The sequence below is a fragment of the Anolis carolinensis genome, chromosome 2, assembly GCF_035594765.1.
Source record: "Anolis carolinensis isolate JA03-04 chromosome 2, rAnoCar3.1.pri, whole genome shotgun sequence".
Classification (NCBI taxonomy): domain Eukaryota; kingdom Metazoa; phylum Chordata; class Lepidosauria; order Squamata; family Dactyloidae; genus Anolis; species Anolis carolinensis.
In genome coordinates, this window is record NC_085842.1 from 275938417 (window position 1) to 276475716 (window position 537300).

General features: G+C 39.8%; 7 protein-coding genes across 17 annotated transcripts; 3 read left to right on the top strand and 4 right to left on the bottom strand.

The window, feature by feature from the left end:
- Window positions 1-63297: 63297 nt before the first annotated feature.
- LOC103277627 (uncharacterized) lies at window positions 63298-144922 on the bottom strand. Of its 2 annotated transcripts, XM_062972236.1 has the most exons (13): window positions 144802-144922; window positions 144542-144697; window positions 119598-119735; window positions 118557-118606; window positions 117655-117754; window positions 116425-116513; window positions 114238-114352; window positions 108020-108139; window positions 93320-93550; window positions 74765-74923; window positions 69191-69338; window positions 68852-68995; window positions 63298-65189 (listed from the first exon to the last, which is right to left on the bottom strand). In XM_062972236.1, the coding sequence occupies exons 1-13, from the start codon at window positions 144916-144918 to the stop codon at window positions 64726-64728; spliced, it is 2031 nt and encodes a 676-aa protein (XP_062828306.1). In that variant the 5' UTR covers window positions 144919-144922; the 3' UTR covers window positions 63298-64725. The 2 variants fall into 2 exon arrangements, with proteins under 2 accessions (XP_062828306.1, XP_062828307.1); XM_062972237.1 differs by lacking the exon at window positions 68852-68995.
- riok2 (RIO kinase 2) lies at window positions 144887-161845 on the top strand. The gene is made up of 10 exons (XM_003216376.4): window positions 144887-145056; window positions 146043-146181; window positions 147367-147483; window positions 147948-148123; window positions 149675-149763; window positions 153184-153375; window positions 154051-154143; window positions 155190-155696; window positions 157162-157258; window positions 161548-161845. Exons 1-10 carry the CDS (start codon window positions 144991-144993, stop codon window positions 161707-161709), a joined length of 1638 nt encoding a protein of 545 aa, XP_003216424.1. The 5' UTR covers window positions 144887-144990; the 3' UTR covers window positions 161710-161845.
- Window positions 161846-167017: 5172 nt separating this feature from the next.
- Window positions 167018-214564, top strand: lix1 (limb and CNS expressed 1). The gene is made up of 6 exons (XM_003216375.4): window positions 167018-167309; window positions 188950-189113; window positions 206660-206800; window positions 210782-210877; window positions 213086-213163; window positions 213946-214564. Exons 1-6 carry the CDS (start codon window positions 167201-167203, stop codon window positions 214228-214230), a joined length of 873 nt encoding a protein of 290 aa, XP_003216423.2. The 5' UTR covers window positions 167018-167200; the 3' UTR covers window positions 214231-214564.
- LOC107982366 (2'-5'-oligoadenylate synthase 1) lies at window positions 213975-232745 on the bottom strand. 2 transcript variants are annotated; one of them, XM_062972238.1, is made up of 10 exons: window positions 232639-232745; window positions 231217-231433; window positions 230504-230669; window positions 229176-229362; window positions 221878-222068; window positions 220297-220457; window positions 219035-219159; window positions 218637-218826; window positions 214825-214987; window positions 213975-214115 (listed from the first exon to the last, which is right to left on the bottom strand). In XM_062972238.1, the coding sequence occupies exons 3-9, from the start codon at window positions 230666-230668 to the stop codon at window positions 214831-214833; spliced, it is 1176 nt and encodes a 391-aa protein (XP_062828308.1). In that variant the 5' UTR covers window position 230669; window positions 231217-231433; window positions 232639-232745; the 3' UTR covers window positions 213975-214115; window positions 214825-214830. The 2 variants fall into 2 exon arrangements, with proteins under 2 accessions (XP_062828308.1, XP_062828309.1); XM_062972239.1 differs by having other exon boundaries at window positions 232635-232715.
- A 9691-nt stretch (window positions 232746-242436) lies between these two features.
- On the bottom strand, window positions 242437-317154 carry LOC100565555 (leucyl and cystinyl aminopeptidase). 3 transcript variants are annotated; one of them, XM_008103070.3, is made up of 18 exons: window positions 317049-317154; window positions 288250-289090; window positions 285348-285486; window positions 281954-282085; window positions 280794-280914; window positions 277738-277892; window positions 276971-277084; window positions 274203-274334; window positions 271384-271515; window positions 269913-270067; window positions 268060-268148; window positions 260169-260352; window positions 259890-260046; window positions 257667-257851; window positions 251952-252113; window positions 251131-251271; window positions 250217-250298; window positions 242437-249175 (listed from the first exon to the last, which is right to left on the bottom strand). In XM_008103070.3, exons 2-18 carry the CDS (start codon window positions 289065-289067, stop codon window positions 249044-249046), a joined length of 3030 nt encoding a protein of 1009 aa, XP_008101277.2. In that variant the 5' UTR covers window positions 289068-289090; window positions 317049-317154; the 3' UTR covers window positions 242437-249043. The 3 variants fall into 3 exon arrangements, with proteins under 3 accessions (XP_008101277.2, XP_003216435.2, XP_008101278.2); XM_003216387.4 differs by lacking the exon at window positions 317049-317154 and adding an exon at window positions 310557-310922; XM_008103071.3 differs by lacking the exons at window positions 242437-249175; window positions 250217-250298; window positions 251131-251271; window positions 251952-252113; window positions 317049-317154 and adding exons at window positions 252441-252613; window positions 310557-310937.
- Window positions 317155-341898: 24744 nt separating this feature from the next.
- Window positions 341899-379556, top strand: erap1 (endoplasmic reticulum aminopeptidase 1). Of its 2 annotated transcripts, none has more exons than XM_062972240.1 (20): window positions 341899-342080; window positions 344096-344646; window positions 345879-346017; window positions 346468-346602; window positions 347784-347904; window positions 348717-348871; window positions 352451-352564; window positions 354210-354341; window positions 355795-355926; window positions 356076-356141; window positions 356763-356920; window positions 357574-357653; window positions 358139-358322; window positions 359494-359650; window positions 369951-370135; window positions 370441-370602; window positions 371017-371157; window positions 371256-371337; window positions 372186-372369; window positions 377088-379556. In XM_062972240.1, the coding sequence occupies exons 2-19, from the start codon at window positions 344162-344164 to the stop codon at window positions 372345-372347; spliced, it is 2790 nt and encodes a 929-aa protein (XP_062828310.1). In that variant the 5' UTR covers window positions 341899-342080; window positions 344096-344161; the 3' UTR covers window positions 372348-372369; window positions 377088-379556. The 2 variants fall into 2 exon arrangements, with proteins under 2 accessions (XP_062828310.1, XP_008101275.2); XM_008103068.3 differs by lacking the exon at window positions 341899-342080 and adding an exon at window positions 342147-342300.
- On the bottom strand, window positions 374824-464292 carry cast (calpastatin). Of its 6 annotated transcripts, none has more exons than XM_062972241.1 (33): window positions 463972-464288; window positions 448665-448724; window positions 439666-439725; window positions 420180-420239; window positions 415394-415459; window positions 413594-413644; window positions 410731-410787; window positions 410539-410652; window positions 407297-407392; window positions 407154-407216; window positions 405986-406084; window positions 403792-403875; window positions 403655-403708; window positions 402149-402247; window positions 401943-402041; window positions 400135-400233; window positions 399231-399314; window positions 396232-396279; window positions 395524-395634; window positions 394277-394378; window positions 393799-393900; window positions 392617-392718; window positions 391569-391652; window positions 389658-389705; window positions 386700-386795; window positions 385886-385993; window positions 384657-384758; window positions 383287-383379; window positions 382487-382540; window positions 381574-381666; window positions 379558-379632; window positions 377061-377115; window positions 374824-376188 (listed from the first exon to the last, which is right to left on the bottom strand). In XM_062972241.1, exons 1-32 carry the CDS (start codon window positions 464020-464022, stop codon window positions 377065-377067), a joined length of 2565 nt encoding a protein of 854 aa, XP_062828311.1. In that variant the 5' UTR covers window positions 464023-464288; the 3' UTR covers window positions 374824-376188; window positions 377061-377064. The 6 variants fall into 6 exon arrangements, with proteins under 6 accessions (XP_062828311.1, XP_062828312.1, XP_062828314.1 ...); XM_062972242.1 differs by lacking the exon at window positions 463972-464288 and adding an exon at window positions 458781-458901; XM_062972244.1 differs by lacking the exon at window positions 401943-402041 and having other exon boundaries at window positions 463972-464292.
- Between the last annotated feature and the right edge of the window lie 73008 nt (window positions 464293-537300).

Sequence of the window (537300 nt, forward strand, 5' to 3'; positions counted from 1 at the left end):
CCACTGTACTTAAATAGCTAAATGGGGTTCCATGGTTTTTATGCGCATTGGACCCTATAGCCAAAACACATTTTCATAGCTCACCTAGTGAATCTTAGCTATGGAGCTTATCATTTAACAAATTCCTTCAGAGAGTAGTTATTTGTCAAGGGCCCACTTTATGTGTGGAGACTTCAATCCACTGGAGCCTTCTCTCTGCAAGTCCTTTTGACACAAATAAAAGTAAGAGGCACATTCTGCTCTACAGCACTATGCTCTTGCACCTTTTCTGTTGATCGTAAAGAATCTCACATATCCTGTTGGATTATGCCCAAAGACAGTACTGCCATAAAAAGAGTATATGTGCTACTTGTAAAAGGAAAAAGAAAAGCCCATACACTTTCTCACCACAGTAGCCTTTTGTGTTCACCATGAGGCCCTTTCACCAGTTGCTTCATTAGATATCAAATTGGTGACCTTTGGGGCACATGGCATGTTAGTTTTGAATGGGTGAAGTATGTTGATCTTGGACCAACAAGCCTTAAGGTGCTGAGTGTTAACTGTGGCAGACATGCAAAAACGACATACAGCATGTTGAAAACCCTTTCAGTAAAGACAGCTGGCTCGAGAGAATTTCCCCTCTGTTTTTGCTTTTTTTGAAAAGAACTCTTACATCCCCTCATTTCACAGATTTTTTGGACCTAGAAAATCTTTGCTGTAGAGACTAAAATAAAAAGGAAACAAAATTATGAAAGAGAGAAAGTACTAGATTAACAGAACACTTGCATTCAACTTCTTAGATTCATATTACTATATATGCTCATTATACTCATAAACAGGTCTAGACATTTTAGTTAAAAAATCAACCCCCAAATTGTGGGTCGACTTATCCATGGGTCAGTGTAAATACTGTTCCTTAATTCTGATCAAAAAAAGGAGCCATCCCCTCTTCTGTGTAGAGTAGTGAAAGATGAGAGCTTAGTCCATTCTGGGAGAACCTAAAAGAAACACTGGTCCCTTCTAATCTCTCTGCAAGCAATTTAGCCTTTTTGAATGCCTAGGAGGGAAAATAGCAGCTGCCAGGGGTGACTGGCCCCCTCAAGTGGCACTACTGTTTTCCCCTCTCCGCAGAATGATGCTTGACCTATCTGTGGATCATATCAAAATCCATAATTTTGGTTCCATAACCTGCCCTTGACCTATGTGTGTGATTGATTTATAAATACATATAAATAGTATATATTTATTATAAACAAGTGCTAAAAGGGGTAGTGTGGGATAGCAAAGTGTTTTAGTTATAAACCCATAACAAGATCAGTTTTAAAAAGTGATATACTTAGAAATACAAGAAGACAATGTATCTTCTGGTCCAAAACATTGTCCTATGAGGTCACTGGGCACCTCCAGCATTCCATGAGTTGTCTCAGATTAGATGTTTCCTTCATCAGTAATTGCCACAAATACTGCTTTACAGGATTAAATAAGTGTTCACAGTATATGATGATCCTCTTATGATCTGTCCCAAGGCTCAGTTCTAAAGGCATTGTAGCCTTGAGTGATCAAAGACCTCTGCAGTGGAATCACTATTTTTATATGGATGCTAGAAGGAGCACGTTTATATCATCAGGGAGCTTTCACTTCATCTTTTCATGGGCTGCACACTGCCTTTGAGGTTTTAGCTATTGCTACTGATGCTGCTGAAATTTTGCAGCAAAGATGGCAGCTCTCTGGTGAGAAAATATGCTAAAGTATCCTCCCTAACAATAGAGCCCTGCAAGACCATAAGGCAGAATGTAAGCTGATGGCTAGAGCACAAGAGGAAGACGTTTCCCCTCATGCTCACTTTGCTGGCTGCAACAGTCAAATGCAAGGTCCCTCTCACAAGTCATTGTTGCAACTTTGCTGGTTGGAGGAAGGCTGAAAAAAGGAGGGTGAAAAAGTCATGTTTCTTGCCCCACAATAATCTCTTGAACAGACTACCTTCATTTGATCCATTGGTGAAGTAGGTTGGAGGAGTCAGGCCAGGAGATGCTACTTAGTTACATATACACAACTAAGTAGACAATGTAGGATTCTGGTTGGGTATAGCCAATGATTAGGTAGTACAGAGCGCCTGCTTCACACAACAGATTTGACATGCCATGTATACTACAGTTTAAGCATTCTTAATTATATAATTTTTATTTTACAGTCAGGAATGATAATCAGTGTTGTGTAGTGTTTTGGGCATAAGACTATAAGTCTGGAGACCAAGGTACAATTCCCCACTCAGCGACTTTGGGCAAGTCACACAATGTCAGCCCCAGAAAGTCCCTTGACAGGTTCAACTTAGGCTTGCTAGCTATCAGACAGAAACAACCTGAAGGCACACAGCAACAACAATGGGAGGAAATGTTTGTGGGTTGTTCTGCCTCATCTTGCCTCAAGTGAGTACTCTTTGCTGATCTAGATCAGGCAGCAATTTGTCTTGAGCAGACTTGACCTCCTCCCCCCAACTATCTGTGTCATTTCCCCACTGTGTTGTTTCCCTCTTACCACGTTTTGTGTGATATAAATTCCATTGAATTTATGGACAAAGATCCCAAATGATGAATAAAAATTCAGATCACGTAGAAACCATGGCTGTATCTGAGAGTAATCAGAACTAGATATTCCAGGAATGATTACAAACCACACAGGCACTGATAACAGTATTCCCACTTTAATTGATCTTTTTCATCTCTTAGCACGAACCCACTGATATAGCCTTGCTTGAAAGCAGCAACTATTATTCCAATGATCCGTGAATTTCTCATGTACAAGCTCCTATTCTTATCACTTGAGAACAAAAATTGTTCTTGGGATATACAATTTTAATATAAATAATATTTATTTATGATACGTTTCCAATTCCTTGATAAAATTTAGCAATTGAAAATTGAATGCCCATGTCCTGTGATTCTTGAATTGATATGGGATACTGGTAGCATATTTATGATTCTTGTAGCAGAAACTGCATTAACATCCCAAGTAGTGTTGGATACTGGCATTAAAACACCCCATTTGTTCCCATAAGTTTTAAAATAATGAAAAGCATCTGTTTTAGCATCTCTAATGCTTAATCTATACCCAATTGATGTCTTTGAAAAGAGTGTATTTACAATGATCCACTAAAATACAGATAACTCATGGACCCATAAAGCAAGACCAACAAATTAACCTTTAAAAAGAACACATTTAATTCTACGTAATTAATTTACTTACTTGTTAAAAGCATTTCGGATAGAGTTGAGAAATACACAAATCCATTCACAATATTTATATTCTTATCATTATCGTGATACTTGTCTTCTAAAAATTATTTTAAATTAAGAGGTGTAATTGTTTAAATGTTTTTTAGTGTTCTGCTACCTATTGACTTAATTATTTTTCAAAAATAGTTTCCAAAATGGTGAAAAAAAGGGCTATGTACAGCATCTGAATCTCCAGTCCCTTCCCTGGTGCAAATTTGTCCTGGCCAGGACAAATATGTGTGTTATAATGGCAGATGGGCCAAGGAGAGAGACAGAGGGTCAGACCTCCAATTGCAATGAAGATTGCAGGTTGCCAATTGCTTGCTCTATTACACTTCCATATATATATTCCAGCTGATTAATCAAAATGTATTGCCTTTCACTTCACTTTGTTTTGGCCCAACAATCTTTCTGTATTTGTCAGATAGACACTTTGTCCCTAAAGTAGCAATTTTCTTTGTTCCTTAATTAGGAACCACTTTTTGGAATACTTCTGCAAACTTTTGTTCTGTCAGGACAGGCATGTAGCCGAGGGAGGGGGGCTTGAGGGGCTTCACCCCCCCCCCCGAAATTCTCAGGGTGAAGGGTCCGTGAGAAGGCCTTACATTTATTATTTAAACTGTTGTGTTTATTCATATCATGATCTGATCACCATGCTCAATATATTCCATTTGCATGGGGGTACTGGGATAACGATACCCCCCCTCCCCTGAAGCAAAATCCCAGCCCCTCCTGAATCAAAATCCTGGCTATGGGCCTGTGTCAGGACCATGAGGCAAGATGGGGACGAGGGGAAGGAGGATTTCTTCCCAGCAGCATGAGCAGCTGGACACTGTAGGGACCCAGTGCTGAGAAGGAGTCAGACCCTTCAGAAATCGAGACAGGTGAGACTCTTCAAAAGGAAGAGCAGGACTTAATGCACCCCGCCTGGTTGCAGCTTAGGGTGGATGCTATTCAGTTGTGCAGGTCCAATTGGTTGGTCCAAAGGAAGAGTTTCCAGCTGTAAGGGCTTTGCAGGAGCAGCAAAAAGGCTGGCGTTTGCAACAGATTTTTACTGGAAGCAATTGCTGTGTGTGGAATGATTCAGCTGGTAATCTTGGCCCTTGTATTTTGAACTTCATGTGTGCTACATGTTTTAAATATTTGGTGAGCCTTGTTATTGATCTTTGGAGGGGACATTTGGATACACTTTGCATTTTAGACTCTGTTTGGACTGATTCTGTTGTGACCTTGGACTACTCTTGCAAGGAATGGCTGCAGCTTCTTGACATGTTCTCAGGCTATGTGGATCCCAATTTTTTTCACCCCATAGGCATTCAGTGCTGGAAGCAAAAGCACCCCCAAGTTACCAATCTATATGGCTCCAATACTTTTCTCAACTCTCAGGACTTTATTACATGAGGGTGACAACCCAGCATTGAAGCATGATCATCAGCTTTGGTGATGCTCTCTATTACACAATGCCATACACATCCCACTGCCTGTAATTAAACTGTATCACACTATTGAAAGTAAAAAAAAACAAACACTGACAGCAGTCAGTGCAATGCGGGCTGTGCAATGGGGCTGTTCCGCTTCTGTGCTGGCACAGAAATACAAGAGAAACTCTTTTTACGTAGACGATTCCTAGTCAATGAGCTATTTACTGTTGGCTTTAATTTGTTTTTTTCAATGCCATTGTGTTATGTATACAACAGATCCAACACTTCCTGATAAGCTTGTGTGATATCCTCTGTTTCGTATATCTCTGGCCTTCAGCATGAATCCATCTGGCTCAGTCTTGGACCTTCTTCGGGACTGTTTGCCTTGTTTGACTTAGGTCCTTCTGGATTATGCTTCTACTTTTATTGATCTTTTGGAACCGGCCTGGTTTTTTCCTGGTCATTCCCTACAGACTGGAGGTGTACATTCCTGGATGTCTTTCTGCTTTAAAACAGTATATTCCTTCTATTTGCTGCTATGGTGGGGTTAGGAGGAGACAACTGGCAGCAAGGACATACTCCTCCAGTTTAATAAACAGATGTTTTTATCCTCTTGTCTTGCAAACTGCCAAGAGAGGAGCCTCACTCTTCCTCCATGCCAGTTTCATAGCCAACCAATGGCCACATTAAACTTGCTGGATTTCTCAGGCAATACGTGAATGACGAGGTAGCAACAGCTGCCAATGCCCAGGAAAATGCAAGGACCTCCAATGCATGTGCTCTCACTTCTTTAGATCAACCCAAAAGAGTCCTATAATGTCCCCACATAAACTGTCATAGACAGAACGCCAGCAAGTAAAACAAAACTCAGTTTATTGAGGTTACAGAACTAAAAACACCCGTAAGGAACAAAGAACAGGGCAAACACTTGACTTCAGTGTGCTAAATAACCAAAAAGCAGCTCAGTTTGAGCTTAAACAGTTCAAAGGGAAAAACCGGGTTAAACAGGAGTATAATCCGGATTAAATCAAAGAGCTTACTTCAGCTTGGCAAACAATGCAAACAAAAGAGAATCAACAGGAGTTGGAATGTAAACAAAAGACTGGCGGCAGATTCCTCTCTGCTACTCAGGAACAGCAGGGGAGTAAACCAGGCTTGTTTACTCCTTCCTGCAGCGAACGAGAGCGTGGTTGTAGTCAAGATTCAGGTTTAGGGTAACGGCAGTCAGCAGGGTCCCAATCCGGTCCAGAAGATCAAAAGCCAAGCGTAGTCGTCAAGGAATCCAAAGGTCACACCGATAGCCAGCAGAAGGGTTAATCCGGAATCGTAGTCAGTCAGTCCAGCGTCAATCCAGTGAAAGTAGATATTGCCCGTCAAAAAGACGACGGAGGTCCAAGGTATCCAGTAATGAAACACACCCGTCTTCAGGAAATTCCCCAGCAACAGCCCAAGCGTCCGTCCAGATTACCTTGCCCAACGCAATTAGACATTGGTCCCAAACCCCATTTTATCACAGTTCAAGCTCATCATCGCTGTCAGCTGCCATCCCAATTCCAGACGCCCCAACATCATCATCCTCATCAGAGCTTAAGCACCTTCGACAACGCCCCACAGCATCCCCAGCTGTGGATCCCGCTCCATCCCTCCAACCAGTCCATGGGTCTGATCCTGCAACCCGCCAATCACCTCCCATGCTTTCATTGCCTGTTTCCCCAACACCCAAATCCTCCCTCACACGAGTCCATTCCATATCATCCTCCTCCGAGCTGGCCATCTCTTCCTCCAAACCCTGAGAAAAACCCTCAAATGAGTCCTCATCTGTCGGCTCTGCAAACAAATCCCGGAGCCGTTTCCTTTCACGCTCCTCGAGAGTGTCTGACTCTCGAGGAGTCTTACGACCCCTTCTTTCATTACCGGAGCCCGAAGGCTCAACCATAACATAAACACAATCTTCACATCTCAAGAATCTGTCAAAGCTTAGAAAGTGTCCTCTCTTTTTAAGATACAACTCTCAGAATTTCTAGCCAGCACAGCTGAGCATATGGATCTCTGGGCATAGAGAATATCTGTATGATGCTGCCCAGGAGAGATAAGCGGTTTTATTTAGTACTGATTGAGCTGTGTGTGTATTAAAGCTATATTAGGCAGTGCTGGCCTTTACAATATCAGATATGACATAGTTTAAACCTTTAGGGAGCCTGTCTTTAAAAGATGAAATGGATCTGTTTGCTTTTCCCATCAACACAATGCTATCACTATTGCACAAGTGTAGTTGATGTGCCCTATGTCAGTGCTTGAGAAAGCTACTATTTTGGGTTAGAGCTCTTAGAATCACCTAGCCAGGCTGGTCAAAGTGAGCACACCTGCTGGGAGTCTGAATTTTTGTTTTTATTTTCATAGTTTTCTGTGTATCATTCCTTTTGGCAATGTCCTTGTGGAATAAATTACCAAAGTACCCCTGACCCTTTATTGTATGTTGCCCATCACTTGTCAGTGTTGTTCTTTAGATGTGGGGTGTACTTTTTAATGCCATTTTCTAATGTTAAACTATACTGGATTACACATGGCTTTTCTTGCATCTCTTTTGAACTTGGGTTTATGAGGAGGATTCATCATGGCATTCTCATTACTGAAAGCACATTTACACCCCATGCCAAAAAGCCAATTAAAAAGCTCAGGCCCTCAAGGTTTCCAGACTTCTGTGGATATGCAGAGTTCTAAAATGACACGTTAACTGCACCATTTTTATATGGTCTTGGCTATCTGGTTTAGACAACTAGCAAGATATGTGTTGGGAGAGGATGAATCCTGCCTAATCGCACCACATAAGCAAAAATAGAAGAGTAATAGTCAGACATGACTGGACTTAATGTCAGGGGAAATCTTTACCTTTTTAATAGTCATTCTAATTCAGATCTCAAAGCCTGTTGACATCTTGGGCTCTATAAAATTAAAAGCAGGGTGGAATCAATTCCAAAAGATAAATATCATGTATGGGGAAACTTTTGACCTCCAGATGTTTTGGTCTACAACTTCCACAATTCCTTATCATTGGCTGTGCTGAGGCAACTTTTCAAAGGCATAGGCCAAAACATCATTGATTGTCATTATGTCAGCTTTGGCTTATGATGATGAAATCTACCTTGAGCTCAGGGTTGTACTTTCCATGAATGAATCAATTTACCTCTACTGTGATGTTCTCCCTTTCCTACTACTTGACCCTTTACCAGGCATTATCATCTTGGCTTCTGTTGAATATTCAGGCCTGATATGCCATAGGATCTTTTCGTTCACCTATTTGTGAGTTCATGGTATGTCTACTATGGCACCACCTTTCAAATGAGTTGATTTTCTTTTTGGCACCTTTGAGCACAGTCTGGCTTTCACTGAAATCAGAAATACTATGGCATAGATTGTGCTGATTTCAGTATTTAATGATATGCCTTTACCCTTGAAGATTTGATCTAGTTCTTTTGCTTTTGTAAGACATAGGGCACATCTACACTGACCACCTAGGTCAGTTCAGAATTAATGTGGAAGAAGCTGGTTTTGCTATGTGCATGATTAGATTGACATTTCTGGGATGGATTCAAGGCCAGAAACTTGGCCTCATAGAGGTTCCAGAATCCACAGTATCTGCAGTGTGATAGCTGCCAGAGAATTAGAGGTTTTTCCCCGTTTAACAGTGAGATGTGCAGCAGCACTCTGGGGGCATATAAGGAGGAAAATGAGAGATAGCATTAGAGGTAACCAATTGCCCATCCCAGGGGGTAAATTGGTTGCCTGTTACTCAGCTATGCCCTTGGGACATCTTTTGGCACACACTCCCCCCATACTTCCATGTTCTGAATTTTACAGAGTGGATGCCTACAATGCACATCGCATTTTGTGAAGCCAATTTTGCCATGCAATGTGGTTTACATTTGGGGCTCACTGATGCGTATTTAGGGGCTTATCTCAGATTTTTGTCCAACTTCGCTTGATGTGCTTTAAGCTCCTTAACCCATACTGTAATGTCTTTTGGCAGCATGTGTTATCTAACTACTGCTGTTTGAAGCTAGCTTCAAACTGCATCATATGAACTGTGTAGATGAGTCCTTAACTTTCATATGTAGGGATAAAACTTCCCCACCTCAATGTATGTGGGAAAACATACTGCCAGGTTTGTTGCTGACATCTACTAGGCCAGTGGGTCTCAATATTTGGCCTCTAGATGTTTTGCCCACAGAAGCACTATTCAGGATGGCCATTGGTCAGAGGCTTTGATAGCTGAAGTCCAATTTGTTGTTGTTGCTTCCTTTCAAACTTATGGCAACCCTAGTATGCGTTTTTCAGCTGCTGATATTGTGTGAATCATTCAGTGAGTTTTCATGGCCAAGTGGAGAATCAAACCCTGGTTTCCAGAGTCATACCTCAATGCTGGCTTTCTGAGAACCATGGTATTGTGCCAAACATGGTTGATTTAGCACACCAGAAAACAGCCTTTCTAGTCATAGCTATTTCTTTTCAAGGGATCATCTCACGAGCTAAGCACAAACAAATAAAACAGATATTGGATGGAAACAAGACTATTTCACATAGAGTAAGCCAAACATAATTGTAGTCCATATTATTTACATGGAAACACCAATCAGGATTTTAATCACATCACAGTTTTAGGACCAAAAGGTTATTTGAAAAATGAATTGAATTATACATGTCATAGATGCCTTTGGATGACAACTTGTGTAGCAGTTTTTGTAATATATTTTCTACTAAAGAAAATATGTTTGCCTGATCACATTTTGTATGGTAGTCAAGCCAGACATTTTCAAAATTTGGTTCATTTTGTGCCAGCACTTCTTCTTCCACAAATATGTAAAGCATCTGATTAACTCTCTCAGGTACACCAAGTGATGACAATGCCAGACACATCACCTTCATCCAAAATGCAAAGAATACTAACAATTCAGAAGCTTCTCATTTCCCCAACACCTCCACCACCTCCAAAATATTTTTGAATAATTATCATATTTATATGCAGGCAGTTTCAAGCCCTGTGTAATTAGGGAAGGAAGGCATCCAACATTATGTGTGCATACTTTTTGAGTTAAGCGCATTAGGGCATTCATGTAATTTATATAAAATGAATAATGCATTTCAGAATAGTTAATTACTAAGAGGGAAGCTGTAATTTCATTATTTTATTCTGCAAGAGCCCTCTGAGAGAAAAAGCAATTTGCCAGGCCCCAGAGTTTTAGACTTTGAAATAAAGAATGGGAGCAAGCCTAAAAATTGACCTTAGTTGATATGGAAGCAGAACCAAGGGGGTGTCTTTTGGTCCACAGAGTCTAATCTTGTGTTGAAGCTATTACCTTTCACCTGCATTTTGACACTTTATTTAATGTCACTAAAATTGGGAACATTTTTTGAGAGTCATTCAATAGACTATAGTACAGCTGAAGTTCCAGGCTGAAAGTACGGGATACTTGGACATATAGTAATACAATAGTAACATTTTAAGTATTGTGTTGATGAAGGCTTTCATGACCAGAACCACTGGGTTGCTGTGAGTTTTCCAGGCTGTATGGCCATGTTCCAGAAGCATTCGTTCTGCCCACATCTATGGCAGGCATCCTGAGAGGTTGTAAGGTGTGTTGGAAACTAGGCAATTGGGAATGTCCGGGGTGGGAGAAAAGAACTCTTGTCTGTTTGAAGCAAGTGTGAATGTTGCAAACTGGCCACCTTGATTAGCATTGAATGGCCTTGCAGCTTCAAAAGTAAGCCCCCACATAGCCCTCCTTTTGCAGGGATTTGAAAACCTGGATGTTTCAGCAAGCATTTGAGAAAGGCTAGTCCCTAGTTCACCAGATAGTACTCTGTTCTCTGTACTTCATCCAACTCCCTGGCCCTATGGTACTTTGCTTTGCACTATCCCATGCCCAGCCCCTTTTTATAGCCTGTTTACGTCCATTTTAGTATTTTGGTTTTTTTTTGTTTTTTGTTGAGCATTGTTTTGATAAAGTTTTAATGCTGCTGTTTTATATTCTTATGCTTTATTTAATTGTGTTTTTATCTGGATTATTATATTTTACTAGGTTTTATATTAATTGTGTTTTTGTTGTAATTGATAGTTTTGCTTTTATGTCTTGTGGACATTCTGTCCCATATTGTAAGCCCTTTAGGGAAATGGTGGCGATAAAAACAAAGTTGTTATTATTATTATTATTATTATTATTATTATTATTATTATTATTATTATTATTATTATTTAGAGCCTGGCTACTTCCTGCCTGGGGGAATCTTTGTTGGGAGGTGTTAGCTGGCCCTGTTTGTTTCCTATCTGGAATCCCCCCCCCCTTTTTTTTTTTAGTGTTGCACAGCTGTTTTTTAAGTACTGCTGCTCATCATCACATAGCTCTAATCCCTGAAGATTCTAGAAATGTGGACTTTATGTCAAAAATGTAATTCTAGCCATTTAAAAAATATTTCCAATAAAAGTCGGTCTTTAGTCTATCTGATAAGTCTTAATTATTATTCACAAACAAAATACTTCAAATCATAACAGGAATAGCGTTCCAAACTAGATTGATGCTGGAAAAACTTGTTCTTACTCACTTGCATATGTACACATATATTCTAAACAGCTATTGTGATGACAGAAAATGAGGAGAGGGAGGTAGAGGGGAGGAAGGGAGGATGGAAGGATGAAAGAGAGGGAGGGACATTCTTGCAAGCAAACAATCCCAGATTCAATTCCTAGTACCTCCAGGAAGGGCGGGGAAAGCCTCATATCTAAAAGTATGCTGCAAAGATTCAGCTGTCAGAATAAGGCAGCTTCAATTGTTCCTAGCATGCCTCTCTAGGCTCTTTCAGACAGGCCTTATATCCCAGGATCTGATCCCAGGTTTTCTGTTTATCCCAGATTATCTGGCAGTGCGAAGTCATATAACCCAGTTTAAAGCAGAAAACCTGGGATCAGATCCTGGGATATAGGGCCTGTCTGGAAGGGCCCTCTGTTGCAACTGAACACAACATTAATAGCTGTAACTGTATATTGAGGTGGAGGGCAATTAATATATTTGTGGAATGGCATCCTCACAAAGCACACTGTTTTTCAATGGAGAAGCTCTCAAACTATGTTATAAAAGGAGGGAACCTGCTGATCAAATAGCTGTACTAGCCTTTTAAAGTTTCGAGCCCTTGCTCATATATGTATTCCTATTAATTTTTGAAGACTGGGGACTGTCACTTTAAAAAAGAGTTTAAAAATAATCCTGATTCTTAGGTTTGCAACATGAGCTCATCGCCATATATAATACGCTCCCAACCCTGCTTCTCCCTGTTACTAAGCTTTGACTCAAGGTTAGAGCAACAGCTCTGGTTGTCAAGAGCTGTTTGTATGCTGAACCTTTCACATCACAAAAGAATCACATTTATTATACTCTAATTGTCAGCCTCGGCCCCCAGAGAGGCTGAGCTAGCATGGAGACTTAATAGCCTATCATTATACACACCACTAACACAAGAATCTTGGCTGCTCCTCTTCAATAAAAAGCACCATGTGGTTTCTCTGTATGCTTTTCAAGATTCATTAATTCCTTTTCCTTCTCTCTGTGTAAATGACTCCCCATCTCTATTTCAGACTGGCAGGTTATCACTTGGGTGATGAGGGGCACCCACGATTCTTAGAGAGGCACCTGTGCTTGGTTTTTTCTTTTTCTTTCTTAACATCCTCAATACATGCAGCACAGAACTATAAGGAAAACAAAGGATATTTTGTGGGGAATGGCAGAATAATAAGAATTCAGAGAAGAAAAATTCTTGGGAGGAGTGAAAAGAAAGAGCAGAAACCCCTTTGCTGAAACGATAATGAATGCTATATGGGCTGCTTAATGGAACCTTTTGGATTTTTCTCTCCCCATCCCCTTTTGCAAATGGCATTTTAGTAAAGCAAGAAATGAGGTGCCACGTTTGGAAAAGAAGACAGCTGAGATTTGTCACCCACTGAGCTGCCATTCATTGCAGTGGAAGGCTGTCTGACAAAATGTCAGGGAGGGTGTCCTCACAATTGCAAAGAATGAAAATGCTTGAAAACGGGGCACCTCCACAGCCAGTTATTTCTTATTCCTTTTTGTTGAGGCATTTGGAGCAATTTATTCCATTTACTCTCCTCTATCATTTCTGCCAGCACAAAGAATATTATGGGAGTAACACTTCCTCCTTGACTGCCTCCCTTCTCCCTCTCCTCAAACCATGTTCAGGTTCTGGTCATCTCTCACCTAGACTGCTGTATTCCTCCTCCTTAGATCTAATCCCTGTTACCATATCATTTTCCCTTTTGCGGGTCATTAAAAAGAAGCTGACTTATCTGTCTTTCTCTCACAAACTCATGATAACCTGCTCAAGACATCCTCTTTGTATGGTACAGAAGAAGCCTGCTGGAGCAGATCATAGACACAATAATTAAGTTTTTACATTGGCCAGTAAGATGCCTTTGGAAATCCTACAAGCTAAATAAAAGAGTAAGAGCACCCTTACACACATGTTCTTGGGCAACTGGTATTGAGAAACATACTATTTCTGACACTGCAGGTCATAACTTGCACCAACTGAAAGCCTTATCGTCTATCCTCCCTTAAAGTGATTCAGGTTGGCAACCACCTGGATCATGCATAAATAAATTCCATTATTTAAAACTATTTGTTTCTTCTAAGTGTCTTTACTAGATAGCCCCTGGTTCTAATATTGTGATGGAGAGATAAGTAATTATCTTCTTGCCACCTCCCCAACTGATACACGATCTAAAATTTTGGAAGTTATCCCTGGATACGAAGGAAGCTGTCACCAGAGTTTGTATCATTTCTGTTTTATTGAAAATTGTTTAGTTTATGCATTTCACCTCCACTTCCTTCGCATCATTTTTTCTGAAAGCCCGTCACTCAGTCAGCGGCAGGAACTAATTTCACCCATCCTTAATTATTCATGGCTATTTACAATAAGACATTCCAAAGTGTAGGAAATATACCTTCTAAGGAATTATGCCTTCCTTCCACTTATGGCTTTTTCCATAAAACAAAGACCTTCATAAAACAAGAACAAAATTACTTGGCTCATAAAAAATATCTCTGGACATCTTGATAAATGAGAAAACATCTGAACATTAGGAAGAACTTCCTGACTGTTATTGCTGTTCAGCAGTGGAACTCTCTGCCTCAGAATGTGGTGGAAGCTCCTCCTTTGAAGGTGTTTAAATTGAGGCTGGATGGAAATCTGTCAGAGGTACATTGATTGTGTTTTTCCTGCATGAGAAGGGGTTGGACTAGATGGCCCATGTGGTCTCTTCCAACTCTATTATTCTATGATTCTATAATGTAGAAGGAAAACATATGTTTACAGTATGATTACTATTGTGCCCTAGAAAGGCTTTGATCTCCACGGGGTGATTTGCCAGCTTCCATGGCAAATTGGCGGGGCACTGGAGCAATCCCCATGCCTCGCTGAGCCCGTAGCAATGCTTCTCCGTCACAAATGGGGAAGCACTGCTGCTCATCTTACCCCCCCCCCCCCCCCCACGCTGACCCCATTGTTTTAAATGTAACATGGGAAATCTCCTGTGTTCTGGGCTCAGCGTCATAGGACGCTTGCGCCCCAGTTGAGCTGGAAATAAGCCTGCATTGTCTGATGGACAGCGTGGGTTCAGTGCCTCAACTGGGGCGAAAGTGTCCTACAATGCTGGCGAAGACTTGTCTGATAAGTTGCATGTAACTTATAAATACCTGGGGGAAAATCACTTAAAGAAACTACATTGATTTTTTTCACTTCCAATTTTGCCCAAGAAACCCAATTTTGCTTTAAAGGCCATAAAGAACTTTACATTTTTACACAAAAGGTCACTGCTCAGTAGTCACCAAAAATATAAACTAAAACTGCTAATCAAATTCAGTGGGAGAAGCCATAAAAACAGTATGTGCTTACACCCATGAATAAATGTGTGGACAGGGACACACATGTACATACACATATTTTTGTATACACTTTCTTTCTCTTTAGTTAGAGATATGCAGGTATAAATCCAACATATGCCTGCATGTCTTATTTTTGGTTATTGTGAAGGCTAGTATACTCTTCCTCTGTCTACAACACTCAAAGCATCCTCAGGACTCATGTGCACACATCCATTTAGTGGCTGGTGGAGAGCAGTGGGGGACCAGAGAAGCATCTGGCTATCTATTGCATCATCTGCCAAAATCTTTTTTAAACCCTAGCAGACCAGAGGAAATCATCAGTCTGGATCTGGCTACAGGGAACTCAGCCAAATGCTTCTCTGAGCCCATCTCCTGCCCCAGACACAGAATGGCCAGGAGGTTGCAACAGCTAAACCAAGAGCTCTAGAGAGCTGAGAGGACAGGTGTGATGTAGTCATCAGCACAACTTTTATGCTCTCCGGATTCTTGACTTTACTGTGAAACCGTTGGTTACTGGGAGCAAAAGAGCTCTCCCACTGAAAGATAGAAGAGAAATTTTCTCAATTTTCCTGCTTTCATCTTATAACTCCCTAAAAATCTGTTCTCTGGTGTTGCGAAATATTCCCAGGCAGCTTGAAAGGGGACTACAACAAGTAGAAAGCGCCATGATCTCTTTTATAAAAGTCAAAGGTATTTTCCAGTCATTTCAAACTGTGTTTTATACAACAAATATCTGTAATAATTTCAAATGGTTCCTTACATTTCCTCAGTTTTCTCTTTTTTGTGCCAATACATCTGTACACCAGTGGCAAAGCTGTGCCTATCATTACTGAAAAAATGTTTGTTTACAAATGAAGTACTTAATGAGTTGACCTGCTGCTGAGACACATTACAGTGCAGTCGCTTTTCCAGATCTAGACAAAGAATGACCTTGCAACGGCTGTCAGAGATGCATAATTTCCAATCAGAAACCACATGAAAGTGAAGTTGTTTTTTGCCTGAATCATGTACAAAGCACACAGCAGCACAAAATGTGTCACTGCTTGAACCAGGAAGGCAAGTGACACCACACACACCCTTGTCAGAAAAGAGCACAACAGTTGGGTTCTCTGAAGCACCCATCATAGTGTTTCACTGAAAGCTGATTCTTCATGGGAACAACGCCTAAATCTTGCTTCCAATGTTTTGACAAATTCTACCAGGCATATCTATTTAAACATATCTGTATTCCCTCAACACAACATTTACACCAGTCATTAAGGGTAACATGAGTAAGTTCTACTGTTTGCAATAAACATTTTACTGTGTGCCTCGAAACAGCTCCAAAGGACACATTTACAACAGATGCTCTGAATATATATTAAGAATGATATGCAAACCCTACAGGCTTTAACAAGATAACCCATAAGAGACTTTAAGGACACATTACAGTCTATTGCATCAGGAGCTCTGCAATAAAAAAAAAACCTCCTCCTTGGCTTGTATCTGCAAAGACAGATCTCAGCAGTTTAATGCTTGGAACATTTTACATTGCTCAGAGTTGGCAAATAATGCAAATCAATACTGCTTTTTGAAAAGAACTAAAAACTTTATCAAATGAATCCAAGACATTCTACTGAACAGACAATTTTCTGTATGTTTAATTGCTATTTAGTATGCTTTATGGACAAAGAATTCCTAAAATCCACAAATATGTCAATGTAACATGTATCTTCAGTTAAAAACAACATATAGTTGCACTCTGGTGGCGAAGTGCGTTAAAGCACTGAACTGGAGACTGAAAGGTCCCAGGTTCAAATGCCGGGAGCAGCGTGAGCGGCCGCTGTTAGCTCCAGCTCCTGCCAACCTAGCAGTTCGAAAACATGCCAATGTGAGTAGATCAATAGGTACCGCTCCAGCGGGAAGGTAACGGCGCTCCATGCAGTTTGTTAGGCAGAAAGGGGTGGGACCACCCATTTCTTGATAACCACTCAGACTGAATTGTGTCAATGTTGAAGTAGCAGTTCCCCAAGAGCTCAGAACTACCTGGATCATGGGAAGAGACAAAAATGTAGCTATTTGGCATTACTATAGCAGTTTTATAACATTGGACTAGGACTCCTAGAGACCAAGATTTAAATTCCAGCTCCACTGCGAAAACCCACCGGGTTACCTTGAGAGAAATTACATTCTCCCAATCTAAGAGGCAGGGAATGACCAAGTAGGAGGCAAATGGGTTGGGATTCCTGAAACAACTGCAGGTAAGCCAGAGGCAGTATATCAACAAGAACTTGTCTGTAAGAATCTGTTTGTACAAGCATGATTCTGAAATAAAGCAGAGAACATCATTTGGTCCAAGGAGTCAAGAATCAGCCATTGTCATCAGTGAGAAGCCCAAGAATCATATGAGTCATATACTAGTCAGAAAGTAGACAATTGTTTCCAGCATCTAACAAAGCCAAGGTGGGCTCTTAAATGACTGCAACCAGAAGCCCATAACTAATGACACTCCTCCAGCCTTTTAGCAAGGAACCTTGTTGACTCTGTTCTAATCTCTTACAGATTCATTGAGCCTATGGACTTGGAAGATGTGTTGCTTTCCCAAATGATTCCTCTGATAGATCAGCTACTGATGAGTCCTGGCTTTGTGTCTCCTAAGGCTGGGCTTTCCAGCTTCAGTTTCCAAATCTGAGTCCTGATCTAGTCTTGCCAAGACTTTATCTGCTAAGTGGCTTGCAATTTTTTACAGTGGGCTGCTCATTGATCAAGTATTTTTCCTTAAGGACCACTAGGTAATAGTCTTCTGACCACTCAAAACAGCTCAGCTGGATGATTTCTCTGCTGCCTCCATTGCTGCAAAATAGGTTTTCAAGTACACTCTAGCCTGTGCTTGGTCAGATTCACTCTAGTCTCCATCTCACTTGCTTCATCGCTGCCAACTCCTTGGAAAACCAAGGGGCTGGTTTGGCTCTGCTCTGTGAGAGGGGACTTCAGGAGTGATTGTGTCCACTGCCCTGTCCATTTCCCCATTCCAGAAATCAGCCAGAGCTTCAACAGAATTGCCTGCCAAGGTGACAGGAAAATCCCCAAGAGCCGTCAGGAATCCACCCAGATCCATAAGCTTTTTGGGGTGGACCATCTTACTCAGTCCCCCACCCTTGCAGAGGTTGCAGAGTCGCAGCGACACACCTGACCAAGTAGTGATCAATCCATGACAATGGAACTGTGACAAGTTCCTCCACACCACAGTCAACATCATCCCATCCTGCACAGAATACAAGGTCCAAAGTGTGTCCAGCAGCATGAATAGGACCAGAAGCCACTTGGTACAGACCCATGGTCGTCATGGAGGCCATGAATTCCTGAAGGTGGTCTCAGCACTATTAGATGCTGAGATTCCAACGCCAACCCCGAAACCACCCCGGCTAGCTCAAAAAGTGAGACTGCTGAGCAGCGGAGTGGGTGGTACAGCAACAAAATCCCTATTGTTACCCACCTTTAGGTAAATACACTCGAACACTTTTGACTGTGGGATGGGGAACCTGGTCAGGGAGGTGGAATGATAAAAGACCACTGCAACTTTACCCCCCCCCCCCCCAGGCCTCACTTGCTGATACACAAAGAATCCTGGTGGACAGAAATGAGAGAGATTACCTCCACCTATCTGGGCCTATTAGCCCTATTAGCCACATAAACTAACTCACATGTTATTTTTGTGTTTAGCAAAATAATGAAAAATGAGTCATATTAGTTTTCATGAAGGCTGGCCACTGCTAGAGAAGTCAGCACCATCTACACTGACCGTATAATGCATTCTGAAACTGCATTATATGGCAGTGTAAATGGGATCATAGTTAGACTGGAAATGTCTTTGATAATCCAGCTAAGATGTACCTTTGGCTCCTACTTTTTTAGATTTCACCAGTAAAGATTGGAAGTGAAATAAATTCTGAGATTAGTTGTATTTGAGTGAGACCAACTCGGCAAACTATTATCTATAAATTCATAGCCCTACGCAACATAAATATATCACAGGGTTGTTGTATGTCTTTCGGGCTGTGTGGCCATGTTCCAGAAGTATTCTCTCCTGACGTTTCGCCCACATCTATGGCAGGCATCCTCAGAGGTGTGAGGTATGGAGGTAAATATATCACATTAAGGTTGGGATGCTGTAAGGCAGCACTAGCAAAGTGAGACCAAAAAGAAGTTCAGCTTTATTTGCTCAACATGTGATCTAAAATTTCTGAGCTGAAGTTGGATCCAAAGGGTCTTGAGAATGTTAAATCCAAACTTGCACCTGGTAAAAGGTTAAGTGGTGAAGAAGTTACTAAATATGTGAAGCAATGATACAACATATTGGAATTTCCTTTCTTCCTGAAATAGAGAATGCTATTTTACTCATCTTGTGGCTGAAATCTGACTGAATGCAGACAGTTACTTTTGAGTGCTCTAATGCCTATTATTTTAACCCATCCTCTCAACTTTCACTGGCTTTAGAATTACTATGTAAGAGCAATTCTAATGATCTATATAGAATTACTGTATAAATGCCATTCTAATTGTAGATGCAGACAAAATATGTTTGGGAAATAGCCACAAAATGTGGTGTGCTTGCAGAAAGAGCAAACAGATCCATTTCTCTTTTAAAGACAAACTCCCTAAAGATTTAAGCTCTGTCCTATCTGATATTGCAAATGTCAGCACTGCCTAATATAATCTTAATACAAAACACAGTTCAATTTACAATAAATAAAAGCTGCTTATCTCTCATGAGCAGCATTATAAGGATGTCATATATGCCCAAAGATAAACATTGCATGCATCAATATGACTCAGACATTTAATTCACTTCTGTGATGCAATGCACCTTGTGAAATCTTAATGAGTTTTAAATATATTCTAATCACCCCTGAACTAAAGTCCCACTCTCAGCTCTTCTGATGTCTTAATAAAAGATCCATTCATTATTTCAAAGTTGTCTTTTTAACATCACAAAAGGGAGTCGGAAGGTCCTCGGTATTAATTTTGGTCCCAGTATTATGCATTTCAATGGAGATATGCCACTCAGATTTCTTGAGGTACACTTCTAAAGACAATAGGCAACGTGCTTAGAAATACAGTACTTGGCCAGACCACTAAAGCTCTATATACTATAGAATTAATGCAGTTTGACACCACTTTAACTGCCATGGCTCAATGTTATGGAGGGATAGGAGTTGTAATTCGATGAGGCACCAGCACTCTTTGGCAGATAATGCTAAAGGTCTTGTAAAACTACATCTCCAATGATTCCATAGCATTGGACCATTGGGTTTAAGTGGTGCCAACCTGTATTAATTCTACACTACAGATTCACCCAAAGGTCCTTTGCACAAGTAGAACACAATGCCATGAATTTACACTTACATTTGTAAATGTGGGATTTACATTTTAGGGAGAGATATTTAAAATTCTCTGCCAGAAAGCGCTAATGCAGACTTGTCCAACCAGAGGTCCACAGGCAGCATGCAGCCCAGGACACCTTTGAATGCAGCCCAACACAAAACATTATTACTTAAAATAATGTACTTTTATTTATTTACTTTTCAAGTTTGATCCAGATCTATTGCTGGTGGGGTTCACAGTGTTCTTTGCATATGGGTGAACTATAACTCCCATCATGGTGGGCCAACCCCCCCCCCATCACCACCACCACCACTCCAGTATAATCTGTTAGTTATGGTGGGTCTATGCACCACCATGTGTTGTTGGCAGAAGTCACAGTGCTCTCTACTAGTCTCTAGATGTGGTCGCCATCTTGAAAAATACATACAAACAGAGAAAGATCTATACAAACATAGATGCAAACATATTTTCACTTTTATTCTATATAGACATATTTAAATATATATTTATTTTGTAACTTGATTGCATGGTTCTCGAGCCCAACCTTGTAAACAATAATGGAATGGAATAATCAAGACATGTCACATCTTCAAATACTGGAGTATTATCCATAATTCACATGATAATTACAAACAGTTCAGCCAGAAGACTTGCTTGACAATTTTAAAAAATCCTCCGAAAGGGGTAACACATAATTTGGATTATTATGTAAAGATTTTACATCCCACCTTTGCTTATCTATGGTGGCTGAAATCACAAAAATTCTTCCCAGTTTTTTTTACTCATCAATTATTGTTAGTATATTTTCTGTGTGGCCAAAACAATTCTTTTCTTTTCTTTTCTTTTTTGGAGGGGGGGGGACAGTTTATTAAAGTTATGGTACAGAACAGAACAGCAAATTATAGCAGATATAGTCAGATAACAAATGTTAGTCAATCAACTGGTTAATTTTAACATTGGGTACATATCATTATCAGTAACTTAAAACATATAGACTTGCTGTTTCTACATGTTATTAACTATTTTCAGTCTAGGCTTTCTACACATTTTTTAAATTAAATATAAGAGTTCACCCTAACATTTAAACAACATACAATGTATTACACACGACAGACCATACACGCCAAAACAATTCTTCTTCCAATGTGGCTCATGAAAGACAAAAGGTTGGACACTCCTGCTCTAATGTTTCACCAAATTACAAAGCCCATAAGATGCAGTAATGGCAGTTAAAGTGGAATCCTAATATTGTAATTCTGTAGTATGAAAGGACCCTATGAAAAAATAGTTTTATTAACACAGCTAGTAGTTATTATTAGCAAGGAGCTGTGGTCTAACAACCTTTTCACCTGGACGTCGCTGAATTTTTTCACCATTCTTTATAGTACACAGCTTTCAATAGTTTGGGTTGTATATGACCTACCATTGTTAACTAATTTCAACTTTTTAAAAATGACCTATGATTTTGAAATAAGGAATGAATGAATAAATAAATGCTGTACTGAATCGTTTTATTCTGAAACCATAATATAGAAGTAGAAGCAGCAGCAACAGTGAGTCTGAATGGGTTAGAGACAAGAACAGATTCAATTATGAACCAAATGGACTGTAGACAGAACCCAACATACCATTTTTGGATGGATGGTAAATACCCCTAGAATACTAAGAGAGAGGGAGAGAGAACCCTGGCTCTGAATATTAAATAAATATTTCTTAACTGCTTAGATAAATGCCTGTTATAATAGATGACAGATATTTCAATGGATTGCAATGCTTATTGAAAAATACTTTTTCCTCAGGGATACTTGTGTGCTTTATATACAGAAGACATATAATGATTCAATTCCTCACAAGTGTTAAGTATATATCTCTGCCTCTTAGTTATTTTTGCTAAAATAAATATAGCATAATATGTTTGATATCTTAGATAAAATTTAATGTTAATTAAAAGTTATCTCTGGAAAATGAGAAATTTGTTTTCTACCATAAGATAAATTGTATGTGTGAGTGTTCATATTTATTACATTGGCCACTTTTATAAACTATCCTAAAGAACATTAAGCTTTCTGCATTCTGTTGTTGTCGTGTGCTCTTCAGTTGGTTTCTGACCTATGGTGATCCTAAAACAATCCTAGCCCATTTTTTCTTGGCAAGATTTGTTCAGAGGGAATTTACCTTTACCTTCCTCTCATGCTGAGAGAGAGTGACTTGCTAAAAGTCACCCAGTGAGTTTCATGGCTGAACAAAGATCAGGACACTGTTCTTCAGAACCATAGTCCAATACTCAAACCACTACACCATGCTGTCTCTGTGTTCTTCCCATGTTAAATGACCTAAAAGTCCAATAGTTAAGATTGCTTAAGTCAAGTGTTGATGCTAACTCTAAATATGTTCTGTATGTGCCGTCTGTGAGGACGTTGCCCAGGGGACGCCCGGATGTTTTGATGTTTTTACCATCCTAGTGGGAGGCTTCTCTCATGTCCCCGCATGGAGCTGGAGCTGATAGAGGGAGCTCATCTGCGCTCTCCCCGGGTGGGATTCGAACCTGGCAGCCTTCAGGTCAGCAGCCCAACCTTCAAGTTACAAGGCTTTAATCCACTACGCCACCGGAGGCTCCATATAGGACAGTCAGATCATTAAAGGCAAATTCTCATTAAATAGACACAACTATGACTTCAGAAACAGCAGAAGACCAGAGGGGAAATGCTTCCCTCTCTTTAGGACACCATGACCCCAAGATGACAGTTTCAAAGACAGATTTCAGTGGTAAACAAATGAACAAGAGCTCCACAAGATATTGTACTCTATCCCCTTCATATGAAACAGTTTATCAATGCAGAGAGGTCTTTATTACCACCTAGCTACTGTTTGGCATAATGAAGAAAACAGAAGAAGACTAAGACTTGGAAGGAAAGTTATGAAGCATTAGCTAAGATCTTTTAGTCTAAAGATATATTATTAGATACTGAAGTCAGACCAATTCATGTCATACTATTTCTGAAATCTACAGATGGGTGTGAAGAAAGCTAACAGGAAGAAAATCAACTTTTTTGAATTGTGGTGCCAGAGAAGAGTTTTACTGCTACAGAGATGAAGGAATAGATCCTGAAGCAAATCAGGTCTGAATTCTCAGGAGACGACAAGATGACTGAAATGAGACTATCATACTTTGGACATATCATGAAACAAAGTGATTTACTGAAAAAGACAACAATGCTCAGCGAAGTGGAAGGCAGAGAAAGGCTGCACTACAACTGGGTAGACTCAGTTGATGACAAGGGTTTAAGGTCTCTGATTTATACTGTTGCCATAAGGCAAAGACAACATGATGGGAAATAACTGCTTGACAATGACCACTATTTAGATAATGCTATTTTATTAGCCATTCTGTTCTCTCAGAGTGTCTTGAAGATCTCTTAGTCAGAGGAGCACCATACGTTAAAAGCAGCTCGGTTGCAATTAGCAGCAACAATCTACATATTAAAAATTTCTCATAAAACTACATGCTGTGTCTGCTTGTCTTTAATTGTTCATTATTTCTGTTCAAAATATCCTTTCTAGCAATATTGCAGCATCAAGTGCTAGCAACAGATGTGCCTTTATGCTATTTCAGAATTTAAACAGAGTGATATTTTGAGCAGCTTGATCATTTTCTTTTATCTATGTATGCTGTTGATGGTGCAGAATTTGCAACAGAATTGGCCATGGTAGAACAACTGTAGTTTTGGACAGAAACAGAGAATGTTATTACAAGCAGTCTCCAAGTTATTAACAGGATAGGTTCTGTAGGTTTGTTCTTGAGTTGAATTTGTATGTAAATCGGAACAGGAACGTTTTTAAATGTAACTCCTGATATGCCTTGGATAGCATAGGAAAGGGTTAAGACCACTGTGGCATTTGTTTTGCTGTCTGTGCCACTGTTCAGATTTCACCAAACTTACTGTCCCTGTGTTAATTGGATTTTGAAAAATTTGGCTTGTTTTGGAAACAAGGATTGATGATAAAGCTTCAGTGGAGACACTTTTTTCCCATGACAACTCATTCAGCAATGAATTTCCCTTCCGAGGAGTAGATTTCTCTCACTTCCTGTTGTCTCACCCCTGTCTGTAACTATGAGTTGTTTGTAAGTGGGATGTTTGTAGCTTGGGGTCTGCCTGCATAAATTATGAGCTTCCTTGACCCTCCCTTTTCTCCTTCCTTCCTTCCTTCCTTCCTTCCTTCCTTCCTTCCTTCCTTCCTTCCTTCCTTCCTTCCTTCCTTCCTTCCTTCCCTCCTTCCTTCTTTCCTCCAACACTCCTTCATCTTTCTCTGTGGCATGTGTGGGCCTTGGTTTGCTGACCCTTGCTTTAGATACTTCCCCCCAACACAGTCATTTCCATATCATCAGAGAAGCATTGGAGAGAGAGATCCACCTATTTTCTTGTAGCTAGATATATTGCAACACGCATCCACAGAGACCTCTAAGAATCTTTGCAAGACTGTAGATAATGTTATTACAGGCATGCCTAGCTATAGGAATCTCTGCTGATTCTCCTGCTCTCCTGCAACATGGAAATAAAAGGTCATGTTGAGGAAGAATGGAACTGTATCAATTAAAACAGGCATGGCCAAACGTTGGCCCTCCAGCTGTTTTGGACTTCAACTCCCACAATTCCTAACAGCTGGTGAGATGGCTGGGATTTCTGGGAGTTGGAAGTCCAAAACACCTAGAGGGTTGACATTTGCCTATGCTCAACTTAAATGTGTGCTAGGGCAATTTGGGTCACTGCACAAACCACAAACAAAAAAATCTATTCAAATAGCCACTATCATAACTCACTATCAAGATGTAAGCCAACTTTGATGTTAGTATATTATGATATTATTATTGACACAACAACATTGTATGACACAGCAAACAAGTTAGATATGCTGGATTTCGTATCACACAATCACAAGTCGAACACTTCCCAAGCGTCTAAGACTGTGATGTACTTTCGGATTATGCGTACAGATCCCAGTAGGGTGGCCTTTTGCAGTTGGCAGATCGTAATTTTGTCAATGTCTGTTGTTTTCAAATGCCAGCTGAGATCTTTTGGCACGGCACCTAATGTGCCGATCACCACCGGGACCACCTGCACTGGTTTCTGTCAGAGTCTTTGAAGTTCAATCTTGAGGTCCTGATAGCGGTTGAGTTTTTCCTGTTGTTTTTCGTCAATGCGACTGTCACCTAGGATGGCAACATCAATGATCCAAACCTTTTTCTTTTCCACAGCTGTGATGTCTGGGGTGTTGTGTTCCAGAACTTTGTCAGTCTGGATTCGGAAGTCCCACAATATCTTTGCATGTTCATTTTCCACAACCTTTGCAGGTTTGTAATCCCACCAGTTCTTTACTGCTGGCAGGTGGTACTTGAGGCATAAGTTCTAATGAATCATTTGGGCCACATAGTTGTGCTCTGTTTGTAGTCAGTCTGTGCGATTTTCTTACAGCAGCTGAGGATATGATCAATGGTTTCATTGGTTTCCTTGCACAGTCTGCATTATTATTATTATTATTGACACAACGACGTTGTATGACACAGCAAACAAGATAGTTATGCTGGATTTTGTTTCACAAAATCACAAGTCGAACACTTCCCAAGTGTCTAGGACTGTGTGATGTATTTTCGATGATACGTGCAGATCCCAGTAGGGTGGCCTTTTGCAGTTGGTAGATCGTAATTTTGTCAATGTCTATTGTTTCCAAATGCCGGCTGAGATCTTTTGGCACGGCACCCAATGTGCCCATCACCACTGGGACCACCTGCACTGGTTTCTGCCAGAGTCTTTGAAGTTCAATCTTGAGGTCCTGGTAGCGGCTGAGTTTTTCCTGTTGTTTTACATCAATGCGACTGTCACCTGGGATGGCGACATCAATGATCCAAATCTTGTTCTTTTCCACAACTGTGATGTCTGGTGTGTTGTGTTCCAGAACTTTGTCAGTCTGGATTCGGAAGTCCCACAGTATCTTTGCATGTTCATTTTCCATGACCTTTGCAGGTTTGTGATCCCACCAGTTCTTTGCTGCTGGGAGGTGGTACTTGAGGCATAAGTTCCAATGAATCATTTGGGCCACATAGTTGTGCCTCTGTTTGTAGTCTGTCTGTGCAATTTTCTTACAGCAGCTGAGGATATGATCAATGGTTTTGTCGGTTTCCTATTATTATTATTATTATTATTATTATTATTATTATTATTATTATTTTAAATATCTTCTTCCAGGTGCTGAGGTGCAAGAAAAGTTCAAAATATCATAGGTGGAAAAACCATGAGTATTATTCACTCTCAGTTTGAATAATGAAGGAATGAATTAGAGATTAAAAACATGTCTTTGATTGAGGTGCACCCGGTGGCACAGCGGATTAAACCACTGAGCTGCTGAACTTGCTAACCAAAAGGTCAGCAGTTCGAATCTGGGGAGCGGGGTGAGCTTCTGCTGTTAGCCCCAGCTTCTGCTTACCTAGCAGTTCAAAAACATGCAACTGTGAATAGATCAATAGGTACCACTTTGGCGAAAAGGTAACGGCGCTCCATACAGTGATGCTGGCCACATGACCTTGGAGGTGTCTACGGACAACACCGGCTTTTTGGCTTAGAAGTGGAGATGAGCACCAACCCTCAGAGTCGGATACAACTAGACTTAATGTCAGGGGGAAACCTTTACCTTTACCTTTATTTTTTGGCTGTGGAGAAAATCAGTTATGAAAGGAAATTACTCTCACTACCAACAAGCACAGCTAACTCTGCATCCAGTCTGGAGCAATATTTGAAGGTGAAATTTGTTCAGTGTTTGGCTTCTAGGTTGCTCTTTTGCATATAACAAAGCATAAATGTAAATGTGAGGAGCTTTTCATTGCAATTTTGTTTTATTATTATTTTTTCCTTTCAGAAAGCATATTATTAAAAAAAAATGAAATGAATCATGGATGTCACTGAAGAAAGAAGGGGAAGGCAACGAAAAGCTCAATAATAATAATAATAATAACTTTATTTTTATACCCCGCCTCTATCTCCCCAAGGGGACTCAGGGCGGCTTACATGGGGCCAAGCCCGAATAAAAACAGTAGCAGTATAAAACACAGCAATAGACAACAACTTGCACAATAAAAAAATAAAAAAATAAAATAAAACATTAGCCAATAAAAAACAAGAACTAATAAAAACATGGATTAAAACTGAGAGATTGTAAAAGTAGACTGGGTAAGGTGCACCATATAAATATTGTAGACACGAGGTGACTGATAAAGTGCTGCAAATTCTGGAAGTGCAAATTGGGATGGGAATAGACCCTGTGTCTATATCGAGTTGACAAAGGTAAAAGGTGCAAACCGGTACAAGAATGGTCACAGATACAGGTTGCTTCTGTGAGCAATCTTTATCTAAAGGCTTGAGTAAAGAGCCAGGTTTTCAAGCTCTTTCTGAATGCTACCAGGGTGGGGGCTTGCCTGATTTCCCTGGGGAGCGAGTTCCAGAGCCGGGGGGCCACCACGGAGAAGGCCCTCTCTCTCGTCCCCACCAACCGTGCTTGTGACGGAGGTGGGAGCGAGAGGAGGGCCTCCCCCGACGAACGAAGAGATCGTGCAGGTTCGTAGGGCGAGAGGCGATCACTAAGGTAGGAGGGTCCCAAACCGTTCAGGGCTTTGTAGGTGATCACGTGCACCTTGAATTGGGTCCGGAAGGTGAACGGCAGCCAGTGGAGCTCCTTAAGCAGGAGGGTTGACCGCTCCCTATAATTTGCTCCAGTTAGAAGCAAGGCTGCCGAACGTTGAACTAGTTGGAGTTTCCGGGCCGTCTTCAAGGGCAGCCCCACGTAGAGTGCATTGCAATAGTCCAGTCTAGAGGTAACTAAGGCATGGACCACCGTGGCCAGATCAGACTTCACGAGGTAAGGTCGCAGTTGGCGCACAAGTTTCAATTGTGCAAAGGCCCTCCCGGCCACGGCCGACACCTGAGCATCAAGCGTCAGTGCTGAGTCCAGGAGGACCCCCAAACTGCGGACCTGCGCCTTCAGGGGGAGTGCGACCCCGTCAAGCACAGGTAGCCACCCAATACCCCGATCGGACATACGACTGACCTGGAGGACCTCTGTCTTGTCGGGATTAAGCTTCAGCTTATTCGCCCTCATCCAGCCCATCACAGCTGCCAAGCACTGGTTCAGTATCTGGGGGGCTTCCTTGGAGTTCGGTGGAAAGGAGTAGTAGAGTTGAGTGTCATCTGCGTAGAGATGGCACCGAACTCCAAAACTCCGGATGACCTCTCCCAGCGGTTTCATGTAGATGTTAAAAAGCATGGGGGACAGAATGGAACCTTGCGGGACCCCACAGGTCAAAGGCCAGGGGTCTGAGCAGGTGTCCCCCAGCTTCACCAACTGGGAACGGCCCTCCAGGAAGGACTGAAGCCACGACAGAGCCATGCCCCCAAGGCCCATCCCGGAGAGCCGTCCCAGAAGGATACCATGGTCGATGGTATCGAAAGCCGCTGAGATGTCCAAGAGAACCAGCAGGGTCACACTCCCCCTGTCCAGCTCCCTGCGGAGGTCATCCACCAAGGCGACCAAAGCCGTCTCAGTACTGTGCCCAGGTCTAAAGCCAGACTGCGATGGGTCCAGAAAATCGGTGTCATCCAGGAAACCCTGGAGCTGCGAGGCAACCACCCGCTCCAGGACCTTGCCCAAGAAAGGGAGGTTCGAGATTGGTCTGTAGTTGTTTAGAATGGCCGAATCAAGGGAGGCCTTCTTCAATATAGGCCTCACTATGGCCTGTTTGAGGACAGATGGAAATTTGCCTTGATCCAAAGAGGCATTAATTATCATCACAAACCACTCTACCAACCCTCCTCTGGCCGATTTAATTAGCCACGAGGGGCAAGGGTCTGCAGAGCAAGTGGTCGCTCTCACCGCCCCAAGGATCCTGTCCACGTCATCCGGGCGAACAAGCTGAAACGAATCCCACAAGTTCGAACAGACAGGTGCCTCAGTTACCTCCTTTGGCATTGCAACAAAACTAGCATCCAAGTCGAAGCGAGTCTGAGCGACTTTGTCTGCAAAGTGGTGCGCGAACTCGCTGCACCGAGTTGCCGAGTCTTCGGGTGCCCCTCCCCCCTCAGGAGGGTGAAGGAGCTCCCTGACGACCCGAAACAACTCCGATGGTCTGTTAGTTGCAGACGCTATGCGGGCAGTCGTGAAGGTCTTCCTGGCTGCCCGCAAAGCCGCGGAGTAGGCCCTAATAGCGGCTCTAGCCCGTGCTCGGTCAGAAACGCTACGAGTTTTCCGCCAGTGGCACTCTAGTCCCCTCCTCGAGCGCTTCATCACTGCCAGCTCCTCCGTGAACCAGGGAGCCGAAGTGACTCTTCGCAATGAGAGGGGACGTTCGGGGGCGATCATGTCAATTGCCCTGGACATCTCGCTATTGTAGCGATCTACCAAGGCATCGACAGGATCGTCAGCCTCCATGACAGGAAGATCCCCAAGAGACCTCAAGAATCCATCTGGATCCATCAGTCTCCTGGGGCGGACCATCTTAATGGGTCCACCACCCCTGCGGAGGTTTGAGGTCACAGTGAGTCTTAAACTGATCAGGTGGTGATCGGACCATGACAACGGAAGAATATTTTGCTCTTCCGCTCCGACCTCACCATCTGCCGCAACAAAAACCAGGTCAAGTGTGTGTCCAGCTTGATGAGTGGGACCAGATATCACTTGGGACAGTCCCATGGTCGTCATGGCGGCCATGAAGTCTTCAGCTGCACCAGTTAATGTGGCCTCGGCATGAATGTTAAAGTCCCCCAGCACTACCAGCCGCTGAGAGACCAACGCCGCACCAGAGATCACCTCTGCCAGCTTGGGCAGGGAGACTGCCGTGTCGCGGGGTGGACGGTACACCAGCAGAATCCCCAAACTGTCCCGGGTACCCACCTTAAGATGGACACACTCAAAACCTGCAGATTGCGGGATGGCGCACCTGACCAGGGAGATTGTCTGCCGAAAGACCACCGCAACCCCACCTCCCCGCCCCCCGGCTCTGGCCTGCTGTTGCACCCCGAAACCTGGAGGACACAGCTGGGCGAGATTTACCCCGCCGGGCTCATCCAACCAGGTCTCGGTGATGCAAGCCAGATCCGCCGCTTCATCCAGGATCAAATCCTGGATGATAGCTGATTTACCATTGACGGATCTGGCATTAAATAGCAGGACCTTCAAACGGAGGGGACTGTCATGGAGGCTACCACTCCTATCCTTCTCCAGGGTCGCAAGAACTCTGTTGCGCTTATCCCTGGGATAAAGGTGACCACTCCTCCTCCTCCCCCACACGACCTCAATGGTCTCCCCCAGGCTCCGGTCCACTCCCCCCAGGGCGACAGGCAGGATAGAGCTCTCATTGCGATGCCCTAGTCAGCTGTCCATAAATGGGGAGCGACTCAGGATTCTATCCTGCTTAGAGTCTGAGAATGAATCCTGTAATGATGAGATGATGGAGCAGTCAGGGGAACTAGATTGACTAAACAAGATCAATGTCTCTGGGCGGGAATCGAGAATAGATTGGGAAGGGTCTAGAGTTGAAATGGGGGACACTACACAAGATTCTAAGAGTGGAGGGGACCTAGATAAAGAGTCGTGGGCACTAACCATTCTGGAACTAATGGTACCTTGAAAATGCAGTTCCGAACCTGCCATCAAGGGGCGGATTGTGGGGTCCAGAAATACCTTCCTAATATTAATACCCCATGAATTCAACAGGGGTTTACGCGCCCAAAGTGCTTCAATTAAAGTGCTATCATCAAAGGTGATAACAAGACGTATGGAGCGGTCCTGAGCTTGAAAGTCCCTACGTAGCCATGAAATGAACTTAATTTTGACTACACTTGGGCTCACAGATAGTATTTGACCGAGGGACTCCTGTACCGCTCTCCTTGAGGTCCATCTGCCCCTATTCAACCATGAGTCTGTTATTTCAAACGCCAATTTTTCTAATTGAGGTAAATATTTTTGGTGGCGCATTGGGTCAAGTGTGCACAGGCCAGACTCGGATATTCCATGTGCAATTGTCCTTTTTAAACCCTGATCCGTAACCTTATGACCAGCCCTCCCTTCTCCCCTGTAGTCATGAGGAAGCTGTCTCTCATTCTCAATGTCCCCATCTTCCTTCAAAAATTCCTCCTTATGTTCTGATTGCCATTCCCCACCCTCCCCATCAGAAGACAAAGACCACTTATACTCGTTTGAAGTGGCAGTCGCGATGTCCTCTTCCTTCCCGATGTAACACTGACCAGGATTGCTTACCAAGAGGGAGATCCCTTTGAAGAGGTAGTCTATCTTCTCATTTAATGTAGCAAGTTGTGAGAAGACGAGGTCAAGCGACTTCCCCATAAGTTCACACAGGTGAGAAAGTTCAGTATTCTCATGAGTTCCCAACTGATTCATTTTCCTGTACAACTTTCACCAAAAGCCTTCCAACAGTACCACTCAAAAACCTTCAAAGGTATTCCACCCTTTCTCACTGATCTTTCTCAAACGTTCTAGAACCTACTCTCCTGAGAGAACTAAATACACTTACCAATACATACTCGGACCCTCAATCACTTTCCAAAGTCCAACAGAACCAAAACCCAAACCAATAACTCATGAGAAATCTTAGGAAATATCTCTTTACCCACCCAAAAGCCCTCAGCACTACAGTCTAACCTTCCTCACTGCACTAAACAAACAGAACAAAAGCCCAGTCATAGTACACATCACTATTAAAAATAATTACAAGAAACAAATAAAATGACCAATAGATAAACAACCACAAAAGAATCAGGCAAGATGGCGAGCCCGAACAGTAGTGTCCCAAGGTCAGCATAGATTACAGAGAGTTATTCGCTTCCTTCTCCAGAGGACTAGTGCTGGTAGAGTCCTACGCTGTAACTTCACCCTTCAGTCTCCCAAGGGGACCGGAGCAGGTGTAGAAATAGTTCCCGGTTCAGCCACTAGTTGACGAGTGGGTTCGATGGAAGACAGGCCGCTGGACGGGCGCAACACAAGTTGTAGCCCCTCTGGCCAAGGCTGGAGGCTTGCTGCCCTCTGGTCCAGCAGGGCAGCGGCAGATGGCAGAAGAAGGGCAGAAGTAATGCAGCGCCTCTGGCCCAGATGACCACCGGAACCTCTGGCAAATTTCTAAGGGAGCGGGTTCCCGATGGAAGACAGTTTACTGAGAGTGCAGCTCCTCTGGCCCAGGCTACAGGCTCGCTGCCCTCCGGTCCGGCAGGGCAGCGGCAGATGGCAAATAAAGAGGTAGCGGTAATGCTGCTCCAACTGGCCCAGGCTGAGGGCTCACTGCCCTTCGGTCCGACAGAGCAATGGCAAATAGTAGATGGCTGCGACAACCTCAGGCAAGTTCGAACAAGTTCTGTCAAGTTCTGAGGGAGCTATTTCCTCGCCACCAGTCGGATGGTGATGGTGGCGATACTCAACCTTCTCCCCTCTGAGCAGTCTCTTTGGGGCTCTCCTCGCTTCCCTAGTGGGGGCGCACCGGAGCCCAGTCAAGCGGAGCAGAGGTGGGAATAGGATGGAAATAAGGAAGGAGGGAGAAAAGGCCACTAGGGTGGAGAATGGTGGCCACACAGCTCCCTTCAGATCTTCCTCTTCTCCCCTCTTGCTTTGCCACTCTCTTGCGCCACTCTCTTTCACTCCCAACCCCCAGATTGAAAGGGCGAGATTTGGGGTTTAGGTGGAAGAGGCCAGTAGCCAGTAATTGGGGAGAGAAGCGTTTACCAAGTGGCTGAAAGCAGGCAACTCCTTGCAATAGTAACTGACAGCACAACAGCAGCAGTGGCCTTGAAGACGCCCAGGGCTTGCCAATGGAGCCGCTCGTCCCTCTCTCTCCTCCTTTGAAGTAGAGGTTGGGGAATCGGGCAAATGGCAAATCTTTTAAAGTCTTTTAAGTTGTTAATTACCTCAGCAGCCAGGTCGTTGACAGGATAAGGAACTGATAGAGCAGCCTTGCTGTAAATCACGCTGATGGCAACAGCAGCAGAGTAACATCCCATTCCCCAAGGAAAAAGCAGAAATTCAACAATACAGTTGTGGGACTGACTCAAACATTTCTGAGACAAACTGAGTTGCTCTGAATTGTTGGGCAGCTGGAAATGTATTTCTTTAAAATAATCAATATATAATTTGTTCAGCTTTTGCTGTGCATTATTGTAATGGTGGGATATGGCTTACAGTTTAATTACAGACAGAAGCTATTGTTTCTTGTGTCATTCCAGCACATGCTCATTCATTTCAGGAGATGGATTAGCAAGAAATATTTTTAAAATATTCATACAACATGAAACATGGACAAGGGGATGGAAGAAATACCCTTTTGTGTGGGACTTTTCACCTTCATTCTGGTAAGGGTTTCTTTTGCCGTTTTTGTTTTTGTTTGTTTTCACACAATTATATAATTTAATTAAAGCATCAACTTAGCATTAGGTAACGGTAAAGGTTTTCCTCTGACATTAAGTCCAGTCGTGTCTGACTCTGGGGGTTGGTGCTTATCTCCATTTCAAAGCCGAAGAGCTGGTGTTGTCCGTAGACGCCTCCAAGGTTATATGGTCGGCATGACTGCATGGAGCACCGTTATCTTCCCGCTGGAGCAGTACCTATTGATCCACTCACATTTGCATGTTTTTGACCTGCTACATTGGCAGAAGCTGGGGCTAACAGCAGGAGCTCACCCTGCTCCTCAGATTCGAACCACCAACCTTTTGGTCAGCAAGTTCAGCAGCTCATAGCTTATATATAATAAATATTCACTTCCAAACAGGAAATGCAATTAAACTAAGTTCTTAAAAGCACTTTCCCACTATTACTGACCTCAAAATAATGTTTTTGTCCATTTTCCATGGTGGAAACATGATTGCCATATCTTCAAATAGATGCTTGTTTTTATTGTTGGCTGCCTACTACCATTTGTACAGCATACAGAAAAATTGAATGTTAGTAACCAAATGATCCAACTACATTTATCCTTATCTTTGAACGATGCCTTTGATAGTCACTCAGAGTGAGTTTTAAGGGGCAAAAATGGAATATAATTGGCTCTAAAGGATTTTTTTCCTTAAGCCGCTTGCTGAATTTCTAATGGACCTCTCTGCACTTTCAAGTTGGCTGAAGGTGATTTTGCACTACAAAACCTGCACATGTCAAGTCATTTTAAGTAGCGCAGAAGGCCGAAACCCTCATCTTTCAGATTCGTTTTTAAAGTTAGAACTGATGACATGCTTTAACTTAAAAGGAGCTCTTCCTTGGCATGCCGGACCCCTCCCCTGATGCCAGGAGCAGCTTCTTTTCTTTCCAGCATATATTACCAGGAGAATAGTCTGAAAGGGAGTGGGGGGAGAACCTCTCTGACAAAGCTTTTGACATCTCCGAATCCTTGGGGCTTCTTGGCTCTTTGAGTTTTGTTCTGTAACATTGCCAAACTGGGCATGTGCGCCCCCCCTGCTGAGTTGTTAGAGCAGTAAATAAAATCATGGATGACAAAATAAGCCCAAGAAGTGAATGGAGAGTCAACACAAAAGCAACTTTGACAAAGACTGTGAGGCATGTAGGACACAAGACTATGAAACCAGCTGTCTTTTCCTCCATATTAAAATAACCATCTATGTTCAAGAGGAGATATTTTTGAAGCTGCAGAACTAAGCAATATTTGGTTACAAGGAATTATTTCCCATTCAATTCAGTATGACTTATTTCTGAGTAACTCGAGGCTATCGTGAATGGAAATGACAGCCTTTGTTCCATGTGCACATTTGCTGTTGGGTTCATTTTAAATTATTTTTGATCCTAACATCAGAATAAAAGATGTTGATTAAAAAGCAATATCTGTTCACATTGTCTATTTATTTTGACTAATATTGCTTGGGTTATTTTCATAAGCCGTTACCCATCCAAATCTTGAGTCACAGTGGCTTTTGATTTATGCTGACAAGAAGATCAATAGACAGACCTTTAGAAAAGGATTGATATGCTGGGAACTAAAACCAAAATAGCAATGAAGCAGATTTTATATAACAAAATAAAAACCTCAGATAAATTTTGAAATGAGACTCTAAGTTATTTTCTAGTTGGTTGTATCACTATTATCTCTATTCCAGTTCATATGCTGAGGTAGAGAAAGGGATATTCGGGAACTGTAAATGTTAGCTGAGTCACCAGTTTATCTAAATTCTAAATCTAAACAGACAATCTTCTCCAGTAAATTGAATGTTGTGAAATGTGAATCTAAATTATTTGTTGAAGATTAAGAGTTTCACATGCATATTATCTCTATGGATTTTTAATACAAAGGAGATATAGATATGTATGTGTGTGTGTGTGTGTGTGTGTGTGTGTGTGTAAGTGTGTTGAGACTGTAACTCCTAGTACTCTGAGCCTACACAGCCTCTAACCATGCTGGTCAGGTGATACTGGTACTTGTAGTCCAAAAAGAGAGAAGCAAACAATTGTATTAAAAGCATAAATGTATGTTTTTTTTGTGGAGCAGAACAAAAAATTCTGCATCTATATGTTTGCACTCATACACAGAGGAAGAACTGTTTAAAGCTACAGACAATGCAGTCGCTGTTGCCCGTTTTTGGTCTAAAATTATTTAGCTGCTTGTGCTCCCTTTATAGAACAGTTTTTATACTTGTTTATTTATTCAATGCTTTTGACACAAAATAAATTAATGGTCGGAATCACTGGGTTGCTGTGAGTTTTTCAGGCTGCATGGCCATGTTTCAGTAGCATTTTCTCTTGATGTTTCACCCGCATCTGTAGCTGGCGTCTTCACAGGTCCTGAAAAGCTCACAGCAATCTACAAATGTAAACAGTCTAAAATATTATAATACTGTTCATGTTGTCTTTTAACATGTTCCCCATCTTGATCCATGGGCAAAGGCAGGTAAGAAATTATTACATCATCATCATCATCATCATCATCATCATTATTATTGGATAATTCCCATCATCCCTCACCATTGACCATTGGCTAGAGCTGATAGAAATGTTATGGCATTCACAATTGCCCACCTCTGGAGTATAGGTGCCTCCAAAATACAACATTCTATAGAAGTTCCGGAACTGTAAATTAAACCCTACCTAGCAAATTCTGCAAGATCAGTGATAGTCACTAATATTGTGGACATAAATATCTAGTTTCAGAATTCTTCGCATAGCATCTCATAGAGAAAATTTTGTCTTATTACAAAGCAATACATTTAAAGTCTCACAATTCTCATATACACACAAGGAACAAAGACATAAAAGAAGATGACACAGCTACACTCAAACAAATTCTGATTTCACAACAGTTTTATACTGATCTTCTGCTCACACATATTGAAGAAAAGTCAGGATTTTGGCAAGCACTAATTAAAATTTCTTCCTGACTTCTAGGCAAAGTAAGAATAGCAAATTATTCACAGATAATTAGAACATAATTTTTGTATCAGGCTTTAAGACTCTTGGCTTCTTTGACATGCTACTATAAAAATAAAAATGCAAATTGCTGCATGATGTGCCATTTCAAATGGTGTGCATAGGCCTAACCATCTGCAAGGATATTGTACGTAGGAATGGATTCCAGAGTAAGCACAAACAGATGTCATCTTTTTTCAGCTGTCATCTAAGCACCAATTTGTGAACATGAAATTTCAGTAATTGTCACTGACTTTTTGCTCAATTATTCCTTTGATACAAGGAATCTGGCTTTATATGTCAGATACACTGAGAGACCATAGAACAATATCGGATGAGACTCTCAGGGGATGCATTTAACAGAATTAATGTGCACAGCACAAAGTAAGGGACCTCTCGATACCTAATTCTCCAATATCTTTTGGTGGAGTGAGAGTTTAGAGGCAATTCAGAAAAAGAAGATACAACCAATGAGGTCTCATAGGGTGCAAAAAATGAGGGAATGCTCCCAAATTAAAGGCAGTATTCTCTTCATGCCACTCAGATGTATGCCTCTTCCTGTGAAATGCTTATCTCCTCCTCCTCCTCCTCCTCCTCCACCTTCCTCCTAGAAGTAAGAACAAGGAAGAAGAACAAACCTACCCAAGGTTTGACAGCTATAATGTGTGAGGTGGGGCAATGGAATAGTTCCTTGCACCCTGTCCAAAAAAAGATAGATGTATGTATGAGTCATGAAAACAATTTGACCTTTTGACATTTCCAGTTTTAGAGCTGATGAAAAATTAGCAGTGGATGCATTGCCAAAGGGGCAGGGCAGATACAATACCAAGAGTGAATCCAACACTCCTCTGGAATCATGTCCACTGGGCACATTGACAGCCTTATTTATTCCACATTTTCAGGAATTAGGGGCACATGAGCTCCACAAAAGTGGGAAAACCATAAATATAGACCCACTATTTTTTTTAATCTGAGAGAACACTTTTCTAGGCAATTGTAGGTCTTATAGCATGATTTTATAGAATCTGAGAGAACATGCTTTTTCAGCTGAGATAGTGACAAATACAGCAATCCATAAGTAATCAAATTTGTGAATGTTTAGGACATGCAAACGTGGAGGATAGGATAAGGCATGGTGATACTCTTCTGCCAGAAGAAATACCCTTCTGCTACCAGGAATGGTTTTCTATCTTTAGAACATTCTTGTGCTGACTGATCTCAGAGATCTGCCAACAGAGCAATCTCCCACCAGAACTACTCTACTGGTTAAAACTGCTCCCCAAAGAGTCTTAAAATAGGGCAGAGAATTATTCAAGGAACAAATCCACACCTCCTATCCAGTGATACAACCACATTGTTGGCACATTTAGAGCACGGTGGAAATAGTCCAAAGTAATTTGGCTTGAAAGAGGTTTGGATTCAGCACAGCCTCAGATGGCATAGTATCTTCACAGTTGGCATTTGGCCATCTTTACCAGCTAGGATTGCACTCATTTCATTTCCTACATTGTTCTGAAATGTTCCCTAACCCTCTGAAGCAGAGCTAGAAGATTAGCGAAAGTTGTCCTCTTTGATTCATGGGGGCTTTGAATAGACTTAAGAATCAAATTACTTGTCTGGAGACAGCCAAGGATATAATAATAATAATAATAATAATAATAATAATAATAATAATAATAATAATATATTTGTAGCCCACCCTCTCTCCTCAAGGGGACTCAGGGCGGCTTCCAATGTAATAAAGGCAAACATTCAATGCCTGTATAAAACAGAGACAAAAACATAAACAACAGGCAATAAAATACAATTATAACAAATTAAAGCAAGTAATTTAAATAATTAACAATTAAATAATCAACATTTAAACTTAAAAGCCAGCTAAGATTGCATATCATTGGACAGAGGATCTGTCTATCATATATGTCCTTAATCTGTAAACACAAACAGGCACACATGCATAATAAAGGTAAAGGCTTTCCCCTGACATTAAGTCTAGTCGTGTCCAACTCTGGGGGTTGGTCCTCTTCTCCATTTCTAAGCTGAAAAGCCAGCGTTGTCCGTAGACACCTCCAAGGTCATGTGGCTGGCATGACTGCATAGAATACACATGCACACTTAAATATAAATCAATGTTAAATTCAATTTGGGGACATTTTCACTAAAAATATAATTTCCTACGGACTTTGGAAATATGTTGAAAGCAACAGTAATGCTTTGGCGGGCATCACACCCTCCAACGTTTTACAGATGAAAATCAGGATTTGTGTGGCTAGGCAACATGTGACTGCAGTTCAGAGAGCAAAGGTTATTGCTATGCTAATGAGAAAGTCCACACCACCAAAAACAATTCACACAAGTTTGCTTTGGCCTGAGTCTTCTTCCAGCTTTCTTTTCTCTTCTGCCTACAGAAAATGGAGGGAGGAGGAGAGATAAATAGGGACATTTTTTAAAAAGTTGAAAAAGTGGGGCAGCAGAGGAGTAATTGGGACTGTCCCAACCAAATTGGAGCAGTTAGGGAGTATCCAGGGCCGGCCCCACCATGGAGGCCACGTGAGGCCGCCGCCTCGGGCGCAGGTCCCGGGGGGGGGGCACCGTCATGCTGGGCGGGAGGCGGGGCACTGCCCTGACGGTGCCCCACCTCCCGCCCAGTGCGCCCTGGCCTGGCTGGACTTGCCCAGCCAGCTGCCGGCTGGGCAAGGCCAGCCAGGCCACAAGGCCAGGGCGCACTGGCGCGAGGCAGGGCACCGTCAGGGCAGTGCCCCGCCTCCCGCCCAGCGTGCCCTGGCCCCGCCTCCTACGCTGCGTGGGAGGCGGGGTCAGGGCACACTGGGCGGGAGGTGGGGCCAGAGTTGGCCCCGCCTCCTGCGCTACTCACCCTTGCCCGTCTGGCCTTTTCCAGCTGGCCAGACTGCAGCGGAGGTCCCTCCAGGCCGCGATCGCCTCCTGCGCTATTCACCCTGACCCCGCCTCCCACGCAGCGTAGGAGGCGGGGCCAGGGCACGCTGGGCGGGAGGCGGGGCCAGGGCGCGGGAGGCGGCGCCGGCGGGGGGGGCGCTTTTCAGCACCCCCGCTTAACATTTCAATTTATCTCCAGCCGGCCCTGGGAGTATCCCTTTAAAATGGCAAAAATGTTGCTTTTTTAGTATAATGAATAATATACAGTAGAGTCTTCACTTATCCAACATTCTGGATTATCCAGCACAATCTGCCTCTTAGTAGTCAATGTTTTTGTAGTTAATGTTTTCAAACATTGTGATGTTTGGTGCTAAATTCGTAAATACAGTAATTACTACATAACGTTACTGTGTATTGAACTGCCTTTTCTGTCGATTTGTTGTAAAACATGATGTTTTGGTGCTTAATTTGTAAAATCATAACGTAATTTTATGTTTAATAGGTTTTTCCTTAATCCCTCCTTATTATCCCACATTTTCGCTTATCCAACATTCTGCTGGCCCGTTTATGTTGGATAAGTGAGACTCTACTGTACTTACAGATAGCTGTCTTTGCTGAGCAATTTAAATGAAAGTTTCTGGTTATGGGCTTAGGTCTGAGATCTCCTGTAAAGCTTGTATAACTGGTGGCTACAACTTCTCAAAGTGGACACATTAGTAGTCCTGTGTGGATTATGCAGAAATGGTTAAATCTTCTGTATCAGAATAACAAAGAATCAATATGCCAGGAGATTATACCTTGGAAGATTGAATTGTTTTATATCTGTATTGATTGTTATACTATAATGCAAAATATTGTTGGTTTAAATAGATCAATGGTTCTTTTTTACAAACAGAAAGAAAGACCAAAGAGGGAGGAGAAGAACCGTGATTTGAATCAAATAAGAGTAGCTGAAAGGATTCATATTGGAAAAATATATAAAACCTTTTAGCTTTAGGTTACTGATTCAATATTAGGTTGTCATTAAAAGACATTGCAATCATAATGTGTACAGACTGCCTGCATGCCCCCTGTTGTTAGAGTGAACCATCAACCTTTGTTTATGCTAGCAATGAAAGATCAAATATCTCTGGAGCACATGAATTTGAATTAGATTTCATGTTTTTGCAGGGATTCAGAAGCTTAAATGATTCTCGCCTCCCTAATGCCCACTGAAAATAGGTCACAATATCGGCTACACTTCTGACGCTTTCGATGGAACGCAGATCATCACTGTAGCATTTAAAATGTGTTGTAGCCTCTGGTCTTTTACCACAGCAATTCAGCTTGCTAACCAGTGACCAAAACCAAGGTGATTTTTAACAATGAAATAGTTTGAATATTGAATGGAAATTCTGGGGGCGGTTCCAGACAGCACTTTAATGTGAGTGCAATTGCATTTTAAAAATGCGATTGGTCTCGCATTGAAGTTTGCACACTCCTCAGAAAGTGCTAGCTTTTCTGTGACGGGTGTCCAGATGCCCTGCTGGACTTTTCGGTAGGGCACCGGGAAACAAAACAAAAAAACCCCAGAAAAACCTTAAAAAGGAAAATTACTTACCCAGCCGCCATTCCCCTTTCTCTGATGCTCTCATGGCAAGTAGAAATGACGTGTCAGGAGAAAGGTGGGGGCATGAGTGATTTTCCTCCTCCCCCCTCTCCTGGCACACCATTTCTACATGCCAGGAGAGGGCGGGAGAAGGGGGAATGGAGGCTGGGTAAGTTATTTTCCTTTTTTAGGCTTTTCTAGGGGATTTTGGGGAGGGTGTTGGAGCCCTCTCGGATATTCCGGGCTCACACGGACAGGCCCCTCAGAAGTCCCAGGACTTCTGTGGGGGCAGTCCAGACTCCGCCCACATCTGGAAAGTTCTGGGTCTTTAAAGAAGACCCGGGTTTTTCCAGCTGACAAATTACCTTGAAACAAAGTGGCGTTTTCCTACTTTGTCCTGAAAGCATTTGTTTGTACATGAGACATCATTTGGACACCCCATGTGATAATGCGGGAGGATGTGCATTTTGGGTGCTGTCTGCACCCTGGGAGACCTAGGTCTAAATCTCTGCTTATCCATAGAAGCCCTTGGGCAAGTCACACTCTCTTAGTCTAACTGAGTAGCAATGGTAAACCCCATTTAAATAAATATTGCGATGATCACCCTATGAGAGCACTTATCATAGGTTGGAGTCAGTTTGAAACAGGAATTACAACAATTAACGATCATTCCTATTTTGTGGAAAGTATACTGGAGCAGAGAATAGAATAGACAGAAACTCATTATTCATTTGAACTTGAGTATTACTTCTAGCATCTTTTAAGAAGTGCTTTTAATATTGCCTGCCATCAGAGCTTGAGAACATTACTTTAGAAGAATATCACTAGGGGATTATGGGAATCATACCTAAAATAATCATAATCATAATTTATTTCTTATCCACCTCTCTTCACAGCTCTAAGTGGGACACAACATAGTTTCTACACTTCATCTTGAAAGCGTTCAGTAAAATACATTATTTATTTACTGCATTTCTACCCTTCTCTATCTCACCCTGAAGAATATGCATATTCTATAAAATAGGCATATTAAAATGCACAGAATAAAGATTAAAATATAGTAGACACAGGACGTGACTTGGAACTTTTCAAGCTATTATGAGAAGTAGCTAACTGTTATTAGAAGTGAATTTGAATGGAAATGGCCTTGGAAATATTTGAAGAAAGAACTAGTTGATGTGAGTGGCATTAAGCAAACATACACACACAACAGTCTGCTGATCTAGTGATGTCTGATGGATTCTATGTCAGTGGACCAACTAAATTATTCTGGGTTTTAATCAAATATTTTAGTGACAATCTGCAGAACCACATTCTCAAAACTGGTTCAGTGAGATGCCATCATTAAAATTCAGACTAAATCCTAGCTCAGATTCAGTATTTTACTGGTTTGGGAATTATCATCCATTGTTGATTCTGCCATTTTTTATTGTTCCCTCCTCCTTCTTGCAATATTCATTATTTTCTTTGCAAATGTGTGTTTAAGGTCACAGATATATGATTCTTGTTTATAGAGCATTACCTACATTAGGAAAATTTAGACCTGCAAAAAGCAAATGTGAGAAATGCATAAAATGTTTGCATTACCTTGCTTTCCATTTTCTATACTTTAAAAAGGAAAGTCATCATATAGAAAATAGAATGACAAGCATATAAATATCTGATTCATATAAGATGATTCTATCCTTCTTGTATTAAGCAAATTACTGATCTGAGCTTTTAGGTTGTTGATTGAGCAAGCACCATATATCTTTCTAGCAAAAAGTAACAGGCTTATTTTTGTGGACAAAAGGGAAGATAAAATTCAGCCTTTTGTACTGCTTAATCATGCATAAAGAATATGGAATGATTTTTAGGAAACCAAGGTTATGGTTCTTAGTACACCTACAACTGTACCCTTTCCAAAGCCATGCAATTATTTCTTTGTGTTAAATATACTGGTAAAATATTCAAGATGTCAGAACAATCCAGTTATCCGAAAGACATCAAGATTAGTTCCACTATTCATTTCCAGAAATGAGGCGATACAAAATAACTCCAGCTATGTGGAAATTAAGATACCCAAACAGACACCCTATGGAGAATGGCAGAATGAAAAGATGTGTGAAATGGCGTATGAATAATGAATTCCTTTTACATCTATACGTATATCTCTGTTATCTCAATTTCAGTAAGGCTTTGAAAAGGTCACCCATGATATTTTCACAAAGAAATGAGTGAAATGTGGCCTAGACAATGTACCATAAGGTAAATTTATGATTGGTTGACCAATTGAACCCAAGGGTGCTACCAATGGTTCCTCTTCATCCTGGAGGGATGTGACCAGTGGGTGCCACAGGGGTTAGTCCACCACTCTCCAAGGCAAAGAGCTCCACTACTGAACAGCTCTTGCAGTCAGGAAGTTCTTCCTAATGTTCAGGTGGAATCTCCTTTCCTGTAATTTGAATCTATTGCTCTGAGTCCTAATTTCAAGGGCAGCAGAAAACAAACCTGCTCCCTCTTCCTTATGACACTCTTTCACATATTTATACATGGCTATCATGTCTCCTCTCAACCTTCTCTTCTGCAGGCTAAACATTCCCAGATCTTTAGATGCTCCTCATAGGACATGGTCTCCAGACCTTTAATCGTTTTAGTAACCCTCCTCTAGATACCTTCCAGCTTGTCAATATTTCTTTTAAACTGTGGTGCCCAGAATTGGACACAGTATTCCAAGTGAGGTCTAACCAAAGCAAAATACAGAGGCACTATGATTTCCCTTGATTGAGAGACTATGCTCCTTTTGATGCAGCCTAAAACCTTATTGGTTTTTTTAGCTGCCACATTACACTGTTGGTTCATGTTCAACTTGTTGTTCACGAAGACTCCAAGATTATTCTCACATGAATTGTTGTTGAGCCAGGCATTGCCAGTTTTGCATCTTTGCATTTCATTTTTTCTGCCTAAGTGCAGTATCTTACATTTGTTCTTGCTGAAATTCATTTTGTTAGTTTTGGCCCAGCTCTCTAATCTGTTAAGGTCATTTTGAATTCTGATCCTGTCCTCTGAAGTATTAGCTATCCATCCTAATTTGATATCATCTGCAAACTTGATAAGCATGCCCTCTAAATCTTCATCCAAGTCATTAATAAAGATGTTGAACAGTACTGGGCACAGGACTGAACCCTGTGGCACTACACTAGTCACTTCGTTCCAGGTTGAAGAGGTGAGCACGCTTTGGGTTCAGTCACTTAACCAATTACAGATCTACTTAATAGTAGTATTGCCTAACCCACATTTGACTAGTTTGCTTGCAATAAGGTCATGGGGGTCTTTGTTGAAGGCCTTATTGAAATCAAGATGTGCTACATCCTCAGCATTCCCTGCATCTACCAAGCTTGTAACTCTATTGAAAAAAGAGAACTTTTGCATCAATGACTTGGATGATGGAATAGAAAGTATGTTTATCAAATTTACAGATGACACCAAATTGGGAAGGATAACTAACACCCAGGGGATAGGATCATAATCCAAAATTACCTTAACAGATTTCATGTGGTACATGAAAGAAGATTTTTTTATACATTGAACTGTTAGAAAGCAAGGGATTCACTCTCAGACATCCATGTAAACAATTTTGGAATATTTTGGATTTCAGAATGACAGGTAAGTGATACACATCCTCTATTTGGGTTTTTGAATCAAGTGGGAAGTAAGTCAAGAAAATAACCAAACAAGGTAATTTTTGTAAGAGAAAACGTAACTCATTCCTTCTAACAAGGAAATCCTAAATACGATACATTGTGATGCAATGAGTTCAGTTCACATAGCGGCAGCATAAGTGCAGTTCTTCTTGGTTGATTCCCATATTAGTCTAACAACATTTTCCAAAAGAAGACAGTAGATTGAAGCTGACAATGTGACTTTTTCCAATTCAATTGCCATCTGGTCATATTAGTGTTGACCATTCCAATGCCATCCTTTATTAACCCGGTGGCGCAGCTGGTTAAACCACTGATCTGATGAACTTGCTGGCCAAAAGTTCAGCAGCTTGAATCCAGGGAGCGGAGTGAGCTCCCACTATTAGCCCCAATTTCTGCCAACCTTGCAGTTTGAAAACATACAAATGTGAGTAGATCAATAGGTACTGCTCCTATGGGAAGGTAACGGCGTTCCATGCAGTCATGCCAGCCAAATGATCTTGGAAGTGTCTATGGATAATGCCATCTCTTTGGCTTAGAAATGGAGATGAGTACCAACCCCCATAGTCAGATATGACTAGACTTAATGTCAGGGGAAAACCTTTACCTTTTACTCTGTGTTGAAAGTATACAAATGGAATTACACAGTTATAGCATTATTGTTCCACTTTAACTTCCATAGCAACATCTTATGGGATTTTCAGTTTATGAAGAAGCATTTTAAATTCTCAGCCAGAGAGCTCTTGGGCATCATTCAGAATTAAACAGTATGTTGCCACGGCAATTAAAGTGAGACCATGATACTACTATAGTGTGACAAAGCCAACAGATAAGCTGTTCTACAACACTGTTGGTAAGTGTGAATAGGACTACAAATGTATTCATCATCCTTCTCTGGTCAGAAGTTCACCACGTGTCTGTAGAAAAATTCCTTGTATTCTTACCTCTTGCTGGTACTGACTGGGTCTAATGGGATTTCATGCCCAAAATACCTAGAGGGCATCAGGCTGTGGAAGACTGATAAATAATTGAGAACAAGTTCTGTTGATCTCAATGGGACTTACTTCTAGGGAGATATGTACAGGATTGCACAATAATCTTATATTCTATCGGCTCTGACATCAGAAGTTGTTGTTCCTCCTTGAACCTCACAAGCATGCATTTGGGGAGATGTGCCGCAACTATGCTGAAACTTATCAAAAGTGAGACCAATCTTTATGGTCTTTTCATAGCTCTGGCATTAAGTAATTTCAGTTCAGGTAATATGAAACTTCAGTGTTGTTCTAACAGCCAAGTATGCATACAAGGGCCTCTAGTACATCTGCCCACCAAAGCAAACCAATTTCATGAGAAATAAACACAAGATCTTCAATGTGGAATTTCTGTCATGCCAGTAGCTCTGCAATGCAATAATTACCAGGCTTTGGGCTAAGGATCCAGTGCATTTATCAGGAGATTTCAATATACAGTAGGGTCTCAATTATCCAACACTCACTTATACAACGTTCTGGATTATCCAACGCATTTTTGTAGTCAATGTTTTCAATACATCATGATATTTTAGTGCTAAATTCGTAAATACAGTAATTATTTCATAGAATTACTGTGTATTGAACTACTTTTCTGTCAAATTTTCTTGTATAACATGATGTTTTGGTGCTTAATTTGTAAAATCATAACCTAATTTGATGTTTAACAGGCTTTTCCTTAATCTCTCCTTATTATCCAACATATTCGCTTATCCAACGTTCTGCCGGCCCATTTACATTAGATCAGCGAGACTCTACTGTATAGGTTTAGATTATAAGAGATTATATTGGTTGTAAATTTTATTGCAATAGTATTTTCCCTTTGCTGTTCAAAAATCCATTGCCATACAGCTGAAAGACGGAACTTTCAGTGAAATACCAAAAAAAAAAAAAACACCCTAAACCCAAATTCATAGTATTTCAGTTTAGAAGATATGAGACTAGAAGTTTTTTAAAGTTGGAGTTAGCGTTACCAGATACAAAATCCATAAATCGAAAAATCCTCAGTCAGACCTCAAAATCAAATTACCTGCGTAATTCAAGCACAAGAAAGAACACACACAAATAAACCCTTGATCAATACCATTCCATAGTAACAAAGGAATTAGAAAAGTCATCACAGATTAGAATTTACAGAACACTGCAGAAGTGATTAACGGAGGTGTTAACATAAGGGATTTCTTACCAGACTGTGACTGTGGGAAATGTTTGAAAAATGGAAAACCAACCTCAGAATTATAAATAAAACAGAATAGATGGGGGTAATCTTTTAGCAAGTACATGCATATAAAACTTTTACAGTTTTTAACAAGAAACTTTTTTAAAAAATAATCCTTGAAAAGGAGTATTGTGGGTAGATTTCTTGAGTACTACTGTTTTATACAACTAATCTTTGTGTAACTTTTCAAATTTGCAAAGCACTTTGCAATCTTTCTTTCACCAGCTTGCCCTTACAAAGCATTCCTTTGGCATGCCTTATTTATAATTTGGGAAGGGAACAAAACGAATGTGTCATACCAGGGCAAACTCTCCAATATTTCACACACTGGATACATAGGACCAAACAATGTCAGAGTGTAGTCAAGACTGAGAAAGTTAGAAAGGAGGAAGAACAAACCATCAAAGAAAGGTTGTAGCAGTTTGATGGAGTCTACCAGGAAGGCAACATTTTGTGCTCTCCTGCCCTCTCTTCCCACTAAGTTAATGGAGTGCAAGCTATTTTTACACTCTGAATAGAGTTTGCACCAATAAAAGTAAGCTGAAGACAAAAGGAAAAAGACTGATAAATGGGATCATTTTAAAAGCATTATACAATGACTGGGGAAAGTTAGAGGATGGATTAATTGGGACTATCTCTACCAAATTAGGACATTTGAAGGACATACAAAAGTCCTCCCAGTAAGTTTAGAACTGATATTGTACCCAGATCTTCCAAATCCAAACTCATTCACTTTACATTACACAAAAGTTTGGATAACATTTTAACTCTCAGAATTCCCTGCTAGCATAGGCAAGCTTAGTTGACTTCGGCTTGAAATTTCCCCTTTTGTAATGGTCAATTGGTTTTAATTGTTTTAATTTGATTTGGATACCAGCTTTCATGTGTGTTTTATGTTTGGTTTTTCTACATGTTGTGTTATATGTGGCATTCTGCCATTATGTAAGACCGCTCTGAGTCCCCCTGGGGGAGAAGAGCAGTATATAAATTAAATAAATAAATAGTATTTCAAAAAGTAATTTATGCAAGTTCCTACAATGAGCCATTTTTAGTGAGTTGTCTTTCCAACATTCAATAGCATGATTTTAGTCAACTTCTGCTGATCATAGAATCACTCCGGAGGATCCAGAAATTCCTACAGAAGTAATACTACAGAAGTATTCACATTTATGACTAGCCCATTCCCTTGAATATATGACCTACTGACAGACCCCACATGAACATGGAAAGCGCCTTAAATGTATATTTAAATGTATAATTATGTATATTTTAATGGCTATTCTTAATTTTATTGTAATTTTTAATCTTGATGGATTTTTAAATTTGATGAAAACTGTTTTTAATGTGTATGGTTATACTGTAAGCCGCCCTGAGTCCCCTGATGGGTGAGAAGGGCGGGGTAGAAGTGATGTAATAAATAAATAAATAAATAATAAACCAAGGCACCAGAGCTCTCCAACATAGAAGTCTAAGTACCTCATAAAAATCCTAGACTTCATAGGTATTCAGGACTTTAAGGCACAGTATTATCTCAGTGATATTAACAGAATTTAGCTCTTGTCCAGGATACTTGGTTTATGCTGGCTTTTACATACTATGAACTGTGGCCTAAAGAATCCAACTAATTAATTTGTGCAAAATTGGGTAATTCATTGCTTTGACTCATTGCTTTTCTTTTCCCCAAAAAGGCTCATTGCTCTTTCTTTTAGAAATGTTCTAACCTATTTGCAAAAGCAGACACTGCTGGAAGATTTCCAGAATGGCTAATAATGGTGGGATCAGCCCCTAACAATTGGCTTCCAAAGGAAATGATTCATTTATTAAAGCTGTAATTATAGGCAATGAAACAGCTGCCTTTGGGTTCTTTAGCCAGATCTTAACTCCTTCCCAACATCTGTTCTTTGGAGAAGAGCAGGACATTGACTCAGAAGATGGAAAACTACTTTCTCTATATAGAACACCATGATGAAGAGCTGAAAGGAAGGTTAATTTTTTAATGGCCTGTTAAAAGGAAGGAAAAGCCTATTCAAAATATTCACACGTTGAACTGTTCCATTAGTGTACTTACTGAGCACTGTTGGCTGAATATTACAATTCATATACTTTGTGTCTCTGTATGTATTCATCTTACAATCAGGCCTCCATATTCACTGGGGTTATAAGCACAGAAAGTAAACTTTCTAGGTTTTCCATTATAACTCTATAGTCAACTTTTGCTAGAAGACCATAGAGCCACATTGGAGGACCTAGAAACTCCTATAAAGATGTTTCCTTTAGAAATCTCCAGGTTCTCCACCATGGCTGGAAGAAGTTGAAAAACCTAGAGATTCCTAGGGACAACATTTTAAATCAAATCCACGAATAATAATGTCCACAAAAGTCAAAACAGGACAGCAGGGAAGGAGCCATCCTGGCTTCCCTGGGAAGGGAGTTCCAGAGTTGTGGGGCCCACTCTCTTGTTCCCACCAGCCAAGCTTGAGATGGAGATGGGGCCGAGAGAAGGACCTCTCCTGAAGATCCCAGGGTTCAAACAAGGGCAGGTTCAACCAAGGGGATACAGTCAACCAAATAGCCTAGACATGAGCCATCTAGGGCAGAAGTTCCCAAACATTTTCAGTTGTGGAGCCCTTTGTGAAGCAAGTTTCTCATGGAGCCCCAAGAATTGTATGTGTGTGTGTGTGTGTGTGTGTGTGTGTGTGTGTGTGTGTGTGTGTATAAAGTTTTTATATCAGTAATAGGAGCAGCCCCAGGGCCACCCAGTCCAATCCCCTTCTGTAATGTAGGAAAAGCACAATCAAAGCACCTCCTGAGTGGTGGGAGGAAAATAGGGATTTAGAAGTGAGGAAGGCGAGGGGGAAAGGATCTGGGCTGTGAGGAAGGTCAGGAAAAAAGACTTTTGGCAGCAAGGAAGGCAGGGGAAGGGAAGGAGCAGGAAAGAGGTGGGAAAGCTTGGTGAGAGAGAAGTCGGAGGGGGAGAAAATCCTGGAGCCCCTCAGTATGCTTCGTGGAGCCCCAAGGGCTCCACAGAGCAAACTTTGAGAACCACTGGTCTAGGGGACTGATTTCAGGCCAAGAAGAGGACGTTTGTTTCTAAAACAAGAAATGAACAGGAAGACTTTAAAATTACCAATGGAACAAAACATGGTGGAAATGCCCTCACACTCAATAGAAAGCACTTGGGGCATTTGAGTAAGCTTTTTGCCGTGGGGTTCAGTGGAAGAAGTGGAAGAAGCACTCTTTATCTGACAGGAGATATCAGGCCACATTCTTCCAACTCTGATCTAGATAATATTGAATTAGATCTAGTAGTGTGTATCTTTAGAAAGGAATGAAATTTGATCATCATATCCCTGTTCTAAAGAAGGGCATGTATATCTAACACATTTTTTTAAAAAACGGGAAGGGGCTGAATAACTACTAGCATCAAAATGCTATTTGCTTTAAAACACAGATAAGGGTGTAGTGAATTCTTTTAGAGCAAATAATCAGCTATTTTTTTCAAACCAAAGGAAAGAGATAATTCCTTCTCACACTTTCAAAGTAGTTTTGAGAATAAGGAGGGCAGTAGGAAGACATTTTGATGCATGGTTCAAAGATGACACATTCAGTCCCCCCATCCCTAACCCTCGCTGCAAAGTTACTACCTGTTTAATAACACCAATTCTTGGAGAATTGTCAGTGCAAGAAGCACAGTTCTCATCTGAAAGCTACCCTGAATAACAATCTGCCCTCTAATTGTCCCCTGTGGAAGACACCGTAAGCCGGTTAAAGCCTTCCCCAATATTCATTCCCACAGCAGAGATTGAGCCAGACTGCAGGAGACTTATGCTAGTTTATTTTTATTTAGTCAATTTACATCCACATTTATCCCTGCCGTGCAGATGCCATAAAATTTGCCTAAATAATAAAGCAATGAGGGCAACCCTTTCATCATGAATACAGAGCTGCAAGGACACAAGCAGAGGAGGGGGTTGTTTAATATAAGTGCAGAAGTCATGTAGCCTTCTAGATAGCGTTGGTTTGTAACTCCCAGAAGCAAGGAATGCTAAGATTTGAACAACAGCTGGAGGGAGCAGGATTCCCATCCCTGGTTTATTATCTCTATATATGGCTAGAATTATCTACCACAGAGAAGAATGTGTCATATTGAAACAAACAGGTGGAAAATAAACTCATCCAAAGAAGGCAGAACCAAGGAACAAAGGATACACTGATTGTAAAGAATAAAAATTACACAAATGAAGATCCATGTTTATGATTTAGCCTATGTACTTCAAGAAAATAGTTACTATCGCAGATATTTTTAAGCATAAATATTCATTGCTTGATAAAACAAATCTCTAATTCTATTTTCTGAAGATAAATGAGAATCCGCATTGCTCCATTTATGGTATTGTTGCTCCATATTGTGCCCTACAATTAGCCAATATACCCTGAAAACTTTTATGAAAACATTACAAGTCTAACTTTCCCATGGCAGAGGGGGGAAATCTCTGGAATTAAGTAATAGGTTTAACAGGAAATAATACATTAACGATCACAACATTCTTAGTAGTAATTTAATTATTTTTGTTGTTTTGTGCCTTCAAGTCATTTTCAACCTACGGCGACTCCAAGTCAGAGGGTTTTCTTGGCGAGATTTGTTCAGAAGGGATTCACCAATGCTTTCTTCAGAGTCTGAGAGAGTGTGATTTGCCTAAGGTCACTCAGAGGGTTGAAGTGGCCAAGCAGGGACTCAAACCCTGGTCTCCAGAGTTATTATCTAATATTCAAGCCACTACATAATGCTGGCTCTCATCTATACACATAATAAAAGTGAAAATGTTTATGTGTGTATGTGGCAGGAGTGTCCATTTACACAGACAGCCTCCAGCTTCCACAAAAAAGATTAACCCAGAGTGCTGGAGAGCCATCAAAACACTCCCTCCAAGGACATTTCAGATTACAGCGAGCACAACCAGTGTTCCTTTCTCTCTCACTATTTGTATGACCCCACCTACTGCCTCTCCCTTCACCCTTTCCTATTCTTTTCTATCGCACACATCAACTGAACATACTAGAGGGAGAGGTTTGGGGAGAATTCACTGTGATTTATAGGAGTTTTAGGGACTGGGATGTGTAGTTCAACTGCAATCTAAGAGCACTCTGAACCCCACCAGCAATGGTCCTGGAACTAACTTGGCACACAGACCCAACATGGCCAACTGTGCGTACTGGCAGGGTGTGGGGGTGATTGCCCTGGGAATCTGGGAATTGTAGTCCACCCTTATCCAGAGAACACTGAACCCAGCCAACAAAGTATCCGGACCAAACTTGGCACACAGACCCAACATGGCCAACTGTGCATACTGGCAGGGTTTGGAAGTGATTGTCCTTGATATTTGGGAGTTGTAATTTATCTGCATCCAGAGAGCACTGAACCCAGCCGATACTGCATCTGGACCAAACTTAGCACACAGACCCAACATGGCCAACTGTGCATACTGGCAGGGTTTGGGGTGATTGATATTGGCATCAAGGAGCTATAGTTCACCTGTATTCTGAGAACACTGAACCCAGCAGATGACGGATCTGGACCAAACTTGGCACACAACACAACATCCCAACACGGCCAACTGGGAATACTGGTGGAGTTTGGGGAGGGTTGACCCAAGATTTTTGGAAATTGTAGTTCACCCATATGCATTTTCTAATGGGAGCATTCATACAAAACAACAGGAAAGACTGAGTTGTTTTTTTCTAAGACATATCATAACATATGACCAAACCGATATTACCTGACATCCAAAAACAAACAAGGTCCTTTTCAAATTGCCGGGTACCTAAGCTAGTACATTTATAAAAAATAAAGAAAACTGAAAAGACAAAATTGGAAGTGTGGCACTTCATGAGCATTGTTCTTTGGAATTTCAATGTTTTACCTCTGTAAAACAGGGTTTTTCTCCTGGCAGATTGAAAGTAGCAACACTCAGAAATAGTTTTAGTCTTATTCAGTCTCTCATATGAAGAAAGTAGCAGGATCATGGAACAGTGTCTCTTCCAGATATGTGGGCTCTGAATCCGTTATTTCAACTGACCTCAAATCATCACACTCCATATTATTAAATGCTTAAGCATGCACATCCATGTCACTGCTATTAAATATTATTGAGCTTGGGCAGCCAAGCTTTCATGTGGGGTCCCAGAGCCAAACTCTTGCAGAACGGTGGTCCCACTGTATAGACAAAAGTAGAAGACTGGAAGGATCCAGAATGAAAGCTGCATGCTGTTAAGAATGGGTATGTGATCACAAATATAAAGCAAACTGAAGTCATTGAGGTAAATAGCAAACACTCACTGACAAAACCAGTTCAAGACATATGACACCAAGACTCTCTAGCAGCGCAATGCTATAGGGCAACAATCAGGAGCATATGTCCCTCCAGTAGCTGGACAGCAATTCCCATCAATGGTCACCATTTGCTATGTTGGCGAGGCCTGATGGGATTTGCAGTCACACAGTGTCTCAAAAGGAATATGTTTTGCTCATAGCAAAACAGATGTTTCTTTAAGGATTTAAATAAAAGTGACCTTTTCTAGGAGAACGGAAACTGATTTTCACTAACAAGGTGCTGCCTATCACAAGTGTCAAAAGTGTATGAATTTTAAAATGTAATAGGTTTTAAAAGATGTCATGCACCCAAATAGTAATGCTGAATATTTCAGTTTATTATCTGACTTACTTGTCATTGAATTATTACTTTAATTTAAAAAAACAGAATGTTTCAATAACAATAGTTAAATTTTAAATTAATTATATCAGAAGAAATAAATCCTTCTGTCATTGAAAAGCCCATCAGAAACAGAAGGCCTGGATATTCAAATACTATGATGTCTGCATATTTATCTAAATCTTGTAACAAAAGCAAATGACTCCAATTGTATTATATAAAAGAAGCATGAAATCAAAAGATGCCCTTCTATTATTTGTGTGCCTTGAATCAGAATTTTTAAGTAATGCAATGCTCCACTTAAGAGTGAGAATAGATTTGAATATTTTCATATTTTTCATAACCAACCATTCAAATTTGTAATATTTTTTTTAAAAAAATCCAGAGCCCTGTGTGTTTGGCCATGACTGCAAATTGCCTAGATAAAAGAAAACTGTCAATGTGAGACACATCAGCAATTACTGCTTCTTGTTTTCCATCTGTCAGAAAAAAAGGTTGCATTGCTTTCAGTTCTCACTCCCTTTCCCTTGTTTCAGCTGCCCAAAGTGTCTCATTTCATAACATCCATGTAAGTCAGGGAATCCCTTATGGGCTGACAGTGTAAAATGCTCATCTTTAATATGGAAGCTATAAAGGGAGATTGCTGGGCTATATGTACCAGGAATACATTTAAAACAAATCCCCTATAAATGTACCAGCTAACATTTTAGAACTCCAAAGAAGAGGTTATTGGACTCTAATTTTCATCAGCTTCTACCAGTTTGATCAAAGGAGGGTCGTGGGACTTGCAATCCATTCATATCTGGGGGAGCTAAAGGTTCCTCAGCCTTATCCAAAGACCCAGCCATAAATACCCTAGTGAATCCTTGCTTACTTAACCACTTGCACAGAAATTCCAGATCCTTCTAACAGTCCTAAAAGTCCTAAACTATAATTTATATAAACACTAAATATGTGGATAAAGGTTTAAATAATCCAATTATACTCCCAATCTTTACCTCATATATCTTAGCCAAATCATGCCCTATCACATATTTTACTAAAAAAATAACAGCTAATGCAATGGCCAGAAGCAGCCTGTCTGTCCTGTCATTTGACTACTGACAAACCACGAATATCTCACTATTGATAGTCATACTTGAATGCCACGTGACTTTCATTTATTTTCCCCTTAAATTTAGAATAAGATTGCTGTTGGCAAAGGAGATATCATTTCTTCTTTCTGGTCATTTCAGTGTCCACATTTCCCTCAAGGGTTTGCTGGAATCTTATTTATTTGTGAGATACATAACAGGTTCCATCAAAATTCTGGTATTTTTTCTATCCTGAAAATTTTTTAACACACATACAGTGTTATCAGTATGTCCATGTGACTAGTACTCATGGTTTCATCTACTTGCATCTGACAACATATGTCATCTCCAGGAATTTTCTATGCCATCCAAAAAGACTCTATAGTAACTTCTGGCAGACGCCTTTCCAATGCAATAGTTCATTAATTATCCCATTTTTATTTCCACAGTAAGTTCAATATCACCCACATATATAGTGTCATACTTTATAGAACTGTTGAGAGAGATCATTCAGGGTCTCTTGTTAGTTCCTTCTGACTCTTATGGAGTTTAACCGAAAAAAATTCAGGACGTCTTTGTTTTTCTGTAGGAGAGCATAATCCTATCTGATGTGTTTGTTGTTGTGTGCCTTTCAGTTGTTTCTAACTTATGGTAAAATATGGCCAACATTCACTTAACTTGAATATTTCAAAGTGGGACTCAGTAAGGAGAAGAACTGAGTAGCAGCTGATAAATATCCTCTGCTACTCTGACGTACTTCCTGACAACACTAGGGACTTCCTGACAACACTAGGGACTTCTCTAAATGGACTAAAAAATGTACTCACTTTGTAGCTGCTACGATCCAGACACATGGCATTCTTGAAATTGAAGGGTACGAGGTGGAGTGGCTCTCCAAAGTTTCTTAGATGAGTTGATGTGACTCATATAGGCTCCTACAGTTGCCTCCCCACACCAATGTAAAGGCTTCTGGAGAGCAGCTCCCAGAAATGAGATGGTTTTTACAGCCATACTCTACAAATGTAACCTTTCCAAGCTTTGGCTCTACCTCTTCTCCCTGTCAGGCTGGTAAATGTCTATGTTTGATTTATTGTCAGTGTTGTTATTTATGAATGTCATACCTCGTGATAATATCTGCTTTGCAGGCACCTTGACATGCTTTGTCTCTCTCAATTGGATTTTTTAATTTAATCTGCCAAGAGCAGATAGGTAGGAAAACTTTGACTTGGGACAAGAGCCTAGGTTCAATAACACTTTGGGCCCTTGAGCCTTGTAGCTCTGATCTAATAGACATCACATATCATTCTGACACATTCATGACTTTACTAGTTTGCTGTGTGGCTGTCAGTACCTTTGTTTTTAATAGGGACACAAAACTGAGAAAAATAATTTTGATGTGAAACTTGAGATCTTAAGCAAGAAGTAATCTTTTTTTTACAAGCTGATAGCAGCTGTTTTCTTTTGTTATCTTTATCCAGACCATCAAATTCTGGTATCAATTTATTGAACTTGCAGTTACTGAGTTGCAAGGTCACCCTTAAATCATTGTTATGTGGGGATGTTCATAGGGACCTTTGTGCTGAAATGTACCTGGGAGAAAAGATGTCCCACTTAAGTTTGGAGAGAATGGGGCAGTCACTAGTGCTGAAAGTAAATCTCTTTTCTGGAAAGGCTGTAATGTTTGGGACTCTTTGGCTTAAGAAAGAGGGCAAGTAGAGTAAGACTTGTCAGAGTTATATAACATTATTCATGGTGTTGAGAAATATGAAAGTATTCTCTTTCATACGATTTTAGAACCTGGAATAATTTACTGATGTTGAGTGAGGAAGATTCAGGGCAGGTGAAAAAAAATACTTCTTCACTAAAGACATAGTGAAACTATGAAATTTGCTACCAGAAGGTGTACTTGTGGCCACCAATTTTGATAGCTTTGAAAGGTCCTACAGAAATTCATGGGGGATAACGGTGTTTATAAATATTTGGCTATTGCCTGCAGTATTTCCTGTAACAGCTTCTGGGAACAGGTGGGAACATGCCATTTATATTCTTGTCCTTCAGAACTTCCTCTGGAAATCTGGTTGGTCATAAGGAAACAGAATGTTGGAATAAAGACTCTTGGTCTGTTACCGCATGGCTCCTTATATCGTTAATTTCAACACAATATAAGGAGCCATTTTTGATATTTTGTATGTTGCTTCTACTCCAAATCAACTTCATGTGTAACTGATTCAATGTCATGTTGATTCTCTAGGAACCTGATAACTACTTGTCAATATGGTCGTTCAGAAATTAGATGTATAATATAACTTTCCTACATAAAGATTCCTACATGAAGATGAAGGACCATCTGTCTCCACAAGAGGTAGTGACATGTGGTATGAATTTATTGCACAGCAGAAGATAAAACAAAATATGAGGAAAAGAGGTGGTATAGTGCAACAGCTGACATGGATACTGGAAAGTTTCCAGCTACAATGTTTAAAATATATTAAGTATGTGAGAAAGTGGGCAGTGGGGGGAGAAATATTAATTAAAAGACAGGGGAGGAACTATTAGTCCTATTTTTGTCCTTTGATTATTACTGAGATACTGTGACTGAAATGATGAGGGAAGAGTAGGATAACTGGAATTGATTAGTAGTAAGCAAGTAATGCAGATCATAAACTTATCCACGACAGGGAAAAATGTCTTCCAATGGAAAGGTCTGACAAATGTGAAATGTTCTATATGAAATTCAAATTCTTTTAAAGATAGATAAATAATGTTGACACTTCATATCAAGCATTAGAGGGGGTTTTTTTTTCAGAATGTCATCCAGGCATGTTCTTCAGTAGCACATGCAGCTTTGCTTTGAATGTGAACTATGTAGAGTCATAATTAACCTTGACTTAGATACAACAATGGAAAAGAAGGACAATTCCAATGCCATGCTATTATGGCCCATTTTATTTCACGGAATGGAGTTCTAACCTTTTCTGTATGCATTCTGCTCTTGCATTTTATCAAATTTGATTTCTCTAAAATCAACCTATTTATATAATGATGAAAATAAAGATTAGCCTTCCTCATCAATGAATTGAAGGTTTAAGTCAGAACTTCAAGGAACCATTTCCAAAATTGGTTTAGCACCTTGGATAGCTTCTTTAAATTGAAAGCTGAGTTGCCTAGTGCCTCCTAGAGCTGTTGGCTAATAATGATGCAAGCTGGAAGCAGACAAAAATTGTAGCCCAACACACCTTGGAAGGTGCCAAGCTGTAAATAGTATCAAGAACTGATTCCAGTTATCTGCTTCCAGAAGATTTTCTCCTAAGAAACACCAGAATATGTCACAGCAAAGAAAATGTACTATTTTAAAACTCAGCACTTGAACACTCAATACTGGGAAAGTGAGTAGTAAATAGCTGTCACTAATATAGGACAGCACAAAGGATTTTAGACAAATTCAGGCAAGGGGGAGTGGCAAATGATGTTTGTATCATAAATACCTCCCAATACATGCCACTAATGCATGGCATGTAACAATGAAAATATTGACAATGCTGCTAGCTTCACGAATGGAAAACTATGTATACCCAATCTGTTATGTCTCCCTATAGATAGTGAGTGGAGAATCTGCAAAAACAATAAGCCCAATGATGTGGCTTGCGAATACAACTCCTATTCCCTAGGAAAACATATTTTTATCAAAAGGAATGGTCCTTCATGCAGCAGTAGTTTGGGTAGCATAGCAAGGTGGTCATTAGTATGTAACTAATTGCATTGAATTTTATAAGCCTTGTATCAGAGAATTAACACAAATGAGGGTGGAATACCATTTTTCTGGCCTAGCTTCAAAGGAAATGTGCAATTCAAAAGCAAAGCATGGTTTGTTTTAATATTAAAAAATGGATGCTGGAGACTATTCTCAAACAAAGCAGTGCAGATGCTTTGGAAATTAATTATGTTAAGGTTATTATAAGCTAAGTGTTGGTGTCCAAACACATGTTTCTAATATACAGATTAATTAAATCCCAATGATTTGTAATCTTACATAACATTACTCTAGTGATCAGGGAACTAAATAATTTTTTGCCTGATTAAATTGCCTAATAAAATTACAACAGCTATGGTTTTAATCAAGAGTAGTTAAAACCAATCATTTTCATATAAATATATATCACAGGGTAGTTTAAAAATCAGAGAAAAACACATAATCTAATTAAAATACAATAGAGAGGAAACAGTGGGTGGATGGCTATTTACATCTGAGAATGCAGAACAAATTAGCCTCATAAATTATTTACAGAAAACCAGCAGAATGTAAGGATTTTAAAAGAAAAATGGAACTAGTCTTGTTGGCTATGGAACTCCATCCCTCTCCCTACCAACCAATAGGACAATCCCATCAGATGACGTAGTGGACTAAGTGACTTGAAGGTTGGGTTGCTGACCTGAAAGCTGCCAGGTTCGAATCCCACCTGGGGAGAGTGTGGATGAGCTCCCTTTATCATCTCCAGCTCCATGCGGGGACATGAGAGAAGCCTCCCACAAGGATGGTAAAAAAACATCAAAAAAAAAAAACACACATCCGGGCATCCCCTGGGCAACGTCCTTGCAGACGGCCAATTCTCTCACTCCAGAAGCAACTCCGGTTGCTCCTGACATGAAAAAAAAAATCCTAATCAATTAAAGTCCTACGAGGTGTGAGCAAGGCAAGGGATATTCTTTAAAGGAGCATATGGCCTACCAAGATATCATTTGTGCCACTGGTTGTCATTCTTTTACTGTCTTTAGACTGGGGGGGGGGGGGGGGTAATATGGCCCTCCCCCAGATCTTGTTGGACTGCAACTCCAAGCATCCTTAACCATTAGCTACCTTGACTAAGGTTGCTACATTTCTATTAACACAGCACAAGATTAAACTAGCTCTCTGGTTCATATTCAGTTTAAGACCATCTCCACATCTTTGCTGTCATCTCATCTTGGGTTCCAGCCTGTCTAGATCTTTCCAAATCTTGATGCTGGTTTCTAGGGTATTTGCTGTTCCTTCCACCTATGTAAAACAGATAATTCTGAAAGTAAAAACCTCAGCAAGCTCACTTACTAAAATGTTGAACAGAGTAAGACTTAGGATATAGTCTTTTGGCACTGCACTTGAGACTGCCTTATAGGATGCACTCATTCAGTGGGGGTGCTGAACCCACTTTGGATTCACCTAATTTCAGTATCACCCTATCCACATTTTACCAATGTTTCAACAAAGATATTGTGAGAAATCCTTTCAAAATACTTTGCTAAAAATGAATTATATGTCAGAAGTCAGCATCTATGGCTCTCTAGATGATGTGGAACTGCAACTCCCATAAACAGTAGCCGAAATAGACATGGTCATAGATACTGGAAGTGGCAATTTAACATCTGGAAGGCCACAGTTGCCGTCTTCTGTATTGTTCCACACCATTTCTGCGATCCAATTAATTAGTAACTGTATTGAAAAAAAAATAAAGTTGGTCCAACCTGGCTTATTTCTAACAAGCCCATATTCAGTTACTTATAAAAAAAAAACATTATCGAAATGATCGCACACAAAATAAGGGGAAGGGAAGAGGGAGGAAAGGTATAACAATTATAACGATAATAATAATAATAAATAAAACATGTATAAGTAGATAAAAAGGTATAGTAGAGAGATATGTAGTAAAGTTGTAATGGAAAAGTCTAAAACTGATAAGAAATATGCATAAAGATGTTTTGATTCTGATTTTTCTTTATTGTTGGATTGCATACAATGTGATATGTCTGGGATACTGTAAAATGAGGAAAGAATGTATACTTATACATTTTGAATTATAAATTAATAATAATAATATTGAAAATAAAGCATGTATAGGTAGATGAAGGGTGTGTAGTGGAGAGATGTATAGTGAAGTTGTAATGGAAAAGTTAAGACTGATGGGAAATATGCTTGGGGATGTTCTTGATTTTTGTTGTTGTTGTGGTGGTGGTTGGATTGTATGCAACGTGATGTGTTTGAGATATTGTAGAATGTGAGCTTGTACATTTGGATTGATAAATTAATAAAAAATATATATTTTAAAAAACCGAAATGATCGCACACCAGCCATTTAATTTTTTTTCTAGGATTTCCCCCCTCCCTAATATTGATGTCTGTTTGACTGAGCTGTAGTTTTCAAATTTTCAAAATCCATATTTTCCAATCTCATTTTCTGCCATCTCATCTCTCTCAAGGAATTTGAAAAAATTACAGAAAGCACCTCTGAAAAAGAAATACCTACAAGCTTTTTCAGAACTGAGAAAAATAATTTATCTGGCTTCTGAGATGTCTTTCAACTAAAGAGCCTTGAAGGACCTTTAAGCATAAATCCTTTGGGATTAAGCAGATATTCCTCACCAGCTTTTTGAAAAAGCCACCTAAATATGAATAGAACCAATCCATTGCCTTCTACGTGATTTAAACACTCTATCCAATATAATACAATGATTGGCAGTATCAAGGGCAAGGTTTAAGATAATCAAAAGGGTTGTGCTTCATCACCCCAGCCCACAATCCCGCACAATCAGGGTGATCAAGGCAGTTTCATTAGCAATACCAGGTCTAAAGCCCAATTGAAATTGATCTGGAAATTCAATTTCACCCAACAGTATCTAGATTGGATTGGTCATCACCTGACTGATCATCAGTCAAACCAACTTCACATTGACTGTCTTTAAGTGGGTTCTTTAACAAGAAATCTGCAAAGCTTAAAATGAGGCAGAAAGTTGGCAAGGATGCATTTTCATACAACTCATTTTCATATATCACTGATTTCACTGGGGCATAAGTAGGCATGATTTTGGACTCTTTGGGAGTGCGCTTTTGATGTAACTATCAGGTGGTAGAGTCATCAACAAGCGATCTTTGAAATTAGACTAGGTATAAGGTCAGTGAGACAGTTTGTGTTAACATGCTTGGCTGCTAACATCACATTCTCAGCATAGTATACTCCAGGTGTGGACAACAGGGTAGTAGATGTGTTGTCCTGTTTCTGCCAGCACCCTGGCAGATCAATGGATTCTGGGAGAAGAGCTGCTTGATGAGGACTCACTCAGACAACCATGAGGGCATATCGGTTAGCCATTACCAGATTACCAAATTCAGGCCAGAGGCAGCTTAAGACAGCAACTGGCTGTCAACACAAGATGAGGTTTTGCATTTCCAGGTACACCAAAGGTGGTTCAACATATCCATCATGCGATGAGGCCCTGCCTGGCAGGGATTTCATCTTCATCCAGGCTGCTGGTTTGGAGGACTCATCCAGGCTTTCTGTATGAAGAAACTATTGAAGGGTTGGAGCAAGCAGTTGCCAAAGCAACGAGATGAGTGGCGGCCCCTCCCATACTCTATGCTCTGGTGGCTAATCTCAAGGTTCAAGAGATTTTGTACATCTCACTAGGAGGCTAAGTGGTTCTCTGTGACATTCACTCCAGTCTTTTTTGGGACACTCCAGCTAGGGAAGGGGGTAGCTGATTCCAAGACAGTTCAGGGAGGGCCTTGCAAATAAGGAGTGTAGTGCTGTGGCTTAACAGTCTCTATTTTCAGAAATCCAATAGATCAGGCCAGAAAGGGGACCTACACTTACCATTCATGGGCCGCAAGAGGGGCAACTCCATCAGGTCCGGGCTAGCTTCTTCCGTGTGTGAGACCCTGCCCTGCCCTGTCTTTTGTTCACTAGTATGGGAGCCCCCCTCCATCCAGATATCAGTGCATGACCATCTACCGGCAGTCCCTTATGGAGGTTGTCCTGCTAGATGTGGATTTAGATAGTTACTCATTTAGGATTGGGGCAACAACCACTGCTGCCTAGGGAAGCTTCCCGGTGAATATAAAGCAGATGGGGCAGTGGTAATCCTCTGCATACACCTCATACGTTCAGCAAAGGCTCTTGCTACAAGAATTGGAAACTTCCGGGTATTTTCTTTATTTATCTTCACAGGGGTAGTATGCATGGGGGATGGGAAGCTATTTGTCTCTGCAGAGAAAGACCTGAGATACCAGTCTGGGAGTGAACCACAAAGTATCTGTGCAGGGGAGAACAAGTCAGGCACAGTGGACTGGACACCTAGTCTACTCAGCGGCAAGGTATAAACAGCAGGGCGGCTGACTACTTGCAATTGGGCTGCTTTCTCAAATCAGTTCCTGAACAGTGAAGTTCCTGTTCCATTTTTCTCCATTGGGATTTACTGGGCTACATCTGTCAGAGTTGGTGGCGGGAGGGTCCCCCCTCCTTTGTGGCATTTGGCATGGGTGCTGGATCCAGTTTGGGTACCTCCCCCCCCTTATTGGAAGGGGGGAACATCTGGCTGGCTTATTAGGGGTGAGGCAATACCAGTGTCCTGGGATGGAACTGCTTGGAAAACTGCTTGCAACCCCTACCGTTTGGTTGAATCAGTCAGCAGCGGGCTGTCCAATTCTTGACCCAGAACCTATACATGGCTGCCAACCCTGTTTGTAGAGTAACCACTAAACAAGTTGTGACCTTTGGTTATCCCAACACCACATGTTTATCTATTTGTGCAGGGAGACTGGGTGGAGGGTGATTGCCCATGCCCACACAAACACTCTTCAAAAAAAGGGGGGGAAGCATAAATCCTTCTATTGCAGAAGTGAATGGAAAATTAAACAACAAAACATGCACTCTCTTGCAATCATTTATTAATAAGCAAATATATATATGAATATGATACATAAGAATACAGAACATCCTCCAAATTTATCATATTCACTTGTAAAAAAAATGAAAAAAGATACCCATATTTAAAAGATGGGCAAATGGTAAACTTTTTGATATTGCTTTTGATCCTGAGCCTATCATACTGGACAACTTTATTAAACACATACAAATTAAAGCCCAAAGTATTGCTTTCAGAAGGGTTAGGAAGCCAAAGGGAACAATCATATTTCTTGGGTAGCTAAGACCATTTAAGAAGAACTATAGCTGGTTTGGGAAATACTATGAATAAAACGCCTGATACAGGAATGGTTTCCAAGCAACCGGATGTGTCTAGGAAAGGAACACCATTTCTGTAAAACAATAATGAAACAAGTTCAAAGTCTGTTCCATTACCTGCACAGTCTTTTTTCTTTCTTTTCCATACACCCACATATCTATATGGCATTTTTCTGTGTTTTCAGTCAGCACTAAAAGACAAGATCTGAAGTAGTTGTTAAGTGTATCTTTGCCCAGATATTTGTGTGTATAGTTGGAAACAAAGTAGCTTGATAATGCAGTCCATGAAAATCCTACAATGTATCATTTTTTCACATTTGAAGTCTTCCTTAATTTGCACCCTCCACAAGATGTGCCAGATTATAAATCTCATCATTCCAGCCAACTAGGGATGACAGTAGTTTTCTAGCACATCTGGAGTGTCAGACTGAGGAAAGGTAGTGTGTTTGTGTATGAGTGTGAAAGCAATATGCAATGAAGCTTGTATATGTTTTGGCCATGAGAAGAAGGAAGGAAGGAAGGAAGGAAGGAAGGAAGGAAGGAAGGAAGGAAGGAAGGAAGGAAGGAAGGAAGGAAGGAAGGAAGGAAGACGAGGGTCATGCTGATGTGCATTCAATTCTCTTTCAAGCCAGTATAGCAATACCTTGTAAGAAACATGCAAATCTATTATCTGACAATGATCAATACAGACTACTGTACTCTAGCGGATGCTACTGTATCTTAAAAGGCACAAATGCATGTTCTTGAAGAACACACAGTATTGTAATAGAACCAGAATGTGACCTTGGGTATGACTATTAGATACCTGGGCATCTTTCTCTGAAACAAATACTAGAGTGTTCACATTATACACCTGTGTTTCATCAGAGATATACAATGTTCAGGAATGCTCCTGCGTGTTTTTATATTAATGTAAGAGTATCTTTGACATATCAAATGCATGTTCACTCCACAGAAGCAGTTCTATGGAGTGAAATTTGGCATATTTTAAAGAGGCCCAGAAAAGCTGCTTCTTCATTAAACATGCAGCTTTGGTAGCCAAAAGGAAGTCTCTTATCTCTCACTGTCAACAGCAGTCAGTAAGACTGTACCTTGTCAAACACTAGAGAGCAATTTCTAATCTTGCCAGGGCAGCCTTTCAGTGGCCTTCATACTCTTGCTCCGATGAAGGTGTTTCCCTTTCTGTTGAATATTTCCACCCTCAGAACTTTCTAGTTTTTGTCTGGATGATGGATTTACAGATTCTACAACAGAAGCTTGTTTTTGCAAGAGGCTACATCTATTTGGAACATACTTAGATGTTGAATTCACTTCAGGTATTGTTCTGGAAAGTACATTCAGGCCAATCGCTTCTGTTCCTTCCATCTTACCCTCTTCATGTCTTGAAAAATGCTGACTGGCTCCTGCTTTCTTTACCTTTTGTTCCTTTAAATTCTGAAGAGTTTCTAAGGCCTGGTCCAGTTCTGTCTGTAGGATTTCCATTTCACTGGCTGCTTTATCCCGTTGCTCCCCACAGACTTTGAGTGAACGTTCCAAGGACAGGAAGAACTCTTTTCCAAACTTTGACAAAGCCTCGTCACCTTAAGAATAAATTAAAAGAAAGCAAGGGGCTCAGCTGCGGCCACTCATGACATAAATCAACATGCTCTTGGGATAGAAGAAATAAATCGTTAGTGCTTTAAAGAAGTGCTAAGGATCATCTACCTCTTTCCTGTTTTTTTATTAACCTAGAAAATGTGAAATTGATATCACAGTGCTGAAAAACTCTGTTTTCAGTTTTTGAGTGCAACAATGTTACTTTCAAATAAACCCAGAAATGCATCCTACAACTGGTCAAAGAAATGTATCAGGATTTCTAAAAAGTGTTTGCAGCACATGTAAAATTTTCATCTGAAACTAGCCTGTCACTGGATAACCATTGCAATTGCAACCATTACAACCTTTGGCATGCAGTGTCTTTGGATCTAGCAATTAGGCTTAATCCTCTACCCCACTGATAAATCCACCCTATTTGCAAAAGGGAACTTCCTTTCCTAAGACTAGTTGCCAAGCCAAAGGGGGTGGATAGGTAGAAAACAGCTACATTTTCCATTGCACCACTACTTTCCATTATTCTCTGTGTATAGAAATTTGCATTGTGGAGGAATTCCCATTTGTGTGATTGGAACTTTTTTCTTCTAAGTTGTTTTTTTTTGGGGGGGGGGGGTGTAAATTTTTACAAGGGAGAGAGAGAAAGTAGGAAGAAATAAGCAAAAAATGTGGGAAGGACACGAAGTCAATGAGCGACTTACTGCCATTCTTGGTCCAAGTCACCTTAGTTTCAGCTTAGTTTCATCAACAGTAAAACTTCCTTGTTGGAAAAAACCTCCCTTGTTTGGCTTCTGGATCCTATCATGTATTAGCTACCTAAATGAAGTGATACATTTAATACACTGTGCACTGCAACACAGCTCTTTTGTTGTCTTCCCACTGCCTGGTTTCTTGATTCCCAGCAATCTTTCCCCATCTGATTGATTTCATCATTTGAAGCAGGTGGGTCATACAACTATTAGGAAAGAGCAGCTCCTTCTCTAGACCAGGATTTCTTATTCCACTCCCAACCCCAAGAATATGGATATATAAAACAGGTATAAAATAAAACATTTAGGAATAATCAATCAGCATTTGCAAGGATTGCCAAACAGGCTGATTTCCTATTTTTTAAAGTTCAGACTAAGTATTTTCTGAAGTAAACACTGTATGCTGTTGCTAAACGTCTAAGTGGCATTCAAAAATCTTTACTGTTACCAATTTTTTGTGACCACAACATTGGGCTAAGAGGACCCTAATTAGGGTCGGGACCCATAGTTTTAAGAAGCAATTTTCCAAATTGTGTGTTGTGACACATTATTGTGTCGACTGCAGTGTATTGTGTAAACATAATGAGATGCTTCGGAGCAATACATCATATTTTTAAAAATATAAATGAGAGGGGTCCATGAAATATGTTGAAATAAAGCAAAGTGAAGAACCTGCTTTGATTGAAGTCAAAAATCAGAAACTCCTCAAAGCACAGCAGAGAAAAAACCAGTACAAGAAAACTGCACTACAAACTAGAGCTGACAGTTGGCACAACAAAACACTGCATGGAAAGTTCCTTGACAAAATTGAAGGAAAAGCTGACAAGGAGAAGACCTGGCTCTGGTTCACGAATGGAACCCTGAAGAAGGAGACAGAAGGCCTGATCCTTGCAGCCCAGGAGCAAGCCATCAGAACAAATGCAATTAAGGCCAAGATCGAAAAATCAGCTGATGACCCAAAATGCAGACTGTGCAAGGAAGCTGACGAAACCATTGATCATATCCTCAGCTGCTGTAAGAAAATTGCACAGACAGACTACAAACAGAGGCACAACTGTGTGGCCCAAATGATTCATTGGAACTTATGCCTCAAGTACCACCTCCCAGCAGCAAAGAACTGGTGGGATCACAAACCAGCAAAGGTTGTGGAAAATGAGCACGCAAAGATACTGTGGGACTTCCGAATCCAGACTGACAAAGTTCTGGAACACAACACACCAGACATCACAGTTGTGGAAAAGAAAAAGGTTTGGATCATTGATGTCACCATCCCAGGTGACAGTCGCATTGACGAAAAACAAGAGGAAAAACTCAGCCGCTATCAGGACCTCAAGATTGAACTTCAAAGACTCCGGCAGAAACCAGTGCAGGTGGTCCCGGTGGTGATGGGCACACTGGGTGCCGTGCCAAAAGATCTCAGCCGGCATTTGGAAACAATAGACATTGACAAAATTACGATCTGCCAACTGCAAAAGGCCACCCTGCTGGGATCTGCACGCATCATCCGAAAATACATCACACAGTCCTAGACACTTGGGAAGTGTTCAACTTGTGGTTTTGTGAAACGAAATCCAGCATATCTATCTTGTTTGCTGTGTCATACAACGTCGTTGTGTCAATAATAATAATAATAATAATAATAATAATAATAATAATAATAAACATATCCATTTTAGAAAAGTAAATAAGAGATCAGGATAGAAGATCAGAATTGGCCAGCTTTGGCTAGGGAGATCTGGGTTCAAATCCCAATGTTCACTGAGAAATCCTGTGCAGCTGAAACCTAACCTACCTCACAAAATTATTGGATAATATGCGAATAGAAAAACAGACCACATACAGTATTTGGGAACATCAAAACATAATACACTGCTAGAGGTTTCCCTTATTGATGGTTCTGTATGCCTGCTGGCAATGAAAAGCAGTTAACTGATCTGAATACATTCTGGAGCTCTTAGTCAACTCAGTAAAAACAACAAGAAATCAACAAATGTTGAATCAATTGCAATGGCTGAATAGTGTAGTCATTCTACATTTATTCAGCAGTGAGTACGTTCAAAGTGAATACAATTTGCCTTGAAAAATTTTGAATAGTTTAAACGACATGATTAACACCATTTCCATATGGTAACTACACAGTATGGGCAAATACGCAAGCAGAGAATATCAGTCTCAATCTCATGCTTTACAGATGCAATCCCATGTATCTGATGAACAAGACCTCTGCCAGACACTCTGGAGAGCTGATGCTAGTTGGCATAAACAATACCAGGGTGGATTAACAAATATTATGTCAGCTTCCTATGTAAACAGATTTTTAGGCAGGGCCATGGTACAGCATATGTTTTGAATGAAACTGATCCCATGTCCAGCATCTACAGAGAGATCTGTGGAAGGGTGGGGGAAGCCTGCTGTCTGAAATAATGAAGCAAATTCTAGCCCTTGTAGAACATGGATGAGCAATTGTGGTGGGCCCAGAGTCTGATTCCCTGCCCCAGGACTTTCCAATTCCCCTCCACTAACCCCAAACCAAAGCCAGAACTCCACACTCAATTTCAAACAATGGATATTTTTATTTTAATCCATAGGGAGGACCCCTATTGCTTATTTTTAAAGGGGAACTTGTTGCCCTGGAAGATTCCAGTAGAGGCAATTCATTCCCCCTCTCCCACCCACCCCCCTCAGAAAAGGTTGGTTCAGGGAGCTTGGAGAAGCAAAAAGCTACAAAAATAGACTTGGAAGCCCACCTAGATGATTGATACAAAAGGCCTCTGCTGCTTTTAGCCTCTGACAGTCCTGTACAAGCTGATCACTGGAGCTTGCACTGCATAGTCGCCTCTGCTGCTTTGTCTCCTTCTGTCCCTTGGGTTCCCATTACTGCCTGGAATGCGACACATCCTTACCTTCACGATGCTGGTTTCCTGGAGGTGTTAAAGTTTCAACTGCATATTTGATCTGCTCAGCATTGTTTCTAAAAACAGTGAGAAATTCTCTCAAAGCAGTCTCTGAAGCTTCCATTTTTAATTTTGTGTAGGAAGAAAGGGCGTCTTTAAGAAGAAATGAAGAATGATAAATTATTGCCTGGTGACTTGTATCAAAAAGTAGATATCAGCAAGACAGGAAATATTCCATAATTGGAATTGTTTTCAGGTATTTAATACAGTAATTTGTATTTACAACTATCTACAGTATATGTAGAGGCTGGATTTTTTTAATACTGCTATGTCCAGACACATACTTACCTTGTAGTGGTGAACAGAGAACCATGGCAACATTATCTTGAAACGTGTGGTATGCTTGCTTTATCCCATCAAAGAGAGCTTCACTGTACTTAACTTGAAGTTTATATACATTTCTGTAGAAATTCAGTTCACCTTGTAAAGCAAGAATCTGGAGGTGGGGGAAAAGCAGATCAATACAATAATCATTACCATCAGCAGTAGGCAGCTATACATACCTACTTAGTTCAAATGGCACGCTAAATTTTGGGTTGTAATCTTGTTCTTTCTTAAGCAGCAAACTACAAATGGAAACCATTTTCTGAAGTTGGTTTTCAAACTAGAATTTGCACCAACTGTGGCTGACTTGACATCCAAAACAATAAACCATGCCATCAGCCATTGTACTGCTTTCTGAGTCAGGTCTGCTATAAAAATTAGAGCCCTATCAGAAAATAACAGTCAAACACTTCTCAAGCTGATTTCAGCTACACACCTGCAGAGAGTAGTCAAAGTTTAGGAACAGTACAGTTTGAACAGGAAATCACTCTTGAGCCTGAAGGTTTTGGCAAGTTAATAATTTGCTCAGAATACAGCAATTATGTCTCCCCCAGTGAATATGACAGTTGCAAATCTCCTTCAGAAGTATGTAAATCATTGGGGAAAATTTGGGATTTTACAGAAAACAGATGCAAAGTGAAGAAGGTTATATGGAAGTTGTTGAAAGATCTTTGGATATGTCATAGGAAACCCTTAGCTACTGGTCTATATTACCAGTTTCTTAACAAGAGGGCAAGCTATAAATTGTTTCTTTCCCAGTGGTGTTGCCAACACAGCAGTGACTGATATCTCCTGGTAAAGAAATATTCCACAATAAGCCATGGACAGTGATTGCTGAAATAGCAAATGGTAAGAGGGTGTGTGTCTGTGTACAGATGATACCCCATATTGATATAATAGGCTCTAACCTTCTGTTCCATTTCATATATATATACACACCATATTTGATCTACCAGAGAGGTGTAGAAGAGGATGCAATAGAAAAAAGAATGATAAGGTGGTATGATCTGACATAATTGTATATGCTAGAATGCAGTGGCAGGGGTATAAATGGAAATAATGCAGAAAATGTCAGGTTATTCCAATATGTACATGATGATGAACACAGCCAATAGCAGATGAAAGGTTTCCAAACAAGAAAGGTTTTGGACCCCCTGAGTAAAAGTACAGCATACGTGATATAGGTTGAGCATCCCTTATCCAGAATTTGAAAATTCAAAACACTCTAATGATCTAAAATATCATACAAAATTACTTCCAGTAAATGTGTATAAGATGTACTTGAGGAATCAAAAGATAGCACAAGACCACATGCTAGATTTTAAGAAAGAGGTTAATGAGGAATTAGTAAGTGTCATGTTTAGACTTGTGTCACATCTCCAAGATACAGTGGACCCTTGGTATCCAATGGCGTTTGGTTCCAAGACACCCGCCCTACACCCCCCCCCCGATACCAAAAGCTGTGAATACTCAATTGCCATTATATACAATGCTATAGTAAAATTGTGCCTCTTGTGTAAAAAGCCAAAGAAGTTTTGCTCTTGAGATTTTAAAAAATATTTTCAATCTGTGGATGCAGAATCCATGGATATAGAGGGCAAAATGAATCTCATTATGTTTCTAATGTAAATATAATGTAAATATAGGTATTCCAGAAACCAAATAAATCCAAACTCAGAATACTTGTAGGATATTTAAGCTGTATTGTTTTCCCAAGTAGGAGGGGAAGTCAGAGTGGCTCATGACAGCATCTCTGTACTCACAGAATAAACATGTAAGAAAGAAGGTTTGATTTCTAAATTAGGATTAGAACAAATCACAATTTTGCTTATGTTTTTAATCATTTATTCTATTTTTAATTCCAATAATAAATCATTTCAAAGAGGCATAAATGAATTAGATAATACTATCAAATTAATAACAGTCAATCTGTTCAGATAGTATTTTTTAAAAAAACAAAAACAAAAAAAAACAGAGCTAATACCCAGGTTCCATGGAACCAATTTTTTCATTCTAAAAATGACAGCGAATTGGTAGAAAAGCATATAAGTTTTGTATGCTCAATTTAGAGCAATAAAAAATCAGCATGTTAGAATTTGAAAATCCAGTTTTACTGTCTCTGCTGTCAGTAGATAAGAAATATGGTTTTAAATTAATGTATTAGTGCATGATTTTAAGATGATCCCATTCCTAAAAAATACTGCTAAAAAGAATATATTGTTGTAATACATTTTCTATAGCAAATAATTTCCTCACATGAAAGAATTAAATTTATTCTCCTAGCCAAAGGAAAAAGACAAATTCTCAAAATGCAGTCAGAACAGATCCAGGTAATTTCATTTTCCTTCTCGAGAATGACCACTGCTGCCCCACTTCCAGTCTTCCAGGCCAATGCCCACGACTCCTCCCAAAATACTGAAGACTGGAAATAGCTACAGTCCACCTTCTCTCAACTACAAAATGAAAGGATCTTCGATGGGGAAAGAAATAATGCAAAGAGCTATGAAAAGTTAAGTTTTGGGCCACATCTCCCAGAAGCCCCTGGTCAGAATGGTCAATATACTACAACAAATATATATTTTCCATGCCCTGTTCATAAACTAGCAGAGCCTACCACTAAACACTACCACAAAGAGATAGCAGATAAGTCGTCTCATTATGCAAAACTTTCTGTAAACAAAGTCAAGAAAACCTCCAGAAACTTAAATTTAGAAGGGTCTGTGAATAATTGTGTAGTCACTGCACAGCATTAAACACATTTCAGTGAGGTTTTTTAAATGGCAACCTTTACAGATTGTTTCACACGTTTATAAAAGAGGCTTATGTGTCAAAAAGAATTTCTTTTCTAAGAAATAATCTTTGCAAAAGTTCCCGTTCCAGGCTCCAGTTTGCACAGCTGAACGAAAAGAGAGCCAAGAGCTACAACAAAAATAAATTTACACATTTAAAAATACAACTTATTGCCTAACATTTTTTGTACATTAATCTTCAGTCATACTTGTTTGTATAATGGCCTTCATGCTGCACCCAACAGCTAGATTAACGAAGTCCATGATACTGGGTTAAAAGCAAGCAGAACTCAATATTAATGTACTAAGGAAATATTAATGCTTTAATTTTGCTACCTATACAATCTTGCAATGACTTCAAATAGCAGCAGATAAATGAAGAAAAATGAAGGCACATTCTTTGCAGAAACTCATTAAATGTTCACTTCCTTGCCCCCTGAGGGAATCCAATAGCCCACGGAAAAAACAAATATTATGAAACAGGCCTTAGACAATTTTGACTTCAAGACATTTGACCATCTGTAGCACACAGTATTGAATGAGCTGCCAGATTATTTTAGTGACCTAATGTACTTTCCCAAGCACAAGATCAAATTGTTCCAAGATGAGCCAATTGAAAATGAACAATATGCAGCAGATTGGTTGTTCTACTAGAAACCCCAAAAGAATTGGTTAAATCCAAAAAATACCGTCCCACAAGAAATTGTCTGCTTGAAAGTCTGCTCTCCACTCAGCAAAGACTTAAAGCCAATATGTTTGTAACCCAGGCGACCCATTTTGGAAGAAGGAGAGCTGCTAGAGAAGAAATGTTGGAATTGTGCTAGTGTGAGCCATGTATGTAATGATCTCAGTAAAGGATTAGGATGTAGCAGCAGCAAGAGAAGGGTGTCAGTTCTGTGCTACCTGGCTACTGGGAGGGGATCCTCAGCCCAAAGGCACTTTGGAAGGATTGATTCAAATGGCACAGTCCTCCAATTATTGTTGAACTACAGTTCCTAGCATTCCTCCTCACTGGCCAAGCTGGCTTAAGACTCTGGCATGCCAATAGTATTTTGAAAGATGTTTGAGCCCCATAGTCATCTGTGGCATAGGATAGATAACTGCCTAAGTCATACCCTTCAGAGTATCTTGGCTGTGGGGACGACTCACCACACATGAAAGCCAGGGATTTGGAATATAGACTGTAAGGGCTGGAAGCTTTCTGCTACTGCCACCTTTGTCACATTTTTACTGCTGCTGATGTACCTGCAGCTTTTTCATTCTGGTTGCCAGTGTGCCTTCAGTTGTCTGAGCTGCTGCTGGCACTATTGAGAAAGCTACATAATTCAAAGGTGCTACTGTATTTTTAAAAGTATTTTCATGCTAAATCAGACTAACATGGCTATTTTGTAAATATCTGTTCAGGGTGTTTGGCAATTTAACCTGATTTTCCTTGTATGTTCCAGATTCAATGTGTGTAGCCACCTAGCCGGTCTCAGGACTGCTTCCAATGGATGCAACCATAAGGGGATTTTTGGCTCTATCCCCTTCTTATACCTTTTCCATGTTGCTAAAAGGTTGGCTCTTATTATACGTGCATTAAATCCTTTATTCACCCTGTCCTTTTCATTCCAGATAGGCATGCCATCTATATCTTAAATTATGACCCTCTAGCTTAAGTATCTCCTTATTATCCAGTTTAATCCAATCCTTTAGCCAGCTAAAATCTGCAGCTTCATAATAGTATGTGAGATCTGGCAACACCAGGCCTCCCTCTGTCTTTCACATCAATAAGGTTCCGGTAGGCCAGTGATGGGCAACCTTTTGAGCTTGGTGTGTCAAAATTCGCCAAAAAACCAAGCATAACTTGTGTGGTGTGTCACTTTTAGAAAAACCCCATAATTTTGCGATATTTATAGCTTGAATAACAAAAATGTATAATTGTAACAATATTTAATACAGTGTTCCCTCACTTATGGTGGGGGTTACGTTCCACGCCCACTTTGGAGGCCGGTGGCGGCTCTCACTCCCTTTCCTCAGCTCCTCTTCCCTTCCCTCGCTATGCCTGGATGACGCTCCCCCTCCTTTTCCGCTCCCTCATCCGGGGCTTTGGCCACTCCCCCCGAACTGAGGCAGTGGCCTGGCCTGGTGGAGCCACTTTTGCCGCACTAGCGGTGACCGCCACATTACAACAAATGTTTCATCCTCGGCTACTGCAGCTGGCCATGCAGGAGCCAAGGATGAAACATCCTTCTTGGCACACAGCCGTGTGTCAGCAAAAATGGCTAGGCATGTCAGTGCTGACACGCGTGTCATAGGTTCGTCATCACTGCTGTAGGCGATTCTGGCTTTTTTTGCCTTTCCAAATGTATTGGACCAGATTTTTCTTCCATTTTTCAAAAACCTTTACCCTCTTGGTAATCTGTAAATTTTGAAACAGAAACAACATTTTGGGTAGAACCATCATTTATATCACTGCTACCCTTCCAAACGAGATAAATTGAAGTCTTTGCCAATTGTTTTATATTCTTGTGTTTTATTGAAATTATGTTTGTTATTTTTGTTATTTTCAACTATGTTTTATTTTAACCTGTGTTTTTGCTTTGATTGATTGTTCGTATTTGTGTTTATGAGAATTTTGTCCCACATGTAAGCCGCCTGAGTCCCATTTGGGAAATGATGGCAGGGTATAAGAATAAAGTTATTATAAAGTTATTAACTTTCAAGATCTCCTTTGATCTCCTACCATATTTTATCATAATTGTCTCACCTGTTGCATTGCCATATGCCGAGAATAATTCTGAGCCTTTACCAGGGCTTCGGCTGCCCTTTTAGCACGTTGCTGGGGGGCACCCTTAGGAAAGCCTGGAAGGATAGCAAGCACGTTTTCAACAGTGAACTCTTGGGTCAAGGAACTCTTCAGGACTTCCTGAAAAACATTGGGGAAAAGCTCACTTTACAAAACAATATTTTTTAAAAGATATACATCTCTTCCCATGGCCAAAAATAGAAATAGACAACTCTCCTAGATAAAGTTAAATTCTAGGCAGTGTTAACATATCTGTATAACATGAAATCAGACTTGGATAGACAAATTACATGGGAGGACATTTCTTTTTCTCAATCATTCCCAAAAATAGAAACAGATAACCCTCCTAGATAAAGTTAAATTCTAGGCAGTTTTACATATCTGTATAACATGCTGTGCTTATACATACTGTGGAACCCAATAAACTTTTATACACATTCCCATGGTACACACTGTTATTTCAGAGTTCATATGGTTTGAGGATCCCTTATCTGAAATGTGTGGGACCAGAAGTGTTTTGAAATTATTATTTTTTTAATTTTGGAAAAAACTGTATTTGCATATATGTGCATAATGACATCTCTTAGAAATGGGATTTAAATGTAAACACAAAGCTCATTTATGTTCCATATATATCTTATAAACATAGCTTGAGGATAATTTTATACACAATCTTTTAAAAGTCTGTGTAATCTGAACTATCAGAAAGCAAAGGTATCACTATCTCAGCCACCAATTTTGGATTTTGGAGTACAGTTGGCCTGCAATATCTACAGATTCTGTACCCATGAATTCCATCAACCACAGCTTGAAAATATACTGGCCCCCTCCAAAAAAATCCAAAAGCAAATGTTGTTTTTGCCATTTTATATAAGGGACACTATTTTACTATGTTATTGTATATAATGGGACTTAAACATCCATGGATTTTGGCATTCACGGGGATATTGGAACTATACCCCAGCAGATACCGGAGACCCACAGTATTTTGGATTTCCAGATAACAAATGGTCAGTCTGTAACTAGTTGTAATCCCATGTTCCCGTATAACCACATAACTAGTACATTAAGAGTAGTATAAAAGTAAATGACTCAAACTAAAGCCACTGCTACAAGGAATCTGAATAATCACTCATCAGTTTCAACAAAGGCTAGTTATTGTTTAGAGAGCAATATAGAAAGATGATATATTTGATTTCTACAAGATGTATTTTGAAATGTTATCAACCATTAGAAACATTTCCTATAGCCCTATAAAGAAGGAATCACAGAATGATGTGCCATTAAATAGTAATTATATTCAGAAGTGGTTTTTTTGTACTATTATCACATCACACTTTTTTGTAATATATATTTTCTCCATGGAAACTATATAAGCAAGGTTGAAATATGCTAAAAAGACCTAAGCACCTCTTGGGTTTCTCATGACAGAATGGTTTCTCTGCTTCATTTGAAATTTATGATGAAACTAAATTCTACAAATACCTTATGAAAATGTAAAATTAATAACAGATGCCCTACAGCAATCTCTGGAGAAAATATTTTCAGCAAAAGACTGGGAGGAATTAATCAGAAGTTAAAACTCAGAGGTCAATTTAATATAAATCATAGCAAATTATTTTTATCAATCGTAATATAAACTTAAATGCTTTTGATGTGAGATAAAAATAGAAAGACCTAATTCTAGACTCTCATGAAAAAAGGTCCATCCAATCCAATCACATTTACTGGAAAAACTGGCTGTTTTCCCTTCAGGATTCTAGCAGCGTTTTTTCACGGATAACTCACCAGCTTGATTGTAATAATTACTATGCTAAAAGTCAATCTAGTTAGAAATGTAATAACTGATACAGTTTCACCTTGCTTTTTCTCTCATCTCCTAATTTTCTGTGTAATTCATGTTGGAATTTCAATGTGCTGCAATACAGTTTGAGCATGAGAGCAATGATACCGTAACATGAACAGTTATGGGAGAGTTGAAGAGCCTGCATCAGTACTGAAAGTTCAAATTAGTAAAATGAGTAAGAGCACAAATAGAAAAATGAGCAAAACCAACTATACACTAGTGATGCATCCCTCCTTCACTCATAAGTTAAAAATTGAAAGGAAAGACAATCAACACTTCTACTAAAACAGAATAGTAGGAAAGCAAAGGGGGATTTTAAAATGAACAGCAGGCAATCTCACAGGTTTGCCTCTCAGTCTATATTCTCTTTGTCTGATGCTACCTTGTGGGAAAAGAATGGTTTCTCAAAAAACTGATTTCATGTCTACTTTCATAATCATGTTTCTAGTTGGCAGAGTGTGGCTACCTAAAGGTGTGATTTTAACGTTACAACTTGAAGTGTAATATAACTAAGCACCAAAGAACAATAGTGGAACTCTGGGTATGATAAGAATAACTATTTCAATTCTGCAACACTATAGAAAAGAATGAGCAGGTTCTGATATAGTAGAAATATAAAATGTAGCCAACTGTTTAGGAATTCAGATTTGTTATATATTTTAAAAAGTGGTGATGTGTGGGACTCGGTGTACTAGTGATCGACTGTCGCCCATTAAAAATAGTTCAAGGTTCTTTTAAATATTTATTTTATAGTACCCCTGTGAAAATTATCCAGTATTACTGTTCTTTTAAAAGATAAGGCCTTGAGGCTGATGCCTCAGAGACTGTAATTTCCTAGCAGTTAGGTCTACAACTGGCTACAAATCTGAATGCAAACTTTCCATGTCAAGTCCAACATTGTGCTTTTTGATTTACATTGAGTCATACATAATATGTCCCTGAAAGTTGGATTTCATTTGTATGCCTCATCAAAAACATGAATGTCACAAGTTAAAAATGAAAGGGTCTATAAGCTATTACAGTGGCAAGTTACTGCCATCTACAGACTAAAATAGATATCTCCCTTTGTAGAAGATAACCACATTTGCTGTTAAAGTCTTAAAAGGCAGAAACCTGCATGTCCTCTTACACTCACTGACTCACCCCATCATATTTTGTGCTTTATGTTACTAATATTTAACTTCCATAATTTATCTCGACTTCCTTGTCAGTGCTACAATATTACACAAGCTAAGCATGGGACCATATGACTGGGCAGTGACTATTATATTTTAATAAAGCAGGAGTAATGGGACCTGTTTTCCAGACTGAATTTTTAATCTAACAGACTCATATATTGTTGCTGTCTTATGAAAGAGCTTACTGCCTTACTGGTTTTCCTTCTCTTTAGCAACAGTTAAGTGTTTGCTGCATTTAGACTGTGTATCCCTTTTCACAGAAAATAATATTTATAAATAACTGTTTTAATTGAAGTTTATATATGAATAACCAAACTCTTCCATCAAATATAAATAACATAAACATGTTCATTTTGAAGTAAATAAATAAATTTTATATCTGGAGCTGTTCACTCTATAGTTTCTCGATGAAATATTCACATCTAAGGAAACCTTAACTTTAAACATTCAGTATTCTAGAAGCCAGATGCTTGTTTTCAGTAGATTATGTTGTTTATACTTTAAAAAAAAAAAAAAAAACCTTATTTAGATTTTAGTAATTTAGAGAACATTTGTGTTTGTTGAGAATAAAACCAACAATTTCTTCCTGTAGGGTCAGTAAAAAGGATAGAAGCACGTGGCCATCGTAAGCACAGTAATAACTTCCAGAAGCGAGAGAGAGGATGATAAAACATTTTGCAGAACAGTTATTATGACAACCTGCACATGCTGATTTTGATAGTTACACATGATACATTACTTTCCTGAACGTGAAAACACAATTCCTTCATGCATTATCTAAGACAAAATTGCCCCAGGTGGTAGTATCTCTAGGGGTACTTGACTACCGAATGAATTTATATTTGTTATATTGAGGCTGTGCTGCCTGAGAAAACATTAACAGAAGAATTGTTAAAATCAATGGCTGGGCTGGCTCATGTAACATCACAGTGTCATTGGTTTTTGTTGTTGCTGCTTCTGCTGTTTTTGCCACTCGCAAAGACTATACTGGAAGCCAACAATTACTGAATCTCAGAGTGTCTTGCTCCACAGGCTCAAACCTCCTTGCAGACTCCATTTCATTTATTCCCAAATGTCAGCTGCAAGGAGTAAAGCTGAAATATGGATGTTGAAAGGGAGATAGAAGGAAACTCAGCCCTAAATAAAGCAGACTGGACATTTAGTCACCTATTTAGGTGACTAAATGAGATTAATTTTATTATTTTCTTAAAGAACTAGCACAAATTTAGGCCTATACAATAGGCATATAATGACACTATAAACCAGCATCATCCTATAAGGCAAAGCTTTCCAAACATTTCATGTTTGTGACATGCTTTTTAGACATGCATCATTTTGCAACACAGCAATTCAGCTTTACTAGCAAACCAAAGGTTAAACCACCCCCTTATAAGAGATATAGGCACATATATAAATTGTAATAACAAAATGGATGGGGGCATAACATATCCCATGAAAACCTTTCATTTATATTTTTTAAAATATATGATTTATAAGATAATAATATACTATACATTTCCAAGATTTTCCAGGGGGAATATGCGAGGACATCATACTAATTGGCATCTTTGCAACATCAAATTGCAAGCAAGTTGGTATTTTTTTATTTCACATAGACTCAGAGGTTTCCTGTTACATTCGCACAACACACTTACACACGGCAGCTGACACATTAATGTATTGTGACATACAGTTTGGAAAGCTCTGTTATAAACTGAGCTTCAGACACCCTCCATGTACCGGTGAGATGTGTGTTTTACAAACAAAAAATAGCTGGGATAGGAATAGTCCCAACCAATACACCTCATTTGTACTAGTTACATGTTTCTGGAAAAAGGAAGCTGACAGCTCTTCAAAAGAAATGTTGCACCTCATGCAAACATGCGTTTCAGATACAGAGTGACTAGAGATTGTATAACACCTTCCGTTATGCATCCACTGCAGGACATAAGCATTTCTATAGCCGCAAATTTTTTAGAATTCTCTCTGGAGCCACAAAAAATCCCTCAGATTAAGATGATAACAGATTTTTTCCTGTTTAGATGAAGGTTAACCATAATTGCAGGTTCACTCATGGTCAAACAAGGGCTACAACTGCAGAGAACTGACCAGTGGCCAGGCTTTTGTACTCGATCCTATCTGAAAAATAGTTAATTTGATAATAGATAAAATGTTTCTAATTCACAGTTGATTGATTACTATCTCCTGTCCCTAACAGTTCTCAAAAATGAAGTTCAAAAGTGAAATTTGAAAAAAAAATTCAAGTCTCAATTTAGAATAATTCCAGTGCTTGGGCTGCTCATTCCTTGTGAGTTGTAGTTCAGAAATTCCATTCCCAAATGGACTAGAAATTGTCTGCATCTCCTCACCAAACTGCATGTGTTGATTGTAACCTTGTATATGTTGCAAATGACTGCTCAACACAGCATAGCTTTCCAATATCTTTGTGTTCGATATACATTTGACCTTTAAGATTCCCAAATCAGTAATAAGACTTGTTCTGTCACGCGCTGGGCCTGTGACTGACTGTCTGTTATGTAGGACATATGCTTTACGCCCAGCGGGAAGCCAGGGGCCTAAAAGAAGGGTCGTTGAGGAGTTTTCCTGAAAAGATGGCCTTGAAGTCTTTAAAGAAATAACAAAGTCTTTATTGACGAACAAATAATAAATCTTCAAGGAGTCTTGTCCCACAGGACAGGCGATAGGCTTTGAATAACTGTGAAAACCCTCTTATAACCCCTCCCAGGCTATCTGTTATCTGGGCCTAGCTAGTCTGGGACCCACTGCCAACTCCAAGTGCGTCTGGTTGTTGAGTGGACCTACCAGCCAATGGCTTGCAGATGTTTCTGTGCTGTTGTCGTATCCCTGGACAGTCAATATCCCTGGGGTTCTTTAACCTTGGTGCTCTTTATCCCCGGTGGTCTTTAACCCCGGTGGTCTTTATCCCTGGAGGTCTTTAACCCTGGAGGTCTTTATCCCTGGTATTCTTGAAATAGGAAGCCTTTTACGGGACGAGTTGGTTTATGTCCTACAGCTGAGCTTCCTAAGAGAGACTAACTTAAAAATGGCTCCTTCCCTCCCAGAGCCCTGAACAGGGGGCAGAACCAAACTTAATGGTGACAGACAGGTGGCCTGTCCTATGGCTGCAAACATTTGCAGCAAGAAAGTAAAATAGAAGGTTCTGGTACAGCTGTACCAGCACACTCCTGGCCTAGATTTCTTAATGATGAGAAATCTACACTAAAACATTAACAAACAAATTTGGCAATGAACTGATTATACGTTCAACAACAACACAATATCACAAATTGGTCTGTGTAAAACAGAAACATTGCCATTTTGGCACACTCTTAGTTTTACCTTCCTTACCAATCCGTCCGGACTTGGCAAGGTCTCTACAACTCTGGCCAAAGGCCACTTGAAACGAGGTAAGGATTTGTCTTTGAGAAGTACAATGTCTCCAACTTGGATGTTGGGTTTAGAGTCTTTCCATTTCCTGCGACTCTGAAGTTGAGCCAGATACTCTGCCTTCCAGCGTCTCCAGAACTGATTGGCAAGAGTTTGAGTTTGTTTCCAGAGTGCTTTGTGAGATCCTTCGGGGACAGGATACATTATCTCCTGCCATTCAGATGTCTTTTGAGTTAAAATGGATGCAGGAGTGAGAAGCTGTGGGTTGTCCGAATCTGTGGTGATGGGCACCAATGGACGGCTATTTACAATGGCTGTCACTTCTGCCATCAAGGTGACCAAAACATCATGGGTCAAATTTTTACACTTTAAAAACATAGCATTTAAAATTTTTCTACATACACCAATCATACGTTCCCACACCCCCCCCCCCCCATGTGAGACGCATGCGGTACATTAAACAGCCATGTAACCTTTTCTGAACTCAAATAACGGTTGACACTGTGGTCCTTGGCAAACTTAAAAACACAGTCTAACTCTTTGGTAGCCCCAACAAAATTTGTGCTGCAATTGGACCTGATTGTAATACCAATATGGGTAAAAGGAGGGTCAATCTGGGTTCTATCTGGGGGTAACTCTGACATGAGTTGGCTTTGGCAACTGGCTCTTAGCCTCTTGCATGTAACACATTTGTAAATAACACTACTGACCAGCCTTCTAGCATTGACTAGCCAGAAACCTTGATTTCTCAGTGCCCCTTCTGTAAGGGCCCTGCCCTGATGCTGCACCTTGCTGTGAGCATAACGAACCAGCAAAGTGGCTAAATGGCCTTTAGGGATGATGATGGGGTTTTTGATGTAGTCCGAAAGCTTAGATCTATTTAATCTCCCACCCACTCTAAGGACTCCCTGAGAGTCTAGAAAGGGGTTCAACAACTTAATACAGCTGTCTTCAGGGAGACTGGCTCCCCTTTGAAGGCAGTCGACCTCTTTTTTAAATGTGTCCCTCTGTACAGACCTTAAAATCAAATTTTCAGCCTTTAAAAGGTCTAAGCCTTGGGGATTGCCTCCCTTCTTGTGCACAGCTAAATGGAAGAGTCTGGCCACCATGCCCTTCAGTGTGGGCCAGCTTGAAAAGCGTTCAAAAATTGATGGATTCAAAGTTCCAAACAGCTTGCTGGGCTCTAGAGATGTGGCTTTGCAGGACTGAACCTCAGGAAGATCCGGCTCCTCCGTAAATGAAAAAACCTTTGGAAAGTCGGGATTGGCTAGACACTCTGGTCCTGTCAGCCAGGTGGAACTTAAAGTCTTGTGTGCAGTAGCATCACGAATAGTGATATTTTCAGGGTTGTCATCGGTAGTTAACTCAGATGAAACTCCTTGGCAGCATACAGAGATGTGGCTGAGGCAACTCTGCATGAGGGTGACTCTGCCACAGCTGAGAATGTTTGGCTGATCTGGACACAAAGAAGATGGAGGATGCATTCTGTTGACACATACAGGTCCCTGTATGGTCCATCCTAAAGGAGTCTTCTGTGCCAAGGGTGCACCAGGAGGACCTCTCTTTTCAGCCCGGATGCTCATCAGGCTTGGGCAGTTGGATCCAATGAGCAGGACGATGTCGATGCCCGGCTCAAAGGGAGGAATGAGGTCCTGTAGTCCTTTCAGGTGAGGATGCGCTTGCACCACTTCTCTGGTAGCAATCTGGTCCTTGTTTCGTGGGATGGACGCACACTCAATAAGGTCAGGTAACTCAAAACGAATGTCTTTGCCACATGGCGAAATGATAAATCCAGATGCAACACGGCCCTGTCTTCTTTGTTTGCCCATACAAGTAGAAATACAATAGTCAATAGTCTTTGCCTGCCCTTTGAAGAAGCTGAAGAAGTCAGGGGTGGCCAGTGAACTGTCACTTTGGTTGTCAAGGGCCACGTACATTCTCTTCTTCATCCATGGCTTGCTGGCGGGATAGACATCTGCCAAACAGATGGGGTGGCAAATCCTAGTTTTCTTTGGGCTGCCGCACAGCTGGGTGCAAGCCACAGGGGGTGCCTCAGTGCCCAATGAAGGTCCAGCCGAATCTTCTGGATGCACTTCTGGGGTGCGTTGACTGGTTGCTCCGCTCTTGGCCTTGAGGGGCACAAAATCCTTATCATGCATCGCTGAGCAATGTCTGACGGATTGACATACCTCGCATTTTACCTCTTCTTTGCATGACTTTGATTGGTGAGGGGTAGCACCACAGCACCTGAAGCAGATCCTGGATTTCTTGAGGATCTCAACTTTGTCTGGGTGAGGCTTTTTGGCAAACTCTCTGCAGCCGGCCAAACTGTGGGGCTTTGCGTGCAGTGGGCACAAAACTTCTTTTGGTGTCATCTTGGCATCAGGTAGAGATGGGATGGTCTCCGTAGTCTTGACGGCGATGTTTCTTTTGGTGTTACTGTCTTTAGCAGGTTTCTTGGTTTCTTTGATGGGCCTATCCGTCCTTGGAGCCCCATAAAGAGTTGGAAATCCTGTCTGTGGGTCATTAAGTTGCATGGCAGCATTTGTAACAAAATCCACAAGATGGGTGAATGGTGGGTAGACCTGATGATTGGCCTGCTTGTATCTGAAGACTTCCCTGCCCCATTCTTCCTGCAAGAAAAAGGGCAGTCTTTGAGTGATGGCAGTTTGGGACAAGTGCTGGTCCAGGCAGGCAAACCCTGGAAGCTGTGGGTTTCCCTTAGCCGACTGGAGCTCAACCAATAAGTCTGATAGGTCCCAAAGCTGTTCAAAGTCCTTAGGTTTGAGCACCGGGAACTTATGAAGTCTGTCCATCAGCGAGGCTTCAATTTGGGTGCTGGACCCATAACGCTGGTTAAGCCTCGTCCATGCAGTGTCCAGTGCTCTTTCTGGTTGGTCGATGAGGGCTGAGAAGATTCTTCTCACCTGGTGGGCTGATGTTGGACCAAGCCAGGCAACCATAAGAGTTAGTTCCTCCTCAGAGGTGAGTCTTAAATTCTGTATGGCACGCTGAAAGGTCTTCTTCCAAAGTAGGAAATCTTCTGGCCTGTCAGAGAATTTCTCCACACCTTTGTCCCTCAAATCCTTCTTCGGGTTTCTAAACAGAGACTCAAGCTGTGACTGAGGAGTCTGAAGAAACGGAAGGGGTTTTTGGTCAGGGGTAAAGGTGAAGTTCTTCTCAAAACTAGAAGGTCCCTTCAGAGGAACATCTGTGATCTCAGGTATGGGCGAAACCCTGGTTTCTATTGGCCTCGCAACCTGAGTTGGTGGCTCTGGGCTCCTGGCCCTGGATTCTTCGACCTGCCTGCGTGGCACGATGACGCTGTCCACCTGCACCAGCTTGTTGTCTTGGAAGCCATCGTGGGCTGGCAGAAGAGGTGTGCTTGGTGGTGTCGGTAGGCGGTTGACGTTTTCCTGAGACAGCTCTCCTTGCAGCGCCTTCGCCAGGATGTTGGCACGAACCCTCTTCTGAGCTGCATCTTGTTGGACACGTGTGAGCTTTAACTTTGCTTCTAATTCAGTTTGAGCCTGCTCGAAGTTCAGGCTTAGCTCTGCTGCTGCTGCCTCAGCTTCCGCCTCGAGGATCTTCTCCTGTAGCTCCATGCGCTTGGCTTCCTTGTTGTAGAAGGCCGCCATCGATGAGGAGCTGCTCCTTGAAACAGAAGATCCTGGCGTGGAGTCATGTCTGCTGTTTGACTTCCTGCTGAGGTAGCTGTGCTTGCTATGGGCAGAAGCACTTCCCTGACCGCTCTTAGCACTCAAGGCCTTCAGGGAATGCCTAAGGAGCTCAGAACTCACACTATGAGTGGGAGAAGCTTGATCATCCCTTTCCCTTCTGGGGGAGGGGCTAAAGTCAGCTACATGAAACAGGTGTGCATAACTTAGCTCCCTATGTTTAACACTATTTAGAAACTGTAGAGCTCTAAGATCTGCTTCCTGGTTGTTTATTTTGCTAAGCACCTGTGTGATGCCATCCACTAGGGCTCTCCATTTGTTAATCAGAACCTTGAGATTAGCCCTGATACATTGAGACTCCCTACTGTCTTTAGAACCTTCTAGTTGACCATCAAGGTTAACAATAGAAAGCCAGACGCTTTCAGCCTTATTTGTCAGCTGAGCCTCTTCTAGCAAAAGCAGGTCTAAAGCCTTTTGGGTAGGATGAATTGAACCCTGAGATCTCAAACTATAAGCTTTTCCCTCTGATTTTGCAGAGCCTAGAGTATGAGCCATAATCACAAATTAAGCAAACAAAATGGCAATGCAGTTACAAAAGCACACTCAAAACTTATTACTTTAAAGCAAGAAATAAGAACACAGCAATAAATCAGTTGCAAACAAACTCCTGCAAGCACCAAGGAGTTTGCAAAACCCCTTTTGCAGGCACCTGGTAGATGAAGTAGCAAGCACTGTGCAGACTTAGTCCTGATGCTACTGGAACAAAATGTTGCAATTTGCTGTGGAAAGCTTGCTTCTGCAGAGCGAATGTAGCAAATGCTGTGCAGGACTTGCTTCAAAAAGGGCGGGAAAGGCTTGCTTCTGTTGCTGGATCAAAATGTTGCAAACTGTTGTGGAAGGCTTGCTTTTGCAGAGGCTGCTGCAAATGTAGCAAACTTGGAAGAAAGGAGGAATGCACCGGCCCCTCCCTTCTGGTCACATGGGCTGTCTTCCAAGATGGCCGAAAATGCAGGAACACATTCACATGGATAGCAGGTAATGGAGGCTTGGAATGGTCCTGAACTGGCTCCCTTATGCACTGTCTTTTAGCTTTTTCAAGTCCTTTACTTTACTCCCGGGTGGCAGAAGCCACCAGCTCCCTATTTCAATGTTCTGTCACGTGCTGGGCCTGTGACTGACTGTCTGTTATGTAGGACATATGCTTTACGCCCAGCGGGAAGCCAGGGGCCTAAAAGAAGGGTCGTTGAGGAGTTTTCCTGAAAAGATGGCCTTGAAGTCTTTAAAGAAATAACAAAGTCTTTATTGACGAACAAATAATAAATCTTCAAGGAGTCTTGTCCCACAGGACAGGCGATAGGCTTTGAATAACTGTGAAAACCCTCTTATAACCCCTCCCAGGCTATCTGTTATCTGGGCCTAGCTAGTCTGGGACCCACTGCCAACTCCAAGTGCGTCTGGTTGTTGAGTGGACCTACCAGCCAATGGCTTGCAGATGTTTCTGTGCTGTGGTCGTATCCCTGGACAGTCAATATCCCTGGGGTTCTTTAACCTTGGTGCTCTTTATCCCCGGTGGTCTTTAACCCTGGTGGTCTTTATCCCTGGAGGTCTTTAACCCTGGAGGTCTTTATCCCTGGTATTCTTGAAATAGGAAGCCTTTTACGGGACGAGTTGGTTTATGTCCTACAGCTGAGCTTCCTAAGAGAGACTAACTTAAAAATGGCTCCTTCCCTCCCAGAGCCCTGAACAGGGGGCAGAACCAAACTTAATGGTGACAGACAGGTGGCCTGTCCTATGGCTGCAAACATTTGCAGCAAGAAAGTAAAATAGAAGGTTCTGGTACAGCTGTACCAGCACAAGACTCAACATCTAATGCAAGACACATGAAGCAATGCAACTGCTCCCAGAAATTCCAGCACTAAAAAGGAAAAGATCAAGTTCTCTAATAAATGTATGAACCCTGTCTGATTTTATATAGAAGTCATACAATATAAAAATATTATAGCACAATTTCACCACTTGATAAATTTATTGGAAAATCCATTAGCACTAAAAAAAATCTTGCTACATCACTACATCAAACTAGTGGCAGAAAGCATCAGCTGCAGTTATTAATTTCTCTTTATTTGGTTCTTACATTGCAAAAGTATAGGCTTATTCATGAGACTTCAGAGAAAAAAACATTCTTCTATCCGTTCATGGAAAAAAACAAAGGGACTACTAAATAATTCATCACAGCCACCCACTTACCAGGATCTCTCTAACCTAAGGCACTAAATGCCCTTGCTTACTAACACCATAAATAACTGTTCACAACCCTCTAGAGAAGGTTAGGTGCATGTGTTCTCATATAGGGTGGGTATTACATTAAAAAAAACCAAATTACAGATAATTAGGCCTCCATATATGTTAATTATTCATTAATACCTTTTTTGCTAGATCAGTTGATTCAGGCGAGCATCTTTTAAAAAAAAACATGCTCAGTCACAGTTCATACCAGCAACCTAATATGCACATATATGAATATAATAGACTATATATTGTAGTAGATGAGATTTATATACTGTACAACGAATATTCTACTATAGGTTTTTGAAACAGTAATAAGAAATTGATGCTCCTTTTCAAAACCAATTTAAGATCACTTAACAAAACAAAAACAAAAAAAACAAGCCAGCTTCTATATTTTAAACATGAGTATACAAGATTTCTGAAAGCCACAATGCTTCCTGTAGGATAAGAGGGAGTACTTGCCTTCCTCTGGGTAAAGGTAAGTTTGATATGCCAGCAGTGCCCATGCTCAAATATTACTATGGGCATTCTGTGCTTTGTAATTCCATTTGCTTGCTTTTCAGGTACTCGAGCTGGCTGCATGAATACTTCTCATGCTAGACAGAGGACTGGAATAATTATTTTTGACACTGCTAATCACTTACATGGAACATGAAGAGGGTTGGAGCAGACAAAATCAACCTTCACCTTCCAAAAATAGGCAAGTTCTCCCATTTAGATCCAGTTGACCTTACAAGTCCCTACAAAACCACCAAAGTGGGGGACTAACATCTGTTCTTTGCAACTCATTCCCACAAATATGGTGAGATATATTACAATAAAAGTAACTCTTTTTCATCCACTATAGAAATAATCTTGCATTCCACATTTATAAGACAGACATAGGTGGCAGGCCACAGTCCATCCTAACATGGGAGGAAACAGTCTCCTTTTCATAATCATGCAGTCATCAGTTACAAGTTTCCTCTAAATTTAAAAGGGTGAGGTAAGCTTTTGTGTACTTTAGCTTCATTTGTAAGATAATCTTCATTGGCTGAAAGCCAAAACCTTGCCTCAACTTTACTATTTAAGAAGCTTCTTTATTGTTTCCAACAATATTACAGAAGCTTGTTTCTGGAGCTAACCACAAAACATGTTAATTTCTGAAAGTATATTCATTGTTCAGTCTCCATGGCATCAACAAAAACATCTTCAAGTAGTTGCTCATTAGTGATGCTCAGCACAATAATTCATAAGAACAAATATTTGTATGCAGTTTAGATAAATCATTTTGTCTATTCAATTAAATGTCAGAAATTACCAATCTGTGTATTAATCTTTTCATTTCTAGAGTCATCTAAATTGTTCACAGCTCAGCGCACTGACATCACTCCCAGGACTGACAATGCTACTGACTTTTAAGTCAAGATATGTAGTATTTGACCTCAACTTCTAAAAACTGGAGCCTCGGGGTAAACTAATACCAGCACACCTGGGTTTTTTTCTGATCAAAGAAGCCTGGGGAAGAAATAGTTTTGAATAGAGAAATTGTGCAGGAGAATATATTTAACCCTTTTTCCCATGGTCAATTTTTGGTTCTAGACAGAACTGGCTGTTGTACATCGAGAGGTTTCCCCAAGATGTTTTGACCACATTTCCTCTAGTTTGAAGCCATCAAATGTGAGAGAAAATACGGGGGTAGTTTTCTAGGCTGTATTACAAAGCAGTGTTTCTTTAAAAGGCATTGTTAGGTCTAAATTATACACACTTGTATGTTACATATAATTTATTTCTCAGGTTTGGTTTATATATGGAAAGATCTGATGCATCTCTCAGAAATGTAGTTTGCTCCTCACACAGTTTATATACTGAAAGAGTGGATGTATCTCTATGGAAAAATATTTGCTCATCTCTAGAGACTACCTAGGATCTACATGAACACAATTGTTCAAATGGTTTTAATTCACTAGTTGTCAACAGAAGAATATCCAGATGTGCAGTGGTTTTTTTTTTCATAGTGAAAGGTTCTCTTCAGGGCTGGATTATCACTTCTACTATTGAAGTAAATGTGTCAGGGCTCTCAGTGACAATGCCACCCATCCTGCTGCTGGCACTACGCACATGCATATACAAGCTGTACAGAAATGTTCCTAGGAATAGAGAAGTAGGAGTATAGGCATCTCTTCCAACCCTTCCCAAAGAGTCCCCACCCTGGACGCATTTTCCATCTGCAGAGTAAATAAAGAGTGTGTTGGGGTCACTTCCTTGGCCATTCTGCCCTCCTCTTAACCTGGCAGCAATACCAACATGCCACAACATGAAGCTGCCACACCAACAGCAGAATTTGAGCATTAGTCCAAAGGGGGTTCTAGCTTAGAAAGTGATCCAGGACCCGAACCACCTCAGTCTAGCCCCTTTTCACTTAATAAGAATTCTAGACAGGATTTTCCCTATTTAACAAGCAGAGTGCTGTTTTAATTCCAATATTCTAAGAATTATTTCTGCAACTGCAGTTAGGTATAATGTTGCTTGATAACACAAACCTATCTACCCCTTCGAAAATGAGTCTGACAATTATAAACTATATAAAGGAAGATCTAGCAAGGGGATGCTATGGTTTTTAACTTTGAATGTGTTTTAATGGATTTTAACTGAATTTTTAGTGCTATTTGTGTTTAATTCTGTTTTAATATTTGTATATTTTAAATTAGATACCAATGCTTTTATGTCAAGCTGCTTTGAGACCCCTTTGGGAGATAAAGCAGGGTATAAATAAATATAACAACAACAACAACAACAACAACGGTCCAGGATATAAAGAAAGATCTCTGTTCTGATCCTCCGGGTATCTAGAGAGATGAGCTGTACATAGAAGAATAATGCACAGGATGTGAGCAGTCCAGCTATAACTGACCATGATATATATTTTTAAACTTTTATTCTATCTTTATGGGAACCACGGCAGCATGTTCAATCAACTCTGTTGTTTTGACAACCATAGTTATATGGTGATTCCATTCATATTTACACACTGTATTCAGAAAACAGAACTGCAGAAATATTGATTCTTCAGTCTATGGTATCTGAGGTATTGCGCATGACATTGTTTCATATCTTGATCTCCATGCCTTAAAATCTATATGAAGCCATTAAAGGAGATCATCTGGGAATAAGAAGTTAGTTGTCATCAGTATGTTAGTGAAGTCCAGCTTTATTTCCCCTTTGTCATCAGATTCAGCTGAGGTTGTGGAAGGGTTGATCTGCTACCTGGACTCATTGTAGGTCACTTGGGACTAGAAATGCTTTGTACCTCAGATTTTTTTTTTTGGGGGGGGGGGGGGGGTAGAGATTTTGAAATATTTGCATATAGTGTACTATAATGGCATCCAATTTTAAACATAACTTTCATTTATGCTTCCTTAACACTTCATACAGATAGCCTGAAAATAATATTATAGACAATATCTCTCTGCATAAAACAAAGTTTGTGTACATTGAACCATCAGAATGCAGTGGTGTCACTATCCTAGCCACCAACATGAATAATTTTGGATTATTTGGGATTTCCAGATAAAGAGTACTCAACCTGTAATAGGGTGAATGAGGATACATAATTTGAAGATGAACCTAACAGAACAGAAGCATCACGGGCTGGAGGTTATTTTTTTAAAAAGAAAGAAAGCCATTTTAATTGTTGGAACCTCAGTAGACATTTAACAATAAATAATTAAACCATAAATCTGCTAATAGTGTGCAAAGACAGTAATAAGGTATGAACAGCGTGAAACATCATCTGTAGTAAGAATATTATAGTTTCCTTTGTTCCTTGAGATTAGAATTTATTTTTTTCATTTGTGATGCTTCCAATTATCATATGGCTAATTAGACTTCAGGATAATGCACTGTAAATAATGCCCAGAGACTGAAATCTCCATAACATGTTACACTCTATTGCTCTGATGTGGAGGAAAAAACACATTGTTTACCAATATGCTCATCTGATCTCAGTGCCATGAGAATCTGAAGGGACCATGTTGCAAAATGGGCAAGGCTGATAATTCTCACCATTCCATTTTCTAGGCCACTTTTGGCCTTCACTCTCCATCAAGCTGCTCACTTCTGATCCCTCTACACTAATATGAAACAATTAAATTTCATTTTTAAAGGTTCTTTATCAAACTTCTCTTCTCCGTGACAGCCCATTCATTGCAAGGAAACAATTAAATTCAAACCACTTTGTCACATTATACAAACATTGGAGTTTTTAGAAATATCAAGCCCATTTCAATACTTAAACTCTGGCAAAACTGATCTGATGGTACTTTTAAAAAAGGTTTTCTATAACATATTGTTAAATAATTATCTCAATATAATTTGAAATTATATGGGTAGATTTCTGGCCATAATCCTTTGATAACATATGGATGCGTACATCAATTTGTGCAAGGAGCTATTCATTATCAATTTAAGCAATGCTTTCCCATCTCACAAGCTTTCAGCAAAACGGCAACATACATTCTCTCAACCATTGGCTGGCCAGAGGAGGGTTAGAATGGCTGGACAATATTGGGCTGGAAATAAAGAGATGTCTCCCTCACAACTCCCCTTACTGGATGGAGATCTGGAAGGAGGTTATCTATTTCTCCCAATGGCAAATGTGCAGTCCAGGAATCCACATGCTCCCTTAGCTACAATACAGCCAAATGAATGAATAGTTGGCATGCACATTAAAACCAGAGCAGCCAAACAAAACTATGCATGTGAAGCATTATGTTTCACCCCGTGAAATGTAGAATCTTGCTCTCTGTGATTCTGTATGCTACAGCAGCAGACAGGAAGGGTAAATATTAAAAATCTATTCATTTATATTCATTTAGGCCTCTACCCTTTAGAAAGATCCAAAGATGCAGCTATATATTAAATTATATAAATATGAATGGGAGCTGTATATCTTCAGAAAAATGATGGTGCCTGCAATCTTCAAAGCAGAAGTTCTGAACAAAATCAAGTCTAATCCCCGTTTCAGATGGCCCTCCAAATGCATTGGAAGTGCTAGAAAGAATTACATGAGTTCGATGAGCTCGGAAATAGCTTCTGTCCCATGAACAAAACTGCAGAGTTAGAAATTTCCAGAAGAGATGGCATGAATTGATAACTAGCTCTCGCCAAGCCTATGCACTCATTTTATATGTTTAAGGGATGCAAGATGATGTAGCCAGGCACTTCCTAGTAAATTAAGCCAGTTTGTAGCAAAAACTATTAACAATGTGGCTTTTAGTGGTTGCAGAAAATGGAGAAACAGCTCTCACTGCCTTGGAAACTGCCTTGGATGGGAATGATCTCACCATTTTGCCTGGGAACATGGCAGCACTTTTCAGAACAAGGGAGAAGGGATGAAGATCAGATTTCCAGTCGCATCTAGGAAGTGAAATGGGCTGTACTCCAGATCAGAGAACAAGTTTGTTGTCATGATTTCTAGTTCATTATAAGGATCCCAATACAACACCAGTAATAAAGGAATGTGTCACTCAGCTAAGGGATATGAGATAACTTCAGCTCAGGTTTTATTGCTGTACCCTGATCAATATCTCCATGTAATCAATAAACTATTGTTTTGGTTCCATTATGACAGACCTTGAGCCTGAATTGTATTGGGAACTAAATGGAATCATTAGACCAATACGTTTAAGATTCTCCATCAAGATTAGGCAGTAGTAGTGATATATATTACAAACTCAATGTTCAGTTCACTGCTCACACTATAAGTCAAACCTATGTTAGGAATGAAATATGCAGCCATGGTGCCAGTGTAGAAGGGAGCTAAGTACAAATTTAGACATGGTTAGCTAGCATTTAACAAATCTATAGAGAATAACAGTTTGGCAAAAGATACCTGTGCAGTGTTTTTAGAATGAACAGTACAAAATGCATGCAAATAGATTAATTTCATTCTCCCACTCTCTGTTTAAGGGAAAGAAATTGGCACATTCTATCCCTGCAGTATAACCAGGACTGAAGTAGTCATAATAGCCAGAGGCAGAATAAAACTTGATTATGCACAACAAGCATGTAGCGTTCTGAGCAGCATAAAAATGCCTCTGAAACAACCTCCTTCCAACATGCTGAACACAACACTCACCCAAGGTGCGGAAGGTACCAGAAGTGACAACATGAGCAAGTCACTGCAACATTCCTCCATGTACTGATGACACTGAGCCACATGATTTATCAGTCGAGCATAAACAACAGTTGGTAGGATATGATGAGCTGTCTCAGAGGACATCTGTCCTGGGGCAAGCAAGAAACTCAGATTTTGCCTCATGGCAAGCAGGTGTCTCCACAGCTTGCTAAGTTTTCCTTCAAGGGCACTCTGTGAAAACATAATACACACAGACACAAGGATTAGAATGAGTGAGAAGAAATGGTAAACATTGAGAGAATGAAAACATGCTAATGATGGCAGGTGAAAGGCCACATGCCCTAGCTATACACCTGCAGGCACCACACTGGACAAGCCAAGATTTATAAAACAATCTCTTGGGAGCATTAGCAGAGATGTCACACTCCAAATATTCTGCCTCCTCTCCTGCCCACTTTCTCAGCCATCTGTGGAGAACATGTGTTGAGGGAGCATGATCTGACAAAGCATAAAGCATAACAAAGTGCCAGACTTCTAGCTTCTTAAAACAAACAAGAAAATACAGATCAAAGCCACTGTCCAAATAATGCTGATTGCCCCCACACACAAAAGAACAGCTCAGAGCCAGAAGATGAAAGAGGAAAAACTTTAAAATGTCCAACTTCTAAACAAGCGTATTAAGAAAGCATAAGCATGAGAATGTTTATCTTCTACCTACCACAGAATCCTGTGTCCTTTTCTGCTTGGAAAAGGCCAGCTGTTCTTGAAATTTATTGAACACCATGTCTTCATTTAGTAAAAATATGGAGAAGTCAACCATATTTTGAAACAATCAAGACAAAAGGATTAAAAAATAAAGAAAAAAGAATGGTAGAATCTACATCTGTGCATCATAAAATTAGGTGAGTGTGTATTCTGATAATATCAGACCAAACGTCCACTAAAAGTAATCACTCAAGACAAGTGTTTAGATGTAGGTGTTCATGCAGACATCTTCGCAAGGCAGCTTATTTGCTTGAATACCACAATACATTTCCCCCCTCGTCATTTATGTGCAATTTTGAATCCTTCAATTTCATTCAGTACTCATTTGAAGTCTCCAACTGTTACATATAATTAAGCATTTCACAGCTGGTACCTTTTAAATTTCACAAAGGGACAACTGGAAATGAAAATCAAGTTATTTCAAGGACTGCTTTTTTTCATAATCCAGGTGCACATTTTCATGGACAAAGGGCACCAGAAAACAAATAGAAATGGCAATTTTTCTTCAAAAACGATGCTGTGTTTCACACAGATACACAAATTCTGCACAACTAAAAAGAATATATACAAGTTTATCCCAGTCCTGAAATTTAGCACTGACCATCTATTTAAAACAGGAATCAGAAACTTTAGTGGGTGCAGGTGCCATTTTTACCCTTGTCCAGACTTTAGCAGATTTTTATTTAACGTGTCAGAAGCGAATTGAGGGTACAGTTATAATGTACTTTAAAAAAAAATACACAAAACTAAAAACCTGACATTATACTAGATTTTCTTTGACTGGAAGCTGGCTACTTGGAGTGCCTCTAGTGTTGCTGTGATAAAGTCCTCCGTTGTGCATGTGGCGGGCTCAGACTGCATTGTAGTAAGTGGTCTATGGTTTGCTCTTCTCCACAACCACATGTCGTGGACTTCACTTTGTAACCCCATTCCTTAAGGTTAGCTCTGTATCTCGTCTCAGAGCGCAGTCTATTCAGTGCCTTCCAAGTCGCCCAGTCTTCTGTGTGCCCAGGAGGAAGATTCTCATCTGATATCAGCCATGGATTGAGGTTCCAGGTTTTAACCTGCCACTTTTGGACTCCTGCTTGTTGAGGTGTTCCTGCGAGTATCTCTGTAGATCTTAGAAAGCTGTTTCTTGATTTAAGGCATTAGCATTCTGGCTGATATCCAAACAGAGGATGGGACAGAGATGTCACTGCCTTGGTACTTTTATTATTGGTTACTTCCCATGAATGTCAGGTGGTGCAATACCTGATAAACAGTATAATTTCTCCAGCAGAGTAGGGCATAGGCATCCTGTGATAATGTGACAAGTCTCATTAAGAGCTTGCAAAGCTGAAGAAGCAACTTTCAGTATGCAACTTTAGCAGACTGCACCAGCCCATGTAGCCCCTCTAATTACTCCACATTTGTCACCTCTATTTTTTAAGATGACTACTTAGGACATATACAGGCTCTGGGAGACTAAAATAACCTTTAAATAGATAGTTATGCCTCACAAGGACTTCAAAGAGGAAATGATTATTTTTATGCTAATTTTATTTTATGAGACTCCTGTGGGACCTCTGGTGTACCATATGTGTTCTGCTGCCCACTTCCATTAAAACATTTATATATTACCTATACATTAGTTTGTTTCATGGCAATTCTGGCAGTACACATCCAGGGACATGGGAACCTGTCACCCCATTCCCTACACTGTTTCCCCCCATCTTACCACATGGGTGAAGCATCTGCCAGCTGGCTTGCCTCATTGAGGACAATGCAATCACTGGAAGCCTCCAGTGTGGCAGCGTCAGCGACTCCAGTTCCGCAGCAGATTTGCCACGGAGCTGCCCTGGAAGTACTTCTCCGGGGTGTGATGGGAGCCGATAGGGTCCATGGCAAAGCTGCTGTAGAACCGGAGTTGCTGCCAAAATTTGCCCTTGTGAAGAGGTGACTAGTTTTAAAAATCTTATCCCAAATAAAACTTTTTTAAAAAATAGCACAATACTTTTTATTAACTGACTTAATTACTGTACATTATCCGCTAAATTGACATGTAGGTAAAGGTAAAGGTTTTCCCCCAAAATTAAGTCTAGTCATGTCCGATTCTGGGGGTTGATGCTCATCTCCATTTCTAAGCTGAAGAGCCGGTATTGTCCATAGACACGTCCCAGGTCATGGAGCCAGCATGACTGCATGGAGCACTGTTAACTTCTCAAAGAAGTGATACCTATGGATCTACTCACATTTGCATGTTTTTGAACTGCTAGATTGGCAGAACTGTCAACCTTTTGGTCAGCGAGTTCAGTGGCTCAGCGATTTAACCCACTGCGCTGCCAAGGGCTTCAATATATTTCCATGTAGGAAGAAACATATCACAATGAGGGGGAAAAAACCACAAATGTATTTAGTTGTATTTACGGATGATGGGAAACTGTAACAAATCCTTCATAGGATTACAGATTTCAAAATGTTTGTCTCCTCTATCTTACTTAAAAGTGCAGAAGTCAAAATAAACGGCTGTTAAGCGTCTGCATCTCCTATTCCATTCCTCTTGCTGAGGCCAGTGAACTACAACATGAAAGCTAACAGAAAATAAATGTTCTTGTTGGCTGATCTTCGCTCTTATAATGCATGTGTACAGATATGTGCATGTATGCATATTTCCCCTCTAAAAGACATAAAAAAGTCTAAAAACAGATGATGCAATGCTACTGCTGATATTTAGTTGCCTTAATGTGAGGTCACCTGGATTGATATGCATGCAATCTCCCAACTTTGAACTGAAAAGCAATGCTGTGTAGAAACCGTGTAAAGCCTTGTTAGTTTTTGTGTATATATACCCTACATACAAACGCACATTCTAAGAATGAGTGATAACGTTTTTCTTTAACAATATTCAAAATCATGACTTGAATTTTATTACAGTTCACTGGTACAGGGTTTATTCCCATTCTATTTTCAAAAAGCTCTTGCAAAATCACTCCATAGTACAATCCTGTGCTCAAGGTTTCACCTTTGGTATGAGCAGCAGCTTGAGCCATCAAATTTGACCTTCAATAGATAAAGAGCAACTAAGCATAGTAAACAGGAGCATACTTCTTCTTCCAGAACAAAGAGGAAAGGTTACCCAATCAAATCAGCTTTGATTAGCATCACCTCTCTGCCCATTTCTCTCTCTTTGCAGCTGAAGCCTTCTCTTCTGAAGCAGTTTTTCACTGCATTATTTCAAAGAAAGATCTAAAAGGTTCCACATTAAGGGCTTTTCTTTCATGCCAAATGTTTCCAATATATACAACCAACTTCTACTGTGGATTTAGTTAAGTAAACTAAACAAAGTTTATTTTTCAACAGAAGTGCCATCATAAATTTACATGTTACTTGTTTGCTTGTTATCGTAATAAAATGGAATCCTATATCAACTGAAATTGTGCAGAATTATATTGTTTCTTTTTTATGACCTACTAGCTTGGAGACCCGGCGATGCCCGGGTCATTTGAGAAAGGCATTGTTTGCCTGTGTTCCAAGTGTAGCCTATATCCAATGTCAGCTGGGTTCAGTGGGTGCGGGTGAGCTCCAACTCCCATATGCAAGTCCCATCGTCCAGTGTCCATCTCCCTCCAAACAGAGCCAGTATGAAGAATAGGTCATGAGGGCTCCATGTACCATGTTTGGTCTTGATCAGTCATTTGTGTGGGTCGCGGTGCTCTCAGGAAGTGAGTGAAGGTATTGGAAGTCCCATCGTCCATGGTCCATCATCCTCCAAACTGCACCTGGGTGTAGAGTGAGTCATGGGTGTTCTCTGTTTGAAGTTTGGTCTTGATGAGACATTGATGGGGGTGACAGTGGTCTCAGGAAGTGAATGAATATACTGCAAGTCCCATCATCCAAGGTCCAAGCTCTTTCAAATCTCACCAAGATGTAGAGTGGGCCATGGTGGCTCTATGTGCCAAGTTTGGTCTTGATCAGTCATTGGTGGGGGTCACAGTAGTCCCAGGAAGTGACTGAAGATATTGTAAGTCCCCTCATCCCCGGTCCCTCTTCCCCCAAACTGCACCAGGATGTAAAGTGGCTACCCTGCACCTACGTGTCTAGTTTGATACAGTTTTGTCATTCATGGGCATCACAGTGGTTTGTGGGAGGTGAATTGGATGAATGTACTGCAAATCCCATAATCCTTGGTCCACCCTCCGTCAAACTGCTGCAGCATGTGAAGTGTGTCATTTGGGATATGTGTGCCTGGTTTGGTTCAGTTCTGTGATTTGTGGCAGTTGCTGTGGTCTCAAGAAGTGAGGGAAGGTACTGCAAATTCCATCATCCTTGGTCCATCCTGCCCCAATATACATCAGGATATAAAGGGGTCGACAGGAGTTCTGTGTGCCAAGTTTGGTCCATTTCTATCATTGGTGGGCATTGCAGTAGTCTGTGGGAGTTAAAGTGTTTGAAAGTACTGCAAATCCCATCATCTGTGGTCCATCCTCCCCCAAATGGCAGCAGGTCATAAAGTGCATCGTGAGGATGAAGTGTGCCAAGTTTGGTGCAGATCCGTCATTCCTGTTGGTCTCAGTGGCCTGGGATAGTGGCGGCCAATCAAAACGCGAGCACATATTCCGCCAGGCCAATCAAAACGCTGATACATACTCCGATTTCACTTTTATTATATATATAGATATATAGATTTAAGTCTACAATCCAACTAGTACCATAGGTAAGTGAGAAAACAAAATTGTTTATGTACATAAATATGTTTTGAAGCAAATTCCATAGAAACATGATCAAAAGGAAGTATAATCCTTTAAAATGAGAAAGAAAAGTACACATAATCAAATACTAATGCATAGCAACCTCAGGAATAATCTTTCTACAAGTTTAGGGGAAAATAGCATACTAGCAATAGATGTTGCATACCAGTTCTTTCATTGAGAACCATCAATCAGCAATATGGAGCGCCATCCCTAGTTAAACCATCCATGAATATAAATGCAAATATAAGCATTTATTTGTATATGAATGTATTCATAAAGACAATAATCTAAACCAAACATGGCTAACTGCCAAACTAGCTCTTTGGGGTGCCTTGGAGATTCATACCTTCAGTACATCTCACTCTTTTAATTTTTATGCTTTTTTTCAATTTTTAAAACTAAACTATCCCCCTACAAAGGGAGTTGAGGAAACCATTCCTATATTTCTCAAACCACTCTTAATGTTACAGACTCTGAAAAGATAGTTTTTAAAACCATAAAGTAAACCAGAAGCCATATTTTCCCCAGCCATAATCAAAACCATGCCTCACCTCCTCTGCAGAAATCAAGAAAGTTTCCACTTTTAGAAACACTTTTCCTAATTATCTATGGATGTGAGAAACTGGAATTTGTTCTAACAAAAGTCAGAATAAACCATGGTGTTAGATCCAGATTTGTTATATAACCATTATCAGGATAACCTCCAAAATGTTCCATTCTCTGCCTGTTGTATACAATCTTAGGAGTTCTGTAAGCTCCTTCCTATTAAGTAAGATAGTCATTTGAACCAAAGATGTAAAAATAAATGTATATTGCAAACTTTAGTATATCATAGAGACAATCATCCATGTGTACCTTTTAGAGGTTTTCAAAAATTATATAAAATCAGCATTCAGAACAAAACTGTAGCAATGTTCTTTGAAACACCATAATGAAGAAAAAAATTCCAATACCAATAATAGAAAATGAAAGGCTAGACTTTTAAAATATTTACCTGCAATTGTTTACATGAAATTATGGATTATAAAGATCTTGAAGCAGTTAGCATCAAACTGCTTCAAGATAATTTGAACCAGCTTTTAAAGAAAAACCGAACAATGAATTGGTAAAAAGATTACAATCGGTTAAGGATGGCAAGCTTGAATTCCACAAAAAGATCTGAAATACTGCAGAGAAGAAATACTTTGCAGCAGCTATCAGCTTTCTGAACAGAATGTGAAACTTGCGGTAGGCCTGTTAACACCATATGGAATGAGAAGGTGTCAAGAAAGTGTTCTACTGTTGCAAACTTGTGAAGAAGTCAAGATAGAAACCTTAAAACTCTAATAAGGCAGGAGAAAAAAAATAAGGGGAAAAAAAGAACCAACAGTTAAAACAGAAGCATGTCACCCAAAGTGGTGGTTCAATGAACCACTGTCAGTACACAGAGTCTCTAGATACAACAGAAACAGGAGAGGCCAATTGCCACAAAAACAATATTCATCCCAAGCACATATGGAGTGGGGAAAAAGCAGGACATATTCTTACCTATGGAAGAAACATGAGGGAGCACTGTGAATTGCTCCTCTGCACTATCCAAAAAATTAGAAGAGGCCAAGCATTAAATAAAGAACAGGAATACCGTATATACTCAAGTATAAGCCGACCCGAATATAGCCGAGGCACCTAATTTTACCACAAAAAACTGGGAAAACTTATTGACTCGAGTATAAGCTGAGGGTGGGAAATGCAGCAGCTACTGGTAACTTTCAAAAATAAAAATGGTTTCTGCCTCTTTCTTTCCTTCCTTCCTAAGTGCTTGCTTTGCTTCCTCTTTATCCGTCCTAGGTCCGGTTCTGTACAACATCTTTATTTTTCTTTACTTAGATGAAGGGTTAGAAGACATGATCAACAAGTTTGCAGACATCGCCAAATTGGGAGAGATAGCTAAAACTCCAGAAGACAGGAGCAGAATTCAAAATGATCTTAACAGATTAGAGAGATGGGCCAAAACCAACAAAAGGAAGTTCAATAGGGACAAATGCAAGATACTCCACTTAGACAGAAAAAATGAAGTATATTATTAGAGCAGGGGTCCCCAAACTTTTTAAACAGGGGGCCAGTTCACAATTCTTCAGACCATTGGACGGCCGGACTATAGTTGGCCACCGAGCATAAATAATAATAACAATAATAATAATAATAGCAATAATAATAATAAAGAGGGTTGGAAGACCCCTTGGGCCATTGAGTCCAACCCCCTTCTCCCTCTGGCACCAAAAGCACAAGCAAAGCACCCTTGACAGATGGCCACCCAGCCTCAATGTTAATAATAATAATAATAATAATAATAATAATAATAATAATAATAATAATAAAAGAGGGTTGGAAGACCCCTTGGGCCATTGAGTCCAACCCCCTTCTGCCTCTGGCACCAAAAGCACAAGCAAAGCACCCTTGACAGATGGCCACCCAGCCTCAATGTTAATAATAATAATAATAATAATAATAATAATAATAATAAAAGAGGGTTGGAAGAGACCTCTTGGGCCATTGAGTCCAACCCCCTTCTGCACACGCAAAGCACCCCTGAGAGATGGCCACCTAGCCTTAATAATAATAATAATAATAATAATAAGGATTGTAAGAGAAGAAGAGACCCCTTGGGTCATTTAGCCCAACCCCCTTATACCCTTGTGCCTTGGGGGCCGGATAAATGGCTTCGATGGGCCGCATCCGGCCCCCGGGCCTTAGTTTGGGGACCCCTGTATTAGAGGATGGCTTGCCACTTTTGGGGGCTTTTATTGTGGTGTTTCTGCATGAAAGCAGGAGAGGGTTGAACTACATGGCCTTTGGGGGTCTCTTCCTACATCATCATCATCATCATCATTATTATTATTATTATTATTATTATTATTATTATTATTATTATTATTGGCTGGGTGCCACTTCTGGGAGCTTTTATTGTGCTTTTCCTGCATGGGAGCAGGAGGGGGTTGGACTACTCTATTCTTACCTTTGTGGAGCATGCCTTCTCTTGAAATCCACAAGCATGAGGACAATTTCAACAGAAAGGAGGAAACCATGAAAATGAACAAAATCTGGCTACCAGTATTAAAAAAAACTCTAAAATCAGAATAGTAAATAAAGAGCAAGACTCAAAAAGCAGGGGAATTTCAGACAAGAATCAATCAGTAAGTGGGGTTTATATATCTGTGGAATGTTCAGGGTGGGGAAAGAACTCTTGTCTGCTTGAGGTAAGTGTGAATGTTGCAATTGGCCACCTTGATTAGCATTGAATGGGCTTACAGTGTCAAGGTCTGGCTTATTTCTACCTGGAAGAATCCTTTGTTGGGAGGTGTTAGCTAACACCTCCCAACAAAGAATTCCCCCAGGCAGAAAAAAGCCAGACCTTGAACGGAGGGTGAGGAGGAGGGGGGGAGCAAACACAGCCTACCTGGAACATGCCTTCACTCCCCTCACTTCCCACCCCTTGCCTCCTGTCTCTCACCCAGTATGGCAGGGACAACACAGGAGAGGAAGAGAAGGAGGGAGAAGGAAAAGAAGAGAAAGGTGAAGGCAAAGAGACTTGTGACTTTGAGAGCAAGAGAGAAGGAGAAGGGTGGCGCGCGAGGGAGGAGGAAAAGGGCGGCGCGCGACTGTTGTGATGTTGTAGATTGAAGGGAGAGATAACACCAAGAGAGATCCTTTTGAAAAAGTCCGGTTTATTATTTCAGCTGAGACTCTGGAAGTGGAATCTGTTCCAAAAAGCAAACCAGAGCCCCCTATCAAGGCGTTGACCTGCCTTTTATACATTTTCAGACAAAGAACATGCTCCTACATACATCTCATCATTCGTACGTCACTTCACATGCTTACATACATGGGCATAAATATGCACAATCAGCATTTTTCTGTCTAAGCAACCTAAAAGCTTGTAGCAAGCTAGAGACACCAATCCATCATGAGGCCTACTTTGACCTGTCTGCTCTCCTTCCATTTAGCTGTACTAGGAACCACACTGGAATGTAGAAGGCCCCCCTTCTCCCCCCTGTCCTGTCAGCTTGTGCATCCCAAAAATCTAACACAGAGAGAGAGTTTGATTTTTCTACATTTCACTGCTTCTAATGTGCATACAATATATGTCTAAAATCCATTTTTTTCCATTCCTCATCAGTGACGAGAGGAAAGAAGAGGCCTTCCTCTCCTCCTCTCTCGAGGTGAGGGTTTATACTCAGGTATATAAAGTACTTGTTCTTTCTTACAATTCAAGACTTATCTAGTGAAATAATGAAGTATATGCACAGAGCAAAAGATAGCAACCCTGTTGATCAGCTCTTTCATAATGAAAAGATTATGGAAGGAGATAAAAACATTACCAATCCAGGCTCCATCTTGAAAATAACAAATAGTTGAGACTGTAGCTTAGAAAGAAAGTGAAGCAAAGAAGAAACCAATTCCAAGCCAAAAAAAATCCCCTACTATTTAGAGGAGAAGAATAGGGCAAATATAGCATTAGGATAGCTGTAAGGCAGGGGTCCCCAAACTAAGGCCCGGGGGCCACATGCGGCCCATCAAAGCCATTTATCCGGGCCCCGTGGCAGCGTGTGGTGCAAGGGAGGAGGGAAAGGTGCGTGCCTTTCCGGCCGCCTCCCTCGCCCAGTGCATGCCTTCCAAAGCTTTGCTTGTTTATAATGATATTTTAACTATTATTTAATTAATAATTAATTATTAAGGGGTGCTTTGCTAGTGCTTTTGGTGCATAAAGGCGGAAGGGGGTTGGACTAAATGGCCCAAGGTCTCTTCCAATTATTATTATTATTATTGACACAAAGACACAGTATAACACAGCAAACAAGATATATATGCTGGATTTGGTATCACAAAATCACAAGTTTAACACTTCCCAAGCATTTAGGACTGTGTGATGTATGATGGTGATTATTATTATTATTATTAACAACATTGAAGTTGGGTGGCCATCTGTCAGGGGTGCTTTGCTTGTGCTTTTGATGCACAAACGTAGAATTGGGTTGGACCAAATGGCCCAAGGGGTCTCTTACAACCCTCTTTATTATTTTTATTATGATTATGATTATGATTATGATTAACATTGAGGCTGTATTTGTTCCCATTTGTTTTGTTTTTTACTTCAAAATAAGAGATGTGCACTGTGCATAGGAATTTGTTTATAGTTTTTTTTTCTACTATAGTCCGGCCCTCCAACGGTCTGAGAGACCGTGAACTGGCCCTCTGTTTAAAAAGTTTGGGGACCCCTGCTGTAAGGCATGTGGTTAAGATAAAGGTATGTCAGTAATGTAAATTTGGGTATACTGTATTAGTGCAGAAGAAAAATGAAAGGAAATGTAAATCGCTATATGGAAAATAAATTATTTAGTTTGGCCAAGATTATGCAGAATATTCCAGCAACTTCTATTTAAATACATGTCTTCAGCTTTAGAATCTAAGAACTTTAGAATCTAGAATCCAGATTGTTCTGTTCTATATCTTGCCCAAATGTGAAATCACAGTTATGTGAAATCACATGTACAATGAACTACAATAGACTTGACAACAAACTCCTCTGCAAATAAATGCAAAACAGCCTCAGAATATACCTAAAAATCTAACAGTTATTAACCAATTTTCAGGGAAACAAACTACATTTAAATTTATTGAACCTTAACTCAAGCAAATGTGTGTATCATTGAAAATGCATTCATTGTCAGACTCAACGCAATAAAATTACAAGGAAAGAGAATTACAGGCATGCTTAAGAAAATGCTGCATATAACTCCCTCTATGTTTCTGGAAGGTGACCTTTTCCCAAAAAATAAATTAAAATTATGAAGTGCTCCAAGAATGCAAATGCATATTTGTCATTGCCTTTAGCATAACAATTGTAACAGAACATAGAGTTGTATATTGGAGATTTAATTGCAAAACTTACTGCATGTATGTTAATATGCAATGCAAACTCTTCTCAGCAGGTGTTCCATGTGATGAAGTGAGTTTCATGAATAATTTATCAAGAAAGCCACTTCTGCCAAGATAAAATTTGCAACATTTTTCAAGTGAGATCAGTAAAAATCAGGAGTGATCACTGCCAATTTGTTCCAATCCGGATCCTAAAGGTCACACCCTTAAAACGCTACAGAGGTTAGAAATGCCCTTTTCTTCTTTTACATGTCAACCACCGACCCATTTAGAACACAAGACAGTGATATTTTCTAGACAAATCATAAAAAGAAAACCATGGAAAGCATGGCTTCATATCCAATTGGAGTCAACATATTGTGTTTTTCTGGATTGCAAGTATATATCCCCCCCCAATTCCCCTCTGCCCCCCCCCACACCAAATCAAGTGATTATGCAGATGACCAAACTATTCTTTGTGAAGGACACACATCTGTGGTTCACTTCAGATGTAAAGTAGGATGTGCGTACACTGCCCTTCCCTCCTCCATTCTGACTTGGACACAAAGAGGACATTGAAACCTTTTTAGCACTGCCCACGATTTATAATTCTGGTTTGTTTCAGTATTTTAGTGTATAGTAACAACAGTTTGTACTTTTCAGATATAATGATAAATCACTAATTAGTATTAAAAGGAAATGAAACAATGGTTTAAAGAAATCTTCATAGCCACACAGGAGAAGGAACAGAATGCATAGCACCCCAAGGCTCAAACAAGTTTGTATGTAAAACTAGATTATAGCTTAATTTTGTTTCTAAGGCCATACTATCCTAAATCACTTTTCATTTTGATATTATTAAACATTACTAAATATTATTTTTCTAAAAATATGCATTATCCAACTTTGTTTAAATACAATATACAAAAAATAAAAGTAAATTTCAATCATCTTCATTTTGAGAGTCATGGCAGTAATACTCAATTCTGAACCTCTAATATATGCTTACTGAGAGCTAAGTAATATTTGAACTAACTCTCAGAAAACACACAACTTAAGATAATACATTACAATGTAGAGGACTCTTAACAGACAATAGAGTATTCACAAATAAGTGTAGCTCTCTGATTCACCTCTGTCATTCTCAATGTGATCTGACTGACAGAATCTGAGACAGAGATGGGCTAAAACTACTGCATTGATCTCTTCATGTATTGATTCAACAAGCTTCTGTGATGAATGAGCAGGGCTAATATAAAAGCAATGGTACAAGAAGACAAATATACCAACCATGCTGTGTAACAAGACAAGCCAGTATAGAAGTTTATCATAATAGGATGAGGGGCAGGGATACATAAATATTTTTTAAAAATAAAAATATATAAATATTTGTAGACACAGCAGTAGGCAGTCATGAGTAAGATGCCTGCCCCACAATCCTCACGTCAAATAGCCAACTAGTCAAATATAAATATACTGACACCACAAGGCTACCAATAAGTTTCCGGGCCCAATTCAAGGTGCAGGTTATTACCTATAAAGCCCTAAATGGTTCAGGACCTGCTTATCTCCATGACCGCCCCCTCCCCTATGAACCCATGCGGGCCTTGAGATCTTCTGGGGAGGCCCTTCTCTCGCTCCCACCCCCATCCCAGGCGTGGTTGGTGGGGATGAGGGAGAGGGCCTTCTCAGTGGTGGCCCCTCGGCTCTGGAATTCCCTCCCTAGGGAGATCAGGCTGGCACCCTCCCTGTCCATCTTTCATAAGGATCTTAAAACATGGTTATTTCAATGCACTTTTGAATAACTAGTTCCAGTTAGATATTTAGTTGCCACAACTATTGCACTTTATCAATGCTTCCTCCCTCGCTGATCTTAACTTTTAAATGAGATCCAATTGTCTTCCTTGATTCCCTCTTGTAGAGTCTGCATAATTTTTATCCATACAGATTGTACACTATGCTCAGACTCTAATGTTTTGATGTTTTATGCTGGCTTATACTGTTTATACTTTTTTTTACTGTTTTATATTGGCTTAATTATGTTGTATTTTAATGTATGTTGATGCTGGGCTTGTCCCCATGTGAGCCGCCCCGAGTCCCCTTTGGGGAGATGGGAGCAGGATATAAAAATAAAGTTATGATTATTATAAGTATGACACAGCAAACAAGATACATATGCTGGATTTCGTATCACAAAATCACAAGTCAAACACTTCCCAAGTGTCTAGGACTGTGTGATGTATTTTTGGATGATGCGTGCAGATCCCAGTAGGGTGGCCTTTTGCAGTTGGCAGATTGTAATTTTGTCAATGCCTATTGTTTCCAAATGCCGGCTGAGATCTTTTGGCACAACACCCAGTGTGCCCATCACCACCGGGACCACCTGTACTGGTTTCTGCTAGAGTCTTTAAAGTTCCATCATGCGGTCCTGATAGCAGCTGAGTTTTTCCTGTTGTTTTTCGTCAATGCGACTGTCACCTGGGATGGCAACATCAATGATCCAAACCTTTTTCTTTTCCACAACTGTGATGTCTGGTGTGTTGTGTTCCAGAACTTTGTCAGTCTGGATTCGGAAGTCCCACAGTATCTTTCCGTGCTCATTTTCCAATACTTTTGCAGGTTTGTGATCCCACCATTTCTTTACTGCTGGGAGGTGGTACTTGAGGCATAAGTTCCAATGAATCATTTGGGCCACATAGTTGTGCCTCTGTTTGTAGTCTGTCTGTGCGATTTTCTTACAGCAGCTGAGAATATGATCAATGGTTTCGTCGGTTTCCTTGCAGAGTCTGCATTTTGGGTCATCAGCTGATTTTTCGATCTTGGCCTTAATTGCATTTGTTCTGATGGCTTGCTCTTGAGCTGTAAGGATCAGACCTTCTGTCTCCTTCAGGGTCCCATTCGTGAGCCATATGATTGTTGTTGTTGTTGTTGTTGTTATTATTATTAAGGTTCCCTCTGGATTCTCTGTACTAGAAAATGTATTTCTCTGCCCATTCAATATAATATAGCTCATGTGGCTTTGGTATAATTGGCATAAAAGAAGTTACACTTACAAAAGTCACTTTTTGGAGGTAAGACAACAAGGTATTCTGTTGTCTCATTACTTAAACAGCTCTTGATTTCATTTTTTAGTTGTAATATTTATACTTTTTATAGAAAGCAATAAGCCAAACATGATTTTGGAGATTTACCAGTAGAAAAGAGAAATAGATTTTGATACTACACTAATATATAAAAGTACAATAAAAATAAAAACATCCAATCAAGGCAAAATTTTGTTTGCTTACATTTCAGATTATTAAGCCCTTACCACGTATCTAAGATTTACATTTTCTATTTTGCCATAGCACACATCCAAAAGGGTCATAGGCTGCACAGTAAGGTTTCTTCCCAATGTCCAGGGCAATCCAAGTTTTGAAAGATCAGAAACCTAAAAGAAACAAAAAGCAGAACAACATCCATTTAATTTATCCCCATTTGGTTAAATCCTAGATCATCTCCGTTTTCAAAACCATCTACTGATTTCTAGGTAGTTTCATTTTTCAGTGCTCAAAATTTTAAAAACAATTTTTATATACTATTTTTAACAATACAATTTAATTAGGTTTAATTTATATTAAATACTCAATATACCATAACGAATTGTGCTGACAGAAGTTGTAACTCACAACACCACCATTTTATTGACTTATTTCAATTATCAAAGCTACATTTCGTAGAAATCAATAAATAGCAGAAAGACTAGGAAAAATCTTCTCCTTCTTCAGATAATAATGATTAGACTTTCTAATGCTTCACTTAAGCAGTATAAATAGCAGCGAATTAGAAGAGCTAATTATAGATACTGCAATGTTAAAAGTTCCAGAGGAAGGCTATCTCTTATAAAATACATCAAGTACAGCTCAAGTTCACAACAGCTGAAATAATAGAAAAGCACATACAGAAAAATATTATAGTTGTTGTTTCAGAAATGTGTTAAAAGACCACAAATCCTGGTCAGTCTCTATGATTTTATCTGGTTTATATATCAGTTGCTCAAAAGACAATTCTAAGACTATTGCTGGCCACCAACGAGGCAGCTTCAAACCACCCATACTGAAGGAGAACTAGGTCCTGTCTTTTTAAAACAGGTAAAGGGGTTATTGTACTTATTTAAAACGATTAACTTTGCTTATTCTTGTTGTCCTGTGATTGAATTCCTTCAGTGCCTTTCAGGCTATGTGTTGAAACTTGTTTTCACTACAATTTTAACAACTAAGGAAACTGTATAGCAGCAACTGTGATATTGTCCCTCATACTTATTAACAGTGTAGCTACACTCTAGTAGATCATAGTATTTGTCCAGGAGTGACACTTGGTCTGAGGGGAGATTGGGCATATTCAGTTAACTGCTCAGCTTGTGGCTGACAAACCACAGACAGGAGAATTCTGCCCTAAGTCATAATGTGCCACAACCTAATGATGGATCCTCAGGCTGAATAAGCAGAATATCAACATCCACAACACTAAACAGATCTACAAAATTAAATCCAGAACACTACCCACAGCATTCATCTTCTGAGCCTTTATTGATGACTGCCAACACATGGGGATTTGCTAATGACAATGGCTCCATGGCAATTTGAGTATTGTAATTCTTGCACCTGACCCCCTTCATTTAACTAATGTACACCGCATGAAGTAGGAGCACCATATGCAACTATAGATTTCTCAATATGCAGCAAATTAGTTTTGAATGAGCAGCTATAATGTAAGACTCATGGTGCTACTGGAATCATGATGAGAAACCAGTTCTCTCATACGAGACACATATTAAGGAGTCACTCATGTGTATAAACAGCATAAACAGGAGAGGAAATGAAGCCTATCAAAGGCCCTTGAAGGGTATATTATTTTTAAAACCAGTTTTAATCTTCAGGAAACTGATTTGCTTTTAAAATCTGCTTTATATTCCACCCTACAGGCATAGTTTGAAATTGGCTGCCTAGTTTTTTTATAGCATCATAATCTACAATGTTTACTCCAACCCTTCACGGGTGGGTGCCTATAGCACATTATAAGTAGGAAAGATCCTCCATGTGGGGAAGGAATGGGGGAACTTACTTGTTCCCACCATGATCTGGGTCCAGGGCTTGCCTTTCATGAAAAGTGAGACTTCATTCATAGAGGCTCTCTGTACTGCCTTACAGCTCACTCCATTCAGCAGGGTTCATAAACTTTTCATCTAGCAATTTCCTAGTGATTAAGAAGTTACATACACCAAACCCATGATCTGTCACAATACCCTGTGGAATCTAAGGAATATGATGCAGAGGAGTTAAATCTAGAAAGGCATCTGGCTCGAAATGACAGCTCCCTCAGAGAATATAATTTAGTAGCAAGCACAAATGATGAGGACCCTCAAAGAGACCCACACTTTAACCAAGTCTGATAAACACTAACAAATCCCCCCATCATTTGCAGCACATCAACAAGAAAATCATCATCATCAAAGAAGTCATCACTTTTTGCAGCTCTGTTGAAAAATGCTGGCATCTCAAGGTCAGCCAACTTGTTTTACACAATAGTTCTACTTGTCCCTCAGTGCTCTTGAATTTATTTGGATTCTCGACTTCTGGGCCAGCTTAAGAAATATGCCTTATCATCTTTCCCCTTTGGCTTTTCTTACTGTGACCAAACACTTCTGATGCTGGGAAGTGGAACAAAATGATCTGCATTAACACCTGGAGATGAATGTTGAAAATAGCCAACTTTTTCCCTCTCTGCAACTTCCAACATCTCTAGCCAGCTTGTTTTTAAATAATGGTTTTAATGTGAAGATAACTGATTTTAGTGTTTATGTATATTTATGGTTTATTTTATGATCCGGCATTGAATGTTTGTCATATATATCTTATGCTCCGCCCTGAGTCCCCTTCGGGGTGAGAAGGGCAGAATATAAATGTTTTAAATAAATAAATAACCAATGGTAAGGTAAACCTACCCATCCTTGCTCTGGATAAAGAGAGTAAATACAACAGAAATAGTCTTCAAAAGCTGCTCCCCTTGTAAAACTTTAATTTTAAGCACCTGTTACTTTCCCTGTGTCACTAAGGTTACCACTGTAACCTCTATAACCTTATTTACTCAGATTCTGTATCTAGTCAAAAATACTTTAGCTGACAACCTATCCTCTCCATTTATATTTAATTAGGTCTGAAAATGAAAATGTATCATTTCTTCTAACCTAATACGTAGACATTTCTCTTAATGAAAATATGCACCATCTTAATTTTTTTCTGCTTCAGTGTCAAGACTGATTGAATACGCCATAAAATCATTTTTATGGAATATCATTTATTTTAGTTTTTCTCTCACCCTTTCACTTGCTTCTAAGTCAGATCTCAATTTTCTGTTTCTCATTTAATTTTTTGGGGTACATTTGAAAATTCAACCTACATGCCACTCAGGCAGAGAAGAGAGATATTAGACTAGATTAACCTGCAGAAGAACCAGAAAGCATTTCCTGCTGCTTCTTGAAAAATTTAATTAGCTTGACATAGACTATGAAAAGTGATTTCTAATACCAGGGAGATAGGACAAGAACAAACTTGAGCTCAATTTCCTGAAAAATATATATGAGGGTTTAAAAAACTAGTTACTCCTGCTTTACTGACACAAAAAAATGAACATTCACTAGACAGATGATGTTTGTTTGTTATATTTTCATAAACTTTAAACTCGTAACAGGAAGAAGCATAATGTGAACCAGCAATTAAGCACAGCTCTCCATAGTCATCCGACAAAAGATAATCATCTTATAAAATCAGCTAATTCAAGGTTTATCTAAAAAACAATGTTGTTTCCCCCTTCAGTATGATCACCCTAAAATGTTTTCATTTCTTTGTAACTTTTTTCTTTCTTCTTTCCTCAAGGAGTTCAAAAGGAGTGTATATACAAGTAATGCAATTGCATCCTAATGATCATTACTCCCTTGTACTTAAATGCAAGGTATACAATACCTCTACGGCAATTATGTGATTTTAAAAAAAACAAAATTATATTCAGGAACACTAATATCTGGAAACAAAGTTATAAGCTTCTGAATGAGAGAGCTGACAAACTAATTGGGCATTCCTCCTAGTATGGCCAAACACAAATTCACAAATTTATGGAAAGGCAATTTATACTTTTGCAGCTGGCAATCTTCTCCAACTATAGTGGGAGCTTGGAGCAAGGTCAACAGGAAAATGGGCAGTTTTAGCAAAACCTCTGGCCCTCTAGAGCAATAGTACACTAGTGTATCACTGTGCATTTCTTACTGTGACCAAATACTTCTGATATTAAACATCTAGGTAAACAAGACAAGCTATTTAATCCATCACGGCTTTCACTTGATGGGAAGAGCTGGTGGTGACGGATTGCCAGTGGTGAAGAAAGCACTGCTGGAATGATACCAAAAAAGAGGTAATACTTTGGGAAGACATGGTAGTAGAAATCACCATCTCTTTTGTTGGTAGTTGAAAGCAACTGATGGATACAGAGGCACACACTGGTCTCTGAGGGTGCCACCTTTATTTAGAGCAGTGGTGTCTAACCTTTGGTCCTCCATGTGTTGTAGACTCCAACTCCCAGCAGCTCTGGCCAACTTGTCAAATGGTCAGGAATTCTAGAAGCCAAAGCCCAAAACATCCAAAGGACTAAAGGCTGGACCACTGATTTAGAGTGTCTGTGTGGTGATCCTATTTACCATATTAACCTATTGGAGCAGCTCTGTATGATGGATGGAAAGCTCTAGGAGGCATAGTGGTGACTCAGCTGACTAAAGAAAGTGGCCTTGTTCACTCCAGGGAAGTAACTCTTGTTAACCTGTGAGGCATCACAAGATTTCACTGTAGTCATCGTATTATTTAATACCTATTGAAATGGCTGGATGAACCCATCAGGAGTTTTGCAGTTAGATGGCACTGATATGCTGATAGCACTCAATTATATTAATCCTTGCATTAGGAGTCAGGTGAAGCTATACAGGAGCTGAACTGATGGCTGGATGCTGTAATAGACTGAATAAGGGCCAATAAACTGACAATGAATCCTAGTAAGATGAAAGCTTTGTGGACTTGTTTCCACATTTGGGAATTCAGAGTGCATCTTGTCCTGGAGGGAAATATATTTATAGTAGCCGTGTTAGCCATGCAGTAAAATAGATAAAGTTGGCTAGTTTTGCCTGTACATTTTTCTACATGAAACAGTACAGGGACTTCTTGGGAAAATCAATGTTCACTATCTAAGAAAGAAACAATTAACTCTGCATTGGACAGGGACACCTGGATATAAAGATAAGTTACTTTTCTATTAAGTAATGAAGGTGAAATTTTGTCATCTATCTTTTGGTACTCTTCATCCCTAGTCCTCACAGGGCCTATAAATGGAGTGTCTGCATTAAAATTCCTCAATAACATTTTAACTGACATCTCAAACAGAATGTAAGACGGTGGCAAAAACATTATCACCAAAGCATTAGTGCACTGCTTTCAACTGTTTCAAATCTATTTGATTTCAAACGATCTTATCATTTCAAATTGCTATTTTGAAAGCTGTTTTCCACAATGAAATCTTTTGATATAGCATAAAAGATAAAAATTTAATAAATATTTATTAAATACAAATACTACTATGCAGATAAATATCTTAACTATCTTCTAGAATTTTTATTTATTTTGCTCTGCACTAGTGGGCTAACCTAGCACATAATGCAAATATGACCCCTAACCTCCCCTGTTTGAACAAGAGTGTCAGAACCTATATTTAAAAAATGATGTCTCTCTTCCCATTGACTGTGTCATGGATCTGTTCCCCAACATTTGTGCCTAGTTAAATGGAACTATTATGTATCTTGAAACTAAGACGGATCAGGCCTGGTTAGTACCTCAATGAGGAACTGTTAAGGAATACTAGGAGTTGTAGACTATATTTCAGAGGAAGTCAATGACAAGCCACTTCTGAGTATTCCTTGCCAAAGGAAACCCTACAAAATTCATGGGTTCATTAAATTCATGGGATCACCATAAGTCAGGCTGAAGACACTTAGAAACACATATGTACAAACACATACACAAACAAAACCATTAAGAAAAATACCTAAATAAGTAATTGGTTATTCTCTTTTACAGTTATTTTTCCCCAAACCCTGTTGTGTTCCTTCAAGTCATTTCTGACGTATGAAGACCCAAGACAATCTCTTATAGGGTTTTGTGGCTTATGAGTGTATAACCTGGCTCAGGTGAGAACTTGGACCTTCATTTCTAGAGTCATAATCCAACACTCAAACCACTACACTATACTGGTTCTCAATTAAATCCTTACTACAAATAGCATTACAGGTAAATATTAAAGCATGCAGGTTTCACGAGAAAGTCAAGGATAATTGTTATTGACAGTTTATACTTGTACAATATCTCATATAGTTAAATATTTAAAATTCATCATTCATAAATAATTATACTAATTGTTTAAAATGATATTCTTGATGATGATATTTGAACTCACTTGCTGGTTTCTTTGCAGTTTGATTCTCATTGCTTCACATTGCTCAATCATTTGATGAAGTTCTGAACATGGAATGGTTATTTCAGAGGCAGTTCTCTCAGTGCTAAGAAAAGAGCTGGACACAACTATAATCTATTAATAATGTTGAAAGTATTTAACAAAGATATTTCATTCAAATCAGTTTACATAGTCACACAGGACTCATCTCTAATAAACTTTTTAAATTTTAAAGATAGTTACAGATTTATAATAATTGCGATTTGGCAAAGTTAAAAGGTCTAGGGGAAGGCTATCTTTTTATGTAGCTGGAGTGGATAGCAAACACAATATAGATTATGTATACATGTTTGCAAAATGTACTTTAAAGTCTCTCCTTGAGTCTTTGTGATAATGAAGAAATGCACCACATTTGCCGAGCTTAGGGGCACAGGAACTCTTCAAAAGTAGAAAAATGCATTCCCCCATTTTTTTTAACCTGAAGGAACACCTCTCTAGGAATCTCTAGGTCTTTCAGCAAGCCTGTGATCTCCTGGAAATCGGACATAGAATCACACTGGAGGATGTGGAGATTCCTAGAGATAACATTTTTAATAAACTCTGTGAATTATTAAATGTTCAAAAGTCAAACCCACGAAAGTGGGAGGCCAACTGTAGTTTATTTGTTTTTTACTGCTATACATACTTGCCAGTAGTGAGGAACATCGCTATACTTATCAGGAAGCAAGAGGTTACATTTTGAGAAATATGAATATTGGCCAGGATGGAAAGGATCTTGGAGGACAATAATGTGCTTGCAGGAAAGTTATAATTGTCCTCCACAGCAAAGAGTATAGCATCATCCTTAAACCTCAGCTCTTCCAGGAACAGGAAAGGCTAAGGAACATATAGAACACTTTTGGAAAATAAGGGACTTCCTAAAACAAGTTAAAATTGTAGTGTTCAGTGGTTTAGAACCTCCCAAACAGCCCAAAGGTATTGTATGTGGCTTATAGCCCAGGTTTTCCACACATAGAAGGAAATATAAAGAAAAGAGATTTAACACTTAATTGTCACTCAAGTACTGTACTAAGAAAATTGTGGCCAAATATCTTTTACTTTATAAAACACTCTTATTGTAGCTGCAGTCCAAAATTCTCAGCCTAGAGTAACTAACTGCATGCGTAGGTATGTTGTGCTGGCATTGCACACTCCCCACACAGAACAGCAATATTTTGCAACAAATGGGTGCCACTGTGCAATGAGCAGTAGTGACTTTACACTGCATAACAGCAATGTGAAATATTAATACATGTTCAACTCATTTCCACCACTGTCAGCAGAAGACATTTGTTGTGCTATGGCAAATAATTCCCGCAATATTCATAGTGCAATTTACGCATTAACGTCTCACCAACAGAATACCAGAAAATGTGTGTATTGTAGCTAACAAGATTAATAAGTAAGTTTACTTAAGAGAATGAAAGGTTTTTAAACCTCAAAACACTTAACACAACATTTCGTGATTGTTCTGTCCCCATGCTATCTTAACTACTTGGAAAGTGAACTGGCTGCGCAGGGAACAGGTCAGAGACTATATAGTTGAATCGAACAAGAATTGACAAGAATTTTAAACTTTCTCTCCTTCTGAGTCTCACTATGAAGTCTTTATGTGGAGTGGTAAAGTCTTTGAGAGATCGACAGAGTTCTGGCCGAACTGAAGCCTTTGAATCTTTATTTCTTCTTATTGTTTCTTTCTTGTATGGTGTTCAACTGTCTCTAAGATGGTCTCAATATTTAACTCTGACTGGACTTAAATACAGCTCATAACAGCTCCGACTGGACTTGAATACAGCTATGAGTGGACGTGCTATTTTGTAGATTTCCAGCCTTCCTCTCTCTTCACCTTCTAGTCATGAAAAAAGGCTAACTCTACCAAGAACCAGAAGTGACTTGCCAGAGGCTCCACCCCTGAGGGGATTCTTAAAGGGGCAGAGTGACGGAGGCTTCAAATGCAAAGAGGCTGTCTAGACTGCCCCCCCCCCCAAGAAATGGTACATAAAATACTAATCCCTCTAACTAAAAAGGGCTTAAGTAGGGGTAGACAGCGAGGGTCTTCATGGGGCACAACAGTGATCATCAGTTTATCCTAATGCCTTATTTCATATCCCTTTCATTCAAGGGAAGATCAAGTGTCTCTCCGCTGCTTACCTAATCCTGTCACCAAGAGCTTCTAAAGAAGTGTTTAACTCCAACATAAGAGCAGCTCGAGAACTTAATCCTTCTGTAAGTAGAACCACCTGTAGAAAAAAAAATTATAAATGGAACATTTTTTAAAAAATACCCAATTGTACCTCTTCTGAAATACTATTTTATAAAAACTGGAAGAAAACATTGAAGTTAGATGGAGGCTTTGTGTTAACAATACAATGAAGAAATATAAGGAATATCCCTAGCTAAATATATGTCTCTATTGCACCTCTTTGTGATTTTACATAATCCTCCATGTTTTTCTATCCACCTCATTGTTTATATGGTCCTTTCCTTTAGTTTGGCCAACCCTATTCACCCAGTATTGTAGGTATGCATAACAGTGAATATATTTAATTTCTCAAAATGTATCTTAATGTCCTGGAAATTATGTGATTCTGCTTAAAGCCACAAGTCTTTGTCTCATGCTTCTTTTTCTTGATGTCCAATAAACTAAAATATGTTCTTCCAGCCATCCCTAACTAGGGCTGCCAGAGTATAAACTGAAGAAGAATTTCAACAGATGTTGCTTATTTCCTGGTTGCATAACAAGCAACACCTGTTGGAATTCCCTCCTTTACACAATTCTTAAAGGTACAAGAGCTGTCTCCAATTTTTCACTCTGCCAACCCTATCACTGACAGTTCCCAGCAAATTGCAGAGAAGGAATGGAGAACTGGGGAAATTCCCAATCCCACCTTCTCATCTGTTCAATCACTACAATACCTAGTTCTAACAATATATAGTACATCTTATTTAAAAATGAAGTCAACAAAATAGTATATGAACTCAACAAAGAGTGACTAAGCTGCAACACTGAAAATTGTAAATATGGACAATGGGTTTTGGATTCATCAAAAGCCCCAATATTTTAACATAAATTTAACAAGTGTATGCACTGTGTGTTATTCAGATATTCAAGCTAATAACGAATTACATCTCACCATGAATCATACACACACACACAACACAAACTAAAGTATCCACATAAGAGAAAAGAAAAAGGAGGGATGGAAAAGCTGCAATGAAGCACACAAAACCCTCCAGGAATTTAAGTTTCAAATAGCTTCAGGAGTTTTAAACACATATTTTTGAAAAATATATTTTCCCCATTCCCACATGTTGACAACTTTTATAAAGTTTTTCACAAAAAAAAATTCTGCTCAGTTGTTTTGTGAATTGCTATATTACCTGCCTTTCGAGCTGCAGTACTTGAGCCTTTAGAAGATTAACACGTCTTTCATCAAAACATTCACTCTTCCCTTCTTCTATAAGCTTTTCATAACGGCTCCTAGGAAAGAAATTCACTTTTTTTTATAAAGAATGTCAAATCTTCAGAGTGCTATATTGATTTTCAATACCTACAATTTACTGAAACTATTAAAGGGGATATTCAAAGTAGAAAGATTCTTTTCTTTCTCCTTTTAAACTGATCACTCAAAACCTGTTATTTTCCTAGAAAATACTTCTAGTGTATTTTACTGTAATTTTCTTGTGGGGAGCAACTGTAAACCACACATACTATGTACGTACAAGTTGGTTGTGATGTCTATTTGTTCCAAATTTGTTCCAGATCCATCATCAGTGGCTCCGATGCAGCTCTCCAGATATGGGTGGATTACTACTCTCATCATCTTCTGTCATTCCCCCACCACCACCACCACCACGGTCATGATAGGTATCTGATCCATCATCAGTGGGATTCACACCGATGATGGCCCAAAAATGGCTGGAATATAATAATCTTCTGTCAATCCCCACCCCAGCCCCACCAGTATTTTAAGTTGAACAATGAAGAGCATGTGTGCCAGGTTTGGTCCAGATCCATCAGGCCATATAGGAGCCCTTTTTGGTTCAAGTATACATATAAATAAGCATATAAACATATAAACATACATATTTTTATACAGAGAGAAGATAGCGGGAGGTGGAATGTGTGGCCAGCCAAGGTCTCCAGGGAGGATAATGCGGACCCCTAGCTTTCCAGTTGCCTACACCTATTATACCACACTTTTTATCATAGAGAAATATCAGATTTAAGAGGCAGCAGAACTATGCTTTTGTAATTTTTTAAATCTAGAAACAATCAGTACCTTAAATCTTCTAATTCATACTTTAGTCTTACATTTTCCTCTTGCAGTTTCTAAAAATAAAACCCACCAACAATAGTGTTAAATATATTGTTAGAACATATAAGTAACAATCTTAATTATCAGCTACGCAAAGAGTGCTCCAACATATACATGCCTTTTTAATAATCTAAAAAAATGTAATAGTGTAAAATATCATAAAACAAATGACTGGCTTGATCTTGAAAGAGCTGGGGGTGGCGACAGCCGAAAGGAGCTCTGGCGTGGGCTGGTCCATGAGGTCACAATGAGTCGGAAGTGACTGAATGAATAAACAACACTATAAAACACAGCATATATGACAGGTGCTGACCATGGAGCTGCCCTGGTGTATCTAGAGATTCCTAGAGAAAACATTTTAATCAAATCTGTGAATATTCAAATCTACAAAAGTCAAATTTGCAAATATGGAATGCCAGCTATATTTTTATCAGAGGAATTTTATTTTATTTTATTTACTTCCTTTCTATCCTGCCTTTCTTCCAATATAGGGACTCAAGGCTGACTCAAGTTAATCACAAAATCTTACTGGAGAACCAAGGGATTCCTAGCGGAGTGTTCTCTCAGGTAAAAAAAGTTGTTTTTATTCATAGTTTTTCATATTTGCAAATGTCCACTGTCCCTAACCCCAGAAATGTGGAGGGCTGACTATATAAGTAAGTAGTAGAAGAAGAAATAATAAAGTACGTACTAAATACATATGCTAAAGGCATCCAGGTTCAGTCCAATTTCAATACAGAATATTGTATATATGGGAGGAGGCAGAATTCATTGGATAAGTAGATATATTTTTAGAATGAATCCATAGGGCTAATCATTTGAGTCATTTAACTGGCAAGTTATGTCTATGTATGCCCCATACACTTGTAATACTAGAATACTAATACATTTTGAAGTATTTAGTAGGAATGTCAATACATACATCCAATCTGATAACTGATTTTTATTATTGATGAAATAATAAACTGATAACATACTGAATCCAAACAAACCAAACTTTTTCACCTTTTGGTCATTCCTGTTCAAAAAAGGAGTTTGAAGTTCATTGATCTGTTTATCTTCTTGAAGCACTGAATTATCTTGACATGCTGAATCCCGAATCAGATGGCTACCTGCAGAATGTTTGGATAAGGGCTTTCCAATCTACAAAAACAAAACCAGGATCATCACTGTTTAAAAAGAACAACAAAGGGGAGCACACTGACACAGGCATCAAGAAATGAAAGATCCTAACAGATAACAAAAAATGGACAATTGAAAAATAATGAATCTGTCTTCATTTTGGTATTCCTGAACTTTCACTTAATTCCCTTCCATGTCTGAGTTAAAAGGAAGGATTATAAAAGTATTGTCAGCTAATGGCTTTCTTTTTCCTTTTCAGCATGACAATTCCCAAAAGATTAATACTACAAATTACTGTTTATAAGCAAAGATATGCATGCCAATCACTCTATAGAAATATAATATTTCTTGCCAAGACAAAAAAGCTAAGCATTCATCTACAGCAATCATGGAAGAAACACCAGCACTTTAAAAAATGGACAGATACATAATAAAGGAAAATACCACAAAATCCAAAATACATACCACAATGATCAAAACATACCCACAGAACTCTCCTTTAGCAGCAAATTTAAAATGAGTTATCTTCCTATCAGCTTTCTTTACTGTCCCGCTTTCACAGTCATACAGTCGTACATTGGAACTGCAACAGCATGGACAATCCTTGGCTTTGGTATTCCATGGTATAACTTTAAAATTCCATATCTTGCCTAGTTTCTTCATAGGTACTCTTCCAAGTCCTAGTCTCCTTCAGATTTCTTCGCCAGTCTCTGTTTTGATGTCTGAGCCAAGATACATGTAATCTTGAACTAGATCAAAATCTTGTGTGCTTTACAGTTATGCAAATCATCTGTGGTCATTATTTTTGTTTTCTTAATTGTTCAGCTGTAAACCAACCTCTGCACTTTCTTCCTTGACTTTCTTCAGTAATGATTCCAAATCTCTTATTTTTTCTGCTAGTAATATGGTGTCATCTTCATATAGTGTATTGTGTTGTTGATGTTACTTTCTTCAGTTTTCATGCCTGCTTCCTCTGAGTCCAATCCTGCTTTACATATGATTAGTTCAGCATACAAGTTAAATTGTATGCTTAACTTGTATGCTGTAATAAAAACCAGTCTTCCTTGACCACCTTGCCAGTTAGAAACCATTCTTTGCACAAGGCTTCACGTATACCACAAACTGATTGTCTTCTGAAATTCTTTGGTGTGCTCCATTATCTAACATATATTTATAATACAATCTGTAGAGCCTCTTTCTCTCTTTTAAATTTTATTTTATTGTTTTATCCCACTCCCACCCTCTGCCCTTTCCCCTTGGATATACACTTTGTATAATAAACTACAGAGATTACATTTGAAATATCAGTCTTAATCTCAATTTTTCCACTCCACATCTTAAAACATTCTCTAAGTAATTCCTAATTGGATCCCACATACTCTTAATTATTATAACATTTTCTGTTTTATCTTTATTGTTCAATTGACAATTTGTTATTTCCACATTTAACATATTAACTATATAATTATACCAATTTGTCAAAGAGTCCATTTTGTTTTATCTTTCCAACCTCTCACTATAACAATTCGAGCACACACTATTAATTTGTCAACCACCCTTTCTTTTTGCACATTATAAACTCCTGGTATTCTTGCATGTAATACATTTGTATTGGCTATTATTATTTGAAGATTTAACATTCTATTAATTTCTCCTTCAATCATTCCCCAGTATGCCTGTACTCTATCACATTCCCATATCATGTGATTATACACATCTCTTTGTTTACAATCGAGCCTCTTCCTCTCTTGAACTCAGCTTGGATATCTGACATTACCATACTCCATGTATGGTAAAAGTCTTTGTTGTAGAATTTTGCCTATGATCTGCTTGTTTGGGAAATTAACACAATGTTCCTTTGGTTACTATAAACCTTGGTATCCCTTTCTTGGAGACTAGAATGTATGGTGGGTATTTCCACTTTGTGGACCAGTTTTGTCTTCCACTTTTATTCATAGGTTTTAATTAAGAATTGGGTGGCTTTTGTGGCTTGAAACAGCAATATTGGCTTGCCATCTGTTACTAGTGATTTATTTCTCCCAAATGCTTCAAGTGTAACTTCCACCTCACTTTCTTAAAATGTGAGTTCATCCTTAAAAGCTTAGTGAATCCGACCCCCTCTCAGCTCTTTTAAAATGAAGATTGTACTGGAAAATCCCTGGGTATCATTTTCTCTAACAATATTAATCTAAATGTGATTCCATTATAATGGTGAGTATAGAAATTCTTACTGCATGACTGACATATTTTTGGTATTTCTAGGTGGTGCATAATCATTGATATGAAGTGGAAACAAAGAGCAATTGTCAAACTCTTGACAAAAGAAGGATGTACTAGGGCCAACACCTACTTTTTTGATGTCAATTTTTGTGGGGGAACAATTTTGACATATGCATGAGTATATACAATAGTTATAACAAGGATTTCTAAATGCATATTTGAAATCTACTACCCAAAGCCAAGGAAGGATGTGCTTGATAAGAACCAAGACATACTAAAGAACATGTCCAAAATATGAAGGATTTCCAAATGTGTCAACATAAAACCTAAATATTTCCCTGCAACAGTAAACCCCAGACCATTTCTCAAACCAAGCAATACGGCCACTTCACTATCCACTTGCCACATTTTATTATTTAGTACAAATCAATGTTAAATTTGATCAATGTCCTAAACGCATAGAGTATTTCAAGAATCTGAAAATAAAGCAGAATTTGAATGAGAAAGGAAAACATTTGTGCTTTTGATAACTGGTACAGCAAGCCCAACAGTTAAATTTTTCTGTGTGTGGTGATATTGCCTACATTTTATAAAGGGTTGCACTAGCTTCCCTTAGCAGAAGCGTAGTAGGTAGTTTTCCGCTGAGGTTTGCATCTATTGTACATTTATGAAAGTGAACACAAATGCCATTGATCCCAGTAGGAAGGCTTGCAGGCATGACACATTCAGTGCGAAACAAAAGTCTCTAATTAGTGAAGAGTTCCGGTCTGACAGAAAAAGGCCTTAACCTTCTGCTGGGAATAATGAGCTAGGCAATGTCTGAAGCACCCAAGTAAGCTTCTGAGAACAAGAATGCCACTGAGAACTGCTTTAAATGTGCTAAAATGACAGACACCAGTGACCGAACAGTGAACCGTAGACTTGGCAAGGAGCAGAAAAATGCCTGTTATTGGAAGGGGTGCTGGGTCTTTTGTTCCCTCTTGTGTGTCTGAACTCAGGACTAAGTCTGATAGGCCACATTATTTGGTAGAGTTATTCAAAACAACACTGCAGAGTTTGCTGGACTACAGATATTGTCTGAAATCTTTGTCTTGTGAGCAGTATTTATAATAGGCAAGCTTGTGGTAATTTTCCTGAACATCATAATGAACTGAATCTTTAACACTTATAAAAAGCTCATTAGTGAAGACAAGACTTTAATAGTAGGGTACCAAAAGAAGCCATTTAAATGACAGGTTATTAAAATTGTTACCAAACAAAAGGTGAAAGCTGCTTATTATTTTTTACTATCCCACAAATTGTTGGGCAAATACATCAAAACATGTAAGTGTTTTCCCATATTAAGAGCTAAAAGCAAATTAGAAGGAAAAAAGCAAGCATTTAACAATCAGCAAGCCACACTAGCGTGCACATTGAAAGCAATGTGGCTCAGTTTCTGTCAAATTAAAAGCAAAATGTCTACCTCAAAGCTGAGAAAAAGCAATAATCAACAGGGGTTATTCTGTTTTTGCTTTTGTTTTTAAGTTCATTAGCAAACACAATGCCACATGATTATTTGACCTTCAAAAACTCAACTGTTGGCAAAATAGCCAAGTCTTAATTGACAAAATGGAAATCCAATAGAATTTTGCTAATAGTGCTATCAGCAGAGTAGCCTTTGCACTGAAATATTACAACCAGAGAATACAGAAAATGTATTTGCCTCCCCATAAGAGCACCCATTCAGCAGCTTGTGAAAAGGTCCTACGCATCTACACTACGCATCTACATCTCTTTCTGCTCCATCCAGAGAACATAACAGTGTTACCAAGATCCAAGCAAGTAGGAAAGGGAGGGGTTGTGCCCAACCATGGTGAATCTCATAGAACTGCATAGTATGGATCTACACAGATTATACAATGCAGTTCAAACTGCATAACATGGCAGTATAGATCCTGCCTAGGTCTACCTCATCAGTGACTCCCATTATGTTAAAGAAGTCTAGATCAGTAAGTTTGGCCACCTTAGTGGAAACCATAAGAAAAATAGAAGCCGACGAAAGAAAAAATATCCCTGGATATAGTCTGAAAAAAAGCCTTCAAATATCTAGAAAGTTCAAATTGCTTTTTTTTAACCCACAGTATAGAAGGTTCAAAATGACTTTTCACTTCATATTTACATATTGTTAGTTCTGCATAAAAGGTTTGCTGAAACATGTTGAGTTGCATTCAGAGTAGCAGTTTGTGGGCTGTGCTGGCCCCATGACCTGTCAAGTTGCTGGTCTGTGGTGAGTTTACTTGGGGTGGGAGGAGGGAGTGGTTATAGTCAATGGACTTAAATATGATTCTCATTTCTATCATACTGATCTAGATGAGCTCAGGATACCAGAATATGCGCAGAATATGCGCAGAATATGCGCAGTTCACAATTGGGTACGTAGGTAAAGGTCTGTAATAAAATTGTCGACATTTAAGAATTTCATAGTTTTTAGGTGCATGGTCAAGGACAATGGCATTGAAATCAAAGTTGAAGATGTTGAAAATGATGAAATGATGTAATGTTGAAAAGTAGGCAAATAAATCAACCATTGAAAGCAGTGGTATATCAACCACAGAAAAGAAACATTTCTCTCAGCATTCACCATGAACAAAGGTTTTATATAAACATGAATCTGATGTCTCTTGTCAGTTTTTCCCCCTCCTGATTAATCCCTTCTGTTCTTGGGTCACATCTTTAAGATTAAAAATCAGTGAGCAAAAGCTGTTTCACTGCTGCTGCTCAATCACATAGTCGTCTCCGACTCTTTGTGACCTCATGGACCAGCCCACACCAGAGCTCCCTGTCGGCCGTCGCCACCCCCAGTTCCTTCAAGGTCAAGCCAGTCACTTCAAGGATACCGTCCATCCATCTCGCCCTTGGTCGCCCTCTCTTCCTTTTTCCTTCCTTTTTCCCAGCATCGTGATCTTTTCCAAGCTTTCCTGTCTTCTCGTGATGTGGCCAAAATACTTCAACTTTGCCTCTAATATACTTCCCTCCAGTGAGCAGCCAGGCATTATTTCCTGGATGATGGACTGTTTGGATCTTCTTGCGATCCAAGGCACTCTCAGGATTTTCCTCCAGCACCAAAGTTCAAAAGCGTCTATCTTCCTTTGTTCAGCCTTCCTTATGGTCCAGCTCTCGCAACCATAAGTTACTATGGGGAATACCATTGCTTTGACTATGCGGACCTTCGTTGCCAGTGTGATATCTCTGCTCTTCACTATTTTATTAAGATTGGTCATTGCTCTCCTCCCAAGAAGTAGACATCTTCTGATTTCCTGGCTGCAGTCTGCATCTGCAGTGATCTTCGCGCCTAGAAATATAAAGTCTGTCACTGCCTCCACGTTTTCTCCTTCTATTTGCCAGGTATCAATAGGTGTAGTTGCCATGATCTTGGTTTTCTTGACATTTAACTGCAACCCAGCTTTTGCACTTTCTTCTTTCACCTTGGTGATAAGGCTCCTCAGCTCCTCCTCACTTTTGGCCATCAGAGTGGTATACCTAAGGTTGTTAATATTTCTTCAAGCAATCTTAACTCCAGCCTTGAAATGGTCAAGCCCCGCACCTCGCATGATGTGTTCTGAGTACAAGTTGAATAGGTAGGGTGAAAGTATGCAGCCCTGCCGTACTCCTTTCCCAATCTTGAACCAGTCTGTTGTTCTGTGATTTGTTCTTACTGTAGCTGCTTGGTCTTTATACAGATTTCTCAGGAGACAGACAAGGTGACTTGGTATCCCCATACCACCAAGAACATGCCATAGTTTATTATGATCCACACAGTCAAAGGCTTTAGAATAGTCAATAAAGCAGAAGTAGATGTTTTTCTGAAACTCCCTGGCTTCCTCCATTATCCAGCGGATATTGGCAAGTTGGTCTCTCGTTCCTCTGCCTTTTCTGAATCCAGCTTGGACATCTGGCAACTCTCGCTCCATGTATTGCTGGAGTCTGCCTTGCAGGATCTTGAGCATTACCTTACTGGCATGGGGAATAAGTGCCACTGTACGGAAGTTTGAGCATTCTTTAGCGTTTCCCTTTTTTGGTATGGGAATATAAATTGATTTTTTCCAATCTGATGGCCAATCTTGTGCTTTCCACATTTGCTGGCATATGGCATGCATCACCTTGACAGCATCACCTTCCAAGATTTTAAATAACTCAGCTGGGATCCCGTCGTCTCCTGCTGCCTTGTTATTAGCAATGCTTCTTAAGGCCCATTCAATCTCACTCCTCAGGATGTCTGGTTCTAATTCACTCACCACACCGTCAAAGCTATCCTCTGTATTATTATCCTTCCTATACAAATCTTCTGTATACTCTCACCACCTTTTCTTGATCTCTTCAGCTTCTGTTAGGTCCCTGCGATCTTTGTTTTTGATCATGCCCATTTTTGCCTGAAATTTGCCTCCGATGTTTCTGATTTTCTGGAAGAGGTCTCTTGTCCTTCCTATTATGTTGTCTTCTTCCACTTCCATGCGTTGCTTGTTTAAAAATAGTTCTTTGTCTCTTCTGGCTAGCCTCTGGAATTGTGCATTTAATTTGGCATATTCCCCCTATTGCTGTTTCCTTTTGCCTTTCGGATAGATGTCCGCCACCTTTGGCTGCAAAGGATGTAGTCAATCTGATTTCGGTGTTGACCATTCATGTATAAAGCCATCTTTTAGGTTGTTGGAAGAGAATGTTTGTTACACACAGAGAGTTTTGCTGGCAAAATTCTATCAGCCTACGTCCTGCTTCGTTTGGTTGTCCCAGACCATGCTTGCCTGTGATCATTTGACTGCCCACCTTAGCATTCCAATCTCCTGTAGTGAGAATAATGTCTCTTTTTGGTGTGTTATCCAGTAGGTGCTGCAGATCCTGATAGAACTTATCTAATTCTGCTTCTTCAGCAGCTGTGGTTGGGGCGTATATTTGGATCACTGTGATGTTAAACGGCTTGCCTTGAACTCGAATTGAGATCATTCTAGTCTACGCCCATCCCAATTAGCACTTCCAAGAATTTGCAGCACTTTATCAGTCACCTTGTGTTTACAATATTTATATGGTGCACCTTACCCAGTCTACTTTTACAACTTCTCTGTTTTAATCCATGTTATTAGTTTTTGTCATTTGTTTTTATTGGGTAATGTTTAAATTTTTATAATTGTGCATGTCTCTTGTCTATTGTTGTGTTTTATATTGCTATTGTTTTTATTCGGGCTTGGCCCCATGTAAGCCGCCCTGAGTCCCCTTTGGGGAGATAGAGGCAGGGTATAAAAATTATTATTATTATTATTATTATTATTATTATTATTATTATTATTATTATTATTATTAGGGTTGTATCCAATCACTGCTTTCGCAACTTTATTATTATGAAGGCTACTCTATTTCTTCTGTGTTCCTCTTGTCCGAGGTAGTAGATCTGGTGGTCATCTTTTGTGAAGTGGCCTATTCCAGTCCATTTCAGTTCACTGACTCCCAGAATGTCTATCTTTAATCTTGACATCTCAACAATAACCACATCCAGTTTGCCCTGGTTCATAGATCTTACATTCCAGGTTCCTACAGTGTGTTGATCTTTAGAACATCGGATTTGTCGTTCACCTTCAGCACCGTCGGCAGTTAGCCTTCCTTTCAGCTTTGAGCTAACTGTGTCATCACATCTGGGGCTAGTTGGATTAGTCCTCTGCTCCTCCCCAGGAGCATTTTGACCATCTTCTAACCTGGGAGTCCTATCTTCCGATGGTATACCGACATTTCTCTGGTTGTACTGATCCATGTAGTTTTCACAGATTTGTAATATTTGTAGGCCACTCTGAGAGGAAGCCAACTTAAAACCACATTTCCTGGATATAACAGGAAACTGATGTAAAGGAACCACAGATAAAGTCACATGTGAAAGAAATGACCTACACTCGTTCTTTTTTTTTAAAGTTAATAAATTCTGAAGGGCAGGCAATGTTGGTATGTTGTAGCAGTAGGAACTAAAAAGTACATTATGGTCCACTAAAGTTTGTTTCTTTAACAGAAACTTTAGTACCAAAGGTAGAAATAAAGTGGAAGTAATAGGGATAGTTTTAAAAAAGAGAAGACAAATATTTCTTCCTTTTTATAAAAGTTGAATTTAGGTCTTAATCATCTTTCAGTGGAATTTTCAAGAATGAAGTATTGCCCTCTAGAGGAAGGTTTTGCAAAACCTGCATTAATCCTGAATAAATCCTAAATACCATAAAACAAAGCACTTGTCAATGTCTCTCAATAGGAAAAAGGACAGTGAATCTTTTTTCTTTCTCTATGGGTTGATTTTGAATACTGCCAGTGGATTGGATATTTTAAGTTTTAGGGTTATTTTCTACCCCAAAACATGAGAATGCAAAACAAGGAAAGTTCCCTATAAATTGAAATATTATTGTGCACAAATTTTCAGCAGCCTCATTGATCAAGGTTTGTCTGTACTTCATAAAGTCTCCAGATGCCCCAAACCTTCAAGGGGGCAACATGCATATTTGGTAGCTATAGGAGACAAATCCAAAAAGGCTACTATGTGGAAATACCTAATAATAAAATAGGTCCTCCAAGGCTTAGCTGGCAACAAAGGATAAATGATGGCAAAGAAAGATACAAAGTACTGGTAGTCTAAACCCTGTTTAAAATACTGGTGTAAATCTCTGACGCTTCAAATATTGACAGTCCCCAAGTTACAAATTGTAAGTTACGTTCTGTAGGTTTCTTTGTAAATTGAATGTGTGTGTCAAAACAGGTACATTTTAAGTGTAACGCCAGACATATGCATGCACACGTGTGCGTGCTTTGGATAGCACAGGGAAAGGTTAACAACGCTGTAGTGTTTGTTTTTCTGTGTGGGCCCCTGTTCTGAAGATTTCACCTCACTTCTGTCCCTCTGACAATTGGATTTTGAAAAAAAAAAGTGGCTTGTTGTAGAAACAAGGATTGATGAGAAAGCGTCAGTTGAGACACCGTTTGTCCCATAACTCTTTCAGGGGTAACTTTCGCTTCCAAGAGGTAGATTTTTCTCACTTCCTGTTGTCTCCCCCTGTTCTTAACTATGAGTCATTTGTAAGTTGGATGTTTTTAACTTGGGGACTGCCTGTATATTACACCTAGGTCACCTGAAAGGCTACATTCTCCCAATCGTAATAAAACCTTGAGGTTTTATTCAGAGGCCCCACTTGAAGTGTTTCTGCCAAATGAAAAGGCATGCAACTACCAGAAAAAGGCTTTTTTCAATGGTGGCACCCTGGTTTCGGAAACAGACTTTCTGAAGAGGTTCAACTAGCACTACCTCTGTGATCTTTCAAGTGCCACAGAAATACCATTCTGTTCTCTTATGTCTAACTTAAGAGGTCCAGTTAACAAGAACCAGGTATTAAAACCTGTGCTACAATTGAGTTTCAGGTTTAATAGCTGTTACTGTTTTATATTGTATTTCATTGTCATATTTGCTTTATGAGTCACTCAGAAATAAATTATGGTACATAATATTAACATATCTAAATTATTACGCAAAATGCCTTTAATAGTACCATTATCACAACCATTTCATTGTATGTGGGTGAAGAAAAAACTCTCGACCTGAAGTATGTGGAACACTATTAGCCAACTCTGTCCTCCCAACTGTCTTTTTTATATAGTACTAGCTGTGGCGTAGTCTGCTGGTTTTAAAAAAAAAGTAATGAGGATGTGGTGGTATTTAATATATTATATACGCTTGTATATATGTACAGTATGCATAAGGTTGTGTTTGAACTGCAACTCATGCCTGGTTAACGCCTACAAACTCAATCAGTACTTAAAGTCTGTTATGTTGGGCAAGTTTGGAGTTCAGTGTGGTCTCTGGTTGTAGAGAAAACTTGAACTCCCACTATGGTGAGTCAGTCATCACAAACCCCTCCAGTAGCGTAGTCCTGTTTTCAGTCTTGTCCTTTATTTTCTGTCCTGGTTTTAGAGTTTTTTTTAATTCTGGGAGCCAGATTTTGTTCATTTTCAATGGATTTCCCTAAGTAGGAAGCAGCCAGGCAAGTGTGGTTTACATACCTGTGGAATAATGTCCAGCATGAGAGAAAGAACTTGTCTGTTGGAGGCAAGACTGAATCATGCAATTTGTCACTTTGATTAGCATTTAATGGCCTTGAAGAACAGCCCTAGCAGCTGGCTCTATCTCTCTCGACCTGCTCTTCTCCACGCGCTGCGCCGGGCTTCCCCATCAACTGTAAACACAGTCGCCTCCCTCAGGGCAAGTGCAGAGAGTAAAGGGAAAATAGGGGCGCATACCATTCGGGCTGAAAAGGGAGGGGAGGAAGTGAAAAATAGATATAGGCCAATCCGGTTTGGCGGGGGGGGGGGGGGTGAATGAAGGACATACCTTGGATGTGTTGTAGCCAAATTTGGTGGTATTTGGTCCAGTGGTTTTGTTGTTAACTCAGTCCTACAAGTCATATATATATATATATATATATATATATGGATGAAGGGTTAACAAAGGATGTGATACTAGTTTTGTTAAGACAGGATGTTCCTCAGGGATTCTTTTTATTTTTTTAAAAAATGTGGCTGGGTTGGCTAGGTATGCTGTGAGTTGCAGCCTATCTGCATCTGGTCATATATTTATTTATTAATATATTATTTATTTATTTATTTCTCTGTAATCCTACATATTGGGATCTCAGACACAAACTTGTCATAAGCCTCCAGGTTATTTCTGACTTATTGTGACTAGTTGTTGCCTTTGTCTTTCTCTGAGGCTGATAAAGTATAATTTGCCAAAGAACTCATACACAGTGTATTTCTATAGATGAGAAAGGATTTGAATCGTCTCCTGAGTTATAGTCCAAGACTCAAACCACTGTGCCCTGCGATCTCTCAAGTGCTTTTAGACTGTGCTAGATCATAGGCTGCACAATTGGTTAGTTTTCATCAAAAAGTGAACATGAATGGCATATTAATAGTGGCCTACCACACAGAGTAAGGGTCCTTAGGTAAATAAGTGCAGTGCTATGACAGAAGAGGTTTTTATTGGTTTCTCTATGTCAGCCAAAATCCTTAAATATGATCCTGGTGACTAAGTTGCAAATGTATTTGTACACAATATTTTATTATAACACTTCTATTACCTAAGCTTATTTATTTATTAGCAGTTCCCCACGTACATGTGAAAGGTTTAATCTTAGCACGTTAAATGAAGAGGTAAATGTATCATGAATAAAATATGCCTAAGTTCACAAAACCAGATTCAATAACATGTTGCAAACACTCCCCAGTTTTAATGTGATTAAATATTAAGCTAACTAAATATTTTTAAACAAACAGAAACAGATTTATATTATTTCTGGATGTCACTTTTAATAACAAGGTTTTAAATCATCATTGGTGTTAATGTCAGATTTCACAGCTTACATAAGTCTAGGCCCATGATCCCTAGCATTTGAATCTATTCAACTCACAGAAAATTAACTGTTCCAGCAGAATCCAGCATCTGGTTGTACTTACAACTTTGCATCTACTTATAAATCCTTACTATTTTGAAAGTCAACAGGAGCCTGATTATGGGGCAATTAATCTATCGTGTCTTCTCATGAATAACTCTCTTGTACTTGCTTCTAACCATGGATATGTTTTTCTCTGCATTTCGCTGGTAGGCAGGGATTTCTTTCTGGGTTCGACCTCTGTAAAAATTAATATGAAGCTGACAATCAGAAATAATACTAACCAAGGGAGAACTGCTATTTTAGGTTATTCTAGTAGTCAAAAAAGCCCATCACTCAAAGACAGAAATGAGGAATGTGCTTTTAAACTCCATCTTCCATCATCCTAATCTACTGTTCTGGCTAAGGATGCTGTCAATTGCAGTCCAAAAGCATCTAGAGGGCCACACATTATTATTTATTAAATTTTTCTATTCCATCCTATATAGTGTGATCTCAGGGCAGCATGCAAGTAAAACATTTCAAGCAGTTCAAAACCCCAATCCTAATTCCTCATTTCGGACATCCAAATACAAAAAAAAAAATCAACATTTATCTCTTGTTCTATCTTGAACATCTGCTACAAGACCTATACTGGTACCAGATGTCCCTATCATTTCCTGCTTATATTAATTTAACTATTTTAATATCATTATACCACTGACCACCATTATACCAGGGCCTCTCAGTTATTATTTGCACTAGCTTGTTGTTGTAAGCTTCAAGTCATTACCAACTTCTTGGCAAGATTAAAGGAAATTTTGTCTTTGCCTTCCCCTGAGACTAAGAGAATGTGACTTTCCCAAGGTCACTCACTTGGTTTCCATGGCTGAGTGTAGACTCAAACTTTGGTTCACTGATACAACTATTATCAGCATACAATTTGCAACATACCGTATATACTTGAGTATAAGCCAACCCAAACATATGCCTAATTTTACCACAAAAAACTGGGATAACTTATTGACTCAAGTATGAGCCAAGGGTGGGAAATGCAGCAGCTACTGGTAAATTTCAAAATAAAAATAGATACTAATAAAATTACATTAATCAAGGCATCAGTAGGTTAAATGTTTTTGAATATTTACTGTATTTCAAAGAAAAACAATAAACTAGCTCTATAAGTGGAAAAGTAGGGACAACAAAAACAATATGGTATCAACAATAAACTTACAATAATAATAATAATAATGATAACTTCATTTGGATCCCATCCTATCTCCCATGGGGACTCAGGCCAGCTGCCAACATAGTAACAGGCAAACATGCAATGCTTATACAAACAATGCAGAGCTAGATTTATTTATTTATTTCAATTATTTATATAATTATAGATACTAATCTCACATATGCATTTACCCCTGAAACGTTTGCAAATCCTCTCTCTCTCTATGTGTGTGTGTGTGTGTGCATTTCCCCTACAATATTTGCAAGCCCTATCTTTCTAGACATGTCTATATATATTTGTGTGTTCATTTCCCCCCTGTAATATTTGCAAGCCCTATATATAGGTAGGTAAGAATATATTCATATCTATCCAGACATCTCTGTTTATATAGAAAATTATATCAATATAGGATTTGCAGAGACTTGCAAACATATGAGGGTAAATTCATATATAAAAAATAATGTATATGTATGTCTATAGATATACAGGTACATGGATCTATATGTATATAGGATTTGCAATATATATTTTTCTTCTTCCTGACTTGCAAGGGCATATGTCCCTTTTCAAAACATTCCCTTAATTAAGAGAGAGGGAGGCTTTGCAAAAGAAAACACACTGATAAGGGAGGGTGTAAAGATGTCATGATCATTGTGTTTTATTCATGATTGCTATGTTTAGGTTGACTGTTTAAGGTTATATATTTCAGCTATTCTTATACAGAAGTTGGGAGCCTCTAAGGCATGGCCAGGAAAAGGGGCGTGGCTTCACCTTGCTGGTGGAAGCCTTAGAATTCAAATTTAGCAGTTGGGCAGTTGGAGTTTGTCGGTTGACCAGAGCAGTTGGTTCTGTTCAGTGGGAAAGGAGTGAGATCGAGAGAAGAGAATGTGGGAGGAAGTTGAGCAGCTAGAGAGTTTTAGCGGAGAAGGGCTAAAATTAAAGTTGCTGAGCTCTTAGTAGGGATAACTAAAGAGCTGAGGCTACATCCCTAAGTCAAGGAAGACTAGGGTTAACCAGTTAAACTCCCCAGTCCAAGTTTGATCGGGTACAGATCAACTAAGTTCAAGAGGGACAGTATTCCCAACTGAAAGAAACAAGTCATATAAAGCTGACACCATACTAAGCTCAGTGAAACTATTGAGAAATCTTGCAACACTTACTGTACAGAAGTAACATCGTTCACCTCAAGATATAACATTCTTGCGACTATCAAGCTTTGTGCCATAAATAAACAAGTTACTGTTTCTTCAAATGTTGCTTATTATTTGAGCAAAGCATCTTTCAAAGGTGGTGGCAGCGACAACATTGAAAAGTGGGATACATAGAGGTAGAAGTTGAATCCTTCGCAATTGGGTGGCAGCGGTGGGATCCAAAAAGATTCCATCCCTGTCATCATACTTCTTTACATTTGGCGGCAGCGGTGGGATACGTGTAACAAAGACTGATTCAGTGCCTGGGATATGTGTGACAAGAACTGATTCAGTGCCTGAAATTCGTTTGGCAAAGGTTAGTTTGGTGCCGGAGATCAGCTTTAGGTAAAAGGGCTGAAGTAAAACTTGTCTGGAAATGGCCACCAGGAAACAGAAAAAGTTGGCAGAGGAGGCGGAAGAGCTTTCCTCCTCAGATTCAGAACAAGTAACCTTGTCTGAAATGTCTCTCAAGTATCAATTAGAGATGAAGAAATTAGAGATTGAGGAGAGAGAGAGAGCCAGGCAAGCTGAATTGGAAATGAAAAAGATGGAGGAAAGAGAGAAGGAGAGAGCCAGACAGGCAGAATTAGAGTTGAAGAGAATGGAAATAGATTTGGAGAAGCAAAGATTGACACACTCTCAACCTCATGCTGATACCCAAGAAGGGGATTTGAGAGCTGAAGCACCTGATGTAATTTTAAAAAGGTTTCCCAGATATAACAAGGAAGATGATATAGAAAAGTTCCTTATATCCTTTGAAAGGTGCTGTAAAGATTTTGAAGTGAGTGAAGACAAATGGATGTTATATCTGAGGCCACAAATTAGTGGAAAGCTTCTAGAAATATATAGTGATATGGCTGAAGACACTCACAGAGATTATAAGATGTTTAAACTGCAGGTACAACAAAAGTTTCAGTTGACGCCTGAATTTTACAGATTAAAGTTCAGAACTTTAAAGAGGGACAGACACCAAAGTTTTGCGCAAGTTGCTTCAAAGCAAGCTCAATACTTTGACAGCTGGGTGAGGATCTGAAGTAGATTCCTTTCTGCAACTTAAGGAACTATTGAAGCTGGAACAGCTCTTTCACCTAGTTCCCTCAGAATACAGATGGCTAATTCAAGACCAAAACCCAAAGACAGCCAACGAAGCTGCAGTTATGATTGACCAGCTAATTACCTTGAAAGAAGGCTTTAGGAAGGAGGAAGAACCAAAAGAGAAAAAACCTCTAAAGCCGACGTTTTACCCTCACTCTCGCACACAGATGCAAAGGGGAGGTTCAGGAGAAAACACCGCCTATAGGAAGCATGAGGCAGTTGCAGGCCAAGCCAAGCCTGAGGAAAAGATAAAATGTTACCATTGTGGAAGGCCAGGGCATCTTAGATATCAATGTAACCTAATCAAGAAAGACAGGTCTACTTTCTTTGTAAATAGAGCTCCAATAGAACAAGAAGTGGAACCTGAAGTTAAGTCTAGAAGCCCTGATGCGAGGCCAAAAGAAAAACAATGTTTATTTATCCTTTCAAGAGAAATCTCTGAAGACTATTTAGAATCTATTGTCATAGATGAGATACACACGCAGGGATGGAGAGACACTGGGTCGGATGTCTGTATTATACGTCCTGAAGTGGTCCCACAGAGATACCAACATCCCTCTTCAGAGATAAATTTAAAGGGGATAGGTCCGTCGATACCAACCCCTGTAGTATCCTTACCCATCAAGTACAAAGGCTGGGAAGGATTATGGGACTTCGCTGTCTGCGCGGATATCCCATACAACTGTTTGATTGGGAATGATTTAAATGGAAAGGTTAGGAATTGGCAGAAAGAAGCTGATAAACATGAAGGCAACATGGAGGTCCACACTCCAAAAGCCAAGTGTTTGACCATCCAAGCTGGCTCAGAGCAACTTCCTGAGTCTAGTTCGAACATCACTGAGTTGGTCAGCGGAATAGAGGGAAAACAAGAGATACTGCGAGAGCAGCTAGCAGATGAAACATTACAACCTCTGTTCTTGCAAGCTCAGAGCGCCACAGGAACAGAAGAAAATAAAACTCCTAAGTTCGTACTTAAGGAGGGAGTTTTGTACAGGAAAAGTACAAGCCATAAGACTTTGAATAAGCCAGTAACACGTACCCAAATAGTGGTACCTGTAAACTACAGGAAACAACTGTTAGATGTGGCCCATGACAATCCACAAGGAGGGCATTTGGGGGTTAGAAAAACCGCCCAAAGAATCAGCAAGAACTTTTTCTGGCCTGGCATGTATCAACATATCAAGGAGTTTTGCAGGTCGTGCGATACTTGCCAAAGCTTTAGCACGGGAAGAGATAAGACCAAAGCACCTTTAGTTCCCATGCCGGTTGTTGGGGAACCCTTTTTCCGAGTAGGGATTGATCTAGTTGGTCCTTTGTATAAGCCCAGTCGGAGAGGATACAAATATATCCTCACAGTAATAGACTATGCAACCAGGTATCCAGATGCAGTGGCTTTGACCAATATTGAAACTTCCACCATAGCCAATGCGCTGTTATCAATTTGGGGAAGGACTGGATTTCCCAGAGAGCTTGTGTCAGACCTGGGGACTCAGTTCACCTCGCGGCTAATGAAGAAGTTATTAGAGATGTGTGGAATTAAACACCTAACGTCCACACCTTATCATCTGCAAACGAATGGCCTAGTAGAAAACCTGAACAAAACACTAGTGAAAATGATCAAGGCCTATAGCCAGCAGAGACCCCACGACTGGGACACCAAGTTGCAGCAGCTGTTATTTGCATATCGATCAGTCCCACAGGACAGCACTGGTTACTCGCCTTTTGAATTGTTATTCGGAAGGAAGGCTCGTGGACCCCTTGATTTGATCAGAGAGCACTGGGAAGCAAGTCCTATGCCAGATCCTGTTCCTGTCGACGACTACATCAAAGATCTTCAGTCAACATTAAAGATGGCTAGGGACATCGCCCAGGAACATCTTATGATGGCCCAGGAGCAACAAAAGATCCGGTACGACGCAACGTCGAGACCCCGAGACTTCAACGTCGGAGATGAGGTCCTGTTTTTAACACCCAACAAGAACAACAAACTACAGATAGACTGGACTGGACCGTGGAGGATCGTCAGGAAGCAGAACCATGTGAACTGTGACATCCTAGATGAACGATTGGGGATTGAGAAACGGGTGCATGTAAACATGATTAAGCCGTATGTAAATAGGTCAGCAAATGTTTACTGTATAGTATCAGAGGAAGATACAGGTCCTTTTTCATTTTGGGAAGGTGATAGGGAGATACATAGGAACTTGGATAAAGTATCCATAAATTCAGACTTATCTCCATCACAACAAAGAGAGGTTAAAGGAATCTTGGCTAAGTATAAAGTCATGTTTTCAGATTTACCCGGGAGAGTGCAGGGAGTGCAACATAAAATATGCACCGGTGACGCCGCACCGATAGCATCCCCTCCCTATAGGGTAACGGGTAAGATAAGCGAATGCATAGAGCAAGAGGTCAGGGAGATATTAGATTTGGATATAATCGTGCCATCTAACAGCCCTTGGGCTTCGCCCATAGTGTTAGTAAAGAAGCCAGACAAAACCGTAAGGTTTTGCATAGATTACCGGCTGTTAAATAAAATCACCCAAAACGACATGTATCCGATGCCCCGTTTGGATGATTTACTAGAAAGGATTGCAAAAGCCAAATTTATAAGTAGTATTGATTTGACTAAGGGGTTCTGGCAAGTGCCTATGGCACCTGAAGACCAGTCCAAAACGGCCTTTAGAACTCAGGGAGGACTCTACGAGTTTGTAGTTTTACCGTTTGGATTAAAAAATAGCCGTGCGACATTTCAGTGGCTGGTAGACAAAGTTCTCTATGGCTTAGGTGAGTTCTGTTTAGCCTACATGGATGACATAGGTATCTATAGTGATTGTTGGGAGGACCATCTTAAGCATCTTGATTTTGTGTTGGGCAGGTTATTAGAATCTGGGTTAACTATTAAAGCTTCTAAATGCACGTTAGGAAACCATACGTCTAAGTATTTGGGACATATTATAGGTGGAGGGTGTATCAGACCTGATCCCACCAAGGTTAAAGATATACACCAATGGCCAATCCCGAAAACGAAAAAACAAATTAGATCATTTCTTGGTTTGGCCGGATATTACCGAAAGTTCATTCCGTCTTTCAGTAATTTGGCTGCCCCATTATCAGACCTTACAAAAAAGAAACACTCAAACCAGGTAATTTGGTCTTCCAAGTGTCAGGAATCCATGGACAATTTTAAAAAGGCCCTTACTTCTGATTCGGTTTTGAAAGCCCCAAATTTTGATAACCCATTTATTTTAACTTGTGACGCTTCAGACACTGGACTAGGAGCAGTCCTAAGTCAAATTGATGAAGATGGAGAGGATAGGCCCATACTATTCCTCAGTAAGAAGTGGCATTCTAATGAGCATAGCATGTCCACAATCGAGAAGGAATGTTACTCGATAATTTGGTCCATAAAGAAACTGAAACCATACTTGTGGGGAAGGAAGTTTACGTTACAAACTGATCACGCACCCCTAAGATGGTTGGATAATGTAAAAAGGACCAATAACAAATTATTGAGATGGAGTTTATCATTACAGGACTTTACATTTGATATTAAACATATAAAAGGCAAATGTAATGTAGTAGCTGATGCTCTATCCAGAGCACCTTGATCGGAAGACTCACAGGTTTGTATTTAGAGTTTAAGGTATGATGTTATGTTTATGTATAGATATGTATTTTGTGTTACTCTCTATTATTTTTGCTTATTCTGGGTTTAGAAAAAGCAAAAATAATTTTTCCGGGTTGGAAGGTATGTAAAGATGTCATGATCATTGTGTTTTATTCGTGATTGCTATGTTTAGGTTGACTGTTTAAGGTTATATATTTCAGCTATTCTTATACAGAAGTTGGGAGCCTCAAGGCATGGCCAGGAAAAGGGGCGTGGCTTCACCTTGCTGGTGGAAGCCTTAGAATTCAAATTTAGCAGTTGGGCAGTTGGAGTTTGTCGGTTGACCAGAGCAGTTGGTTCTGTTCAGTGGGAAAGGAGTGAGATCGAGAGAAGAGATTGTGGGAGGAAGTTGAGCAGCTAGAGAGTTTTAGCGGAGAAGGGCTAAAATTAAAGTTGCTGAGCTCTTAGTAGGGATAACTAAAGAGCTGAGGCTACATCCCTAAGTCAAGGAAGACTAGGGTTAACCAGTTAAACTCCCCAGTCCAAGTTTGATCGGGTACAGATCAACTAAGTTCAAGAGGGACAGTATTCCCAACTGAAAGAAACAAGTCATATAAAGCTGACACCATACTAAGCTCAGTGAAACTATTGAGAAATCTTGCAACACTTACTGTACAGAAGTAACATCGTTCACCTCAAGATATAACATTCTTGCGACTATCAAGCTTTGTGCCATAAATAAACAAGTTACTGTTTCTTCAAATGTTGCTTATTATTTGAGCAAAGCATCTTTCAAAGGTGGTGGCAGCGACAACATTGAAAAGTGGGATACATAGAGGTAGAAGTTGAATCCTTCGCAATTGGGTGGCAGCGGTGGGATCCAAAAAGATTCCATCCCTGTCATCATACTTCTTTACAGAGGGTAAGAGAGAAATACATCATATATTGCAAGCAACAGCCTGCAGGCTCCATTGCTGGCCTTGACCTTGACCCCATTAAAAGCCGAGGGAGGATTTTTCAGCTTAAAAAAAGGGCTGAAACCTCGGCTTATCTTCAAGTATATAGGGTAATTTTCAATGTCCTGTTCTCAACCAGAGCAACTATTTCTCTGATTTAAGAAAGAATGGCAACTCTTACGGAACTGTAGCTAGAAACTGCATAATTATAAAACATACTATAAAGAGTGCAAGGGAAGACATGAATTTCCTAATACATTAGGACTCTACACTAAATAAAGGACAACATTCTCTCTTCTGCCCAGACCTGAAAATCTTCAGAAGCAGCTCTCGTGGTCTAACCACCATGACAAACATACCTGGGTAATTCAAAGATATAGCTATCTTTGAATCAGTAGGGACCTTGTAGCATCTTGGGCCCCTTGTACACTTCCATATAAAATCCAGATTACCTGATCTGAACTGAATTATATAGCAGTATAGACTCATATAATCCAGATCAAAGCAGATAACATAGACTATCTGCTTTGATCATTTGGATTACGTGGCAGTGTAGAAGGGGCCTTGGAGACGAAGAAAATGAAGCTGGTAGCATAAACTTCCATAAATTAAATCTCAAATGCATTGAGTAAAGTGTCTAAAAACATATATCTATAGCCAGACTGTGTGAATAGCCACAGAAATAGTTCTGTGGTGGTGAGGTAGAAAGTTCAATTTTAATTATGATTGTTGGGAGACAAAGAGAGGAAGGACATTGTTTAAGAGCACATGGAGCAGTGGATCTCAACATGGGGTCCCCAGATGCTTTTGGCCTACAGCTCTCAGAAAGCCCAGCCAGTTTACCAGCTGTTAGGGTTTCTGGGAGTTGAAGGCCAAAAACATCTGGGGGGCCCAGGTTGAGAATGAAGTATGATACTGGCTGGGAATCAGAAAGAAGTTGTGATAAATGTGAGAGGGATCTGCTCCTAGGCTAACTCAGTCCTTGCTATCCATCCACTAGCAAAATGAAACAAAATCCCAAATTTCACTGGCCAACCAAAACGCATAAAGCACAACAGGCAAGTGTTCACCGCACCACTGACTTCTTCAACAGGCAGAAGAGATTACAATCATACAGGAGAAGAAAAGAAAAGTGATGATGTTGAATTGTAGGCCTCCATTTTGTATCATGTTGCTTTTGTTGTAGCTCAATTGTTTCGGAAGCATCTCAGTACAGGCAAGTTCCCATGTGGCCCACTTGGCCATAAAGGAAACAAGACATAGGACAATAAAATTTAAAATTAGCAACAATAAAGTAACTCCCTCTCAGGATCAAGAGTAACTCTATCTTTTGTGAAGCCTATTTTCTATTTTGCCATTATTTCAGTCTTCTCTTCAATATTTCCTCGTACAAATTGCTTTTCATTTTGCCATAACCACTTATCTATAGTATTGAAGACTTAAAGTAGTGGTTCTCAACCTGTGAGTCCCCAGATGCTTTGGCCTTCAACTCCCAGAAATCCTAACAGCTGGTAACTGGTTGGAATTTCTGGGAGTTGTAGGCCAAAACACCTGGGAAACCACTGGTTGAAAACCACTGACTTAAAGCAATTATTTCCAATTTATCTATCCCTGAGGTGATCAAAGTGCAGGTCATAGGCTCCATCCAGACTCAGAACCAATTTATTTATAGTATTTGTAGTCTGCTATTAGTCACCCTTTGGATACATCTTTAAGATGTGATGAATAAAGTTACATTCCACCTGAAATCTTCGTAGCTTAAGCATATTCCAGAGCCTCTCCCACACAGCTGAATAAAATCCCACATTTTCTGCTTTGAACTGAAATATATGGCGATGTGGACTCAGATAACCCAACTAAAAGCAGAGATTGCAGGATTGTCTGCATAACATAAAAACACAATCATAAACCAAAAGATGCAAAAAATAACTTACATTATAAAATCCCGACACCCATAAAACCCATAAAACGACTTTACACAGAACATAAAACATAATAATAATAATAATAATAATAATAATAATAATCTTTATTTATACCCCGCCACCATCTCCCCAACGGGGACTCGGGGCGGCTTACATGGGGCCATGCCCAGAACAATACAATATAACAAAATATAACAGAACAACAAATCATAGCACATTAAACAACACAATAAAAGAAAATATACACTACATTAAACAAGATCAAAAGAACAATAAAACCAAGGGCGGGCCACATGAACACTAGGTTAAAACTCGGGGTGAGAAAGGAAGTAGGAGTAAAAACCACAAAGGACAGGGTCATAAAGTGGCGGTGCAATCTGGAGGACAAATATTGAAGGAGAGCAGCAAAAGGGATGTATGTAGTGATTACTCTCCAAAGGCACAACGGAAGAGCCATGTTTTCAGGTCTTTCTTAAAGGCTGCTAATGTGGGGGCTTGCCTAATCTCACCGGGCAGTGAGTTCCACAATCGAGGGGCCACAGCAGAGAAGGCCCTCTCCCTTGTTCCCACAAGGTGGGCCTGAGATATCGGGAGTGGGGACAGGAGAGCCTCCCCTGACGATCAAAGGGATCGGGCAGGTTTATGATAGGAGATACGGCCACGAAGGTAGGTGGGTCCCAAACTGTTTAGGGCTTTATAGGTGATAGTCTGCACCTTGAATTGGGACCGGAAAATAAATGGCAGCCAATTGAGATCCTTGAACAAGGGAGTGGATCTCTCCCTGTAACTCGCCCCAGTTAGTCTGGCCGCCGAACGCTGGACCAATTGTAATTTCCGGGCCGTCTTCAAGGGAAGCCCCACGTAGAGCGCATTGCAGTAGTCCAGTCTAGAGGTAACTAAGGCATGGACCACCGTGGTCAAGTCAGACTTCACGAGGTATGGTCGCAGTTGGCGCACGAGTTTTAGTTGTGCGAAAGCCCTCCCGGCCACCGCCAACACCTGTGCCTCAAGCGTCAACGCTGAGTCCAGGAGGACCCCCAAACTGCAGACCTGTGATTTCAGGGGGAGTGCAACCCCGTCCAGCACAGGTTGCCACCCAATACCCCGATCAGACGAGCGACTGACCAGGAGGGCCTCTGTCTTGTCAGGATTGATCCTCAGCTTGTTCCTCCTCATCCAGTCCGCCACAGCGGCCAGGCACTGGTTCAGCATCTGAGGGGCTTCCTTGGATTCAGATGGAAACGAGTAGTGGATTTGCATGTCATCTGCGTAGAGATGGCAACGCCCTCCAAAACTCCGGATGACAATGTAACATAACCATTCATTAAATCAAGCATAAATCAATACATGTTAAAACAGTCATGTGCAAACTTTGGCCCTCCAGGTGTTTTGGACTTCAACTCTTACAATTCCTAACAGTCCAAAACACCTGGAGGGCCAAAGTTTGCCCATGCCTGCATTAAAAGATGCTCCATAACAACCATCATCTTAAAGCTAATGAAAATTCAATTAAATTAAAATACCCCTAAAATTCCCATACAAGGAATTTTAAATTCACATACAAGGATGAGCTCTGAGCTGGCAACACCATGCCACATAGGTGAATTCCATCTTGGGCATAACAAGAGAAGAAAATCAAACTGCTAATGAGATTTAGCTAATTTGAAATGGGATGTTGGAAGAGAGTTCTGAAGAATCCCCAAAAGACAAAAAAAAATGGTCTGGGAGCAAATTCAGCCTCGCTAAAAATTTAAGCAGCGCTATACAGAACTTTAGATAGAGCCTGAGATGGCATGACTCATTAGGAAATATGCTAATGCTTGATAAACTTGGAGGCAATAAAAAGGAGGAAATGAACAAAATCTGGCTACCTGTAATTAAAAAACTCTAAAATCAGGACAGTAAATAAAGAACACTACTCAGAAAACAGGGGAATTCCAGACAGGAAACAAACAGGGCCAGCTAACACCTCCCAACAAAGGATTCCCCCAAGACAGGAAGCAGACAGGATTTGAAGCTGCAAGGTTATTCAAAGCTGGCCAATTGCAACATTCTTGCCTCAAACAGACAAGAGTTCTTTCTCTTACCCTTGACACTCCACAGATATATAAACCCTACTTGCCTAGTTTCCAACAGACCTCATAAGCTCTGAGGATGCCTGCCATGGATGTAGGCAAAAACATCAGGAAAGAATGCTTCTGGAATATGCCATATAGCCCGGAAAACCCACTGAAACCCAGAAAAGAGGACATTCCAGATGGATTGTTTCAGTCAAGGATCCAGTTTGGAGCTTGCAAAACCTGAGCAGGGGAATGGGTGATGAATGTGAGGTAATGAACAATCAAAATGTGTAGTCCACGCACTGCCTTGCCAGATAAAGAAGATATGTGCCATACAGGTGAACAATAAAGAACAAGTGGTTTATTCATCTTAAACCCAGGACAACATATGTACAATGTGCTCAGTTCCACCAACTCACATAATGTCCTTTTGGGAGCAATTTAAAATAGTCTTTCGATGTGGATAAATTCTTTCCAGCAGTTCATGAAGCAAGTTGTTGTTTATTTGTTCATTCGCTTCCAACTCTTCGTGACCTCATGGACCAGCCCACGCCAGAGTTCCCTGTCGGCTGTCGCCATCCTCAGCTCCTTCAAGGTCAAACCAGTCGTGAAGCAAAAGCACACCTCAAACTCTGTGTGCCTTTCTCTCTGCTTCTCTCTTCAAATTGTCTCTGTTAGCTCAAGCCTGAACAAAATTGACATAGTATCAAAAACTCCCAGGCTTACCGGCTCTCCAAACATGCCTCAACCGATCAGCTTCATGCAACTTATTTTGCAGTTGACACACACACATTAATTGATTTCTTACATATCGTAACAATGAGGGCTTTGGGGTGCCCCTCATTCATGTGGGGTTCATCCACACTACAGTTATCCACTTTGAAAACACTTTAACCGCCCGAAAAGCAGTGTTTCCCAAACTTTGGTCTTCCAAGGGTTTGGACTTCAGCTCCCAGAATTCCCCGCCATTGGCCAAGGCAGCTAAGGCTTCTGGGAGCTGAAGTCCACAACGGAAACATGGCTGGGGAAAGCACTGAGCATTACTTGAAGCCCTCGAAGGCGACTATTCGAAGTCTTTTAATTAGGCGGGGAAATCGACTAGGAGAAGTCGCTTCAGCGATTACCTTGGCTGCCGCCCGAGGCATTGGGACGGGACGCTGGCCGCGGAAGCTCATGGCGCTCTCGAAGGCTGCTTCCCGGCTCCTTCCTTCCTTCCTCCCGCGCGTCGCCTCTCCTAGGCAACGAGTCCTAGCACCTATATAGAGCCACCTTCTGCACACCTGAAAAAACGAGAGCCTTGGCTAGGAAAAAGCACAAGTGCCCGGCTGTAAACTTAAAGCAAAAGAAAAAAAAATATCAACATGGAATAAAGATGCAATAATACCCGAGCAGCACAAAATACTTCTATGGACTTTTGTGGTGCTGCAAGGACCCAGGGCGCCGAGGATGTCGGCCTTCTCTGACTGCGTATGCTCAGTGAGGGACGGCGTGGACTGCGCATGCGGAGCCGGAATCGCGTGGAGAACAAGGAAGGAAGCGCTCTGGCTGGCATTTTTGAGAGTTGGACAAAGTCATGGGGAAGCTAAATGTAGTTTTGCTCCGGTACCTTTCCCGGGATCACTTCAGGGTGTTAACGGCGGTAAGGGGCGTTTAGCAAGTTCCTGTTCTTAACTTAGGGTTGGCTTGTGGCCAGAGCAGGCCAAAGAGGGCCCTGTTGGACAGAGGCAGCCTCAGGGAGCATCTACACCGGGCATGATCAAACTTGGACCCTCCAGGTGTTTTGGACTTCAACTCCCACAATTCCTAACAGCCTCGGGCCCATTCCTTTCCCCCCTCAGCCGCTTTAGAGACTTTTAAACACAGGCTGGATGGTCATCTGTCGGGGGTGCTTTGAATGTGATTTGCCTGCTTTTTGGCAGGGGGTTGGACTGGATGGCCCACAAGGTCTCTTCCAGCTCTATGATTCTAAGAAAATGTCTATAAAAGGGTAGCAAAGATATCTGCAAATCTGGAAATCCAGCCTAGAAGATTTAAAGGCACAGACAGGTTCTTATAAGGAGATCTTGTTCATCAGATTTGTTTGTGTTGATAAATAACTCAATCAAGAGTAATATTATATTAGCCAATATTTTAAAATCAGAAGTAGGGCACACAGTAAGGATGTATGGATATATATACAGTAGAGTCTCACTTATCCAACATAAACGGGCTGGCAGAACATTGGATAAGCAAATATGTTGGATAATAAGGAGAGATTGAGGAGAAGCCTATTAAACATCAAATTAGGTTATGATTTTACAAATTAAGCACCAAAACATAATGTTATACAACAAATCTGACAGAAAAAGTAGTTCAATACGCAGTAATGCTACGTAGTAATTACTGTATTTACGAATTTCACACTAAAATATCATGATATTTAGAAAACATTGACTACAAAAATGTGTTGGATAATCCAGAATGTTGGATAAGCGAGTGTTGGATAAGTGAGACTCTACTGTGTGTGTGTGTATATATATGTGTTTCTACCCTGCCTTTCTCCCAGAAAGAGTGTGCACCATAGAATTGTCCTTGTAAAGACAGATAAAATGATAGTGTTTCTCATTCTCTATTTTACCGTTTCAGGTGGAGATGGGTATGAAGAACCATGAAATAGTTCCTCCCAGCCTGATTGCCTCTATTGCCAGCCTTAAGCATGGGGGATGCAACAAACTTCTGAGAGAATTAGCAAAACACAGGCTCTTGGCTTATGAGCGAATTAAAAGTGAGTATAACTGGTTGGCATGTATGCTTACAAATAGCGTTGTGTTGGAGGATCTCATTCTTCAGATTTGTTAGTATTGCCAAATGAGTCTTCAAGGGCATGAAACAATATTTAAAAATCAGTAGGGCACACATTTCTTATGAATACAATCAGAAGTTGAAAAAAAACTTCAGTTACCTAGAATATGTAATTGCTAACGCTCCATCTACACTGACCATTGAATCCAGTTTCATACTGATATAGAAGTACCGTGTTTCCCCGAAAATAAGACAGTGTCTTATATTAATTTTTGCTCCCAAAGATGTGCTAGGTCTTATTTTCAGGGGATGTCTTATTTTTCAATGAAGAAGAATTCACATTTATTGTTGAACAAAAAATTGAACATTTATTATATACTGTACAGTAGTTGTCATCACAAACCAGCATAACCAGACAAACTGTGAATCCTATGAAGAATTTCTTGTTACTACCAATATTTCCATGCACAACACTCTATGGTACATACATTTACCGATCCTGCATGCTCTGGTGTTCTGTTCGGCAGGTGCCGGGCATGCTTCCAAACACAAACTTTGCTAGGTCTTACTTTTGGGGATGTCTTATTTTAGGGGAAACAGGGTAAGTGGTTTCATTGTGCAAATGATTGCATAGGAAACCCTTGAACAATTTGAGGCCCGTATCATGATTATGCAAACCGCAGAGCACCGATGCTCATTCGGGGCTTTCTTCTACATGTTTTTGTAGGGGTTTGTTGCCTGGCCATTTGAAACTATCTTCAAACTGCATTAAATGTTCAGTGTAGATGGGCCCTAAGATGCCCTTAAATATCTTTGCTTCTGCGTTTTCAATACAGTCTGCAGTGTGAGTGTTTAATATTATATGATGCTGAAACAAAATCCATGTACTTTCCTTGGTAGAGGTCAAATCAGACACTGGAAAAGATTCCTTTTCTGTGGTTTTAGCTATGAATGGGTTTTTAATCAGTTTTGTTTATTTTAATATCATTAATACTTAATTCCATTTTAATGCTTATATATTTTTAGGTTTGAATTTTTTGGGGTTACTGTAAGCTGCTGTAACTTTATAGAGAAAAAAGAGGGCAATAATAATAATGTCTTCATAGTTTTTTTGCTTGTAATATACATACACATTTAACTTCTCGGTTTGTCTATTTTAATTCTTCAGCTGTTCAGGGTTATCGATTAACTAATGGAGGATATGATTATCTTGCCTTGAAAACTCTTTCTTCTCGACAAGTTATCAGTTCGGTTGGAAACCAAATGGGTGTTGGAAAAGAATCAGGTATTTGTGAACGTTGTTATTTGTGTATTGTAATATAATCTAGTAAAGTGGCTTAAATATCAGCCAGAGATTTTTTCTTTATGTATTCTAAAGATTTAACAATGATTCAGTGTTGCAAATTCTAAGGCTTCTGTCTGTTTGATGTATATCCTTACCAGTGAGATATATCCCACTGGTCTTGATCTGTTGAACCTTAATGATGTGTTCTTTAGAGACATATAGCTCTAGAACAGTGGTCTCTCAACCTGTGAATCCTCAGGTGTTTTGGCCTACAAATCCCAGAAATCCCAGCCAGTTTACCAGCTTTTAGGAGTTGAAAACCAAAACATCTAGGGACCCACAGGTTGAGAACCACTGCTCTAGAATCTCTTCAACTGTTAAGTGGGCAGTCCAAAAATGCAATTTAGATGTGCCAAAATTATTTTTGTATAATAACCCTAATGTGACTGCATTTTTTTTGAAAGACATTTATATTGTTGCAAATGAGGAAGAGGAGCAACTTGCATTAAAGTTACATCGGCTTGGGAGAACATCCTTTCGGAACTTAAAAAACAAGCGTGATTATCATAAACACCGGCACAAGATGTCATGGCTTTACCTATCACGGCTGGCTGCAATGAAAGAATTTGCGTACATGAAGGTATTAGTTGATGTTGGTTTTTTGAAGGGGGGGTTGGTGTGTGTGTGTGTGGGGGGGGGAGATAGATAGATAGATAGATAGATAGATAGATAGATAGATATAGATGCCAGATCCATAATAGGTAACTTGGGGTTCAAAGGAGGAAGACATCTATGGAGGTTTCTTTTTCTTAAATTAAATTGATGAATTTTGTCCACATGCCTTAATAAATTGGCTTTTGGATAAACAATTAATTCCTTCCTGCACCTCTAACCAGCCTCTTAATATCATCCAAAGGTGTCTTTTAATGTCTGCACCATACCTGAGGAAACAGTCACCTCTTGAAAATTCAGTGTGTGGTGATAATAATTTCACTATGTAATACGATTTTTGTTCCTGATGTTATAAATGTCATTCCCTAATTGATTCTATCATAAAAACATGGAAAAGGGTTATTAATCTGCAAAAACTGTTTTTTTGTGGGATGTCCGGCAGCACATTTTGCTATAGTTTTTAATGTATATCTCCTAGAGTATCAACTAATTCACCATAGTTTGTGGCAGCCACAAAAACAAAGTTTCTGAGGTATAATAAATACTTTCCAAGTATATACTGCACAATTAAATAGGAAATAACACGTTCAAACCAGGAACAGATTGTATTTTTCAAATTTTCTTACATAGTATTATAGATGTTCTAGTAAGTACTATTCAACAACAACCAAATTGTAACATATATATATCTGTATCTGTATAGGAGTAACATTTAAGTGCAGAAACCCTTCACACAGAACATAGTAAAATTAATTAATTTGCCACCATACATTGTAGGAATGATCCATTTTTAAACGTTGTTTTAGAAGGGCTTAGTTTCCTGGAGGGCAGATCTATCCTGGTAGAGAAGTAGCATCTCCAATTTATTTAATGGTATAGTCTGCCCCTGAATATAATTTGTTAAGGAGAGAACAGGGGCATAGTTGGAAGTATTACTTCTTGAGTTAAAATACCTGGAATTGGGGGTGGGGGTGGGGCTTCTGGATATTGTTGTCCCAAAAAATATGTTTTTAAACTATAAAGAGGAGCGGAGAAGAAAATGTGTATTTACTTCAGAATCTTGTCTTGGACTTCCTTGAAGGTTGTGGATGGCTCCTTTGAAAACAGGCTCCTAGATTAGATAGACATAGGGACCTCTTTATACAGAACCTAGCACAGTATTATTAACACTGACTAACAGGATAGGCTTTCAATAGGATGCTTCTTTCCTGGGGTGCAGGTATTAAACCTAGGGCATAAAAACATACTTTGCCACTGAGTGACATCCCCTTTGGTATGATTGTGTTGCACTCTTATACCCTTTTTTTACATTCTTGCAACTGGATAGAATTTTGCCTGGTGTCAGTTTACTTACAAGCACCTGATTATATTTAGGCCAGAAATTAGTATTCATTATTCAAACTATCAGACAATACATTAAATCATTGGACTTAACAGTACCTGAAAGAAAGACATGGATGCATTGCTGATGATCTAAAATTTGCCTCTGCTTTCCCTTTCCCCTTATTTTTTTGGCCAGGCTTTGCATGACAGAAAATTTCCAGTTCCAAAACCATATGACTACAATCGACATGCAGTAGTAATGGAACTTGTCAATGGATACCCACTGTAAGTAAGAATGCCTTCATGGCACAGAAAAATAATGTAGAAAAAATTGTGTTTTTAGGAGCACTTCAGTGTGGTAATATAGCTTGATAGACTGCCAGAAATAGTCTGTTGGTAGAACAGAGGTAGCCTGTTGTTTCTAGCTCATGGTTAGAAAATTATAGAATATATACACATATACTCAGTATAATAAAAGTGAGAGCACTGCAACTCCCGTCAACAATAGATCTGGACCAAAATTGGCACACAGACCCCTCCCCATGACCCACTTTAAGTCCTGTTTGTGATGGAGGACCATGGACAATTGGCATTGAGGGAAAAAAACCCACCAGGACTTAAAGTGAGTCATATTGTGCATGTGTGTCAAATTAAGTCCAGATCCATATCTGATGGGGTTTACATTGGTCTCAGCGATGGATCTAGACCAAATTGGCGCACATACACAACATGCCCAACTTTGAATATTGGTGGGATTGCGGAGGAATTGGTCTTGAATTTTGAAACTTATAGTTCAACCGGAACCAACCGATGATGGATCTGGACCAAATTTGGCACACAGACGGAACATGGCCTTCTGTTAATACTGGTGGGGTTTGGAGAAAATCAGTCTTTAATTTTGGAAATTACTGTTCACCTACATCCAGAGAGCACTGTGAACCCAAACAATGATAGATATGGTCCAAACCTGGGACACAGACCCAACATGCCCAACTTTAAATACTGGTGTGGTTGGAACAATGACAGATGATGATGGGAGTTGTAGTTTGCCCACCTTCTTACGTATTTTCTAATAGATCCTTTCTTAAAATCCAAAACTCAACAATGAATATTTTTTTTATATTTATCATTAAAAAACACCTAACCCAGGCATTGCCTAAGCTAGTATGGTACAAACTTCCCTTGATGAGGAGTCTGTTCTAATTCCCAGTTCTGAGGCTCATGTCTTCATTTTGAAAAAAGTGTATGTTGTGAAACCAGCTTACTGAGACCAGCTTTCTCAACAAGCCACTGGACCACAAAGCACAGTGTGGAAGAATATTGAACATTCATGAGCGCTCTTTTCAGGTTCAAAAACTTTTGGGTATTGTAGTTAAGCATAATTCTACATGAGCTAGCAATTTCTGCAAGCACTCATTGAAAGCAATGTACTTCATGGGCCATTGATCTTTCTCTGTGCTGGGAACCTTCTTTTCTGTATTTTTCAGAGCTGGGAAACACACAGCCTCTGTCTATTGCACCACTTATCTTAAACTAGATTTTCCCAACTTGGTGCATTCTTGACAACAAGACATGATATGGGAGATGATGGGAATTTAATCTAAACTAGCTAATGGGGAATGGCTGATAATTCAGATATCAGATTCTTTTCTCATTAATCTAATTTTGTTACTTATATGTTCATAAAAAGCTACTGAACTGCAGATGAAATTGAAAATTACCACATATGTAACTATTTCATACTAAAACATGTGATCACTGTCCTTAAGAGAAATTGTTGTTTTCAACTAACAACTAACAATTTTTAGGTGAGTTTTTCTGATTAGGTACATTACTAGTAATTTTCTTTTTAAATAGACATGCTGGCCCTTTGTCTTGGCAAAAAGCTAATGTCAGACTTCGACTTTGAGTACAATATCAGAACTTCCTTTTATTTTGTGTCTCTTTGTGCTAATACAGTTATTTATAACATCCGTTCAACATATTTTCTGGTGTTAACTTTTATTTATTTTTATTTGTTTTATAAAATGTCTAAAATGTGTAACCATACTATTTAAAAATGAAAGTAATTTCCCTTGAACTTAAAACAAACAAAAATTACTGAATTTGTTCAGCCTGTATTTATATGTTCACACTGCAAGTCCTGGAATTGTACCATTTGTGCTGTTAAGCTTTCTTTGAGACACTTGAAATCAAAACAAAAAAAATGGGGAAAAAACAGGAGAGAAGCTAAGATTGTGGAGTGCTTACAACTACTGTATTTCAGATTTTTTCCTCTGGAGTTATTTTAGCAACAATATGCAGTCTTTGCCCACAAAGTGCTGACTGTGTTTGCACAGCTGAAGGCATTAATGTCCAATCTGACCTTCATTTTTATTCTGGGATCAAGACTAAATCAGCTGCATTTGCAAAAAAAAAAAAGAAGACAAGGTCACATTATAAATATGACAAGGTAGCCATCTGGAGTGAACTCTTTAATCAAAAAGGAATCATTTTCAAAACTTGAATTGGATAGTAATAAAAAGAAAATTCCTTTTTCAGACACTCAGCATTTCCTATAAGCCCTTGAAATATCACACATACAAAAGATATTGCAAAAAAGGATAAAAGGATATCTTGATAGTATAAAGACTTTTTTTCTGTATGAGCAGTGGCCTCCCTAATGGCTGAAGAAGGTACTTTGATGGCTAAAATTTTTAAATATATATATATATATATATAGTTCTCAAACGGTTTTATTCATAATGGACAACCAGCAGTGATTTGGTATGAAGAGGTAATGTAATTTGCAAACCACATATGTTTAGGATTGTATGAAACACCATATAAGTACAGGAGATGCTTTGAGTACCATGCCAAAGGATAGAACCCCCATTATAGGATCACCTTTGCAGGATTGTTGCTTTGCAAGCAGCCTGTAATACACATCTAATCAGCCTTCTGAATGAGTCTTGTTCCTCTGTTATGAACAGTAACTGGTTCTGTTTTATTGTCTTACGCATTGATTTTATGTTATTGTATTCAAAGGAAGTTACCTTTATTTTTAAATATTGTTACCAGGAAAAGGTGATCTGTGTTTTGCATTGCTTGCAGGCAGCCCAAATCAGAAGGGGGCTCCTATGTTGACCAAACCTATCAGGCAGGCCATTGTTCCCGGTTTGAATACTTAGTATTTTTCTAGCTGTGCAGATACTGTGTGGATTGAGAGAAGAAGGGTGTAGTGTTCGTGGCTGGAGGATTTAAAATGCAATATTTTTGTTCAGCTTCCTTGAAATATAAAAGTATATTTTATAAAATGTGTTTGTATACATTGGGACCACAATAATGGTAGGCTTGGTTGTTCTTATGATAATTTAGGTATGTTTTTTTCTTTGGGAAAAATCCCCAGAAATTCTCAGGTAGACTAAAATTTACTCTGAAAATAATTTTATGTGAAACATCTTCTTTTCTTTATAGTATGTTTCTTAGATGTATCTGTTTATGTAGGTCACCAGGGGCATCTCATTTTCTAAATGCCCACCCAATGAATATGGCTTTTATATAGGCCTGCAACTGCATTGAGAATCAGATTTGTAGTATGCAAATTCACTAAACTGTCCTAAGGATAATACTAACCTAATATTGATTTCTCTTAATTTGTACATTGTTTTTGTTTATTGTTGCATTTGGTTTTCACTAGGTTGGTGTTTTTTATTTATTGTTTAGATGTCAAGTGCATCAGCTTGAAGACCCTGCTTCTCTATATAATGAGTTAATGGAATTAATTGTCAAGCTTGCTAACCATGGTTTGATCCATGGGGATTTTAATGAGTTCAATCTCATGTTGGATAATGAAGATCGGATCACAATGATAGATTTCCCTCAAATGGTTTCTACCTCACATCCAAATGCTGAATGGTATGTGAACCTCTTTTATGTATTATCAACGTGTGGCTGTTTTATGATAACAGTAGAACAAGGGTTGACAATAAAGTGGGAGACAAGGGCCACTTTCCATTTTCTGACCCTCCCAGACCTAATCTCACCCACCCATTTGCTAGTATTGTATACCCTCAAAATATGTTCTGAAGGAATGATGAGGCGAAAGGAGGTACTGGGGAGAAAATAGAAGAGGGTGATGTTTTGCACAATTCTCTGCCTTTGGGATGACTTTAGTTATCATTTTCAGATGAATCTTAGATGCTTATGTTCTGACCAAACTGCTTAACTACGTATTATTTCCTCTTTGTTTGCAGGGCCCTAGCTATGGAGGTTGCTATGTGTGTTCAGTAGGAAAGAGAATTGTTTGTAGTAAAATAAGTGGTAATTGAATTCAGCCTGAAAATCATGCCAAGTTTTTTAAAAAACTTGGGGGGGGTACAACAGTAGGCTTCAGGGGACACATCACCCCATGAACTGCACTTTCTTTGCCCCTACTTTAGATGGGACTGTTTTGTATGACTTTGAGAAATGTTTTCAAATATATCCATGTTTGTGTGTATTCGAGTTCACACATGCATTTTGACAAAGCTGTACTACTAAGATGCTGTTTGTAACTCAATTAATTTGCGGATATGTTGGGATTTTGTTCAGGTATTTTGACAGAGATGTGAAATGCATTCGTGATTTCTTCATGAAGCGCTTTGGCTTTGAAAGTGAACTCTATCCAACGTTCAAGGATATTAGGTAAGCTGCTTGGATAATCAGAGATCAAGAGCAGATTCTTTCTCCACCCACTGAATACAGTCCATTTTGGTCCTATTCTCTAGGAAGGCATTTGCCATTCTGAAATGTCAACCAGGCCTCCATGAAGGAACTCATAACTTCTTAGCTATGATTCCTGTAACTAAACCAGTATGATTTTTAACTGATGCAATTACATGAGGTCATTATATGTGAGAAGGACAAGGGTCATACCTTACATTTCCTATTCAAAGTGTAATTTTGGTCATCTTAGAAATGGTATACAAAGCACATATGTAACACCGGATACAGATTAGATGCTCTTTGGTAGGTGGTTTCCATTGGCTTATGCATTTAATTTTACTGATGGTGTTTTACAATGTTTGCTACTTACTTTGCTTATGCTAAAATGAAGACAAAAATTGACAGGTGTGCTGGTAGAAAACAAATTTGATGAGAGCTATAAAGATTAGTGACAAAAATTCTATACAACCTTAAAAAAATTATCTCCTGCTTGACAATAACATAACCCTGTTCCTGGAGTTATTTGGGGCACTGGTTCAGAGAATTGTATTGGTTAGACCTCAGCTCCAGTTTCTTAGATAATGGCAGGCCAAATACACCCAGAAACAGGGCTAACATTTGGTGCCCCAAAATTTGTGTTGACCAGTGTAATCAAGGAGGGTACTGTGGCCTGCATTAATGCCATGGATTGGGCCCATTGTTGGTGTTTAGTCCCATGTTTTGTTTTATGAGAACTTGTGGATTATTAAAAAATAATTTTGGTCTGAAAAAAGTCTCTAATTTTATAATGCTAAAGTTATTAAGGAGGGTTTACATTTTTGAATATCCAGGAACCTATTTCAAAATTTTCCTCTCTAGGACTCCCCTCCCCCCCCCCCCAAAAAAAAAGGGCAGCCTTGGGGCCATATGCAGCTCAGAGACTATGCTTTGTCCACTCCTACTTTGAAAGGATTGTGAAGGTTTCCCTTTAATAGATAAATATTCACGCTTTACTTCCTTCCTTTTTTAAAAATCTCTGTTGCTAGGAGAGAATGTTCTCTTGATGTTGAAATTGCAGCCAGTGGTTACACCAAAGAAATGCAGGAGGATGATGAGCTGCTTCACCCAGCTGGACCTCATGATGAGGGTCATGAAACTCTTGGTGCGCAAAACCCTGAAGAGGGAATAACTCTGGAAAATGGCATAGATCAAAAGGCTGATGCAGACTTCACAGATGAGGCGCAAGAAGCCTCTGAAGTTTTGGAACAAACTAGTGAAGAAGACAGTGCAGATGAAAGTGAACAAAGTTTGGAGCTGCGGGAGCTCAGCAGTGCCTTACAACAAGTTGAAGGACAAATTATTGCTACTGGCCATGGTGCTAATACAGAAGGCTCTGTAATTGATTTTTCTGAAGATAAAAAGAAAATTGAAAAATCCACCAAAATTGAAGATCAGACAGGTCAAGGAGAAGATCCTGCTGACAAAGAATATGAAGATGAATGCCCTGATCTGATTGATTTGTCTACAACAAACAAAGAATTCAGGCCTTTCAGGTATAAATTTGCATTGATCATTCAAAGGCTTTCCCATGCTTTGTTTTTTCTCTTTCTTAATCTGAAAAATGCATATTTCTTATTTTAAAAACCCCTTTGAAGTACTAGGGGTTTTTTTTATAAAAAAAGAAATATGCCATTTCCAGATTTAAAAAACTGGAACTAATTTTAAATGTTAACACACAATGCATTTTCCCCCTGAAATCTAACGTTTTTACTGACTGATGCATTATACTGACCACGTCCTGGAATTCCAGTTGTTACACATTGCCATTTGTGGAATAATAATAAAATGGTGCTGCCTATACATCTCAGGGTCATTTCATAGTACAGTAAATTCAGTCCTAATTAATCTTGCCACCCCAAATTATTTATGACATCAATATATATATATACACACACACACACACACACACACACACATATATTACATCAGTCCCTGTTCACTCTTCATCAATTCTGTGCACCAGAAAACCAGGATGAACTAGTAGGATAGCTTAAGTATTCACCACCATGCCCTGTATCTTGTTTAATGAAGTTATATATTTTTTGCTTTTTTGTGGAAGATTGAAATTAAAAAATGAAACTGCCACATCCAGATTCAATAGAGGTAGTCACTCAAGCTGTAACAGTGTCAAAGCAGGCACTCAGGCAATGGTACATTTGTGAAGTCTGCATATGGCTATCTTCCTGCAAGTTTGCAAGCAGTAAAAGACAAAGTACATGAGCAACTAGGAATCAGTGATATTCATAAGTAATATGAATATCACTTATGGGGCCAGGCTTAGCTCAACAGGCTAAATGGTAGCTGCAGAAAATCCTGCCGATCGAAAGGTCGGCAGTTCAAGCCCGAGTCGGGGTGAGCACCTGCCATCAGCCTCAGCTCCCTGCCCACCTAGCATATCGAAAGCAGAAATGTGAGTAGATAAATAGGTTCCGCTTTTTAAAAGTGGGGAGGTTATAAAAGGCGCCCATAAGGCAATTTGATCCTGAGGACGTCTAAGGACAACAAAGCTCCTCAGCATGGACAGTTGAGTGACAACACTCCCCGTGGCCGGAGTCAAGCACAGCCTCCAGATGCTGGAAATGGAAAAAATGGGGAAAGCTTTTACCTCAGTCTATGTATTGTTTGTCCTTGTTAACTGTATAATGGCATTGTGCCGTATATGTGTTCTGTAATCCGCCCTGAGTCCCCTCGGGGAGATAGAGTGGAATATAAAGTATATTATTATTATATTGTTAATACCGGTAGACGAAATGCCCTTGAGGAAGGTGTCCCTTTCATTTCATTCCAGCAAGTTTTTAATGGCTACTTTTCGTGGTGAATATTGTCCCCATTATCTCTATTCTGATGAAAGTTAATATTTGTAAAGGTAAATGCTTCCAGCAGACTTATTTTGGAAGTAGAAAATGATAAAATTTGGATTAAAAGTATCTGAGTGAAAACACGCTTTCTGTATTGCAGAGATGAAGAGGCCTTGTTTCACATCAATGACCACAGAACAAGAACCACAAGTGTGACTTCAGTGGGCAGTGCTGGAAGCCGGTCAACAATTCCTCCAGTAAGTCTTACATAATGTGCCTAGGATACAGTCTCCCAAGGTCTGCTATCTTACTTTCTTACTTACACTGCCTTGGGCAGTGTAATTCTGCTTTCAGTAAGCTCTTTATACTTCTTTTGGAAATACCTGTATCGGTTGCCTAGTATGAATCTTGAGTAACACAAAACCAGGATCCTTGTGACCCATAGTTGAAAAAAGTATTGTTATTTCTTTACTCTTAAATTTTAATTATCCAGAATCTACAAAATCTTAATTAAAATTTCTCTATCGCTTGTCAGAAATGATTTATCTTCTAATTGAATCCAGATGAGCTACCTCTTTTGAAGACATGAACCTTTGGGTTTGAGATAATGAACTGTTGTAGTTACCTCTGAAGGTCATTGGGGGTTCTTTCTTCAAGATAATATTTTTAAAATATTCATTAATTTTATCTCACTCCAGGGTAATGTTCTTACCGAATCATATCAATGGCAATGCTTCAGCTGCTGCCATGGACCCAAGACTTTGATCAAACCTCCAATTTGGCTTCCTTACTGTACACTGTGTACAATCAAGGAAATGCAAATGAACAAAGGGCTTGTTAACTATCCTTGCAGTTGCTTTATTTCAGATTCCTTCATGTCTCTACTAAACGGTGGTTGTTTCTTTTATACAAGAGTGCCTCCAAGTGGCTATATAATTTATTGAGCAGCTTGGGCCACTGAGAAGTACAAGGAAGTAAAAAAAGAATATGGATTTGGAGATTTATGTTGCCTTTTTGAAACATAACTTAAAACAGGCTTATTCTTATTTCAAGTGTTTAGTTGCATGTTCATTCGTAAACACTTTATGCATTTTAATAGATGTAATGACTAGGAAAAATATGTCTTGAACTGATGTTTTCATTTGTCTGGTTTAAAATTTTGTAATTACTGTATTTTGTAAGTTCTTATATGCTATCAATCGTAAAATGCAGATGAATTATTGTGCAGGGTGAGTGTGTCTTAAAACTGAATAAGTACAGTAGGTACAAGCAGTCCCAGAGTTACAAACATCCAACTTACAAACAACAGACTTAAGAACAGCATGAGACAACAGGAAGTGAGAAAAATCTACCCCTCAGAAGGGAAATTCACTCATGTAAGTGTTATAATAATAATAATAATAATAAATAATAAAAATATCATTGGGAAAAGGTATCTCCACTGAAGCTTTCTCACCAATCCTTGTTTCCACAACAAACCAAGTTTCTCAAAATGCAATTGTCACAAGGACAGAAAAGTGAGGTGAAACCTGAACCGAGGAACAGACAGCAAAACAAAGACCACAGGTTAACCTTTCCCTATGCTATCCAAAGCATGCATGCATGCATGCATGCACAGTCTCTCTCTCTCTCTCTCTCTCTCTCTCTCTCTCTCTCTCTCTCTCTCTCTCTCTCTCTCTCTCTCTCTCTCACACACACACACACACACACACACACACACACACACGTGTGGCTGGAGTTACACGTATAAAATGTGTGTGTTTTGACTTACAAATTCAACTTAAAAACCTGTCTTGTTTGCAATTTGTATTATGTATTACGAACAAAAGCAGAAGTGTCCTCAACACATTCCTCTTGACCAGACTCATAGATGGAGGTGGAATGCATTCCTCCTTTGTTTTGATGGAAGCCCAACATGACTCTCTCCCCCCCTTCAACAGGATTGAGAGCAATCTGGCTGACAAAGGAGCTCTCCCCGCTTTTCATTACGAAATGGAGAAAACATACCAGAGTTAAAGCGTACAATCTGAAAGGTTAACAAATTCCTCTTCTGAAATCCAAGGATCTTCTGACAAAAGGAATAGACTGGAAACAATACTGTCTTTGTCTCTTGGATTCTTTAAATTCCTGTTAGAAAACAACCTTTAAATTCCTTTGCTAGAGCAATCAAAAGGGGTAATTCTCTTTCTCAAGAATCTTAAGAAAGTAAATGGCTTGCATCAACAATTGCAGTTACTATATAAGAAAACATGCAAAGGAACTAAAAATGTAAGGAGTTTTTTTAAAGCAGCAGCTTTGAAATAAAAATTCTAGTTGTACATAAAGACCATGGGTTTTTTCTTCATGGTAATTCACTACCAAAATATGGTTGTATGTGGGGTTTTTTTGGGTTTTTTTTTTAAAGGCCCTTTTGGATAGAGCTTTAAAGAGAGTTCTACCCTAGAGATAAAAATTCAGCATAGGAAAATAAAGAGGAAAATATCCTGTGCTTTACAAATTTCCCACTTAAAGTTCCACTGCTCTTTATTTTGAAATCCCATCCCCTGGTCTCCCCTCCAGTGCCTAGAGACTTCTGCTTTACCTAGAGATGGCAAACTTGCAATATTAGAGATGCAGTAAAATTTTAAAAGCTGTGATTAGTTTGATGTCCCCATTTCTCACTTCATTGAATATGGAGCCAGTTCATTGCTGGATTGCAGGCATATTCTTTGCATAATTTGCTGGTAGAAGCTTGCTTGCTTATTTCTTCAGTATCTCATCCTTCTTCCAAATGAGCTCAAATGAGTGTGTTGTCGAAGGATTTGATGACAGAAATCAGAGAGGGCCCTTCCACACAGCCATATAACCCAGAATATCAAGGCAGAAAATTCCACAATATCTGCTTTGATCTGGGTTATCTGAGTCCACACTGCCATATATTCCAGTTCAAAGCAGATAGTATGGGATTTTATTCAGCTGTGTAGAAGGGGCCTGAGTTGTGTAGTTTCTGGGCTGTATGGGCGTGTTCTAGCAGCATTTTCTCCTGACGTTTCACCTGCATTTGTGGCTGGAATCTTCAGATAAATTGGGTCCTGGTCCATTTCATGCTTATGAGCACCTGTAATGATCACCAAGGTGAAAGAAGAAAGTGCAAAAGCCAGGCTACATTTAAACATCAAGAAAACCAAGTTCATGGCAACCACACCTATTGATAATAAGGGAGAAAACGTGGAGGCAGTGACAAACTTTATATTTCTAGGCGCAAAGATCACTAAAGATGCAGACTGCAGCCAGGAAATCAGAAGACGTCTACTTCTTGGGAAGAGAGCAATGGCCAACCTTGATAAAATAGTGAAAAGCAAAGACATCACACTGGCAACGAAGGTCCGCATAGTGAAAGCAATGGTATTCCCCATAGTAACCTATGGATGCTAGAGCTAGACCATAAGGAAGGCTAAGCGAAGGAAGATAGATGCTTTTAAACTTTGGTGCTGGAGGAAAATCCTGAGAGTGCCTTGGACTGGAAGAAGGTCCAACCAATCCATCCTCCAGGAAATAATGCCCAACTGCTCACTGGAGGGAAGGATACTAGAGGCAAAGATGAAGTATTTTGGCCACATCATGAGAAGACAGGAAAGCTTGGAAAAGATCATGATGCTGGGGAAAATGGAAGGAAAAAGGAAGAGAGGCTGACCAAGGGCAAGATGGATGGACGGTATCCTTGAAGTGACTGGCTTGACCTTGAAGGAACTGGGGGCGGCAGCGGCCGACAGGGAGCTCTGGCGTGGACTGGTCCATGAGGTCATGAATGAATGTGAATGAAGAAGAAGAAGAAGAGTAGTAGTGATCATGATGTTCATTGAGATTGATGAGAGTCTGGAGATTTGAACGTAGCTCTCCTAGGTTCCTGCCTAGCACAGTGATCTACATCCAGGCTACTCAAAGTGATGATCCATTCAGTGGTGCTGCCAATCTCAAAGTCATTAGCAGTGATCCCTGTTAGAGTTTTCAGGAAAGACAAAAACAGTTGTGATCAGTGAACACAAAGATTGTAAAAGTCCCTGACATATTAGGAAAAAAATTATTGCCAGATAGTTGGGAAGCACTTATCACAATCTTGGCCATGCAGAGTTGTCTATCTTGTATCTGATCAATGATTCTATATGGCATACAATTAAGATATGTCAAAACATCCAAATATATATTCATTAGATGACTGTATATATATGGGGTACTTTTTTCAAAGTCCTGTTACTTGTCTCAGCCACCAGGTGGAGTTGTATCTCAAAATATGAATGCTTTCTAAAATACTGTGCATTCCACTCAGCTTTTGCATGTCTTCCTTTTGATGTATGAATACACTCACCAGTTTTCAGACCTTTTCCAGGTTGTTTATTCTGAGATGTCAAGAGAAAAGAATCATTGTCCATTAGTTATAAAAAAGCATTTCTTGGTTAAAATGTGCTAAATTGTGAACTCATTTTTAAGGTGTGAGTGGTGTATACATCATGTCTTGAGTGTGATATGACATGCAAACAAATTTAATGACTGGCTTTTGGTCTTGTAGGAATTGGTCAGACAGAAGATCAAGCGCCAGCTGACTAAGCAGCAAAAAGCTACACTCAGACGGCGTCTGCAAAAAGGAGAGGCCAACGTATACACCAAACAGCGGCGAGAGAATATGCATAACATCAAGTCAAGTTTGGATGCAGCCAGCTTCTGGGGCTGACGACATGCAGAAATACTTTCTTTTTTTCCTTTGTGTTATAGAACCCCAAAAGCGAAATGTTAAGTTCTTTATATTGTAACCCAGATATGTTTTGGATCCATACATGGTGATTAAATGTCAATCTATAAAAGTCAAAGTACGTTCTGTCTATCTGTTTCTACCACAATGGCTGTTGCTAGGTGAAGTGGCCCTCTGTGATGTCACAGGGAAAGAAAGGTGATGTGTATGGGATGAGGGAGGGGCCACAAAGAGAGCCATGTTGCCAGGGATACATTATGAGATAGACCCTCAGAGCTGGAGAAGAGAGAAAAGGGGATGGAAGGAAAAGAAAGAAAAGGGGAAAGAAAGGAAAGGAGAAGGAAGGGTGAGAAAGAAAAGGGGGAAAGGTATGGGGGGAGGGGAAGAGAAAGAAGAGATGTAAGTAGGGGGGTTGTGACTCCCCCGACACCAGGACCATGTCAAGTGTATATGCTAGTTAAATTTATTGGCGGGACCATAGAGTGACTAGGCTCCTAAAGTGTATTGAAGGCGAATCCATTAAGCCACATCTTAGGTGTATCCAATGTTATTTTCTTTGGATCCTAGATTACTGTGTTCTCTTTATCACAAACTGCAAATTCCCGAGTTGTATGAATGAGACAGTTCCCTCTTACCAAGGTCCGTCATGGTACCCACATGACAGGGTAACAAAAGAGTAAACACAACCTTCCTATTTGCCTGGCTTGGTATAGGCCATCCTTTTGTTTGCCCCCATCACTACCCAGTTACCCACCACCACTACCCCCTGAAGCCAGTCAGCTGCACCAGTTGGCTTCTAGTATCTAGGAGTTTCTTAGCATTTGGGAAATTCCATTCTTATCTTCTGGAATATAAAGAAAGGTTTATGCCTGCGTTTCAGTAGAGCAGTGGTTCTTAACCTGTGGGTCCCCAGGTGTTTTGGCCTACAACTCCCAGAAATCCCAGCCAGTTTTCCAGCTGTTAGGATTTCTGGGAGTTGAAGGCCAAAACATCTGGGGACCCACAGGTTGAGAACAACTGCAGTAGAGCATTTTCATGTTACTGTTTGAGAAAGCCTTAAACAGTAATAGTCAAAGGAAGTAAACCTAGAGCTATAATCTCTGACATTTGGTTACTTAAATGAACTTAGAACAAGGCTGACTAATTTCTAGTCCACTAATGTGCATGTGGACAATAAGTTTCACTGTATTCAGTGTAGCTTACTCTCTGGGAATTATTACAATTTATAGGTAAGACTAATAGTGTACATACTTAAAAATACACTGCATTGAATATCTTCAGTGTTTGTAAATGAAGCTAAGTAATGAAATGATATCCATGCAGAAGATTTAACTACATACTGTATGTATAAACATATTTCAAATCCACAGACTTAAGCTGCTCATGGCTGTTAGTTTCATACCTCTACCTCAGTTATACATTCATTACCATTAACACCATTAACTTCTCTCTGACTGAATTGCCTTAAAGTTTTGGCAACAATGGATCTGACATTTTTATCAGTTTCTGAGCATGAATAAAGCTTAGATGATATAACATAAGTAGATATTTAAACCCAGAAATTTGCATTTGGTTTTTCCTTCTCTCCATATCCCCATCATGTATAAATCCAGCCCAACTGGACAAGTAATAAAAGTGATCTTGTACAGGCCTGGCAGTCCCTCTGTCTTGGAGTGGGTCTGTGCAACTGGTAATAAATTGTGTTCCTATACATTCCTCAACTTAAAGGTCAGCCTATTATAGAAGATCTTGAAGCCTTTGCAGCCAGAGCCACTTGCCTAAAGTCTTGTGGTTTTTAGAGCACATAATCTATTCTAGCTTTTAGACTGAGTTTCCACTAAATATATTAATGAATGTTGAACCAGGTTATGCCAGTAGAATTACAGGTATCATGTTATGGAGTGTACAAAGTATCCGAGGCTGTTGAAGATAAGTAACTTGATTCACAAGGATTCTTCTAGGGTAGCATGAACTGACATTTCATTATGTAATACGAACAACTAGCAAAATTTAAATCCTTAATTCTCACCTACCTTTACTCACTGTTCCTCAAAAGATCTTTCAACTCATGGGAGCTTCAAGTGAATTTAAATGAAAAGTACAGCGAGATCCAGATAGTTACTTTTTAGTGCAGCGTTTCTCAACATGGGAGTCGGGACCCCTGCGGGAGGTCACCAGGGGGGTTCAGAGAGGTCTCCAAAGGTCAGTATTTTCTGTTGGCCATGGGGGTTCTATGTGGGAAGTTTGGCCCAATTCAATCTTTGGTGGGATTCAAGGCGTTCTTTGATTTTAGGTGAACTATAAATCCCAGCAACTACAACTCCCAAATGTCAAGGTCTATTTTCCCCAGACTCCACCAGTGTTCAAATGTGGGCATCTGTGTGAAGTTTGGCCCAGATCCATTATTGTTTGAGTCCACAGTGCTCTCTGGATATAGGTGAACTACAACTCCCAGACTCAAGGTCAGTGCCCACCAAACCCTTCCAGTTTTCCTGTTAGTCATGGAAGTTCTTTGAGCTAGGTTTGGTTCAATTCCATCATTGGTGGAGTTCCAAATGCTCTTTGATTGTAGGTGAACTATAAATTCCAGCAAATACAACTCCCAAATGACAAAATTGTCCCCCCCCCCCCCAACCCCACTAGTATTCAAATTTGGGCATATTGGGTATTTGTGCCAAATCCTGCATATCAGATATTTACATTATGATTCATAACAGTAGCAAAATTACAGTTATGAAGTAGCAACGAAAAAAATTATGGTTCGGGGTCATTACAACATGACGAACTGTATTAAGATGTCATGGCATTAGAAGGGTTGAGAACCATTGATTTAGTGGTATTGACTGGAGACTTCATATTAAGTCTAGAAAATATAAGCAAGATTAGACCTTGGTAAGTCTTCATTTTCCCCTTTAGAATTTAGATGTTGAGGATTTTGTTCTAAATTTCAATAAGCAAGGCATGGGGAGAGAGCAGAAAGAAACTGCTAATTGTATTTATGACAGGAAAAGGTTTGTTAGGGTACTTGAACCTTTGCTTCAGTTGGAGTGAGGTTTGTGGGGTTTAGATTGCAATCCCTTGCACTGAATGGGACTTCTAAAGAAGCATGCGTAAGGTTGCACTGAAAAAGGGTTATGTCATTCTAAGCCATAAGCTAAGTATTCATTTGCCCCTAAGATTCATTTTATTCAGTTTATGAAATACTCCTTTGGAGGTAGAAATGGAAAAGGGAAGAATTCAGTCTCTTCATTGTAGCATAAAAAGAACAGCAGAATTCTTGAAATATCTGAAGCCATCAAAGGTCACCATAAAGTTTACACAAGGGATGAACTCTGCAGTGCTCCATTTATATTTCATATGTAGATTCAAACAAAAGTTTGCTTTATTTATTGGGAACTTCAGGAAACAGGGAGGTTAAGTCAATAATGTTCCTGATAGTCTTAACAAATATTATCTCATGTATCCTGGAAGTATGAGAAGACTTTTTAAACCAGTTTTCTTTATGTTTAGGGTGTTTTTATAATAGGACAGTTCAGGGCTCAACAGAGCAAAAATACTCAGAATCTCTGGCATACAGCCCTGCTCCTGATAAAAGGTGTGTGGTTTTATTGCTGTGCTGGAATAAAAAATATCTGACACTTATTCTACAATTATAGAGTGAAATAACAAATAACAGTATTCTCATATAAACCTGCCAGATATTCCATATTTGACCACCACAAATAGTTCATTATACAAAGCAGAGCTTTCTCAATAGCCAAGTATGTGCATCTACACTGCAGTTTTTTAACTGCTGTGGCTCAATTCTATGAAATGTTGGGAGTTGTAGTTAGGAGAGACACCAGCAGATAAGGTTTGAGACCTTATAAAACTACAAATTCCCATGATTCCATAGCACTGAGCCATGGCAGTTAAAGTAATGTCAAAATGTATTAATTCTACAATGTAGATACACCCATAGATATAGGCAGCATTTCCCTAAGGGAAGTTGGGCTGGCTCCACTGTATGGAGTATAGCCTTTAGGTGCTAAAACCAAAGTTAGCTTTTAAGAGTGTTTTAGCTGTATGTACATTTTTAAAACTCAAGCATTTTGAATGTTTGCCTATGACTCTGGAAGCAAGGGCTTAAATCCCTGTTCAATCATGGAAACCCACTGGGTGATCTTGGGCATGTCACATTATCTCAACATAAGGGAAGGTGAGGGTAAAGCCCCCTGTGAACATGCCAAGAAAACTGTGACAGGGTCACCTTAGGATGGCCGTAAGTCAGAAACTACTTGAAGGTGCACAACAATTTAGTGTAAATAAAAAACTGAGAAGCCCTGGCCAATTAAATTTATCTATAGGATGAGAGCCAGCATAGTGTACCAGTTTGAGCATTGGAGTTTGTCTCTGGAGAACAACAAGGTTCAAATATCTGCTCAGTCCTGGAAACCCACTAGTCACATTCTTTCAGCCTTGGAGGTTGCCAGTAAGTTTCCATGACCGAGCAGGGATTTGAATCCTTGAAGGAAGCCTGAGAACATTGGACTAGGGACCTCAATCACATTGAGGTTATTGATTCAGGGGACAGTGTGGCATGTCATGGGGCAGCGCGGAGAATCTGTCATCCAGCATCCCGCATCACTTGTTTGCCCATCACATGCTGGAAACGCCTCCCTTTCCTGCATGTGCCCCATGCTGTCCCCATGATTTCCTATCTGAACACAGATAGTCTCCAATGTTCAGATTTTCTTACCACACTTTAAAAGTAGATGTGTGACATGTGATAAGATCCAGCGGGCTCTGTGGCGGCTGCATGGGCAAAGTGTTCTAGGACAGGGAATTTTGCCCATGAGATGAGGCCCTATGACTCTGGAGACCAGGACTTGAATTCAGCCATGGAAATCTACTGAGTTATTTTGGGTAAGTCACAACCTCTCAGCCTCTGAAGATGGCAAAGTCAAACTTCCTTTGAACAAAGTTTGTCAAGAAAATTCCATAATAGGTTCAATTTAGATTCGCCTTAAGTCAGAAATGACTTGAAAGCATACAACTACCACAATCAGTAGGATCCAATATTAATCTTCGATTTTCCCCAGTTCATCTTCTTTCTTTCCCTTCAACGTAGTGATTTTTTAATGAAGTCAGCAGAATCCCCAACTTTGTCTGGTTCAGCAGCTTCAGTCAATGTCAGGATGAAAGGCGGGACTGCCTTTCCTTTGGTGAGCCTCTCCTGCCAGCCGGTAGGTGGGTGTCTTGAACAGAAGAAAGCCCTCGGAAGGGCTCTGTCCGCCTGCCTCTCCAGCTAATTAGCTCAGCCTCCAACAAAGATAAGTGAGCCAAGGAGGGGGACCCCCTGAAGGGTCTTTTGAATCTGAGCAATGTCTGATTGGCAGATGTTGAAAGAGATTCTTTAGTAATCCAGTTCATCAATGAACTGCATAAATTCAGGACTCCACGGGACAGACTCAGGCATGTGGACACTTGCTGGATGCAGCCTGGAAAAAGAGAGACCGAGATGGACAGAACCTTGGAATCCCTACAACATATAATCTCCCAAGCCTTGCCTCACCGGGATCCTGCCCTGGCATTTAAAGACTGTGAGTACCAAACAAAGTTTCTAAACTTCTATGGGGATGCTTTACATTCGTGCCAAAGAGCAACCTGTGCCTCTGGAATGTTTTACAGTGGTTTTTCAAATATACTGATTCCGTTTTACAAATTTCAGGACACCTTTGCATCTGTGTGATATTGAAATAATACTATTACTGAACACTGTTCTAATATGGTTTTAGTGTAAGAGAACTCAGGAAACTACTTTTTTTCCAATTTTCATTTGTTTAACATATCTGTAGATATAAAATGTACAACTTTTACTCCACTTGCTATTTCTATGACTTGAAGAGTTTGATGTATTCAGTTTCAAAATACTAAAAAGCATTGCTAATTTTACATTTACACTATTAAACATGATTTCAAATCACAGTTTACATTATCTCTGTAAATAAACAGAGCATGTGTTTTGCTTGCTAAAATACTCTGCCCTCTCTCTTTTTCACACACACACCTGCTTAGGGCTCATTGTCACTTTGTGCTGTATCCCAAAACAATCCTGTTAGTATGAACCAAGTCTATGTTTTATAATTAATATGTTCACTAAAGATTTCCAAATTTAGTTATAAAATATTTTCAATTAACTTTTTTCAGCATTAGCTTGGCTTTCATGTAATGCAACTGAAGCTTTGGTTATTCCTGGCTTCAACTGATCTAACTCAAAATTTCTTCAAGGATACATTGCTGCTTTATATTAGAAAGCATGAGAATCTAGTCCATAATCATTTGATTCTGTGGTCAGGAAAGCAAAATTCCTGAACATTATGCAGAAATCCAACTCCAACATTTTGCAAAATTTCTCATGATGAATCAATTCACTTAGAGCTGTTTTATCTCTCCAGTGTGTGTTTTTTTCCCCAAGCCATTGTTTATATAGAATTTGTTGTAATTTTAGCTCAATTTACTCAATTGCTGTCTTTGTTGGGTAACATTTCATACAGAAACTTAATTCTCCCCTACATTAGCCTCCTTGGTATTATGTGAAAGATACTTTTTTTAAAGTGTCTGCGTAATATCTTTGTCAGTCATAATGTTGAGCGTTAGTTACTCCAGCCTTGTGTATTCTTTCTAAATGTATATGAATTGGATGGGTTTTAAATAAGCAGTTTGTGAGAACGGAGTTATGTATCGGTGATTCCTTATGCAGTTTGACAGAAATCAAGAGTTAGACACATAAACAAACACAAATAGAGCTTCCTAGGCCACCCAGAAGAGAACCTTCACGCAGTTATTGCAGACCCCTGGTAAGCTGATCTTTTTTTGTTCAGAAACCTTGTTAGAGCAGATGCATCTTATAAGCAGAAAGAATTTGATCGAGAAAAAGGTGGGAGAAATTTCCCCTCCACCCCATCCATTGCGACAGATTCCTGAAGATTGTCTGACAAGGTTTTGATTGAAAGTGTATGTACTGGCCGCTCAGACAAAGTTATTGTGACCACCCACGGATCTCTGGGCTGCTAGGATGGCTATAATAAAGCAGAAAACACATGCCAGACACAAAGGGGCTGAATATCATTTTCAGCGCAATCAGAAGTTGGGGTGATCCATTAAAATACTTTTGGAAAAAAGCGACATCTTTCAGATGGAGAATATAGCACCCTTAAATATATTTCATTTGTTATGGACTTTAGCCTGTTATGAGCTGCTGAGTGCTAATAGGTCCCCTTATTCTAGAAGGGAATGAAGCCCTATTATCTCATAATATTTCAAAACACTGAATTTTAAATATAGTTTACAGCTTCCTTTTTCAGCCACTTCAAAGAAGGGTGTCGGATTTTCGGGGCAACTTCAAGGGGTAACAAGTGGTAATGAGGCCAACACAAAATAATTTCTGATGACCTTATTTAACCCCCAACTTTTTCAGCTACAGTGCAGTAAGGTCTAAAATTAGCATGGATTAAATCCTTGTTATCCTGATGATAATTTTTGCTATTTTTTTGTATCTCCAGGCTAGTCTTTCTGGAGTTACCACACATGTTATTCAAACTGCAATTCAAGTAGTGTTCTCTGATTAAGATACACTCACCAAACTTAATTGTGATATATTAATGATCAAGGGAGCTATTTCATTTTCATGCTGTATTTTATACCTTTCCTGCTCCCTTGGAAATGGTTGTGGGGTGGATGAAGCTGAGGTTTAACTTGAAATATGGCCATTCATTCATTCATTCATTCATTCAAATGTTGTATCTGTTAGCACAGCACGTGATACAGTCCTTTAAATGACTATCATTCTGTAATGTATTTGAGATTTCCATCATCCTTTGAAAATGGCTATGGAGGCCATTTTTTATCATGTCAGAAGCGACGAAAACATACTGCAAGTTGCTTCTGGTATGAGAGAATTGGCCATCCACAGAGAGGTTGCCCAAGGGACACCCGGATGTGTTACTATCCTGCTGGGAGGCTTCTCTCATATCCCCACAAGCTATTGCTGACAGACGAGAGCTCACCCTGTCTTACAGATTCGAACTGGCAACTTCAGGTTAGCAGTTCAGGCAGCACAAGGGTTTAACCCATTGCTCCACCGCCGCTCCATAGAGGCCATGTGTTGGAACTTAAAATGCAGGCATATGTTCTGAACCAAATTTCTGTGGCAAATTTTACTTTAGTATTAGCATCTATGAAAGATACCATATTGAACAAGAAAAGAGAATCTCTCATTTTGGTCAGTAATATTTATTTCTCCACAAGCAAACAAGATGTATTGCTGTTTTGTGCCTTCAAGTTATTTCTTACTATGACAACCTTAAGGCAAACTTATCATGGGGTTTTCTTGGCACATTTGCTTTACTGTAAGATTGAAAGTATGTGTTTTAGCAAAGGTGACCCATTGGGTTTCCATGGTTGAACAGGGATCTCAAAGATCCATAGTTCAAACCACTACATGTGCTGGCTCTCAACAGAAAAAAATACCTCACTTTATTTGGTGAATAACATAAATTTCTTCATAACCAATTAGAAAAAATGCCAGGATATCTGTTATTTCATGAAATCACTTCTGGTAAAGATATATTGCAATGGCCTCCTCAATAGATTGTGACCTTGTTGGGGTGAGGGGGCTTGTGTGTTTCAATAAGCCTGCGGGCATAACCAACAGAGTCATACACTCCCAAGGGGGAGGGTACAAGGGAGGTTCCAGACGAGCACAATTCAAAGACCTCAAAGGCGGATCAGGCAGAAGATAACATGGCACGTGTTACAACAGCTGTGAAGGTGGAAGAAGACTGCAACAGATTGAGAAGCCACTGCTGTTGTGTTAACCACGCCACTGATTGGGACCCTCACTCTGTGAAGACTGTGTGTTGATCAGCTGTGCACCGACCTCCACACATTAAAAAAAACTCACGCACAGGTGCCTTCCAAGAACTTGGAAGGCCATCGTACTCGAACAATGAGGGATCGCCTAAGTAAGTAAGTAATATTGCAATGGATGAAACAATGGTCTTCTAAAAGCAAGCTTCTGTTACTCCAAGATTAAAAGATAGCTCCTAAAGCAATAGGGCAAGAGTTCCTTGTATGCACTTCAGAAGACCATTTGCAAAATCTGGGGGTCTTACACATGATATAAATATAGCACCATGATTCAACTTCAGCTGGTGTAGTTTAGTGAGGTACTAAAACCCTTTAGCTGGGAATTTTAAATACATCTCCTAGCCTAAATACCTGAAGGACATCAGATTCTTTCCAACCTTGGATGCTAAGCAGCATCAGCTCTGGTGAGTATTTAAATAGAACCACCAATTAATACCAAGTGTTGTATGATATATTTCACTTGTGAGCATTCCTCGCCTAAGAAAGCCCAATTAAATTAATGGGGTTGCTAAAAGTCAGCAAGCAACTTCTAAGTACATAAAACACACAAACTGCAAACCCCACAATTCCATGTGGTGGAAGCATAGGGCTATAATTATGTGGGAGAAGGCCAAGGTCTCGAGATGAAATGACATATTCCTCACAAAACCACTAGGGACTTCAAAAAGAAATGGGAAATATTCTGATGGGTCAACGGGTACTAAAGAGATTAACCAGGGATAAATCACTAGTAGCTGCATCGGTTGAAGAAAGCTGAAAGTCTTAAGACCAGATATGCTTAAAGGTGGAAGCACAATTCTTCAGAGAGAAAATGTTAGGAAAATCTGTTCTGAACAAGTTGTGGGGGAAGCAGGGAGTTAGACAATTATATATTGGTTTATTAAACAGAAGTATTGGGGGGGGGGGGGAGGAAATCAAACAATCCCAAATTGTCATTTGATATCCTGGCCCCTTACAAAAGTGCTAACCATATTTTCCTATTCAGACAATTTCAGAAACCAGAGTTAAGAAGACATTTTGTTTTGTTTGTTGCCTCACACAGCTTGAAGGGGCTGTGTCCTTGGGGGATGACCTTTTTATATCTTGGCTAAGTATGTCAATATATAATCAGCCCAAATACAGCCAGAGAGAAGAGCCTGTTTCTAATCTGACAGCCTTCACAGATCTGTAGCTCCAACCAATGAGTAAAGTCATCAGAAGTCCCTTTTACATGATTAACCACAGCATATAATCATATTTTAATTGGATGTTCTTGGCATATTCATAGCTATCTCTCTTATAAACAAATCTGATTGGAAATCAGCTTAGACTCTTTGTTGTGCCTATGCACCAATGGGGTAAGCCAAAAACTCATATTACATTACTAGGATTGCATTCTCAACTTTTCACCCAGTAGGATCATTCCAATCAGTGAGGAGTCTTCTGGGTACAGGCGCAGAAAGACGAGGTATGCAACCCACAACTACACGCTATGAAAAAATTTCTTGCTGCTCTGAGTGGAAAGTTGCTCACATTTGCTCAGAACTTGGAACCATACTTATTGCATAGTCTATAGCCCGTTCTACACTGCCATATAAAATCCAGATTATCTGCTTTCAACTGGATTATATGACAGTATAGACTCATACAATTCTGTTCAAAGAAGATAATGTGGATTATCTGCTCTGATAATTTGGAATATATGGTAGTGTAAAAGGGGCCTTAGTTGCTCTGACAGGCCATTTAATTCAGGGAAAAGCTAAAGGGAGTGATACCTTGTTGATCTTCCCAGATCTCTCAATGGTTTTTGATACCATGGATAATGGTGTATCTCATTTAATACTGAAATGCTTTTAATGTAAGCCTCTTTAAGTCTCTTTGTGGAGAGAAAAAGTGGGGCATAAGCAAACATAAACATCATAATAATAATAACAGGACTGGCTGTGAAATGAGAATAAGAGGCATTATATTGCAGTGGTTCCATCCTGTCTAGAGGGGCCAATTGTGTAGCGTTGGGGGATTCCTGTTCAAGCCCTTGGCCATTGAGCTGTGGGGTACAACAGGGTTCCAACTTATTCCCCATGTTAGCAGTATCTATATTGGTTCTCGCAGAAGCAGAGGCAGCAGGAGGACATTTTTGCTCCCTGGCTTCAGGTAGGATTTGGCTAAGATTTGGCTAAGATTTTAAACTGAGTGTGGGCTTGGCTCCTGTGGTCAAAGTCTAACTGTTGTGTGACTGTTGTGTTGAAAGAGAGCCAGGTACTTAAGTTGATTGACAGCAGAAAAAGGCACCTTTACTAACTATCCTTTGCAGTACATACAGGAAACAAAGCAACATAAACAAATACACAAAGAGGTGGTTTGTTGCAGTTTGCACATAAAGTGCGTGCGTATTACTTAACTGTACAAAGATCCCACTTGGCCACCACGCTCACCAAGAGATGCAACAAAAGCAAAACATTCCCATCACATGCACCAGCTGTGGCATGTTCCGCTTTTTCACACAAAAACTAGACAACTACATCTGCTCCAAATGCAAACAGATGACTCTGATGGAGCAGAGGATCCAACAGCTCGAGCACCGTATTAAGACCCTTAAGGACATTCAGGCACTCGAGCTCTTCTTGGACACTGCACAACACGCTGCTGTAGATCAGCAGCCTGCATCACACCAACACCACCAAGACCATGATCAGGAACCTTATGGGGAGATCAACTCAAAGGTAGACAACCCTCAGGCTTGGAAGGAGGTCACCCATAGAAGGAGACGCAGGACCAGGCAGCCTCCGCAGAACTCCTCTGCTCAGCTGCATTTACACAACAGATTTGAAATTCTTACATCATTAACATACAATCAGGAAACACATCTTGTGGAGGACCACAGTTTCTTAGATACCACTCAGTGGACCACCCTGGATCAATGCGCAGGGGATAGCCCTGACGGGGACAGTGCATCACCACAGTCACACTTATGTAATCATGCAAATGCTCCATCCCCAATCATAGACCAGGAGCAACAGGAACATCCTTGGGAGAGTAATGGGCTCTCGGATGTATCTCAATGGATTGTCATTGATGAATGCACTGGGGATGTTGAGGAGGAGGACAACACTTTACACCTACATGATTCACTTCAACAGGAACACTCTTCAGGGGACATAAACACTGTCTTGCACAAAAGGGACCCTGTCAATCCTCAAAGGAAACAGGTCTTGGTAGTAGGTGACTCCCTCCTTAGAGGAACGGAAGCCATCATTTCCAGACCAGATGGGATGGCTCGAGAAACATGCTGCCTCCCGGGGGCAAAAATACACCATATCACTCAGAGGCTCAGCAGGCTCCTAAAGCCCCATCACCCTCCCCACCTTATGTTGATTCATGTAGGTACCAATGACACCGCTAGGCATACTTTTCAAAAGATCACAAATGATTTTCGAGCTCTGGGAACAAAGCTAAAACTGTATAATGTACATGTGATCTTTTCATCCCTCCTCCCTGTTGTAGGACACGGCTCTACAAGGGCCGGAAAAATAGTACAGGTCAGTAACTGGCTCAGAAAATGGTGTCAAGAGGAGCATTTTGGCTTCCTTGACCATGGTCTACTCTTCCAAGTGGATGGACTACTGGCAAGCGATGGGGTGCATCTCACACAAGTAGGAAAACATCTTTTTGCACACAGACTCACAAACCTCATCAGGCGCACTTTAAACTAGATCCACTGGGGGAGGGGAACAACAGCCTGGCGAACACTATATTACCCACGACCACAGGGAACCACCGAAAGGCTAAACGGAGGGCTGCACAAACACAGCAAGGACCAAGTACAGAGAGCACAATAATCCCAAATAAACAGTTCGAGGGGAGGTCACAGGGGCTTACATGTCTTTACACTAATGCTCAGAGCATGGGAAATAAGCAAGACGAACTCCAACTCCTAGCACAGCACCACACATACGATGTCATAGGCATCACTGAAACCTGGTGGGATGACTCCCATCACTGGAATTTAACCATTGAGGGCTATAACCTCTTTCACAGAAATAGAACAAAGGGGAGAGGAGGGGGAGTAGCTTTATATGTCAAAAACAGTTACATTGCAGAAGAAATGCAAGACTGTAATCCGGGAAACCAGCTTGAAAGCATCTGGATAAGAATCAAGGGAACCGGGACTCAAAAAGATCTTGTCGTGGGTGTCTACTACAGACCTCCGAGTCAGGATGAAGGACTTGATGAAGCCTTCTGTCAACAGCTGACCAAACAGGCACAAAGAAGAGCTATAGTAGTCATGGGCGATTTCAATTATCCCGATATCTGCTGGAAAACAAACTCAGCCAAGAGTACAAAGTCCAACAAATTCCTCACTTGCCTTGCAGATAATTTTATGGTCCAGAAGGTAGAAGAGGCAACAAGGGGATCAGCAACTCTTGATCTAATCTTAACAAATGTGGAAGACCTGATCAATACAGTTGAAGTGGTTGGATCCTTAGGGGCAAGTGACCATGTGCTCCTGCAGTTTGCAATACAAAGGAATGCTGAAACTAAGACAAGTCAAACACACATTCTGGACTTTAAGAGAGCTGACTTCCAAAAAATGAAGGAATTACTGAGCGGCATTCCATGGACGCCGATATTAAAAAACAAGGGAGTTAAGGATGGATGGGAGTTTTTCAAAAGTGAAATACTCAAGGCGCAAATGCAAACAGTGCCAACAAAGAAGAAAAATAAGACAAGTGCAAAGAAGCCAGAATGGATGTCCAAAGAACTTCTAACTGAGCTAAAGCTCAAAAGTGACATGCACAAGAAGTGGAAAAGGGGAGAAATCACCAAAGAAGAATTCAAACGTATAGCCAACACCTGCAGGGAAACGGTTCGCAAGGCTAAAGCGCAAAATGAGCTCAGGCTTGCCAGGGACATAAAAAACAACAAAAAAGGCTTTTTTGCTTACGTTGGTAGAAAAAGGAAGAAAAAGGAGGCGATAGGGCCATTGCAAGGAGAAGATGGGGTGATGGCGACAGGGGACAGGGAAAAGGCAGAACTACTTAATGCCTTCTTTGCCTCAGTCTTCTCAGAAAAAGAAAGCCATCTTCAACCTCAGCAACACGGAATGGACGAAGGATTGGGGGAAATCCAACCCCAAATAGGGAAACAAGTTGTCCAGGAACACTTGGGCTCTCTAAACGAATTCAAGTCCCCAGGGCCAGCTCAGCTACACCCAAGAGTACTGAAGGAACTAGCGGAAGTTATTTCAGAACCACTGGCAATTATCTTCGAGAGTTCTTGGAGAACGGGAGAAGTCCCAGCAGATTGGAGGAGGGCAAATGTGGTCCCTATCTTCAAGAAGGGAAAAAAGAACGACCCAAACAATTACCGTCCGGTCAGCCTCACATCAATACCAGGCAAAATTCTGGAAAAGATCATTAAGGAAGTGGTCTGCGAACACTTAGAAACAAATGCGGTCATTGCTAATAGTCAACACGGATTTACCAAAAACAGGTCATGCCAGACTAATCTGATCTCTTTTTTCGATAGAGTTACGAGTTGGGTCGATACAGGGAATGCTGTGGATGTAGCGTACCTGGATTTCAGTAAGGCCTTCGACAAAGTCCCCCACGACCTTCTGGCAAACAAACTAGTAAAATGTGGGCTAGACAAAACTACGGTTAGGTGGATCTGCAATTGGCTAAGCGAACGAACCCAAAGGGTGCTCACCAATGCGTCGTCTTAGACGAAGGGTTAGAAGGCACGATCATCAAGTTTGCAGATGACACCAAACTCGGAGGGATAGCTAACACTCCAGAAGACAGGAGCAGAATTCAAAACGATCTTGACAGACTAGAGAGATAGGCCGAAACTAACAAAATGAAGTTCAACAGGGACAAATGCAAGATACTTCACTTCGGCAGAAAAAATGGAAATCAAAGATACAGAATGGGGGACGCCTGGCTTGACAGCAGTGTGTGCGAAAAAGACCTTGGAGTCCTCGTGGACAAGTTAAACATGAGCCTACAATGTGACGCGGCAGCTAAAAAAGCCAATGGGATTCTGGCCTGCATCAATAGGGGAATAGCGTCTAGATCCAGGGAAGTTATGCTCCCCCTCTATTCTGCCTTGGTCAGACCACACCTGGAATACTGTGTCCAATTTTGGGCACCGCAGATGAAGGGAGATGTTGACAAGCTGGAAAGCGTTCAGAGGAGGGCGACTAAAATGATTAAGGGTCTGGAGAACAAGCCCTATGAGGAGTGGCTTAAAGAGCTGGGCATGTTTAGCCTGCAGAAGAGAAGGCTGAGAGGAGACATGATAGCCATGTACAAATACGTGAGGGGAAGTCATAGGCAGGAGGGAGCAAGCTTGTTTTCTGCTGCCCTGCAGACTAGGACACGGAACAATGGCTTCAAACTACAGGAAAGGAGATTCCACCTGAACATCAGGAAGAACTTCCTCACTGTGAGGGCTGTTCGGCAGTGGAACTCTCTCCCCCGGACTGTGGTGGAGGCTCCTTCCTTGGAAGTTTTTAAGCAGAGGCTGGATGGCCCTCTGTCGGGGGTGCTTTGAATGCGATTTCCTGCTTCTTAGCGGGGGGTTGGACTAGATGGCCCATGTGGTCTCTTCCAACTCTACGCATGCGCGTGCACCCAGGCATGCACCCCCTGCCTCCTCTCGGCCTCGGTCTGGGCCCGCTCACCTTCAGGGCCTGTGCCCACCTCCGGGTCCTGTGCCCAGCCTCCGGGGCCAGGCCTTCCTCCGGGGCCAGGCCCACACCTATGGCAGGCATCCTCAGAGGTTGTGAGGTCTGTTGGAAGCTAGGTAAGTGGGATCTGTGGAAAGTCCAGGGTGGGAGAAAGAGTTCTTGTCTGTTTGAGGCTAGTGTGAATGTTGCAATTGGCCAACTTGATTAGCATTTAATGGCTTTGCAGATTCAAAGCCTGGCTGCTTCCTCCCTGAGGGCATCCTTGGTTGGGAGGTGGCCCTGATTGTTTCCTGTCTGGAATTCCGCTGTTGTTCTTTATTTAGGCTTTTCCTTAAACCCTCCTTATTATCCAACATTTTCACTTTTATTTTTCAGTGATTGGTTTGGGAGGGGGCACCAAAATTCTGTTCACCTACACTTGAAAATTACCTTGGGCCGGCCCTGATGGTGAGGTCCCTTGTCTTCAGAGTCAGCTGAGGCTTTGCAAGACCAGTGGCTGGATGCTCTTATGGGCTCTTTTGGGTCAATAAATTGAAGCTGAATCCCAATAAGATTGTTCACGTGGATGACTGAGATACTCTTGCTTTCTGATGGTTCAATGTACACAAACTTTGCTTCATAAATAAATTTTGTATTTAGACCTGGGTTCCATCTCCAAAATATCAAATTATGTAAATTTATGCAAATACAAGTGCTCTAAAAAATTTAAAAATCCAAACCCTTCTAGTCCAAAGCATTTTAGAAAAAAGATATTGAACCTATACCTATTTTGAAAATGTTTAAATCTCTTAAATCTGTTTTTAACTCATTATGATGTTTAACATGTTTTAAATCAATAGGCAACTTGAAGGTGTGTGTGTGTGTGTGTGTGTGTGTGTGTGTGTATATATATATATATATATATATATATATATATATATATATATGGCACAGGTTCTGTGAGCCATAGTCCAAAAGTAACTTTTCCAAACTCTGTATCTGTCAGCATTTAAATAGATAATAGATACATATGAATACACTTTGCCTATTGCTTAGTCCCAACTACAATAGACTATTCAATCAATGGTTGAATAGTAAGTCAGTTGGTTCCGTGGATGTACTTTCGTTAACACCAACAGGAGTTAAGCCTCTACACAGACAAGAACAGTGTCTCACCTTAAATACAGTGTTAGCTTCATCTGGAATTTTTCATTTAAGAAATTACTTAATTCTCTGAACTGCCCTGAACTATGCTTCTCATAAAACTAAAAATCTCAGGATTCTGTAGGATGTAGCCGTGGCAGTTGGAATGGTACCAAACTGCTATAAGTAATTGTGCAGTGTGGCTAATTCCTATGAATTCACTATCTTCTTCATAGGGAAGAAGTATGGGGCAACTTGGCTCCCTGCTTTGCTGGATTTGTGAAGAACCAAGATTTACATGCCATAAATCCAAAGGCTGTATTTCAAGACTGTTGAAAACAATATCTTGGCTTCATGAGACTGAGGTTCTTGTGAAGGACCACAAAAACCAACCAAACAAGTTAGTTTGTTGCCCAAACTGGCAGAAAAGAGACCACACATCAGCTGAAGAACTGGGGAGTCTGTTGTTTGAGCCGGGGATCACTAGGATTGATAGAGACATGTCAAAGCTGAAATTTTGCAATCTAAACCAGCAATATGAAATGGAGCCGTAAGTCAGAGAATTTTTCATTGCCACAAACGAGCCATTTATAAAGAACACACACATGGGAAGTATTTCCTGCTTAGTCAATTTTAAATTTTTAAAAGGGGCCTTTTTGGCAGAAGAAAGATTGTTTTAACTAACTTGTCAGACTATTATTAAATAATCATTTGGCAGTGGTGAAAAATACAGGCCTTTGGAGTTTAATACTTTTAATATTTTGATTTTTTTGAAGGAAGATTCTTTTATGCAAGGCTACTAAAATGATTTTCCATTTCCTCAATCACTCTATGGCACGTAATCAGTAAAACCATATCATTTAAACAAATACTATAACTTATAAGTGCACCTTCTTGCAGCTGCCTCCCATTAGCAACTATAATTTAACACACACCTCACACTGGAACTGTAAAAGCCAGGCATAGTTTGATACAGCTGGATTGTTTAAATGTGTAGACAGATGAAAAACAATAGTGTAGACAGAGATAGCTTTGCTATATAGGCATGGAAAAATAATATTAATTGCCATGTTGCTTTTTATGAACAAAATTGTTTTTAATAGTTAAATGGGCTTGATTCAGATTTGGATTATGCTACTGGGCTGCTTCTTCCCCTACATCACATGACAGACACTCCAGCATCCTGAAAATATTACATGAAAGATTGGAAGAGCCTACTGAATGGGGCTGAACTTTGATATGTGTTGGAAACGGGGAGAAGGAAAAATTCCTGAACAGTGGGTGGAAGCACTTTGTGTGAAAAGACCTACTGTATTTACTTGAATCTAATGGTCACCTTTTCCCCCCGCTAAATTACCTTCCCAAAATTAGGGTGTGCATTAGATTAATGTCATATGGTAATCTTAGGACCTCGTCACATAGCTGCCAGTGGCTAGCGGCGGCGCTCCTCTTCAGGGTGAGGTATGGGGCCCTCGTCTCACCTCACCAGCCAGCAGGGCTATCACATAGAGGGAAGTGAGGAGTGCACACAGTGCACGCGGCTTCCCCCCATAGAGCTAGCATGGATCTGGCAACATGGGAGGCTTTGCACTCCTCACTTCCCTCCATGAGATTTTTCTGCCGGCCGGCAAGGTGGGATGAGACTCTCATGCCTCACCCTGAAGAGGAGCGCCACTGCTAACCACTGGCAGCCATGTGACAAGATCCCATGTGCTGAACCAAAGCAAACGGGAAAGCTACTTTAGGAGCATCTGGCGCTCCTATTTGAGGGATGTCATTTCTACTTTAATTGCCATAGCTCAATGCTATCAAATGCTGGGGTTTGAAGTTTGATGAAACATCAGCATTCTTTGGAAGCCCCCATGTTCGCAAACTACAGTCCCCATAACCCCATAGCATTAAACCAAGCCAGTTAAAGTGGATTCATTCTACAGCATAGATGCACGCAAGGGTTTATTTTTCCATTGCTAAAAACGTTGGTGTTCTAACACTCTTTTTAAGGGAAGGAATTATAAGCAGGAAGCAATGGTACTGTTCCATTATCTGGGCAGAGGCCAAAAGGGGGTGCAGGAGAGAGAAGGATAATCCATTCTGTGAGGGTAGAGGGGGGTTAAAGGAGTTAATCCATTTCCCCCTGTTTTCCTGTTATTCCTCCCACCCATGTCACTGTTGTGGAAACAACCCTCATTTATGAAATGGGAAGAGTGCCGGGCTGTGGTGCAGGCTGGTTAGCAGCCAGCTGCAACAAATCACTCTGACTAAAAGGTCATGAGCCAGCCCGTGCCTGCGTCTGTCTCTGTCTCTGTTCTATGTTATGGCATTGAATGTTTGGCTTATATGTGTGCAATGTGATCCGCCAGTTTATAAGCTGTTAGGATTTCTGGACATTGAAGGCCAAAAACGTCTGGGGACCCCTGGTTGAGAATCACTGCCCTAAAGGGATGCCAGCACAGAAGAAAGGGCGTAGATCAGGGGTCCTCAAACTTTTAAAGCAGAGGGCTGGTCCACAATCCTTCAGACTGTTGAGGGGCCGAATTATCATTTGGAAAAAAAAAAACAAATTCCTATGCAAACGGCACATGTCTTATTTCTACTGCAAAACAACAACAACAATGAAAGAACAATACAATATTTAAAAATGAAAACAATTTTAACCAACATAAACTTATCAGGATTTCAATGGGAAGTGTGGACCTGTTTCTGGCCAATGAGATAGTCAAGTTAATTAGGGTTGTTGTTGTTGTTGTTGTGTGCCTACAAGTCATTTCAGACTTTGGGTGAGCCTAAGTCTAAAATTTATTTATTTATTTATTTACTGCATTTATTTACTACATTTGTATCACACCCTTCTCACCCCAAAGGGGACTCAGAGTGGCTTACAAATTATATGTACATACAATATATTATATTATTAGCATAGCACAATATTAGCATTATATATTACTATATTGTACTATACCACTATGCTGTAATATTATTAGTAATATTATATGTAACATAGAATATATAATTAATATTATTATATGGTATTATTATTAGTGTTATATTGTATTACATTATAATATTATTATCTATATTATATGTATATACAATATATTATATTATAAAACTGAGGGCGGGGGCCAGGTAAATGACCTCGGAGGGCCGCATCCGGCCCCCGGGCCTTAGTTTGGGGACCCCTGGCATAGATGGATGCCATCCTTCTTACTGTTCACAGCCAGGCCATCCCTTTTCCTTGTGCTGTTCAGTTGCCCATACTGCCATTAAACCACATAATATTTCAAAGTTACCAGCAAACAATGTAGCATCACCTAACTTTGCCTAGAGTGAGGTAAAGTAGGATTAAAGAAAAACTCACTGGAAGTTGGCATGTATCATAACTACATTGCATATTTAAGTTTAACAGAAAATTGTGTGCAAATTGTGTCGCAGATGCATGCTTCCATTGTACAACCCCCCAGTCAAAGTGTACTCAAAGATAGTTGGTACAATGCACAATTATGTACACCAGCAAAATTCAGTTTGTCATTATTAGGATATGGCCTTTGCAGAATAGTCTAAAAACTGCAATCGCCATTGTAAGGGTGTTTGCACTGAATATGTCATCAATAGGACTCCAGCTTGAAGCAGGGCCAGCCCTAACATTATGCAAAATGGGATATAGTCTCCTCAAGCAACAGAATGGGGATGCCACAGAAGTCTGTAATTAGTTGCTATTATTGTGTCTGTACTGCCAGGAGAAACATATTTTGTACCTTTTGTCCCCAAACCGGTGAATCATAGAGTTGGAAGAGATCACACGGACCACCCAGTCCATGTCCCTTCCATGCAGGAATCACAAAATCAATGGAGTGACTTTGATTCCACTTCAGATACTAACATGTTTTTGATTGGCTGTCTCATAATTCTTGAGGGAAAAGATTAATTTCTCTCTTCCCATATACCATGATCACAGTCCTAGTCTCTCCCTTCACAACAGTTGCAGTTTGAAAAATAAAAAAAATGTGACTTTTAAGTATTTAACACACATTTAACATTATTTGTAATTTTGGTCATTGTCATGAGTTTAAGTAAACCCATCTGAATTGCACTGGTTCCAGATGTACAATAATGTAATTAATGACAGGCTCATGTGATGAAACCATATTTTCATAATTTGATTTGCAGTACCTACTCCTTAACACATATACTGGCTCATTAAAGGAAAACGTCTCAGTCAGAACCTGCCCAACCATTAGACTGAAGCAGCTGCCTCAGGCAATAGATTTTGGATATTTTGAAAGGGCAGCAAATAATTAATTATTTGATAGTTATTGTAGGAATAACCATAGGGAGGGGTGATTATGGGTTTTTTCTGATTTCTGTGACAAAGTAACTTGCCTGAATTTGGACATCATAACTTTGATTTGGGTGATTAGAGAAGCACCGTTTGCAATTTCACTCTGGGCATGATAATGTCTTTGACTGGTTCTGATATCACTTGATGACTGCAGTTATGATGTAGAAACCTATCTTTGATAACATAAAGCTGCAGGCATTTATGGATGCTTCACAGATTGCTCTTTATGAGTTGAGTCAACATACTGTAGTGGTTTGCGTGTTTCAATGTGACTCCAGGAGATCAAAATCTGGAATTCTGTTCAGCCGAAACCCAATGGGTGACCTTGTGCTAATTGCACTTTCTCAGGCTCAGAGGAAAGGAAAGACAACCCCATCTGTACAAATCTTGCCAAGAAAACTCCATAAGCCTTGGGTTGCTATAAGCTGGGAATGATTTTGAAGGCATACAACAATACTAATTATATACAAATATAGCATGTGAAAGTGGTGTGCAGCATTGTTGGCTCACTCCGTTACTAACACAGAATACATTGAAAAGGCATTCAGTGTGATGCAAACATAGTATCAGAGCTTGGAAAGGTTGGCAGTTGGATTACAATTTCCCAAATCCCCAGCTGGAACATTCTGTAAATTGAACTCCAAAATTATCATTCTAAGCTTTTCCAAGGCCTAGAAATAGGCCACACAAAATGCACTCCTTGCATGCTTCGCATTTGTGTTTCTGGGGCACTACATGGGAAAAGTGGAACTGAGGAAGATTAAATGAGAAAGAAGCTTATGTGTTGGAGTGTTTTGTAGCACGGTGTGCAAGATAGAAGAGTGTTGTTTTGGTATCTGTTAGTGAAGGATTGTACCAGCTTCAGAATTAGGAAGGGGATTTCACAAACCACCAAGCTGGATTGCTTGGATTGTGGTCCAGTCATTCTTATTTGGATGTTCTTTAAATTGATTCAGGTTTAATCAGAAATGTTTCCTTATGACTTCTTTGTAGGGTATAGTTAAGTCCTCTAAATTTATAGTGAAGCTGGCAGCGCAAGTCTTCAGATGCCTACTCAAAATCAAGTATTATTGATTTCTATGGTGTTTACTTCCAGGTCAATGAGGATAGGACTCCAGCCTAAGGCAGTAATTCTATATCCACTGACCTGGAAATAAGCCCAATTGAAAATAGTTTGGGATTTACTCTGAGTAAACGTATAGAGTATTGCACTGTATTACCTGTCTTTTAGATTTTGTATTTAATGGTTTAATTTTTCTGAGATACAAAAACAATTGCTTTCACTTACACTTTTGCCTAGTTGGGGGGAGCAGACAGTTTGTGCTGCAATTTTTTTTAAAAAAACCCCTCTGTCTCATAATTCAATGGGGAAAATTTTAACTAACCAAAAATGTTTTGCTTTTTAGGCTGCCAAAGTGCAGACATAGCTTCGAAATTTTGCAATAACGATTAAGAACAAGAATGATTATATTCCAAGTCTTGTAGGTTAGATTGCCAAAAGCCATGAATAATAGATGAAAATGGATGGAACAGAAAACAGCAAATCGGAAAGCTGGCTTTCCAAAGTCTTTGGACAACTGTAATATTCTGCCTGCCATCTGATCATTCATTTTCCTAATTGCTAACCTCCCCAAGATATAATTCCAGGACCCATTTATTGCTGGTTGATATGTGCTTGATAGGTGATTTATGACTGAGCCATTAGAATCTAGAATAGTGGGGAACCAACAGCCAATAGAGGCTGGTAAGTCTAATGGCAGCTAGGAGGCGAATCAACTCAGAAAATGAGTCCAAACTTATTCAAGATGCTGAAGCACACCATTAAAATAGATTAGACATCGTAGGGTGCTCCCAGACAGCACCAAATCTCAGGTTTTAGTCAGGGGCAAAAAACCCAGAACCTGAAAAGAGGTCCACATACATACCTAGTCCCAGGATTTCTGCCTCCTTCATTTACACTTGCTATTTTGTCCTGGGATTTTGCAGCCCCAAAGATGGTCATGTTCACTGGAAATTTTGGATTTTTTTAAAGAAAAACTTAATATGTGAATATATGAATTATTGTATAAGTTCCGTTCCTGGGTTACAGAGGCTGCGTGGCCATCTGTGCAGATAAGTTTGGCTGTGTACTTGTGCCTGGGAACTACGGGGTGCTGTTCCTGGGTTCCTCATTGCTTTTATCATAAAAATATGGGTAAAGTTGATTACATTGCAAAACCTTTGTTTGTGTGTCACAAACTTCATTAAACGTGTGGAGGACAAAGTTTCTCTTGCCAGGATAAAGTTTTTGTCCTCTACTCAACTGTTGCCATGTTCTTAGGATACAACCAATTAGGAATTGACATGTATAACTCAGGAACAAACCAACATAAAAATCCTGTATTTTCTGAGTGTAGGGACATACAGAGATTTGAACATCCACATTTGCCGGCCAGAACTGAGATATTCCCGCACATGAAAATCTTGTGTTTCTTGGCCTTTGTAGCAAATGCTTCTGTGTTTTCAGGGGACATCGTTTGGCCACCCTCCATTTTGAAGCAGGAGCTCCTGGGATAAAGGTACTGTCTGGACGGGCCCTTAGATAGCTTCTGTAAAGTTTGAAACTCCGAGTCTCCATTGCCTATGACAGTGTAAATCATGTTGACCTACTAATATCACTTTACCACTGACCAGTCTGACCGAAGATTATGGGAACAGAAGTACAAAAATATCCAGCCCTGATATAGGGGAAATACCACAAAAGAGATAACAGTCTCCCCTCCATTACTCCTGGTAGCTATATGGTTTATTAGCTTTCCTTTACAGTGGTAATATATCCAGAAGCCTCCCCCCCCCCCCCCCCAAAGTGGAAAAACTAAAAATAAAAAAAAACCTCTTTTTTACCTGGGAAGTTCTGCTGGAGGACCTAGAGAATACTGTAGGGAGAAAGTACAGGGAGGAAGATCAAATAACTGCATTTGTGAGACAGTTACATTTCAGAAAGGAAAATAAAAAAAGAAGAATAAGAGAGAAGGAAAAAGTGAATTTCTAATGTTTAATGCTATCAAATTGGTTTTCTAACCTAGCATTCCAAGGTCTGAGTTTTTCCTGAAGAGTATTTAAAAAGACTAGATTTCAAATGCAAACTTCATTGAATATTGTTGGATCAAATGTAATTCTTCATGAGTACAATAACTACTGATGTCTATTTAATTCAATTGGACTTGGGTATAGGACAGCAGACTCAGTCATTTTACCATAACGTTAAGTTTTAATATTATAATAAATTAAAGGCAAAAAACATAGAAAAGAAGGCATTGTCTTTCCTGAATGTAAAAAAAAAAACAGGTCACCAATCATAGCTCCATCTACTCGATTGCTTTGATAGTTTTCAGAGATCAACAGTAAGTAGCAGGGCACACGAAATAAGCAGCTAATAAATCCTACTTGTCTCAAGGGAAGGATCCCATGTTTAATTTAGAAAAAAGAAAACATTTTTCTTTTCTTTTTTTTCTGTCCCCTTTCTTATTGAATGCTTGGGTTTTCACCTTTGTTCATTTTGTGTCAAAACTTAATTCTACCATCATCGTTTGAGATAACCATCTGTTTTCTATTTTCGTTTTGGTTTAATTGGGGCAAGGGAGCTCCATGCCCTTCTGAAAGGTGGGTCAAGCTAGGTTTTATTATTCATATTATTTTACAGAGTTGTTATGTTTTCCACTTAGATCATCTATAGAAGTCACTGAATAAGAGACTAGCCCAACATTAACATTCTGTGCCTCTCATATAAAGCAGCTTTTCAGCATAACTGGGTCATAAAAATTGGATTTCTAGAGTGCCAATCATTACATTGGGTGGATGGAGCAGAATAAGTGCTCATATTGTGCCCCTTTTGAGAAACATGAAAAAATATATTAAATTTATTGACTTCTGACAACAGTTGGGAACCTAATTCTCTAACTGTGGTTTTGTGAGCTGCGTTCTCCACCACAGGTTGCCCTCTGTCACATCAGCAATTTTCCCACAGGCAAGCTATCATATTTTCAGCCACTAACATTTTAAATGGATCTTAAACAGATGAGGTAAAATTATCCAAACATTTCAAAATCCCATCTGACAGCATATGACTTTGCTGAAAAGGAGAGATCAATAAGCCATAAGGAGTTCCACTGTGCTTTCTAGATGAGATGTCACCACCCCAAACATGGAGGAGAGAGATACGAGCGTTGGTTTTGGAACTCAGGCACCACATGTGTGGATAACTAGAGCTCAATTCTGTCATTTCTTTCTTGAAAAGCAAGCAATCCTGTGAGTGGGAAAGAGGACCTCTACTACGTTTCTTTTAGGTTCCCAACCATTACCTTTCCATACAATCCTCACATCAAGAGCAGTGGGGAACCAAGCATATGTAAACAGGCTTTCCCTGTGATTAGAAACTTTGACTGGGTAGGGGTCAGCAATCTTTAGCATTAAAGACCGTTGTTGCTGTTGTTTGCCATCAAGTCATTTTCGACTTCTGGTCACCCTTAAGGTAGCCCTATTATGGGGTTTTCTGGAGCTGAGAGTGTGTGACTCATCCAAAATCACCCAGTGGGTTTCCATGGTTGAACAGAAAATCAAACCGTGGTGTTCAGAGCCATAGTCCAGCACTCAAGCCACTACATCATGCTGACATGCCTCGTAACATATGGGCAGTGTAAGCAGGGGATGCAATGGCATATTGATGCCACTGAGTGCAATGTAGATTGAAATAATATTTAAAAAACATTTAGGAAAGTGTTGAATTTTTTTAAATGTTGAGAAATCATTACAAGTGACATATGGTTGTTTTTTTTGGGCAGGGGGATTTCCCCTGAGCAAAAAAAAAAAAAATGCTGCAATTAGGGCTTCTACACAAAATTCATAATGGTTCATTTAATGTTGAAAATGCTATTTTCTGCATAGAAAAAAATGCATTTTTGAGCATAACAACTACATGTACAAGGAAGCCACAAATAGTGAATCATCTTCCAAAATTGTGTAGTTTTAGAAAACATTATTGCGGCGGGAATTGCTAAAATTACTTGTTTCTTTATTTGAGAAGAAAATTAGGGGAAATGCCTACCCTGTACAATACCATATATTGTAATGATGGGGAGGATATATTACAGGTTTTTGTATTGCTCTAGAAAAAGGCTCTAAGTACAGATTTTCATGAGAGTATCTTTTCGTCTTCGGAAAAGCATGCTGGGGGTGTCAGACAGCTGGATTGTAATTAAGGAGGCAAGGCTAATTTCTGCTCAAGAAGGAAGAGGAGGAAGAGGAAGATTTCATTGTGCCCAGACCCAATCATATGTATTTTCCCTGCATAGCTGCAATCCTAACCCTTTGACTGAGTGATTTCTGAAATCAAATTCCAGGCGTATAAGATAAACAATAATCGTACTGAGTACTGAGTCCCAGCATGATGTAATTGTTTGAGTGTTGGACTAGGACTCTGGGAGACCAGGGTTTGAATCCCCATGGAAACCCACTGGATGATTTTAGGCAGGTTACACTCTCTCAGCCACAGAGGAAAGCTATGGTCAATCCTCTTCCCCTGAAAAGGTCTATGCTAAGAAAACCTCATGAGAAGGTTGTCATAGAGTTAAAGGCAGATGACAGCACCAACAATTTAAATCAAATACATCATTGTGTTAAATAATTGGAAAAAATGTAAATCTTACTGAATCAGCTATGCCCCTGTTTCTTTGAAAAATCCTATGCCTAAGTATTACTTTATTAGGTACTCTTCCATTATCCAAACTGAGGCCACTAAGGGGCACTAGAGTGAGAAAGATAGTCCATTCTATGGGCAGGGGGAGATGGAGGAAAACTATTTCCACCATTTTTGCTGGTTATTCCCCCTCCTCCCTTCCTGTATCATAAATGAGGGTTGCTTCCACGACGGGCATATGAGTGGGGGGAATAACAGGAAAACAGGAGGAAATGGTATAACTCCTTCAATCCACCCTCCATCCCCATAAAATGGACTATCCTTCTCTCTCTAGCACCCCCTAGTGGCCTCCGCCCAAATAATGAAACAGTACCCCCAATATTGGAGCATAGCCTCATCTACCTGCTTATATGGGCAAACTGTCTGCTATTAGTAAAGCAAATATATCGTGCAAAAGTGCATTTTGAATATATTTTTTCATTTTTCATTTTTAAAATTGTTTTTCAGTGAATGTTGTGGCAATGCTTCAGGAATTCTGGGAGAATAAACAGAAGCAGAAAGGCGTCTTTTCAAGTGAAGGCACCGTACTTTATGAATCACTAAACTCACCAGGGCCTCCTTTTGTGAGTTATGTCACCCTCCCTGGAGGAAGCTGCTTTGGTAACTTTCAGGTAAGAATGCATGATAAAACATACAGTGGAGAGGGATTTATTATGGCAATAAGTTCATCCCGATTGCCATAGCCATATATTTCCATTCTAAATTGTTGCTTCTCCCACTGAAATTGACTGGGGAAACAGTTCAAATGTGTAAAAAGAAACATATATTGCAGTCTCCCAATACATTTACCCTTTCTGGAGAAGTCTAATAATAATGCTATGCTCTAGAGTAGGAATGGGCAACTATAGAGGAAGTAGTGCAATTTCTCCCAATTTATTTTCGTATTTATTATGGATCACACTGCTCCATTTTGACCATTTGAGAGAGGTTGGGGGCTCTGGGGAGTTGTAAAAGCAAATGCCTGTATCTATGGGTAGTTTGGGGCAACCAAGGGCCAGTTTTCACATGAAAAATCACCCAAAATCAGGTCCAAATATTTAAAACAATCTGGTGTGATCTGTAACATTTGATGAGGGTACCTTTGAGAAGTTGTGGAAAGCAAACTACTACATTTGCAAGCAGTTGTGGCACTTTGAGCTGATTTAAAATGACAAGACATTCAACCTGATTTTTTTTACAAAAAACTTGGGTGGGTCCTGAGGCTTTGGGATGTACAAAGTGGTCAGCAGGGCTGCACATAAACACAGAGAACACTCTTTTAAACCTTTGTGCCTCTTATGATTGCTTTTATTCATATCTCTAGATTTTTTAAACTATTGTATTAAGAAAGCCTCATAAGGGTAGTGAAAAGCCTTTATTCAAACTGGATACAATTTCTTGGACTTACAAGATAGCTTAGAAATATGAAGAATGAAGTAACAGTAGACAGCCAACGTTTTCATGTTTTAAAATAAAATATGAGAATGATACAGTGGAAACGTGTTGTGGTCAATTGACTGTGTATTTTCTCCCACATTATGTTACTACCTTGTACACTGTCATCACTGTATAATATTTCACTCTGCTCTGCCAATACTTGCAAATGCATCAATACAAATTCCAATTTTTCCTTGTCACATAATCAAATATCTCCCTGGTGCACTACAAAGGAATTGATGATGCACTTTTAATGCTGTTAGTGTACATGGAGCATCCATTATGTTTAGCTTCAGTTGTCAATACTTGCCTTTCAACACCAACCTATCTCTAGCGGTGCCTCTGAAAGCATATTGGAGGCATTTTGTAGGAGAAAGCCTATCTCCTCTTCAAATGGATGCCCTGGAGGCTTCCGTAGATTGATCCCTTCAGGAAAATATTAAGAGGGTGCAGATGAGTCTCAGAGCAATGAGCAATTTCCAAAGAGAGGAGAAATGTTACTGGAAATGATTAGCAGCGCTACCAAAGGAAGAGCTGCTGTATGTTTGATGATAAATATGCATGCTTCCCATGTACAAGTAGCACAGATACAAAATTCTGCTTAACTTAAGATAAATTAATTTAGTGACAGCCACAGAAGGAAAATTTTCTCAGCAATTCTTATTCCCGCACAACCACTCCACTGGGAGGGGTTCACTTCCCAGAAGCACTCCCAAGCCATGTAAGATGGGATGAAATGGGAGCTGCTGTGAAAGGAGGGAATCACACAAACCTAAGGAGGGTTTTAGGGGTTCAATGAAAGCAGTTGCCTCCTTCTTCAGCAGCCCCCCCCCCATACAGAGGGGGGGGGTCTTTATTCTGACCATAACAAGGAGTTTTTCTGAAGCTATAGGGAGGAAATGTCAGAAATGTGCACTTCTTTAGATGAAATGGCTATGTTATCCAAGTCAGTGAGCTTATAAGGTTATCTTACTGAAGAACTATTAAAATGGATGGGAATTAACCAAAAACCTATAAATTTCAGTAGTATCCAAAAGTATCCCAGATGGCTAAGTTTTTGATCTTATAAATTAAAAGGTAACAGCGCTCCATGCAATCATGCCGGCCACATGACCTAGGAGGTGTCTATGGACAACACCGACTCTTTGGCTTAGAAATGGAGATGAAACCAACCCCTAGAGTCAGACACAACTAGGCTAAATGTCAGGGGAAAACCTTTACCTTTACTATTAATATTGATTGTATTAAGGATTACAATATATGTTTATGTACTTCTCTAGAATGGCTCATCTTTGGTGTGCCAGAAACTGGCTACTCTTGATTTATAATCTCTTAGATTGGGCTCGGGCTGTGGCGCAGGCTGGAGAGCAGCTGCAATGAATCACTGCAATGAATCACTCTGGTCATGAGTTTGAGGCCCGCTTGGAGCCTATGTTTGTCTGTCTTTGTTCTATGTTAAAAGGCATTGAATGTTTGCCGATATGTGTAATGTGATCCGCCCTGAGTCCCCTTCGGGGTGAGAAGGGCGGAATATAAATGCTGTAAATAAATAAATAAATAAATAAATCAGTTATTCCTCTGCATCCCTTGAAATGTGAAGCAAATCAAGAAAGCAATCCACTGGGAACAACAAATTGTTATGGCCAATTAAACCAAATTAAAAGGATTCTGAACTTTAAGCATATTTGATCAGTTTACCCACTTTCCAGTCACAGCACCCCATAGAATTTGAATAATCCCAGAGCAATCTTCCTTGGAAGATTGCTCCACATGATCCATTAATGTCATCCACATGATCCATTAATGTCAACCACAAGTCCTCAGGGCATGTCACTTATAGCCTAGCAAATTATAAAATACTTCTCTAGTTGGCATTTAAAATTTCCAAGCTGTGCACTTAAGAGAATTTTTTTTCCAAATTCGGTTGTTAGGGTCTTTGTAGACACTGCTTATAAGACCATTGAACTAAATAAAGTTTTTATTGTGTTTCTTACCAGAAGAAAAACCAAACTTTCTCCAGCTTTGTATTTAAAATCTTTGGAAGCACTTCTTTAAACTACTCATTAGAGTTGTAATCCAACCAAATAAAATTTCCAAGTTCAGCTTTGAGCAGAAGGAACAAGAATAAAAAAAAAATAACCAGAATTAGCTATTGTGGGGGCGGGGGGGGGGGGGGAGAGAATAAGAGATAGGCTGGGAAAGTAGGGAGATGACAAGTGCAAAGAGGAAATGTCAGGAGCCGGAAGGAGGGAGAGAAAGGACAAGAAGACATTTAGGCAAAACTGATGGGTGGAGAAATAATGAAGGATAAATAAGACAACAGAAAAGACAATTAGACAGGAGGAGGATGAGAGCAGGAGGAGGGAGGTACATGGGGCAAGGGATTAAGGGATGAGAATGCTTGCTTGTTGTGCGCCTTCAAGTTGTTTCCAACCTAATGCGAACATATCACAGGGCTTTCTTGGCAAGAGAAGGTGAGAATGCGGCTTGCCTTTGCTTTCCTCTTAACCCAAGAGAGTATGACTGACTGCCACTTAAAGCAGAGAGAGGTGGATATTCACCTACATGAGGAATAGTATAATACATTCAATTCAATTTCTGTGACCTTAAATCAAAAGCAAAAATGTTCAAACACACTACAGGAGAATTTACACATGCATATGCCTTCAAAATGGTCAGGCCACTCAGTGCTGATGCCAGATGTGACCAGAAAAACTTGGATGAAGAAGGCAATGTAGTGGCTTGGTGGACCCCTGGAGAGCCCACAACACCTGTTCCAAAGCGCTTAGCCATATCATCAGCCACCAGGATTTTCAAGGCAGTGCTCTTGCCCAGAGATTTTCTAATATTACACAGACCTTAAATTTCAGAAGAAATTGGGATTAAAGGGATGGGGAGTTAGATGACGCTGGATCACAGGATGGCATAAAAGCACATGATAAAAAGGTTCACTTAAAATCCAAAGGATGCAACTGCTACAGAACACTGTATATCCCTGCCCTCAAAAAAACAATACACTGGTATAGAGTGCTCCAGTGCTTATCCTCATTTTATAATCCCAAAACAGCTGATGAGAGATGTAAATGGATGGAGCCAAATGGAACCACAAGAGGAAAGCAATTCCCATAAGAACGCTCTCCAACCATTCCTTTGTTCTCATATTTCTGAAATTGAATTTGCACAGTGGGCACCAGTATGGCAGGCAAATGACCTGAAAGGGAAATGAGGTTCAAGAGGGTAAATTTAAAGGCAACAGGAGGGTGAGGAGAGATGATGACAGGAAATCTGCTTGTGTGCACTTTGTTATATCCGCATCAGCGCTTATGAGGTGCAGCGCATCTCGGAGTTTCAATAAGAAAAAAATTAAAAGAAAACTTCTAGTGAATGTCCCGTAACCTTTGTGGTTCACTTCAATCCACATTATCTAAAGCTTTCTGGATGCCGTGAGACCATTTCCTGAGACTAATGGCTCCATATGAGGGCTCTCCTTAAGGTATCAGGGATTTTCTTACTCCGGATTAAGTGCCTGTCTGGAAGGGCCCTCTTTGTGATCAAGCAACCATTTGTACAGAGAAAAATGAGTGGTTCTTCTTTCACATCTGATTTCCCACTGAAATCAGATAGATTCCTTAAACTTATTTCCCACCAATGTGTTTTTAATGAATATGCCTTGGAGACTGTTTTCAATTGCTTTTTTGTATACTTTTTACATCAATTAGATTTTGCTTTTGTATATTTGTAGTTAAATTAAGCTGACACTCAGGTGTTGTCTGCATTAGGAGTTATCTTTAAAGTTGCAATCTTTTAAGGAATTTGTTATTTATTGGCTTTTTATTTTGTTTTGTTTTTTATAGTTGTTTGGTTGGGGTTTTTTTTGATATTTTTCCCCTGTTATTTGACCTAAGCATGATGCATATCTTGGACTATTGAATACTTAACATCCATCAAGTATGGCTCAATGCATCTGTACATCCATATACTTCCAATATTCTTCTGATGCCATTTGTATCAGGACCTAGTGATTAGAGCTAACAGTGAAAATGGTATTTCATTTCTGAGTTATAGTAAAGGAGGGCAAGTTGAGGCCTATCTGATAAATTTCTGGCTCCCCTTTAGTTGAACTCTGATGTCAACCCACTCATAACTTCAGCAGATGTTTTTGCTTTTCTTACCAATAGGAATGTCAGTGATGAAGTATTTATTTAAATATAATGAATAGGTTTAATACATCTCTAATTAACAACAAATGAATGTATACAGTTTTAAGGACTCATTGTAGTATTTGTGGGATTAAGCAGGAGAAAAAATGTTCATACCAAAACTCTATCATAGCCAACACTATGATAAAGATAAAGTTTCTTGCACTTTTTCAGAATTTGTAGGTACCTGTCTAGAATGTCAGAGAAACATCTGGTTTGGGCCCTGTTTTCAGATTGTATTCTTATACTTACGGCTTGTACAAGAGAAGTTCCCCGTTTGTTGCTCTTATCCTTAACTGGCATGTACCTGTTGAATCTGGGGCTATGTGTCCAGATTGTACAGGCCATCCCATTACTGGCCTGTCTGTTTACCATAAATTGCCACTACTGTTGTTTGCCAACCTCATAGCTCCCTGCAAGTGACCCACTCCTCTTTGTTGAGTGCATGGGTTCCTCGTTCTGACATCAACCGATGCAACTGCAGTGGTAAGGCACTCACAGGGTACTCCATGGCCAGAAAGAAGGAGTAGCGGTGATATGAGAAAGACCAACCGCTTCCTTGTGTTCATCACGGGAGAAGGGTGATGGAAACGGTGTACATGTGGACAATGGATCAGAGCAAAATGGACCCAATCCAGCTTCGAAATAACAATGAAGCCTGCAGATCTTCTGGACTTTCTTTCAAACTTCAGAGTATCCCCCAAATTTGCTTAGTACAGAGCAAAGTTGGGATATGGGTGAAAATACTACTGATACTTACTTAAAGTTGATGTACATCATGAAGACTGCCCACACTGAATTCAGACTGAGAACTTTTTTAACTAGTGGAGATAAGTCCTAATAATACCACCAACATTCGTATGAGATTTTCTATTATATTTGCATATTATTAGAAGATTACTTAAACCAAAAACAAAATAAATAAAAATTCAAATCAGTCCATATGATCTGAGAAGGCTGGCTTAGAAATGCACCAGCGTCAAAGAATAAGTCATTACAGTGAGCTATGACTGAAATTAGGTTAATCTTCCACCATCACCATCACCAAATAAAAAACATGTCTGTTTATCCAGGCATTTTCAGTTCATTTTTTTAATGAATGAGTCTCTGGTTTTTACTGTTTTCTCTTGTTTTCAGCTACTATTTTATTGTGAAGTACCCTGGGATTTTTTTTTAAATGACAAACACTATACAAATGTTTACAAATCAGTCAGTTAATAAGCCACGTCCTCTCCTTAGCAATTCTTTTGGCTATTTTCTTAACTGTGAAAATGTAGTAAGGAGGAAAGGTTAGGAATAGCAAGATGATAACTGCAACTATGGACAGGAAATGGGAAAGTCAAAAGGAGACCTAATGATAAATGTACTGAGAAAGCTCTTCCCTTTATTATCATTTAGATTTTATTTCCATTTGCAGAGCCATCCAATGTCTCAAGATGCCTTTTCCTTGAAGAACACTGGTGTGTGCTTCCTTTATATTTTAAATCTCATTAATCAGAAAATGTATACAGAATGTCTTTGGTGTCACAGGCTTTTAGCTCCTGTTTCTGTCTCTCAGTATTAGGAGGCAGTGGCAGTAGGTTTTTTACTCTTGACTGTTATCCTGGAATTTGGAAAGCAGGAAATATTTCATTTGATTCAACAGCACTTACTTCTGTTTAAACATGGGCATATTCTGCCTTCCAAGGTGCTGCTGATGCTCAATTTAACGTTGTTATGAATGTTTATGTCTTTTATCTATTGCTATTTCACAACTCCGGAACAGCACAGCTAACATTATTACAAATAGTAACATAGGTGTAGGGTACTTTGAGTGTGCTTTTCCTGCATGGCAAGGGGTTGAACTAGCTGGCCCATGTTGTCTCTTCCAACTCTGATTGGCTACAAGTCAACAAAACAGCTTCTTAGTTTGTCCTTCCCACCAAAACCCCTTGACTATGCTCAATGTACAGAAGAGACATTATCTGTCACAGAAACAAGACCAGACTAGCCTTTTGTGTATCCTCACCAAATAGGACTGTGACAATGTCAAGACCATGAGAAAGTCCCCATAGGATCTAAAGACTTGGGCAGCCTTGTGGATATAGAAAGATATGATCTTTCACCTGTGTAAACAAAGAAATGGCAACAGATGCCAGTGGCAAGGAGACAGTCAATATAATATCTGACATTTTAAAATGATTTTCTCATGTGAATGGAACAAAACACTGTGGGGGAAGGCAGTTCCTCTTCTTGTAGTTTGAATTTTACATTTTAAAAAACAAGGGTAAATTTGGTCCAACAGTAAAATAAAATGGCATAAAATAAAATTATTACAGTTTAATTGAACATTGCATGCTTCTGAAATAGGAAACTATCTGGAAAAGACAGTAGTAGTAAAGCAAAAGATAGAATAATGTATATTTTATGGGATATAGTGAAATTAATGTTATTTTTGGCAATTATTATTTAATGTGGTAATATTTTTCTATTATTTTTATTATGTCTACCAGTTTGTACTTCTGCCAGCAATCCATAGAAAAATAGAGGTCAAATACAGAACAATAGCTGTGATTTGAATTTGCTTTCTTAATAACAAAATGATTTATATTGTGTCATTAGGTTATCCAAATCAGAATAGATATATGAGTTTAAATCAAATTTTCATTCTATTTAGAGTAGATGGGGGCCAGCATGAAATGATGGACTTTGGCTTTGGAGATAAGGGTACAGATCCCTGTTCAGCCATGGAAACCCTTTGGGTGACCTTGGGCAAGTCACATTCACTCAGCCTCAGAAGAAGGTAATGACAAACCTCTTCTGAACAAATATTCTCAAGAAAACCCTATGATAGCTTTGCCTTAGGGGTCACCATAAATTGGAAATGCCTTGAAGGCAGATATCAACAACTATAGTAGACCCATTGAATCAGTGAGAATTGCATAAATGCTGATTTATCATTCAGAAAGTAATTCAGTAGGTCTACCCTCGTTTGGCTAGAAATTGGTTTTAAGCCATGGAAATTAACACTTTAGTAATGGAGAGGGGCTAGAGCAGTGGTTCTCAACCTTCTTAATGCCATGACCCCTTAATACTGTTCCCCATGTTGTGGTGACTCCCAACCATAAAATTATTTTCATTGCTACTTCATAACTGTAATTTTGCTACTGTTATGAATCATAATGTAAATATCTGACATGCAAGATGTGTGTTCATTCACTGGACCAAATTTGGCACAAATAACCAATACACCCAAATTTGAATACTGGTGGGGGGGGGTTGGGGTGGGTCATTTAGTAGTTGTAGTTGCTGGTATTTATAGTTGACCTACAATTAAAGACCATTTTGATCTCCACCAACAATGGAATAGAACCAATATTGGCACACAGAACTCCCATGACCAACAGAAAATACTGAAAGGGTTTGGTGGGCATTGACCTTGAGTTTTGGATCTGGAGTTCACCTACATCCAGGGAGCACTGTGGACTCAAACAATGATGGATCTGGACCAAACTTGGCACAAATACTCAGTATGCCCAAATTTGGACACTGGTGGAGTTTGGAGAAAATAGACCTTGACATTTGGGAGTTGTAGTTGCTGGGATTTAGAGTTCACCTACAATCAAAGAGCCCCTTGAACCCGACCAATAATAGAATTGGGCCAAACTTCCTACACAGAACCCCCTATGACCAACAGAAAATACTGGTCTTTGGCGACCCCTCTGACACTCCCTCACAACCCCCCAAGGGTCCCAGCTCCCAGGTTGAGAAACGCTGGGCTAGAGAAACTCTTCGATGAACAGATGTATGTTCCAGTATGTGCTAATAAATATAGGTTCATGATCTGAATAGAGTACTGAGATTTTACAAATGCTGAATATAATACATTAATAATTGTGTGTTTGTGAAGATCAGAATCTGTGCAATTGTTCACAATGTTTTAAGTATAATTTATGGATTGATTTAAAAAATTGAATGTACCGTCATAAATATGAAACATAGGATTTTATCATGTTACTACTATTAACTGAAGTAATGGGTTGTTTTTCTCTGCCCATCCTCAGCACATCCACTCACACTTTTTCACTTAGTAATCTAAGCACATGTGCCCACACTGCACAGTTATGGCACTTCAGTATCACTTCTACTGCCATAACTCTATCCTATGGATTCCTAGGGTTTGTAGTTTGGTTAAAAGATTTTGAATTGTCTACAACACATCTTGAGCTACAGCACTAGAGCTCTCTAGCAGAGAATTCCTGATGTCCCCATACTATGAATCCCAAAAGATGGAAACATGGCAGTCAGTGAGATTTCAAAGTGTTATCATTGCCTTGTCTGAATCTCCTATCAGTCTTCTGAAGGATTGACTATAATAGCAGAGAGAGACCTCTAAGTCCTTTTTTAACTAAAAAGTAAGCAAGCCTCCAAGAGATTTAATAGGGTTTCCAGTATAGACAGCCATTATTTATTTCTGTACTGGCAAGAGCTTAATTTCATTACTCTGGCTTATTGTGATTTACAGAGATCTTTAATTCACTGAGCATGGAGAATCATCACCTACGTGTATGAGCATATGGTTTTCATCTCCTTCATTGTAGCCTTAGGTAACTTCCTGAAACCACATCCTTGGCTATTAGGAGGGATGCCGTTGTCCCCATCCCCACCCCCAAGGTCTCTCTGCCTTCTGTTTCCATCCAGTGATATTTTGCATGCCCTTCTCTTTAATCTCTAAATTCCATACTTAAACTACTGCAAGGATTAAAATAAATAAGGTAGTTCAATTACAACATTCAAACCACATCTTCTTTGGTTTCATTCAAGCAAAATGATTTGGAAATGGTTTATATCATTTGATATTATTGGCCCATTCTTGGTTTGAAGCCTTCTTTCAGACAGCTCAAATGTACTGAAATCTATGTGTGTTTTACTTAAATGTGAAGACAACGCATAAAGTGGTGCAAAATATCTAGAACAAGAATGGGAAGCATAAGCAGACATACACCAAAGAAGAAAGGATCAGGTTACTCCATCAGAAAATGAAGAACAGTACTAGAAACCAGGATTTTGTAGGCTGGGGCCATAGCAGTTAAAGTGGTACAAGTTCAGCTTCCCTTATACAAAATGTTTGGTAGCAGAAATGTTTAAGATTTCAGATTTTTTTTCTCCCCAGATTTTGGAAAATTACATCACATATACATGAGATATTTTGTGGTGGGCCCAAGTCTAAACATTACGATCATGTACATTTCATATGCATGTAGATGGACAGTAATTTTATACACAATATTTTAATAATTTTGTGCATGACACAATGTTTACATGTACCAAATAATCAGAATGCAAGGATGTTACTATCTCAGCCACTTGTGTACAATGTGGCATTTTGGAAGATTTTGGAATTCTATATAAGAGATACTCAGCCTGTATCAAAAACTAAAAAAAAAAAAGTTGTGTGATGTAAAAAGGCCTCTGGTTATGACCTTTATGGCTTGGGTTCACCGTCTGAAAGATTGAGCCTCAGAAAAGGGCTTTTTGTCAGTCCCTGCACTGTCCCAGCACATCTGGTGAGGGCAAGCAAGGGCAATGAACTCTCTCATACAGAAGTCTTAGTCATCTCCGCCTCTGCTCTTCTGTTGGCAGCCAAAGTCATTTCTGTTTAGACAGGATTCTGGTAACTAACTGGTTGTTGCAGAAAGGCATTTTAATGCCAGGGGATAAAGGGAACTCTGCATTTGTTATCGTACCTAAGTTTAAAATTATTTTAAACTGATCTCGATTAATGCTAGGTTTAGTAAGAAAGGCTTTTTTAAAAAAACAAAAACAACAACTATTATCATCAGTGGCTGGTGTCCTGTTTATCAGTTAATGTGGGTTTGGGGAAATGAGTAAAAGATAATACATAGTTTTGCATTTATCATTTCATGTGTAATGTAAGATCATAGCTGTATTTTGTTCTAATTTCTTCAGTGAACCACTTGAGTCTCATGTTTGGAGAAAGTTGGAATGTAAATACAGACTTTTTGACAACTCACTTTTCATCAATCTGCTCTTTCAGCCAGTGACTTGTGGAAGTAGGGTGGTACTGGGTAATGTCAGGCACAAGTTGTGCACAAAGTACTTGTTAGATCTGTACTTTTTTTCTACATCCTCTACATTGTTCACAGGCTGTCTGAAATCCTTTGGAGGTCCACAAGTGGTCCTCAAGCTGTATATTGTGCAGATACACCCTAAGTGTGCTACCTTTTCCTCAGTTGATTCAGTGTCATCTTATGTTCAGTCTTGTATTTGCAAGCTAAAAAAAAAAGACTGTGTTCTACTTTTCAACCATTTCTACTTTTTGAATATTGAGGCACTTTAAGAGCAGCTGAAAAAGTGGAACAAGAGATTATTAATCACAGTTGTCACTGCCAAATAGGTTTCTTGAATTGTATGCCCTAATTAGTGGCACATGGACTCTGAAGTCATTATGTAGCGCAAGTTAACTCTTTTGGAGAATATAGGATCAAAACAGAGGCACAGTGCAGTCAGTTATCTACAGGAATTAGAACTGCTGGTTTTCTCTGACCCTTACAAAGTGTGTGCAGTCTTTACATGTGGCTTAGCATGGTATACTCCAGAACTTGAAAACTTTATGACTACCTTATGTGCATGTGCCTTCAAGTCGCCTGTCAACTTTTGATGACTCCATGGATTTCATAGAGATTTCTTAGGCAAGTAATCCTTAGAAATGATTTCCCCACTTTCTTCCTCTGAAATACAGCCTAGAGAACCTGAAATTCATTGGCGGCCTCCCATCCAAGTATTAACCACAGCTAACCTTGCCTAGCCTCCAAGTTGAGACAAGATCTGAAGTATTTCAAGTATTTATGTGGTATGACTAACATACTGCTTTGGGAATTCTGGGAATCGTTTTTTTAAAAAAGCTTTCCTAAGCTCTGTTATATCTGTTATATCTCTGCTTTGTGCCTGGAATAAAACGCTTTGTACTGAGAGCAACTATTATTCATGAAGTCCGGGACTTGGAAGTAAAATGAGAGAAAAATGAGAAAAAAGTAGCTTAGGATGCACAAAAAAGTCTCCTCTCTGGTCTCATGAGACATGAAAATCTAGGCAACTACAAAGAAAGTCTATCCATTTATCTTCCATAGGACTGAAAATGGTATTTATCAGAATGGATAGTATTTAACAGCAATGCACAAAGGATTAGATCCAAATGAGGCATAAGGCAAGACTCACTAAAATCCATGAGACCTGAAGTAGTTAAGTGAATTAAAATCCTATTGATCTCAATGTGCATAAGTCTGTGTACAAGCCAATGGGCTTGATCCAACTGTGTCCACCAGAGCAATAGCTTTCTTTGGCTAAAGCAAAAATCCCCCTTCCCCAGAGGCTGCTGAACCCTCCTCCATTTGCTCCAGATGGGAGGCCCTTTTGTGTGAGCAGAAGGCAACTCAAGAAGTGTTGGGTTTCAATGAAAATTTCGAACAATATCCAAAAGTAAAGCTGAATTCAGTGATGGATATGGTCAGGGTGTGTGTGTGTTTCTCAACTGGAACCAAAAGTCTGTAGACTAGCATGCACAAGGATTCTGGGAAGTTTTAAGGGAAGCTACAAGAAAATGCATTTGTTATGCATCTGTTCCCTTATGCGCTCATCAGTTCTGCTTAGAATGTAGTTGATTTAGGAACAGCTTTGCCTTGATTTAGGCGGTCTTTTACATTCCACCCTAGTACCATGAGCTCAAGGCTGTAAAGGCACTGACTGCCGGCTTATATGTGATAAGCATGTCAGCAGCTTTTTTCCCCTTAACTTCAAAAATTATTTCTTACAAAATGCCTTAGAAGTTTTTTACTCTCCAACATTTTCACTAAAAAACACCAGGATATATGCAGCCAAGCAACAACAGAGTATGGTCAAGATGACAAAGGTTGTTAATGAAGAAGAACAGACAAGCTAGAAAAAACTGAAGCAGTTTGTTTTTACCTGCACAAACTAGGAAGCAAAATACTGCCTCCTTCCACTCACCTAAGTTAACTGACTACTTTTGTGCTATTAACCCAGGATCCATCTACACTGACCATTTAATGCAATTCAGAGCTAGCTTCAAACTGTGGCAGCCAGGCAAAAGACTTTCATAAAGGCTGTGGTGCAGGCTGGAAAGCAAGCCAGCTGCAACAAATCACTCTGACCAAGAGGTCATGAGTTTGAGGCCAGCCCATGCCTGTGTCTTGTCTCTGTCTCTGTTATATGTTATGGCATTGAATGTTTGCCTTTATGTGTGCAATGTGATCCGCCCTGAGTCCCCGTCGGGGTGAGAAGGGTGGAATATAAATGCTGTAAATAAATAAATAAATAATAAATAAATAAATAAATGTGTGTGAAAGAAAACTTCATGTGCCTCAGTGCTCTGTGGTTTGTGTAATCGCTATCCAGTTCTCAAACTGGTTCCAGGATTTCCTGTGTAATCATCCTCACTTTCTTCAGTATTGGTTTGAAATTGCATTCAATGATTAATATAGATGTGGCCTTGCTTTAGCTTAATAGTTGTATGCTTTTTTTTTTTCTTGTGCAGGAGTGACTTGAGAAACTGCAAGTTGCTTCTGGTATGAGAGAATTGACCGTCTGCAAGGATGTTGCCCAGGGGATGCCTGGATGTTTTTGATGTTTTACTATCCTGTGGGAGGTTTCTCTGATGTCCCCGCATAGGGAGCTAGAGCTGACAGATGCAAGCTCACCCCGCTCCCTGGATTCGAACCACCAACCTTTTGGTCAGCAGTCCTGTTGGCACAAGGGTTTAACCCATTGCACTACTGGGGGCTTGGTGGTAGTATGCTGAAGACAAAGGAAATGATGGGAGGAGAAAGGAAATGTGTCATGTTCGAAGTAATTGAAAAAGCAAGATTACATAGAATTAACAGATGAAATATATGTAGACTTGCTTATGTGTCCTGGAATGTGGACGTGATACTTTTTCCCCAGAACAAAAGAGGCATATTACACAAATAGCCATTTTTAACAATATTTTAGCATGGACACCTACTGTTTCCTCCTCCTCCCATCCACATTCTAATTTCTCTCTTTTCTGTTACCTGGAACTATTTTAAAGCAGAGAACATTGTTTCTCAAAAAAGAAAAGGGAAAAATAAGCATTCCCGATCAGAATGTTGATGACTACCGTCTTTGTTTATCCAAAGTATGTGTACTTAAGAAAGTAATATCTACTCCAAAAATAGTGCCTGGACCTCCCCTCTCCTCCCATTCACTTTTGTTTCCTTCTGTACTACATTTCTCCTTCCAAAAATATCATGTCTTGGTTTTCCCCTTCATTTCTCCCCAATGGCCCATGTCATCCCATCTCTATTCTGAATTATTTTCTCTAAAGATGTGCCAATACAGTCCAACAGGGAAGCTGTGGACATGAAACAAACAGCCTGGCCATTCAATGACATCTTGGAGTGGTGGTATTCCCAGGTACTCTAGAGGCATATTGAATTACATTTTGTGAGAATTTACACCCTTTCTTCCATTTTTCAACCCATTGTGGTCTCTTTCAACTTTCATGAGCCCAGTCCTGAGAGAAAGTTGGTAAATCAATACAGCAAAATGGTGAGTGTATTTATATTAATCTAGCTCATTTACCCGGTGTCGCCCAGGTTTGCATTTTGTTATTATATCTATTAGTAAAAAATAATTTAGTTTTATGGTGGTAAGGATGCTTCTATCACCAGACTGAAACACAAAGCAGTAGTTTCTCTGTCCCTCAGGTACTGACCATACTCTGGCGATGCAGGTTTTTATGGCAACTCTTTAGTGCAGGCATGGCAAACTTCAGCCCTCCGGGTATAAGTGGCTGAGGGGGAAAAGGAAAGGGCTTGAAGCTGTTAGGAATTTTGGTAGTTGAAGTCCAAAACACCTGGAGAGCCGAAGTTTGCCCATGTCTGCTCTAGTGGCTCCACTGACTGCTTGCTTTCGGTTCTAGTAGCTTCAACTCCTATTAGCCCCAGATCTGGCTGGTTGCAATTCTATTGTCATCTGAGAACCGAGAGGTTCCTGGAGAGAACATATAAATCAAATATGTGAATAATCAAATTGACAGAAGTCAAACTCGCAAATCTGGAGGGCTAACTATACCTTCATTACTGGAAAAGGAATTTCCAAAATTTGTTTTTTAAAGACTTTTTAAAGTTCAACCTCTACTATTATAGTTGAAATAGCCAACTAAATTAGTTCTACCTCTGTAAAATGATGTTTTGCTCCACAATGAGGCAGTATATCAACTAGGTCATAGGTCTTTTTTTCTCTATGCTGGTTTCTTGTGTACGGTGAACCACCCAGCCCAAGATCATAGCTAAAGAAGGATGTAGGTCCTTTGTATTCACATTCAAATATGTTATATTCATTTCACTTTGACTTCAAAACATTTTCACACACTACTGTTGAGCAGTTCTTGCAGACACCTTTGCCCTAAGAGAAATGGTTTAGGTTTTTCACTAAACTGCTCAGGGATCAATTAATCTGAGTATTATTCTCATGTTTATATGTTGGCTGAGTAGGTGGGTTACTTTTTAAATGTTCCAGGAGAAAGCGAGGTGTCAAGTACTTAAATTATAACTCTACATTTGCTTAAGCATGTATGTCTCCAGTTACTTTCAGAAAGTGAAATAATTATTCTTGATGTGTAAAGCTCTTGGTTTGCAAATGTTTGCGATTTGCTTTTAAACTTTTGCAGCCTCTTTGATCTGTGACTTTACTTGTCTTACTTAAAATAAATACTTCCCTTTAGCCCTTATTTTAAAAAGGGATTTGGTCTTCAGAAAGATGGTTTAAATCTAACTTATTTGGATTGGTTTCTATTATAACATTTCTTATTGAAAACATGCAAGCCTGGATTTTTTCTTGGAATTTCAGAAAGTAAGCATGACTAGTAAGAGAAAATTAAAACTAATAAAAGAACATTGCCTAGTGCAGGGAACTCAAGGAAGTCATGAATCGGGGTTGGAGTAGGACTAGGTTGAATGGGGATCCTTCCCCATGATTTAAGGGCACATCAAAATGTTGCATTGTACTTACAAACATTAAATTTATCTTACTAGCATAATGATCTAGAATTAGTGGGTATTTTCAATTGGGACTATGTGCTGATACAGTTCGGAGCCCATCATGTAAAAGAATAATATACGAATGTCAACTGAAAATCTACTTTGCACGTGATGTAATGTGGCAAACCTATCAACTGCAACCATAAGAGGATATTGTATGTATGTGTGTGTGTGAGTATAGATATAGATATAGATATATAGATATATAGATATATTCAAATGCAGACAACTTATAACAATACTGTTATGTGAATAAAATATAATGCTTGTGTTCAGGTTAATAGAAAAATATAATCATGCACAATAATGTTTTGAAATCATTTTTTGAAAAGGAAAAATACAGTACTGTAATACATATTACATTTATATTGTTTAAAGTTTTTTTAAAAATGCCTTTTAACAGAGCAGAAAAAGCCAGAAAATAAAAATTGCAAGAAAGATACTGATAAAGTTCTTGGGCCCTTCCACACAGCCATATAACTCAGAATACCAAAGCAGAAAATCCCACAAAATCTGCTTTGAATTGGGTTATCTGAGTCCACACTACCAAATATTCCAGTTCAAAGCAGAAAATGTGAGATTTTATTCAGCTGTGTGAAAGGGGCCCATCAAAAAAAAGTACAAAGGAAATACCTATGGAATAAAGAATTTAAATTTTCAATAGTGGGTCCATTAGAGAAAACATATAAAAATGTTCTATAGAAGTTACATAACACCTGAATTAATGGCCAAAACTGACAAAACATAAAGTGGGGAATGCAGGAGATGTAAAGTGCAGACAGGCACCTTCTTCCATGCTTGGCGGATGTGTAAGGGTTTTTTAAAAAAAAAAATTGGGAAAAGGTGATGTAAGAAACTAATAAAATGAAAAACCCAGGAAGGTGTCTACTGGGCTTGTTTCAAGAGATAATTAGTAAAGATGATGAAGAAATTTGCCAATATAGTTTCGTATCTGTGAGAATTACAATAGCAAAGTCTTGGAAGGGGGGGAAATAACTCATCATTAAGGATTGGAGAAGAAAATTAGTCGAGTATATCCAAATGGCCAAGCTCTCCAGTGGCTTAAGGGGAAAAAACTATGCAGAATTTGTTAGAAAATGGAGACTTGCCTTGGGTTTTGTATTTTTTTTAAAAAAAAAAAGACAAAAATAGATTTTGAAATAGCCGCACATGACCTTGGAGGTGTCTACGGACAACGTCGGCTCTTCGGCTTAGAAATGGAGATGAGCACCAACTCCCAGAGTCAGACATGACTGGACTTAACGTCAGGGGAAACTTTTACCTTTACTTACACTTTGCACTTGTAATATCAAAATTGAGTAAAGCCAAGAGCTACATGGGAGGATTAGTCCCTAAGTAATGTTGGTACATCCAAGTAATGAGGTACATTTAGGGGAGAATTACACGCTTTTAAATGTCTGATACCAGGAGAGGAAAAATGAACATTTATTTCTATTTCAGTGCTGCCTGAGCAGGGCAGAAGCAAGAAGAGATGCAGCCAAAGTAGCTCTGATCAATTCTCTTTTCAATGAGTTGCCTTGTCGTAAGATCACAAAGGAATTTATTATGGAGAGTGTTCAGGAAGCAGTTTCTTCAACAAGCGTAAGTACCATATGTAGATGTGTCTGTCGTCATCAGCTGTTTCTGTGGCAGTACTTGGGGCAGGAAGGAAACGATTTGTGTCAGAATCTATATAACAGTGTCCCCATTGATAAGAATAAGCTACATTGATTAATGTGTCCCATTTGACCTCAGACCCTTTGCATGTGGAATCTACTATGCTGATGCCGAGGTCAAAAGTAACCACTGCAAGGGTGAGAAAACGTGCCCTCCAGATATTTTTGAACTACATATCCAAGAGTGGCAGATAGTGGCTATGTCAGGTGAAAAATGAAGCAACTCAAAGTTTTAGTCAAAACTTTAGTCAAAATTAACCAAAATGCAGAATTTATTTTCAATTAGGATTATGCACCTTGATATATCCTCCAAAGACCACCCAACCATCTCTTCCCAAAAGCAAATACATCACCCCACTACTGTGAAAGCCCCCAGGTAGCTATGCCAGTATGTCGGCCACACATCCCCCACCTCTGAATTAACCTATTTTCAGTACTTTTTAAAGATTAGCTGCAGAAAGTGATAACTCATTAGGTGATCATTTAAATAAACAATCCAAATGCATTTTTTAGAAAAATGTTTTTAAATACCTACCGCAGAATAGGTCAACAAAATCCCTCTCCAAAAATGAAATAAGAAGCAGGTCCAAGGCAAGGGGCAAATTTCATGTACAGCCACAATTCACACAGAGCCATTTGATTATGTACCTCCTAGTGTCTTTCTGCTGTTATCTCTGAGAGATCCTCTGCCACTGTTGCTCCCAGTACTGCTGGTCCCAAAAGCTGTTTGGCTTTTCAGCAAAAGTCTGTTTGACATGAGAAACCCTACCAATACTAACAGCAGCTTAGGACTCTTGCCTGTGTTTTAGGCACAATGAATCTATTAGGGTTGTGAAATCAATGAAAAAATGTTTCAATTCTCATTATTAAATTGGGCAGAGGGAATTGATTTTTGAGGGTATTTCTGAAATTATGGACTTAACAATTTTGTAACTATAACGAAGTAATGAATTTTTCCTTACTTTTTTGTTAAGTAATTGAGCAAGTGGGGAAATTTCAGGGGCTCATTTCTCCCTCATTTTAGAGCTATTGTGATGAAATGTACTATAATTGTACCACATATTTTCTGCTGTTAGCCCACCAAATTTCAGAATTTTACACTCATCCATTAAACTTTGGGAAATTTTTGAATATTTTACAAACAATTAAAAAAACTACAAGAGCTATCTACTCTAATTTTATATACAATGCACAAGATCACTAGGGCATCAATCCCTGGAGGTTTCAGAGCAATTTACACATCTACCGATTTTTAGATTTTTAAAAAAGGTTTAGAGAAAAACATTTATCCCACAAAAACCCACAACAGCAATCCCCTTGAATGCCTAACAGTTTGTCTATGACACACAATTAACTGTAGAACTTCAACTTAGCACAGTTCTTATACTATTACTTACTTACTTTAGTCCTCTTTGCAGATTCAATTCTTTTATTTATTTGTTATTAGACTGACTAAACAGCTGGCTGCTGCAGCCCTCATTGGGCTTTCTAATACTGATCACTGCATTCTGGGAAATGTAGTTTAGGGCAGGGCCTTTTGAATTCTCTGCCACAGGGGGTCTCGCTTTCCCAAACTACAATTCCCAGGATGTTGTGTTCTCAGTCTCCTGCCCAGCCGAGCCCAGTTAGCAGCCCTTCCTAATGGCAACCAGTAAGCAGCCTTGGTCTAGCAATGGCCTCTTGGCTTTACCAAAGTTGCTTAATGCTTATATTAAAAATTAAACTGACTTTGGGAGGTTTCTGAATGTTACAGAATCTTATTAGTGAGTGTTTCGATTCTTACATTTTTCTCCTCCATTTTTTGCATGTTTCTTAATAGCGATTCATTTGCACATATCTAACAAATTACTAATTGCTTACAGGGCTAACGACACTTTTACACAGCCCTAATATCTATATATAATTGAACACCAGTTTAGAAAGCTCGGTTCTGTGTATAGTCATGTAACCTCTGGGCACATGTTATAGAATTTCTTGGATGAAGCTTAGCCAGCAGTGAAATGCACTCCACCAAATCCACACTAAAGTGAGTTCTTGCTGTCATTTCCTCAGAATCACAAGCTATAAGCATGTCCAAATGGATCAGAATCTTGAATGGCATTATTGTACATGTGTCTTGGAGTCTAATGTTGTTAAGATTCAGTATTTTGCAGTTACTGGTGGGAGAAAAACAAAATTCCGATTCAATACAAAGATGTTGCTATTCCAAAGAATAAGTCAGCAAAATGTGTAATCTTTTTTCTTTACAAAATGCTGGCTAAGCAAGAGATATATGCTTCAGTTCCTAGAAGACTTAATGAAATTCTCCAATCCCTGCAGAAGGAACTGCAGATAAGAGGAGTAAAGGAGATTTGAAGGCTCCGGTGAGGGATAATGTGAAATTCTTCATCTTCCATTGAAAGTCTTGGTTATGAGATTTTTTTGGAGAAATGGAAAGGAGCTCTTATAATTTAGGTGTATAAGAGCCGAGGGGAAGGCCTGGTGTACATATCTGGTCTGTGGATGAAAGGAAGCCTTTCTTTTCAATCTTCTTTATGAGACTTGTGCCCTTTTGTGGGACAACACCAGATGCAAGTTTGGGGGAAATGAGCCATGATTTATTTAGAGGTACTTTTTGAAAAGAAGGTTCATTTGATACAATTCATCATTTTTTATGGAAATTTTCTAAGGCAAAAGCTTAATATTGCAGAGTTCTGGGATAATGTCCTCAGGGATATTTAAAAGCCAGCATAAATATTTCAACAGCAGTGTGTTAATGTTCCTACATTTCAAATGCTATAAATTAGATGACAGTTCTGTGAAAGGAACTGTCTTGTGTGTATATTGTTTGGTTCAGTTCAGCATAGTTTCTTTAGAAAATTGGGAAGTATAAAAATGATTGCCAGGATTTCATTCACAGATTGTCCTCCAAAATGTTAAAAAACAAAACAAAACAAAAAAACAATGTTGTTGTGTGTGAAGTTAAGCTAAGAAAAATATTCCTTCTGTCTGCAAGTGCTGATATATTGATCCACTGAAGGAGAATATGCAATATTAAATAGATCAGTAACATAAGACAGAGGTCCTAAAATGTGAGACATGCCTCCCAAAGGATGAACAAGATCTCGGTTTCTCCTTGACCCTTGACTTTTCGCTAATCTTGGTGTGGAATTGGACATATAAACAGCATTATAAAAGCCATTTTATATTCAATTTCATCCTCAAAGGAGGAGGAAGGAGGAACACATGCACATATAGACAAATTCGAAGTCAGAAACCTATACTCTGTGAGAAAGGATCTCGAAATAAAAAGATAATATGTGAAGAAACTCCAACAACCCTGCGGCAACTAGACTGGTCTTGTTTTGCCATAAAATAGAATTTTAATGTATTCATTGCAATTCACTAATTTTGGGCACTTTAGTTTAAAAAAGGGAATGGGTATTTATCTAGTAAGTCAACTTGCAGTATGCATCTTAAGGACACCAGGCACAGTCTCACATTTTATGGAAACTCTTGTTAAAATTTGATGCTCTCCAGCATGAATGGAAGCCAGACCTACCGCAGCTTGCTTGTATGGCACTTGTTACCTGTTCATTACATAATTGCTAAAAGATGTTTTTGCATGAATGAAAAAAGATGTAACTTTTATAAGTTGGCCTCAGAAGTATCCAAAGTATAAAACTAATTGCAATTCTAATTATGCCTAAATACTATATCTATTTCAAAAGCCAAATGAAATTAGGGCGGAAACTTTTATGAGTAGCTGTATCCCACTTCCCAGGCTGCATTGGGAATTTTGGGCATCAAATCATTTTGTTACCACTTCCATACAATAAAATATGTAATCTGAGAATCAGAAATAGTGGATATTTTAAAAACATAAAATAGGCTTGTATAATTCAGAAACGTTCTCATTCTGTTAAAGGGTACTTTAAATGATGCTGATGACCCAAGTACAAGTATTGGAGCCTATCATTACATGCTGGAATCAAACTTGGGGAAAACCATGCTGGAATTTCAGGTACTGCTATGCATGTGATTTGTTTAGTTTATGTATGTTCATATCAGCTAGTATTTTAAAGATTTCCAATGGAATCCCATGCTTGGTTATGTCTCATTGTATTCAGTGTAGCTTTCATGCTAGTTGTTTTAAAACGGTGGTGTTATTTATTTTGATTTTTTTAGTGTGCCATCATTTCTTTTACCGCAAATATTTATACTGTACAAATTGGGTAAGACAGAAAGCAGCATCTGAAATTTAAAATGAATTTACAAAAGTAACTGAATAAGGCATGTGGTCACATATACATATACATATACTTTTCCCATAATATTTTAAAGATTGGAGTTTGACATTTCCCCTTTGGACACTGTTTCCCAGATTAGATTCCAGTTGGAGAAAAGATACCTTTTATTCAACACTAAGCGATTTTAATGTGGACTGGAAAAACGATGTGGTTCAGTCTGATACTTTTTGATGTTCCAAAACAACTGATCCAAGTCATATTTCAAAATATGTCCAGGGAATACATGTTCTTTATAAATAAAGTTATACTGTATTTGCATTTAATTGCTGTTTTTCCTATGTCTGATGAAAGGCAGACCACAAACATATGCCAGTTGTTAAAAGAGTGGAATACCAAAGTTTGTACCTTTTGGGGATAGATAAAAAAAAAATATCACAAGCTGGAACACTGGATCTATTTCTATTTCTTTAAGGCATCATTTGGAAATGTTAAAAAATTGGACCACCACTCCTGGGATCTCTCAGCAAGGATGGTTAGAGGATTGTTGGAGCTGTAATCCAAGACTTAAAATAATATTTATGTGTTGATTTACCATTCAGAAATCAATTCAATAAATCTTTTTTTACTTTGGGAAAGCAGCCAGTGTTGAATAGTGGTTTAAGTTTTGGACTTCGATTCTAGAATCCAGGGCTTTAATCCCCATTCAGCCATGGAAATCCACTTGGACAAATCACACACTCTCAGCCTCAGAGGAAAACACAGATAACCCCACTCCGCATAAATTATGCCATAAAAACTCCATGATAGGTTTTGCCTGTTGTTGTTGTTGTTGTTGTTGTTGTTGTGTGCCTTCAACACACAACAAGGTGATCCTATAGCGAACCTATAACAGAGTCTTCTAGGACTAAGAGTGTGTGGTTTTCCCAGGGCCACCCAGTGGGTTGTAATGGCTGAAGAGGGATTTGGGCCCTGGCCTTCAGAGTCATAGTCCAACACTCAAAACACTATACCTCACTAGATTAACAAAAGTCAGGAATGATTTGAATGCATACACAACAAATTCTAGTTTGCACTATCAATTTTATTCAGGAATCAAATTCCAAAACACTAGGAGGACCATAGGTTGTGCTGGTCTTCTCTAACTGTCACCCAAATCAAAATAAGGGTCAACAGCCAATTTAGTTGGCTTCTGTATTTGGAAGATGAGAGGAACACAACCATGTCCTAAAGAGGCAAAATATCTTGGTCTGACTCCACAGCACTAAAGAAAAGGTTGAATTTTAGCATTCATTTCAAGATTACAAATATTGCCATTTTTAATTAAAGGTCTAGTATGGTATTCAGTATTGCAGTTACATATTCATAAACTAGAGTTAAAAATCCATAACTGCGCTGTAGTCACTAATCCTATGTATCCACAATCACAGCCCCTCTAAAGAGCAAGTAGCCACATTGGGCAAAAGAGGTCTCTGTGGTGATCTAGGAGCAGGTAGGATGACATTTCCATCATCCTACCACCAGCAAGGTAGACAAACACTCAGAAGGAGATTGCAAGTCCTTGTCGCAATCTTGTTGGTGTGGGGGAACATCCTCTCTTTGGTACCCCAATTGTCCCCTAAACAGACTTGCTTTGCCTAATCCAGCAGCTGGCTCTTAAGGTGGACTGGAAAGGGAAAGGATCAACATAAAGAAGTTACTTAGGTATGTTTCCTTAACTAGGATTCTTATGATAGTCAATGAAAAACGAACTGGTCTATAAAGATTATTATTGTTCCAGAATTTCAAAATTGATAGAGCTAACAGCTATGTGCAAATGAAAGAACATCCTTGGATTTTATGCCATTGCTCTAACATGAGAGGTAATAGTGCACCTTTGGATCCAATACCCATTTCTCACGCTAAAACCTTACTTATCTTATTATCAAAGTGAGCGTTTTCTTTAAACAGTTTGATCTGCCATTATTTTTATTGTTGTTCTTTAGGAACTGATGATAGTCTTTCAACTACTGCATTGGAATGGAAGCCTCAAAGCCTTACGTGAAACTAAGTGCTCTCGACAAGTAAGTTTTTGTAATAAAAGTATAACATTTGGAATATTCTGCAGTAATTATTACCAATCTTTACTTGCAATGTTTTGCAGAAGTATCCTGCAACTTCTTCATATTTTATTATGTAACAGCATGGAAAAGCAATGTAAACTATGCAAAGCTAACTGCTGCAATTTTGTTTAATATACCTTGAGACCCCATATCCACAGGGGTTACATTTCCAACTGGAATGCAGTTACCTGAAACCATGGATACAGGCAAATGTTATTAAATTATCTTTCTTCTGCTCCCAGAGAAGAAATTTGCTAGATCCTCCAAGGTGACTCTATGGTAATTTCCAGGGAATGTATACCATAGAATTGCCTGGAGAATCTGGAGATTCCTGGAGAGATGATTTTGTTAAAAGTGTTATGGGAGAAAACATGATGTTATGGGTAAAATATGTATTACCCAATAATTAGGCTTTTCGGAAGAGCAGTGCTTTTTAAAATTGTGATAAGAGCTTTCTAATCCCTGGAGTAGTTGCAGAAGTTACACAGCCCTCCACCCCAGGCCAACTGTGGCCCATTGGCCATGGAATTTCTACCCTGATATAAATTAACTGCTCTTTACTTTAGTTTATAATGTTTCTACTCTGGATGTCATGGTCCAAAATACTGCACATATCTGTTCTGAAAAGTCAACACTATCAGGTAAAAATTATGGACTTGACCCAGCATTTGGCAATGTGTTAGATTTTAGAAACAATGACATATTTGTTACTAACTCTTAATGTTGGGGTGGGTGGGTAACAGGAGGTGATTTCCTATTATTCTCAGTACAGCTTGGATGAAAGGATGCGAAGTCACATGGCTCTGGACTGGCTTATGAAGGAACAAGACTCTCCAGGCATTATTTCACGAGAGCTGCAAGTGGCACTTCGAGAACTGGAAGAGACCAGGAAAGCTGGACAAGAGCTGCGGTTCTACAAAGAAAAAAAGGAAATCCTAAGTTTAGCACTCAGTCAGCTGTACAGTGATCATAGTGCTGTTTCCTCAAATGATGATCACATGAGTCTAGCTCTGAGTGGCTACCGTTAGGGCAAGGTGGCTTGATCAGGCTGCAATGGGCTAATTTTGGATTGTTAAAATCTGTGTAATGTGCAAAGTCTCAAGCTGAGGCTGTTGAGCAGCAGGGACATCATATGCAAGTTCACAGCAAGGGTGGAGAGGTTCCTCCTACATTACATGGAAAATACTCAAAGCTGCCATTACACAATCTGAAAATCTGTATGACCAGGAGAGATTTTAGGATTTTTTTTTAAAATTATAGTTTAGGATTCCAACTTCTTTAAGAACAAATGCAATCATTGAATAGTGAAGGCAACTGTTATTGTATAATCAAAATAAAGTTGACTGAATTGTCTATAGAAAATGAGTCCCTTTGTTTCAGATAAGAAAAGTGAAATTTCTTTGGAATTAGCAAAAGCTGTGTATTTTTCTTCATTATTCAAAGCAAGGTTAGTTATGATTAGTGAAATCATTGGAACATTACGCCCACCTCCTGCATTTGCAAAATGACCAATATGATATTCCTCCTGGGGAAAATGCTTGTTATACAACATGACTAATTCTAGGAAAACCTGCATATATCTTTTTCTTGTTTACATGAAGATGAATGAAGCTGTTACAGACCCGGTTTCACCAGTTATTTGTAAAAAGCCATGGCTCCTTTGCTTGCATTCCCTTGAAGAGCGGCTTACGGAGACTTTGTTTGGCCACATAAGCAACTTCATCCCAGGCATTGCTGCTGTCGCACACATTAAAAGTTGGGTTAACCGGATCCAGGATAAATGGCCTGATGAAGAGAAAGAGAAGAGCAAGTACTAAGATATAGAGACACCTGTTTTGCACTGCCAGATTATCATTGTGCTTGGTGTGCTTAAGCACATGGCCCAGGGATGGGAGGGGGGGAGCATCTTCCTGCCAAAATACATTTTTTATGATGGACTTTGCTTGTGTGGTGCAATTCTAAATTTGAAGGCATTCTGTTTTGGAGTGATTCCAGACATATGGGAGTGAGCCATAAAGAAGGCAGAGTGTATGCCTACTGGGCCTATTTCCTTCAGAGTCCATGTAAGGGGCCTCATAACTAAACTAGCACAGGGCCTCATTTGTTCTAAATCTAGCACTGCCTCTTGGTATCATAATCTGGTGTAAACCTTCGCTTATATCTGTGCAAGTATTTGGGGAGATATTGAATACGCCTTGCAGCAAGCACACAAAGGGAACAGGATGTCTGCAGACATAGCTTGGGCACAGTTCTGACCTTCTGGTTGCATTCGAGTTGCCCTTGTGCATCTGAGGAGCAAGAAAGAGCTTTAGACAAGAAATAGAGGTTGCTCCTGTTTCCACCAGTGTGCAAGCGGAACTGAGACAGAGTTCCTCAAAGCTGGAAGATGTAGATATAACCTATTTTTATAGGATTCAGGAATGGAAGCATTAATGAAATGAAGATGGTGGTTTATTTAATAACATGAAATGAAGATGGTGGTTTATTTAATAACATTTGCACTGAACAATCCGATTGTGAAGCAAACACTCCCTTAATCCTTTGCAATAGTTTAGGAAAGTCCACCCAGTCATTGCATATAATAAAATATATCTGATAACAGGAGGATAATAAATAAATATTTATTTATTTACTACATTTATATCCCACCCTTTTCACCCTGAAGGGGACTCAGAGTGCCTTACAGATTATATGTACATACAATATATTATAGTATTAGCATAGCACAACATTATATATTACTATATTGTACTATACTGTTAATATATATTAACAAATCTCTGAACATCCATCACTAAGCAATAACAGAAAATTACTTGTGGCCTCATCATACTGCCACTGAAAAAGGTTCACCTCGCTTCACTTTGCCACATGGCGTGGGGAAGCTGCCGCCCCTTGCCCCGCATCGCCCACCTCTTGCAGCTGTTGATTCCATGGGGGGAAGCGTGGTGCATGCTGCTTCCTCTCATTATAGTAAATGGCAATGCTGGTTCTGCCCTCCTCCACCCATGGAGCCAGCACAACGGCATCTGATGGGAACCGGTTGGCTCCATGAGTGACCGGGACTAGATCAACACATGCAGCCGATTTTAGCCCCATGTGGCGAGGTCAATAATAAACTTCAAGTGAAAACTATTCATTTTAAACCCTTCCCTTATGTTTCAGATCATTTTTGTTATTAGATTATTCATTTTAGTTAAACTGATATTAAAGCAGAACACTCCGAATCTGCTTGATCTCCTTTCCTTTCAAATTCCTGAAAAACATAAACTCCACAACTTCTAAAATTGAGGATACTTTTCCTTCGATATGGCTCTACCTTAATTTTGACCTTGTGGTCACCCTATGACCACCAAAACTATCTAGCTACAATCCAGATGAATTAGCCCCAGTGCTGCCACGAATTCACCCCATTAACATCACACCTAGCAGACACCCCAATCCAGATCAACACTGCTCTTTCTCCAACACAGAAAGATAGAGGTTGAGAAATAGGCTCAGGCTTGCAAATGTGACCATGGAAGATGGGGATGGAAGTAAAGGTGTAGCAAGACAGGAGACAATCAAGGGAAGAAAATTATGATGCCTGCCACCCAGCAAGTCCGACCACTTTCTCCTGGAGCTATCCTGGTCTAGATTATATGCATGTAGCCAGAGCCGGCACTATGTATTTTTCAAGTGTAGGCGAACAGAATTTTGGCGCCCCCCCCCCAAAAAAAACAATCACTGAAAAATAAAAGTGTTGGATAAGCTAAAATGTTGGATAATAAGGAGGGATTAAGTAAAAGCCTATTAAACATCAAATTACATTAAGATTTTACAAATTAAGCACCAAAACATGTTTTACAACAAATCAACAGAAAAAGCAGTCTCGACTGTGCCCCCGTATGTTCGGCACCCGAAGCAACCGCTTACTTCGCCTCATTGTTGGACCGGCTCTGCATGTAGCAAACCATTGCAACAGAACTGATTTTCCTATAAACTGCAGAGCAAGAAGAGAATTTTAATATATTGCATTACAGGCTTTAAAAAGCTTTGTTTTCACTGCTAAAGAGGTCATACATCATGTGTCAGGATCAAGACAGTTCCAAAGTGAGTATGATCTTTTTATCCATGGGACAGGCCTGGGTCTGTTCCTTGTACCTTAGGTATGCTGCAGTAGGATGGAGAGCCTCCCAAAAGAGCACCATACTGCCCTGCAAAGAGTGTTTTAAACATTTTAGAATTACAGTATTTTATTTAGGGTTTTTTTTTCAAGGCTTTCTGGGTTCTGGATGGGTTGGTGTGGATCTCCAAAACTCCTGCAAATGGCCAAATGTAGCCCATGGGCTGCACAATTCCCGCTCCTGATTTAAAGTTTTCAAAATCATTTTTTTCATAGCTAGTATTTACACAGCAGTTATTGGCAAATAGATAACATAAGTCTTGTCCATATAACCATAATGACAAAAACACTGTATAAAGTCAATAAAGATAATATTAGAATAAAAAAAGTTTTGGTTCTCCATTAAGGCCCTGAGGGAACACTTTCCAAGGACAGGGATTCGGAATAATTATTTTGTTCTGGGATAATTCCTAGAATAATTATGTTTTTCTCCAACTGTATTCCTGATCCAGTGCCATTTCTTAGAATTTGAGGTGTCTTTCACTATGGCCCAAAACTTCAAAATGTTTCCATGAAAACCTCTTCATGTATCTTTCATTTAATCATCCTCATAGCAAACAATCAACAATTCTGATGGTATCATTTAATATCTCTGGCAATATTCAAGGAACCTTCTGAAGCTCCCTTACCTGGTTTGCTTCAAAAACACCTTTTGGAAAACTGTAAACTTTGGCCTGTAATGCTTATGCCATACACTGCATATATCCTGATACTGAACCAGAAGCTTGAGTACAGCTCGCATCCCCTGTACAAAACTGAAAAAGATGGGTTTCCCAGCTAGCTCCCATACATGGATTGTGATGAGCTCCACTGCATAGGAAGAAGGGAGTCTGCGAAACCTGAACACAAACATGCACCAGACTTACTTTCATAGAATGAGCTGCCTTAAGGAATGGTTAGAATCAAACCTTGTAAATCAAATCAATGTTGAAGACCAGCAGCAAAATTCAATTGTGGTATCTCATTTCATTTGTTAGTTACGGGGAGGCTTCCAATACTAACTAGGAATATCTCTATGAAGACATATTAAGTATTGCTTCACATCAGTTATTTGTGCTCTCCATTTTCACAAATTGGTGATTGCATAGAGCTCTATCTTGGGAAGATACTTTTTTTGAACTACAGCTCTCAGAATCCCAGGATGAGTGGCAGTATTGGCTAGAGGATTCTGAAATACATAAGTCTCCATATAGTTGTAGCTTGGGAAAACACAATGATCTGGTACTATAAAGGGAAATTAAACACGGTATGTGTATACTAGCAACTTACTTATTTTCCTCTGTTGGTTTTGCAAAGGAAGTTTTGAACCAGTACTTTATTAAACGTATAAGACCCTTCACCCTCTCTGTGGATACCTTGACAAATTCAACCTGGTATTTCAACAGAGCCATTGTGTACAGCTGGACTTTATCATTGTCACTGCAGAGGTAGAGCTGGCGGTAAAAGCTCTCTTTTAAACCTGTTAACACCAAGCAAGAGATAAGACTAATGCCACTGCCTTGACCTATATTATCTTCGCATCTTAACTAAAACCAAATTCAACAAATTGTGAGCCAATGGAAAATAATATTGTTGCTATCAATTGCAAAAAACGAGTACTACAGGAATATAGAGTGAGGTGTGGGAATAGAAGTGGAACTGCCTTCAAAATAAAAGTAAGTTCTTACCTGGAAATACTGCAAACCAAAGTATATCATAACAAAGCATAATATCAAGTGAATGGCCATGTTGATCTTTATAACACTTGAAATAGAATTTTAATGAAAATGGGGTCCTTTTCTGCAAAATTAGCCTACAAAAGGAAGAATTGGATAACACAATGAGTTTATTTATTTATTGACTGCATTTTTACCCTGCTCTATAGGAGCCTCTGGTGGCACAATGGGTTAAACCCTTGTGCCGGCAGGACTGCTGACCAAAAGATCAGTAGTTTGGATCCAGGGAGAGAAGTGAGCTCCCGTCTGACAGCTCCAGCTTCCCATGCAGGGACACGAGAAAAACCTCTTGCAGGGTGTCCCCTAAGCAATATCCTTGCAGACAGCCAATTCTCTCACACCAGAAGCAACTTGCAGTTTCTCAAGTTGCTCCTGACACTGGCCTCCCGCCGCCGCCGCCGCCACTCTATCTCAACCCCGAAGGCGACTCAGGGCGGTTTCCAAATTGGCAATAATTTAATGCCACATTAACTTAAGACAAACAATATACAATATACATTGTGCATTAAATCATGAAAATCATAAAACACTAACATATAAATACAAAATTAAGCTGTTAAAAGATTAGACATAGACTAAAAATCATAATCCAGAAGCTGTGTCAATCTCATTGCTATTCACTTCATAGCTGTATATAGCCCTGTGCTATTCTCCAAACACTTGGTTCCATAGCCAGGTTTTAATTTGTTTTCTAAAGGATGGAATCTAATTTCTAATTTTAATTTCACCGGGAAGGGAGTTCCACAGCTGAGGGGCTACCACTGAGAAGGTCCTGTCCCTCGTCCTCATCAGCTGCACCTGTGAAGAAGGTGGGACTGACAGCAGGGGCTCCCCAGAAGATCTTAACTTCCAAGATGCATAGGGGGAGATGCATTCAGACAGGTAAGCTAGGCCAAAACTGTTTAGGGCTTTATAGGCTAAAACCAGCACTTTGAATTGTGCTCAGTAGCAAATTGGCAGCCAGTGGAGCTGACACAGCAGAGGAGTTGTATGTTCCCTATATGCTGCTCCAGTGAGCAGCCTGGTTGCAGCCCGTTGGACTTCTTGAAGTTTCTGAACAGTCTTCAAAGGCAGCCCTATGTAGAGTGTGTTGCAGTAATCTAATTGAGATGTAACAAGAGCATTTTATGGAATTTCTTTATAAAGAGAAAATAAATGTCAGGAGGAAATGGAGGCAGAAGCCCGTAATACTGAACACAAGTTTGAATACAAACCTGTTGGCCCATGAAGATTTCATCAGTTTTCTTCCTAATTCTTCTAGTATCTCTGTAATTTTCTTTTGGCAATCCTCTAAATCTCTAAAGGCACTGCTAAAAAGAATCATGTCCACGTCAGACCACTCTTGTATGTCTGTTCCTTTTATGTATGAGCCACCCTGTTACATAGAATAATACAAAAAACAATGACTGCTTCCTAATGTTACTTGGCCTATTTACAATACCCTACAGTAGAACCTCAAGTAGTGGAAGTGATCTAAAGCCTGCCCCTTGTACTGGAGGGACACATTCATGTGAATATTGCAAAACTGAGGATCACATGTTATGAAAAATACAATACAATCCCCATATCCACAGTTTCATTTATCCACATCTGATAATCGTTAGCAATGGTCTTGATAAAGACCTTTGGTATTCATCCATTCATCCAATGCTTTTGGGGGTGGAAAGATTGGCCGCTTACAAGAAACGTTGCCCAGGGGACGCCCGACTGAAATTTACTCAATCTTCGAGGAGGCTCTTTCCGTGTCCCCCTGGCTAAACCTGGCAATTCCAACTGGATGCCCCCCCCATGAGGGTCTTCCTCCCGGGGCAAACCAAGAATGGGCAACTTGGAAGTCCCTGAACAGACTCAGAAGTGGAGTGGGCAGATCTAAAGACAACTTGGCAAGGTGGCACTACCTGGAGGAATCCTCCACCTTGTGTGACTGTGGAGCAGAACAAACAACTCCGCATATGTATGCTTGCCCACAATGTCCTACCTCATGTACAGAGGAGGAGTTGCTTAAAGCTACGGACAATGCACTTGCTGTTGCCCGATTTTGGTCTAAAACTATTTAGTTGTTTTGTGATTTCCTCTATTTTTTTTCATCATTTTTAAAATGTATTTGTTATGCAATGCTTTTGACACGAAATAAATAAATAAAATCCACATCTGATAAAATACGTATTTCCTAGGCCTTTTCTAGGTTCTCCAGCAAGATTCTGTGGTATTCTTGGGCCAGAAGTCCTTCATTTCAATAGGGTTCACTACTATCCATAATTCTGCATGTTCACACCAAGTACACAAATTTATCCCCTGCTATACAAGGTTCATATTATAGATTCCACTACCTTCCACTACTCTTTTTTAAAGATGTTAAATTTAATTTGACCCCCAGCCCCCCGAGACTAACAGATCCAAATAAAAAAGGAAGAAAGTCAAGGATTTCAGTGGGAAGAAGACATTCTTGATCTCTATGATGTGCCTTTTCAGGGGGTTCAATTAAAGTCAGATATGCTAGCAACTGGAAAATTATTATATTTACAGTGATAGAGGGACTCCATTTGGATTTTTACTAACAAAATGGAGCCTCTTTCTCTAACAGAAAGAGGTGAATTTCCCCCCAAATAAAATATTGCACTTTGAGCGTTCATAAAACAGGATCTCTGCACCATAGGGAACTAATGAGCATTTAATGCATATATACACACACATATGGAAAAGTAATTAAATATGGAATGCCAGCCCTCTTCCTTTAGTGAAAAAAGAACATACTGTGATGATAATTTTCAAGTGGGGCATGGGATCATCTATACCTTAATGATGCAAGTTATTGGCAATGGAAACTCTTCTTTGATTGAGCCAATAATTCCTTCAACTTCTGATGCACAGCCTAATCTTACAGGGCCTTGGGTGGGTCGGAGATTTGCTTCCATAAAATTATTGATTTCCATTGGTGTTTTATATTCTAAGATGCTTTCAGGTTTAAATCCAATGGACATTTGTGCTAGAAAGAAAGAAAGAAAGAAAGAAAGAAAGAAAGAAAGAAAGAAAGAAAGAAAGAAAGAAAGAAAGAAAGAAAGAAAGAAAGAAAGAAAGAAAGAAAGGGTAAATTACATTTTTCTTGTACATAGAATGTACAGTCTATAAAGCCTCTAACAGGGAAGCTCCTTTTTGAAAAGTCTTGCTCATCCAGCTTCCCTTTCCTCCCCATTTTCTGGCTGGCTGGAAGATTTTTGAGCAGCCTAAGCATTGGGTGGATGGTGAAGGAAAGCTGGAGAAAGAAAAAAATCAGTTTCAGGTTGCAGCAACATGTCTGTAGTAAGGCAGACAGGGAAGGTTTGCATTGCGTGGCCATCCCCTGGGCACAAGTATGTAGCATGCCCATTAGTATCGAGCAGCCTCCCCCCCCCCATCGCCCCCACATGAGGCACACCTTTTAAAAAATGTTGTAGAAGCAATTACCAGATCAGATCAGAAAGGTAAAAAAACAGTCCAGATCAGGGGCATCACAAGATAGAATAGTCAAACATAGTCCAGGTCAGGAACTAAGAAAATCACGTAGTGTGATGAGTCATGGGCCATGTAGTCCCGTTTTTGGCACTGTTGTGCCAGATGAGGAGGAGAACTTGGGTTTTTCGCCGTTTCAGTCAGAATTGGAACTTTCCCAGCCAGATTTGGAAACCTTGCACCTGCAAGAGATTTGTCTTCCAGAAGTCTGTCAAACAAGCCCTGAGCCTAAATCTCCTACGTTTTCTCGCCATGATTTTTGTAAACAACAGAGAGGAGTCGATCAGGCGTCTCGCAGGAGTGCTAGGATAGCTGCTAAGCATTCAGCTGATTAAGCCTGCTTCCCATGGGAAACTTTAGTGAGTCATGCATCTGGACTCAGAAAATAGCTTTCGTTTCTGGTTCTCCAGAGAACTGCTCTTGGGCGGGAAAACGGGACCCTATTTAGGTGTTTTACCCACAAAGGGATCTTGCGGAGTCAATTCGTCAGCAACCGGAGTAGCGTGTGTGGACAGCTACTCCGCTTCCAAGCCTCCGTTCCTGTCGCCAAGCCTTCGTTCCCAGCTTTGTTTACTCCACGAATCCTGCCTTGCTTTCTAAGACTCAGCCTCGTCTTGTTTCCCGGATTTTGCCAAGAAATTACCACGGATCTTGTTCTTGTTCCTTGTTTCCTTGTTGCCTTGAATCAAGCCTCGTTTTCCCAAGAATCAAGTTACTTCCTAGCCTCGCTCAAGTTTCACGGACTAAAAGACCTTGTCATCTCCCCTCACTTTGCCTGGCAAAGTGAGTGTTTCGGTTATTGGATTACAACTTTGGACCTTAATATTTCATATTGGACATTGTTTCTTTGGACTAATTTTGACCTTTCCTGAAAGGTCTATTTCTGGACTATTTCATACACTTGCTTTTATTAACTTTATATATTCCTTCAATAAAGATATTAGTTAGATTCTGGCCTCTGTGTATGGTTATTGGTGCTCTGCAGCCTGGGTCGTGACAGTTTGACTCCGCCACCCTAAGCACCAATTAACCTAGGCCAGTATGTCTACCGGAACCGTGCCGGGTGGCCAGCCACTTAGCTACACCATCGACAAGGACGAAGTGGACCGCATCCGTGACAAGCTCAATGCGCAGGATGGGGAAATAAGGGGTTTGAAGGAGCGCGGAATCCGTCTCCCGGCCATGGCGTTGCCAACCAAGTTTTCTGGAGAAGCTTCTAAGGTTCATGTTTTCCGTCGCCAATGCCAGGCTTATCTAGAGGCCCGTGCTGCCGAGTTTCCCCAAGAAGACATCAAGGTGGCGTGGATTTACAGTCTCTTGGACGGGCCAGTGGCCAACTGGGCGACGGCACTGTTCGACCAAGTCTCCCCACATCTAAGGTCAGCGCAACATTTCTTGGACCACCTTAAGGCAACCTGGGGAATCGAGGACAATTTGGAGGCAGCCGGCCACAAACTCCGGCGCCTCTCCCAAGGGGACAGACCCTTGTCCCAGTACATAGCCGAGTTCCGAGTGCTGGCCCACAACACCGGCTGGAACGATGTAGCCCTCAGAGGACAATTTCGGGAGGGTCTCAACATTGAGATGCTGGAAGAAATCTCCAAGGTGGATCCTCCCCACTCTCTTGAAGCACTCATTGATCAATGTTTACGAGCTGAAGTCATGCTTGCCAACAGAAAACAATGGGTCCGAGGCCAGAGCGGTAGAGCTGGGGTGAAACCTCCCGCTCCCACCGGCGTCCAGCCGCGTCCAGTATGGAGACCCCCGCCACCACCCCATACCCCAGAGGGAGCGAGGAGGTGCCGATGCAGTTGGGCAATGTGCGTCCCAGATTAGATGCCGCCGAGAAGGCCCGCCGCCAACGCCTAAATCTCTGTTGGTACTGCGGAAGCGGGGGAAGCCAGCGACCGGGCGTAGAGAGGCTCGCCAACCCGGTCAAAAAACCCACTCAAGAGCCGCCAACCGGGGTCCTATTTCTTCTAGTGGTCACCTTGTGGTCAGCAAAAAAAGGGCCCGTCATGGTCCATGCCATGATAGACTCAGGAGCCACAAACAATTTCATTGATAGAGAGTATGCCGACTCTCTGGGATTACAATATCATGACTTCAAGAACGCCCGTGTGGTGCAAGCCATCGATGGCCGCCCCCTCAAGACGGGTCCCGTAAGCCAGTGGTCGGAACCCACCAGAATGTGGATAAGGGAACATATGGAAGAGATTTCCTTCTTTGTTACTGAGGTTCCCCATTTCCCTGTGATTTTGGGAATTCCATGGCTGACACTTCACGACCCAAGCATCTCCTGGTCCAACAGAGAACTGCAGTTTGCTTCAAAATATTGTCAAAACCATTGCCTTGTAGCCAAGGTCTGCCATGCCACAGACACTGAACCCATTATCACCTTGCCCAAGAAGTACTCAGAATATTGGGATGTATTCAATGAAAAAGAAGCCGAGAGATTACCCCCACATAGACCTTATGACTGTGCCATTGACTTGGTGGAGGGGGCCCCGATCCCGCGAGGACATCTCTACTCCCTGACTGAACCGGAGCAAGAAGCTCTCAGGGAGTTCATAGAGTCAAACCTTCGCAAGGGATTCATCAGACCCTCTCAATCCCCAGCCGCTTCCCCAGTGATGTTTGTGAAAAAGAAGTCAGGGGACTTACGCTTGGTGGTGGACTATAGAGCATTGAACAATATCACTAAGCGGAACAGCTATCCCCTGCCCTTGATCTCGGACCTACTAGACCGACTTCGAGGAGCCAAGGTCTACACCAAGCTGGATCTTCGGGGGGCTTATAATCTAGTTCGCATCAGAGAAGGGGACGAGTGGAAGACCGCCTTCCAGACTAAATTCGGATTATTCGAGTCCCGAGTTATGAATTATGGTTTATGTGGAGCTCCCGCAACGTTCCAGCATTTTGTCAATGACATCTTTCAGGATTATCTAGATCGGTTCTTGATCATCTACCTGGACGATTTTTTGGTGTTTTCTAGATCACAATCAGAACATGAGAACCACGTCAGAATGGTGTTACAACGATTGCGGGATCATGGACTTTATGCCAAGCTGGAAAAATGCGCTTTTGATCTACAAGAGGTAGATTTCCTGGGGTACCGCGTCTCGCCACTAGGGCTCTCCATGGACCCGGCAAAGGTTTCAGCAGTATTGGAATGGCGGGCGCCAACCAACAAGAAAGAGGTGCAACGATTCTTGGGGTTCGCGAACTACTACCGCAAGTTCATTCCAGACTTTGCTCGCTGGTCTGACCCAATCACCAGCTGCATCCGTGGGAAACAGCCTTTCCGCTGGACAGATCAAGCAGAGAAAGGGTTCCAGCAACTAAAGAAATTATTCACGTCCCAGCCAATCCTTCAGCATCCAGATCCTGAAACCCCTTTTGTTGTGCAGGCGGACGCCTCTGATGTGGCAATCGGGGCTGTACTCCTACAACCAGTGGGAGATCATCTTCATCCTTGTGCCTTTTATTCCCGTCAATTGACCGCACCAGAGAGAAATTACACCATTTGGGAAAAGGAACTATTGGCCATAAAGGCAGCCTTTGAAACTTGGAGACATTGGCTAGAAGGGGCCAAATTTCCCATTGAAGTCCATACTGATCATCGGAATCTAGAGCATCTAAGAACTGCCCGCAAGCTAAATCAGAGGCAACAACGCTGGGCTTTATTCTTTGAACGTTTTAACTTCCAAATTCATTATGTAACCCCAGCCCAGACCAAGCAAGCAGATGCTCTGTCACGGAAACCGGAATACGCTGCAGGGCGCAAGGAGACCTTGGAGTCCCAGCTGCTACAACCCGAGAACTTTGCCACGCTCACAGTGGGAAACACCAAATCCACTCCCATTGAATCAACTCCCTCTACTCCAGGGCCCCTTTGTGCTCAGGAAATCAGGGCTAGTCAGCAAGCAGATGCCTGGGCACAGGACCAACTTCACCAAGGACTACATTTTCCCTTTTCGCTTAAGGATGGGCTACTTTGCTATAGAAATCATGTTTACATCCCCCCAGGACCGGGCAGGGAAAAAGCACTTCGTCTGTGTCATGACTGCAAGCCAGCAGGGCATTTCGGACTATTTAAAACCATGCATTTGATCCTAAGAGATTTCTGGTGGCCCAAGATCCGCAAGGATGTGGAAAAATATGTCAACACCTGCCCAGTATGCCAGCGCTCCAAGACAAGAAGGGAAAAGCCCTCAGGGCTTCTGCATCCCCTCCCTACCCCATCCCACCCATGGGAAATAATCTCTGCGGATTTTATCACTGATCTACCACCTTCCTGTGGATTCACCACGATCCTAGTGGTGGTGGACCTTTTCACCAAGTTAGCCCATTTCATTCCCTGTGATGGCCTTCCCACGGCCAAAGAGACTGCAGATCTATTCCTCCAACATGTTTTCAGATTGCATGGGTTGCCCAAGAGTTTGGTCACAGACCGTGGGTCCCAATTCACCTCTCGTTTCTGGAAAGCACTACAAAAACTATTGGGCATAGACTCTCGTTTATCTTCGGCTCATCATCCCCAAACAGATGGGCAAACTGAGCGCACCAATGCCACTTTGGAACAATACCTTCGCTGTTATGTGAACTACCAGCAGGACAATTGGGCTTCCCTGTTATCGCTGTCAGAGTTTGCCTACAACAATGGGGTCCAGGCTTCTACTAAAGAAACCCCGTTCTTTGCAAACTACGGCTTCCATCCACGTTTCTTTCCCCCTGTCATTGAAACCTCAGAAGTTCCCGCAGCAGAGGACTGGCTGCAGGAACTCACAGCGGTGCAACAACTCTTGCTCCAGCAACTAGACCAAGCCAAGGAGGACTATAAACGTCACGCGGACAAACATCGCCAGCCGGGCCCCGAAATCAAGGTAGGAGACCGGGTTCTTCTGTCCACTCGCTTTTTGCCCTCCCATCGCCCTTGCCGGAAGTTAGATGCCCGTTTCATTGGTCCCTATCCAGTGGTGGCGCAACTTAACCCCGTGACTTTCAAACTCCAACTTCCACGCTCTATGCGCATTCATCCAGTGTTCCATCGCTCCCTGCTCCTTCCGGCGGATGGTGTGCGCCCTGATACAGACCGGCCGGCCCCCCCTCCTGTTTTGGTGGATGGGGAGGAGGAGTTCGAGGTTCAGGACATTTTGGATTCTCGCTTTCACCGCCGCCGCCTACAATATCTCATTGACTGGGTGGGTTTTGGCCCCGAGGAACGCTCTTGGGAAGACGCTTCCACAGTCCATGCCCCCGATTTAACCCGCCGCTTCCATCAGACCTATCCCGCCAAGCCGCGGCCTCGCGCCTCGGGGAGAGAGCCCCAGTTTGAGAGGGGGCTTGAGGAGGGGGATAGTGTGATGAGTCATGGGCCATGTAGTCCCGTTTCTGGCACTGTTGTGCCAGATGAGGAGGAGAACTTGGGTTTTTCGCCGTTTCAGTCAGAATTGGAACTTTCCCAGCCAGATTTGGAAACCTTGCACCTGCAAGAGATTTGTCTTCCAGAAGTCTGTCAAACAAGCCCTGAGCCTAAATCTCCTACGTTTTCTCGCCATGATTTTTGTAAACAACAGAGAGGAGTCGATCAGGCGTCTCGCAGGAGTGCTAGGATAGCTGCTAAGCATTCAGCTGATTAAGCCTGCTTCCCATGGGAAACTTTAGGGAGTCATGCATCTGGACTCAGAAAATAGCTTTCGTTTCTGGTTCTCCAGAGAACTGCTCTTGGGCGGGAAAACGGGACCCTATTTAGGTGTTTTACCCACAAAGGGATCTTGCGGAGTCAATTCGTCAGCAACCGGAGTAGCGTGTGTGGACAGCTACTCCGCTTCCAAGCCTCCGTTCCTGTCGCCAAGCCTTCGTTCCCAGCTTTGTTTACTCCACGAATCCTGCCTTGCTTTCTAAGACTCAGCCTCGTCTTGTTTCCCGGATTTTGCCAAGAAATTACCACGGATCTTGTTCTTGTTCCTTGTTTCCTTGTTGCCTTGAATCAAGCCTAGTTTTCCCAAGAATCAAGTTACTTCCTAGCCTCGCTCAAGTTTCACGGACTAAAAGACCTTGTCATCTCCCCTCACTTTGCCTGGCAAAGTGAGTGTTTCGGTTATTGGATTACAACTTTGGACCTTAATATTTCATATTGGACATTGTTTCTTTGGACTAATTTTGACCTTTCCTGAAAGGTCTATTTCTGGACTATTTCATACACTTGCTTTTATTAACTTTATATATTCCTTCAATAAAGATATTAGTTAGATTCTGGCCTCTGTGTATGGTTATTGGTGCTCTGCAGCCTGGGTCGTGACACGTAGTAGGGAGGAAGTCCGAGTCAAGCACAAGAGAGAGTCCAGAGAGAAGCTACTCAAAGTACAAGAGAGAAATTCCCTAGCTGCTGCAAAGCAACAGACTAAAGGAACTGAGGCAGTAGCCCCTCCCCCTAGCTATATACTCTATGGGGAGAATGGGTGGGGCTACCACCAAAATCTATCTAAGCTTTCTAGAAGATTCCATCTCTGATTGCGCTGATGCAGGAAACACCATGTGTGTGATTTCACAAAGACCACAATGAAGAACTTCAAAACAATGTTCAAAATAGACATGTTACCTCTTTTGCTGGCAGTGAAGTGATGCTCTTGTTTCTCATGGTTTTCTCTAGCATGGACTGTCCCAAATTGCCTGTTGCACATTCTGCACGATGTAGATACTCCCACAGTTCCAGATTTTGTTTTCCTCTTAAGAGCCATAGTCCAGCCACACCATAGGTTTTCCATCTGTGTTATTTCATGGTCAGTCTGTTGGAAATGCAAGATGTGTGAGGTGCAGTGTGGTATTGATGGCATGTGATCACTGTATTGTGTGATGCTAGTGTGCAAACTAGAGACACCGCAGGGGTTACAACAAAAGCAACATTGTGTTAAAAAGGGACAAAAATGGCAACAGGAGATAGGGAGCTAAGATCCCACATCAAGCATGTGGAATCTAACACTTTGCCCATTCTATGCTCTCTCCCTGTTCCAAACCCAAGGAGGATGGGGAACTCAGACAAATCAGAAGCATGTGGTTTGGGGCAACCATATTATAGTGCACTCCACAATGACATACATCCTCCTTTTTTCCCCCTTGGACACCGGACTAGCCTCATCTTTATCATCTGGATTCATTTCCTGCCTTCACAAATAGGTAATCAGCAGTAGCCCCTTTAAAAGCCTTTCAGCTGCCAGGAAAGGTTTAAGCAAGGCATAGCACAAATGGACAGAGAATAGCTCACTCCTCTCTCGTTCTCTAAAAGAAAAGATATACTTATGCACATGCTAACAGGATGCAACCCAAGGAGTGTACCCAAATTCGATGATGTTTCTTCACGGGTCTGTTGTCTGGTGATTTGCACGCATTTCGCATCACAAGGCCTTAATTACTAAACAAATCAACTATTACACTGCATTAATAGACTATTCAAAATAAAATACAGTCAACCCACCATGCACCTTGATTTTGCATCCATGGATTTAACCATTTATGGCTTAGAATATTCACAAACACAAATTTTTAAAAGGCCTTTTAATTTGCCACTTTATATAATGAATACCATTTTATTACACCATTGTATATAATGGGATTTGAGCATCTACATGTTCTGGTATCCACTGGGGGAGGGGGGAGGTGTCCTGGAACCAGACTACAGCGGATACCAAGGACTCACTGCATTACCACAACTATTACTACAACTAAACACTACTGTAGAAAAAAGAGTGGCAGTGCTTAGATTGTGCTACAATATCCAATGATAACTGATTGATTCCTACATTCTTTGTAGAATCAGACTCATTGATGCTCCCAATGTCCAGTTGGTAACTGGACTGTGAAACTAATAATGATTAATGATTGCTCAGGCTTAAGCAAAGAAATAGGGAACCAGCACACTCCGTATCTTACCTTTGCATGATGTGACAAACTCTCTGGCACAATGTTCTTTCTTAAAAATTCAGTGCCATCTTTCCCAAGATGTTTGGCTTGAAAATGGTATCTCAACGCCGCACGGCTGATAAAGTCATTCCCGCATCTCTCACAATTGTAAGATCTGTGTCCTAGACCCCACATCCTTCAAAAGTACAGAACAAGGATGTGGGTTTTTTGTTCCAAGCAACAAACTTTTAAACTTCACTTCCATACAGCAACAAAAGGTCCACATACATATAAGTGTCCAAACACCATTATTTGTGTAATAGTCTTATGGTTCTGACAAGCCCATGTCTGTTTTACAGATTTGTGACATGTGTGGGTCCCTTTAGACTTACACACTCTGAAGAGAGGAAGGAGGGAAGCAGACAGGATAAAGAAGAGGCCTTCTGCTTTCAAACTGAAATGGACTGTAGAGCTATAAAGATAAATGGCTTGTGAAGGAAGATGAAGAAAACAGGATACCTTACAGAATAAATCCTATGAACAGAAGTTCTCCACTGAGAAAAACTTCTGATGGCAACGGCAGTTAGGCAGTTAAGTATGATGGTCTTTTTCTCCTTGGAGGCCTTCAGACAGCAATTTATTTTGAGGAAGTGTTTTAGTTGTGTATTCATGCACAGCAGGGAACTGGACAATGCCCTTTAGGGACCCTTCCAACTGTGATTATATAATCCTGTGGCACATACCTTTCTGACTGTTCAGTACTCCTGTTTGAGGCATCAACGTTTGGGAGACTGTGTAGTTTGAGTACAAGAATATCTTTTTAGTATACATTAAAGCACTGGACAAAAGGAATGTCAGAGTAGTGCAGCATCGTGACAAGAGTTCTGGACTCTATGCTGAGTCCAGTGGGTGACTTTGGGCCAGTCACTCTGTCTCAGCCTGGCCGACCTCACAGGGTAGCTGTGGAGATAAAGTGGAGGGGAGAGTCACACACACCACCATGGACTCACTGCAGAAAAGATGCAGATGCAACAAATACATAATAAATTAGAAAATTCAATTTTGCTATGAAACCTGGCTGAGCCAACAACTGTTGCATTCTTATGGAAGGATTTAACTTGGTAACTTGAATTATTTGAACTACAGACAGTCCCTGAGTTACAAACATCCAACTTATAAATGACTCATGCTTAAGGAAGGGGGTGAGAGAACAGGAAGTGAGACAAATCCATCCCTCAGAAGGGAAACTTCTGAAAGCAATATCACGGGGAAAAGGTGTCTCCCTGAAGCTCTATCACCAATCCTTGTTTCCACAAGACAATGTTTTCAAGATCCAGCTATCACAGGGATAGAAAGTGAGGTGAAATCTTCTAAATAGGGGCACAGACAACAAAACAAACACCACAGAGGTGCATGTGTGTGTGTGTGTGCGGCTGAAGTTACACTGGAAAGATACTTGTTCCAACTCACATACAAATTCAACTTAAGAACAAACCTACAGAACCTATCTTGTTCGTATCTTGGGGACTGCCTGTATATGAGAATATGCCACAATCGGAGAAAGTAGAGTCATGCAATAATAAAAATTGTTAGAACTTTGATTAATGGATTTTTTTCCCCACTCAGGTATCCTAAATCAGCTTCTCAATTATGGAAATATAACATCTCCCGGCTCAACCTAGCCTTCAGCTCATCTTAAGAGCCAACCTCCAGATAGGTCAAAGGAGGGCCATTCAGCTTCCAATCAGAATGCAAGAAGGATGATATTTCTATTCTTCCTGCCAGTGAAAAGAATTTGCAACAGGGGTCCTGATTCTGACTGTCACTAATTCACTCATTGGTGGGAGGGCATGGAAACATCATTCTCTTTGTGCCCAAATTGGAAACTTACTGGATCAAGTGGCGAGCTTTTAAGGTGGACTAGAGTGGCATTTATGTAGCTTCCCAATCACACTGAGTACAGACTAGTTACAAATCAGTAATTGTAAGTTAGAAATCCATAACTGCAGTACCAAATACCAACCAAAGTTATTTCCCATTCTTACTGACAAAAAACGCAGATGTTGTTTTTAATTGAGAAATCTGCTGCCTCCCTCACACCATGTTTTTAGCCTCCTAATTTCATGTCTGGTGAATTAGCTTCATTTAAAAAAAAACTTACTTACTCCTTGTTACAACTCCTCCACAAAATTCTTCCATCAGCCCCAGCTTTCCATCCCCCTTTTCAGGCTGCCTCCTTGATCATAATAGAGCCGATTGTGATGTGAAAGTATGTTAAACCTAGTAAGGCCACAGTCTTCTCTTATGCCGTCACAGCTATTTCAGCTAACCAACAGCATATAGCCTAGCTCTTGTTCATTTGTACACCTCCATATGTGTCCTATCTTTTGGAATCTAACAAAGATTGAAGAGAAAATTGTGGTGTGCACATATACCCAAACCACTATTTTAGAAAATATATGATCAGCCTCATGAGGCAAAATAGTGTAGTAGTAGGTTTAGATCAAGATCAGATTTTGTGTCTTCACTAAGCCATGGAAGCCCACTGTGTGATCTTTGGCAAGTTACACTCTCTCAGCTTAATCGAAAGACAATGGCAAATCTCTGCATAAATTTTGAGAAGAAAACCCTATAATAGGTTCACCAAAGATCAGAGAGTGAGCTGGAAGGTACATAACAATGACAAGTGAATAGTTGGCATATACACACACAATAATGTACCTCTCCATGGGGAAACCGGGACAAAGAAGATATACTATTTAAGGCAGAAATAACAGAGTATTTTTTAATAATTTATTTATAACTAGCTGTACCCAGCCACGCGTTGCTGTGGCGTTGTCTGGTGGTGTTGGTGAGAAATTGTTGAGGTAGTGGTGGTATTGAAGGTCTGTTGTATGGCTGTCTTTATGTTTAGTATGCACACTGAAGTGGATTATATGGCAGTGTGGAGTCAAGATAATCCAGTTCAAAGCAGATAATATAAGATTCTAAATAGCTGTGTGGAAGGGCCTTGAGTCTACACTGCCATATAATCCAGTTCAAATCTGATAATCTGTGGAAGAGGCCTAAGTGAGGCCTAACTCTGCCTGTGACCTGGGCTGAGTGGGTTGCTAGGAGACCAAGTGGGCGGAGCTTAGCCTTCAAACTGGCAGCAATTGGATAAAAACTATTATTGCTCTCCCTGTAATTAGGACTTTATTTTTCTTTTCTTTTTGTTGTATCAACCTAGAGCCGTGAATGATGGGTTGTGTTGTCAAATTTCAAGGTTGGGGGGCCTGTAGTTTTGTTGTTTTGTCCACTGCCCTGATGCCATCACTCTTTTATATATATAGATCAGCAAAAAAAATAATAATAATACAGCCAGGACATGTAAATAGAAATCAGCATTGCTGATCAAATTGTAAAAATCCTTTGTTGGGTGGGACTTATTTGTGATTAAACATTACATAAGATTTTGGATCACAATGAAGGGCATTTTTGGATGAGACCTTATTAAGTGCTATGTGGAACTTTAGTCACCCCACATTTTCAACTACAAATGTCCCACACTCTCTCTCTCCTTCTTTGACTTTCCCCTTCCATTCTCAGCTTACTTAAATCGGTGTAAAGGGAATTCAAGGTGCAAAAGTAGATTGCAAACCATTCACTCAGCTGAGATGAGAGGGCACAATGTTACCCTTCCCAACAGGCACAGCAAAAGCAAACTACTATAGTATTTTCTAGGTTGTGTGCCCTTCCAGATTAAGGACTTTTGCGATCTTGGCTACACTCTAATGTTGCTTGGCCAAATGTGTCCTGCTTTTTATCTGTGAAATGTCAGCGGATATGCAAAGAATATAAAATTGTAGTTCACCTGAAACAGTCAACCATTTTATTGCTATTCTAGGGCACAAACAAAATTTGCCGGCACAGAAATAAAACAACAGCTTTTAAAAGTTTACTCTTTGGTTTGTTAGGTTTAAATCCACAATGTAACCAAATGTGGAACTTTAACATTTACCATGTGGAGAAATATAGCTATGCGAAATCTGATACAGAAACTACAAGAGTTAACATATACATCCGGATACATAAAGGCATTCAAAAGTATATGGTTAGATGAAGTAACGCTGTTTTATATTTCAGAGTGTAATTAAAGATAATATCAGCCAAGAAACAGAGGGGAAAAGAGCATTCCTTCTAAGTGGATGAAGAAAACTATGCACAATCGTATAGCAAGATCTTTGACTTGAAACCTCATGCAGAACATACAGACAAAGTGAAAATGATTTAGGTTATCACCATACTTTCCACAGCCTTTAAAAAGAATTCAGCAAGACTAGACAGATTCTTCAGAAGTGGAGAAACATTTCTCTAACTGATCATAAATTGGGAAAGAATGCACTTAGTGTATCTTTTTTATGCACAAGCTCAATTAAGCATATACCGGTAGTAATTTCATACGTTTAGCAGATGCCAGTGGAGTAGGAAGTCAAAACGTTGAAGCAGGACTTGAGTTCAAAGCACCACAGAACCACAAAGGCTTCTGGTTCAATTGCTGTTTCTCAGCCTAATCGACCTTCTGAATTGTGAGGATAAAATTCTATCTAGATAATGGATGAGAGAGAAACAGGGCACTTTCCTGAGCACCAGTGAGAGATGTCTCAATGGTCTGGCTCTCTAGAGCAGTTTCTCAAATCGTGCTCCTCCAGATGTTTTGGATTTTGGCTCCTACAATTCCTAACGACTGATAAGGGGGCTGGGATTTCTGGGAGCTGAAGTCCAAAATACCCGGAGGAGAAAAGTTTGAGAAACACTGCTCTAGAGCTGTGGTTCTCAATCTATGGTCCCCAGATCTTTTTGGCCTACAACTCCCAGAAATCCCAGCCAGTTTACCAGCTGTTAGGATTTCTGGGAGTTGAAGGCCAAAAACATCTGGGGACCCCAGGTTGAGAACCACCGCTCTAGAGGCATTCTAATAAGACTTGGAGAAACTTCTATGGGCTTAGGACAAGAGAGAAAAGTCTTTGGCCCATGGGTTGAATTACACCCACTGATGGTCCAGAGGCCTACAGACTTGCCTCACTTATCATCTCCATTAGGAAGGTGAGTAAGAAGGGGAAGGCACCCCTATGTAACTTCCTGTGATCACTGCACTGCAAGCCAAGTTAATCCTTGATGTCATCACTCAGGAACTGATGAGATCACCTTTCAGATGAGAACTGATGAGATCACCATACTGTGAGGACAACCTGAGGATGACCCAGGCCCTGCCCTCTTCTGGCCCCGCTCTCTCCCGGGCCCTACCCCTCGTGAGCCCATCCCACCCAGCATGCAAACGGCTCCACTCCCTCCCAGCCCAGCCATCCTGGTTGGGCCCACAATGCAGCCCCAAGGCAAAAAAGTTTGTTCATGCCTGCCTTAGAGTAATATAGAATTACAAGTACAATTTTTAAAAAGACAAAACAATAGCAAATAATTAAATGCACAAAACACTGTGTCACTGACTTCAAAGTGGTTGTTCTGGAACAAAAGAATTTCAAGGGATGATTGGAGGAAGACAGCTGAAATAGGTTGCATTCACAAATCCTAATCAGTTAGCCAAGGTTTGCCCTAAGATGCTGACTTTTTAGGTTTGCCCTTAGATGCTAGCACTACACTGCTATATGAGTTTACACTGACCATATAATGTCATTTTAAACTGCATTATATAACAGTGTAGATAGGGCCTTAGAGAGCCAGTGTGTCATAGTGGTTTGAGCATTTGACTAAGGCTCTTAATATTAGAGTTCAAATCCTTATTTGGCCATGGACACATCATACTCTGTCAGCTCAGAGAAATGCCATGGTAAACTGCTTCTGAACAAACCTTGCCAACAAACTACATGATGAGAGTCACTTTAGAATCACGATAAGTGGGAAATGACTAGAAGGCACACAGCAACAGCCACTTCTTAATACACCTACATTGTCAGAATTCTGATGAATTGGGCCTCAGCATCTGAAACAGCTGTTCTACATAGTAGCGGAAATGGATCTAGTAAAAACCCGGGTTGGAAGCAGTGTGGGAAGGTACCACTGCACAGGCTTAAGACAGTGCTTCATGGTAAGATCACCATAGTAATTACATCTAAAAACAATTTCTAATTTGTTTTGCAAGTGTTACTGTTCAATGACTTCTTTCATCAAAGAGGAGATGCAAATTCTTTTTAAAAAGGAGGAAATTTCTGGTTTAGAATAAAAGTTGTGTTGCCAACACATAGCACTGCTAGTTCTTGGAGATGAAAAATGTTGAACTTACACATTGCTACCGAATAATTTTGTTTTAAGCTTAGGAGTGCTGAAATTCAGATGTTAACAATTTGTAGCTGATCTCCTGGTCACATTCAATAACAATGTGGATTTAAAAAAAACTGCTCCAGTATTGCTTCCCTTTTGTTTTATGTTATGTTAAGGAATGCACAGCTTGATTCAAACATGAGGAACTCTGGACGAATCACAGGGAAAGCTTAAGGAAGCCAAGTAGCTTAACTATAGAGCACACTAATCAGATATTTGAGTAGCATTTGAAAACCACAAACACACAGGAAAGAGAATATGAAGTCTGGAGATTCAAGACAGCCGAAAGAGGTTTTTGCTGCAGAAAGCATATCTGTTTACATCTCTGGTTTACTAGCATGGCTGTGTTAGCATTTCATGCTATAAGTTTTCCAATCAGTTGTCCAGTTTTAAACACATCATCTGCTCTTGAACTTAGAGGACCAAGGAGGCAACATTCACTTTTTGAAAAGTTTCTTTACTACACTGAAGTTAGTTTGGCTAGCTATCTCCCCCAGGTGGGAGGACTTGAAAAGGAAAAGTAGTACTGGTTTATTTAATCATTTTTCCTTTTCGGCAAACCAGTATGCTGGTTTGAATTTTATACTGATAATTAAACACAGTCGGATCTTGGGAGGTGAACTGGCTATAAAAAGTAGCCTTTTTTTCTTCCTGTGTGGTTCACATGAAGGCCACACAGGATTTCAAATCTTCTTTCTCTCTCAATCTTCAAGATAACAAGGATATTCTTGAAAGGAGGAATGTGCAGAAATAAATCCAAGCCAATCCCAACACAGTAAAATTTTTTTTAAAGAAGACAGAATTCGTTTGCTTTTCCCCCCTATGACATTGCATATTTGACTTCAAGGTCAAAGTCTAGGATCTGTCAGAGCTTAAATATCCATAGTTTATATCCTATTAACCTACTCATTACTAAACTTGTTACCATATGGATATCAGCAATGGAAATATGGCCAAAGAGTTTCTCTTGGACCAGCTCTATGTTAGAAGTGTTCATCTCAAGGAGACTATTTTGTATATTGCAGAAGGCAGCAATTACTTGTTATTATTCTGTTTTTACTACCAGGAGGAAGCCCTTGTAGGATTTGCTACTTCAGATAACAATGTAAGGTGTCATCAGCCCTGGGTACCACTCAACTTAAGCTTGGAAAGTCTAGGCTTTTCAATGCTAATCAAGGTGATTAATGGCAACATTCATACTTGCCTCCAACAGAGAAGAGTTCTTTCTCCCCCCCTCCCCCCCCCCGGACCTTCCACAGATATGTAAACCTCTCTTGACTAGTTGTCAATATACCTCACAACCTCTGAGGACGCCTGCCTTAGATGTGGGCGAAATGTCAGGAGATAATGCTTCTGAAACATGGCCATACAGCCCGGAAAACTCATAGCAATCCAACATAATTTGCTTTTCTGCATCAGCCAGCAATTTTACTTATTTTACCTTCAGGCAATTCCCAAGTTATAAACATCCAACTCATAAGTGACTCATAGTTAAGAATGGGGGTGAGACAACAGGAAGTGAGAGGAACTCTACCTCTTGGAAGTGGAATTCATGCCTGAGTTATCATGAGGATATGGTGTCTCCACTGAAGTTTTATCACCAATCCTTGTTTCCACAAGCCAAATTTTTCAATTATCACAGGGACAAAAAGTGAGGAGAAATCTTCTGCACAGAAGCACAGACAGCAAAACAAACACCACAGCAGTGTTAACCCTTCCTTATGATATCCATTTAAAAATGGCTGGGGTTACACTAAAAATGTATCTGTTCTAACTTATATACAAATACAAACCTATAGAACAAACCTACAGAAGATATCTTTTTTGTAATCAGGGGACCTCCTATATTTCTGTATGGTCTTCCCAGCCCACAAAGGCTCCCAAGGCAATGAAGAAGTACAAATAAAACAGGACAAAGATAAAAACATTTTAATAACCTATTAAAATTTTAAAACACATTAAAACATGATTGGGAAGCTCAGTACTGCAATTATCTTATCTATCTATCTAAGTTAAAATATGTATGTTTAATGATATGTTTATTTATACAACAAAGGTTCCTACATGGTTTGATGGATCTGGACCAAACATGGCACACATTCTCTTCGTGCTCCACCTTAAAATACAGTTGGGGTTTGGGAAGGGTGTGGGTAGGTTTAACAGAGGATGATCAGAGTGGTAATCCACCTACATCTGGACAGCTGTGTGACTATGGATCTGGACCAAACTTGATACACATGCCTTTCATGACCCACTTTGAAATACTGGTGGATTTATGAAGCATGGTAAAAGATGATTGGAACTGTAGTTCCACATTCACATTCAGAAAATCCCATGATTCCCACCCATGACTGAGGGTATGGCTCTCCTCCAAATCAGTCAAACAGCTCAGCCCAGAATGCATCTCCCAACATCATTACCCCTTTCCTAGGCAAACTAGGACTAATGGGAATTGCATCCCAATAGGAAGGCCGAGATGACTGGTTAGGAGGTCAGCTAGATCTGGGCTTGATAGGAGTTGCAGTGGACCAGACCAAAACCAAAAGAGCAGTGGAGCCACTAGAGAGCTTGTAGCGGAGACCTATATCTCCTGGGTGTGATCATTACCAGAGGGATGGAGAAATGTATTCACATGGAAAAATAAAAAAGATCAACTCTAAATGGTATAAGCACAGTTGTGGCAAGGAAGCACATCTGAGGCAACCAAGTGTGTGTTGGCTAGTGTAACAGCAAGGCAAAACCTGCACATTCATATGGAACAATAGAAAAGAAAGATCAACTTTAAAATGGTAGACGCACTAAGTTGTGGCAAGGAAGCACAAAGCACAAAGCAGAGGCAGAAGCATTTTCTTCATACTGTACTCATTCCAGCTTCCCTCCTTCTCTTGCTCTCTCTTCCTCTCTCCATGAAGCCAAACATACCAGTAATAAAAAACATGCATAATCAACTAACCCAGAGCTCCTCAAATTGGACAAGAGCAAAGCGGACAGCAATCTCCCAAAGCAGACAAGAGCAGAAAGGCACAGAGGCTGCCCCTTGAAGCCTTAAAGCCCTGTACTCTCGCACTAGCACTCCTTCTGGCGCTAGTAGAGTAACAATAATAAACATACAACAGACCTGAATGAAAAGCCTCCTGCAAGGGATGGAGAACACTGGATAAACAGATACATCTTCATCCTGCAGATAGAAACAGATCAGAGGGGGACCATATTGGCCTCATACGAGAGGAAACGTCTGGGAGCAACTGCTGAGAAGGCTGTTTTGTTTCCATACCATATCTTACTTTGAATCCATACAGAGGCGGTTCTACCACCAGGCAAACTAGGCATTTGCCTGTGGCGCCATGTTGTTGGGGGCACCATCAAGGCAACTCCTGTCTCCTGCGCCAGGAAGGAGCCGAGGTTGCCGCTTTGGAGCAGAGAAGCTCCCCAAAGCAAGATGGATCCAGCGGTGGGGCAGTGGGCAGGGCCTGGGCTTGAAAACATGGCGAAAAACCCAACGTCGCATTCCCAGCCGCAGCCACTAGGGGAGCTCTTGCCAGAAGCAGGAGCTTGCTTTTCAAGGCCGGTGATGGGCAGCTCCCAGAGCAAATCGGAGCCCTGCTTTTGGAGAGGCTCAGCCAAGGAGTCCTGCCTCCTCGGGGCTTCAGCAGTCTGGCTGGTTTGGAGCAAAGTTTCCCAGGAAAAAATGAGGCTGGTGAGTTATGGGGGCGAAGAGGCCTTCACTTTTGGCCCCATTTATGAGAAAGGAGGGAAATTGTTAAATAAGTCCTAGTACCTTCATTTATAAGTAGATTTTCCCAAAGATTAAAGTTTTAACACCTGTATGAAACTATTTAGTTTAGCAGAGATATATAATCTACACTTTCTAATGGATGTGCAAGGCAGAGAGGGCAGTAATGAATGTCCAGCACTTCTGGAAAATGTCAGTTTGAGAAAATCTGTCAGGAATAGTTGTACTGATTTAGACTACTGGGTCATCCAACTCAGCCTCCTCCTCCTCCTCTTCTGTAGAAAGTCTAGGAAGCAAGGCAAGTGGGGCTTCCTCCCTGGGGGCATCCTTGGTTGGGGGGTGTTAGTTGGCCCTGATTGCTTCCTGTCTGGATTTTCTGTTTTCAGAGTGTTGTTTATTTAGGTTCTTCCTTAATCCCTCCTTATTATCCAACATTTTCGCTTATCCAACGCTTTTATTTTTCAGTGATTGGGGGGTTTTTTTGGGGGGGGGGCGGCAAAATTTCTGTTCGCCTACACTTGAAAATTACCTTGGACCGGCTCTGAATCCATACCAAATCCAAGAACAAAATTGTAATAGATTCATCGTTTTTTGAATGGTAGTGCATTAAGGTCCTTCAGGTTGGTGGATAGGGTGACTTTCTGTGGTAACCACAAGAACTATGCTATTAAACAGAACTAAATACAGCCATAAAAAATAATAAATACAGCCATACAAAATAATGTGTATCTTAGATTATTTTGTATGGCTGTATCTTCATTGTAGGATTAATGCAGTTTGACTGGAGCTGCCATGGCTCAATGTTAAGGAATCCTGGGAATTGTTGTTTGGCAAGACACAGCACTATTTTCCGGATAAAGCTGAAGACTTGGTAGAACTACAACTCCCATGATTCAAGTGGTGCCAGGCTGCATTAATTATATGGCGTAGATGTACTCTAAAATACTGGAAATTATGTTTAAAATGTTTTAATCATGCTTTCTAAAATAACACATATTTTAAAATTTTGATAAACTAATGTTTTAGCCTAATAATTTAAAAACTATTGTAGGCTGCCTTGAATCCCATATTGGGAGAAAGATACAAAGCCAGCAAATGAAATGACATGGCCTGATTTAAGGATGAAGCATGAGGATCTTGGACAAATGGAATGGAATTAATTAATTATATGTTTTTAAGGTTTTTATAATGTATTTCAATAATGTTATTAATGGATTTATATGTATTGTTTTGCTTTTATGATTGCACTTATGGGCATTAAATTTTGCCAATTTCTGTAAGCCGCCCTGAGTCCCCTCGGGTGAGAAGGGCGGGGTATAAATGTTGCAAATAAATAAATAAATAAGTAAAATAATAAATCATGGTAAATGTGTGTTGCAGGCAAAATATAATCTAGACTGGAAACACATTTACATAAATGGGTAAATACTGCTCATAAAACCTTCTCCTGTTAGGGCTATATGACCCTCAAGTTACAATTAATATTAACACGGACAAACTCTTTACCTTCTTTATTATGGCAGCAAGAATGGTGATTGCAAAGCACTTGAAATCTGAGAAAGCCCCAACAAAATAATTTTGGATTGACAAATTGATCAAAATAAAGGATATGGATAAATTAACCTTATCCCCCCTCCTATTGTTCAATCCTACATACCCCTTCCCGATACACCCTTCCCCCATCCCCCTTTCCACTCCCTCTTCAAACCTTCCCACCCTCTCTTTCCCTCACACTCTTTCCCCAGAGGATTGTTTGTATGTTTGTTTGTAATAGAAACTATCAATAAAAACATTTTTTTAAAAAACCTTTCATGAATTAGGCTGTCACTTTGACTGAAACAGCTGTTATCTCACCTAGAACACATTCTGTGTTCTGCAGAATCAGATAAAAGTATAAAGAAAGTGATGCACATTAGTATTTAAAAGATTTTATTTTTTGTTTCACAAAATAAAAGAAAACGCAACAGTGTTTGCAATACACATGCCCTTCAGTCAGTGCTGGTTATACACACATTTTTTTCAAAGTATAAGAAAATAGGCTTTTTTTCTTTACAAATTAAGGAAAACCACAAATTTGCATATTAATGTGTTTACACGTCTGACACATACATGTCCTCTACAAGGCAAGTTTTGTACAACTTGGAGTGCTACTGTTTTGATGTGATTGTACCTTGCACTTTCTCTAAGGTACTGAACACAGATATATAATTCCTTTCCATATTAATTTACGTATTGACATTACAAAATGACTTTGATGTTATCAAGATATCTTGTTATGAACAGAACTATGAATCTCTCAATAGATGTGGTACAAATTTACTCTCAAATCCACTTCTTGTTTCATCATTTGTAAATTAAAAGCATTCAGTGGCTTTCAATGATCCATACCAATTTCATCATACCATTCCTTTTTTAAATGTGCAACTATTTTACATTATTACAGTAAGCTTCTACAAGCTGCCACGACTAACTTTTTAAAAATGTCAGATTGTTGTGCTGATCAAAAAGATGTAAAGAGATGTATTTCTACAAGTTAGAGTAACATAGCAGTTCTAGGGTGCTGAAGTCCTTGATGACTAAGATTTGAGAATTTAATATAGCAAAGCAACCATTTTAAGTGGCAAAAACTGTAGATATTGTGTCAAAGGGATAAAGCACTGTAAACTTTTTGTAGGAAGACCAGCCGGAATCGGACATAATTCAGAAAGTATTCTCATGCAATTCTTTCTCTAAATATGTGCAGAACATTTTTATGCATTTAAATGAAGACAGCCTTTGAAATGGAAAATAAGGAACATCATCTAATTGCTCGCATAGAGGCCTCAATTTGTGAGATACATACAAGCATGTACAGTAATACGAGTCATTTTTTAAAAAATTGCATTCAGTCTGCACTGAAAGATAACATCTTCCAGAAGAAAGCCAAACTATCAGAAGGGGGAATGTTCTAATAGAGAACAGGTGAAAGATATGCATATGTAAGTTCAAATCCATTCAGGGGTCAGTATCCCGTAACATGGAGCGAGTAAAAGGGGGAAAAGAGTCCACATTCCGTAAGAGTTATTTATATCCTTACAATTCACATATACAACATATAATGGAATAGACAACTTTTAAACCAGTGAGATCCATTACAGAAATATCACCTCTTGAACACTACTTCCCAGATCCTGTTATACTTAAAATACAAATGTGCAATTTGTGTAAAAACTGATTAACTTAATCATTGTATGCTTTGAAGGAGAGTATGCACCATACTTTGGCTACAGACTTTTCAAACAACACGGCTGTATTATGTGTGCGTGTTTACAGAACTGCAAATTATACATGAAAGAGGAAGATGGACTGTTGTATACAAACACACACATGGACTCTGTCTCAAGGCACATGTAAAAACAGCTTTAATTTTTTTTTTCTTTAAACATTGGATGCATTTCAGGCTACTGTGTGATTTTCACATGACAAAGCTGGAGGGAAAAAAGGGAGCTTGTTCAATCTGTGTAGCATACAATGATTTCCACACAGTAAGCTACATTTTCCCACCAACTTTCTATAATGTGGAATACTTCCTTACTCCCAGAAACCTGGAAAATAAGGATACAGCATGAGAAAAAAAAAACTCACAGTAGCTGAAAATGCAACAATTATATAGAGAAGGTGCATTTAAAACTTGTCTGGAAAGCTATTTCAGTATTCAGATCCAATACCTTGAAATTCCAGCTTCTTTGTCTATTTTAATGGGATGGATGGAGGTTTAAAGAAAGTTTAATACCACCCACCAAAACAACCCAATAATGGCCAATAGCTCTGATCTACCTGGAACCTATTTTCTTAGCAACTATTTAAAGAACCCTAAGCAATGGTACAAGAAGCCCTTTACATACAATCCAACACTCCACACTCTGTACATTTGTAGGGGAAGTCAACCCTTCTTTTGATTGTTCAAAATCTGATGTATAGTGTTGCATCAAACCCCAACATCGGCATATTCAGCTGCTGGTGGCCTATGGTCTCATTCTGGGGGGGGGGGGGGGTGACCCATTCCTTTTGGGCAATTGGCCAAAATTGTATGAGGTACAATAAAGTAAGAGGAACACATATACACCTGTAAAAACATACCACTCAACTAGTTTGTCTAATTTCCATTATAGCAAGAGGTGTATGATCTGTGCTTCACAAAACTTTATTTCCAAGCCCCCACCAGGGACACCCTGTGGGCCGCCAGTACCTTCCTTCCTCTGATATTACCATCATAAAGGCTTTCAAATCCCTCTTATGGTGATTCTCATACAAGTTGCCCTTTCCCCACTATTGTCAGCAGTGTCAAAATGTGATTGGTTTTAGAATCATGTATGTGTATTTGTTATGAGAGTATACACATACACGTATGCATCACATACTTCTGAAAGGTTTGTGTAACAAATCAAAAGAAAATCAATGTAAGTTGTATGCTTTATCACTCTATATTCATGTGTGTGTGTGTGTGTGTGTGTGTGTGTGTGACTATTGGTAATAGTCAAACTCTGGATAGTGGTTGCAAGCTCCAAGCTCCCAAAAAGAGTAAAATCAGGTTTGTTTCAAATATTATTTCAGAATGTCAAGGATTTTTAACTTAAACTTAAATATTTTCCTTTCTTGTATTGTTCTACAGTCACACCTCTTTTATAGCTTATGAAGACAGTTGTGAAAGAAGATTGCTTGTCTGGCTAAAGCCAGGCTTCTGTTATATATTAATATATTAATCTCATAGTCCTTATAATATATTCTAAGGCACAAGAACAATTATTACTATTTGATTTAAAATATGGTCATGCCTGATCCTCTTCAAATACAAAACCAAATCAAGAATGCTTTAAAGCCAAAACTGAGAGAAAATATTAATTTCTGCAGTATATTTCTACACTGAAGTTGCTTTTAAAAACCCCCCAAAAATTCAATTTTTTTCCATAACATGTGACGATGCTCTCAAAACTGTGTGTAGGAAAATGCAGGCGTTGTCACACTTTACTGGGATAAAGATATACACACATACAATGGTAAATTAACACATCTTAGGAACACAAAAGTTTTGATCCTGACATGAAGAGGAAGTTTTTGGATGCTAGGAAACTAAATCAAATGAAGAAGGAAACAAAAACTACTGACATTAGCCCTAAACATAGCAGAAAACCCTTTAGAACATAAAAGTTGACCCATATTACTGAACTAGATAAAAGACATCTCATATTAATACAGTACATTTTTCTTTTGAAGGGGACTCAAGACAAGCTCAGGTTGCATTAATATTAAGTAAGCATGAGTTGTCACTTGTGGCTTGAATTTCTCCCTTGCCCTCCACCGAGGTCCACGCCTTCCAATTCAGAAAGAAAATAGAGTTTTGATTTTTTCCATTGGGGCTTGGGTCTTAGATTCAGATATGAGCTAACCGTAAGTTGAAGTTCTGTTTCTATTTAAACAACACTGGTGCAACCTAATGCAGAATTCGTAACAGAAAAATAAATAATTGAAAAATATTCTTAAAGTTTGAAACATGTTTGTAACTCTAGAATACAAATGCACTGTATTTTCAAGTATATGTCACATTTCCAGTAGCAAGTGCATGTAAGCATAATATTCAAGGAACACGGTATTCAAGGTACACATTCCACAGAATTTCCCCCTACTTTTCACTCATTCCCCAGCAAACAAGGTTACCTCTCATCCTAGCAAAAGAGTATATACAAGGAGAATGCTTTTGGTTCCATCAAGATGTTGAATTTTTCAACCAGTTTTTTAAAATTGCATTAATCACTGTTGATGGATTTGCCTTCAGTCTATTGGTGATTCAGAAGCCCTCAAAAGTACATTCTCAACTCATTCCTTCCCTCACAAACTGTTTTATCTATATGAGCATTAAAAAAAAAAACATTTTGATGGTGTTAAATTCATATCTGAACAGCTAGATTTGATTGGAAACCTAATCATTCTACCTTCACAATGGTTCCAAATTGTTTTAAAGAATACTACGAATCAGTTTCAGGCCTGTGATGTTAAAGGCAGCATGTGGAGCATAAAAGTAAGCTTTCCAGTGCTGCATTATATAAAACTGAGATTGGAGGCAAAAGGAAGACAGAGATTTTAAAAGGTTCCTCAGCATGTATTAATGAAGATCCACTGGGAGAACTATGAAATAAAATTAGCAGCATCAAGGCATTTAATTTGGAACAGTTGTCTTTACCCTATTCTAATGCTAGAAATAACACCAAGTGGGAGTTTTGCAGGTATCTAGGAAGATAGGATTCAACATCTTAGAGTTATTGACATGATTGACTAATTCAATACTGAAAATTTCCTCTCAATTACAAAAGTGACTGGCTCTGAAATGTCAGCCTGCTAAAATTTGGCTGTCACATGTAGTCTAATTATTGCAACAAAACCCTGGCTCCCACTCCAAATCATCTATATGTATCCTTTAGCATCACTCCAGTGAATGCCTGCCAACTGACAGAAGGAGCGTGCAAGTTACATTCACTGCTCTTGCTGAGGATAAGAATGCACAAGCCCAATCATATGCAGTCACCACACATCAGTCTTTGGAAAATATCCCAAGGTAGGCCAAACCAGCAAAAGGGATGTCAGCCACCAAAGTGCCTGGGAGGTGTCTGTAGTGCGGGGCCAGCAAGCCCAGGTCGTGATCTGAACACCACAGGAGACGGGGCACATGGTTTTAGCTCACCTCTGGGCCGTTCCAGTGTTTGCTTGCCTAATGAACAAAAGTGATTTAGAAAATCTTTGAATTACCACTAAATCTGACAGCTTTCATCTGGACTTCCAAACATATACCTTAATATACTTTTGAACAGGGGCTAACGTTTTCCAATTTTCTGAAATTGAAGGAGGGACTCAAAATTTGCATCAACATCCTGACTCAATGCTGATGGCTTATTTGGAAAAGAGTTTGCACATGTTTATTAAGCATTCCTTTTTGATATAGACAACACCAAAAACAACAGGAAAGTAATATCAGAAGATTGCAAACTTTTGGGATTACCACATGAAGGCTCAAGTGGTTGAAAGACGCAAACCAAGCATGTATCCTGCTCATTTTCTCTATGTATTTTGAATCAAAGAGATGTTGTTATGGAGCTGTATTGAATATCATTTGTATTATTTTAATGACCTCCAAGTGCTTTGCTGTTTGTATCCTGCACAAGGAAGAAGGACTTCATAGGCATGAGATAATTTACACTGATAGATGTGATGATTATATTGTTGGTGAAAGCATGTTGGACATGTCTCATGGCTTGCAAGTCAATGACTTTGGCTAAAGCACAGATATGACTATTTCCAGAAAGGGATGTATCCTCAAATACATAATCTTGACTTCAACGTATTTAAATTATTCAAAAGCTGCAGAATTTCCAGACTGACAATTCTGGTACTGCCAAAATGGTATTGTACATGCTATTTGGCACATAAATTAAATGAATACATGATCTGAAACCCAGACAGAATCCTCAAGAAGCAGAAGTTTGGGCCAAAATTTTCTTCATTTAGCTGGATGTAAAACACTGCAGCCACACTGCAAGACAAAACCAATTTTTGAAGTAGAAAATACAGCATTATAAGAATTCTAGCTTGTGGTGTTTCTCATGAAAAAATAAATATTCACAAAAAGAAATTTTGAATTCCTGGGATACCTTGGGGAAAAGGAAATCTTTATCACAAGACTTTCTTGGTATAAAATGTTCTTCGAACTACCATTCAGATGCTTTTAACAAGTTGTATTTTTCAGCATAGCTTCACCACCACCAAACACAATATTAACCTCTGTCTTTACAAAAACTATTTGAATTATTCAGTGCATGGTATCCATAGCACCCAGCTATGTTGCAGACAAAAATAAAAATTTCTAACAATAATTGTTTATATTATATATAGATATATATTTCTGACATCTGTATCATTTTTAGAAAACGCTTTGATAAATCAAGATCTAGAACTTCCCAAAATCCAACTTTTTGCTCACCTCCATTATGTGCATCTTAGCAGCTGTTTATAATCATGTTAATTTAAAAACCCACATGCTTCACAGCAGGTATAGTATTTACAGTTCAAGAAGCAATGAACAATGAGGAAGGCTAATTAAACAGTGCTTTGCAAAGAATAAGCATCTCTCGGGAGAGTTCTCATCTTGCTCTCTTTTGTTTTGATGTCTCATTCAGTATGAAGAAAATGGAACTAGACTTTCCTATAATGGAAGGGAGCTGTACTATGATGATAAAAAGTATCGTCCTTGTATTGTGTGAATGTGGGTCAATGAATAAACATTCTCTTAATCAGTAAATATGTCAAGTCCCCAAACCCTCCAAAGAGAGCCAGCATAGGAAAAGATGTACCCTGAGCTAACTAGAATCCTCTCACAGTGCAAAAACAGTTGCATCACCCATTTCCAGCCCTGACTCCCTGCACAAGCAGCAAAAGAGCAAGAGCTGCAGCATTCCAAGTGGCTAATCGGAGCTCTCCAGGAACTGTCACCACTATAGCAATTTTGTCAGTTCTGCCAAGTTTTTCTCCATCCACCAGATGTTCAACTGAATTGTCTCAATGGCTTCTTGGACATACCGCAGTTGAAAAGTCTCTTCTGACTTAGATTCAAAGAATGTCTTAACCTAAAAGAGGAATATAATACATGGGTTAAAATGATGGTGGGGATTTCTTCTGAAGGTAGTCATAGAAGGAAACAGTGTTTAACAATGTAAACCTTTTCCTTCCCAGTTCTCCCCATAATAAAACTTAAAGGAGCTAATCATAGATTCTGACTGTAAAATTCAACTAAAATGAAAGGATACAGATGCTATTACTGGAAGAATCCAAAGTCAAATAATGTTGTGTTTATTAAGCCAAACACAACCCATCCAGGTGCTGGATGGCCCTGGAACAGAAGATGGAGAAGACATGAAAGTAAACATGTGTCTGCTAAGAAGTGGATGAGTTTGGAAAACCAACAATGCTAATGTGGAAGTATGAGAACCACCTCTGCTTTTAATAGCTAAAGTTCAGTGCCTTGGACATTAGGAGGAAAGCTTAGTTATAACCTTACCAAAAAGCCCATCAATAAGGAGTGGGATAGCAGAAGGAGCAAAAGGCCAGAATGGACAGGAGGAGGAGGAAGGATGCCCCCTGTCCCCGGTTTTGGAACAATATAGAAAAAAACAATGAAGGGGAGCATATTGGGAATTAAGGGAAGGAACAAAAGCAGAAAATTTGAATATAGAGGAAAGTGTGAAAATGGAAGAATGAAACTGGGCTAAGAGGAAGGAACTGGGTTCTGCACAGTTAAATGTAGCTGTTTTCATACTTGGTGCCTGTTTGACTTCACCTATATAAAAGTCAATCAAATTCTAGTGATTTGCACAGTTATGGATTAACCATACACTTGGAACATATTGAAAATCCAGACTGACTACTTCACAAAACTAAATAACTAAGATGATCACCTTGAACAATTAAAGACACGTGCCTAAAGTTTCACCTGATAAATAGCATACTGGCAAATGAATTAACCCAATGGCAATCATTTCTATACTTTTAGTGGAGGTATCCTATATTGTTATCAACAAAAAAAATAGACATCAACTAAAGCAAGACAAAACTGCACTTTTGGTTCCTATTGCTTTGTAACATTCTTTGCAATATTTTATCCAACAAACCTCAAGCAGATGTTCTGGGGTGGAGAAGTGGCATGTTGTTGTAGTCACAATATTTTGAATAGTATATGATCCACGGTGAAATCTAAAATTCAGGAAAATGAATCAATATTACTAACGCTTACTTACATGCATACTTAATTCAAATGATAGTTAATGTGTTTTTGAGACTCATGATGAATATAGTACATACCGTTTAAAAAATAAAAAACCAATTTTAAGACCAGTTTGTTTATAACTGACTGGCTGATATATTATTGGCCTCTAGGCTATGCTGAGTTTTTTTTTTCAGAGCTTCCAAAGATAAGGAATATAAGAGCTAGCCACCAACTTCTAGCAATAATCTTTTTTTAAAGACATCAGAGCAAATCACATGTAGTATACTAAAAATTGAAACAATTTAAAGTCTTCAGTATATGTGTGCCTTCAAGTTGCCTGATGACTTATGATGATCACATGAATTTCATATGGTGTTCTTAGGCAAGGAATGTGAAGAGCTGGCAATGATTAACATCCCTTTCCCATTCAGGTACTATGCAGAGCTGACCCTGCTTGGTTTTCAATGTTGACCTCTGAATCAGTGTTATATTGTTCCAGTGAGTCCCATTTTGTTTCGATTGCCTAGATCCAAGGAATTAGAACAGATCTAGACAGGATGCTTACTAGCATCAACAGTGTCACTTCGTTAAAGAGACATGCAATTGATTTAGGAAATTCAGTGCTTCTCAGCTGCTGGTCCTTAGATGTTTTGCACTTCAGCTCCCCAAAGCCCCAATTAGCATAGTCAATAGTTAAAAATTGTAGGAATTTAGGTCTAAAACATTTAAAAGAAGAAAGGCTAGAAATTACTGATATGGCATCCCTGGGATGTGGAGGTACACACATTAGTTATTATGAGAACTCAAAAAAGGTCTTACTTCTTTATAAGCTGATCCCAGTTCTCTTTGACAAAGTCCCATGCCAGCAAGTGCCCAGGCAAATTCTGACTGACTGTATTTATAACAATTGGAAGATCTTGTGATCTGATGATGTCTCCTTCCAGGCTTGTTTGCATTAACCTTTAAAAGAAGACAGACAGAAACAGCTTATGAGCATATTATACTTCCAAGAGATTTTTTATCATGTGTCACCTGAACTAGATAATTCATAGCAAACAGAAGCTGTTTATAGTTACTTGGATGATTTTAAATATTAGGCATAATATTTGAGACTGGATTGGAAAAAGTACTTTTTAGTCTTTTGTGTTGAATGGCATCACAGCCAAGAGTTCAGAGTTAATAATAATCTTATGTAAAACCCTTAAATGATACACTGTGCTGCAATTTAAAACCTTTTTCAGGGTTTTCGTAGTCCAATTTAAGCATACCGTACATAGAAGTCTGTACTAAGACCACATGAGCACAGGCTTTGTTTTTCCAACAAGACTAAATGAACATCTGCACAAACAGAACATGCTTGTTATTATTTATTCAAGCTGTGCAAGTTTCCTTGATTCTCAGCTCCCACTCCCATATTTAAAATATTTACGTTCTATTTTGTTTTCTTATTATTGTGAAATATACATGCTCCAACCTGACCTGGAGGAAGACACATCTACTCTACGTTACCAGATGCACAGTGCTCTTCTCAATGACCCATATCAAATCAATCAACCATATTCAATCAGTTTAACAAAAGATGGCCAAAATTAATACAGTAAAAGTGAACAGCATGTCAGTTAGGAGGAAGAGTTTCATACCAGCTCAGTCTTCTAACATCATCTGAGTTGGACAGTGCTTCAAGGATTTTGAGTTTTTCTGGTTCAGAAACCAAAGAATGATACATGCTTAAAAGGAAATCCCAGCCAGATCCATTTTTTGCCCCAGCTATGAATATGATCTTCATAACATCTGTTGGAAGGCTACACAGAAGGGGAAAAGGAAAGGAAAACCCTATATGAGAATAGAGAAAAAATACCATCCACATCAAAGCATTAAACAAAACAGGATGAGTGATAACTTCTCTCAAAACAATTCTCAAACAAATGAAACAATCTGTATGATATACAAGCTTGCACTGCAAAACTTTTTAGATGTTTGATAACTATTAGCCAATGTTATATGTTATGAAACATTGTAATTCATTGCTTAAAATTTTTATCAGCGTAGAGTGAGGGGTTATTCTCATTTCCATTAGGATACAGTACTGTGGCTTGAAAAAGAATGGTTGCTTACCTGTAACTGTGCTTCTTTGAGTGGTGATCTCTGAAATTAGCACATGTGGTAGTAATTGCACCTGAGCATTACTCTTGGAACCTTTAACAGCTGTTAGAGGTACTTTGGCTGCAGCCCTGCCTTCCTCCCAGGATGCATATATTGCAGAGGTGGGGCTGTGGCCTTAGTTCCCCACCGTCGACAGCGGCTAGAGAAAAAAAGCATGACGATTAGAGGGGAGGAAGGGCGGGGCTGTGCTAATTTCACAGATCACCACTCGAAGAAACACGGTTACAGGTAAGCAACTATTCTTTCTCCTTCGTGATGTCTGTGAAATGAGCACATATAATAGACTAGCAAGCTACTCACCGTGGTTGGTGGGCGTCATGACAGTGCTGATTCCAAAACCACTCTGCCAAACACTGCTTGCTTCTTTGAGAGCAGATCCACCTTATAATGGGTCACAAATGTCAGAGGGGTGGCCCATGTGGCTGCTCTACAAACTTCATGTAGCAGTATTCCTCGGCTATATGCCGTGGAGGTGGCTACTGCTCTGGTTGAATGGCCCTTTAGGCCGAATGGAGGCTGTTGATGTGCCAGTTAATATGCCAGTTTTACAATTGCTATGATCCATCCTGACAATCTTTGTGAAGATATCAGGAGACCTTTGGTGTCTGCCATATACTTGAGAAAAAGTTTAGGCGATGCTCTAAAATCTTTCATCCTTTCAACATAAAATGCTAACGCTCTTCTAGCATCCAGAAGATGCAAAGCCCATTCCACCGGAGTGGATGGGTCTTGAAAAAAAAGAAGGTATAACAATATCTTCAACCAAATGGAAATTAGAGGCGACTTTCGGGAGAAAGGAGATATCTGTATGCATTACCACCTTGTCAGAATGGAAGTGCATTTAAGGAGCATCCGCCCATAGTGCACAGAGTTCACTTGCCCTTCTGGCCGTTGTAATGGCCAACAAAAATGCCGTTTTCCGGGACACATATGAAATATCCACTTGCGCCATAGGCTCCGGGTTCCAAGCTTAACAGGAAGTGTTTCGTGATCTCCATGTTGTGTCCCAGGAAAGGAACACAATGGAGAAAGAGAAAGGACGTGATCACCCGTGTGCCGTGCTAAAGGAATTGTACAATGGGGACAAGCGGTGCTAAAAGCGCCGCTTCCCCTTTGGTTGATATTTCCCCTTACCCTGTGAGCGGGGCCTAGACGGTGCCACTGGCTGAGTATAAGTTGTCTGAGTGGTTTGTGGAAGGGGCTTGCTAGTGGTATCATACTTTTTCCTAGTATAAGAAGCAGTTGAACATGATTTGCCCCAATAGCAAGACACTGGAGGAAAGCCATATTTGTTCGCCGCTTGACGAACCTCCTGCGCCTCCTTAAGTTTTGCATCTGTCTCTGGATCAAAAAGACTCTTGTCATTGACCGATAGGTCCTCTGCTAGAAGCTTGCCTTCTTCAGATAGTGTGGAGGCCCGCAGCCAGGCCTGTTTGCATGTAACAGTTGCAGCTGCAAACATTCTGCTTGCTCCCTCTGCCATGTCCTTTGCCATCTCCTTCTGTGACTTGGCTAAGGCCAGACCTTCTTGCTGGATAGCTTTAGCAAAAGCACGTTTGTCTTGTGGCAAAGTCTCCAAGTAAAGGGCTATCTTTTGCCATAGATAGTCCTGGTAGGCTGCCATGTAGGCGCCATAATGTGCAAAACGTGTTGACAATCCTGCCCCTAAGTGTACTTGCCTACTGCCTCCAACTTCCTGCCCTCTTTATCCGTGGGCATGAAATGGGTCTTTGCTGAACGTTTGTTCTGCATTACCTTGGTGACTACGGAATTAGGTTTAGGCAGCTTTATGACCCATTGAGTAGAAGTTAGGTCTATCTTATACGAGGCATCGCTCCTTTGTGAACTGCCCCTATCAGTGATGGGGCAATGTCTTGTGCAGTCACAAGCCGCAATAAATACGGTACTGCAGGCAAGGCTGTAGCTGATTGAGCTGCTGTATGCTGCTCCTCTGCTGGGAAAATATGGCATGCCAGGGGCCGATTTGCCTCAGTGACAAGCAAATCCAGTGCCCTAGACAGGCTTGACATCAGGGTTATAAAACCTGGTCTCTGGCTCCACTGGGAGTTCCACTGCTTGCACATCCTCCTTTTCCTCATCAGAATCAGATTCTGATGCAGAATGAGAGGGATATCAGCTCCTAAAGCCAGAACAATAGCAGCGCTGAGGCCTTGATGCACAGATTGTGTGGCAGAATTTGCTTGTATTGGGATTGAGGCTGGTTGGGGCATCTGCTGGTCCAATATAGGTCCAAAAAAATAAGCCCTCCCTTCTGGAGAGTGATGAACATAATCTGCCCAGGGAGTAAATGGTCTACTCCACTCCGTAGGGACAGTGGTCAGTGTTTGCCTCTGAGGAGGCGATGGAAAAAAGCCTTGGCTATGGCTATGGCTTAATGGAGTATGTGAAAGAAAAGAGCCAGCACTTGGCTCCGGAGAAAACAATACCCTTGCCTCACGAGGAGTATCCATAGGTTGGGAGGCAGTGAGAAACGGAGACATAGTACTCCTTACACTGGCCCCTCCAGAAGCAGGCTGGCCAGCGGTGAGCTCAGCCGCTTTTTTCCTCGCCCCGTGGCTTTCTCCCATCCCCGCAGGGAGAGGGGGAGGCAGCAGCTCTTCTCCCGGCGGTTTGGGCTGTCTTCACCTTGAGAAGCAGGGCCACACCCATGACCGGGGCCTGCAAGGCCTGTGGTGGCAGCATGATGCATGCCTTGCCTCCGCGCTCCTGCCCTGATGTCGTGGGCGGAGCCAGCGGCCGTATCCCTTCTGGCGATGTCAGCACCGTGGGTGTGGCCACGCTGGGTGCCTCAGACGCTGCATGCTTCTTCTTTCCCTTGCGGCTCTCAGCCGCAGTACCGGAGCTCTTCTGGGGAGTAGGGAGAGCAGGAGGACTGGAACACGCCCTCTTTGGAGCCGGTGAAGCTGCCGGCGAGGAAGTAAGTTGCCGGCGTTCAGCTGGCTTGCCCTGCCACGGCGTTCAGGAGCTGGTGTAGATGGGACCGGGAAGAGAGCTCTCTCCAAGAAGAGTTTTTGTACTTCTCCCTGCTTTTACGGGCCTGCAGTGTAAGGGCCGCACAAACCAAACAACTCTTTGCTCCATGACCCTCCCCCAAACACACAAGACATTTATCATGGCCATCTGCCTCAGGCAGCTTACAGCCACAGGCCACACAGTTCTTTGAAATAGAAGTAGCCATACCAATTCTGAAGTCAGAGAGCCAGAAGTTAGAATAGTGGAGAGAAGTCCGAGTCAAGTCCGAGTGAAGCCAAAGTACGTTATAGAATAGTCAAATAACAGTCCAGTCAAATATCAATAATCTAACCGAGAGGTTCTTAGAGAGCTGCTGTGAGGCGGTGAAAAAAAAAGGAACTAAGGTCACAGCCCCACCTCTGCAATATATGCATCCTGGGAGGAAGGTGGGGCTGCAGCCAAAGTACATCTAACAGCTGTTAAAGGGTCCGAGAGTAATGCTCAGGCGCAATTACTACCACATGTGCTCATTTCACAGACATCACGAAGGAGAAATCTATGTGTTGGCTTCTGGACTATGCTGACATGACTACAACCACATTAGTGATTAAATACTGACATACCATTACAAATGCTATTTTTGACCAATGCCATGAGAAAGCAGACATACAGGGCTATTTCCTATAGGCACAGAGCCAACTTCCATTTTGTTTCCAAGTGTTCATTAAAAAAAACAGAGTTAAGATGACAAAAGATGATGCTCTGATGGCTGCAGCTGTGAAAGTTAACTAATGGACAGTCCAATCCCACTCTTTGCTGTACTTCTGAGATGTAAATAGATCAAGGTAAAGTGGCTAGTTTCACCTTCTGTGCCTTTAAAGAAAATGTTTTTTTTATTATTACAGCTCCTAATCATTGCAACCCTCTTCTAGCTTTAGGAGATGTGGTCAGTAGGCTTCCTCTTTCCTCACTTAAGGAAGGTCCTTTGTGGCAAGAGCTCCCCATGGGATGTTGAAGCAGTAGCACAAGCTCTTTGCCCTGAAATGAAGAACCAGAGTTCCCCAGAATGCTGAGACTCAAGTTTCATTTCTATGTTCAGAAACAAAACAGCACTGAATTCTAAGAATTATCTTGGAGAAAGTCAGTGACGGTCCTTAAATGCCTTCAGCAACTGCCTGCTTGATATGGTCCAATGTCTTAAAAAGAATATGCTGGACTTTTAAAGGTTTTACTATTTATCATAAGCATTGTGGTTTTAAACCATTCCAATTGGCATTTTAATAATATAAGTATTTTGGGATGTTTACTTTTTACCTTGTATATTTTATTGTAGTTTTATTGAAAGCATTTTAAGTACATTTTAAGTACATGTTCCCAAGCCTAAGAGAAAAAGCGGCATATACATAACATAAAATAAACCTGCAAACAAGGCATGTATATGGTTGTACTAAGATGGATGAAACTGAAAAGTTAAGAAAATGTTATTTCTTATAAAGAGTGATGTAAAGCTTAAAAAAATCTCTTGTCAACTTATGCCCAATTAGATGAATTCATGTTTCATTGGAGTGGACACAGCACAGCCGGTAGGCTGCCTTAATCCCTAGAACCTGACTTTTGTGGTCTTTTTCAGATTCCGCTCTATCTCCAAATCTTAAAAGAAATTAATATACAGGAAGTCTTCCAATCACATGCAAACATTCAAGCACTCCCCATCCACACAAATACCCCAAACCACATATAACCAGCAAAAACTTTCAGCAGTCTATCACTTTCTGTAATTGTTTTGTGAGGGATTGCAGAGAAAAAGTGGTAATTGTGCATTCTTTGGGAGGGAGGTTCAGCAGGGAAACTGGGAAAATACTCCTGGCCTTCACAAAGTTACTCATCTATGCTTTACATATTAATCTTCTTGAAGCTTGACTGCAACATCTAGCTTCAGTTTGGTTGCAATCAGATTAAAGAGCCTATGGAAACTTTGGAGAAGGCTGCATTCTGCACCTATCCAGTTCAGATATGAACTATCAGGAAATGGTTTTGCTATCATATTGTGTTCCTGTGGCAAAAGCGTCTATTGACAGCATAGTCTCTCATCTAGTAATAGATGTTAAGATACTTGTTGATATAAAGAAAAAGTACAATCATTTTGTGGTGACAGTGGCCAGTCAACATTTTAGTAATGCAAACATGGTTTGAACCAAATAACACTTTTAAAGTTTTACCTTTCTGTGCCATTGGAGTCCTTCCACTTGTTAAACAGTTGACTAGCAGTCTCCGCACATTTTCCCAAACCATGGGAACAGGCAAACCTTAATAGGTTTGATTGCAGTTCTTGTTCAGAGAGAGTCCCATTATTTGTCCATGTCTGTTGGTTTATCTTGTCCCCGAGTAACTTGTTTATCTTGTACTACAAAACAGCAAAGACTAATATTTCCACCAAACAACTGCAGCCATTCAGTAATTATTTCTTTGTAACACTTGTTGGTTACAAACTATATTCTTCTATGAAGAAATAATATTGGAATTGAATACCTGCCAGGAATGTAGGATGAGCGGTAAAGTTGTACATTTGTTTTATTTTGCAAAAATGAAGATTTTTGAGTTTAAGTATTAAGAAGTATATCCTTTCCATGAAGAACTTATTTATGCAAAATAGCAAAAACTCTTTACTATTCATGTAACATTCCTGACAGCTACTCTATTTAATTCTACATCTCCAGGCCAGATTTCATCTGGCATCAAAACTGAGTTGGAGGGTGCATTTACACTGTTCGACACCAAGTTAATAGCCATGACATAATGTTATGGAACTACGGGAGTGATAGTTTGGAGGCACCAACACTCTTTGGCAGAGAAGGCTAAAGACCTTGTAAAACTACAAGTCCCATGATTCCATAGTATTGAGCCAAAGCAGTTAAAACCGAGTCAAACTGCACTACACCTATAATGTAGATACACATTGAGTATGGCATTCAAGAGCCTAGTGTCCAAAAAGTAGGATCAAACCTCTAAGTAGTATGTTGGCGAGCATATAAAATTGAGCACATCACTTTTCAATTACCTTTGCACCAATTCCAATATACAACAAAAATGTATGCTTTATCACAGAGATGCATTGAAATATTTCAGATTTCCCATAGAAACTTACACTTTAGTAAAATAATTAAATTTTGAGTTAGACAGTCTGAAAACCAGGTGTATTCTTAAAATCCAACAAAAAAAATGTTCTACCATATTGAAAACTAAAGCCAGGATCCAACTAGGCGCTTACACAAGGGGGAGGTGAGTAGTTGAAGAATAATTTTCACTAAAATCACAAATATACATAACTCCCTGCATCTTTAGTATTTCCTATAGAGGGCTAGGAAACCCCTCAGAGCAAGGATTTGGGTGGTATGGACAGCATCAGGAGGCAGTGCAAGGAAAACATCTCACTAGGCACTGCATGCCACAAAAAGTCACATTTTCTTGTTCATGTAAAAAAAAACTTTCATTAGTGAAAGTACAGTTATTAAATAGTTAAGGGAAATATATATTTTCCCAAAATGCACAGCACAGCTCCAGACTCTATTCTAAGTTGCCTAACACTTTGCAAAATGGCAATGTAAGTGTGATTTATTGTTATAATTGCATTATTTCACTTTGTTTAATAATGTGTATTATGTTATTATGTAATGTTTGTGTTGCTTTTATGACTGTAAACCGCCCTGAGTCCCATCCGGGAGATAGGGCGGTATATAAATAAAGTTTTATTATTTATTATATTATTATAATTTGTGCACCAAAATCTTATAGAGCATGATTTACCATTTAAATGCCACATTCCACTCCCAACCCCTTGCCCTGCTTTAAATAGCAAAAAAGGATTTCTCACCAATCCTGTCTTCTTTTTTTGAAGAAATGCTTGTTCTAGCCTAAAGGAGGCATGGGATGAACTTACATTCAAATAACAGACAGTTGCATTTAGCAAAGTCTAGTGTTCGGCTAATTTGTCTTTGGAAATTTCTTTTTGAACATGGGAATCAGAGAAGCATTTGGTTTGCCAAAGCCCAGGGAAAGGAAAAACCTCTCCCTAGACCTAGCCCCATATGATGGGTACTAGAAGTCTTAAGTATATGACTAGAATATATAGTATTTAGTTACAAATATTAGAATCTTGAAGAAATGAAAAGTACTATATGCTATTTCTTTGGTTTTGTCTGGCATATGCATCTCTGTTCACCATGATGCAAGGAATGTAGTTATAAGCAGATGGTATTTTCATCTACTAAGATACTACAATATGCTTTTAAATGGCAAGGTCTACAAAGTGAGATATTATACATAACATTTCATGAACAAAAATACAACAAATGCCACACAGAGAGAGTTTTCACCAGGAATCATGCTGCTACTCAACACAACCTCTCTAACTTTCAGAATTGCACAACTTTTCAAGAACTTACCAGTACTCTGGATGAAAGGTCCTGCATTCTCCTTTTTTCAACCAGGTTGAAGATATGACTCATTTGGTTCAAAGCTTGCATAACTGGAGCAGTGCTGTTTTCTTTTGCTAAATAGTCAATCAACTTAAAGGCCTTGGCCAAAGGTACTTTTCCTACACTAAAGGAACATCAACAAAAAACAGTCAAGCATTTTGCCCAAATTTGGTGGTTGTTGTTTTTTATTTTAACACCCCCCGCAAAAAAAACAAAAAACAAAACAAAAAACAAAAAAAGAATTACCCTGCTAGATTAAAAATGTCATGGATCAGATTTGCTCTGTCTTTGGGATTTAGAGCAGTGGGATCTGTCTTCAGTAATTCAATTAGAGCATTCCAGTCATCTTCTGAATACTGGACAATGTAGTAACCATCTGAATCTACATTAAATTTTATCCACTTCACTGGTTCTGGAAGGTCAATAAAACCTGGGCAGAAAGAGAGGATTGCTTTGCTTTAATATTCAACATCCTTCCTAGTATTTAAAAATTCACAAAGACAGTAACTGTTTACTTGCAATACTAAGGAAAACACCTGTGTGCCTATAGATTTTCCAGAAAATATGGAAAAGTTACAGCTGTGGACTACCTCTTAAATTCAGCTGGCTGAAGTTTGCCCAGGAAGGAATGGTTGCTTACCCATAACTGTTTCTTTGAGTGGTCATCTGCAAAATTTGCACATACGGAACTGCCAGCGCAGTAGCTCAGAATCTCCTAGAAAGCTTTTTTAACCCTGGCTATAGCCCTACCCATCCTCCCCAGGAGGCATATAGGCCATGGGAGGGGCTGTAGCCCCAGTCCCTTCACTGCCAAATGACAGGAAAAAAACAAGGCATGGGAGGACAGGCGGGGATGTGCGAATTTTACGGATGACCACTGGAAGAAAAATGGTTACAGGTAAGCAACCATTCCTTCTTCTTAGTGGTCTCTTGAAAATCGCACATATGGTAGACTAGCAAGCTACTTACCACAGTAGGCGGGTGTAATGCCACCAAGGGAAAAAGGACTACTCTGCTGAATGCTGTATCCTTCTATGACATAGCGTCGACCTTGTAGTCGCCCGGCAGGCGTCCTACAATGGAATGCCCCTCATGAAAGCCGTCGAGGTAGCTGCAGCCCTGGTGGAATGGACTTTGATTTGCTGTGTCAACTCATAACCCTCAGTCTGGTAGGCAAACTGAATGGCTGACACAATCCAAGCAGAGAACAACTGGGGAGAAACAGGAAGGCCACTAGCGTCCTTTCCTATATTTGAGGAGGAGTCTGGATGATTTCCTGAACTATGCTGTCCTATGAACATAAAAGCCAAAAGCTCACTGCATATCTAGGAGATGGAGGGCGCATTCCAAAGGTGTGCCAAGGTTTTGAAAAAAGGCTGGCAGGACTATATCCTGAGACATATAGAACTTAGATGCCACTTTGGGCAGGAAAGTGATATTGGTACAGAGCACTACTTTGTCCTTATGGAACTGAAGATATAGTACGTCCACTCATACAGCACACAACTCACTGGCCCTTCTAGCCGAGGTGTTTACTACCAAAAAGGCCGTCTTCCAGGATATGTAGGACATATCCACTGATGACATAGATTCAAAGGGAGGCTTAGTTAGTGCGAGGATGAGGCAGGTAGTGTCACTGGGGGGGGGGGGGGGGTGCAGGTTTTTGTATCACATAAGGAATACCTGCACTAGTAGATAACACTTTAGCAATGAGAGGCAGAGTCCCACATTTGACAGCGAAACTAAAATATGATATGTGGATGCGGTTAAGGGGTCAATCCCTATTTTATCAAGGTAAGCAATAAAAAGCTTCCACTTTGTGGCATACGAGAGCTTGGTGGATGCTCTATGTGCTGCATCCAAGATGATTTTCATTGGTCCATACAGTGAGGCAGTCAGATGCTCCATGCGGTGAGATGCAGTCGATGCACATCTGGGTGGAGAATCTGGCCTCCTGCTGACGTAAGCAGGTCTGGCCTGTTGCGGAGGTGAATGAACTGTCCACCAGATAGATGCAACAGTGTAGCAAATCACGGCTGTCAAGGTCACCACGGAGCAAGTAGTATACAGTGGGCTTTATCCACCTGTATCTTGGCTATCACTCGATTCAAGAGGGGCGGGGGGGGGGGGGCGCATAGAGGAGATAACGATGCCAACTGAAAAGAAACGCCTCTCCCAGACAGCCTTGCTCCTGGTTCTATGGCCGACACGCACAGTAAAGTGGGCACTTCGCATTGTCTGGTGTTGCAAACAAATCCACCTTGGATTGGCTCCATTGGTGGAATATATTGAGGGTGTCATGAGGATGAAGGGACCATTTGTGGTTGGCGACTGGAGTTTTGCTCAAATGGTCAGCTAGAATATTGGTTTGTAAGCCACCTTGAGTCCCCTCAAGTGAGAAAAGCGGGATAGAAATGACATAATGAAATAAAATAATAAATAAACTGCTGTCTCCAGGTATGTGAAGGGTGATAAGGTGGATTCCCCTAAGCATACATCAGTCCCATATCCTTAAAGTGAGTGCCAGGAGTGAGCGAGAGTGAGTGCTCCCTTGACTGTTGACATAGAAACAAGTTGTGACATTGTCTGTGAGAATCTGGACATGTCCCGACAAATGGCTCGAAGGCACTCAGTGCCTTTTCTATTGCAAGCAATTCCCAAAAGTGCTGACTTGCTTCTCTTGGGGACCTGATTCCTTGGACTTCCAAGAAGTCCATATGGGCTCCCTACCCATGGAGAGAGGAGTCAGTAGTTATTGTATGGCTGCTAGGGAGAAAATGGGACCCCAAAGGTGACATTTGCTTGCATGGTCCACCACCACAGAGTCTGGCAGACAGCATGTAGAATAGTGAGAGATGTGCATGGATCGTGCCAGGTTGCAACAAACACCATGAGGAACCAGGCCTGCAGTGGTCTTAGACATAGCCTTGCCAGCGGTATTATCACCATCGTTAAAGCCTTATGGCCCAGCACTGATTATATATTATATATTACATGTAATATTATTAATAATATTACAATATATAGATATAGTACAATATGGTAATTTATTGCCAGTATTGTGCTATGCTAATAATATAATATTTGTATGTCAATTTAATTTGTAAGCCGCTCTGAGTCCCCTTCGGGGTGAGAAGAGCGGGATATAAATGTATTAAATAATAATATTAATATATGCCTGGCCTCTAATGATGGCTTTTGTATGGCCTGCATGACTGCTGACCTCAGAGCCTGAAAATGGTCCCCTGGCAGACATGCGCTCTGCTCTCTTGAATCCAGTGTAGCCCCAATGAAACAGTCCTTGTTGACAATCAGTACCAATTCCTGAAGGAGAGACAAAGTAGAGCAGATGTGAGACTAAAGCAATGCATCTGACCTTGCCACCAGTAACCAGTCGTCAATATACGGATAGACCGTTATGCCCTTTAAGCGCAACTGAGCCACTACCACAACCATGCACTTGGTGAACAACCATGGTGCTGCTGTGAGACCAAAAGGGAGCACATGAATGTAAAAGGCATGACTGCCTATCATGAATACCAACTGTCTACAAAAACAAGGCTGCATGCATCTTTTAAATCTATGGTGGCAAACCATGCACCCTCTGGCATTAAGGGGAGAATCATAGCTAGTGTCCATCCTGAATCTGTGGGGGTGAATGTAGTCGTTCAAGCCCCTCAAATCCAAAATAGGCCTCTGGATTCCCTCTCTCTTTGGAACCAAAAAAATTGAGAGAAGTAAGAGAAGCAGAAGGCCAATCGCACCCTTCTTGAGAAGTATTTGCACTTCACAGGACAGTAGAGGGTGATGCACATAAACGGCCCAACTTGAGCTGTGCTTTCAGCTTAATGGGATAGCCATTTTGTACTATGTCCAGTACCCAGGCATCCATAGTAATTTCTTTTCAGATACAGTTATCTTGTATCACAGAAAGAGCTAGTAAGCCCCCAAGTGAGCCTCATAATGGACGAGGTGAGTGAAAAGCCCTCCAGAAAGATGGACTTTCCTTCCCATCGCATCCATTTTCCTGCCCTATCTGGGGATGCAGAATGGGCCATCCTTGACTGATGAGGCTGGGTGACAACCACGACCACTGAGTTGGGTTTAGGAGGCTTAGTCATATAATGAGCCGAGGTCAAGTCCACATAATGCATGCTATCAATGTGCTTGGGGATAGTAGGAAAAGCAGCTAGTGCAAGCTCTGAATTTTTAATTAGCAGCAGAAGATAGAGCAAGGACGGCAGTACTGTCGCTGCCAGTACCTGTTGCTAGTCCACAAGGAAGAGCAGGTTGTCAACTGATAGCGACATGGTGGTTGCTGGTAGATTTAAGGCATGCTCAAGGCATACTAAAAGAGCTGAAAACTGGTTGAATTTATCCACTGTGACCAGCTCTAGCACTGATTCTGTATCTGGTGTATCTGCAGTACTGATAGGGGTATCAAAATCTATGTTGCTCTCGTTGCCCAGTGGGTCAAAAGGAGCATCTTGTGAAAGAGGTGGCACAGTTGGGAGTCACCTTCTGAGATGCTGGCCCTGCTAGTGTTGGCAGCAGTACCTGAAGCAGCTGCAGGTGTTGTGGCTCCTGATGAGGGGCACCTGGCAGCCCAAAATACTAGGCATGGCCTGTAATGATTATTATACTGATCTATAGTAATACTCCCGGCCATAGGCAACTGAGTAACGGTCAACACATGTGTTCTCCCTATAATATGAAGGAGACCTTAGGCTGTAATGATGAGGAGCCCCTTAGAGCTACTGGCATGAGACGACCATGAATAGGCATCCAGCGAATGGCTCCTAGGCTTTAACTCTTGGCTGTGTCCCACATAAGAAAGTGCCCTGGAGTGGATTGGTTACCAACCCCTCTCACGCTATAGACGGCTGATGGTACCATGGCATTGGCGCATGAGCCTGCACTACTGACTTTACCTCCATTGCTGTTGCACCGTTTTCATGACCTTGCAGCTGTTGTGTAGGCACTGGAGGCATGGCAGACACCGGTCATGCCAACACAAGCGGAGTTGGTTTGCCATTGGGGGAAAAGCACTCTGGCGCTTGATGTCACTGGCAGCATAATGTCAGTCATAAAAGACTGTAGGCTCACTTTCTACATCGTTGGAAGGGACGCAGGAGAAGCCCACTGTTGCAGTGGCAATGGCAGCAGCTGCACTAAGGGTGTAGCTGCTTCAGCCTGCCCTTCAGGGGCGGTATTTCCCTTCTTTGCTCTCTTGCTGTGCTTCCCCTGCTTGAGTGTCTTTGCGCTCCCTGGAAGAGAAGCTTGAGCTGATTTTACCCTTTTGGGCTTTGGGGATTGCAGCCTAGCCCCTTGCTGCTCCAGAGGCAGGCTAGCTGCCAGAGGAAAGGGCCCTGCCACAGCGGTTCGAAGGGTCGGTGACTCCGACGCCATGTGTTTCTTTGGGGAGGTAGGTAGGAGGATGGCTTGTTCAAAAAGCAATGCCTTTAGACATTGCTCTCAACCCTTTTGTGCCCCTGGGGTAAGTGAAAGATGCATGGGGCAGGATGCCACCACATAGGTTTCCCCCAAATACAAGAGGCACATAGTATGCCCATCCGCGTCCAGGAACCTCCCCCCAGAAGAGACACATTTCTTAACAGAAGAAATAACTGGCCTTGGTCAGGGTGCAGTCCGTAGTCAAGTCAATAGAAGAAGTCGTTGTCAGAAAAACAGTCCAGGGTTCATTGCCAAGACGGAATGCAATTTGTAAGAATAATCCATAAAGAGTAGTCAAACACAGTCCAAATTCAAACACTCTGAAGCTTGTCAGTTTACAGAGACAGATTCCTTAGCTGCTGCTCTGGAAGCAGTTGAAAGAAACCTAGGCTCTGGCCCCTCCCACGGCCTATATGTCTACTGGGGTGGGTGGGCGGGGCTATAGCCAGGGCTAAAAAAAGCTTTATAGAAGAGTCCGAGCTACTGTGCAGACACAGGAAGTACCATATTTGTGATTTTCAGAGACCACGAAGAAGAATTTTTCCAGCCTATGTTATGTTTGACTGACTCATGACATATTTTTAAAAATATGCCACAAAAGGAAAAAAAATAGCCAGCTCATATATGCAAGACATCACAAAACAGAAACAATAATGAATGACAAATTCACTCTCATAAATTTTTCAGCATCACGGATCATCACATGGCATCTCAACAAGCTCCTAGTTCAACCCTCAAGTATACAGCCTATTATGTGTGGCAAGCATTATTTGGACAAAGTCTTTTTGCACAACACTATTCTGAAGTAACAAGCTAGCTGTGCAGATGGCACTGTCACATGCATTTATCCCCAGCATCAAAGAGAATGAATAGAAGAAATGGCCACATATGCAGTTATCAACTGTGAAGCACTGGCGGGTCTAAACGAACAAATCCAATTGTTGAAATTAACCCTATGTTGTTAACCTGTTAATATTATTACTGCAGTCATAAGAGTTTTCAGTCTACAGAAGAGAAAGGAAAGCATAATTAAGTTTTGCTTATTTTTTAAAAATAATTTTTATTGAAGTTTGTTACAATCGTGTATCTAAAGGGAAAATATGATAAGCATGGGTAGGTAGAAGGATAGGATGGGGATGGGGGAATGGGGTGGGGGTCTACTCACTTTGAGTATCAGGGAAAGTGAAATTCCTACCTATATGTGTGGGGAGGAGTTGTGGGTGGGGGGAGGTCTTTGGGGAGGGAAAAGAGAAAAAAAGGAAAAGAAAAGGAAAGTTACCTATCTGGGAAAAAGGGGGAGGTGATAGACTTCCACTCTTCTGTCTTCCGGCTGTTTCTATTTGTTTATTTTTAAATTAGTACATGAGCCAGTCAGGAAGCTACTACAGAGATTTAGCCCATTCGACAGCCATACCAATATGCTCAAAACTGTCTGCAATTAATTTTACATTGCATAAAAAAAGCCTAGTGTGAAGTTTTCCCATATACTATAAACTCGCAGAGAAAATATATTTCATGGCCAGTTTATCAACCAGCAATATTTTTGAAAGAAGTACCTAATTGTATATTTTTTCCTAACATATGGAGAGATAGTATTTTAATCCTTCCATTGAAAATATGTCCACTGCTTTTCATTAGTATATTTATCAACTTAACTATGCAGCAGACTATATATATGCATTTACGTATTTTAACATATGCTGCTTTTATCTTAAATGGAAAACAGTTTTAATTAATTTCTTGAATCTTTGTGGTTGGCTCTATTGCCCCATCCATTTATATTTTAGATAGTGTAACTTATGTTACATAAAGCTATTCACTACCATTTCGGTTTCCATTAAAACTTCAAAGCAGGTCTGCTATGTACCTCCAGCCAAAGAGAAAGTACATTCAGATTAGACATCAAAGACATGGATGTACAAATCTCAAAAGAGAGGAGCACAATAAGCTCACAATTAGCAAAAGAAGTAGGGTGCAGCAGAAACACAGTCTTATATGTATACGTTAGCTGAGTTTAAGTAAACAGGGTGTGTAGTTAAATTAGGCCTGCAATGTTTAAGTTCAGAAACATTCCCTTCCCTTTCTCTTCCCTTCTGTATCTACCTTCAGAAGTCCTCAAAATATTTAGAAGTGTCATTATTTTTTTTAAGTTACATTTCTGAATGAAGGGTAAGTCAGTCAATCACAGCTCAGAGAATGCTGTGAAGGGGGGGCCTACAGCATGCGGGAATGATACAAAACTGCAGCTTGTTTCTGACACAAGGCGGTTATGGGGAAAGATGGTGTAGAGAGGGGAATAGATAGCCTAGGAACAGGGGAAAAGCTGTAATAGAAATAGAAATGTAAGTCAGAAAGAAGAACTAAACATCTAATGTGTTATCTCAATGTGTCTTAATAAACTTCTGCTTGCTCGATTTATATATTTTTTTCCAATTATATCTGCCTGATACAATTAAGTTTGATAGTGTATCTGGTCATGCTTACTACAATGAACCCACAGTGGTCCACATAGGGTACCCAATCCAGAGAGAGATTATAAGAGGAAAAAGAGTAAAGTGAGTGATAGAGACCCAGGGGTTGGAACTGCAGAGTTTTTTGTGACATGAATTTCTCTAAATGAAGCCAGTCATTACCACCACCTCCCCATGTTTTCAAAAGACACCAACAAAGACATAAAACATACCTGACTTTTGTTCCAGTAAATATACATTAAAGGGAAGGAATGAACTCTGATTGCTGACCTTGTAAGAAAGAGGTATATGCCACAGGGAACTGAAAAAAAAAAGTTACACTCTCATTATAAAATTCAACATTTTCATGTAGAATAACTGCAGCTACTATTCTCAATATTTATGTGGAAATACACATTGTTAAATTTAAATGGATAAAGCCTTACTACATATCCCCAAAGTAAACAAAATCATCATAACTACAGAAACAAGTCAATCTAATAATGGTAATTCCTAGCAATATATCAATGATTGCTTGTTTGGCTTGCTGCAGTTTACCCCACTGATGAAATACCAATAGAAGAGTTTTGTAAAAGCAATTACTACACAAACTAATAAATCTTGAAGGAACTTTTGTTTTAATTGCATATATATGAACAGTTAAAAGCCATTTTCTAACTACAGATATATGAAGAAGTACAAAGTAACAGAAAAATTCACCTAAGTGTCACTGAAGTATCATTATTACCATCATCACCACATCAGCATTAAAATCCTTAGCTGTAGTACAGCTTATTTGGGTTCCTGCTTTATAGGTAAGGAAAGAGACCGCTCCTCTTAATTCAGTGCTCCATCCAGCACTGAAATGAGTTCAGCTTTTATTCTTTGACTGTAATCACACCTCCTTCGCTACATATAAAACCACACAAACACTGTCATTTCTATCCAGCTGGGGGCACTATATGCATGGAATCAGGCTTCTGTAAGTGTAACGATGGCAAGCTGGCTAGGTAACAGGCAACTTACACAAGTAGTCCCTATCCTCCATTTAATATCTAGATTTGCCTGCTCAGACCAATTTTTTTTAAAGTTATGAATGATAGCAATTGATTATCCGGAATGTGGAAACAAGTGTCAACAACTTACTGTCCCCCATTTAATGTCAAAGAGCCAGGTTTGCAGCTTTAGCTCCTAAAAAAATACATTGGCTTAGAAATTCATTAGACTAGGTAGGACGGGTTATTATGGTCACTTCCTGGAGTTTGTGTGTGGTTAGCAGAGGAATTCTACCTATTGCTTTCATTCTTTCATTCCGCCTATAACAGAGAGGAGTGGGATTCACACATTATTTTACAGCAAAAAAACAAAACAAAAAAAAACTCCAGCAAATCCAAATTACTACAGAAAAAAGGTAATCAGGGAAATTATATTTTTTTGCTACTTGGCATGTACAAAATGGGTTTAATATTAATACTATTTTATTTTATGACACACAGCTTCCCATTTTCCAAATTAATAAGCCTCTTCCTATCATTGATTCTATATATGGCACTCCAGATGTTGTTGGACTACAATTCCCAGCACTCCTCATCATATTTTATACTGCTTTGAGTTGATGGAAGCTGCAGTCCAACAGCTTTTAGAGAGTCACAAGTTGCCCGCCCCAAGATTGCTCTCATCATGAATGAAGTTCTGGTAACATGCACTGCAAGATGCACAGAAATATTACAAATGGCTTGCAAAGTAAAGTTTATTACCAATATATCAGATCCTATACAATAAAATGGAAATCAATTACCAACCCTATTTTCCTTTCAGAAATTATGGAATTCCCTAAATGTCACAATGCATTTTACTTTATTGACACTTCACCCTCCACTTTCATCTTATAATTTCTTCCCCGATCTATTGCACAACTTTAAATGCAGTAAGAAGGGAAGTCTAGTGTCTAACTATGTATGTACAAGAGTATTTCTTGTATATATATGAAAATGTTTTACAGGTGAAGAGATACAATGTCTTAGACTTAAATGCCTGAAGTTGAAGGAAAAGCCTCAAAGTAAAAACAAAAGGAAAAAAAATAAACCTTGAAGGAAAGGTCTGGTTTTCCAAATCATGCTCAAATTTCTCTTGCTGCAAATTGATACGTTTTCCTTCCCTTCTAACAGTCACTAAGGGAAATCCTTTCTGTGTAGTCCACGTTTTCATAATGGTTTTTATATTTACTGTTCCATTGGTTACCTAGAAAAGCACATACAGAAGAACAAGCTTTGAGGTAAAAATACTGTAAAAATTAGGTAAAAATTAGTGCTTTACTTCTCTGTTCATTAAACAAACAGCCTTAATCCCCATCCTTGACATCACTGGAGGGCAACAAGCTGCCTACTTTAGAAGTTACCTTACACAAAAAAATCTTTCACATACACAAATATACTCATTTTATTTACATAAAATTAAGGCTTTTAAACTTTAACTTTTTAATAGCAAAAAGAACTATTTAAATCATCATCAGATTAAAATTTTTTAAAGGATTCAGTTATTATGTGGTTCACTTTTTTTTCTCTTGCAGATAACTGCTGGAAGTACAGGAAAGGCCAAATGTAAATAATTGACCATCATTTCATTTCTGCAATTATTAAATGCCCTTCCTTGCTTGTTGTCATCTGCAGAAATACCAACAGTTGAGAACAAAGCCTCTGTTTGTGAAGGTTGGTCTTAGCTAAAAGAACATGAGTTGAACACTTAGGAAGGAGAATATCCAAAAGGAAAGCTACCTTATCCCCTCTAAAAAGAGGAATCAAGATTTTTAAGTGGACTCAGCCCTTATTAGTAGATCCTGCACATATCTTTAATACAGATTTTAGCTGAGGACTATGAAGAAATAAGGGGGGATTGTCTACAACACATTCCAACTAAGGAACAAATACTCTTCAATCTAGCATTATCATCTCCCCAGCAAACAGTGCCTTTTCCCAGTTATAAGTTGCGACTGTCAACTAGAATGCTGTTTAGACAGAGAATCTTACTGTAATTGGGAATATTCTACGAAACTCCTGTTTGGATTACTGCAGTGTCACATGTGCTTTGGAAACTGACAGAAAACATCAGCTAAAACATCCAAAAATATTGGAAAAGAAACTATTAACTGGAAATGGCTCATATAATCATATTATACCATACTTTAGCAAATATCTAATGGTGTATCTGGTGGCCATTAGAAAAGATCTTTCCAGTAGTAGTGTAACCCAGTTATGAGCTGCCCTCCCCCAAACTACTCTTGCATACTGTGATCTTTTATACACTAGATGACAACTTTTTCATTTTCTCATGCATTTTAATTTTAAGACCTTTAATGCCTTAATAACTATGTGGTGTCAAATTTTTTCTGCTCTTTGGCATCTGTTGTTTAATTCTTGTTGGATTTCTTTCCTATTTGGCTTGAAATTCCTATACAAATTATTACACCAGCCCTGATAGGCAGTAACGGAAGATATGGCAGATAAGGTAAATGCGGACAGCTTTCTTCATTCCTCCCACCCCTTGTTCAAGACACTTACCTCATTCATGCTATCCCATAAGTTATCACTGAAAGTGGAGCCATAGCTGTGGTCATGCAAATAGATCTGAATGCCAGCTTGGAAGACATCATTGTGGAGAAAGTTCTTCAACATCAACAACAGAGAAGCTCCCTGTAAGAATCAAAATAAGTCACATGCAGTTTCGCAATGCAATTCATTGCTTCAATCCTTCTGCTTCAACTGTCAAGGTAACTGACAAGCTTGTCTCTCTCATCGCTTTATAGCTTTGAAGTTTGATACACATGAAAAATCTACAACACTTAAACCATACATTAATTCTGTCATGGTGCAACTGCTTCATGTGAATATTCAATAGTAAACTGGAGGACCTTTTGACTCTCACTGAATCCACCAACCAACAAGAGATTTCGGGGGTGGGGGGAGGAACTGCAATGATACTAACAAAATTCAGGTAATCTGCCATGGTACAAATATGGGTTGCCATAAAAAGTAGCTGACAAAAAAAAAAGAAATATAAAGCAGCCTTTGCTATATTTCTGCATGTGTTTATTGCTGCTTCCAGATGTCTGCAAATTGGGCAAGACTTGATGATCATGAGCAGCTGGGGATGGCTGAAGATAAGATAACTAAAAATTCAGAAGGATAATGTGTCCCCATACTGTGAGCCCCCTCTGTCTCATATCAACAGCTCTGGTACATGCAAGAAACTTCACCTTTGGTCAGTTTAACAGATGTGAGGGTAAAAACGGCTCTTAGCTATTCCTTTAATCTGAGCAAGATGTGGTCTGGCTACATATGATTGGAATGGTTAGAAATACAAAAGAAGTAGGGATGGGGAACCAGTTCACATACATCTGTTTTCTATACATTTATATGTGGATTTGGAATAAATATTTGTAGTAAGTAAAGTATTAAGCTATTCAGGCATCAATGTCATCTTTCTTTGCTTATAGATGCATATCAATTATTTTATTTATTTATTGAAAGTAAATGAAATCACTTTGCTACAACAATGCTAAAATGAAATAAAAGCTGTTTCTTTAAATGAAATGATCATATATCAAATACACAATATATCATATATAAACATATTGAACAGAATGAATTCCAAAAAGCAAAAAAAAAAAAGCAAAAGGAGAGACCTTACAATTTTAATCTAAATATTTATAAAATATGCCCTAGAGTAATTGTGCCATTTCCAAGTCTATTAACGGAAGCTGAAGTATCAAGAGTGTCCTATAGGGTTGTAGTCTCCCTCTTTTTCATTTCTAGAAGCCAGTGTTTCCCTTGCAGGTTGACCAAAATCATAGAATCATAGAATAATAGAGTTGGAAGAGACCTCATGGGCCATCCAGTCCAACCCCCTGCCAAGAAGCAGGAAATTTATTTATTTATTTATTTATTTCCATCATTTCTATGCCGCCCTTCTCACCCGAAGGGACTCAGGGCGGCTCACAATCTGGAAAATTCAATGCCGGTATACAGTAAAAAAGATAAAACATAAGCAATTAAAACAATCAATTTAGCATATTACAATAAATACATTTAAAACAGTACAATAAAAACACTTAAACCATTTGTCCACAAAAACCTTGCACGCAAACCTTAATCCGGACAGGGTCAAAGCCAACATAGTTCATTCATTAAACACTTGCCCACAAAGCCAGGTCCTTCACCTTTTTCCTAAAACTCAGAAGGGACGGGGCCTGCCGGATATCACTGGGGAGGGAGTTTCACAGCCGAGGAGCCACCACTGAGAAGGCCCTGTCTCTCGTCCCCACCAGCCGCACTTGTGAGGCAGGTGGGACTGAGAGCAGGGCCTCTTCAGATGATCTTAAAGTTCTCACAGGCTCGTAGGAGGAGATATGTTTGGATAGGTAAGATGGACCGGAACCGTTTAGGGCTTTGTAGGCCAAGACCAGCACTTTGAATTGGGCTCGGTAGCAAATTGCCTTCAAAGCACCCCTGACAGATGGCCATCCAGCCTCTGCTAGGAATACATGGCTAAGAATACAAAGTTTAAAGCAATTTTCTAATTTTCTTTAGTATTAATCTTGCTGAAGTACATTCCTGTCAGTGATGGAAAATGCCACAGAAGAAACTGTATAGATGAGACTATAAGGACAGTGGCAGGACTAAATGTAATAGTTTGTCGTACACTTACCATTTTTTTAAACTCAGAAACATCATAGGTTGTGTTTGAGTGTAACAAAACTAAACATGGTTCCAACCCACACTCACCTTTCTTCTTTGATATGACTATTGGGAGGATTTCCACATGTTTTTGCTTCTATGTTAACCACACTTGCAGTGCAATCAAATTTGGGAAAAAATATTGCTGAACATAAATACTTAAATAAGTAAACTGCAAACCATATTTTACAAAGCTGGTTTGTTTCCACGAGTCACAGCTAAGATTAATTATAGTTTATGTTTTGAATAATACAATAATACAATAAGCCTTCAACAACACAATAAAATTCATCTCATAGCTGCACAATAAGACTAGAAGGAAGCTGAAAAGGCTAGGCTCAATCGCATAATTTCAATTCCTAACAGCAAGTTTTACTGGGGAAAAAGTTTTGAATCACTAAACGTATTACTAAAACCAGATTTTATTTTGCTAAAATTTCAAATTCAAATAATCCTTCACATGGTTGTGCATGTTTTCCATTAGGCTCTCTCCTCACTAACCCATTCTAGAAACACTTATTTCCCTTTAAGCTCATGACCTGCTGCTTCCCACACTAAGAATGTGATTTGAAACATATTTGTGTGAACTTTGCAAGTGCATTTAACTTTATTAAAAGCACATTGGTCAGTACTTTTGAAGTCACCTTGACATAGGAGACTGCATCAAACATTTCTTCAATTTCTTCTGATGACTTGACAGCCAGGGAGATGGGGTGAGACGAATTCATGGAATCTTTGTCCATAGTCTTAAAACGCAGGCTTAGAAAATAGTCATCCTGAATAATAGGAAGAAATTTAAAATTACCTATGTTGGGATGAACTTGAAAACTTTTCCAACATCTAACAATACTGAGACACATTTAAGATCTGAAGAAAAAGCTTTTTCACATTTTCAATTCTAATTATGTAGGTGGTCTTTGAAGGATATACACCAGACTGCATATAACATGGATGCTATATTACACGTAAAATAAGAGGGACATGGCATTCCTAAAATTGGGACCATTAATTCTTTTGTCAGCATCTCATAGACAATAACTGTAGGATAGTAAAAACGCATAATTCTTAGTAAGGACAAATCAGAAAGGGAATCTCCTACTGCTTCCCTGGTTAGTTTGAGGCCACAAGGAGCAAATTAAACTTTTGGGCTCAAAGAGCAAGTTAAGCTTTAGAAAATTTTCCCTGTCAAGCTGTCATTCCATAACTACAACGAAATATGATCAAACAACCCCATGTTGATGGAAGCTCTTTTTATGCTTACCTAAGAGCATTTGTCAGGAAGCTCTTCTTCAAGACTTTAAGTATGACCTTATTCTTATTTTACTTTCAACACAATTTGCATGTTGGGCATACAATTAACATCTTGGCTCCCAGATATAAAAGAATGTGATTCTAAAAAGCACATATTGTTAGTTGCAATAGTGGCTTGGTCTGTCTGTTGATATTCACATGCACACTCGGCTAAGCATGCTAAACATGGTTCATAGCAGTCATGTGTTCAACCTAATGGGGTTATGGCTTGCAGCAAGCAACACTTGTGTGCCCAACTCTCAGTCTCAATAAATACTTTGACAACAGCAACAATCTTTCTGTTATCAAAACCTGTTTACGCGTCAGGGCTTGACTTTCCCTTCATTCACTCCACATTTTCTCCTCTAGCACCCACTCACTACAATGCATACTTTTGTGAGGCAACATGCCATAGGCATGTTGGATTTTGTAAAGCAAACAATATACTTTTTGTGTGAGAGACAATGGAACAACATGGTAGTCAGTCAAACACTTGAAAAATGACAGTATGAAATTAATCTCTTCTGCCAACTGTCAACCAATGAGAGTAACAGAAGACTGAGCAAGGAAGAATACTTTTTTGTTACTTACACTGTTTATACATTTTGCCAAGTTTTCCTTCTTCCATCCCCAACTTCCCAAGTTTTGTTTCATTTAAGTCACATTCACATAGTCTTTTGCATAATGGGATTTACTATTCAGTAATATTCATGCAAAGGGGTACATTACTGATTCATCTAGTGAGTTTCAGTAGACTATTATAATGTGTTTTATTTAAGACTTTTTAGCCCCTGTTCCTGAACACATATTCCATAGGTGAACATTTTAGATGCAGATCATTAATCACTGTCCAAGGTCTGCCCCAGGTGGCCAGACATTCCAGCAGATAGTGCTGGGGGAAGGTAAGAAAAGAGAAGGAGGTGAATAGTGTAAGTCAAGTAGGTAGGTCACTCACTCACAAAGAAATTTTCTGTTTAATAAAGCAACCTGGCACCACCAAGCGGTGAACATTTCAGCTGGATGTGTGCACTTTCATTTATCAAGTTCTTACTTGGTTCAAAGTCTATTACTCCTGCACAGAAAGTAATATGCAGAGAGATGATAGAAAAAGAGAAATTCCTTAAGCTGAACTCCCCATCTTTACTTTCAAAAATTAAATCAGTTTTATTCCTCTACACATCTTATACATAATTGCTGAAGCTCATGTACTTGAGAAGTCATGTTTCTCGAGACATTTTTAAAAATCTTCAGTGCAAAAAAAGCATATGACACAACTAGCATGTATTTGGTAAGCACTAGAATAGATACTATCATAATGAGTTCAGCTACATGACAAAGTCTCCAGTTACTCTCAACTGCTTTGGTAAAATCAGGCTCACAGAGTCAACGCACAGCGACTTTTTCTATTAACAAAAATAATGGCACTGTTTACCATCCTCATCAGAATTCCCAGTTCCCTTTGGGCTTGCCCCAGTAGCAATATACTGGATTGTCATGAGTTATCTCAGTTGCAAAATACAAAAAACTTTGTCCTTGAGTGGGCAATTGAGGCTCAATAGCTTTACTGAAATCCTGCTCCTTCCAGAAGGGACATGCTAAAACTTGGTTTTAGTGAGATACATCAATAAAGATGATTAAATTCAGTCTTTAGAAGTGTCGTTCTAGGGACTGATTACTGTAATATTCCCTTTTCAAAATATACCACTGTACTTCAGTTTAGATTGGCAACAGAACTTTTCTTTGCTTACCTCAACACACACCTCTATGTTGCAAGAAAAGATACAATTTATCCTACCTGTAACAGTTTTACTGACTATAGCTGATACAGAAATTAACTGTTTCATTATTTACATTGTATGTATGGAATATTTACCTGGTAAGTATAAGAGTCGAGTAAAAACACGGAAGATAGACCACAATACAATGCTGTAAAACTGAGCATTTACATTACATACTAAACACCAGAAAGCTGATGTTTTTGTAATAAGCAAATTGCATATGAATCAGTTTCTTCTTCAAATTAATGGTGTCTTAGACAAAGTTACTGATTCTGAAAGTGAAGTGTAAGACAGATCCAAATGAAACCTTTTAACACATAGTCAGATACTCAATATATGCTTACATTATATAAATCTGGAAAAACTTCTTTCATGGCAAAGTTTTCCATAAAAGTGGCAAATCCTTCATTCAGCCAGAGGTCATTCCACCATTCCATGGTCACTAGATTTCCAAACCACTAAGAATACAAAACAAACAAATATTTTCATTGTATCAGAAGAGGTAATTATGCACATTATTAAATAAACAAAAAAGACTTCAGAAGGGTTCAATGATCTACATATAAGAATTGGTTGCCTATTGTAACAACAGGAAACACTTTGTATTCCTCTTAGTTAATCACTGCATAAATAATTTGAAGTACAAATCAAGATCATTCCAATAGTATCATACTATCCTCATAAGTGATGGGGAATACCATTTCCAGAAGGCAGAAATGACCAACTGCAAATTCAATTGTAAATACAGTAGAGCCTCACTTATCCAACATAAACAGGCCGGCAGAATGTTGGATAAGCGAATATGTTGGATAATAAGGAGGGATTAAGGAAAAGCCTATTAAACATCAAATTATGATTTTACAAATTAAGCACCAAAACATCATGTTATACAACAAATTTGACAGAAAAAATAGTTCAATATGCAGTAATGCTATGTAGTAATTACTGTATTTACGAATTTAGCACCAAAATATCATGATGTATTGAAAACATTGACTACAAAAATGCATTGGATAATCCAGAATATTGGATAAGTGAGTGTTGGATAAGTGAGACTCTACTGTAGTATGAATCAGAATGGCAAGAATTTAAGAATGAATGCATTTCATACCTGGTGCGCCAGCTCATGAGCAATCACTGATGCTACTCTCTTTCTATCCATTGCTGAAGACATTTTGTCATCATGGAGAAGTGCTGTTTCTCGAAAAGTGATCAATCCCCAGTTTTCCATAGCCCCAGCTTGAAAGTCGGGAAGAGCTACCAAATCTGCAGGAAGTATGAGGAAGCATTCTTTAAAATACTTGAGCAGCATCAGAATGTCTAACTCCCTATTAAACTTATTGAACCCTTCAGTTACACACACTAAACTATCATCTGATGAAGCAAGTTTATGTGATTTACTAATTATAATGGCAGACACATAAATCCATATATTCATTATATAAATCTTTAAAACTCAAAGCACAAGGAACATGTAACTTCCCAGACAAGATGGTAAGAAATATGCACAAAATTATATCCGTGGTTCTGTAACTCATTTTCTCTTCTTCTACACAAATACTTTATTACTAAGAAGTAGGCTTCATATTTTAAAAGCCCTACATAGATATGATGCTGCATGGATATGCATACTACAGAACAATTGTTTATTACATGGGAGAGGTCAAATAAATAAAAGACTATTATCATAAATTTAATTATACACCTTTACAGGCATATGCCAATTAACAAAGCTTCTAACAAAGAAACTTCTTTGTGCTCCCTTTTCCTCTTTGTCCTTTCTGTCTAGCTGCAACTTTTTTTTTAGTAGCATTGGCATTGGGAATATGGCTGAGGAAATCTTGAGACTGCATAAGAATGGGTTTCTGCTGAAGTTTTGTGCCTGCTTGAACAAGAAAAATGAATGACAGCTGTATCCAGAATCCTTGACTGAGCATATGTAAACAGCAAAACATATACCGTATTTTTCGCTTTATAAGACGCACCTGATGATAAGACGCAGATCGCCAGGAAGGGAGAATGGGGCGATCTGTGCCGTCCGCGCGTGCCCCATTCTCCCTTCCTGGACGCAGATTGCGTTTATAAGACACACTGACTTTTTCCCTCTATTTGGGGGGGGGGGGGGAGTGCGTCTTATAAAGCAAAAAATACGGTAAGCCTCACTCGCCAACTACCCCCCCCTCCCCCAATCATGTTAAAAGAGGACAGATCTATAAAACTAGCAATCAAAACAAAGAACAAGAAAAGTGGAGGCTAGTAAAAGGATGCATTCTGGACAAAACTTTGAGTGATCTTTAGAATGTTCAAAATGTGTGGGGACTGTGTTACAGGAGAAGGTCAATGGGAATTTTTTCATGCATCTCATATGGGCTGGGGGATTGTGGGAATGTAACAATGACAGTCATTTTAATATCATATCCTCTGCATCTCCTGAGACACTATTGTACTGTGGATCTATTATCATTCCTAAACAAGGTATTGCTTTAGTTCATGGCAAATACACTGTCCAGAAGATGGTGCTGAAGATAGCCAGCATGGCATAAGGAGTGTATTGCTCAACAGATTCCCTCCCCACTCCATTCCACATTATTTAAATATATACATTAACTAGATTATAAGGATGATACCCAGTTCTTTCTCTCTAACATGTCCAAACTAAAAGATGCAGTAAAAGTATGAACAGGAGCTGGGAACAACTCATAGGCTCATTTTACCAATGGCATTAGAGTACACCCTCACTAAGAAGGTCAGGGACACAACAACCTTATTTTAAGCATTGCCTGAAATAAAACAGCAGTAAGACACCAACAGGAGACATCATCATACAACCTCATTTCAGGAAGGGCTGCAGCTGCCATAGTTGCCTAAATTCTACACCTTAAACTATTAGCAGCTCCTATCTGACTGCAGCAGTGGTGGAGGAGGAAGAGGAGGGAGGAGGAGAAATTTTATTTATATCCCGCCTCCTTCCCTGAAAGGGACTCAGGGCGGCTTACAGCAAGTAACAGTTAAAACAATATAAAAAGCAATAGTACATAGGTCAATGCAACATACCGGTAACTTAAATTAGAACCATTGCAATTACTGAAAACATATAAGAACATAACACAACATCAAAAATAGCTGCTCTGGCTGGAATAAAAGCCTTTAAAATGTTAAAACCAATGATCTTACTAAAATACCTCAATTTAGGCGCTCTCCATCCCATGATTTGACTTTTCATCAACAGCTATTCAATGTTTATTTAATAATCAGTGGGTGAATTTGCTCACCTGACAACTCTTTTCCCATCCTCTTCTACTGCAGCTTATTTGACTGGAAGCTTGAAGACAGGTTATTACTTTCTCTAAGCTTTATAAAGTATCTACAAAAATTTAGTATGTAAACTAATCACTAGGAAAACTAGTTGGCCTAGAAAATAAATAAAACTACTTGGCCTAGATTGAAGATAAAACACGAATGCATGTTTACTATGCAGAGAATATCCCAACACATTTAGTTAATCATGCACACTGAGTGACTACAGGTTTTAAAGAAATAAAAAGGAGTTATGTCACTTCACTACAAATGATGAGCATTTTCTTTCTATTATTATTATTATTATTATTATTATTATTATTATTATTATTATTATCAGAGTTCATGAAAATTTACAATTTTATTTATATTTAAGATGGAAAGGACTTGAGTCAAAATATTTGATGAGGGAAAAATCAAAATAGATAACTTTGCAGATTTAGATGTCTAGATTTGTATTGCTGTGTTTTATGATGACAGGAAGACACAATATTATTCCCTCTCTGCTGGGAATAACCCTACTTATTTTGGCTAGTGCAAGTAGGAGAAAATTTTGCTTGGATGTTTGTAATGAATTTACCAAAATTCATGCATCCTTTCACATATGAGTAAAAAAGAATTCAAGGTTTAGAAAATTCAAACATAGGAGAACTCTCACAACATTCCTGGAAGTGTTTCCAGGTGTGAAATGAATCAAAGCAGTATGGCCTACGGACATTAAGATAATTATTTCTGCCAGAAAAGATGTAGGGGAAAAAGATTATGTGCACTTCATATAATCTTTCTCTCAAACAAGTTTAAAACCATAACGTAATGGATTTTTGTAGCATGTCAGACAATTAGTTAAGAAAATAACATAAAATCTCTTACCTAATTTTTGAAGAGGGTATGTTATATTAAAGTACTTCTGGTAAAATTCAAGAAGCTTCACTGTAATACCCAAAGCATATTCAGTATGCACTGATTTCTGTGGCACAGCATAGATTGATACCTATCACAGGAGGAAAGATGGTTGCAAGTTATAGAAGACTCAATGGACAAACTACCAGTAATCTATATTGTTTAAATGAGAACACTGTACATATTACAGATTTATTAGCATAATTAATATGATTACATTTGTGAAGTAGTTCAAAGAGAACTGGTTTTTGCATTCTACAATGTAGTACAGTACAACACCCTTATCCAGATTCAATATCCATAGTTTCACTTAGCTACTATGAAAAACATATCTCTCACTCACAGAAGTGTTTGTGGGATTATCTAGACCCTCCAATAAGACTATAGAGTGTTCTCGGACTATGTATGGTCAAAAAACAGGGTTTGTTATTATCCCTGGTTTCAAGTATCCACAGGGGTTGGTCTTGGAACATATCCTCCTCCATGGAGACAGGGATTGTAAAGTACTACTTACGTATCTCTCCCAAACACTTGTTTAACAAGTACTGTAATGCAATAATATGCAAGCAAACATCTATACCACAAGAATTTTGAAAAATTTATTTCTGACAAGAAAGGAGCAGCTTTTACAAAGTTACTACATCTTCTTTACAGTTCTGTGCTAAACCCAGAAATAACAGATTAAAACCAGAAATAACTCATTATTTCCCCCTTCTATTTAAAACATTTTACCCAGCATTAAAAAAGGGGGAACAAGTATTGTCCTCCTAAAAGGAGAAAAGTGCGAAGAGAAACAATAGAAATACAAAGAAGTAATAGATTCCTGGCCTTACCAATATCATCCACCCCACAATACATTTCCTGCAAGAGTGGAAATCCTGAGAGTATACCTGTGTATTGCATAACTTGTTCAATTGAACTCTTGAGAGCCTTTCAAAATAATTTTACATTGGTAAAATGAGCTTAATCCAGGTGAGAAAACTACAATCAACACCTGATGATTTGCTCACAAACACCAGTGAGCACTGTTTAACCTACATACTCAGCAAATACATCGTAATATTGTGCCAGAAAAATAATTAGGAAGGAAAAAGTTTATGTCCAAGACCTAGAGCTAGAAGTATACTCACCAAAATCCCACCTGTTTGCTTACTGACATTCGCCAAATTTCCAACAATGACAGCTACTAGATAAGTGCTCATTTTCAAACTCACAGAAAATTCATCTTGAACCAATTCATCTGTCAATGTTTTTATTGCTTTCTGGAAAGACAAATGAGACATTGGTGTTTAATTGGTAAATAGAAGCCTAAAGGCCATGGAACAAGAAAAAACCACAGTACTGGCCTATATTGATGCTCAGAAAATAAATTAATGCAAAGATATAAATATATATGCATCCTAATATACAGAATGTATGGTACAAGATGTTGGGGCTTCCTACTTTTGCATTGCCTAACAGCTTGTAATTAATATTATGAAGTCCACATCTGAGCAACTGTGGAGTGTAACTTGGAATGTAATTCCTAGAGATGGGAAGGCCACTGTGTAGAATATGTTCTTTTCTAATGATAAATAATATATCTGTGACATGGCATTCAAACTATATAACATGAAGACCTTAATGAAAGATTTCTGAGATGTTTTGTTTATACACACTTTCACCCCCAGTGTGATTTTTTGGCTTTGGAAAAAAAAGAAAAAAAAAGTCCCGTTCCCCCCCCCCCCCCCCCATTTTTTTGGGTTTTTTTAAAGCCTTCCTATCTAGTAATTACAGAAGCCCTAGCAATATAAGCAATGATGGGAGATTCTGAAAGGTGAAGGTTAGCAAATGAAAACTGAAGTTAACGTTTCATTATTTTGGTCTTAGTGGACTACCTCAAAAAAACATTCTCCTGTATTGAAGATGAATGGCTTAAAACCTTCAGATTGATAAAAAAAACAGCCATGAGCAAGCAGCTAAAACACAGAAATAAGATCTGCAAGGTGCTTTTGTTTTAATCATGAAGATTTCATCACCAGCCCCAAATACCCAACTGAATCTTGACAATTTTCATATACAAAGATATGGAAAAGCTTTAATCAGTATTTATTATACACAGAATAAGGCTATAATTATGAGGGGGAAAAACCCAACAGTAACAATCCTCCCACTAGTTATGGGTAAATAGGAAATCACTATCAATTTTTTTTTTATTTTGTTAGCTTAAAGTTTTCCCCCCGAACTTAGCATTCCTTCCCCATTTCCAATGTTTCTATCACCAAACACCAAAAACCAATAAGGTCAATTCAAGCTCCATAGACGATATACAGGGTGTTTAAAAAAGATTTGAAATTGCAGTATCTCCGCAACCACGACCTTTGAATTACACAACCTTTTACTACCTGATAGGGTGAAACATAGAGTTTGATGAACACTAGATGCCTCTCCCAGTGCACAAGCAACCCCTAGTCTTAGTCGTTGGCAAGAACACAAAATGCCGTATTTTGCAGGATTGTCAGAAAAGTGTTGAAACTTTTATAGTAAGTATCTATCAGTTACAATGTAATTCTCTCATCTACCTGCCTACACAGATTGACTGTAGCATCAACACTAGCTTTGGAATATAATTCCAAGTTTAGTACCATTGAGTGATGGTCCAAGGGTCAGTATCAGCCTACCAGTTATCAGCTGTTGGTCTACAATGCAGCCACAGCAGCAGCAGCCACAGCAGCAACAACAACAACAACAACAACAACAACAACAACACACAAGCAACTTATCCATATCAGGGATAGCAGAATGCTAATTAGCATGTAATGGTCATATGTTTTTCCACATAATTGGATGACCTTTTTGATTGGTGCAAAATTCACTATCATGATGAAGTGCTCGGGCTTTATCTTCTACATTAATGTGGAAAAAATGTGGGCATTGCCTACATTCAAACCAGAAGTAATTGGGCAGCCCTTTCCCTCAAGGTGGACTGTAAAGCAAAATTTAGTTACTCAGAACTCCTGCCCCCTCTTCCGAGTCCTCCACGTATCCCAGGCTGGAACGGCGGCAGAAAAAGGAGCCTCGCCGCCTCTTCCACGCTCCTCTACTGCCACCCGCCTTCATCTCTCTCTCACCCTCCCCCCTCGCTCGCTCATTTACCGGGCGGAACAGCCTTCTTCCTTCCCTGGCTGCAGGAGCAGAGGCAGCCAGGTCAACACAGCAGACACAAAGCAAGGGGCCTGCCGGCGCTGGTAAGAAAGGCTTCACTCTTCCCAGGGCTTGCAAGGGGGAGAAAGGCCACTTAACTATTAAAATAATGTTTAAATATTAAAATAAAAAGAGTGCCGCTACTTCGCAGATTTTCACTTATCGCAGGTGGTCCTAGAACGTAACCTCCGCAATAAGTGAGGGAACACTGTAACTAAATTTTGATTTACAGTCCACCTTGAGGGAAAAGGGCTGCCTAATTACTTCTGGTTTGAATAAAGCCTCCTATTGTTCAAGACTGATGCAGATTCCCTCCCCCCCCCCCCCCCCACATGCCCATTATAGTTAAAAGTAAAATGTGGTGATATCAAACAGAGTGGAGATATGTGCAACCCTTTGAGTTCCCTGGATTCCCAAATCTTTAAGATTTTCCCACTGTTGCTGTGAGACAATGGTCCTTTCTCATCAGCTGCAAGTACTCTATTTTTATAACATTCAATGGGCGTTTATAGTCTTCAACCTAGAAACTTTGCCTGACCTTGAACATGTTTTTTCTATGCACCTGTGGTAGACCTGTATAGCTCTTTGGTTATAATTTCCAGTCCATTATACAGTATTATTATTATTATTACATTACTTCTACCCCGCCCTTCTCACCCTTCAGGGGACTCAGGGCGGTTTACAATATAAGCATACATATCAAAAAACAGTTTTCATCAAATTTAAAAATCCATCAAGATTAAAAATTACAATAAAATTAAGAATATACATTAAAAATATACATAATTATACATTTAAATATACATTTAAGGTGCTTTCCATGTCCAGGTGGGGTCTGTCAGTAGGTCATATATTCTGGAGTTCAGTAATTAAATGAAGGCACAAGGAACACAGTTATGCCTGTGTAATGTAGGATTGGGGAAGAAAATTAATAGTTTGTGGCAGGACTTTATCTGAATAGTTAACAAATTAACTAAGACTGCTTTTCAAGATGATGAATTTAAATTTCATTTGAAATACAATAAAAATACAATAGAAGACCTATGTCTTCCAACAGAGCCTACCTAGTCAATTTTAAAAGATGAATTTTAAATTTACATTTTGTTAGTATTGGTGTTTTAATCTTTGGCTCATGTTTTTAATATTTATATTTTATGATACTTTGTTTTAGCTATGTATTTTAACTATGTTGCAACCCACCTTGACCCATGAGAAGAGGTGGGTAACAAATTTAAAAAGTACAGTAGGAGTAGCAGAAGCATTACTATACACTACAGCATAATAGGATGTCCAACACTGCCCCATACCCACCCCAATTTAAACAAGGGTATAGAATTTTACCTTTGGCATATTTGACAGAGTAGAATATTGCTTTTCTCTCTTGACTTTGATTTGAAAAGTGGCTTTGAATGCTGGTTCATCAAAGCATGGAAATGCTGATCTTGCTGCCAGGGGTTCAAATTGAGTCGCTGCAAGCCACCTGATAAAAGCAGAAAAAATATAGTGTTTAATGCTAGAAATGTAATTTATATTATTTTTTAAGATTGTTATATGTTCAAAGCAGTTGAAAAATATATTTAGAGGAAATGCTTGTTACTGTTCCATAAAGTCTTTAAAATTGTAGATTTGTTAATAGTACACTGGGTATACATGTATATTACAAATTAAATAGCCTATTTAGAATTACTCCAGGTATTTGTTCTTCATATAATTTTAGTACATGTGATGCTTTAAATAAGGTCACCAGGTCACCATTATACCTACTCTAAGCCAATTTCCATCTGTTGCATTTTTAGGCTCTATAACTATTCAGTTTTACTGCAATTGACACACATCTGTTTTTCTTAAGTATTAAGCTAGCCAAATGTTAAATTTTGACACATTCTAATTTGCATTTTGGATTTGGCATTTGGTTTTGCTCAAAGCCTCTAAAGCAAAAAATACATACACTGCAATCTCCAGTTTTGAGTTTCATAGTATTGACGTATGAAATGTTTCCACAGCTCAATAAGTTTTGATAAAACATAAGCAGGAAGGGGGCAAATTGTTCTGACATGGGCATTTGAATTGTTCAGAATTAGTGCCTACTTCAAAAACGTATAAGATAACAAGGTACAGTATTGTGTTTTTTGTTCTAGTTTAGCTTGCTCAACCTTGCATTCTCCAGGTATTCTGGACAGAGAGTATGGAAAATGAGCCTTAGGACTAGAATTTCCCCCTCCCCAGCCAGAAACCAGTGTTAACACTGAACTATAATTATATATTATCAAGATTATAATTCAACACTGGCACTTCAGGTTGTAGAAGGCTGCCATTGACAATAGTACCAATTCAGCATGAAAATTTGGGAAAATTCAGGGAAATTACCAATAATGGGGAAATGGTGTAAAAAACCATAATGCGCTCATCTTTTTAACAAGTAAAAGTTGAAATCTATAGAAGAGGGCACGATAGAACAAAGTAGGTTTCCTAAAATTGGCCATTACCACGATGAGATTGCGATAGGAAGCATTCTAGATTGACAAACTAATGACATGTAGCAAATAGATTTTTCATCATCTCTCTCATACAGCTGTCATTTAAACTCTTTATATATTCTTTTCCCAACACATTTTCCCATAAACATTATGACAGCATGTACTGAAAAGATATCCATACCAATGACACAATAGTGAACATGACTATGACACTGTTTGAAATTAATTTAAGAATAAACCACTACTGGCAACAACACTGGACAGAATATGTTATCATATTATTGGCTGCAATACACCACATACATGTAGTATCTAGTAACAGGTGAGTGCACAGAATTTTTGTTAGAAAAGTGAATGAGCTGGAGAAGGAGACACGGAAAACTCTGCCTCCTTTGCCAGTTTGCATGGCTTCAGTTCTGACCATGAAGAAAGGGGGTTCCTGTTCCTCGCAGCCAATATGGAATCTATTGAGCCTGCAAAGAAAAAATGAAACCTTCCCCATAATGTTTTGCCATTAGAAACTGCTCATCAGCCTGTTTTTTTATTATTAGAGGGCCTATTTTATGAGTAAAGCATAGCTAAGTAAAACAGGTTATCAGAATTCACCATGTTGTCTACTCACACGATTGCCCTAGTTTCAAGCAGCCTGGCCTCCCCTGTGAGTTAACAGCAGAGGGTGCCATGTGCCTTTGTATCCAGATTTTGCTTTGGGGAAAACCAGATGGAGAGTGTTGGATACTCTTTCCTGAAACACAAGGAGAATCTTTGCAAAATGGAATCCCAGCAAAAGGCCAAGGAAGAACGAGCTTGGGTGTAATGTTGGACTTGAGGAACCAGTGCTGAACAGTCCACTATTCCTTTACTTTTAGGAAATGTTCAGTGAAAGGAAGCACTGGGCATAACTTCCTGAAATCTGCCTTTCCTAGGAGCATATCATGTATTTAGGAGCCCCAGCTGCTCTGCCCAACTGCAGAGACACTGGTATCCCAAGCAATCTATATCACAGACTCTGTAACACAGCTTCCTTTACCATTGGCTCTGCTGGCTAGGGCTAATGTGAGCTGCAGTCCAACAGCATCTGGAAGACCACACTTACCTCCTCCTGGACCACAGGAAGCTCTGTGGTATAAATCTGTGTCACAACACAGGATTCCTTCCATATACAGATGCACTCACCCTTGAAATTAAATGAGCCAAAGAAACAAGGCTCTGTGTTGTCGAAGGCTTTCATGGCCGGGATCACAGGGTTGTTGTATGTTTTCCGGGCTGTATGGCCATGTTCCAGAAGTATTCTCTCCTGCCGTTTCGCCCACATCTATAGCAAGCATCCTCAGAGGTTGTGAGGTACCTCACAACTTCTGAGGATGCCTGCCATAGATGTGAGTGAAACGTCAGGAGAGAATACTTCTGGAACATGGCCATAAAGCCCGGAAAACATACAACAAACAAGGCTCTGGAAACAAATTCACATGAACAGAATTTCTGGGGTGGATTTTAAAGAATAGTAGTTTATTCTATTGCTGGGATGATTTAACAAACAACAGTAGGAACAATTTTAACAAACTGTGTAGATTTTTAACTGAGCTGCATTCTTTTCAATCTTGAGGTAAATAGCTATTTTAGTACAGATCTCCAGGAGGTTTGATGATAAATGAGTGAAAAAAACATTCAATCAAGATACCACTTCATTCAAACAGGATTTGTTCACACATTACATGCATGTGGATTTACTCCAAATAAAGACAACAATAATTTTCCAAGCTCACCTTGTTGAATTGCTATCTTTGAAGGCAATTTTGTAGAAGCCATAATACGTGTCAGATAAATTAGAGGAATATTCCATGCTGATGTTATATTCTTGTCCTACAAGAAGAGCCTCCGGAGCCAAAATTGCAATCTGGTCATTCAATGGATATTCCAGATGTTCAACTGGTTTAGGCTGGGTTGAACCTGATGAAGCAATGGTTGCCTTGGTAATATTAAGTTTTGAACTATGAAGTATAATATGCCAAGTCACCTGACGAACTTTCACAGTTATCTGAACAGAACCTTTGAATGTCATAGAATTTAGATTTGGCTGCAAAACAACATCATAATGTGTGGGCACAACAGAAACTGGAAGTCTAAAATGTGCCCATGGAAAGGGCTCTCCATTTGTTGCCAAAGGAAATACATCTTCCGTTGTGTGGTTCCTCTTATGACAACCTTCTTTGGTAAAGGTACATTTGGGAAGAAGATAGATTGCCATTATTACTGAGACAGCAATCACAAGAACAACAGCACAAATCACTGTGGTCCTTGCAGAAGGTGCAGAACATGATCCATCAGAACTCTGTCTGTAACCCGCTGAGTTATTACGCAGGCCAGTGCTTCTGTTCATAAAAGACATTCCCAGAAGTTTAGCTGATGACGATTCATAATCCTCTTCATCCTCATCCATTTCATGATCTCCAAGTCCACGTACAAGAAGCCGAGAACTCCTTGGCTCATACTCCACTTCATCAGGCTCCAACGGGTGCAAATTATGTTCTTTAGCCAAGTCAACTACATCAGGCTCTTCCTCAAACATGCTGTTTTCAATCATATTCCTTGGTAACTGAATTCGATCTAAGAAACACAAAAGGAACGTATCATTAAATATGAATGAGGAAAATGAGTGAGTGTGTTCTTTCAAGCACAAAACAACTATATTTGATTTCTAAGGAACAATCCCCCACAATAACACACACAGCTTACTCTCACAAAAGACATAGGCTTGCAGTCTTGCTGTGAACTCTCATATTTCTATACCCACATGAACGACTGAGTTGAACAAAACTTCCTGCTATATGCACATATCAGTCCGAGTATGTTTCACAGCAGAAATAGGTTGGGAGTAAGCTCCGTTTAACTGAACTTAATATAACTGTATTTAGAACAAACTTATATAAGTTTAAAAGTGCTGAAAAGTTACAGTATGCTGCCTATGGGATTATGGATGTTGTAGTCAGAAAAGTACTGTTTCATGCCCCAACAGACTTTACACACCTGAATTTGCCACTACACAGGCTTGTCATAAAATGCCTCAAACAAAGGTTACAGCTGAGTATCTGCTGGGTTGTCATGGTTAGAGAGCTCCAGATTCTCCCTCTGATTTAAAGTAACAATTTAACTAAATATGGAATGAATAATTCATACAACGCAACGGAAAGACTATCATTCCAAGCTGATGCATATTTTTTCTTTACTGAGGTATAACAGGTGCTGTGACATTTGCTCTGACAAATTACCATATTTTAAGCACCGGATTTACAAAAAGACCAATATTATGACAGCATTAACAGCAACATTCACAATTTCCAAATGTGGTATAAGAACTTCAAACATGCATAACAAGGTGATACAAATGTGTATTATCTTAAATTTCCTTTTGCCACCATCAAGCCACCTATAACAGTCACAACTACTGTATGAATCCAATTTATAGAAGCAACACAATTTCAGTCACTAGATAAGCAAAGGACAGGCTTATCAGACTTGTTTCACACAGGATGCTGCTATAATTTGGCAACTAACAATAGAATAATATATTATTCACACAATTTATTCAATATACATCATTATGCATATAATATATTCTTCAAAAGGTCTTTCTTTTTTTAAAAAAAATGTTTTGAAACTAAAATTAGTTTACAGTTTTGTCAATAGCTGCTAAATTAAGATTACCCTGGAACCACTGATCACTTAGACTCACTATTCTTCTCCAGCAGCATTTATCCATGTAAATGCTTATAGTCTTATTAAAAGAATATATGAACTTCCTCTCATTGGCTTATTACCAGCAGACTACTACCCTACATACAAGTGTTAAGGTGTCAGCAGAATTATGCACTAAACAGATATATACCATAAATAGGCATTTGACATAGATAAGTGTATGTGAGGTACAATTTTTGAGGGAGTGTTAAAATGTAACTCTTCTACTAACAGACTAGAATTGATTTAATACTTATTTGTATCTAATCTCCCTACATCACATATCCTGACCTCTGAAGATACCTAGTACTGTATAAATGAACTTACTTTTTCCACTTGAAAATAACACCTGTATCATACTTTATCCAGAATTAAGCATTATAGTCTATCACATTTCACCAAAAGAGAAACCATCTAATCTCCCTACCTCACATACCCCATCCTTTATAGATATCCAGTGCATCTAAAGTTATTTTTTCCATTTGGAAATAACACCTGTATCATAGCTACATTTTATATATAAAGCACTATGAACTTTATCAGATTACAACAAAAGTGACAACATGAAAAAAGAAGTTCAGCTCATGCTTTGAGTATACAAGATTCCAGCTGGAGCTATCTCTAGTTTGAAGGGTAGCTAATCAAAAAATAGAAAATGCCATGCCTTAAACCTTAGTCAGTCTCTGCCAGCCTGGATACTATACTATATAATACAGCAAGGCAGCCAATCAGCCTAAACTTCTATAGGACTGCTATAGGACAATCTCCTGTCTACCTATAGACTATCTCACTGATAGCAATAGAACTAAGGGCAGATCTACACTACAAAATTAATGAAGTTTGACACCACTTTAACTGCCATAGCTCAATGCTATGGCATCATGTGAGGTGTAGCTTGTTGAGTCCCCTGTGGGTGAAAAGGGTGGGATACAAATACTGCAATAGCTTGATAAGGCTAAAGCCATTGTAAAAGTACAAATCTATGTGGAGTATCCTTGGCTCTTGAATCTTTTTTATTCCCTAAAACATAAGCAAGAAAGCAAGAAAATACTCGGGAAATCATTCAAAATGATTGCTTTTTATCCAGATGGATCAAGTGTAACACTGAGTTCCTCTAAGTAGTAGTGGTTTTGACAATCTGGTATCAAATCTTACAAGTTCTTCCTGGACACAAAAATTTGATATCCCCACACCTTTCCTGTTGACAAATACTGTTTTATTCACTGTTTCAGCTTTATACACATAGCAAAACCTTTCTCTTCCGACAAGCTTACGATGGGTGAAAAACTCAGGGCTATGTCTGTTTTTATTGTTTTTTAAAGCTAATTGTATTGTTTTAATCTATTTCTGTAAACCGCTCCGAACCAAACTGGGAGTAGCGGTATACAAGCCTAACAAATAAATAAATAAATAAATAAATTTATCATCTCTTGGCCCAGCAGAATTGCTACCTCTCAATTGAAATTAATGGAGCAGTACTCGCATGATCGAAACTGTATCACTATATTGTTGATGCAATAGGGTAGCTGTTCTAATTTACCATTTCTAAGCCCTATCAGTTTATCTATTAAAAGAACAACTTGCTTGAATGATTGAACATTGGGTTATGGATAGTGAATTTATAATGTTGAGAGAGTTATTTGATTTTAGACACATTGTATCACCGCTATCTGGGCATAGCCTCCAGACCAGTGGTTCTCAACCTGTGGGTCCCCAGATGTTTTGGCCTTTAACTCCCAGAAATCATAACAGCTGGTAAACTGGCTAGGATTTCTGGGAGTTGTAAGCCAAAACATCTGAGGACCCACAGGTTGAGAACCACTGCTCCAGTCTATAAACAGAGATAACATCAATATAAACAAGTGAAGGAGCCCCGGTGGCGAAGTGTGTTAAGGCACTGAGCTGTTGAACTTGCAAACCGAAAGGTCACAGGTTCAAATCCCACGAGCGGAGTGAGCGCCTGCTATTAGCTCCAGCTTCTGCTAACCTAGCAGTTCGAAAACATACCAATGTGAGTAGACCTTCTCTGGCGGGAAGGTAACGGCGCTCCATGCAGTCATGCCAGCCACATGACCTTGGAGGTGTCTACGGACAACGCCGGCTCTTCGGCTTAGAAATGGAGATGAGCCCCAACCCCCAGAGTCAGACATGACTGGACTTAACATCAGGGGAAACCTTTATCTTTACCTTTAAACAAATGAAACCTGAGAGAGAGAAAAGAAGCCACCCTCAGACATATAGAAGGAAGACAATTGCTCCGAGTACAAACCATCTCTTCAATGAGGCTTTAATCCTGTTTAAGGGCAGGCAGACAGGATATTAGTAACCTTTAATTCCAAGCTCTTTCCATAGGAGTAAATCTGTAGAATCAGAGTAGTATAGTGGTTTTAGCATTAGACTATCACTCTGGTGACCAAGGTTTGAATCCCCATTCAGTCATGGAAATTCACTGGTTGACCTTACATAAATCAAAATCTCTCAGCCTCATCATAGTGGACAAGTCTTGAGGTGGAATCATATACCAGACTAAAACATTAGTCTCACTAATTTCCTTGAGAATGTCCAAAATGGATTTAGAAGTGGGATGAAAAAATATCTGAAAGAGTTCAGCATGCTATCATTTACTTTACTTTTTACAGCTTGCAGAACTGCTGCTGCTTTGTATAGCTTCACTGACATGTACAGCTACTTAAAAAATACCAAGAGATATCCCATCAAACCTTTAACCTAAAATCAAACAGAAAAGGCCCATAATGGCACATACACATAGGACATAATCAGCACTACTGGATGTGAAACTATATATAGGAATCAATCTATTGATCAGAGCTTCTCCAACTCAGTTATTTCTGCTCACTGCGTATTCATTGACCTGCTCTGTTATAATCACGTTTTCTATCATATTAATTACCCATAAAGCAATTACCACGCTTCTTAGAAAGTATGTAAGTTTATGTTTCAGCTTTCAAAAATAGGAGCAGGCTCTGTGTTTCCTTGCATTTTCAATTCTGGGACACAGTTGAGAAAAACTTACTGAACAAGCAGTAGAACTATGTTCCTTGAAGGACCTTATATTTTGATATATATGTGCCTCAAGTAGCCTTTTCCAAAAAAAATGATACAAATACTGTATAGTATTTCTTAGAGGAATATAGATGTTGAAAAAAGCTATTAAGATGGTAAAGCCAACTCAGAGGAAAATTTATAATAGAGGCAAGTGGGACAGGAAATACAGTATAGCAAAACAAAGGCGTTAGTTAATCTCTCAGATTTTCTGGACTTTCTTAAACAACATCTGAACATAATTGCAGGAACACTAAAATCCGATTTTATGAAAACTTTTTCAGGACTTAGAGAGGAAAATATTTGTCATGGGATGGACCTCTTTAATACAGTGTACGTCATGGATAGGAACCATGTGATCTTCCAAATGTTGCTGACATTCAACTTCAATCACCCCTATGCAATACAGCTTACAGTGAGGAATGGAGTAAAGTATAGTCTTGACCACTGCTTCTTAAACTGTAGGTCCAAAATTCTTAGTTCAATGTTGGGATCATGCAAAAAAAATGTCAACAGTAAAAGATTTCTGAATGCCACCTATTTACACAAATCTGTTAGCAACAACGTTCAGTATTTACCATTGACCCTGCTTCAGCTATACTCCACAAAAAGGAAAAGAATCCCGTTTAGCAAGCCTTGCAAATGCTAATTTATTATCAGTAAATGTTTGGGTTTTATACCTACCTTGTATTATATAACTACATACCTGGGATCACATAAAAAATTCTCAGGAGGAAAGGGGTCGTTAGTGTTAAAAGTTTAAGAAGCCCTAGTCTAGAGCACCGCTACTCAAAGTGGTGGTCCCTAGATTGATGCTGGTTCCTAACACACTGAAAAAATAATTGCTGTGTCTAAACCAAATAAACACTGGTCCAGAAGGCTCCCTAACATATACAGGGTGCCCCTCCTCTAAATGCTCTGAACCAACTGATCAAATTGTATAATGTTCTTGATTACAGATAGCAAGGAGAGTAAAAACTGCCATCTGCTTGCTATGCAATCACAAGTCTTTTTATTTGTATAAGAAACTGTGTAAAGAATAGCTATTCTACAGTGAGTCAGAGAAGATGACTGATAACAATTAAAATCTGAACTGTATGTACCTAGCATACAACAGTAATTGTGAACACTAGGGATATGTGCATTTCATGATTATCAAAAGCACACACTTGATTTCTTTTTTACTGTAATTAGACTTATTCTTCACATCTTTATCTTCTTGTTTAATGTAATTTTACTCTAGCATATTCTAACTACTGATAGGTACAATAGGTATTTTTTATAACTCACCTCACAAAAGATAATTTTTTTCCATTTTTTCATTCTTCTAATGTAGCCAGATTCTGCTTATATCATTTTGTGAATTTCCAGAGTTTGTTAATCAGTTACAAAAACTAGAGCTTGCTCACCTACCTCCTATTCTTTGGGGACAAAACAACGACTTTGATGAGAATTAATTCAAAGGAAGGCTGGTTAAATAGTAAGACTGTATAGAAAGCAATTTTGCTTCTGATACTGAATTAAATGATGATGATAAGAAATATTTAAACACAGTTCCTAGAAGTTAATTGTAACTCTAATCCAAAGACACGCATGATTAAAAAGATGCTAGCTTAATTACCATGTCAAGAGCCTGACTTGTGGAACCAGAATGATTTTAGAAATGCTGACAAGGGATAACCAGTGTTAGGACTGATATACAAAGATCTTTTTCAATCTAAAAATGTACTGAAAGCAAATGAACATGCATGCAGAAAAGCATGAGGGGGAAGTGTCGGTAATTTTAGAATGAGAACACTTGGCTTTACCTTGACTTTTCCTTTTTATTTGGGACAGATCATTAAGGAAGTGGTCTGCGAACACTTAGAAACAAATGCGGTCATTGCCAATAGTCAACACGGATTTACCAAAAACAAGTCATGCCAGACTAATCTGATCTCTTTTTTCGATAGAGTTACGAGTTGGGTCGATACAGGGAATACCTGGATTTCAGTAAGGCCTTCGACAAAGTCCCCCACGACCTTCTGGCAAACAAACTAGTAAAATGTGGGCTAGACAAAACTACGGTTAGGTGGATCTGTAATTGGCTAAGCGAACGAACCCAAAGGGTGCTCACCAATGCGTCGTCTTCATCATGGAAAGAAGTGACAAGTGGAGTGCCGCAGGGCTCCGTCCTGGGCCCGGTTCTGTTCAACATCTTTATTAACGACTTAGACGAAGGGTTAGAAGGCATGATCATCAAGTTTGCAGATGACACAAAACTGGGAGGGATAGCTAACACTATACAAAGTCCCAGAATACTTGTAGAGTATCTATACACACAAACGAACGATTGTCAAAAAGTTGCTGTATATTTGATTGAAGAAAATAATGATGGAGCACCGCTCTCAAAAAAGTCTTCAAAAGTAAAGTACAAATAAAGTCCCAATTCTCTACAGGGGTCCCGGGTATTTTTGACCCTGTTTCAGGGGAAAACCCCTTCTTCAGGAGTTGTTAAACTCAGCAACAATGAATTTCTATATAGTGCTAAATGCTTTCACTGAGTGACTCTGCTTGTGGTGATTTCAACTGCGAGTGCAGTTGAAATCACCACAAGCAGAGTCACTCAGTGAAAGCATTTAGCACTATATAGAAATTCATTGTTGCTGAGTTTAACAACTCCTGAAGAAGGGGTTTTCCCCTGAAACAGGGTCAAAAATACCCGGGACCCCTGTAGAGAATTGGGACTTTATTTGTACTTTACTTTTGAAGACTTTTTTGAGAGCGGTGCTCCATCATTATTTTCTTCAATCAAATATACAGCAACTTTTTGACAATCGTTCGTTTGTGTGTAGGGATAGCTAACACTCCAGAAGACAGGAGCAGAATTCAAAACGATCTTGACAGACTACAGAGATGGGCCGAAACTAACAAAATGAAGTTCAACAGGGACAAATGCAAGATACTTCACTTCGGCAGAAAAAATGGAAATCAAAGATACAGAATGGGGGACGCCTGGCTTGACAGCAGTGTGTGCGAAAAAGACCTTGGAGTCCTTGTGGACAACAAGTTAAACATGAGCCAACAATGTGATGCGGCTGCTAAAAATGCCAATGGGATTCTGGCCTGCATCAATAGGGGAATAGCGTCTAGATCCAGGGAAGTTATGCTCCCCCTCTATTCTGCCTTGGTCAGACCACACCTGGAATACTGTGTCCAATTTTGGGCACCACAGTTGAAGGGAGATGTTGACAAGCTGGAAAGCGTCCAGAGGAGGGCGACTAAAATGATTAAGGGTCTGGAGAACAAGCCCTATGAGGAGCGGCTTAAAGAGCTGGGCATGTTTAGCCTGCAGAAGAGAAGGCTGAGAGGAGACATGATAGCCATGTACAAATACGTGAAGGGAAGTCAAAGGGAGGAGGGAGCAAGCTTGTTTTCTGCTGCCCTGCAGACTAGGACACGGAACAATGGCTTCAAACTACAGGAAAGGAGATTCCACTTGAACATCAGGAAGAACTTCCTCACTGTGAGAGCTGTTCGACAGTGGAACTCTCTCCCCGGGGCCGTGGTGGAGGCTCCTTCTTTGGAGGCTTTTAAGCAGAGGCTGGATGGCCATCTGTCGGGGGTGCTTTGAATGCGATTTCCTGCTTCTTAGCAGGGGGTTGGACTGGATGGCCCATGTGGTCTCTTCCAACTCTACTATTCTATGATTCTATGACAACCAAAGAAAGCAGCTAAATAGAATTTTGATTAAGTGCATCTTCTTTCAGGATCTTTAGAATGCTTTTGAAATACTTGTCACTACCATCACTGTTGCATATTTGTGAGTCACTCTTATGAGTCATATAGAAATATTCTTATTGATTTGAGAAGTAAAATACATTTTAACGTAAACATAGTGTTGTACAAACACAATACAAAGTTATAATAACCTTTTTGTGGAAGATTTTATCTTACCTGTAGAGCAGGACAGTTTAGGTCCATATAAGATAAATTAAGGAATGGTTGGCAACATGTAAGGAGTGACCATTAAATTAAGAATATACACAACACTCTTTTCTTTTCTTTTTTTGCTATTTACTTAGATACCAAGCTCACATATATTTCAAAGGCTCAGACACCGTGCATACATGTCAATTCATATTTCTAAGCTTCTAGAGCTATATTTTCCATTTCTGGCCTGTACAATTATTAAAATTAATCTTGTCTTCTATGAAAGCCACCACCAATAGTGTGGCAGCAGGTGAGTACCAGAGAAAGAAGATTCTCATTGGCAGGCCTTATTTACATTCAAGGAAGATCTAGTTGTAATCATTAGATGGGTTTATATAAGGCTAAGATCTTTCTCTTTTGATCAGTATTCAGACATCAGGTTTATTGCTGGTGTTACAGTGTTTAAATGGCACTGTATTCTTTAGATCATATAATTAATATTTAAACATATTGATTCCTCCTGGGCTGTTCTATCAGATATAGGACATATATCTGATAGACAGCACAAAAAGCAGGGAACTGTAAGGCTGTTTGAGGTTTCACTTCTCATTGGGTACATAAATGCATTCTGTTCCATTGCCTCCTATGTTCAAACCAAGGCCAATTTGCCAACAGAAATCCTACTCTTAAAACCAGTTGTGGTAGGAAGAGTGGTTATTGCTTCCAATCTCATCAGTATTTGTCTTTTCTTGTAAACTGCATATGCATGAATACATTATATTGAGTATGTAGTTAGCAGCTGTCTGCTGGACTTCCCCCCTCTCTGATAAACAACCAGAGGTTGCCATTAGGATAAAAGTAGTGGCATTGAGGGGGAAAGTAATTCAATCATATGTCCCTGCTACACTCCTCTTCCACAGCTGCTATTTGTCTCAAGAAGAAGCCTAGGGTTGTATTTCTGTACTGTGCTAAGCTCCAAAGCACTTAAGAAAGCACACAGTGTAAATTCATAATAGTTTCTCTGTCATATAAAATCTTCCTAAAATGTTATGAGCATAATTTCAGTGTAAAGACTATTTGGGTCCAATTAGAAAATTCTCTCACATCCTGACCATGAATAACAGCAGAAGCCAATATGCAACAACATGCTAATAATTTAGTCTTCTGCCGAGTGCTGAGAGATAGCTGTTATCAAGGGGACATTTATCTTGTTTAACAAACACTGTTGAATGACTACACAAATCTAAGAGAAAAATCCAATAAAAAGTTAAGCAGTATAAAGCCCCATTGATCTTGATGAGAAATTTATGCACGTGCTTCAGTGTGGCTTTTTTTAAATGAATGGGACAAAGAGAACCTTGACTCTGAACTAAGCAAGAGTCCCCTTGTTTCTAAAATAAATCTCATTCCTTTCATTTTTATACAGTCCAGTCTTGGCACAGGAAGCAAAGCTAATATTTTTTTCAGTATAAAAAACCTGCTTTTTCTGAGAACTGGGGTGAGACAACGGAAAGTGAGGTGAAATCTGCTGAACAGGGGCACAGACAGCAAAACAAATTCCACAGGAGCGTTAACCTTTCCCTACGCTAACCAAAGCTTAAACATATTTTTGGCTGGAGCTAGTTAAAAATGTACCTGTTCCAACTTAAATACAAATTCAGTTTAAGAACAAACCTACAGAACCTATCTTGTTCATAACTTGGAGACTGCCTGTACATACATAATGAGATATCTTGAAGACAAGACCTAACTCTAAATCAGGATAAGCACAAGTTTTGGACTTCTGTCCCCAACCAGCATGACCAGCAGTAAAAGAACTGGAGAAGTAATATCACAGTTCAAAGCATATAAAAGTACAACTATGCCCCACTTCTGGCTTAGATGCTTTACTAAAACTATTATGACTAGGCTGACAGCAACATAGACCTTTTCATTTCATTCCTCTTTCCCAGCCCATCACAATGATTGTCACAGCATTTAAAATAGTTTAAAAGTGTGCATATATAAACAAAATATTTATATTAACACATTGAATATTGGTGCTATATAGCAAATGGCATAATACTTAGTACCAGCTCATTTTATTATTTTTCACTTTTGTACTTTGGGGAAGAACACGAGCCACATCAAAACTACTATAATTACCAAAATCATTGCACCCTATCTTTATATTTGATTTGTGTTAGTTGACACAATATTTCCATAAAAGTCTGTAATAGTTTTACGTAGATGTCTTATTTTTTAGGTACTATGTAGTAGCATGGATTTTCTGAAACTTAAAGCCGCTCTCAGAGTGGGGTCGACACATTTTGGCTGAAGAGGATATAAATTCTTTAAATAACTAAACAAGCATTTCATACTTATCAGTATCTGCAATAAAATCCTTCAGGCTACTTTGGCTTCAGTTTTTGCACAGAGAATGCAGAATACCATGTCTTGCTATTACTTTGCAATACATTGAGGAGTACATTTTAATATATTTTGTATAGGAGAACATGTTGAAACACATTTTACTTTTTTATGCTGCTATTACAAAGAATCTTTACTGGCCCTTTAAAAAGTGTCAAATGTCAAAATTCAACATATCAGGAGTTTGTATGCAGTTCATGTTTAAAATCATTTATAAGTTCCTACTAAAAGAAGTGTGGGAACTCCTCAATATTTTCCTGAAGGTTTTGTCTGTATGACCAAAAGCAATGTTCTGATATACTAAAAAGAGAAGCAGCCATCTCAATCCAAATTCAGCAAGGGACATCCACTAGTAGATTTGTCAGAATTACTTTTGTCAGCAGAAGGTAGCAAACTCCCACTCAATTGCAGTTACGTGTGCACTCTGAAAACCTGATTTGAACAGCTGGAAAGCTCCCATCTCAGAGTTGTCTTCAGATATTATCAAATGGTATGGGCGCAGGTTGTTCCATAGTTGTGGGGCGGCTGATGAAAAGGTCCTCTGGGTGGTGGTTGGCAGGCTGCAGCAGACGCCCCCCAGAGGATCTCAGTGTGCGGGGCGGATTGTATGGGGGAAGGTGATCCTGTAGGTAACCTGGACCCAAACCATGTAGGGATTTAAAGGTCAATACCAATACCTTATGCTTTGCCCGGAAACTAATTGGCAGCCAGTGGAATGACTTTAAGATAGGTGTAATATGCTCATGTCTAGGTGTTCCTATAACCAATCTGGCTGCTGTATTTTGAACCAGCTGGAATTTCCGAACTTGGTACAAAAGTAGCCCAATGTAAAGTGCATTGCAGAAGTCCAACCTTGAAGTTACCAGCACATGCACTACCATCTTAAGGTTCTCCAAATATAGGAAGGAGCTCAGCTGGCGTATCAGCCAAAGTGGATAGTAAGTACTCCTTACCATCGTATCTAACCGCACTGACATTTGGAGAGACAGATACAGATCCCAAGCTGCAAACAGTCTTTCAGAGGGAGTGTAACCCCAATCATAACTGGTTGACTCAATCCCTCAATTAGGACCCTTGATAGCAAGGACCTCTGTTTTGTCTGGATTCAGTTTCAATTTGTTTTTCCTCATCCAGCCCATTACCTCCTCCAGGCATGCATTCAGAGGAGACACACTATCCTTAGCTGAAGCTATTTTTGAAGGTATGGAGAACTATAGTAGCTTCCCACGCTGATAGAGCTCTGGAATAGACAGCCTTTGAATGACTTCTAATTCTATTATTCTACTACTGTGTTTTGAAATTTCTGACGTAAACCTCATTTTTAGAAGACATTTTTATAAATAACCTGGCAAGAAAATTAATGTACTTCATTGTTAAATGGTGTAATCATGTCAAGCCTCATCTATACCGAAAAGCTTGTTAGCATACGAGGCAGTAGCTAAGCCTATTCATATAGTTACTACTGCTCTATATGGTGGGATAATGACAAATTAAAAAGTTTAAAAAGAAGCATGAGAAGAAGCAGCATGTATACTCTGGAAAATTATAGCATACTATGAAACTATCACTTTAAGACACTTTAAGACTTTAATATAAACTAGCAGAGATCATATTTCCTGGGATGTGAGTTTCCATCAAATTGAATTTTGCTTGGGGATATGTATGCTGAAAATACTAAAGAGCATATCCGCTTATAACACAATGAGGCCCTTTTTCATTACACATTAATAGCACTAAGAATCCACTTTAACTGCCATGGCTGCATCATATCCCAACCTGAGATTTATAGTTTGAAGAGGTACTAGAGCTAGGGCATCCTAAATACCGGCCCATAAACTTCAAATCCCATAGTTCCAGACAACAGAAGCATGGCAGTTAAACTGCTCTAAATGTGTAGTCTGAAAGGACACCTGGCGTACTTGACAGAAACCTCATTGAGACTAGCACTGGAGCAGGAATGCATTGAAAGTAAAGCAGAGTAAAAGTAAAATAAAACATGAGAGAGAAGATGTTGAGCTTTTTTCACAGGTATTGCTAAGGAAATGCTTGAGAGGAGCAGGGCCTGTTAGACTCCTACGTTCTGGGATCCTACACAAACCCTACCTGATAACACTACAAAGCAGCAGTTACTAGGAAGGGTAACTGGAACAATTCGCAAGGCAAGAGACCACAGTGTTCACAATTCTTGGTTTTTCATTTGAAGTTTTCATAAAGAGAAAATGATATAATGTTCCCTCACTTATTGTGGGGGTTATGTTCCAGGACGACCCGCAATAAGTGAAAATCTGTGAAGTAGGGGCACTCTATTTATTTTCATATTTACACATTATATTAGTAGTTAGGTGGCCTTTCTCCCCTTCGCAAGCCTTCTTCCTGTGCTTCTTCTTGGCGGCCTCCTCTCTGGTGCCTGCTAGTTTCCCTTTAGGGCATGTGCCTCCCTCTCATCAGCCTGGCTGGACGCTGACAAGAGGGAGGACACATGCACAAAAGGGAAATTGGCACCTTCTGTGCATGTGCCACCGCTCAGGAAAAAACCGCGAAGTAGTGAGGGAGCGAAAAGCGAACCACAAAGTAGGGAGGGAACACTGTATTAGTGTATACTATATGCCGAGTCTGTAATTATGGCATAAGGGTACTACTCTGCCATCCAGAAAGAAATCAGTAGTTGTAAATGTGGTAATGTGAAGCTTCAGTTATTTAAAGTACCAGTGTGCATTCAGTCTGGAAAAGAACACATCAAATTAATTTTGCTTCCTTAGCCAAAATTTATCCTAGGAAGTCTGAAAAGAGCCTATTTATTAAACAGGCTTGTAGCTCAACTTTAATGAAATGGTGTGAGGCCAAACCTTGAAGGAGGAATCTCCCCTGAGAAAGTTGTGGAGAAGGGAATCCCCAGACTATCACTAGAAGACCTGTAAGGCTGAGCCTCAGAAAGCACTAAGAAACTATTTCTGAAGGTTTTGAATTTGGAGAACATACTCTAGAGAAGCACACAACTATCTCGGGAATTGTCTCAAGTAGTGCATGCATAGAAATGTGTAGGCAGTAAGGCCCTGGAACCTGGCCAGGATCACACCCATCCAAAAGAACATGGAAACACACACAGACACACACTTCAAAAAGAGGAACCCCACAAACACATTTTTTAAAAATTCACACACTAAATTGATTGATGCTGAAGGAGAAGTCAAAACCGAAAGTAAGCTTCTTATGCTATTTTCTGCTTGATTTTCAGCAGAATGGGGTACTACAGCTCATTTTGAGGGCAAAATCTGCCTCCCCCTGCACACTTGCCACTACTGCCCACTGATACCCTAGCAGATTAAGTCTAAGTTTTCCATCCATGCCTAGCCTTAGGGTACTAGCCAATCACTTAGGCTTTGACTAGAACCATTTCCTCCAAGCAGACCAGGAGCCATGTTCCCTCACATAGCCAAATAAAGTTTTGGCTACATGGAGCTTAATCTAGAATTTTGCTTGGTGATTTTAAATCAATCTACTTCATTGTTCACACACTTCTGTAAAAGATTCTGTTAACATATCACATAGTTCCTCTGATCATTCTTAGAAAAAGTACCAGGATAATGGTATTGGACAAAATATCTAAGGCCCCTTCTACACTATCCACATTATCTGCTTTGAAGTAGATTATAAGAGTCTACACTGCCATATAATCAAGTTAAAAACAGATAATCTGGATTTTATATGGAATTGTAGATGGGGCCTAACACATTCCAGTGCTTAGTCTGTGTGACCATCAGGCATGATGCTAAATTTAGAATTGTTTGAAGTTATTGCTGGCATCATACTCAGATAATATCATGTGTGTTTATGTCTTCAGTTTTATTATATGGTGCTAATGCCAGCACACTCCCTGATAAGACAAGCCATGATGTCATATAAATGTTAATAAAACATATAGAAATCTTGCCAAATGAGGATTATAGTTCAAATGCATTCTTAACCCAGTTCACCTAAATATATATCAGCAGAAACTATTTACAGAACTAAAAAAACTGACACAGATTAACTCACTTATTTTGTGTTCTAAATGCTTAGCAACAGCAATCTTTCATTTTAACTTCAAAAAACAATATTTTCCTGAAGAAGCTGTATGTGGCATAATCACCTTGCACCCTCTTTTTTGCAGGGATAGGGCAGATAAAAAGGTAGAAACTTTTTTAAAGACATTGCATGCATGGCCATATAATACCAGCATTGTTTATTCAGACTGAAGTCATTTGCTTGCTTACATTGCAGGCACAGGCCAGCCATTTCTTCATGCAAGACTGTTCTACAATTTTTCAAACTAGTGATGTTAAGTATTTTCTTTCATTTCTTAAGCACAATTACTCTGGGAAGCATCACTGTTGTGCTATAGCAAAACCCTACCAGTAGCAGTCAACAATGGAAACTTAACAATCTCTCAAGAAAAGAAGCTAATTTTTATTCTGGTTCCTCAGTGAAAATCTAATGGCTCTTAACATTACTTTTGCAAATCTGAGCAACGTCATGCTTGCTCTTGGCACATGACATTCTCCTTGTCAGATGAGAAGCTTGACAATGTAAAAAAAAAACCCACAACAAACAAATGCTGAAGCAACCAAACAATATATTATGACAACATTCTGGTTAAAAATATATTAAATTGATCCAAGAACACTTGTTGCTATGCACATAAATTGAAATACAATGTCAACTGAAAACAACATTTTTTAAAACAGTCTGATTGCAGGAACACAACACAGTATGGGATCATTAGGCCTTAGATCAGGGGTAGGTAAACTATGGCTCTCTCTATTTCTTATGTTGATGTGGGAATTGAGAAGAGGAGAACACAGGAACCAAATTATAAGGGGGTGATGGACAGAAGGCGGCTTTCTATTTGCAAGATATTCAAACCTCAGGAGAGAAATGTAAGTAAGAGGAGTGGAAAGAGAATGACCAACTGGTCCCATCCACCACTAGGATGAAAAGTCTCCTTCCCTAAGGTTACTAATGATAGAAAAAGGTTTTCCCCAACTCTGATTTATGTCAGTTATTTATTTTTTGCAGGTGTTATTTTAAAAAGGCTTATTTAAATGACATTCCAGTCTAATGATTTTATTTCTCTTCGGGCCAGATAATCATAATTTATAACAATTTGTATCTTAATCGCAAATAGTTTCATTAGTTTTGTGACTGGCTGAAAGTACCAACAAACATATTGCCTTGTTTTACAATGCCTTTAAAAGAAATAATTTATCTTGAAGCAGTTTTATGACTCATTAAAATTTTTGCAATAATTTTTTTCTCTCAATGCTGAGATTCAGTTAGGATCAGGAGGCAATAGAGCAAAGTGCTTGCCTTTGCTAGAGACCAAAATGTATCTGCATTGTTACTGGAAAAAGGAGAAATAAATTCATGGCTTGATTACCCCCACTCCCAATCAGGCATACAGGTGCCATTCTATGAAGACAAAACATACTTGTTCTCCCCATTGCCTCCATTCCACACACATCCAGTGAATTCATCAAAATTACCATATACAGTGGAGTCTCACTTATCCAACATAAACGGGCCAGTAGAATGTTGGATAAGCGAATATGTTGGATAATAAGGAGGCATTAAGGAAAAGCCTATTAAACATCAAATTAGGTTATGATTTTACAAATTAAGCACCAAAACATCATGTTAGACAACAAATTTGGCAGAAAAAGTAGTTCAATAGGCAGTAATGCTATGTAGTAATTACTGTATTTATGAATTTAGCACCAAAATATCACGATATATTGAAAACATTGACTACAAAAATGCGTTGGATAATCCAGAATGTTGGATAAGCGAGTGTTGGATAAGTGAGACTCTACTGTACCACCTTATAGTAAAAAATCACCGAACTGTGTATAAGGTTCAGAAGAATGAAAGAAATTGTTTGTAGACTAGTATAGACAATTATATTAATTACATTTGTTATCTACCATGTTTATTTATAACTGTTTTAAGTTGCCCTTCAGCCAAAAATATGCTGAAATCAGCTTACAAAAATCAATAGTAAGATAATTCTGGTCTGTTTACTATATAATCAAGAGTCATAAACAACTTGGTGATTTTAACAGACGCAATATATTTCCTATCTAATATATTTTCAATTAAAGACATCTAAGAAAAGGACCATTACATATTGTCTACCAAATTCACAGAGAATAGTCACGTGGTTACAGTGCATTTCAGACATGGCTCAGCAGATTGCCTCAGGCAACATTTCAGGCACAGGCAAGTCAACACTGAATATCACAATAGTGAAGGAGTTTTGTTACACCAATAACTACTCATCAATAGATTTTCTCTGTGTCTCTGTCTTTCTCTCTCTGTCTCATAAAAGTAATGCAAGGGAAGGATATGAGTGGGCGTAAGAAGGGAATATTTAATCTTCTCACTCATATACTGTATCCTCTTCTATATTCTCCAATTATTAAAGTGATTACTGTCTGTGTCTCCCATAGTTAAGTTAAGAAGCAATCTAACAAATGGGGGGGGGGGTGGCAAAAGGAATTCAGACCCAGACCCATTAGTGGGGTAAACTAAAAGCCAGTGTATGTCATCATTTGAACGCTGGATGAGAGATGGGGAGATTGATCTGCATATATGTGTCCCTGCACACCTTCAAGTTACCTATTGACTTATGGTGACGGAATGAATTTCCCAGGTTTTTCCTAGGCAAGGAATCCTCACAAGTTATTTTGCTAGTTCCTTCCTTTTGAAAATATAACCTGCAGTACTTGGTATTCACTGGCAGTCTCCCACTGAAGTACATTCAAGTGTTGCTTATGCTGAGCTTCCAAGAAGAGATGGCAACTGGTACCTTCAGAATATTTAAGGCCTGTAGAATTCTACTTGGACATTTAGATGAGTGACACTTGGCCAGACATCTTTCAACTGGATCCATCTCACAGAGTCATTGTGAGTATATATTAGGTTGGAGAAAGGAAATATATATATCCTCTTGAGTTTGTCTGATGACCATTGGTCTATAAGCAGAATTTATTAAAAAATAGATTGATGGAAAAATATTTTACCCATCTAGATCCCTGTGAGCTCTGTCCTCAATCCATATCTTGGCAGAAGTACTGTCAAGTTTGGCAAGTGTCCTGCAGCCCTATCAATTTTTGCTTTTCAGCAGGGCTTTACTCAATGTGTGTACACTAAAACTAAATGGCATCTGTCACATAATAATAAAGCCACAAGGAAACAACAAACACCCCCCCCCCCCCCAAATGTAGCAGCTATTTGCTGTCTTGTCATCTTCAATTTCTGGCATCCCTATGAATGAGATACCTCACACCTGTCTCAATGTTAGTAACATTTAAGTCCTTTCCTCAGTTCCTTGACAAAATACCACCAACTCCTCCAAGCAGCCAAAAAACCAAGAAAGCCAAACTTTTAGTCACTTCTGGGTGTGGGTTTTTTTTTAAAGATATGTAGTGACTTCCAAATTCCAGAGTCAGCTGGTCTTTATAATATTATCATTTCTTATGAAAGAATTATAATGCAAGAAAATATTGCAAAGAATGTTCAATATATTTTCAATTTTAACCTTCCACCCATTTCTAAAATGCAAAGTAACACTTCAAGAGACAAATACAACCTGACCACATTTTATGACTTCCTGAACCCTCCCTTTACTTTGGCCTGATCTTCCTATCAGTATGTGCACCAGCATGGCCTACAATCAAAGATATTAAGACTTACAGTCTTTTGGAAGGGTATCAGTTTGCAGAGGCTGGGCTAGAATTGGGGGGATGAGAGCTTATACTAAAGCAGAATAATCTCACATCTGATGGTAATTATGTTTCCTGTCTATTAAGTCTTCCTAAATCATTAGTTTAATGACATCCCCTTGGCTTCCTGCTCTAAACAGGTTGATTTTTTTAAAAAGTAATTGAACTTTAAATAAATAACAGCTAGAAATGAAGGTTTTCTATTATTGTGCAATTCGGTCCATCCTTCCACAGGTGTAAGTTTGACTTTTGAAGATTTGATCATTCATTGATTTGATCATAATTCTAGATTTTCTAGTCATGCTGGAAAACCTGGAAATTCCTAAAGGCATTCTCTCAAGTTAAAAATATAACAATGTTTTAACCTGAGAGTACACTTCTCTAGAAATTTAATCAAATTTAATTAAATCCAACTGCAGAATGAATGCAGTTTGACACCACTTTAACTGCCATGGCTCAATGTTGTGGACTCATGGGAGGGGGCATCAGCACTCCTTGGCAGAGGAGGCTAAAGATCTTGTCAAACTACAACTCCCATGATGCCATAGTAGCTACAGTGGTGTCAGTGTGCATGAATTCTACAGTGCAAATGCACACAAGTCTCAACACAAAATTCATGAATGTTTCATATACACTTTACACAAATTGCTTGGAGGGTTTTTTATGCACACTATTTTTTAATATTTTTGTGCATGCAACTATATAGCTCAGGCATGGGCAAATGTCAGCCCTCCAAATGCTTAAGTGGCCGCGGGAGGGGGGGGGAGGGAGGAAGGGGCCTGAGACTGTTAGGAATTGTGGGAATTGAAGTCCAAAACGCCTGGAGTGCCGAAGTTTGCCCATGCCTCATATAGGTGCACAAACCTGGCTTCATGCACAAGTAGATATTGTATTCCAAAAACAGGAAATCAAATCCTAGGAAATCTGACCTCAATCATTTTAGATAAGAATTATTCAACCTGTACTGTCATGAAACAAACAGACTGTGCTGGAAGAGTTTATGTCACTTTGGAGCCAGAGGCATGGCTGCTGTGTTGACAGGACATACAGTCCTCCTTGTTCCATGCTCAAGGGGCTCCTGGGTTCTTCCCTCAGGCCCTTTCCAACTCTCCTGAAAAATCTGGCCCTCAAGAAACAAACGACCTCCCTTTCCGAAAAAGCACCACTTGGTGCCTTTCCACACCCCTCCAACCCTTGAAGCAGAAGCCACAGACAGCAGCATCTCTAGCGAAAGAGAAAGAGGCCAGCTTCTGCACCACGCCAAACTTTCCCTCCATCGCGCCTTGTGCAAAACCACTACGGGTGAGAGGAGGAAGGGGCAAGTGGGGAGGCAAGAGAGAGAGATGGGGGGAGTATGAGAGAAGAGAGAGAATGAGAGACATCAGAGAAGGGAGAAAGAGAAAAGAGAGAAAGGGATAGAAAGAGAGATAGAGGGGAAAAGCGAAAGGGGAGGAGGAGGGAGTATGAGATGTATGAGAGAAGAGGGAGAAAGAGAGACAGGGAGAATGAGAAAAGGGGAAGAGAAAATGAGAGCTACAAGAGGAGGGAGAAAGAGAAAGGAGAGATAGAAGGAAAAAGAGATATAGAGAAAGGGGGAGGAAGAGAGAGAGCATGGGATATATGAGAGAGGAGGGAGAGAGACAGAATGGGAGAAGGGGAAAAGAGAATAAGATATAAGAGAAGGGAGAAAGAGAGGGGAGAGAAAACTAAAAGGAGAACAAGAGATAGAGGGGGAAAGAGGGTGTGTATGAGAGAGAGAAAGGGGAGGAAGAAAGAGGAAGTATGAGAGAAGGGGGAAGAGAGAATGAGAGGTGTAAGAAAGGAGGGAGAAGGAGAGATAGAGGGGGAAAGTGTGATAGAGAGAAAGGGAGAGGGAGTATGAGATATATAAGATAGGAGGGAGCGAGAGGCAGAAAGAGAAGGGGGAAGAGAATGAGAGATAGAGAGGAGAAGGAGAGATAGAGGGGGAAAGTGTGTGATAGAGAGAAAGGGAGAGGGAGTATGAGATATATAAGAGAGGAGGGAGCGAGAGGGAGAAAGAGAAGGGGGAAGAGAATGAGAGATATAAGAGAGGAGGGAGAAAGGAGAGAGAAAGAAGGAGGGATTGAAGGGATAAGCAAGAAAAAGGGGAGGAAGAAAAGGGGAGGAAGATATAGGAGAGAGAAGGGAGGAAGAGAAACAGAAGGAGAGATGGGGAAAAGAGAGAAAGGGGAGGAAGAAAGAGTGAGGGGTATAAGATATATGAAAAAGGAGAGAGACAGAGGGAAGAGGGAGACAGACAGAGAAGAGGGAAGAGAGAGAATGGGATATAAGAGGAGGAAGAGAAGAGAAAGAGAACAAGAGATACAGGGGGAAAGTGAGTGTGTGTGAGAGAGAAAGGGAGTATGAGAGAAGGGGGAAGAGAAGGAATGAGAGATATAAGAAAGGAATGAGAGATAGAAGGGGAAAGAGAGTGATAGAGAGAATGGGAGTGGAAGAAAGAGGGGGGAGTATGAGAGACGGGGCAGAGAGAAAGAGATATAAGAGAAGAGGGAGAAAGGAAAGAGAAGTAGAGATAGAGGGAGAAAAGGAGATAGTGTGAGAGAGAAAGGGGAGGAAGAGAGGGAATACGAGAGATGGGGAAGAGAGAGAATGAGAGATAAAAGAGAGGAGAACAAGTGAGGGGAGAGAGAGAATGAGACATAGAGAGGGGGGAGAAAGAGAGGTGAGGGGAAAGAAGAAAAAGGGAAACGGGGAGGAAGAAAGATATAGAGAGAGGAGGGAGAAAGAGACAGAGGGGGGGAGAAAGAGATTGAGAGGGGAAAAGAGAAAGAAATAAAGAGGGATAGAAAAGGAGAAAGAGTGGGAAAGAGAGGAGAGAGTGGGAGAAAGAGAGGGAGTGGGGAGAGACTAAAAAAGAGGAGAGAGGAAGAATGAAAAAGGGAAGGGGAAAGCGAGAGGGGAGAAAGGAAGCGAGGGCCCCTCCCCTCCTGACCTTCAGGCTGCCCAGAGCCACGCGCGGCCTAGAGGCTGCCTCAAGTTTCCCAGCCTGGGCAGGGCGAGGGCCAGGGCCTGTGCTATAACGAGAATAACAAGAGCAGAAAGGCCTGGCAGGCGCGACGAGCCTGGCTGCGAGGGAGCCACAACGAGCCGGGCTCCTCCGAGGGAAGGAGGAAGGGCGCACTAGGCCCGAGGCGGGAGGCCGCCCTACTCACCACCGCTGGGGAAGCGCTCCATGTTGCTGCGGAGGGCCGCGAAAGCCCACACAGGGAGGAAGAGGCTCACGAAAACACACGCAGGGACCGGGAAGGGGGGAGGGGAGCACGCCGGCTCCTCCTCACTCGCCTCTCGCCTCCTCCTCCTGCATCTGATGCATGTCTCCGTCCGCAGCCAGCCTTGTCTCTACTTCCAGCCTGAGGGGAAAGGAAAGGCCGCTCTTCAGGGCCGGGCTGCTTCTTTCAGGGGCATCTCTCCCTCTGGAGGCCCAGCGTTTTTGCTTCGGGTGCTGTCTCCACTGTGGGCGTATCTACACTGCAGAACGGATGCAGCTAGACACCGCTTTAACTGACGTGACTCAGTGCTGTTGAATCCTGGGAGTTGTCGTTTTATTTGGTCTGTCGATAGTGCTGGTGCCTTCCATGATTGCATAGCATGGAGCCATAATGGCAGCTTCTTTTTTTTCGTGTCAGAAGGGACTTAATAAACGACAAACTTGGTGCCTCGTCACACTAGAGCAGGGGTCCCCAAACTAAGGCCCGGGGGCCGGATGCGGCCCATCGAAGCCATTTATCCGGCCCCCACACAGAAGGGTAGAAGGAAGTTGAGCTAAATGACCCAAGGGGTCTCTTCTTCTTTTCCAGCCCTCCAACCCTCCTCCTCCTCCTCCTCCTCCTCCTGCTTCTTCTTGACATTGAGGCTGGGTGGCCATCTCTCAGGGGTGCTTTGCTTGTGCTTTTGGTGCACAAAGGCAGAACGGGGTTGGACTAAATGGCCCAAGGGGTCTCTTCCAACACTCTTTTTTATTATTGTTGTTGTTGTTGCTCGGTGGCCAACTATAGTCCGGCCCTCCAACAGTCCGAAGGATCGTGAACTGGCCCCCTGTTTAAAAAGTTTGGGGACCCCTGCACTAGAGCATGAATCCACTTTAATTCCCGTTTCTTGATTCCTGCAGAATTGTGGGGTTTGCAGTTTTATGAGGCCCAGGACCTGCCTGTCTGAGCTGTTTAAAGCCCTCTCCCTAAAGTCGATCCGAGCTCTAGTGTGATGAGGTCCCAAGTCACTTCTGGTGTGAGAGAACTGGCCGTCTGCAAGGACGTTGCCCACAGAACGCCTGGATGTTTTACCATCCTGTGGGAGGCTTCTTTCATGTCCCTGCATGAGAAGCTGGAGCTGACAGGCGGGAGCTCACCCCACTCCCTGGATTCAAACCGCCATCCTGCGGGAGGCTTCTCCCATGTCCCTGCATGGGAAGCTGGAGCTGACAGGCAGGAGCTCGCCCTGCTCCCCGGATTCAAACCACAAATTGTTTGCTGAGAGAGGTGATCTTTATAGGGAAACTAGGTTCAAAGGCTCTAGCCCACATTCCTGCATTAAACTGTTTTCGGGTAGCATGTCTGTTTTCAGATGTTAAGTATGTATGTGCATTTTAAAGAATGTTTTTAGGTGAATGTGTGTTTTAGCAATGTTGTAAACTACCTCCAGCTGTGAGGAGAGGCAGATTAGAAATAAAAATTATTAGGAGTAGTAATTTTTGCATTCAGGTCCTTGGCAAATCTGCTTGTCTTTCAGGCCCCATCTACACTGTCTATTTCATGCAGTTCGAAGCTATCATCAAACTGTGGCAGCCAGACAACAAACTCCTTCAAAAGCCCTTAATGTGCATCAGTGCTCTGTGGTTTGCAATACCAGTGGTATTTCATTTGCCTCCAATCTGGTTTCCTATGTAATCATCTGCACAGCAAAACTATGGTCAATATCGATTCCAAACTAGATTACATGCTCAGGACAGATGTATCCTTAGTCTCACCTGTTCTGTTCAATAAGTGTTTTGTGACTGCCCACACCAACCACGGCAGCCATTTTTTAAAAAAAACTGACACATTCATAGCATTTTGGGTACTGTTCCATTATCTAGGCAGAGGCCAAAAGAGGATAGTCCACTTTACGCGGGGAGGGAGTTTGAAGGAGTAAAACTATATCCCCCTGTTTTGCAGTTATCCCCCCCCCCCCCCACACATACACACACACTCATGTCACTGTCATGGAAAAAACCCTCATTTATGAAATGGGAAGTTAGGAGAGGGAATAACCAGTGAAAACAGGAGAAATGGTTTCTGTCCTTCAACCCCACCCCCATAAAATTGACTATTCTTCTGTCTAGGCCGTCTTTTGGAGTCCATCCGAATAATGGAACACTACTGCATTTTGAACTGATGCCCATGACATTTTCTTAAAACACAAAAGGTATCCACAAAACCCCAGGAATGAGTAACTCTTAGGGCGTGTCTAAACAGGCGCTGAAATCCAGGTGCATGACATTCTTGATCATTTGCTTAGAATAAGATTCTTTGGGCTTTATTCCAGTTTTAAGAAAACACCTTGCCTTTTACCCCACAGTTTTCTAGGGAAAAAAATCTGGGTTATTTTTTTTGGCATGTGGCCAAATTTTAAAATTATTATTTATATCCTATTTTCTCTCTTTAAAGATAACCAAAACAGCTATTTGTGTAGAAAAGATATATTTTTTAAAAAACTAAAAAAAAATTTTGAGTGTCTCCCAATCTGCTCTCCAAGTGAATTTGCGTTCAGGCAGTCTTCAAGTTACAAACAAGTTAGATTCTGTAGGTTTGTTCGTAAGTTGAATTTGCAAGTAAGTCGGAATAGGTACAAAATTTGGCTTGTTGTGGAAACAAGAAGTAGTTATCGAGCTTCAGTGGAGACACCTTTTCCCCATGATAACTCTTTCAAGAGTGAATTTCCCATCCTAAGGGAAGATAGCTTGTATTCAAGTCATTGTGTACTTTCAAGTCATTTCCAACTTATAGTGACTCTGAGACAGGCATGGGCAAACTCTGGCCGTCCAGGTGTTTTGGACTTCAACTCCCACTATTCCTGACAGCCTACCAGCTGTTAGGAAAGGTGGGAATTGAAGTCCAAAACACCTGGACAGCCAGAGTTTGCTCATGCCTGCTCTAAGGTGAATCTGTCACAGGGTTTTCTTGACAAAATTTGTTCAGAGGGGATTTGCTTTTGCCTTCCTCTAAGGCTGAGAGTGTGTGATTTACCCTTGGATACATAGTAAGTTTCCAGAATCAAAGTCCAATATGTTTACCACTTACCTATCTATTCAAGGCAGACTATCACCAACTATGAGAACCTATGCAGCCCTTTCTTTGTGATCCAGTATCTGACATGCATGAGCATGATTTTATATGAATATATATTACTGCGTTTTTGTTGCTTAGTTGCATTCATAAGCAAGAAATATGCTGCAATGAAAGTCTGTATTTAGCAAATAAAACCATTAATTTTCCCGTCGCCATCCTTTGAGGTATCCCTATTCTATTTTTGAAGCCTACTGCTAAACTGCACAAAATTATTTGCATCTCATTTGTATTCCGAAAACAAATAGAGTATGCAAATCTACAAAAACTGATCCTGAATTATTAAAGAGGCCAACTCTTTAGCAATAAAACACTTTTGTTTGTTGAATATTCTCTGATTTCTAAGTGAAAGAAGAAACACTAACTTTGTGACATTTCAGGTATTTTATCCCATGATATTTCAGTTCTCTTGTTTCTCGAAATGAAAACATCATGCTATTGTTAGTAAATTATATTCAATTTAGATGTTAAAAAAATAGATTTAGAAAAGGAATGTTGAACTTTAGAAGTCTGAATGAAGTACAAAGCTACCCTTCTTTTTAATGATGCAAAGCAACCCTATAAAATATGGTGCCCCTAGACTTTGGAACTTGCTCCGTAGAGATGCAAGAATTGCCTTTATTTGCTGTCCTTCTGTCAGCAAGAAAATATGCTATTTCAATTAAATTAATAGCTGCATTGTTTTAAACTGTATTGCTTTAATTGGGGGGTAATACAGTAGAGTCTCATTTATCCAAGCTAAACGGGCCGGCAGAAGCTTGGATAAGCGAATAACTTGGATAATAAGGAGGGATTAAGGAAAAGCCTATTGAACATCAAATTAGGTTATGATTTTACAAACTAAGCACCAAAACATCATGTTATACAACAAATTTCACTGAAAAAGTAGTTCAATGCGCAGTAATGTTATGTTGTAATTACTGTATTTATGAATTTAGCACCAAAATATCACGATATATTGAAAACATTGACTACAAAAATGGCTTGGATAATCCAGAGGCTTGGATAAGTGAGACTCTACTGTAGTATAATTTTGTTTTAATGCTGATTTCTTGCATGTTTTCAGTTAGAATTGTAATAACTTTCATTTATAAAGCTACCTTGAGAAAGGTGGAATATCGATGCGGATGATGAGGATTAGTATTTATAACATTCCTAAAAAAAAGTGTTCCAGTGCTGAACAAGTCAAGACAGTGAAGCAGTTGTACTCAACGACATTGGATAGATGGTAAGTATTCTGCCCTTTATATGTATCGACATGTGTAAAACACTGCTCTGCATGCTGGATTTTCTTCCACTGGCATGCAATTTCTGGTCACAGTTTGGGTCCATAAACCTAATCGGTATACAGGCAGTCCGCAAGTTACGAATAAGATAGATTGTGTAGGTTTGTTCTTAAGCTGAATTTGTATGTAAGTCAGAACAGGTACATTTTTAAGTGTGACTCCAACCTCTATATGTTTTAGTTTTGGATAGCATAGGGAAGTGTTAACACCCTTGTGGTGTTTCCTTTGCTGTCTGGGCCCCTGTTCAGATGATTTCACCTCACTTTCTGTCCCTGTGCTAATTGGATTGTGAAGAAAAAAATTGGCTTGTAGAAACAAGGATTGGTGAGAGCTTCAGTAGAGACACCTTTTCCCAATGATAACTCTTTCAAGCATGAATTTCCCTTCTGAGTTGTAGATTTCTCTCACTTCCTGTTGTCTCATCCCATTCTTAATTATGAGTCATTTGTACGTCGAATGTTTGTAGTTTGGGGACTGCCTGTACCATTAAAATTGTGCAGCATTTTTGGCTAATAGTCCACAATAGTCCATCTACACATTTATTTTAAGCTTGAAAATGGACAATGCATTTAGCTGACACTTGATAGAACCAGTGGTATTTCATCTAATCTACCCTGATAACCATTTAGCATCTCTATCATTGTTTCAAAATAAAGTTGAATTTCTTGACCATTTTAACCCATCAGGTTTCACAGGGCTCAGTAATGTCCCCCTTTTGTAACCACTGGTGGAAGTCATCTGGATTTTGAAATTTGGGTATGCTTATGATGCCGAGTTGTATTACTCTTTTGCAACTGATACCAAGTGTGCTGTTGAAATCCTGCCATTGTCTAGAGATAGTGAAGGATTTGATGTAGGTAAATAAATTGAGGTTTAACCTGGCAAGATTGAAGTTCTGTTGGTTTGGTAGAAAGTCTATCTTGAGAATGACATTAGCACCCATCCTGCATGGCGTTGGCTCTCTCTGAAAAATCATGCAGTTTTTATTAAGTTGTGTCATATGATTGTTAACTGTCTTGAGCCCTTATGGGAAGAAAGATGGGATAAAAATAAAGTTAATAATAGTAATGCCTTTTTCCTTGGTTGCTCCTGGACCCACTATTGCTCCTCCAAGGCCAGGTGACTGTTGTGGCCAGACTGCCTTTGCTCACTTTGAGTTGGTGCAACAGCTCTGCCTTTTTCTAGGGATGGCAGATCTGGTCACATCAGTTTGCAGCTTAACTACCTCCCAGTTATACTACTGCAATACACTCAATGTGTGGCCATTCCTGGAAAGGGTTTGGAACAGAGGTCCCCAAACTAAGGCATGCAGGCCGGATCCACCCACCCCCATGGCAGTTTTCCCAGACTCTACTCCTTTTGCTTGCCGTCACTGGGACCCTTGCCATATGGAGAAAAAAAAGGAAGAAAACAGTCACAAAGAGAGCCATGGGCACGTTGTGAGGTAGGCCCCTCTCAGAGTCCCCTACTCTCCCTCGCTTACTACCTGCCTACACAACAGCAGCAGACATGTCCTTCTTAAAGAAGTAATAGCCAGTTTGTATCCCTAGGAAACAATTATGTCAAGGAAAAGACACACATACAACACTTGTTACAAGTGACAAATATGGAACCAGACATTGACTATATCAGCCAAATGCAGGCCCACGCTTCCCACTGAAGTACCGGCAAGTTTATGTTGCTTAAAATTGTTCATTTTAAATATTGTACTGTTCTTTTGTTTTTTACACTACACATAAGGTATGTGCGGTGTGCATAGTTGCTTTTCAAACTACAGTCCAGCCGCCCAACAGTCTGAGGGACCGTGAACTGGCCTTCTACTCAACAAGTTTGAGGACTCCTGGTCTAGAAGCTACAATTAGTACAAAATGTGATGGTCAGACCATTGTTAGATATGTGCTCTTACAGACCATATATCATTAGTCTTAAGAGAATAACATTAGCTTCCAATCAATTCCTACCCAAGTTCTGGTTCTGATACAAAAAGCTATCAATGGCCTGGGGTCAAAAAACACCATATCCTCCGAAAGGAACCTACCTGAAATCTGAGATTTTGGTTGGGGCTCTATTGATAGCAGGACTTTCTCTGCAGCAGCACCTTGAATTCGCAGCTCCTACTCAAGGGAAGTCATGCTGGGTGCTTGCTTCCCTTTTGAGTATCGAGAAGGCAGCTGAAACTTATTACTCTGTATTTCCTTCCAATCATAAATGACTGTTAGGCTGCTTTAACAGTCTGTGGTTTAAAAGCTATTTTAGGAAGTTGTTTTATTTGGAATGTTTTTATATATGTCTTTAAACTTTTAAATATTTTCCCCACATCTGTCACATGTTGCCTCAGGAGCTCTGGAAGTCTGAGAGATGACAGGTATTTCACACAATTAATTTAAAATACATGATATCTAGGATCTTCCAAACTGGCAGCCTCCAGATGTGTTGGATCTGCTGCACTCTCATTATCCCCAGCTTTACACTGAAAACAGATTGTCTATTCCAAACCACTTGGGCTAGTGAAAAGAAAGGAGATGTCACTGGAGTTTTGTTTTTTAGTTAATAATACTAATCCTAACTTCCCTTATCCACAATTAAGAAATTGGTTGGTGAGGTCACACTGCAGCTGTATTTCTCTCCAGTCAAAATTAAGTCATATCATTAGCACAACTACTTTTCTATTTTTCTTTTAAAAATAAGCTGCTGCAGCAGCAACAACAACCACAATAACTGGGTTGATGTGAATTTTCAAGGTGTATGGCAGTGGCTCTCAATCTGTGGGTCCCCAGAAGTTTTGGCCTTCAACTCCCAGAAATCCTAACAGCTGGTAAACTGGCTGGGATTTCTGGGAGTTGTAGGCCAAAACACCTGGGGACCTACAGGTTGAGGACCACTGCTGTATGGCCACGTTCTGGAACAGAAAACTCACATCAACCCAGTGATTCTGGCAGTGAAAGCCTTCAACAACAGAACTACAATAACAATTTTATTTATACTCTTACCTTTCATAGAATCATAGAATAGTAGAGTTGGAAGAGACCTCATGGGCCATCTAGTCCAACCCCCCGCTAAGAAGCAGGAAATCTCATTCAAAGCACCCCTGACATATGGCCATCCAGCCTCTGCTTAAAAGCCTCCAAAGAAGGAGCCTCCACCACAGTCTGGGGCAGAGAGTTCCACTGCCGAACAGCCCTCACAGTGAGGAAGTTCTTCCTGATGTTCAGGTGGAATCTCCTTTCCTGTAGTTTGAAGCCATTGTTCCGTGTCCTAGTCTGCAGGGCAGCAGAAAACAAGCTTGCTCCCTCCTCCCTTTGACTTCCCCTCACATATTGGCTATCATGTCTCCTCTCAGCCTTCTCTTTTGCAGGCTAAACATGTCCAGCTCTTTAAGCCGCTTTCCCACCCAAACAGAAGTGCAAGTCATCTGAGGAAAAAGGACAAACACAGAGAAGAGAGCAGACAGATGAAGAGAAAGATTGGTGCACTTTGTAAATAATTACACACGTATCTTATTAAAGTAGCTTATCAGTTAAAGATAGGCCTTGTGTTTGAGAGTTGAGGATTAATAGTCTACTCATCACTTCCACAAGAGACAAGAGTGGCTTTGGAAAGATCATGAAAGGCTTTGAAAGATGTTTCAACATCAAAAGAAAAAATATTACCATAATGTATAATTATGTATGTGCCGTTGTGAACTTGCAGGATGTTCATATAATTAGCTTCAGAGTTTCCGATCTGCTTTCTAGTTCCATCTTGTTGGAAATAGAGCTGCAAGATCCTGGGGAATAGATCTTCTCATCATAGATGTATAATACTCTCCTGACAAGACAGGTGGCTCTTATAATCTTCCTTATAGAAGAGAATAACAGCCCTAAGAGGAGGAAGTCATGTCTTGATCCACACTGGCCATTACAGAAATCACGGGCAAGAGAATATTTTTCCTTTCTGTTGTTTGTGTTCTATTGCAATTTTATGGTAGTATTATATCTTTGGCTTTGGGGACATATTGGAGAAAAGTATAGTTAATGGTAAGTTGTTTGTTAGCAGCATGCCATCTTTTAGCCAAGTTTTAAGGATGCTATTGAGTCTTTAAAATAACGGTTCCTTCCTTTTTATTAAGACATTGTCTATTTCACTACACTACTCTTATTTATCAACTCTAGAAATGTGAACTATCAGTAAAAAAAAAAGAAGTATGGAGTTTAGAACCCATTCTATACATCTGCTGCAGTTTTTAATTAGTTTTCAATACTTTCAAGTCACCAGTCATGGATACAGATACATTCTATGAATGGTAGTGGTAAAAAAGAGGCAGTCACAACCATCTGTGTGATAAGAGCAGTTAAAAAGTAAATACTACCAAGGGCAAAAGAAAAAGAAAAAACAAATTGGGTTCACTAAGACAACAGTGAATGCAATAGATAAGTCATTTCACAGTGTTCTTGTTTGCCTACAAATAGAGCAAACATTAGAGTAGAGATAGAATATTTTAGGCAGGATTTAACCTTTTACTACAGGAACAGAAAAATGTCCACATCTACATGAGGCAGCAATGATGGGGTAAATACTACCTACGCTGCTGTCCCTTTTGCATCATGAGTTGGACTTTACTGGGTTCTTGACCTTGATGAAGGGGGCTCTGAGAACAGCTTTTGAGAAAGGAAAGCTACATATGAACAACATGCATGGAACCTTGGATTCCAGCCATAATGAAGTCACACTAGCTTTTATTGAGGGGAAAATCAAATTATGTGACAATAATTAGTTCTTACAGAAACAGAAGCTCCTGAAATCATCAAATGAGAAAGATGTTGGAAAATTAGACATTCTCTCCCCTCTCCTCTTACTGATGTTAATGAAATTAGGGAGTTCAGATAATATAGATCCCGGTGCAAGATTACATTCTTAATTCTTTGGCTCAGATTTTGTTCTTCTATTTTTTACAATGCATTATTATAAATACTTTGTGGAGCTGTATCAAATTCCTCTTTGCGCTTTTTTCCCTCCTCAGCTGGAGAAGATTGTGAGTTGAAAGCTCACTGGAGCACTTCCTTTGACGTAATCTTTTCATTAGTTAGGATGTAAGGATGTCAGGTATATGTACAATCTAAAAGCAATTACTAAATCCTTTAATTTGAAATCTGATGCCACCTGCTTTTTTCCCATTATGAGTCTCAGCCAGGAAATTATTTTTAATGCTGTGGATGGTTCAATCTCTGGAGCCAATATTCTGTGTGCTCAGATTCTGTATTCAGGGATTCAACCATCCAGCTTGGAAAAAATTCAAACGAACAAACCTTGATTTTACCATTTTATGTAAGAGAACTTGAGCACCCATGGACTTTGGTATCCAAATGGAGTCCTAGAACCCATCCCTAGTGGAGTATATACAGTATATGCCATTGTATATACTGTATATACTCGAGTATAAGCCTAGTTTTTCAGCCCTCTTTTTAAGACTGAAAAACCCCCCCTCGGCTTATACTCGGGTGCGGGTCCTGGTTGGCTTATATTTGGATCAGCTTATACTCGAGAATATATGGTACATTTATTATTTTTCTCTATTATTGGTATCATTATTTTACTCTATTTATTATTACATGTATTATTTTTATTAAAAGGATACATAAGCACATGTACATTGAAAATGAGAATGATTTGATCAGAGTTGGACAGTTTCACCTTAAATTTGAGCTTTATGTAAATATTCAAAAACATTTAACCTACTGATGCCTCAATTAATGTAATTTTATTGGTATCTATTTTTATTTCTGAAATTTACCACCCTCAGCTTATACGAGGCCATTGTTTTCCCAGTTTGTTTGTGGTAAAATTAGGTGCCTCGGCTTATATTCAGGTTGGTTTATATTCGAGTATATACAGTAGTAGAAATTGAGCATCCATGGAGTTTGGTATGCAAACAGGGTCTTGTAACCAAACCCCAGACCTACTCTACTGAAGATTGAGGCCTGTAATTCTGCTAAACTCTGATGAGGGATACTGTTTCCTAATGGAGTCAAATTTTGGGCTAACACAATCTAGGATATACTCTTTTTCTCAATTAAGATTATTGCATCTTAACTTCAGTCCAATGCTGCTTCTGCTATCTTTTGTAATTAATGCACAAAAACTTGTGATACAGGCCTTCCCTTGAATGAAAGGAACATGGATTGGAAACCAACCATACAGGGAAAATTTATGGCATTGATTCTTCATGCCGTTTGTGCTGACTCATCATTCATAATGAGTTGTTGTAAGGCTAAGCATTGTTCAAGCATACATATGTGTCCTTGGCTGTGAATTCCCATAAGACTTATCTCCCAGTTCCTATTCTAGGAGGACAGAGCCTTTCCTGTTTTCAGATTTGAAAGATGATTGTTGATAGTTCGCATCAAACGTAATGGCTCCTTGAGGAGATCCAGAAGTCCTGGCTGGGATCCCAGGAAAATCAACCACTCAGTAGGATGAGAATTATCACTTGGGATCTATAGCACCGTAGTGAATTTTGAAGGGCTCATTTTGACAGAACCCATAGTCACAATCACAAGGGATGTTCAGAAGTGCAGACAGCTGTGCTGATCTATGTCAACAAATAATTTTTGGAAATTTTCCATTTCTGCCACAAATTGATAATTTTGAAAAGCAAATTGCCCAAGCCATTCGCAAATAATTTCCCTTACAAGAAAATTATTCATATAGGTATAGTGTTCAGTTATTATGAGGCTTTCAGCTAATTTTAGGCAAAATTATGAAGTTGCAACAGGACACATGACGTCTTTGACTCTGCTAATTAAAACATCCTAGCAGTTAGGTTATAAGAGCCCTGGCTCTATTATACTACAACTTCATGTTCTTGATTTGCTATTATGATAAAGTGAAGATTGGCTGTTTTCAGTCTCCTTGTGGAGAGAAACAACGAGGTACACATAATAACAACAACAACAACAACCAACTTTGAAGGAAGTCAGTAGTAAATTGCTTCAAGTGCAAAATACAAGTGAATACCGCAAAAACACAATCCAGAGCAGAAGAGAAAACTGGCAAAAGAAGGCTCTCCATGGACAGTTCCTGGGAAAAATTAAGAGCCAAATTGACAAAGAAAAGACATGGCTGTGGCTCACAAATGGAACTTTGAAAAAGGAGGCAGAGGGTCTGATTCTGGCAGCCTAAGAACAAGTCATTAGAACCAATGCCATTAAAGCCAGATCCCAAATGTAGACTCTGCAAGGAAGCAGATGAAACAATAGATCACATCCTCAGCTGCTGCAAGAAAATCACACAGACAGACTACAAGCAGAGACATAACACCATTGCTCAGATGATTCATTGGAACCGTTGCTCAGATGATTCATTGGAACAAATACCATCTGCCTGTGACAAAAAACTGGTGGGATCACAAGCGTGAAAAGGTTACAGAGCATGAACATGTCAAGCTACTCTGGGACTTCCGAATTCAGACAGACAGAGTTTTGGAGCACAATGCTCCTGACCTCATGATCGTGTTAAAAAATAAAGTATGGATTGTCGATTTAGCAATCCCAGGTGACAGCAGGATCATGAACTGGAACAAAGAACAGGATCAAGGACTGGAGCAAAGAACAGGATCATGAACTGGAACACAGAACAGGGTCTTGAACTGGAACGAGAGATTCACAATGTAGGGCTTTCAGGAACGTGACATGATAATCCAAAATACCCAGGAACAAGAACTGGAACAAAGCTCAAAATACAAGGCTTACAGAAACTTGCCATGAAAGTCCAAAGGTAACATGAAACAAAGAGTCCATGAAACAGGAACAAACCTCTTGATGAGCAAAGTTACCACCTGTGAATTCTCTCTCAGAAGTGGATCCTCTTAAAGCTAGAATCAAGGCCTCTTTCCGTGGGAAGTTTGCTCAAAACCCTTTCTCATTAGTAACCATTTGCTCCTCTCATAACTTCCCTTTCGTGTCACTGTTGACATATTGCTTTCTTTGTCGACCTTACTACTTTTATCAAGACTGGAATGCCCATCTGCCAAGGGATAACTCGACCCTGAATCTCCCAAGGAATGCGGTTCAAGCTGCCTGCTTGAAACCATTGTATGCCTGCTCCCAGAATCCTCAGGAACAGCAGCCTCATCTAACTCTGGCTGTCCACAATCATTTACCTCTGGCTGCATAGGAATAATCCAGGATGGTTAGTTGTCGCTGTACTTCACCACCAACTACATGATATTTACAGAAGTTTAGAGCAATTTATTCTTTTCTTTATCATACCTTAACAGTCTCCTAATAAATCTCTCTTGATCTTTCCCATGTTAGGTAAGAGCAGGAAGATAGTAACAATCCAATAAAAAGCCACATTACAAAACATTCTTATCAAGACAATCTATATGCTAAACGATCTACCCATCATTCCCACATTCCTTTTTAAAAATATATATATATACAAAGTCTTCACTACCAAAATCAACCCCAGCCTGGCATTCATAAAATTATAAAAACACTATAGTACAACCATAAAAATTAAATTGAGACATATAAACTAAGGAGAAAACCTTTACCTTCTACTAAACTAAGGAACCAATAACAATCCATACAAAATAAATTTAGATTCAAATACAGTATGGTTCAATTTTAAAATGCAAAAGTATTCTCAAAACCAATGGGCAAATGGGATGGAGTGAAATCAAATGGGCACCTCAAAGAATTGGCAACATTGTTCTTTTCTTTGACTGGTTGTTCCAAAATTGGAGCAACTCTTTGGTCAATGCATGTTGAACTTCTCCCAATGAAGGGCATCTATTGAATATGTTGGTGCATGGGCACCAAGATATAGGAGAAACATCTCTGCTATTTTCATTGTGCTTGATAGATTCACACTGTGTGCATTGTGACCTAGGTAACTGGATGTGTGAGTATTAGTGTACTTGTAATGCCAATGCTGGCACTGTGTCTAAAAGATGTTGGTGTCAGCTCATCCCACATAATACTTTTGATTCAAGGTGCACTGCAACTCTTTCTTCCATATAAAATAAATAAATAAATATCTGATTTGCAAGAAGCACAGTTAATACTATATCTGTGTGTTCTGATTTGAATACAATTACAACTTCTCCTGTCATCATATTACATATTGAGTGTAATAGTATCCACTCTAAACAGTACAAATGGATTGTTGAAAAACCAAGAGGGATTTCCAGATGGTAGAAAAACAGAGAATTTTTTAACATGAAATATTTTATGGAGCTTTTACTTGAGGGAATACACATATGCAGAATGTGTCTCTTGTTGAATGTAAAACCCAAGTTGAAAAATCAATTGGATTCTAATGGTAGTAAGTGGTAACTGAAATGATTGCACGTAGTGATTTCTGTTCCAACACAGGTACAAATCCTGCAAAATTAGTCAAAATGAAAGGGGAAAGATTTCGTGTATGTATGCATTTGTCATAAATAACTACAATTATATTTAGCTTTAAAGGTTTCAATGTAAGAGCCATGTAGAACCAGGCAAATGACCTATCTGATCCCATGTTTTCTCTCCACAGTAGCCAATGAAAGTTGTCCAATCAAAGGCCATCCCAAAACATGAACACCATAACATCCTCTTGCCTCTGCAATGGTCCAAAGCAGGGATATCCAAGACATTTTACTGACTGAGATCAAGGACCTTTCATCTACAAATATTGACTAGATTGACATTTGAATCTTACTTCAGTACTGGACATGTGTTCTCTCCACCACACTTGAGGGCAGCAGCCTAGAACAGGGAGCATAGATAGGGCAGTGTGTGCCATTAATAACTATTGTTTCCCACTCTGCACCATCTGTTCCCTGAAGCAGCCAATTCATTCTGCTTCATGGTAGAACCAGCTCTTTTGAGAAGCATACAGCATATTGCAGTGACGCTGGAGATAATGTATAGCCAAAACAACTAGAAGTCATTGGAAGTTGTCTCCTCCAAGAATTTGTCTCTGTGTGCTGATTGCCCGATTGTATTTATTTATTTCAACATTTCTATCCCACCCTTCTCACCCCCCCAAGGGAGGACTCAGGGCAGCTTACAAATATAAACAAGTATATTAAACAATTATAATTACAATAGTAGTAATTAAAATTAATTAGGTTAAAACATTCATATATACATTCAGAGGTGCATTCTGAGTCACAATTCAAGTCTGTCACTTTGTCATGAATTCATTATAGTTGTAGTTGATGCTGCATCTATAACTCAAAAGCCTGGTCCCATAACCAAGTTTTCAATTTTTTGCAAAAAGATAGGCGAGGGAGCCTGCCTGATCTCATTAGGGAGGGTGTTCCATACGTGGGGAGCCACCACTGAAAAGGCCCTGTCTCTTGTCCCCTCCAGCCACGCTTGTGAGGCTGGCGGGATTGAGAGCAGGGCCTCCTCCGAAGATCTTAAGCTATGAGGTGGGTCATAGCGGGAGATACGTTTGAACAAGTAAGCTGGGCTGGAACCGTTTAGCATTTTATAGGCTAAAGCCAGCACTTTGAATTGTGCTCAGTAACCAATCGGCAGCCAGTGGAGCTGACGTAACAGCGGTGTGCTTCCTGTACGCCGCTCCGGTTAGCAACCTGGCTGCTGCCCGTTGGACTAGTTGAAGCTTCCGAACAGTCTTCAAAGGCAGCTCCACGTAGAATGCGTTGCAGTAATCTATTGCACCTAGATTTTGTATAATTAAAAAAAAACAGGAAAAATGTATTTTCCCCTCTATGATGAATAAGAATGTGTGGCTCCCTACATAATCTGAAAGGATATTAATCAGACACTTACTGATTAAAGGGTCTTTACTAGGCAATTCACAAGTAATTCATGAGGTTGTCACAAATTAACAGGCATCTTAGGGGCACACACACACAAAGTAAATTTACTTAGTATGTGTTATTATTCAGACGTTTTGCTTGTTGACAAAGAGGACAACATTATCTTCCCTTCCCATTCCATATATAGATATGTTAATGCATGTTCCACTCTTTTTGAAGCAGCAACTTTAGGAATCTGTGGACACATCTACATTCATCATTTAATGCAGCTTGAAGCCAACTTCAAACTGCAGCAGCTACAAAACACATGTTGCCAATGTATGCAGCAGCACAAGTTAAGGCCAGTAAAGCACATTAAACAAAGCTGGGGGAAAGTCCTAGTTAAAGCCCCTCAATGCACTTCTGTGAGCCCCAAATATATACCACAGTGCATGGCGAAATGGGCTCTGCAGAATGCAAAGCTCTTTATAGACCTCCACCCATGCTGGAATACTTTGTAAAAAAATTGGAATGCAGGGGTAGGGGTCTCTCAACAAAACACCCAAAGGCATGGTTGGGCAGCAGGGTGCTAAATGACTCATGGAGGTGGGTAATCCACTGCCAACTGTCAATTTCCCTTTTTCGCCACCTCATATACCTTTGCACTGGTGCAAAACTCTTGAGGAAATGGGGGGAAACACATAGCAGTTTGAGGCCAAGTTCCTTGGTAAATGTAATCACCATCCTGGCCTCAAACCTGTTCCAGACATCTTAATCTGGTCATCCACACAGCAAAAACTGTTTCTTTAAAGAGAATATATAAATAGTACTTTCCCCATTAAGTGACAAAAATGTAAGAACAACAGAAACTGACTGGTGAACTTAAAAAAAATCATTTTTCCCTGTATAGTACTACACAGTTGTGACAGGTTACAGCATCACTTTCATTCTGTTTTGAAAGTATATTTGGCCCAATACATTTTGCTGTCTAAAGAAAAGAGCAGGAAGTGGTGTGCTCTCTGACCACCCAAGCCAAGATGTATACACCCAGTCAGGCAAGTGAATTTTAGCATACAACACAGAAAATTGTCCTAGCACTTCTACCATCTTTGGCAGTAAATATACTTTTTAAAATTCTTCCATGACTCCCAAAATTTCATCTGGGCTGGCTGCTACATTCTGCCTAATGGGAGGGCATTTGATTAAAGGTACATCAAGAAGTTCTTGATATTCTCTGTCTTAAAGATTTTATTTAACATCTGAGACAAAGAAAGGGGTTTGTGGGATTTTTTCCTCACATGTGACTTTAATTTCAATTCTTTTATTATTTATTATCAGTGACTGTATTTGTATACCTATAAGGATTTCTTGGGTGAAAAGAGTCATGAATGGGAAAAGTTTAACAAGCCCTGTTCTACCTTTTCTTGAAGTCAGGTGCATTTTGTAATTCCACAAACAGAAGAAACACTACTGACAGTAGATTTATATTGGTGACCTCTGGAACTTCATTCTTCTGCACCCATCAGCAGCTCTTCTCCACCAATGGAATATGATTTTCACCTTCTAGCTCCTTGTTGCTGTCTTCCCATAAAGTTCTCCTGAGGTATACAGCATTTTTCATCAGGGCTTGTTGTGTTGTGCATTTAGGTCATTTCTGACTCCAAGGCAGCTCGGTCACAGGAAGGATTCATCCAGATGAGGGTTACCTGTCCCACTTCCTGATGCTGAGAGCGTGTGACTTGTCTAAGGTTGCCCAATGGGTTTCCATGGCTGAGAAGTTTGAACACTGGTCTACAAAACTGTTGTCAAAACTCAAACCACTACACCATGCCTATTCTCAGTGCTACACAATCTTTATAACTGACACATTACCAAGCATGTGCTCCAAATTATTCAAACCTGTAAACATCTTTTATAGGATTTTAGTGCTGGTTGTTTATATTATTATGTTTACATTATTTGTCCATGAGAGATCTTGCTGTATTTGAATGTTACCCCTTCTGCAATGGGAAAAACCTCCTACATGTGTAAGGAATATATTCCTTTGTGAGTAAAACAAAAAAAATACTGCTTATAAAAAGAGAATGCCAATATTATTTATGTTTACTTATTGCTGTTTGCCAGTTATGTGTGAAAAGGCCCAAATTAGGGGTTTATTTTTAAATCTGAGGCCCCTATGCCCTATCCAAACACGCACATGGTCCTACTTAATTGATTGTTTCTCACTAATATTTATAGGTTTGTGATCATTAGCTTTAAGTTCTATTTTTAAGAGTATGTAAAATTGATTTGTGTTTGTAATGTCCCCGCTTGTTATCTTGGGCACAATTTACTAAGGGTAAGATGACAAACAAATACTTGAAAAATAATGGAATAATTATTGGAGTAGGATCATGCTTGCAGTCCCGAAAGGGCAGTTGGTGTTGGCAGATTTGACAGCATGGGCCATCTGTTAGGAAGTGTAAATGGGACTAAAAACAGGCTCCACGTCTTCCTTCCACTTTCTAACAAATAAGTGGCATCATCAGAGCTGACAGCATTGGCCATCTGTTGGGCGTCTGTGCCTGTGTTGCTCCTTATGAGCAGCTTGCTGCTGAACACAGGAATCTTGGGACCAGAACAATGCTATTTCCCAGTTGAAAGCAGAATATGGAATAATTACTGTTGAGACTATAAATCCCAGAAGTCATACTGGCTGGGAATGCTAAGAACTACAGTCAGTCCATAAATGTTGCTTTTGTAACAATCTTATCCATATCCAATAGAACAAGAATGTAAAATTCCTATACATATCCACTGGAGCCACAGTTCAAGGGAGTGAACAACCAGGCTTTCTTACTTAATGAAAACAATGGCATTATTTAATATCCTTCTAAGACTTTCTTGTTCCTTTTGAGCTCAATATCAATCCTGACAAGATCTGAGGAGAACATCAATGATCACTGCAACAATATTTCAAATTATCCATGATTGAAATTTTTCTGAGGTGGTTCGGTCCTGAATATACAAATCAAAACCCATGAATTTTCTAAATGACCTGCTTGTATTAGAAATGAAAATGGTTAGCTTTACTTGTAATACAAGTTTTTTCTTCCTCATATTGGGAGGGGGGATATTGGAAAATATTGAGCTTGCTTGCATGCACAAACATTTAAATGTTCCCTCCCCTTTAACATGCACCTGCTGTCATTGCATCCATATTTCATATCTCTGCTGGATATGAGGTAAGATTTTTACAGTCATCTAAATATTGTTGGATTGTTGCTACAGCATCCATAACAAGCATAACCAATAATAAGGAATGCTGTGAGTTGCAATTCAATATCTCTTGGGACTGCAGAATTCTCACCATGATATAAAGAGTGGCAAAACATCTATGCAAGACTTGGCTTATTGGACAGATATCTAAGACATTAATATGATTACAGGTTATACATATAATACTGTAATTTCTTATATTTAATTTTATGTGTGTGTTGAGATTCAATACAAAGCAATCTTCACAAGGGCAAAAAAACAAACAACAAAACCATAGTCACTTACATCATAAGGGCCGGGCTGTGGGGCAGCTGTTTAGTAGCCAGCTGCAATAAATCACTGCTGAGCAAGAGGTCATGAGTTTGAAGTCAGCCCTGGTCGGATTGAGCTTCCGACCCATTAATAGCCTAGCTCGCTGTTGACCTATGCAGCTCAAAAGACAGTTGCATCTGTTGAGTAGAAAATTTAGGTACTGCTTTATGTGAGGAGGCTAATATAACTAATTTACGATACCATAAAAACCTCCAGCAGCGTGTGGAAAGAATGAGGAAGTACTCCGTCAAGGACTCGGTGTCACAAGTGGATGATGAAGTGGCAGCTCCCCCTGTGGCTGGAATCAAGCATACCTTCATAAAGCCGGAAGCTGGAAAATGCTAAACTGCCTCTGTGTCTGTCTATATGTCGTATGTCTAATGGCATTGAATGCTTGCCATGTATATGTGCATTGTGATCCGCCCTGAGTCCCCTTTGGGGTGAGAAGGGCGAACTATAAATACTGTAAATAAATAAATAAATTTCTTATGCTACCCTGTTTCCCCAAAAATAAGACCTACCTCGAAAATGACCTATTGTGATTTTTCAGCATTTCTGAGGATGCTCAAAATATAAGCCCTACAGTATTTCAAAAATAAGCCCTAGATATGGTTCATTTAAGAAGTCAATTTGGAAAAATAAGATTTGCCCCTTAAAACAAGCCCCAACGCATCTTTTGGAGCAAAAATTAATGTTAAGAACCTGTTTTATTTTGGGGGAAACAAGGTATATATAGCTTGACCTACACTTAAAATGTACCTGTTCCAACTTACATACAAATCCAACTTAGGACAAACCTACAGAACCTATCTTGTTTGTAATGTGGGAACTGCCTGTATATACATTTAGTCTGGGAAAAATGCATCCTGAAACGTACATAAGAAAGAGTATGAGAGTACAAACACTTCTAACAATGCTGTGAGATGTGAGCAAGTATGACCTATAATGGATTAGCGGGTGCAGTACCTGGTGAATTAGGATGGTAAGCTGCCAAAGACGATAAGTATACCACAAATACGGTTTTGTTTTAATTGGATCTCATACACAGGGAGTAGACCGCACCTTTGTTTTGATTTGACACCTGATAGCCTGGGTAACACCAGAGACAGAAGAAAAGGAGCCAAATTAGAGATCGCAGGTAGGCAGTTTTGCAGTCTGCACTGATGAAGAACACTGTTCACGACAGCTGTGCTGTTCCTGACAAACTGCACAGACATATTAGAAAAGATAGCACTGGTAAGACAAACATTTATGCTAAAATAGACATCTATATATATAAAAGAGTGATGGCATCACGGCGATGGACAAAACAACAAATCTACAGCCCCCCCAAACTCGAAAATTGGCAACGCAATCCATCATCCCCGCCTCCAGTAAGATACAACACAAACAAACAAAAAACACAATCACAACACCAAAAAAACACAACAGGCGATGTGCGCATGCGCACAAACACAATCCTCCCAACTCTTCCCCCGCGTGCGCGTGCACACACAAAACCGTCCCCCCTCCCTCCCCCTCTATCGCCGCCTCCACCGCCGAAGCCAGAGACTCGCCAGGAGAAGGCACATCTCCGCCTCACGAGGCTGAGCTCCCCATCCTCGAATTGGGAGTTCCACTCCAAAACACCCGGAGGGCCTATGCTGGCCCGCCCCTGGCCTCACATCTCGCCTGGGAAACAAAAAAGGCTACTTTCCCCCTCCCTCAGTACCTTCCCGGTGTTTCGCGCCAACAATGTTACCTCCGCTTGAGGCGCTTGGGAAAGCGAGTCCTGCCTCTCCCTGTGTGTGTGGAGGTTCCTTTCCCACCCCTTTTCCTTCCTCTCGGCCCTGCAGCGGCGGATGAGCGCCCCATCGCCCGCCTTCCCGGCCCCGTTCTTCCCCTCCTCCTCCTCGCCGCTGCTCAGGCCTCCTCCTATCCTCCTCCGCGGGAAGAACATGGAGGCCGGCACCGGGAAGCGCGAGGCGGGGAGGAAGCCGCTACGCCCCGGGCCTGCGCCTCCACCGGAGCCCGCTCTTCCCTGGCCTACCAGGCCTGCCAACCCACCACCACACCGGCGCCGCCTTCGGTAGGAGAGGGAGGGCCGGGATGGAGGGGCAAAGGAGAAGGGCAGACCTTACCCCACCACGCCTCCCGCCTGGCCCCTGAGCAGGTACAGAGCGCCTTCTTCTCCTCTTCTCTTATTTATTTACCCTTTTCCAGTGCCCGGGGATGACGCAAACGCCTTCCTTACAAAATTATAAATATACAGTAGAATCTCACTTATCCAACATAAACATCCCTGCACAACATTGCATAACTGAATCTCTTGGATAATAAGAACAGATTCAGGAAAACCCAATTAAACATCAAATTAGGTAATCGTTATACAAATTAGCCACCAAAACATCATGTTATACAACAAATTTGACAGAAAAAGTATCACAATTTAAAACACTGACTACAAAAAAATTGACTACTAAAACGCACACTACGTTGGATAATCCAGAACATTGCATTACCAAATGTTGGATAACTGAGATTCTATTGTAAGATGAAATAATTACTGTGGTACAATAATGCACAACAATATAATCTCTAAAATCAGAACACTCAATAAAGAACAACACTCTGAAAACGGAAATTCGACACAGGAAACAATCAGGGCCAGCTAACACCTCCCAACAAAGTATACCCATCACCAAAGTCTGCCAAATCCTCTGTTCTCTGACGCCCACAGACACTAGAAGCACATAAAATATCACAAACAACACCACTCTGAAAACAAGGGAATTCCAGACAGGAAACAATCAGGGCCAGCTAACACCTCCCAACAAAGTATTCCCATCATCAAAGTCTGGCAAATCCTCTTTTCTGACGCCCACAGACACTAGAAGCACATAAAATATCACAAACAACACCACTCTGAAAACAAGGGAATTCCAGACAGGAAACAATCAGGGCCAGCTAACACCTCCCAACAAAGTATTCCCATCATCAAAGTCTGGCAAATCCTCTTTTCTGACGCCCACAGACACTAGAAGCACATAAAATATCACAAACAACACCACTCTGAAAACAAGGGAATTCCAGACAAGAAACAATCAGGGCCAGCTAACACCTCCCAACAAAGTATTCCCATCATCAAAGTCTGGCAATTCCTCTGTTTTCTCAGGACCACAGACAGTAGAAGCACATAAAATATCGCAAACAACACCTCTCTGAAAACAAGGGAATTCCACACGGGAAACAATCAGGGCCAGCTAACACCTCCCAACAAAAAATTCACTCAGGAAGGAAACAGCCAGGCTTTAAAGCTACAAGGCCATTACATGCTAATCATTTTTCCTCATTCCAGCATTCATACTTGCCTCCAACAGACAAAAACAATCAAAAATTTTGTATATTCACAACCTTTAGGAAATAATATCCCCTGATGGTGCAGCGTGTTAAAGCGCTGAGCTGCTAAACTTCTGGACTGAAAGGCCACAGGTTTGAATTGGGGGAGCGGAGAGAGCCCCCACTGTTAGCTCCAGCTTCTGCCAACCCAGAAGTTCGAAAACATGCAAATGTGAGTGCATCAATAGGTACTGCTCTGGCGGGAAGGTAACACCGCTCCATGTAGTCATCCCACATGACCTTGGAGGAGTCTACGGACAACGCCGGCTCTTTGGCTTAGAAATGGAGATGAGCACCAACCTCCAGAGTCAGACACGACTGGACTTAATGTCTGGGGAAAACCTTTACCCTTGCCCTTAACTACCACCAATTCCTCAATACTTTATTTCCCAGACCACCAGACTTCGCCACAGCAACGCGTGGCCGGGCACAGCTAGTATGTTCTATTATGATTGTAATGCTTGTCTGTTAACCTCCTTATAGATATAATGGATGCTACTAAGAGCTTAAGGATATTAACTCCTGGGATGCCTGTACTCAAAGATGCTTGTTTAAATTGTGTTGTGCCTGACCAGATGAGATTATATTTCTTCAATAGATGCTTTTGGATATGATACAAGGTTCTATACAAGTTAAAGCCTATAACACTGGTTGATATACTGTCTTAACAGATGCTATGGAAAATATGAAAGAACCTGATGATGAATATATGGTTGAGTTATATTGTTCAGGGTAATTCCTATAGGCGTTAAAAATTAAAAAGCCAGATAAAGGAATGCCACATACTGTAATGTAATGAATGTGTCATGCATTACACAAAATATGAGATGTAGCATGATGAAAGCAGGAGTCCAGACATTGGCATGTCTGCTTGTTTATGTTTGTATATCTATACAGGCACATAATAGCCTAAAGGATTACCAAAGAGCACTGGGATATTTTCTTACATAAATATCCCAAGATTCCAAGACTTCAAAATGCTTCTTCAGTAGAGTGTTGATGGCAACTCTGCTTGTCTGGTTTTACCACAGTTGGATACCTAGGTGGCTAGAAGCTTATGATAGATTCAACACAGAATCCAGACCATCTGACAAATGTTTCAAGGCAAAGGGAAAGTGGGCTCTCAAAGGAAGAGAGGGCAGAAGAAAGATCTTCTTTAAACACCAAAATAAAATGTTGGCTATATCAGCCTTCATGAATTTGAAATACTCCAGTTGACCACAAAAAACACTTTCATCACCTCAAGCAGTTCTTACTGAACATAATGATGAGAATACTACTAGACCAACAAATCCAGAGGGCACTAGATTGGGAAAGATGGGCTATAGGACAGCTAGCTGGCATTGTAGTGTAGCACAGTAAATGTTCTTGTATTCAGCAGGGACAAAAACCTCAAACTAAATTTACTATTGTTCTTGTGTTGTGGATGACAGGGCATTCTCTCCTTTTCTTTGAAGGGCAAACAAAGGATTTCTCTTCTATCAAGATCTTATGAAGTATCTTATTTTACACTTGTTCTGACCTTATATTAACAAAGTAAAGTGAAGTGACAAGCAATGTGTCTGACACTATAAAAAGCTTTGCTAAGTACTTTGGCAGCACATTTATAAATATTAATTTCCCTCTTTCAACTCCCCGCCCCTGATCTATGCAAATTTGCTGTAGAACAATGTGTGATAATGAACGTACATGTTTGTATTGTGTTTATATGTATCATGTTTGACAAGTTGATCCTGCAACAAAATGTTGTAGTATGTCATCATCTCTGTGATGGAATAGCTTCTGTGAATGGTTCATTCCAGCACTTCCATCCGTGGAAAGTACTCCACCACCTACTCCCATTTTCAGTTTTTTTAAAAAAAAAAAAATTAAGTCATGATGACACCTCCCTGTTTTTCATACTCAAATTTAGGTTTCTTTTTGTTGACATCAAGCACCCTATTGGAAACAATGATTATAATTACATACTTTATAGTGTGTCAACCACAACTTGTTTCCATTTCATTTTCTGTACCCGTAATTACTTCTCATGTATATTGATTTCTCACTTTCTGGAATCTCTCCTGAAAACAGCTAACCACATTTACTTTTGTAATGAGCAAACAGCACAGAAGATGAAGTGAATGGAAACAATTTTAATCTGAGGTGAAATTTAAACCAAAAAAGATAGTTCCTACAGATAGTATTACACTCTTCTTATATCACTGAACACTGCTTGCTTCTCTACTTTTCAGCAAAGTAAAGATGCTGCCAATTCAGACATTTAATACAACACATGATATCAAGTTGTGGCTTCTCACAAACTGGCATTAAACACACAGGCAGTAACTGAAGGAACCACAGAAGCACACAAACAAATACACACCAATTTTGAACTTAATCTAGACTGGCTAATTAATAGTATTTCTACTTTCAGAGATACTGAGGTATTAGCCAGGGAAATTCAAATCTCACACAATGACAGGGATTCTTGAGTTCTAAACAAACTATAATATTAGAAAATGATAAAAATACAACACACTCCAATTAAAACAATTGCTGCATCAGAGTTATGACTCAATGTCTGAATACACAGGAAGATCTTTTCTGCTGGGGAAAGTGAAGCTGAGGCCATCTGAGCTTCCCAGTGCAGGGATGAGAGCCATGTGCATGTGATGGTGGCAAGACCAATACAAAGCTCTTCTCCAAGGATCTTAAAACTCAGGCAGCAGGATATAACAGTTTTTCATACTGTCTGAATTCAAGTCTCATAGATCATAACTAGCATTTTGAATTGTGTCTGAAAATAAACTGATAACAAGCAAAGCTGCTTCAAAAGGGGGGGGTATATGTTCCCTGAAACCAGCTAATGGCAGCAATCTGGCCAGTGTTTTGGACTGGCATTAGTTTCTGAACAGCTTCCATAGGCTGCCATGCAGAGTAATTACAGTAAAAACAAGACATACGTCAAGACACAAGACAATAGCTGCAAAACTAAAAACCCAAGATCTAGATACCAGACATGACCTGTTCACTTTCCTTTAGTGTATAAGCATCATGGAATCAAAGATAAAAGAGAGCACATGGCCATCCAGTCCAACCCCTTGCCACAGCTTCTGTTTAAAGGCCTCCAAAGGAGACCCCACCACACTCCAAGGCAGTGATTTCCACTGCTGAACAGCCCTTATGGTTAGGAGGTTATTAATGTTCAGGTGGAAGAACTTCCCAGCTGTAATAGCTGTTCAACAGTTTATTTTGGAATTTGACTTGCTCCTTCTACAGTATTAAAGCCTTTATATACATTGTGCTCCTCTCTTCCAGCTTGTTTCTACAGGGAAGACAGTGCTATAATCCACAAAACATTGGTGAAAGCCTTTCCCTTCACCTTTCTGCTCTGGGCAAAGAGGACTGAAAAGCAATTAGAAACACCTCCATCACGTCTGGACTCAAGACCAGCTACAAGCATTTCTCCAGTTTCCAACTGCCACTGCTTTGGCTTCTAAAGGAGAAGAGCAGCCAGACAAACCTACACCCTGCCAAGATACAGTTACTGCTGAACTTAATTTTTTCTCTCATCTGTTTTCTTCTATTTACTGCATCTTATTTAAGTTGTAAATACGAAGACAATGACCCTTAACTAGGTATAAGTCATCCTACGATGTTCTTGACAAAAGCACAGACAAGACAGCGGTAATTGAGCAGCTCTGCTACAGCTTAGCAGAATATGAATCACATCTACTGGTGCATTGAGAGTGCATCTAGGAATAATGCAATTTGACACCACTTTAAGTGTCATGGCTCAATGCTATGAAATCATGGGATTTGAAGTTTCACAATGTCTTTAGCCCTCTCTGCTAAGAAGTGCTGATGCCTAACCAAATCACAATTCATGAGATTCTATAGCATCGAGCCAGGGCAGTTAAAGTGGTGTCAAACTGCATTAGTTCAACAGTGTAGATGCACCGAGAGAGGGGGGAATGATTTTCCTATGCACACCATCCCGAGCATCCCAAAGCCAACTCCAGTGGGCAACTTTTTGGAACTGATTTCCAGATACATCCAATGAATGGAGGAGGACTGAAGGAAGCTCTGTTGTGTTAGTGTTGATGCACCGGAGCAGTGCTAGATTTAAACAAAAATGGTTGAAGATCACAAAACCATACAATTGGAAAGGACCACAAGGTCTATCTTATCCAGTCACCTGCCATGAAAAACACTCCTGAAAAATTCCCATCCAAAATCAGATTAAGACCTTTAAAGACCTCTAAAGATGGAAAGTCCAGCACACTCTGGTGCAATGTATTCCACAATCATCTTTAAAAAAATCTAAATGAATAAGGATTGAACAAGTTGTATTGAAGAATTGTGTAAGAGTGCAATATAAGTTCTGTTACTTTCAGCAGGCTTCTAAAAGAGATGTTTGGCCTAACTAAAACAAAAGTACAACAGTATCATGGATGGGGGGACAGTATATTTGCTCAGTCACACTGGTGTAATAAAGTTATAATATGTTTACCAGCTTCAAAATGTAATCATGCCTCACTTCCACAGAAGCTTTTGATCCTCCCAAATCTACAGCCAGACAGCCAGAGGTAAAAGTATTCAAATCAGTAATGAAATCCAAATGGTTGTATTGTTTAAATGAAGGCTACTCTGATTCTCCTCATTCCTTGGAACAATCATAATTACTTTCAAACAGTGACAGACAGACAGACAGCTCCCAGATGGATGGTTGCTGTGAACTCTGAACAGATTTTGCCCTCTTCGCTGGAAAAGATTAATGTCAGGTAATTGACAGGACCACAGCATAACAGTATTTCAGAATAATAATGTTTAATGATGCCTTAGTGCTCAAGTGATCCCTTTTGAAATTCATAAATGTTCTGACCTCCTCACTTCAGGAAATAGCTTTGTGGAGAAAGAGCTTTCATCTTTGTACTTCACTGTACACATTTAAAATGAAAAACAGCCACATGAAGAAGAGAATATTCCTAAATGTCTTTTAAATCTCTGATCCTAGCCGCCCAGAGGTATGTATTCTAAAAACAAAGGATAGTATGAGGTTTCTCTTGATATGGGAGGAAAGACTTAATGGTTTTTTTTTATCTTTCTCTAATATCAGGGGAAATTTATCCTGATACAGATACTGTTGTACACAATACTGTGGTGTGAAAATGCGACCAAAAGGGGGGAAAAAACTTAATTGGTGCTTTTCTCTAACAGTGGCATCAACTTTTTGGCAACACACTGTACACAGCAGATCATAGCTTAGATGCAAGTTTATCATTCTCATTCTTCTTTTTCACATGTGCTGCTCTTGATCCAGAGAACTGGAAGTAATTCTTTATGGCACACCTCAGATACATTAATGCAAAAATGATTGCTACACAAGTTACCGTATATACTCGAGTATAAGCCAACCCGAATATAAGCCGAGGCACCTAATTTTACCACAAAAAAACTGGGAAAACATTGACTCAAGTATAAGCTGAGTGTGGTAAATTTCAGAAATAAAAATAGATACCAATAAAATTACATTAATTGAGGCATCAGTAGGTTAAATGTTTTTGAATATTTACATAAAGCTCAAATTTAAGATAAGACTGTCCAACTCTAATCAAATCATTATTCTCATCTTCTTCAATGTAAATGTGCTTATGTGTCCTTTTAATAATAATAGAGTAAAATAACACATGTAATAATAATAATAATAACAACAATAATAAAAAATACAGGAAAATAATACATGTAATAATAAATAGCGTAAAATAATAAATGCTATAATAATAATATCAGAGTGAAATAATAAATGTAATAATAATAATAATAATAATAATAATAATGTAAAATAAATGTAAAAGTAGAAACAATAATAGAGAAAAATAATAAATTACCATATATTCTCGAGTATAAGCTGACCCAAATATAAGCCACTTGAGTATAAGCCGAGGGGGGCTTTTTCAGTCTTAAAAACAGGGCTGAAAAACTAGGCTTATACTTGAGTATATACAGTACGTTTTCACTGAAATGAACATTTACTGTTATTTTTAGGGCATGTTACTATCAATCCTTTGAAACACATGAACTCTGGGCTAGTGTCCCTCTAAAAACAATAAAATCCTAGAAGAGCTGTCATGATGGTTCACATTAAAAAGAAAACAACTCCGCAAACCTGTATAACCTGTTTTATACTACCATTTTGTTTTCTATAAACTAGTTATTGTAGCATGAAGTGTTTTCTGCAGATTCATATATGGGCATGTGCATTCATGTGACACTAGATTAATTCAATTGAAATCCTATACATTTTGCTTACTGAATTCAACTTCCTTCTGAATAGACAAACTACACAATGTCTTTATATAGTTTATATCTCCAATTAATTTCAGCCAGCACAGGTAAACAACTATAAAAACAACTATAGCACCATAGACACCCATCAATTGTGCAATTATATAGATCTTTTATTGAACAACCTTTGAAAAAAATTAAGCTATGTACTTTTTTAAAAATGATAAAGGTTTTGATATTGACCAGAGTAAGATTCATGATGCTTAAATTTGACTGCCTTGGTATTTCCCAGATTAGTAATGAAACTTTATTTATTGGCAAGTACAGTAGACTCTCACTTATCCAACATAAACGGGCCGGCAGAACATTCGATAAGCGAATATGTTGGATAATAAGGAGGGTTTAAGGAAAAGCCTATTAAACATCAAATTAGGTTATGATTTTACAAATGAAGCACCAAAACATCATGTTATACAACAAATTTGACAGAAAAAGTAGTTCAATATGCAGTAATTCTACATAGTAATTACTGTATTTACGAATTTAGTACCAAAGTATCACGATGTATTGAAAACATTGACTACAAAAATGCGTTGGATAATCCAGAACGTTGGATAAGTGAGACTCTACTGTACCAAAATATTACATGGCATTAGTATCCTGGGCTGCTCTTTCGCTTTATTTACTGTCAAAGTTCATCTTATCCCAAGTATTGGGGTACTTCTTGTTGTTATGGCACTTCAATCAAAGTTTTTCTTGGCAAGATTTATTCAGAGGGTTGCCTTTGCTTTCCTCTGAAGCAAAGGGAGTGTGACTACTGGGTCTCCATGGTTGAGCAGGAATTGGAACTACTCTTCCAAAAATTCTTGCCAAATTACCACGCCAGATGTCAAAGAAAGGCATGAACAATCATAACACTTTTATTTAAAAAACTTTCCCTTTAGTTATCATTTAAAATTGGTGCCCCCGGATACATTTAATTTTTGGATTACAATTATACCAGATAGATCCTTAATGTGTGAAATCCACATTATTTCAATTAAATTTAAGCATTAAGGATATGAAAAAGCAAAAATAGCATTCCCGTACCATGTATTTTCTTTATAATTTTTGGACTTCTGCACATGGCTGCATGAAAATAGAAAAACAGCTACCTCTTGTGGCAGCAAGCTGAAAGCCACAGGATGAGCATCTTGCCTATAAATGCATTTGACTTTTAAAAATAAAATTCCCAGAAATCCTAGCCAGCACACCTTGCAATCTGAATCTGTAACTTTCACAAGCTCTGCCAAAGGAGGACTAAAAAGGGGTCCTGTATGAGTGTGTAGAAGACAGAATTTCAGAAATTGCTTATTAACTGGCTGTTTATTAACAGGCAACACCTTCTGAAATTACCACTTCCCCACCATTAAAACAGATGATGGGACCTTCCCTCCATCCCAGCTACCATATGTGGCCTTAGGGAGTGCATCTACACTGTAGTATTAATACCACTTTAACTGCCATGACTCAATACTAATACGCCACTCTAATTGCCATGGCTCAATGCTAGAGAATCATGGGAGCTGTAGTCTGGTGAGTCACTAGCCCTCTTTGGCAGAGAAGGCTGAAGACCTTGCAAATCTACAACTTCCATGATTCCACAGCATTGAGCCACGGCAAGTGGTATCAAACTACATTAATTCTAGTGTAGATGTGCCCAGAGAGAGGAGGCAGTCACTGAAGTTCCCCTTTTCCTTTGTGCCAAATCCCTGCGCATGAGACATGATGGCCATGTATATATATGTGAGGGGAAGTCATAGGGAGAAGGGAGCAAGCTTGTTTTCTGCTGCCTTGGAGACTAGGATGCAATGGAACAATGGCTGCAAACTACAGGAAAGAAAATTCCACCTGAACATTAGGAAGAACTTCCTGTGAGAGCTATTCAGCAGTGGAACTCTCTGCCCCGGAGTGTGGTGGAGGCTGCTTCTTTGGAGACGTTCAAACAGAGGCTGGATGGCCATCTGTCGGGGGTACTTTGAATGCAATTTACCTGCTTCTTGGCAGGGGGTTGAACTTGATGGCCCACGGTGTCTCCAATTCTCTCATCCTATGATGTAGTGGAAGTTCTTGGAAGATGGCTGTGAGTTTTTATTAATGTGTGGAGGTTGGTGCACAGTCAATCAACAGTCTTCACAGAGTGTGGGTCCCAACCAGTGGCGTGGTAGTGGCTTCTCAATTTGTTGCAGCTTTCTTCCGCCTTCACAGCCATTGTAACATGTACCATGTTATCTTCCACCTGATCCGCCATTGAGGTCTTCGGATTGTGCTTGGTCTAGAACCTGCCCTGTGCCCCCCTCCCCCTGGGAGTCCATGACCCTGGTGGTTACATCTGCAGGTTCATTGTAGCAGGCAAGTCCCCTCACCACAACAAGGTGACAATCCATCGAGGGGGACAGACCACTTACATACTACATGTGGTCTGAGCCTCGCCACATGCATAACGGAGGGCCTTCTTACAGCGACACCAGAGCAACTTGAAGTGGCCAAAGAAAATTTGGTATAATGCCAAGTTTTTAAATGTGGGTTTTTAATACAATATAACAGTATTCTCAATTTGTTTCTGACATGTTCAGTGGTTCTCAGCCTGGGGTCCCAATGTTTTTGGCCTACAACTCCCAGAAATTCCAGCCAGTTTACCAGCTGTTAGGATTTCTGGGAGTTGAAGGCCAAAAAACATCTGGGGATCCACAGGTTAAGAACCACTGCGTTAAATAGTTATGGTACTACATAAATACATGACAATCAAATGATAACAATAAGTGTAGGGCAGGCATAGGCAAACTTGGGTCCTCCTTCCAGATGTTTTGGACTTCAACTCCCACAATTCTTAACAGCCTCAGATCCTTTCCTTTCACCCCCTCAGCCAGGAAAGGGCCTGAGGCTGTTCGGAATTAGGGGAGCTGAAGTCCAAAACCCCTGGAGGGAGGGCCCAGGTTTGCCCATGCCTGGTGTAGGGGCCTCTGTAACTTTCGATCGGGCTTTCCTGAAGTTGCTGGAATTTGTACGAGGAAACCAGAACATTACCCACAGGAGTGGCGTTTGTACATATAAACCAGGAGTCCTTCTACCGTAGAAGTAAGTACCGTAACATTTCCTCGTGGATTTTCCCGACCTCTCGCTTCATTTGTACAGCACTCCTTGTAAATGGGCTGGAAAAGGGAGGGGGATGGGGAAGAAGCGCCTAGAAAGAAGCTTTGAAGATTGCCCTCATAGACTCGCCTCGCTTTCGCTTTCACTCCCGGGGCCTGGAGGGAGAAGCGGCAGCTAAAGACGGCCTCTCGACGGTCCCGAACAGGTAAAAGGGGGCCTTCTCAGGCGCGTTGAAGCGACCTTCCGAGGTAGAAGGGCAGCAAAGGGGGAGTCATAATACGCTGAGAGGGGGGAGAGCGGCGTGGAAAAGCCAGGCTCATGGTTGCGGCCTACTTCTTCCCCGCCCTCCGCGCGACCGATGGGATTTCCAAACTGCGCATGCGCCCGCTGCTAGCACGCGCCCTCAGAAGACTGTAGTCCAGGCCTCCTCAAACTGCAGCCCTCCAGCTCTTTGGGCCTCCAACTCCCAGAATCCCTCGCAGGCTTTTGCAATGGCCAGGAATTGTGGGAGTTGGAGGCCCAGAAGACTGGAGGGCCTCAGTTTGAGGATGCCTGGTGTTTTCAATCATAATATAATTTTGACACAACTCCCATAGCGTAGTTTCTTAAGGTGTTTAGCCCTCTCTGGCCCGGAGGGCAGGTACCCCAGCAAACTACAACTCCCCAGGATTCCCTAGCACAGTGATTCTCAACCTGTGGGTCCCCAGGTGTTTTGGCCTACAACTCCCAGAAATCCCAGCCAGTTTACAAGCTGTTAGGATTTCCGGGAGTTGAAGGCCAAAACATCTGGTGACCCACAAGTAGAGACTGGATGGCCACCTGTCAGGGTGCTTTGAATGTGATTTTCCTGCTTCTTGACAGGGGGTTGGACTGGATGGCCCACGAGGTCTCTTCCAACTCTATGATTCTAGGTTGAGAACCACTGCCCTAGTATTACATATGTTATATGCATTATATATGTTTGTTATTATGGTCAAAAAAAGAACAAAGGTCAAAATAGGAACATGACATGCATGTAGGTATTAGGAAACATTGTCAAAAGCAGAGTTAAAAATCAGTATTGAATGTGATAGCTAAAACAGTATTAAACTTTTATATAAACCACAGATTACCTATTACAATGCAGTCTGAGCACAGCCACATGCACAATGGAGGAACTTATTACAGCAACACCAGAGGCACTCCAAGTGGCCATTATACATTTAGTATAATGCCAAGTTTTAAAAAACTTTGTTTGTGTCTTTAAATACATTACAACTTGTAATAATAATAATAATTTTATTTTTGTACCCCGCCACCATCTCCCCAGAGGGACTCGGGGCGGCTTACAGATATAAAACCAGCATACAATAATATCAAATACAAAAACACACAAATAAATTTAAAAGGCATTAAAAAATCACAATCATTATAAAACACTTGAGAAACACAGCAATAAAAACATAAAATGAGCTGGGCAAAGTGCATTGAGTGGAACTTGTAAACTTGTAAAGTAGGACAGAAGTTTCATTTAGCCTTCTGCACCTTCTGGCCAGACTTTGTGACCTTGCCAGCACCAGCTGCTTTCTTGTCAACTTGTACCCTCGGTTCGCTTCTGACACAATAAATACATTTATATACTTAAATGACAATGTTAAAAAATAAAATCAGCATTAAAACCTAAGACTTTGACAGCATCTTGTGCTGACAAGCTATTACTTTGGCAGTAATTTTTGGGATGCTGGTCAGCCTGAAAGTAATCAACATAAAACCTTACAGATCTCTCTTTTAAACTTTCTTGGGGCCCTTCCAGACAGGCCCTGTATCCCAGGATCTGGGAACAAATACATTTTTCCAAGAGAGAAATTCCTCAAAAGCTTTGACTTTTCCAAAATCCTCCATGAGGCTAAGTGATTAAAAAAACTTGTGGATGGGGAGAGAAGCTAGTTCAAAAAATGTGCTCAGGTGTCAGAGCATATCTCAGAGTCAGTATATTTAATCCTTATGTTTTTCTTTATTAGATTTGCTACACCATATGAACCTGGCACTCACCCTAGTTTCAAGATCAGAAATCTGCCTTGAAGACAATGATGATATTCTTGCTATGCATTTTCAACATTGTATCTGTATTTGGCTCTGATCAGCACAGTGGAAAACCATATTCAATTACTGGAAATGGAAGCAGTCCATTTCCTTGGAACAAAATGAGGCTTCCCGAGCATGTCCTTCCAGTTCATTATGATCTTCTTATTCATCCAAATCTCACCACTCTGACGTTTACTGGATTGGCCAAAATAGAGATTAATATTACCCAAGAAACCAGTTCAATCATCTTGCACAGCAAATACCTCCAGATCACCAAAGCTGTCATCGAAGAAGCCAAAGAAAATATCCGTACTGATAAACCAGTGACAGTTTTAGAATATCCACCATTTGAGCAGATTGCACTGATTGTAACTAAACCATTGCATCTTGGCAACTACATTGTTAGTATTGAGTATTCTGCAAATTTGTCTGACAGTTTTCATGGTTTCTACAAAAGCACATACAGAACTCCTGAAGGGGAAGTAAGGTAGGTTAATCCTCTTATAGAGTAATGTTTGAAACATTCTCCTCCCCTGTTGTTGTATTTGGATGTTTTTACATTTGGATTTATATGGATCTTTCATATCCTCTTACTTGATATATTGTTTAATGTATTTGCGCTGTTACTTTTGTAACGTTGTGAGCCGCCCCGAGTCCCCACGGGGAGATGGTGGTGGGGTATAAATAAAGTTTTATTATTATTATTATTATTATTATTATTATTATTATTATTGATGTCTGCTTAAGAAATCTGTTTTCTGAGGTTTTATATGCTTTTTATATAATAGGAAAAGATTGAGGATTCATCTATACTGTAGAATTAATGCAGTTTGGCAGCACTTTAACTATCATGGCTCAATGCTATGGAATCATGGGAATTGTAGTTTGACAATGTCTTTAGCCTTCTCTGCCAAAGAGTTTAGGGCATCACTAAACTAGAAATCCCAGGATTCAGTAGCATTCAGCTACGGAAATTAAAGTGATGTAAAACTGCAATAATTCTACAGTGTAGGCACACCCTGAGATGAAGCTTTCCCATTTGATTTCACTGATTAAAAAAGGTGTTGTATATTGAGCTACAAATATATTACCTTTTGTAGTTTTTGTGAGAAGGAGATACACAAGTTTTATGCTCATCTGTGCCTATTCATAATGTCCTGAGGTCCTTCCAAATTTCAGGAAACTACTCCCCTGTTCCTGTGGAAGGAAAGAAGCTTTGATCCTTCCATCTTCTACCTTTGAAATTAAAGAGCAAAGAAGTATGGAGTCCTATAAAATTGTCTGTTTTTCTATGCATTTTCCCACCAAGAATTCTATAGGTAATATCTTTATATGTACTCCCAAGCAGAGGAGTTAGAGATGGAGGATTATGGTGAAAGAAATACAAACATTAATCCAATGTTAGAACTGCTTCAAGATATAAATTCTATAAAAGGCAGCTTGAAGTAACACCTAAAACTAAAGTTGCGGTTCTGTGCGCTTTTATGGCAAAAAAGGTGCATTAAGCACAGTGTGGGATTTATTTCTAAGGCAATATGGAAAGAATTGCACTATTAATATTTTTAGCACGTAAACTGATTTTAATTGCCTTTCATCAAGTTAAATCTCCATTAATTAACACTCTTAGCATGCTTCTCTGTATATGACTAAGAGTTCAAGTAGTGTAAGCAAAACAGGTGTGAATGACAAGTGTAAATATATTATTTTTCTTCATTCCAGGGTGCTTGCATCAACCCAGTTTGAACCAACAGCTGCTCGTAAAGCTTTCCCTTGCTTTGATGAACCTGCATTCAAAGCAAAATTTTCTGTTAAGATCCGAAGAGAACCCAGACATTTTGCACTCTCTAATATGCCTTTAGTATGTATCTATTCTTTGTATTTTGAACTGTCTAGTTGTGGGATGGAAAATAAAGAGGAAAATATACACAGTACTCACTGTTAAAAAGCCTATTCTAAGAGTTTATGCATTTGTTGTATGCATCTTTGTGCTCACATAGCGAATTATTAAATCCAATGCATTGATGTCTTGAAAAAATGCAAGAAAGATTATGAATGCTGAGTTAGTAGTATTAACAGTAGGGGGCAGTTGTCTTCTGATATGCTACAGTACTTTTAAGCCTGGGGATCATTTCCATTAAAGTCAATAGGCATGGTAGACATCAAATGTCTCTGGCTATTGTTTTGCAACTATTAAAAAGAGGACGTAGCACTTAACTACTGTCGAGATGGTAAAGTATATTTCCCTGTGTAAAAAATGATAAACATACTTTTAAGATAAAGATGAATAGAATTTTTAACTTTTTTTTAGGTGAAATCTGTTAACCTTAAGGAATGGCTCATCGAAGACCACTTTCAGACCAGCATAAAGATGAGCACTTATCTTGTGGCCTTTATTGTGTCAGATTTTAAATCTGTTTCCAAGATTACCACTCGAGGAGTTAAGGTAAAGTTTTCATATCAGCTTTCATGTATCTTGATATTAAAAATACAAGTGGTCACACTTCCTTTTTAAAAAGTATACCTTGAGTTAAAAAAACCATTATATAATTTTTAAATAGTTCCCTAAGCAAAATATTAGAGTTGCAGTGGTAGTTCTAAAGATATTAAGATATTTGTTTTGTTTGTGAAATTGTGTGCAATAGTATGCTAGCAGTAGTTCTTCATTTTTTGAACTGCTGAAATAAAATGTTTTCTTTCCTGAGAGTAAATCCTATACTCTAGGTTAATTATGACATATCCTATATACTCGTGTATAAGTATTTTAGTGGAAAAAATCTACCCAAAAAACCTGAATCAACTTATTCACATCTAAGTGTGATACTGTACATTAACTCTTATTTTTTAAAGGAAACCATCCTCTTCTCTGAATAGAGTAATAAAAGGCAAGAGCTTAGTCCAGCCTAGGAAAACCTAAAAAAAGCACCAAGCCCCCTCTACTCTATCCACTATGGTGCGACTTCTGGCCTTTTTGAATGCCTGAGTGAGGAAATGGCAATGGTGGCCAGAGGTGGCTGGCTTCTAGAGGTGGTATTGGTGTTTCCCCCCCTTTGCAGAATGATCCTCAACTTATCTATGAGTCATATCAAAATCCATAATTCTAGCACCCAAAACTGCTCTTACACGGTAAGCTTATACATGGGTATATATTGAAGAACGTGATGCCTCAGGAGACCAGACTCACTGCAGCATCTGCTGCTTCCCTGCACTATTTTAACAGAGAGGCTGGAACAAGGTTTATACAGTAAGCCAATATTGACAATGGCATAGGGCAGCTGCAGAGGTGGTGCTAAGCTCCTCCAGTTGCCCACTTCTGCCATGCGAAGAAGTTACTCCATCTTTTACCCACAAACACACAACTGACATGCTCCCTCCCATAGATTCAAATGTACAGTATTCTATTCATTTGAATCTGCAATGGGTTGATTCTGTGAATTGTGAGCCCGCAAATAAGATGGGCCCACCATATCGGCTTGGTTTTGTTTTCATTTTAGAGAGAAGCTGACAAATTGTATGTACCTCAGTGCTATTCAAAGTGGTGGTCACTGCATCAAATAACCTGTGAAGCACCAATCTCCATCTTTTTACAGTTGCATTCACAATGTACTGATGTTTGTTTGTGTTTAGGTTTCAGTATATACTGTACCACACAAGATCAACCAAGCAGATTATGCCTTGGATGCAGCAGTGAAGCTCTTAGAGTTCTTTGAGGAATATTTTAGCATTCCATATCCTTTACCTAAACAAGGTACCTGTACTTATTATTCTGAAACATCCTAAGAAAAACAAGTACATTAGTCAAACAGTCATTTTGCAAACTGGATCAAAATTTTGACTAATATTCCATGGCATTTACTTTCAAAAGTCATGCAAAACTGTTTACCTTTTTAATAGCTAGGATAGTGTGTAGTATAAATTAGCTTTTTCTTAATGTCCAAAACTTTTTTCTCATTTATTTGAAACTATTTATTGTGCTCTGAAACATTATTTCAAAATATTCAATGACTCTTGTTTTTTCTCAGAAAGGTCAACTTCCATTTTTAATATATTTTTATTTGTATTATCAGTAAACATGTTTACTAATAATACAATGATGCAAGAAGATAAATTAAATGTTCTTGGGATGGACTGAGGAGCAATCAATCATGATTGGGTTCTTCTTTCATGCTATCCCTGACTGGCAGTAGTCCACGGGTTCATTTTCAGGTTTTTTTTAATTGAACTCATACATTATTATTATTAAATATAATGTTGTATATAAATGAAACTTAAGTGTTTACTAACATTGAACTATAGTAAAACTAACACTGAGTTGGTAGTTGACTATAGTACATTTCATTCTTTTTTCTATCCTCTATAGTATAGTTAGCAAATTTTAGCAGCAGACTGATGCTATTTTTATTTTAAAAATGAGAACAATGAGGGCAAAAACAAAGTGTTTGCAAATTCCTAGAATAAACCCACTTTTTGTTTTACATGTGTGCTTTCTATGTGCAGTTGTGAATTAAATCAAGCTTGTTTTTTTAAGGTTGAATTTTATTTAAAATTATTTCCTCGCAGACCTAGCAGCTATTCCTGATTTTCAGTCTGGTGCAATGGAGAATTGGGGATTGACTACATACAGGGAAACTGCTTTGTTATATGATCCTGAAAAATCCATAGCATCAAGTAAACTTGGAATTACTTTGACTATAGCCCATGAGCTTGCTCACCAAGTAAGTTATGGTTGACTTTTGCTGTTTGCAGCATGAAGAAACATAATGCATTTTATCCTTTGGCTGCCAAATTCTTCAAACCCAAAATAATATATTAGAATAAACTATCAGTATCTGTTAAAACTTGTCTCTTTATTTAGATTTTTCCTGATGGACAGTTCTGCCCATTTTAAGAATTGTGCCTTCAGATTTTGATTGTCAGTGTTTTTAGTTATGATTAATATTTTGAATGTTAATGTATGTTTTGGCTCTTTTAAAAATGTTTTACAATCGAGTCTCACTTATCCAAGCTAAACGGGCCGGCAGAACCTTGGATAAGTGAATATCTTGGATAATAAAGAGGGATTAAGGAAGAGCCTATTAAACATCAAATTAGGTTATGATTTTACAAATTAAGCACCAAAACATCATGTTATTCAACAAATTTGACAGAAAAAGTAGTTCAGTACGCAGTAATGTTATGTTGTAATTACTGTATTTACGAATTTAGCACCAAAATATCATGATATATTGAAAACATTGACTACAAAAATGGCTTGGATAATCCAAAATCTTGGATAAGCGAGTCTTGGGTAAGTGAGACTCTACTGTACTTATTTTTATTGAACACTTTAAGATACCATTTCATATATAGTACAAAATAAGGTAACTAAGTAAAAAATAAAAAAATCTGCCACATTGTATTTTCTAATTCCTGAGTGATGAAAGCTGTATCTGTGGTGAGGCTCTATTTCTTCATCATTATAATAGGAGAAGCACTGATATAATGGGTTCTTAGTTTGGCAATTCAGATATAGGCCATTTGGGCATTTAAATGTTTTGTTTAGTAAATATAAGGCATATAAAAATGTTAAGCCAGATCTTGCTTGGTTCACCAAAGCGTCTGTTGCCATGGGGATTGCAAATCCACTTTTGACTTTATAGTCAGTCCACCTTCAAATACTCTGAGTTGGATGGGGGTTCTCCCAGTGCTAAATTCTGGAGGTTCTAACTCCAGGAGACCTTCTGTTCAACAAAAAGCAGATGCAAAAGGAGCAGCAGTAACATCAAGAGTGGATTCTTTGCCCTTCGAGTGGCAGATCCATCAACTACCCTTGGTCATGTTTTGTTTAAGATACTAGACACATTCCCAATTCAGAATTTTCTACAAACCTCACATACTTATTTATCTCTCTCAAATCACAGACATTATTTTCAAGAACTGGGAATGGAGGAGTTTTGAATTTGATAATGGGCAGGTTACTACGAGGGTTGAATGAAAAGTAATGCCTCCACCTTCGTTACTTGGGTTTGGATGGGAATATTTTAATAAATCACAGGCAGAAATAATCCTTAGAATGTGCTCTTTAACTACCACTATTCACTTTTCCACATAATCACCAGACAATTTGATACATTTCTGCCAATGATGAACAAGTTTTCTGAATCTGGCAAGGAAGAAGTCGACACTCTGTTTCCACAACCAGCGTCTCACAGTTTTCTCAACAGAAGCATAATGATGTCCCCGCAGTTCTTTCATTATCAGGAACAGATGGAAGTCAGACAGTGCTAAATCTGGACTGTGTGGAGGATGCCGTATGGTGGTGAGATCCAGTCTCTGAAGTTCTGCTGTGGTGGCATGTGACGTGTGTGTGGTCTGCAGGAAAACATTTCCCTTTTCCTTTTGGACCCTTGTTAGCCATTGTTTCAAAGTTCATAGCGTTGTGATGTAACGCTCTGAATTTATTGTTCCTCCACGTTCAAGGAAATCAACATGGATAACACCATCTGCATCCCCAAACACTATTACCATGATTTTTCCAGCTGAGTGCTGTGTCTTGAATTTCTTTTTCTGGGGCGAGTGTTTGTGTCGATATTCCATAGACTGACGCTTTGTCGCCGAGTCATAATGATGTAGCCACATTTCGTCTCCTGTCACAATTGAATGGAGAAACGCAAGAGGAGTTCCTGGCAAATTTCAAGGCTGTGCGCTTTCATTTCAGGCGTCAGCATCCTGGGTATCCATTGTGCACAGATCTTCCGATAGCCAAGCAAAGCAATAATGTGACCCACATGTTCTTGTGAAATGCCGATTATGCTTGAAATTTCTCTCTGCATGATACGACGATTGTCCTGAATCAATCTGTCAATCTTTTGCTTGTGAAACTCGGTGGTTGCTGTCACAGAGAATCTCCTTTGGAGTGACATCTTCTGCTGTTAAGAATTCAATGACTACACGTTGCTTAAGTCGCATTGACCGACCGTCTGCACAGAGTTCCATACCTCGCACTTTAACAACACAACCGTTCAATGCTAAGGCTTCCCACCAAATGGAACTGTAGAGGAGAGTCTACTGAACAAGCCAGTACCTGCTGCATACCAGTACTGCCATCTGTTGAGGCTTTACGAAGGTGGAGGCATTACTTTTCATTCAACCCTCATATTTGCAGCTTAGTATTTACAAATTTTCGAAATAAAGCCTGCCAACCGGTAGCTGTATTCTTGAGTTCATGTTAATTTCATAGCCAAAGCTTAATAGCTGTCCAGTGGTGTGAAAGAGTTAACTTGTATTAGTGACCTCATTGAGTAGGTTTTGGATTCCATTTGTAGTTTGAGTCTGGGAAAAGATATGAAGACTCTAAATCAACTTGGGAAATTAATCTTTCTCTGTTGCTAACTTGCTTATGCCATCCTCATATCTGTTGTAGGGAGGCAGGACATTTGTTCATTTTTATTTTCTTGGTTTGCTTTTGCATTGTTAAATGCTTAGGAGCCCATCTTCTATGGGTTCACTTTGAGGGATGCACTCCAGGTCAAGGGCTCTTGATATATCTAGTGGTAAAAATTTTGATTGTTGGCTAAGTTTATAATTTGTTTTGAGGACCCATTTCTACCATTGGCTGTGGGGGAATACTGAATCCTATCAGTGAAAAGTCTGGTATGCTTCTCTCTGAGTCATTTACAACCAATAAAGCTCATACTATAGAAATACGTGTGTCAATGGTTGGCACTAGAAGAACCCAGGAGAGGCCTAAAACTACACATTGTTCTATAAGGAGCCACTTCCTTATTTTCAATGTCTATATCTCTTCTACTGAAATTAAAAAAAATGTTTGTTTTTGTTACTCATAGCCTTTTAAAATCTGTAATGAGGGAGTTTTTCACAATTCAGTCTGTCCAGTTAAATGCTTTTGTAAAGTCCACGCAATACCCTGTTTGTTTATAGAGGTCTCCAGTGTTTGCATTACCTAATGATAAACACAGTCACATTTTTATGCAGACATTAGTGTTAGAGACCTCCCTAAGGACCATTAGTCAGAAAGATAATATTTTATTGTTGCACAAGTAAAATATTGGTATGACTCTTCTTGTTATTCCTTCTTCTTCTTATTCCTTGCATATGTGATGTCAAGGTAAAAAATAGTATTGCCATAGTTATCTATATCACTCCCTCATAGAGCATTGAAGAAAGTATGTTGATTGTTAGAAAATGAATAAAGCAGAGAATATTTTGGATTTCCTTCACACAAAGTACAGCCATAAAATAAAAAACTTGTGAAAATATAACTGGTCTCCTTCTAAGAGATGTTATTCTTGCAGTGGTTTGGAAATCTGGTCACCATGGAATGGTGGAATGATCTTTGGCTCAATGAAGGATTTGCAAAGTTTATGGAATTTTTATCAGTCAGGGTAACCCACCCAGAACTGAAAGTTGTAAGTATTATTTTTCTTTATTTCAAAGAAAAATATTATAACAATAAACTAGTTCTTAAAATATGCTGATTATGATTAGATCTTAGAAGTTGTTATAATTATTATCAACAAGTTGGACCTGTAAGAAAAAGTTACATTTTATACCAATTTTATGCAAAAAGGATTAATAATCACTTTATGAAGCCATTTGTGACTGAGCAACACCAGGATATTGGTCCAAATTTCTCTTGAAAATATAAAGTCATTATAAAGAGTTTAAACAAGTTAATTCCTTCTCTTGTCTAACCTTCATTTTATTTTTTTGAATTGAATATTCTGTGTTTCAGTGTACTCTCATACCTATATAACATGCCATGCTCTCATATATTTGAGCGTTAAGGACTGAAGGACCATAAAAAGAGTTTGCTTCCAAAACCAACCCTTCTAAAGTCTACTTGTACTGTAAAAACTTGTATTTCAAGGCAAAGCAGGGCACATGGGACCCCTGTGTGGTGTTTTGGATTTAAGTTTCTTGTAGAAGTTAAAACAAATCAGCTAAAACAATCTGAAGTACAAAAAAGTGTTAAACAACAGTCCAATCAAAACATTTATTTTAAAACAGCTAAAACATGTTTGTTAAAAAGTGTTATAGGTTCAGCATTCCTTATGCTGAATTCTAAAATTCAGAATACTCAAAAATCCAAAACAGTCCACATTGATGGCTGAGATAGTGACACCTTTACTTTTGGATGGGTCAGTGTGCTCAATCTTTTGTTCATGCACAAAATTATTTCAAATATTATATATAAAATTATCACCAGACCATCTGTATAATAAGGTATATATGAAATATAAATTAATTTTGTGTTTAGAATTGAATCCAAGATAACTTCATTATGTATGCTTGTGTAAACAAGTACTGTATTCTTGAATCCAAAAGATCTGGAATCCAAAATACTTCTAGTACCAAACATTTTAGATAAAGGATACTCAGACTGTACAGAGTAAAAATAGTACACCCATTGCACAATTGTCCATCCCTATCTATTTTTAAAAAAGAAAAGTTTTGCCTGTCAGGTAAAAGAGAACAGGAGGCTTCCTTTGGAAAGGAGTTGCCTTCCTAATTCACGCTCCACATTGGGAAGATTTAGATACAGAGGAGTCAGGTTTCCATGAATAGGGCTACTTTGGACAGTGATCTCTAAAAGTCTGTGGAGCTGGGGGCAGAAGCAGTTGAGGGAGCTACTCCCCACCTGGAGGTGGCAGATGATGAGGGTGCACTGCCATCCTCTGAAGATCATCAAAGAGATAAGGAGAGGTTACATTGACTCAGTGGATGTTAAATAAGGGATTGACTCATTGAGCAACTGATGTCTTCAGACAGCTGCCCATAAACTCCCCATCAGCTGTTTGGCATTTAATAAGAGCAAACTGTAAATATAAATATGTTGATATCTGATTTAATGTTTTCAAAAAGATAACCATATTATTTGTTGTTTAAGCAGTATGTTGTTCTAGCAGTATGTTTGATCTAAGACTAAATCAGTTATGCTGCTAGTTTCTTTTTCCTGCCTCTCCCCTTTCACACCTTTCCCTGCTTTAGCAAGTAATTCAAAATAAATCTAAAAACTTTTAAAGGAATATTTCAACTTTTTTCTTTTAATAGGAAGATTATTTTTTAAACAAATATTTTGAAGCCATGGAAGTAGATGCTCTAAATTCTTCACATCCAATATCTACTCCTGTTGAAGAGCCATCTCAGATTCTAGAAATGTTTGATGATGTTTCCTATGATAAGGTAAAGGAATTTTTTTGTGAGGTCTCATCTGGGTTTTATTGCTCTTATGTAAAAAAAACAAAAAACCTTTGCTTTTATTTACCAACCACACCCTTTGCCATTTTATCTCCATTTTACACTCCATTTCATTCCCCATTCCCTTGCATTTTATTCTCCCATAGACTACTGAGTATTTGGAGTCCTCGCTGAATTTTTGGAAAGGAGTGTGGATTACTCCTTGATATTTTATATTTCTGCCTTCTTGTTCCATTCTCTTGTGTTTAAATGGCACTGTCTGAGTAACAAAAGCATGACACTTATTCTTGTGTATAGACTTAATGTATAAGTCAAATGCAAGTTTTATGCCCAAAATTATGGATTTTGATTTGACCCTTACATCTTTTGAGGATCATTCCACAGAAAAGGGAAAACACCTTAACTCTTTAAAGGATACCTCTTGACCATCATCAAAAGGCTAGAAGCGGTGTCATGACCGAGAGAGTAGAGGGGGTCATTGCTTGTTTTAGGTTCTTCAAGGATGGACTAAACCCTTACCTTTTGCTATTCTACTCACTGGTTCCTTTTTTGAGTAAGCGTAAAGATACAGTATTTACAATTGCCCATGTATAAGTCAACCCTTTTTTGGGCGTTTTTAACTTATACATGAGTACATACAGTAATTCTGAATATATAAACCAATGTAAGAATATATTTGGATAAAAAACATTGTGACAGTTTCAAGGTACTCAGGTGGGTTTTTTGCAGTTGTAATTTCAGTTAGGTCACCAAAATCATTTTACTGCTTTTTGATATCATCAAATTTAAATTCAACAGAAGTTTGCAGATTAGAATTTCATTTTTGTTTCTCTCTAATATACCGTATATGCTTTCCTTGGTTCTGGTGAGATGTATATGAATTCAGACTCCCATTGGCTCCATTGTGGTAGAGATTAGGGATCCATAGTTTTTACCTTACTGCTATCATTGACAGCACATTATTTGTTTATTTTAATGTACAAAAATACAAAAGGAGTGAAGTTTTCACACATTCACATAGTTTACTTTTCCACAACCTGTAACAGATTTCATTGACATTGTTATTGCTTCATGTGCATAAGATACTGAACACTATGAAGCACAGAGGTTAAGAAAACAAAAGTATCCTGGCACTTGTTAGTTGAATAAGTTTCCACCCACTGAGTCAGTACTTGGTAGAAACAACTTTGGCAGTAATTACATCTGGATTATGCTATTTTAGGCTGTTTTTTATATCTTATATATGAAGAATGCTACTTAATTGTATTTTAATTTATAGAAACAAAGATGTTTTGAATGAACCTAAAAATGAGAAAACAAAGCTTAGAAACTTTCTAGCTGGAGCAGAAAACAATGACATATTTTTAATTCAGACTTGTGATTAATAGATTTTCAAAAATTAATTTCATAAACTACATTGTTTAATTCCTTTTTTCAGGGAGCTTGTATTCTGAACATGTTACAGGATTACCTCAGTCCAGAGGTGTTTAAGGCTGGACTTGTGAAATACTTGTCGAAATTCAGCTATCAAAATACACAAAACAAAGATCTGTGGAACAGTTTGTCAGATGCAAGTATTACTTATTCTCTTACAAACTGCCAAGTCAGCAATCATCTTAAAAGTGTTACCAACTGAAACTGCTATTTGGAACAGCAGTACTTGTTCAAGTTGTGAAGTATTGGGTAACTCTGTTTAATTTTATCCTGTGAATGTTTTAGGGCTGCTCTATGGATGCTGCTGCTGCTGGAGTTTGTGCAAGCAACAAGGAAACAATCTCAAGCTCTGTAAGCTTGTGTTTTATTCCATGTTTGTATTTAGAAGCCTGTAAATATTTCTCCAAAGTGTTAGAAATTCTTTTCACTAATAAAGGTGGACAGCACTTGATATCTGATAGTTAGGAATATATTCTTGAATCCTAAAATAACAAGGGAAGTTGTCAGTGCTATAATGTCAGGTTAACAGAGAAGTTTTCATACTTGCAGATGAAAAGAGGAGAGGATATTCATGACACTGCGGTTTGCAGTAGTTCATTTATGCAGAAGCAAAATATGCTTTCTGTTTTTCCTCTATATTTGGCTATTTTTTTAAAACTGTAATTCAGAGGAAATAAGAAATAATACCATTTTCCCTAGTTTAATTCTGTATGAGGTTAGGTGGACAAAGAAAAAGAGAATTCCAGAAGAAAAAGAGAATGTATCCATGATATCGTTTAACTGTTTTAGGAGGCTAAACTATATAAAGTGTTTATTAAATGTTCTCTTGCCATATATTAAAAACACCATATTCTAGTTGAGATTATTCTTTCCTTGTGAAAAGTCACACAAATATAATCTGTTTGTTTAACCTCTAACGTTGTTTGTTAAGCAGTGTTTATTTCCTTTTGTATTTGTGACCATGATATGTAGCACTGGACAAAAAGTGCTATCAATGATGTAACAGCAATAATGAACACTTGGACTCTACAAAAAGGATATCCATTAGTCACTGTGACAGTAAAAGGAAGGAACGTCCATCTGCAACAGGAACACTATATGAAGAGCTCTAATTTTGCTTCACCCAAAGGGTAATGCTGAAGGAACAAGTGAACTTCATATTTTAAAGTCTAGACATAAATTTCTGACTAAGAACACAATCCAGAATTGGCAAGGATCAGCAGAGTTGACAGTAGAGCCAGCTGAAGCTTTGTTGAATCCAAAGCATTCCCAGCCTAGAGATATTAGTTAAAAAGCATTACTTTACCCCTTCCCCAAGTGTAGTATAGTGGCTTAAGTGTTGGAATGGGACTATGAGAGATCTTTGACAAATCAGTCTCAAGAAAGAAACTGAAAGAGATTGTGTGTGATAGGGTCACCTTAGAGGCATTACGAGTCAGAAATGACTTGTAGTTACACAAGAACAGTAATAGCAAAGTTTAACATGATGTTAACATTGTGGCTGCCCCTGACCTGGTGGAAGTTTGGATCTGGAGTAACTTCTCTAGCTTCACTACTCCACCTATTTTGGCCTTCTACTAGCAAATCTCACCCAGTAGAGTAGTTATCCTGGCATTTCTGCTAGCAACAACCTTGTCTTCATAACCAGAGGTATTTTGAGTTACAATTCCCTGTTACTCTTCATGACTAATGAAATGATTTTTTTTGTTTCTCACTAACCATCTATGATGTTCACAGTAACTATTTAACTTAATAATGTTGACTCATCTTTCTTTTGTTTTAGGAATCTGTGGCATATTCCATTAACATATATTACCAGTAAATCAAATGTTATTCAAAGGTTTTTGCTGACAACAAGAACAGGTGTGTGAGATCTAATTCACATTGAAAGGTAGACAGCAATGTTTTCAAACAATAAAATGCATAACAATGTTATTATCAAATATTTTAAGAAGTAGAAAGCGTCCAGAGCTGCAATGTCCTTTTCTTCAGCCATTGAAAACAAAATTGATCTCCTAGTCACAGCTATTTAATAGAAGACTCTAAGGCAGACCTCTTCAGCCTGTGGCCTCCAGTGTTTTGGATTTCAGGTCTCAGAATTCCTGACCATTGAACAAGCTGGCCATGGCTTCTGGAAATTAGAGGTCCAAACACCTGGAGAGCTGCAGGTCGAAGAGGCCTGCTCTAAGGTCACAAGGATGCCAGAAGTTGAGATTAACATTTGTAGACAGATGTAGACAATGATGCTAGACATTTAGGTGGTTGGGTGGGTTTGTTTTTGTTTCGTGTTTTTTGCTAGTATAGAAAAAGTCATTGACATGCTACTGTCCATAATGTTTTATTTATAGATTATATCATACTCCCAGAAGAAGTGGAATGGATAAAATTTAATGTAGGAATGAATGGTTATTATATTGTGCACTATGGTGAAGATGGATGGGATGCTCTGATTCGTCTTCTAAAAGAAAACCATAAAATACTCAGCAGTAATGATAGGGCCAGCCTTATCAACAGCGCATTCCAATTGGTGAGGTAAGGAATGATGAGCACAACTATATGACTAAATAGATAGCAAACTTCATTGTTTTGTAGGATGGCCCAATGCAACAAACAAATAATGGAAACCAGAGCTTTCCAGAGACATAACTCCACAAATAGTGGAAGAATTATTTCTTCTTCCTAGGATTAGAAACCCATTGTGTGTTAGTATTTGTCCTTTAAAGATTTCTTTTCCTGTGTGTAGTAGCCCTTTGCAGATACTAGTTCCATTTTCACCAGCATCATACTTGTGTCTCTGTTAAGACAGAGGGTTTTCGCCCTATAATAGACCCCACAAATCCCCCTATCAGTGTCTCAACCAAAATTCTGGTTTACTTTGAGAACAATTTTTGCATTTAAACCATGTAGAGTGCTGAATATATGCAAATATATGCAAATATAATTGCACCCCCACAAGCTCCCCAGAGCCCCATATTATCTTCAAAATCATACATTTTCTTCCTCAGTCCCTCTCAAAATAGTGAGCAGGAAGAGGTGTGATGTCATTTCCAGTCATCATTGTGAAAGGGACTGCAGAGGAAGTGGAGTTGAGGGGATTATTCCCTGGCCCCTAAGAATTTGCCCATCCTGCCTTAGAAATTGTACTTGTAAGCATAGGCACTACAAGAAGCTTGTAGCCTGTTTGCATATCCTAATCTATTTGTTTTGAATGGCATCAATAAATATACATCTGTTGACATAGTTCATTGTCCTAAGCAACACTGGGCACTATATTATCATAATGTATATTTTGAGAACATAATTATTCACTGAATATACATTTTTGATGTATACAGAATGCATATCCCATATCCAAAATGCTTGAGGCCAGAAGTGTTTTGGATTTTGGCATTTTTGGAATACCTGAGTTTTCATATATAATGTCTACAATATGAAATTAATATTTTCTATATACCCCCTACAAACATCCTGAAGATATTTTTTATAATTTTGTGTCCAAAACAACATTTATGTATATTGAACTATCAGATGGCAGTGATGTCACTGTTTCAGCCACCTGTGTGGACAATCTTGGATTATTTTGAATTTTGGAATGCTGGAAAAGAGATGTTCACATTGTATTATTAAATAGAAAATTCTTTACATAGGAATGGATCAGTCACTTAAAACATTTTATATGCTTAATGCTTCCTGTTCTCCACAGTGCTGGAAAGCTGTCCATTACCAAAGCTCTTGATTTAACATTATACCTAAAACATGAATCAGAAAATATCCCTGTGCATCAAGGATTGGATGAACTTATTCCTTTGTACAAACTGCTGGAGAAGAGGGATATGAATGAGACTGAACATCAGTTAAAGGTAAATTGGAGGGAAAGTCCAGGTAGTAGTGGCATTTGCAGGCTGTCCACTCACATATTTAATCCTGGAGACAGAAGCTAACAAAAGGAGCAACCATCTGTTGTAGAATCAGTGGGGAATTATGTAAGCATTTTTATATAACATGCAGAGGAGACAGTATGTAGAGCCACTTAATAGGTGGACTCCAATGGAAGTGGTTACAAAAAACAACAAAAATATATGTGGGGAAGGAAATTGTATTGTTGAAGGAAATTGTATTGTTGAGCAAAGTATAGTCTCATATCTTATTGATATTGAGCAGGAATGTAGAAAACTGTGGGCTTTATTGCACATAGACACACAGGGATAGATTCAGAATTGCCCATCTGTGACCAAAAGGCACTTTTCAGTTCATGAATGGGATTCCAATCTGGTTGATTTAGCTGGCAGAGAGGTGAAACAATTTTTTTTTGCAAATTTATACTTTCTTTTGAAACTTGTAGCATTCTGGGAGCACATGATCAGAAGGCGTATGAGGCTTCTGGGGTACGAGGAAACAATCCTTTTCTCCCTGTCCCTGAAAATACTCTGTGTAACTAGTCAATATTAATAAAATTGTTGAAACAATATATTACAAATAGATTATTCTTTTCTGAGAATCTTTTAGTCCAGTAACATAAACACGTGACAAAGATAATATGGTTTAATACAACAAAGAGCTGTGATAAAGCAATAGAATGTAGGTATGTGAAGCAGATGAGAACAGCCGAGGATCCTGTTTCTCTAAGGCAGTGTTCTCTCCACCCGCACTCAACCCATAAGGCACATTCTGCCAGTTACCATTTCCTACCATGCTTTTATACATTCCTTGTCACCCAGGGTACTTTGAAAATACAAAGCTGACTCTTGGTTAGGTTTATCTGGTAAATTTCCAATCACAGCAAACTGACATGTGCAATAAAACTTGGTCATAACACATTGTGTAAAGAACTTACAAAATAAGAAATTAAATGTGTTTCAGACTAGTATTCAGGCTGAAGTGACAGCTAATTAGTACATGAAACACATGGTAAAGCAGGTATTCTATACATATACAGGCTGTACCAATAGTTTCAGTAAAGGGATCAGATGGTTCCTTGTGTTAATGCAGGTCTTTTTGCTGTTGTAAATAGAAGATTTTTTGTCTGGGAAAAATGTCTGTTTTTGCACTTGATGTGTCAGGTACTGTCTCTTTATAGTTTTTTTAATGAACTAGCAATGACAGCAGTTCTCAGACTGGTATCTTTTATTATTTATGCAAGATAGAGGAAGAAAATAACTATTGTAGGCAACAAACTGTAAGGCTGTAAGGCGTGCATAGCGTCTGCAAATAATAGACCAGTGGAGCTGTTTCGGGTGGTCAGGGAACTCCTCCACCCTCATGAGGGGGGGAGGCCCCTGACCACCTGGCAGCCTGATGCAGCAAGTTTTGTGATGACCCATGGGCCTTGTAGTCCTGCACAGGACATTGTAATTCCTGATGAAGATGAAAACTTGGGTTTTTTACCTTCCCAGTCTGAACTGGATTCCTCTCAGCCAGATCCTTCCCAGGCAGATCTGGGAACCTTGCACCTGCAAGAAAGTTGTCTCCCAGAAGTATGTCAAACAAGCCCAGAGCCTACTTCTCCCGTATTCTTGCGCCGGGAGTTTTGTAAACAACAGAGAAGTTTGGATTCAGCTTCGCGCAGGAGTGCGAGGATTGCAGCTAAGAATGTGGCCAATTAAGACTGCTTCTCGTGAGAATCTTTGGGGAGTCTCACATCTGGTCTCAGAGTTAGCTTTCGGTTCTGATTCCCAGAGAACTGCTTCGGCGGGAAAGCTAGACTCTATTTAGGTGTTTTACCCGCGTAGTAACTTCGCGGAGTCAATTCGTCAGCCTACGGAGCGGGTCGTGTCTGGACAGCGCGCTCCGATTCAAGCCTCGCTCTCGCTCAAGCCTTGCCTTGCTATCCAGCCTTCGCCTTGCTTCCCAGCCTTTGTTTACCTACGGACTTTGCCTTGTTTCCCAGAACCAATCCTTGCCTTGTACCACGGATTTTACCAAGTTATCCCACGGACCTTGTTCTTGTTCCTAGTTACCTTGTTCCACGTTCAAGCCTTGTTTCAAGTATCAAGTTATTTCCTAGCCTCGCTCAAGTTTCATGGACTAAAGGACCTTGTCATCTCCCCTCACTTTGCTTGGCAAAGTGAGTGTTTCGGTTATTGGATTACAACTTTGGACCTTAATATTTCTTATTGGACATTGCTTTTTTGGACTAATTCTGACCTTTCCTGAAAGGTCTAATTCTGGACTATTTTCTACACTTGTTTTTATTAACTTTATATATTCCTACAATAAAGATATTAGATAGATTCTGGCCTCTGTGTATGGTTATTGGTGCTCTGCAGCCTGGGTCGTGACAGTTTGACTCCGCCACCCTAAGCACCAATTAACCTCGGCCAGAATGTCTACCGGAGTCGTACCTGGGCCGAGCGGCCAGCCGATTACCTACACCATCGACAAGGAAGAGGTGGACCGAATCCGTGATAAGCTCAATGCACAGGATGGAGAAATAAGGGGTTTGAAGGAACGCGGTGTTCGTCTTCCGGCCATGGCGTTGCCAACCAAGTTTACTGGAGAAGCTTCTAAGGTTCATGTCTTCCGTCGCCAATGTCAAGCTTATCTGGAGGCCCGTGCTGCCGAGTTTCCCCAAGAAGACATCAAAGTGGCATGGGTTTACAGTCTTCTAGACGGGCCAGCGGCCAGCTGGGCGACGGCACTGTTCGACCAAACCTCTCCACACCTAAGATCAGCGCAACACTTCTTGGACCACCTCAAGGAGACTTGGGGAATCGAGGACAATTTGGAGGCAGCCGGTCACAAACTCCGTCGCCTTTTCCAAGGAGACAGACCTATGTCTCAGTATATAGCCGAGTTCCGAGTGCTGGCCCACAACACCGGCTGGAACGATGTAGCCCTCAGGGGACAATTCCGGGAGGGTCTCAACATTGAAATGCTGGAAGAAATCTCCAAGGTGGATCCTCCCCAGACCCTCGAGGCACTCATTGATCAATGTTTACGGGCTGAAGTCATGATTGCCAACAGGAAACAGTGGGTTCGAGGCCAGGGCAGTAGAGCCGGGGCAAAACCCCCCGCTCCCGCCAGCGTTCAGCCACGTCCGGTGTGGAGACCCCCACCGCCAACCCCATACCCCAGAGGAGGCGAGGAGGTGCCGATGCAGTTGGGCAATGTGCGTCCCAGACTAGATGCCGCCGAGAAGGCCCGTCGTCAACGCTTAAACCTCTGCTGGTACTGTGGGAACGGGGGCCACTTCGCCAGAGAGTGCCCAGCCAAAGGGAAGCCTGCCGCCCGTCTTGCGGCGGCGTCCTCCACGGAGACGAAGGCGTCTGAGCCGACTGGCACACAGCCGGCGGGGGAAGCCAACGACCGGGTGTAGAGAGGCTCGCCAACCCGGTCAAAAAATCCATCCAAGAGCCGCCAACCGGGGTCCTGTTCCTTCTCGTGGTCACATTATGGTCAGCAAAAAGGGGACCCGTCATGATCCACGCCATGATAGACTCTGGAGCTACCAACAATTTCATCGATAGAGAGTATGCCGACTCTCTGGGATTACAATATCATGATTTCAAGAATGCCCGTGTGGTGCAAGCCATAGACGGCCGTCCCCTCAAGACGGGCCCCGTAAGTCAGTGGTCGGAACCCACCAGGATGTGGATAAGGGAACATATGGAAGAGATTTCCTTCTTTGTTACCGAGGTCCCCCATTTCCCTGTGATTTTGGGAATTCCATGGCTGACTCTCCACGACCCTAACATCTCCTGGTCCAACAGAGAACTGCAGTTTGCTTCACCGTACTGCCAAAACCATTGCCTCGTAGCCAAGGTATGCCATGCCACAGACACCGAGCCCATCATCACCTTGCCAAAGAAGTACTCCGAGTATTGGGATGTATTCAATGAGAAAGAAGCCGAAAAATTACCCCCACATAGACCTTATGACTGTGCCATTGACTTGGTGGAGGGGGCCCCGATCCCGCGAGGGCATCTCTACTCCCTGACTGAACCAGAGCAAGAAGCTCTCAGGGAATTCCTAGAGACAAACCTTCGCAAGGGATTCATCAGACCCTCTCAATCCCCAGCCGCCTCCCCAGTGATGTTTGTGAAGAAGAAGTCAGGGGAACTACGCTTGGTGGTGGACTACAGAGCATTGAACAATATCACCAAGCGGAACAGCTATCCCCTGCCCTTAATCTCGGATCTACTGGATCGGCTTCGAGGAGCCAAGGTTTACACCAAGCTGGATCTTCGGGGGGCTTACAACTTAGTTCGCATCAGGGAAGGGGACGAGTGGAAGACCGCCTTCCAGACCAAATTCGGATTATTCGAGTCCCGAGTTATGAATTTCGGTTTATGCGGAGCCCCCGCAACGTTCCAGCATTTTGTCAATGACATTTTTCAGGACTATCTAGACAGGTTCTTGATAATCTACCTGGACGATTTTTTGGTGTTTTCCAGATCACAATCAGAACATGAGAACCACGTCAAAATGGTGTTACAACGATTGCGGGATCATGGACTTTATGCCAAGCTGGAAAAATGCGCTTTTGATCTACAAGAGGTAGATTTCCTTGGTTACCGCATCTCGCCTCTAGGGCTTTCCATGGATCCAGCCAAAGTTTCAGCAGTATTGGAATGGCGGGCGCCAACTAACAAGAAAGAGGTGCAGCGTTTCTTGGGGTTCGCGAACTACTACCGCAAGTTCATTCCAGATTTTGCCCGCTGGTCCGACCCCATCACTAGCTGCATCCGTGGAAAGCAGCCTTTCCGCTGGACTGATCAAGCAGAGAAAGGGTTCCAGCAACTAAAGAAACTATTCACCTCCCAGCCAATTCTACAGCACCCAAATCCTGGAACCCCTTTTGTGGTGCAAGCGGACGCCTCTGATGTGGCAATTGGGGCTGTACTCTTACAACCGGTGGGAGATCACCTCCACCCCTGTGCCTTTTATTCTCGTCAACTAACCACACCAGAGAGGAATTACACCATTTGGGAAAAAGAACTACTGGCCATAAAGGCAGCCTTTGAAACTTGGAGACATTGGCTAGAAGGGGCCAAATTTCCCATTGAAGTCCACACTGATCATCGTAATCTAGAACATCTAAGAACTGCCCGCAAACTAAATCAGAGGCAGCAACGTTGGGCTTTATTCTTTGAACGTTTCAACTTCCAGATCCATTATGTGACCCCAGCCCAAACCAAGCAAGCAGACGCCCTGTCACGTAAACCGGAATACGCTGCAGGACGCAAGGAGACCTTTGAATCCCAACTGCTACAACCTGAGAACTTTGCCACGCTCACGGTGGGGAACACCAAATCCATTCCCATTGGTTCAACTTCCCCTACTCCAGGACCCATCTGTGCTCAAGAAATCAGGGCTAGTCAGCAAGCAGATGCCTGGGCGCAGGACCAACTTCGCCAAGGTCTGCATTTCCCCTTTTCGCTTAAAGATGGGCTGCTCTGCTATAGAAATCATGTTTATATCCCACCCGGACCGGGCAGGGAAAAAGCGCTTCGTCTGTGTCATGACTGCAAACCAGCAGGACACTTCGGACTATTTAAAACTATGCATTTGATCCTAAGGGATTTTTGGTGGCCCAAGATCCGCAAGGATGTGGAAAAATATGTCAACACCTGCCCAGTATGCCAGCGCTCCAAGATACGAAGGGAGAAGCCCTCAGGGCTTTTACACCCCCTTCCTACCCCATCTCGCCCATGGGAAATAATTTCTGCGGATTTCATCACTGACCTACCACCTTCCTGTGGATTCACCACGATCTTAGTGGTGGTGGACCTATTCACCAAGTTAGCCCATTTCATTCCCTGCGAAGGCCTCCCCACGGCCAAGGAAACTGCGGATCTATTTCTTCAACATGTTTTCAGACTACATGGATTGCCCAAGAGTTTAGTCACAGACCGTGGATCTCAATTCACCTCTCGTTTTTGGAAGGCACTACAAAAACTATTGGGCATAGACTCTCGCTTATCTTCAGCTCATCATCCCCAAACAGATGGGCAAACGGAGCGCACCAATGCCACTTTGGAGCAGTATCTTCGCTGTTATGTAAACTATCAACAGGACAATTGGGCTTCTCTGTTACCACTGTCTGAGTTTGCCTACAACAATGGAGTTCAAGCTTCTACAAAAGAAACGCCGTTCTTTGCAAACTACGGCTTCCATCCACGTTTCTTCCCCCCTGTCATTGAAACTTCAGAGGTTCCCGCAGCAGAGGATTGGCTGCAGGAACTCACAGCGGTGCAACAACTTTTGCTCCAGCAACTGGACCAAGCCAAGGAGGACTATAAACGCCACGCTGACAAACATCGCCAGCCGGGCCCCGAAATCAAGGTAGGAGATCGGGTCTTCCTGTCCACTCGCTTTCTGCCCTCCCACCGCCCTTGCCGGAAGTTAGATGCCCGTTTCATTGGTCCCTATCCAGTGGTGGCGCAATTAAACCCCGTGACTTTCAAACTCCAACTTCCGCGTTCAATGCGCATTCACCCAGTGTTTCACCGTTCCCTGCTCCTTCCGGCGGATGGTGTGCGACCTGATACAGACCAACCGGCCCCCCTCCTGTTTTGATGAATGGGGAGGAGGAGTTCGAGGTTGAGGACATTTTGGATTCTCGCTTTCACCGCCGCCGCCTACAATATCTCATTGACTGGGTGGGTTTTGGCCCTGAGGAACGCTCTTGGGAAGACGCCTCCACAGTCCATGCTCCTGATCTAACCCGTCGCTTTCATCAGACCTATCCCACCAAACCACGACCTCGCGCCTCGGGGAGAGGGCCCCAGTTTGGGAGGGGCCTTGAGGAGGGGGATAGTGTGATGACCCATGGGCCTTGTAGTCCTGCACAGGACATTGTAATTCCTGATGAAGATGAAAACTTGGGTTTTTTACCTTCCCAGTCTGAACTGGATTCCTCTCAGCCAGATCCTTCCCAGGCAGATCTGGGAACCTTGCACCTGCAAGAAAGTTGTCTCCCAGAAGTATGTCAAACAAGCCCAGAGCCTACTTCTCCCGTATTCTTGCGCCGGGAGTTTTGTAAACAACAGAGAAGTTTGGATTCAGCTTCGCGCAGGAGTGCGAGGATTGCAGCTAAGAATGTGGCCAATTAAGACTGCTTCTCGTGAGAATCTTTGGGGAGTCTCACATCTGGTCTCAGAGTTAGCTTTCGGTTCTGATTCCCAGAGAACTGCTTCGGCGGGAAAGCTAGACTCTATTTAGGTGTTTTACCCGCGTAGTAACTTCGCGGAGTCAATTCGTCAGCCTACGGAGCGGGTCGTGTCTGGACAGCGCGCTCCGATTCAAGCCTCGCTCTCGCTCAAGCCTTGCCTTGCTATCCAGCCTTCGCCTTGCTTCCCAGCCTTTGTTTACCTACGGACTTTGCCTTGTTTCCCAGAACCAATCCTTGCCTTGTACCACGGATTTTACCAAGTTATCCCACGGACCTTGTTCTTGTTCCTAGTTACCTTGTTCCACGTTCAAGCCTTGTTTCAAGTATCAAGTTATTTCCTAGCCTCGCTCAAGTTTCATGGACTAAAGGACCTTGTCATCTCCCCTCACTTTGCTTGGCAAAGTGAGTGTTTCGGTTATTGGATTACAACTTTGGACCTTAATATTTCTTATTGGACATTGCTTTTTTGGACTAATTCTGACCTTTCCTGAAAGGTCTAATTCTGGACTATTTTCTACACTTGTTTTTATTAACTTTATATATTCCTACAATAAAGATATTAGATAGATTCTGGCCTCTGTGTATGGTTATTGGTGCTCTGCAGCCTGGGTCGTGACAAGTTTGCACATCGTTTTGCAGATAAAGTTGTTCAGGTACGTTCCAACTTGGACACCAGTATTGTTGCAGTACCAAGAAATGTAACTGAGGCACCTGTCTGTCTGGTTTTGATGAATTCGTTTCAACTTGTTCAGCCTGATGACGTTGACAAGGTTCTTGGAGCAGTAAGAGCGACCATTTGCGCTCTAGACCCTTGCCCATCCTGGCTCATTTAGCTGGCCAGCGGAGGGGGGGGGGGGCGGGTTGGCCAAGCGGTTCATGAGGATTATAAACGCATCCTTGGAACAGAGACATATTTCAGCTTGCCTTAAAAGAGCAATGGTATTATCTACTCTGAAGGCGGCGTCCCAGGATCCCACAGTACCAAACAACTACTGGCCAGTTTCCAACCTTCCATTCTTGGGCAAGGTTCTGGAGCGAGTGGTGGCCTCTCAGCTCTAGGGATTCTTGGATGAGACTGATTATCTAGACCCGTTGTAGTCTGGTTCTAGGCCTGTCCATGGTACGGAGATGGCTTTGGTCACCTTGGTGGATGACCACCACAGAGAGCTAGACAGGGGGAGTGTGTCCCTGTTGGTTCTCCTGGATATCTCAATGGCTTTCGATACCATCAACCATGGTATCCTTCTGGAATGGCTTTCAGGAATGGGTTTTGGAGGCATTGCTTTGCAGTGGCTCTTCTCCTTCCTGGAGGATCATACCCAGTTGGTGAAGCTGGGGGATGCCTGCTCGAACCCCTGGCCTTTGACCTGTGTGTTCCCGCAAGGCTCCATTATATCCCCCATTCTTTTTAACATCAACATGAAACGGCTGGGTGAGGTCATCTGGAGTTTTGGAGTTTGGTGCCATCTCTATGCGGATGATACTCAACTTTACTACTTCTTTCCACCAAACTCCAAGGAAGCCTCCCAGACCCTAAACCAGTGCCTAACAGCTGTGATGGACTATGAGGGCTAACAAGTTGAAGCTCAGTCCAGATAAGACAGATCCTCCTGGTCAGTCGTGGGACCGATCGGGATATTGGGTGGCAACCTGTGGTTGACGGGGTTACACTCCCCCCTGAGGGCACAGGTTCATAGCTTGTGGGTCCTCTTGGATTATCGCTGACGCTTGATGCTCAGGTGTCGGCAGTGGCCGGGAGGGCTTTTGAACAATTAAATCTTGTGCGCCAGCTGTGACCATATCTTGAGAAGTCTGACTTGGCCATGGTGGTCCACGCCCTGGTTACATCCAGACTGGATTACTGCAATACTCTCTACATGGGGTTGCCCTTAATGATGGCCCAGAAGCTCCAGCTGGTTCAGAGTTCAGCAGCCAGGCTCCTAACGAGCTAATTACAGGGAGCATACAACACCTCTGCTAAAGCAGCTCCACTGGCTGCCAATAAGCTGCCGGTCCCAATTCAAGGTGCAGGTGATTACCTATAAAGCCCTATAGAGCTCAGGCCAAGCCTATCTCCGTGATCACATCTTCCCTTATGCTCTAAGATCTTCCTGGGAGGCCCTCCTCTTGGTCCCACCGCCATCACAAGCATGGTTGGTGAGGACAAGGGAGAGGCCTTCTTGGTGGTGGCTCCCTGGCTCTGGAATGCCCTTCCCAGAAAGATCAAACAAGCCCCTCTATCCTCATTTCGTAAGGATCTGAAAACCTGGTGGCTTCAGCAGATCTTTGTGTAGAGCTCCCTTAGCCCTCCCAGCTATGCTCTCGCTTAGCACTTTACCCACTTCCTTGCCTACTCTATACTGTAGCACCTGACACGCCTAGCACCTTAAAGTTGGCCACTCCAATGCTGAATCCTGGTCACTGTATCTGGGTGTATTGATGGAGTTTTTGTCATTAGGTTTTAAATCTTCATTAACTGATTATATGTTTTATGCATTTATGTTCATGTGGTATTATGTCCTAATTGCTGTATGTTTTTAACTTATTGTATGTTTTCCATTGTATTGGAAACTGCCCTGAGTCCTTTGAGGAGATAGTTTTACTATTATTATGAAAAACAGCTCCTTTGTATGATTGGGATGTGTGTGCAAAGTGTTGTTCTTTGTGAAGTATTTATTGTATTTATGATATGTTGGCATTGAACTGCAATGAAGTCAAAGGTCCTCTGTGTGTGCATGTGTTTAACTTTAGTTAGAACTCTAAAACTCAAAGTGGATTTTTCTATAAGCCACTTTATATGATCAAATGCTTACTTAAACAATTTGTGACTCTAATGTGATTTTTCATTTTATCATTCAGTTCTCCTTCCTTATAACAATACTTGTTTGCAGAACTTATTTTAGTTCATATATTTTGGTATATATTTTTATCAATTGTACCATGACTTTTGATGGTATGCTTTTCTAGGCCAAGTTATTAATTTCACTGGGGCTTCCTGGGATACTTAGGACACTCCACTAATTTGTCTCTTTATGAATTCACTTTAGGGATACATTGTCAATCTGTTTAAAAACATGATTGACAAACAGTCTTGGGATGATGAAGGCACAATGTCAGAGCGAATACTTCGAAGCTCCCTTCTTATGTTTGCCTGTGTGCGCAGGTACCAACCATGTGTGGACAAAGCAAAAGAATACTTTATGAAATGGAAGCATTCCAATGGAACACTAAAGTAAGTATTTAACTTTTAGCATGTTAGAACAGCATCCTTAATCTTCACAAAATAAAGCATGTAGTGTAAAAGTGGCCTACAATGGACCCACCACCAGGAGTCTACCCTCGGCAGAAATCATACCCCGTCACAAGTGATTGCCTATATAGATTTAACTGAAAAAGGGGAGGTGATTTGAATACTTCCCTTGTCATTCTGTAGTGTTGATGTCTTAAGTGCATAGTAATTTACAGTTGCATCCATAGTTTTTTTTAAAAAAATTGATATGCACATCAGAATGTAATTTGAAGCCCAATTTGTTGCAGGTTGCCCAATGATATTAAGTTTGCTGTATATGCTGTTGGAGCACAGACAGATGTGGGCTGGGACTTCCTTTTCAGCAAATGCCAACTACCTGAGTTCAATACCGAAAAGCAATTGATTGAAACTGTCCTCAGCCTCAGCCAAAATAAAGAAAGGCTTCAGTGGTAAGTATAGTTGGTTTATAAGTCACAAATGTGTAGTCCATGATATGCATTGGATAGTGATTTAATAATTTTAATTCCATCTGTTATTAAATTTGCTTTATGTCTATGTAATTAGATTTTTCCTATTTTAACTAAAAATCTTAAAAGGGCCAGCAAGCAGCTGGCTAACCTAAGAATGGCCACTTGCCTTGTGGCAGTTGCCGTGTTCTTAAATTTCTAAGGGTACTACAGTTGATGGTTACATAAAATGTCAAATGCTAACTACTTTGCAGATGTGTAAAAAAAGCTGTTAAGACTTATTTCCAAGTAAGTAAGTATAGGTTTGCACTGTAGATCTTTTATCCACATTAGATTCTGTGTTAGGAAATCATATTTCTTTTTTTCAGCAAAGTGGTGTCTTTGGTTTTACATTAGGTTGATGCAACAAGGGCTGCAGGGTGATATTATAAAGACTCAAGATCTTCCTTATATTGTTGTAAGTGTTGGAAGGAATCCTGTAGGTTATCAATTAGCCTGGAAGTTTTTGAAGGACAATTGGCAGGCACTTGTAAAAAAGTAGGTACCTAATCTTAATATTCTTCCAGTATCTCTGTTCCTGTTTTTTCATTAAACCATGCTGATATTAATTTAATATACATATTACTGCTTTGTAGGTTTGACCTTGGTTCACATTCCATTGCACACATGATTACTGGAGTAACAAATAAATATTCAACAAAGGCTCAACTTGCTGATGTATGTATATGTTTCGTATTCTTAGTTACACGGTTCCATGATTTAATTTTAATTTGGGTCAAATATAGAATCAGATGCATATGGTTTATTTACTCTTTTCTCCCCTAAAATGTTATAATTAGTTTAGCTTGCCTAAAATAATAGCAATAGTAGAAAACAAATCAAGCATTAAAGTCTTAAAATCCCACACCGTCTCTTGAGATCCATGGATATAGGGAAGGATATAAGTATTCTAATAAATGACTGATTAATTGCTGACAGAAAAGGCCTGGATTTTATTCTTATTGAATCAGAGCTAGAATTTTGAGAAGCTGAGAATTTAATTAAATAAAAGTTAGATAAACACACTGAAGCAGAGTAGCATATATACTAGTTGCTGCAAGTCATTACTATTGCAAAAATGAGCCAAACCAGAGGTGAGGCATTTATAATTTGATGGACAAATGATCCAGAAATTAGAGGACTGTAATAAAAAACTACCACTGGGTTATCTTAAAGGTTCTTGGAGTAGATAAATGAGCAATACATTTTTGGTACTTCATGTGAACAATAAATAATGTGTAGTATCCTCCCTGTTTGGGATGTTTATTCTAAAAATCAGAAGTAAAAGAAAAGGCTGTTTGGGAATGCATTGGTTTATTAAAGAGCAGAGCATAAATGGAGACTGAGAGTTTATGACTTGCTGAAGGTCACCCAGTGGTTTTCCATGTCCAAGCAGGGATTTGAACGCTGGTCTCCAGAGTCACAGTTCCAATGTTCAAACCACTACACCATGTTGACTTTCAGATCCTACACCAATTAATGGTAATGATACAAAAATTTATTGTAGTATGTGTTTAACCCCACAGGTTAAAGAATACTTCAGCTCTTTGGACAAAAAAAGTTCTGAGCTCCGTGCTGTCCAACAAACAATAGAAACCATTGAAGAAAACATCAATTGGATGGATAAGAACCTTGAAAAAATCATCAAGTGGTTACAGATCAATAGCAGTGGGTTAAAGTCTGCTTGACTTGTTTTCAGGATTGATAAATGTAAGTTCTGAAAAAGACATAATACATGTTGTCTACAATGAGTTAATATAAAATTCTGAAAATAAACTTGTTGGATTGCTGAGTGGTAATATTTGAATGTACTCTAGTGACAAAAGTCTGAGCATATAAATCCATTTTCAAAGGCAAGAGAACTCTACTAACACCTTCTGTCTATATGACATTATGTATTTGCAACATTACTAAATTGTATCACTGCAACTGCCTTGGCACCTTGGAGTGGAGTTATCTATACACAAATTGCTCCTAAGCTTTAGTTGAGCTTATTGGTCATCACTATTTTAAAATACTTTTGCAGGAGTCCCTGATAAAGCAAAACAGAACTTACCAATATTTGACTTTGAAAGCAACATGGATTTCCATTCCAAATGAGACCTAGGTCTTATTTGGAGAAATTATTGGTGGCTTGTTATGAGCTGAAGCAATGGCTCACAGCCATAAAGATAACTGATGCTTTTGCTTTTGGTGGCAGCTTAGCATTATATGCCAAACTGAAAAAGCTAAGTCTTTTCTGTGACTTGCCAACCAACTACAAACGTTTGGGTTTATTGAACTAAATTGATTCAGTAAAACTTTAACCATTGTTTGTCCATAGTGTTTTATGTAAAGTAATTTAAAAGTACTGTAGAAGCAAAGTTTTGCCATCTCCTGCTCATGCTCACAAAATTTAGTGTTTATTTTGTATCTAAGATGAAATTAACTTGCTTGACATAGTCTGTAGCATTCATTCTTGCCTGTTTTACTTTTTTGGGAAAAGGTCACATTATAGCAGTGCAACATTTGCAGTTCTGTATATCTGCAAAAACTTAGAATGGGAGAAATTATTCAGGAGAAATTATAGTAAGGACTTTATTGTCTTTACTCTAAGACAGTGGTCCTCAACCTGTGGGTCCCCAGGTGTTTTGGCCTACAACTCCCAGAAATCCCAGCCAGATGTATATGGTTTATGTCCCCATTTAGTGTGCAATAAGTACTTCAATAGTGGAACCAAACCAGCATTGAAGTAAGAATTGCACATTGCTTTCTGCACCCTGTTGCCAATCTGCTGCCCACCTCTTATTCAATGTGCCCTACACTATTGATGGGGTCATTCCACTTTCAAAGTAATTAAAGAGAACAGGATTCTCTTCCTCTCCCACTCTCTTACTTTTAAGGCTATAATTTTTGGATTTAAAGTTTTATTAGAATTTTTAAAAACAGTTGGAATTGTAAAAAAAAATTAACTGAAAAAATTACAGAGCTTACAAATGTGCTTATGAGTTATGCAGAGATAGAAGTGTAGTTGTGCCAATGCAGACATATGTTTCCAGTCTGGAATTGCTTTGGGACGTCAACATTTTTTCAAAAGCTCAAATCTTGGCAGTTGGATACTTAGTTCCACATTTTCACAGACGGCAAAATAAATATGTGAAGAAGTTACTTGTCTAAAACCTTTCCCTGGAGCCTGGTAGACATGGTGCTGCAACCCAAGCTGAAAAATATTCCCACTTGAAACCAGATAACAATTGTTTTCCTCTCACATCTTACTTTAAGAAGGGTTGGGCATTCTTATCAAGATATCTGAAAGCCTCCCAAATTGTCCACATGGATGGTTGAGATAGTTACATCTTTGCTTTCTGATGATTCACTGTATACAAACCTTGTTTCATATACAGAATTATTAAAAGTATTCCATAAAATCACCTTCATGCTATGTGTATAAGGTGTATATGGAGCATAAATGAAATTTGTATTTAGACTTGGATCCCATTTCCAAGATATCTCATTGTGTAAGTAGTATATGCAAATACAGGCATTCCAAAATCTGGGAAAAAATGCAAAACACTTTTGATCCCAAACAGATCAGACAAAAGAATCTCAACCTATCTTAACTTTGTAATTACAGATTCAAGTGTGATTTAGGCTTGGATTACAATATTCATTATTTTAGACAGATATACAGGGTGTTTGAAAAAGAACTCTCTAGTTTTAATGTGTTTTAACTTTAAACTAGGGAGTTATTTTTCAAACACCCTGTATATAGCTTAACTCTGCGACAATATTAATATAATATTATTAAAAACTATTTTAACTAATTTATTTTTGCAAAGCTGGTGTAATCATGATGAAGAATTAGTGTTTTAATTGCATATTTTGAATTCTAAGAGGTATTTTATTCAGAGATACGTGTACCATAGGACTCATGTCAAGTATTGTAAACAAAGAATTGCAATTCTGCCTATATGTAAAGACCTGATCAAACAACTGCACATGCAACTGAGTTGGCTGGCTACTGGACTGGTTATGTTGTAACCTTGAGGAGGAATGGACAAAGCAGGGTCTGGATTTAAAGAAATGTGTATATCTTTTTAACAGAGAGAATTAACATTGCTCATACACAACTCTTCCAACAGTAATGATGTGTTAATGAAAACCCACAATTTCATTACAAGATAATACTTTCCAAAAACTTTATTAGTGTGACACAGAATTTCCATACAGACTGTCAAATACAGTGCTGTATTAATATAAATTGTAAAGGACAACTTGAATTCTGATTTTTCTAAAAGTGAAAGATGCAATCCATGGGGAACATCTCCCACTCTTCCTCCTTTTGAAACAAAACAAGAGCCATAGCGCAAAATGGCATGATCTTGTGATAACTCCAGTGCAGTTGAAAAGGGCTTGCACAGGTGATATTCTTGGTGGCCTGCATATCTGACAAAATGGTAGATAAAAAAGCTAGTTCAACCATTTTACCTAACAAGTAATATCACACCCCTCAAGTTAAGAAGGGTAATGCTATCAGAAGGGCAAAGCCTATCAGAATCTGGTACTTAGAGCCATAACCCCTCTCTCACTGCAAGAAATACAAAAGGAAACAAACAATACGTCAGGGAGTTTTGAGCAAGCCTTGCATCCAAATGAACTTCAAATCTGCTCCGCACATATATATCAGGAAAAAGCTGCTCTGTGTCTTCTGAATATGTCTTGTGGCTGAACTTGTGTACTATTTTGTCCATTAAAGAGTGTGCTAACCTGCATCTCCTCCAAATTTTATTATTTGGTAGTTCTGATGCACTATTATATCCTTACTGGAAGCTAGTAGCACCAAAGATGGTGACAGGAAGCACTGAAGTCTTTAAAAAGAAAATACTAATGGCACTGTGTATGTTCAATACTATATTGTTGGAAGAAAGTATAACTTCTAGGCTGTTTCTACTTCAAAGTCTTGCAAAATGGGTGCTCCCTTTACCATTCTCCCAAAGGAATACCCATTGACCTAAATAGGTAGATGATATATGAAAGTTCATTGCAATCCAGAATCTTTAAAGCAGGGTTGGACACCTAGAGACTTTTTGATATTGTTGAATTTCCAGCTTCCATCAGCTGCAGTCTCACAATGTCTGGAGGGCTATCAGTTGCCAACTGCTGCTTTAAATCAAGAATTATATTAAAATATATAGAGAAAAAGTGCACAAGCACTTATTTTGTGAACTCACCGAGATTTACAGGCACTATGTGAAGATTATGTGCAAAACTCTGCAGACTTTTTCAATTGCTATTAAATTTATAGGAAATACATTTCATACAAATATAAAGCATCCTTTCCCTCTCAGAACTGAAGAAAATTACAAAATAAGGACAGGAAAATAAATGACTAGAAAAAAGTTAGTTCATTCTCAAAAATAGCGAAAAGTGCATAGCATGCCAAAATATCCAGATACCACGATATAAAACCACTCAGGAGGCTATCTTGCTTCTGCAAAATAGTTTTTGTTCAAGTGCAGTTATCCATCACCAACATGAAGACTCTTTGCACTAGTGGAGAAAAGAAAGAGAAATTGAGACTTAGGTAGTTAAAAGAGCTTACTACATAGAATAGACTTCAATCAGGTGAAACTGAGAAAAGTTCCACATAATAACTGAAAATATTCAAGTAAAGCAGAAACAAATTTGATACATCTTGAACATGATATGATTGCTGAACTTGTGGCTCATTTCCTCAGAAGAATAAGTATTAAAGAGGTAAAGGTTTCTCCTGACGTTAAGTCCAGTCATGTCTGACTCTGGGGGTTGGTGCTCATCTCCATTTCTAAGCCAAAGAGCCGGCACAAAGACACCTCCAAGGTCATGTGGCCGGCATGACTGCATGGAGCACCGTTACCTTCCCGCCGGAGCGGTACCTATTGATCTACTCACATTGGCATGTTTTCGAACTGCTAGGTTGGCAGGAGCTGGAGCTAACAGCGGCCACTCACAAACAGCGGTTTGAACCTGGGACCTTTCGGTCTTCAGCTCAGTGCTTTAACGCACTTCGCCACCAGGGCTCTGATAGGTATTATCAGTGTACTATTGTGAAAAAGAAAAAGGAAATAATGTGCAGATGAACTATGCAACAGCAATGAATCCCGAAGAATGCGGAGGCTATCACTGTCTGCACATTCTTAAGGCAGGGACACAACCCAACATGGCCAGGAAGGATGACAGGTTCCTCGCTCCTTGTGTTTAGGATCCCTCTGTATGTCCATAGTGGCCTTTATTCTTTTTAATCATCTTAAGTATCAGGAATCTCATCAAACGAAATAAACTCCTAAATTGTAGGTCTAAAAAACTTGGCTTTTTGAAGATGTCATTTTTTTCTAAATTATTGCCATATCATGGATGTTTGTAAGCAGCTTAATAGTTCTTACCTGTTTAACTCTTTTTTTGTTTTTCAGATTTTGCACTGGAAGACTGCTCCTTTGCCTTAGAGGAATAAAACAACAAGATTACTAGCTGGAATTTTCAACTGATGTAATAAACACTGGATAAATAATTTTTAAAAAGAATTACTAAAAGCGTAACATGTGCGCATTTGTCAAGAATAAGGGAGTGAGAAGTGCAGCTTTTGACAGTGCCCAGTTATGTTACATAGAAAACCTAAAGTTAGCTACAGTTCTAATAGTTTATTTTTAATTGACTCATTTGTTGTGACATCCAGAGCAGTGATGCTGGATAGGTGTGTGTGTGTTTAAACTTAAATTCCATCTGCTCATGTTGTTAGCCATACTTAGCTAGAAGGGACAACAGCATGCGTCTTTTACCCCCCACCAAAAAGTACTAAGAGAAAGGAACAGTTTGGAAGGGAAGTATTCCCTCTATGACATCAAATACTGGATGTCAAATCCAATTTGAACTGGTACACTCGCCTAAGGTTACAAACACTTGAAAGTCAAATGATCTGCAAATACCAGCCATCCGAGATAAAATGTCCTTACATCATTCAATATCATCTCAGAAACAAAATCTGCATATGAGTAAAATGGCCTTAAACCTGAGTGGTTAACAATTTTCTCATCTAAATCAAGGGTAGATACCTGTGGTTCCGGATATTGTTCACCGATAACTACTATCACTTCTGAATATTTGCCAAGGCTGCCTCGAGCTGGAAGCCAAGAACAACTAAACAGTACTTGGTTCCACATCCCTGCTTGTTCCAGTTGACCACAACTGTGACGGGTCAACTGGAGCAGTAATAATCATATGAATTTAACATATAAAACTAAAAGAAGTCACATATTTGAACCTACAGCTGTAAGAACTGTAAGAAGATTAAAGTACCTATATACACATAGATAAGTCAACCTCATGTATAAGTACTGTTTTTGTGTCAGGAGCGACTTGAGAAACTGCAAGTCACTTCTGGTGTGAGAAAATTTGCTGTGTGCAAGGATGTTGCCCAGGGGACACCTGGATGTTTTTAACCATTTTTGTGGGAGGCTTCTCTCATATGGAGCTGAAGCTGATAGAGCTCATCCACATTCTCCCTGGGTTGGATTCGAACCGGCACCCTTCAGGTCAGCAACCCAACCTTCAAATCATCAGTCCTGCCGGCACAAGAGTTTAATCCACTGTGCCTCAGGGGGCTCTATATAAGTCCATGAAGAGAGAAAAGTTCCAGTGCTGTCTCGGGGGGGGGGGGCAGCAGTTCCTGGCCCCTGCCATTTCCCCAAAAAGGCCAGAAGCAGCACCACAGCAGATTGGATGGATTAAGCTCTCACCTTTTGCCACTCTATTCAGAGGAGGAGGATGACTTCATTTTGATAATTTAAGATACAATGCTTACATTGACTTGTAGTTAATGCAGTTTTTGGGTTGATTGTAACTTTTTTAAAGACTTATACATGAGCATAAACAGTAGATTGTTTCATTCCACAGTGAAACAACTAATACTGAATGAAAGGTACTAACATGCAAGCTGGTATATGATTACTGAGAACTGTTAAAAAGAGAAATGAATGAATGCAAGAGTAAATCAAGCCTGAACACTCCCTAGAATCCAAGATGACTAAACTGAGAAGGGAAGTCATAGGGAGGAGGGAGCAAGCTTGTTTTCTGCTGCCCTGCAGACTAGGACACGGAACAATGGCTTCAAACTACAGGAAAGGAGATTCCACCTGAACATCAGGAAGAACTTCCTCACTGTGAGGGCTGTTCGACAGTGGAACTCTCTCCCCCGGGCTGTGGTGGAGGCTCCTTCCTTGGAGGCTTTTAAGCAGAGGCTGGATGGCCATCTGTCGGGGGTGCTTTGAATGCGATTTCCTGCTTCTTGGCAGGGGGTTGGACTGGATGGCCCATGAGGTCTCTTCCAACTCTACTATTCTATGATTCTATGATTCTATGACTATCGTATTTTGGAAACATCATGAGAATACACAACTCACTAGAAAAGACAGTAATGGCAGTAGGAAAAGACTCCATTCCAGAAGAACAGGCTCAATCAGGGAACCTATGGCCCTGAGACAGCAAGACCTGAGCGGGGTTGTTGGCAGGGTGACTTGGAGGTCTCTCATTCATGAGAGTAACATAAGTCAAAGTCAACTTGACAGCAGTTAACAATATATACTGTATGGTTCCACCAGAAGAAAGTTAAAACCTTTTGCTCCTTACATTCATCTCCCTTTGATATGTATACAAGGTTCTGTGAGGAAGAGCTACTGTCCTATTGGTATTTCCATCTTTATCAAACTGCACACCAGCTTTGGGAATCACTGTCATTTTTTTTAATGGAGGACAAAATAATAGGTTCCCAAACTTGGGAATTTGAAGCAAGATACCCAAAAAATATCTGAGCTCATTAAATGTGACTGAACCAATCACGACCTGTACAATTTCATGCTTCTAATAAAAAACCTAACAATTCCTTACCTTTTTAGCAGATTTTGATTTCTTTTCATCCTTCCTAGCTGATTTAGATGTGGGGGCATCTTTTGTTTTTTCATCCTACAACCAAAGGACTGTATGTAAATGTTTAGATTAAAATAAAACTGTTTCTAAGGCTGTGGGAAACATTTATTTCCAGAAAACAGGTACTTAGCTGATATCCACACAAAACGTGAAAACTTTGGGCATTACTAATGCTTATCCTGTTGTCATAACATCATTGTCTGGATAGTGCTGAGGAGCACGCACAGTTCCTTAAGTTATATCATCTCACATAGGTTCTGAAGCAGAATTCAAGAAATTAACGAGAGGGGAGCAGAGATGGAATCAATGAATTCAACAGAACAAAAACGTCTTGTGGCTCTTGCCAGTGGAACTAGCACAAGGTGATATAACTCAAAAGGACTGTGGGTTGCTCCTCTGCACATCCAAGAATGGCTATTCATGCTGAGTATCGATACCTCATTTACTACAAACCCAAAATTTAAATTTGTAAATGGGGGTATTTTATGTTTATCTATGTTCTTTGGCAAGTTCCATTTATTTCAGTGATGGACAGAGAGACAAACACCCACTGAGCCCATTTTATAGTGTGTTGGAGAGACAAGTACAAACACTGCTTTAAACAGCAGACATCTTAGCATTCAAGTGATCAAAGAGACTGTTCCAGAAACAAGTCCATGCTTCAGACAGCTTTATTGTGACAGGTTTTTTAAAATGTAACAGAGCTGACTGTTAGGAATACATGCATGAGTTGTATGCCAAGAGCAGTTAAGATCAAAGAACTGTTCTTGTCACATGAGGAGACGAGCTTCTTTGCCATAACTGAACACAATTCGCACTGAAGAAATTAAGGAGGTCTAATAAAATTCAGATTTACAACTAAGAAATAAAAGTAAACAATAGTTGCATTGATGCAGTAAAGGCACATTTGTTGTATATTCTCCCACTGTTACATAACTGCCCATTAGTTAGAAAATCTAACTAATGGGAAACGTGACATGGGGCAACTTTTTGTTTGTTTTCTACACAAATCCCCCCTTTTCTAGAGCAACGGTATGGTTTGCATTGCCAACTACATTGAATTTATAAAAGCAAGAATACTTTTTTGCAGTTCACCACTAGCCTAAGGCTACCAGTAGGAGAAACTGCTAAAAGTGTCCTGAGTTTGTTTCTAGCTAGAAAGAAAATACTGGTTTGAGATGCAATTGTGTTAATTTTCTAAAGTTTTCTGCAAAAGCAGCCTAACATCAAAACTGCCTAAAATGAAAGAAGCTGCAGGTAAAATTATGTAATGACAAAACAGTAAAAAAATACAGCCTATAAGAGGCAGATGGAGCTCTAGATTGAACAATTTACACAGACAGGAGAAACGGGATTGTTTCACTCATCAAGACAGGGAACATTAAATTTGCAGATCATGTTTTCTTTATAAGCCATTCTATAAAAATTCTATAAAAAGTTTAATAATGCTAATGATTCAGCCGTCTGTTCAGTATACCTAGGTTGTACTTCACATCTTTCTTTGTGCACACTTTTCTAATGCAGAAATACAATTTCCATATTTTAGGTGCCCAATCTATGTAAACTTGGTGAATACGGATTAAGGTACTGATGACAATGTTCTCCATAAACAACCTGAGATCTTCAAACCAAGAGATAGCTCTAGACCTCCTAAACACTGAGATCTGCTGAGGGAACCCTGTCATCTTTCCCACTATGTGATTTATGTATTTTTAAAATAAAATATTCACTCAGCCTAACAGGCACTACATTTTCAGGATAACACAATCAATGTTTTGTTTGCTGATAAACCATAAATAAAATATACCTCGCATGAAAGTTGCCTGATTTCATTATATTGGAACTCTAGGAGCAGATGCGGATTGTTTTGCAATCCGCGTCTTTAGGTACACTTGCCGTGTAAATTCTAAGAGCATCACAAAACCCACAACTTTTAACTGAAGAACGATTGTTCCCGTTCTAAGAAAGAGTCCCCACCTTTGGTGAAGGCTGTTGTGAAACCGGTGGTTTCCCAGAATTATCAAAATCCCCTGAAAGGGCATCAATTGCTGCTGAATCATCAGGTGGCTTCTGCAATAAAAAGAATGCTTTAAAATATTATCTAAGATTTTACAACATTTGCAAAATATTCTGTGAAGAAAAAGCCTCCCATTTCCAAGTTAAAACCAGTGGATTAAATTTAATTGTATTCTTAATTATAGAAGATTAATTGAAAGTAATGGAATGTAAGTGGTGACTAAGAAAATCCATTTGGGTTTTGATGGGTTTATCCTACTTGGGGACTAACACTTGATTTAGTCCAACAATACTATCATATGACCAAGCCCCATTGGGTTTTCACTCAAACCTGCCAGAATATGATTTTTTGAAACTTTAAGAACAGATCTATGTGTTTTCTTCATTTCCTCCTTTCTCAGTCTTCACCCCTTCCCCATTTGTGTGTCACACATTTTAGATGGTTAGGTTGCAGGCAATACTTTTCTTGTCTGTTTACTGCTCTTATGTAAGCTTTTCTGGGAGCATTTTAGCTAAAGAGTAAAAATTCTTTTAATACATACATGCAACATATGGATCAGATGTGTTCCTACAGTCAAGCAGGGATGTCCCCATATATTGCCTTTATGCATAAACTATTACATAAGGGCTCAGATTATGAAGGAGCTCAAAATTAGGGAAACACATAAAACATTTATTAAATTCAGGTTTTACATTATGCTAAGTAGAATCATAGAATCTCAGAGTTGGAAGAGACCTCGTGGATCATCTAGTCCAAACCCCTGCCAAGAAGGAGGAAAATTTCATTCAAAGCACACCCAACAGATGGCCCACAAATATGAGCATAGCTTAATCCAGCCCAGACAACATACAGTTTATAGTAATTCCCTCTTACCTTTTTATCTTTGGTTTTTTCACCAACTTTGCCTGATGGCTTTATTGGTTTACCCTTTAAGAACAACAAAGAAGCATTATTTAGTAAAGCTATCAATATTCTTGCTTACAACTTAACCTAAGGTAAGGTGAAGGTTTCCCCTGACGTTAAGTCCAGTCATGTCTGACTTTGGGGTTGGTGCTCATCTCCATTTCTAAGCCAAAGAGCCGGCGTTGTCCGTAGACACCTCCAAGGTCATGTGGCCGGCATAACTGCATGGAGCGCCATTACCTTCCCACCAGAGCAGTACCTATTGATCTACTCACATTGGCATGTTTTTGAACTGCTAGGTTGGCAGAAGCTGGAGCTAACAGTGGCTGCTCACGCTGCTCCCGAGGTTTGAACCTGGGACCTTTGGGTCTGCAAGCTCAGCAGCTCAGTGCTTTAACACACTTCGCCACCGGGGCTCCCAACTTAACCTACAATTACCAAAAACTCACCAAACACTAGGTTATAAAGCTATTTCTAAATTCTAATTCCATTTATAACAGTTGGGCATTCTACCAGTTGAATGCTCAGTGTTTTACAATGTTCGTGGATCTTACTTGCAGTTGAAAAACTCAAAGCCAAAACTTAATTCATGCAACACTCCTGTTCATATGAGAGAAAATGAAGCAAGAAACTTTCGTGATCCAAGTTAAGATACCATGGTTTCTATAGAGCACGGAAGGCATCATTTGAAAACATTGTGGTAGTCCATGGAAAAATGAGGCCCTCGGCAATTATTTGGTAAGTAATGAGTCCCCAAAGCATCTGGTTACCTTTTCATCAGAGTCTAGAAGGTGCCGGTACTCAGGTGGGATGGTATCATCTCTCTCTCCAAGCTTATCTCTATGCTCAGATTTAGCTTTTTCCTGTAAGAGCAACAACAACATAAAACTGTGATTTTAATTCTTCTGGAGAACATGCACAAACAGGTATTTATGGATGGTGATGGCCAATTTGGGCATTTCCCAAAAGAGTCAAAATGCCAAGAGAGGCTTTAAAGGTTAAAACAAACAAAAATAGAAGAAAACTCACAAATCGATGCATTTATCATATATAGTCATTCCTTCATATTTGCAGTTTTGACTTCCTTCAGTCATGTAGGAGGATCTAGAAACTTCTAGGGAATACCTTTCCAGGAATCTAGGTGATTCTTTGTTCAGCTTCTAGCAGTAGATGACCGTAGAGCTGTGCTAGTGGACCTAGTAAGGTGTTCTCTCTGATAAAAATATAGCAATACCTTTATTTATAGTTTTTCAGGTTTATGGGGGTCCTGTCCCCCTAACCCAAACTAACATGGGAGGCTGCCCATATATTCAAAATATTCCTAAAAACAGTTTCATTTTTAGAGCTTTTTTTTTTAAACTATACCCAAATGAACATTTTGTGCTGTAGGAATTCTGAAGATGAGCTGCTTACAAACAATACTTTGTAATGGAATATTTCAGTAGAACACACTTTCTTCTGTGAACTTTTGATTCTGCTTTTAATCATTATTTGGTTCAATCGCCTTCTCAAAGATTACTATCACTGACATAGCACTTTGGATTGCACTGCAAGAAATGCAAATCTTTGTACGCTGGTGTATCTTGGCTGGAATTCAAACATATTTTAAATATAGAAAGGCAATCCAGCAGTCTTTCACAATTGTCTATTCAGGGGTTCTGTCCTCATATGAGACAGAAGATATTCAACAGCCATAGATCATTGTCAACATAAATTAGGAAGACAACGGCTCACAATATTATTGAAAGGCGTAAAAAAGATTTTGTTGTTTGATCACAAATTCGGTTTTCTTCCTGCTCACTTGTGTACAAGCTGCACTTGGTGTCTTTATGAAATACACACACACACACACACACACACACACACACACATATACATACATACATATACATATACATACATTTAAAAATAAGTTAATACTGTGTGCAATAACCCAAATTTGCTTGATAATAATTCTTTTTACTTTAAAGATGCCTTTCTTGGGCTGATGATCTTGTGGAAAAGAGACTCCAATTTTACCCTCAGAAGGCAGGACCTTTCCAACACAGAGACTAATACTGTTCCCTGACTGTGGTTTTAGGATATGGATGCAGTACTCACCGTGACCCAAGCAAGGCAGTGGTACAACTGCTCTCCTCACCTTTATTTTATCCACAACCGGTTTATTTTCATTTGGATCAGGTTCTCTCTGTCCCAGTGAATCTGCAAGATGATCTGCAGCATCATCAAGTTCTTTCCGATTCTAACAGATTTGAGAAAAAGTAAGAACAAAACAGGCTCCATGCTACCTCCAGTAAAAATGTTAGAAGGCGAGCAGCCATGTTACAACAACAACAACAACAACAACAACAACAACAACAACAACAACACTTCATTTATATTTGCCCTTTCTCCCCAAGGGGACTCAGGGTGAATTCCAAAAAACAAAAAGGCAAACATTAAATGCCTCAATACACAAATACAACATAATAACACAAAATAACCCAAACAAAAACACATAACATGACACCTAAAATTAAATGAAACATAACCTATTATATCTACAAAGTTAAGTGCAGTGCAATCACAATAACCATGAAAAGATCACCTGGGATAGAGAGGGAAAAAGAGTACTCTTAATTCTTCCTCCACTGAAAGCAGAAGACTTGTATTTCCAGCATACTTAAAGCCATATCCCCGTTTGTACAGAGAGATATAAATCAAGTCAGACTGGTGAAAAATTCTGGTTCAAAAGTATGAAAGTCTGTTAAGATCATCAGCACCCTACCAGGCCATCAACCCTTAGTTGAAAAACAATGTCAAACAGAAAATAAATGTGCCCAAATTATGTACAGTAGGACCCCTATGTTTACAGGACCTATACCTGCACTTTCATTTATCTACCTCTGACAATATATGGCCTCTCAAGGAATTTTCAAGGTCCTCCAGGACAATTCTATAGTATTCTCCAGAAGCCTTTCATTTCAATAGGATTTGCAGTTGTCCACAGATTTGGGTGTTCATGTGAAGCCCAGAAATTGATTCCTTGCAGATACTGGGGCCATGCTATAAGTACAACAGGTTGTTCTGAAGAAATCTTTCAACAATTTTAATCAATAAAGGCTGAACAATAAGCAACCTAAGGATAGGGTATAAAAATTCTAAAGCAACAGTGTCCAACCTTTGGTCTTCCAGATGTTTCAAACTCCCAACTTCCAGAAGCCCTTGGCCAGCTTGTCCAATGGTCAGGAATTTGGAGAGCTGAAATCCAAAACATCTGGAGGACCAAAGGTTGGTCACCACTTCTCTAAAGAAACAAATGTTTTAAAGCATACTGAAGTCACAGATCTAATCACATTTGAAATAATTAGAAAATATTCTTCTTCTTACTGGGGTAGCTGCTGGTGATGGAGCCGACAAATGTACAGCAGGAGCTGAGGCGGAAGAGACCACTTCTTCAGTGGAGGCAGCAGCAGGCTTGCTGGGCCCTTTGGATTTCTACAAAAAGGCAAGAGGTTGACAAACATGTCAGACAAAGGACAGAACCTATGAGAAAAGGTTATAACATATATGGTACATTATGTAGGAAAAACACGATTAAGATGGACGATTGTAAATACAGAATAAATTTATGTCACCAACACTATGGACACCACAGAGAACCATAACAAACTATAAATGTCCCCAAGTTATATGCCCAAAACTATTATGACTGGGATAAATATTTTGCTTTAATTCTTTTCCAGAAAAGAAAAAGGTTACAGTGATTATATAGATTAGAACATTCCAAACATTTCACATTGGTGACACACTTTTGAGACATGAATCATTTTTCAACACAGTAATTCAGCTTTACTAGCAAACCGCAGGTTAAACCAATCCTTTATAAGAGATACACATGTAAACTGTAATGAAATATATAGCAATGCAACATATCTCATGAAAACCTTTCATTTCTATTTTTATAATGCATGGTTTATTGCTTATTTTAAACTGAATCAGTAGTTTCTCATTATGTTCACGTACCACATCTACACACTTAAGCCGACACACTAATGTGTCAAGACACACCATTTGGAAAACTCTGATATAGGATTGTGTGTAGACAAATAAAGCAGAACATGACATCAAGTTTGTCACTTTTCCAAAGCTTACACATTGATTTCCATTTCTCATAATTGCACACACAAGTGTGTCGACTTACTTGAGGTGAAGCAGCTGGGACAGCTTTGGATGTTGGTGAAGGTGAAGAAGAAAACCCTTCTGACAAAGCATCAAGAAGTTCACTTTCACTCAGAGGCTAAAAATCAAAATGAGATTATTTTTTATTTCTTTACAACTACTCAATATTCAGACCAATATTCTATTATCTTAACTTTGGAATGTTAACTTTTCTATTATCTTAACTTTGGAGGCTGTCGCACAAGCTACCTACCAGGCCTAAACGAAGAATCACTAAATCAGCTGCAAGAATATCTCAGATTATTTCAAGAGAACCCATATAGTGATGGGACTATAGCAGCAGGCCAAAAACTATCTACAGCCTTAGCTAATGCTAAGAAAGACCGTTGGATAGAGCTGCTTGAGAACCTGGACATGTCCAAGAGTAGCCGAAAAGCCTGGCAATTGCTGAGATGCCTGGATAGTGACCCTCTGGTCAACCCTGGACACGCGAACGTGACACCAGATCAGATAGCTCACCAGCTAATTCAGAATGGGAAAACCAACTGCAGCAGAATAAAGATGAAAATCAACAGGGTGCCAGAACTTGAAACCCACCAGTTGTCTTCTCCTCTAAACCTGAAAGAACTCAGAGAAGCCATCAAGCGATGTAAGACTGGTAAAGCACCTGGCCTAGATGACCTGATGATGGAGCAAATCAAACACTTGGGCCCCAAAGCTGAAAACTGGCTTTTGAAATTCTACAATCAATGCCTGGCACAGAAACAGATTCCCAGAGCATGGAGGAAAACTAAGATAATTGCCATCTTAAAACCTGGTAAAGATGCCTCCAATGCCAGGAACTATCGACCAATCTCCCTCTTATGTCATCTATATAAAGTCTATGAGAGGATGCTATTAAATCGACTAGGACCTGTTATCGAACCCAAGCTTATTGCACAACAAGCAGGTTTCAGACCAGGGAAAAACTGTACAGGTCAAATTCTTCATCTGACTGAACATATCGAGGAAGGCTATGAGAAAGGCTGCATTACGGGAACAGTCTTTGTGGACCTTATGGCAGCCTATGACACGGTGCAACATAGAAAAATGCTGCATAAAGTCTACCATATCACCCGGGAGTTTGACTTTACAAAAACTGTCCAGACCCTCTTAGAAAACCGCAGCTTCTATGTGGAGTTTCAGGGCCAGAAAAGCAGATGGAGGAGGCAAAAGAATGGTTTACCCCAAGGCAGCATTCTTGCACCGACCTTATTTAATATCTTCACGAACGATCAGCCACAACCTCCACTCACAAAGAGCTTTATATATGCTGATGACCTTGGCCTTACAACACAAGCAAAAGATTTTGAAACAGTTGAAAAGCAACTCACCAATGCCTTGAAAGATCTCTCCAGCTACTACAAAGAGAACCACCTGAAACCGAACCCTTCCAAGACACAAGTGTGTGCTTTCCACCTACGTAACCGCGAAGCCAACAGGAAACTGAAAGTTACTTGGGAAGGCCAAGAGCTTGAACACTGTTTCCATCCTAAATACCTTGGTGTCACCTTAGATCGAACACTAACATATAGGAAACACTGCATGAACACCAAGCACAAAGTAGCTGCACGCAATAACATCCTGCGGAAACTGACTGGCAGCGCATGGGGAGCAGACCCACAAGTAATAAGAACATCAGCCCTGGCCTTGTCTTTCTCAACTGCAGAGTATGCCTGTCCTGTCTGACAAAAGTCTGCCCATGCAAAGCAGTTGGACATAGCACTGAATGAAACATGCAGAATCATCACGGGATGCCTTAAACCTACACTTGTTGATAAACTCTACAAGTTAGCTGGCATTGCCCCTCCTGACGTGCGACGGGAAGTTGCTGCTAATGGTGAGAGAAAAAAGGTCGAACATTGTGAAAGCCACCCACTGCATGACTATCACCCTCCTCCCACCAGACTCAAATCAAGGAAGGGCTTCATGAGAACCACCACTCCTCTTGATGTTCCTCCAGCAGCAGCAAGGGTGTCTCTCTGGGCAGCTAAACCTGGCAATTCTAACTGGATGGGCCCCCAAGAGGGTCTTCCTCCAGGGGCAAACCAAGAATGGGCAACTTGGAAGTCCCTGAACAGACTCAGAAGCGGAGTGGGCAGATCAAAAGACAACTTGGCAAGGTGGCACTACCTGGAGGAATCCTCCACCTTGTGTGACTGTGGAGCTGAACAAACAACTCAGCATATGTATGGTTGCCCACAATGCCCTGCCTCATGTAAGGAGGAGGAGTTGTTTAAAGCTACAGACAATGCGGTTGCTGTTGCCCGCTTTTGGTCCAAAACTATTTAGTTGCTTGTGATTTCTTTTTTTTTTTAATTTCCATTATTTGAAATGTACAATGCTTTTGACACGAAATAAATAAATAAATGGAATTAGGGATTTTGATATGCCAATTAATTTTTCCTTATGAGGAAAAATTGTTATTCAATTATTTGTGTTCATGGTATCTTCCCACATGAACCACCCTTCAATTTGTGATTTTCAAGACATGGTATTTTTTTAGTCCTGCCACCTTCAGAGACACTTCTGATGGGGATACCTTTCTCGGTCGCTGCTCTGAGGCCCTGCATCTCAGAAGTGATGCTGGTTTCCTTCCTTGATTTTTGTCCTATCTCTATTTGTCCTTTTACTTGAGGGCAAAGACAATTTTTTGGCATCTGGCTGACTTCTGAGAAAGAGATTTTTCATCACGTTGGTTCCCACCTCCACCTCATTGATGTATTTTAGCCTGTGTTTTCATTTAATTGTATCATTATAGAACCTGAACAATTTGGAGTTTTAATTCTATTTTTATTCAATCCTGCTGAATAATAGACTTGTGTCATGTTTGGGATAGAAATCAATCAATCAATCAAACAAACAAACGTTAGAATGTTATTTGAGCAACACAAGCAGTAGAACCATTCACGAAAACCTACTGAAATATTTATATACACACCTTAGGCTTTTCTTCAGGTGTTGGTAAAAGAGGCTTCCCATCTTTATCCTGCAAGGAAGGCACTAGTTAAACGATAACAATCGTTCTGCAATACAGTACATGTACTTTGTCAGGGGTTAAAGTTGATATAAATAAAATAACATTGTGAGGAATTGACACAATACACACTACCCCATCTGAACACATACAAAGCTTTAATATGTTCGAGAATGTGGAACAACTGATACATGAGATATTGTTTGTAGTTGCCAGAAGTACTTATAAGCAATTTCATGGTGTCAATGGAATCCATCTCTTACTACTCAGATGGTATATTGCTACAACGATTCATGCATGTGTGACTGGCGGGAACAGGGCCTTCTCAGCTGTGGAACTCCCTCCTTAGCAACACTAGATCAGCCCCCTCCCTCCCAGCCTTCAGAAGGAAATTAGAAACCTGGCTCTGGGATCAGGCTTTTGGAGAATAGTGAAGTGCAATGATGGACTTGGAATATCTGCAATGATGATGGAATGGCCTTAGACTATGATTTTTGGATAGTGTGATTTCAATACTGAATATAATGTTTAAATGTTTAATATTAATTTAATTCAATTTATTTTAAGCTTAATGTTTTCTATGTGTTTAAGGCATTGAAAAATTGCCATATGTAAGCCGCCTTGAGTCCCCTTCGGGTTAGATAAAGGTGGGATATAAATAGGGTGGCAAATAAATAAATATTATCAAGTTAGAGTGTTAGCTTGAGTGATGAAGCCATCCAACTCTTCAGTGACAGCAGCTGAGTAGCAATATCTTCAGTCTGTGTTATTGAACTGCATTCCATCATGATGCTTGCAAGTCAAGAGATGGATTTCAAACCATTTAAGAACTTCATGGCCTAAAGTCCATACATATGTATCTCTCACTCTTTAGAGCAGCTTATGCCCTCAGCCCCCCTTTCCTCCTTGTCCTCTGTCTAGCTGGATGCTTTAAGCAGCATTGCTATTGGAGATAAAGACCGAGTGCTAGAGAATCTTTGATTTTCTGGGCCAAGTTACAAGGGCATGTCTGTGATAAGCAATGCAATGAAGCCTAAACTGTGAAAACACAGGACACCACTGATTCAACTGCAGATGCATGTGCCTACAGCAGGTAAAGAGCAGCTGCCAATCCTTACAGAGTATACATGAACAGCAAAACAAAGGGAAAGGGGGAAAATAGATATGCCTCTCTCACCAATATCCCCCAATGTGTTAAAGATGCATAGATCTGAAAAGTGAAAATCCTAAGAAAAGTAGAAGCTGGTAAAAAAGTAATTCTTCAATTAATTTTGAAAAAGAAAACCCTTTTGAGAGATCTCTAGAAGGTTGTTTCTTTTTGCATATTTCAAGTTGTTTCAATTTGAACATATATTGCTAATTTTGGATAAAAGGTTTGCTGGAACATGCTAAATTGAACTTCTTTTTGTGATTTAGGGAGTTATCCCCATTCATTCCATGCTACTTCTGCTCCTGGTACTAAATTTCTGTTAAAGAGGTAACAACTGTAATAATATCTACTTCATGAACTGATGTATACCTGTATCAAAGCGAAAGGTGCTAGGGACAGAACTGAATTCTTTCATAAAAGGTATGTTCTCTTCCACTGAACTCCCTCAGACACCTCCCTATTTTAGTATATATATTGAATAGATATTTGTAAGTATAGCAGAAAACCTCACACTAATTTTTTGTGCTTAAATAATTGATGAACAGTCACAAAAATAATGAAATAATATTGATGTACAAGTACAATTATATTGATATACAATGTACAAGTATATACACTGAAATGCCTATTTATTTGAGAACATCAATACTCTCAATTCTCTGGCAAGGTACTGCATAAAAGGGAAAAGCTTTCAACAAAAAGCCATGTAACAAAATACTAATTACCTTTGTTTCAGTAAGTCTATAATCAGGAGGGATGGTTTCTTCATCTTCTCCAAGCTTCTCTCGTTCCTCTTTTTTGTTTTTTTCCTGGAGGGATGGGAGATGTTTCATATATTATGCAAGCATGTGTTGCCATTTTACATTTTATGAGACATGACTGAAGTTTGTTGCAGAGCATAAACATTCTGCTAATCAGTACTATACAGTTACACTATTTATATGCTGGTTATAAAATTCAGATAAAGCCATTTTACATTTTGCTAGAAAAGATACTTTTCTGGCTACAAAATAAGCAATGAAATCAGCATGAAATGTTCCATGGTTACTCAATTTTCAGACATGTTTCTAGATGTTATATCAGTGTTTCCTGTTTCCTATGGCACTTTCAAGTAGCATCTGGAAAAATGACATTCTAACTACCATTCTCACACTATGCTGCGATATCTGGAAGAGCCTCATCATTGTACTTGAAAAGGCACTTTTCCAAGATCTGGATAAGAGGAATCACATAGCCCAGCCTTCCTCCTGTCCCATTAATCATTTGACTTAGACTATGTTGAAGTCTGGTCACTGTAATAGGAGACTTCCAAAGTCCATATTTTAGAAGAAGAAAAAGCAGGCTGAACACCCCTGATCCAGATTTCCAAAATGCAAAATGATCCAAAATCCAAAATTGTCCACATGGGTGGCTGAGACAGTGATATACTTGTTTTCTGATGGTACAATGTGCACAAACTTTGTTACATACATAAAATTATTAAAAATATTGAATAAAATTGATGAGTATGAAACATTTAAACTTGGGTCCCATTTCTATGTTATCTCACTATGCACAAGTATATTTAAATACAGGCATTCCAAAATTCTAAAATATCCAAAACATTTCCAATCCCAAGCGCATTGGATAAAGGATACTCAACCTCTTCATCTCAAGACTATGCACATACCAGAAGTTAGTTTTCACAGAATCCTTAGGAATTTTAGTGTCTCAGATGGAAAGTAATTGAGGTTCAAGAGAAGGGAGATAGAAGGCAGCTGTTGATCTTCTTACCTTCACTTTATCCACAGCAGGCTTTTTCTCTTTTGGTTCAGGTTCTCTTTTTCCTAAACTTCCAGATAAGGCTTCTAGGGCGTCATCAGGCACCGGCGCACTCTATAAATAATGTTATTTAGACAACTATTATTTCAAAGTAATGGCCTGTAACAAACAAAGTTACCATATGTATAAGAGCTCACACATGTTTGCCACCTCTTGCATTTTTGCATGAGCACTGGGAAAATCAAGGGCAACTATGCTAATAAGAGCATCAGGGAGATAGGGTCGGTTATAAATAAAGTATTATTATTATTATATAGTATTATTACAATTATTATTATTATTATTATTTTATTATGACACAGCAAACAAGATAGATATGCTGGATTTCATATCACAAAATCACAAGCCGAACACTTCCCAAGTGTCTAGGACTGTGTGATGTATTTTCGGATGATGGGCGCAGATCCCAGCAGGGTGGCCTTTTGCAGTTGGCAGATCGTAATTTTGTCAATGTCTATTGTTTCCAAATGCCGGCTGAGATCTTTTGGCATGGCACCCAGCATGCCCATCACCACTGGGACCACCTGCACTGGTTTCTGCCAGAGTCTTTGAAGTTCAATCTTGAGGTCCTGATAGCGGCTGAGTTTTTCCTGTTGTTTTTCGTCAATGCGACTATTATTATTATTATTATTATTATTATTATTATACTCCTCCAACATCACAATGACTATAAGTGTTTCCCAATAACAAAACAGCTGATGAATACAATTAGTGCAAACTAAATACCAAAGCTTTAAAATAAATGTGACATTACTGTAACCTAAAATCGCTATGGTAGTAAAAAAAAATGCAAGCTGCTCAGATTTATGAACCAGTTCTCATTTCAGGCTGTAGACCTTTCCCAGTCTTGCCCAGTGAAAATCAACAGAGTCTATATACACAAGCTTTCATTAAATTCAATGGAGTTTAATCAAGAGACGCTCCTAGCAGATACAACACATCCATAGCTGATTATCAGCAGCAGAGAAAACCTGAAATTGACTTATCTCAAATGTTCAGGAAGAAAAAGTTTCAGATTCTCCAAAATCCCAAACATTTGCCATTGGCAGTTCAGGTTGTAGTGATTCAAAGTAAGTATGCAAATTTTTCAACAAGTGACCCTTTGGCTTTTTGGTGTTAATAGTGGTTACTCACTGGGCATACTGCTAAGGGAGCTGAAGATTGCATAGAAGGAGCAGCAGCAACAGAGACCACTTCTTCAGTAGATTTCTTTTTGGACTCAGCTGTTGACGGTTTCTGAAATATGAAAACAGTAATTAAATCTGACAACAGATAACCAGGACCAGATTCCTAGAATGTGAATACACGTCACACTGTTCAACTTAGCGTACACTTAGATGTCTTGTCTTGATAATGTTTGAAGTATTGCAGAATTTTGGGAAAGTTGTAGATTATAACTCCCAGAATCCACCCAGCCAACAAGTCCATGGTTAGGCTAGGCAGCTGAAATCTGAAAGAGTAATATTCCCCAGCTGTGCACTTCTGACTAATGATATAGAATTGGGACTATTCATTGTTCTGCAATATATATTTATTTTTGTTACAACGAACACAAATGGGGGTGTTATCCCTCAAATCTAGGATCAGTTTTTGGCCCCAAGAGGTTACTCACTGTAGGAACTCCTGATGGAGCTGAAGGCTGTGCAGTGGGAACTGCGGGTGAGGCAGCTGCTTCTCCTTTGGGAACTTTTGGGGGCTCAGGAACTCCGGGTTTCTGTAGGGAAAATAACCAATTAATTTTGTTTATTGGGATGCTTCTTTCGTTGGAGCACATTAAAAAAGGTCCCAAAAGAATGTCCTTCTGAAAAAAACATCAAATGGATTTTGATTATTAAGGTATTTCCATCAGTTTGAACAGCTCAAAAAGATTTTTAAAGTTCCCAAATAGCTCTAGGGGCATGTGGAACATTTCACATTATCTGTCTCTTAGAATATTGAGTTTTAGTCCCCTAGGAAGTGAGCTCCTCATCACTCTCTGTCATAAAAAAGGCCTCTCCTGGGACTCCTGGGACTAAAATGGTTCAGGTGGACTCTAGAAGTGGCAAATAGAAGCTATTTGGGAGCCAAACATTTGATAGCTTTGTGGAGGATATGGTGGGAACCCTCTAACACAGTGGTTCTCAACTTGTGGTCCCCAGATGTTTTTGGCCTTCAAATCCCAGAAATCCTATCAGCTGGTAAACTGGCTGTGATTTCTGGGAGTTGTAGGCCAAAAACATCTAAGGACCCCAGGTTGAAAACTACTGCTCTAACATGTCCTTGGAAGATAATATAACCTCCAGCCTCTAATAGCTGCCCATTCTGCACATCTATACCTCGTCCTCAGTAAAGAACACAAACCCCTGGTGACAAAAAGAGGCAAAACAGCAATTCAGTGCTTCAATCTAGGTTCCCTTATCTTTAGCCATTGGATTCTTACACAATAGATCTTAAGATTGTCAATGTGAGATTTGTGTAATGAGAGTGTTTAAATGTAATTTGTACCATGCTTGTATTGCAGTCATCCAGAGTGTGTAATAGTGTGTAAAGAGTTAATCACTAATGAGCTATGATGACCTTGGTGTGTGGCTGGAACTAGGGAGGATCCAGACACAAGAGTATGTGCATATCTATTCAGTGTGACTTGAGTTCTAGTCGAGTTTGAGATCTGTTGGAGAACAGATCAGTCCTGTGTTTGGTTGTCGTCTGCAAGAGTCTGTTTGTGCTGTTTGCTGCTTCATTCAGTAAAGCTTTGTATATTGCTTTTACTGATGTCTCGAAGTGTCGCTTCATTCTGCGCTCCATTGCTTTTCATACTACTACTGCTGTGCTACAATACTCTGACAAAGATAGGGCTCTATTTTTTTAAAAGGAACTTACCACAGATGCATCTGCAGGTTTAGATGGTTTCAACACTTCTGCAGGAGGAGGAGGAGGAGGACTATCAAAATCTTTTGAAAACTCATCAATTAGGTCAGATTCACTAATAGGCTGTAAGAAAAAAGAATAGTGTGATGCAGGATAACTGGGTGAATTTTAAAAAGAGGTCTACAAAATTGTTATTCCTGAAATAATAACTAGAAGCACTAAAGGAAATGTGGAAATAAAGAAAATAGTTGTACAACTCCTCTATCACTTTGTGGGGAAAGTAGCTTGAGTTGTAACCCCTATCTGTTTAGAAAATCAATATATGGTCTGGGCAAGTTATTTGGCACAAGAGAAGCAAACAGTACAAGTGTGGGCACATTACCGTGCATATTAATATGTTTCCATGCTTGCAAGAACCATCCTCTTGATTTGATTCATTTATGTTAGAACTACTGCATCAATTAAACTAAAAGTGTATCATATATCAAGAAAAACTTTGAAACATTAAAATAAAGATGACTGGATGAAATACTTTTAAGTGGCTGAACTAATTACAATGACAGAACAAAAAAATTATTATAAAAGCAGAACATTTACTTCTGAATGTTAAGACTTTGGCCTGCAGTAAAAGCTATAGTCATAGAAAATAATAGTTCAATTTGACCATTTTGTTTGCCATGCAACTAATGAAAAGTAAATCAAGGAGATATAATTGACAACCTTAGGTTTTTCTTCAGGTTCTGGCAACAGAGGTTTCCCATCTTTGTCCTAAAATGTAAAAGAAATTTGTTAATTGTACAGCACAAAGGCCTTTCCCCAGTTTCTCTACTGAATATACTGGTATTCCTTTTTCAAATGCTACAGAGAAAGTTAAGCATGCATAGTTGAATGTTAAAAGAAAAAGGCTAAAACAGGGGTAGAGAACCACTGCCTGCTACCTGATGTTTTTGCCTGCAGTTTTCACAATCTTTTATCATTGGTCAAGCTGGGAGGGAGGATATGGATTAGTCAATACTTTGGGGGAGGGAAAAAACAGACTCTCCATTTTGAGCCAGAAAAAATAAATAAAAAGGCCAAGATTCAACTGAGGAAAAGCATAGTAGAATGCCACACTAGCCTAATAATTCAGGGTTTGCCATTGTGTGTATGGCCATCCTGTCCAGAAGACTCACACAACAAGGGCCTGGATGCCTCTTTCTGCAAGCAATGAACTGTTTACTGCATGATGTGTCATGTGAGTTCAAATCATAAGATTAAGGTCATACTACTTACAATTATTATTATTATTTCTGGTCAGCTTTTGAAAATACATGCCCAGATGCAATTCATGGATATGTGTTTTTACAAAACGCAGTCACCATTATGCTTTTTACTAACAAGGAAATAGATACCTTTCTGTCATGCATTTCAAAACACATCAAGAGCTTATAGTCTTGTCAGAATCCCAAATTACATGTTAAGGTGAGACACAGGTCACCAAGCTGACTTCATTTCTCCAGTAATACATAGCAGACACAAATAAATATCCTGGTACCATCCTAATTTTCATTTTTCTGACCTCATTGTTTCACTACATGTCACAAGACAGAGGCATTGAAATAAGTGAAATGATGTCAGAGCATTTTATTTTACAGAGCCACATTATGTATGTATAGGCACCTCTCTGTAATGAACACTTCGGGTCACTGACCATTACACATATAAAAATATGAACCTCTAATAATATTGTTTCTTCTTTTTTTGTTAAACAAAAGCTAAATTATAATAAGTCTATAAGAACTCAAAATGGACCTATTTGGACATTAAGAGGACCTTCTAAGAATACCACTGCCAATGAAGCCTCACTTGATGGGCACACAAAGAAGCTTTCTTCTCTGTTGTTCCACACAATGTGCTGCCCAGTCTGGGATGTAATCATTTTTCACATTCACAGCATATAGAAAGGATGTCAAGCCACATATCTTTAACCTGGACCTTTTGAACTGTTTTGATATCTTCTTTTGGTTGTTATGGTATGCCTTGAAGTCATTTCCAAGTACACAGAAGACTGGGCGACTTGGAAGGCGGTGAACAGACTGCACTCTGGCACCAAAAGATGCAGAACCAATCTTAGGAAATGGGGCGACAAAGTGGAGTCCACAACATGCAAGTGTGGAGAAGAGCAAACCACAGACCCCTTACTACAATGCAGCCTGAGCCCTGACACATACACAATGGAGGACCTTCTCACAGTGACAAAATAGGCATTCCAAGTGACCAGCTTCTGGTCAAAGGAAATCTAGTATAATGCCAAGTTTTAACTTTGTGTTTTTAAATACATTAGAACTGAATCCTCAATTAGCTTCTGACATGATAAATAAATAATAAATTTCCAAGTTATAGCAACTCTACTATGGGTTTTTCTTGGCAAAATTTGATCAGATCGAGCTTGCATTTCCCTTTGTCTGAAACTGTGGGAGTTTGACTTGTTCAAGGTCACCAACTGGGTTCTCGTGGCTGAGTGAAGATTCAAACAATTGCCTCTATAGAGTCATAGTCCAATGTTCAACCCCCTTTAATATACTGGCTTTTATGTATTATTGTAATTTAATTGTTTTTAAAAACTATATCATAATATTTTGTGTATGCATTTTGTTTCCATCTTTGTGATGTGCCATTTTGACTCCCATAATGGAAACAAGGTAGGAATAAGTAAATAAAAAGAAATAAATTGTAACAATGGTCTTGGTTTTATCATTAAATTCATATTTTGGAGTTGTTTGTTAGCTACATTCTACCCACTTTTCTTTTCTTTTTTTAGGTGAAAGGGGTAATAAAATATAATGAACACATAATAGAACTGTTGTGTCAAGGTAAGTTCTAAAAGACATCAGTGAGCTTTCTTAGAAATAAGAAGACAGCTGCATGAAGGGGATTCCTGTCCGTGTTCCCTTGCCTATCATCACTGATTATACAAGGAAAACAAACTGTAATGCAATACTCTTTCATCTCATGCTGCACAGAAGGTTCTGCATCTAAATCTTCAGACGACTGCAAGCACAAGCATTAAATAAGCTATTTCCTATTTTTGGCTTGCCTGGAGCCCCCCCTCCTAAGGTAAAAGGTTTTGCCCTGACTTTAAGTCTAATTGTGTCCAACTCTGGGAGTGGTGCTCATCTCCATTTCTAAGCCAAAGAGCTGGAATTGTCCATAGACGCCTCCAAGGTCTTGTGGTCAGCATGACTGAATGGAGCGTTGTTACCTTCCTGCTGGAGCGGTACCTATTGATCTACTCACATTTGCATGCTTTCGAACTGCTAGGTTGGCAGAAGCTGGGGCTAAGAACGGGAACTCACTCAACTCCCCGGATTCGAACCACCAACCTTTCGCTCAGCAAGTTCAGCAGCTCAGCGGTTAAATCCACTGCACCACCAGGGGCTCCCTAGGAACATCCAAAACTTTATAGGACTCCCATAAAGTGATGGCCTGTTAATCTCGAATCTCTCTTTCCCCAACTAAGAATAAGAGTCAAAAGTGCTCTCCCTTGTTAAAGCATCATCAATTGATATTAAAATCAGAATTTTTTCCCTTAGCTTAATATCAGCTCAATAGGAAAGCCTAACATCAAGGCAATGCAAGACATAGAATGCCCCAAACAATTTAATATTCTAAAACCAAACCATAAGTGAAAACGAGACAAATTTATAACAAATACAATGAAATGTGATAAAAAGTTTTACCAAGGTTGGTTTTAATCTGTATTCCGGAGGAATTGTATCATCATCTTCCCCAGGTTTCTTCTCCCTTCTTTCTTTGGCCTTTGGCTGAATAAAAGAATAATAAAATAATCACACTGTAAAATAAAATAATAAAGTAGAACAAAATCCTCCTGGATTTTAGTGGCTAGGATTAGGACTGCCCCTGGAGAAAGTATCTTGAAAGGGTTTTTTTTTTAACACCTTTGGATTTTCTTCCAACGGTTGTCCTTCATCTAGTAACTTTTGCCACTAATTAATCCTTTTTAAAAACATAATTCCATGCATTCTAAACTATTAAAAAAAAGAATGCAAGTTAAAGGACACTTGTGAGTATTACAAACACAAGAAAAATGTCCTACCTGACAACAAGAAAAACATTGCTCTAAATAAACACTTTTATTCTCAGAAAAAAACAATGTGTTTCAAGCTTTGGCAGCTCTTGAGCCATTGTGTTTAAATACGAAGAAAAAGAAGAAAATCTCTCTTTTGAAAAGCTTTCAATAAATTTGAAAAGTCATGAAAACTCTATAAATAAAAATATCCCTTTAAAGTCCTTTTAGGGTATTTTCACCTTGTTTTTACTAATACATCATATGGGGACAACCTTGTGTTTGGCTTGGAGATCCTATCAATGCTTATCAACTTTAGACATTATTCATTTCAACAGGCACATGCTGAACTCCAGGCCATCTCCATATCTCTTCAAAACCTGCCTCCAGACAAAGTTTTGAAGGGGAATGGAAGACTGCAAGGAGTGAGGAAGGAAAGAAAATCCACATTGTGTTAGCAGACATCTATTGTGGTGTTACATTTAGGTCTCTGCTTGCACTAATGAAAAAATAACACAAGTGGAGTAAATGGCAGATTATTTCTTTGTAAATAATACCTCTTCAACTTCTACAATGGAACTAAGGTCAACTTCGGGTTCTGGCTCTGGCATCCCAAGGGTATCCACAAGTGCATCCAAGGCAGCCATGTCACCAATCTGCATTATTATAAGAAAATTATGCATTTTAAAAATATGGGAGATATTTTATCATACCTACAAGCATATTGATATTATTAGGACTGAGGTTGTAGCATTAAACTGAAGCATGTAATCAAGGGAGAACAGCTACAACATCACAATGCAGGGAGATGGCCTAAATGACCTAAAGACATCAGATCCTATCTGATCTGGAAGCCAAGCAGGATGAAGCTTTGTTGGAACTGGAATAAGAGATCTGCAGCGGCTAAATATCAGCTGCTGCAGGCTGTATTGCAGAAGAACAAACAGGCAAAACCACCCCTGTGTATTTCTCACCTAAGAAAACCCTCTGAAATTCATGGGGTCACCATAAGTTGTAGAATCATAGAGTTGGAAGAGACCCCAAGGGACATCCAGTCCAACTCCCTGCCATGCAGAAACATACAATCAAAGCATTCCAGACAGATGGACATCCACCCTCTGTTTAAAAGTTGAGAAGTAACTTGAAAGCATAAATACACCAGTAAGTGAATTAACTGCATTTCTTTTGCAATTAATATATGAGGCTGGCTTGAGCAACATACCTTAATCATATCCTGGTTTTTTGAAGTTAGAAATAAATTCTCAGGAAACCACTTACTGATCTGTTACTTCCAACCAACTAATATTCCTCAATATCAGATAAATATGGCATACAAATACAATACATTGATTCGCTAAAATGCTTCTAATCTCAGTAGACAGCAGTAATAGTGATATGATATTGAAACTTAAACAGGAAAAATACAGAGGCCTGGCCAATACAAAATGCATACTATGAAAGCAACTAAGTTAAATTTATCAGATACAAAAGGAAATGAAATCACATCCTGACTTAAACAGTCAAGGTAATTACAAGGGCACATGTTTAAGCAAGCCCAATAATCTATTTAAGAAGCTTTCTGGGGCTATCACAAGACACCTTACATGCACCGAATATTTTAAATTAGAACTCAACTCTTTCAGATATTCACTACAGACTACAACACTATGCAAGATGAAATTATTTTAAAATGAATAGTTAATTCTTTAAAAAATGTTAGCCCACAATTTTCTCTCATTTATAACAACGTGTGTACCATGCATGTCTGGCTTTGTATACCTATAATCGACTACTATTATTTTAAAACCATTTAGGCCATTAAGCAAGAGGTATGTTGGAAGAGAATAGCAAAGGAAGACTTGCATTTTCTTCAATGGATATGGCTTTCTTCAATGGGCTCCGCCCCAGTCTTCCCAGGTTTAAAAATATGGCAAATAACAAACATGGTTTATACTAATAGTACCCAAATTTTGACTTTTTGAATTTCATTATTTGAGCATCTTCTACATAAATTAATCAATTATGAAAAACAACTTATGTCACAGCTTTTGTTATTTGCTCTGGTGGTGAGGAGAGCTATTTTTGGACTGAATGTTGCTACGAGTAAGATCGAGGATGTCCAACATAATTCTATGGTCAATTTCTACCAGATATTAACCAACTGGAGGATACAGAAGTTCCTCAAGAGGACACTTCTCTAGTGTCCTCTTCTCTAGTGTCACGTACCAATGCCAGAATAAGTGCTTTCTCAGTTAGAAAGGCCACATTTTTTTATTCACCATTTTCTCACTTTCACAGGTTAATGAAAGATTAACCAAGTATCTTTTGAAAAATTAAGAATATTTCATATACAAGAAGAATATACCTCTTCCAATTTTGGTTTCTTCTCCTTAGAAGGAGCTGCACCTTTAGCGAAAGTGGCAGACTCAGCTAGTAAAAGATCACCTTCTTCTGCAGGCTTTTTCTATAACACAAACAATTGAAATTCATTGGATATCAAAAAAAGCCAATAAAAACAGTGATTTATCTTTCATGTTTTGCCTTAAATTAGAAAGGTAGCGAAACTAGTACCTCTTTTGGCACAACACTCTTCTCTCCAGCAGGTAATGCAGGACTGGAAGCAAAATCAGATGACAGAGCATCCGCAAGGTCATCATCTGTCATTGTTGGCTAAATTGAAAACACAAATTGAGTTATGCTTATACTATTTACCCAATAGCAGCTTACAATTTGTGGGCATTTCATTTAATTGGCTCAGAGGTGTATATAGGGTTGCTGCTTCCTGAAATGAAAATAACACCTGTTCCTTCAAGAACTATAATAGCAGTAAGTAATAGAGGGAAAGATGACTCCCTCACATTGTCACAGTGGCTCATTTATCCAATTCTCCACTGCCACTCACTCTGAAACAGAAACAGAAAGAAAACACAGCATAGGAACACTTTGTTTTTCCTACAGAGAAACCTTCATGTCCTGGGATTGTTAACATATCTCAATAACTAGAAATGGGATTCCTTTTACCCAAAATTATTTGCTGAGAATAGCTCGCTAAACTAAAATACAGTATGACCCCCATATTCATAGTACCAGTATCTGCAGTTTCATTTACCCACATCTGACAAAATGTGGCCATTTTAGGCATTTTTAGGTCCACCAGCCTGACCCTTTGGTATTCTTGACTGGAGGTCCTTTATTTCAATAGTATTCACTATTACCTGTGGTTTTGGGTATCTACACAAAGTCTGGGAACATATCCCCGATGGATATGGGAGCCGTACTATATGACATTTCAATTAATTCTTTCACTAAAAAGTGCTACAACGTTTTTCAGTGTTCTTCTATAAGTTTTCAAGCCACCATCATTTTGGGAGAAAGAATAAAAATGTGATATGCTCGAATAAGCCACAACATTGAGTTCTCCACAGTATAACGTCTAACAGCATGCTGAACACTTGTTACAAATAAAAGTATTGCCTTGTAGGATCTATTTCTTAGATTTGTGACTCTGGTCAGATCATTTTGTAAGGCCAGAAGGTATCATGCGGTATGCAATGGCAGAACTACAACTCTGAAGTAGATGCTCAGATAGCTGCTTGTAATTTTATCCTATGATCCTCTACATCAGTTCTGTCCTATGACCCTTTGCAGACAAAATGTCTACAGATCTTCAATCAACGGTGCAGCAACCATTAAACATAGCACAAATTGTAGGAAGGTCTTTTGTAGATATCTTTACCAACTTTCTAGGGTGTCTGTCTGCCACTATCTGTGATGGAAGCTAAGTGAAGACAAAATATGTCAGCATTCACCATGGATAATACTAATAACTGTTTAATCCATTGACTGTTACAGTCAAGCCACCTGGATCACAAATATCATTATAACCAAGATATTCAAGTACAGCAGGATAATATATACTGAGTTGGACAATTCCAGATTAGTCACAAATGAAAGATTATAATAGAAGTAAATTTTGCTGGTTACAATAAAAAAAAAACAGACTCATGTAAAAACCGTTCTTGAAGAAACAGATATAGTTTTCTGTTTTCACATTTTTGATATTTAAACTCACCATACCTGAGATTTTTCTGTTGCTGCTGGTGGAGGGACTACTTTGTCATCTCCTTTACTCTGAAAAACAAAATCAATTAGTGATGAGTACCAATATGCAGCAGAGAAAATGTATTAGGTAGACTTTGTGACCCCTGACTTACCTCCAATAGTTTTCTATACTCTGGAGGGATGGAGCTCTCTCGTTTGCCCAATTCTTCTATATATAAGGAAGTCAGAGGGCCCTCCTGCATCAAATAAAACATTGTCAGTGATCTTGAAATCAGTAAACCAAATTTATACAAGAGAAAAGGACATCAAAACTTTCACTTAATGTGGAACCAAGTAATCAGGATTTATTTCTATCCTTGTGTTTGGTTTTAAAAGACCAATCTTAAATTTTAAAATGCTACATAAAATACTAGAGTTCTGCAGTACTAATGGAAACATTTGCTCTTAAGTTGGTCTTTGAATTGGGAAGAAATCTTCCATTTATTCCCATAAGCAATTTCCTGCCCCCAGAGCAGAAGAATTTTGACAGGGTCATAACAAAAAAGAAAACATTTTCCCTATTAGATCACCTAAAATCAATTTAGTCATTAAACACTTTCTTTCTGTGCATATTTCCATTTTGTGTCAAAACAAAAAAACAAACGCACCTCTGAGTGTTGAAATGTAATTTTTTAAAAATGTGATACGTTGTTAAACCACCACTGTGACTAAAATAAAGCACAGAAAAGATGGGTGCAAGGCTATCATACAGTCTCGTTCAAGGCATCAATATGAACTACACTTTAGAATTATTCATTTTTTGGAGCCCTATTACCTTTATCTTCCTATGAAACCTTGATTGTCACTTGACCTCTCTGTTTTCTACAATCTAAATTTAGAAAAGCATGTAATCACCCTTTCAACACCACTATAATGGTATGTGCAAGCCCTTTCAGTAACTTAAGAAGCAATTGCATGCAATTCTAAACCTGCTTACTTTCCTTCCAAGGAGAGGGTCAAGGGGGAAAATGAAACTGTGAATCAAGGAAATGATCAATGCAGGAGAACTGATAAATGGAAAAAGAAGGGGTGGAGGTAGGCCTATATATAGCCTATTGCTGGCCAACTCAGAACATACTGTAAGTGACAGTATTTGTATGTGAAACACTGATCTCTTCAGAGCTCTGGAATCAGAATCATGGAGTCAACTTCAGGTTGAGTCAGTGATGAGTTAGTGTACCAGCTTCAATTAGGATTTCGAAAGAAACACTTCAAACATTACATGCCTAATTTGTTGCATATTTATTTTCCTAGAAATATTGGAAATATAGGAAAGTTTCACTTTTCAGAAATTGTGTGTGTGTGTGTGTGTGTGTGTGTGTGTTAAAAGTTTTCCCTTGAGATTAAGTCTAGTCGAGTCTGACTCCGGGGGGTGGTGCTCATCTCCATTTGTAAACTGTAGAGCTGATGTTGTCTGTAGACGCCTCCCAGATCATGTGGCCAGCATGAGTGCATGGAGCACCGCTACATTCCCAGTACCTATCAATCTACTGAAATTTGTGTGTTTTCGAACTGCTAGGTTGGCAGAAGCTGGGGCTAGCAACGGAAGTTCATCCCATCCCATGGATTTGAACTGCTGACTTTCCGGTCAGCAAGTTCTGCAGCTTAGCGGTTTAACCTGCTGTGCCACTGCGACCTCAAGGCATATATCATTCCATTGGTATAGTCCTTTAGCTTGGGGCTTCTTAAATTGTGGGTATCGACCTCAAATGGGGTCTCCTTAGCTCAATGTTGGAGTCATGAAAAGTTTGACCACAAGAAAAAAGTTTTTGAATGCCACCCATTCACACAAATCTCTTAGAAACAACGTGTAGCGTTTACAGTGGACTCTGCTGAAGATGCTTCATCTGTATCTCATAAAACGGGAGCTTTGCAAGCTTTGCAAATGCTGATGCTGATTTATTATCAGTAAATGTTTGATTTTTATACCTATTTTATATATATATATATCTGGGATCACGTAAAACTTTCTTAGGCAGAAAGGAGTCACAAGTGGAGGAAGTTTTAAAGCTCTGCTCTAGCTGACCCCTCAAATATGGAATACAGGGAGAGAAATAACACTTCCTATGTACAGTTGAGATGATATACAATTATTTTAAAAAATTAATCTGGCTATTTTGTTTAACTTAGTTGTAATCCCTTACAATTTACTTGGCAGTAGGGCCTACTGAATTTAAGAGATTTCTGAACTTCACTTTTATACAAGATTACTATATGCATATATAGGCATACAATATGCATGTATATATAGACAAAATACAGGGTTAATAAATGAGAAGCCATAACTTGATGGAGAAAATCCCATACCGAAATTTGTGATCCAGTATATGCTGGAGGTGTTGGTTGACTTTCTTCGGGACTTCCAAGTGTATCTATTAAATCATCTAAGGCAGCATCTAAGTCAGACTACACAACATACAGATTATTTATTTTCTTAAGAAAATGCAATTTATTCCCTGAAGTATGAATTTAAAACCACTGCCTTTCTTCTGCACTGTCCACTTGAATAGAAAACTTTGAACATTTAAAGGTTCTCATTTAAATGTCAATGAGAGTGTCCAGAATTGCACAAAGGCTATGTTTATGCACTTTATAATATAAATCAATCTAAAACAGTCTCAACAACAAAGCCCCAAGGAATGATAGGAAAGCCAAGTTATACCAAAGAGATGCTGTTTTTCTGCTCCTCAGCAGAACTTTCCCCTTTTGCTATATTTTTTGAAACAGATAATCTAAACTATTAAACTCAGGAAATTCTACAACTGAGAAAACCGGACAACATAATTAAATCCTTGTCTAAATAATTTTTCCATAAGAGATCTCTCCTTACCACTTTACTGCATTTAAGGAAGTGGTATACATCACTCTATACAAAATGCTTCTGAAATGTTTACTCTGCATGCTACTTTCAACAGTCGAGTGATCCTGCAAATGTTTATTTGGCTAGTCACTGATCCTTTAAAGAAAATTGACCTGACTCTACTGCTAAACAGTATTAAAGTAAGTTCAAACTAAAACATTCTGCTTTTCTTTTGATCAAGGTTATTTAAATAATTCTGAGTAACCCTGACCAAAGGCAAGAAAAATCCAGCTAGAAACATAGAGTAAAAGGTTAATAAGGGATGGGGCTACAAAGATTTTAGTTACTGGATTATTCCATAAACAAAAACCTATGGAATGCGAAGCAAATCTAGGACACATCTACGCTGCCATCTAATGCAATTTGAAACCATATTATATGTTCAGTGTAGACTCATATAAAACAATTTATGACCATATAATGAAGTTTGAAATTACATTATATGGCGGTGTAGGTGGGGCTTTAACCAATAGTAGGAGTAGCAATAAAAGATGAGCAGGACAGGAAGATTACTCATACTGGTAGTTTTAACTATGGATGTTAAAAATTGGTTGTTTTTATAGCATAATCTGCTGTACAAAGTTTACAATATTAGATAAAGAAAACACTGCTTACCTTTTCAGCTGGTTTACTGTCTGCAGCAGCAGGAGTTGTGGCTGCCAATTTATTTTCTTTAACCTGAAAATAAAGAACACATTTTTCAGAGGAAACATATGATTACAGGTGATTTGACAAATATCATGTGCAACTAAACTCACATCCACCGATGCAGCTGTTTTATCAGGAGCTGTAATTCCTCCGCCTGTGGCAGCAACAGCTGCTTGGCCAGCCAACGGTTTCTTGTCAGTTTTAACCTGAAGGGAAAACAAAATGCGAAAAACAGGCCTATATGAATTTTGCACAAGATATAAGCAGATAAGACCTGCTGAAAAATGAAAATACAGTGGACCCTCAATATTAGTAGGCAACCTAGAGTAATGTGTTGTTAAAGGCTTTCATGGCCGGGATCACAGAGTTGTTGTATGGCCATGTTCCAAAAGTATTCTCTCCTGACGTTTCTCCCACATCTATGGCAGGCATCCTCAGAGATTGTAAGGTAAGGAGAAACTAAACAAGGAAGGTTTATATATGTTTATATATGTTTCATATATGCTACCCCTCTATTCTGCCTTGGTCAGACCACACCTGGAATACAATTCTGGCACCGCAGTTGAAGGGAGATATTGACAAGCTGGAAGGTGTCCAGGAGAGGGCAACTAAAATGATCAAGGGTCTGGAGAAAAAGCCTTATGAGAAGAGGCTTGGAGAGCTGGGCATGTTTAGCCTGCAGAAGAGAAGGCTGAGATGAGACATGATAGCTATGTACAAATATGTGAGGGAAAGTCATATGGAGGAGGGAGCAAGCTTGTTTTCTGCTGCCCTGCAGACTAGGACGCAGAACAATGGCTTTAAACTACAGGAAATTCCACCTGAACATCAGGAAGAACTTCCTCACTGTGAGGGCTGTTCGGCAGTGGAACTCTCTCCCCCGGGCCGTGGTGGAAGCTCCTTCTTTGGAGACTTTTAAGCAGAGGCTGGATGGCCATCTGTCAGGGGTGCTTTGAATGTGATTTCCTGCTTCTTGGCGGGGGGTTGGACTAGATGGCCCATGAGTTCTCTTCCAACTCTATTACTCTATGATTCTATGACCACTCCAACAACTATCATGTCAGACTACACAGAGAAGCCATTGAGATCCACAAGCATGTGGACAACTTCAACAGAAAGGAGGAAACCATGAAAATGAACAAAATCTGGCTACCAGTATTAAAAAAAACTCCAAAATCAGAACATTAAATAAGGAGCAGCACTCTGAAAACAGAAGAATTCCAGACAGGAATCAATCAGGGGCAGCTAACAACTCTGAACAAAGGATTCCCCCAGGCCAGGATGTGAGGCTGGTAAGGCCATTTAAGGCTAACAAAGGTGATTGATTACAACATTCACACTGGCCTCCAACAGACAAGAGTTCTTCCCCCCGCCCAGGAACCTTCCTTGCTTAGTTTTTCCATACCTCACAACCTCTGAGGATGCCTGCCATAGATGTGGGAGAAACGTCAGGAGAGAATACTTCTGGAACATGGCCATAGAGCCCGGAAAACATACAACAACCTAGAGTAAATTTAATAATACATAATGCCGTATATATGAATCTATGGTGGAGAGCATGCCAGCCACCACTCTAACTTTCGGAGGCAGGGTTCCTTCACAAGGCAGAAGTGATGTTTTTAATAGGAACTTGGGCATACATGTTTTTTCATATTCGTAGGTTGTCCCAGAATCAAGACCCCATAGATACCCAAGGCCAACTGTAATCCTAATAAGGATTACTGGATATGGACTTTCATTTCCATCTACGATCACATATTATTTCTTAAGTATAGTAGTAGTAGGCAACAGAAAAATAATTTACTGAAGCCCCTCTACCATTGAAATAAATTTTGTGCAGATTTATATACAGTAGAGTCTCACTTATCCAAGCCTCGCTTATCCAAGCCTCTGGATTATCCAAGCCATTTTTGTAGTCAATGTTTTCAATATATCATGATATTTTGGTGCTAAATTCGTAAATACAGTAATTACAACATAACATTGCTGCATATTGAACTACGTTTTCTGTCAAATTTGTTGTATAACATGATGTTTTGGTGCTTAATTTGTAAAATCATAACCTAATTTGATGTTTAATAGGCTTTTCCTTAATGCCTCCTTATTATCCAAGATATTTGCTTATCCAAGCTTCTGCTGGCCGGTTTAGCTTGGATAAGTGAGACTCTACTGTAGTTCCTTTCCTTGTGGTTACCTTTAGTACCATTCCTTAAGGTACAGAATCAAATCCAGGGTACTGACCTTTCCAAAGTAATTCCGTACCTAACTTAATAGAATAGAATTTAAAACCAAAAAAAATGATACTCACTATCTCAAAAATCAGTTTGCATTAATGACAGTAGTTAGCTAAAAGAAATCACTATTTTGGACCAATATAATTTCTAAACATATTTGTTTCATACGGAGTATGGAGTAGCCTATCAACGTTATAGCAAGAAATATTACTCAAGGGCTACCAAATAACTATATGGGGTCATATTAAGACACACACACATATATATCTCCAGGCATTATGGAATCAGCTAAAACATAGATACTTGGAGCAGTAAGTTGACTTCGGGGCATCACCAAGATACTGGGAGTTTTTGATGTTTTAAATCAACCATTTAGAAAACGCAGATCATTTTACTCAAATTAGGTTACATTAGTACTTATGGGGTATTGTGTTAAAACTTTGTAAGCACAAAGAATAAAATCATATCCTTGTATATTAATATATTACCGTAGTAAACTGACAGTTTATCAAAGCCAATGCTCTATGCTAGACTTTATTAAAATGTCATAAGTCTATTGTTTTGATGCAACAAGCTAGCACAATAATAATAATAATAATAAAACTTTATTTATACCCCGCCACCATCTCCCCAACGGGGACTCGGGGCGGCTTACATGGGGCCATGCCCAGGACAATACAATCTAGCAAAATATAAAAACAACATATCATAATACAATTACAACAATACAATAAATAATCATGTACAGTACAACACAAAATCAAAAAAACAATACAACAGGGCGGGCCGCATGAACACTCAGTTAAAACTTGGGGTGAGAAAAAGATAAGAATAAAACCACGGGGAACAGAGACATAAGATAGCAAACAGTCTAGAGGATAGAACTGTATGGGAAACTAGTTTATTATTAGCAAGCATGCTTTTATCTCTTGAAAAATGGTGATAACAATACAAATCACTTTAATTGATATAATGGTACTGTATTTTTGCACTGACCTGATTAAAACGATATTCCACTCATTTATTCTCCCTCAGCTTTTGGCATCAGTTATATATATCTGACTAGAGAAGTATCACACAAGTGGTTTCTTCAAAAGAGTTTTCCACTTTTGCCTTACCTTTGCTTCTTCTTTCGATGTCAACTGTACTGGGGCCTTGTCCATCTGTGCAGCTTTTCCAGGACTCAGTGGTTTAGGTTGTGTTACCACAGAAGGTTTACTTGGGCTTTTTTCCTACAAAAATATTTTGCTTGTTTATTATAAAGTCTGTGTTAAATTGAATTATAGTACTATAATAAATAAATAACTTACTCCGCCTGGGTCTTTTTGCTTCTCTTCAGGCGGATGTTTAGCTTGAGAATCATCTAACTGTGTATACACAAAAACAAATATTAAGAGTTACTATCTTATTGATGTTTTTCATGCAGATCAATTTAATTTGCAAAATGCACAAAATGCTAGTCAGCATTATTAGCATTTTGGGAGCCAACACTATCCAAATGCAAAAAGGTGTATTTTTATCACACGGCAATAATTCTCAACACAACTACCTCAGAAGTGGGGATGCCCAATTCAGCCAATGCATCTGCTCCCAATCAACCCACAGCTGCAGCTGAGAGGGAACCGATCCCTCAAACTACCAATGGAGATTACACTGAATTGAACCATTCTTCCTTTTCCTCTGTTAAATGCCGCATTATGACAGGATGTCTGCGCCCAACACCACTGGAGAAATTATACTGTTTAGCTGGCATTGCACTACCTGACATCTGTCAGGAAGTAGCAGCCAATAACAAAAGGACCAAGGCAGTGATATCTCCGGCCAACCTCTGTTCATTTATCAGCAAGCATGCCAATGCCTTAAATCAAGGAACAGCTTCCTAAGAGATAATTGCAGGAACACCTCAGCAAGCGAGAGTCCAGAAGTGGCAGACTGGAACCTGCAATCTCAATCAGTGGCTGATGCCGGATGAGAGACTCCCTCCTGGGCACACAGAAGACTGGGCAACTTGGAAGGTGCTGAACAGACTGCGCTCTGGCACCCTGAGTTGCAGAACCAACCTTAAGGAATGGGGCCACAAAGTGGAGTCCATGACATGCGAGTGTGGAGATGAGCAAACCACAGACCACCTATTACAATGCAGTCTGAGCCCTGATACATGTACAATGGAGGAACTTCTCATGGCGATATCAGAGGCACTCCAAGTGGCCAGCTTCTGGTCAAAGGACATTTAGTATAATGCCAAGTTTTAATTTTGTTTGTGTTTCTAAATACATTACAACTGTACCCTCGGTTTTGCTTCTGTCACGATAAATAACCAAGGAGCCTCCGATGGCCTAGGGGATAAAAGCCTCGTGACTTGAAGGTTGGGTTGCTGACCCGAAGGCTGCCAGGTTTGAATCCCACCCGGGGAGAGCGTGGATGAGCTCCCTCTATCAGCTCCAGCTCCATGTGGGGACATGAGAGAAGCCTCCCACAAGGATGGTAAAACATCAAAAAATATCCGGGCGTACCCTGGGCAACGTCCTTGCAGACGGCCAATTATCTCACTCCAGAAGCAACTCCGGTTGCTCCTGACATAAAAAAAAAGATAAATAAATAAATCTGTTAAATCTTCCGCCTTGCTTCCAGAGTGGCAACAAGGATCCATGGGGCTACATGACATAACTCTGGGGCAGGAAGTGAGGCACGCAGCTGTCTTACATTTTGGAACAATTCTGTGCATTTCACTTCTTGTTCAGCAACAGAGTGATTATGCTGCCTAGAAATGACCACAAAAGTTACATTTCGAAGCTCTCTAGGCACCATAATTCTGAGTCTTGGGAGAAATCATAGTGTTTGCAGCTATTTGCAATCTTTGAATAGATACATTTTTATCATCATCATCATCAAAAAGGAAAGGTAGGAGGGAATGCCTGTGTAGTCCCTTCTGCTATTCTTGTTTTTCTTATTCTGTTCACTGTGGAGCTTGTTTCCAAAAGGTGCCAAATTCATCTGAAATTTTTTACAGGAATAAAAAAATGCTGAGTATATGTATTATTTTGCTATAAAATGCCATTTTCCAAGCCCTGTACCAAAGTGATGTGATACATACTGATAGTTTTGATCTGTATATAATATTTTACTTCTAGCAAACACTGTGTTGCCACCATTTTTCAATTTGTTTGGATTTGGTACCTTTTGGAAACAAACTCCACACCTGTGTTTTGCAGGTATTCTCAGCAAGTCATCTAAGCAGCCTCTGTTAAATTTTGTAATTTATATTTTTCTTTCGTCCCCTTCAGTAATGTTAATGTAAATTGATTTATATATAAAAATATAATAAAACTTCTGAGAATAAAGCTTCAGTTGCTAACCTGACCTGGTTTTTATTTCACGTGTCTATATCTTAAAAGTCGGAATAAAATGTTTATTAAAACTTGTCCTGCTCTTCTTTTTTGCAATGTAAGAACCTATCCCTTTTCCTTCTATGTTATTTCTGTATCTGGCACCAGTTTATTTTGTTAGCTGCTGTACACCTATAATCTGCAAATACTATAAATTGTATTGTATAAAGAGCCTACTTTGCCCTAATCAAAATTATGAAACTTAAACCCCAATCTACATCATCATTAAAAGGAAGAAACCAAGTCAGTTACATAAACAGGAACATACTGGCATCCAACTAAGACATGTGGAATTGGGCTACGGAAGAACCCAGAGAAAACAGAATTTTTGAGAGGAGAAAATCCTGGTGTTTTTAATCCACCAAGGAATTTTTGTACAAAACAAACTGCAGAAAATTCTCACTTTTTCTTCCTGACTGCCAAGAAGTCAATTTTTGACCTGGAAACAAATGTGTGGGTATATTTTTCCATTCCTACTTTATGCACTAGGCCAGCTAAAGCCAACTGCTAGGGCTGAAAGGAGCACCTTGAATTTCCATATTTTTAATGCCCTCTACACCCTGGAGACAGCAATTCAATCACTTTTTCTCAGCTCCTTTACTATTTAGGCTCAGAAAAGGCTTGTATTAAACAAACAGGAAAAACAGGAATGGTGTGGGAAGAGTATTTTTAGTTTTAAAAGAGTCAGGAAAAAGTGGTGCTGAAGGAGGTCTAAGGGACCCTACTTTGGCCACCCTGGAGTAGGCACCATTAACTCCCATTTAGAATAAAAGCTGTGCCATCTTACCTTGGCTAACTCAGCTGCTTTTTCAGATTCTGCCTTTAACTTTTGAGCTGCCTGCAATATAAACAGTGTTTGAATTAGTGAAGCAAAGAAATGGCATAAAATTCCCTTAAAATGAAAAAAAAGTATTTACAAACATTTAACAAAAACAGCATGGTATGGATTAGATTGAATGTTTCTGTCTCCCTCAAGACCACCAGGTAGAATACAGTGGGGCCTTTGGTATCTGCTGAGGTTTACTTCCCCAAAATACCCAAATCTGTGGGTGCTCAAGTTGCATTAAACACAATGGCATAGTAAAATGGCATCTCTTATATCCAATGGTGAGCAAGTCAAATGTGCTGTAGAGAGCCTACGAATTTGTGAAATGGCAGGAAGCTATAGCAGGTATGCCTACAAATCAACGTAGAGCCCCCTGGTGGCGCAAAGGGTTAGACCCTTGTGCCGGTAGGACTGCTGACAGAAAGGTCAGTGGTTTGAATCCGGGGAGCGGGGTGACCTCCTGTCTGTCACTTCAGCTCCTCACGCAAGGACAGGAGAGAAGCCTCCCACAGGATGGTAAAACATCAAACATCCTGGCATCCCCTGGGCAATGTCCTTGCAGACAGGCAATTCTTTCACATCAGAAGCGACTTGCAGTTTTCTCAAGTCACTCCTGACATTAAAAAAACATAGTGCTCAGTGCACTAGTTGGTTGAATTCATGGAGGCAGAACCTGTAGATACAGAGGGCTGTTTTGTGAGGTTCAGCAAAATAAGTTCCTGTGAACTGTATTCTTGTGATAGGAGCTGATGAAGATGCTAAGATTCCAATGGCCTTTTTTAAACAGATGCAAGAATTCTTAAAATAATACAGAGACATGACTTCTCAGTGATAGAAGAGAACAGAATGAATGAAAGCAATGTACAAAACAAAGTGGCATCAGAGATGTCAAAAAGAAATGTTAGAGTGATGCTGAAGAGGACAATTTAAATAAAGTAAAAAGCTAAGCAGAAGTTCCTTATCTGGAAATAGGACATAGGGCAGCTCAGAATACCTTAGGTACACTTTCATTTAATCACAACTGCAAAGCATTTAGTTCAGAACTACAAACATCACACAAATAAATTGCTCAATCCAACTCAAGCTCAGTATATATGTTTTTCCTCTTGATTATCCAATTGGTTTAAAATGAGGCAAAAGCGCTTCTCTGGCGCAAACACACAAACATTGAGCAAAAGCATGTCTCTGATGCAAGCACACACACAACACACACCAATGTGTTTTAAAAGCATACAAGACCTTCAAACTCTAAGCCAGTGGTTCTCAACCTGGGGTCCCCAGATGTTTTTGGCCTACAACTCCCAGAAATTCCAGCCAGTTTACCAGCTGTTAGGATTTCTGGGAGTTGTAGGCCAAAAACATCTGGGGACCCCAGGTTGAGAACCCCTGCTCTAAGCAAAAGCAAGAAATCCTAATTTCCTCCTTTATCTTTTAACCTAAGGAAGTTAATTATATTGCAGACTCCATATGCTTCCCAATGGCGATGTCCCATCAATACACAGGTATAATCAGGAGGATTTTTATTTTATAATATGAACAATAAAATGTGTCAGAGAAGATAAAAAGAAAAAAAATGTTTGGGTGGTTTATTTTCATGGTGTACTATGCCTTTGGGAAAAGAGTGCAAGTGTGATCTCACAGAAATAAAAGCAGAGATAAACCATAGCTTATTAGTTCAGCACTAATGAATGAGCACATGCTGGTGGTGTGGCTGCTGTTATGATCAAACAAAGACAAACAGAAACCAAGGCCTATTATCACCTTCTTCTTGTTTCTTTTCCTTTTGTGGGACTCTGATCCACTGGTCTTTGGCTGGCTTGAAGAAGCCTAATATTGGGAGCACAAACTCAGGTTTCTTAAAGAAATTGCTTAAGGAATGTTAAAGCAATCTGTCTTTGAAAACTGGGATGGGGACATTTTAAAGCACAGAACATTAACACCAAAAACAACTTTAAAAAAAAGTTTTTAATTATGATAAATCACACTATTAAACTCACTAACAGTTGGACAGACAGTCTTCCTTTGTTGCCATCATAGGTTCTTCTCCCTTTAGAGATGATTTACAGGTAATGCAAACGAATAGACATATGTCTAAGTACTGCAGGCTTCCATGTGTTTCCATTTGGTTATGCTTTTTTAAAATGTTAGCTAGCACAGCACTATAAAGGCACCAGATTCTGTCTGATCTTGGAATCTAAGCAACATTCCAGTTTTTGGGTGATTCCAGTTTAGTACTTGGATGAAAGACCATAAATGAACACCAGATATTGTAAACATATTTCTGAGAAAACTCTACAAAATCCATGGGTTCATAAAAAGCTGCCAGGCAACTTAAAGGCAAATACACACATCAAATACGCATCCACTCGGAGCTTTTTGGACTATCATTACCAGAATTCCGCTAACCAGCCTGGAATTTTTCAAGCTCTGGGGCTATTCTTTCACACACACCACTCCTTTTCCTTCTGGCAAGTTCCCACAACCTTATAAAGCCAAAAAGCTCGAGACAGCTGATAAGATATATGAAAGCTCGACATACAAAGCTTAGTAACTGATCACTGTAAGATAATAGTGGGTCTTTGGTGCCAAGTACAACAGTGACCTCTCTAGCGTACTGTCCCAATTAGGAGACTGGCAAATATCAACTGCATCGGAAGAATTGTAAGGGTATGTTGGGACAAGGGAGCTAACAGTCTGTAAATATATTTCACAACTTTCCTCCTTTACAAAAATATGTCTGGAACCTTTTATTGCTCGACTATCTCAATCAGGCTGGGCTGCTGGTTTGTGCTCTCATACCATTTTACAGAATTTCTTATAAAACACATGTAAAACAGATATATATCCCTTTTCTGCAGTTCTCCAAATAAAGATAAGAAGTCCAGCCATTGCTGCATGTCTCACACTTTCAATGTAGGAGCAATACATGCAAATAGCCTTTATATCTCTGCACCTTTCACATGAATCCAAAAAATATGAGTGCCTACATGCGCCCTTGGTCCACACTTTGTTTATCCCTGAAGGCACTGGAGAAACAGCAACATGCAGAGTTTTCTACTTCTGTTAATGGCACGGCCGTGTTTTTAATGTAAACATTAGATTACTAATAGTTAAGTAGCAATATTCCCTCTATTCCTAACAAAAATGTAACACGTAAATGACATTCATTATCTAAACAGGGACATGAGAGAAGCCTCCCGCAAAGATGGTAAAACATCAAACATTCAGGCGTCTCCTGGACAACGTCCTTGCAGACTGCCAATTCTCTCACACCAGAAGCGACTTGCAGTTTCTCAAGTCGCTCCTGACATGGGAAGAAAATTATCTAAACAAATTTATGACCCTGTTAATTGTTCTTTAAAATGACTGCCATTATTCTCTCATTACCTCAAAAGTACTGCCAGTGCCGCTCCACCCCATTAATTTGTTACAAGCAACAGCTTTACATGGAAGGCACTATACGTGAGCGCTGAATGCCAAGTATACGGACATTTGTCACTGAGCTCCAAAGAACTGTTTCAGCTACAGCTAAGAATCAGAGAATGTCTAGTAGCTTCCCTTTAAATACACAAAATCAGAAAAGCCTCTTTTAACACCTTTAGTGATTTTATGGCATGAGAGTGTAAATGTTTTTAAACCTACTACAAAAGATTCAGACTAGAAAGACAGATAAAATTCCTACAACTAGCACACTTATCTAACTGAATTCATTATTTGTTTCTGTTGTTGATGTGTGTATTCAGATCATTTTGGACTCATTTGTGGCAACCCCAAAGAAAACCCATTGCTGGGTTTTCTTGACAAAATTTGTTCATGGGGGCCTGCCCTAGTATTCCTTTGGGGTGGAAGTGTGACTTGCCCAAGATTACCCATTGGGTTCCATGGTTGCGCAGGGATTTTAAACTCTGGTCTCCCAGAGTGATTTGACTCCAACACTCAAATTCCCACACAATGCTGACTCTCATTATTCAAGAAAGAATAAACAACAGCTTCCTGTATATTATCTTCATAATTTTTGTACTCTTACAGTATCCGCTTTTACTCTAATGTGAAGAAAATTCTTTAATGGGATAGGCAGATAAGTCATGACTAGTATGAGAAAATACTAGAAGGTAATCCATAAATTCACTCCTATCATCTTGGCACCAAAGAAAGTCAGAGGTGTTTAATCCCTTCTTTTTATTTGCCCAAGTGTTGGAAGTACACCAAACAATTCTGCAGAAGAAGAGAGAAGACACTTGCTTTCTTAGTTTCGGGAGAAAGTTGTCATTATTTCTGCTGTGTGCCTTCAAGTTGTTTCTGACTTATGAGAACCCTATCACATGGTTTTCTGGGGTTGAGAATATGTGACTCTACTTGGGAAAGGGAGAGACTGATTTTTCCTTAAGTAAACTATGCCTATACAAGAAAAAGAGTGTCTACTAAATTCTCCAAATTAAGATTTTGTCTTAAAACATTCCCCAATAGCAGAATAAATTGAGTATTTAAATAAGTGGAGTATCAAAGTGAATTTAAAACTGTTTGTTACACATATGACAACTCTCTTCTTGACATGGACATACTGGCTGTAGATAATTCCAGAGTACCTAAAGCTACTTGCATTTGGAAGGTGGTAAATCTACCCAGGAATAAGAATAGACACACTGAAGACTGTTCTGAACAAATAAACTTAAGAGAACCATTAAGAAGAGACACCAAGGGCCTTAAGAAGATCAACAATACTTTCAACCTCATCATTGTGGTGAATCTGGCATTGCCCAGAGGAAGAAACCTGGATGCTTCCCACCGTGGATGAAGCATCATGACCCGCAGCATCCGGCTTCCCCTCTACTTCATCCACAGTGGGAAGCATCCACTGTCAGCTTCTTCCTGTGATCCCAATGCGTCATGGGATGTCTCCTATGTTGCCGCGACGGCAGCAAACACCGGTTTATCTGCACCTTTGTAACGAAGCACCACCAGAAGTAGTTCTATGTCATGGGATGGAAGCCGGCAAGCTTTGTCGCGAAACTGCAGAGGAACCGGCGTATGCTGGCAAAAACAACCCTGTCTGATGAGGTTGTTGGACAGCTCACAGGCAGGTACGCAATCACTGGGTCACAATCTCCCACACTATGGTATGTTCTACATAAACTAGAGTAATTATGTCAATATTTGTATGTCTCAATTTAAATAAGTCCTCCTTTATTTTTTGATAATACTTATCATCCATTTTAGCGATCAACTACAATAAGTGAAGAGACTCTCTAGAGGCCGATTTCCACTGCTCCTCTAGTCTTCAGTGACCTTCCTCCTTCGTATGTTAAATATCTTTTATTAACCACTTTTGCACTTATAAATCTGTACTAAAGTAAAGGTAAAGATTTTCCCCTGACACTAAGTCTAGTCATGTCCAACTCTGGGTGTTGCTGCTCCTCTCCATTTCTAAGCCAAAGAGCCGGTGTTGTCCGTAGACACCACCAAGGCCATGTGGCTAGCATGACTGCATGGAGTGCCGTTATCTGTACTAAAGAGCAGTATTATTCTTCAGTTCTGTCTTCTGAATATTTCTTGCAGCCCAGTCCATGTTAATTTTTGCCGTTTGTTAAACAGGTTTTCGAATTCAGTTTCAATTTGTTTTTTATAGGTAAAAAGTGTGTCAAGTTTATCTGATTGAAACTATAAATAGGACAACCACTAATTTTCTATTTATATGGCCACCTGAAGACTGGCATACATAAAGAGTATAAAAATAGATCTTGCAGATTTCTGATGATGGTACACAGAATGAGAAATATATTTATATGGTATGACAATTCTGCCTTACCAAACAATTATTCATAACTTCTTAGTAAGCAGCTTGATGGAAATAAAAGCTATCATCCATGTATAATTTGATGTTTGCTAGCCATATAGGCATTGCACTGCACCTGCCAGCCTTAATTATAATTGTAACTGTATTTTACAGATTTCACTATTTAAAACAAATCTGTTAAGGATTTTTTAAAAATCTGTTGAAGTACTTTTAAAGTACTAAAAATTAGCAAGCAGAATTTCAAAAAAAGATCTGATTGATGAAGGCATTGCAGAGAATACACTTGCTAATTCTCCTTTATGTATATGCATTAATAAATGGTTGAATATGGAGTGTATTTCTCTTGGAAACAGCAGTATATTCTCACAAGAGAAATTACAATGATACTTGGTCACATAAACATCTGAAAGGCAGGAAACACTAGTAGAATACTGAGATTTCTTCATAAAACAAAAACAAAAACACTTCTTTAGATTACTCTTCTGATGTAGAAATGAGGGTAGAAAGGAAAACTTGTTACTTTTCAAATTTCTGTCTGAGTTTTGTTTAACATGTGATTTTCCAGCCCTCAACCATAGCGACTTCGTTTTTAGGAATTCTCTACGCCATTCAGTCAAGCCAGTACCCTGCCCGCTTACTCATTAAAAGAAATCACTGAGCATGCTGATCAAAATATTGAATATCACATCATAACTTTATCCTTGTTAGAAGCAGCTACTTGATCTGATTTATTTTCTGTTTTAGAAGACATACCTTTGTTTCAGAAGGCTTCATAGCAGTAGTCTTTGGGGCAACAGTGGAAGAAGACGGGACCTGCATTGAAGTACCAAAGTGTATAAATTTATTATGCAACAGATATATTAACATTGATGTTAAAAATATGACACCTTCCTCCCAATAGAGCAAGGAATATTCATACTTGTTTTCCAAAGCTCGCTGGTCCTTGCAAAACCTGATAGATTTTGTTTAGGATGATTCAGAATGCAAGTTTCTTTAAATCTGCAATCTAAACTCAACACACAAGAATAATTTCATTTAAATAGTTAAAAAATCAAGCAAGACACACATTTACTCAACATTTAAGATATTAGAACATGCTATTTGACCTAATCAACCAAAATCAAATAGAATACTTATATCTGAACTTATCTGCACACTGCTTTTTCATATTATCCCACTTTAGATTAAATTAAGAAAAGATTCATTCAATGAAATGAGTAATATTAAAGAGAGTTGGTTAAGGATCGAATGTATTTTGATAGGACTCTTAGTACTAACAAATGCCCATGGCTTGAGTTAAGAAGAACAAAAGAATACCAATAGAAGCTGTTTACAAAACAAATGAAGAAATATGTTAATCAAGACAGGGTTCCCATCCTACTTTCATCAAGGTTAATGATGCACACATGTATTTATTCTTGTAATTATGAATTGTTATTATGCAGTTAGATTTATTGTATAAACTAGATGATTACTCATAAATCCATTTTCATCCCAGTATTCCAAAACCAGCCTTTAAAAGAACTACAAATCTTTTTGAAATAAATCTAGGCTAGGTCTTCTGAGAAGTGCAAATGAAGAAAGCTTAATAATAATAATAATAACAATAACAACAACAACAACAACAACAACAACAACAATTTATTTCTGTTCCGCCCCATCTTCCCAAAGGGACCTAGGGCAGATTCCAACAAATAATAGCATAGATTTGATGTCTTCAAAAAAACAGATAAATATTGGCATAAAATCCCAACAAGACCCCACATATTGTCACGACCCAGGCTGCAGAGCACCAATAACCATACACAGAGGCCAGAATCTATCTAATATCTTTATTGTAGGAATATATAAAGTTAATAAAAACAAGTGTAGAAAATAGTCCAGAATTAGACCTTTCAGGAAAGGTCAGAATTAGTCCAAAAAAGCAATGTCCAATAAGAAATATTAAGGTCCCAAGTTGTAATCCAATAACCGAAACACTCACTTTGCCAAGCAAAGTGAGGGGAGATGACAAGGTCCCTTTAGTCCATGAAACTTGAGCGAGGCTAGGAAATAACTTGATACTTGAAACAAGGCTTGAACGTGGAACAAGGTAACTAAGAACAAGAACAAGGTCCGTGGAATAACTTGATAAATCCGTGGAACGAGGCAAGGATTAATCCTGGGAAACAAGGCAAAGTCCGTAGATAAACAAAGGCTGGGAAGCAAGGCGAAGGCTGGATAGCAAGGCAAGGCTTGAGCAGGAGCGAGGCTTGAACCGGAGCGCGCTGTCCAGACACAACTCGCTCCGTAGGCTGACGAATTGACTCCGCGAAGTTACTACGCGGGTAAAACACCTAAATAGAGTCTAGCTTCCCGCCGAAGCAGTTCTCTGGGAATCAGAACCGAAAGCTAACTCTGAGACCAGATGTGAGACTCCCCAAAGATTCTCACGAGAAGCAGTCTTAATTGGCCACATTCTTAGCTGCAATCCTCGCACTCCTGCGCGAAGCTGAATCCAAACTTCTCTGTTGTTTACAAAACTCCCGGCGCAAGAATACGGGAGAAGTAGGCTCTGGGCTTGTTTGACATACTTCTGGGAGACAACTTTCTTGCAGGTGCAAGGTTCCCAGATCTGCCTGGGAAAGATCTGGCTGAGAGGAATCCAGTTCCGACTGGGAAGGTAAAAAACCCAAGTTTTCATCTTCATCAGGAATTACAATGTCCTGAGCAGGACTACAAGGCCCATGGGTCATCACACTATCCCCCTCCTCAAGGCCCCTCCCAAACTGGGGCCCTCTCCCCGAGGCGCGAGGTCGCGGTTTGGTGGGATAGGTCTGATGAAAGCGACGGGTTAGATCAGGAGCATGGACTGTGGAGGCGTCTTCCCAAGAGCGTTCCTCAGGGCCAAAACCCGCCCAGTCAATGAGATATTGTAGGCGGCGGCGGTGAAAGCGAGAATCCAAAATGTCCTCAACCTCGAACTCCTCCTCCCCATTCATCAAAACAGGAGGGGGGGCCGGTTGGTCTGTATCAGGTCGCACACCATCCGCCGGAAGGAGCAGGGAACGGTGAAACACTGGGTGAATGCGCATTGAACGCGGAAGTTGGAGTTTGAAAGTCACGGGGTTTAATTGCGCCACCACTGGATAGGGACCAATGAAACGGGCATCTAACTTCCGGCAAGGGCGGTGGGAGGGCAGAAAGCGAGTGGACAGGAAAACCCGATCTCCTACCTTGATTTCAGGGCCCGGCTGGCGATGTTTGTCAGCGTGGCGTTTATAGTCCTCCTTGGCTTGATCCAGTTGCTGGAGCAAAAGTTGTTGCACCGCTGTGAGTTCCTGCAGCCAATCCTCTGCTGCGGGAACCTCTGAAGTTTCAATGACAGGGGGAAAGAAACGTGGATGGAAGCCGTAGTTTGCAAAGAACGGCGTTTCTTTTGTAGAAGCTTGAACTCCATTGTTGTAGGCAAACTCAGACAGTGGTAACAGAGAAGCCCAATTGTCCTGTTGATAGTTTACATAACAGCGAAGATACTGCTCCAAAGTGGCATTGGTGCGCTCCGTTTGCCCATCTGTTTGGGGATGATGAGCTGAAGATAAGCGAGAGTCTATGCCCAATAGTTTTTGTAGTGCCTTCCAAAAACGAGAGGTGAATTGAGATCCACGGTCTGTGACTAAACTCTTGGGCAATCCATGTAGTCTGAAAACATGTTGAAGAAATAGATCCGCAGTTTCCTTGGCCGTGGGGAGGCCTTCGCAGGGAATGAAATGGGCTAACTTGGTGAATAGGTCCACCACCACTAAGATCGTGGTGAATCCACAGGAAGGTGGTAGGTCAGTGATGAAATCCGCGGAAATTATTTCCCATGGGCGAGATGGGGTAGGAAGGGGGTGTAAAAGCCCTGAGGGCTTCTCCCTTCGTATCTTGGAGCGCTGGCATACTGGGCAGGTGTTGACATATTTTTCCACATCCTTGCGGATCTTGGGCCACCAAAAATCCCTTAGGATCAAATGCATAGTTTTAAATAGTCCGAAGTGTCCTGCTGGTTTGCAGTCATGACACAGACGAAGCGCTTTTTCCCTGCCCGGTCCGGGTGGGATATAAACATGATTTCTATAGCAGAGCAGCCCATCTTTAAGTGAAAAGGGGAAATGCAGACCTTGGCGAAGTTGGTCCTGCGCCCAGGCATCTGCTTGCTGACTAGCCCTGATTTCTTGAGCACAGATGGGTCCTGGAGTAGGGGAAGTTGAACCAATGGGAATGGATTTGGTGTTCCCCACCGTGAGCGTGGCAAAGTTCTCAGGTTGTAGCAGTTGGGATTCAAAGGTCTCCTTGCGTCCTGCAGCGTATTCCGGTTTACGTGACAGGGCGTCTGCTTGCTTGGTTTGGGCTGGGGTCACATAATGGATCTGGAAGTTGAAACGTTCAAAGAATAAAGCCCAACGTTGCTGCCTCTGATTTAGTTTGCGGGCAGTTCTTAGATGTTCTAGATTACGATGATCAGTGTGGACTTCAATGGGAAATTTGGCCCCTTCTAGCCAATGTCTCCAAGTTTCAAAGGCTGCCTTTATGGCCAGTAGTTCTTTTTCCCAAATGGTGTAATTCCTCTCTGGTGTGGTTAGTTGACGAGAATAAAAGGCACAGGGGTGGAGGTGATCTCCCACCGGTTGTAAGAGTACAGCCCCAATTGCCACATCAGAGGCGTCCGCTTGCACCACAAAAGGGGTTCCAGGATTTGGGTGCTGTAGAATTGGCTGGGAGGTGAATAGTTTCTTTAGTTGCTGGAACCCTTTCTCTGCTTGATCAGTCCAGCGGAAAGGCTGCTTTCCACGGATGCAGCTAGTGATGGGGTCGGACCAGCGGGCAAAATCTGGAATGAACTTGCGGTAGTAGTTCGCGAACCCCAAGAAACGCTGCACCTCTTTCTTGTTAGTTGGCGCCCGCCATTCCAATACTGCTGAAACTTTGGCTGGATCCATGGAAAGCCCTAGAGGCGAGATGCGGTAACCAAGGAAATCTACCTCTTGTAGATCAAAAGCGCATTTTTCCAGCTTGGCATAAAGTCCATGATCCCGCAATCGTTGTAACACCATTTTGACGTGGTTCTCATGTTCTGATTGTGATCTGGAAAACACCAAAAAATCGTCCAGGTAGATTATCAAGAACCTGTCTAGATAGTCCTGAAAAATGTCATTGACAAAATGCTGGAACGTTGCGGGGGCTCCGCATAAACCGAAATTCATAACTCGGGACTCAAATAATCCGAATTTGGTCTGGAAGGCGGTCTTCCACTCGTCCCCTTCCCTGATGCGAACTAAGTTGTAAGCCCCCCGAAGATCCAGCTTGGTGTAAACCTTGGCTCCTCGAAGCCGATCCAGTAGATCCGAGATTAAAGGCAGGGGATAGCTGTTCCGCTTGGTGATATTGTTCAATGCTCTGTAGTCCACCACCAAGCGTAGTTCCCCTGACTTCTTCTTCACAAACATCACTGGGGAGGCGGCTGGGGATTGAGAGGGTCTGATGAATCCCTTGCGAAGGTTTGTCTCTAGGAATTCCCTGAGAGCTTCTTGCTCTGGTTCAGTCAGGGAGTAGAGATGCCCTCGCGGGATCGGGGCCCCCTCCACCAAGTCAATGGCACAGTCATAAGGTCTATGTGGGGGTAATTTTTCGGCTTCTTTCTCATTGAATACATCCCAATACTCGGAGTACTTCTTTGGCAAGGTGATGATGGGCTCGGTGTCTGTGGCATGGCATACCTTGGCTACGAGGCAATGGTTTTGGCAGTACGGTGAAGCAAACTGCAGTTCTCTGTTGGACCAGGAGATGTTAGGGTCGTGGAGAGTCAGCCATGGAATTCCCAAAATCACAGGGAAATGGGGGACCTCGGTAACAAAGAAGGAAATCTCTTCCATATGTTCCCTTATCCACATCCTGGTGGGTTCCGACCACTGACTTACGGGGCCCGTCTTGAGGGGACGGCCGTCTATGGCTTGCACCACACGGGCATTCTTGAAATCATGATATTGTAATCCCAGAGAGTCGGCATACTCTCTATCGATGAAATTGTTGGTAGCTCCAGAGTCTATCATGGCGTGGATCATGACGGGTCCCCTTTTTGCTGACCATAATGTGACCACGAGAAGGAACAGGACCCCGGTTGGCGGCTCTTGGATGGATTTTTTGACCGGGTTGGCGAGCCTCTCTACACCCGGTCGTTGGCTTCCCCCGCCGGCTGTGTGCCAGTCGGCTCAGACGCCTTCGTCTCCGTGGAGGACGCCGCCGCAAGACGGGCGGCAGGCTTCCCCTTGGCTGGGCACTCTCTGGCGAAGTGGCCCCCGTTCCCGCAGTACCAGCAGAGGTTTAAGCGTTGACGACGGGCCTTCTCGGCGGCATCTAGTCTGGGACGCACATTGCCCAACTGCATCGGCACCTCCTCGCCTCCTCTGGGGTATGGGGTTGGCGGTGGGGGTCTCCACACCGGACGTGGCTGAACGCTGGCGGGAGCGGGGGGTTTTGCCCCGGCTCTACTGCCCTGGCCTCGAACCCACTGTTTCCTGTTGGCAATCATGACTTCAGCCCGTAAACATTGATCAATGAGTGCCTCGAGGGTCTGGGGAGGATCCACCTTGGAGATTTCTTCCAGCATTTCAATGTTGAGACCCTCCCGGAATTGTCCCCTGAGGGCTACATCGTTCCAGCCGGTGTTGTGGGCCAGCACTCGGAACTCGGCTATATACTGAGACATAGGTCTGTCTCCTTGGAAAAGGCGACGGAGTTTGTGACCGGCTGCCTCCAAATTGTCCTCGATTCCCCAAGTCTCCTTGAGGTGGTCCAAGAAGTGTTGCGCTGATCTTAGGTGTGGAGAGGCTTGGTCGAACAGTGCCGTCGCCCAGCTGGCCGCTGGCCCGTCTAGAAGACTGTAAACCCATGCCACCTTGATGTCTTCTTGGGGAAACTCGGCAGCACGGGCCTCCAGATAAGCTTGACATTGGCGACGGAAGACATGAACCTTAGAAGCTTCTCCAGTAAACTTGGTTGGCAACGCCATGGCCGGAAGACGAACTCCGCGTTCCTTCAAACCCCTTATTTCTCCATCCTGTGCATTGAGCTTATCCCGGATTCGGTCCACCTCTTCCTTGTCGATGGTGTAGGTAATCGGCTGGCCGCTCGGCCCAGGTACGACTCCGGTAGACATTCTGGCCGAGGTTAATTGGTGCTTAGGGTGGCGGAGTCAAACTGTCACGACCCAGGCTGCAGAGCACCAATAACCATACACAGAGGCCAGAATCTATCTAATATCTTTATTGTAGGAATATATAAAGTTAATAAAAACAAGTGTAGAAAATAGTCCAGAATTAGACCTTTCAGGAAAGGTCAGAATTAGTCCAAAAAAGCAATGTCCAATAAGAAATATTAAGGTCCCAAGTTGTAATCCAATAACCGAAACACTCACTTTGCCAAGCAAAGTGAGGGGAGATGACAAGGTCCCTTTAGTCCATGAAACTTGAGCGAGGCTAGGAAATAACTTGATACTTGAAACAAGGCTTGAACGTGGAACAAGGTAACTAAGAACAAGAACAAGGTCCGTGGAATAACTTGATAAATCCGTGGAACGAGGCAAGGATTAATCCTGGGAAACAAGGCAAAGTCCGTAGATAAACAAAGGCTGGGAAGCAAGGCGAAGGCTGGATAGCAAGGCAAGGCTTGAGCAGGAGCGAGGCTTGAACCGGAGCGCGCTGTCCAGACACAACTCGCTCCGTAGGCTGACGAATTGACTCCGCGAAGTTACTACGCGGGTAAAACACCTAAATAGAGTCTAGCTTCCCGCCGAAGCAGTTCTCTGGGAATCAGAACCGAAAGCTAACTCTGAGACCAGATGTGAGACTCCCCAAAGATTCTCACGAGAAGCAGTCTTAATTGGCCACATTCTTAGCTGCAATCCTCGCACTCCTGCGCGAAGCTGAATCCAAACTTCTCTGTTGTTTACAAAACTCCCGGCGCAAGAATACGGGAGAAGTAGGCTCTGGGCTTGTTTGACATACTTCTGGGAGACAACTTTCTTGCAGGTGCAAGGTTCCCAGATCTGCCTGGGAAAGATCTGGCTGAGAGGAATCCAGTTCCGACTGGGAAGGTAAAAAACCCAAGTTTTCATCTTCATCAGGAATTACAATGTCCTGAGCAGGACTACAAGGCCCATGGGTCATCACACATATGAATACAGTGTTCCCTAGCTACTTTGCGGTTCGCTTATTGAGGATTCGCTGTTTCGTAGATTTTTTCATACGGCCTGCCCTCCCTCTCAAGCACAAAAGGGCCCAGGCTGAGGAATACAGTACAGTACATTAAAAGAGGGATGGAGGGAGGGATGCTATATTTATCAAAGTAAATATAGTGTTCCTACTTCGTGGATTTTCACTTATTGCGGGAGGTCCTGGAATGTAACCTCCGCGATAAGTGAGGGAACACTGTACAGCATTAAAAACCTAACATCAAATTAAACCTAATATCAGTGAATTGAGTATGCTTATGTGTGTGGAAGAATCATTCTGAAGTCCTCGTTTATTTAAAATTTCTTCTGCTTCACCTTATTTGAACAATTTTTGTGGCCACATTTTAGAAACTCAGTACATTGATATTGTTTAGAATATTCATTTAGAAGCTTCACCAAAGCCAGAATTCAATAGCTTCTAAATGTCATGCCAAAAAGCTATCACCAGTTATCTAAATTTCCTGCATTTCCCATCCATCTCCACCATATAAATGCTAGACCATGAGGTCATACTTTCTCTCTAGAGCAAGTCATCCAAGACAAATCGAATGGCTTGCATAAAGCCACCTTTTAATAAAGGACTAGTATCTGTTCCACCCATCCTTAGTCACATTCACTGTCATGTAGTAAATAGGCATCTTGATAGGAATTAATTCTAGTACACACCACCTGAACTTCAACTCCCAGAAATCCCAGCCAGCTCACCAGCTATTAGGAATGGTAGGAATTGAAGTCTAAAACACCTGAAGGGCCAAAGTTTGCCCATGCCTGGTTTAGATGTTCAAGCATTGGGCTACAATTCTGGAGTCCAGGATTCGAATCTCCATTCTATGGAAACCCACTGGGTGACTTTGGAGAAGTCAAGCTACTCAGTCTCAAAGAAAAGCAAAAACAAACCTTCTCTGAACAAATCTTGTCAATAAAATCCGGTTAGATTCACCTTAAGGCTGACATAAGTTGGAAATTGCTTGTAAGGCCACAACAATTGATTCCGGTCATCTTTATGTTGAAATTTGTAGTTAGTTTTACAAGTGCACCTTCAAACCATACTAAAAATGTTAACAATTTCATTGCCGGGTTGTTGTATGTCTTTCGGGCTGTGTGGCCATGTTCCAGAAGTATTCTCTCCTGATGTTTCGCCCACATCTATGGCAGGCATCCTCAGAGGTTGTGAGGCAGTTTCATTGCCTTCTTTTTTTTTCTTTTTTTCTTTTTTTTTTTGAAAAAGTCTAAGTTGTAGCTAAAGCTGTCTATAAATACAGTATAATTTCCATAAGCATGGGGATATTTTCCCAGATTCACACGGATACATAGAATCATGGATAATAGTGAATGCTAATGAAATGAAGGACGTGTGGCCCATAAATACCATAGTATCGAACAGGAGGACCTAGAAAATGCCTAGACATGAATTAAAGAAAACTGTACATATGGGTGCTATGCTTTATAAGTTTGTTATTGCCATCAAGCTGACTTTGACTTATGGAAATCCTCTGAAGAAGTCACCTTGTTATCAATATCCCTATTCATGTCTTGCAAACTCAGGACTGTCTCCCTTGATTGATTGGGTCTATCTATTGACAAATGATACAAGAAAAATATAATTTCAAAATGAAACCCTGAATTATAAACATTTGCAAGTACAGTAGTCATGGTGACAGCTCCTAGCATTTTGGCCTCCTATTAACTGAACCAATAAATAGCCTTTTAGCAATTTATTCCTCTCCATCAAATATAAACGGAATACTACCCCACCTAGCTCAGACAAAAGACCTGTCTAATCCAAAACTGTGTTACTCATAACAGAGACTGACAGCACAAAAGCAGGACTTAAGGGCAGATTCAGTTTATCAGGCTTTGGTTCCTGGAAAATACTTCTTCAGATATGAATGTTATGAAACCCATAAAACTAGCATTAATGTTAATGAACACAAATACAAAACCAAATAAAACTCAGTCTCTGCTGATACAAGGCAACATTTTTTATGGGGAAAAAAATCTGATTTTAAAATTTGGCTGTGAGCTAGATTGGAAGGGATATTTACGTTTGAAACACATTTAAATGACCCGCTGCCTGATTTGTACAGCATGGTGAATCACTGTTTAGAGTTACATGGGTCAGCCTCAGCTGTGTTAGCTCTCTGCTCCCTTCTCATCCTCTCGCTCTGTCTCATACTCATAAAATAACTGGAAGCTGTCATCTGCATTTTAAACTAGTCATATTCTAATATTATGTGAAAATCCAGACCTGTTCCCCTAAACCACAGTTAAAAACACTATGGTTCAAAAGTAGCATTTTGGTGACCATATAAAAAACAAAAACATTGATTTCCTGGTGGTCTTGTCATAAAGAACTAATGATCAAATGAATCCAAAGCTCACTGGTAAAGCACAGTTTGTTTAGAATTACATTCAGATCATGCCATAGTCTGCAATTCCCTATTCTACCCATGTGTAACACTGTAGAAATTATTGTCATGGAAAATGCACTTCTCTCTAAAAATGAAGAATTAGGAGGAAACTGAATATAATAATAACAATACAGTAAGACTGGTTATTCACAAGTACATACTTACATGGTGCAAAAATCCCACAATACAGATTTGCATAGCAGCCATGCCGGGCATATTTCACTTTTGTGTACTGAAGTAACAGTCAAACCAATCACAGAGGCAGTGACACAAAACTAAGCAAATATCCAAGACAGCAGCATGTTCTTTAGCTAATTGCCTGTCTGGCAGGCAACTACATAGAATTATTACTACCTATTTCCTCTACTAATCTCCTTTAAGTATTCACCAAGGATCTTTTAACTATTTTATTTTACACCATCTCGTTTCGCCACTGTGTGAGGCCATGGACAAGTATGATTTTGTCCACTGATGCAACATATGAATACATGTGGATGTAAATATGAAAGTGTTGCTTGGAAACCAACAATAGTAGAGTGATTCATAGCAAAATAGAAATGGAAGAGATTGTAGCCTGCTTAGAAAGAGGCACACCCAGTTAAATCACAAAAATGAAGAACAGCTTGCTGACCTGTATGGAACTGGCTACACTCAAAAATAGAGCTTTCCAGTTTCAAGTATGCAGCAGTAATGAAGCATCCATGTCAAAAATGTGCCATTTCCCCCAATAATCAGAGTCATGGGTTACTAAAACACTGAAATTAAAAACTGTTTGCAGTCAGTAACAAGTCTAGTGTATACTGTAAGAGCCAATGAATTCCAATTGCAAGAAATGATATTATGAAAAATATGCTAGTTGTGTAAGTTGTTTGATAGTGGAACAGTCTTGCTCGGAAGGTCTGAGGCCCCTTCTAACAATATGATCAATACCTTGTAATATCACAATCAACATTTGTATGTGCATTTCAGAACACAGAAGTCATCAGGCCAAGACTTTGAAGGACTTTAAGCAAATGGGCTTCCAAATTAAATATGGCAAGCTTACTGCAATTTCAAGTAAGCAAAGTAATAAGCATGGACATTCAAAGAAACTCCTGTCCTCACAATACAATGATTTCAAATTAAGTGAATCAATAATATCCCCATCTCAAGAACCCTTTGACTACACTGTCAAAGAAAAAAAAATCTTGGGAGTCTTGATTTTCAGGCTTGTTCCTTGGGTTAGGGGCACTAATTCAGAAAATGGCATTGAACAGACCGTGTCAGTTCTAGTTTCTCAGATATAGTTATCATGATTTTCTATAGCAAGCAAAAGACTGGTATTTGGCATATAGTATTCTGTATTTCAAAAACATGAGCTGAAAGGGGAAAACTGGTGTCATTTTTGGAACCAACAGGTCAAATTAATCCAGAAACAGGTCTAATATTTGAGGTACCAAAATATGTATTGGCCAGTGCTATCTAGTAAAATTACTAAGTGCATAGTCTAAAATTCCTTAACTGTCTCAAGATATCTGAAATCAGAGAGGGATGTGAGCCTAAAGACGGAATTTTCACCTTGTCTACAATGTTCACCATAAAAGGGCCAAGACCCTACTACTTACACTAAGTAAGTAAGTAAGTAAGTAACTTTATTGTTCTATCTCGCCACCATATCCCAGCAGGGACGCGAGGCAGCTAACATGGGACAAAGGCCCGAAACACTAGACAAAGTAGAACAATTAAAACATATTGCAATAAAAACACAGTAAAATCAACATTATACAAAACAATTACATAAGCAAAACAGTACATCAAACCATAAACACTCATTTAACATATATAATGAGTAAAAATAAAATAAAATAATATGGACCACCAGGTTGGTGGGGGGGGGGGGTAGCGTGGAGGGGCCATTTGAACTAAAGTGCAATAGTATAGTTATAAAGTGCTTTGGGACCAAAGGACAAAGTGCAAACATTTCTCGACCAAAGGGGTGGGAGACAGACGTCCAATTTATTATAGGGAAAGGGGCCTATGTATTAATCTAAATTTTGGTCATGGGGACTGAATTATTCAGATGCACAATGAAAAAGCCAAGTTAAAAGATGGTAGGGAAAGTATGGTAGGGAAAGTATGCCTTGTAGCCTGTCTGTAGAGCAGTGGTTCTCAGCCTGGGGTCCCCAAATGTTTTTGGCCTTCAGCTCCCAGAAATCCTAATAGCTGGTAAACTGGTTGGGATTTCTGGAGTTGTAGGCCAAAAACATAGGGGGACCCCAGATTGAGAACCACTGCTGTAGAGCCAGCCTATTTTTACATCTTATGAAGCCTGGATCCTTCCCAGCACTCTCCACCTGGACTTGATCAAATGAAACGTGTTTAGGCACACGGGAATGAGAAATTACAAGTCACTAGATGGGATGCTTGAATAAATGACCCTTCTAATTAGCTCCAGCTAAGAATTTTATTATCTCCTATCTACTGTCCCTTTGTCCATCAAGTACTTGTTGTTGCCTGTCAATCTTTTCTGACTTGTGGTAAACCTAGTTCAATCCTACAATGGGCTTTTCACAGCATGAATTGTTCAAAGGGGGATTGCCATTACCTTCCTCTGAGACTGAGAGTGTGTGACACTTCTAAGGTCATCAAATGGGTTCTCATGGCCAAGGAGGGATTTCAACCCTTCTCTCCAAGTCCTAGACCAGGGGTCCCCAAACTAAGGCCCGGGGGCCGGATGCGGCCCTCCAAGGTCATTTACCTGGCCCCCGCCCTCAGTTTTATAATATAATATTTTGTATCAGTTTTAATAATATAATATATTGTATATACATATAATATTGATAATAATATTATGTTATACAATATAATACTAGTAGTAATACCATATAATAATATTAATTATATGTTATATATTACATATTATATAATAGTATAGTGGTATAATTCAATATAGTAATATATAATGCTAATATTGTGTTACACTTTCCATTGAAATCCTAATAGGTTTATGTTGGTTAAAATTGTTTTCATTTTTAAATATTGTATTGTTCTTTCATTGTTGTTGTTGTTGCACTACAAATAAGACATGTGTAGTATGCATAGGAATTCGTTTGTAATTTTTTTTTCAAATGATAATCCGGCCCCTCAACAGTCTGAAGGATTGTGGACCAGCCCTCTGCTTAAAAAGTTTGGGGACCCCTGTCCTAGACCAACACTCAATTAACTCTGTTTTGGCTCTCTCAAGCAATTGTTACAAATGTCCAAATGCCACTTTATAGAAACTATGTACCTCTACCAGACCTCCTATCCAGCTATGCATTTTCACATCTTATGAATGCAGGCAGTTGGATCTACCATATCCCTTCCACAGATCCAACCCACCAGATCATCTAAGAGAAACCAACAAAAGAAAACCACCTCCTTCAACCTTCCTCTGCAGGAACGTACTGTGAGGACTGTTCCATTATTAAAAAGTATGGATTCAAGCTAAGAATTCTAGTTATATGGACCTAAATAGAATTCAAATTGGCTGTGCTTCAATTCCACTGATATAAAACAAATTTCACTCTGTCAGGCTTATCATAAATTTCTAACCACGTTTATACTTAGAAATAATTCCCATTGAGTTCAATGTGATTCACTCCCAGCTAATTTTGCAGACGACTGCAGCCTTAGTTTGACTAAACTGATCCTAAATGGTATTCTATTTTGTTTCTGTGATGTCCTACTGGCTACTGGGAGTAAATGATGAGGAATCAATTATTTAGAATGCACTTCTGGCTTCTTTTGAAAAGATTCATGCCATGACCAATTAGAAATGGAGATGAGCACCAACCCCCAGAGTCAGACATGACTGGACTTAACGTCAGGGGAAACCTTTACCTTTTTTATGACCAATTAAATGCCAAAAGGAGTAATTGAACCTCTGGTCTGCAGACCTAATATAGCTGGAAAAAAGTTATAGGGAAGTCCCATCCCTAAGCACTGCATCCTGGTGCCAAAAGGTTTCTCTGTGTGACATCTTTTTGCTGATTTTCTGTTATACTACTTTCCTATAACGACTTCCATTGCAAAACAACATTATAAGGAAATCAAAACTTGTGCAGTTTTAAAGGGGAATAAAATAGCAAGACATGGTGACTTCATTTTCTTGTGTCATATCTCTAATAAAATATTTCTTGGCAGTTGCAGAGGGTTTGATAATGCCAATCTATCTACAGTCATATCATCATGATGTTGTCATAATGTTGTTGCACTATTATGGTTACATATTTTGAGAAAATTTTGAGACAAACCAGTCATGAAGCAAGGGGAGGACTACATAAGTAAGCAATGACATGATTAATGCAGATGAAAAAATGTGCAAATAGTGATGTTAAAGCATAACTGAGGCAAGGGTGCTATTGAGAGTGCCAACAATCAGATACTCTCATGAGACTGGATCAAACAGATTTCAAATGGAACAATGTGGCATAAAGGTGTAATGTGATAAGGAAAATAAAAGTAGGACTAGAGATAACAGCAATATTCTCAATCCCATTTCACCTCATCCATTTTTTATCCTATCAGTTAGTCTAAAGGGTAATTGTATCACTATACTATACAATACATGAGTCATTAATTTCTAATAAGACAGAGAATCCTACTACCAACAGCCTATCCCTGATGCAAATTCCTCCTCAAATTTATTTATTTCAATGTATATGGAATTTGTATTATTATTATGTTTATTTATATTATATTTATTTATACCACACTTTTCTCTCCATAAGGAGACTCAAAGGGGCTCAAATTTCTATTGACATACCATGTCAAATCACTGTTTTCAAAAAATATATATTATTTTATCTCTGAAACAATGTTAAGAATTTCCTTAACGTGCTAAGCATATGAATGGATTCTGAAGAGCATGTGTTAATACAGAGCATGTATGCAACAAATTACATCTGCTGTGTGACTGTTCTGAACTCAAATATGGGGTTTATCTAAGTAAAAGGGTAAAGGTTTTCTCCTGACATTAAGTCTAGTTGTGTTTGACTCTGGGGGGTGCTGCTCATCTCCATTTATAATCCAAAGAGCCAGTGTTGTCCATAGACACCTCCAAGGTCAGGTGGTCGGCATGACTGCATGGAACGCTGTTTCCTTCCCGCTGGAATGCTACCTATTGATCTACTCACATTTGTATGTTTTCAAACTGCAAGGTTGGCAGAAGCTGGGGCTAACAGCGGGAGCTCACCCTGCTCCCTGGATTCAAGCCACTGATTTTTCAGTCAGCAAGTTCCGCAGCTCAGCGGTTTAACCCACTGCGCCACCAGGGGCTCCAGGGGGCTTTTCTACGTGGACTAAAAAAATCATACTCCCCTTGTAGCCACTGCAATCCAGACACATCGTGTTCCTGATCATTCATTTGGAATGAGTTTCTCTGGGCTTTAATCCAGTTCAAAAAAAACCCTTGACTTTTACAATATCATTTTCCAGAAAATCTGGTGGGGTTTTTATTTTGTAATGGCCACCTCTCCAAGACAGCATCACATTGGTATGGAGATGGGGGGCAGGAGTTAGTAGTGGGCAGATGAGGTTGGTGGGAGGTGGCATGAGCCACAAGTTAATTCTTTAGGAGTGGGAAGTATGTGGATCGTTCTTAAAGGATTTTGAAATTTGAAGGAGAGTGGGGAAGATGTGGATTTTTGGGGAAGGGGTTGAAAATATAGCCAGAGACTTTGTGATGGGAAGATGGTAAACGGAAGTAGCTACTGCTTTTGGCAGGATATAGAAAGTGAAGTGGAGGGGAAACAGAAGGAGTGGGACAATGAGATCGAGCTACTGAAGCAGCAGTTCAAACCTGCGATTAAGGGCACCGCTGCTTTACAGGAAATATGAATTTTCACATGGAAGGGGCGAGGAGAGAAGCAAAAGCCATGTGGCCAAAACATAATGCAAAGGATTTGAACATTGTTGAGCACTCCATTACACCAAGGTGAGTTTACCAAGGAGATATGTGCGGCTGGTTATGGCAATCTCACCAGAATATGTCTGGTGTGTTTGATGTTAACAGAGCTACCGTAGGGTCAATAAGGACTGGGAATGTGGAGTGAAACAGATTTTATTTTGGTTAGGACAGACAAGCCCTATGACAAGCTTCAATCCACTCAAATTGAAAAATCAGGGAAATAAAGAAAGCTATTTTAATATCACTATTGGTGTTAGGAACCCCGGTGGCGAAGTGTGTTAAAGCACTGAGCTGCTGAACTTGCAGACCGAAAGGTCCCAGGTTCAAACCCTGGGAGCGGAGTGGGCGCCCACTGTTAGCTCCAGCTTCTGCCAACCTAGCAGTTCGAAAACATGCCAATGTGGGTAGATCAATAGGTACCGCTCCGGTGGGATGGTAACGGTGCTCCATGCAGTCATGCCGGCCACATGACCTTGGAGGTGTTTATGGACAACGCCGGCTCTTCGGCTTAGAAATGGGGATGAGCACCAACCCCCAGAGTCAGACATGACTGGACTTAACGTCAGGGGAAAGCTTTACCTTTTATTGGTGTTACTGTACTCAATTTCAACAGTAGAATCCTATGCATATCTATTCAGAAGTAAATAACACTAAAATTCAGTTGGTCAATGACTTCCACATAAAGATGAGTCAGACTAAAACCTGACTGCATTTTTTATTTATTGAATTAATACCCTCCCTTTCTCTCAGGATGTCAGGCTCAAGTAATTTAAAACATTAAAATTTAATTTAACTAAAGCACTTAACTCTAAACCTCACTGTTGAATAGGACTGATTTTTTAAAAAAAATCTACAAGAGACTAAAAAGTTATGTCCATGTTTAGAAAGAAACAAGCTGCTAGGCTGGCAACAGCTCTGGCATTCAGCTTTGATGTTATGGAGTAAATATAGTACTTAAAACATAAAATTATAATAAATACAGTTCATGGGCCGGAAGAGACACCTATACATGCCTCAACACAGAAAGGTAACCTGCTATACCGAAGGCCGGCCACACCCGAAACATGCATTTCCAAATATAATAGAAGAAAAAGTCAGCAAATATACACTGTGGGATCCTGACAGTTGGCTTCATTTAGTGAGACTTTTACGAACAATCTCCAGCCATGTAATCCTGGAAATCTTATTGAGCTTTAAAACATTTTGCACCACACCCCTTTTACAAAATCCTTTTTGAAAAACACACAAAAACAACATCAGCTCTTGTGAAAAAGGCTAGGAAGAAGAAAAAAACAACAACAAAGCAGGTTTGCTTAAAAATCCACAATCTCAACCCAGTTCAGGCTGTGTTTGCATATAATGGAGATATGTAGAAAAGAAAGCCCAAACTAAATAACATTAATCCAACTCCAGGCATTAAGACAGAAATGTAAGTGTCCCTGACAGGACGACAGCACTAATGCAGTACTCACTTTCGACATTCAGGATATCCCTTCCCAGTTTCCAAATAAGCAAATCACATGGATCCTTATCACAAGCTTGTTTTCATTTCGGCTGGTATCTGTCCTGCCCCAGTTTCAGTTTTAAGACAGTCCTGGCCAAGCCCTTGTCATTTGAGGATGACACAGCCAATCCAAGCAGCACACCCTCCAAATACTCCGGTCTGCAGGCTTAAAGCTCCACCTCTCTATGAATATTTATTCAAAGACAGTCAAGAGATCCTCCCAAGGAAAAGGAGGAAGCAAGCAGAATGCAGCCTAACCAAAACGGAAAAAGCAACACGGCCTCAATGAAGTGGGGGCATTACACCTCCATGGCTTGCAATATGAGATCATGAATAGAATTCATTTGTCAATTCCACTTTTTTCTGAATGTAGCAGTATTATAGATGGCATTAAGGGGAGACGGGAGTTCAAATACCTACTGTACAAATAGAACATCACTTATTTGGAAATGTGAAATGCTCCAAAATCCAAAAGACCACACGAGAAAACGTTGTTTTCTACTGATTTACTATGTACACAATTTGCTTCATGCACAAATTATTTAAAACATTGTATCAATTTACCTTCAGGTGATGTGTTTAAGCTAATTTATGTTTCACAAAATTCATTTATGTGAAACTTAAATGAATTTTGTGTTGAGATTTGGGTCCCATATTCAAATCATCTCATTATGTATATATAGTATATGCAAATACAGGTATTTCAAAATCCAAAAAATAAAATTCTGAAAGCCAAATAGTTTTGGATAAGGGACACTCAATCTGTACATGCAATTCTTCTACTATTCTATCAAGTAGGAGGAACAACCCCCACAATACATATCCTCTTCACCACTTATTAACATACTAAAAATGGTTAAGACGGTAATTGATTGCACCCACTTATTCACCCAGAAGAACAAGTGCGGTGAAATTTCAAGGAGGGTTGTTCCAGGATACTATGGGTTTTTTTTTTTTTTTTTGGTAATCCTTCGATTTTAAAAGATATCCATATAACCTTTCTGTTGTCCCAGACTACTTTCTCACGATTCCTAGCACCAGCTGCAATATTTTATTCCCACACTTGATTAGGTTTGTTTTTAATTTTAATTTTTTTCCCCGGAGGGTTGAAGGAGTATGTTAGGTGTCTCCATCCCTTTTATGTCTTGAGGAGGCACCTGTGGTTAAATGAGATTTGGAAAAACACTAATACCACTGTAGAAAATCAGGGGGCTAAATGCCTCTAGAAAGAAGTACCATGTTCTGCAACTTTTCATATTTTGAATCTACTTTGGTATTTTATTTCTCTTAATCTAGTGGCCATGCTGGCAAGGGTATTCTGGGTGTTGTGTTGTAGTTAAATATGTAAGCTTTGCTCTAGGTAGCATTACTTCTGAAGGAATCCCCATCAGCTATAATCTCTTAAGTCTAAACAGTGATAACACATGGCAGGAATTCCCTGCCTGGCTTTGTTTTTCTGCCCATCTTGGCTTTCTAGTGGGACATTACAACTGTCTGACACACACTAATTTGTGCTTTAAAAATTCAAACCAACAAGATTTTTTACTTAAGATTTTAAAGAAAACCAAATAATTAAACATATCCACTGGGATAACTTTTCCTCCCTTCCCTTATCGGACTAGAACTTTACTTGCCTATTTACTAAACTCCGAAGAATTTCAATCTTAGTTCAGACTGTTAGGGAAGTATTAAGAGTAGCTAATACCATAAAGAATCTACTAACTCCTACATAGCACCAGATCCTGTCTGATCTTAGGAGATAAACAGGGTAATCCCTGGTTAGTATTTGGATGAGAGACTGACAATACATACCAGGTACTGTAGGCTAGACTTGAGGGGAAGAAACTGGCAAACCCACCTTTGAGTTCCTTGCCTAAGAAAACACTACGAAATTCATGGAGCCACCATAAGTCAACAGGCGACTTGAACCCACACATACAGGCACGCACGTGCACGCACGTGCACACAGTAGAAGAAAACAACAACTGCACATACTAGTACACATCCCCAGACATGAGTTTCTGAGAAGCTTGCAAATACAATTTGTCACTGCAGGCAGATCACACCAGCAAAAAAAACATTTGAAGAGTCAAGGTTAGCAGTATTTCAAGGAATTTGGCAAGGGAAATTGTTAATCTAATTACCTTAGTGACAGGAGATGTGCCACTTGTCTGTGTTTTTGGGGATTCAGCAGGAGTCTTCTTCTGCAATGTAAACAGATTTTGAAAAATTAAAACTTTAGTAATATAGCGGAAGATAGTTAAATAAATACAGATCTTAGATTCATATTTTAAAGCCATTCTGCTTTGATATCACTATTTAGCACGACTTGAAGACAATGTGGCATAGAGGTTTGAGGACTGGACTACGACTCTTAAGGCCAGGGTTCAAATCCCTTTTTAGCCATGTCAACCCACTGGATATCCTTGGGCAAGTCACATATTCTTAGCCTCAGAAAAAGACAAGGCAAAGGCAAAATCCCTTTGAACAAATCTTGCCGAAAAAAGCCCTATGATAGGTCCCCTTTCAGGTCCCTATAAGTCAGAAGCGACTTGAAGGCTAACAGCAGTAATTATCGTTATTTATTCATTAAAATCCCAGCTTTTTACAACATTAGGACACAAAAAGGTAAAAATGTATGTGCACTTGCATTACAGGTTACAATAAGTTATGATAAGGGACAAAACAAAGTGGGTTTGAAGTGATCGATATGCCAGTCAGTGGATTAAAATCCCAAGTATATTCACAAGTAGGGCCCACTGAGTCCAATATAAATATAACTGTGTGAAGGACTCCATGTCAGCGTATAAAATTAATCTACTCATAATTTTCCATATACATGTTGTCCAACATTTTCCATACAAAAAGCTCAAATATACAGCTAGATATGCTAAGTATCAGAAACTAGAGCTGAAGTGATTTATCCAATGCAATTTTCTGAATCAGCATCCCAAATAACCAAATCAAATCTAAAGTTGAACAAAAACTGATATGTAACCCTTTTGGTACTAATGTTGGAGAGTGGTCTCTGGTCAAATGGTCCCTAGTCAAAAAAGGGTTGAGAACCACTGGCTTACAGTATTATTGCGGGAGAGGATCAGAAACAGAAGTTAAGCACCTGAAATATAAGAAAAGGAAGTTGAACACATTGAACTAAAGTGATTTTCATAACTAAGCAAATTCCTAATCTACTGTGGTTTCAATCATTTGCAAAGTGGCCAATAGGTCTAGTAATCTCTGACTTTTACTAAATTCTTATTTTATGACTCAGAGAACAGTCTCTATGCATACTGTAAATTTTGCCCCACCCAACCACTTAAAAGTGGAAGCAAGCATCAAGGAAACTAACATGAGCCAACCCAAGCTGCTTCTACACACCCATATAATCCAGATTAGAATGTGGATTTAAAATCTAATTTCTCCCAAGGTGTTTGTTTACCTTCCTGAGAGCGCCATATCTAGTTGCTTCATCCGAATTTTCCAGTGGTGGTACTGTTTACATGAGCGCTGTCCATGTTGCTGCCAATTTTTTGATTTGGAGCATTCGTACAGTCATCAGCTGCAGCGCATTTTATCTCCGAATTTGGACTTTCTTTTGACCTTTTAAAACACATTTTCAGTGTGGATGCACATTGCATCACTCATTAGAGGTGTGTGTTTTCTATCCACCGTCCCTCCCTTATAATCTACATAATTCTGGATTTTACATGTATAGATAGGGCCCCAGACAACAATCAAAACTTCATTACAGTGACACGAGGAATAACAGTTTTGCACCATATTTGGAATCTAAGCATCTTCAAAAAAATTGCACCAAAGAGGTGAAGGTACAGCAATGTGGCAGAATGGGTAGCCACAATGCAATTTGCTTTCTCACAAAGCAAAACAAAACCAGTCACAAACTGGTGTTGGTATAAGGAGGAGGAAAGTGAGGCAACAAAACAATCAGTAGATACCTGTATCACGAAGTACTGGAAAGAGCAAACACAACAGAAATGATTGTGTAGGGAAGCATTGTGTAGGGAAGCCAATTCTCCCACTTTCCTGTTGGTTTAAAATTCTTACACTCTTGGCTAATCCAAGACAGCAGAAAGACAAAAGGAGGTTGTTTGCATTCACCCCTCTGAGTGATTTGTTCAGCTTTGTATACGTGATGAATGTCAGAGACATCAAGGAAGCCTGCCTTTATCTCATTCCTTCATGTCATCTGGATACTCTCCAGAAAATCTAGAGATTACAAGGATTATGCCTTACCAATGCTTTTGCCTGTCCTTCATGTTGCCTGGAATGACCCATATTCTGTTATAGATCAGCTGAACATGCTTTGTCACTTATTGCTACTTTTATTTGAACCTGGAGGCCCAGGATCAGCAGTGACTAAGAGTAGGGATGATTTTCACAATTACAGCTAGTGTACAACTGCACTCGTTCCTGGAGAAGTCGGATCTGCTCACAGTTGTACATGCCTTAGTGGCATCCCACTTGGACTACTGTCATGCGTTCTACATGGGGCTGCCTTTGAAAAGAGCAGCAGCCAGACTATGATTATAGTATGACACAAATATAATGTGCACCCTAATTTTGCCAAAAAAGGTGAACATTAGATTGAAGTAAATAGGGGTATAAGTAACTATTGAGTCTGCTTTAGTGTATTTGTACTGAATATATATTCACTTCTTCTTAAGACGGTTTCATATTTCTTTTATTGTCTTACATTGATTTGAATATATTGGAACTCTAGAGCTGATTTTTTTTTCTAACAGACTACAGGATTTGAGCTTACTCGCTTTTTGCCGACCCAACTGACCACTTTTAACTACACTGTTTAGGAGAAGAACTAGGAAGTAAATATTATAAAGTGCCTGAGTCCAAAATGAAGAATTTATCTAAATGACTTCCTTACTTTCATATTACAGATTGCAAGTTTTGAGTTTATTTTCCTAGGCCTGAGTGGTTCTTAAAGATGAAGAATTTTTAGCTGATAGCCATCATCTAGAAGGAAACATAATGAGGAGCCTCTTTTAGCCTGATCTACATCAAATACTAGGTGAGAACTCTGTCATCATGGGGCAAATATATTTTGTCCCACATTTAAAACACAGACATTTCAGGGAAGAACTCATACCTCAGCAAATACTCATAGCCATCTCATGCTAGAACCTGAGTCATGCAAAAAGGCTGCTGGTTTCTATGTGAAGTATAATTAGCAGGGAAAACTATCTGTGTGTGATACTTAACAGTCCTTGTTCATTCTGCATTTGTGCAAATTTCAGACAATATTCATTGGGCTGTCACGTTTTCTTACATGCACAGGGCCACTGGATATTGTTATATTCTATGTGCAACTACTGCCCATTTAATCCAAAATTTCCTACTCACACTAGCAGTAACTTCCCACAGCCTTGATGGTCCTTCTCCATCTTCTGCTACTTGGCCTTTTTAACTGACACTGAACTTGAGACTTTTGAAGCTTTACTATGCACTGAATGCTAAATGAATGGTGATTAATAAAACAAGTTTTAAATAGTTTCATTTCTGCACTGAAGTACCTGTAGAAATGGACTTTCTACAGAAGGAATTGATAATGGGCATGTTATTTTGCAACAGTGCCTCTACAAGTACATTTATTAGTTTAATCACCACATCTGATGACCATGTAAGGGAGAAGTTGACAACCTTTGGCATTCTCAATACTATTGGACTGTGACTTCCATCATGCCTCATAATTGGCTATACTTGCAAAGGTTGAAGAGCATAGTGACCCGTCATGCCCATCTTGATTTAAGATCTATGCTTAACAACATGACTAACTACTGAAGAGCAAGGTATTCTTTCCTAGAAGACATTGTCTAAATTTCCCACACTGAACAAAAGTATAAATATCCTAATACATAAAAAAAATAAAGAACACTGTTCTGCTGGCCTTTCCCTGTCATTTCCCATTCATACCACACACAATAAACCCACTCACTCCCAACAACTTTTGCACTGAACTCTACATAAAAGAAAATTCTTCTTGTCTGTTCATGTCCGCCTAAACTTTTATATAGCAATCTATATTTTAATTCCTCCAATAAAATGGTGAAAGTGGTTATTAATCCCCTTCCCATCCTCTTTGAAACTAATGCCGCTCTTCTGTTGATCACAGTAAAACATTTGCATGTTCATCCTAGTCACAAAACTGGTTAGAGCAAGGGTGTATCCACAGCAGCATAAGAGTACTATAGTGATAATATGAATGAGAAAACTCCAACATGAGGCAGTCAGACACACAGTGCAAGGGTTAAAGTAGGATGCTAGCAATTTATTCTAAATTGTGGAAATTAAAATTAGAGGGTTCCACTGAGAAAATGCATACCTGAAACAATTGACCACAACTTGTCTAAAATAATAATCCTAATCATAGCCTTTTTCCAGCAAGAGCCCAGGAAAAGAAACAAACAAATTAGAATAGTTTGCCCTTTACTCCCACTGGAACCACAAAATGTTCACTTTCCAAATGAAGGTGTAAAAGATGGCATGAAGCCAGGAAGATGAGCTCAGAAAGCTGATAAGCAACAATGGCCAAATTATTGAAATAATAAACACATCCTGCGGTCACTAAGAGGTTTACTTGCACATAAAGAAGGAAGCATGAAATGGGGAATGTTCAGAATTAGAGACATAAAAGCAATATTAATACCTGCAATATATGGCCTAAGTTAGGGGTATGCAAAGTATAGCTCCCATCAACAGCCAATAGTGAAGAACTGACAATCTAATAACTTCTGGAGGTCTGTATACTATCCACTCCTGGCCTAAATGCATTCATTACAGGCATGTAGCGGGGGGCTTCACCCCCCCCCCCCAAATTCTCAGGGTGGTCCATGAGAAGGCCTTACTTTTATTATTTAAACTGTTATGTTTATTCATATCATGATCTGATCACCATGCTCAATATATCCCATATGCATGGGGGTATTGGGATAACAATACAAAAGGTTTGCTAGGGTAGACTGTCACGACCCAGGCTGCAGAGCACCAATAACCATACACAGAGGCCAGAATCTATCTAATATCTTTATTAAGGAAATATATAAAGTCAATAAAAATAAGTGTAGAATGTAGTTCAGAAGAAGACCTTTCAGGAAAGGTCAATTATAGTCCAGAAAAACAATGTCCAATATAAAATATTAAGGTCCAAAGTTGTAATCCAATAACCGAAACACTCACTTTGCCAAGCAAAGTGAGGGGAGATAACAAGGTTCTTAGTCCAAGGAACTTGAGGCAAAGGCTAGGAAGTAAACTTGATTCTTGGAACACAAGGCTTGATACAAGGCAGCAAGGAACGAGGAACAGGGACAAAATCCGTGGTAAAATACTTGGCAAGGTCCTGGAAGACAAGGCTGAGTCCTAGGAAGCAAGGCAAGGTCCGTGGAGGTAAACAAGGCTGGAAACGGGAACGAAGGCTTGGAAACAGGAACGAAGGCTTGGAAGCGGGAGTAGCGCTGTCCACACACAACCTACTCCAGTTGCTGACGAATTGACTCCGCAAAATTCCTTCAGGGCAAAGAACCTAAATAGGGTCTCGTTTTCCCACCAAAGAACACTTCTCTGGGGAACCAGAACCGAAAGTCAATCTCTGTGTGCAGATGCATGACTCCCTAAAATTTCTCATGAAAGCAGTCTTAATCAGCTGAATGCCTGGCTGCGATTCTCAGGCTTCTGCGATTAGCCTGCTGAACTCCTTTCTGTTGTTGATAATAGTTACGGCGAGAAAATGGGGGAGATTTTGACTCAGGGCTTGTTTGGCAGCTTTCTGGAAGACAAACCTCCTGCAGGTGCAAGGGCTCCAATTCTGGCTGGGAAAATTCCAATTCTGGCTGAAACGGTGGAAAACCCAAGTTTTCCTCTTCATCTGTCACCACAGCGCTAGGAACGGGACTACATGGCCCATGAGTCATCACATAGACCCTCTCTCACTCAGACTCAGCTCCTCCCCCAATCAAAGTCCCAGCCCTACCCAAATCAAAATCCTGGCTACAGTCCTGATTCATTAGTTTACAAATAGAATAGAACTAAAAAAATGAATAGGTTTTAAGGAAATTAAACTAACCTTTATACCTTCTCTATTGATTCACTGAATATGGTCTACTTTGGGATAGCAATTAGGCTGAAATTCATGTTAGCAACATTACAGGAAAGTCTCCCATTGAAGGATCATCCAGTATTAATAGTATAGAATGAGGAGGAACTAAGAGTAATAAGTGATAAAGACCAAATTCAGACAGTGACAAGTCATGAAATTGTATTTCAGAAGCCAACCTCAATCTTACTCTGGGTGATACGCAGCATACAAATGCAATAAATAAAATAACAAGAGATCGGACTTGGAACACTGATTTCATCTTAAAGTGGGAAACTGAGTTTCTTAAGTACATAGAACTGTCTGTGTAGTCTTCTACTGTACTCTTGTTTTATTTGTGCCAAGGGCACCACCAATAAGATGAATTCTTAATCACACTTGATAGCTTTCTAACACAGACATATGTTTCCCAACATTTAAATGCTTCCAGATAAATTATTAGAAGTAAACAGACTTCTAATAATTTATCTGGAAGCATTTAAATGTTGGGAAACATATGTCTGTGTTAGAAAGCTATCAAGTGTGATTAAGAATTCAAGATTCTTTTAGAACACACAATGTAAGAACAGAGCAGTCTGAATTATTTGTTCATTCCCAGTCACTGCATTGTCAGCTAAAAGGAATTCAGCACAACACCTTTCTTTATGCAGGTAGGTTGAAAAAAGCCCCGTCAATGGAAGGAATGAGATGACAGGATAAAGGAAAATGTATCAGACAAGGCCCTGTTCTTCAGGAAACATGATATTTACTCATCTGTCTAATACAAAGGCAGAAGAGATTGCATTACCAGCAAATTGCCATTCATCCAGGAAGTCTCAAAAGGAACAATAACGACTACAGTGACATGATGGCTGGCGCAGTTGAAATGTCAGAACCCTGCTCTTTTGAACTCAGAGAGTCTAATTTCAGTGTGCCTGGCAGGTATCTGTAAGCAAAGCTTGCTGTGGGGTTGTGCCCCTTTTCCTTGCTGCTCTATTCCTTTCCTGTCCTCTCTTAGGGTTGACAACCACTGTATACCATAGGGTTGACAATTACTGTATACAGGCAGTTCCAGAGTTATAAACATCCAACTTACCAATGATTCATAGTTAAGAACAGGGATGAGGCAAGAGGAAATGAGATAAATCTACCCATAAGAAGGGAAATCCACTCCTGAAAGAGTTAAGGTGTCTCCATTGAAGCTTTCTCACTGATCCTTGTTTCCACAAGCCACATTTTTCCAAATCCAATTATTATCACAGGGACAGAAAGTGAGATGAAATCGTCTGAAGAGTGGCACAAGTATTCATTTTTTTGTAATAATTAAGGCATAATAAAGTTACGTTACAATTGTAACCAGACATAATTTTGTAGTGTAACTATAACTCTTAGTTATATTTACAGTTAGGGACACGTGGCCTCACTAAATACAGAAGGAAAGATATTCCATTGTTCAAATGCCAGCTTGTACTGTGGCTCATACTTTTTTCTGAGCAAACAAAAGTTATTATATTTTGTATTGTAAACCAGTGGACTGTAACATTTAGATTTTTTCCAAAAGTAATTATTTGATAATAGATGGAAAAGTAAATAGCTACTTCTAAAAATTATGACAGTAACTAATGATTTGGAAAGAAGGGATTGACACTATAACTGGGTCTAATTACAGGCTAGGAACCCCTCATCCAGAAATCCAAAATACTTCAAAATTCAAAATTGTCCACTTGAGCAGCTATGAGTGACACCTTTGTTTTTTCAATAGTTTGATGCAGACACACTTTGTTTTGTGCACAAAATTATCAGAAACGTTGTATATAAAATTGCTTGCAGGATTTGTGATTAAGATGTATATGAAACAAAAATGAATTTTGTGTTTAGACTTGGGTCCTAACTCCAAGATCATGTATGTATATGTAAATACAGGTCAGTAAATGCAAAAATTTCTGATCCCAAACATTTTGGATAACTTATACTTTGTAAAATCATTTTTCTAAACTCTGTTAGGAATGGGGTTGATAAAAGATATGCTACGGCTAATCTCTAGACTTCTCACATGTGTTGAATGACACCAGATGTCTGACAAAGCAAATATTATTGCAGACCTCTCTACATGCAAACAAAACCATTTTGCTTACCTTAACTATAGTATAATCATATGCAAGTTTATTCAGATATAACTTACATTTAGTTCAACGGGACTTGCTTACTAATAAATGTGTCTGGCATTACAGCCAATTAAGCATCTTTAATCAGAATAAGGCGCCCCATGTTTCATGCACAGCATTAAAGTTACTGCTGATAGTAACAATAGTACAACACCCAGAATCTTCTGATATAGTCAATACCCACAGTGTAAGGGCGAGTTGGGGAATTGTAGTCCAAAAAATGAGTCATTGTGTGTTAATGGCTTGAGACGTGGACTAGGACACTGAGAAACCAAGTGTCACGTCTCTGCTTGACCATAGAAATCTACTAGGTGACCTTGGGCAAGTCATACTCTCTCACCCAAAGAGAAATAGAAGGACAACCCCCCTTTGAACAACAACAATCACAAAACCCCTATTATAGGTTTGTGTTTGTGAATCTCCATAAGTCAGAAATCATTTGAAGGCACAAAACAACAGCAGTCCAAAAATACTTTTCCTAGCTGTAATTTAATGCTGATTGCAGCTTTAGTGTTTACTCTTGAGAATCAATTATGGTAACATACACATTTTAACGGCATTACCCTTTTTGAATTTTTATTATGTCATTATAATTTTTGAATATAAAACCTTGTGTAGTTGAGAATAGCATACCTCTCTGTGTCACTTCTTTGATTCTGTGAGTCTTCTCTGGTCAGTTATGACTCAGATAACAGAGTTCCCCTATCCCCAAATATTCTTGATTTTTAAATCTGTTCCTGGGTTTATTTGGGGTGCTGATACAGAAAACTGCCTTGGGTATACAGCATCCGCTCTTAGATATGGTTATCATGATTTTCAATGAGTGAGTCCATTTGATTAAAATGTATTATTTTGAAAATAAAATTTCATTTACCTCTGTTGTTTCTGACGCTTTTTTATCTCCAGATGCTCCAGATGCACTTTTATCAGCATGCTGTAAGAGATTAAAATGCCAAACAGTTAATTAACAAGCTTATGACTAACCAAGATGCTGTAATGAGAATTACAGAGAATTATACATCTAATTATGTATGCTCACTGAAGTTTGGGAGTCATATTTTTGGAGCAGCACTCCCTGGCTAAACTGGGAAAAATATCACTGCCAATTTTCAATCCAATGGCAGCCCTGAGAGTTTTCATTTTAGTCATGATGTAAAACCAGAGAAATGCTGTTTTTGTTGTAGAGTAGACTGGAAGGAATCTCACAGATCAGACAATTATTCTTCACAGACACATTCTGGGTTAAATCCAATCGTTACAAGTAATCCCATTGAATTCACAGGATTCGTGTGTGACGACTTTAAAAATCCTCTTTATTCAGATCAAGAAAGTTTACTGTGTTACCTCCGGCAAGCTTTCCACTCGGAGGCTCCCTCCATCTTTGGGGCAGAAAGCACAACTTGCTTTCAATATGTTGCAACACTTTAATTCTCCTCCCTTTCCCCTCCATCCATCAATCCCCATACAAACACAAAAGCAAACACAAACTATTTATTTATAAAATAGGAAACTTATAATTCATAACACAGAAAGCAGGTACCACAACAAAAACTCCCCCTGCCAATCCAAAATCATTATTGGGAGAAATTAGGCCCTCTTCCCACATCCACCGATTTTTAAATTTTATTTTACAAACTGTTTCCTTAATACTATTGGGAAAATTAGACACCACCAATAATAGAACCTAATCTTTCTATATAATGCTGTGCTGAATTCCATTGATACTGTAATGTCAAACAGGCCTGTCATTAACAGCAAGATCTGAAGAAGACCACCTGCTCTAAATGCTCTTATTTTCAAAATGCATAGATTTGTCTAGCTTGGGTTTGTCATCATGCAAACAACCAATAATAATGATAATAATAATTTATTTATACCCCACTACCATTTCCCAGGGGGACTCGGGATGGCTTACAAAATAGCACACAAAGATGCCATACATAAAATACATAATACATAAAATAAAATACAACAACATGAAAACAATAATAATTACATAAACCAGGTATATAAATTGGATAAAACAACCTCTATTAAAATAGAATCAGTTAAAAAAAATCCATATAATAAATATAGCAGCCTAGATGCACAGAATGTAGATATAAAGTGCTAAGTGACTGGCAATCAGTTTTGGTTACCATCTAAATGTTATCAAATACCTGTTGGAAAAACCAAGTTTTTAATTCTTTCCTAAAGCATTGTAGTGTAGGGGCTTGTCTAGGTTCCCTGGGGAGGGTGTTCCAGAGATGGGGGGCCACCAACGAGAAGGCTCTCTCCCTCGTCGCCACCAACCATGCTTGTAATGGTGGTGGAAGTGAGAGGAGAGCCTACTCAGCAGATCTTAGAGCCCATGCTCATATAGGGGAGATGTGGTCACGAAGATAGGCTGGACCCAAACCATGTAGGGCTTTATAGGTGATAATAGTTTTAATCGCACAGATGTTTTAAATTATATAATGTGTTTTAATAGTGTTTTATTAATTGATTTGTATGTATTGTTTTGTTTTTAATGACTGTATTTTGGACATTGAATTTTGCTGATCTTTGTAAGCCGCCCTGAGTCCCCTCGGGTGAGAGGGGAGGGATAAAAATGCTGTAAAATAAATAAATAAATAAATAACCTGCACTTTGAATTGGGACCGGAAACTTATCGGCAGCCAGTGAAGCTGCTTCAATAGGGGCATGGTATACTCCCTATAATTAGCTCCAGTTAGTAACCTGACTGCCAATCTTTGTACCAATTGCAATTTCCGAGCCATCTTCAAATATACATACAATCAATATGTACAATCTAGTCTCATTTTCAGAACGTGCCAATGTGAGGAAAGAGAAAGGAAGAGATAGAGCTGACAGCGACATGACAGCAACATGAATTTCCAATACAGTATTCTATTTTATGCAGACATATAGATCAAGGCTACTAATCATAACTGGAACATTTAATTCACATTGGATTGGGAAAGGTTTTTTAAAATTAAGCATTATCATATGGATTAGTTCAGGTTCAGGTGGCTGAAAAATCACAAGATATACATAATTATTTACTATATGTACTCTTCCCCCCTTGAGTCAGCTACAATTGAATTAACCTTAGTTTATCAATTACGTACATTCAAGCTAGGGAACAATGGTTACCTTCTTTGGAACATCCCAGGATCTGGAATTTTGGTTTCAACTTAGTAAGTTTCAGATCTGAGTTTGTTCTCAGCAAAACAACAAAGTTTCACTAATTTGGGCATAACAGGAAATGATGGCCAAATTTTCACATCATAGTACACTGAGAAAGGAGGGGGCCACATGAGCACAAAAACCTAAAACTAATACACAACTTGGCTTGAGGACCAAACCAAGTCAATACATCTACTCATGTGAGTGTGCTCTGTACTTATTCCATTTCCTGAACTAAACAAAACACTTCTGTAATAAAAAAAAAACTGGCTCTCTGCTTCTGGATTGATTCTTTTAAAGCCATACATGACTTAGATCTTATAGAACCCCTCTATAATGGGCAACTATCAGTCAGTGTTCAACCTTCAATTTCTGAGCAAGCGTAGGCCTCCCAACTCCAGGGATTTCTGGATGAAACAGATTAGGTAAAGGTAAAGGTTTTCCCCTGACGTTAAGCCTAGTCATGTCCGACTCTGGGGATTGGTGCTCATCTCCATTTCTAAGCCGAAGAGCCGGTGTTGTCCATAGACACCTCCAAGGTCATGTGGCCAGCATGACTGCATAGAGCGCCGTTACCTTCCCACAGAAGTGGTACCTATTGATCGACTCACATTTGCATGTTTTAGAACTGCTAGGTTGGCAGAAGCTGGTGCTAATAGCGGGAGCTCACTCCGCTCCCCAGATTCAACCCGCCAATCTTTTGGTCAGCAAGTTCAGCAGCTCAGTGATTTAATCCCCTGCACCACTGGGGGCTCCCCATAAAACAGATTATCTAGATTCATTTCAGTCTGGTTTCAAGCTTCACTATGGAACAGAGACAGCTTTGGTCACCTTGGTGGATGACCTCCGCAGAGAGCTAGACAGAGGGACTATGTTCCTGTTGGGTCTCCTGGATCACTCAGAGGCTTTCAGTACCATTGACCATGAGATCCTTCTGTGTCATCTCACAGGGATGAGACTGGGAGGCACTGTTTTACAATGGATCTGGTCCTTCCTGGAGGGCCGCACCCAGAAGGTGGTACTGGGGAACTCCTGTTCAAATCCCTGGCCATTGTCCTGGGGGTTCCCCAGGGTTCCTTTTTGTCCCTCATACTGTGTAACATATTCATGAAACCATTAGGAGAGGTCATCCAGAGTTTTGTAGTTCAGTGCCATCTATATGCAGATGATACCCAACTTTAAACCAGACAAGACAGATGTACTGCTGGTCTGTCAGAAAGCAGATCAGGGAATAGGGATCCAGCCTGTGCTGGATGGGGCCACACTCCCCCTGAAGACACAGGTCTGCAGTTTGGGGGTCCTCTTGGACTCGGCACAGAACCTGCCTTAGTTACAGGGTTGTTGTATGTGAAAGCCTTCCTTGTATTGTTGTTGTACTTATTGTTGTATTGTATGAAAGCCTTCGACAACACATGCCTTGATTACTGTAACACACTCTACATGGGGCTGCCTTTGAAGAGTGCTCGGAAACTTCAGCTGGTCCAAAGAGGTGCAGCCAGGTTGCTCAGTGGGAAGCGGACAACCCCCCTGTTGCAGAATCTCCACTGGCTGCCAGTCTGTTTCTGGACACAATTCCAAGTGCTGGTTATGACCTTTAAAGCTCTGGATGGTTCAGGTCCAGGGACCAGGCCATTTGGCTGACTGCATCCCCTTTGTATGAACCTGCCCAGGCCCTGAGATTTTCAGGAGCGGTCCTTCTTTCGGTTCCACCTCCATCTCAAGCTCGGTTGGTGGAAATGAGAGAGTGGGCCTTCTCAGTGGCTGCCCCGCAATTCTGGAGCTCCCTGCCCAGGCCAGAATGGCACCCTTCCTGCTGTCCTTCTGGCAGCAGACTAAAACCTTTTAATTCAGACAGGATTTTAAAGAAGGTTTTTAAGATGAATTCAGGGCATGCTGTGGTTTTTAACTCTATGTTTTAATGGTTTTTAACTGAGATTTTTAAATACTGTTTTAATGTTTGAATATTTGTATATTTTGAATTGTATGCTAATGCTTTTATGTTAAACCACTTTGAGTCTCCTTTGGGAAAGATAAAGCAGGCAATAATAATAATAATAATAATAATAACAATAATTTTAAGACCTTCATTCTTCTTTAAACAAGATGTACATTATCAAGAATATATACATATATTGTATATATGTACAAAGTTTTAGTTTCTTCTTCCAATTTACTCTGTTTTCCTAGAATGGTCTTGCTTTTAAAAAGTCCCTATAGGAATATGTGTAGTCTTTACCTGATGACACATATGCATTGTCTCCATTCATGTTGGCATTGGAGGATATGAAAGGTTTATCTCTGGCAATTAATCCAGAGTTGCTCATTCAGAAATAGAGGTCATCACCTGATATTATTTTAGGAATTCCTAAAGTGCTCATGTGAACTAGCACCACCACTGTTGTACTACATCATTGCTCCAAATACTGTACAAAACACACACAATGCCATAAATGCAAACAAGAGATGTTCATAAAACTTTTCTGCAAACAGCAGCTGTAAGAATGTGCTGGATTCAACAACAAAATGTTGCTACATCAAACAAAAATATACATTCATGAAGTCTTGGTTAAGTATCCTTTGGGTGGGGCAAACAAAATCAACAGTAATATTACAGTTCCAAAGTCCAACCTCTCTACTGATGCTGATATTATTTCAAGTAGTGTGTTACCCAATTTTGAATTGGAACTACATTTTTATTACTGTATCTCAAGTAAACATAAAAGAATAATGTCTCAATGTGTATAATCACAGAAGAAATACAGGGAAGGAAAACAGAACTGCATGGCTTGTTAAAACATGTACACAAAGATTGAATATCCCTTATCCAAAATGCTTGGAAGTGTTCCATATTTCAGATTTTTTCAGATTTTGAAAACTTGCATATATGTAATGTGATACTCTATCTTGGAGATGAAATCCAAGTCTAAACATAGAATTCATGTATGTTTCGTGAATACATTAAACACACCGCCTGAAGGCAATCTTATACATGATATTTTTAATAATTTTGTGTATGAACCAAAGTTTGATCACACTGAACCATCAGAAAGCAAACCCGATTTCAGAGTATTTGGATTTCAGAATTCCATATAGTGGATACTCAACCTGTACAATTTTCTAACAAACAGGATTTTCTTCATCAGCATTTACGATAGCATTCTATGAAGCACAAAAAAGTGCTGCTTAATAACCACACCTATAATTTATGACTCGATCTACAAGTTAAAACTCATAACCATAAAGAACTTAAACTGCCCAACAAGTTAATATGTATCATATAGTTGGGCGTTTCTTTCCTTTTTGCTTACTAATCAGCATGAATGGATCCTGATCAGCCTCAGGACTTCTATGTGTAAGTAACGAAAGTCTGAGCTTTCTCTGCCAAAATTATTACTTCTCTTAATGCCCCCCCACCACCACACAAACAATGGAGGAGTTTTAACAAGCCTCTATTTGCACCAATTGGCTAGTATTATATAATAGTAAAAACATAAAACTGGCCTCAGTGTAGAAGAATTTTGAAAAATTTCAAATAACATAAATCTTTGAACCTCTTCTACCCATGTGTAGTGTTCTGGTGAATGTTATAAAGTGCATAATATAGCCCATAGCCCCTATAAATGAATGTTTAGGCAGTATAGGCAAACTGATAAAAACAAGTATGTAACAGGAAAAACACTGATTTCATGCTAACCACCACAGTTAATATTTCAAGGCAAAGTTGAGCTTCCATTTGGTCCTCACATAAGAGATGGGAGAGCATTCCTATAGACAACAAGATCAAGTTGACGTTCCTCAGGGCAGTCAATATCCCTTCAGTATTATTCTAGCAAAAATATCCCTATGATGTTTATGCAGCATGAAAGACTTCTATCCTTCCCTCCAATCTGTTAAATGTAGAGTTATACTATTGTGCCAACTAGAACTGATAGGGCAATGTGCACCCCCAAAACCTGGCAAGTGCCTACTTCTCTTGCTTTGAATGACTCCAGCTACTTTCTGTTATTTCTGGAGCAGATCGAAAGGTAGTCCACTAGTTGTATAATGCTACAAGACAACAAAGAAAAGGTCTAACCATTACTAGGAGAAACACAAAAAGTACATTATCTCAACCATGACACTGAAAAGGTCTGTTTCAGAAATGAGGCCCTTGGGTAGACTTTTTGGTCTGCGAAGATAATGGGTCTGGATCAAATTTGAGGCATGTGCAAATGAGCGGGTGAAAGCTTACTTGTCCTAGGAAGCAAACAGGTATATGTGCAAATAAACCCAAGCCTTGCTCCAATGTGTTCCTATCATAAAAAATCAGTTTACTGGGAGACGCAAATAGCAGTGTTTTGACTCATATACATGTGTTCAGCAATGTCCAGAAAAACTATTGCTACCATCACCTTTTTGTTCACTGTGCATATGTGCTAAAGTTTCTCTCAATCTCTCTCTCTCAATCTCTCTCAGTTTCAATCAATGCCTTTACCATTTCTCCCAGGACTCTGGGAATAATGCTAATCTATGGTTTTCACCTGCAATGTGCTGAAGGAAATTTGGTGATAGGACACCACACCCTTGAGTATACATTGTTAACTGCTTTACCATCCCAGTCAACTTGCGAAGTAGCCATTCTGCTGTGTTGCTTTGTTTGGAGAGCAACTGGGAATTATCACTTACTTGGTGGGGCAATAGCAACTATAGATCAAATCGACAGAAATATACTGATAAGGGTTTTGTACAGCAGCAGACAGGATATTTTATAGAAAATCCTGGAGTTTTGGTTATACCAGGCATAGGCAAACTTCAGCCCTCCAGGTGTTTTGAACTTCAACTCTCACAATTTCTAACAGGTGGTAGGCTGTTAGGAATTGTGGCAGTTGAAGTCCAAAACATCTGAAGTGCCGAAGTTTGCCCATGCCTGGGCTATACTGTTTCATGAAGGTTCAGGGAGCAAACAAAATTTTGTATGTTCAGCGAGCATACAAAATGATAAAAGATTGTGTTTTTTCCATTTTATTTAAGGTATTTTGGCTGAGTAATTAATCCAAAATTTATTTGCTGTCCTGTAAAATACGATGGATTATTAATTATTCAGATGAGTGCCTGGGAGAGTTTTTAAGCTAATAAGATGCTTTGAGTTCACCTCCTTTTATGTGCAGAGACTTTCTGGGTGGTTTTTATAATTCCCTTGCCCGTTAGCACAGTTTGTATAATGCAATACACACCTGCTTCAAGCGTACTGTTCTGCATGCATGCCCAACCCTAATTAAGACTACCAAACACCTTTCATCTACACCTGCTAATTGATTCCGTGGTTGAGATAAGCCAATGATGGAACCAGAAAACTAATCTTAATAGAATGAGTAGGATGTAATTCTTAAGTATGGAGTGACAAAATGCATCCTGGGGGAATTAACATTCAGGGTTGTGGGTTTGTTTATGCATACTGTGACAAAGCCCAGCTCTGATTCAAATGTAACAGGACTCACTTTTAAATAGATATGCATAGCATTGTGCTGTGAATCCATGTGCTTAAAAATAGTTAATCTTCATAATAAAAATGATTTTCATAATCTAGTAAAACAAGCAAATATTTTGCCTAATATTCATTGCTAACTTGCCCACCAAAATCAGTAAGATAGTAAACTTGACTCATCTGTTCAATATTCAGTGGTCCCTTATTAAAACTGAGATATGTAGTTCAATGAAGTTCATTATATGGGAGGGGTTTTTGTCTTGAAGACAATGACATGCTGCAATAAGAAATCACCCCCATCAGGTTTTATTGCAGTCCCCAAATTTCTGGCACTGAAATAACTTCTTGGTTGGGCATTTTGGAGCAAGTTGCTTCTGGTGTGAGAGAATTGGCTGTCTACAGAGACGTTGCCCAGAGGACGCCCAGATATGTTACCATCCTGCCAGGAGGCTTCTCTCATGTCCCCACAAGCTAGAGCTGACGGGAGCTCACCCCGTCTCGTGGATTCGTACCAGCAACCTTCAGGTCAGCAACCCAGCTTGCACAAGGGTTTAACCTATTGTATCACCACAGCAGTATGTTCTCAAGTCACTTCTGACGCGATAAACAAAATTAGGAACACAATTAAGGTACCAAAAGAGGGAACTAACCAAGTTACCAAGAAAGCATAATCACGTCAAATAGCACAGTTCTAAATGTGAATAATTTTCAATGTCTCATGCTCTCCAATGCTGGAAATCTGGAGTCTAAATGAAAATTTCATGGGAGCAGAATTCTTATTTCAGGGAGCATCGCCTTCCTTTTACTCCCACTTGCAATATATCCTTGCACACAACAACTCCCCCACCCAATTTTACAAGTATTTTCTCAAGCTTGCAAAATCAACAAATTATACAGATGGCTCTTTTTTAAAAAAATGTAATTGTAGGTTTGCTTAGCATGGTTTTGAGTGACAGAAACTGCCAAACTTCAAAGTGTTGTGAATTATTGCAGAGAATGCTACAATAAGCTAGAAATGCAACTCTGTGGTAAAGTCCTTGAAGCTATCAGCATTTCTGAAAAGAAAACCAGTTTTGTGTTACACTCTTGCTCAGAATAAAAACAAGCCTGTTTTTTATTTACAATTTTTCAGAAGTCTTGGCTCATTTTTTTTCTCTGATTACAACCATGCCACAAAAAGGGGTTTGAACTTTTTGGAAAACAAAACAAGACTACACACACAGCCACAGCCACGCTAAGTAACAAGCAACCTAACATTTACATTTCAATTAGATGTGGATTGTATGTCCACTTGTCATCATGAGGAGGCAAATGAAAAAACCAGACAACAGAATGATCTAAAATATATAATAATGGTTCCTCAGTCACTAGCTGATAATACAAGCAGCTTACACATTATTCCTCACAACTTCGATGGGTAAAGAAAAACCTACATAGTCAGCCTCTGTGTCCATGGATTCAGTCATCCATGGCTTGAAAATATTTTTTTATCTATAAAGAAAACCTTGATTTTACTATTGTATATAAGGGACAACATTTTACTATGCTTTTATAAACAAATCAACATAAATTAGAAACTGTACAGACTCAAAACCTAGCCCTGTTCCCCTCCTTCAAGCCCTGGGGTGCATCTACACCGCAGGACTAATGCAGTTTGAAACCACTCGAGCTCACCACTTCGATGATATGGACTCCTGGGAATTGTAGTTTTACAAGGTGTTTCTCCTTCTCTTCCAAAGGATGCTGGTGCCTCACCAAACTCCAACTCCCAGGATTCTATAGCAGTGAGCCAGGGCAGTCAGAGCAGTGCCAAACTGCATTAACATCACAGTGTAGATGCACCCTCTGTTCTCCTCCTTCAAGATGTGGCCCAATTTCCTGATCAACAACCCCAAGACTCTGGATTTATTCTACAGAATTATAGCAGCTTCACTCCACCTTAAAACTGCCATGGCTCAATGTTATGGATTCCAAAATATGTAATTTTGTGAGATATTTACCCTTCTCTGCCAGAGAGCTTTAGTCTCCTAACAGGTAACAAGCTGCAGGATTCCCTAGCACAGAGCTGTGGCAATTAAAGTGATATCAAACCTCTCTAATTCTGCAGTGTAGAGGACTGCAAAAGCATGCCTTGTGGAAAGGGAGCTGCTCAGCCTCCGCATACCAGAGCAGGGTGGAAGCTTCCTCTCCAATGTAGAAAAAGGCATCCCTGGTGCAACCTGGACAGAGAGTTGTGTTTGTAGCCCCAGAGTGCAGTTTCTTCACTGAACCGTACTGACAGTGAGTGGCACTCCTTTACAGAAATACGAAAGCCAAAACCGCAAACCCTTCCCCAGCAGCATATTTGAGCATATTTACCGTAGCATACCACCAGCTTGCAAAAGCCATGGCTGAAACAGCGCAGGGCAGCTCCCTCCTCGCCTTCCCAACTTTGGTTTTGTTTCTTACTAACCGCAGCCCAGATGCCTGCCTTGCTTGCCTGTCCCTCCCTCCAGCAGGGCGGGCCAAATGGGAAAGGAGTGGGGTGGAGACCTGGCCCTATTGCTCCAGTAAAACCTGCCCCCAAAGAGGCAGAGAGATGGGGGAAAATAAGCAATTATTTGCCTGGGCTCCTCCTGCCCTCCAGACAAACACTTTCCCTTGCAGGAGGGCAGGGACTTAAGGCACATCTGCACTGTAGAATGAATACAGTTTGACACCATGGTTGAATTGCCATGATTCAATGCTACAGAATCCTGGGAGTTGTAGTTTCACAAGGTCTTTTGCCTTCTCTGCCAAAAAGTGCTGGTGCCACTGCCAAATTACAATTTCAATGATTTAATTAAAGTATTGTCAAACTGCATTAATTCTGTAATGCACATGCACTCTGACTCGACTGCCTTTGGATTTTATGTACTCCTGTTTCCATTCCAGAGTTTGTTTGTAGGATTATCTCTTGGACTACATTTCCCAGCATGCCCCAGCCAATGACTTGGCTGAAGAGTGGGGTCCAAAAAGTTATTTTTACCCAGCCTGGCCCTTTACTGGAAGGAAGGTGTGTCCCCTTGGGCATCATCTACACTAGTAAAAATGGGTGACTTCAAACCGCCATAGCTCAATGCTACAGAATTGTGGGAGTTGTAGTTTTAAAAGATCTTTGGCCTTCCCTGCCAAATAATGCTGGTGCCTCACGAAACCACAACTGCCAACCAACATGCCTGCTTCCCCCCCCCCGTCCCCCGCCTCATTGAGAGCACCTTTGAGAAGTAATTTGAGTGTTGAACTAGGAGTGCATCTACACTGCAAAATGAATGCAGTTTGACTTCACTTTAACTGCCATGACACAGTGTCATGGAATCATGGGAGCTGTAGTTTTACAAGATCTTTGACCTTCTCTATCAAAGACTCAACAAATGATTCCATAGCATTGAGTCATGGCAATTAAAGTGGTGTCAAATTACATTAATTCTAGATGCACCCAAAGACTCTGGAGATCAGGGACTGAGTCCCTGCTCAGACATGGAAATCCACTTTTTAAAAAAATGTGTCAAAAGCAACGTGAGAACATACTGCAAATCACTTCTGGTGTGAGAGAATTGACCATCTACAGAGACACTGTCCAGGGGATGCCCAGATGTGTTAGCCTGGGTGGCTTCTCTCATGTCCCCGCAAGCTAGAGCTGACAGATGGGAGCTCACCCCACCTTGCAGATAAGAACCGGCAACCTTCAGGTCAGCAACCCAACCTTCAGGTCAGCAGTTCAGATGGCACAAGGGTTGAACCCATTGCACCACCGCAGCTCACTGAGTGAGCTTGGGTGAATCACACCCTCTAAGGCTGAGAGTAAGACAGTGGTGACATTTTGAATAATACTTTCCCTCTGAGTAATACATTTCAAGAAAACCCCTTCATCATAATTTGGAGTCACATTGAGGGCACAAAACAACAACACATTGCAAAGGGTCCTAGCAAGGCCACCAATATCACACCTGCAAGAGGCATCAATGTGGGAGGGCTATAGACTACATCTGCTGGCATCAAATGTTGAGAAATCAAGACTGCATAATGAACATAGGGAGGTGCCAAAATGAGGAAGCATATTGGAAAATGTCTGTGGTGTAATGGGGTGGGGCAGAGAGAACGAGAATGCAGTATTAAAATCATTGTTTGGATTCTTTTTTTCAAAATGCTATCTTACAAGTTTAACTCTCAGGTGGATAGGGTATATCACTCTATTGCTTTTGTTTTTCAGGAGGAGGAGCTCTAAACACTAAGCTCCTCCCCTGGTTATTTTGCAAGGGAAGGGCTAATACCCAAGTCACTTCCTGGAGAAAGTATCTTGAACCAATTGTTGCCTCTACCCACAGAAATCAACTCCTTATATAACTGCCACTTAACAACCTGCGCCAGAAAACACCACATTTTTTCAGACATATATAGTTCAATATATCCAGAGTAATTTCTATTAAAACTCAAGACAGCTGCCATGTACTTGGGATTAGTGAGCCAGGATTCTAAAGGTGCATCTGTACTGTAGAATTAATGCAGTTTGACAACACTTTAACTGGCCCAGCTGAATGCTATGGAATCATAGGAGTTGTATTTTCTAAGGTCTTTAGCATTCTCTGCCGAAGAATGCTACTGCCTCACCAAGCTACAAATCCCAGGATTCCAAAGTAGTGAGCCATGGCAGTTAAAGTAGTATCAAACCGCATTGATTCTACACTGTGTAGATGCACCTAAAGTCTTAAGGCCGGGCTCCTAGTTTGATCCCCCTGCAGTCTGGAAATGGGAGCAGAAGAGCTGCTGTGCCTCCAAAGCTTTGCAAAGTTCTTGTGACATAATCTTTTATGGACATCAGCTAGCTAATAAAGCAGCTGTCGGAATCATGCATCTCTTCAGATGCGGCTGAACTGGAACTGGAAACACTAACAGCGCAGTCTATGGTAAAGAAAGCCACTGATTTCAGTTACAGTTACACCTGGAAACAGCACAACTAAAATAGTGTCCTATTTTAAAGTAGCTGCTGGGATTTAGAGAAAAAGACTGCAGACAATTCCCACCTCTACGAAATACATTAGAAATTAGTCACTGATCCTCTTTTATTGTCACATTCATAGCTCTAGTGCAGAGGTTGGTACTGCACAGCATTCCAGATATTGTTTGGATTAAAGCTCCCATCAGCTTAGGCCAACATGTTCCCCTCTGAACAAGTCTTGCCAAGAAAACCACATGATAGATAGACCATAAGTCGGAAATGACTTGAAGAAATATAACAACAAACCCAGCAATGTGCAGAAGGCCTCACGGTGATCTGGACACACACATAATAATCATCACCTATAGTCCTTAGAAGGAGGGTGGGAACTGCCGTGCTCTTTTTTCCATTTCATTATGTTCATCTATAGATCCACTTACTAGCGGCCAGACAAGATACAAACAATGAGAGTTAAAGAAAACACACACACACACACAAGTCCGAGAGCATTTGTAGCTGTCCAGTTGTTGGGCTGTTTTTTTTGGACTTTGATCTCCCATCAGATCTATCTAGCCTCATCTTCCAGATATTTGGGAGCACTCCCACACTGACCAGTTAGGCCACTGTGAATCCAGCAGAGAAGGAAGTGGTTTCAATGCATGGATGATGACACGTGGAGTCCAGGTTTTAAGTCTTGACAGTGCTTATACATGTATGCAATGCAGAAGCTGCCCTCAAACCAGTTTAAGACTCCACAAAATTTATGGCTTCACAACAGTGGAGGGCTTTACCAATCTGCGCATGTGCAGATTGGCAGAGCCCTCAATCTGTTTTGCCATGCAATGCAATTTATACTCAGGCACGCTGATGTGTGTTAAGGACTGTATTTGGGAGTATGCCCTGACTTTGGTTATCTCAGGGTGCATCTACATTGTAAACTGAATGCGGTTTGACACCAACTTTAACGGCCATGACTCAGTCTGGGCAATCATAGTTTACTTTGTCCAAGAATGCTAGTGCCTCCCTAATTGACAAGTCCTAGGATTTCACAGCATCGAACCATCGCAGTTCAGTTGGGGCCAAACTGCATTCACAGATGCATTCTTGATTTAAAACCCTTGAAGTGAGCTGCAAGGCATGCACTATATAAACACTGTGCTATCCAGCTGAATTCAAATTGCATTAAATGGTCATCGTAGATGTGATTCCCAGAAGCTCCAGCCCATTTGGAAAATTATCAGAAATTGGGGAGTCCAAGACACCAGGAGGATGAAACTTTGGGATCTGCGAATTTCTATCCAGGCAGTGGATTTGGTTCAGAGGACATCCAAAACATCTGGAGGGCCTCGGTCTTGTCACCTCTTCCCTTCAATGTTCAGTCTGACATGGAGAGACGTGGCACATGTTTAGGTGCAGCAATGTAGGGGATCAGTAACCACACAACGCGAGGCCTGTACATTCCCAAACCCACCTATAACCTGTATTTAGCACCTATAACTTGTATTTATGAATGCATTTACTACACTGTAGAACAGGCATTGGCAAACTTTGGCCCTCCAGGTGTTTTGGACTTCAACTCCCACAATTCCTAACAGCCTACTGGGGAGTTGAAGTCCAAAACACCTGGAAGGGCGAAGTTTGCCTATGCTCGCTGTAGACTGAATTCAGTTTGACACTGCAGTGGCGGAGTACTGGGCCCGGGCTGTGGCGCAGGCTGGTGAGGAGCCAGCTGCAGCCAGCTGCAACAAATCACTCTGACCTGAGTTCTAGGCCAGCTTGGAGCCTGCATTTGTCTCTGTCTTCGTTTTATATTAAGGCATTGAATGTTTGCCTTATATGTGTAATGTGATCCGCCCTGAGTCCCCTTCAGGGTGAGAAGGGCGGAATATAAATACTGTAAAATAAATAAATAAATAAATAAAACCCTTGTGCCGGCTGAACTGCTGACCTGAAGATTGCCAGTTCGAATCTGCAAGACAGGGTGAGCTCATGTGTGTCAGCTCTAGCTTGTGGGGACAAGAGAAGCCTCCCAGCTAACACATCCAGGCATCCCATGGGCAACATCTCTGTAGATGGCCAATTCTGTCACACCATTGTTCTCAAGTCGCTTCTGACACAATCAAAAAAGAAGTTTGACACCACGTGAACTGCCATGTTATGCAATTTCAATATTCAAGAACAGCTTTATTTATGTATTTATTTTGCTTTTCATTTACAATACCAATGTACTGTATGTATAGGAAATAAAATGGAATTGACTTTCAAAAAAAACATGTTTAAAAAAAAGTTAGCCAAAGATCAGAAACTTTTTAGGGACTTTCTGGCCCACTCTGTACTTTAGGGAGGCAGAGAAGAGAAATAAGACGTTTGAGAAACGACAACGGCCACAATCCTAAAGCACTGAGCTTCACGGGGTCTGGAAGCGCATTAAAGTAACAGTGCAGACGCGCTCAAGTTCGCTGTCTTGGGTCCCAGCCCAGGCGCCTCCACGTAGGGAGTGGGCAGATCCCTGCCTCTGACACACGCACAAAGGCCTTCGACTCCCCGCAAGTGGAGCCGCCGAGAGCCCCGTCCTTCCCCAATCGCGCTCACCGTTTTGCCAGCCTTGGCGGCGTGTTTTTTCCCCTTCGTGGGCTGCGACATGGTGCCTGCGTGTGCTCCTTCTTCGCCTGTTTACGGTGCCAAAGGGAGAGGCGGCGGCGGAGGAGGAGGAGGAGGAGGAGGATTGCGGCGGCGGTGAGGCAGCTTTTCCGACGGAGCCCCCCGCCGCTCCTCTCCGGTGCCACCCAAGTCCCTCCTCTTCCTGCAGCAAGAAACTCCCACCCAGCCAGCCCCGCATTCCTGGGGCCCGTCGGGTTTTGTGGGCCGGAGGGAGGGGAAGAGCCAGCAAGCCGCCCCGAAGGCTCTCTGGGCCAGGATCCTTGTTTGCCAAGACACGCTTTGGCAGGCTTGATCCTTTAGGCAAAGCCTGCTAGGGGAGGTTTCCTTGCCTCTTGTTTGGAGAGAGCTTAAAACCCTATCTATCACTCCAACCTTTGGGACTGAGCCTAACCGCCTCGCCCTTCTGCTTGCTGCTTTGGCCACACTGGGGTTTAGGCCTGCTCCCTCTTATCAGACAGAGCAAGGTTTCCTGACCACTAAAGCCAGTAATCGTGGGCTTTTTTTTTTTAAGATAAAGTCTGAACACACACAGGGACATCCACCTAAAAGTCCAAAGCTCACAAGTTGGACTATGGCTATTGTGTAGCTTCCCATAGGCAAGCACTGACTTAGGGTTATATTTATTTATCGTGTCAGAAGTGAACCGAGGGTACAAGTTTAATTATTTATTTATTTATTTATTTATTTATTTACAGTATTTATATTCCACCCGTCTCACCCTGAAGGGGACTCAGGGCGGATCACATTACACATATAAGGCAAACATTCAATGCCTTAACATAGAACAAAGACAAGACAAACAAGGGCTCCGAGCTGGCCTCGAACTCATGACCTCCTGGTCAGAGTGATTCATTGCAGCTGGCTGCAGCTGGTTGCTCAACAGCCTGCGCCACAGCCGTATATGTATTTGGAAACACAAAGATTAAAAAACTTGGAATGATTCTAAATTTCCTTTGACCAGAAGCTGGCCACTTGGAGTGCCTCTGGTGTTGCTGTAAGAAGATCCTCCATAGTGCATGTGGCTGGGCTCAGACTGCATTGTAATAGGTGGTCTGTGGTTTGCTCTTCTCCACTCTCGCATGTCATGGACTCCCACTTTGTAGCCCCTTTTCTTAAGGTTGGCTCTGCATCTCGTGGTGCCAGAGTGCAGTCTGTTCAGCGCCTTCCAAGTCGCCCAGTCTTCTGTGTGCCCAGTGGGGAGTCTCTCATCCGGCGTCAGCCACTGATTGAGGTTCTGGGTTTTAGCCTGCCACTTTTGGACTCTCGCTTTCTGAGGTGTTCCTGCGAGTATCTCTGTAAATCTTAGAAAACTATTTCTTGATTTAAGGAGATGGCATGCTGGCTGATACCTGAACAGGGGATGGGCCGGAGATGTCAATACCTTGGTCTTTTCATTGCTGACTGCTACTTCCCGGCAGATGTCATGTGGTGCAATGCTGGCTGAACAGTATTATTTCTCCAGTGGTGTGGGGCATAGACATCTTGTGATGATGCGGCAGTCTCATTAAGAGCCACATCCACTGTTTTAAAGTGGTGAGATGTATTCCACACGACATGCATATTCAGCAGCAGAATAGCAAAGCGCAAGGGCAGACGTCTTCACTGTGTCTGGTTGCGATCAGCAGGCTGTGCCAGTCAGCTTTCGTACTATGTTATTTCTAGCACCCACTTTTTGCTTGATAGTCAAGCAGTGCTTCTTGTAAGTCAGAGCACGGTCCAGAGTAACTTCCAAGTATTTTGGTGTGCTGCAATGCTCCAGTGGGATTCCTTCCCAGGTAATCCTCAGAGCTCGAAAATGCTTATCTGTTCTTAAGGTGAAAAGCACACGTCTGCGTTTTAGATGGATTAGGAATCACCTGGTTTTCCCTGTAATAGGCAGTAAGAGCACCAAAAGCTTCAGAGAGCTTCTGTTCAATCATTTCAAAGCTCCCTGCTTGGGTGGTGATGGCACGATCGTCAGCATTGATGAGACTCTCTGTGCCTTCTGGCAAGGCTGATCAGCTGTGTAGATGTTAAACATTGATGGAGCAAGCACACTCCCATGGGGCAAGCCATTCTTCTGTTTTCACCATCTGCTTCTCTGGCCATGGAATTCAACAAAAAACTTAGGTGCATCTACACCAGGCATGGGCAAAGTTGGACCCTCCAGGTGTTTTGGACTTCAACTCCCACAATTCCTAAGAATTAAGCTTAAGCGGCTGAGGGGGGAAAGGAAGGGGCCCAAGGCTCTTAAGAATTGCAGGAGTTGAAGTCCAAAACACTGGAGGGGTCCAACTTTGCCCATGCCTGAGCTACACTGTAGAATTCATGCAGTTTGACACCACTTTGACTGCCATGCCTCACGGCTACAGAATCATGAGAGTTGTTGCTTTGCAAGGTCTGTTGCCTTCTCCGCCAAACAGTGCGGGTGCTTCACCAAACTACAGGATTCCCTAGCATTGATACCAACCAGGTATCAAAATTAAGGCTTCGATTTGAGGCTTCAGTGCTTTGTAACCATACACACTTACCCAAATGGTATGTAAGAAGGTTTGCTGCTAAGTAGACATGCACAGCATATATATATATATAAAAGAGTGATGGCATCACGGCAATTCACAAAACAACAAAAGTACAGGCCCCCCAACCTCAAAATTTGACAACACAACCCATCATCCACGCCTCAAGGTTGATACAACAAAAAGAAAAGAAAAAGAAAGTCCTAATTAGAGGGAGAGCAATAATTTTTTTATCCAATTGCTGCCAGTTTAGAGGGCTAACCTCTGCCCACTTGGTTGCCTAGCAACCAGCCAAGGGACAGCCAGGTTTCAGTTAGGGGACAGGCAGATTTAGGCCTCACTTAGGCTTCTTCCACAGATTATCTAATTTGCACTGGATTATATGGCAGTGTAGACTCAAGGCCCTTCAACACAGCAATATAACCCATTTATAATCTTATATTATCTGCTTTGCACTGGATTATCTTGACTCCACACTACCATATAATCCACTTCAGTGTGCATTTTATACAGCTGTGAAGAAGGGGCCTCAGATAATCCAGTTCTGAGCAGATAATATAAGATTAGAAATATACAGTAGAGTCTCACTTATCCAACGCAAACAGGCCGGCAGGATAAGTGAATATGTTGGATAATAAGAAGGGATTCAGGAAAAGCCAATTAAACATCAAATTAGGTAATCGTTATACAAATTAAGCACCAAAACATCATATTATACAACAAATTTGACAGAAAAAGTAGTTCCATGCGCAGTAATGCTATGTAGTATTTACAGTAGAGTCTCACTTATCCAACACTCGCTTATCCAACGTTCTGGATTATCCAACGCATTTTTGTAGTCAATGCTTTCAATATATCGTGATATTTTGGGGCTAAATTCATAAATCCAGTAATTTCTACATAGAATTACTGTGTATTGAACTACTTTTTCTTCCAAATTTGTTGTCTAACATGATGTTTTGGTCCTTAATTTGTGAAATCATAACTTAATTTGATGTTTAATAGGCTTATCCTTAATCCCTCCTTATTATCCAACATATTCGCTTATCCAACATTCTGCCGGCCCGTTTATGTTGGATAAGTGAGACTCTACTGTACTGTATTTACAAATTTACCACTAAAATATCACAATGAATTTAAAACACTAACTACAAAAACATTGATTATGAAAAGGCAGACTGCGTTGGATAATCCAGAACATTGTATAAGCGAATGTTGGATAAGTGAGATTCTTCTTTAATATGAAATAATTACTGGGATAGAATAATGCAGAACAATATAATCTCTAAAACCAGGACAGTAAATAAACAGGGGAATTCCACACAGGAAACAATCAGGGCCAGCTAACACCTCCCAACAAAGTATTCCCATCATCAAAGTCTGGCAAATCCTCTGTTTTCTCAGGGCCACAGACAGTAGAAGCACATAAAATATCGCAAACAACACCACTCTGAAAACAAGGGAATTCCAGACAGGAAACAATCAGGGCCAGCTAACACCTCCCAACAAAAAATTCACTCAGGGAGGAAACAGCTGCAAGGCCATTACATCCTAATCATTTTTCCTAATTGCAGCATTCATACTTGCCTCCAACAAACAAAAAAAACCAATCAGAAATATTGTATATTCACAACCTTTAGGAAATAATATCCCCTGATGGCGCAGCGTGTTAAAGCGCTGAGCTGCTGAACTTCTGGACCGAAAGGCCACAGGTTTGAATTGGGGGAGCGGAGAGAGCCCCCACTGTTAGCCCCAGCTTCTGCCAACCCAGAAGTTCAAAAACATGCAAATGTGAGTGCATCAATAGGTACTGCTCCGGCAGGAAGGTAACACCGCTCCATGTAGTCATCCCACATGACCTTGGAGGAGTCTATGGACAACGCCGGCTCTTCGGCTTAGAAATGGAGATCAGCACCAACCTCCAGAGTCAGACACGACTGGACTTAATGTCTGGGGAAAACCTTTATCCTTGACCTTAACTACCACCAATTCCTCAATACTTTATTTCCCATACCACCAGACTTCGCCACAGCAACGCGTGGCCGGGCACAGCTAGTTGTACTATAAAAGTTAATTCCGGCACTTTGAATTGATTTCCAGCACAGACAGGCAACTCATGCGTCTTTTTGAAGATGTTCTCAGTGAAAGAACGTCTGGGAAAAAATACTCCCAAGGCAGTTTACAATAAATATTTTAATGTATTCAGTTGTAATTATAAAACAATAACTTAAGCCATAAAAACAGTAATTGCCCAATATGTTGTCAAAGGCTTTCATGGCTGGAATCATTGGATTTCTTTGAGTTTTCTGGGTTGTAAGGCCATGTTCCAGAAGCACTCTCTCTTTTTGTTTCGCCCACATTTATGGCAGGCATCCTCAGAGGTTGTGAGGTCTGCTGGAAACTAGGCAAGTGGGGTTTATATATCTACTAGCTTGGGGACCCGGCAGTGCCCGTGTTATTAGAAGAAGGCATTGTTTGTTTTGGGATGTTAGATAATATCACTTTAGTTTGGTCCTGATCCATTGTCGGCTGGGTTCAGTTCTCTCTGGATAAGGGTGAACTACAACTCCCAGATTCCAAGGTCGACACTCTTTGAACCCCGCCAGTATGCTTACTTGGCCATGTTGGGTCTGTGTGCCAAGTTTGGTCCAGATCTGTCATTGTTGGGGTTCAGAGGGCTCACGAAATACAGGTGAAGTATAACTCACAGAGATAGTGGTCAATCACCCGCAAAGTCCACCAGTGTTCCCCGTTGGCCATTTTGAATTTGTGAGCCAAGTTTGGTCCAGATCCATCATCAGTGTCCAGATCCATCATCATCAGGGTTCAGGGTTCTCTGAATACGGGCAAACTATAACTCCTGGGTGTCAAGGAAAGGATAGGAAAGGGTTAAGGGAGAGGCAGTGGGTGGGGTCATGCAAATTGAGAGAGAAACAAACCAAGGGATGTGCTCGCTGTAACCTGTAATGTCCTGGGGGGGGGGGGGGGGACATGGAAACTATTGCCTGTTTGCGTAGGCCAGAGGCTATATGTCTGAGCAGACACCTGTGCCACATACACACATACAGATTTTCACTTTTATTATGTAGATAGACAGACAGATAGATAAATAAATAGACAGACAGATGGAATGTTCAAGTGGGAGAAAGAATTCTTGTCTGCTTGAGGCAAGGGTGAATGTTGCAATTGTCTACCTGAATTAGCATTGAATGGCCTTTCAGCTTCAAATCATTCAGCTTCAGTAATTGCCCAATTATTTTATGAAGGCCTGGGAATAATAGCAGAGAGTGTGACTTGCCCAAGGTCACCCAGTCAGTTTTCATGGCTGAGCGGGGATCTGAAACCTTGTCTTTTTCCAGAGACCTAGTCCAACATTCAAACCACTACTCTATGTTGATTTTCAAACCTTATAGTGATGTGCAGTTCTCAAAGACTATCTGCACCCTGGGACATACTCTGTACAACACTTGAATGTTGAATGTTCTTTTGGGAAAAGAACAGCATTTCCTTCACAGGAAACAGCATTTTCTACATGAAAGATAATATTTCTGTTTAGAAAATTATTCATATGAAGAATATGCTGTTTACTGGGTTGCTGTGAGTTTTTCGGGCTGTATGTTCATGTTCCAGAAGCATTCTCTCCTGACGTTTCACATCTATGGCAGACGTCCTCAGAGGTTGCCTGCCATAGATGTGGGTGAAACATCAGGAGAAAAACTCACAGCAACCCAGTGATTCTGGCCATGAAAGCCTTTGACAACACAATATGCTGTTTACTTTGCAAGTCCCCAGTATGTGCGATTTTCGCACAGAACAAGTTCTGAGTTGTAAAGATTCTTGTCAGTCCAGCACTCTCCTCATCAGAGTTTCCTGACACCGAGAAACACGTTTCTCAACCATCTTTGGATCTTATCTACTGTTCTTTCCATCCCTAACCTGTAGTGTATGGATCCATTGAGTCAATTCTTAAATGACAACTCAGGCATGGGAAATCCCATTGATTACATTGATTACATTTGAAAAAAAAAAGTGTTCCTGTTTTGAAAGTGTTAATTCTTATTTAATTGTGTGATACTTTAAAAATAGTTGTTATACTTCAAAAACTTTGTTTTTACGGCTGCCATAAAGTGTGTTTAATTGAGACTCAAAGATATTCATTGAAAAAATATAACAAAATGTGCTGCAGGATATTCTGTAAAAACTAAGTTTTTGAAGTTTAATAAACTTTTTCCATCTTCTATGATAGAACCAATTAGGAAATGACGTTTATAACTCAGGAACAAAAATTGTGTTACATAGTGTTATTTATTCAGGAGTCATAGTGGCATAATGGGTTAAACCCTTGTGCCAGCTGGACTGCTGACCTAAAGGTTGGGTTGCTGACCTGAAGGCTGACAGTCCACGAGATGGGGGTGAGGTCCCATCTGTCAGCTCTAGCTTGAATTAGGAAATGACATTTATACCCAGGAACATAGTGTTATTGAATCACTTGTTGAATGACAGCTCAGTCATGGAAATCCCACTGATTTATTGTCTTGTTCTAGTTGGCATCAAAACAAATAATAATAATCATCAGCATCATCATCTATTTTTATCCTGCCCCTCTCACAAAAGGGACTCGGGGCAGCTTGCAACAAAAATACAATATACATAAAAATAATAGAAATCAAAACAACACAGAACAAGAAGTCGTAATACAAAAACAAAAGAATTTGGGTCATTAACTGGAAAAAAATTTCACAAATTTCCATCATCTATGCCTACCAATGTAACTGTTGAATCTGAATTAGAGACTTGTCGCTCATGCTCTTATGTATTGTACTGACTACCTAGGTGTACAGTGAAATGTGGAGAAGGCAACGGAAGAAAAGGCGTGCCTTACTTGAAACATTGATGAGTTGTATTCTTGTGTGTATTTCAATTTTAAGCAATGCCTGAACCTCACCAGTCAACTGGTCTAACTAGACTATACTGCATTCCTAAGGGTTCAGTGCACAGGATACTAGTCCTTACTATAAAGGCGACAAAAATGTGGAAAGGAAGGCTTCATTCTCCTTAAAAAGAATAATGAAATAAAATGGCGAAACACTTCCAGAATTCCCCTACCCTTAGAGGCACTGGTTTCTGGACCAGAAAAGTAGTCTTTCTGCTCTCAGGCAAGTATGCCAGACATCCATTCTCATTGAAGATTTCTTCTAGTGCAGTGATTCTCAGCCTTTGGTCCTCCAGTTGTTTTGGACTTCAACTCTCAGAAATCCCAGCCAGCTTACCAACTGTTAGGAACTGTGGAAGCTGAAGTCCAAAACACCTGGAGGGTCAAGGGTTGGGAACCAGTATTCTAATGGAAACTGTATTTTTTATCATAATAACTGAATAACCCAATAACTGAAAAATGCTTGAAATTAAACACGTTTCAGAAGATTGGCCATTTGTATTTGGTCCAACAAAACAAGATGTCTCTCGTATACCTTTAAGAATCAGTATACATTTGCTTTTGTACTATAATTCCATACTCTCCAACATTTCATAGATTAAAACTAAGACACATGTGGCCGAGCAACATCACAATGTATTCCTGATGACAAAAGTTGCAGCAGTTTTCTTTTGCTGAATTCACCGGGAAGGGCAAGATTCTTTCCCCTTCCTTCTCTTTTCCCTTTAAATTGACTGAATGGAAACTTCTTTTGGACTTGAAACTCAGTCTTCAGCAATCAAAAGAAGCTGAAGATAAAGGGGGAAAATAAGAGAATAAAGAAACTAAGACATTTTAGAAGCAGCTGAAAAAGTGGGAGAACATATAATTGGGACTGTCCCTGCTAGATTAAGACAGTTGGAGGATATATCCCATTCCCCGTGACATAAATATGTAAAAGTAAGCCCTGTTGCCTCATTTAAGTGCCATGAGTATGTAGGACGGCAGTGTTATTTTAGTATAATGCTTTGTGCACTAGAGCTCCTCTGTCAGTTGCAGACAAATACAAGTAGAGAAAGGGAGGGAGAAAATAAGGACAAATGGCAATAAAATTCAAATTCTAATTACTTAGGATTATAATAAAAATGAGATGAGGCAAACTGGATGCTTACACTGAAGTAGAGACTTAAGTCTAGTGTTTGTTAGAGGATGAAATTCTTAGTTGTCCAAATGCCGGAACTATTCTTCCACTTCAGGCAAAACCAACTCAGGAGGATCTATAGAAGCCAGATCAAGGATTTAAAACCAGGTGGTCCCCATGGGAAGCACATATCTAGGCAAGGGCAATTCTGAACGTAAGGTCATCCAGCAGTTAACACAAGGGCTTCCTGTGTAGAGGAAATGTCCATTCTCAGCTGATATGCACGTACAGTAGAGTCTCACTTATCCAACATAAACGGGCCGGCAGAATGTTGGATAAGCGAATATGTTGGATAGTAAGGAGGGATTAAGGAAAAGCCTATTAAGCATCAAATTAGGTTATGATTTTACAAATTAAGCACCAAAACATCATGTTATAAAACAAATGACAGAAAAAGTAGTTCAATGTGCAGTAATGCTATGTAGTAATTACTGTATTTACGAATTTAGCACCAAAATATCATGATGTATTGAAAACATTGACTACAAAAATGCGTTGGATAATCCAGAACGTTGGATAAGTGAGTGTTGGATAAACGAGACTCTACTGCATCATTCTAGTAACCATTTCCTGCATAGGCCTGTTGTTTAATACAAGCCTGAGTTCCCAAACTCCCAACGAGAGCAATGCTGCAGGCGACTGCAAGCTATCAGGGAGAAGTAGTATACATGAAGAATGGTGCTAGATCTCCTGGGATGAATTCTGTCTTGCAGAAAGGCAGACATACATGCCATAAATCAATAGTAGTATGTTAAGATTGTCATCTTGGGGTGCACCTACACTGTAGAATTAATGCAGTTTGACACTACTTCAACTGCCATGGCTCAATGCTATGGAATTCTGGGATTTGTAAATTGGAGAGGCACTGGCACTCTTTGGCAGAAGGCTAAAGACCTTGTAAAACTGCAACTTCCAAGAAGTTGCAATCTTAGAAGGCCATACATGCAACTGTGTTTTTAAGGTACAGATGCATGATCCAATTCCTCCTAATACTGTAACTAATTGTAAAAATTTTAAGGATAACAGCCTTCGTCTTGCAGATTAGGAACAGAGTGTGATATGCGTTATCTGCGCTCTACTTCAGTTTGCTATTAGGAATGGGTATTTTTTAAATTAATCCAGTTGCCCCAAGTAAAGCTCATAAATAAGGAAACTCGAATAGAACTTTTGATCAAAAGAAGTCTGCTAAGAGAGGCCACAGGTGGCCAAAATGAATATTTTTGCTGAGAACAATTTATGATTATTAGTATAGAGTCTGTTACCTTATTAAAATTATTTTCAAATGAATGCTGAGTAATAGTAGCATATATTTAATTATTCTTGCAATGATGACTGATTAATGAATGTGTATATACATTGGCTTCTCCTGGTGGTTTTGCCAAAGGGCTGTAGAAATCTCTGGTGGCCTTGGCGTTGCCCTCCCTTCAGCCTATAGGGCAAACATCGTGGCCATTTTGTTTTTTTTTGGCAAGACTCCATTTACCATGAATCAGTCAAGCCACTGACCCAAAAAGGGATGGGACAAGACCTAAGCAGGAATTGTTGTGTGTGCAAATCTTCAGAATGTGACTTGATTTTGTGGTATCTTGTACCCTCCAAACTTTCACAGATAAAAACTGAGCCACAGTTTGATCAAGATGGCAAAGGTTATTAATGAGAAAGAAGACACAAACTAGGATAGGCTGGAGCAGTGTGATTTTGCCTCAATCTACTGCAGTGATTCTCAACCTGGGCCCCCCAGATGTTTTTGGCCTTCAACTCCCAGAAATCCCAACAGCTGGTAAACTGGGAGTTGTAGGCCAAAAACATATGGGGACCCACAGGTTGAGAACCACTGATCTACTGGGAAGGGCTAGATTCTGCCTTCTCTGGGCCATCCTGCTGGGTTAATTCAGTTCAACCCATTCTTGCACGTGGAGGATAAGTGCAAGAACAGGTTAACCACCAGCTGCAATAAATCTTACCAATCAAAAGGTTAGCAGTTCAAAGCCTGGATTGGGTGAGCACCCAACCTTCAGACCAGCTCACTGCCCACCTAGCAGATAAAAACCAGTTGTGAGTAGATAAATAGGTACTGCTTAGGGGGGAGGTATTTTAATGGCACCATAAAGGAAATACCAGAAAAATGCCGGTGATCAAAAAAAAAGAAGAAGTCTGTGAACTCAACTCTTTGACATGGAGGATGGAGCGACAGCATCCCCTGTGATCAGAATCGAGCACAACCTCCAGGATGCCGAAGATGGGAAATGCCTCTATCTGTTGTCTATCCTGTCTATGTATAAATAACAGCATTGAATGTTTGCCATATATGTTTTCTGTGATCCGTCCTGAGTCACCTTCGGGATGAGAAGGGCAGAATATAAATGCTATAAATAAAGAGGGGAAGAGGATGGGTAAACAAGGACATTTTAAAAGCTACCAAATTGGGACAGTTGGAAGGCATAGCCCATGCATATAAAAATCTGTATTTGAAGAAATGCAGCTTTTCAAGAAGAATTGTCCCCATTTCATCTTGCTATATGAGGTTTCAATATTGGAAACATTAACAAATTTAGTTTTTCTGTTTTCCACATTCATTCTGAAGTGATATAATTCCAGATAGGCTATACCACATCTTTCGAAACATATGGCTCAGCCCTAAATATGAGCATTCCTGTTATAGATGAATACAGCTGTCCTCCCACATTTGCAGTTTTGGCTTTTGTGGATTTTATTATTCACAGACTTGGTTTAAAACTTGTCTCTAGGAATTACTACTTCCTCTATGGTCAACATCATCCAGTTATGGTGATGGACCTAGACATTTCTAGCAATAGCACTAGGAAACTTTAGGTCCTCCAGTGTGATTCTGTGGTCAGCTTCCTGCAGAAGATAAGAGTAGACTTGCTCTGGAAGATTTAGAAATTCCTAGAGAGGGCTCACATAGTGAATGTGGAGTGATGAATTATCATAGGTTAAGTGTGCAAACAGCTTTTCCCTTCACCATCTACCTTTGGAAAGTTGATGTCTTTGAAAGAACAAAGGCAAACCCATTTGCTATAGTACTGTCTCACATTTCACACACAGTTCTGCTACATATGCAGATATGTAAACTCTGAGCAGCAGTCATGAAACTAATCCCTTCTCCCCCTACTACATCTGGTTGACACTTGCTTACCCTCAAGGAAGTTCTCCTGTTGCTCCTCTTACAGAAATATCTAGGCAATGTCCAAGGAGTTACAGTTATAAGAACAAATACTGGCATGAATGACAAAGTATTGTATGAGATAGTCAAAAGTGATATTGGTTAGAAAGGATTAAAGCTAAAACAACACCTTAACAAACAGGGTGTTGCCCATATGAATTCCAAACATTGTGACTCGGAGGGAGTGTCTGGCCACCTTGTTGGGTCGGTTTTTCTCTTTCTCCCTCACACAATTAATTGGCTAAAGAACTGTTTTAATTTCATAAGCTAGAAGCAAACAGCTTAGTTTTAATTGCAGCAAATAAGATGAACCAGAGTAGTATAGATTGAGTATTCCTTATGCAAAATGCTTGGGACCAGAAGTGCTCTGCTTTCAGACTGGGGTTTGGTTGTTTTTTGAATACATATCTAGGCGATGGGACCCAAGTCCAAATATGAAATTCATTTGTTTCATATTCACCCAGCAAAGCCGTTTCCAATTTAGTTTTATTGTCAATGTGACTGCTAAACTCTCAAAATAAATGTATAGTTAAAATCAATACACAGAAAACTAATTTTAAAAGAGCCTATTTCTGTTATAGAAATAGCAATACGGTAAGAGTATGTGAAACTGATATTAAATACATTTGATGACAAGCAATTCAACACAATTTCTGTGGACCAAACTTTTTTATGAAAGCATTTCTATACTGCAAACATTTATTGGTTTTATATCAGTTTGATTTTAAGTCATTTTCCCAAGAAACCTAGACATTGTAATTTGGAAAGGATGGCAAGAAAGAACACAAATGAGTGCCAATTCAATGTTATCTATAATTTTTCAGTTTCATTTATATCCTGCTTTTTATGTAATGAACTGAACAAAGCATACACAGATCTCTTTGTCCTGGCATCTTCATACAGCTCTCTGAGATAAATTAGATGAAGACTGAGGGCGCTTTCAGATAGGCCCTATATCTCAGGATCTGATCCCAGGTTTTCTGTTTATCCCATATTATCTAACAGTGCAGACTCATATAATCCAGTTTAAATCAGAAAACCTGGGATATAGGGCCAGTCTGGAAGGGCCTTAAGGCCCTTTCTATGCTGCCATATAATCCATAATATCAAATCAGATAATCCACATTATCTGCTTTGAACTAGATTATATGAGTCTGCATTGCCAGATAATCTAGTTCAAAACAGATAATTTAAGTTTTGTATGGCAGTGTAGATGAGACCTGAGAGAGAGAAAGTGATCTAAGATAACTTGGGATGCATGTTAATTTAACTTTAAATTAATTAAGTTTGATACCACTTAAACTGTCATGGTAGCATGCTATGGAATCCTAGGATTTGTAGTTTGGCAAGGCATCAGCACTCTGGCTGATAAAACTAAAGACCTTGTAAAACCGCAACTTCTGTTATCCCATAGTTCTGAGGCCCCTTCTACACTGCCATATTATCCAGATTATCAAAGCAGGTGATCCACACTATATGTTTTGAACTGGATTATATGAGTCTACACTGCCATATAATCCAGTTCAAAGCAGATAATCTGGATTTTATGTGGCAATGTAGAATGGGCCTAAGCTATAGCAGTTAAAGTGAGATCAAACTGCATTAATTCTATAGTGTAGAAGCACCCTTGGTGGGTTTCATGCCTCAACAAAAACTTGAATCTGGATGTTTCATCCCACACTGTAGCAAAATTACAGTATATTAGCACAAAATCCAGGTTGTAATATCTTTCTGACACAATCTTTTCTTCGTATATCTGTCCTTACTTTATGTGGAAAATGATGATTTGGCCACTATGCGGCAAGTTAGTATACTAGCCTTTGATTTCTGATTAGCCTTGTTGTTTGCAATTGTGTAAAAGAAAGGCCAGTTTGCTCTTGTTCATGATTTTGAACTTAGTGCATGTACAGTACTAATTTAGCTCACATCTTCCTCCACCATTTCAGTAAAAACATATGGTTTTCCTATCATTTTAACCTCCTCTCCAATATTAGCTGCTGTTGTTGTTGCTGCCTCCCCCCCCCCAAACTGAATTGTGGGGGTCACATGCGTTTAGGAGAGGAAGTGACAGTTATGAGGTTTTTCTGTCTCTTTCTTCAGTTGTCTACATTGCATTTCAGTCACTAAAATCTGGACTTGTTGTTCTCTCTCTGTTGTTGCCTTTGACTTTAGCATGGATTTTAAAAAGTATTGCTCTACCCTCCCTTGGATGTTCTGCAGCCTGCAATTTCAGAAGCAGTGATGAATCACTCCATAGCTTCCTGCTGAATCACCATCAACAAACAGCCCCATGAAATGTGTCTGCCTTGCGCCTAGAAAAGCTATTGGCGGAATCAAAGGAGGGGTAGTCATTTCAGACATGCGGAAAAAATTCATATGGCATCCAACATGTTTGAGCGCCCTCAAGCGAGGAAAAGTTAACACAGGCTGTGGTTAACAGGAAGAGAAATGCTAAATCATATTTTCAGTGTCAGAATTTTTTAAAATGCCATCTAGGTCTAATACTTAGTCTTGTGATATAGTTCGCAGACTTTTCTTTTTAACTTATTAAAGTGATGTTTCTATCACCCCAGACTATTTTCTGGCAATCCTTGCACTAGATGCAATATTTTATTCCAGTTCCAAGTGGCTTTCTTTGTAGATTTGAAATATATTGGAGCAACATGTTCCCTTTTGTCCTCTTCTCTTCTCTTCACTCTTCTCTTTTTCAAAAAGACGATAATAATGTTTCAGTGAATGGCACATGAACACCATATAATTATTTTTAAAAATATATTAAAAATCGAAACAGAACTGAGGGAGTCAAAACATAAGACTATCTTAAACAAACTATGCCACAGCCCTTTTTTTGTGTAAAGAAATCTTGATTTGTCCTTGTGCTGGCCCAAGAAAATGGTACAAATTGTTGGATGTTGTAGATGTAAATAAATAGAAGCTTTACCACGGCTTCTGAACCAAAGTTTACCCTGCAGTGTAATAATGTGCCACTCAGGTCTGTGAAATAAGTAACAGTAACTTTACTTCAATTCAATAGGTCGAACAGAGCAACAATATATACAGTAGTCTCTCTGGCTTCTTTCAGAGAACAGAGGGAATAAACAGTCATTTTAAAACAGTCTTTAAATATGTCTCATTGCCTTATAAATGATCAGGCTTCAGGGAAAAAGCAGCCATTAATTTCCTAGCTGTTACCTCTTTGCTCTCCGAGGTAAAATGCCATGTCAAACCGTTTCTCTCAACAGCAAGCCAGAGGCAGTAGCCAATCAGAATGTTGGCTCCTGGCACGCTTAGCCAATCAGCTGCTGACACATGTCTTTCCAGTCAACCCACTATCCCCACACAAATATCCCTAAAAATGGACACAGAACTGCACCAACCAGCAAAGCAGCTCTTTTATAATAATAATAATAATAATAATAAAACTTTATTTATACCCCGCCACCATCTCCCCAATGGGGACTCGGGGCGGCTAACATGGGGCCATGCCCAGAGAAATACAATATAACAAAATATAAAACAACATAACATAGCACCATTAAAAATACAATAAATGCATCACATCAAGAAATAAAAAAAAAACAGTAAAACAAGGGCAGGCTACTTTTATGGCTACTTCCTGAAGTTACGCAAATTCCTGTATTAAAAATATGAAAATACACCTAATCCTTCAAAGTGCAGTGCTTTGGTTGCTTGAACAACTCAAACAGCCTTTTCAATGACCCTACTAGCCATCTCACCAGTGATCATGGGCTGTAATCCAACAAGGATGGCATTATAATGAGTTGAATGTGCCACGCAACTCTTTGGTCTTGCTGCTACAGATCAACACCCGCACCTCTTTGGAAACAATTTCAATAATCTTCCCAAGTTTAAAACAAAATAAACGTGGTTTCTCTCGACAGAATAGGGACACATGTATATAAAACAAAACATACAATAGGGATGCAATACAATATGTACAATATGCACTACGGATGCACTTGCTACCAAAGAGCTTGTCAATGAATAGCAAGTCTTCCACTGTCTCCTGCCATCATGTGGAACCAATAGTTTTACTGGCACTGCATAAGACTAGCAAAAGTGAAAGCACCAACATGGGAAAGCGCAGCTTAATATTTTCAGAAAGATTCCCTGATCCAGCAGTCTGATAACAGGAAAGAAGTCAATGCCTGGACTTAGAAGAGAGGATAGCAGGATAAAGGGATTATGGAAAGATTGAAGTTTTTTGTGTGTCAGATCGATAAAAATCACAATGAAACACAATCACATCAAAAAGTAACTATGATTTAAGGAGCAAGTGGAGAAATATGTGGAAATATTTCTCTAGATCATTTCTGCAAAGTTTGGTTATCTATTTCTGTGCCACATCTTTCACTTCTATTTTAAGCAGCCAAAGAAGGCAGAAGACAAAAGGCATCATATCTGTTCTGTGTTCTGAAACCCAACTTAAAAACTACTGACCTGTCCTGAGTGATGGAGTTCTGCATTAGTGACGAGTCAGGAGCAGAAGGATAGCATTACCAACCATCTCCTTTGAGTGAACGAGTGACAAACTTGCAAAAGGATGCTGCAAGAATCTGTGCTTCTACTCCTTGCACCATCACTTACTGATGGGAAGTGACTGGTCACATAATCACTGGCCCCACTCACCAACACTGCAGAACCTAGTCACTCCCCCAGCTGACTGATTTTTAAGGTGGGTTTCAGAGGCATTTATGATCGTGGGAATGAGGCCACGATTGTAAATATGAATAGGGAACAGTATTCTGCCATAACTCTAGTCTAACTGACTAACAGGATTGCAGATAAAATGTATAGCTGAAACCTATAGAAATGCCTGTCACTTAAAAAGAAATAAAATACAACTCACCCCAATAGGCTAGATTGTATCAAGATGACCTTTGGCCCAGCTTGGTCACTTTATTGTTGATGGACAAGATCTGGATTTCCCATTTTATGATTCTTGGACTGATGGTCCTTGGGTTGACAGCATCCATAAAAGGAATTAGATTTCCTTGCAGACTTACAAGTTTAACACGTGTCAACATTGTGATGCAGTGGCAAAAGAAAAAGCAACATCAAGACAGCTATAGTGTCCAGATCAAGGAAAGTAATAATACTACTGTGTTATGCTCTGTTCAGGCCTCACCTGGAACATTGTTCAATTCTGGATACCATGGTTTAAGAAATGTACTGGCAAATTTGAATGTGTCTAGAGAAGAGTGACCAAGATGATAAAGGTTCTGGAAAACAAGCCTTATGTGGAAGAGTTGGAAGAGCTGGATATAGTTAATTTGAATAAAAGAAGATTAAGAGGAAATTTGAGAGGTGAATTATCTTTAAATATCTAAAGGCACGATTTAGATAATGGAATGAGCTTTTCCCCCCTTGTTGCTTTAGAGTAGTCCTTCTCAAACTCTGTTCCTCCAGGTGTTTTGGACTTCAGCTCCCACAATTCCTAATAGCTGGTAAAATGGCTGGGATTACTGGGAGCTGAAGTCCAAAACACCTGGAAGAGCAGAGTTTGAGAAGCTCTGCTTTAGAGGTTAGGACCCAAAACGTTGTTGTTGTTGTTGTTGTTGTTGTTGTTGTTGTTGTGTGTCTTCAATCCATGATAACCCTTAAGTGAACTCATCATGGGGGCTTCTTGGAAAGATTTGTTCAGAAGAGGTTGCCTTTGTCTTCCTCTGAATCTGAGAGAGTGTGGCTTACCCAAGATCATCTAGTAGTGAGTTTAAATGGCTTAATGGAGAGTCAGACCCTGGTTTCCAAAGTCTAGTCAAACATCTACACCACATTGGCTCTCAAGGATCCAAACCAATGGATTAAAATTGCAAGAAAAAAGATTCCAACTAAGTATTAGGAAGAATGCCATGATGGTAAGAGCTACTTGATTGTAGAAAAATCTGACCTCAGAAGGTGATCGACTCGGGTGCAAAAACGAGGGCATTGCCCCCAGATAAAGAGTTCTCCTTCTCTGAAATGTTCCTTTAACCACCAGATTTCTAGCATTGCAATAATTTGAGCAGCTAGAAATAAACCAAAGAAAAATTCATTTCAGACTCCTAAGAGTTTGAATTTGATTTTTTAAAATAAGCTACAGAAACTTTAGTCCTTTCGGCTGATTTTTAACAACTCTCATGTTTCCCTAGTTTTGAATTTGCAGGGTATATTGGAGGAAGAGCAGTTGTTTGCTATTTGGAACCTGGCAACATTTCCCAGATGGGACATGTGAGTTCAGTTTGATGCCTTTTGTTGGGGTGGTTGTGGAGGATCTGCTGTCCTCATTGTTGCTGTAATTTCTCTGAACAAATTATTTTCTTTCATGCAAATTTCCCTATAGGTGAGATGAACAGATATGTTGCGATATTTGCTTTATAGTGTGTTAGTTGTGCAGATATGTTAGCAGAACTCCGTTCCTCCAATTCTCCCAGTTATAATGCTCCCAACTTTTCCTCTCAAACCAGGAACAGAAAAATTTTCAAATTTTGTTACATAGTGTTGTAATTGAATCCTGAATAGTTTTCTCCTGGCCAAAGAAAAAGATTGAAGACACAATAGGAAAACAAGAAGAAGACAGCATTCTCCCAACTCAGACTGACTGAAGGATTCTAGGATTTTTAATTATTATTGCCATTATTATTATTAATATTAATTATTAATATTATTAATTTAATTCACATCCCACCTTTCTCCTGGGGTGGGATCCAACACAGCTCACATCATGTACACAGGAAACCTGCTTGCTACAAAATTTAAAAAGCATTTACTAAACAGTTCCACTACAAAGTACTAAATTGCAGCAATTAATATACCCTGTTAAAAATATTTTTTACCAACAGTAACTGAAGATTCAAAGGCCTATATAGGTAAAAAGACCCTGGATAGCTGATGAAAAGAGAGTTAACAGGAAACCACATAACCTTTTTGATATATCTTGTTGGACTGCAGTTCCCACCAGTGATTTCTCAGGATAATAGGATTTGCAATCTAACATTATCTCGAAAGATATTTTCCATCTCTAGAGGCTACAACTGTGCAAACATCCTACGCTAATGAGTGCATTAGACAGCTATGTTAGCAGAACTCTGTTTCTCCAATTCTCCCAGTTATAATTCTCCCAACTTTTATAAAGTGTGATTTCTTTTGTCCCTTGAATTTATGAGTCACTTCCAAATAGTTACCATTTCTGCTAGTTATTCATTAACATTTTCTTAAATTGAAGAAATGAAGGACATTTGATTCGTGAGTCACCTTTTTCATAAGATTGTCTCCTTTTGTTAATTTTGAAGGTAATTATCAGATTTGATTTATCTGCTGGGAGATATTACGTTTGGCCTGCCTCAGTCTTGTGTCTTGGAAATTGTAGTTTAGCACCATGTTGGAGCAGATTGCAGTGTAGAAAAAAGACGGAATACCATATGGTTATCAGCCTTCTTCATTTGGACTGGGATACAACAAAACAGAAGGATTCCAGATATGATCTACTTACTAGCAATACTGTATTAATGGCAGTACAACATAGGGAAGTGAACAATGTACTTCAGCAACAGGTAGCAAAACCCAGCCTACAAGAGATAATAAGATATTTGCTAACTATTGCTAAATAATGGTATATGATGCCATCTGGTGGTTCTTCCTTGCTTTTGAAAGAGGTCATCACAAGGCAGTTTTCCATCAGTATGGAATAGTTAAATCTTCAGTTTTCAATAAATATTAAGTCAAGGTTGCAATCCTTATGCATTTCATAAGGTTTACTTTTGACTAGAAAGTATATTATTTCAATCCTAAGATATAAAATGTGCACACAGCTATGGTGTGACATTCACTTTCCGCATGTTTGCAATTATGTGGCAAAAGCAAGTTGTGTGATGATCATGCTGTGCATTTTGCAGTCATTTTCAGAAACTGCCCCGTGCTGCAATCTTATCTTCTGCATTGATGCTCGCATCATTTTTGTACTCTCTGAAGGAGAGGATCCTGGCGCCAAGCCTGTTAAGACTGTCATCCTAACATCCTCTCTCTCTGTCCATCCATTTCATTAGCCATTCTTGTTTATTTATTGGATTTCTACCCTTGCTTTCTCCCAGAAATGGAGTCAAGACATCTTATAATAATTTTAAAAGGCACAATTAAAGCAATTATTTTTTAAAAAGTTGAAAAGGAATAAAACATGCTAAAATAGTTAAAACACTAAAACTTATTTAAGCATATTTTCAATAAAAGACAAAATGGTAAAAACAGTGAAGAAAAATTAAAAATACCACATTACATACACATGCGCACTGCAGCTCCATAATGATAATTTAGGGTTCAAAAGCCTGCCTATTTTTTTAAAAAAGTTTTCACCTGCCAGTGAAAAGAGATCCTCTCTTGTAGCTTGCATTGGCTTATATAAGGAGATACAGTCTTTCAGAGGCCCTGGGCTGAAGTATTTGGGGCCTTAAAGGTCAAGACCAGTACTTCAAATTTCTCCTTAATGTAATGGGATTGTCTCCATCATTTGGATAGCAAGAGTGATCAATGGTTTCCATGTCAGTGATGCTGTAAGTGTTGATTCTGAGCAAATATAGAGCAGAATTAAGAGGAGCTATCCAAGGAGATTTGGGGCTGCATCAAAAGAAGTATAGTGTCTAGATCAGTGGTTCTTAACCTGGGGTCCCCATATGTTTTTGGCCTTCAACTCCCAGAAATCCTAGCAGCTGGTAAACTGTCTGGGATTTCTGGGAGTTGTAGGCAAAAACATCTGGGGACCCCAGGTTGAGAACCACTGGCCTAGATCAAGGGAAGTCATGGTGCCCCTCTATTTTGCTTTGGTCATACCTCACCTGGAATACTGTGTCCATTTCTGAGCACCAGAATTCAAGGAAGATATGGACAAGCTGGAAGGTGTCCAGAGGAGGGCAACTAAAATGATCAAAGGTCTGGAGACCAGGCTCTATGAGGAGTGTCTTAAAGAGCTGAGTATATTTAACCTGTAGGAAAGAAGGCTGAGAAGAGACATGATAGCCATATCTGAAAGGATGCCATAAGGAAGAGGAAGCAGGTTTGTTTTCAGCTGCCCTGGAAACTAGGACTTGGAGCAGTGGGTTCAATTTACAGGAAAGGAGGTTCCACCTGAACATTAGGAAGAACTTCCTGACCAGCAGTGGAACTTTACCTTGAAGCATGGTGGAAGCTCCTTCTTTTGAGGCTTTTAAACAGAGGCTGGATGGCCATCTGTCAGGGGTATTTTGATTGTGCTTTTCCTGCATGGCAGGGGGTTGGACTAGATGTCCTGTACACTCTCTTCCAGTTTTATAATTCTATGATTCTATTATTGCCAGGTAAATTGAGGCAGGGAGGTCAGCAGGTTTGGTGGGAGATGTTGCCTTTCTTGCTTCAACACAGAAATTACACCACTACTACCAGTTATCCCAACTATTATCACACAGGTCCATCTCATTCAAATGGTTTATCTCCATTTTGGTGCATAACTGTAGTCATTGGGATAAGGACAGCTTATTCTCACTCTGATTGATCTTTCATTTTTAGCAAAAGAATGTATTCCCATCCTTTGAAAATTTAGGATAAAGCTATTAAGTGACTTCTAGCTAAATTAGAAGACACACATGCTTTCTTTTTTTAAAAAAAAGAACAGAGAGATTTAATTATTACACTGGCCAACACATATTTTGATGCACTAATTCAAACCCTCTCCTCCGCACACAGAGGACAATCGAAAGGATGGCTGAGTGGGCAGGACTGGCTCCTCCTCTTCTTCGCATGCTTATTATAAACTTGTGCAATCTACAGTGATGACATTCTTGTCATTTGTACTGAAATCTTCATGAATGGAAATTGAGTAATATACTTTAATTGCAATTCATTTTTTGTCAGCATTGGAGGCTCAGTCTAATTGTTTGAAACTTCTCCTTGTGTGCCTTCAGTTCCAATTTATGGTGACCTTAGGTGACCCTATCATGGGGCTGAGAATGTGACTCACCCAAGGTCAGTCCAATCTTCATTCAAGATCCGGTGTGGTGAAATTAAGCAGGCTTTGAAGATAAGATTCCTAGTAAATTCAAAGCTTTCCCCATAAATAATGGCTTGAATGATCTGTCACAGCTTGCAAACCTTACATCCCAACTCTAATTTTGAATTCTACATTCAGGTCAGACTATTACAGATATTCAGTTGTTTTATCAAAGAGAAAATCTTCACTTCTTCTTTAGCAGGAAGTAGTCATTCTGTAAAAGTCACTGAGTGCAACTCGCTAAACAATAAACCACTAATTAAGAGGCGGGCCATCAAATCACCTCTACTCTATACACATTTTAAATCAGCAGTTCTTTAAGTTCTGTTAAATACACTGATGATTACTGATAAGGTTGTTATTAATTAGAGGGACTTTATTGAATACAAACAGTTGAAATGGCTGCAGCATATGTAGATTCTTTTTTTCATATCAGGAGCAAGTTGAGAAACTGCAAGTCACTTCTGGTGTGAGAGAACTGGCCATCTGCAAGAACGTTGCCCAGGGGATGACCAGGTGTTTTTGATGTTTTACCATCCTTGTGGAAAGTTTCTCTCATGTTCCTGGATGGAGCTGGAGCTGACAGAGGGAGCTCATCCGTGCTCTCCCTGGGTTGGATTAGAACCGGCAACTTTCTGGTCAGCCAGCACCCACCCACCTTCAAGTCAGCAGAGATGATACCTGGTATCATCCTTCTACCTATACTATGGGCATAGGTAATTCTGATGACTCCTCTTTATATTCTACAGCCAGGATAAGTGCAATTTTTTTCCTGCTGGTAGGGAGCAGGGCTACAACCCTGTTGCATGACCAAGAAAATAACATTAGGTGGCAGATGATATATAGTTATCTCATTAGATTAAAAAGTCAGGATCATCCATGCCATAGTATTTATAATGTTCATGCAGAGCCGGCCCTAGGTATTTTTCAAGTGTAGGCGAACAGAATTTTGCCCCCCCACCAAACCAATCACTGAAAAATAAAAGTGTTGGATAAGCGAAAATGTTTGATAATAAGGAGGGATTAAGGAAAAGCCTATTAAACATCAAATTACATTAAGATTTTACAAATTAAGCACTAAAACATCATGTTTTACAACAAATCGACAGAAAAAGCAGTTCAATGCCTTGCGGAGGCAGGCCGCAGGAGACAGGAGTTGCCTCGATGGCGCCCCCAACAAGATGGCGCCACAGGCAACTGCCTAGTTGGCCTGGTGGTTGAACCGCCTCTGTGTTCATGTATGGTTGTGAGAGTAAATAAAGCCGATAAGAAGAAAAAGAACTCATTTGGGATGTAGTGCTGGAAGAGAGCACCATGGATTGCTAAAAAGACATATACATATCTGCATTCAAGAGGAAATTAAGCTTGAACTCTCACTGGATGCCAAATGACAAAAGGAGCATCAACACTGTCAAATTAATGCAGTTTGACACCACTGTGGCTCATCGCTATATTCACTGGAGTTGTTGTTTTACAAGGTCTCCGCATTCCTGGTATTACAAAGAATGGGACGTTGAAAATAATTCACAACTAGAACTCTTACACTTGCTGAGTATCCCCTTGGCATTTTGCCTATCCTCTTTTTCTGGAGGATAACTGTCTTTCTAAAAGCTCAAAGTTAGAACTTATTTCAATGCTGGAAATGAGGAGACTGGAGAAACATGTATTGAGAGGGGTCAGAATTCTTAGTGGGCAGTGAATATCTTCATTTACATCCTCCAAGGCTAAACTCCTGCTGTTCCTCTATCCAACCTCAGCAATAAGTTGTATAATTCCCAGTTATCTTATTGAAAAGGACTACAGCCATTGCTGCAATGATGGCTGGTAGGTTATAAACTGGCGGAATAACACAACCAACATCACTTAATGTCACACATATAACCCCTTTTCCCTAAAAGAGCATAGCAGTATGGTAAAAAGAAGAAGTGAGGTGTTCTAGCTCCTGATAATAAGGAGCCTTCATATTATGTCTGCAAGGCACCATGATGGAATGATGGGAGAACATTGGCAGGAAGTCTCTATGAGCAAATGGCCAAGCTTCAATATTTATGGGGCGCCTTATGACACTCATGGTACAGATTATATATGTGTGATTTAAAGGACATAGAAATAGAAGGCCCTAAGGACTGATTTCTCCATATCTTTCCCCACATGTATTCTGCTCAATATAATAAAGCCTTTTTATAGTTTTCTGATATGTATGAGACACAGCAAGCAACTACCAGAAGTGAGGAATTATTTATGGTGGCTATGACCTTATGGAATGGTAATCAGACTCTACTACTAGGTTTCTTTAGAAAAGTGGTTAAAACTCCTGCCCAAGAATATTTTTGGCTGTTTTTCTGGTTCATAATTTAAATACTATTACCTTTATGGCAGGGATGTGCTTTGATTGCAACTTCATATGCAGTTGGATGGCAACTCTAATCATTCTTTTTCTATTGATTATCTGACATAGTTGCAGTCTACAACATCTGGAGGACCCAAATTTATCTCCCCTTCCCTTATAAATTTATTTTTTTGGACTGTTTCCTATGGTTTTAATGTTATCATGAGGCTGTGTTTCATAAGCTGGTATGGAAGCCTATGAAAAATAAAGTGTACATTTTCATAATAAAGGAGTGAGGGGGAAGGCATCACAGTTGTGGTTGTTTTAATGTGGGGAAGCATTCCATCTTATGAGAGAACAATGCAGTGGTCTGAAGTGATGCAGTCCAGATATAGTTTTTGGCCTTGGTGAGAACTGGGACACAGCTAACATGGTGATGCTAGTTGGAAGTTGCCATAGCTACAAGATGAGTCACTTCTGCAAAATGAAAACCTGATCTATGGCTAGGCTGACATTCTATGCCATCCTTCTATTTTGGTTTAATTCACAATGGCATCTTTTGTGCATCTGATTGAAAAGGAAAGCTATGACCTCTTTATTAAAATATGTTGCACATCTGACAGCTCCCAGCACTCACTTATTGAATTTGAATTATCACAGGAAAATCAGGATGGGACGAGATAGGTTTGAGCTTTGTAATTCATACTGTTTTTGTTGTTTAGCTCATCCCAGGAAATGAAAGCTACAGAACAGACATTGGTTGGAACAATATTTTTGGGGCAACAGGCTGCAAGCTTTTTCATTTGCAGGAAGATCTACCTTGAGTTTATTCCAACACCAAATGCATAATATGCCCTGCATTTATGAACAATATTAGGAGAGATCTGCAAACTGCGGGAGTGAGAAAGAATGAAAGGAAAATGCACAATAAGTATCCCAGAGGTTTAATCCTCTCTTTTTCTCATAATTTCAGATAGGCTTCTGTGAAGATCTCACTTAATTTAACCAACCTACCAGATATATTTGGCTGTATCATAACTGTCTAGTCGCAAGTTCGCTTTGAGTTTCATAGCTATTTACAAATCAGACGTCTATGGTTGAAGTCCAATGCTCTTAAAGGCTCAACACTGCAATGTGATTTACAATCCCTTTAAATAAGCAGAAGTTACTTATATTTGAATGCCGGGAGGGCGGGGGTGATGGTTTCTGATTTCTTCCTCCTTGCACATCATACACCATTCCACACGATCCTTTCAGGACTTTCTTTAGGTCCAAGGGGTCTAAAAGCATTGGGCTTTCTAGTAGAGCATTTCTAGCATACACCCTCCCTGCCATGGGGTTGTTTAAAGAAGAGGTGGAGAATAATGGTAGTATTCTTCGAATGAGCTTTAAAAGCTTGTAACATTGTGACTGCCTACAGTGATGTAGCATTACTGTGGAGCATTGTAAGAAATTACAGTGGGAGGGGAGTATACTGTGAGACAACTGAATACTCTTATCAACTGTGTGATAGTTTTAATTGCACTGACTGCCTTGTGTCCTCAAACCCACAGCAGAAGCATCTCTGTTTCTTAGGTAGTGGAACCTTCAACTTTGGGGGGGGGGGGAGGTTGTTATTAATTTTGCCTTTCTTCACCCTTCAATAAAAACACATAAATATGAAGAATCTTAACAAACAGATTGTGTATTTCAGAGTTCCATTCATGTGTTCTGTCTAGTAAATGTGCATAGGATAGATTACAAGCAGCCTTTATTATTCCTGGGAGGGCACAATAACTACAGCTGTCTTAATGTTTCTTCATGCTTCATTTAGTGCTTCTGGTAAATAATGCCTAAGAAGGCTCAACTAGGTTGATGTATTGGTAGCCTACATTTTGTCTCATCATTTCATGGGTAGGCTTAGAAGGCTTGAGCTCCCGTCAACCTAATCCAAAGTCTATGTTTAAACATTCAAAATGTATCAAAAAGTAATCCAAACGATGGGGAATCATGATTGTGCTAGAATGTGGGGTCATGCAACCTATTTTAAGGTGAATCACAATTCCTGGAAGTTTTCAGAAGAGACCATTCACCCACCCCCATATTTTCATTTTCAAGGAAAAGGATATCACAGGGTTATCTGATGGGCCACGACGTCATAAGACCAGAAGATTTGTTGTGTGCATACATGTATGTAGCTCCTTAACTATACTTCGCTCACCCCTATTCTATAGGGTGCTATAGTATGTGTGAATTGTGGAACCCCTGTTTTCCTCTTGGACTGAAAGCTGGACCTGGGCAAGAGAAGCTATTAAACAATAAATCTTTACTATATCAAGATGTAAAATGAGCAGCAGTAGTAGTAGTAGTGGATTTTTGCCAAACTATTTTATGTTGTTTAAGAGCCAGTGTAATTTGAGTATTGAACTAAGCTTCTAACAACCAGAATTTGGATCTCTGACCAATCATGGACATGGGGTGAACATGGGCAAGATGCAAATGCTCAGCCTCAAAGGAAGGTAATGGCAAAGAAAGCTCATGATAGGGTGCCCTTAGAGTAGTGGTTCTCAACCTGGGGTTCTTAGATGTTTTTGGTCTACAACTCCCGGAAATCCCAGCCAATTTACCAGGTGTTAGGATTTCTGGGAGTTGAAGGCCAAAAACATTTGGGGACCCCAGGTTGAGAACCACTGCCTTAGAGTCACTGTAGGTAGGAAATGGCTTGAAGATACACCATAAATATAATGCTGTAGGAAAGAAAGAGTGCTTGACTTCTGCTCATCATACGTCTTCAGCAGAATATTTGTCTGCTCAGGCATAATGCCCTAGAGAGGACTGCATCGATCCCATGTGCAGCTAACAGAATTAGAATTCTGAAGCTTTACTGCATTGCACCAAACTGAGTTACAGCTTGCTTTTTCTATAGCATTCTAATATAGCACCCTGGAATTGATATTTTCTGCAATGCTAAAGGCCTGGCTAAAGGATGACTAATTAGTAATGAAAGACGGTTTCTGAGGTTGTTTGAGTTTTGTTTGATCTTGCTGCCAAAAGATATTCTTCTGTCAAAAAGAGATGTTTCTTTGAAAATGGAGTGGAGGTTTCTCTCTATGTTCCCCCTAACTAAAGAATCCTCTGGAGATGCATCTATTTCTGACACATATCCATGTATCATGATAGTGTAAAAATAGAATTCCGGTTGAATTTCTCAGTGCTCTATTGATACCAACACATAAAGGGACTGGCTGGGTTTCATAGCCCTCTGGAGCTATTCATATTTTAGAACTTGTTGATAGTAAATGTTTTGACACTTAATAATTTTCTTTTGTTCATTCATACTTTTTCCTCCTTTGTTTCTTTTTGTTTAAAAATCCAAGGTTTGTAAAAATTCAAAAAGCTTGTGCCAATTCCAGTAACACAAACGGCAATGTTATGGAAAGTAAACAGATTTACCAAAACATATTTCTCATAATAATACAATTTATTGAGACGCACAGTATAAACAGCTCTATATATCCTGTCCACCTAATAGATTTTGTCATATTAATAAAACCTGCCGGACATAATTAGATCCCATGGGCTTGTTTCCTTCATAATCTTTAACATGTGAGCTGGTAAGGTGGGTTGGATACACCCACAATGTCTGATAGTTACACCTTTCTCACCCACATCTTTTGTGCAAAGTTAACCTAGGCTAATGCTCTTGCAGACATAGAAAGCTGGCTTATACACTGCTAGACCATCAGTTCCCTTATGTTATCACATATCCTTGTGTGTGTGTGGACTACATAAGCAATTCAGGAATACACGAATGGAGAGAAACAAAAAATAAAATACCAGAAATACTATTTATTACAGAATTATACTAATTAAATAGATATATACATCATTGAATGGAACAGGGGAATTTTTGATTAATTATGCAAAGGAGGATTGAGAATAGAGAGGGCAGACAGATATACAGTTACTTGCGAGTGTTTGAGGAAGAATGAAACCTAATGAGGCAGGAGGAAGAGAGATAGAAACTGGATAGACATGTGAGGGACCTAGCTGAGCTGGAGAGAAAGTACAGAATGTAAACAAGTGGCTCCATAGCAATATGAGTAGCTCTTCTAAAATCAGACAAGAGAAGAATACAGAAACAGAAAAGGAATATGGAGTGAAAATACCACATTTTCTAAAGGGGACATGAGACCTAGAAAGGATTTGTTCTCCAGGATCTGCTGTGATTTAGAAATTCATTTTGTGAACTGTGGTTGTGTGGGTGAATCCACTTTGGATGTTAATTTGAATTCAAGATGTTGATCTTCCAAATCACTCTGAAGCCAACTGGCCCCCAATGCCCAAAATAGGTTCAGAACATTGGACAGCATCTAAAACCCAGAGAAGGTGAGCTGAAATACTGGTTTGTAACCCCTCCCCCACTAACCTCTTACTGTGGCTATTCCCTTACAACGTTAAGTTAGATACCATTTGTGGTCCTTAGATGACAAAGAGAAGCTTTTTGTCAAGAAAGGATGGGGCTGCAGAACACTGAGACAAAAGGCTGAGGCTAAGCTAGGAAGTAATTCATTAAGTAAAAATGACACGTAATATATATTTTAATTACAGTGATTTAAAAGCCATTATTTTAATGGAGACAATGGTGCTGATTTGGAGAATGTTACTATTTTTCATTATTTTGGTCCATTGGAGAATGGATAATTTGAGCCATAGTTAGTAATTGCCTTTTTAAAAACAAATGCATTAGCAACCATTCATGCAACAGATTAAATTTTTGCGAAATAATTAATGTGAATGTACTCCTTTTCAATGTAACACTTACTTATTATTATTTATAATTTATTAGAAGCATTTATCACCACCACTCAGCTTTCCCAAAGTGATGACCAGCTGATAAAAATATTCTTTAAATGGATACTATTAATGTGGTTGAATTAACTCCGAATTTTCCAGGGTGCAGAACAAGGCTCCCTTCAGCCCATTATAGCATGGGACTTTAAACAATAGCAATGGAGGGATAATCCTGGCTTTCCTTGAATTTTCCAAAGTAATAGACAAACAGAGGATAGAGATGAGGCTGTTTTGGTTAACAAGGAGGAATCTCTTATAAAACACTTGTGAGTGGCTGACAACAAATTCTCTTGCTACGGTATGATTAATGCATTTTGAACAAACACACACACATGCATTATATCCTTCAGTGTCACATTTGGCAGGTATTAGTTCAGTTAATTCTACTTTGCTCCACTTTTCCGCTGTTTTTAGAATATTCCAGTTTCTTTTTATTTGTCCTACTTACCCTCTTTGGCTTCATTTTATTTCAGTTTCTGTAAACTGAGTACAAAGTGAAAAAGGAGTTTGTACTCAGTGCATAGGAGGGAAGAGGATCTTTCCCTTCCCTGTAGGCTCAAGCAAAAACAAATTTCTATAACCTCAGCCAGCTCATGTGTTCTTCCTCGTTATTAACTTTTGCCATCTTGGCCACACATGCACTGGTTTTCATCTCTGGAGTACTGGAGGGAAGCACATGGAAGGTTTTAAAACAAAAGTCCTCATCCCACAGAAGGTGTGAAAGTGCATCATTCCATAGCGTTCAGTATGAAAGCCATCTTGAAAGAAGACAGAAGGCAAAATACCCTAATCACACATGTTGCACTCCTTCCTGATTTCAAAGACTAAATACGCTTTCTACTTCATCAGATGGGCAGTGCCTATTTCCTCCCAATCTTTCCCAATCACTAGACTAGCCCATTGAGCACATCCACACTTTACATGTCACTATGGCATCTCAATGGGTGGGGATGGATTTTTCATCCCATGGGAAAGAAGATGCTTCCAATGTGCCTGGAGATGAGCAAAACCAATTCCTACCCAACTAAAAAACCAACAGGGACCAGGTGGATTTCAGATGAAATAGGATGTGTGTCGTGGGATGGGATATGCATGATCTCATGGGGGAAATGAAGAAAAACGCACATTCAAAGACCATCTGGTATGGTCTGAAGTCTGTTCTCAAGGATCAAGAGAGTAGCAAGAGAGATATGTAGATGATTCTGATAGTTTAGCTTTCCTAACATAGGTGTTTAATGGAAAAGTGTGAAAGAGTGGGCAAGAAGGCTCTGTGTGTGTTTTTATGTACATCCCTAATTTTGATAGAACCTAATGGCAGTCATATGTAAAACTACCACAGCATTGACAAAGCAATTCGTTTGATATCTACCAAGGGCTGCAAAAGATAAGATGGAGGTCTCAGCCATCCACAAGAGAATAATACATGTCTGTTACAGTAGAGTCTCACTTATCCAACATAAACGGGCCAGCAGAACATTGGATAAGTGAAAATGTTGGATAATAAGGTGGGATTAAGGAAAAGCCTATTAAGCGTCAAATTACGTTATGATTTTGCAAGTTAAGCACCAAAACATCATGTTTTGCAATAAGTCTGCCACTTGTTTGGGAGTGTGGCTGCACTTGTGTTGTTGGGCGTGTTGGCCTGCTGTGCATTGCTGCCTAGAGAAACAGTTGTGGATCCAGGCAGGAGGCAGACTGCGTTGGATAATACAGAATGTTGGATAAGCAAGACTCTACTGTAGTTCCTCCTGATTTGTTTTAAGTAAGAGTCTTATCACACATGACTCCTTTTCACTACGATTACATTGTCTGTAAAATCCTTCCTTTCCTATTACATTCTCAGAACCATTGTGGGATGTCAGCATCCATTTGTGCTAAAACCGTATTGCACTGTATTTTGGACAGCTCATCTGCTACCACCCTGCCTCTTTTCATTTTTTTGGCACCCCCCTCCCCCCCGCCCGGAGTGTTGCTTCTCAAAATATAAGAGATAATGTTGTCACATCATTGTAAGACTACAGTGCTGTTATGGAGTTCTAGAACCTCTCTTTTTATAACATTTAATCTGATCCTTGCAAATGAATGAGGCTGCTACCCCACACTCCCAGTCAACAGAGTTTTCTACTAGCCTCAGAGGAAAAGGCTTCTCTCTAAACACTAGCAGCACCAATCATGTGTAACGTGGCAGCTAAAGAAACCTATGTGATTCTAGGCTGCATCAATAGGAGCATAGTTTCCAGATTGAAGGAAGCAATAGTCCCTCTCTATTATGCTTTGGTCAGACCTCATCTGGAATACTGTGTTGAGTTCTGGGCACTGCAATTCAAGGAGATGGACAAGCTAGAATGTGTTCTGATGAGGGTGACTAAAACAATGAAAGCCCTAGAGCAGTGGTTCCCAATCTGTGGGTCCCCAGGTGTTTTGGCCTACAACTCCCAGAAATCCCAGCCAGTTTACCAGCTGTGAGGATTTCTGGGATTGAAGACCAAAACATCTGGGGATCCACAGGTTGAGCACCACTGCCCTAGAGGAATGGTTCAGGGAGCTGGGGATGCTTAGCTTGGAAAAAAGAAGGCCGAGAAGGGCCATGATAGTCATGGTTAAATATCTGAAAGATGCTTTTTAACAGAACAATGAATTCAAACTAAGGAAAAAATATTCAATTTCCCGATGGTAAGAACTGTTCAGCAATGAAATAGGCTGCCTAGGTCTGTGGTGGAGTCTTTTTCTCTGAAGGTCCTAAGCAGAGGCTGGATAGCCATCTTTTGGGGGTTCTTTGAGTATGTGTTTCTGCTTGGCTGTGGGTTGAACTGGAAGGTCCTTGGGGTTTCGTCCAACTTAATGATTCTGTGATCTACATCACCATGTTTCCCCATCCAAAACATTCCCACTAGACTGCCCCTGACCACCTAAAAATCTGAGAAAATACACAGTTAAATTTTTGAACAAGAACTCATTGTGCAACTTAGCAGGAAAGGAATTGCTTTTAAAGCCATCTCTCATGGAACAATTGAAAAGTGACAGTGTTGTGCAGTAAGCTGCCATTGAAGCTGCTATTAGCCTGATGCATTTCCGCATTTCCTACCATGTGTGATAATGCTCTAACGCCAAATGAATGTTTGGTAAGAACAAACTACTTTGCTATGGAGATCCACATAGGAATAGACAGTAACACAGCTCTGTGGAACAGAACTTTAAACTCTCCCTTTAAGGAAGCCCTGGACAAAACCTCCTCTAGACATTGCTGCTTAGTTGCTAAGCAACATCACTCCATGCTTGTATCCAAAGCTGTTAATTAGTTCTGCAACTTGGACAGCTTTTGTTAGTGCATGTGCTAATAGCTCAAAATCCTGACAAACAGCGTAACCTTTTAGATGGAGCTTTTCCAAATGTGATCTATTTGCTATTGCTGTCACAAAACTACTATTTACAGCTTTATGATAGTTCACAAAAATAGGAATGGGGAATCTGCAACTCTGTTTTACTTCTCCCTGTTTTCTTTTAAAGAATTGATTTCTCTTCATCCTAAATATGAATTACAGTAGAGTCTCACTTATCCAAGCTTCTGGGTTATCCAAGCCATTTTTGTAGTCAATGTTTTTAATATATTGTGATATTTGGGTGCTAAATTCGTAAATTCAGTAATTACAACATAACATTACTGCATATTGAACTACTTTTTCTGTCAAATTTGTTGTATAATATGATGTTTTCGTGCTTAATTTGTAAAATCATAACCTAATTTGATGTTTAATAGGCTTTTCCTTAATCCCTCCTTATTATCCAAGATATTTGCCTATCCAAGCTTCTGCCAGCCCGTTTAGCTTGGATAAGTGAGACTGTAGTATGCAAATTTAGACAAATGCTTCCAAACAGACTGAAAGTAATTCTCTCTCATTACCACTAACCAAATTCAGTACAAATAGCTATTCCAAGCAAGGAGATAACCATGTTGCGTCTGTATGCTGCATAAGGATTGGATGCCTCTCAGATGAAAAGAGGTGACAACACTAATTCAGTACTGGAAATATTGTTAAATAAACAAAATTTTGAACTCAGACTTTTAAGAATCAAGCCCTCAAAGATCTAGACCTGGAAGGGCAAAATTCAAAAGTTTAGTTTCTTCCATGTTCATTTTTTGGAACTAACAAGTGGTCATTACTATGTAGTTCATGGTACCACATGAGCTTTCACCACTTCTTTGAAATGAACAATGTCTAACAATCTTGAGATTCCTTGAATATGGAATTTCTGCTGGTTATTGATCTCCCATTTCTCTGAAGAATTTTCATAGATCTTCTGAAGAAGCTATGAAATCACGTTCCTCACTACGCAACTCTTTCGAAAGATCTTAATTACACTATAAAATCAGATCCAAAGGTGATATAATTAACTTCTTAAGTTTATTGAAATCACAGAAGACCATTATTTCAAAATTAATATGCCACTCTTGAGTTTGGGATTGATGATGACTTAATAGCTTGTTTGTTGGGGAAAAGGCAGCTGTGTTTGCATTTCCTTCATTATGTGCCTTGTCAACTGTCTGAACATAAATCAAAGAGATCCAAAGGGCTCTACAGACCGGCAGCTGCAATTTGCAGGATTAATATTTCCACAGTCTTATTGACTAGAAGTACAAAGGTCACATTTAACAAGTATGTGAGCAGGCAAAATGCCAATAAATCTCAGCTTCAGTTTCATAACTGTTAATTCTCTGAACATATATTAAAGTGGCGTGTTTCTTTCTCATATGGGTATAAGGTACAGATATGGGGCAAGAAAGTACCTTTCACAGGCTACTGGGATTTTACAGTTGCGTCATTAGCCACCTGCTATCCAGATGTTCACTTTTATTTACCATATTTATTGCACTAATACTCATAGGTGAAGTGAGCCCCAGGAGTGATTGGGTTTTGCTGTTTCCCGGGGCTCATGTACTGATGTGGAAAAGATCCCCAGCCTTGACAGTATGGAAACACTTCCAAAACATACCTGTCATTGAATATTAATTTAGTGTGCTGGGATTTCATCTTCTATACTGCTACAAATTTTCTCTAGCCAATGTGTTCAATTACAAACACAATAACCCTAGCCAGTATATTCCGATTGTCTGGTGATTGTATGGGGAATTGTAGTCAGGAATACAGGTAGGAGAGTGCCGTATGACTGTTACTGTATTTTTGATGACGTCTTTGGCGCACTCGGCAGATGCCAAATGTTTGCTCACCTGCTTTCTAATGATTGCTTGTATGCTCAACAAATCTGTTATACTCTCCCTATTCTGTGTTAATGCCACTCATTCAGAGGCAAAAATTACATTTTCCATAGGTAATACAATTCTCTTCTTCTTCAAGTTGCAGACATCTGATTTTTCCCCAGATTCCATCTCTTCTTTCCCCTTTCTCTCACTCCCTGGAGTGGACTCAACCACCTGCCCACTCATTCAATCATACAGCTACTTCCTGTTGTTTGTGGGGGTGACTATTTGCACAGCCCTTCATACAGTGATTCAGAATATACCTGGGTTGGGTTGCATATTGGGTATGACTCTAACAAGCAGGTAAGTATTTCTAATTAGAAGTAATGCTTACAGGAAGTGGCAAAATATCACAATATCAAAGTCAGATGAACCTCTCATATAGATGTACTATTACAACATAAATGATGCGGAAAGGAATCAACAACATCTCATTTTATTTTAATTTGTTTCTTCTTAAATTTTATAAACTGTTCCTATGTCTATGCATTTAGTCTCCTGATTTTAATATTGTATGATTCATATTGATTTTAATGATTGTTTTTATTGATGTTGATGTTTTTATTGGGATAATTGTGTTATTGCTTTGTTATTGATATTTGATTGTTGTATCGGGCAAGGCCCCATGTAAGCTGCCCCGAGTCCCTTCGGAGAGATGGGGCGGGGTATAAAAATAAAGTTGTTGTTATTATTATTATTATTATTATTATTATTATTATTATTATTGTTATTATTATGTCTGAAAATGGATTCCAGAGGACTATACATAAAAGTGCACATCCTCAGTCAAAAAGGCTAAAATGTAACTAGCAAGAATATAACACAATAAGAAACATCCATTCAGCTAGCTGAAAATAAAATTCATTTAAAATGCCTGGGGAAACAAACCCACTGAAAGGAACATAGGATCCAGGTCAGGCACACCTTCTTTAGCAGTATGATTAAGCATGGAGACAATTTCTTTTGCACTTGTATAATGTATAGATGGGACATAGAGACATATAGTCTTAATTCATGGTCAAATTGGCATGGGAAACTATATTTCTGCTTATTTGGGTCAGCAATCTATTTAGAGCTTAAAAGGTCAACACAACACCATGAATCATAATGAACAAGTATACAAATAGGTCCATCAGAACATGTGTAATATAACTCTTCTGGGGAAGCCACAATTCTAACACTTGAATTGTGTTCTAACTGAAGCTTCTCAATTCTAAGTATTGTATACATGACAGTAATTCATAGCTAATAAGCCACTTGAAACAAATGCTGGTAGGAGGTGCTCCTAATCACTGGGGATGCTAGAGCGTCTAGTAAGCAACAGATCAAGGAACACTCCAAGCAAAAGATTTTGTCCATTCATGGGTTATGGTAACCCACATAGACAAGTATTACATCATCTTCTCCAGCCAGGAACGAACCTACCAATATTGTTAAGATTCATCTTCAAATGTCTGACCCACATTCAACCTATTAATGAGTCCAGACAGTGGCTCAGCATCCACAGCATCACTTGCCTTGAATAATATGAGATCATGCTGATAACACTTGACTTTAGTTTCCCAGGTGATCCCACCTGGTGTCTCCATGTATATGTTAATGAGTGTATGGCCAAGATGGAATTTTGCAGAATGTCAAATGGGCAAGTTTGTGGATGTTGATATTAAATATGTCCAAGGTAATCAAGAAATCTGAGTTGTAATTATAATAGAAATGTGCACATTTTTAAACCAATGGTTTCAGTAGAACTTATAACTATGTGGGCTCAATAGTATAATAAGATGTAAACTGCAGGCTGGTTTGTCCACAATATTGACACTTCTGTGGCCTATGATTTTTTTTAGGTCATGAGCTGGGAGAGAACTGAGCAAGAGTGATGGTCCAGTCAACTTGTATCATTCATGCTTATGTAACTGCCATGACTGTACAGAGGAAGGGTAACATATTACTGGCAGTCAGACCAAAGTAATACTTCCAGGAAGACAGTGGATTGCTCATCATTACAATGACTGTCAGTTTCTCTAACTCAAGGGATCAGCACTGGGTTGAAGAAACATGGAAGTGTAGCTAGCATTTCTGGTTGGGCTAGGTCAGTCGTTCTCAACCTGGGGTCCCCAGGTGTTTTTGGCTTACAACTCCCAGAAACCCCAGCCAGTTTACCAGCTGTTAGGATTTCTGGGAGTTGAGAACCATTGGGCTAGGTCATCAAGTACTAATGCAGTAGACTGGGAGACTAGCAAACTGTTAGGTTTTTAGACTAGTTCCTCCAATCCATCCTGTGGCTGAAGCTGACTTTCAACAACAATTTGGATGTTTGGAGAGTCTGGAAATTGCAATCCAAAAAGCTCTGGTAAATGTGTATATACCACTTTCCCTCATTATTTATCCTGTGGAAGGCATTTGTAGAAAATTTCAAATTTTCTACAAGGGAGCTACAATTCTATTGACTGATTTGATGCACGATAATCAAATGTACATGGTTGTTCCCACATAAATGAAATCCTCTGCTGACCAAAACTGAGATTTTAAATAGGGATGTGCTGATTAATAATTCTGATTATAAGTTTAATTTCTCTATCAAATTTCATTGATGACAACTTTATAAAAGCTTTTGAAAAAAACCAAGTTGCATTTTAAAAGTAAATAAATACTCTTTACTGCTATTGGATCTGTCCTCTGCCTCCATTTCATTAAGTGAAATCTAAAAATAAAAATGGATGCACACATTAGTAAAATTTTATTTTTGAATTTTCAAATACCTTTTTTTGTATATTGAAATAGCAAAGTACAAAATACATTCAATTATAGTCAGCCCTTTGCAACCAAAGATCATTATATGAAAACGGAGCCTATCCTTTTAAATATATATGTGTAAAGGGAAGTTTTCATCTTTGCAATTGCACTCTTTCTGTCTACCAGATGTTGCCACAGTATGGAAGGGAGAGACTACAGTCAGTCCCCAAGTTACAAACAAAATAGTTTCTGTGTGTTTGTTCTTAAGTTGAATTTGTATGTAAGTCAGAACAGGTGCAGTTTTAAGTATAACTCCAGCAAAATATATTTCTTTTTTAGCTTTGGACAGCACAGGGAAGGGTTAACACCCACATGGTGTTTGTTTTGCTGTCTGTGTCCCTGTTCAGATTTCACTTCGCTTTCTGTACCTGTGACAATTGGATTTTGAAAAATGTGGCTTGTTGTGGAAACAAGGATTTGTAATAAAACTTTACTTGAGACCCCTTTTCCCCGTGATAACTCTTTCAGGAGTTCATTTCCCTTCTGAGGGATAGATTTCTCTCACTTTCTGTTGTCTCACCTCCATTCTTAACTATGAGTCATTTGTAAGTTGGATGTTTGTAACTCGGGGTCTGCCTATACCTTCTTTGAGAACTTATAACTAGTTCTCATGCTTGCATGAAGTCAGTTTCAACTCACAGCTTCTTGACTGTAGATTTGTTAAAACTGAGGATTGTATTATTTCAGCTAAAAGGTTTTTTAAAACTCAGGGGCAGGGTGTTTTAAGTCATCTTTCTGTAATTTTTCACATCATGTCAACATTTCAGGAGAGGGAACTACCAGAATTTCATAACCACCAGGTGGATCAGTGAACTGCCATCTCACTGCACCTTAAGACTGATTTGCAATATGTTAAAATTCTGATTGGAATGTGTCATTTGTCAGTCATATAAGAGAAAAGTATGCTGCAGAGGATTGCTTTCAGCTGCCACAAAAATATGGAAGACTTGACGTGTGTTAGATAGATTGCCACCCACTGACACCAATATATGAAGGATTTAAACTCATTACCACTACTAACGCTGCCACCAATGTTATATTCAGGAGCCTCCTCTGTGTTAGGATATTTAAGAGAGTCACACACTTTATGTGGGGGAAAAAAAGAAGTTGTTTATTTGTTCTTAAACAGTAAAGATGTGTAGCGGTTTCAATAACAAGTTAGGCTTTTCTCTTACAAAGGATGGTTTTATAACTTGAATTCTGTGGAAATATGTTCATTCACATGGGAAATACAAACAGGACAATTTAAACCTTTAAATCCACTTCCCCTGGGATTTAACACCAGCACTCTAAACTATAGAGTCTCAATATAGTTCTCAGCCTTCCTTCCCTGAAGGCTTTTAACTATATTCCTCAAAGAGGTATCTCTCTAATAGCACAGTTCCCAAGACTGTCACTATCTTCATATTCCAAACACCAACACACTAACTGAATGAATAATTCTTCAGCTGCATAGCTTCAACTGCCACTTTGGCTTCGCCCATCTCCAGTTAATAAGCAACTCTCCCCATTTACATCAGCCAATCAGACTGCACTCCCAGCAATGGCTGCCTGATCGCTCCTCCCCCTTGCTCTGCTTAGCTTTGACAAGCAAGGCCAGGAGCTACCTGTACACCAACCTTGTAAGGTAGGCTAATCTGTTACATTCGCCTGTGTGCGTGGGGAACTTTTCTTGAACATCTATGTCATATAGGAACATAGGTAGTGGTTATTAAAAACTGTGGGTACCCATTAAGAGAGCACATATATAAACCCACATCTGATATTGTTGCTTGAGAAACATCACATACTGAGGAATTCATGCTTTTTATCCAAACAGCTATGAATTCAATTTTCTATTGATATTTCACCACTAGATGGCAAAAGGCGTAGAGTTGCCAGTTCAGGATCATTCTGGTCCAAGACCTGAGACATTTAGTGATGTCTTTCAGCATTATGAATTACCATAGGTACCAGTTATGGTTGTTCACAACTTAGGCCCTATCTACACTACCGTTTTAACATCTGTGTCTGTATTTTTTATGTTTTTATTTGGTTTGCTGTTTTTATCCAAGCTTGGCCCCATATAAGCCACCCTGAGTCCCTTCAGGAAGATGGAGGTGGGGTATAAAAATAAAGTATTATTATTATTATTATTATTATTATTATTATTATTATTACCATATACATAATGCAGTTGTGTTATGAAACAGCATTATATGGCAGTGTAGATGGGGCCTTATTCAAACAGTAAGTGTATGAGAAAGAGATGGGGAGTGGACAGAGAAAACATGTTCCTGTTTGGAAATTTAAGACAGCTATCCAAATGGGATAGTTCCAGATCTAGCTGAAGTGAGATGGTCATTCTTCCTCGTTTCGGGCACATCCAAACTGACTAAACTGATTAAAAATCTCCAGATTTTGTTCTTGTTTTTGGTGATTAATGCATTTGTTTATCTCAAAATATTTTCTAGCAGCTGTCTGTAAGATCAGAGACATTTTATACTAGCTCCCCAAGTCAGTTTTAACCCAGTATGAAATTGGAATTGGAATAACAAAATCTGGGACTTTTCAACCAGTCTAGTGATATTACCAGTATGCAGGTTATTTGATTCTAATCAGAAGATGAATGGAGAGCAAAGCGTGAATGTGGTCCCATAAAAACTGGGACAGAAGGAGCAAACTAATTAAATACCTATGAAATAACCCTGGAAAGTCTTTGGAAATTGCAGCATCAGGCAAATGAAGCCTTGCAAAATTGAATTAAGCTACTGTTCTATTAGCTAAGCTGGAGATATGCACATGGCCTTTTCTTTTTGTTCAGAACAGCCTCCCAAAACTGGAATATTTGCACCCTTGTTTCCATGAGATGGCCCATCACCATGATAAACCAAGGGCCAGGCCTTGAGCTCTGAGAACCATGCAACAATATTGCCCTAATAATGGAGGTAATATTTCTGGTCTATCTTTCAGGGTGGTGCTAAAGACACAGTCTGAGATAAGAATGGCACTGTATGAGAAATACTTTTAAAATTATAAAACATAATATAAATGTGAAATATTTTTAGATCAATTGTACCTTGTTCTGCCTGATTTTATATGATGGAAATGTCAGTCCATTGAAAATAAGACTGATGTTGTCCCTTAGGACTTGATCACATGCAAGTTTTCTCAAATCTCCACACACTTCTAAAAAGTTCATGGACTAAGTACCACAGAGCCCATCATATGATGCAGACACACTTCTGGCTGTAATTCGTTGTGTTTTGTCAGTTAACTGTGTCAAAAGTGTGGAGAAAGGGGAAGGGAGGACTGAAGCCAGGGATAAATAATCTTCTGAGCTCCTGTTGTGCCTGGAAATGGGAGAAACTGCTTAAAAACTCATGGGATAGGATCTGTCAGATTTGCCCGTGTTCAGGCATGTAGCCGGGGGGGGGGGGGGGCTTGAGGGGCTTCAGCCCCCCCCCCCGAAATTCTTAGGTTGGTCCGCGAGAAGGCCTTACATTTATTATTTAAACTGTTATGTTTATTCATATCATGATCTGATCACCATGCTCAATATATCCCATATGCATGGGGGTAATGGGATAATGATACAAAAGGTTTGCTAGGTTAGACCCTCTCCCGCTCAGACTCAGCCCCTCCCCAAACCAAAATCCCAGCCCCTCCCGAAACAAAATCCTGGCTATGGGCCTGCCCGTGTTGAATCGTTTCATGACTAGAGGAATGGGCATTCCCATGGGCGGTCTCCTGTGCTCCACTTCTACAAAATCTGGTACTGTTCCATTACCTGGGCAGAGGCCACTAGGGGACGCTAGAGAGAGAAGGATAGTAGGAAGGTTGCTAGAAGGGTTGCTTCTACGATGAGGATATGGGTGTGGGAATAACAGGAAAACAAGGGGAAATTGTTTTCTTCCTTCAACCTCCCCCCCCCCCATAAAATGGACTATCTTTCTTTCTCTAGCGCCCCCAGTGGCCTCCGCCCGCATAATGGAACAGTACCAAATCCTTCTGCATGAGACTGTAACAGTATTTTTTTTTTTTAAAATGCAATCCTAAGGAATAGTGCAATTGTAAGATATCACTACTTTGCTTTTGCTTCCTTTTCTCCTTAATATTAATCTAGTCTTTCGAAATTACGTTATTGGTAGCTTTTAAACTATTTTGTTCCTTTTTGTACCAATAATGGGAAGATAGAATTGTACCTTGGGTGTCCTCTAGAGTAAGGAGATTGAGAGGGAAAGTAAAGGAGCCTATAGAAATGAATGATGCCTTGTGTCTCCTCTAAGCAGATAGTTGAAGGTAGGATTGGAGGAGGTGATCCTGTGTAATGAGGGTAAGTAAATTCTCAGTCTTCTTCATTGATAGAATCCCATGCAAAGAAGACTATTCTACACACAAGAAGATAATTTCCCCTGCTTTCCCCTGTTTTCCCCAGTTCTATTTGTTGAAGTTCTAAGTGATTGCCTTGAGCATTATTTACAGAATCCAGGTGATATAATGCATATGTCAGAGTCAATAAAACTTTTCCTGTAATCCTCCTGTATCATTAGTTTATAACACTTCTACCTGAAAGTAAATGTTAATTATTGGGAGAGTGTAGCCACTCATTAGGTGGAAAAATAAACACTTTACTGCTCTGTAGAAAGAGCTATGTTTACTGTAAATCATTTGTAACCTCCTAAAAGAGCTCCTAGTCACAAAATATACCTGTACCTGTTTTTTACAGGTTCTTCCAACAGAAGTTGCCCTGAGTTCCTGTCATCAGCTGCTCTGACTCAGACTTATGGCTCATTAGAGGCATATTGAGACACATCTCAGGTTTTTCCATAAGGCAAATTTACGTCAGCAAGTGAGGAAATAATCATTGTAATAAATTTTAGATCACACCCTGAACTGCTGGCGGAAAAGAAAATGTGTAAAGGAAATATTGCATTGCTTAACCAAAGGCAACAGAGAGATATCACAGGTTGCAAATTATGTCTGCAAATTACCCAGTGCCACCAATTTTTGCAGACAGTCACTGAGGTCAAACTGGAGTCAAAGACTGGAAAGGTTACTTCTTGGCTATATCTCCCAGAAACCCCGCAAAGCAAATCTCCCATGGTAATTTTGGGAGTTGTAATTCAGAATCATAATTTTACAATACCTGCTTTCAACTAAATTGAAAAATTCTGATTAAATATGATGAAAAACACTTTACTCTCCATCTTGCCAGATCCACACTCAGTAAGAAGCCATGATGGGCAGTGGAAAGTGTGCACATTTGAAAATACATTGTGGTTCTTGGAGCTGATAAACCTTTTAATTTCAGGTTATACTCACCAAAGTCCTTCACAAATCATGCTTCTTGAGGGATGCTGGGCATTGTAGTACAAATATAACTTCACTGAGCTGACATGTTTTTACTATATGTCTTTCCAGAAACACTAAATTGTAGGGGGAAATGCTGTATTTTATTTATATTCTGTTGGTAGAGAGAAATGTTACAGAAGGAAAGAGGATATTGAGAGAAAGTCACCTCTACTTATACTTGCAACTGATTATTTATTTATTATCCTACAATGATTCATAGTTGAATTGGAGACTTTATAGTGCTTGAGGTGTGTAAACAGGGTCATGTTTTATATATGACAACAGCTGAATAAATGCAAGTAGTATGCTGGGATCATCTTATGACAAGCAAGCACACACCCCAAATTACATCTAGGGGATATGGGGGTATTTTCACATATTTGAGGCACCCTGGACCCCAGGGTAACATTCTTTTTTATCTCAAAAGTTTCCAAGAAACTTCTAGGGGATGTTAGGGGAATTTCACTATGTCCCCCCAATTATGTTTTGTCCAGGAGAGACATTTTGAGAAACAAGAAGTGAAGAAATGACTTTTGTGCCCCATCTGTTTACTCTTCTGGGGCTAAAATGGCCCAGGAAGACTACAATGCCTGGTAAGAATGCCTCGTGTCTCCTATATTAAGTCGGGAGTGAATATTTTTCGGTAGGAGCAGAAGTGGGGATAACAGTCCTCCAAGATCCTAGCTAATGTTGTCCTCTAGTTCTACACATGTCACCAGCAGAGTTCCAGTCTTAACTTTTATGTTGGCCATGTAATAGACACTGAGTTGAACAAAGATGAAAGGCCTACTATATTTTAAAAATGTGTTTTCTCCCTGTGGCAAAAACCACAGCTACTAGGAGTATCTCACTTCATGGAGGGAAAGCATTCCACAAAATAGGTGCCACCACATAAAATGCCCTGCTCCAAATGACTGCCAAAGAGATTTCAGGAGAATACAGCCATATGAAAAGGGCTTCTCCAGGTGATCCCAAAGACAAAATAGATCTATAAAGGGCAAGGCAGGTTCCCAAGTAGCCAAGTCCCAAGTTGTTCAGGGTTCCGGCCCAGCTTATCTGTCCGAACGTGTCTCCCGCTATGACCCACCTCGAAGCTTAAGATTGTCGGATGAGGCCCTGCTCGCGGTCCCGTCAGCCTCACAGGTGCGGCTGGCGGGGACGAGAGACAGGGCCTTTTCAGTAGTGGCTCCCCGCCTATGGAACGCCCTCCCCATTGAAGTCAGGCAGGCTCCCTCCCTCCTATCCTTCCGTAGGAAGGTAAAAACTTGGTTGTGGGGCCAGGCTTTCGAATAAGAATCAGCAGCATTAATTACTATTATGTATACTGGAACTCAATTGACAGACCCAGTCTTTTAAACTTGTACACGCCTATCTATATTTTATAAATGCATTTTATGAATGTTTATGTAAGTTAATTTTTTAACTGATTTATAGTGTATTGTACTGTTTTTATATGTCTGTTTTATTGTAAGCCGCCCTGAGTCCCCTGTTGGGTGAGAAGGGCGGGATATAAATATTGTAATAAATAAATAAATAAATAAATTTTTGTCATCTGACAACAATATTTTAAAGTAGGTCCAGTGCTCGCTTGTCAGCAAAAAATGACATCATAAACGTAAGGGAATTTTACCTGTAGTTAATAATATTTTTATATATAATCTTGTATTAATGTTATTGATGTTATTTATTCAGTTCTACTCGTTTATCTGATCTGTTAAATCATAATAAATGTATTCATTCATTAAAGAAGGTCCAGAAGCAAACTGGCATTCAGTTATTTCTGTCAGGTGTTATATACAGTAGAGTCTCACTTATCCAACACTCGCTTATCCAACGTTCTGGATTATCCAACGCATTTTTGTAGTCAATGTTTTCAATACATCGTGATATTTTGGTGCTAAATTCGTAAATACAGTAATGACAACATAACATTACTGCGTATTGAACTGCTTTTTCTGTCAAATTTGTTGTAAAACATGATGTTTTGGTGCTTAATTTGTAAAATCATAACCTAATTTGATGTTTAATAGGCTTTTCCTTAATCTCTCCTTATTATCCAACATATTCGCTTATCCAACGTTCTGCCGGCCCGTTTATGTTGGATAAGTGAGACTCTACTGTACTGTTAAAACCTGATTTTTGGTTCAGCCTTAAGGGTAGTCCCACACAGAGCACTCATAGGAATGTCCCCATTTGTGGTTAGTATTGTGAAAACACAAAATAAGGAGTAATAAATGGGGATTAGAAGAAAACACAAAGATGAAATTTATGTGGGTCAGTCTCACCTTTTGTGCATAAAGGAAGATCTGCACCCTCCAGTTCTGAGCATGCTGAATTGGGAATGAGATCTGCCAAGTTCAGGATGCTTCCAAATCCAGCCTTCATAAGATTTGTCCTGGGAGAAAGTCTGTTTTATATATTACGTAAAACTTATATAAAATTAATGACTTTTATCATATTGATCAATCCTCTTTAACAGACTGTAAGCATATGAGTGCTCCTTTTCATGGGGATAATACTGAACATGAAAACAATGGATTCTCTTAGCAAAACATTAAAAGCCAGGGTTTTTAAACTTGTATGAGAAGAGTTATCATGTCCTCATATGAACTGAGCAAAAGTACATAGATAATGGGCAGTGAGAGAGGAAAACATCGGACCGTTTCATAAATTTGCAATGCACTACATTGATTAACATGAACTTTATGCTAGCTTTGAGGTTGAATGTATTAATTTATAAATATGTTATGGAGTCTCTGATGCATATGTGGAACTTTTTTGATCATACGAAAAAGATGTTGCAGTGTGTCCCAACATCCTGGCCATAAGACGTCACTTCTGGGTTCCACCTAGAATGGGACAAAAGTGTTTTCATGCTCTTCATCTTCAGGGGATGGGTTTCAGGTAAGGAGGAGTACAGGAAAGACTCCTCCTTTGCTTGTTCCTTATTGCTGCAAGTTCTTCCTTCATTTGCTGTGCTATATAGTGTTACGGTTCAGCTTTAGAAGCAGCTGCCAGGGCAGCCAAACAGGAATCAGGATTTGGTAATGAGGAAATATTTTCTTAATCTACTCCTTCATTTTTTCAGAACAAGGAAAATAAATTGTTTAGCTTCATTGTTAACTAACACATCTATTTTCTATTATTGTGTTGCTTCTTAGCATTTTGTTATATTACATTACTTTTTAGTAATGTCGGGGGGGGGGGGGGGAGGACGGCGGGAGGGAGGGAAACTCCTTAAGATTAAGAAGAGAATGGCATAAAAATTGAGAAGCATTTTTCAAAATGGCTAAAAATGTTTTTTTAAAGTTCTTAACGTGCTCTAGCAACCCAACAAGTCCAACAAGTATACTATTTATTTTCAGGAAGCCCCTTTCTTCCAAATTGAAAAGGCACTCAGACCCCTTACTGGCTTGTAGAGGCAATGATGGAGTGGGCTACATCACAGTAGAGCTTCCTTGCTCCTGAAGTAAATAGTGAAGTTCTTATGCTTCACAGAATACATGGTGGTCTTATCTTCTGGAAACCTAGGAGGCTTGATTTGAAATGTCTGCTGTACATCAGACACATGATTGTACACATCATCACATCTCAGCTGTGGCCATAGGTCTTTTTCGGGCCTCCTGTTCTCACCAGAGCCACTGCTGCTCCATAACCTCCAACTGTCTTGGTTTGGTAGGGACAACCCTCATTAATCTTTTGCCATCCCAACTACTTTTGAAATGTCTCAGTTCTCCTACTTTCGCCTTGAGTTGTGGCAAACTGCCTTTAGAGAACAAAAGTATTTTTCACTCAGTTAATTCAGCAGGAAGTAGAGGTGGAGAGGAGGCAGAGTCTTCCCTTCCCAGTAGGTTCAGGCAAAAGCAAATGTCTGCAGCTTCTTTTAGCTTTAGAACAAAACATTTTGTGCTGTGTGCCTCCAAATTGCTTCTTTTTTGTTTTCCTCCTCATTAATCACTTTTGCCCTTTTTTGCCTTCCATACCTTTTTGTCCACACTCTAATGATGACAATGCCCAGCCTCATGTATCCTGGTTTTCAGTTGTTGGAGAGTTGTCTTGAATATTTGACTGTTGCTGCTGTTGTGTTCCCCTGCTATATTTGCTTATTATGATACATGGCACATGACATTTTCTCATGTGTCTCTACAACTGTAATAATTTTCAGAATGATTAAAAAGACTAGCTGTTTCTTAACCAGTTCAAAACACTTTCCTCTGACATGATTCTGATTACACGTCCGTTGAAGGGAAAATGATTTTTGTATCAGTTATTGTATATGACCAATAAAGTAAATTGTCTCATTAAACGTACAGTGGGTGGCTTGCTCGTTATTTGCTGCCCAGCCATTAAAAGCTCCAAAAGAAATAACTTCTGCTTATTCCATTTACCTCTTCACGCTATGGTGCATTTAGATTACATATTATAATGGAGGAATAGCAAAATGGAAGGAGGAAAAGATAATAGTATACATGCTGTTCTGTGTATTACCTTTATTATTTCTCTGGTTAAGGGCAGTCCAGTGTGATCAAGTCCATGCTTAAGCATTCCTCTTGCCAGTCCTTGGCAACCTGTGGTATCATTATTTACATATATCATGTATATCTCAGCATTTTGAACAAAAGTATCTCAAACTGCTAACAATAGTATGAGCAGGACTGAAGGAGCTTCAAGGACTGAAAAAACGGTCAGATATATCAACCTTGATGTGCTTGTGCTCAGTAGTTGTCAGTCTGCATTTCTCTCTTCAATTCTTTCTTTCTCCTCCATGTTTGAAAAGCACATGTTACAATTCCTCTCTTTTGAAACCTTGAGTGTTTGTATGAAAATGTCTTTCTTTCTCTCTCTTGTCTTCACAATTTGTTATTGTTATGAGCTATCATGTTAGTTAGCTTCAATTTATGTTGGACCTATGAATGCAACACCTTCAAAACATGCTGGTCTTATTCTTACACATTATACCTCTTGTTTGTTTCCTCAGATATGGTTGCATCACAGCTTAATTTTATCTTACAAGCTGTTCGGTTCCCCATGTCAGCTTTACCTCTTTCATGTCACATCCCCAATGACAGAGGCCACTCTGACATAACTGGAGATATCTCCATGTGTCAACCTCTTTGCATAATGTAATTCAATCATCCTGCTCTTTGCCATTGCTGAAATCCTCGGCACATCCTTTTTATCTATGCAGCACTAATAATGACAGGGAACTAAAAACCGCACCTGGGTCACACTGTTCTAAGACAATCAGACCAACAAATTCTCCATGAGTGAGGAATCTACCAACATACAACTTGGTGCATTTTGAACCTAATAGAATAACAGCCTATTAGTGCCAAATATAGTATGCTTATCAAGAGCTCAAAACACATTAGGTTTATTTGACTAGAATTACAGATGAAAAACCGCTGGGCAAAAGGCTTATGCAAGATTACGGTGCAGCTCAAATAGACAAACAGCACAGCAATCTGATAAAAGGTTTAAGGTAGAGATGGGAGCTTTTGATATGCTTAGGGTTCACTTTTGACACCACCCTGAGGACTCTTTTCCAGGCTGTAACCCTGACTAACATGTGGTTCTGTTTTTGTTTTCAAAGAAAGGACTGAAAGTGTGGTTGATATTCTGATTTTAATTGCTCCACAGAGGAAGTCACATTCCCTATCAATTTCCTTAAAACTGGATACATTCAGATATAATTTCAACTGCATGTACTTCACAAATGAAAACCAGAATAGAGACGGCAGAGTTATGATGGCAAAAGTTATTACTGAGAAAAACCTCTGCCAGGAGAGGTTTTGGGAGTTTGCTTTTGTCTGAACCTATTGGAAAGGGTGGGGCTCCTGGTGGCACAGTGTGTTAAAGCGCTGAGCTGCTGAACTTGCAGACCAAAAGGTCCCAGGTTCAAATCCCGGGAACTGAATGAGCGCCCGCTGTTAGCCCCAGCTCCTGCCAACCTAGCAGTTCGAAAACATGCCAATGTGAGTAGATCAATAGGTACTGCTCTGGCGGGAAGGTAACGGCGCTCCATGCAGTCATGCCGGCCACATGACCTTGGAGGTATCTATGGCTCTTTGGTTTAGAAATGGAGATGAGCACCAACCCCCAGAGTCGGTCACGACTGGACTTAACGTCAGGGGAAACCTTTACCATTAACTTATTGGAAAGGGTAAGATTCTTTCCCTCCCCTCCAGATTTAATTGGCTGAATATTATTTTTGCATTTTGGACATACAGTAGTTTATTGCAAGTGACTTAAGATGAAGACTAAGGAGGGATGTGGTAGGAAAGAAAAGAACTTGGGATGTTTTAGAAGCAGACGAAAAGGTTGGATGACGGAAAATTAAGCACGACTATCCTTGGCAAAACAGAACATTTGGAGAGTATACAAATGAGGATAAAACCACATTGTAGAATTGATGCAGTTTGACACCACATGAACTGCCATGGCTAAATGCTATGGAATCATGGGAATTGTAGTTTTACAAGTTCTTTATCCCTCTCCGTCCAAGAGTGCTGGTGTCCCAACAAATTACAAGTCCAAGAATTCCATAGTGTTGAGCCATGGCAGATAAAGCAGTATCAAACTGCATTAATTCTTCAGTATAGATGCAGTCTGGTGCTGTGTAATAATTTAATAATTTTGGGTTCTACTTAAAGAGGAAGCAATGTGTCCTCTAATTTACTTCAAAATGGGCCAAAATATGACAAAACTGTCCCCTCACAACTCCTAAAGCAGTACTATTAAAAGTGGTTGTCAATGAGCCATTGATGATGATCCAAGAGCAGTTGGCTTTTGGTCTGTAGCAAGTCTCCAGGAAAGCAGGAAACTGCTGTAACCAATGGACACAAATATGGTGCTGGTCCTTGTCACATTGCGGGGGGGGGGGGATCCCTGCCAGATCCAATAGCTTAAGAAGGTATCTGCCTGAAATGGTGTTAGAGAGGCTTTTAGAAGGGGGGAAATCCCCAAAAGACTTCTGGTAAAAATGAAGCTCTACAAATTTTTCTGGGGAAAGTGATGTGGCCCTTTAACCTCCCATCAATTTTCCACCTTGATTTAGAAATTCAGAGCTTAAGAAGACAACTTGAAACAACAAAAAGGATAATTTTGAAAGAACCAATAACAAAATTTGCCACTAGGGTGCAATGCTGACAAATGAACATCCCATTTTCTGTAAATCTCCTAAAATATATATTAATTGAAAAATTATCAATGGGACAAATTAAATACTACTCTTCCCAACAGTACCAGTTCCCCATTTCTATCAGTATCAATGAATTATTTTTAAGTCTAAAAGTTCAAGCTGTCCTTAGTGCATGAAAAAGTTGACATTCAAACATACCATATACTACTTCTAGATTCTACATCATAGTCAATAGGATGATTACTCAGAGTACAGTACACCATAATCTTATATCTTAATAACCTCTCTGTGTTTCACACAATAAGTTAAGTGAATCAGGAAGCATATTACTGTAACAGCAGGTCAGTTGGAACAGTATGATTCACTTGCTCTTAACAAAATCTTGAATAAAGACAGTGTAGAGCCAAGAGGGACTAGGCTATGTTGGATGTCTTTGTTGATGCTAAGAGGCCTAGACAGAAACCCCTTTTAGCTAGAAACCAAAATGCAGGCATATGTAGTTTGTGACCCTCAAAGTACAATTGTGTACCCTTAAACTAGAGGACTGTGTTCTGTAAAATTGGACAGGTGGCCACTTTACCGAGTAGCCAAGGAACATTCTTCTGTAGTTTAATATATTGGGGCCAGCCTGGTGCCAAATGCCTAAAACCAGATACGTGGAGCCTTGCTTTTTATTGATCACTAGCTGTGCCCGGCCACGCGTTGCTGTGGCAAAGTATGGTGGTATGGGGAAAAAAGTATTGAGGAATAGGTGGTAGTTAAGGTAAAGGGTAAAGGTTTCCCCTGACATTAAGTGCAATCGTGTCTGAGTCTGGGGGTTGGTGCTCATCTCCATTTCTAAGCCGAAGAGCCGGCGTTGTCCGTAGACTCCTCCAAGGTCATGTGGGATGACTGCATGGAGCGGCAGCAATTTAATAAAAACAAATTGGATAATCTGTGGAAGAGGCCTAAGAGAGGCCTAAGTTTGCCTGTCCCCTCGGCTGAGTTGGTTGCTAGGAGACCAAGTGGGCAGAGATTAGCCCTGTAACTGGCAGCAATTGGATAAAAACAATTATTCCTTTCCCTCTAATTAGGACTTTATTTTTCTTTTCTTTTTGTTGTATCAACCTAGAGGCGTGGATGATGGGTTGTGTTGTCAAATTTCGAGGTTGGGGGGGGGGCTGTAGTTTTGTTGTTTTGTTGGTCGCCGTGATGCCATCACTCATTTATATATATAGATCTGTATCTGTGTTTCTCTTTAAAAATTAAACAGCTGAAAGAAGAGCATGTTGTTCCAATAAATCCTAGAATTAAAAAGAAATTAAAATATTTAATAGAATGGTGTGTTGAGGTTGGAACAAGCTTGATTTCTGTTGCTCTGGAGAATATGACATGGAGCAATGGATTCAAATGGTAGGAAAAGAGATTTCGCCAGAACATTATTAAGAGCTATTGGTCAATGAAGTATGCTGCCTAGGAACTTGGTGGAGTGTCCTTCTCTGGGGTTTTTAAAGCAGAAGCTGAATGGCTAGCTGTTAGAGTAGTGTAGCTGTTGGGGATGCTTTGATTCTATGTTCCTACGTGGCAGGGGATTGAACTAGATGGGCCTTGTGGTCTCTTCCAAGTCATGATTGTATGGTTCTAGGATTCTATTCTACAGTAATTGAGACCTGTGCTGTGAACAAGTGGGGTGCTGCAGAATGACTTTACCAGCTCCTTCCTACAAATGAGAAAAATTACAGAGCAGAAGTGGACCCTGGGGAACCTGTTGAAACTCTTCATTACATCACATCACTAGACCTCTCTTGTTCAGAACCGGCTTTTAAGATGGAATTTAGGGTCAGATAGGAAGTTAAAGCAGAGCGGTGACATTGTGATTTGATGCAGATCTCAGCTCAAATCTTTTTGAATAACAGTATCAGGTGCCATGTCCTAAAGAGAGGATTTTAACATTAAGATTGTACCTGGCCTGACAACTGTTAAAAGTGGAAAAGCCTGTCATGAAAATATCAAAGCTCATAATATTTCAACAGGCCACCAGCCTGTTGGCACACACCAACTCTATAAAAAGTGTTGTTTGTCTTTTGGCTGTCAAAACAATTTGAGGCCAGGCAGATGGCATTTCAGTTGAGAGACACATATCCGCTAGAGCAGCAGCATTTCCCTTCACCCCCAAGTCTTGCTTTCCTTGTGTTTCTTTCAGACTGAAAAGACCAACACATTTTCATAATCTCTTTCAACTCAGATTATGGATGCTGGTTAAACGTTGATCTGTAGTGTCAGTTAGTAATGTCGACCTTTACAAGAAGCCTATATGTACCTTTCTCTTCTTATCAAAGGAAATGATTTCAGAGAGAACTGCCAGATAGACCATAGTCAGAAGAAAATACCAAAGATTACAGGCAGGGTGGTGGTTAATGCTTTTGTGATAGTGGTGTTATTTACCACAGAGTCAACTCCAATTTATGGCAACCCTATGAATGAAAGATCTCCTTGAGCCCAGGTTATAAACAGAACTGAACCATTCTTGCAAATTAGGCTGTAGCTTCCTTTAGTGAATTAATGACATTTGTAATATAGTCTCCCTCTTTTCCCACTGTCTTTTGTTTTACTGATCTTTATTGTCTTTTCCAATGATAGGGTTGTTGTATGTCTTTCGGGCTGTGTGGCCATGTTCCAGAAGTATTCTCTCCTGACGTTTTGCCCACATCTATGGCAGGCATCCTCAGAGGTTGTGAGGCAACCCCAGGCAACCTCTGAGGATGCCTGCCATAGATGTGGGCGAAACGTCAGGAGAGAATACTTCTGGAACATGGCCACACAGCCTGAAAGACATACAACAACCCTGTGATCCCGGCCATGAAAGCCTTCGACAACACATTTTCCAATGATATTTTAACTTTGGATGTGCCTTCTCCTTCCCATATTATTATTATTTATTATTATTATTAAACTTTATTTGTACCCTGCTAGCATCTCCCGAAGGACTCGATGTGGCTTACAAAGGCCAAGGCCTCAACACACAATATAACAATACAAAACAAAAGGCAAATTAAAAACAATTAAAACAGTATAAACAACAAGCAGTAAACAATACGCTAAAACACAATAAAACTGGGCCGGGCCAGAGTAATGGGTACAAGATTAAAAGTGCTGATGTGACAGGTAATATATAAGGCTTATAGGGCAAGTGCAGAGTGCGATATACAATCTTAGTTCTAATAAAATGCTTATGGGACTTGGAATTGGAGATTTCCTATTAATCTGGGAAGGCACATTGGAACAGCCAGGTCTTCAAGTTCTTTCTGAAGACTGCCAATGTAGGGGCCTGTCTGAGATCCTTGGGGAGGGTGTTCCAGAGTCGGGGGGCCACCACGGAGAAGGCCCTGTCTCGTGTCCCCACCAACCGCGCTTGCGACGCAGGCGGGATCACGAGCAGGGCCTCTCCAGATGACCGAAGTGAGCGCGTGGGTTCGTAGACGGAGATGCGGTCACGGAGGTAGGATGGTCCCAAACCGTTCAGGGCTTTGTAGGTAAACACCTGTGATGACTCATGGGCCATGTAGTCCCGTTCCTAGTGCTGTTGTGATGGATGAAGAGGAAAACTTGGGTTTTCCACCATTTCAGCCAGAAAGGGAACTTTCCCAGCCAGAATTGGAGCCCTTGCACCTGCAGGAGGTTTGTCTTCCAGAAATCTGCCAAACAAGCCCTGAGTCAAAATCTCCCCCATTTTCTCACCGTAATTATTATCAACAACAAAAAGGAGTTCAGCAGGCTAATTGCAGAAGCCTGAGAATCGCAGCAAAGCATTCAGATGATTAAGCCTGCTTCCATGAGAAATTTTAGGGAGTCATACATCTGGGCACAGAGATTGACTTTCGGTTCTGATTCCCCAGAGAAGTGTTCTTTGGTGGGAAAACGAGACCCTATTTAGGTTCCTTGCCCTTTAGGAATCTTGCGGAGTCAATTCGTCAGCTACTGGAGTAGTGTGTGTGGACAGCGCTACTCCCGCTTCCAAGCCTCGTTCCTGTTTCCAAGCCTCCGCTCCCAGCCTTGTTTACTCCCCGGATCTTGCCTTGCTTCCCGGACCTTGCCAAGTAATTACCACGGATCTTGTTCTTGCTCCTCGTTTCTTGTTGCCTTGTTCCAAGCCTTGTGTTCCAAGAATCAAGTTACTTCCTAGCCTTGCTCAAGTTTCATGGACTAAAGGACCTTGTCATCTCCCCTCACTTTGCTTGGCAAAGTGAGTGTTTCGGTTATTGGATTACAACTTTGGACCTTAATATTTCATATTGGACATTGTTTCTTTGGACTAATTTTGACCTTCCCTGAAAGGTCTACTTCTGAACTATTTCCTACACTTGCTTTTATTAACTTTATATATTCCCTTAATAAAGATATTAGATTAGATTCTGGCCTCTGTGTATGGTTATTGGTGCTCTGCAGCCTGGGTCGTGACAACACCTGCACCTTAAATTGGGGTCGGAAAATAAATGGCAGCTAGTGGAGCTCCTTGAACAGGAGGGTTGACCTCTCTCTGTAAGGGGCCCCAGTTAACATCCTGGCTGCCGCTCGTTGGACCAGTTGGAACTTCCGAGCCGTTTTCAAGGGCAGCCCCACGTAGAGCACATTACAGTAGTCCAGTCTGGAGGTGACCAAGGCATGGACCACCCCGGCCAGATCAGCCTTCGTGAGGTACGGTCGCAGTTGGCGCACGAGTCCCAATTGTGCGAAGGCCCTCCCAGACACCGCCGACTTCTGAGCCTCGAGCGTAAGCGATGAATCCAAGAGGACTCCCAGACTGCGGACCTGTGGCTTCAGGGGGAGTGTAACCCCGTCCAGCACAGGTTGCCACCCTATACCCCGGTCAGGATTACGATCGACCAGGAGGACCTCTGTCTTGTCGGGATTGATCTTCAGCTTGTTCCTCCTCATCCAGATAGACACAGCGGCCAGGCACTCGTCCAGCACCCGAGAGACCTCCTTGGAATTAGGTGGAAAAGAGTAGTAGAGTTGTGCGTCATCTGCATACAGGTGACACCCAACTCCAAAACTCCGGATGACCTCTCCCAGCGGTTTCATGTAGATGTTAAAGAGCATGGGAGATAGAATAGAACCTTGCGGGACCCCACAGCTCAAAGGCCAGGGGTCCGAGCAGGCGTCTCCCAGCTTCACCATCTGGGATCGACCCTCCAGGAAGGATCGGAGCCATGACAAAACCGTGCCCCCGAGACCCATCCCAGAGAGTCGTCCCAGAAGGATACCATGATCGATGGTATCGAAAGCCGCTGAGATGTCCAAGAGAACCAACAGGGTCACACTCCCCCTGTCCAGCTCTCTACGGAGGTCATCCACCAAGGCGACCAAGGCTGTCTCGGTGCCGTGACCAGGCCTGAAACCAGACTGTGACTGATCTAGGTAGTTGATGTCATCTAGAAAGCCCTGGAGCTGGGAGGCAACCACCCGCTCCAGCACCTTACCCAAGAAAGGGAGGTTGGAGATTGGTCTGAAATTGTTCAGCACCGTGAAGTCAAGGGAAACCTTTTTAAGGAGTGGACGAACCACAGCTTGTTTCAGGTAAGATGGAAAAACCCCCCTGCTCCAACGATGCATTAATGATCAACACAAACCAATCAACCAGCCCCTCCCTGGCCGATTTGATTAGCCAAGACGGGCAAGGGTCCAGAACTGACGTGGTTGCCCTCACAGCCCCAAGGACCTCCACCACGGTCTCAGGAAGAACAAGCCTAAAAGAATCCCACAAAATCGGACAAGCAGATGCCTCAATCACCTCCCCTGGCACTATGGTGAAATTGGAGTCGAGCTCAAGGCGTATCTGAGCGACTTTGTCTGCAAAATGGTGTGCGAAATCGCGACACCGAGTTGCTGGGTCGTCAAAAGTCTCCTCCACCACAGGTGGCTGAAGGAGTTCCCCAATGACCCGAAACAACTCCGATGATCTATTTGCTGCAGACACTATACGGGTAGTCATATAGGACTCCTTGGCTGCCCGTATAGCCACGGTATATGCCCTAAGAGAGGCTGTAGCCCTTGCTCGGTCGGACACGTCCCGAGAACTCCTCCAAGTGCGCTCTAGCCCCCTCCTCGTATGCTTCATCACAGCCAGCTCCCCGGTGAACCAGGGAGACGGCTTGTCATGACGCAACGTGATGGGGCGTTCGGGAGCAATCGTATCTATCGCCCTGGTCACTTCCCTGTTATAGAGATCGACCAGGACGTCGACAGGATCGCTAGGCTCCATGGCAGGAAGAACCCCAAGATTCCTCAGGAATCCCTCCGGATCCATCAGTCTCCTGGGGCGGATGATCTTAATTTGTCCTTCACCCCTGCGGAGGTTTAGGGTCGCCGAAAGTCTAAAACTGACCAGATAATGATCAGACCATGACACAGGAAGGGTGTTTTGTTCTTCCACTCTGATCATTCCACTGTCCACCACAAAAACTAGGTCGAGTGTGTGTCCAGCCTGATGGGTAGGACCAGCTATAATTTGTGATAGCCCCATGGTCGTCATGGCGGCCATGAAATCCTGAGCTGCACCAGTCAAGGGGGTCTCAGCATGAATGTTAAAGTCTTCCAGCACCACCAGGCGCTGGGAGACCAAGGCCGAATTGGAGACCACCTCTGCTAGCTCAGTCAGGGAAACTACTGGGTCGCGGGGTGGGCAGTACACCAGCAGAAACCCCAGGCTATCACGGTTCCCCACCATCAGGTGGACGCACTCAAACCCAGAGCATCTGACCACGGCGATGGATTGCCGATAGACAACTGCGACCCCTCCTCCGGCCCCCCCAGCCTGGCCTGCTGATGCACTCCGAAGCCTGGTGGGCACAGCTGAGTGAGATTTACTCCCCCCAGCTCGTCCAGCCAGGTCTCAGTAATGCAAGCCAGATCCGCCCCCCCATCCAGGATCAAGTCCTGAATGGCAGCGGTCTTACCATTGACGGATCTGGCGTTGATCAGCAAGACCTTAAGGCTAAGGGGACTGCCATGGGGCCTACCACTTCCTACCTTTTCAAGGGTCGCAAGCACTCTGTTGCGCTTCTCCCTAGGGTGTTGGTGACCCGCAAGTCTCCTCCCCCACACGACCTGAATGGCGCCCCCCTCCTCCGGTCCCCCCTCCCCCCTACATGGTTGGGATCTGTGGCTAGTTAACTTTCAGAAGAAGTAAGGCTGGAGTACAGTCTCCCTTAGGCTTCAGGTAGGGATGCTTCCGATGTTAAACTGGAAGGAGAGCCATCGAGGGAACTAAGTGGACTAAACAGGGGAAGTGTTCTTGGGCGGGAAAGTGTGGCTGATTGTGTAGGGACAACTGGGACAGATGGAGTTTCAAATTGGTACAGACCAGGAGGGGGGGCCCTAACCGGGGAGCTATCTGTGGATTTATTACAGGGACCTGATGGAAAAAGGCGAGCAGGTACCACTGTGTCAATAAGGGGGCGAATATGAGGGTCCACAACTACCCTTCTGATGGTGATGCCCCATTTCTTTAGGCAAGATCGCATTGCCAGTAGCTCACCAAGCCATAAATTGTCTTCCGGTGTAATTATTTCAGTGTTCCAAATATTTCAGTGTTCCAAATATCTACAGTCACCAAAATGGAGGTTACCACTGGTACCATCCTCAAATGTTACCAGCTGACCTGAACGTCAGCAGATCAAATCCGTGATACAGGGTGAGCTCCCATCTGTCAACCCCAGCTTCCCATGTGGAGACATGAGAGAAGCCTTCCACAGGATGGTAACACATCTGGGTGTCCCCTGGGTAACGTCTTTGTAGATGGCCAATTTTCTCACACCAGAAGAAACTTGCAGTATGTTCTCAATTCGCTTCTGACACAATTTTTTAAAAAACCAGAATAATTAATATTCACTACTTAATACTTCTTTCTTTCTTTCTTTCTTTCTTTCTTTTTTTCTTTTGACTTTGGGGATGACTGAGTTTCTCATGCAAAATGCAAAGTATCTTTATACCAGTGATTTACATCTTAATAAAATAATAATCTATATCTTGAAACTGTTATTTTTGGGGGTCGCAACACAGAAATCCAATGTTAACATCACCGGTGGGAGCTGTCATCCAAAAAAGTTACTTTTTCAAGTTCCATTTTAAACATATGAATGTTAGGTGTTGAATGGTTAAAATCTACACTGCCATATAATGCAGTGTAACTCTATGCTGATGTTCTCCCCGTTGAAGAACAAGCAGAAGTGCTACAGGAATGAAATGCCATCACTGCCACTCCTTGCTGTCCTGCTGGCAGGTGAATACTTTTCAGTTCTATGTGTTGTCGAAGGCTTTCATGGCCGGGATCACAGGGTTGTTGTATGTATTCCGGGCTCTATGGCCATGTTCTAGAAGTATTCTCTCCTGACGTTTTCAGTTCTGTTCTATCTTTCTATCATTGTATTTTATTCTGCATTGGTGTGAGTATTCCTAGTGTTTGGGGAAATATTAATTAATATTAGAATCCCACTCTTAGTGTTGTTGATCTCAGAAGGAAAAGTTGATCTTAATTCTGGAAAGAATTAGGACCTGTTGATCTTCATATCTGTCTCTTGCTCTGGGCAAAAGACATATGCTCAAAAGTAGACAAAGAATAGAAGTGAAGTGAAGCATGATAATTTTTATCCCACGTCAGACAATAGGCTAAAAAAATCTTCCAGTTGTAGTCTTTGCTCAATGGGGTGCTTATATGAAGAATAATGAAAACCCAATGGCAGTTAATTGAAATCTGGAATGAATGTAATTAGATGTAGTAATCTCCTAAATCTATTCCCATTTACATAATCTCATCTCTAGCCCTACCTTTCTCTTGCCTTCAAATTGACTAAATCCTCATTCCAGTTGCAACAATCATTCCATAGCCTTCACCCCCTTCCTCCATTTTATTCCCCTGAGAGATGCCCTCCCCACTTGCCTTCGCTTTAAAACACAACCTCCATGCATACAGCATTATAAATAAATAATCATCTTATGGTTCAGATTAATGATTCTGTTCCCTGTGTGACTAATAGGATTAAGTACAGGAAATGCCACATATAAATATCCTGCAATGTCACCTGCCTTAGAAAAAAATCTTCTAAGCGAGGATTCACCCTTTTGAAAGATGTTCAAGCAAACTTCTACTCTCACACTTCTAACTCTCACACTCTCACACAACTACTCTGCATTGCTCCCAACAGTGTTTTTGGGACAAATCTTCTTTATGGAGCAGAAATGCTCTATAGATTTCCTACCTTTGTGCAGTACAGATACTTTCCTTCAAAGCTGCATTAATTTTAAGGTTTGTTTTGGGGGTGGCTGGATGGGATGGTATCTCAACCCCCACCCCCCACCCCGGGAAAGCACTTGGGGGGAGCAGATTTGGGCTCTGTCTGGAAGCACCCTCACACTCACATCCAGCCTTCCTGCAATGTCTTTGACTGTTATTCTTCTGTTTCTGCAAATCTTTTCCAGGGTTCTTTCTTCATTCCTTGTGGTCGTGACTGTAGCTAGATGTTCAAAGTACTCTGCATTTGTGACACTAGTATGGCTATTTAAAAATTTTCAGTCCATTCATAGATGAGTATGCGAGAAAGAATTTTATCCCCATACTAAGCTCATACACATAGATGAATTTGTGCTCCTGGCACACCTTCTGCCCACAAATGACAGAACTCTGGTCCTCTTTGGTGCAATGCATAAGCTTGGCAGTCATCTACACCTCAGTGGGACAACTCTTATACTAAACTGCAAGGTCAGTTGACTTGCCAGATAGACTAGTCCAATGAATCTCTCAGATTACTCCTGCCCTCCCCATTTCAAATGAAAATATTAAAGTTCTGAAACATTTTGAAGACCTCTCGTAGATGTACACTAGAACAGGAATCAATGGATTTAAATGGCAAAGAAAATCATCCTATCTAGCATTAAGAAGAATTTCCTAATGGTAAGAGCTGATGAATAGTGGAATAGACTTTCTTGGAGATGACAGATGCTCCGTCTTGGATTGTTATCTTTTCAGCATGTTTTAGTTGTGTATTCCTGCATGGCAGAGGTTTGGACTACATGGCCCTTGCAGTACCTTCAAACTTTATGAAAAGTATGAAAAGCAATTAATACTATAATGGGACATTTTCTGGGTTGTGAATCATAAGTAAGTTTAAGAAAACAAATTCCAAGTGCAGTTATAGTTTCCCCCTACAAAGTGCCACAAATAGACATTTAGGCTGCAGGATATTGAGTAGAAAAGACTACAAGAGCCACTTCCAAAGACCTCCCCTCTCAAACCTTAGGAAGGCCCAGTCCTCCTATGTCTTGAGTCCGCTGTCTGGGCTGGTGTGATAACTAGGGCTGGTAGTTATCTGCACTGATCATACAATGTAGTTCAAACTGCATTATATAGCAGTGTAGATCCAGCATATGAGAGCCTTTCATCATGATAGTGAATTGTATTGACCTGGAGTAAGATTATGTTGACAGAGTTCTTTAATACCTAGCAAAATGGACCCAATTTTTTTTAAAAAACAAGGCAAGAGTAAGATATAAATACTTTTGATTCTATGTTCTTCTTTAGGTTAGTATATGAAGGCTGCTTCTTTTTCTATTTTCAGCAGATTATAGTAATAACAATTTGCCAGTCAATCCTATATTTCTCTTTGAATAGCAGCTCTCTTTTTACAGTACTCAACAGTGCTTAGGGCATCAAAGATCACACTGATATTTTTAGTATAATGGAGGGAAAAAGTAAAAAAAATATCTTCAGAAAGGTCAGTTCTTTCACTGTGCTAATTATATTGCTCTAGAAGAGATTATATCATGGCCACGAAAAATAGCTGGAATAGCTTATATAAATCTTCAGCAGGTAGTTCTCATTAAAATATGCTTAGTTTCCTCCTTACTGAGTCATTGAACCAGCCAGGATTCTTTTCTTCTCATCTCATTCCTCAGAGGAGAACAAACACCAAACCTTGTTTTGTAATTAATTTCTGTTCATTGCTTCTTTAAAAAACAAGCGGAGTGCTGTGTGTTTTTCTCCTACAGTAATACTTTTATTGAAACCAGGGACCCCAAAACTTTGTAGCTCAGAGAGGTCCGATCAAATGGCCACAGAGGTTCCAGCCAGCTGATACTTTCCCCCCAAGTACTCAGAAGGGGAATACAGGGCTAATCACATTACTCCTCCTTGTAGTTGAGACCTGTAACTATTCTTCCTAGCCAACAATGAGCCCTTTCACCCAACAATGAATTAATCTCCAGCCAGCCCAAAAGGTCACCAAGGTGCCCAACATCCTTCTTTTGTGTCTCCTTCAGAAACCATCAAGGTGTTTCAGCACCCATTGTTTTCTGAGGTCAGACCCACTGTGAAATAATTTCTGACAGGAATAAACCTATCAAAGGTAATCAGTTCTGGACCTTTCCCACATTCCATTCTCTAAGTGGCAGAATGTAAGCCGCTCTGAGTCCCCTCGGGGAGAAGGGCGGGGTATAAATGCATGTAATTAATAAATAAATAAATAAATAAGCACCAAACGAAGGCAGACACAGAAAATAACCATAAGCTTCAAACATAGGAATGGTGCTTTATTAAACTTCCCGCCAGACCAGGAAACTAATCAGCTGCTGCAGCAGACAGTGCAGCACCACCAATAAGTGAACAGAGCATTACTTTCATGTACGGAGGAGGAGTTGTTTAAAGCTACAGACAATGCGGTTGCTGTTGCCCGCTTTTGGTCCAAAACTATTTAGTTGCTTGTGATTTCTTTTCTTTTCTATTTATTTCCATTATTTGAAATGTATTTGCTGTACCAATGCTTTTGACACGAAATAAATAAATAAATAAATGAAATCAGTGCCGGGAGCGACAAAAGTCAATTCTTCTGATTCGCTGTCAAGTCTCTATAAATGTCTCTGTGTGTATCTATTGTCTTTGTCTGATTTGAGATTTCTTTCTCTCTGACATCCAAAGTGTCGGAGAAAAAGAAAGTAAATAAACCTCTGATCCCTGCTTTCATCCTTTTTGTATCTGGAGCTTAGACATGCCGGGACGCTGAATCTGCGGTTCTGTGGAGCTGAAATCACATAATAATACAAATTAGATTTGTGTTCCGTTTATCATCTAATGATTGGTCATTTTAAAGCCTTTCAATATTTCCTGTAAGGAGAATCTTCATAATTTTTTTTTCTATCTGATTGAGACAAAAGGGTTGTCTCATTTCTATGTTATTAGGGTCACCAAATGTCAACAACAACCTTCCCCAAATTTACGCTCTGTAGAAGTATTTCCGGTTTCCAGCACCACATTGATTTGCTCACACTGTTTGAGGAATGCAAGTGAAAAGGTATACCGGGGAGAGATTCAAATTGAGAACAAAATGTTGTTGATGTCTCATAAGGATATCACTGCCATCTGTTTTTTTTTAATAATGTTGGCCTATTTGTATTCTAGAAGTATTCTAAAGATATCTTTCCAGAGCTGTCTGCACAAACATTTCTACATATAAGACAAAAAAGAGAATGATTTGGTAAATCTAGTGAATTTGATGTCTTCAGACTCCACATTTAGAACACCAAACTGACACTTCCCTTTCAGCATTTTTGCTTGGCAATTAGAATTGCATGTGAGTGGCGTGCTTCTACATATGTTTCTTGCTCATTGTTGGGTCTTTAGAGATTTCTTCAGATTATATAATGAGACATCTGGCCTGGCCTTGGTACTGCAAACTGGGGGAAAGGAGAAAGGACTTCCATGGGGATTATGGCTTTTGAATCTTGTTTATAAAAGGAGGATGTAGGTGGCAGTAGATGGATTAAACCCACCAAATGATAAAATAAGAGTGAGTGAAATGACATCATATACTAAGCCAAGCAATTGCTTCAGAGTTGAGCACTTTGAGAGTTGAACTAATTAAAATTAAATCAAATACGTGATTTGTGGGTACTAGCAAGCAAACCTCGAGAGGAACTTCTCTGCAGTGTGTGAATTCACATACTAGTCATCATATCTAAAGTTGAATATAATTCCTTGTCTAACAATTTCACCTTAGACTATACTTTCAGACTATACTATCTGAACACCAGGCCTTATCAAAATAATGATTCCTTTTCAATACTTTAGCAATTAGAATGGACAATATACCTCAGTTAACGAAGTGTCTGACAGTGAAACTACTTTTTAAAAAGATTGAAGGCCTACTCATAGCCCATTTTCCCCAGCATTCTTTTTAGCAGCATTGTCACTAATAATAATAATAATAATAATAATAATAATAATAATAATAATAATAATAAAACTTTATTTATACCCTGCCACCATCTCCCCAACGGGGACTCGGGGCGGCTTACATGGGGCCATGCCCAGGACAATACAATATAGCAAAATATAAAAACAACATATCATAATACAATTAAACAATACAATAAATAATAATGTACAGTACAACACAAAGTCAAAAAAGCAATATAACAGGGCGGGCTGCATGAACACTCAGTTAAAACTTGGGGTGAGAAAGAAATAAGAATAAAAACTAGGAGATGGTGAAGAAGAACTGGAGGAAAAAGAAATCTTGTCAAAGGAATGCAGTAATATGTCAGTAGCTCACTATGCAATAAACAAAGTTTGAGTGAGTAAAGAATAGGATTTTAATCTAGCCAATCTTGCTGTAGCCATATGTACCTGGATAAAACAGGGAAACCAAGAGCTCATCCAGACAGGTCTTTAACCCAAGACCAAATGACACTTCCAGTAAAACTAAATCAATTTACCGGATTTTAGGTAAGATTCGGGTCTTACCAGTTGTGGTCCCTGTGTGAATTGGGCTTAGGGACCGTGTCACGAGATTCTCAGGCCCAATCCACACAGCTATCTCGATTTTTCAGAAACCATGAGCCCGAAAAACTGAGAGGGAACCCACGTCTCCCCCAAAACCCCCAAACAAGCCTTAATTTTTTTTTTTTAAAAAAAACTTACTGGGCCACCATTAAGGTGGCCCCTCAGTCCTCCTGGCACATAGAAATGATGTGCCAGGAGACAGGGGGCAAGAGGAGAATTGCTCCTCACCCCCTATCTCCTGGTGTATCATTTCTATGCACTAGGAGGACTAAAGGACCACCTTAAAGGTGGTCCGCTAAGTTTTAAAAAATGTTGAGGCTTGTTTTGAGGGGCTTCAAGGTGGCTGGATGCCATCCCAGTAGTTATCAGACATTTTTGTTAGACAGACACAGATACTGAATGACAGCTCCTGGAGTTAGAATATTTTGACAATATTTAAGTTGAATAAAGCAAAGGTCTAGGTGATTCAAGGCGAAATGTTAAATAATAGACAAAGTATGGGTGACATTTCTTAAAAAGTTAGTGCAGAGCACAAAGTGTCATATGGAACTTATAGGTTGAACTTTTTCAGCAAAGACAAAAGGGGGGTGCTAGCAAGTTCAGAAGGGAGTCTGTACAGAAAATGCCAAAGGGCTCTGTAGGCTGACTGGTAAAGGAACAATTGCAAAAGAACATTGGGTTATCTGGTAAGGTCACAAGGAAGTGAAAAGGGTAACCTGTGTTTTTGATATTGTCTTCCAGCTATGATAAAACCTTTGAGTACCATATAAAAACTGAGTGTATCTTTACCCCGTTAAAAGAAATGCTCTCATGGAGTTCAAAGTGGCATGACATCAATTCCATTTTTTTTATTTTTTGACTTTTATGTTTGTTTGTACCATTTGGGAGGGCTTTCTTGTGGTTGATCATGCTCACAGGCTCATTTTATGAGAATGTATGAGAGGATCATTTCAGTAATTTCTCCCAGGCTGTGGAATTTCTTCCCACTGGAGATTAGTTTACCCTTTGATATGCTTTTCTTTCACCAGCATGCTGATACTCCTTTTATTTAATTAAACTTTTAAAGTGCTCTTTAAAAAGATGTATTACATAAATTGAATGATATTATAGTAAAGGTAAAGGTTTCCCCTTGACATTAAGTTTAGTCAAGTCCGACTCTGAGGGGTGGTACTCATCTCCATTTCTAAGCCAATGAGCCGGCGTTGTCCGTAGACGCCTCCTAGTTCATGTGGTTGGCATGACTGCATGGAGCACTGTTACCTTCCCACCAAAGCGGCACCTATTGATCTACTCACATTGGCATGTTTTCAAACTGGTAGGTTGGCAGAAGCTGGGGCTAATAGTGGGAGTTCACCCCGTCCCATGGATTTGAACCTCTGACCTTCCAGTCAGCAAGTTCTGCAGCATAGCGGTTTAACCTGCTGCACCACCATGGCCCCTAAAATGATATTATGCTTTTTAAAATTATTAATCATTTACATGATATCTACCAGTAATTTCATTTTTTAAACTTGTGTATCATGAAATTGTCACTTGTATCTTGTAACCTCATTCTAAGCTCTCTTGGGTCCCTTTTGTTGAAAGAATGGTGGGATATAAATTAAACAAACAATACTACAATATTTTAAATTCCCTAATTTTATTTTATTATTCTAAGGGGATTTGGAGATGTCTTGGGCAGATTGGATAACCACATAAATAGGACTGGAGCTGTACCTTTGTCACCCTGCCTTAAAGATGATTAAGAAATAGCATTAAAATATACCCTAAAATTGATTCTGAAAGCTTTGATTTCCATTTTTTTTAGTATGAAGCCCATTTCTTTAGTAGTAGTACTTCCTTTAGTAGCAAGCCTAAATACCCAAAAGGTACCAGATCCCATCCAATTTTGGAATCTAAGCAGGGTCAGCTATAGTTAGCACTTGGGTGCAAGACTGCCAATATACACCAGATTCGCTAGGCTATATTTCGCAGGAAGGAAACAATGGAAAACACAGCAATTAACAATAAGCATAAAATCCCTTCACCTATAGACATCAATTAATTTTCAACCCTCTGATTGTTGGGAGGATAATGGATATTTTGGAGTAGATTTCTCACAGGAGATCTGACCTTTCAATCTTCTTACAGATAGAGCCACAGGATTCCATAGGATGTTGCCATAGCAGTTGAAGTAGAATTGTGGAGCTATAATTATGTGGTGTGAAAAGGCTGTAAAAGGGCACTATATCTTCTACATTCTGGCCATTGCACACCTCAGCAAACTTCCTCCAAAAGCTCCATTGCAGTTGATTCTACTTAGTGAGTGGAAATGTTTCCAAAGTCCTTTGCTTCAGTGATGTCATTCAGGAAAAATGTGGCTGAGGACAACAGGGTCTCTATAACCAGGAAGGTTTACTGGCAAATTGACTTTTTAGGCCATTTACTGCCTCTTCTTTATGAAAGGCATGGCTTTGGAATTTGAGAAAGTGACTTTAATGGACATTAGTTGCCAAAATTCTCCAACCAATGCTGGAATTCCTGGAATTCTAAAGTTGGAGTTCAAAGAAGTAACCTTTCCAAGCTCTGTGTTAGAAAGCAGCACCTTGTTGGCAGTATCTAAGCTCTGAGCAGTTTCAGCTTTTGTTGGCAATTTACACAACTGTGGCTGTATTCTTCATTGTCTGATTGCTAGAAACTTATTTTGTTTCCAATGTTTGAACCACCATGTTAATGTGAAATGCTTCCTCTGAAAATTGATTCTTCTATGCTCACTCACGATGTTCTCCATCCTCACCTTTGCCTGAAGACATTTTTTTGGATGGTGGTTTTCCCTGAAAAAATTGAGTTCTGTTTTCCACTTTGACTCTGGCTTTTCTACTCTGGATTCAGTACACACATTCTCTGATAGAACAAACCTTTGTTCCCATGAGAGCTAATGTAGTCACTCCAGCTTCATACATCTAATGTGTGCACATTTAGGAATTTCAAGTTATTGAGTGCTCAGGCTGCTTCTAAAATAACTTTTCCTCCATAAGGCTTTATGAATTAATCATCAGCTTAATCCATGGGAAAGCTGTGTTTTGATATCATCAGTCATTCACCTGCTACCACTTGTGGGGATTAGGGTTACTATTGAGAAAAGAATGTGATCCTCTTCACAAAATCCTAAGAAATAATTGTATGGCATTCTGAATATACTCCATGCTGTAGAAAATGCAGAGGTGAGAAATGTTTGCTAGAGATCAGCCACCTCCAGTAGTTTCCTGTGAAGTTCTTGTGCATAGAGGCAATTTGTGTTGCCACACAGAAACAAATAGAGCCTTCCTCAAACCTTAATATAGGTTATGCTTAGAAAAAAATAGTACTGTATTTAAAAATATATATTGGCACAGGTTGATTAAATCCAGGACATCTCAAGGTCATTGACTTAGATAAGGCTGGGTTATCTTATTCTTTATCAGGGTGAGAATCATCAGGATTTAGAGGAGGATGGATACTTATGCTCCCTCACTTTAATACATTAAAAACAAAATAAATTTGTTGCCTGCACTGGTATAATGAATAATGTATTCAATAGATTTTAAATATTATTTTAATGGATATTCTCTTGCTGAATGACCTCTCAAAATGCTTCTTAAATTATCCATTAAAATAATAATCTCTTGGGAAATGACCTCTCAAAATTCAGAATGTTTGAAGAGTATATCCAGGAAGTTTGAAGGGTATATGAGCAGCATACAAGTGACTAGAAGTTAGTGAGAGGAGGAAGAAAGGAAGAGATCATGCAAAATTAGTAATATACTTAATTTTGCCCTGTTCTTAGATACATGCTTTAAGGTAGTGATTCTCACCCAGTGGGTCTTCAGATGTTTTGGTCTACAACTCCCAGAAATCCCAGCCAGTTTACCAGCTGTTAGGATTCCTGGAAGTTGAAGGCCAAAACATCTGGGGACCCACGGGTTGAGAACCACTGCTTTAAGGGCATCTTTCCCAACCTGACACTTTCAAGATATGTTGGACTACAAACCCAATCATCGCTAGCTGGCAATCAGATTGGTGGGATTTGTGCAGGTCTGGAAGGTAAGGAAAGGCAGGTTGGGGAAGGTAACTCAACCTCCCCAAAGAATGCTTCGTAAGGAGCAAATAAAACTACCCAAAGAATGCTTCATATGGAGCCAACGAGAAAATACACTCAACCATTGCTCCGCCAAACACAGATCAGCTCTCAACTTGCACAAATGTGTGGTGTTACTCTATATGTACTTATTGATTTTTATAATAAATGTGAATTCTACAGTTTAAGAGCTACTAGATATAGTTGATTCAGGTCCAAAATACTTTTCCTTTCAGTTCCATTAGGCACAAGGTCTGGTGATCAAATCTGAGGAGAGACAGGTATTATAACAAGAAAGGTTTTCCTCTTTATTTTTTAATATGTAAGTTTAAAAATATCTTAATAAATATGTATATCATCTTCCTTTTGGAAAACTGCTGGATTTCATCCCTTTTCCATGGTGAGAAATACATATTTAAGGACTGAATTTACAACCATTCAGACTTTTGTTTCATACAAAACATAAGCAATAATCATCATTGGCCCTGACCATGCTAGATAAATTTCCAGATGGCTAGTTGTCTGGCTAGCTGACTAGAATAGTCTCAAATATATTGAAGTGCTCTAAATAAAATCCCAATGAATTTTTGTAATTCAGTTCATCCTGTCATATGCAAACTAAGCTAGGAAAAGCAAACATTTCAACAACATTGTTCCCTGGAATATAAATCAGGCCTCATTATTTAATTGAACTAAACAGATCAGTAAATGGAGTTCTGTTCAAACACACCACAGACAGCAAACAATCTAAACAAAAGACAACTGAACCAGAGAGTGAAAAGCAGGCTAGAAAAACACACAGCCCATAATAGCTCTTTTCAAGGACGAGAGGGGCAATTAACAAACTTGTAGGGCAGGCTAAAGTAGAGGGTAATTAATTCTTATGATTTTGGTACATTATCAGTAATGAAGAGCTTATTTATTTATTTATTTATTTATTTATTGTTTATGTATCTATATTTAGTTAGTAATGGTGGTTATCGCTGACTTAAAATGCTGATTGACTTCCAATATCTTAATATGTTGTTTTCATCCTCTGTATCATATCACTGTAGCCAATCTATTTTAAAATTCAAAGGAAGCAGTATATCTATGGTCCTAATACAAAACAAGGAAACCAATGTCTTGGTCACCTCCTCTCCTGGTTTTAAAACAGCAGGGGAGAAGTATGGTGAAATTACCACCCACCCTGCAATTGGGGGCAACAATGGCAAGAAACAGAATATGTTAATGAGATTCAGTATTGAAATACTGGTTCATAGTTCTAAGTATGTTGGATGCAGAGATTAATTGCTTGGGAGTATTTACAAATTGTATAGTGAAATTCTAAATGTATCTACTCAAAAGATTACTCAGCAAATCTTACCCCCTTCCTGACAAATGTGCACAGTATATACTATATTTACTGCTCCTGGATCTATCTTGCTTATTATTTTGTTACTGTATTGTTGCATGTTATGTTTTTAGTGTACTGAACACATCAGGATAATTTTTGTTAGGGATGGTTGAAGGAAGTTTGAAAACAGGAGCATGTACATCTCTCTTTTTATCTCATTACTTGATGTATTCCACAAATAAAAGTCTGATTCATTTTGTAATTTATTCACAAAAGTCCTGCTTCCCCCATTTTGGGCTCCTGAAGTGCTCTGTGTTTATAATATTTAAAAATTTGCCTGTACTGAGATGTGAAAGCTACTGCTATGAACAATTGCTGTCCATATATCCAGTTGTCGATACCCTGAGAACAGATGTCTTTACTATAATATATATCCACTATCTTCGTTTGTTGTATAGTTCATGGGTATCTCTTCCATGGATTTGATTATCTGTAACTGCTGTTTAACTAACTCAACTCCACTTCTTCCTGCCCTTCCATGTCCTGCCAAAAACATTAGTTTCTCCTGCTTCCAGAATTTAAACCCCTTCACTATGTAACAAAATTTGGGGGAAAATCTGTTCCTGGTTGTAAAATGTTATTTAATTTTGCGGTACTTACTTTGAAAGTAGTTGTTATATTCCAGGAACTTTGTTTTTGTGGCTGCCACAAACTATGTTGGATTGGTTGAGGCTCTTCATTGAAAAACTATAGGAAAATGTGCTGGAGGATGTCCCACAAGAACAAAGTTTTTGCAGTTTAATAAACTTTTCCCACGTTTTTATGATAGAACCAATTAAGAAATGATATTTATAACCCAGGAACAAGAATTGTGTTACATAGTGTAATCCACCACCTCCTCTCTTTTCTTCTTCTGTCAGATTTTGAACTCCTTTCCCACTGAAAAGGGGCTTAAATTTGGCAGCAGAAACTGATTAGGAAGCAGATCATTGGGAAAGGAGTTTAATATGTTGCCGAGTCTTTGTGATCAGAAGTTGGAAAAGGGAATGACAGTTAGGGGCCCCTTCCACACAGCTGAATAAAATCCCATATTTTCTGCTTTGAACTGGAATATATGGCAGTGTGGACTCAGATAATTCAGTTCAAAGCAGATACAGCATTGTGGGATTTTCTGCCTTGATATTTTGGGTTATATGGCTGTGTGGAAGAGCGCTAAGTGTGGACTCAGATAACCCAGTTCAAAGCAGATATTGTGAGATTTTCTGCCTTGATATTCTGGGTTTTATGGCTGTGTGAAAGGGCCCTGGGACTGTGGGTGGGAAAGGGACATGTAGCATGCATGTTGAGAGAGTGTATGATATTCATGGTTTTCCCACTTTTGTGGAAGTCCTGGGTCCCTAGTCCCTGAAAATGTGGGGAATGGACTGTATCTAAACCAACCAGATTAATGAAGAAGCTTCATAGAGCTTCACAACAAACTTTTCCATTGTGTAACTTCTCTTTAAAAGGAGCCACCCACATTTTTAAGTCTCTCCCAGTCTGGCTGTACAAGTGATAACAATTCTGAGAAGTTGAAATGATCATCATCAAAAGACACAGAGAATACTTCTGCACTTGACAGGTTTGGTTTGATCTCATCTTGTTTCATCTCACTCCAGTCTGTTCTCACAGAATGAGGCCCTTTCTACACTGCCATATAAAAACCAGATTACCTGCTTTAAAGTAGATTGTATAGCAATGTAGACTCATATAATCCAGTTCAAAGCAGATAATGTGGATTATCTGATTTGATAATCTGGATTATATGGTAGTATAGAAGGGGCCTGAGTAACAAATGAGTTCAAATGAAGTGTATGTGTGTGTATTTAAAAGGGCTCCATTTAGATTTTATCCTTAACTGTTTGTTTGTTTCATTGCTTATTATCCTACTTTTCGCTCAAATGGAATTCTAAGCATCTTATTGAATATTTATTTTTCCTAGTGAATTCAGCTATCTTTCTATATTGTCCAAGCAACCTTGTTAACATTTTCAGGTTAAGATTTTTCTCCCTCTCTTGAAAGGATAGTCTTTGCAGCTATCCTTTCACTGAGGCACTTGTGGTGGATCAGTGCCCACTGACTGAAATAAATTGCTCCTTATTAATCTTTAACAACCGAGGCATTTGAAGAGTGAATGAAATATACTTTTTAGTGGGGGTGGAATGAAAAGTGAGATGCAGATCAGCAAGAAATCGAGTAGTCGGATGAGACTGCCTGCGTTTGGACAGGCTTTCCCCAACCTGACATTTCCTAGATGTGCTGACTCCCACCATTCCCAGACACCAATCATATTATGGGCTTTATAATCCATGTGGAAGAAAATTGCAGGTTGGAGGAAGGCAACTCCGAAAGGGCAGAAAGAGACCTTTTTAAAGGAGCCAGTAACGAAATGTCAGCCTGACAAGTTCCATTCTATTATCTGTAAATCCTTTGCATTGGCCCAACACTGACATTTTAATCATCCTGCTAATGAACAACATACCAAATTACACTTTCATATATTAGTGTTTATGCTAGTGAATTAATGCTCCAGTCTCTAATGCTCAACATTATTGAATTAATTTTCAGTCCAAACATTTCATGCTTGACTCCCATTCTACTTTCTCATTACTTCTTTTGTAATGAATAAAATGGAACCAAAAGTAACATTGAAAATGGTGCTCATGAAAAGGTGTGAACCAGTTTCATAGCAAAATAGATATCTGAAATGGAAAAGCTTGAGTTGCCCATACTTCTAGAGCCCTTGAGAAATCCAGGGTACTTCTACACTGTAGAATGAATGTGGCTTGACACCATTTTAGCTGCCATGGCTCTATGCTATGGGATTCTGAGATTTTTAGTTTGGTGAGGCATCATCACTCTCTGGCAGAGAAGGCTAAAGGTCTTGTAAAACTATAACTCTCAGGATTCCATAGCACTGAGTCATGGCAGTTAAACTGTTGTCAAACTGCATTAATTCTACAGTGCAGATTCACCCTCAGTTTCCAAGGATGACCTAAGAAAAGAAGAATGGAGAGCCCTTTTTCACAAATCAGTAACATAAGGAGCTGTTCATTCAGGACTGAGGAATTGTGACCCTCTGAAGGAATTACAGCTCCAATCCATGCTAGCTATAGCTGGGGTCACAAATAATGAGAGATCATGGGAATTGTAGTCTATAAATGCACACTCTTGACTTAAACATGGGCTTCTTTACACTGCACTAGTCTATGCAGTGCATCAAAGCATAATATACAGCTGCCTTAGTCAAGTGAATGCCCTCCAGATCCAGTCATTCTCATTAATTCTGACTGGGGATTGTGGGAGTTGTTGCCTAGAATGTCCTAAAAGCAACAAATTGAACAAGTTTGGTACAAGATCTGAAGACACAACCAATTTGGGTTACACTGCTAATAGTCCACTTTTAGGAAATAATTGGAAACGTATTATGTTGGTCCTTTTCTGGCCCCAAACAGTGGACTGTATTAATGGACACTGAGCCAGAAGACGTAACATCATGGCCTTTGCTTCCTAGAAATGCTGATTGCTCAGAGTGTCCTCATGTAACTCCAGTATAAATGTGCAGATGAGCTCTTAAGCACTCACAAAATGTTGTCCATTCTAGGCAGCTACCTTCAGTGAAGTAGACTGAAGAAGCATTTAACGGAGGAAAGGGCAAGACATATAACATCCAGTAGAACACATCCATTTGAATTTATTGCCCTTTACCATAAAGATACTGATGTGTCCATATCATCTTTGTCTTTTATATAGTCCTGCCTATGCAATTTCTGTCTTTTGGCTGAATTAACCTGAGAGTCTAGGTAAACAGCTATAGACAGGTTGCTAAGAATGGAAATATGAGGATTGTTCACCAGCTGCTTCCTGCTCATCTTGCAGCGGACAGAGGAAGTAATGCGTGGTGTCATTATACCTCTCGTCGACTTCATGGATGTGCCGGGAGGGCATGTTTGTGTTACGTTTACTCAGGTTCTCATAGCCACTTTCACTGTTTATCTGCTGTAGCACTGAAAATGTGTCATGCACTATTACACAATCAAATGCAATATCTCAAAATAAACACTCATTATTAGTTTACAGATAGTAATTGAAGCAAATAACAGGTGTTTCTTGTATTTTTCATGATCGCTTCTACACATGCAAACTCTCTTAAGATTAGTGTCCTGTTTTGCTCCAGAAACAGCCTTACAACATAAGTAAAAGTAACTAAGAAAGCTTTACTTCAGAAAAATAATAATAATGTAAACAGCAGTAAAGGAAACAGAAGGTAAAGTTCCAAAGCAATGCAAGGTCTTACAGCAGACGTGAATCAAAAGTATTTGGCAATAAGTCTTCACAGCACACAAGAGCAAGAGACTTTGGCAAAAGGGCTTACAGGATATGGGAACAAGAGTCTTTAGCAAGAGGTCTTTTGCAAAGCCAACACTGAAGTTGGAGACTGGAACACAAATGTATTAGAAAGGTCGGTTGCTGCCAGCACTG

Excerpts from the sequence above, each read along its gene's own strand:
- LOC103277627 (XM_062972236.1), bottom strand. The coding sequence starts at position 144,918 with ATGCGCAGTCCACGCCGTCCCTCACTGAGCATACGCAGTCAGAGAAGG. Across the intron at positions 117,755-118,556 it reads TATGAATTAGAAGATTTAAG|GAGCCGTTATGAAAAGCTTA; the intron begins GTACTGATTGTT and ends TTTCTTTCCTAG. Across the intron at positions 116,514-117,654 it reads TACTGCAGCTCGAAAGGCAG|GTGGTTCTACTTACAGAAGG; the intron begins GTAATATAGCAA and ends TTTTTTCTACAG.
- riok2 (XM_003216376.4), top strand. The coding sequence starts at position 144,991 with ATGGGGAAGCTAAATGTAGTTTTGCTCCGGTACCTTTCCCGGGATCAC. Across the intron at positions 147,484-147,947 it reads GGGTGTTGGAAAAGAATCAG|ACATTTATATTGTTGCAAAT; the intron begins GTATTTGTGAAC and ends TTTTTTTGAAAG. Across the intron at positions 148,124-149,674 it reads AAGAATTTGCGTACATGAAG|GCTTTGCATGACAGAAAATT; the intron begins GTATTAGTTGAT and ends TTTTTTGGCCAG.
- lix1 (XM_003216375.4), top strand. The coding sequence starts at position 167,201 with ATGCAGCCTGGAAAAAGAGAGACCGAGATGGACAGAACCTTGGAATCC. Across the intron at positions 210,878-213,085 it reads AAACCATGCTGGAATTTCAG|GAACTGATGATAGTCTTTCA; the intron begins GTACTGCTATGC and ends GTTGTTCTTTAG. Across the intron at positions 213,164-213,945 it reads AAACTAAGTGCTCTCGACAA|GAGGTGATTTCCTATTATTC; the intron begins GTAAGTTTTTGT and ends GGTGGGTAACAG.
- LOC107982366 (XM_062972238.1), bottom strand. The coding sequence starts at position 230,668 with ATGTGGGGTCTAGGACACAGATCTTACAATTGTGAGAGATGCGGGAAT. Across the intron at positions 220,458-221,877 it reads CAATAACTTGCATCATTAAG|GGTGGCTCATACATAAAAGG; the intron begins GTATAGATGATC and ends TCTATGTAACAG. Across the intron at positions 214,988-218,636 it reads AAACCAACAGAGGAAAATAA|GCCATTTATCCTGGATCCGG; the intron begins GTAAGTTGCTAG and ends TCTCTTCATCAG.
- LOC100565555 (XM_003216387.4), bottom strand. The coding sequence starts at position 310,578 with ATGGAGCGCTTCCCCAGCGGTG. Across the intron at positions 277,893-280,793 it reads ATACCCTCTTCAAAAATTAG|ATTTGGTAGCTCTTCCCGAC; the intron begins GTAAGAGATTTT and ends TACTTCCTGCAG. Across the intron at positions 257,852-259,889 it reads ACCTTTCATCCAGAGTACTG|TACAAGATAAACAAGTTACT; the intron begins GTAAGTTCTTGA and ends GCTGTTTTGTAG.
- erap1 (XM_062972240.1), top strand. The coding sequence starts at position 344,162 with ATGATGATATTCTTGCTATGCATTTTCAACATTGTATCTGTATTTGGC. Across the intron at positions 344,647-345,878 it reads ACTCCTGAAGGGGAAGTAAG|GGTGCTTGCATCAACCCAGT; the intron begins GTAGGTTAATCC and ends TCTTCATTCCAG. Across the intron at positions 355,927-356,075 it reads TGTGGAACAGTTTGTCAGAT|GGCTGCTCTATGGATGCTGC; the intron begins GCAAGTATTACT and ends TGAATGTTTTAG.
- cast (XM_062972241.1), bottom strand. The coding sequence starts at position 464,022 with ATGTCGCAGCCCACGAAGGGGAAAAAACACGCCGCCAAGGCTGGCAAA. Across the intron at positions 448,725-463,971 it reads CCGCCAAGGCTGGCAAAACG|CATGCTGATAAAAGTGCATC; the intron begins GTGAGCGCGATT and ends AATCTCTTACAG. Across the intron at positions 402,042-402,148 it reads AGAGTGTTGTGCCAAAAGAG|AAAAAGCCTGCAGAAGAAGG; the intron begins GTACTAGTTTCG and ends TTTGTGTTATAG.